Source organism: Pelobates fuscus, chromosome 2 (genome assembly GCF_036172605.1).
Source record: "Pelobates fuscus isolate aPelFus1 chromosome 2, aPelFus1.pri, whole genome shotgun sequence".
NCBI lineage: Eukaryota > Metazoa > Chordata > Amphibia > Anura > Pelobatidae > Pelobates > Pelobates fuscus.
This window is the reverse complement of record NC_086318.1, coordinates 126,143,874-126,720,589: the sequence shown is the minus strand read 5'-3', so window position 1 is coordinate 126,720,589 and position 576,716 is coordinate 126,143,874. Positions and strand designations below refer to the sequence as shown.

The 576,716-nt window shown below is 40.5% G+C and overlaps 1 protein-coding gene across 1 annotated transcript; it reads left to right on the top strand.

Annotated features, from left to right (window-relative positions):
- Nucleotides 1–136,605: 136,605 nt before the first annotated feature.
- On the top strand, nt 136,606–553,225 carry SPATA16 (spermatogenesis associated 16). Its single transcript, XM_063441689.1, has 9 exons — nt 136,606–137,082; nt 154,953–155,098; nt 225,317–225,406; nt 281,266–281,350; nt 324,331–324,478; nt 333,430–333,579; nt 401,662–401,804; nt 404,140–404,220; nt 552,992–553,225. Exons 1-9 carry the CDS (start codon nt 136,606–136,608, stop codon nt 553,223–553,225), a joined length of 1,554 nt encoding a protein of 517 aa, XP_063297759.1.
- Nucleotides 553,226–576,716: the final 23,491 nt, after the last annotated feature.

The following is a 576,716-nucleotide window of genomic DNA, read 5'->3' as shown; positions in this document are numbered from 1 at the left end:
CTAACTATTTTAAACAGATATTTGACAACATGCCTACAGGCGCTGCAAAGTTTTTCTGTCCAGGAAATAAGTGAAATGATTGAGGTGAAGCAATGTGCCTGTTGTAGGTTGGTACGCCAGCATGTGCCGAGCCAAGGTCATCTTTTACTTGGTTAATATTGCTTGTTTTCCTTGATAGTTACATTAAAATTATCTTGTTTTTATACATTCAGGCTTCCAATGTCACTAAATCATTGAGCACCAGAGGCCACTGCTACACAGGACAGGGTAAATAGAAAAATATCAAATTAAGCAACACAAGGAACAAGATCCTTGAAGATTTTATTATTGTTGTACCCTTATTGAATGTAATTATTAGAAGTATAGATGTAGTTTCATCTTTTTATGTTTTCGTGTATACTATTTTGATGGTCTAACTAAAATATGTTTATTTTCTATACAACGAACTCATTTCAGGTGGACCATATTTGCTAAACTTGCGGTCTGAGTAAAATCTTCCTTTACAGATCCTATATTTAGCTTATTAATATGCTTCAACACTCCGGCAGGTTTAACATATAATGATGTATGAAATATTCCAGGAAAGGTACTCCTATCACCTATTTCTCATTAGTGTAAAGCTTAGCGCAGACATTAATGTCAAGGGCAGTCTGCTGAGACTTGCTACATGACAGGAAGGTCCTGTCAGAAGATTATGTTCTTGCACATAAAGTGTATAATCAAAATGTACATTAATCAAGTGTATATTTCCATAGTTCTTCATAATATTCACTTTTTCATTGATGTGCACTATTACACATAAAAAAAAAAAAAAAAAAAAGAAACATCTAGTTATGGCAGCACGGAGTGCAATGTGAGATATATTTAATGCACAATATCCATTATTTGCTTAGAAATCGACAAATGGCGCTGCTTGTAACAAATAAGTTCTCAGTGGTGTGATTGATTTCTGCATCATAACTATGGCGATTTATGACAATTTTCAGGAAGACATTGATGAAATTCCAAATGGCAGCAAACCACGGCATGCTATTGTAATGACATATTGAATTGATATAAAATTCCTTTTGTCTCTTACGGAGGCGTATTTATCCACACATTGTACTCTGCACAAAATGCAGATGCTTCACTTTAGCTAAGTAGAGATGTTTCAATCTAATTATTCACAGTATTACGTATAAGACATGTTTGCCCAATCAGACATTGGACGAATATTATATTTCATCAATCATTTTCCTTTTATTTTAGCTTTCACATAAATCTCTGCTATCAAAGTTTCCTTTTCTAGCTATGTTTTCATTTTATTTATTTTTTAAATAAAGATCAGCGTGAATGTTATTTTACCTGTGCATTTGACATAACAACGCTCCAGTTTACTTTGATGTCAACACATCGTGAAGCTTTGTTTCCCTGCTTTAATTTGCAAACAACAAAGTAATTGGTTTTCCTAAGCAAATGTAATCATTCTAATGGCAATCATTCCGCTAGCTTTGGCTTCTTTCAAAGGCTGATTGTGTGTCACTCATCCATTCATCTCTTACCCTGCACATTCACAGTCTGTCATATCAACCTGCCAACTATCACCAGGTCAACAATGACATAATGTCTCTGGCCATCTTTATGGTTATCTGTTTACCTAATAAAAATTCCAAAAGATGGTAACAAATTAAGGACTGGTTCCAAAAACCAATATGGGCCCAAATATAATATTGGTAACTAGCATCGTGAAAAAGTTACAATAATGTTTGATAGTACATCTAATTTAATTTATGCATGCTTTAACCACACAAAAAAAGAATGCTAATACAATTGCACTACTGTGAGAAATAGAAAAAAAAAAACATACAAAAATATCAATGAATGGCAATGTTGAATTAGCCAATGTATTAAAAGAGTTTTAATTTGTGAATAAAGCTGTGCAGTTTTGAAACGTGTTAACAACTCACGATTTGATTAATATATTGCTGCTAGTGGTAGACACGAATAGTAGTACTTAAGTGTTAAACTCTATTTTTTGGCTCTTAATTAGAATGTGTTCATAAGTTTGCAGTATTCCGTTTTTAGTTTTTCATTTTGTTCTGTCATACAAAATGTTTTATTATTATATTTTTGCTTAATTTTTATATAGTGACAAGATTTTGCTGCTGTATTAGTAAAGCATATAATATAATATAGTTATTGAATTATTGATTTATTATTGTATCTATGTAAACTTCAGAAGGCTATATGATCATTACTGATATTACTTATTACTTGCACATTTTCACACCCTAGAATGTAGAAATTGGATTCTTAGAACACAGCTGATGGACAGGATAGAGAAAAGACAGAAGTGCAGTATGAGAAAGTAGAAATAGGAAGACATGGGAGTGATAAAGGCAACAAAGTGGCAGCAAATGGCAGCATGATAAAAGGAAATAAAATGGAATGAAAGGGATAGAGAGAAATAAGTGAAGCGAGTGGGTGCAGACTCAAGTCTTGGTGCCAGAACATAATAACAGATGTACTATTTCCTTGCCACGCAGAGAAAAAGATTCCTGACAGTAAATCAGGTGTCTTCAACTACAAGCTATAAGTCAAGATAACTTGATACAAAGACAAAAAAGCAGACATTTCAAATGGAAAGGTTCTGTGTGCAAACCAAAAAACGTCAACTCAATGAAGTGGCCTGGGTGCAGCGGTCCTGTCATTCAAGTTAAAATGTCCTTTTGCTCCTGGTCTCCTTTGGAGACAGGTTTAGGACATCTGGTTTCTATAGAGCTGACTGCTCTTAGCCATTGAATGAATATCTGTGCATAGGTACATGTACAGAATTGATATTAGTCTAGCTCCGTGTTGGCTTATGACACCCAATGTCGTCATTGAAGGTGGAGTTCATTAGCAGAGGGGTTAAGCTAGTAACTGTTAGTCAGAAAGAAAAGAGAAAATATTTAGTACAAAATAAATATGAATGCTGTAGCTTAATGTACTTTATTTTGTCATTGTTCTTTGTGGGAGGTGTGATATCATTCATAACTGCTAAACAGATGGTCAAATATTGAGATATTCATTGATTGCAAATTTTCTATAGAAAATAACTGACAGATAAAGTAGAAAAAGTCTATCAGTATATGGTAGGAAGTGTGAACACTGACATAGTCCATATAGATTGGCAGCTAGCTTCACTTAGCTTAGGAAATGAGTCTAATTTGTCTAATTAGCTATGTGGATTGTGAAGGGAAAAAAAGCACAAACCAAGAATATAAAACATAATGTTTAAAGTGACACTGTACTCACTCAGACTACTTTATCTCAATGAGGTGGCAAAGGTGCAGTCGCTCTGTCCTGTGACATTTACATTGCAGGGTTAAGTCCACCTCTAGTGGCTATCATATTGACAGCTACTAGAGGAACTTACAGTGCAATGTCTAAATAAAACTCAGTCACGTGACACGGAAGCCCCAAAGGAAAGCATTGCTTTTATGAGGAGCATTGGATTGGACTCTCATGGAGGAGGCATGGCAGAGACGGTCATGGGTGGCAGAGAGGTCAGCAGTGTCAAAGGAGCATTGATGGTGGAAAAAGATAGATGATTCTGTAGATCTAGGGACAGGGACACTACAGTGTTACTAATACAGGATTGTATTTCTAACACTATAGTGTTCCTTTAATATTAAGATAATAAGATAAATAATAGAATTCCTGAAATAGTATATAATATGTCATCTATACAATGGATTTAGGAATTCACATAGGGCTACACAAATCAGAGACATTAAACTTTTGCCTCTAGTTTATACATAGTCCTTAATATGGAACATTTTGTTTGTAATTATATTGATTCCGTTATTAATAACTTAGGGCAAGTTCTCTCTGACACAATATACGCCCGGATGTACCAAAATAGGTTTTTAGAGGTGCCCCAAATTTAAAGTAAAAGTTAATCAAAAATTGTCTCAAAAAGAAACAAAGTACAACAACATTCTTTACTAACGGAAAATGCTTCTAGTATGCCAATATGGGATGTAGTATGTAGGACATACAAAATGGGAAATTATACTTGATAATTCAGGAACATGTACACAATACAAAAAGATAATTTAAAGGTCATAGTTATCCCATCACTTCATGGATACCCAAAGGGTCTAAAATAATTTTTTGCATACAGACAGTTTCAGGTGACTGGAGAGGAAGGAATAAGCATTTAGAAAGAATATAAATGAAGCTGATTTTTACATTAAATTGGTTATAACCTAAGGGACTCAATCTTGGAGTTATACCATTTTTTTTTTATTTTTCTCAAAGTCCATGTGGTTTTTTGACCTGTATCCCCTTAACCTTTTAAAAAGTTAAAATTTTAACTTTTAAAGGACCGGGCTCTGGGGTGAGGAAGGGGTTAAACTTACCTCTTTCTTCAGCGCCGGGCGGGGAGCTCTCCTCCTCCTCTCAGCCTCCTCTCCTCCTCGTCGGCTGAATGCGCATGGGCGGCAGGAGCAGCGCACGCATTCAGCCAGTACATAGGAAAGCATTCACAATGCTTTCCTATGGACACTGGCGTCTACTCACTGTGGAAATCACAGTGAGAAGCGCGGAAGCCCTCTAGCGGCTGTCAACGAGACAGCCGCTAGAGGCTGGATTAACCCATATGTAAACATAGCAGTTTCTCTGAAACTGCTATGTTTATAGAAAAAATGATTAAACCTAGCTGGACCAGGCACCCAGACCACCTCATTAAGCTGAAGTGGTCTGGGTGCCTAGAGTGGTCCTTTTAAAATTGTTTTTTTTTTTTTTTCTAATAATACAATTATTATTTTGTTTTGGTTTTTGCCTTCTTTTGGATCAACAGCAAAAAACAAATGTGAGGAAGACTGAACTTGATGGACGCAAGTCTCTTTTCAGCTATGTAACTATGTAACTATGTAATTATTATTAAGTTATGCAAGTTTGTATTTATATATACTTTTTATTTATATGTTTGCTTTCAGGATAAGCATTTTTTTATTTATAGTTTTTATTTTTATCTATATGAGATGCATCCTTTTTTAGATACATTATTTTTACACATATCATACCCCATTTTGTTTAACATTATAAAGTTGAATAGTTACATAGTGAAAGAATAATAATAAAGATTTTACCTGTACATTTTTTTTTCTGCCAAAACAAACTATTTTCTGCCAAGGTTTGTAAGAAATGTTTTGTATCTTAGAGGAACACATGTATTTATGACCCTACAGTGTTAAAACCACCATTTTGGTGGCTTGCACCCTTGTATCCCTTTAAACTTATTTCCAGCTTTCCATGGGTCTGCAGGGACTCCACCTCTTTGGCTGACATAATCAGAATTGATGATCTCAGCCAATCCAGTGCTTTCCCACAAGGAAACTTGTGACTTGGACACAATATATTATCTATGTGGTTGCACTATAAGTATCTTTATCTAACAATACTTGTATATGCACTTTATAGTCACATAACATAATAAATGTCATATTGTTTTATTACTATACCTTATTACTTAAATTTATACTTAGCACTTTATTTAAAAACTTTATTTAAAATCTAATTTTTACTTAACTATTTACTGTGACACTTTACACATGCACTTTGTTTGTTTAACATACATTGTGTACATAGCACATGCACTTTATTATTCTATGACATTTTTTCACGTATTCTACAATTGATGTAGGCTATTTACACATTTGTATTATTGACTCTATATTATAGGGGATGTTACTTATGTGCATATATTGGGACTAAATTAACTTTCTTATATGTCTCTTAACCATTTTATATTCTCATCTGTCTAGTGGAGTGTCCCCTCTATTTGGTGATAACCAATATGATTAAAGCAAAAACTTTGATGAAATTATATGCTATTTAATTTACCTTATTTTTATTTTTTTAATATTTTCAGATATATGTCTTAGATATATATTTTCTCGTATATTTTCTGATTTCCCTTAGTGTCTTGCTTGGAGATTCCTTTTTTATTTTTTTATTTTTTATTTCTTCTTTTTTAAGCCTTTGGCTGTTTACATATTAAGGATATATGGATTTCTGGTTATATGTGCGCATAGTTATTCCTGTTCTGTACATTACTCCGGGACGCATGCGCTGCCACTATGCATTCGAAGACCAGGAAATGCTTCCTTGCATTCCACCTACCCAGTAGGGACTCCATTGGTGTTTAAGATAAGCGTCCTCTGCTTGTTTTCTGCATTTCTTCTTTTATTTTTATTTTGTTTTACTTTATTTTTATTTATTTTTGCTTCTCCCTCCTCTGATACATAGGGGTAAGTCAGGGATTATTATATTTATTACATGTATGGATTCAGTTGTAATTTGCACGGTTTGTTTAAACCAATTATGTTAATCAATTATGTTATATTTTGAATTGATTTTTAAATTGAATTATTTGCTGACCTTGTACACACTGTTTGCTATATATACACAAAGACCTCTTGTTTGGTTGAAACGTTGCTTTCCTTTCTGTTTCAATAAAACTGCCTGTGACTTTAACATCCTGAGTGCCTGGAGATATTTAATCTATTGCTATACATACAGTCACAGACACACACACACATATATGCAGCTATTTTTTCAGCCACCCTCCTGTTTCTTACCTTTTTACTGCAGGAGGGTGGCTGGGGCTGATGGGAGTCAGCTGGCTCTCTCCTCCACTATGCCTCCATTCTACCTCCACCCTCCCGTGCGGTGGAGTAAGGGCCCAGTCACGCTATTAAACCAGCTGCAGCACTAACCGTGCCCTGTGGACATATGCCTTTTGGGAGGCCCTAAGTGCATTGCCCACCTGATAGGCCCCATCTGCCTGTGAGCCCCAGTGCAGGTTGCCCGTGGTAACCATCATAGTTTTCATCCTCTCATGGTGGCTCTGCATATAGGAAATAGGGGGTCGATTTTGCACATATATATGTGATGCCTCTTATGTTTACTTATGTTTTATCAAAAACAAATCTAATTTTCTATGCATGTCTTTACATGTTTTTCAGCTGTCAAAGTAAGTAAATTCCATTCCCCTTTTATTACATATTTATTTTATTTAATTTGTATGTCATTTTTATATACCGTATTTACTTGAATCTAAGTTGCACCTTTTTTGGAAAAGAAAGTTTCCAAAATTTGAATGTGCATTTGATGCTATGGCGCATTACTTTGGGGCAAAATTTTTAATTTTCTGGCAAATTCTCACAGGCGAATTTCATTCAGGCGAATTCACTCAGGCAAATTTTGTTCATGAAAGAGGGCTCAAGAAATAATAGACTTAACATGTAACACTAATATTGAAATACCATCAATGTTATATGGCAATAAACATTTTCATTGTAGCACAATGTTGTATAGTATTATCTTCTTGTATAAATGCGCATTACATTCACCAGCAAAACATTTTTCAGCTTCCAGGTTTTAAAAATTAAGGTGTGCATTAGATTCGATGGCACATTAGATTCAAGTAAAAACGGTACTTTTTTACTCTTGCCATATATGGATATCCTGGTCTGGATCCGAGCTCCCATCAACCTACGCACTTATGGGACAATGTTTTGGAATCAGCCATGGTAAATGTTACTACCTTTTAAATAGCATAATGGACACCTGGACTACTATATTTGTAACTGAAGAAGCTGTGAGGCAAAACACATTTTATCAGGTTAATAGTTGCTGGGTATCACTATATATATATATATTTTTGATGTAAGTTTAATAAAAAATTTAGTTACTGGCTAAGAATTTTGTTGGCAAGTGATTCCAGAAGCAGGTCTCCAGGTGTTCCTATTGGGAAGTGTCCCCCAATAAAGTGACACTGGGCCCTGCTCAATGTGCTTACATGCTAGACGGAGAGGGGTATAGTGACACAAAATGTGAGGGTATGGTAGAAAAGTATGTTGCTAGGATAGTATTTACTGATAGGCTTTGTGTTGTTTTGGTGACAGTTGCAGGAGAGGAATAAGGGTGCGGGGAGAGAAAGCTGTTCACAGTTTAACTGATAAAGCTTTCCTATGGGGTATTGGGTGACGATGGATGTCCTCATGTGTAGCGTGAGGACATCCCACATCAGTTAGAGGACCAAAAGTTGCCTAGCCACTAGAGGTGGAAGTAACCCTCACAAGCAATTGTTGCAGTTTATCAAAAATTGCAATAATTACCATTGTAGGGTTAAGGGACCTGGGACACTGCACCCAGACCACTTCAATGAGGTGAAGTGGTCTGGGTGCCTATAGTGTCTTTTTAAGTCCACTGTATAAATAATATATGCTCTTTCTAACAGGAATCCTATCATTTTTTAACAAAAGTACCCTATTCCAGAAAAACAGTCTATTCTACTCACAGCTCCATATTTTTCATTAAACACTGAACGTGAGTTTACCACTTAACCTGTGCAAAATTATGCGCCAAGATGTCTGTATTAAAATAAAATGGCCTTTAACTTGAAACTCCATAGAAACACGTATACCTTTCCCCTACAACTCTAGTTTGAAACTGAAAATATAATAATGAACCTAACATACGTTAAGCGCCACAGATTTATTTTGTTCTGTAAAATAAAAGTAAGCCTAATGAGTTAAAAAACATAATCCATTTGACCAACTTGCTGTGTGTGTCTATGTTCATCGCTACCTGCTAACTCAGTTCCTAGAGGTAATGCAAAACATTACAAGAGGGTATAAAAGGAACAATTAGCTAAATATATAGATCAAGCATTTTCAAATATACTAATGGCATATTGATTTGTAGCACATCAAATACATCTGGAGCCTACAGCTGGGTTACCAGCACATGTTTGATCAAATAAATTGCTAGTCAGTAAACCTCAGAGCTCTCACACTTGATTTTTTTTCTTCAAAAAGTGTATTGGCTTAAAGGGACACTCCAGACCGAAAAAGCACATTCCCTCGCTGAAAAGCTTTATGTGTAAAGAGTGTGTCGATTTTTTCATTTTTCAAAAATGGCAGATTTCAATAGAAAATTTAAATTTTTAAATTAACCTGTAATAGCCCTTTAGCTTTCAAGTAGACAATGGATAATGCTATTTTCAGGTTTCATTAGCTCAGTGGAGCTAAACTCAAGAGGCAGAAACAATACCTGGTGCTCTTCTCTGTCAGCTGGGCCATATTTATTGGCCCTAGACTGAGAGATGAGCTGTATGCAACACTCAAAATGTTGGGAAAGCAGTTTAATGATTGGATTTTTTTTTTAATATATACAATTTAAATAATATTTATTGTCCCTCTCTTTTGTTACCTTTGGCCAGAGATGAAGGACATGTCAATCCTTGATGGTGTATTGTGAGTCCTGCAACTTTGTTGGGTGCAGACCTATGTATTCTTCTTGATCCATTTTTTTCTCTTTATGCAACCCTTGCCACACCTCCTTGGCTCGGTCTCACACAGCATACATGAAACAGTTGTTTGTTTTCAATCAAATTTGACAGCATAGAGTGTTAGAGATGTTTGGTATCGGCTTCTGTTTTAATTGAACTTTCATCACACACAGGAGCCTCCTGCAGGCTAAAGCAGACTATTAACAGAGCAGAAGATAAGAAATTCTAAATTAAACAGACTATGCAATGAAGGAAGTTTAAACATTAAAGCTCTAATGTTAACATAATTTAAAAAAACAACTATACAGGTGGTCCTCACTTTACGACCTACCTGTTTTACGATGGCTCACACTTATAACCAGCTCCAGGGATTCCCCATGTTAGAGAGCTGGTCTATGTTTGGGTGAATTTTACTTTAAACATAGATTAGAGGGATTCCTTGCCTAGTCTATGTTCGGGGAATTTTCCCCAAACATAGATTAGAGGGATTCCCTGCTCTAGTACGTATGTCTATGTTCGGGTAAATTTCCCCAAACATAGACAAGCGCACCAGAGTAGGGAAAACCTCACTTACCGACCAATTCGTTTTACGACTGGGTCATAAGAGCGGAACCTGGACGGTAAGTGAGGAGTATCTGTATTTAAAATCATGGGGAGTGACCATACCCCTTTAATGATTTTTATTATTATTAGCATTTATATAGTGCCAACTTATTCCATGGTGGGGGGATTGAACAACAATGAAAAAAGATTATTACACATTTTGTCAGGGATGGTAGGCTGATGAGGACCCTGCTCAACTTACATTAGAGAGGAGATATAGTATAAACACACACAATAAGAAAGGCAGTGGAAGGTTAGAGTGAAGTGGAGAAAAGGCCCACTAATTAAGATGAGGAAGTAGGATATATTTTTAAGGAATGACAGTTACCCTAGCAGCCCACAGGCTATTCTGAAGAGGTGGGTTTTAATAATGTCTTAAGATTAAAGAGAAAGGTAGCATCAGGCAGGCTTTTACATAAGAATGGAGCGAGGTGTTAAGGTAAGTTCGGAATCAAAAGTAACACCAAGGCATCGAGTTTGCAAGGATTGGTTAATACACGTATCATCAACTTGGAAGGAGAGCAACAAAGTATCAGCCAAAAGCAGATCGAAGAGGGTTGAGTAGAAGGTTAGGGCTGAAAACGTGGGACAGACATTTACAGACAAGTTGTTCTGGAAGCTTTGAGGAAAAAGGGATTTGAGATATGTAATGGTGTTAGATGGTAAGATGGCCTTAGAATGACCGGACTCGACGTAGACAGGGAAAAGACAGAGTCAAGAATGAGCCGAAGTAAAGGGAACAGAGAGACAGCGAAAACAAGAACTAGCCAAGGACTGGTACACAGGAGTCAGGAAACCGGCGAACAAGACAAATCAGGGATAAAGAGAAAAACAGAGTCAGGAACAAAGCAAAGGTCAAGCACGAAAAAAACACTACTAGACGAAGCAAGCACTAAAGGGAACTGAATCAGAAACCACGATAGGGCAGGGAGCTAAGGGAAAGGTGAGTATACATACCTTAGTGTTTAATTTGATTGACCCCTGTCATATCCACGCCCCCAAATTGTGAGTGTATGGGGAATGTGAAATGACTTGGGCCAATGGGAGACCGTTTTGCATTTCGACTCCCACTGTCCCTTTAAAAGTGCACCCGATACGCGGGGTGCGCTCCCAGTGCTAGGCGAGTCATGTGGCCGCGTCTTGCGGTCAGTGCACGCCTGCCGGATCTCTCCGTCAGACGAGCTGCGTGCGGCTCGTGCAGATGCAGTGCCGGGCGCGGCGGAGAAAGAGGACCTGGCCCCCGGAGAGGGTAAGTACCGCTACAATATGTTTGTAATGGAGATGTCCAAATAAGTGACAGACTTCCTCCAGCAGCATTCAGCTGAATGGTAGCCTGTTTGTAGTGGGATGACTCACAGCTGTTATTCAACAAAATGAGAATTTAAACGGAATTCAAAATTAATTTTAACTTTAAGGTCAGAGTAGCCAACCTGGAAGCATTACTGATCTAGATCATTTATCCAGTTCTGCTACTGTGACCTTAAATCACCTTAAATTCACTTTGAATTCTCATTTTAGTGAATACCTTGCCAGTGTGCCATGGCTGGAGATGTTTTTGCCTTGAGGTGTATGGTTTGAGTGGGATTGCTACAAGCCCTTTTGCACATGGCAGTCAGCATAGAGAAAGCATACAAAGAAAAGGAGAAATAAAACTATATTTTTGCAATGTTTGCCTGGCTCTGATATGTCTGACCTGGATTGTAATGTCATTCTCTTAAATAAAAACATTCAAATACATTTAAAAATAAAAAATAAATCACATTCTGAACAATAATTAGCAAACGTTATATATTGTATTCAATAGTATAAATGTGACAGTTCCCCTTTAAAGCATTTGGTGGTGTTTTCTTTATCCCGAAAGGAAATAATAAATGCTTTTATTTACATATAAATTGCATTTCTACCAAATATGTGTGCATCTAAAATGAAAATGTTACCTTATTATAAAACAGTATAGTTCTTTCTTTAAATCAATAATAGGTCAGTAGAAGTCAAATATGAGGACATTATTACCATAGAGATCACATTTTAGTGATATAATTTATTCTGAAAAGTGCTTGTAAGGTCACATGTGATCACATGACTAGTGGTCTTGCTTGTGAATAATGTTTTTTTTCCATGACCTTTGCCCCTGAATTTTCATTTGCACCTAATGGACTATATACAGTAGTTGTTTTAGCAAGATGACATCATGCACATGTCATTTTTTTTTGTTTTCTTAGAATTATGACTGTATATTATGACTGTATATTATTTTTAATTTGTTTAGACTAACAGTCATTAAGTTCAGTTTCTATAAATTGAGACATAGTGAATGTGTGAGGTTAATACAAAAATATGTTGATGTGTTTTTGATGTGTCACTGTCTTAGACTTGGGAAACCCAGGTTCGAATCCCAGTCAGACCACCTCACCTGTAAGTGTTCCTGAGGAAGACACGTAACGATTAGAGTTGAGCGAACCCGAACTGTAAAGTTCAGGTTTGTACCGAACATTATAATTTTTTGACCCCGAACCCGAACCCGGACATTTCAGTAACAGTTCGGGTTCGAGTTCGGTGTTCCGCGATTTAATGTTGCGTTTTGGAAAGCTGCATGGCAGCTAATCAACAAGCGTTTGACTTGTGTGCCCTTAGAAGCCATCACAGCCATGCCTACTAGTGGCATAGCTGTGATTGGCCAGCGCAGCATGTGACCCAGCCTCACGTCACATGAGCTCTTATTAGTTTAGGTCGAGGATGCTGCAGCTGTGAGGGACAGATTAGGAAAGAATTCTGGTGTTGAATCTACAAACTACAGTGATTATTTTTGTGGGTGCTATACTACATTTTTATACCCTGCCCTAAACCCAGTGCCACAGAGAAATAAGCAATCAGTCTGTTTGTTAGGTGGGCGTCCGCGGCCATTTTTGCAAGTGCAGTGCACTTGCAACTGCATGTGTGCCAGGCACATTACTTTAATCCTGTTCTGGTAGCTCAGTGGGCAACATCTAGGCATTTTTAAATACTGCTGTGACATTGCAGTTTGACAAATTCACATTTTGTTGGAGCTAAAAAGTAAAATTGGGGCGTGCACTTCATATCTGAGATTAAAATAGAACCGTCAAATACTGCTGTGACATAGCAGTTTGACTAATTCAAATTTTTTTTGGTGCTAAAAATTAAATTTGGGGCGTGCACTTCAGATCTGAGAGTCAAATAGAACCGTCAAATACTGTGGTTACATCGCACTTTGAAAAATTCACATTTTTTTGGTGCTAAATAGTACATTTGCGGCCTACGGTGCATTTCTTGCAGTCCGATAAAACCGTTTAATACTACTGTTACATTGTTGTTTTACAAATTCACATTTTTTGAGACAGTGAAGTAACTGTATTAATTATGCATGTCGCACTGTTGTGTGACCTCTAGAAATGTTTTCTCTTTAGGACACCGGCACTGCCTTACTGTCAGTAAACTTAATTGTTGACTATTGGCGGTTACATTGTCACCTGACATAAACCATCTGTTAGTTTGGTGGGTGAACGCAAAGAATGAGGAGAGCGTCAAATAAGGGATATGGCCCTGGTCGTAGTGCTGCTTTTTGTTGGTGGAGCTCCTGTTGCAGGGAGAGGACGTGGTTGATCTGTGCAAGATACACGCACAAGTGTAACACCTTCCTCAAGTGTGAGTAGGCGACAGAACCTTCAGCGTTATTTGGTAGGCCCGAATTCCGCTCTACGAATGGTGACGCCAGAACAAGTAGAGGCGATAGTAGATTTGATGGCTGACAGTGCCTCCAGTTCCTTCACATTGTCTCCCACCCGGCCCCCTGCTGAAAGCTCAGAGTTGGCCCTGCAGCCCATGGCCATCTGTCTTTCACCGAGTTTCAGCTGCAGCAAGCATGGGTCAGTTGCTCTGCGGAACAGCACCACTTCACCACCAATGAGTGGGCCTCCATGCAAGACCTGTGTGCTATGTTGCGCTGTTTCGAGTACTCCACCAACATGGCCAGTGCCGATGACGCCGTTCTCAGCTTTACTATCCCGCTTCTATGTCTCCTTGAAAAAACGCTTTGGGCGATGATGGAAGAGGATGTGGAAGAGGAGAAGGAAGAGGGGTAATTTCCACGGTTATCAGGCCAGTCATTCACAAGTGGCTTGGAGGGTGGGTTCCTGCACCAGCATAGGCCAGGTACACAATTGTCCAGCCAGGGCACAGTTCTGGAGGATGAGGAGGTGGAGGAGGAGGAGGAACCGTGCTCACAGCAGGGTGGCACCCAACGCAGCTCGTGGGCATTACTGGAGCATGGCTGGGGGGGGGATACGGAGGACACAGATGATACACCCACCACAGAGGACAGCTTGTCCTTGCCTCTGGGCAGCCTGGCACACATGAGTGACTACATGCTGCAGTGCCTGCGCAACGACTGCCGAGTTGCCCACATTCTAACTTGTGCTGATTACTGGGTGGCCACCCTGCTGGACAATGTGCCGTCTTTAATTCCCTCACTGGAGCGTGATCGGAAGACGCGCTGCTGAGGGCATTCCCAACTGACACCGGGGGCTCAGTGGAAGCAAAAGGCAAAGGCAGAGGAGGAGGAAGAGGTCGCCAATGCAGCTGGGGCGCCGCCAGCACCTCAGATGGCAGTGTTAGCATGGACGAAATGTGGAAAAGCTTTTTCAGCATGCCACAACAACCAGCACCACCTCTGATATGAAACGTCTTAGGAGGCAGCATTTCAGCAACATGGTGGAACAGTACGTGTTCGCATGCCTACATGTACTGCCTGATGAGTCTGCCCCATTCAACTTCTGGGTCTTCAAATCGGCACATGGCCTGAGCTTGCCCTTTATGCCTTGGAGGTGCTGGCCTGCCCTGCAGCCAGGGTATTGTCTGAACGCGTTATTTCCCTATCCACATTTGTTTGCAGGGCACTTGTCCTACTCTTACCCCCATTTTACTTCCTTTTGCAGCGCTCTAGCCCTTTCAGGACTTTTTTAGAGCCATTTTAGTGCCCAAAAGTTTGGGTCCCCATTGACTTCAATGGGGTTCGTGGTCAGTTCACTTTTTGCCGAAGTTCGGCCGAACCCGGCGAACCCGAACAGGTGTACGCTCAACTCTACTAACGATATGTACCTGCCCACCTCAATAATATGAGAGTAATACAAACCAATAGAATCATGCCAGCTCGGACATTGCCCCGGATTGACATGGTCCACATTAGATGCTTTTACTGCTGGAGGAAAAACATTATTAGTCATTGCTTTTGAGATAATGGAGCTAACTACTAGAATCCAGAAGTCGAATAATCTGCAAATCTATGCAGATTCTATCTAAACCAGTATGAGGGATTTACTTGAAGGTGAGTATTTACAGAATAACTTGGTATTCATTTATTATGATTTTAGTCACTAGGACACCCTTTACCTGGTATATATTCATCATTACTAAACATGGCATATATTATAGGGGTCAGACTCACATTCTATATTTAAAAAAAAACAAGTTGTGCGCTCACTCCCATCACTCCTGGATGGCAGCAACGACCACAATACACATCAGCCCCAATACATACAGTAAAAACCAAAGAAAAAGTTACCTGTGCTCTCTCCTAAATCCCTATGTATATTTAAACAAATGGAGGTCATTAAGTTACTCCAATGACCATTGGAGGGAATGCCCGCCTGCCAACGTCAAAGCAGACCCCCTTTAGGTTGGTCCTACTCTGACCTGTCATCTTGCTTCTTTGAGCTTCTGATAAAGATAAGTATATAGGGGTGTATATAAAAAAATACCCCTCAGCTTAAGGAAGCAAGGTGACAGGTCAGAGTAGGACCCACCTAAAGGCTGCCCTGAAAGTGACTGCTCCACTTCCAGTGTGGTAACTCTGGTGTTCAGGGGAAGATCATTTTTACTTCTTGAGCCTGTTCTCGGGACTGCTACCATCTTCTTCTGCAAAGTCATCTACAGCTCGTGGCACTTTATCGCTTATGTAGGATCCTGCGAGACCAGTAATGGCTGAGGGTTTGACAAATCTTGACAGCGGTAGCGCCGCCTTTTCATCAAGGTTTGTTAAGAGTAGGAAAAATACATGAAAAAAAAATGTCCCTACTTTGAAGTTTTTTTTTTTTTTATGTTTCAATATTTTATTGAGTTTTAAAGTATTGTACAGTTACAGCAGGTATGTCGTACATTTTAGCATGTCATGTTATACAGCAAAATGAAAAAAGGTGATATCAGTCATCTTTACAGCTTGAGGAGACATAACCTAGCATCACACATTCATCTCTGCAACTGCGTTCATGTTTGTCAGTCTGCTCACCCAGTTTTGTGGCTAGGTGGCTCTGAGTTAAAGTTTTTGTAAAGGTTTGTATGGATTGTAAACTTGTAAGAAACGGGGGGAGGGGGAGGGGAGAGGGGGTTGGTCATGTACTTGAGTATAAGTTGTTAGTGATCTTTATCACGTAGTAGGTTTTAATTTGCTTAGTGGTTCATGTTTCGCCACTGTTCCCATTTTTGCCATGCAGTTGGCCAAGTTTTATTTGCGGTCCGCAACCGTCTTGCTTCCATTTCATATCTCTTAGTGATATCTATTGTGTCTATGCATTGCTCAACACTAGGTGGGTTTTTATTTAACCATGCTCTACTGATTGTTGTTAATGCTGCAATGATGATGTGGTATGCAGGGCCGGCGCTACCATAAGGCGGCCCAGGCGGCCGCCTTAGGGCGCACCAGCCCTGGGGGCGCAATGTCAGGCTGACCGGAAGGAGGGAAGCGCACTGCGCTCCCCTCCAGCCGGTTACAATTTGTAGCGTGTCCGAGCGCAGAGATTCCCGCCCGCGGTGCCCAGCCTCTTACCGCCCGCCCACCTCCTACCCTGGTGTCTGCCGACTGCCGCAGGCTGTGTGGAGGGGGCGGGGATATGAATGACATCATATCCCTGCTCCCTGTATACCGCACAGCGCGGCTGGCGCCCAGTGATGAGCCTGGGCTGCAGGACAGGACTCCACATAGCCAAACTCCATGCACCCCAGGGACAAGATTGAACTGATGTAAGTATGTAATTATGCATGTATGTATGTATGTATGTCTCTGTCTGTATGTATGTATGTATGTCTCTGTCTGTATGTATGTCTGTATGTATGTATGTATGTCTCTGTATCCATGCATGTATGTATCTGTATGCATGTGTGTAACTCTGTGCCTTTATGTCTCTGTATGTACGGATGTATGTATGTGTCTGTGTGTCTCTGTATGTCTTTTTATGCATGTTTCTGTATGTATGTGTCTGTATGACGGTTTGCCTCTGTATGTATTTATGTTTGTATGTGTCTGTATGTCTTGTATGTATGTTTATGTATGCCTGTATGTATGTTTATGTATGCCTGTATGTCTCTGTATGTGTATGTATGCCTGTATGTCTTTGTATGTATGTTTCTGAATGCCTGTATGTCTCTGTATGCCTGTATACATGTATGTGTCTGTATGGCGGTATGTCTCTGTATGCATGCATGTCTTTGTATGCCTGTATGTATGTATGCCTGTATGTCTCTGTATGTATGTATGTATGTGCCTGTATGTCTATGCATGTATGTATCTGTATGCATGTGTGTAACTCTGTGCCTTTATGTCTCTGTATGTACGGATGTATGTATGTGTCGGTGTGTCTCTGTATGTCTTTGTATGCATGTTTCTGTATGTATTTGTCTGTATGACGGTTTGCCTCTGTATGTATGTTTGTATGTGTCTGTATGTCTTGTATGTATGTGTATGTATGTTTCTGTATGCCTGTATGTGTCTGACTGTATGTCTCTGTATGATTATTTCTGTGTTTGTATGACAGTGTACCTGTGTGACTGAAAAATGATGCCTGTGGCTTGGGAGGAAATACACACAGGGGAAGATGCATTTTTTTTTTTTTTTTTTTAAAGGAGGGTGAGGGGCGCCAAAATGCATCTTCGCCTGTGTAACTAAAAATCCTAGCACCGGCCCTGGTGGTATGTGAGATATTGGTCAACCTTTTGCAGCTTATGTGGTATTGCTAATAGCAGGTATGTTTCTAGGGTGTGTGGTACTGCGTTACCAGTAGATGCCGTTATGACATTTGAAATGCCATCCCAAAAGGCTTTGAGTGCTGGGCAGGAACACCAGATGTGGACCATTGATATAGAAGTTTTTTTTGATAGGGTTGGTATTGAGTGACTTTTCTGTGAAATTCCTGCCCAGAATTTGTGGGCATTTTATCTTTATGAAATGCTCTTTTTTTGAGGGAGGGGATGACATAGCCACATTAAAACTAAATAATTTGGTGAAATAAGGTTTAGCAGCAAAATGGAAAGTGGGTGAAGGGTGATATAAACATTCTGTACATGCATTGTATGCTCGTACAATTCCTTTTCCTATGTATTTGATATATTTGATCTAATTAGATTATTATTATTTGAAATATTACATCTGGGTTTTTATATTATGTACACAAATTTAAATCAGTTAAATTACAATTGCAGAGTCATATTCACTTAGATGACTGCCAGGGAATCCCTATTTATAGTGTGATTTTTTTTTCCATCTTATTTAAAAATCTGATTTTTGTTCACTTTGGATTCCCAATGCAAATCTATCACTCACACTTTTTTTTAATTCACATGAATATAACGAAATTTCCCTACCCTAGTGACCAGGAGATGAGTTAGTAATCCTGGGAGCTTCTCTTTAATCTATTTGTAGCTGAATCCTATACAGTTGTAAATGAAACATTGATTTCAAATGACTTTATTTAATCTATTTGTAAAGTAATTCTTTTTACTCCGAGTTTAGTCATCGATTTTCAGAAAGTCAAAGCTGATCCCAAAAGATCGTGAAGTTCTAACAACATGTAGCAAATGCCATAGAGCAATTTTCAGTTTCCCCTTTTATTTTATTATCACTGTATATGGATTTATATTTGTATAATGTGCTCTGTGTTTTAGGAATTCCTATGTCACCAGTCACAAGCAATATATTTAATTCAAAGCAGGGATAATGTTTTTCCTGACAGCTCTAAGTTTTTAATAAATATATAAATGTCACATTTTATTTTTTATTTTTTACAATTTTCATAATGTTAAGAACATCCCCAATATGCAATATGTTATCAGCTTATGAAAGGTCTATTAATAAAAAAAGCAAAGTTTGAGTAAACTCATATTTTTTAAAATGTTCATGTTAGTTATTTAATAAATGCAGCTGAGGGACAATGCGGTTTAGCTGGGTGGCTTAACTTAATTGAAGTGAGCATTTACAGCTTGTTGGAGTTACTAAACTCTCTACAATTTTCCACTGAGGATAAATAAAATGAAGAGGCTGACAATGAACCCTGTATTGCACTCACAAGTGCTGCATCCTTAAATCAAAGAATCAGTCTGACTTTAGCAAACTGACCACATATATTAAAAATCGTTTGGAACTGGATTAGACCATAAATACTTATTTTTATCCAGAAAAAAACAACACTAACTACTCAATAAGCTTTTGTGAAAAGTATTACACACAATGGTGTACTCAAATGGGGGTGGTCTGTCCTGGGTAACAGGCTGAGGTGTACATTCTTCTTGCATTGTCACTCTTAGTAGTGTTGTTGATTGGGAAAGTAGGATCTGTAGGATCTGCATACTCCTTTGTAATTGAAGATCTAAGTGGTATGCAGTCAGTTGGTGGGTAGATGGCTAAACGTCATATTTCACCTTTCTTGCTACTCACTCACTACACTTAGAGGTCCAATGTAAGGTTGGGTAGAGGAACACACAGAGTTAAGTGACCCATAAAGGTGGATGGCAAGAGACAAACAAGGGCTAAAGGTGTTTACCATGGGCGTCTGCAGGGGGAGGTAAAAGGGGGCACTTGGATTTTTCAGCTTGTGCTTGTATTTTTCTTAACGTCATATTCTGGCCGTGGTCTCATTCAGCAGCACGCGAGGGCGGGAGAGCAGAGCCAGAAGAAGAGCTCACCCTGCGGCCGCCAGAAGAGCTCACCCTGCGGCCGCAGGTCATCCAGATGTCTGCCCTGCCCCCGGTGTCGATGGCCCACTGGGAAATTTCCCGGTATCCCGGTGGGCCAGTCCGGCCCTGGCACTGTGTGTGGAGAGAGGCGGGGATAAGAAGCTAGATTGTATCCCTGCTTCTCTCTCCTGACTAAAACCGCAGGGGAGCAGCACATGCAGCCAGCAACTCCCAGACTGCAGAGACAGCCTACAGATAAGGTAAGTGAGGGATGGGGGGAGAGACAGCCAACATACCCGGTAAATGAGGGATGGAGGGGCAGCCTACAGATGAGGTAAGTGAGAGATGGGAGGGGGCAGCCTACAGATCAAGTAAGTGAGAGCAGGAAGGGACAGCAAGGAGCAAAAAGGAGAAGGAGCATAAATGAGCAGGAAGGGACAGCAAGGAGCAGAAAGGAACAGCAAGGAGCACAAAGGTGAAATAGGAGAAGGAGCAGAAAGGGTCTGCAAGGAGCAGAAAAGGATCAGAAAGAGAAATGAGCTGAAGGGTGCAAAAGAAGCAGAAAGGTAAAGGAGCAGAAGGAGCCAAGGAGGAGAGAAGACAGTGTCAGAAGAAAAAGAAGACTGCGTCAAATGAAGGAGAAGAAAAGGAGATTGGATCCGGAAGGACAAGTGAAGTAAACCCTCCACATCAATCTGGACACCACATCATACGACTTTGGTACCTGGGCCTGGCAGGGAAACTTTGGACCTTCTCATCTCCCCAGATAAAAAAAATATCAGTGTTAATGTGTTCACTTTTATTTACTGAGTGTCAGTGCCGCTGGGTAGGGGTGCCACTGATTGGCTAGAGCAGTCAGCTGGCACTCTAAGTCAATCAGTAGCTTCCCATTCATAAAAAAGTAAAATAATTTTATGAACCACGAAGCAGCGATTGGCTTAGAGCATCAGCTGACCACTAGCTAATCTGCGGCTCCCATGCCTGACTTCAATCTGCACTTCCTGACACTCAGTTTCAAAAGCCGAATACCACTGAGCGACCTGGAGATCTGGAGCTGGAGGAAGCCTTTGGGGTGTAACCATTTGAGAGAGGTTTAACCCCTTAAAGGAAAGAGAGCACCCAGGGGCCTCCTGGCATCATAGCATTTTCATTTAGATGAAGTTGTTATGGTGACCAGAATGTTCCTTTAATTTGCTTAAAGGAACACTATAGTGTCAGGAATACAAACATGTATTCTTGACACCATAGTTGTGAAAACGCTATTCACCCTGACTTTATGTGATAATGACTATGCCCCTTTCCTTTCATGACACTGTCAAAAAGGGACCAAGCATGGATGTTATTAAAATTATGCCCTTCCCCCTCCTCCCCGCCCGGAGAAATTCCTGTGGACGCCCATGGAGTTTACAAGGGCTAATGGGTAGATAAGAAACAAACAAGTTGTACGCAGGGACGTTTTTGCCGTGAGGCAAAAAAGTAATTTGCCTTGGGCGGCATTTTCCAGGGGGGCGGCAAAAAACGCCGCCCCCAAATGCCCAGGGCAAATGTCTTGTTAGCCTTGCGGCTAACTGACATGCTGGGCTGGCGGCACAGGCGGGCGGCTGGCGAGGGAGCACTTCCCCTGAGCTGTCTGCTCAGCTCCCTCGCACGCCGCCCGCAGAGTGAGGCTGGGAGCCGGAATATGACGTCATCTTCCGGCTCCCAGCCTCACTCTGCAGGCGGCGCGCGAGGGAGCTGAGCAGACAGCTCAGGGGAAGTGCTCCCTCGCCAGCCGCCCGCCAGTGCCGCCAGCCCAGCAGCCACTGGACAACCATGGAGAAAGAGAACCCCCCCCTAGCATTCCCAAAGGTAAGGAGGGTGGGGGGGTGTTTAAATAAAAAATAAAAAGGTGTTAATGTGAGTGTGTGTGTCTGTTACTGTGTGTGTGTCTGTTAGTGTTTGTGTGTGTGTCTGTTAGCGTGTGAGTGTGTCTGTTAGCTTGTGAGTGTGTCTGTTAATGAGCGTGTGAGTGTGTCTGTTAATCTGAGTGTGTCTCTGACTGTGTGTGTGTCTGACTGTGTGTGTGTGTGTGACTGTGTTTGTGTCTGACTGTGTGTGTGTGTGTGTCTGTTAGTGTGTGTGTCTGACTGTGTGTGTCTGACTGTGTGTGTGTTTGCCTGTTAGTGTGAGTGCGTGTGTCTGTTAGTGAGTGTGTGTGTCTGCTAGTGAGTGAGTGTTTGTCTGTTAGTGAGTGTGTCTGTTAGTGAGTGTGTCTGTTAGTGTGTGTGTGTTTCTGTTAGCGAGTGTGTGTTTCTGTTAGCTAGTGTATGCGTATCTGTCAGTGAATGTGTGTGTGTGTGTGTGTATTTAAAAGGCGGGGCGGGGGAAAGGGTTGGGTGGGGGTTGCGCGGGGGAGGAGGGCGTCTGAGTTCTGTCCTGCCTAGAGCAGCACAAAACCAGGATACACCACTGGTTGTACGGGAGGCTTATGAAGATACGCAAAGGAATAAGAGAGAGGCTAAGCTAGGCACACAAGAGGGTAGAGGGTTTTTGGAGAGACCCACAATGGAGAGACACATATGAAGAGTAGAAGAAATACACAAGAGTGTAAGGGGGAAGGAGAGACACAAGGGTCTTAAGATACACAAAAGAGATAGGACTACAAAGAGACAAAAGGGGGGGTGCATTGACATAATAAAAACAAAAGCATTACTGGTCTTTTTATATTCTTATGGGAACACTATGAAATTATAAAAATGACCTGTCCCTGCAGTCTCAACATTGTAAACAAAGCATTTTCCCGAGAAAAAGCAGTGTTTAAATTACTGCCTAATGCCATCTCTAGTGGCAGTCACTCAGACAGCCACAAAAGGGGTTTCCTGGTGAAGGCCTGCAAAGATTGCAGAATTGCACTTCAGCATCTTCACTTTTAGCATAAACAAGTTGGATGCTCCCCATAGAGATGCTTTTAGTCAATTAATGAGAAGATGATTGCTATAGTGTTAAGAGCCCCCTAACACTTTCACAATTGAAGTAGATACATTCTAATTTCTATGAGCATTGATGAAGGGTGTTTTTGAGTTTAATCAATGCCAAGAAAAGTGTGTATGAAAAAGAGCAAATACAAAAATGGAAAAGGAATCACACACACTCAATTCACTCAAGTCAGGATGCTTAGTCGAAGAAGGGGCCAGCACAAGCCCAAAAGATAATGAATACCAGTATTAGAAAAAAGGTCCAGGCACTCCAATATCTTTAGGCACCTTTATTAGTGTTCCACATGTTCTAATAAAGGTGCCTGAAGACATTGGATTGCCTGGACCCTTTTTATAATACTGGAAAAAGAGCAATAACATGTTTCCCTGTGTGTGTGTTGGAGATAATGTGTTTTTGTATGTGTGTAAAAAGGAGTAGGTACTTGTGTGCAGTGATGAACAATGGCATGGGAGTTGTTATTATTACATATCATGGAATTAGGGAAATTGTAGGGGAATTGCAGTTGGGAGAAATGGCATGAGAATGGCATTTGGTGGAAATATAGGCTAATGGGGAAAAGGAATGAGCTGCTGACTCTAAGGTCGAACTATTGACTAAGGATGGAAATAGACTAGTGACTAAAAAGAGAATGGGAAACCAGTTATATGGGTGGAAAATGGCTATTGATTATGGGGGGAAAGAGAGAATTAGCTATTGATAATAACAAGTGCAAATACAACTCTGATTTTAACAAACACTGACCCTCCACATGTAAACACACCCCTAATTTCACACACATTTATCTAATGCACTACATTCACATGTTGACATCCACACACGTACGCTCCTGCAATCACACACTAACCCTCTGCACAGATATGGCACCATAACCAAACATACGACTTTGCATTCACACACACACATAGACACTCCATATAAATTTACCCATAAAATAATACACACATTTTTGAGAAACTGCAATGATTACATAGTACGACAAAGATTGCGTAGAGGGGCTGTCAATCAGACAGCCACTAGAGGCACTTCCTGATGGTTAAGCGACTTTAGGTCACCTGACATTGAAGCATCTGACATTCAGCATCAGTAAAATCCCCGTAGGAAAGCATAGCAGCAGTGCAGCAAATGCAGTACTGATATATTAGAGGTGGCAAGTATCTTTTCATGCCTGGCTAGTAACTCAGGACATGACATTCTGAGTCCTGTTACAATGATCACCTATGTTCCTATTATGTTCATCTTAGTGGTGTTGCAGAATTCCTTTGGGATACATCCTTTTTAAATTGTAATGTGAGTGGGTTTTAGTGTTCACGGTGGGGGCAGTGTTCCATCCTTGGACCCAGATGGCACAATACCTTAGGAAAGCCCTGTGAGTGATACAATAAAGACTGAGATGTGCCAACTTTACCATTGCAGTCTCTGAGATTTTAAAATATGTGACTATGTTTATTATCTGTTTTATTATTGAAAATGTTGCATGGTGGAAAACGTTAATTAATTTTATTGGTATGGATGCAATTTTTATTTCTTTTCGAGAATGAAGGAAGTACTACAAGTGGTAAAAAGCACAAATGAGTTTAATATTAAAAACAGACTGCACAGCGGCACTGTACCCTGGATGCTAATGTTACCACACTCATTGATATAGAAAATTATAATATCCGCTAATATATTTAAATTAATGAAGAAGAAATGCACATGAGAAGCTGTATCAAGAAATGCATAATCCAAATATAACATATTGCTTGTGTAACAGAAAATTAATTTATGTTAAGAGTGGCTTAGAATGTTAAACACCTATGCTGGAGACAAATGATGTGTTTTCTATTCTCTAAGGAAGCATTTTACATCTGTTGTCAAGTTGTTGCTGAGATACCATGTCATCCCGCTTCTCATTCTGTGATTTATAAAAAGGGAACATTTCTAAGAGCTTCATACGAGGTCCTTGCCTTGCAGTTTGTTTGATTTGCACATATTGTTTATAGCCTATTATGAGAATCATTTAGCAAAACAGCATCAAAAGTTCAAAGGTCAGTATGGTAAAAAGTTATAATCCTGCCTATCTCTCGAGTTTTACTTTCCAAAAGACAATGTTTGATAACTACGAACAATTACTATTAATATTGAAAGACATGCTTCACACAAAAAGTGTTTTTATAGAGGTTATATGGTTGAAAAGCAAAATAGGAACACATACTTTAATAGCATCAAAACACAAAGAAATCTAAAATAAAAAAAGAGAAAAATAACAGCATCATAAAAATTAAACAATGACTCAATATTCTCATTATCTCTAGCCAATAGCTCAGTGGTTACTGCTCCGGGGTTTATATGTTCCATACATTCTAACTGAGTAATAATAACATCAATATCCCAGGAGGTACTTAAAAACGAACAAACGATATATTCACTCCTGCTGGTTGAATAGCTTTATATTGTTAATATAATTAAATATATGAGTGGTAGTGGATCATAACATTTACTCACGTTGCTGTCTTGTCCCAAATTGGAAAACATTATTGCAATCATATAGACATAGCCAAACGTTAAATGTTGTTGAATCTCCTTTTACTAACACCTTTTACTAACACCTGTAGTAAATAGTATAATATAACCATCCTGGAATGGGTGGTAAACAACTTTTAGCCAGAGTACTTGTGTGTTTCTGGGCATACTTATCATGCAAAGTCTGTAAAGAAGACTCCAAGCATCATAACACACTGCAGTGGTTATGTCCGGAGTGTCCTGTCTAACGTATTTTAAGTAGTCAAACCATTTGACTTCTTACTTAGGGTTCGCAGGGCACCACTTCCAGCCTCTACTATCTCAGCCAGGGAAATTAAAGTTCTCTGTCTACGTTAAGCCTGGTGGTGTAGAGCTTGGCTCATTTGCTAAAAGTGATCAGATGATGCTCTCAGCTATACCTCCCCACATTGGAAGGTATGGATTTGTGACATGGGTGGTCAGTCTCTGGGAGTCATTAGCAATGCCGACAATGGGCAAGCCTCCCCCTTTTTCATCTTTTACAGGGACATGTCACCCTGGTGTCAAGAACACCAGACGGACAGTCAGACAGACCCCTGCCCGATCCCCAATGTAGAAGACCATGCAGAGAGCACCACTGAAGCACTCTCTGCGTAGTATTAATACATCCAGTACAGCATAGGCATGTCAACTAAATCAGCTGGAGAGAACTGTAAAATAAGGCCTGTCCGACTTGAATCATTACATTTGGCAGACCTGCTCTCAGCCAGTTGAGCTAATACAGACTGTGGGAGCTTCTGGAGGTGAGGAACTGCACCTGACAAACTAAACTGTTTAAAATAGTTTACTTACACTGGGAGGGGGAGCACCAATGCACACCTGGCATCCTCAAGACTGCAGTGCTATGTACTGGTTGTGGTGCTTGAAGTGTTTTTTTTAAATAAACCAATGTTTATATGGTGATGACCAGCTACTTATTTTATGGTTGTTCACATTGGATAGGTGTTTTGTTTTATGTAAGCTTAAGATGTGTGCAATGTGTTGATTATTCCCTGCATGAAATAAATATGTGCATTAAGTAATTACAGACCCCAATACTCTTATGCTTGATAAGAGAGAGGGAGCCATTTCTCAAGTCAATAAAATGTGTAGTGCTTGGACTCCTTCGAGGTGAATGTGTCTTAGTGTTTAATAGAACTCCACAGCAATAATACTCACGGTAATGTGTCTTTAAACTACAATAAATGTGTTCAGAAATCAGTCTGTGTAAATAACATACATTGTTCTTGTTCTAAATTACATCATATTTCCATAAGTTATTATTAGTAAGTTACCTAAAATTACTCAGAACAGCCAGCCCCTTGCCAACCCCCTCACCCACCCCCACTCACATCATTAAAAGTGTTCCTCTTTGCCCTGTAAAGCAGTCACCTCAAACTCTAGCCTCAAGATGTTGCTGAACCACAACCCTTTGATTCTCTGGCCCGCTATTGTATTCTTTAAATTATGCAAGCTGTATATTCACATCTGGGTGGCCAGAGTTTGTGATCATTGCTCTAAAACTCATATTGTGTTGCTTTATAGTAGAAGTCCACCACTGTGCATTAAATGGTGGTTATATAGTTGTAGTATTCTATTTAGTTGCTTTTTTTTTCTTGTGGTTTTGCAGATTATTATGTTCATTGAAAAGTCCCATCATTTTGTTTTCAAAGAGCAACCTTCTCTCCCTTATGATCTGTAAATCTTTGTAAAGGTCATCTGTGATACAGTGAAATATTGTTTGGAGGGAATCCTTTAAATCAACCAGCATGAGCTTCAGTGAAGCATCTGTTATAAAAGCTCAAGAGATAAAAAAAATATATATTGCCGTCTCTACCATCACCACAAAATAGAGCTAAGATATTATACTTACCGTTGCACTATAAGATGGATGTCTGTCTTGTTAGAAGATCATTTTTCGCAGATATTTATGTTATAATTTGTCAAAACTTTACTGCTATTAAATGTGCATATGATTTGATAAATATAAGTGAATTTACTGCTGTTTGTATGACACACAGGGTATGTGACTTTTTGTTAATTGTTTGTTTAGCTAGAGTTACTTCTTTCACTGATAGTCTTGTAAATTTATGTTCACTGTTTGACTCTCACGTATCTGATCATTCGTATATTTTTATCGCAAATGTTATCTACCCTGGGTTTTCATCTCTAATTACCTCAATATCTCCATGTCTCCCCACCCATAATGGTGTGTTTTTTTATTTATTTTTCTAATCCCAGACTTTATATTTCAGACTGGGCCCCAATTAAACAGCATTGATTAGCAACACCCAGTACTCACAAGCAACCAGCTCTGCAGAATTGCCTAAGCAGAGGTATCATCTCTGGAACGCTGCCCACCCTCCCCTCACCACTCCATCCCACCCCATGTTCATTACCATACTTATAGATAGTGCAGATCAGCTGGTTTTCAAAACACACAAATCAAGTCACTAAACTTCTCCTCACCTGAAATCCCTCTGTTTACAAATACACATATACCTATGAGTGTTTAAACCATGGTTAAGGATGTGTATATATATATATATATATATATATAAAATTATATATGTGCATATATATAATCTTCATATCTATATAACAAAACACATTTTCTCTAAATAATGCTCTCCATTCTATTTTTCACTTTCACACAAACTTCTTTTATTACTAAAATATCCCTATCCTTCTGCTCACCTGTCCCTGGCAACATCATCTTCATTACTTCCACTTTACTCCCTTCCCCTCTCTATTCATCCCAATCACTCTACATATCAAACCCTGGTCCCATCTCGGCAAACCCACCATGCACTAACTCAAGGAACCACACCAATCTCATACTGATATCATGTCACACTTCCTCTAAATCCTCCTCCAATAATACCCTCTGGAATGCACGTTCTGTTTGCAATATTACAAAACCCACTGCTGTCCACAATCTCTTCATCTCTCGATCCCTAGGTTTACTAACCTTAACAGAAACATGGCTCTCCCCCTCTGACAATGCTAACCCTGCATCTTTGTCCTTTGGGTGGTCTTCAACTTATCCACAACCCAAGACACTCTGAATGTAAAGATGGTGGTGTAGGGTTTCTCCTTTCACCTCACTTCTCCTTCAAACCTCTACCCACCCCCACCCTTCCCTCTCTTTCTCATCATTTGAAATTCATTTGATTCGCCTTTTAAAACCCTTCTCTGCTAAGATTGCTGTTATTTATCACCCCCGTGGCTCCTCTCTCCTCTTCCTTGACCACTTTGCTGCCTGGCTACCCTACTTTAATATTCACATTAACCCACCTTTGACCTCAGCAGCCTCTAAACCACTTTCAAGGACTTCCTCCCTCGGGCTATTGCAGTGGGCTAATTTTCCCACCCATGTAGCTGGAAATACCCTCAACCTCATTTTCTCTTATGCATGTACAGTATCTAATATCTGCAACACTCCATTTCCTCTCTCTCATCACCACCTCTTATGGTTTGCTCTTGAGTACCTGTCAGGGTACCTGAGGCCTCTACCTCTAAGGGAGGTAGAGACTTGGTGGTGTATCCGTCCAGGCGAGCTGTCCTCTCCGTTCCTCGCGGTTCATCCAGTCACTTAAACACCGGCCGCGAGGAATCCACGTCCTTTTCTAGCAGGACGCTCAATACGTGACGTCATGACGCTAGCACGAGCTATCTGTCACTCAAGTGTCCGATATCCAATCGGTACTTTTCAGAGGCGTGATTTCCATCCAGAACCAGGGTATTTAAGCTTACTCCTTACTTCAGCTCATTGCCCTGTCGTGGTTCTAGCTTGTCTAGTCACTCAGTGCTCTGGTATTCTAGTTTGCTCTTTTGGTTTTGACTCGGCTCGTTGTACTACCCTGTTTCTCTGTTATCCCTTGACCCGGCTTGTCTCTCGCTTATCTGTCTTCTCGTTCCCTCGACCTCGGCTTGTCTCTGACTATTCTTTACTCTCGGTACGTTAGTCCGGCCATTCTAAGGCCCGGTATACGTACCTTTCCACTCTTTGTACTCTGCGTGTTGGATCCCTGTCCCGATCCTGACATTACGACAGGGCCAATGGATCCTGCAGGTACAAACAGTCAGCTTGGTTCTTCGGATCCCAGGTTTGACGCCATGGAACATAGGATGGATCAGATGGCTTTGGCACTACAGGCACTTTTGTCTCGTGCTAGTAACCCACCTGAGGAGACACGTACTCCTTCTATCTCTCCTGCAGTCTCAGGTCTAGAGGTAGCCACTGTAGGTGCTTCTTCCCGTATTACCCCACCAGTACGTTATGGCGGGTCACCGGAGAAGTGTCGTGGCTTTCTAAACCAGATTAGCATCCATTTCGAACTACAACCCCGCTCTTATCCTACAGATAGAGCAAAAGTTGGATTTATTATTACTCTGCTCATTGAAAAAGCTTTGAGATGGGCCAATCCTTTATGGGAGAATGATAATCCACTCGTCTATAATTATAATGCCTTTGTAGCTGCGTTTAGAAGAACTTTTGACCCTCCTGGCAGAAAGGTCAATGCAGCTAGATTAATGTTGCGCCTTAAACAGGACAATCGAACACTTGTGGATTATGCACTAGAGTTCAGATCCTTGGCGGCAGAAGTTAAGTGGAACGAACAGGCTTATATAGATGTGTTTCTGAATGGGTTATCAGATATAATTCTTGACGAGGTCGCTACTAGAGAACTTCCTGAAAATTTGGAGGATTTAATTTCTTTTATATCTCGTATTGATGAACGCTTAAGAGAGAGGCAGAACACTCGAGATAGGACCCGTAGACCCTCCTTTAAACTAGCGCCTACCTTTCAAATCTCTGAGTTCGAAGACTTACGTATTCCTGAACCTATGCAGATAGGCAGTACTCATCTCACTGAAAAGGAGAGACAGTACAGGAGAAGGGAGGGTTTATGTATGTATTGTGGAGTCAGGGGTCATTTACGCCTAAATTGTCCCAATCGTTCGGGAAACGCTCGCACCTAAGTTCCTCTAGAGGACAGGCCTTGGGTGTTTCTACTTTGTCCTCTATTCACAACTACAAGGAGCTCAGGCTTGTGTTACCCGTTTCTTTAAAGTGGGAGAAGGGAGTAGTTAAGACTATGGCACTAATCGATTCTGGAGCTGCTGAGAGCTTTATAGATCAGGGTTTTGCTGCCAAGCATGCTATTCCATCCCAGTTAAAAGAGACACCTCTGGCTGTTGAGGCCATCGATGGTAGACCGTTACTTGAGCCTGTTATTTTTCATGAGACCATACCGATTAACTTGACTGTTGGCATCCTGCATAAAGAGGATATATCCTTGATGCTCATTTCTTCTCCGTCTATTCCCATAGTTCTGGGGTACTCCTGGCTGAGGAGACACAACCCTATTATTAATTGGGAATCAGGGGAGATAGTTTCATGGGGAGAGAATTGTCAAGAAAAATGCTTGCGGAAGGTCTTACCTCTTGGGTTAACTAATACATCGAATACCTCTGACAATCCTACAGAGACACAAATTCCACCTCAGTATCTAGATTTAAAGGCAGTATTTGACAAAAAGAAAGCCGATACCTTACCCCCACACAGGTCCTTTGATTGCAAAATTAACCTACTCCCTGGTACCATGCCTCCCAGAGGTCATGTATACCCATTATCTATAAAGGAGAACTCAGTCCTAGAGGAATATATTCACGAGAATTTAGACAAGGGATTCATCAGGAGGTCCTCCTCCCCTGCCGGGGCTGGATTTTTTTTTGTTAAAAAGAAAGATGGTTCTTTGAGACCTTGTATTGATTATCGAGGCCTGAATAAGATAACCATTAAAAATGCCTACCCGATTCCCTTGATCACCGAACTCTTCGATCGTTTGAAGGGCTCTACAATTTTCACCAAGTTAGACCTCAGAGGGGCATATAACTTGGTGAGAATCCAGCAGGGACATGAGTGGATGACGGCATTCAATACTCGATATGGCCACTATGAATATACCGTCATGCCTTTTGGGTTATGCAATGCACCAGCAGTATTCCAAGATCTGATTAATGAGGTTCTTAGGGAATTTCAGCAAGAGTGCGTCATTGTATACCTAGATGATATACTCATTCATTCTAGTGACATTGAGATTCATCACAAACAGGTCAGGAGGGTTTTGCACAAGCTTCTCCAGCATGGCTTGTACTGCAAGTTGGAGAAATGTAGCTTTGATCAAACCCAGGTAACCTTTCTCGGCTATGTGATCTCTGGGGAGGGATTTAAGATGGATCCGGATAAGCTCCAATCCATTCTAGAGTGGCCTTTACCCACAGGTCTTAAAGCCATACAGAGATTTATTGGTTTTTCCAATTATTATAGGCGCTTTATTAAGGGCTATTCTTCCATTATTGCACCTATCACTAACATGACCAAACAGGGGGCTGACACTAAGAATTGGACTACTGAAGCTCTCCTTGCGTTCAAGACTCTCAAGGAGCTTTTCGCTTCCGCTCCAATTTTAGTTCACCCTGACACTTCTCTGCCATTTTTGCTCGAGGTAGACGCATCAGAGACTGGTTTAGGTGCTGTTCTATCCCAAAGGTTGGGTGTTGATAAACCATTACATCCATGTGCCCCTCTTATATCTCTTCACTGATCCAGAGGTATGCCCCTCCTCGTACCCTCCGCTCTGCCCGCGACCACCTCCTGACCGCTGCTCGCACCCGTACGGCCAACTCACGCTTGCAGGACTTCTCACGGGCGGCTCCTCTCCTATGGAATAACTTGCCTACTGCCATCAGACTCTCCCCTAGTCTTCAATCATTTAAGAAGGGCCTTAAATCCCATCTCTTCAGGAAAGCGTATGGCCTCCCAGAGTAATCTCTCCCTTACATACCTGTCCCTATGGAATAGTGCTTTGCTCTCTCCTCCAGCTCTGCTTCACTCCTACTTGATATTTCCTATCCTAATGTTTCTAATACCCCACCTCCTATAGACTGTAAGCTCATTTGAGCAGGGTCCTCTTCAACCTATTATTCCTGTCAGTTTTCTTGTAATTGTCTTATTTATTGTTACATCCCCCCCCTCTCAAAATATTGTAAAGCGCTACGGAATCTGTTGGCGCTATATAAATGGCAATAATAATAATAATAATAATGTGGATTTTTCTCTAAAAAATTGACCGGTACTGAAAGCAGGTATGACATTGGTGACAGAGAATTACTAGCGGTTATCAAGGCTTTGAAAGAATGGAGACATTTATTGGAAGGTACATTACATCCTGTTACCATCCTGACAGACCACAAAAACTTGTCTTATATCGGAGAGGCCAAGCGTCTGTCCTCCAGGCAGGCTCGTTGGTCGTTGTTTCTTACCCATTTCAATTACGTTCTGACTTACAGACCTGGGTCAAAGAATTCTAAAGCCGATGCGCTATCTCGCCAATATGAACCCTCTGCTTCAGTTGAACCACTTTTGTCTTCCATTGTACCCAAATGCAATATTATTGCTAATACCAGTCTCAAAATTCATTCCCCACTACTTGACCAGATCTTGAAGTCACAACATCTAGCTCCCGGAAACACTCCTGAGGGAAGAAACTTTGTTCCTCCTGAACTTCAACTGGAGCTCTTACAATGTTTTCATGAAAGTAAAATAGCTGGTCATCCTGGTATTCGCAAGACGTACTCTCTGATATCCAAGGATTTCTGGTGGCCTTCACTTCGTAAGGATATTGAGGAGTTCGTCGCAGCTTGTGAGACTTGTGCCAAGACTAAACTATCTCATGCATCCCCATGTGGCCTGTTACACCCCTTGGACATTCCTGAGAAACCTTGGTCCTGTTTGTCCATTGACTTTATCGTTGATTTGCCTGCTTCCAAAAGACAGACTGTTATTCTCACGGTGGTGGATAGATTTACCAAGATGGCTCATTTCGTGCCATTACCTAAACTTCCGACTTCCCCTGAATTGGCGGAGATTTTTGCGAGAGAAGTTTTTCGCCTACATGGGATCCCTTCAGAGATTGTTTCTGATAGAGGTTCTCAATTTGTCTCACGTTTCTGGAGATCCTTTTGTTCTCAAATGGGCATCAAATTGAACTTCTCCTCTGCCTATCACCCTCAGTCTAACGGAGCTGCTGAACGTACTAATCAAAAGATCGAACAGTATCTGCGTTGCTTTGTTTCCGAACACCAGGACGATTGGGTCGGTCTGATTCCTTGGGCGGAGTTCGCACACAATAACCTTGTTTGCGATTCAACTCGCTCTAGCCCTTTCTTCATGAACTATGGCTTTCATCCTTCGATTTTTCCTTCGGTTTCCTCTTCTCAGGGGATACCGTCGGTTGATGATCATGTCGCCAACCTGAAGAAATTATGGGATCAAACTCGACAAATTCTATTACATAGTTCCTCACTGTTCAAGAAACACGCGGACAAACATAGAAGAGCGGCTCCTGTTTTTGTTCCTGGGGATAGGGTATGGTTGAGTACTAAGAATATCCGCCTAAAAGTTCCGTCCATGAAATTTGCTCCTCGTTACATAGGTCCTTACAGGGTTCTCACTCGTATCAATCCGGTTGCGTATCGCCTTGCTCTGCCACCTGCCTTACGCATTCCTAACTCTTTTCATGTCTCCTTGTTGAAACCCCTCATTTGCAACAAATTCTCCTCTAAGGTCTCCTCGCCTCGTCCTGTTCAGGTGGAGGGTCGGGAGGAGTACGAGGTCAGCTCCATCATTGACTCCAGAATTTCAAGGGGAAAATTGCAATATCTGGTCAACTGGAGGGGATATGGTCCTGAGGAGAGGAGTTGGGTACCTCAGGAGGACGTCCATGCTTCTCGCCTTCGCAGAGCATTTCACCTTCGCTTCCCATCTCGCCCCGGTTCATTCCGCCCGGTGGGCGTATCTGAGAGGGGGGGTACTGTCAGGGTACCTGAGGCCTCTACCTCTAAGGGAGGTAGAGACTTGGTGGTGTATCCGTCCAGGCGAGCTGTCCTCTCCGTTCCTCGCGGTTCATCCAGTCACTTAAACACCGGCCGCGAGGAATCCACGTCCTTTTCTAGCAGGACGCTCAATACGTGACGTCATGACGCTAGCACGAGCTATCTGTCACTCAAGTGTCCGATATCCAATCGGTACTTTTCAGAGGCGTGATTTCCATCCAGAACCAGGGTATTTAAGCTTACTCCTTACTTCAGCTCATTGCCCTGTCGTGGTTCTAGCTTGTCTAGTCACTCAGTGCTCTGGTATTCTAGTTTGCTCTTTTGGTTTTGACTCGGCTCGTTGTACTACCCTGTTTCTCTGTTATCCCTTGACCCGGCTTGTCTCTCGCTTATCTGTCTTCTCGTTCCCTCGACCTCGGCTTGTCTCTGACTATTCTTTACTCTCGGTACGTTAGTCCGGCCATTCTAAGGCCCGGTATACGTACCTTTCCACTCTTTGTACTCTGCGTGTTGGATCCCTGTCCCGATCCTGACAGTACCCTTCACCCAACAACCTCAGCCTAACCCCCTTCAACTCAGGAGGAACCTTAATTCTATTGATCTCCAGCAGCTGTCAGCTGATATTGATTCACAACTGCTATCCATCACTTCCCCCTCCTGTCCCTCACTGGCCATCTCCACATATAATACTACCCTCACCTCTGCCTTGAACGCTGCAGCCCCGCTCCAAACATGCACCTCGAGGAGGACACGCCCCCAACTGTGGCATACTAAATCAACACACTACCTGCAAAGATGCTCCCGTTGTGCTGAACGCTCCTGGAGAAAGTCTTGCACCCAGTCAGACTTTCTCCATTATAGATTCATACTGTGTTCATACAGCACAGCCCTTGACCTGGCCAAACAGTCATACTTTTCCTCTCATTAGTTCATCCTCCCACAATCCCAGGCATAACTTTGACACCTTTAACTCTCTTCTTCGCCCCTGCTGTGGCCGCCCCCCAAACTAACATTACAGCCGATAGCTTTGCATGCTACTTTACCGACAAGATTGAACAGCTAATGAAGGCATTCTCCCCACCTTGCCGTTCTCTTTCTCAACCACACGTAGATCATGCCTTTCCTACCCTTCAGACTTTCTCCTCGGCTACTGAACAAGAGGTGGCTGCGCTTCTCCTTTCCTCTCGCCCCACCACTTGCCCGCTCAATCCTGACCCATCTCACCTTATCAGATTTCTCTCCCCTTGTCTTGTGCTTTCCTTAACACAAATCTTCAACTGCTCTCTCTCTTCTGGTATTGTCCCTCCTGACCTTAAACATGCCACTGAAATCCTGAAAAAAACATCTCTTGACCTGTCCTCCACCTTTAACTATCGTCCCATATCCCTGCTGCCTTTTTCCTCAAAATGTCTGGAAAGACTTGCCTTTACCCACATGTCTCACTTCCTCAATTCTAACACTCTCCTTGACCCTCCTCAATTTGGCTTCTGCCATCTCCACTCTACTGATACTGCTCTTATCAAAGTTACTAACGACCTAATCGCAGCTACATCCAAAGGCCACAACTTCATACTAATTCTTCTTGACCTCTCTGCTGCCTTTGACACCGTTGATCATGCTCTCCTTCTTCAAACTCTTCACTCACTCGTTCTCTGTGACTCTGTCCTCTTGTGGTTTTCCTCTTATTTCTCCCAACGCTTATTCAGTGTCTCATTTTCTAATGATTCCACCAAGGCTCAATCCTTGGTCCCCTTCTATTTTCTCTTTATACTGCCTCTCTTGGCAAAGTATTACCTCTTTTAGATTCCACTACCACCTGTAAGTTTATCACACCCAGATATATCTCTCCTCCCAGGACCTCTCCCCTGCAGTCCTGCAGTGTGTCACTGCTTGCCTTTCTTCCATTTCTGATTGGATGTCCTCTCGCTTTCTGAAACTCAATCTCTCTAAAACTGAGCTCCTTGTCTTTCTTCCTCCTAATACTGATCTTCCTCTTTTGCTCTCCCTTTAAGTTAGTGGTATCCATATAAGTCCATCCTTGCAAGCACGCTGTCTTGGCGTCATAATTGATTCCGGCCTCACCTTTGAGCCTCACATCCATCCAGTATGTTGCCAAATCCTGTAGATTCCATCTTAAAAACATAGCCCGCATGCGCCCCTTTTTTACACAAGATGTTACCAAGGAGCTTATCCATACTCTAGTAATTTCCTGCATGGCTTATTGTAACCCTCTCCTACTTGGTCTTCCCAAAAGCCGTATTGCCCCATTACAGTCTGTAAATGCTGCCGCCAGACTGACTTTCCTCTCTAGTCGGTCCTCTCACACCTCACCACTCTGTCAGTCCTTACATTGGCTTCCTGTATCCTACAGGAGTCAATTCAAAGTGCTAACCCATACCTATAAAGCACTGAGCAATTCTAGCCCCTCCTATATCTCTTCACAGATCTATAAGTATGCCCCTTCTCGGTCTCTCTCTGATGGCACCCGTGCGGAAACTGTTGGTGCTATATAAATGGCAATAATAATAATAATGTTAGGACAAGTTTATTTCAGGAATTTCACCACACCTACAGAGCCCAGAGAGCCGACTTACACACAAAACCAATGTGAGGTTCAAAAATCCCCTCTCTTATCAAGTTAAATTTCATCATATAATACAGAATCAGCAATTGAACAATTGTCAAAGATTACTTAACATCACAAGATTACTGTTAAATGTGGCATTAATAAAAAAGAAGAGCATCAATTGTAAAAGATCCGCTTGACTGGGTTTGCGCAAACAAGTTAATAATAAGATTCAATACGGATGATTATTTTATTTTTTTTATTATTATTATTTTTTTCCCAATACATGTAGATACAATAATACATGTAGATACAATAACATTGTACAATGCAAGTATTCGAGAAAAAACATTGAATGAATGTTGAGACTTTTCGGTTATTCATTGTTGCGATGTGATGTGAGCGGCCCCGCAGTGGGGAGCGAACAGTCCTTGCATGAGCGGGTCCGCCCAGCAGAAGCAAGCATTGTAGTAATTGCAAAACTTACAATGAACATTAAACTATGAACAACAATAGTGAAGAAAGAAACAGTTTTTTTCACCCTGGTTGACCTAAGAGCCCACTGTTGAGGAGCTGAATTTTTAGTGTAGCTGGGATGGTTTTTTGGGATAGAATGTGTTTTAGAGTTTGTGTGGCCTAGCCTTGTTCCTGGTTTAAACCAGAACTTTGCATTGTCAGTTTGTTTATAGTGGTTTCATGCCTCCAATAGGTGTGTATGTGTATCTTCTGTATGACATAGGTATCGGGCGGTCAACCTGGGTTTACCAAGCTTTAAGTGGGGTGGGGGGAGGAGATCAACTGAGCGTATATCGGGTTGGTTCAGTGGTATAGCGTCTTAATCGTTGGTAGCTCTAGTTTTGAGAACGGCGAGCCAGGGAGTCCAGCATGTATAGTAGAGATCATATGTGTGTGTTAGAGACGCGTGAATAACCTCCATGAGTCTGTTTGATTCTACCCTCTGTATCCATTCTCTGATTGTTGGGGGAGTACTTTGTTTCCATTTTATTGGGATTAGCATATTGGCCGCTGTTAATAGATGATTGATCAGTGGTCTTTGGTGTTTGGGGAGTGGGGTCGGGTATATGTAGAATAGTGATACTTTAGGTGACATAGGGAGTTTGACTGCCAAGATTATGTGGATAAGTGTTTTTATTTTCTCCCAAAATTTTGGGATGCGGTCGCATGTCCACCATATGTGGCTTGGTGTGCCCTTCTCCATTGTGTGAGGGAAGAGACAATGTAGTTGTGAAGGCGTATAGTGCCATCTAGTTATTCGTTTGTAATTGTGTTCATGAGTGGCGTTGCTCATGGATGAGTGGAAGGCGTTGGTAAAGATTTGTTTGGGGTGGGTTGGGCGGTATTGGTAAGGTCCGGACCCTCTAGTGGCCTTAGTCCCGTGGTAGTGAGGATGTGCCCTAGTTTGAGGCAGTGGGAGTTGGTAGGCTGGAGCGTGGTAAAGGTGGATGTATGCCAGTCTGGTGGGAATTGTGGGTTATGGGTCACTGGGTAGAGTGGTGATTGATAAGGAGAGACTTGTGGTGCTGTTTTTATGCGTTGCCACGATTTTAGGGTGGGTTCCACAGTCGGATGGGATCGGTGACTTAGGGGCAGAAGTATGTTGCTTTTTTCATGCCAGGAAATCGTGTATAGTGGTCCGTTGAAGCCCATTGCTTCCAATTGGACCCAGTGTTTCGTGTTTTGTGGTTGGGACCATTTGTAGATTCTGGATAGTGTTATGGCTTTGTGATAATTTTCAATGTCTGGTAGGCCTAGGCCACCTCTCAGTTTGGGCAACACTAGGATCTTGTGAGGAAGTCTGGGATGTTTGTGGGCCCTTATGAATTCAGAAAATATGCGTTTTATTGACCCAAAGAATGTTTTAGGTATGGCCATGGGTAGGGCCTGTAGGAGATATAGCAGCTTGGGGAGGACGTTCATTTTTTGGATATATATGCGAGACAGCCACCCAAACAGTGGCTTGTGCCAGTTGAGTAGATCGTTTGAGATTGATTTGATCAAGGGGGGGGGGAATTAAGACTGTAGATTTTTGTCAAGTCTCTGGAAAGTTTGACCCCCAGATAACCGTCATCTGCCCAGGCGAATTGGAACCTGGTTTGAAGTAGGGTTTTGGTAGCGTTGGTGATGTGTATAGGGAGAATCTCGCTTTTTGTGAAGTTTACCTTGAAATTGGAGAGGGCATTATAGAGATGGATTTAATGCAGAAGGGCGGGCATGGAAATTATAGGGTCGATGATGGTAAAGAGGAGATCGTCTGCAAATGCTGCAATTTTATATTCTCCGTCCCCGACTTGAAGGCCATGGATGGCCATGTTGTCTCTTATGCCCTGGAGGAAGGGTTCCATTATGAGAATGAAGAGTAAGGGGGAGAGAGGACATCCCTGACTTGTGCCATTACTAATTGTGACTGGTTCTGAGAGTTGGCCATTTATTCTAATCTTGGAGCTGGGTCTGGAATATAGCGCCTTCATTCATTGTAGCCAGGTTTGGCCAAATCCCATGGCCCTAAGGGTCTCAAAGAGGAGGGACCAGTCCACCCTGTCGAAGGCCTTCTCTGCATCGATTGAGAGGAGCCGACTCTGTGAGTTGGAACATTGGGCTAGGTAGATTAGGTTGACCATATTAGAGGTGTTGTTTTTTGCCTCCCTTCCTGGTACAAAGCCCGCTTAATCAGGGTGGACTACCCCCTGTAGAAACGGGCGTAAGCGGGTGGCCAGGATTTTAGTAAAGATTTTTAGATCAATATTTATAAGAGATATTGGTCTGTAGCTCCCACAGCTAAGGGGGTCTTTCCCTGGTTTGGGTATCAGGGAAATATGGGCTTCCAGGGCCGGGTCTGGAAGTGTGAGATTGTGTGTTAGGGAATTGAAGAGCTTAATAAACGAGTGAGCTAGGATTTCCCCAAAGGTCTTATAATGTTTGGCTGCAAAGCCATCTGGGGGGGAGATGTTTGACCTCCATTGCAAATTCGGTCTTGGAAATAGGTGCGTCAAGGCTTGTTGAATGTTGGTGGGTATGGTGTGGCTAAATCGAGGTATCTTTCTATTTCGTCTTTATTAGGTGGTACAGAGCGCAGGTTATAGAGGTCGTAATAAAAATCATGGAATGATTCTAGTATGTCAGGGGCTTTGTGTGATGTCTCCCCGGTTTTGATATGAATGTAGTTTGTCTAGTATCTTGGAGCATTTTTGCTAATAGGTGCCCGCATTTCCCCCTTTCGAGTAGTAATGGTATTTCATCAGCGAGAGTTTCAGTTTGATCTGGGCATTCAGAAGTTGTTGGAGATTTGATCTATATTCTGTTAGTTGGGTGTATGATTCTAATGAGTGAGTTGCCTTGTGTGTCTCTTCTAAGTGGCGTATCCTTTGGGGGAGTGTATGGACTTGGGTCTCTCTTTCTTTTTTGTGTTTTGAGGCCAGAGCTATAAGGTGTCTTCTGGCCACCACCTTATAGGCCTCCCATGTGAGAGTTTGTGCCATGTCTGGAGTGTAATTTTCAACAAAGTAGTGTTTGAGTGTGTCTGAGAGTTGGGAAGTGATGAGTGTGTTGTCTAGTAATGTGTCATTGGAAAGATTTTAATGGGAGGGATGGGATTGAGATGGTCAGGGTCAATGGGGCATGATCTGACCATGTGATTGGTCCATATTGGCAGTGAGTGATGAGGTGAAGAAATCTGTGTGGTAGAAATATCATGTCGATTCTGGAATATGTGTCCATGGCCGGGGAGTAGTAAGAGTAATCTTTGGAGCTTGGGTGCGTGATTAGCCAGTAGTCGCACAATTGTGCTTTATCTAGTAGATGGGCTATTTGTCTGCGGGCGGAAGCTTGATATGTAATTGCATTGGAGGTAGTATCTAGCCGTGAGTCTAGGGATATGTTCAGGTCCCCTCCCATTATCAGTATCCCCTCCTGGAATGTTTCTATGATCCTGAGGGACCGCCGTAGTGATCTGCTTTGGGTTTTATTGGGTAGGTAGAGATTAGCGAATGTCACGGTAGTTTGGCCCATGTATCCTTTAGCCATTACCAGTCTCCCTGTGTCGTCTGTGTATATGTCTTTATGGATGTAGGATACCTGGGAGGATATGATGATTGCCACTCCCCTTTTTTTTGCTACGGGGTAGTTATTAAAAAAAACAGTGGGGTATCTATTAGTTCTAAGTGACGGGGCAGCGTCACGCTGAAAATGAGTTTCCTGAAGGAATGCAATGTCAGACTTCATTTTATGGAGCTCCTGTAGTACCAATGAACATTTTTCGGGTGTATTTAGACCCCGTACGTTTTGGGTGACTACACGTATTGTAGCCATTATGAGGGCAAACCTGTGCTCAGTGCTTCCTTGTCTGGGGGCTCGGTATTTAAAACACCTGAGTTTGAACTATATACAAATGAACTTGGGGTGTATATGGGGTGCAAGGTGGTGGGGGGTTTATGGTCTGGAGGACGTGTTTCCGTTGGTGGTCTTCCCAGGTCTAGGAATCTATGCCTTCTGGGATAATATTACACCACTCCTGTGGGAGGGGGGAGAGGAATAGGCTCTACAGTGTCATAGACTGTTGTGGGGTCGTCTGGGGGATGGAGGGGTGTGGAGGTGACTAGGCGCTCAGTTACCTGCAGTTTACAGTTGTGGCACCTAGCAGTTTAAACCTTCAGCAAACCATGGATTGCAGATAAAACTCATAGGATGGGGAGAGGGGGATATTTTTTGCATTATATAACACTGGGTCAGTTGGTTACTTTGGGTATAGGTGGTTTTGGGGTTAGTATCTGGTTGGGTGAGTGGACTAGGGGGCACACCCTATCGCATAAATTGATCGTTGGAGAAGCACTACTTGTAAAGATAAATACACATCAGTAAATTATTACATTGTTACAATATATCTGGGGTTTGCTCCGTATGAGGCGGCCCAAATACCGGGGCTCCCTCTTAAATTAAATCCCTTACCCCCCCTCTGCACCCACCCCATCCACACAGCTTCCCCCCCGGCAGGCGTCCATATTGCTAACTCTCCATGTGTTCTTATGGGCTGCCTCCGGCTCTGAGCTACAGAAGCCAACAGTTTACACTGTCCAGCTAAGCCTTGCACCTTGATCTTGTGGAGGTGCGTTATCCTGCAGAGGTGCGGGGCGTGGGGGAAGGGAGGCCCGGGCGGCATGGGAGCTAGGACACAACGGTGTCAGGATCGGGACAGGGATCCAACACGCAGAGTACAAAGAGTGGAAAGGTACGTATACCGGGCCTTAGAATGGCCGGACTAACGTACCGAGAGTAATAAAGAATAGACAGAGACAAGCCGAGGTCGAGGGAACGGGAAGACAGATAAGCGAGAGACAAGCCGGGTCAAGGGATAACAGAGAAGCAGGGTAGTACAACGAGCCGAGTCAAAACCAATAGAGCAAACTAGAATACCAGAGCACTGAGTGACTAGACAGGCTAGAACCACGACAGGGCAATGAGCTGAAGTAAGGAGTAAGCTTAAATACCCTGGCTCTGGATGGAAATCACGCCTCTGACAAGTACCGATTGGATATCGGACACTTGAGTGACAGATAGCTCGTGATAGCGTCATGACGTCACGTATTGAGCGTCCTGCTAGAAAAGGACGTGGATTCCTCGCGGCCGGTGTTTAAGTGACTGGATGAACCGCGAGGAACGGAGGAAACAGCTCGCCTGGACGGATAAACCACCAAGTCTCTACCTCCCTTAGAGGTAGAGGCCTCAGGTACCCTGACAAACGGTACCTGAGGGGCGTCTCCTATTTAAGGGTCTCCGGGTCATGTGGCCAGACAGATTACCCAAAACACATAACCCAATGGCCCCTAGGGCAGAGTTGCTTACGATTCTCTGTGAGGCTGTGCTTCTATTTCAGTTTGTTCAGTTCTGCGTTTTCAGTGAAGAGTGTGGCAGCAAGTCCAGTAAGGTGGTGGTAATGTGCAGCCAGTATGAGGAGGGGTATGCCTGGTTGGGCCCCGTTTCGCTGTCAGTGGTTATGGTGGTAGTGTCCCAATGCGTCCCGGTGGATCAGTGTTAAGGTTGGGTCATTTATTCTGTCTGAAGATGTTGAACATTAGGGCTGTTGGCTTTCTTTGTTCCCTGTGGATCATTTCTTCTCTTTTTAGATGGGGTCTGCCATCTGTTGAGTTGCGGAAGTTGCATCTGTGGAGAGTTTGGCATTAAACTGTACCAGTCCATCACGGCTACCTCCGTGAGACCCAGTGCTTGTGTGAAGGTAGCCACATCATGTATAGAGGATAGGGTATGTGTTGCTCCTTGGTATGACGCTATGAGCACGAACGGGAAGCCCCAGCGATATTTGATATTGCGCACTCTGAGCTGATCTGTAATGGGGCGCAGGATTCTCTGTGCATTCAGCGTTGCCCAGGAAAGGTCTTGGTATATTTGTAGGGTCACTCCGTGAAATAGGAGCGGTTGGGAGGCTTGACGTAAGGCCGTTAGGATGGCCTCTTTTTGGGTGTTATAATGTAGTCTGCAGATGACATCTCGTGGGGCTGCAGTGGGGGCTCCTCTGGGTTTGATGGCCCTATGCGCCCTGTCAAAGAGCACTTGGTGCATTGTAGGTTTATCTAATAGGAAATTAAACAACTCCGTCAGGGTAGTTATTAGGTTCTCTTGCTCCCTCTCTGGCAGTCCTTTGAATTATTGCACCTACCCCTGTTTTCAATGTCATCTAATGATCTGTGTAGGGCTGAGAGGTCGTGTGAGTGGGATGATACAGTGGCCTGAAGTGACCTGTGTGTGCAGCATGTCTCTGTCATCTTCGAGGGAGGTAAGTCTGTCACCCATATGGCGTACCTCTGTTTCTATGTGCTCAAACTTTGATTGAAAGGTGGCTTCAAGTCTCCCCAGTATGTTGGCCAGGTCCCCTTTAGATGGCAGGTTCCTGATGGCTTCTTGGATATCTATATCAGGAATGTATGTGGATGCTGTGGATCCCTCAGGGCTTGACGGCGCCTAGGCGTCATGCGAGGATTCTGCCGCCATTTGTTTAGACGCGCCATGTTGGGAATCCACGTGTCGCGGAAAAACTTCGTAAGGGCCCCTGACTTGCCTGGTGGGGGTTTCCTCAATGTCTGTTGGGAGGCCAGGGATCTTTTCGGTTGCCCTATGGTGAATTTTAAGCCCCATGGATATGGTTGTTACTGAAGATTTTTTTGGAGCTCCTTTACTGCACGTCCATTCAGCACAGACGTTGGCCCTGCCCACTACAGATGATTATTTTAAGCAGTTTTGAGCAGTTAACAACAAAATGTAGTATGAGTACAAAACGACAGATTGTTTATATTATTTTTTCCTATCAGGATTATTTACTAAAGTGAGAATTTAAATAGAAATCAAAGTGAATTTCAAAATAACTGAACTGAATTTTTTTTTTAAATCAGCTATGCTTAAATTTGAATTTTATTTTTGAATTGATTATAAATTCTCACTTTACTAAATAACACAGGCTACAAGTAAATATTTTTGGACAGGATTTTCAATTGATTACAATCTGTTAGAAAAACGTTTCAAATTATTTATCTTCAAAAAAATTCATAAGGTTTAATGGTGACGTCTGTGCATAAAACATTAGAAAGGTTTTTCTAACAAATAATTTGAAAGATGTATCGAAAAATATTAAATTGAGTTCACTGTAATTTTATAAAGATGCACGCATACATAAACCCTTTGAGAACACTAGTTTCCTTATGTATAAATGTCTTCTGTTTTCAGACTTAAATAATCAAAATAAACACACATATATATATATATATATATATATATATATATATATATATACATACATACATACACTGTAAAAATTCCATTATAAAACATATAGGTAGATGCTTTCTTAAAATAGAATGTTTATCAAAAAGAGAACGATCACAAAACCTAATGATGTCAGCATACGGCAAAATACAATTTTATTGAAGAAAATATCAGTGTTGCTAACTCCAGCAAACTAGCCACAGAGTTGACAGTTGTTACTATGCCTTCAACGAGTCTTGTGCTTCCATTGCCTGCTCATTACTTCATGGAGGGCTAACTCTCAACTCTAAATACAGTTGGCCATAAAGATCTTCAGAAGTTAATTTTTGTATGTTGGGACTGGGCTTATATATTTAAAAGAGAAAAAAAAAAAACTGGCATCTGTTTTTAGTGACAAACAGACAGATATTTGTTTGGCTGACTTCTAGCCATCTATATAATAGGCTCTGTTGATTTTTACAAAATGTTGATAAATATGGAGCAATCATTAATTAGCTTCTGATTACCCCTTGTTTAACATACCTCAGTATCTCATTTGTGCTATGTGATTTTTTATTTATTTTTTCCTTTTATTCTTATAGCTGTTATCGGGTTGCTAAACAATTGCACCAAGCACATCATTAATACTAATCATTTTCAGGGTATATTCGTAAACCTATTGCAAGAGGATTTCGAGCTAAGAAAAAAAGCATTTGAACCATGATGGCTTGTTTAATGAGGAGGTGAGGAGTCTAGAGTTTCATTCAATTAGTCATATATATCACAACTATTTATCAACAATAATTAGCATCTCAATTTTGGTTGGGAAAAGGTATTGTGTTTATATTAGACATGTATGATATATTTTGATCAGTTAATTTATTTTAGAATAAAAACACCATCTGCAGTAAGATTAGTCAATGTACAGCTAATAGAAATCATCTCTGAAGCATGAGTTTCAGACACTGAAAATGTTAAATAACTAAGTTTCTGTGACTTTATCGTAAGATAAGGTATTTACACCTCAATTTAATTCTTTAGGATAAGCTTTTTAAATTATCACAATCCGTTAGAATTTTTTCTTTCTTCAAATTATTTATCTAAATAAGGCCTCAGCATCCACATATTAATATACTACTGAGAAGATATGTTTTTGTGCTTTTTATTAGATGAAAATGGCTTCCGGAATCTATTTCACCCACAGCAGTAATGGTTTAATCATCCAGAGAGAGGTCCATCATTTATAGCTACATTTCAATAAAATATATTTGTAGTCGGGGACAAAAGCCGTATACATGATAAGTTAGATATATAAGTAAGTCGGTTGTGGTGTGCCGAAACCGACGTATCGGGTAGGCCTGTAATAAAAGATTTTTTTTTTTTTATCATTTTGCTTTTTCACGGTTTAGGTGATAACTCCAATCCCTGCTGGGTAGCTGACGGCAAAGGGTAAAGTATGCTGAAAAACCAAAGACGGGTCAGTCTTGTTTTAAGATGTCCAATTACACTCTATTTATACAGCTATAGTCAGAGACTGCATTGTGTATCTCACCTGCAACGTTAATTATATGAGAAATACACTAAATACACTAAATAAACCAAGGCTGTGATGCAAAGCTCACAGAGTAAAAAAAAAAAAAAATGTTTCCAAATACCACTGGCCCCACATTCAGTTCAGCAGGACATGGTCAGTTGTCATAAAATTATCCCTCATTACTATTACCTCCTGTAGTGATAATAGTTTCTTGTGAAAGCCAAGGGGAAATAAGCATACATTTGCTTTGCTTGTTATTTTGGTTCCATTCATTTTCTGGCTTACTCAGATCTGCACACTTTAAATTCATATCAGTAAAGCCAAACTATATCATTTTTGTTCGCAGTAATTACCAGCAGAACTGGCATGTTAATATGTTGCATTCAGTTTTACATTACAATAAGCAAGACCTTCCTAATAAAATGAAGCATGAATAGGCTTTTTTTTTTAGCTAGGTGAAATAAAGAGATGTGGCTGACTGAATTTACAACAAAAGCCCAGACCCCCAAAATAATACCACCACCCAATACCTAATGCTAAAGGCAATCTCATTTATACAATAACAGAGCACAAGCCCATCTGATATAGTTCTTCACAAAAGATGTCCTCTGTTGCTTTTATTCTAGGAAGAAAAATTAAGGGGGGGGAGGTAAACCACTCACACGTTATAACCAAATAGTAAGCAAACCAGCAAGACAAAGACATAAAATAAAGCACGAATGACGATAGATGTATAACTTTTAAAGGTTGGTGAATATTTGTGTAATTTATATGGAATGCTACAATAAACAAAGAAATATCATGCTCTTCAAACATTGGCGTTGGGAACATTATTATTTTTGATTGTATCTCCATTTTTTATCTGATATTATTGAGAAAACGCCAATGATAAAAATGTAATTCGCTCGAATACAATAGAAAACTACACACAATACTTAACTAAAAGCTTTATAAGCCACTGTTTGCCATACTAAACGGTGGAAGTGTCCAGAATGATTAGGCGTTAATTGTCAGAGATATTAACTGTTTGCATGAACAGAGAAGTGAAGTGAGGTCACTAAAACTATGTTGACTTGTGACTGGAAGGAAAGGCTAATCTTAAATGAAAGTTTAAGATGGGTAAAATATATCGATTAAGCTAGATAATTTCCATTTTGGACATGCTAATCTAATAATTCTATCTATTATAAGGTTATATACCGTATCTGGTAGACTTTGACAAGACAGAAAATTTTGGTTTGTCCGAATGCATTTGGATGGAAATGAATTTTTATTTGTCCAAACCAGTAGTCTTCCATTAAACAGTTCGGTTTGGACAAAATGTGCCCATTATTTTTGGAATTTCATCTAGACAAATGAAATTCCGAAGTTCGCATCTGCATCTTGCAGTTGTAGTTGGGGACTCTTTGAGCTCCCTATACTAGGCAGCTAAAAGATCAAAATTAAGAAAATATTTTTTCTTAATTTTAGTCTTTCAGCTGTTGGTACTAATGGTTAGTTTGGTATAAGGAAGGTTTAATCCTTCCTAATGCTCTCACCCGCCATGCCGTGGGTTAGGGAATGTCTTTGAACAGCAAGCACCCAGTGGTTGCTCACTTGTTAATACTTGACACCCACATTGGGCAATTAACAATATAATAGAAGGGTGGGAGCTATTAAATAAAATGAACGAGGGGGACCCAGTTCTTTTTTATTTTAATAGTTCTATGTCTGTGTATTTTATTTGTCCTTTTTTGGTTTAAGAAGATACCAGACATCTAATGCTGATTATAATTTTTATGTTACAGAAATTTATTTTAGATTATTTTACTATAATCATTACAGTATGCTATTAAAATAGAAGGGATGAATGACTTTAAACAAAAATTCTTGTTTTTGTTTTGCTTTGTTTTTTTTTGTATTAGTAGTCTCTCCTTGCTAGATGAGAATAAAGGGTGTATACAGTGTAAACAATGCAAGCGAGTGTGGTAGCTAGAGTGCTACAGACCACCTGAGTGGGAAACCCCTCACACCACTCTACATAACATAAATAAATACATACAAAAGGTGGTAATTCACACTTCCGGTTATATCTGTAAAAAATAAATATAACACACACAATAGTGTAATACAGTAGGTGTAGCTGGACAATGCCGAATTCTCAAAATGAGGTACTCACAAACGTGGAGCCAATGACGTGTGGCTCTCACTGATATCGCCTTGGGACGTTTTTTTGGAAGGATGTCCCTCTCCTGCCTGGCTCACTGCTCCCACTTGACTTCCACACAATTCCACGATGGGTTGGTATGCTCAATTTCGTAGGAACAATAGCTAAATAAATCAGGCTCTTGGCTGAGTTGAAAATGGCATAGGAAGCCAGAAAATTTATTATTATAAGAGCAAAATATGAAAGCAAACTATAAAAACATACTGGTTAAAAATAGCATGTAAAATAATATAAAACTTTTAGCTAAAGTTTTATATTATTTTACATGCTATTTTTAACCAGTATGTTTACACTATTGTGTGTGTTATATTTATTTTTTACAGATATAACCGGAAGTGTGAATTACCACCTTTTGTATGTATTTATTTCTCCTTGCTAGATGTTGGAAGCAGATGTTTATATTTAAAGTCTATGATGCAATTGCTCTTAAGTTTCTCGACTGGCACTCAAGATAAAATATGGTCAACATGCTTTTTGAATGCCATGGTACTTCCAGCATTCAGTTTCCTACAGTTGTTTGTATCTATTGTGCAAATTCATTGATCCCAAGCAAGGATCCTTCTAAGACATCGATAGACACCTTGTGTATATGTGCGATAAAGGTCACGTTCAAGTTATTACTGACAATGGCAATATTATCAGCCTTCCCAGACTGCTTGATATCAGATTAATCTATTATATTACTTTGACCAAAATTAATTACTCTCTGTATTTAATATTGCACTTCTTTCATTGGGTGTATATCTTAAAAATGACTTCAAAAGCAACAGATCTCTTGCATGCCCTCCCTTTCTTCCCCAGTCCAGTTTCTGTGACTATACAGTCACAGATTTCTCAATGAAGCTCAATGAGAAGTCTTTGTCGGGCTTGTGCTTTGATAAATCACCTGCCTCGAGTTTAGCTCCACTGAGCTAACTAAACCAGGAAGTAGCAGGACTATTTGACTGATGTACATCCAGGGAAATGTAAAAAGTTTAATTTATAAAATTACCAAATTCTATTGAAAACTGCACTTTTGTAATCTGAAAAAAGAGGACACTCTTCACACATAAAACATTCAAGCAAGCTATAGTGCTTTAGGGGTCTGGATTGTCAGTCTGGATTGTCAGTTTAAATAGTGGGCTTCACCCTATAATCTACCATCAACTGTTTAATATAAAATATATCCAGGTCAACTTTTGTTTCCATTTTTGGGATTTCGAATTGTTTTATCCTGCTCTTCTCCTTTCTATCAAAATGATGTGCTTTGTAATAACTCTCTTTTTTTTTCTTGGTATTTTCTTGGTATTTCCAGATTATTTGCATGTTTATGTTTTCTAATGTATGAATAATTTGATTAAAGTAGGTTTTAATGGCACACATATACGTATCATTGATGTATATGTATGTCATCATACATTATCACTTTTTGCTCATGTAATTGAGCAACAAAAGTTAAAAAGAAAATGGCAACCATTGGCCAAGAAATTAATTTAAACAAAGACCTCTAGAGGAATAATTAGATTGACATGCAGAAGTCATAGAAGGGTAGTAAAATAACACTTTATTGTTTTAATAAAGAATCATTATTAGGCAGTTGTGCCTGGCCCTCCTTTATTTCTATAACACTGTCGGGGTTTGAAGAGGCATCAGTATATTGCATGGGTCTTTGCGCTGAAATTTAATAAAAAATAATTAAGTAACCAACAACAGAGCTATTCTATCACATCTATTGAAATATTTTAAAGTACATGTAGGTGGTTAAGAGTAAAGCCTATAAAAACTTGTATGTAAAAAAATCAACAAAATGCCTGTTACTAACTCAAGCACCCAGTAAATATTTACTACGAAACAGCAAAAAATAATTCTGCCTAGCCTGACAATGACTAAAGCTGTACTTAGAGGATTGCCTATGGTATTTGGCACTCAAGCAGACATTTATTTTAGTAAAACACCTCCCTCTAGACTTTTAAAATGTAAAGTTACATTCCAAACAACACAGTCAATATACATTTGCAAGAAAAAGTATGTGAACCCTTTGGAATGATATGGAATTCTGCACAAATCGGTCATAAAATGTGATCTGATCATCATTGAAGTCACAACAATAGACAATCACAGTCTGCTTAAACTAATAACACACAAAGAATGAAATGTTGCCATGTTTTTATTGAACACACCATGTAAACATTCACAGTGCAGGTGGAAAAAGTATGTGAACCCCTAGACTAATGACATCTCCAAGAGCTAATTGGAGTGAGATGTCAGCCAACTGGAGTCCAATCAATGAGATGAGATTGGAGGTGTTGGTTACAGCTGCCCTGCCCTATAAAAAATACACACCAGTTCTGGGTTTGCTTTTCACAAGAAGCATTGCCTGATGTGAATGATGATATAAATGTGATATAAATGGAGAAAGTTCAGCACTGCTGCTACTCTCCCTAGGAGTGGCCGTCCTGTAAAGATGACTGCAAGAGCACAGCGCAGACTGCTCAATGAGGTGAAGAAGAATCATAGAGTGTCAGCTAAAGACTTACAAATGTCACTGGCAAATGCTAACATCCCTGTTAGCGAATCTACAATACGTAAAACACTAAACAAGAATGGATTTCATGGGAGGATACCACAGAGGAAGCCACTGCTGTCCAAACAAAACATTGCTGCACGTTTACAGTTTGCACAAGAGCACCTGGATGTTCCACAGCAGTACTGGCAAAATATTCTGTGGACAGATGAAACCAAAGTCAAGTTGTTTGGAAGAAACACACAACGCTATGTGTGGCGAAAAAGGGGCACAGCACACCAACATCAAAACCTCATCCCAACTGTGAAGTATGGTGGTGGGGGCATCATGGTTTGGGGCTGCTTTGCTGCGTCAGGGCCTGGACGGATTGCTATCATCGAAGGAAAAATGAATTCCAGAGTTTATCAAGACATTTTGCAGGAGAACTTAAGGCCATCTGTCTACCAGCTGAAGCTCAACAGAAGATGGGTGTTGCAACAGGACAATGACCCAAAGCATAGAAGTAAATCAACAACAAAATGGCTTAAACAGAAGAAAATATGCCTTCTGAAGTGGCCCAGTCAGAGTCCTGACCTCAACCCGATTGAGATGCTGTGGCATGACCTCAAGAAAGCGATTCACACCAGACATCCCAAGAATATTGCTGAACTGAAACAGTTCTGTAAAGAGGAATGGTCAAGAATTACTCCTGACCGTTGTGCACGTCTGATCTGCAACTACAGGAAACGTTTGGTTGAAGTTATTGCTGCCAAAGGAGGTTCAACCAGTTATTAAATCCAAGGGTTCACATACTTTTTCCACCTGCACTGTGAATGTTTACAGGGTGTGTTCAATAAAAACATGGCAACATTTCATTCTTTGTGTGTTTTTAGTTTAAGCAGACTGTGATTGTCTATTGTTGTGACTTAGATGATGATCAGAACACATTTTACATACTTTTTCTTGCAACTGTATGTGATTGTAGTGGCTATTGTGGTAGAATGCTGTGGATTTAGTATTTAATGTAAACCCTTTTTAACTGGGTTTTAAACAAAAAGGATATCTCTCTGGTATCCAAAGCTTTCTGACTGGGATGACAAACCTAATCGGTTTCACTTCACATTGTCAGCTAGAATTACAGAGCCCAATATGCTTTTTAGGTATCGCAATTAAGTTACACCCAAATTGCTCATTACAAACTGGAGTAATTTTACTGCAAAAGCAATTAGTAAATGGTTCGTCCAGAGTGTAAGCATTAAATGGGAACCGTAAAAACAATAATACCATTAAGTGTTAACAATGCAGCGTTGGGGCATCATATGCTCAAAAAAGACCTTTTACTGGAAAAGATTATTTACAAAGTAAGGCCATGTGTAAGCAGTGGTGTATCCTAGTTTTGTGCTGCCCTTAGGATTTAAGATGGGAAAGTCCTTTATAAATACCTTCAGTAATAGCATACAATTGGTTGGCGAGCCTTGCTTCGTACTGAATATATGTATATGTATACGTATATGAATATATGTATATGCAGGTTTGGCACAATCACATTTCACCTTTTTATGGCCCTACCTACATAGCACAAGGTCACTTATTTATATGTATGGTCAGTGTGTAAATGTGGTTGGGTTGTTTATAGTGTGTAAATGCAAGTGTGAGTAGCAAGTGTGCGTTATTCTACATGTATTTTTCTATGGTCTATTTGGTCTTCAAAGTCCTTTAATTTCTCACTTTTATATATCTTTTACATCTCCCCCACTTGTGGCACCCTCCCCATCTCTCCCTAGCTTGTATCGCCATCCTCTCTCTGCACTTCACTCCTTCTTTCCACCCCATCTCTCCACCACTTGTGTCTTCGTCTTCAACTCTCACTCACTTGTATCTTCATCTCTCCCCAACATGTGTCTCCATCTATATTTCACCTGTCCTGTTACTCCATTTTCATCTCTCCACACTTGAGTCTCTCCTCTATCCCACTTGTGTTTCCACCCATCTCTGCCTGTTTGTCCCTCCACATATCGCTTGCCTACCTCCCTCAATTATGTATTTATCCCTTACTTTTGTCTCCCTGTCCTAATCCATTTACCCCCATGAATGCCTCTCTATACAACTCTTACTTAATTGTGTGACTTTTTATCCACCACTGTCATTATTTTATTCCAACACTCATCATTCCCACATTTTACCAAGGCTATGATACAGATTTTTATGCCTTCGCAATTTGGCGCATTTCTCCCAAGGTATACACTACTACAGTAACATTTAGTTGTTGACCTGTACTTGTAGAGAACCTGCATGTATACAAGTAATCTTTTCATATAGAATAAGAGTACTTATTAGACAATGCACCTGCTAAGTGCCCACGCTCTGTTTAAAATCTATTCCATTACAGATTTTTAAGAGAGTGATAATTGTTTGGGCAATGGCTAAGAAAATTAGAATTCTTTTTAAATTTACTGCTTGAGAGTAAACACATTTTTTCTACGGCTTTAGAAATTACTGTGGAGATTGATCCAGTGATATTCTTTTATATAATGACTAGTATAGCGTATAAATGAAAAATTTATATTGAATTGTTTCTGCACAACTGGCATAGAACGTTGTTTTACTTATAGGGCAAATGTTAATGATTTCACCAAATAGTTTCAGCTGCTCAAAGCTATCTCAAAAGGGAAGTTTTATAATTGCTTGCTTACTTTCCCAGTTAACTATTAGGTAGTTAATAATGCAGCAGCAAAATATAAAAAAAAAAGAAACATGATTAAGGAAATCTAGAAACATAGAATAGAATAGAATAGAATAGAATAGAATGGCGTACGTTAGCAAGTTAGGATATCCTTCCTCATGAAAAACTGTAATGATATGAAGTAAAATAAAACATATCATTTAAATTAATTGAGCTAACGGTTTAACTGAAGTGCAGATATCCAGGTATATAAAAAAAAAAAAAACTGTGTAAATAATAATATAATTATATAATTATATAAATATATATTATATAATTTTATTTATGTGGATGATGTAATGTCATAAAACTACTTTACATTTTTAAAAACAAAATAATATAAAAATCTTAAAGAAAAAATAGGTCAAGACTAAGATAATAATAAATTGTGCATTGCCCAAAATCTCTGTAGAAGTAGAGAACAGAATGTTTCCAAGACAAATACTCTGTCAACAGAGATTAAAAACACCATGTATCTAGTACCCAACAACTTCAATGACATGACACATTTCTCCTCCTTTGATGACTATTTTTCATACAGTCAAATAAGGAACATTTACAACCTGGGATTACTAATCCCACTAATCTCTGGCAGCTCTCAGATATGTATTATTAAAATGTATTACATGTGTAGATTACTTTACCTTAGCAGCTCTCTATAGTAGCTGTTGAAGGGAACAGTCTGAGATTGCAGAAGGTGAAAAAAAAAAATATTCTCATACAGGAGATATTACTTTAACGTCCAGAACAAAGAATACATGTTATATGTTAAATCAGTTAATTTACCATAACATAATAGGTAGGCCAAGCATTTCTCCAGTGAGACAAGATGCTGGCCTATTGTTACTGTTATTGCTTCTTCTTTAGCTTCGTATTTGTTCATGACTGCTGACCCAAAATCCTAAATCAGCTACATCTAAAATAAACAGAACCATGCCAGTAACACATTTTAATCTGCCAGCCATTCAGGTGTTTCTCCACCAGACAGCTCTAATCCAAAATCCAAAAGACCAGGGCAGAGAAACCACCACCCTTTCTACCACCTCTGGTCTACTTCACATGCCTCTGCCAACCCTGACCGGAGACCCATATTAAAGATGTTCAAACCAATTAAGTTAAGATGAACCCCATCCTTCCTCAGTAAATCCAAGTTGTCCCCTTCCAGTTCCACTTGTCTAACCCCAAACCCTCTTGATTGTGCACAAACTTGGTGACTGTCATGTTAAGTTTGCATCTTCTCCTCTCAAGCTCCTGAGCATGAAGAACCTCCCGCCAACAAATTTACGAACATATCAAGGCACGATCCGAAAAGAGCATGTGGCAACGAGCCATGTTATGCTTGCATGTTATTGCATTTTTGTACCTGTCTTGTGATCGAGAAGTAGTCCCTGAGGAAGTCCCTGAGTGGGAAGAAACGCGTTGGACAGATTGTGGACAGATTTTACTTGTTTTTCATGCAGATTGATTCTAACTTCTGTGTAAGTAATACATTATTTTTATATTTTACTTCAATCTACCTTCATCTCATTTTGGATGCACTTTGTTGTACATGCTGCTGAGACCTGCAATATCAGCTATTGGAAAAGAGATACAACTCCAGTGATTACTGAATGCCCCTTTGATCCAGTTAAAGTGTGAGTGACCCATTGGCACAAAAATTACCTGATTTGGGTTCCACAGAGTTGCACTATGTCTCTTTTTATTTCACCCTAGTTGAATTTACCCTATTTTTGTCTGTATATTTGTGGAAGATTTGAGGAGATCTTCAGGTTATATCCACCACTAGAAGGTAAGTTATATATGTAAATATATTCACTATCTATGAGCACACAATACTCACTTGAACACTATATAGTGGAATGGGTGTGATTCCTCCATTATATTGAATAATTGTCTGTGATATAGTGAAAGATTTTGCACTTTATTTTGTATCCGGAAAGAGCGTGTGGCAACGAGCCATGTTATGCTTGATTGTGTGAATCAGATCTATGGATCTAGTGCACCCTAAACCTGCACCTGACACAAACCTGCTCAAAGACATGTACTCAGGATAAACCCAATTCCAGGTAAGCCCTCTAACACCCCATCAAACAAGTGCCACTTAGAAGGAGAAACCCATCTAACCATAAGGGGACATTTCCGCACGTCGTACTGAAGTATCTGTGAGATATATTTAAAATGAAAATATCAAGATGTTATAGAAAATATCATCAGACTATTGAAAACAGTCCATGTCATCCTTAAGAAATCAGTCCCTACTTTGTATGGGTAATTAAAACAAAATTGGGACTATAAAAATCTATATACTTTAATGGGGACTTCTGACTTGAAAAGTCTTGCTAACAGAGTGTGTTCATTTGAAAAGCTTATACAAAATAATTAAATGGCTTAATCACACTAGAAAAAACAGTTTAGAAAAAGCATATATTTCTAGGAACTAGACAACCTGGGATATATTTTAGCATAACATTTACATCTATATCCAAGTTAAAAGTACTCACATATTTCAAGAATATGGAATAACCAATAAGAATTACTGCTAATATACAAATGAGAAATGTGCAAATCTTTCAGAGCCAAGCAATATTATATAGTTCTTAATGGAAACTATATAAATATAGAATCTTGCATCCTTTGAGGAAAATGTTGAACGTTTAAAGGAATACTTAAAGCACTTAAAGCAGTTTTGCAATGCTATGACTTCTTACCTGAGCTCTGCTGGGCAGTGGGCACCATTTCCTGCCTCTACTGCAACAAGAAGCATTGCAGAGCTTAGCTCATTGGCTGAGAATGATCAGCTGACACTCTCAACCAATGCACTGCCCCTGCTTACCAAGCAAGTCCATTGAAATCAAGGAATTAACCCCTAAACCCCGTTACGGCATTCTATGCCATCCACATTTAAATGGGCTTTAAAGCCGTTGTGGCGGCATAGAACGCCATAACAGCTTGCAGCCCCAGGAGGTTAAATTTACTTACTTCCACCGTGATCCTCTTCGGGAGGCCTGCCTGACAGCCCAGGCAGCCTTCCCCCGGCAAATCAGGCACCCGGGGGCCATGTGATCGCTCTCAAAGAGCGATCACATGGCCCCTATAGCTGGCCCTATACCCTATAGCTGGCTGTGGATCTGCACATATATATCTTATATATGTGTAAGTCATACGTAGTGTATTTTAATGTTAATATAAGTACATATATTGGTATTAAAATACACTTACAATTAAGTTACATATATAAGATATATATTATATATATATAATACATATATTTTATATTTATATATATATATATACATATAATTACTAGAATAAATAAATAAATGGAATATTTAGAAAAATTTGAAATTAATTATATATACATGTGTAATTTCATTATAACTGTATTTTGTTATTAATTAGTTAGTAACAGAATACACTTAGAATGACATTCTATATATCTATCTATATATAAAATACAAATAACTGCAAATATGTATATATAGATAAATATATATAATTACATTAATGATTACATAAGTATACACGTAGAATTGAAATACATATATGTGTATATATATATAAAAAAAATATATATATATATATATATATATATATATATATATATATATATTACAATTCTACGTGTATATATGTTGGGTTCAGTGAAGTCTCCCAAGTATAACAGTAACCCTTCTCCCCCCCCCCCTCCCCCCCCCCCATGTACAGGTTATATGGTGTTTTGGAAAGTTAGAGAGTCAAATATAAGGCTTGCATTTCATTTAGTTTGTGACTAAGTGGCTACTAAAAAAGACTGGACATACCCCACTTGCAATACCTTGGGTTGTGTACTTTTGCAAATAGTATGCCACCATGGGGGTAATTCTCATTCCTGGGCTACCACACGGTCTCAAAGGTAACATTACTAATCTGGCAAATTTAAATGTGAAAAAAATGCAAAATGGAATGTGCTATATTTGACCCTGTAACTTTCCAAAACACCACAAAACCTGCTAATGGGGGGTACTATTTTACTTGTTCGACATTGCTGAATACAAATATGTGGATCTTATTGCAGTAAAAGGGAACAATATCATGACATTTACAGCTAAAATGTCAGGCAGAACTACAAATTGTTTTTTAAATCTTAATTTCTCACCATTTTTTTTATTTTACTCATTATAAGTTATGTTTTATATATGAAATGTTCATGAGTAATTAAAGCCCTGTTTTTCCTGAACAAAATAATATATAATAAGTGTGGGTGCATTTAATATGAAAGAGGTGAATAACTGTTGAACAGACATATAGCGCAAATTCCAGGTTTTGTTTACATTTTGTTTTGATCAGAACGTGTACTATTGACTTCATCCTGAAGAGGTAAAGCCTGTAAATGTTGTAAACATGATAAATTGGTGATCATGAATTCTAATATAACCTAAAACAGGGATTGTCAACCTTAGGCACTCCAGATGTTGTAGACTACATCTCCCACAATGCTTTTTCAGTCATAATACTGGCAAAGTATCAGGGGAGATGAAGTCCACAAAATGTGGAAAGCAGAAGGTTACCTACCCCTTGCCTATAACATAATTGTATGTGTTTCCTTCAGTAGCCTACTGTGTTAAGAAATGGTTAATACGAGAGTCTGGACATTTTTACACAGACTTCTTATTTTTATTTTTTTTCGCAAAGCTCTCACTTGTTTTTCTGTCTTGTCCGCGTATCTTACATTAGGTTTTGAAGCACCTCATGCTTGCTTGGCCAAACGCCCAGAAAGATGCCATGCTAATCTACTTATGATAAAGTCTTGTCAATCATATAAGTAGTTAAGGTTCGATATTAGTAAACCTTAGCTTTTTTGATTTTAAATCCACAATATGTTGAGTGTAACCCCTCCCCCCCCCCATGCTTCAGAATTCTCCAATTCTCAATAAACATACTTTCTGAGAAACAACAGTAGTGTGGTCTGACTTCATATGCAGCCCAACGATCACTAATAACTGTAAATGTTTATAAATGTGTCCAAATCAATTATAACAAATCTATTGATAACACTTCTTTTAGGCACTCTGGGCGTATTGACTTGTTTGGCAAGCTATCAGCAATAGATGACCAGTGTGTGTCATTTGTGTGAATCATATGTGTTTTATGGGATTTCTGTTCTTGTAATTAAGTCCAATAAAATTACAGTTTTAATCAGTTTTCTGATTAGCTATGTAATCCTTTAAAGTAGTTTGGAGCAACACCTCAGCTGACTTTTTTTTTTTTCCCAACGGGATTTACTTTTCCCAATTGACAAAGCAACATCCATGCATTTGAAAAGAAAATGTGTGGGCATGCAGGTTGTGTATAATGTGTGTGGTGCTTGCAGGCGGTGTGCAATGTGTGTATATGTGATGTTTGCCTGCTAGTGTTATGTGTGTATGGTGTTTGTTGATTGCGTGTAATGGGTGTGATGCTTGCTGGCTGTGTGCAATTTTTGTATGTGTGTTGTTTGCTAGCTGTGAGTAATGTGTATGCCATTGTTGCTGGCTGTATGTAATGTGTGTGTGATATTTGCCGACTGTGTGTGATGATTGTTGGCTGAGTGTAATGTGTGTGCTGTGCGTGTAATGTGAATGTGGTGTGTGTAATATTTATTTGCTCTGTTTTTCCCCTGTCCTGATAAGCTTTCTGCAGGAGCCTATGGACTCAGGTGGTCTAGAAAGGTTAAACTCCCTGATGGTTGAGTGAAGGAGCGAGTGGGATGCGCCTACGCTGGGTGCAGAGCACGGTAACAAATCACTCATGATCTGAAACTCAGTGAGTCAGAGTGCAGCTTCCACAATTCTTAGCCTGCACTCTGAGTTATTAGGAAGAATTGGACCACAAGGTAGTTGTTACTGCAGACAGTTCTCAATCTCCCACAATCTCCCACAATCTCCCTGCCCTGACCTTTACCTTTATGTTGCAGTTCTGCAAGACTTGAATGTGACTACTGCTGAAACAGATCTAAGTCAATCTATCACATTTTAGGTATTTGATAAAATGTATTTTTTTTTAAATCTTTATTTATTTTTTCCTTTCAATTGTTTTAGACATTTAACAAATTACAATACTTCTATTAATAATTTGTACTTCTACAGTCAATTTTCAATTCATATAAATTTTACGTATAAAATGAAGGCCTCTTTAAAATATAGGATTTACCATTACGTAACTAATAGTACATATATTATGCCAATTTTCAATATAACACAAGACAAAACATTGCTGCAAAATAGGAAAAAAATCTCCTTAAGTAGGGTAGGAGGAGCTTTAGATATGGCTTATATATTGTCAATGTTCAAGGTATACACAGTTGGTTGGTATTGCTTTCGATTAATAGAGATTTACTTATCTAGTATTTTCTGTGTTAATCAGTTCTAAACATTTCATCCAGACAGATACTTTTTTACTTAATTTTTGTTTACTCAACATCAACTCCATTTTTATCTGAAACTCGAGTTGGTTTTTTACTTTCTTCCAAGGGACCTCTAAATCTTTTTTCCACCATCTCGCTACAACTATTTTAACAGCTAAAAAAGATGTATGAGAATTGCTTTTAATTCATACGCCATAGGTGGCCAATTTAAATGTAGCAAAACGACCTCTGGAGAAATTTTCAACTCAAGTTTTTGATTTTTAGATATAAACTTTTGTGTTGACAACCAAAGATTTCTTAATTTATAACAATCCCACCAGATATGTCTAAAATTACCTCTTACATATCTACATCTCCAGCAAACCGGATTAGTTGAGGGATATATTTTATTTAATTTATCCGGTACCAAGTACCATCTGTTTAGAACTTTAAAGTGTGTTTCTAGCAAGTTTAATGAATAGAAACAGATCTAAGTGAATCTATCACATTTTAGGTATTTGATAAGATATATTTTAGGTTTACTAAATTATCAGAAGGAAAGGGATAATCTAAATTGCTTTCTCTGTTCAATTTTTACAAGACAATTTTGTGGTGGTTTTTTTTTTTTTTTTTGTGTTGGCCTTTTCTGCAATGCTTGTCGATTTTTGCTGGGGATATAAATAAATAAAGTTCACCAAAAGCAGTTAAATATCCCCTGGCTGAAACAGGCATTTTATGGAGTTTTTAAAAATGAATGCCAATAAAGGATTACATATTTAAGCCTTTTCATTTTGTGGTTGAATGTAGGTTGAAGCAAAACAACAACAAAAAATGCTGCCTATTTTTCATATGCTTATACGTAATATTGGACCAAATTATATAAACTTCTATGTTGGAATTTTAGAAATCATTAAACCATAAAACCTTTTTTTAGAATTAAAGAAAAGTTATTTTTCTATGATTTTACCTTGAATAAATGTTGGCCTTTTGTGACTTCATATGCTGCACACATTTATGATTATTTGTCATGCGGTTTAATAAAATGTCACGTTTTTGGATTCTGGGAAATGTATATTTGCACACAAGGGGTTAACCCCTTAAGGACAGAGCTTCAGAAGCTTGTCTTTCACTTAATGACAACGGCATTTTTTGCATTTTTTGCTGTTTGCGTTCAACTGCAATTTGCATTTTACTAATTTATTGCACCGACGCATATTATATACCGTTTTTTAAAGGACAGAAAGGGCTTTAATTTGATGTAACATATATATACATAAATGCTTATTTATTATAAAAAAATACAGAAAAATGCAAAAAAAATAAAAATAATTTTTTTTTTTTTACAGTTTTTGCAATAATAATGTGTGCACAATTAGTGCAGGTTATGGAAAGTAATTAAAAATAAATTAATTTAGTTGTTCTGATTTACAGAATATATAATGTGTCTTGGATTTTAAGTTCTTTTTGGTAGTTACAGGTCACAAAGCACAAGGAGTAAAATAAACTTTTAATGTGGAGCGATTTTAGAATTTGGTATGTTTGTCTTGTAAGCTTAATAGCCATAAAAGAAAACAAAATTGCCACACAGAAGTATATATTTATATAAAGTAGACACCACAGGCTATTTACCTAAGGTTGTTTTGACACTTTCTACGTAGCCATTTCACCGCCAACCTCTGCTAAATATTGGAGTAAAATTGTATTTTTGGGGGGTTTTGGCACACAAACTTATAACAAAGAACTTCTCATGTGTATTTTGTAAAGTGGGTGTGTGCTATTCCTGTACAAAGTTTTATTTTGTATTCAGTTACATCTGCTGAGTAAAATGACACCCCCATTGTATGTCATTGGCACTATTTTGTGAAGCTACAGTGCCATATAGGAGACCTGTCCTTTTCAGTATTCACAGTCGAATTTTGAGAGACGGATTTAATGAGCCTATGCTTCCATTTGGGGTATTATAGTAGTTTGACTGTTCAAAAAAACCCCACAAAGGCCTACCATTTGTAAAAGTAGACACTCCAGGGTATCTCATAAGGTGCATATTGTGCCTTAACATGCCCCTATTATTTCACCAATATATGACAAAGTATGTGGTAAAAAATAATTTTGGGCATTTTTTACATACGGATTGCATTTTTACTGGGCATTTTGTATATTTCATATGTGCCACTAAGTTCAAACCCCCCAAATTATGCTCAGCTAGGTCTTCTGAGTAAAAGGACACCCCCATTGTATGTCTTTGGCACTATTTCGTGAAGCTACAGTGCCATACAGGAGACCTGCCCTTTTCAGTATTCACAGTAGAGTTTTGAGAGACGGATTTAATGAGCCTATGCTTCCATTTGGGGTATTATAACAGTTTGACTGTTCATAAAACCCCCACAAAGGCCTACCATTTGTAAAAGTAGACACTCCAGGGTATCTCATAAGGTGCATATTGTGCCTTAGCATGCCCCCATTTTTCCACCAATATATGCCAAAGTATGTGGTAAAAAAATATTTTGGGCATTTTTTTACATACGGATTGCATTTTTGCTGGGCATTTTGTATATTTCATATATGCCACTAAGTTCAAAACCACCAAATTATGCTCAGCTATTTGACGCTGGGCCTATGTGCAATTTCCAAGCATCTTCGCAGGTTTTAAATTCAATCTACCCCACAAAGGCCTACCATTTCTTAAAGTAGACTCCCCAGGGTATTTTAAAAGGCATATTTTGAACCTTAGCGTGGGATCATTTTTCCGCTAGCGTATACCAAGTGTAGTGGTAATAAGCGTTTTTTTCTGCCTTTTTGACACACAAAGTGAGTTTGCACAGTATATTTTGCAAACCTTATGTGTACTACCACTGTATAATACTTCATATGTTGCTCAGCTATGTCTGCTGAGTACAAAAATACCCCCGTATGATCCTTTGCCAGGTATATGTGAACATCGGAGGGGCACATTTGGGACACAGCCATTCCATTTTTTTTTCAAACTTTTAATTTTTACGCTGTGCCCATGTCCCATTTTAGAGTATTTTACCAGGCTATATAATCCAAATACCCCATAAAGCCATACCATTTCTTAAAGAAGACATCCTAGGGTATTTCAAAAGGCATATTTTGAACCTTAGCGTGGGATCATTTTTCCGCTAGCTTGTACCAGGTGTAGTGGTAATGAGCGTTATTAAATGTATTTTTTTTTTTACTTTTTAAAACTTTTTTACTTTTTAAAACTATTTTTTAAACTTTTGTTTTGCTTATTAATTTTTTAAAGTTTCCTAAACTTTCGTAAAACTTTTTTTTACAGATTTAACATTTTTCTAAGCTTTTTTTTACCGTTAACCCCCAACTAGCAGTAAGTAGCACTAACAGTAAATTCCCCATTTTCCCATAACTCCCACCCACCCCAGCTAGCAAAATATTTAATTATACAATATTTAAATTAGTTAATTAAATAAATTTAACCCCTGAGGGTTAAAAAATAAATAAAAGTTAATCGTCAGGGGTTAAAAAAAATTAGATCACAGTATAATACTGTGATCTGTATTTTGATCTCTGTAGGCAGTGATTGACTGGCAGGGAAGGGGTTAATTTTCATTTGGACTGGGTAAAGGGTTTATTTTTTTTACATTTTTTACTTAAATGTTATTAAAACTTTTTTTTAACTTAATTTTTAACTTTTGAAAGCTTATTTTAAAACTTTTTTTAACGTTAACCCCTAGTTAGCGTAACACTAAATCCCCCAATTCCCCACTAACTTCCACCCTCCCCAGCTAGCTAAATTTATAATTTTAAAATATTTAAATTAATTAATAAAATAAATTTAACCCTTGAGGGTTAAAAAAAAAGAATTAACCCTCAGGGGTTAAAAAAAAAAAATCAGATCATAGTAAAATGTAATCCCTGCCAATTGATCACTGTAGTCAGTGATTAATTGGCAGGGAAGGGGTTAATTTTGTATTAAAATGGGTAAAGGTGGGTGGGATTTTAATTAAACTTAATTTTTTTTTTTGACAGGGGGCAGGATCACTGATGATCCGTCTCCCTGCACTTCACAGTGAACCCGGAGGTGCAGGGAGGCGGAAGGTAAGTATACAGAGCACATGTGCTCGCTCTGACATGCTGTCAGAGCGGGCACATGTGCTGGGACAGCACAAGTCGGTGCTCCCGGTCTGCATCTAATACAGAGGCAGACTGGAGCACCATTAACCCCGCGATTGCGGCGATCTGGGGTTAATTTTAACGGGTGACGGACGAGGTCTGTCACTCATCGTTAAGGCAATCCCCTGAGTGACCTCGTCCATCACTCGTCATTAAAGGGTTAAACAAAATGAATCTGTACTTTGAACAAGACTGCATGAAACAAAAATAGAATTTGAAATTATGTTTTGCTAAAGACACCAACAAACACACCAAAACATTACCTGCCTTAGATTGTAAGCACACAGGCTATATCTCTCAGCACTCTGTGAAAAAGTGTGTACATGCGAACGTTTTCTCCTTTTCTAACATTTTGTCGTAATGTCTATTATATTGGGTTGTTTTTCATACAGGTATTTATTTAGTAATGTACATGTAGATGTATGTTTTGTCATGATAGCATTAAGCAATGGCTGTTCATTCATAGAGCAAATCTCTAGGTGCTGTATTGGATTGAGATCTGGTAACTGCAGAGGCCATTGGAGTACACAGAACTCACTATAATTTGCATGCTATCAGCTTGAGATGGCATCCGATTTGTGATATTGTGCATTATCATGCTAGAAGCAGCCATTAGAAGGTGAGTAGACTGTGACCATGAATGTATACAGTGCCAAGCACACATATACAGACAGACTATGGCAATTGAATGATACGTAACTGGTTTTAAAGGGCCTTACACACACAAAAAAATATTCCCATAATACTAAACCACCAACCGAAACTGTTAAAACAATGCAGGATGGATCTATAGATTCAGATTGCATACGCCATATTTTGTGTACGGATGTCACAGCACATACTCTTTGGCATGGCATTGTTGCAAAGTGTTGATATTTCCCTTCCTATCACTATCATGCCATCTTGTACAGATCAAACCATTCTCCTCTGACCAACTCCACAAATATAATCAAATTATGACATTTGACACCAATAATCATTCCAAGGTCAAAGTCACTTGGATCACATTTTCTTTCCATTCTGATGTTTGGTTTGAACTGACCCTCTTGACCTTCTCTGTATACTTCTGTGCATTGAATTGCTGCTACACGATTTACAAGTACATTACATGTGTACTTAATAAAGGCCACGGAATGTGTGTATATTATATATAACAATTAAAAGTGTATTATTGAAAAGTAATCTATGTCAAAGTTCTAGAAACATCATAAATAATTAGACCAATGTTTAAATAGTTTCTGGATTTCTTTTTAAACCAGGGACAACATAGTTTATTATTGAATTATTTATTTTATTTTATTTGTATTATTGAAAAGTAATCTATGTCAAAGTTCTAGAAACATCATAAATAATTAGACCAATGTTTAAATAGTTTCTGGATTTCTTTTTAAACCAGGGACAACATAGTTTTACCTTAAACATGCTCATTGCATGCACCTAATGTCACATAATATATTTTATATCAACTAACAGGATTATTCATTAAAAGGAAAAATTTTAATTAATTTCAAATTTAAGGCCAAAGTAGCTAAACTGAATGCATAGATATATTAGATAATTTGTCCAGTTTGGCTTTGAGTTCACATTGAATTCTCAGTTTAGTGAATAACCCCTTTATAGTTTTAAAGATGTTACAGCAGGTGGAGTGCCAGAAGGTATCTACCTTTGCATACCAGCTAATGTGGAATGCAAAAAACTGTGAAACTACTGTGAAAAAAACGTGAAACTACTTTGCAGATTCAGGGCCGCTATCAGTGTGGGACAGTCAGTACTCCATTATGGGGTCTGGGGATTATGAGTACTATGTGGTCTGTTTGGGAAGATATATGTATATCTATTAGATGGACTGCATTCTGAATGTGAGGTGGAACAGCTCCCCTTTGCTCTCCTGCGCTGCACTACTGGGAGGAGTGATGTCATTTCACTTCCTGCGGGTGCGAGAATTGTGTGGGAGAGCAAGAAAGCCCAGCAGTGCATGCAGCCTCATGAACTGTAGGGAAGCCACCCTCCTCCAACAACAAGGTAGGCAAAGAGTAGGTTGGCTAAAACAGAGCTTGATTTATGTGTGCATGCACCAGGCTTTTTATGTGTATAGCAGTGTGTGTGCTAGTCAGTATGTATGTATGGCATTGTGTATCTTTGTGTGGCAGTAATTATATGTGTGTGCATTTGTGTGTGTATGTCTGTGTGTGTATGCATCTGTATGTGTCTGTGTGTATCTGTATGTATGTGTGTGGCAGTGTGTATATGTATGCATCCATGTGGCTTTATTTATCAGTGTATGTACTGTATGAATGTGGCTGTATGCATGTGTTTGGTATTGTGTATATGCGTGTGTGTGTGTGTTTGTGTGTGTCAGTGTGTGGTTGTGTGTATTTGTGTGGGATTGTATGCACCTGTATATGTGTGCTATTTGCATGCGTGTATCTGTTTGCATATTTTTTTTCTCTTTCTTTAATAAAAGGATTTTATTAAAGTATTATTCCAGAAGCTGAGTAGCCAGGGAATGAACTCCCTTGACTGCTGTGTAATGCAACACATAGCTACGGATACACAGACACAAACACAGATGGATACACAGACAGTCAAAAAATGTTCTTCCCTTTTTGTCACACAGTTTGTAAGTAACTTCAACCTGGAGTTTTCTTTGGCAACAGAAATAGATATGTGTATTAATGAGACTGAATCTTTTTTTAATCCATATTACTATGTTATTATGTAACTATATTACTAGAGTTACTTTAAGGTGAGGCATTTTTCAGTGCTTAATTCATGACATTTCACTATGCATTGTTCCGAAAATGTTTTTTAATTTCGAATGGAATCTATCTCATAATTACTTACCCTACACGCTATCACTTAGTACCAGGGTGCTTGCAGTTACTATTTAATGAAGGAAACGGAAAAGATTAAAATATGTATGAAAGTGCATTTTACAGACTAGGAATATTGCTTTCACTAACTGTCATTCTAATAATGACTTTATATGAGAGTAAATTAAGTTAAATCTTACAATTTTGTAATGATTAAATGCAGCATTACCAATAACACAATGCTTGGGTTGATGCTACATTGAGTAGCATAACGGAGCTTAGTGAATCTAAGCCCTACTGTTTTCTTGTGGGAGGCAATGTCTTTATCAGGGGAATTCTGCTCTCTGGAAAGTTTAATAATTGGCTTGTTGCTATAGCAAAATGTTTTACATAGCAATAAAACTGTCTCTGTAGCATTGTCTGCAATAAACTCAGCCATGAATATTTGTCTCCAACTTTTTTTTTCACTGTGATCAGTGTATTTCAATATCTTATCAGTATTATTTAAATTCATTTTGCCTTATAATACATGATAGATGTTGCTACATTTTCTTTGACTAGTTTGTATGCACATTATACAAGGGGCAATATATATATATATATATATATATATATATATATATATATATATATATATTGATAAAGATTTTGCTGCTAAAACTAAAATCTTGACTATTCTATAAAATAGGTTTTAAACTACTTTTGCTGGTGAGTGCCTATCTTTACAGCTCTTGGGTCTGATTTATGCACTTTATGTGTTATACTTTATCATAATATGTATATGACTATACTTCCTTCTTGGTTTTTATATCACTTTCAGTGTTTTTCCCAAGGCCAATCACTCTGTTTATTCATTTCCTAGCTACCATGGACCCAAGTCATCACATGACCTCTACGTCTCATCACGTGACCTGTGCACACTTCTGGGTTGGCACTGATCATTGAGCAGTCTGCACTTCATAGGTAAGTTAATTTATACTTTTCTTATATAATAATGTAACTTTCCATGTTATAATAATCTTGAGGAAGACTGGAGCAGGTCGAAACATTAATTAGGCACTTGCAATTTAGTTTGTTTGAATAAATACAGTTGGATTTTGAAAAGACCTCAGAGTACATCCCTCCTTTTATATTTATTATATATCTACAACATGGGTTTGCACCAAGGCATTATTTGGAGTTGTGAGTAATGGGAAGGGGTGAGTGCCAACCTATTTGGTATTATTTTATATATATATATATATATATATATACACATAGATTGTGAGAGAAGGAGGGGGCTAATGATAGTGGGAGAGAGTTGATAGATTTTTAAATAGTTGTAGCAAAAAAAGACTAATTTCTCTTGGTGGTTGGTTAGGAAACAGGTAATGCATAATGTGCCATGGTCATGACACGTTAGTGGCAGGACAAAATTAAATTTCATTAGTCGAGTGCCCAACCACAATGAAATGCACAGTCTTAATGGTTACCATGACTCAACCTATATAGTAAGGTTTGTCATACTAAATCATCAAAGTGTTATCTCATAGGAGCTGTAGAGGGTTCCGGAAAATATAGGTAATCACCACTGAGGTATGCTTTAACCATATAAAAAAAAAACTGTGAAATAAAGGCTACCATTTATTTAAAGGGGCAATCTTACTTACCTATCTATTTTATTTTTAATTTATTTTGCAAGTTAGATAAAATTATAAGTAGGGTATTGAAAACCATACAGCACAACACAGAATTAAAATGTGGCTTAGAGAATTTCCTCATCTTATCTATTTTAGCCTTCATTTTGCAACTACCAATTTTGAAGTTCATTACAATCCACTTAGTGAATGAACCATTATTCATTTGAACTGTGTCTACTAACCTTGTGCAAATAAAACAAATTGAGTTGGGATATTTCAGTTTCTTTATTTATCCATTGTATGGTATTTTTTCACTAAGCACTAATATCTGGAAAGCAGATAACGGACATGGCAAAATAGCTGCTGCTCTAGCATATTGCACAAGCTTGTGATCAGCTCACCACAATTCACTGAATAGTCAATACTTTTTTTTTATATACTAATCTTTATTGACTTTATTTTCAAAAAAATAAAAATAAATTCTTACAACACATAAAACAAACACAACAATTATTACAAGAGCATACATTGCTTGTTAACACAACAAATGAAGTCTCTTGCACATACAACACATAGCATTGATTTGATTGGCTGCCAGCCGGGTACGAAGTTTAACATAGCTTTAATTATTTTTCCTTTTAAGAGGGACTACAGTATTTATGTGCTAATTCTAGAGCATTATCCGATATAATATTTGCTTAATCCGCCACCCCTGAAAACTATTTTCTGACAATTTCCATCTTGAGCTGCCATAACAATTGATTAGAGAAGGCTAATTTTAAAAAGCCATGGCTCTGCTTCCAGCCTCTTGCAATTAGGATCTTAGCTGCTGCACAAGTGTGTGTTATTAAATAGGCTTGTTCTTTTGGGCATTCAGACAGGTTCATATTTAGCAAAGCAATTTCTGGAGTAATTTTAATACTTATTCTTAATGCTTTCTTAATGAACTCAGAAGCCCATGACCATAATGTTCGAACTTTTTTTTACAATCCCCAAAAATATGCATATACGAGCCTATTTCTTCTTCACATATCCAACATCTATTGTTCCTATTTGAGAACATTCTGGCTAACCTCGTTGGAATAAAGAACCATCTATTGATGCACTTAAAGAACATTTCTATCAATGAGAGATCATGGATATGTTTAGTGAAATTAGAAAATGCTAAGTTTCACGACTGCTCATCGATACTCAAAGTCAAATCTCTTTGCTAAATGGTGGTATTTTTATTTCTTTTTTTTTTTTCTTGTTTAATAGTTTGATGGATTTTACACATTTAACCAGCATTGTGAATACACCTTCTAATGTTCAATAATACTTTAGAGAATACTTTTCAGCAGAGTTTCAAAAATATAAATTTTCTCTTGAAAAGTTATACTGATCACGAATGGGTGTGCCAAAAATAAGCATCTCTTAATCTAGCTAAATCACTGTGTCATTCAACAGTTGCTTGGCATGTTTGTACTATTTTACAGTAAAAAAAAAAACAACAACATATTTTGTAAGAATTAGGTAAAATGAAAGTGTGTAAAAATGGAAAACTAGTACTCTACAAGAATGTTATAAAATAAAATAACGCCATTTATAAAGGATGGATCTGAGTAATTATTTTGCCTGTGTTACAGCACAGGTCTATATGCAAGATTAATATAATATCCACATAGAAATCACTTGTTGGGGGGCATGTCTTGGCCACCATCTTGAATGGACAGAATTTAGAGGAGCTCCTCGGGGGTTGGGACAATAATGTTCCAAAATAACTATTCATCTCTTTAATATGCTTCACAACATGCAAAAGCAAAACACAGCTGAAAAAACTGTGCCTTTATTGAAGAAAACTGTCACTGCACCGGCTGGGGTGAGTAAAAATCCATCAACCCACTCCCCCTCTAACATAACAAAACCGCGGCTTATTAAGCCACTGACTTCAACTCTAGGGACATCAGTGGCAGTGGCTCCCTCCCCCCCTTCCACTCGTCAGCGCACTTATGCAAGTGCGGCCACGTCCCACTCGCAACAACAACAAAGCGGTCGCAATAGCTGTCAGTCCAACAGGCAGTCCCACTAGATCTGAGAGCTCAGAGCACTCGGAGCACACAGGATTTTTTAGAGGTGCCAAGCACAAGACAAGCCGCGAACGGCTTAATATTAAAGTTGCCTGATCGCTCACTTAAACGAGCGATCAGGATGGAGTGAATAAAGGGGGTGGAGTCAGGTTTCGCTCCCCTTCAGGTCCTTCAGCCTCACAGCCATTGGTATCTGAGGGGGGTCACTGATCTCTGCCTCCATAAGTCTTAAAGAGACATCACACATATGAGGTGCAGAGGAGCACCGCATGGAAGAATTAAACACTGGAAATATGGAGGATGAGCCTAAAGAAATAGTGATGTCATTACTGCCACAAAGAGCAAGATTAGTTGCCACTACCAATATGGCCGACAAGGCACAACTTGAAGCTTTCACAACAAACATGGCCACTGCCACGCCTAAGATAGCCACTGCCACCTCTAAGATGGCCACTACTAATATTAAAGCTGCAACATATAACCTAACTATGCCACCTGAGTTGGCTGCGGATTTGCCACGTGAGTTTGCTGTGGATTTGCCACCATCGGTTGAAAGGCTGATCGACATCGTACAAGGTTTGAGAGTGGATTAAAAAATGATTTTAAAAAGGACATGGAAGCAATTTATGGCATCGTGGATGACTTTAATCAACAAACAGAAGTAGTGGATCGTAGATTGCATTCCCAGGAACAAGCACATCTGGATTTAGTGGACACAGTGAAGGCGCTTCAAGAACAGTTAAATCAACATCAGCAGATGCCGAGGACAGGAGCAGACACAACAATTTAAGGATCATGGGTATTCCTGGCAATATTGATAATATAGAACTGCCAAATTACTTTCAATAAATGGTGAGGGCAGTAAAACCCGCTGCCACTGATTGCGAACTGTTAGTGGACCGTATTCACAGACTGCCCAAACCAAGTAATGCACCTGCGGCTGCACCTAGGGATGTAATAGTGAGGCTTCACAACTATCACATTAAAGAGGAATTCTTGAAGATCGAGATAGCTTTTAAGTTCCTGATTCTTCAGATCCAATATTTTCTACAGATTCCTTATTCGTATGTTGTTGGAAAGATTGCTTCACAGTGTGATCTTGTTTTGGGTTATATTTTTGTCACTTTTTGCTCGCTTTTCATGATCTTTAAATCACATAACAGATCCCAGCGTTTGTTGTGAAGATTATTGGGATTACTTGAATGTGGTTATATTTTTATATTTTTTCTTTTTATTTCTTTAGTTGTATTAACTTCTGGGTTTAGATGCCTGAGGATACATATCACCAAAGATTAACCCAAAACTTTAATGACTGAACAAGTTTATATTTATATTTGTTTAAAAATAATTACTTTATTTGTACATTGTTTAATGATTGTACTTTAATTACAATGATTCCCTTTGTTCCCCAAAAGCTTCTATGTTGTGACTAGTGGTTAGCGAGGCCACTAGAGGTGAAAACCAGAACTGCATTTAAAGGAACGGTAACAAAAAGAAAAAAAGTCTTACTTGTCATCATAAGAATGTGACAATGACGGAGAGAAAGATTTTACTTATTATTCTGTTTAGAAGAATATGTATTCGCGGATAGACAGGTTTATGATTCAGAGTGCTCTAATCCTGAGCATCTTGAAATCTGATATTTTAGATATCAACTGGTCGGACTACGCTCCTATTGAATTGTAATGCATTTAGAGGAGATTATATCTTCAATCCCGAACCGAGCATGGAAATTAGGGGATTACTTGCTATATTCGTAAATATTATATTTTTATATTTTTTCTTTTTATTTCTTTAGTTGTATTAACTTCTGGGTTTAGATGCCTGAGGATACTTATCACCAAAGATTAACCCAAAACTTTAATGACTGAACAAGTTTATATTTATATTTGTTTAAAAATAATTACTTTATTTGTACATTGTTTAATGATTGTACTTTAATTACAATGATTCCCTTTGTTCCCCAAAAGCTTCTATGTTGTGACTAGTGGTTAGCGAGGCCACTAGAGGTGAAAACCAGAACTGCATTTAAAGGAACGGTAACAAAAAGAAAAAAAGTCTTACTTGTCATCATAAGAATGTGACAATGACGGAGAGAAAGATTTTACTTATTATTCTGTTTCGAAGAATATGTATTCGCGGATAGACAGGTTTATGATTCAGAGTGCTCTAATCCTGAGCATCTTGAAATCTGATATTTTAGATATCAACTGGTCGGACTACGCTCCTATTGTAATGCATTTAGAGGAGATTATATCTTCAATCCCGAACCGAGCATGGAAATTAGGGGATTACTTGCTATATTCGTAAATATAATTTTGCTACCAATTCTGCAGTTGCAGTTAGTTTTAATAACAATATTAATAAACCGAGATGGCTAGAAATGGAAAAGATTAAGGCTTTTCCATTTATACTCAAAGAGGCTCTTTAGGAAGACCTGACCAAGAGACCTAGAACTACGAAGATATTCTTTTCAACCAAAACAACGTTTAATGCTTGAGATCTTATTTTTAGAAATAATAATCAATAGAGCAATGCCACTCACAGTGTTGAAGGAATATGTGCCATAGATTTCTGCCATTCTTATTCCATAGCTTATTTAGATAATTTTTTTCAAGGCAATGCCATATTGTCTTTTGATAAATTAAAATTCAAGTATGGTTTACCGGAGAGATCTAAATTTAACTGTTCAGTTATTGTTAACAAGATAAACAAATTATTCAATGTTCCAGAAACAGATAAAAACTATACGACACTCTAAATTTCAGCTCTGGAAAATATTTTCCTGTGTGATCTAGGAAGAAAAGGCATAATTTCTCTATGTTACTATGTTTATAACGTTCAGACAAACTGAGACATATGTTGTCATGGGAGACGGAGTTGGGTACACAATACAGTTTGAAAAAATGTTGTTGTTTTTTTACTGCTCTTAAGGGCATTTTGCACTGTACAGACCATTTTGATTTTATATCGTTGGTACCTGGCTCCGTCTAGACTACACAACATAAATAATGCGTACTCAGATCGGAGTTGGAGGGATTGTGGAGGTACAGGAAACATGGCGCACATATGGTGGTTTTGTCCAAAATTAGACAGATATTGGAGGATGATTCATGATTTGAAATTCCCGGAGTCGGTTGCGAAAATTGACAAAATAATAGTCCACATCCTAATCGCAGCTACTTCGATACTGGAAGTCTAAAAATTTACCTAAACGTAAAGAAATTTTGACCATGGTTTTAGATAGTAAAGCAAATGAATTGTCTTATAGAAAGAATACTCATTTATATGCAAACCTTCAACATATTTGGGATAAATGGGAAGAAGATATTAAAAAAAACTTACTGGTTATAGAATATATATTTTGTTAAGTTCAAAGATATATAACTAATGTTTTGTACAATATTCCTTATGTTTATTGCTATGGATGGATCCCCTTTCCTATTTCCAAGTTTCCCTTCCCCGAATAGTATGTTTAACTATTCGTTATTATTTGTTGTGAAATACATTATAACCTTAATAAAAATGATTAGAAAAGAAATCACTTGTTTTCAGCACTAGTTTGAAAGCTAAATAACTGTTTGCTAAGACACTTCAAAAACATACAAATAGTTTCTGGTAATTAAATACCCCAACTCTTAGAACAAAACCTTTAATCAGCTTCAAATCATTTCCTTAGATGTTTTTTCCCCAATCAATTTCAGATGTCAAGTATCATGTTTTGATGTCCAAAAGAGACTATGCAACACATGTCTATGCGATTAATGAAATAACATAATTAAGGACGTTTTTATTTAATTGAAGGGACACGTGAGGTTAGATGTACCCATACTTAATGAATGCATTTTATCGATAGTGTATGAAAAAATACGGTATGTAATAAATAATAAAAATAAAAACATGGTAGAGCTTGCTGCATTTTCGGCATCTGAAGCAAGCTCTGGAGTAAGTACCTGCCAAGTCAGACAGTGAATGATGCTCATGTACCTTTCTATAGCGTTACTCAGAGCACACTTGAAGCAGTGAGCTTTTTAAATTCAGTCTCTCTGCCAGTGACCCTGCAAGCAGATTGCCTGCTCTGAGTACCTGCTTCTATTTCCTTAGCGTGTAGTGTGCATTTTGCTCTTAGAACCTGCGCCCTGAACTGTAACAAGCACCAGCTGTATTACTACATAAACAGCTTATGCTGCTGCCCAGGGCATCCTTTACAACGAGTTTGGTTTATCTTTTTTTTTCCCAGAACGTACTTCCGAGTAAGTACAATATTAGATGTCAAGTTGTCCCTGTGCTCTGTGAAATCTAAAACACACCGCCATTTGAGAGCTGAACATCTTACATTCATCATTCAGTAATACAACGTGTCCATTCTTCCGAGCCCAGCAGGAGGACGTGCCATCCAGTTCTTTTTCCATTCTATATTTAGAATGCAATTCATTTTTGGTAAGAGGTATTCAGCCCTATGAATACTTAAAATAGTTCTCCATTAGCTTAGCAGATGTTAACGTTTAATGACAGGATCATTTTAACTTTGTTCTGTAAGGTGAGAAGCAGTTTTACATGAAACATTTTTGTACTAAATCTCAATCGATTAAAAAAAGAGCATAGGTCTACAGGTTTCATTAAAGAATAAAGAAATCACTCTACTAGAGAAACTGGACACGATAAGAATAAGTAAATGAATAGACACTGAGGCCCGGAGGGAGGTTATAAACTTAGAAGTTGAGAGCATGTTAAAACTTGGAGTCATTGAAGAATCCCAGAGTAACTGGAGTAGCCCTATTGTATTGGTGCCAAAACCTGATGGCACATGGAGGTTCTGTAATGACTACTGCAAGTTAAATGCCATCTCAAAATTTGATGCCTACCCAATGCCCAGAGTTGATGAGTTAATAGAAAGACTGGGTAAAGCTCGTTATCTAACAACCTTGGACTTAACCAAGGGTTACTGGCAGGTCCCTCTCACCGAAAGAGCCAAAGAAAAGACAGCCTTTTCAACACCCAGTGGCCTATTTCAGTACACTGTATTGCCATTTGGGTTACATGGGGCACCTGCCACATTCCAACGAATGATGGACAGAATTCTTAGACCTCATGTTCGTTATGCTGCAGCATATTTGGACGATGTCGTCATCCACAGTACAGACTGGGAATCCCACCTTCCCAAAGTTCAAGCGGTGCTTGATGCTGTCCGCTCAGCGGGCTTAACTGCCAACCCTTCCAAGTGTACAATTGGTTTAGAGGAAGCAAAGTACTTAGGTTATTCTATTGGGAGGGGTTTGGTTAAACCACAGGAAGCCAAAGTAGAAGCCATACAAAAATGGCCACAGCCCCTTACAAAGAAACAAGTAAAGGCATATCTGGGTTTGATTGGATATTATAGGCGGTTCATCCCAGATTTTGCTACCATGGCTGCACCTCTAACAGACCTTATTAAAGCCAAATCCCCGGTCATAGTTAAGTGGTGCCCTGAGGCGGAAGAGTCTTTTAAGAGTTTGAAGGAAGCTATCTGTAGCCACCCTGTCTTGGTGACCCCAGATTTTTCCAGGGACTTTATAGTTCAGACAGATGCTTCTGATATTGGTTTGGGGGCTGTTCTTTCACAGGAATACCAGGGTGAAGAACACCCTATATTTTATTTGAGCAGGAAGTTAAACCCGCACGAGAAGAACTACTCTATTGTTGAGAAAGAGTGTCTTGCTATTAAGTGGGCATTAGACTCTCTAAAATACTACCTGCTGGGCAGAAAGTTCCGCTTGATAACGGACCATGCACCTCTGACATGGATGTATCAGAACAAAGAAAATAACTCCAGAGTAACCAGGTGGTTTTTGAGTTTACAATCTTTTAATTTTAAACACAGGGCTGGTCTGCGACAGGGTAATGCTGATGGGCTGTCGAGGGTACACTCTCTGATTTCCATGGTCGCTCAAACCAATAGGTATGAGCTGGGGGGGAGGATATGTGAGCGTAAAAGTGGCATTGTGGTTGATGGAAGATACATCAGGCCTGATTTGCTAAACTGCGACCTGAGAATTTTCAGTTAAGTGCCCCAGGAAAGATGTTAGCGTTTGCAATCTACATTGCTGAGGTTCTGCAAAACATGGTATGGATCCCTGGGGCAGAGTATTTGGAGAGTAGGATGGGCCAATGCTCCAACAGCACTAGTTGCTGTGTAACAAACCACAATTTAGATTTGACTTTAGAGTTAACTAATTGACACTCACCTGTAGCTAGTCAGTTAGTAGACAGGCCTTTAAAATGAAGAGGGCAGCCTGCTGCAGGGGAGGGAGAAAAAGACAGCTAGGAGAGTGAATGACAACTGTGTTCATTGCAAAGACATTTCTTTTGTTTGGAAATTGGTAAGTGGGAAAGCCACCCAATTGCAGATAGCAATTTCCTGTCTAGTAAGAGCTCAAGTAAGAGCAAGGGATTTTGTTTGTTTTTTATTTAAAGCACCTGTTTTCTTACTGAATAAAGAAAAAGGAAAATCGAGCTGACTGTGTCCTGGACTTTATATACCCTAGAAGGCGGTGGTTACTGCAAGATCTGTGACAGCCCTACCTGTAAAAGAGGTGGTTTGTTACAATATATGTATATATATATATATATATATATATATATATATATCATTTTTTTTATATCTTATTTAATAATTAAAGCATATTTATTTATAAGGCCCTTTCAATCTTCATTAAAGACTCTGATGGAGTCTAATAAAGCCTGGATGGAGTCTTACTGGGCTGTTGGGCTTGAAAGTGGTGGTGACTGATAACCCGCTTCCCCTCGGCACATTCACAATCTACTGCCCCCCCCCATCCAATTTCTACAAAATCCCAGCACCTCTCTACAAAACTCCTGCCCCCCTCTACAAAACCACTGCCCCCCCTCCACTAAATCAAACCCCCCTGTATAGCCCCCACCTCTATTAAACCCCAGCCCCCACCTCTATTAAACCCCACCCTGTACAAACTCCAACCACCACCTCTATTAAATACCAACCCCCCTGTACAAAATGCCCAGCCCACACCTCTATAAAACCCCAACCCCCCTGTAAAAAAACAACCCCCTATTCAAAACCCCAGCCCCCACCTCTATTAAACCTCAACCCCCTGTACAAAACCCAACCCCATCTCTATTAAACCCCAATCCCACTGTTCAAAACCCCAGCCTATTCCTCTATTAAACCCCACCCCCTGTACAAAATCCCAGCCCCCACCTCTATTAAACCCCAACTCCCCCTTTACAAAACCCAAGCCCCCACTTCTATTAAACCCCTGCCCCTGTTTTAAAAAAAAAACACTATTTGCCTCCAGACTCAGACTCCACTCACTTTGTGTATCCGGAGTCCTGCGTCTACACCCCTTTGGACCGCCTCTGCCCACCTCTATGCGCCTCTGGACCGCCTCTGCCCGCCTCCATACGTCACTGGACCGCCTCCACTAGGTGACCTGCGCAATAAATATCTTTGCTGGGCCGCAAAGATATTCATTGTGGGCCGCAGGCAGCCTGTGGGCCACGACTTTGACATCCATGTTTTAGATAGATAAATATATTCTTCTTTGAATGTCCCAGGTTTGCAGCAAATCCTCAGGATCTGCTGATTTGTTGTGATGTGCCATCAAAGAACATACCTAAGCCAATAGTCTTCCATTACTTTCAAGGGGAGAGCTTCACATTTCCTATAGACTCCCAGCAAGAAGTCATGTATTAAATCCACTCAGCCATGTGTACATGTTCAATGCACCAGATCATCTTTTCCCATTTGTACAAAATGTTAATGAGATGCACTCACACAACTGAATTGAAGCGGATAATTATGTCCATGTCCTCACGATGGCTGCTTCATGTAAATTCTTCTATAGAAATCACTGAACAATGGGCAATCAATAAAGCAATATGATTGGCTAGCTGCAAAATAAGCTAGTCAGAGTGTAAAACAGAATTATCCAAAACTGCAAGGGTAATTTGAACATTCCGGACTTTCAGAAAAATAGTATTTTTGTTGTGGATTATGTTATCAAGTGTGTAGGTTTATATATTAATTCATTCATCTTATTTATTTTTTTTAAGAGGACAGGGTTAAGTAAAAATGTGACATATTTGTAAATATATATTCATGATTAGTAGTAAAGTAGGAGAAAGAATAAGGCAATTAATTTATTAAAATCTCTGGGTCCATCACAGACTGACAATGGGCATATGTTTAATGAATTAGAGGGTGTTACGGTTGCCTCCAGGCTGGCTGGAAGTTGGACAGTAGAAAGGATGCTCCTAGCGCTCACCAAAGGATTATCAGCACCATAGACACCATAAGTACTGCGTAGCCACCATAAGTACTGCAGACTCTACGAACCACCGCTGCTGGGCTGGTATCTCACCGTCTGCTCTGCGCCCTGGACCTATGACCAGGCTCCAGGTTCCAGTAGATGAACCTCTTCCTTCTGTAGAGCGAAGCAGGATCAGGAACAAGAGCTCCTACAAGAGCTCAGTAGCTAAGGGAGTATGAAGAGCATAGCAATCCCTGTAGTGATTATAGCTGTCCCCTACAAACATGAGTCAAGGCTGCAAGTTAGAGGGTCAGGAGAGGTCTGAGGTGCTGGAACACCCAGCCTGGTTTTTATTACCATTTTGGAAATACAGGACCACCCACAGGGAGGGACAAAACAACCAATCATACACGTACATCATTGAAAACACTAATTACACACAAAATCCTCCCTTCTGTCTGTGATATAATTATGGTTTAACATAATTATCACAGACAGTACAAATACATTTTTTACACATACACTGTAACTTTAAAACCATACATTCAATCTCCATAATTACATATTTAAACTCAGCATACATCAAACATAAACACTTCCAAAAATCAGACAAATCCCTCCAGCGGATCAAAAGTTAAAGGGAAACTCCAGTGCCAGAAAAACGATCAGTTTTTCTGGCACTGGATGGTCCCTCTCCCTCCCACCCACCAATCCCCGGTTACTGAAGGGGGAAAACCCCTTCAGTGACTTACCTGGGACAGCGGCGATGTCCCTCGCCGCTGTTTCCGCCTCCGCGATGCTCCTCCCAGTGATTGCGGCGGCCGGTGGGCGAGACTGATCTCGCCCACCGGCCGAGGAGACGTAATGCGCATGCGCGGAAATGCCGCGCATGCGCATTACGTCTCCCCATAGGAAAGCATTGAAAAATCATTTCAATGCTTTCCTATGGGGTTTTGAGCGATGCTGGAGGTCCTCACACAGCGTGAGGACGTCCAGCGACGCTCTAGCACAGGTTTCCTGTGCTAGAACCCAGGAAGTGACCTCTAGTGGCTGTCTAGTAGACAGCCACTAGAGGTGGAGTTAACCCTGCAAGGTAATTATTGCAGTTTATGAAAAACTGCAATAATTACACTTGCAGGGTTAAGGGTAGTGGGAGTTGGCACCCAGACCACTCCAATGAGCAGAAGTGGTCTGGGTGCCTGGAGTGTCCCTTTAAGTGGAAGTCATTTATGACCGACCGCAAGCACAATTTCCTGCCCAAAACAGTTCCATAGATTTGGGCTGTGCGGTCGGTCAATTTCATGCAGAAAAAACGAACGGGACTTAGTCTCTGGAGCTGAAAGTTCCGTATGGGAGAAGGTAAGGGTCAGCGGTGTTCGTGTATTTGCGCATCCGATTTTAGTTCCACAGAATCTTTAGCATACACCGCTGACCGCGTTCGAATGAACTAAGATGGCCTCCGCCACGTGTTCGGCTGTCGAATGGCGGCCACCCAGCGCTTGGCAATTAACCGGCAGTAACCTCACAGCCTGGGAGGTAAATTGCCTGCACACTTTAACTTCTGGGTGGTCCGCCTGTGTGGTACTTGGTTCAGTAAGCCCTATTTACTGAACCAAGTGGGAGAACGCCATGGGCAAGTTATTTTACAGGTCTGGGGACATAGTCTTAAAGGGGCATTGTTCACCAAAGTCACAAGATGTCCCCAGACGGTTCTTAAAGGGCCATACACACCTAATAAAAAGTTACACCAATCAAGGTATTTAAGGGTCACTGCGGCCACCATGACTACTTCAGTGATTTGAGGTGTTCATGGTGTTAGGAATATTTATGATACTGGCACTTGTGTGGTGGGGACTAGTTGCACCCCCAGCACACGTGACATTGGCGGTCCAGAACTCTATTCCAGGATGCCTACTGTCAATTCTGTGTATAAAATACATCTGTTGTCAGCGCGCACTGCACACTGCCGACCGACTTTAAAATCTTCATGCAAAGAAGATTTTAAAATATATATGTTAAAACCAGGAAGTTTAACTTGCATGTATTTATAAATGCGATGAGTTTATTCTGGTCAGTTACCATGACTATGATCTATGATTTGAATTGTATAATCAAAAAAAAAAAATTAAAACAAGAAACCAATCTGAATGCAGATTTTATTTCAAATATGTTACTTATTATTATTACTTCTTGTTTTTATAGACATAATATGTATGTTTGCAACGTATTTCAGCAAAAAATTCTATATAAAATAGTTTAGCCTAAGGCACTATTGACCATTTACATACTTGAGACAAGATCTTTAATTTTCACAATGCACAGTGCCTGCCTACAATATTCATTAAAGCTTAATGAACTTGATTCATCTACTTTTCTTTTTTTTTATCCTCCCACGTAACAGATTTCAACATATTTGGTACATCTGTTGTGCTTTGATCTTGGGTATCTTCCACATCCTCTCTCTCCGTTTGAGTTTGCATTTAAGTGACTTAATATGTGATTTTGATATATTTTCTATTTGCTGTCATTCATCTACAGCAATAGCAATATGCGCAAAACATATGTCACACTCCTAAACTTGCCTTTAATTCCGAATTTTACTAATGCAATATGAGTGGTACATGGGCAACTATTGAACCACATTTAGATATCTCATCTACTGCAGATTATTTACTAAGCAGTGAATTGTGGTAAGTTGACAAGGAAATTGCGAAATTTCAGTCTTAAAGGACCACTATAGTGCCAGGAAAACATACTCGTTTTCCTGGCACTATAGTGCCCTGAGGGTGCCCCCACCCTCAGGGACCCCTTCCCGCCGGGCTCTGGGGAGAGTAAAGAGTTAAAACTTACCTTTATTCCAGCGCCAGGCGGGGAGCTCTCCTCCTCCTCTCTGCCTCCGATTCTCCCTTTCGGCTGAATGCGCATGCGCCGCAAGAGCTGCACGCGCATTCAGCCGGTCTCATAGGAAAGCATTTACAATGCTTTCCTATGGACGCTTGCGTGCTCTCACTGTGATTTTTACAGTGAGAATCACGCAAGCGCCTCTAGCGGCTGTCAGTGAGACAGCCACTAGAGGATTTGGAGGCTGGATTAACCCTATTATAAACATAGCAGTTTCTCTGAAACTGCTATGTTTATAAAAAAAAAAAAAGGGTTAGTCCTAGAGGGACCTGGCACCCAGACCACTTCATTAAGCTGCAGTGGTCTGGGTGCCTAGAGTGGTCCTGTAATAGAGATGGACAAATATTTCCAATATATGTATTTATCCTTACACTTTGCAACTTCCTTGTCAAGATAATGCAATTCCCTTTTACAAGAGTTTTCACTGAATTCCAAATTGCAATGATTTAAAACCCATATGAAAAAATACAGGCAAAAAAAAAATCCAAATCAGCAATAGTCATAGTGTGACTTAGATTTAGATTTGCCATTCAAATTTTAAATCCAAATTAGCTACAAATTGTAATTTAGAAAATAACCTAGCAAGTAAATAAACTCCTCTATATTATATTTTAACGTGTTTTTCAATGTAGTTATTATCACATATTACAAAAAAAAAGTAGAGATAAGGTGCTATGGATTAATGCAAGACTATTTACACTAACTACTAAGTGAGATAATGCTCCCACCTGAATATTACTCTGACTTGGTCCAAAGAAAATAATGAGAGATGTAACACATTGTTTTAATCGAGAAGCCTTTTTCGGATCTGTGTAACACACATTAGAGATTCCTCCTACTTTTAATTGGCTGCTCTGTTAGGAGTGATGCAGACAGGCATAAATATAGAAGGCTAACAAATACGTAGCTTCTGAGTCACAGTCTCATAGAGCTTCGCAAAGCAATTTGGAAATGTTCATTCATCCTTTGTCTAATCTGATGCTCCTAGCCAAATCTGGGGTATCTGAAGAAGGACATATTGAGTCATAAAGAATACCTCCAAATGCCAGTAGAAGTAATTAAATGTGTGCAGATGAGCAAAATATGCTTTCAAAATATTAAAAAGTACATCAAATGAATCCTAAGACTATTTATATATTGTTTGTGTGTTATTTTTTTCTAGTTTTCTGTAGTGTAGATAAATCATAAACTGACAGAGTATGTGTATGAATGTGTAATCAGGAAGGGCAAGCCTTTGTCAAACAAATAGGTAAAATATTACGTTATCATCCATCTGTTGCTAAAAAGAAATTAAGAAGTCAATCCAGCTCCCATTAACATTATGCTTTAAAAAATGAACACAGCATTTAAAAAGTAAAACAAATAAACAAAAAAACTGAAAATAACGTTTTCCTTCTTAACCAGGTTTTCCGAGGACTCTGAACCATTTAGTTTACCTACACTATTGTACAGGAAGTGGCTTGGTTATTTCAGCCCATTTTTTTGATAATCCTTTAATTCAATAGAATAATTAGTTTACATGTGTGGATTTATGATGTCATGCAAGGGCTTGCTCATTAGACTCCAGTGAGATTATTGTACGCAGTACTGGAGAACGTATCTCAAGAAGGATATTGATACTTTAGAGAGAGTTCCGAGAAGGGCTACTAAACTGGTTCATGGATTGCAGGATAAAACTTACAAGGAAAGGTTAAAGGATCTTAACATGTATAGCTTGGAGGAAAGATGAGACGGGGGATATAATAGAAACATTTAAATACATAAAGGGAATCAACACAGTAAAGGAGGAGACTATATTTAAAAGAAGGAAATCTACCATAGTCAGGGCCGTCTTTAACAAGGGGCAAAAGGGGCAGCTGCCCCAGGCCCAGTTATTCCTGGGGGGCCCAAAGCAGCTGCCTCTTGAGCCTGCAACAATTTAATCAGGGACCTGTGGCCCTTTAAAATTCCCCCGGACAGGGCCCCTTTCATTTTGTTCTACCGGCCTGTTGGGAGGAAGTGAGTTCAGGACAGGTCACTTCCTCCCAACTAAAAAAGTGTTGTGTGGGTAGGAGGAGAAGGAAGCACATGCAGAGCAGGAGAAGAGCTGAGGAAGCCTGGAGCCACAGACTTCCATCAGCCTAGGTCAGCCAGCTCCCAGGGAAGCCATCCTTCTGCATCAAAAGTAAGTAAACAGTGGCTAAAATATGTAAATTGTAATTTGCTTATGTATGTACCTGTTTATATGAGTTTGTACATATATATATGTGTGTGTGTGTGTGTGTGTGTGTATGTCAGTGTGTATGTCAGGCACCTGTGTGTCTATGTTTGTGTACCTGTATGTCTGTGTATGTGTACTTTTGTATCAATGTTTACCTGTGTGTCAAAGTGCATATGTACCCATTTGTATGTGTACCTGTTTGTGTATATGTACTTGTGTATCAGAGTGTATGTGTACCTGTGTGTCTGTGTTTGTGCAACTGTGTGTCTGTGTATGTGTGCCTGTGTGTCAGAGTGTATGTGTACCTGTATTACAGAGTGTATGTTTATATGTACCTGTGTGTCTGTGTACTTGTGTGTTAACATGTACTTGTGTGTCAGCGTGTATGTGTACCTGTGTGTCTGTGTATGTGTACCTGTTTGTGTATGTCTGCCTGTGTGTCTGTGTGTATGTTTACCTGTGTCAATGTGTGCCTGTTTGTGTATGTGCACCTGTGTGTCAGAGTGTATGTGTACCTGTGTGTCAGAGTGTATGTGTACCTGTGTGTCAGAGTGTATGTGTACCTGGTGTCTGTGTAATTATGTTAGTGTGTATGTGTACCTGTGCGTATGTGTATCTGTGTGTATGTTTCTGAGTGTGCATAACGGTGTGTGGCAGTGCATACACCCGTGCATTCCAATGCCAACACTGCACTTGCATTCCAACGCTAACACTACACACAAATACCCCCTGCCATCACCCACACACACACATTCACTCCCCCTACACACTGTCAGCCCCTACACACTGTCGCCCCAAAACACATACTGTCCCCCTCCCTCACACACTGTCACCTCCTTCACTCTGCTACACTCACATTAACTCCCCCCAATCCTGTCTCACTCACCCATGCCACACTCACCTCCTATCACTCTGCCACACTCACCCTAACACCTTCTATTTCTGTCATATCCATCCCCCCCAGCCATGCCACACTCACCCTGTCACATAAAGGTCCCCTTATTGTATCACGCTCACCTCCCCTCACCCTGTCACACGCCCTCCTCCAACCATACCATATTCACCCCAACTCTGTAACACTCACCCTCCAACCATGGCACACCACCCTGTCACATTAACCCCCGTAATCCTAACACACTTACATCCTCTCGCTCTGTCACACTCCTTCCTCCAACCATGTCACGACCACCCCCTAACCCTTTCACACTTACTCTGTTAGACTCAAGCCCAACCCTGGCTCATTCATCTCTCTGGCCCTGTCACAGTCACCTTTCCACAGTTACCCCTTTTCTCTATCTGACACAGTCACCCCCTGAAGATAGTCATCATACGCACACATTCATGAAACATAGCTGCACCATAAACACAATGCACAATGACCACATACAGCCCCCCACACAAACAACACATTGCAAACAGTTACCACATACACACATGGCCCCGTACACAAACATACACATGGTGACAGAGACGTACATTTAAACACAAGGACACTCACTGTCAGACTCACACTCAGTCACAGTGACTGTGATAGTTATTAATGGGCAAAGGGGGCTAGGGGGCCCAAGCAAATGCTTGCCCAGGGTCCAATCTATATTAAAGATGGCCCTGACCATAGTCTTAAACTAGAGGAGCAAAGGTTTAAAAATAACATCAGGAAGTATTAATTTACTGAGAGGGTAGTGGATGCATGGAATAGCCTTCCAGCTAAAGAGGTAGAGGTTAACACAGTGAGGGAGTTAAACGCATGCGTGGGATAGGTATAAGGCTATCCTAGCTATAAGATAAGGCCTGGGACTAATGAAAGTATTTAGAACATTGGGCAGACTAGATGGGCCGAATGGTTCTTACCTGCCATCACATTCTATGTTTCTATAGATTTATTATACCATAATTACTGTTATTTAATCAAATTAATTAAAAAAAAAATGGGAACCAATCATGCAGGTGAATGGAACTCACAAGTGCATGCATGAATAACTTGTTCCTATCATTTGGAAAGTGTGTATAACTTTCAGTATTTTCCAGAAACCCCATGCTAATATGGAGATAAGAGGTGCAAGCAGGTTTGAATTGTTTGCACAAAAAAAGCAAGATTATTATTATTTATTATGTTTGCTGTATGTATTATTCATTTAAGACTGTCCCAGTACTTTATATTAAATGTCACCGTAACCATTCTCATTGTTTGATGTCAAAATATGTTGTATTGTTTGATATTAAACTTATCGGCAACAATTTTAGTGTAACTACGGATACATTAGAAAGAAGAGAGATATTGGCCTCAATTTAATCATTTTGAATTAGTCTTTCAAATTATTTGATATTTTGGACATGCTTTTAAACTTATGTTTTTAAAATATCAAAATATATATTATATTTAAAAAAAACAACTATATCTTGTACAGAAACATAGAAAACATTATATTTCAAAATATGAAATAATTTTAAATGTTTATCTAAAAATAATATTTTAAAATCTTATCCAAAAATCACCCATAGACCATTATGGAAAGTCTTCAGTGTGTCTTCCCAAAGAGACGGGTTGGGGCTTCTGCTGTTGGATTTAGTGTTTGTCATTAAAGGGACACTATAGTCACCTGAACAACTTTAGCGTAATGAAGCAGTTTTGGTGTATAGAACATGCCCCTGCAGCCTCAATGCTCAATCCTCTGCCATTTAGGAGTTAAATCCCATTATTAGTACGCTGTTAGTCAGCCCAGAGCATGAGTTCCAGGCTGGCAAATGGCAATTATCTGTACAGATGGTCATTTAGTGCCTGAAGGCACTCAGTTGACTCTCTCAGTCCATGAATGACTGGTGGATCGCATTGCACACTCTGCAGCTCTGCAGAAGTCCGATCCATATCATCCAGCATCAGAGAAGGCTTGGAGAATGGCAGCGACCCAGGTAAGAGGACAAACCAATGTAGATTACAGGGTTTTTTTCTCATATATTTTGATTAACCACTTTAACAAACATTGATGGTTGCTTCATAATGTTACTATTTTAGTTAGAAAAAAAAATTTAAGTTGTTCTCGATATATGAGTAATTCCCCTATTAAACTAGAGAACTTTTACCTTGCAACAATCTCCTCATTATCTATGAATTTCTAGTGGTATGTAACAAAGTAAGTTCTAATATACCTTAAACTAATCAAAAAAGTTCATTATTTTTAATATGAAATCTTCATCTGATTCAAGTATTAAAGATTATAACAACTAGCAAGAATGAGTCTTTATGTCTTACTGACTAGTGATTAAAATCACGATTTAAGTCAAATCCACCTTAGTAGCTTTATTTAGTGTTAAACTGCTCGAAATTGGTTTAACACTGAAAGGAGGGAGAGTTCCAGAGGACTCAAGGCACCATATCCTATCTAACGAGATTAAATTGTTATAGTGCCTACAGTGTCCTTTGAAGGTTTCTGAGTAGTCTGAGATACTCAGTAGCACATATTATAAAAAGGTTAAAATGTGCTTGCAAATTATATTTTCCGTTAAGGAATTGTGTTGCTGCTATGCAGTTTAGAGAATGGTTTAACTCCTTCCCTACTAACAATGGACTGGATTCTCATAGCAGAGTATGGGAGTAAGCAATTGTCCCATAAACTTGAATGGAGGAAGTGCTATAAGTAAATTAAGTAAACCCTTACTTTGCTATGAGAATCAGCCCAATGTGTATACTTGTGTTTAAAAAAAAAAAAAAAAATATATATTTTTTTTTTTCAATAAGGATGTTTAAGGATGTTGGATTGCTATATCCTAACGAACTTATTCTTTTTTATACAATATGACTTATTTATGTCAACTGGCTGTATTTTGTATGATTGTGTGTATGTATTTTCTCTTTTTTTTTTAATTGTCTTGTAATATTAAAACAAAACTTCTGAATAAAAAGGATTTAAAAAAACTAGTATATTTCCAAACCTAACCAAGTGGTTAGAGTGGTTTGAGTTGCTGTTATATGTGCAATGCAGTTCTCCTGTATTAGATGGGCCCTGGTTTTTGTTAGTTTTATGCCTGTCATAGTGTTTGTTCTTCTGTCGAATGAGTATAGTCGCTTCAACTCAGAGAGTGTCAAAGTCAGGGGTAGGCCTTAAATCTTACTTGCGTTGCTTTTGTATTATGAAACCATCTTGTTGTAACGGTACTTACCCGGTCTGTGTGCCGGCAAGGGTCCTCCGATTGAGCCGCATCTGGCTTGAGCACTCCTGCCTCCAGACGAGCCGTGTGCGGCTTGAACACTCCTGGCTCCTCGCGGGCTGTGCACGCCGAACAGTCTGATCAGGTGCGCGGCCCGTACAGTATTGGGAACATTGCTCGCATTGCAAGCACGTTCTTAAAGGGGAAATGGGAGCCTAACCTTGCAGTCGGCTCCCATTCGCCCACGTCATTCAGGCGCCCCCATTCACGCATATTTTGGTGTGCAGGCATGACGTGGACCAATCAAATGTATTACCTGGCCCTAGATTATTTAAAAAAAAAAAAAAATGTGTTTTGCAATTCAAAGCAATGCAAAACTAAAGTGAATGCCATTTACTTTCCTTGGTGTATCTAAACATTATATTTGAATACAGATATCTTTTTTTCAGAAAGCTTCATTTCCAGAAATTCCATGTTTGTTTTTGTTTTTGTTTTTTACAAATACAAGCGATGAATTTGACCACTTTTATTTATCTATTTTTGCCACACATATCTTATCAAAAAATATATTTTGTTTTACAAATATTTAAATTTACAAGTCTTACTAATGTAAATTCCCTCTCAGCATGTACCCCAAGTGCTCATGTTCCTAAAAATATACACCATTTTTAATACTATTTCTTACATAGCAAGTTCTAAACGTTTGTTTTAGAAATTAACCATTTGTTAGGTACATCTTTGGCCTCCTGACATAACTACTACTATATCATCAGTACTGTGTCCTCAGTAGAATTTTACTTTTGCAGAAATATGCAAAAACATGAAAATATACTGCCTGGTTCTAGAAGATTTCAGCATCTATGAATAAATAGAACAATGCAAAATAAACATTTTTTGCCAGTAATGTCAGCTTCTGTAAATTTATGAGCATTCTAGTCATGGGTTACTAATGTAAATGACTTTATAAATTATGCTCCAGGTAGTCTATTACCTAAAAACATATGCCTTTCCTTTTCTTGTTCCCTTCTTAAAAGGACAATCATTCTAGCCTGCACCGTGAGGGCAAGACATGCAAGGAGCACGGAATGTGTCCTAGTGTCCTAAACACAGCGCAAACACTTTCAATAACGCGCTTGTGCAATGAATCTCGGCAACTCAAACGCAGGACAGTTGGGAGACATGTAAAATATGTGTAGAGGCTGGACACATAAACACAGACTCTCCACACAGATTCACACCCTCACAATCACCATCCACCCAACAGTTACCCTTTCTACTCCCTCCCCCCCCCCCCCCCCCCAACACACAGTCCGTCGATATACTCAATAACTGCAATACACATAGTGGCCCCCATACACACACAATACACACAGATTTCAAAGACCACAAGAAGCCTCCCATACAGACAACAAATCACAAGCAGCTCTCAGACACATGAACTCCCAGGCACAGATATACACATGCTCACAGACATGAATACATTCACAGACAACCATGCTGATATATGCATTCCAGACACACTCATGAATATATATATACACACAAATATACACACACATATAAGAATATTCAATGCCAGGCACAAACACATATACACAATGCCAGACCGGCACACTTAGAAACACAGTGCCCTGCCAGACACACTCAGTCAGAAATACACACAGCCCTATACACCCTGTCAGATACACACTGTGAATGTGTGCCTGAATCTGATTGAATTTGTGTGTCAGTGTGTTTGTGTGTGTTTATCAGTGTGTGCATATATGTGTGTGTATGTGTGTATCAGTGTGTGCAGACATGCATGTTAGTGCATATGAAAGGATTATATAATATGTGGAGAAAATGTAAAGGCTAGATATTCTCTGTTTACTTATCCGTAATTATTTTTTTAACCCCTTTAGACCGCAGGGCGTTCTATGCCGTCCTTATTTAGATGGCTCTAAACGCCGCAGGGCGGCATAGAACGCCCTGCGATCTTTTGTACTTACTCGGTCGCCAGCGATCCCACGCCGGCGATCGCGGTATGGGGGACTTACCTGGGAGCCCAGGGAGTCCCCCTCCATCCTCTTCGGCCCCCCTGGGCCATGTGATCGCGAGGTCCTTGGACGGCATAGCCGTCCATGTCAATGCCAGCAGGGGGAGTGCCTGTAATGACAGGTACTCCCCCTGATGCCTGAAAATAAAATAAAAAGATGTTAAAACAGTGTAAAATTAAATGATATATGCTTAGATCATATATATATTTATTATATATATGATCTAAGTATATATATATACACATATACACACATACACCTAAATATATATACACTGTCTACATGTATTTTAATAATATATACATAATTATATATATATATATATATATATATATTAATATCAAAATACACGTACAATGATATTGATTAAATATATATATATATTATTTTCATTATATATATATTTATATATAATAAAAAATAAATAAATATATAAATACGTTAAAAAATAAAATAAAATAAATAATAAAAAATAAATAGATAAAAAATATATATACATGCGTAATTTCATTCTAACTGTATTTTAAAATTTATATATATATATATATATATATATATATATATATATATTGATATCAAAATACATGTAGAACGAAATAACCACTATATATATATACCTATATATAAATAAAAAAATATATACTTATATGTATATATTTATGTAATAATTTTACATAATTAGGTAATTTTATTAATTACAATTTGCAGGACCTGCCTGACAACCCAGGCCAAAAGTTCAGGGAATTTAATTATCTAGCACTATATTTAACCCTGTAACTTTCCAAGACACCATAAAACCTGTACATAGGGGGTACTGTTTTACTAGGAAGACTTCGCTGAACACAAATATTAGTGTTTCAAAACAGTAAAATGTATTACAACGACGATATCGTCAGTGACAGTGAATTTTTTTGCATTTTTCACACACAAATGGCACTTACACTGATGATATAATTGTTGTGATACGTTTTACTGTTTTGAAACACTAATATTTGTGTTCAGCGAAGTCTCCCGAGTATAACAGTACCCCTCATGTACAGGTTTTATGGTGTTTTCAAAAGTTAGAGAGTCAAATATAAGGCTTGTGTTTCAGTTTTTTCACATTAAAATTCGCCAGGTTGCCTTTGAGACTGTACGGTAGCCCAGGAATGAAAATTACCCCCATGATGGCATACCATTTGCAATAGTAGACAACCCAGGGTATTGCAAATATGGTATGTTCAGTTTTTTTTAGTAGCCACTTAGTCACAAACACTGGCCAAAACTTGCGTTCAAATTAGTTTTTTGCATTTTCAAATATTAACACTAACTTTGGCCAGTGTTTGTGACCAAGTGGCTACTAAGAAAGACTGGACACACTCCATTTGCAATACCTTGGGTTGTCTACTTTTGCAAATGGTATGCCATCATGGGGGAATAATTCTTATTCCTGGGCTACCATATGGTCTCAAAAGCAACATAACCAATCTGGCGAATTTCAATGTAAAAAAACTGAAATATGTAACACGCTATATTTGACCTTGTAACTTCCCAAAACACCATAAAACCTGTACATAGAGGGTACTGTTTTACACGTGAGACATCGCTGAATACAAATATGTGTATGTTACTGCAGTAAAAGCAAACGGTATTTTGACATTCACAGTTAAAATGTCACATAGAACTAAAAAAATGTTTTCATTCTTATTTTCTCCCATTTTTTAATTTTTTTTTTATATTAAATTATGTTCCATACCTAAATATTTGATGTTAAACGAAAGCTCTGTTTCCCCTGAATAAAATGATATATAATAAGTGTGGATGCGCATGATATGAAAGAGGTGAATTACGGTTGGACAGACATATAGCGCAAATGCCAGGTTTTGTTTGTTTGGATCACAACTTGTACATTTGGCTGCGGTATTAAGGGGTTAAACATTATCCTGTGTGACCAAATTTTGTGTTATTTTTTCAGTAAAATAATGTGTAATATATGTATTTCAAAACAAAACAAAAAAAATACATTTAAGCATTTCTTTCCAGGACACACAAAATACTTATATATTCTGGTGATGATATTTTTTTTATATTTTTTTTGCAAATGGCTTTGTAGCTAATGGGGTTAAAAAATATTAACAGACAAGCTGGAGCTATGTAGGAATAAATCCATTAGTCTGTTTCATAATAAAAAGTCACTGTGTTTTGCAAGAGTAAATTATTATTTAAAGGAGAGCTGTTAGTCCTCTATTAGTACACCATTGAATAAAACATTAACAATCAATATTGAATAACACATTAACAATTACCTTTAACTTTTTTTTTTTACTTTTTCTTGTTGATACTCTTTAATAGTCATATTAAAATAGTTAGTAAATTACATTGCAAAACAGTTCAGTCCAGGTAGGACAAGAGCATGCTGTGCAAATTAGGAGGAAAAACATAGCTTAATATCACTCTTATCTATAGGCTTTCTCTATGCCGGCTCATGGGGGCAACATATTTTTTATTTGTGAATGTAGGTATATGCGCAAAATATGTAGGCAGATAAATAGGGCCATATGTTCAGTGTGTGTCTCATTGTGTATTTGGGTGCTTTCCCAATGCTAACTAATGGGGGCAAAATACAGAGCACATAACAAAGATTGACAGGAAGCTCAGTTGAAGGAGATGTGTTGATTTCTATAATAAATTTTATCTTTAATTCCTCACAAATACATATTTGTTAAATATGTAAACAGGATGATGGCTGAAACAAAACATTTTCTGCATGTGTGTAGTCAGATAAATTTGGCCATACAAATAAATTCAGTGTGTGTGTCATTGTGTATGTGGATGATTATGTATCTGTCATTGTGTATTTGAGTGTGTTGCAATGTGTATCTGAGGATTTGTGTGTGTGTGTGTGTGTGTGTGTGTGTCTGAAGGTTTTTTGTTAAATAATGTTGATGGAACTAAAAAACAATAATAAAAGAAAAAAACATTTTCCAAGGAATCTAACAAAAAATAACAACAAATATTTTATTCTCTTCAAAGCCTGGGTAGTGTAATAAGTACCCAACATATGGAAACAAAACAGAATGTGCAAAGAAATAACCTTTTTCTATTATAAGTGACAGTGAAAATAAACACTATTGCATGGTTGATGTAGTGATTTCTTTGACAGATAAACTCCTAAAATCCTCATCTTGCCCGTAAAGTAAATGAAAGGTCATTCATTTCTTCCTGAACTACAATATCTCCAGTGAAATATATTTACTTTTTTATTTGTATCCTGTTATTAATGTTCTTCAGGGTAAATTCATAAACTATTGTTAATGTCGCTGAACAAATGTGATGATATTTTTCCAACACTGATACCAATAAAAATATCAACTAGACAGGTACCATAACGTATATGACTACTGTCCTGGATAATGCGCTCACAATGAAATAGTAAATACACATGAGTATGAGGTTTAAGAGCTTTTGCTAAATGTTTAAGTTATTCTGATAGCCAGTAATTTTTAATTTGTATAATGACTTTTCCACTACATTCTTCTTGCAAGTCTAGCAGATTACAGAAACACAAAACCAATCCAGGGTCATAGGAAAGACATTTACAAACAGTGACATCACTACCAGTCCTGTGAGGCTAACATGGCACATCTCCAAGAAATATCCAAATTGGCTCCCCGATGTTACCTCATCTTTTAGACTTTGGATTAGGAAACTCTGTATCACATTGACCTCTTTGACATGGGAGAAGTTCATAAAATATGATTAGATCATCTGGACCGACAAAGGGGACTCAACAACCCCAGGGTGAGAGCCCCTATGTTCAAGATAAATAGATAGCACATAGTAGGAGATTATTTTTTATTATTTTATATTTTATTTTGGTTTTTGTTTAGAGCAGTTTCAATAATAACTATTATTATAAATAGCCTTTACATAGCACCAGCGTGTTTGTCAGATATTCGACTGTGGACTGTGGATATTCGATAACCAATAATTGACATACAGGATATTAACAGACACAAAAGGTAAAAAGGATCCACTCAAATAAGCATACAATCTGTGGTGATTTAAGGTAGGCAGATATGTATTATTAGGTGTCTTGCCCAGGGACACTTACTGGTGAGGTGGTCTGTCCAGGATTTGAATGTGGGCAGGATTCAAACACCCTTGCTCCTAGGAGAGCTTGAATGCTTCACAGCATACAAATTGGTTGCTGTTGAAATTATATCAGAGTTCTGTCTGTACTTTCAATCTGTAAGTATCCCATTCCATCGTATGCCAAGGGTAGTCTTTTGGAATGTGATCTGATGACTGCTGGTGCACTGGACAACAGTATATAGCTATATTTGTGGAATCAGCTTGAGATGAAATGTGGTTTATGACATGATGTGCTATCCTGTTGTAAGTCACAATTAGTAGATGCCTGTGGCCATTAAGAGATAGACATGTCAGAAAAAACATCCTGCCAGGCTTTAAAACATGATGAGTTGTGCTACAAATATTCCCCCATACAATTACACCACTAGCCTTAACTGTTAAAACAAATATACGATGGATTCACGGAACCTTGTTGTATTCTGACCTTGCCATCTCCAAGTCATAGCAGAAACTATGATTTATCAGAGCAGACAATATTTTAAAATGTTCAACTGTTTAGTTTTGGTGCACCTGTGATGACTGTACCCTTGATTTCTTGTTCAGCTAATAGTAGTGCAAACTGGTCAGTTCTCTGCTGTTTCTGCCTTTTCACTTCATTATTTGTTATATTGTGCATTTAGAAATGTTCTTTTGCATAGCGCTACTATAGTGAGCGTTTATTTATGTTACTGTCTCTTACCTGTAACATAGGCATGTCATGTCCGGTACGCAGCGTCCCAAGGCCGAAAGACCATCACAACGGGGACACCCAACCATGAAGACTGGTATCTGAATCCTAAGTAAACTCCGTCTGAGTTCTGAATATAGCCTGTCCATTTCAGGCATCCATGTACATGATCCAGAACCACCACATCTGTGTAAGAAGCATTGTTGTGCAGATGCACAATGTTCAGGCATAAATGGGCCCGAACAAGGGACCTGGAAATATGGCCTGGATCAAGAATGTAAGGAGAACAATAATTTGAGCCAAATGTCAGAGGCTGATCTGTGGCCAAAGGTGAGCACTGCACAAATTCTTGCAAACAGTTTGAACCTTGGTTAGTCAGAATCTGAGAGATTCGGCTGCCAAGTCTTCAACGAAACCCAGAAATAACATCATCATGGATGGAGTCAAGCTGCTATCAGGTTAAGTCTTTCCAGATATGGAACAATTATGGTGTCTTACCCTACAGATAGTGAGGTGTTCTTACCTAAGCATGATGCAAGTGACCTTGCTATGAGTGCGCCTATCCCAATTTTCCAGCTAGTGAACAACATGTTCTACCGGGAATCATTGCACAGACCTCAGATGATAAAGTTCATCCAAATCAAAGAGTAGTTCACCCTGCAGACCCATGATTGTGTCCCTCACTGCCACTTGGCCAGCATTCTGCTGCTGTTCATTAGAGGCAGAAAGGCTATTTATTCTCAGCCTCCTCCATTGACCCAATTTCCGAGTCAGAGTCAATCTCCACTTGTGCTCTTGAACATTTCCATCACCATTCTGTCTGGCATAGAAAGGCTCTCTTGTGTCACATATGCATGCTTTCAGGGGCAGTACCAAGACTATCAGGTCTCACAATTCAGGAGGCATGCCTAAATTTGGAGGATGCCTTCCTAGGCACCCATACAGATGGGGTTTAACCTCTACATGATATTTGTGTCCTTCGTGCAGCCAACACAGCAACCCAACAATGGGTTTGTAATAGGCTCTGGGGAAAAATCTAGGAAAAGGCCAATAACATAGACTCCATGGCAGCCATGATAGCATTCATAACAGGCTTCCGCAAAGTGTGACATTACTCCTCCACCCTCCAAAGGGTCATGGGTCTCTTAGTGTTTGGGGAGAAAGGGAGACACAAGACTCCACAACAGGTAAATAAGGAGCCCCATCATTTGTAGAAGAGGGTGGAGAGAGACCACCTCATTAGGCCTGGGCATAATGTAAATGGGAAAGACTGTAGGATCAACAACCAGGTACAAATATTCAAAACTGACAGAGAGCAGGAACTCAGGGAAATCTCTGAAAGATTAAATCCTCAAGGGACTAGTAAGGGCTAATCACCTAAACCTTGTTGCAGGGGACAAATGACACAAAAGGGCAAGAGCAGGAGGGGAAAAAGGAGCTCACCAGGACCCAGAACCAAGCAGGAAATAAGCAAGCAGCAGATAGAACAACAGGGACATGAGCAGCAAAGAAAGAGGAAGTACTGGGGTGGTGTTTGGTCTTACACAAGGTACAGTGTCATACGTGTATTATTTCTTTGCTACTATTGTGGTTCAGTAAATAAAAGATTTGTTGAGATATTCCAAGTAAGTCTGGCACCAATAATCATTTCACAGTCAAAGTTACTATTACATTTCTTCCTTATTCTGATGTTTGGGTACAATAAAACAACTGGAACAGACAATGGCCACCTGACCATGTCTGCATGGCTTTTTATTTATTTACTTATTTATTTTCAATATGGAGAGAGAAGCAGAAATAGAGTAGAATAGAATAGAAATATGTTGCATATGCTTAACTATTTATACATGTCATGTTACCTGTATCAGTTTCCTTAGCAACCACAAGGACCAGGGCTCTGCTTTTCCTTTTGTTATTGTGTCTATTGTTTCAGGCATGATTAGTTTTGCCATTGTTTTCGATCATTTTTTGTAGTTTCAATTTTATATGACAAGGTACAGCAGCAGAATAACTTTAATTGCAAAATATTTGCAGCCTAGATAATCAAGCACGTGGCATGACTTTATGTATATATTGTAAGTTTCCCATTATCATTGAACTACAAGCGTATTTATGTAATCATATATCTTATAATCATATAATCAGACATGATAACTTGTTTTTATTATCTGCTTTCACGTCTGATAAACAGCCGATGCATATATGTAATACCATAGACATAGTCAACCCTTTCATTTCTTTGAAATATCCCATTTGTAAGTTATTGATTAAAAATGTGTTTTATTATTTATTATTCGTGGATTAAAGGTCCTGGCTGTACAATATATTCCTATGTGTATTCCTATTTTCTTTTACTCATATTTACGTTTTAAATTATAGAGTGGGAAGCAGTGGAAGATCCCGCATGTTTCTATTTACCCAATGATCTGTTACAGCTTGAAGAATAATGTCTGTTTCGAAAAGGAATATGTCCCTATTTATTAAACAACAACATTTCATTTATTAAATGGCAAAAGTGCTACCATTTTGCTACAGTTCTCTAGCAAGAAAATAATTTCAGCATCCAAACGTAGCTTCGTGCAACCACAACATATTTATCCTTACAGAATGCTGGTAAGGACATAAGATGTACAATGCATTTCAGCACCATGGACAGAACAAAGCAAGAAAAATGAATTGGTCATTGTTCACTTCTTCCAGAAGGGAAACTCAATTTTGCATCTCTATTTATTCTAACGATATCCTTTATATCATGCAATGTGCATTTATACAAATATATTAATTTACTATTGTTGAAAAAGGTTGTAGATTTTCTGCATAGCTTTTTGTGCAACCAAATCCTTAATTTTAATTTGATTTCCACATTTTAGTGCATTGATAGATTGATAGAAATATTTGACATGCCAGGGACTTGTATTTGAAGATCCAATCAACTAAGATATCTTAACTTGAAACTGGACTAATATGATTGCAAAATAGAATTATGCAGTTTAGGAGACATTTAACAAGGGTACATTCTATTGATCTATATTAATTATTGCAAAATATTTTTGCAATCTCTTGTTTTGACAATACATAAATTAGTGATAAAATTAATTACTGTGAAAACTAATAAACCTTGCCATATTTTTACCATAAAATAATACTGTTGCTAAGCAATTATAGTGGAAAAATATTTGTCTAAATATCTTTCAGCATTGACATCATCATCCTTTTATCTACAATGCAAAATGGTTGTAATCATAAATTTATATTAATGATATAAACTAAAAACTCCCCATTTAGTACAGTTCAGAAGACAGACTTTTCTGTAAAAATTTGCTAAATAGTTGATTGTTAACACTGTGATAGATGTTCAAGATAATTAATTTTAAATACATTCTCTATATATTTTGCGGCCAATTACAAGCTAATGCAACGGGACCATTCCTTCAAAAAAAAGTTTAAATGCAATGGAACAACAAAGGGCAATCAATATGTTTGTTAGAGCACACTCTCCACTCATCTGTGACTCCCTCACTGTGTCTCTCTCCCTGTGGCTGACACGGTCACTCCTTGGTGCACTTCGGACACTCCAGCATGTTCAGCGCCAATGGGAGGAGCTGACATCCTAAACCTGTACTGCACTGTCCCCATGGCTCTTCCCATCTCTCCACAGCCCATGGTTACTCCAAAAGCCTAGGCTGTCACGGGTGCGTGCCTAGAGAACTGCCTCTTAAAGGGGCAAATGACCTAATAGGCAAAGATGAATTAACCAATGAAATAGCAGAGGAGTGATCTCCTCTCTTGTAAAAAAACCTCATCCCAACATGACTCCAGTGCTCAGTTACACTGTGCTTACTGAGATGTTAAGTTCAATGGGTCTAAACTGCCCTATCTGATTTATCTGGTATTTGACCCTCCAATAGTCTAATCGGCCATGAACCTTTGCTGCCTAACCTGACCCCTTGCTTTCTTTGAGTTTATTTATTCCTTCATTGCCTTACTTTGGCTCATTCCTGCTATCTGAGCTCCTCCTGTCAAACACATAGATGTTGTTTAAGTTGAAAGGAAAATGTAAAGGATATGGTGTAATTCACTCATTGTACATTTTAATGTTTTAATTTTGCAAGTGGTGCAATTTCTAAAATTAAATCTTTCATTATTGTTAGTTGTATATCTAACTTTTATTTCATTAAAAAGGTTTACTCTAGATGACTTTTGTTATGGATTGCCAGTGCTTGAACGTTCTTTACCGACTTTACAATAAAATGTCCCAAATGAAAGAGCCACCTCTTTATTAAAAAAAAGAAAACTGGACTGGAGACTTAGACCAGAATGTGTATTCCAGCATTAACAATTGAAGATTATGCTAGCTTTAGTGTACCGATAATCTTAATTTTAATAATGACAGGAAGCGAGTATTTTGCATAATCTTTCTTTACTAACTCCATAGCAGCAAAGAAAAGAGTGACAAAACTTAGAACCAATCACAATGTAGTATAGGGTATAAGAGGTGTGACATATGACATCATTTCCTCTTTAAAATTGCAACATCAAAAGGTCGTAAATGCAGAAACAACAACTTGAAAAAGTCCATAGAACAAGGTAATGGAAAACTAATCTGAATAAATTGAACAGGAACAGGTAGAATGCAGACGAAGGCTTCCTGCTTTCAAACGATGATCTCCCAAGACTTGATGATAAGGTTCCATGGTGTGATGATGACGAAACCTTGCATGGAGACTTTAATGATTCCCTGTGGTTTCTGATTAAGCTGAAACGAGAGTATAAAGGGTATTAGATTCCAGAAATGATTGTGTAAAACAATGAATGTCTATCCCTTAAATTAACTTAATATCATCTAGTATAATAATAACTAAACATCCTCCCGACTACCGGTGTTAAATAAATATCCCACCCATATGTAGTAAATGTATAAAATCTACAAATGAACATAAATAAGGCATTAAAACAAATGCTACCAAGTTAGGTATTTATACAATAATATGAGAAAACAAAATGCCATAGATAGATATGAAATTAATAGGGAGGGAAGAACGAAAGAGAGCAGGGAGGGAAAATACTCGCCTCCTGTCATTATTAAAATTAAGATTATCGGTACACTAAAGCTAGCATAATCTTCAATTTTATCACATGACAGGAGGCTTCATATTTTGCAATTTCAACGCTGGGAGAGCAGAGAAAAAGCCGGATTATCAAGAGGACGGAAGAATAATGTCCTAAAGGTGGATTCTCTGGTCCAGTCCGCCGCTCGTAAGATGTCCGAAAGGGAAGCGCCTGCTGCATAAGCGGAAGAGGCTGCTGCCCCACGTACGGAATGTGCTCCAAAAGTTTGGTCAATACCGGCAAGGGATATTAGCCATCTAACCCATCTGGCCAGCGTAGTAACTGAAACTGGACCGTAGGGGCGGACGTACGAGATGAGAAGTTGACGAGTAGAAGATTGCCGCAACGTCGCGGTGGCTTCCACGTATTGACGGAGGGTAGAGACCACGCAGAGCTGAGGGTCAGAAGGGAAGAAAGGGTAGAAGACCGAGTGAAAGTTGGACTTAGTGCGACGTGAGACCTGAAAGGTAACACCCGCCGGGCAGAAGGTAAACTCGTCCGCGTCGAAGGCGCGTACGTTGGATACCCGTCGAAAGGAAACCAGACAGAGCAGGAAGGTGAATTTTGCGGTAAGTTGGTGGAGTGACAAATCCTCGTTAGGAGGCCAATTTCGTAAGAATTGTAGGACCACGCCAATGTCCCAAAGTCTAGAGTATTTAGGCTCCGGGGGGCGCTGAAGGCGCATGCCGTGGAGGAGTCTGCAGATGAGCGGATCCTTACCAACAGGTGTCCCCTGGGTCGGAGTATGGGCCGCTGAGATGGCTGACCGTACCACGTTGATGGATTGGTATGACTTCCCGGCAGTGAAAAGTGAGGTCAGGAAATTCATGATGGAGTGAGTAGGTGCAGTAAAGGGATTGAGGTCCCGTCCCATACACCAACTTGTCCAGGAGTGCCAGGCTGATAAATAGCACCTCCTTGTTCCTGGTGCCCATGAGTCCCATAGGAGGTCCTTAGTTTCCTGTGATAAGTCCTCAGTTCGCCAGGAGCCCCAGAAAGAGTCCAGGCTACAAGGGGCAGGCGTTCCTGCACGACTGGCGGGTGAGGTAGACCCAACGGGTTCCTGAGGATGGTTGGGGCATCTGGTAGGAGGAGGGGATCCCTGATTGAAAGTTCCAGAAGGTCCGGGAACCATGGCTGGCTCTGCCAGAGAGGCGTGATGAGGATTATTCTCACTCTCTGTAGGCAGATCTGGTGAAGGATCCTCGTTATCATTGCGAAAGGTGGGAATGCGTAAGCACCGTCTTGTGGCCATTGTTGTAGGAAAGTGTCCGTTGCGAGGCTCTCCGGGTCTGGGAGCCAGCTGAAGAAAACCTTTGTCTGTCGATTGTTGTGGGACGTGAATAGATCTATGAGAGAGGTCCCCTCTGTACATCCAGTATTGGGAAAATATGAGGGTCTAGTTGCCAATCGCTGGCATCTCGCCAGTGGTGTGAATACCAATCCGCCGTCATGTTGGAGTCTCCTGGTGAGTGCTCTACCAGCAAGGTGATGTTGCGTGGTAGGCAGTAATCGAAGATCTCTTTCGTGAGATCCACCAGTGCCTGAGAATGAGTGCCTCCAAGGCAGTTGATGTATCTTACCGCTGAGACGTTGTCCATGCGGAGTAGGATGCAGCAGTTGGATCGCTCCTTTGCCAGACTGCGAATGTAAGCACGAAGTCTGTCTGGTTCCCGAATGTATATTCCAAGCCTGCATGCAGTTCAGCCACCAGTGTAGTTCCTCCCGAACTTCGGCCGACATTGGAACCGGTTGGTCGTATGTAGGTTGTCTGCAAAGGAATCTTGCCTTGAGGCGCTGCATGGCCCTGTAGTGCAGGGGTCCGGGGAAAATGGCCAGGATGGATGCGGAGAGAAGGCCTACGATCCGTGCCAGTAATTGTAGGGGTATGGTTTTCCGACGAAGGACTTTCCTGATCTTCCTGCGGATGGCCGTAATTTTGGTAGCCGGGAGGTGAAGAGTGCATGATGTGGAGTCTATTATGAATCCGAGGAATTGAATTGATTGAACCGGGATCATTGCGGACTTGGGACGATTGACGACGAAACCTAAAGACTCGAAAAGGTGTACTGTGTAGTTCGTGTCCCTGCATCCTCGTCGAAGATCAGGATGTCGTCGAGGTAGATGATGCATCTTATGCCTTGAGCTCTCAGTTTCGCCACTACTGGCTTCATAATCTTGGTGAAGCACCACAGGGCCGAACTGAGGCCAAACGTGAGGCAGGTGAATTGCCAGGCAGTCCCGTGCCAGAAGAAGCGGAGGTAGGGACGGCTGCTTTTGTGTACCGGAATGGTAAGGTACGCATCCTTGAGGTCCAGACGAGTGAACCAGTCGTTGCGTAGAAGCAAGTCCCGGAGAAGGTGGATACCTTCCATTTTGAAATGTCGGTATACCACGTGAAAATTGAGCTCCCTGAGATTGATAACGGGACGAAATTCGCCGGTTTTCTTCCTGACCAGGAAGATATTGCTGTAGAAACCGGTGAAGTCCGGAGCTGGTTGAATGGCACCCTTGGAGCGTAGTTCTCATAGTTCCGAGTCTATGAGGTGGGCGTCTGCCCGTGTAGTCTGGATCGGACGTGGAGGGGCCTGCTCGAGCGGGGTCGAGTCGATCTCTATTTGATAGCCCCGCACCGTTTGGAGGATCCACGTGTCTGAAGATAGGTCTGCCCAGTTCTGGAAAAAAAGAGAAACACGACCTGCGATATGACAGGAGGTTAGAGGCAGGCTATAATTTCGACTTACCGTTGGAGAATCTTGCCCGGGAGCGTCCTCGGCTGCCTCGGCCACGATCTGATCCCCTGAATTGGTGGAATCTATGTCGGGTAGACGAGTCTGGGTAGAACGGTTGAGTCCTTGTTGTATGGGGGCCGGATGGCCAAAAGCGGCTGGCGGCACGGCCCCTCTGCCGTCCAGCCCTTCCTCGGGTGTGAGAATCGAAGAAGACTTTCCGCATCGAAGTTTGTGCCTTGTTAAGGGACGTAAATATATTGACCCTTTTATTTAATTCTTTAAGGAAGGCCTCTCCAAACAATTTACCCTGTGCCAAGGGTCCTAAATCTTTATCCCCCAGTTCGACAAGTTTTTCATCGATACGGTAAAGTGTCCCTAGGAAACACCTCTGTGCCCATTCACGGGTATCTCATGCCCACTCACGCACTGTATCTAAAATTGTCAGCCCTTTCATAGGCGTCATCCGCCATATCCATAATTCTAGCTAGCGGCCCAATGGCTTCTAGCAGTTTGTCCTGCGCTCCTTTAAAACCGCACTCTATGCCCTTGCGTGGGTCCCGACCCCCTCAGGACATAAAAGTAGCAAATTCGGGGGTGTGCGTCACCTTGTCTGGTAGGCTAGGCCGAGGGCATTCGGATCTCATCCGTTTCCTTACTTCTTTGTCCAGACATTTCCTGAGCCAGAAGTACCTTGCCAAATGCTCGGTTGGTGACCATTCCTCCGAACGGGGATGACGGATATTTCTCGGGTCAAACATTTGGAGGCCCGAATTGTCAAGGAAAATCTCTGTGCCCTCCTGTGGGTTATCCATGGATGTAGCCATGGAGTCCTGTCGCTCACCCATAATCTGCTCCCTTATGAAATAAGGGTCAGAGTTGGCCGCGGAGTCCCTGTCGGAGTCCTCCTGGTCGGAGACTTTAGATTTGCGTGGCGCAGCGGCTTCGCCCTTCCAATGGCGTTTAGGCCAATGGGAGCATTCTCTGGAGGAGTCGGAGTCTTCGGAGTCCGCTCTATAGTGAACCTGTTTAGAGATGGGTTTAGGGGTGTCTAAATCTGTCAGGAGCGACTTTTCTATAGCTGCTGCCACAGCTGCGGTTATCATGGCCTGGAGGTCTGAGGAGGTTTGTGATTCCTCCATGATCTGGAATAGGTATTCGGGGCTCACCTGATAAATTGCGTGAGGGCACTTAGGCACAATTAGTGGAGAGGCCTGGGGACCAGGGGTGGTATGGTATCGGTAATGGTTAACCTGAGACTAGAGACCGGTAGGTCGTAGTAGGATGATGAGGGCTGTGTCACTGGGGCTCACCCAGGTAATCGGAATCGTGCATGAACAGGTCCGCTTAGCAGCACAAAATGGGGGCTCACCCCAGCCAGAATAAAGGTACAGACCAACTGGCTTAAACCAACCCCAAGTGCAAGGCACTAACCTGACTTGGTCCCACTGAGTGAAAAGGCAGGATGAAATAAGGATTTCCAGTTGCTTGCAGTTGTATAGCTGGAGCAGGTAACTGACAGTGTTTATCTCTTTAAGATGGCCGCCGGACTAACAGCCGTTAGTATGGGGAGGATAGTACCTCCCCTAGTTTGGGCGGCAAAACTAGACGCCTGACGTTCGTGTGATTAAAACCGCCGAACGTGCGCCTAGTAATATTGTTCGCGAACGCCTAAAAAGGCGATCGCGCCAAACTGCCGAACGGGAAGCATTCGGTAGAAAAACCGAATAGTCTGTGTACAGACGCACAGAAACGACCATGGGCATTCGCGCCCAAAAGGCAATCGCGCCAAACTACCGAAGAGAAGCGTTCGGTAGAAAAAACGAAACGTCTGTGCGCGAGCGCACAGAAAAAAACGTGCCATACGTGACAAAAGGCAGAGAGGAGGAGATAAAACGTTGAAAAGGTATGGAGAGGGATTATAAACGGCGGGAAGCCATGGAAAGCACCTGGGAAGCCAGAGGCAAAGTCCCAGGGGTAGACAAATAGGGGAAAGAGAAGTCCCATGGTATATATACAAAGTCACAGTTATGGAAATAATGACAATATGTAAAATATATAAGCTGAATATTGAGAAGCCAAATTTTGTACTTAGCTTGTGATGGAGCAGCAAAGAAAGAGGAAATGATGTCATATGTCACACCTCTTACACACTATACTACATTGTGATTGGTTCTAAGTTTTGTCACTCTTTTCTTTGCTGCTATGGAGTTAGTAAAGAAAGATTATGCAAAATACGAAGCCTCCTGTCATGTGATAAAATTCCAGCAACAATAATTCACTGCAAACCATAGATCGTGTTAATAAGTCTGTCACTACAGCATGACACAGACCATGTTAATAAGTCTGTACTTCTAGTATGTCAAGTTATTAGATCAGTTTGCCACTTTTCCCTTAATCCTAGGATCACACAGGGATGCTAGCATAAGTCTTGGGACAATTAGCAACTTGTTCACTCAGATGAGCGTTAACTAGATCATTCAGCTTCCTGAACACTGCTGCTACATTGGTCTGGAGGTTGCCACCAGTTATAACTGACAATACCTGCCCTGTTATTGAACGATCCTCATGCCTGAGTGAGAGTCCATGCCAAAGGTGTGGTGGGTAGCTAGACTCTCCCAGCCAATTTGACACTTTTTATCTGATTGACTGCAAAAGGTTTGCTGAAATGTCATTTTTGTCCATCACTTTAGCATATAGCAAGAGAGAGCAATGGCCCTGCTGCCCTACAGATCCACTCACAGGCTGCCATGTTGCTAAGATATGGACTGCACAGTGTGCAATAACTGTACAGTGATGGAACTATTTTCTTGCTGAAATTATGGGCCCCCATGAGCTGATTAAAGGGCATGTCACTCTTTTCTCCCACTCAAACTTTATTCAAATGCTCCTGGCAGTAACTGCTAGCTAGATACAGCAGTAAGCTAAACCTAGTTTCACATGAGGAATCAATAACTTCGGCACCTGATCCCCCACTCCAACACAGGCACAATAAGCGTAAACCCACAGGATCAATGCTGGTCTGTCTCATTCAGCTATGAAAGTCAAAGTGCCTAGAAAAATCCTGCTTGGAAGTATATATATATATATATATATATATATATATATATATATATATATATATATATATATATATATATATATATAGATAGATAGATAGATAGATAGATAGATAGATAGATAGATAGATAGATAGATATTAGAAATTTATTTTCTCACCCCTCCTGGGGGGTATGTTTATTCCTCATTTTTGGGTCCTCTGGGAGTTTGAGGGTTCTGCACAGTATCTTAGCTGTTCCTAGAACTGCACTCTTCTGGACAGCGATCTCAGATGTCTCACCTGGAATCAGTTGAAGCCACTCTCCCAACTTGGGAGTCACAGCACCGAGTGCTACATTCACAACTGGGACTACAATTGCCTTCACTTTCCACATCCTTTCTAGTTCTTCTTTCAATCCTTGGTATTTGTCCACCTTCTCATGTTCCTTCTTGCTGATTTTACAGTCACTGGGTGTTGCCACATCCACCACAACTGCAGTTTTTCAATCCTTGTCTATCACCACGATGTTTGGTTGGCCAGCACTTGCTTGTGTGTCTGGATCTTGAAGTCCCAGAGGATCTTAGCCCTGTCATTCTCAACTACCCTTTGTGGTATCTCCCATCTGGGCTTAGGTAGGTCCAATCCATATTCTGTGCAGATGTTTTGGTACACAATCCCAGCAACGTGGTTGTGTCTCTTCGTGTATGCTGTTCCTGCTAACATCTTGCATGTGGTTAATAGGTGCTGGACTGTCTCAGAGGACTCTTTGCATAGTCCGCACCTTGGGTCTTACCTGGTGTGGTATATTCCAGTTTCTATTGATTTGGTGCTGAGTGCCTGCTCCTCTGCTGCTATGATTAGTGCCTCAGTGCTGTCTTTCAGTCCTGCCTTTTCCAACCACTGATACGATTTTGTCATGTGAGCCACATCCAGTATCTGCTGGTGGTACACCCCACAGAGAGGTTTGTCTTGCCAAGGAACCTCCTCTTTTTCTGCATCCTTAATCTGTGGAAGTCTCAGGCATTCCCATAGCAGTTTATTTTATATATATATATATATATATATATATATATATATATATATATATATATATATAATTTTTTTTTTATTTCTCCTTTTTTCCCCCTTTGTTGGCCGATTGAGAAAGCCTGTTGGTTCCGGCGAAACGCGTCTCGGACAACTTTGGACGGCATATTTTCTATTGTGGGACTTAATACTTGTGGTATTTTTTAATTTGTTGTTTTTATAACCATTATTTTTGGTAATAAATCTTAAAATTTTATCTCAAAGATCCCTATTTTGCCATTGTCCTCTGCTGCAAAGAAGAGTTGTGCCCTCTTAAAGGCACAGTGCACATTACCCTGAGAGCCCAGTTATTTGGATCTCAATAAGGTGAGCAGTGATTGATATGTTTTATTCACACCTGTAGTGAAGATAATACACTATATCTGCTTTGTCTCTCCTTGTTGAGTACTCTACACCCCTGCAAAGAAAAAGTTTTGATATTACCTTGAAATACCTCTGCGCATGAGATTTGAGCCTATCCCCCCAAGGCTCTGTACCATGTGAGTGTGCTTCATATAGACACCATACCACTCTGTGTATCTAGACATACTGTACAATATACTGTTTTTCTTCCACTATAGATACTTTGCTTTACGTTTATTCCCTTGTCTAAGGGTAAGTGTATTTATCTAGCGCTCCACTGGGTTTTTGTTTGACTTTACCTGATCTGTTCATAAAATAAATATGTAGTGTCTGTCCCTTAACTATCAATAATAAATACCTGCTACCTTTGATTGGATCCAGCTCAGATAATCTCATGTCCATCAAGGCAAACTAAATAGCTTATTTAACCCAACCACCCAAAAAATACCCAGTCACTTTTCCATTAAATTCCCTCTTCTTTTTGGTACCACAAATGGCCCTTAGAATCAAGGCTCAAATAGAAGATGTTTGGGCTCCAGAGAGTCAATACCTCCCCTCCTCCCCTCCCAAGATTCTGGCATGTACTGGCTTGGAAACCTGAATTTTGGCTGCTTACCCCATCGACCCAAATTTTGAATTTACATTGCAGTTAAGTCTGAACGTCCAAGTCTAATATATACTGATTATATATCTAGTATCATTTTTTTTTCCCCATGATGTGAAATCAAGGCAATAGAAGATGGGCAGGGGGGTTTGACAGGCAGTTTAACGGCTGTGCTAAAAACAGAAATCATTTAGTTATTAAGATCTTTGTCACTGTTGAGATATTGCTTTTAAAATATGACTTTATATTGATCACACAATTGCATTGCACTTCTTCAAATTATTCTAGTCATGTGTACTGCATATTTAAAATGTATACATTAAAAATAGTTTGCATTGAGATGATATATTCCACATTGATGCCTAATTTTATTTCACATGCATAAAACCCAATCAGACATTTTTTAGACATACCATACATGAGTGAAAAATTAAGCCCTAATGAAAAAAAAAAACATGCCAAACAAAACATTGAACACCTTGAATATTTAAAGAGCCAGAGATGACTGCAATAGTCTATGACCCTTGCATAAGGAGTATTCACAAATACAAATTTCATAACAGGGATGCAGTCAACGTTAATAACATAAATGTTAGTCTAGTTTAAGAGACTCCGTTAAGTGTCCATGCACAGACTGAAAAAAATTGCAATAAATGAATACACCTATTTATATGAGATATGTCTATTAGTTGATATTTTCTTTCCCAAGTTCAATTTTGCATGTAAAGTTAACATTAGCCCCTAGCTTAATCCAATAAATTGTTTGCAATCCATACCTAGTAATTTTCCATGTGAAGTCAATGCCACAACAAGTTTAGGTTATCATTATAGATTAACGTTAATGTAGGGAAACAAACAGATGGCTAAATGAAGATGACTCATTAATTGGCTAAATAATAAGATTAGATTTAAACTTTATTGTTCATAGTGGGTTTCCAGTACAGATGTGGTCTTTCATCAATATAATAAAGAGTGTACAAGAAAAATCTGCAATAGCTGATTATCTTGGGAACAATTCAATTTGCAAATTACAACCAAATGAAAAATCTACAATTTCTTCCTAATCAAAAACATGCACAGTTAAATGTCTTTCTAACAAAGCAAAATATGCACTGTGATATTCAATGTATCATTTATTAATGTGTAGGAGACACATCTTAATCTTGCTAATTGAATCTATATATGTCTGGAAAATGTAACTTTTACACAGTGTCTTCTGGTATTCATTGCAGTTGTAGCAAGACTTCTTAATTTGCATGTCTACTGTTTAACCTTTTAGATACCGTAGCCTACTCTTGCCAGAGTCAAAATGTAAAGTAAATTCTTATCAGCCTTATTTGCAACCTTTAGTATCATCAACGAATAAAAGGGGGGATTAGATACATTCTTCTTCTATAAGTATTTATTTTTCAAATTAGTGATGGGCTCTAAGACTACATGATTTTTGCTTGACAAATTAGATACAGATTTAGATCAGTATCTCTTAACCTTTTTAGATATTGGACCCCGATTATGATCATGCCATTAAGCGTAGGGGACCCTTGTTTTAATTGTAAAAAAAAATGCTCATTGACATATCTTTAACTGTGATATAATTATAATTAAAATAGTTCTGTAGATCCTCTATATTTGACCATTCACAGTATCAGGGGGAAATCCATTACAATATGGAAAGCAATCATACTACAGAAATGAACTTACTGTGGACAGTTGTCTGTGTCATAAGATATAAATGGAAATGGCATTTATAGGGTTTTGGAGAACATGCAGGGCATGCAGTTTAGTTAGTGCTAGAGATAATTTAGGGTTAGGAATAGAGTTAGTATTTAGTGTTAGGCATGCGATTTACGGTTAAGGGACAAATTTAGGGTTAGGCACTGTATTTAAGTTTAGGCATAGTAATAATGCATAATATTTAGGGCTAGGGACAGTATTTAGGTTAACATATTGTATAGGGTTAGGGTCAGTATTTAGGGTGAGGGGTATTATTTTGGGGTAACAGTTAGGTTATATGCCGTTTATAGGGATAGGGTAGTATTTAACCCCTTAAGGACACATGATGTGTGACATGTCATGATTCCCTTTTATTCCAGAAGTTTGGCCCTTAAGGGGTTAAGGTTAGGGTTAAAGATATGACGATTGCTGACATATGAATGGTTCAATAAACAAAAAACATGCAGCTAGATGTGTTACTAATCTTTGGATAACATAAATTACATGCATATCTATTCAGCTAATTTATTTTTGCCTAAAATCTGAAACTCACTTTAAATTCATGTTGATTTGCCAACAATTTATACGTTTTCACACTAATTCTCTCTAGTATATTTCAAGAAAGATGCTAAACATATTAGCATAAAATGTACAAATATTAATTCACAGGTATCAAAAATAAACAATTTTAAAGAAATATATTAAGTCTATGGGCTCTGTATAGAATTATCTCATTAATATGTATTATTGCTGAATTATGGCTGCATTTGTTAAAATATTCAGTAGATATAAAAAAAATATTTAACTCATACACTGTGTAACTAGGAAATGCTGCAAGCCATGTATTTTAATGATGCTATATAATTATACATTATGCAAATAAATTCTGTCTTAAACCAGCAACAAATAATTAAATAAACCATGCACCATTTAATATATAAGGGTGCAAGATCATCACACAATTTTACATAAAGATGTTTCAAAGTACAGCTTTATGACGGTCATTGATTTATAATTAATACAGACGTTTGATAAAGAAGATGTGTCGAGCTGAAAGGTAAGACAGTGACCCTGTACACGCAGACATCAAATAAAATGCCCCTGCTTCCCTTTGATGGAAAATTGGTCATGCTTTTGCACCTTGCCCAGTTCCCCCTTTGAACATCTAGCTCACGTTACAGTTAATCAGCTTGTACATTTCTCGAGCCACAGGTAAGTACAAGACCTTCCAAGATGGCCTGTTGTACCTTTTGTTTTATTATCTGAACTATACTCAAACAGTTACATTGTAAAAATGTACCTGTTCCCCTTGCTAGAGAATGGTATGAAACATTTTAGTTTCAGCTGAAATTTTACTAAATTACCATGTTCTGTTATCTTGACAGATGTTCATATGTTCATATATGTGATACCATATTTAGTTGTGTGATGGAGGATCAAGGTACACATAAATACCGAGTCGAAAATGCGGACCGAATTATTGTCATTTTTTGCAGTACTGTGTATGTTTACCATGATAGCTATCACCAGCTCTTGACAAAGGCTTTAGTTGATAATTGAACCATTAGGGGGTCATTCGTTTTGTGTCTAGGTTACTGTGGTTGGACAGTCTTTTAAAAATGTTGCTGTTTAAGATTGTATGCCATACTATTTGTAATCTCATTTGCAGTATTGTACTGATGTACATGTGTTGTACTTGTGTTGCTGTTATTTGATTTTAGGAGGACTTAATACAAATAATTTTTTTATTGGTTATTCAGTGTGCAGTTTATTTGAATATCATAAAAGCTATTACCATGTGACTACACATCAGTGCACAATGTATTAGTCCACACATACAGCTCAAGTATTATCTGATGTGAACAAGCAGATTTGATCACAAGACGTGAGTGAAGAAAGTTTGTATTTGTCCCTACAGGCAAGAAAATGTTGGGCTGTGTTTTGTTAAATTAGCACAAAACTACAGACCCCGGGTGTTTAAATGTCATACATGGTTGTGATTGATTGATTGATTGATTGATTGACAAATGTTATCTCTGAGCAATGTACCTGAAATGAACATATTTTAACTTTTTCCTGACTATAACGTATAATATTTTGAACACAATAGGACTTGCGCATGATGGAATCACATATATATATATAGAATAAATCAATATTGCCAGAAGATTTCACATACTGCAAAAAAGAGTGCTTAAAGTGTGATAGAGGCTACGGGATGCCCTAGAAACATCTGGTACTTATGTGGTTAAATTGATGTACAACCACTCAGGACCATGTGTAGGAATGCTAGAAATGCTAAATACGTAGTTAATACATAGGCTTGCTAATAGGTTATTAATTGCTGCAGTATGGGTATAACACTTGTATTTCCTCTGTACATATGAACTGCATCATCTGTTATAAATATAAGTTTTGTTAACTTGTGACTCGCTCTCAGTTCCTTTTGCAGACGTTGGTTTGACTGAGACATTCTGCAGAATACAATGGTATGTTTTTTCTATGACCTGTGTTGTCTTGAGTGAGTCTGTGTAACCCAGGCTTCCAAAAACTCCGGCCCTCCAGATGTTGCTGAACTACAACTCCCATGATTCTATGAATGAAATAGATAGGCTGAGAATCATGGGAGTTGTAGTTCAGCAATATCTGGAGGGCCGGAGTTTGGGGAAGCCTGGACTGTAACGTGATACCAAGAGCATCTGCAACAAAAGTAAACATGACAAAATACTCTCCTAGATACAGGAGAGAAAATGTACTGTGAACTCAACTGTGTGAGATTCGAGTTATCAATACACCCTATCATTTTGACTATTTATGGAAACAATTTCTCTGCGGCTAATTCAGTTACATACAAAGTCCTTTTTATATATCAGCAAGTGGCCTGTAACCTTTCTGACAAAACATGTCTACAACCCATTGTTGACCTGACTCCCTAGCTGAGATATGTAGTTAATAATCACACTGGATATTCAAAAATTAAAAAAAGATTCCAAAACACTTGGCTGAACACTTGAATTGATTATTTTAATTCTACTATTCTGTAAACAAATTGAGGTGATTTTAATTTGTTTCTTTTTAACATTTCCCAAATACATTTAAAATTCAATTGCAATAAAATATCTAGTTTATATGTCAGTAAGGAAAATCATAAATGTTTTTGTTTTTTTTAACTAAAGTCTCAATATACTCAGTATTAGAAAAAATTGATCAGCGCTTAATAACCAAACAAAAAATTAAAGGCAGTAACCTGGAAAAAGGGGGCTTTCTCAAAACCCTTAAAAAATACAAATAGTTAAGAGCAAAAATAAAATGAAAACATTTTATTTTATTTTTGCTCTTAACATCACCAGATTACCCTGGATGTGCAAATCAGATACGTATTAAATGTAAATATGGTGTAATTTCAAAAACCTGTACCAAATGTGCAAGTCTTTTGAGAACAGCACAGTGTAAGTTTAAAAAAAAAAAAAAAGATCAGTAGGGAATAAGTGCAAATCTGGTGCAAAGTATGGGATTTGGGTATTTAACATGCAAAGAAATAACCAAATTGGCTGCATTCTATTCCTCTAGGAAGCATGTTCACAAAATAAATTAATCTATATTTTGCATGCAAAGTACTGAGAATAAAAATTAGCAAACTGAGAGGTATTCAAATTACAAGTGGAGGGGCAAGCAGGGTGCAGATGATGCAGGTACCATTAAAGAGACACTCCAGTGCCAGGAAAACAAATCGTTTTTCTGGCACTGCAGGTCCCCTCTCCCTCCCACCCCCTATTCCATGTTGCTGAAGGGGTGAGAAGTGTATGTATATGGATTACATTTATTTTCCCTTCATTCGTCTGTTGTTCGGTTTATTTCCCTGCCGGTACAGTCCCTATGTGTTCCCCTGTTAACTTGCTCAAAGCTGCACGAAGGCGCGACCACCGGGAAGCTAGCGTCTGCCGTCAATTGACCACCCAGTAGCTGCGGTTAACCGCAGCTTAATTGACTGTTACTGGGTGGCCGCAGTTACACTTAGTGGCCGCTAGGTGGCGGTGTTATGGAGCTCCCTGGACGGCCAGTAGTTCTCAGCCCAGAATCAGTGCACTAAAAGCGGACACTTTTACGTGCAGGCACCGCTGAGCCTCCAGCCTTCCCTGCTTCTATTCGTGGCTGTTTACCGAACGCTGAATTGATCGGGACTTTACTTCAGTGAATGTTTTAACCCAGATAGCATAGCCATGGAGCCTATTCGTGTAATTAAAGACTTTGGCTCCATGGCAATTGAACGGTGTGAATAGGATCTGAGCGCTATTCGGTAGTTATGTGCGCTCAGATCCCAGCTATCTGGGGATATGTGACATGTCTGTATTTTATGTATTAAAAATAACTTTGTATATGTTAAAGTATTTTACTGTCTTTGTGTCCCCACATGTATAATGGAGTTTTGCCTCTGTCCTGGGAGATAATTGGATTACATCCCAATTATCTCCAGGATAGAGGGAGGGAAATTAGGATGCATTGTGGGGATGTTTTACTTCTGTGTGTCTGAATGTGATACATGTCTGTCTGTGTTACAGTCTCCCATCTGGTCCCCTAGGGGAGTGTCCACCAGGTGGAAGACCTGCATAAATACTGGGCAAGTAGCCCTCAATAAACCAGATCACTGCTTGACCCTCAACACGGAGCTTTGTCTCGTCTTTGGGGGGATTTACTGTATGATGTTAGAGACTGATTGCCAGGAGTGTAAGCCGCTTGGGTGCTTTTCCTGTTCGTCTGCTAGCAGCTATTCAGGAGGTTCCAGTTCGGGAGTTTGGTGTTGTATTCAGTTCGGGAGTTTGGTGTTCTGCAGTAGCTGTGCCTGTATCTCTGGAAGGGGAAGATCGAGTAAACGGCGGTTTAACCCTTTTATGCCTGGGGGTGCCGTAACACCTGCGACCACCGCCGATGTCCCTCGGTGGTGGTTTAGGGTTCGCCAACGCTCCTCCCCTGCCGATGTCAGCCGGCGGGGGAGACAGATTGCGCATGCGCTGCCGCCAGCGGGATGAGACCTAATGCATATGCGCTGCAATGCCGCACACGCACATTAGACCTCCCCATAGGAAAGCATTGAAAATGCTTTCAATGCTTTCCTATGGGGATTTTAGCGACGCTGGAGGACGCTATAGCACAGAAAACCTGTGCTATAGACCAGGAAGAGCCCTCTAGTGGCTATCTAGTAGACAGCCACTAGAGGAGGAGTTAACCCTGCAATGTAAATATTGCAGTTTATGAAAACTGCAATATTTACAGTTGCAGGGTTAAGGCTAGTGGGAGTTGGCACCCAGACCACTCCAATGGGCAGAAGTGGTCTGGGTGCCTGGAGTGTCCCTTTAAAGAAATGAAGAAAAATCCACTGAGCAACTGGCGTTTATACGCTTTGGAAGATATCCATTTACACCCATACAAAGAGCAGACACATGGTATATTCCAAGGTTGAAATTGTACTGCCTATGCTATTTCATCTGAGCTTGCTTTAGCTTTGTTTAATGTGAGTGTGCATTTGTCACAGGTTTATTGTTGACCTTTTGGAATCTTTATATATTTCCCCATGATTTTTCTGTTGTTGTGTTCTTATTTTTCCTTTGTATAAAAGCTAACTTTTATACAAGTTTATACATTGTATGGAGATACTACATATTCATAGAAATTTAATTTGTACGAATTACTAGTTTCATGCTTTCCTTTTCTTGTTTCCCCTCAAAAATATATGCCTGATCATATCTGTTGCTAAACAACCTACCATCTGCGACTATAAACCCTAAAACCCACCCGAGCAACACACAGCATGATAATGCAAAGTGTTGAATCCAATGATTATCTATGGCAAGAATCAAATTAGCAAAGCGTGATCTTCACTGCTTTTTGAAAAGAGAAATATACTATTGGATCAAGGTCATCAAGGATGTTGTTCTGAAAGGGTATAGAGAGATTGCCAATAAAAGATTGCCCCGGCACTGGAGTAAAGTTTTATGGTGGTCTTTTATAGTTCTTTATTTTGTAAATGGACCATAATTTTTATTTTATTTTTAAATTTGACAATTTTTATTGTTTTGTCAATTAGTAAGAACTTGGGGTTACAGAAAGAAAATGTGGCGTAGGGGGAGGTTAGCAAGTAGGTTACAAGCCCTTCAGATTCACTTCTGTTATTTACATTTACATTGCTTTTTATACACACCTTTGTAGTACTGTTTATACACACGTTTATAGTGCCAAATCTTATTGTTTTGCGTTTCACATTAGGTATCGATGACTTTCATAATACAATAATCAGTAACCTGTTCTTTGTTGTCTTAGAGTATTCTGGTGTAAATGTGATTTGCTGTTATATATTGCGTGTGTTAGAGAGTCATTCAATTTCTGCTCCTTTGAGTGCTCAGTTATGCCTTATTTCTAGTATCTAGCTGGGTCTTGTACCCTCCTGTTTTTACACTTTTGGGGTTTTGAGGCCTGGGATAAGAGGTTGTCCCAATGTGTTCGATCATTTAGTTCTATCTCTAGGTGGTGGTGCCGGTTTTCTGGATATAGTAGTGGGGTAGTGTATGTTTTAGTTAAACTATTGACATTTTCTTTCTGTAATTTTCCCACTTCTCCCAGGCTCTTTCCCAGTATGGTCTGTGCTTTTCGTGATTCTTGTTGGGGGGTGTATTTTGTCACCTCATTGTGATCTCGAAATGGCAGGATTGGTTTATATGTTGCATACACATTAGTAAGGTGGGTATTGTGTGTGTGGACCAATTCCGTGCCAATGCGCCCAGGGAAACTATGTTGATATGGAATATAAGGTATCTGTCTGGTTTGGGGATCGACCCCGGTATATCAAATAGAACATAATGTTCCAATCTATGGGGTGGGGTATTCCCTGTACTGTCTGTAATGAGTTTGGCTATGTCTTTCCAATACTGTTCTAGGAGTGGACAAGTCCACCAGATATGTGTTATTGTTCCTATACCCGTTTTGCATCTCCAGCACTGTGCAGGGATAGTAAATGGACCATAATTTAATGTAATAAAGAAACACTCCAAAGTTTAAAATAAATAGATTTATGTTTAACATTATTGTTTTTCTTTAATACTAGATAGATGAACTTAATGTAAGTAGAAGTGTTTGTTGTTTGACACTTACATACGTAGTGCATAGACAGAGAGAGAGAAAGAAAAATTCTAAAAGCCAGAGGAGGAGAAGAAAAATGTAAAATAATGTGTACTGTTTGTCATGTTCAGCTGTAACTGAGTGGCATAGTTGGTAAACATGATAAATGACTTTGAAAAGAGTATATTATAAAAGTACTTAACGTCATTGTCATTCTGAATGTCCTGCATGACAGGCAGTTTGGCTGCAAGCTGTAAGCCACTGAAGCAAAGAGAGACATCTGCCAATGCCACACCTAAGGTGGCTGAGATTCCATCGTTTAACAGTGATATGTTTAAAGAACTGTTAGCTGACAACACACAATGAGAGGAATTAAGTTGTTTTAAAATGATTGCTTAAACCAGCATGGCATCCTGCATACTCCATCCAAATTTAAAATGAGCAGCATAAATGTCAGTGCAGAAAACATTGGGAGCGCTGGTATTTTAAATACTGATCACAAATGGAAAAATGAAACAAAATCAAACCAAGTAGAAAGACAATTAGACAACACAATGGATAAATAAAGAAGTCAGTTCTATGGTTTGGCTTGCTGTATTAGTTCATCAATGGAGATGCAAAATTATAAATGATTGCTGTTGTCAGGATTACAGAATGATCCAGCATGTAGAATTGTGTAACACAGAGGACTGATAGGTAACGTATACCGGACCTTAGAATGTCCGGACTAACGTACCAAAGAATAGTCAGGAATAGCCGAGGTCAAGGGATACAGAAAGAGACACAACGATAAGGAAAAGCCGGGAGTCAGGGATGCCAGAAAACAGGGAAGTCAAAAACAATGCCAAAGTCAAATAACCAGAATAACCAGAATCAATAACGTGGCTTACAACCACATGGGAAACCATGACAGGGCACTAAGCAGGATGAGAACTGGGCCTAAATACCACTCCTCTCGATCTGATAGGCTGTACCCGGCCTTTGACCCCAAAGGCAGTTACCAGGTTCCCATTTGCTTAATTGCTGCTCAGCATTAACCCTTCTGTGGATTTGGTTGCTGCTAGGCACAATTTTTCCTGTGTGGACAGTAAATGCCATTAACCACATTTTTATAAGCAGATTAATACGTGACAGCTGTATCATGTAAAACCTTTGTTATTAGACAAAAAAAATTTTTAGGTGGCAATTCATGGGGAGGTCATGCTTTTGTTTAGACTAAAACATCTAATTCAAGTTAGAGAGTTAAATCAAGAGGCACACAGATTATGTGCAGATCTAAGCTTACAAAATAAGCCCCTACTCTAAAACATAAATATAGACGAACACACATAAATGGTTGCATACCCACCAAAATATACAACTCTATATCCATACATTTACATGTGTATACAAGTATATTGACTTCCACAAGAAAGTGTTCAAAGAACCCAAATCCACATCCAGTTATTTATCTTATCTGTTGATAACATTGAAAAGGTTATTCATATCAGCTTCAAAATGTTTATCTCCTCTGTGATTTATTCAATAATCGAATTTAAAGTCTTGGATGAAGTTAACTTCCTAATTAAGGTGATATCTAACTGAAGTTTAGAAAGGGAGTATAGAGTTCTGTTTGCCTGACTTTTTTCTTTTTTAACCTTGTCTAGTATGCTTCCATCTTTTCCCCAGGCGACAACCACATTTTAGTTTCTTCAGATTAAACTCTTTAAAACAGACCCAGGTTATTTAATGAATTTAATTTGTTACTTTTGGCATCTCTCATCAACACTGCCTGCCAAGATAATGGTAAAATCCTCCTGCTTCCAAAATAATGCTGTCTTAAAAGAAACAACCTCCAAAAATTGAAAGGACAACAACCATTTTAGAAATAGACCCAAAGCCTCAGCCCCTGCTGATGATCTTCTCCTTTAGAAGAATCTGGTTAGCTCTAATGAGATAAGCAGGGCAATGTTGATTGAAGCCAATGAGCACAGCCCTGGATAGACCATAGTTAGCTAAAAAAAAAAAAAAAAAACATCCAACTTGTTTTGCAGGAGAACACTAGATGCGGAGTGGGCAACATGAGACCAAGATAAATTATCAAAGCAATCTAAAAGGGTTTGAAAAATGACACTGGGATGGATCCTGGACCTCCTGGAACCATAAACACTGAGGCAGGCTATAGTGATTATGGTACCCGGTGTTTCTTAAATAGGGTGCAGATCAGTATCTGTCAGAGTTTCACACCTTTAGAGACAGCAACCTAGAAAACAAATAATTGCTTTATATGGTCTACATCTTAATTGCACTCCAAACTCATGATGCAAACAAGTGTTATTAAAATGATGATATTTAAATCATCATTTAATAGCCTGCTTGCATTTTGCTTGACTAAAATGTTCAGCGCCCTAATATTTTAATTTACATATTCATAAATCTGTTCATACATTTCTCTGCAGGGAGTTATTAATTAGAATTTAAAAGTATTTTCATTAATTGACGTAAATGATAAACACACGGAGATGTAGTCATCCTTAAAATATTTTTTTTTTATATAATATTGTCATTGTGTTCTACAGTAAATTTTACAGAAAATGAAAATTAAACAGCATAAAAACAAGCATTTAATATGAGTGAAAAACATCTATCCACATGTTCTATAAAAGTGAATTTAAAGTTCATAGGATATTTTTGACTAACTCAAATATGGAGTTTGGTAAAAGCATTTACAAGAAAGCTAGTTTAGAACTGGAAACAGCTTGAATCAAATGTTGAAAATGATTTGGTGATTGGTATTTTGCTTTTTAACTAAAAGCATTAATTTAGTTTTTTGCTCTTACTTTTTTGCACTCTTTCTGATGTGAGGTTAAGGTTAGTGGAATAATTTTAGAGTTAATGGTATGAGGGAGGGAGGATTTAGGGTTATGATTTAAGAAATACCATTCAATTTATTGGCATGCAAGAAAATCAATGTAAGCAATAAAATTAGTTATGTGTATTTTTCCCCAAAAATTTTAGTGACATTTACTAGTCGTGGGGAACCTGGGCAACTGCCCAGCGTGCCCATGCATGAAGACAGCTCTGATTATACCCCACATTAAACCGTAAAATGTAATATTATAAAACACATAAGATTTTTTTTCCAATGTCTTGATCTTTCTTAAAGTTTAAAAAAAATATTAATAAAAGTAAAGTCAAATATGCATCATATACAGTTACATACACTCGCTGATAGCTATGCAAGGTAAGTATTCAAGATTCTCGTGATAAAAGTACGTGAATTTAGCTTAAGAATTTGCCTTCTACCAGATTTGTTCAGAGTGTATCTTATATTTTCTTAAGGGTTGCATATGAAAATTACTAATTTTAAAGCTGACACTGGTACTGAATGGAATTCACAATATACTCCAATTGTCTAGAACAAATGAAACATAACAAACACTGTGAAGGTCTTCCATTGTACAAATATTAATCCAAGTTAACGCACAGCAGGATGAATTGTCTGAAATAATATCCCTGTGAGTAGTACTCATCAATAAATAAGCAAGTTCGCAAAGTCTAGTTCTATTTTACTGCTGGAATAAAACATTTCAGTATTTGTGGTGAACCTATTTCACAAGGGAAAATTTCACCAGAATCTTGTGTACTCATTCACTGGAAACAGAATACACTTTGTAACCATGTACTCGATTTGATATAACTCAGCACAGTGCTTTTGTGAAACAGACTGACGCATGATACCTAGAAAGAGCAATGTCTTTGAGGAAGACCCATATTGGTGCACATGAAGACATTTGATCAATAACAAAAAGTTACTTGTAGAACAATAACAGTTGAGGGTGATGTAAAAAAAAAAAAAGCTTTTAAATGCGGTCTTCGCTACTACTTACACCCTTCTCAAAATGTGCTGCCACCTCCACCACATCTGTTGTGTTCACTGTCTGCACCACTTCACATTATGATGTATCAACACCTAACATTACATTATTTAGATTTAGGCTCTCTATTTTGTTCTGGTCACATTCTGCATCATATCTTATCTCATCATTCCTTACTATTCAGCCAACTTCCTGGTCTTCCATTTAGCTATATTTTCCTCTACATCTGATTCCTTTTCTCTTATGTACCTCTTGGAGGAAAGACGAGACAGGGGGGATATGATAGAAACATTTAAATACATAAAGGGAATTAACACAATGAAGGAGGAGACCATATTTAAAAGACGAAAAACTACCACAACAAGAGGACATAGTCTTAAATTAGAGGGGCAAAGGTTTAAAAATAATATCAGGAAGTATTACTTTACTGAGAGGGTAGTGGATGCATGGAATAGCCTTCCAGCTGAAGTGGTAGAGGTTAACACAGTAAAGGAGTTTAAGCATGCGTGGGATAGGCATAAGGATATCCTAACTATAAGATAAGGCCAGGGACTAATGAAAGTATTTAGAAAATTGGGCAGACTAGATGGGCCGAATGGTTCTTATCTGCCGTCACATTCTATTGTGAACCCACACCAACATTAGTGCACATTAATCAATAATGACTCTAAAAATTGTGTAACAAGTCCTATTCATAACTTGCAATGTTACATTGTATAAACAATATACTTTTACACATATCCTAATACATGAAATTATCTTTTTTAATTTTATGATATATTACATTCGGCAGAACAGGTCTTTATCATATTGAAAACTTCAATATACTTTTGGCATTCATGCTAAAACTAGGATTTTCACATGAAAATATATTAGCGAGTTATACTTTCAATTGGAAGATAATGATCAGTCGATTAAATGTCCGTTAAAAACTAATAAAAAAGTAACATGTTCTTGAGGTAATAGTGTTCAAGCATTAAAGTAAGTATTAAAAATGTAATAATAATACTGTTAATTAAAAGTAATTCATATTACCAACCATATTGAGTCAAGCAATATATAATCTAGATAAATTAAATATGTTAAGTAATAAAAGTCAAAGTTATATAAATCATAGACAGCTGATAAAGTACCACAAAGGAAGTAAGGATGTTTTTAAGTCTTTACTAGAATATCTCTCAAAGTTCCAATTTTATATGAACACTCAAAGCACCATAATCACTTCAGTGGACTGTAGTGGTTATAGTGCCATGAATGCCCTGGAGTCCCCCCTTATTATTATAAACCACTTTACACCATTTGATTTCTTACGTGGTGTCTGCTTGGCACCTATTTTGCAAATGTATACACTTTATTTACTTAATTCATGTAAATTTCGATAAAGCAAATTCTACTAATTTCCTGAAGGCTTAGGTTTCCCTCTGCTTCCTACTAAGCATACTACTGCATGTTAGACAAGACGTGGGTGCAATTATACAACCTCATCTTCCAGAACCCACTATCTGTCTCAATATCAGTATAACTCAGCAATCTCAACCAATCACTGCCATCTATATGAGACAGAATTGGAGTTGCACATGTGACTAATGAGGGAAGGATTCCAGGTTATTTTTTTTGTTTGTTAAAAAACTGCACCATAACCACTACATTATGCTGTAGTGTTAAAAGATCCCAGGAGTGCCTTTGCAACCCCCCATGTAAGTTGTTAAACCGATTGCTAACAGTTTTATGCTTAAGCTGAGGTCCACTAGGCACCACTAATGAGACAAAACGGCAGGGAAAGCTCATTGGCTAAGAGTGTCAGCTGATCTCTCTCAGCCATGCACTGCTGGGATTCTCTCAGGCAGAGAGTGGTGCCCGGTAGACCGTGGTGCCCGGTAGACCTCTGGTAAAAAGTGAAACAATCAGATAACATGGTTTAATTGAATCAGTAATGTGACAATAATGTACATAGAGACACATCTGTTTATATTGACTTTCTACATCAAGTGTAGGTCAAATGAGCAGAAATTATGTCTACCAATTGGGAATTAATATAGAAATTTCAGATGGATCAATCATCCAAGAGAGATAACCAGAGGCTCAGAATTATATGTACGCATTATAAATATTCGCGCTCTGATAATAAACCACAAACACTTTGTTGTAGTTCAAGAAGGTGTAGAAATAAGGTATATAAATACGTTTTCTATTGTGCAGCTGCTGGTTTCGCTGTCACTTCAAAGGATTCCTCCATGTGTGATCCGTGGGGGAGATCTGTAGCTTGACTCCCGGGTTTCCTCGGCACCCATTGATAAAGAAGGGTGAGGCAATCATACAAGGGCTGCATGTAGATTGCTGCAAAGTGAAGCCATGTGCGATAATAGGAGACTAGGCCCAGGAAAGTATATAGCTGGGCTAGGCTGCATGGAGGACTAATCTTTTGGAATGCATGTTTCCTTTCTTCTGTGAGAAGACTCCCACCACTGGCTCAACTGAGGGGTTGACACCCGACCTGGGGCATCATTGCCACTTGCACCAGATTGATCCATATCCACAGTTGAGCCACCACTGACTGGCACAAACCCACCCATCAGCTGCATGAGCATAAGCATATGCTGTGGGGGTCCAGGAAAACCACAGCTATGGCCAGGCCCGGCTATGGCAAACTGGGCAAATGTCCGAGCGCCGGCCCCGCTGTGTTCCATGACGGGCCGGTGGGGAGATCAAAGATCTCCCTCAGCGGCCCACATGCATTGAAATGCGGTCGCTGGCGGGGGAGAGAGGGAGGGAGACAGCCAGGAGAGGAACCCAGAGGAGCTCTAACTTGCAGCTCTGCCGGGTTTCTCTCACGAGATCCAGACCGTTGCCAAGGCAATGGTCCGGGTCTCACGAGAGGGAACTCTAGCCGCACAGGCTAGAGTTCACTTACCACTAGGACCCCCCCCCCCCCCCCCCCCCAACCCCCCCTTACAGGCTACAGGTAAGAAGGGAAGGGAGGTATAATTATTAAATTAAAATATATATTTTTTTAATTTATTATTTATTATAACAATAAATCAATACATAAATCTTGGCATTTACTTGCCTCCCCCAACACACAATCCTTCCAAACACACACATCACCCTCACAGAGCACCCTAACACACACACATCACCCTCACACAGCATCCTAACACACACACACATCACCATCACACAGCATCCTAACACACATACACACACACACACACACACATCACCCCCACACAGCATCCTAACACACAAACACACACACCACCCTCACACAGCACCTTAACACACAGACACACATCACCCTCACACAGCACACTAACACGCACCCTAACACACACACATAGCACCCTAACACCAAAATATGTCCAAAATATGTCCAGTCCGGCCCTGGCTACGGCACTTATCTTGCCACCAAGGTTTATTCCACTGGCAGGTGGGCAAGTCCAATAAGAGTGTCCAGTGACTGGGTTTACTGTGGACACTTGTGGGGACTCTGTATTACCATCTGTAATGCGTGCCTTCTCAGGGTAAGGACGGGGCTGAGTTTTCTTAGAGGAAGGATCATGCAGCGACCCATAACATTGATAATAGGGTATCCCCTTTTTACTGTGCCAATTTGGCTGCAGTATCATGCCATTTTTTTAGCTTTCTCTGTTTTATCTTTAAGCCATCCTTTATACTTTGCCATGAATTATTTCCATACTTGTGGATCTAAGCTCCCTTCTGGAGCCATTCCTGCTTTCTTTAGCATAGATGTAATGCCTGTCACAGAATCCTTACCTTCTAAAGCTGTCATATCCTCCCCAGGGAGACCATAAGAGTTCCCCATTATTATACCAGGGTTAGATAGACCCTCAAGTTGTGGCAACAGTCTGTCCCAGTGTACTTCTTGTATAAACTACAAAAACATTAACAAGTGTTATAAAAACACTTAACAATGTGTAAACACAACACACACTGCAGAGGATTTTTAACACAGACACAGCCGTCAATGTACTCTAAACGCAGATCAAGAGAATCTGCCGTGGAGGATACGTATTTTAATCATACAACAAATCACCAGGCCAACAATTATTACCACCTGACATGCACAGCAATTCCAGTTCACAAATCACAATTCATGGCAATTTTAAGCAAACAATGTATGCAAAGCAACACATCTGGTTATATCATCATTTAAAACAGGTTTTGGGAGTTAGCCAATTTTAAACAGATACTCACCCAGATCTGAAGGGGCCCCTAGATGTGAGAGCGAAAGTAAGGTGTAGAAATAAATCTCCTACTGTACAGCCGCTGTCACTTCAAGGGATTCCTTCTTGTGTGATCCGGGGGAGATCTGTAGCTTGACTACTGGGTTTCCTCGGCACCGATTGATATAGAAATTTATGATGGATCAATCATCCAAAAGAGATAACCAGAGGCCCCGAATTATATGTACGAATTATAAGTACGAGCGCTCGGGAGAACCGATAATAAACCACAGACACTTCGTTGTAGTTCAAAAATCATCTCTTGGAGAACATTGTATATATACATTGTATATATGAAATGGTAATTAATCTACTGCGCATGTGTGTACAAAAAAACACAGACCAAAGCACCAATGGCTTATTTCAGAAAGTGTTGACTTACTTGAGAACATCTTATCTACAAGGTTAAAGCAAACATTCTCTTTCACAAGAAAGAGAACCAGCTGCAGAAATTGCTGAGAGAAACAATTTAGCTTTTAACCCTTACAGACGTGAAGGGACTTAAACTAAGGCAAAGACTGAAGACTGTAAGCATTTATTTACCTTTATTTATGACCTAGATAAAGATAAATGAAATGGCATGTAAGGTCATTAAACAATTCATTATAATTTACATATTCCATGCATGTATTTGTGTCTTGTTAAAATGCAAACTTGAATTTTACAGATTACAAATTATTATTATTATTTTATTTTTATCATTTTTCTTTGAATGATTTTTTAAAAATCTTTATTTTTGTTGTGCATTAGAAGAACAAGACAGTGTTAGACATAGCATGGCTTCTAGACAATAAGGAGGTATAACTCTAGAATGTAAGCTCATTGAGCAGGGCTCTCCTCTCTGTTCCTGTACATCCAATTTTCGGGTTAAAATTACATGTCTGTTAGTCCACCCAATGTACAGCGCTACGGAATGTGATGGCGCTATATAAATAATAAAAGAATAATAATAACATTGTGGTACAAGCTAGCCTGACAAATTGCAAGTTTTTGGGTTTAAAACATGACAGAATAGTAAGGAGCTAAACATGCTAATTCTCCTAGGAGGCCCCCTGTTGATGATATAGGGCAAATAGGAAAAAGGCATCAAGCGCACTAAGAAAGAAAGAGGACAATATTACATAAACAGCTGGAGATTGTGCCCCAAAGTGCTTTATGGCTTAGTCCCATCTCTATGAGGAAAATTCAGCCTTTCCATGCAGAGCGTGGGGGCGCTGAACGGCAGGGCTGCTTCCTGCATAGTCCCGAGTCAGGAAGCACCTCCAGTGGCCATCTAAGGAGTGGCCACTTGAAGGTGTCCCTAGGGGCAATGTAAACACTGCCTTTTCTCTGAAAAGGCAGTGTTTACATGAAAATGCCTGAAGGTAATGATTATACTCACCAGAACAACTACATTAAGCTGTAGTTGTTCTGGTGACTATAATGCCGCTTTAATGTAAAAAACTAAAAAAATAGATGCAGACAAAAGTTTTGAAATCAGATTAAGAAAAGAAAAGTGAACAACTGCCATTGATTCTAAAGTATGGTTCCCGTACTGATGAGGAACTGTGTGTGTCCCGATGCATCTTTTAAATCTCAACTGTCTAAGAGCATGCCAAACCAACTGAAAGTGTGTTGTACATTGTAACCCTGCAAACAGCTTGTGTTTTTCTTCAGGTGAGCTCAAAAGATCATCTTTTCTACAAATATTTAAATCATGCATTCTAGTGTTTTTACTGTTTAAGAGCAGGTTTTGTTATAGGCAGTCACACAGTCAAAGAGGGGATAAAAGGTCTCCATAACAGATTGTAAGTTTGAGCCACTCATGTTAGAACAGGAGTAACAACACAAACATGTATTTATATATATATGTGTGTGAACATATTAAAATCGTATATACATGGTTTTAATATATTCTGTAAGATTACTCTTTTTTTTTTCTGTACAAATTTTACTGTATGCAATAATGGATGGAATTACCTTCCCCCTTTTTTCTTTATTTTTCTCCTTTTCCCTGTTTTTTTTTTTTTTTAATGTATAATTTTGATTTTCGTTGTTACGTTATACAGTTAATATATTTTTTTAAAACTGTTCAATAAAATTAATTTGAAAAGAACAGAAGATGTAAGTTTATAGAAGTATAGACATCACATCAAAATTCTTATTAAAACCATATGGGAACATGAAAAATATGCATCAGACATCTTATTGCAAGACATCGTTGTTTTTCTTTCAATTTAACATCTTTTATGTCTTGTGTGCTGCAAACTACACTAACATGCTTTGAGATGGCAGCTGTTTTTAATATGGTATTGATTCATTAAAATGCGGATTTAGGACATGATTCCAACTTATAATATGTCTGGTTAAAGTGCTGAGGTATGAAACGCGTTTACTGCTGCTACATTAGTGATCCGAAAAACCCTGTAGGCTGCATGTATGCATGAATTTTATACCCACACATGGGAGAATAAAGGAAAAATTAGATACTGCAAAACTAAAAAAGAGCATTTATTAAGAACAGTATTAAGGAGATATTTAAAACATAGCAGAAATTCTTTGCTGAAGGTCATTTCTACAGAAGCATAAAAAAACAGCCTGTTATGCCAAACAATTTTTTAGAATGACCAAGTGGCTGCTCTACACACATCTTTTGAATGAATGTCTACTCTTGCTGCCCATGAAGCTGATCATGCCCTGGTAGAGTAGGCTTGCTTCCCTACATGGTGTTTTAATCTGCTTTCACTATAGGCTTTTGATATAATTGAGGCTATTAGGCATCTGAAGTTCAAAGAAAATGCGCCCATTCCCCTTCTTGAACCTACTGGAATGACAAGAGTTTTGAGGATTTTCTGTAATCCCTTGACTATTTCAGGTATACCTTATGGCTGCACACATCTACGTTACAAAGCTCCTTCCACTGAACTTGGTTTCAAGAAGAAAGACGTCAATATCATTTATTGATATATGTTTGTAGATAAAACCACCTTCAGAAGGAATTCTTTAACTGGGCAAAAGACAAATATGTAGCATAAAGTTCTTCGGCAGAAAGGGCTCTGATTTCAGAGATTATTTTGGCTGCATAAACTCCTACCTTTAGGATTGATCCAGACTGTCAGGGAAATATTTTGTTGGGTTGGGTGCAGGACTGGTCCCTGGTGAAGGGGACTTTGAGTGAGCGGACTTTCCAAAGCTTCCTATTAGCTCAGACACAATAGGAAGGAAAACCATTGGCAACGTGGCCAAAGAAATATTTGAGGTAGCCATAAGATCTATACATCTCTCCATTATCTGTTTTGAAATTTTTTTAGGTACCATTCCCAGGGTTCTATTAATGACCAGCTTTAAAAATTGCATTATACTGCAAGATATACATCCCTCATACCTTGTATAATGTTCTCTGCCCGTAAACATTCTCTATCAGATAGGAATAGAGATGAGGACAGGAATAATGACTACGGACCTCTAGAAGGTGAGGGTTCTTATATAGAGACTATTCAATGTAGATCATGCTTTTTAAAACCTAGTCCTCCTAAATGAAGAGAGGAGCTAACCCCAGTGGTGATGCTGTCATGGTTAGCCAGGAAAACGTGATTTTAATTGTAATCAGCTAAAGGCATTCATGGACTAACAACATTAGTATCATTATTATTATTAAAATTCATATAGACCAAAGATAGTTTGCAGTGCTTACAGTTTTAATGTGGAGACACGAGGATATCTACATTAACGTGGGAATTGCAAAAATATTGCTTGGCTAATTTTTTAATTTTTTTTTGCAGTGACTTTGCCAAAAAGCTATTTAGATAATAAATCTCTGCCTTATTCAAATTAATATACTGTGCCTTTCAAGTTATTAGCATGATATGCACTACGAGCATTGGTAACATTATGTTGCTATTAATTATAATCAAAATAGTTTCAGGTTCAGCTACAATACTAAAAGAAGGTGCTTAAAATGAGCTGTGACTGTATATTTGCAGAGCAAAACAGATTTGGCATATTAACTTATGCAAAGTATATTTAACCCTTTTTTGCCAGAGTTTGAGCGTTGCATTCAGATGACCGTGCAAACATTGAATGAAAAGGTTTTTCCCATGAACAACTGTATAATGTCTCATGATACAGTTTTGCAAGTTTGCCTTTAAGTGATAAATATTTATTTTAATTATGCTGATATAAAACATGTTGTAGTTTATTAGGTTTTAATGATAAATGCTCATTGGTATTCATTAATTATACCCCCAGTAGGCTCAGAAGAGTTTTATTTAAATGTTCTACTGCACATGGGATTTGCTATCAGTGTTAGTAGACACTAGATGACTTTCTTTATGTGCTGACAAGCCTGTAGTGATCATAGGTACTTTGCCTCCCTCCCCTGTCTCTTAGTGTCATCTCCCCTCCCTGCCATGTCCCTTAGTGTTCCTCTCCCCTCCCTTCCCTGTCCCTTAGTGTTCCTCTTCCTCCCCTGTCCCTTAGTGTTCCTCTTCCTCCCCTGTCCCTTAGTGTTCTTCTCCCCACCTTACCTGTCTCTTAGTGCCCCCCATTCCCCTTAATGTTTCTCCCCCCTCTTAGTGTTCCACTCCCTCTTTTTGTTTAGTGGACCCCCCCACCCATGTTTCTTTTCCTTTCCCTCCCCTGTACCTTAGTGCCCCCCCTTAATGTTCCTCTTTCTCCCTCCCTAGTGTCCCCTCCCCCATCCCTTAGTGTTCCTTCACCCCACGTCCTATAGTGTTCCTTCCTCCCATCCCCGTCCCTTAGTGTCCTTCTCTCCCCCCCTTCCCTCCCCGGTTCATGGTGTGTCTCCTACCTCTCCCGGTACAGGAGCTTCAGTTTCCAGTACCTGGCCAACCTGACAGGAAGTGCTCTCTTAGTGAGCAATTCCTTTCAGTCCGGCCTGGTACTGGAAACTGAAGTTCCTGTACTGCGGGGTTCACTGCTCCACACGGCCACGCCACACAGAGTGACTGGCAGGAGAGAGCGGTGTGCGCCCACCATCTGCCGGTCACTCCAATTTAGTGCTCCCCCCCCGGTCAGTGTGCGCTAAGGTGGCTGCATGTGCTTTATGCCTTATGGACGCGCCGGTCCTGCCCCCAACCAGTTTCCAGTATAATAGTTTTACTTTCTTGGAACCCAGTGCTGACTTCCATCCCCTTCAGAACATCGCAGGAGCCTCATGTGGTGCAATCACTGGTTCTCCTAGAGAAGCCTGTGAATGTATCGTTTCACCCACTCAGAGCAGATGTGCGCAATCTTAGCCAGCACACAGTGAAAGGGAAGGAGGCAGGGGATAGTGATCTACCCCTTGCAGGTGCATTGCTGGCAAGGTAGAAGATCATCATGTTTGTCTTCAGCACACACTGTATGTGCTGACGACACACGCAAAATATCCACTGATATATATATATATATATATAAAAAATATCCATTTACACCCAGTATACCTACAATTCTAAACTATATTGGTATATTCTGTTTCTCTTACATACTCCCGCATTAACCCACATTGGATCAAGACACTTACCATATATCCATAGGCAAGAAATGGACCGATCAGGTGTAGTAAATTGGAACTACACATTATTCCATATACTGTATATGCATTTCTTTTATGTTTTCTTCTATCAATAAGTGATATACTACACTATATTCCACTCCTTGTCCTCTCTTCTCCTTGCATATACTTGTATTTGCTTCCGTCTTCCTGCTTACTATATAGTTCCCTGTGTCAGATTATCTTCATATTCTTTCTAAACACTCTAGATTTAATTATTTATAGCAGTCAAGTTGACAAAACTTGACAATGCACGAAGCTTAGCCCCGGTTCTGTTTCAGTTGACAATCAGATCTACCCCCACTCCACTAGTAAAATTAATCAGAAGGGCAAGCAGCAGACTCCATGGATAGAGGAAAAGTATTGAGAGCAAGCACAAGGAAGAGAATATAATATTAGACTTGTGTACATCAAAAAAATTCAGCTAGGCCAAACTATTTTTCTTGACAATAGCAAATTTATCAGGACGCCTATATTTCGGCAATATGTAGGCTCGGCTCAGCAGAATTTCAGTACTGAAAAATTAACTCAGAACCCGAACAAGTTCACCCAAAAGGGCGTGAAAATGACCCAGTCAGTGTACTCTAAATTATGTACCTAATAGTGTATATATATATATATATATATATATATATATATATATATATATATATATATATATATATATATATATATATATAGCTAGCAATGCACTCATAGGAGCATTTTGGTTCATAGATCAAATGAGAAAAAGTAACCAATAGAGGAAAAAGGGGGAAGTGCAGTTAAAAAAAATGAACTAAAAAAAATAATAATATAGACATACATACTTATACTATATATATATATATATATATATATATATATATATATATATATATATAACTTCTCACTTGATCTGTGAAGAAAATCAACATAAAGCCATCAATCATATATTTACCATTAATAATTTATTTATATGGTGCCACGGGCAGAATCACAAATCAAAATGAATGTTCCTACATTGCGTTTTATGACTTATGTACATAAGGAAAGGAAAACATGACAAAATGATCATCCAGCTTAGGCAATGACATTTCAGGCTAGGAAAATAGTAGCATTTATACACCCAGAGAAAAGAAAGCATGGGCATTGTTTGATTATTAGTTGTGACATCACCTAAGCTGGTTTTAATATCCTGGAACAAGTAGAACACTCTGTATATTACCCGGGTAATATGGAACATTAAAGAAGTAAGGCAGGGTACTGAGATACAGCCAGACTCATAGGTCCAGCATTGAACCGCCACTGTTTAGTGAGAAAATCTGCAGATTGCCATGACTGTAACTTAAAATGTCAAATATCATTGCAGCCACAGCATCTTTTCATTGAGCAATCAATGCATTCTGTCATGGGATGATTACCTGTAAAATGAATGAATCAAATCAATATAATGAAGAAATTGTACTCTCTCATATTTTCAGCTAAATAACAGTGAGATAAAATTTCTTTGCAAAATATATTGTTTGGATAATCACAAACAGGTACCCAGTGTTGTATTAATTTGATATATATATATATATATATATATATATATATATATATATATATATATATATATATATATATATACACAGTTGCAAGAAAAAGTATGTGAACCCTTTGGAATGATATGGATTTCTCACTTAATCTGTGAAGAAAATCTGGATTTTGGTCTAAGGTAACATCCCCAGGACGTACTTGGGAACCAGAGTAATCTGAATGTACCTTTCCTTGTTAAATACTTTGTTATTATTATTGTTAATAATAATAATAATAATAAATAATAATAATATTATAATATATATATATATATATATTTATATATATATATATATATATGGAACATGGGGGGGGGGGTTGCACTCACATGAACATGCTTAAATGGGGTGCTGCTGGGGGCCATATTATACAATAAACAATACACAAGATCCAGCGCACTCTCCTATCTACTAAACAACAACTTCAATGTTGACAGATTTTATTAGTTTTTAAAAGGTTTTTTTTTTTTGGTTTTTTTTAAAACACCTTATCTAGGCAAAAAATAATGGGGATTTAGTTACATTATATGATCATACATTGCATAAGCCTGCCACAACGTCAATGTACCCCATCTTTGGCAGGTCCTACTCTCACAGTCTAATGTCTGCTCTTATGAGATTAACCCACTTACTTGGGGGAAAAAATTCCATCTGAGGCTCTCTGCAGTACAAGACTAAATAGGGACCTGAGATGAGGCACCTGTGACAGGGAGGGGGGGGGGGGGGGTTGCACTCACCTGAACATTGAAGTTGCTGTTTAGTAGATAGGAGAGTGCGCTGGATCTTGTGTATTGTTTATTGTATAATATGGCCCCCAGCAGCACCCCATTTAAGCATGTTCAGGTGAGTGCAACCCCCCCCCATGTTCCATATATATATTTGGGAGTCTAGCCAGCTCCTTGGTTTTGCACCCCTCCCTGTCACAGGTGCCTCATCTCAGGTCCCTAATTAGTCTTGTACTGCAGAGAGCCTCAGATGGAATTTTCCCCCCCAAGTAAGTGGGTTAATCTCATAAGAGCAGACATTAGACTGTGAGAGTAGGACCTGCCAAAGATGGGGTACATTGACGTTGTGGCAGGCTTATGCAATGTATGATCATATAATGTAACTAAATCCCCATTATTTTTTGCCTAGATCAGGTGTTTTAAAAAAAAATAAAAAAACCTTTTAGAAACTAATAAAATCTGTCAACATTGAAGTTGCTGTTTAGTAGATGGGAGAGTGCGCTGGATCTTGTGTATTGTTTATTATATATATATATATATATATATACACATACATATATATATACACATATATAATTTACCTGTTTTGTCATTTATACTAAGAATGTTGGCCCTTTTTCATTATATTGAAGTGATATAGTTAAAACCTCTAATAGTGTACTGCCGCTTTCAATATTATATATTGATAATTCAAGGGCTTCTATCATATTACATTTTCCTACTGATAAATCATGGCTTCAATTAGGCCGCGTGCCTTCATGTGATCACAATATACTATCCTTGAGCAAATTGTAAAGTCTAGCATTCAGGACCCAGAGGCTAATTTTCATTCATACATAAACTCTATGAATGTAACCAAAACCACCCTTACCATTTTTATGTTTTACATATATAACATAAAACAAGATTTAGAAGGCATGAGCGAATGTAATTGTCCAAGTGTCTAATAATTTTTTTTAAGGTCATATTCTACAGTTCTGTTTTTCACCGTACCCTTAACATTGTTAGATAACACACCTAAAAAAAAGTGATTCTAAAATGTAAAATGTATTTTCTATCCAAAGCTCTTTCATTGAAGTTTGCCTAAACCTCATAGGGTCTATCCAAATGACAAAAACATCCTCGGAAAGCAACATCACACTCTCATCTAACAACAATGACACATTTATCAATAACTGGGTAATACCAATCCCATTACTATTGCGACAATATTTACAGAAACTAAGTAAATTAATATCACCTCTGGCTGGAAGGTCTGGCAATTATTTTGGTACACCAGATGACTTCCTTCTGTTTCCTCCAAGGTTCCATTAGCCCCATACATTAACTGTAAAGAGAAAGAGAAAGGTTGCGCCAAAAAATAAATAGATAAAAAAATAAAAAAAAATAAAAGTAATAATAAAAATACAAAGAATATAAAAATAATGATGGGTAAGTTCCAATGAATATCAGGATAAATATAGTCACTGATTCCGCTGTGGGGGTGATTTCTCTTGTTTGCAGTAGTTCACACCGTCTCGTGATATGGAAAACACAAGAAGAAAGGACCAATCGTGCGGAGTGTATACAATTTGTATAGCAGTATTTAAAACATATATGTTACACTCACATTTAGGTGAGCTATAGCCAGCTCAGGATTTGTAGGCATATAGCGGAATAATCCCCGCTTACAGGATTTGTTGGTGCTTGTCCTTCAGGGTCCTACTCTCAGGAGAAGAGGGAGATAAAAACAGCAGATAGTGCTCTCTGATAATATATATAAGGTGATGAGTAAAATAAAATAAAATATACTCACAAGTAAAGTGCAGGTCACACTGCACTTTAGGAATAGCGTTAGTGGTATAATCCCCACTTCAGGATATGTAGTATAAAATGCCAGGAAGAAAGTAAAATAGTAATAATTATAATAGTGTGCTAAAAATGATAGTGGTGCAAATTTCTAACCCAAAAATCATTTATTTTATAAATAATCATTTATTTTATAAATAATCATTTATTTTATAAATAACACAATATATAAATTTATATATTGTGTTATTTATAAAATAAATGATTTTTTGGTTAGAAATTTACACCACTATCATTTTTAGCACACTATTATAATTATTACTATTTTACTTTCTTCCCGGCAGTTTATACTACATATCATGAAGTGGGGATTATACCACTAACGCTATTCCTAAAGTGCAGTGTGACCTGCACTTTACTTGTGAGTATATTTTATTTTATTTTACTCATCACCTTATATATATTATCAGAGAGCACTATCTGCTGTTTTTATCTCCCTCTTCTCCTGAGAGTAGGACCCTGAAGGACAAGCACCAACAAATCCTGTAAGCGGGGATTATTCCGCTATATGCCTACAAATCCTGAGCTGGCTATAGCTCACCTAAATGTGAGTGTAACATATATGTTTTAAATACTGCTATACAAATTGTATACACTCCGCACGATTGGTCCTTTCTTCTTGTGTTTTCCATATCACGAGACGGTGTGAACTACTGCAAACAAGAGAAATCACCCCCACAGCGGAATCAGTGACTATATTTATCCTGATATTCATTGGAACTTACCCATCATTATTTTTATATTCTTTGTATTTTTATTATTGCATTTATTGTTTTTTTTTTACCGTATTTATCGGCGTATAACACGCACTTTTTTCCCCTGAAAATAGGGGAAAAATCGTGGGTGCCTGTTATACGCCGATATCCCATAATTACTTACCTGTCCTGAAGCGTGGGCCGGCTTCACAGCTTGCACCGCGGTACAGGAACTTTAATTTCATGTTCCGGTTTCCGGCGGGACTGAAAGGAAGTGTGCACAATAGTGTGCACACTTCCTTTCAGTCCCGCCGGAAACCGGAACATGAAATTAAAGTTCCTGTACCGCGGTGCGCGCTGTGAAGCCGGCCCATGCTTCAGGACAGGTAAGTAATCATGGGAGGGGAAGTACACTATGGGAGGGGAGGGGGGGGAGGGAAGTACACTATGGGAGGGGAGGGGGGGGAGGGAAGTACACTATGGGAGGGGAGGGGAGGGGAGGGGGTGGGAGTACACTATGGGAGGGGAGGGGGGGGAAGTACACTATGGGAGGGGAGGGGAGGGGGGGGAAGTACACTATGGGAGGGGAGGGGAGGGGGGGGAAGTACAGGAGGGGAGGGGAGGGGGGGAAGTACACTATGGGAGGGGAGGGGGGGAAGTACACTATGGGAGGGGAGGGGGGGAAGTACACTATGGGAGGGGAGGGGGAGAATACTATGGGAGGGGAGGGGGGGAGAATACTATGGGAGGGGGGGAATACTATGGGATGAGGGGGGAACACTATGGGATGAGGGGGGAATACTATGGGATGAGGGGAAATTTCCTGGAATTTCTTTCTAAAAATGAGGTGCGTGTTATACGCCGGTGCGTGTTATACGCCGATAAATACGGTATCTATTTATTTTTTGGCGCAACCTTTCTCTTTCTCTTTACTGTGTATTTCTTATATAGAGGGTTAGAGGGTTACCCTCTATAAGGTTGCTGCCTGTTCACTATATTATTAGCGCTAACCTAATACCTTTTTTCTGGACCATACATTAACTGAGCTGATACACACTAGATGAGGAATACTGTGGTTGGCTCAAGTCTATATATAACTTTGACAGTAGTCATTCTTAACCTAGACCGTACACCTAATCCCTTTTAAAATGTTAATCCTTCAACACAATGTTGCCATGGGACCTTCATATTCTCACACACATGTTTACATTATGATTTGTTAGTTAATTTTAACAATGTCTTCATAATGTGCAAGATACGACAGATCTTCATGATGTACAATTTATGATACTTATAATACCTTCATGATGTACAATATAAGATATTTTATGTTTTCTGTGGTATGCAAATAAGATAAACAAAGAAAGAAGTACTACATGTTTTTAGTTATTTTTGTTTTAAGTTTTTCTTAATGTTTCATTATGCCAATAATTATTTAGAGTTCGTGAACAGAAGAGGGAGTTTGCGGTGAAAGATGTAACACCGGCCATCTACAAGTAAAGTCAACAATGTCACACAAAACTACCGAGAACATAACTGCAGAGCAAATGGAAAGCAAAGAGTTAAACAATGGAGAAACACCAATGGCAAAAAACAGTAGTGATTCTCTACAAACCTTTACTCCAAAACAAAAATCAAGAACTACAAACGAAATTTGCTCAAATAAAAAAAAAAAAGCACGGAAAGATAATTGTGCCAAAGTTGAAAGTCCTCAGCGTCACAAACCCTCAAAATGTATAGTGGATATGGAAGTGAAGTTAGTCTATCCTGATGAAGAGGAGATTGCATATGAATTTCTTGAATCCACAATGTCTCACAGCTTAGAATCAATGTGTCGATCCTCTGGAAAAACATGTTCCTTAAGTGCACTTAATTCTAGTTTCTTACTTGACAAATGGCTTCAAACAAAATTAAAAGAAGCCACAGCTTGCTACAGACAGAATAATTATTCTATAGCAGTGAAACATTTCACAGAAGCACTAGAGGTAAGAGATTTAATGTTTTATATGTATATTCCTATGTTCCTGCAAGCATAATTCCCCTATCAAGTACATGTTCTGTCCCTGAGAGGCATGGGATTAAGAGTTTGCTGTTAAACGAACCTTATTTTTGCTTCTGGCACAATTTTTCAGTCGCTCTAAATGGAGAGAGCCAGTATGGACTTAAGTACAAAGAGAAGTCACAATGTTTACATCTCTATAATGTGATGTACTATTGCTACCTGACATGCATAGCTCTGCACGTATAATTCTAGACTAAGCTAATTATAGTTGATATTATAAACTTGATCACCAATTTGTGCTCTTAATGATTTGCAAAAAAAATAAAAAATAATTAAAAATAAAATACATGTTAGGATTAGTGAAATACATTCAGAGGTAATACCTACATAATACTTTTACACATTTTTGCATAGTCTGAGTTAAAACAATATATGTTTGTTAACTAAGGCTGGTAAATGGAAGGTTCAAGTTAAAGGGTCACTCCAGATCCCTAAACAACTTTAACTAGCTGAAAAGCTTTATGTGTGAAGAGTGTCTCCTTTTTTTTTTATTTGGCAAAAAGTGTAGATTTCAAGAGAAATTGACACTTTTATAAATTAACCTGGTTGCACCCCTTGGCTTTTAAGCAGACAACAGGTAATCTTACTTCCTGGTTTCGTTAGCTCAATGCAGCTGACCTCAAGAGGCCGCAATTGCCCAGAGCACTTGACTTACAAAGACTTACAGTGCCAACACCCACTGGCGTACATACCGCGGTCGCAGGGGTCGCAGCTGCAACCGGGCCCGTCACTCCAGGGGGCCCGGCCGCCCTGCAGACCTCTGCGACCGGGTACTCACCGCCATCTTCTGCGGCCCCGGCCCACGCGGCACACCGCCAAGGCCGCCGTCCAAGGGGTCCATCGGGTGGTCCATGCTGTCAGGGCCACCCGATGGAGATGGATTGCCAGGGGGCCTGGTCAGCTCTGGGCGCTTTAACAGCGCGACCGGGCCCCCTTTGATTACATCACACAGAGCTGGGAGGAAGTGACTCCACGTCACTCCTCCCAGTTATTACTGAGAGCACGCACAGGATGAAGAACAGGGAGTCAGAGTAGGAACTCTGACTCCCATCCACCTGAGCCACCACTGGACCCCAGGGAAAGTCACCCTCCTGCACCTAAAAGGTAGAAAACAGGAGAGTGACTTAAATATTTTGTGTGTGTGTGTGTGTGTTTGTATGTATGTGAGTATGTATGTGTCTGTCTGCCTGTATGTATGTGTGTGTGTCTGTATGTGTGTCTGTATGTGTGTGTGTCTGTATGTGTGTGTGTCTGTATGTGTGTGTGTGTGTGTGTCTGCCTGTATGTATGTGTGCATGTTTGTATGAATGTGTGTCTGTCTGTATGTGTGTGTGTGTGTGTGTGTGTGTGTGCGCCTGCCTGTATGTATGTGTGTGTATGTGTGCTTGTCTGTTTGTATGTGTGTGTCTTGTGTGTGTGTGTGTCTTTCTGTATGTATGTGTCTGTATGTGTGCCTGTATGTATGTATGTATGTATGCCTGTCTGTATGTGTGTGTCTGTCTGTATGTGTCTGCCTGTGTGTGTGTGCTTGTCTGTTAAATGTATGTATCTTTGTATGTATGTGTGTCATGTGTGTATGTGTCTGTGTGTGTGCCTGTCTGTGTCTGTGTGTGTGTTGGTCTGTATGTATGTGTCTGTGTGTGTGTCTGTATGTATGTATGTATGTATATATGTGTGCCTGTCCGTTTGTATGTATGTGTGTATGTGTCTATGTGTGTGTGTCTCTATGTATGTCTGCCGGGGGGGGAGGAGGAATAGATAGGGGGGAGGGGCCCCACGGATCATTTTCGCACTGGGGCCCCATGGATTGTGTGTATGCCACTGCCAACACCATAATATATATATTTAGGGTTGCTTTAGTACAAGGGATATTGCTTTCTTTAACATTTTCTTTTTGGGGGGATGTTGGCACTGTGTAATGAGAATATGATACCCAATAACATATTCTCATTACAATAATGTTTGGTATTCCGCAGGGATATTCTTTACTTTTAATACTATTACTATTGAATTGAAGTGATGTAATATTCCTTGGCCTCATTTTTTTTTAAAGATATATATATATATATATATTTAACATAGTGGCTCAGTTTTCCCTGTGAAGAAGATAATGGCATTGGCTACATTTCTGCTCGGTGTGGCAAAGTAATCACATCCCTGAGTCTTCAGCTGCACATTCACTGTTATATGTGCTCTCTTGGGCTGTCTCTGTGTGTGTCACTGTATCTGTGTTCAGTGAAAACATATTAGGATCATAATAAACATGTAATATGATTTATATGGACATATTAACACCCCAGACATTTCATTAATTATTTTGTAAAGTTCTACTTGATAGAGTTTTAAAAAAAAACTGACCCATCCTCCCTTCCAACCTAGACTTATTATGGCTCAGTAAATTGCATTTTGTCTTTTTGTACAAAAAAAAAATAATATATATATATATAAAATCTACAGGACGCTTGCCTGGGTTAATCCCCTTCTACCTCAAACACTCTAGCTTAAAATATTGCCGAGTTGTCTATCAACTTACGAAAGCATATCCCAAACATAGACATATGTCAGTATCCTATGTGCTGGGCAAATGGGAATGATATGAGTTATCCGCTAACACCAAAATGATCAGTTGCAAGAAATCATCATACCATTAAGAGCAAAGTATGTGTAATGGTACTTGCTTAGTTCAGACAGAAAAACGATCTGCTACAGTAGATTTCATTATCTCTAGTTCAGGTGGTTTATTAAAGGATTACTCCAACCACCATGACCACTTCTGTTTTTAAACATTGTGATGGTGGTAGGAGTCTGCATGTGCAGTGTTTCTGCTTCAAATGTTGCACACTGGGGGGATATTTTTACTTTTTGTGTGGGGGAGGGGGAAGGGGCTAGTTACACCCCCTGGTACATGACTTAGCTTTGGGCTGCCTAATATCAATTTGGTGCAAATAAATTATGTCTGTTGTCAACACGCACACCATTCCTGCCTTCCTATTTCATTCACGTTTTTTGTTTTTGCTTTTTATATCCCTCTCCCCCCCACCCCCCTCTGCTGTCAACGCCACTGTGGAGGATATTTTGTGGAGAAGTGAGCAATGATTTCAACGTATACTAAATTAATCTGGTTGCCCACTTCTGCTTAAAATGACATAATCATTCTAGCAAGTGTGGCCTTGTATAGATAAAGGAGCAATCAGTATATTATTCTATATGCCTGAAGAGCTCTCAGCAGCAAAAAATAAACCTATAGCAATAATACTTAGAGTTGAAGTTTTACTCTGCAATTGCAGCTAATGACAATATCGTCATATTTCTGTGTAAAAGAGCATAGCTTTGTGAAACATTGTTTGCCTAGTCTCCAATACAATTGTAAAATAAAATTACTTGACAGAGACCCTATGAATGGCCTTCTTTTCTTTTAAAGACATTGAAGGTCATTTATCTACATGCCGAAAATGCCATAAGCACATTTAATATAGCAGACGTTATGCACCATTTTCTGCTGTTCGCGTACAATATTTGCATGACCCCGAAAGCACCAGGAGAAAGAAAGAAGAATCTAAAGTAATCAGAACTTTGTAGTCTGCAGATTGCCACGTTTGCATGACTTATTTCTTTTATGCCATTGACAGGCCTTTTATGAAATAGATCTGTGATGTTCTTTGTTCTGATTTTATTCACCCTGCACATTTTTTCAGACTATTGAATCCTAATAGCAGTGCAGTGTTTTTTGTGACATTCTAACTTGAACGCAGCATTCTTGCCTTGTATACACCAGTACAGATCGCTGTGTGCTTCTTCTTCTTCAAAAAAAAGATTCTGAATTCATAGATAAAGGCAATTCCTTTTTATATACAAATAATCTATTTGAAAGATTCTTTTTTTCTCGAATTGCTTGAGCTGGCGGTTATCTGCTAAGAATTTGTTTTGTACATCCTCGCCTAAACTTAAAAAAAAAACAAAGTGGTCGGTTCAAAAAAACATACGTTCTACAGAAAGTTTTTAAATTTGCACTTTTTGCAAAGTCTCAAAACTCTATTGGAAAGTAAATCACTGATCTGCATCTGCAGAGTGACACTCTTAGCAAGATAACTACTATATCTTAATGTAGTGATTCTGGTCCCTGTAGTCTTACAATTGTAAACACTTTGCTGAGAAAAACAAATAGTTTTTCCATTTATGCCTAAGGCCACTTGTAGTGGCTGTCACTCAGACAACCACTAGAGGTCCTTCCTGGTGCAGTCATGCAATGTTTGCAGGACCTACATTCGGTGTCATCTTTCTCTGCATGAAGACGCTGAGTGGTCAACACAGAGATTCACTGATCCTTTGACTGAGAAGATGCTGATTGACACAGTGATGTGATTGGTGCACACTAAGCCCACAATACTTCTCTATGAGTAAACATTGGATTGGCTGAGATAATCTGTAATGGTGATCTCAATCCAGGAAAGGAGAAGGCTATGGCAAGACTGGCATCTATGGGGGCTAAAAGTCAGTAAAACTTTAAAATATTTTACTTTGCTTGTTTAGGGGGATGGGGAACAATAATTTAAATAGACAGGGACACACTCTAATGTTAAGAATGCATGTTGATATTCTTAATGTATTATTATTCCTTTAAGTCCAATATACTGACATGTTTCTATTGAAGTATCCATGTGCAGGGTGAGATTTTTATATGGTCCATTTATGGTTTTTATGGAGATGACTTTGGGGAAAGACATGGATGGTACATGTAGGCTACTAAACGTGGCCTTGGGGTTGGAATCCTATCAGTAATTTTTGTATGCAAATATGTACCAGCTATTAATACTAACATCAGCTTATGACTGATATTTAACAACATCATTGGATAACATGTCTCTATTTTAAACTTACATATACACATTCTCACACATTCGTGCTTTCAGATAAATCCACCCCCACTTAGGCATAATTACACAGACGCACGTGTACTCTCCTTTACATATACATAAATACACACATATGTTCACACTTTTCTATCTACACCTGGTTATATTTACAGCTTTATGTAATTTATGGTTTATAGCTATTACCTATAAAATAAGATCACTAGTATGAATGAATCATTTACATTATATTATACTCTCCATTATCATATGTAAACAAATGTTTGTACACCAATGTGTAATATTTAATGAGATTTTGCATAATTTCTGTAAGCAGTATGTATTACTAAAATATTTTGAAACATGTACAGCGTAATTACATGTGTATATAAACTGCATATTGCATATAACAATATGCTTATGGTTTTATAAACTTACCATTACAATAATGTGTAAAGTAATCTGCTGATATGAACTAATCTGAGCAGACATTTGTAAATTAATCCATTACCCCATATAAACAAATAAACTGATCATTGGAGATACATATAACACTTTGATTCAGATTAAACTTTATTGTCACTGTACCGTGTACATACGAGGGCAATGAAACACAGTTGAATGCAAAAGAAATTAGTAAATAAAATATACAATTTAAAACATGTTTTATTTCCAATGTAAGCTTTTACAATCTATACCTAATAACATACATAACTCCCTAGTACTTGAGAAATACAATCCTTCTTCATTGATATCAATTTTAAGTCTAACATTATACAATAGTGCCACCGTATACAAATTCAACATAGAACCCATAAACCTAAACTTTGTCGTTTATACTTGATAACTAGGGACCATGTATTTTTATTTTTGCTACTCTAGGCTCATACAGTTCTATGCACACTTTATAATTTTAAAATGTTCCTTCCACATTATGTATGCGGTCTTTTTGAACGAATATGCGTGTAGGATGTTAAGTGTGAATACGTACGTATGTATGTGTATGTAAAGAATGCATTCATATAATAACAATGGTTGCTTCTTGTTGAAGCCATTGCCCACTTTTTCTTGTTCAATATAGGAATAATTTATATAATGAAGACGGAGCTTATGTGCAATGCAGACATCACTGCAGCAATTTGATTTATGAAATATTTGAGTTGTAGAATCGTGATCTTTAGTAAGAGACAGATATATGAGCAGATCTAAGTTAACAAAATGTTCTTTGCGTAGTGTTCCCCATTTTTTTCCCTTCTACTTACAACATCTCCTGAAATCTTTCTTTACTCGATGGAGAGGGGTTTATTCAGAAGTGGGAACACAAATATGAGTTATTCCATATTTGAACATTAATATTTAGCTTAGCTTATTACTAATGCAAGCCAAAATAGTAAAAGATCACATTTAAGGACCATTTTGAACACCGAAACATCTTCAGTTGAAAGGTCGTTATAGGGTCTGAAGGCCAGGGCCCGGTCATACCTTATGGGTTTAGGCTGTTTTTAAATGGTTTAAACCCAAAGTTCCTCTAAGCCCCTCTGCCACCTCCTCTCGCCCTGGATTCAATGTGGAAAATTTTCCCTTGGAAACTGGTGATAAGGTAAGAGCATCAGCTTAGCTCTGAGTGCCCATTGAGATGAACGCTTTAGAAAGGACTTTATGCAATGAAGGGTGCAACAGTAATCTTTCATTAAATAATTTTAATACTCTGCAACTTCCATCCAACTCATCTGATACACCACTACTTATATTCATCTTCAACCATGCTGTAAGGTCTAGTGTGTTGGTGTAATGTCCTAATTCTTTGGCATTGAAACCTCAGTTAGATGCATTGTGAATTGTCAGCAATTGCATCTGATTATTTTCCAACAAACTGTAAGGCTCTGGAAAATCATGTATATACAATGCTGCATAAGGGTGGGAAAAGCTTTCAAGAATTATATCAAAGAGACGTTTTGAGCATATTCTCCCTGGAAACAAGATTCCCTTTTGGGACTGACTTATGTTTGCTAGAACACAGCCTTGTTTGTATGAAGCAGTTTCTGATCCCCTCCCTCTGTTCAACGTGGCATGTGTTACAAATATAGTATAGAGCATTAGACTGCATCCTTACTGGGACTGGGAATGAAGATGTATGTATATGCATTTAGATTTTCAATATTTATATCATAACAATTGGAAAATAGGATAATGAGCTTCCTGATTGAATCATTATATGCAGATTATCATATAAAATTGACCTATCAGTTGTACTGTCCATAATTTAACCAGTGGCGATTCAATTTTGACTCTTACTTACTGTTGGCCAGGACACATACTATATATATATATATACATATATATATATATATATATATATATATATATATATATTTATACACACACGCACACACACACATACCAGAGTTGACATTCACAAACATGATGCAATGATTATTATAATGCTGATTATTTTGAAGGCATATTAAATTTCTAAACCTGATTCTGCAAAATACATCCATTATTTTCCATGAAGCCCATTTTAAAGTGACACTGTGCAATGCACTCCCTAATCTCTGGATAGTGCCTAAGATTAGAGAGAGTTAAACTCCCTGACACGCAGTCTGTTATTTATCACTGGTAATGTTTGCATTCAGCCTTTCTCTCATATTTATATTATTATGATTTGTATTATATGGCAAGAGGGGAGCTGAGTAGACAGAAAACGACATCTCACATGATTTTACCAAGCTTAGGCACACTAGGACATGTATGTCCTGCAGAGCTTATCCTTATCCCTAATTGTGCATATTACATAATATACACAAACACGCATGCACTCACTGAGACATGAACAGATTGTAGAGTTGGCTATACTCTTTCCTACTGACATGTCTTATATGCATGTCATGATTTATTTAGTAATTCTTGGAGTTTACAGACCCTCAAGTTAATAGGGGATCTATATGCAGATATTCATTATTAACTTCCTTGGGGACATATGAATTATTTAAAATGTTATGGAGATCCTCCTTTATGAAATATGGTTCATAGAGACTGCTATAATGTATATTTAAGTTTGTCTAGTATTATTATATTTAGGGTTATTTTCTTCTGTGTACTGCATTTTGTATGTATTGTATTTGTATAATACGTTTTCATTTTTTTGTAGGAATAACTCCCCATCAATCACTATTTTTACATTTTTACACCTGCCGGTGTAAATGATCTAGGATCACCATACATAAAAGATTATCACATCAACGTCAAAAATTAAAATGGAGATATATTGAGTTTTATTTTAGTTGCTTAATGGCACCCACAATTTGTATTCATTCATGATTGATTTCAACATTGATTTTCAAATTGCCTTTATTCATCGGTTACATTTTACATAGTTATTCCCATCCCATATTTTTTTTGAATTTGTAGTTTTATATGTGGAGCTCCTTTTTCACACAAACTTTGAGTGACAAATGATCACTTGACAGCTCATTGTAATTAAATGATGTATCAGGCTCTTTGACTTAAATAGTTCTAGGTGCTATGAAATTAATTGTTTGACAAGTTGTTTATTTACGTTTATATGGCATAATACACAAAACATGCCAAGTATTTGTGTTTCTCTAACCCATCTGTTATGTACATGTTTATGTACTTTAATTAATTTAACTTCGTGGAAAAATAGAAGAATTAAGAGCACACATGTTCCCCTGGCAGGTTAGCAGTTCGGTTAATGGAGCCAGGTAAATTCATGGTTCTGTGGCCCTGGGTAATAGGCGACTGCCTAGGGACACATTTTGGTTAATCTGTACATTGCTCCCATGATGCTTTACACATGTTACGCTTCATGAGAGCAATTACCAGTAATAACAGTATGGAAACAATGACTAAGATTACATGCAACTACCCCTTACTACCCCTACATGCAAAACCAAACCTGTAAATAACTTAATAAAAAGTATGAAACATTCCAGTTTACTGTTTTACTCCTTAGTGACTGAGGTTTTTCCCAAGATCTGTGTGTTTGCGACTGATGCCTTTTTGCACTTTGCTATGTGTTTGTTCTGCTATACTTTCCTGCACTTACTTATATGACATTTCAAGTCAGATACCCTATATTTATACATAGCAGATTAGAAAAAAACTGTCATAGTTTTACTCATAATAATTTCTACACAACTTGTTTAGCTAAACAAAACTCAAAATAAATTGACTTATTTAGTTCTAATTGTTATTTGGCTAAAATTTAAAGTTATAGGGCAAATATTGCATTGAGTGAAATATGGCTTTAATAAACTTTTGCAAACGTTTTATTTAGTTGAGATTATAACTTGGCCACATAATAATGCAAAAGAGCTACAAAAAGGTGTATATTTATAGAAATAAGATTTACCAAGGAGTTTAACCCCTTAAGGACCAAACTTCTGGAATAAAGGGGAATCATGACATGTCACACATGTCGTATCCTTAAGGGGTTAACGGGCATTTTTACACTTTTCATTTGAAGATACCTCCATCATTATGAAAGAATAAATATATGTATTTATAATGCTGGAGTGTTACGTTTACTGGGCACCCTTTCCCCTAGTACCTGTGAAATAAAGAAGTTACTTACCGAGGGAAGAATAGGAGATGGAGACTAGAGGAGCAGGGCGGGATATAACTCCTTTAAATGTAAAATAATTAGAATGGTCTTAGCTGTGCACATCATGACCATGTATTAAGTGTACAGGCATAGGCATGTGCAGCACGTTTCATTAGGGTGTGCACCCAGGAATGTTTTTTAGAAGGCGTAGTGTGAGAGGCTACTTTGTTTTGTGTATGTGTGGGGTGGCTGTAGGTGTTGTATCTCTCTGTGTGTCATGTGTGTGGGAGTAGATATGTATGAGTATAAGAGAGTGATATATTTAGCTAGCTTTTAGTGATGTGTATGGCAGTGCATGATATGTGGGTTACTGTGAGTGACATGTGTTGATACCTGTGAGTGAATAGTGTTGCTGTGTGTGATGTGTGCTGCTGTGCAGTCCATGTGGGCTGATGAGTGTGCTTTGAGTAAGTGGGGGAGCTTGGATAAGAGTGATAAGAATGGGGAGAAAAAGTTAAGGGTGGGAATGATAGGAGTGGGAATGAAAGGAATGGATGGGAGTGATTGCAGGTTGTAGAGTAGTAGGGATGAGCTGGAGTGATAGCAGGTTGCAGAAAAGTAGAGATGAGATGGAGTGATAGCAAGTTGCAGGGGTATAGTGGTTACAGCATGGGGGGTTGAGGGCTGCAGAGGAGGGATACGGTCTGCAGTGGCAGTTAGAAGATGTAGAGTGGGCAATAGGGGCTGCACCAATGACATTGGGGGATGCAAAAGAGGGGTAGGGGCTGCAGTGAGGGGGATAAGGGCTGCTATGGGGGTTAGGGAGCTATCGGCTGTAGAAGTGAGCAAAAGGGCTGCAGAGTGGGGAATAGGAGCTGCAGAGGAGGGAATAGAGCCTACAACGGGGGGTTAGGGTGTTAGGGGCTGCAAAGGGGGCCATGGTGTAAGAATTAAAAAAGGAATATAATCCTTCACAAAAAAATATTGAAGAGAGATCTCACAGCACTGTAGACTATATTCAGTCTCACTTAAAGCTCATATGAACATACTTTGCATTTTTGTGGTCAGGGTTTGGCAGCCATATATGCTGAGGACTACATATCCCATTATGCTCTGTCTGTTGCAAAATAATAGTTGTCTTCCTCTGGTACCGGGTTCTACCAGCATGCAGTATGCTTTAGAAATACACTTCTAACTTGGTAAAAGCTGGGTGTTTATTAAAATTGCATATCAGCGGCAGTGAAACATATTGATTTAGGCTCAAAGTAAATGGAATAATGAAATCTTTGTAATGCCACCTCTTAGCGTGTCTGTTTCCAGTTGTCAGATTGAATCATTAATGGAGTAGATCAGATATCAAAGTCATTTTTAAAGGTGTTTTGATCAATATCCCTCCTGACATAATGAACTGAAATTCAGGTCCTCATATAATAAGCCTCCCCTAAGAAGCTATTGATATTGTTGTCGAGTGCCATTAATAAACATTGAACACCAAGCTAGCGTATGTAAAAGATTGTTCCAGAAACAACAGACATCTTTTCTATTGATGTTTTCAATTTATGCTGTAAATCACAAGCACAACATAAAAGGTGAAAAACTACAAACCAGTTTTGACTAAATTAGAAACAAAAAACTAATGATGAACTGTCTATTAAAGATAAACACCATTATGCTTAAGCACCAAGCATGCTGGGAATTGTACTAGAAAAATAATTATAGGGGACTTATTACTAAACTTTGAATTGCAGTTAACTAGAATTCAAATGATGAAATCCGGTATAAATGAACTTACTTGAAAAAATTTTCAAAATCAGCTGCGGTCAAAACTAATTTTGCAAAAAAGTGTACAATTTGGTTTTCGGTTTGTTACAATTCAGTGTTTAGCGAGTGAATCGCCAAAGTGCGGCTGCCCTTCGCTTTACAAAACTGCACTTTGCTTACAGTATTGCTTTTCTTCTTTCTGATTTATTTTTTTCTGAGGAAAAGATGGGGATCCAATCCCTAAATATATGATATAGTTTAGAAAGGGAAGGAAAGCATTAACTGAAATTTGGTGGAATTTTTCACAAAGATTATAAATAGAGGAGGTGGAAATATGAGTTACTTTGCCCCTTCTGTCATAAAAAGAAGACACATTTACCCTTAAGGTTCACCGAATGGCTGCCTAGCTCTTATCTTATCATACTGAACAGAACACCTTGTATAGAGACATCTTCTTTATTGCATGTATAGAAAGTAACACTAAGCAGATCCTTTATAAACTCTTTCCTGTTTGTCTAAATGTATCATGAATTACTTTTCGTTGTTACTTATGTGGACTCCACAGGTAAATCCCGGACGGATCGGTTTGTTCAGGTGTAGATTAACCCCTTAAGGACCAAACTTCTGGAATAAAAGGGAATCATGACATGTCACACGTGTCACGTGTCCTTAAGGGGTTAAAAGGAAATTGATTAATTCATACCAGCTGAAAATAATTTGTTCACAAGTCTAATTACAACTCACAGGCTGATTATTTCCATTGCTTGTATGGGACATTCCATCAGAATCAGGAACTTATCCCTATATAGTAGAATATAGCGTTTGTTAACCTTTTAATTCCCTAAGCACAATTTACATTTGATGGACAGCTTTGCAACCTCACTAGACTTGTGCACAAATCCCTCTTAGCTGTGTCGAACGAATCTAATGCCTGTTTATTGCTGGATGAGCGAATCAATTCGTTCGTGATTTCCTGAAAAAATTGATGTATTCATCTGGCGTTTAACAAACCCCTTTGTTTGTGATTTCCTGAACTAAAAGGCATTAGGTTTGTTTATCACAGGGTGTGTGTGCATGTTCAATACACACAGGTGAATAATTGCTCATTTTCAGATCAATGTCTCATTCAGGGCTAATGCATTCCCAGAGGCTGCATGGGAATTGACTTCAAGGACTGGATATAGGGTTTCCATTTCTATCATGCATTATTCCTTGACCTTGACTGAGATATTTTTGATAACAAGCAGCAGATGAAAATGTCCTCAATGTTATATGGCATTCGAATGGTGCAACAAACAACAATTGCATATCACTCATGCATGGGAATCTTTCATAGTGCCACGCATCACTTTTCATGTGCCATCTATCAGCATGTAGACATCATATGTGTCTTGGAAAACATGGTGGTTAGGACAACCTTATCAATAACATACATCAAAAACCATGTATGTAGGTATGTATCTGTGCTAAAACATGTACACATTCACTTTAAAATGGATTGATAAGTACTCAGAAAGACACTAACCAAACGTTTAGTAGATTAATAATTTAAGATGGCAAAATATTTTTTGGGCAGTAACCATACTATTATATTCATCCAATGCATTAATTTTATATTAATTGGTTGCTAGCAGGATTATTTACTTGAGTTATCATTCATAGTGAAATTGAAATTTAAGGTCAAAACAGTCAAACTGGAAAAATTCTTGAAGTCAGCTATGCTTTTAGATCGGCTACTCTTGCCTTAAATTTGAAACTCAATTACAATTTTCACTTTAAGTAACTCTGTAAGTAAAGCTTGAACTATTTACTCTAGACACACCACCCCCTGAGATGCTTATCAAAAATGCAGCCGGAAACATATATTTGCATAATTGTCCCTAATTACAAGCAACCTTGGAAAGCTAATTTAATATGTATATAGCCCATCACATCATAAAGAAAATATCAGTTACCCTATTGCTCATTCCGTTGTGGTTTATGTTACATATTCAATAACAATCAGTATGAAGTGTAAATGATCTGACAAGCATATTCCCCACACTTAACAGTCCCAAACATGGATATAAATATTGCTGTAATTAATAACAGGTTCAGTGCTATTTATATTCATATTTAGTAATGCACGATTTGTTACATAAAAACATCAGTTTAAAATGCACCTGTCATGGTAAAACAGCAGAAGCACAATTTAAATGGACACTCCAAACACCCACACCCAGGTAAAATGTGTAAGCCAACGACAAGTCGTTTTTTACTTATTTATTACTTAACATTAATCTTTACTTTTTTTTTTTTTAATAGTTAGCTTTTTCCAATATATCGATCCATATTGTTCATCAATTCCAAACTAGTGCTTGTTCCTTTATTGCCCCAATAGTGCTGTTGTATGACAATCTACTATAGAAAGCCAACAACGGAACTAGTTCTCCAAACACATACTTTGCCCATAAAGCACTGCTTAAAGGATTGAATACAAACAACAAAATAGTGTGCAGCGCAAATACGTAATACCACAAATGAGATGCAATGCATGCACAGTGGAGATGTATATACCCAATGAAAGACACACAAATATACCATAATTGTTGACAGAGTCAGATGGTAGCCAAAAGTCAAATACTGGAAAGTTCAATAATACATCCCATTTCTGAGAGCCTGTCTCGGGTAATAACGTTTGTAGAGAATGGTCCAAAGGGTATTCCTCTGTATGAAGCTTGTTCCTCAAAGTAATGCAGAACAGGCACACAAATTAAAAGACAAGTATTCACATTTATTTATAAAAAAATATAAAAATCTTACATAAAAGTTGTAGTAATGCCGTTCACAGGTAGATACCAAAAGCACAACGCGTTTTGACGAACTCACTCGTCTTCCTCAGATGCAATAGTTAACAACAAGCTTCAAACACATTTAAATACAAAGATTGGCACGGGAAATGGGTACTTCCAAACCGCCCCCTTCGCCTAACTTCGCAATTATAAAAACCCTTTAACCCCTTAAGGACACATGACATGTGTGACATGTCATGATTTCCTTTTATTCCAGAAGTTTGGTCCTTAAGGGGTTAAGGCATTCCCATGTACATCCTTATTTGTCCCTATTTTCTTAGGGATACAACTATGGGTTCAAATATTTTTTAAATTATTAGCACCCCTGTATACTACCCATGGTTTATCTCCTATAAAGGTTTGCAGGTCCTCATTTTGTTTTAAAATGTGCCAATGTTTTTTTAAGATTTTATGAAAGGAATAGCTCTGGGAATTAAAATCACAAATAAAAGAAACTTCTTCTTCCCGTATATTATCTCTCTTTCTATAAGTTAAACGTTCTTCTCTAGGTTTAGTCCATACTGCTTTAAATTGTTGTTCTACAGCATCTTTCTTGTACCCTTTTTGATAAAATTGTTTTTTTTAAACTTCAGATTGATCTAAAAAAGTGTCTTCCTCCACGCAATTCCTTTTAAGCCTTATAAATTGACCCTTGGGGACATTAGAAAGCCAAGGGTTGAAATGGCAGCTGTCACAATCAATATAACTATTGACATCAACAGTTTTAAAATAAGTACTTGTCATAATTTTATTATTATTAACAAAAATCCTTAGATCCAAAAAATGAACTTCTTGATTACTGATCTCAGAAGTAAGTTTAATGCCCCAAGAGTTGGCATTAAGATAGACCAAAAAATCATTAAGAGAAGGTAAATTACCCTTCCAATTGAAAAAAATATCATCAATGTACCGCCTATAGAGGACCAAGTTCTCACTCCAGCCATGCTCAGCATAAATAAATGACTCTTTCCAATATGCCATAAACAAATTGGCATAGCTGGGTGCGAACTTGGTCCCCATGGCGCTACCCCTCTTTTGAATATAAAAATTATCCTCAAACCAAAAAAAAATGATTTTGTTAAATCATTTGGATGCCCTTAATAATAAATTCGATCTGTTGGTCCTTAAAAGAGTCAGACTTCCTCAAAATATACTCTACTGCTTCACAGCCTTTATGATGTTCAATAATAGTGTTCAGACTGCTCACATCACTAGTCACTAAAAAATACTCCTCTAGCCAAATGACCTCCTGTAAAACATGAATGGAATCTTTCAGATAAGCACGAGTACTCACAACTAAAGGTTGTAAGAGCTTATCAATATAGTGGGACAGGGGTGACAAGAGAGAATCCACCCCCGCCACTATAGGTCTACCTGTGGGGTGTACTGGGTCTTTGTGAAATTTGGGAAGGGTATAAATTACCAGGATAACAGAATTATCCACATTTAAGAATTTATGTTCATCTTTATTCAAAATCCCTTCTTCTAATCCCTGATTCAAAAATGCAGTAAGAAAGTTTTTAATGTTAGGTTCTGGATTAGTGGTAACTGTGCCATATGTGATATCTTCTTTAAGTTGGATAAACATTTCCTCTAGATAAGATTCTTTATTCATAATGACAACTCCCCCCTCCCCCCCCCTTATCTGCCGGCTTAATAATTATCTTATCATCCCTCTTAAGATCTTCCAGGGCCTTTCTTTCTCCCCATGTGAGATTTTGTTGAAACTTAGAAAGTGGTTTGATTTTTTTAAGGTCAATAACATGCCTTTTCAAAGGCTTTCATACTAGCCGTTTTTAAATAATAAGGAAAAAAAAGTAGATGTTGGTTTTAAGTCTGTATGTTTAAATCCTTCTAGCTCTTGTGTGATAGGTTCTTTATCACTTTTAGTGAGGAAGAATTTTTTTAGGCATTTTTTCCTCATAAATCTCATAAAACCCCATAGGACCAAAGAAGGACGAAATATCTCATTGCCAATTGGCTGTTAGGCGAAGGGGGTGGGTTGGAAGTACCCGTTTCCCGCACCAATCTTTGTATTTAAATGTGTTTGAAGCTTGTTGTTAACTATTTCACCTGAGGAAGTCGAGTGAGTTCGTCGAAATGCGTTGTGCTTTTGGTATCCACCTGTGAACGGTATTACTACAACTTTTATGTAAGATTTTTATATTTTTTATAAATAAATGTGAATACTTGTCTTTTAATTTGTGTGCCTGTTCTGCATTACTTACTCTGAGGAACAAGCTTCTGCAAACGTTATTACCCGAGACAGGCTCTCAGAAATGGGATGTATTATTGAACTTTCCAGCATTTGACTTTTGGCTACCATCTGACCCTGTCAACAATTGGGGTATATGTTGTGTCTTTCATTGGGTATATACACCTCCACTGTGCATGCATTTTATCTCATTTGTGGTATTACGTATTTGCGCTGCACACTATTTTGTTGTTTGTATTCACTTCTTGTTGTGGGATTTTGTGATTATTCCCATTAAGTGTGTTCTAGCTGCTTTCTCTTAGCGCCACGGATTGTACTGCTTTTTCCTTTTTCTTTACTGCTTAAAGGATCACTATAGTGATCACTATATAACCCTTAGGTCCTCCCCACCCTCAGCCCCCCCCCCCCCCCCTCCCACTGGGCTTAAGGGGTTAAAACCCAGCTACTTACTTTATCCCAGCGCCGGGCTCCCTCAGTGCTGGTGACCTCTGTATTCTCATTACTCAAATGACGTTTGCCCATAACTCAAGAGAGTTAATGCACAATACGATTGGGTTCTGTAGCTCAACATATATGATGGGACACAAAGGACACACTTACTGTGATTACTGGGAGTTACAATTGTCCAATGTCATTGTATAAAACTGAAATGCAATAGAAAACATAAAAGAAAACAAAATAGGCCAAAGCACAACTATTGCTAAAGATCCAAATATATTCAGTCAAATATAATGTTATATTAAATTAATGATTACATTTTTACAGGACACAAAAATGTGGTCTTACAATAAACTTCTGAACTGCTAAATAGTAGTAAAAAAAAAAAGTTTCATATAACTTGTCCAACATTGGGCTTGAGTGTTTTTTCTCATGTTCATTTAGTCTGCTGCTTGTGCAGTCTCCATCTGCATGGTACTTTTATTCCTTCACTACTTCAGAAGATGAAACCGTTAAAGGGACACTGTAGGCACCAAAACAACTTTAGCTTAATGAAGCAGTTTTGATGTCTCAGTGCTCAATTCTCTGTCATATAGGAGTTACATCACTTCATTTATACAGCCATAGCAACCCCTCCCATAGCTTTACTAGATAATTAAATAATTGAGAGCCATCAGTAGAAATTTAAAGGTGCAGTTTACACCCTTTGCCAATGTAGTGGTTATAGTTACATTAGGCTTTAGACGTCATACCTCATTTCTTTCTTGAATCATTTTTGAGCCATTTGACTGATACTAGGGGTCTTAAGACACTCTGCTCCCAGCACCCATTTATCGGTCATATTTTAATACAATTTATTAGTGGAGCGGGTCAGCTGATGAGTTAAACCAAATAATGGCATTTAACTTTGGAATAAATTGATATTGCTAATGTGGTAGTGAGTAGTGGCTGCTGTTTAATTGTACCTGACCCTATCCATGACATGTTTTAAGCATTGTTTTTTGCTATTTACTATGCTATAGCTCACAACTATTGTATATATGTAAATTGAAGATATTCAGTTAGGGAGTTCAATGTCAATGTTACAATAAAATGGTTTTTTTTGTTTGTTTGTTTTTTTGTCTTCTAAAGATGTGCAGTAACGGTCCTGTATTAGGAACCTCTGTGGATACAGCTGCAGAGATCATTCCAAGTGTAGTCAGCTTTATTGAAACAAAACTTGTTGCTTGCTACTTGCAGATAATGCAGCCTGACCTTGCTCTCAGCCATGCACACAGGTAGGATATTTTTTATAATGGAAGCCATTTACCGATATGTAATATATAGAAGTTTATATTTATATAAAATGTGTGTATATTAGGTGGGTAATTCGTTTCCAGAAACACATGGAGCTGGAGCATAAAGCAAAACTCAATGACTTCTACCCTAAGATTTCACAATTAAATTCTTACATGGAGACCTCTGGGTGCCGCTTTCCACTTCCTCTCTGCTGTCAGGAGAACTGGATTCTCCTGTTTTGAAGCTTATTGTATCTCTCCTGAGCAAGTCCTACAGTGCAAGGCCAGCTCATTGGCTGAGAGTGTTAGCTGATTGCTCTCAGTCAATGAGCCAAGTCCTTAACTGATGGGGTTTATTTACAGAATAAAACATGGAATTAAAGGGACACTATAGTCACCTGAACAACTTTAGCTTAATGAAGCAGTTTTGGTGTATAGAACATGCCCCTGCAGCCTCACTGCTCAATCCTCTGCCATTTATGAGTTAAATCCCTTTGTTTATGAACCCTAGTCACACCTCCCTGCATGTCACTTGCACAGCCTTCCTAAACACTTCCTGTAAAGAGTCATTTGATGTTTATCCTTCCTTTATTGCAAGTTCTGTTTAATTTAGATATCTTATCCCCTGCTATGTTAATAGCTTGCTAGACCCTGCAAGAAGCTCCTGGATGTGATTAAAGTTCAATTTACAGAGAAAGAGATACAATTGTTTAAGGTAAATTACATCTGACTGAAAGTGAAACCAGTTTTTTTCATGCAGGCTGTGTCAATCAGAGCAAAAGTGTAACAAGGGCTGCATAAACAAAGTGATTTAACTCCTAAATGGCAGCGAATTGAGCAGTGAAAACAGAGAGGCATGATCTATAGACTAAAACTGCTTCATTAAGCTAAAGTTGTTTAGGTGACTATAGTGTTCCTTTAAAGGACCACTCTAGGCACCCAGACGACTTCAGCTTAATGAAGTGGTCTGGGTGCCAGGTACCTCTAGGATTAACCCTTTTTTTTATAAACATAGCAGTTTCAGAGAAACTGCTATGTTTATAATGAGGGTTAATCCAGCCTCCAAATCCTCTAGTGGCTGTCTCACTGACAGCCGCTAGAGGCGCTTGCGTGATTCTCACTGTGAAAATCACAGTGAGAGCACGCAAGCGTCCATAGGAAAGCATTGTAAATGCTTTCCTATGCGACCGGCTGAATGCGAGCGCGGCTCCTGCCGTGCATGCGCATTCAGCCGATGACGTCGCGATCAAGATGGAGAGGAGGAGGAAAGCTCCCCGCCCGGCGCTGGAAAAAGAGGTAAGTTTAACCCCTTCCTCTCTCCAGAGCCCGGCGGGAGGGGGTCCCTGAGGGTGGGGGCACCCTCAGGGTACTCTAGTGCCAGGAAAACGAGTATGTTTTCCTGGCACTAGAGTGGTCCTTTAATGCAAAAGATCAACATTTAGACAATGTAGCAATGCTTTGACTGTAGCTGAATTGGAGAAAGTTTCCAAATCAGAACCATATACCTATATACATGTATAGCTTGGAGGAAAGACGAGACAGAGGGGATATGATAGAAACATTTAAATACATAAAGGGAATCAACACAGTAAAGGAGGAGACTATATTTAAAAGAAGAAAAACTACCACAACAAGAGGACATAGTCTTAAATTAGAGGGACAAAGGTTTAAAAATAATTCCAGGAAGTATTACTTTACTGAGAGGGTAGTGGATGCATGGAATAGCCTTCCAGCTGAAGTGGTAGAGGTTAACACAGTAAAGGAGTTTAAGCATGCGTGGGATAGGCATAACGCTATCCTAACTATAAGATAAGGCCAGGGACTAATGAAAGTATTTAGAAAATTGGGCAGACTAGATGGGCCGAATGGTTCTTATCTGCCATCAGATTTTATGTTTCTATATTTTGTCATCTGGACCTTCATTACACTACGTGTGGGTGTTGAAGAATACTCAAGCAGGCAGACATATAGTTCAGAAGAGACTGAGTAAGTCTAGCAAAGGCATAGTCTGAAAGAGAGAAACAAAGAAGTAGATAAAATGATAAGGAAAATCTATTGAACATTATTTCTAGTACAACTAAAATAATGCATTCGTATGGCTTCCCCAGACTGTGTAGGCCAGAAAGACTAACAATGTTATTAACTAAAGTGATAATATCCAGGAATTCAAAGTAAATTTTAAACTGTAGTCAAATTAGAAAATATCTCCAAATCAAGTCTGTGTGTAGTTTCCCTATTTTGGTCTTAAATTTTTAGTTCACTTTGAGTTCCTGGCAATACTAACTTTAGTAAATAACCCTGCATGAGTTGAATTAACTATACAAAAAATCCTCATTTTAAGCCAAAACAGTTATATTAGAAAAGGTCTTGTGCTTTATTTTTTACTTAGTCTATTTTGCAAATAACTGCCTTATATTCCTGTGTCACTTTACACATTTTCACACTGTAACAGTTTTTTCCCCACTCGAAATTCAGTACGACCATGTGCTCTGTGAGAGTCAAGTAGAGACTAGCTGAGCTCTAATGGGTAGTTATAGACTTGGTCCATGACATCATAAAGACAGCATGACATCATAAATACAGCATGACATCACTGAAGTTCTAGGTAGCTTTCAGAATACCACTATTGACATTCAAACATAGCCAGGTAATATATAAGGTGTTAAGCGATGTTTATGTAGCATGGTTAAGTTTTACAGAAAATGTATTTTTATGAGGTCCACAGGGTGAGTAGATCAGACAGACCATTTCTTAAATTAACTAGGAAATGTTACACTTTATGCAAAACCAGTTATATTGGAAAAAATATCCTAATATGCTATTTTGTTACTTTGTCTATTTTGGACAGAGATTCTGAAATTTCACATCTGATGAATATTGAAATGTAACAGGGATATACGAACGTGAAAATTGCTGTGAATGTGAAATCTAAGGCCAAAACAGCCACATTGAAAACAGAATTGACTAAAACAGAAATTCCTCATTTGATTGTGTTGACCTGAATTTTGAGATTCACTTTGCATCCCTGGCAATTCTCAATTTAATGAATAATCATTTAACTGTGTACCCCCAAATCATACTCAGGGTTATTCACTGAAGTGAGAATTCAAAGTGAACTTACATTTTAAGGTTAGAGTAGCCAAACTGAAAGCATACCTGTATTCGAAATGTTTTCTAGTTTGGCTTTTTTTACCTTTTTGAAATTCATTTTGTATCCTTACTTTAGTATATAACGGTGTCTGAATGTGCGCATGGCTGCATATGCTCTATAAACATCAAGAAGAGATGGCTAAAGGTATTTTTTATGTTTATTCTATGACATCATAAGGGCTGTGTGAAATCACTGAAGTTATGTACTGCAGACACAGCCAATTAGCATATAAGGTTTTAAAGAGATAATATTTTTTAAATCAAGGCAATGCTTTATAGAGAATACATTATCACTTTTATATTGCGGAATCAAAGTTTGAACTGATGTATCCATGAAAAGTTTTTTTCACTAGAAATTTGTGGTTTATTCACAAAATAATGCATTGCTTGTTTTTTTTATATCAAGCAACTTCTGTGATACAAACATCGGTTGTCTGCTGCCTGTCCACCACCCAAAGAGCCAGCTATTCACATCTTTTGTCTACAAACCTCCCTGTAGCAATGGTTTGTGTGTATACGTGTGTGTAAAGATATGATCTCTACACCATTGGTGATACCTTATTAAATACAACTGCACTGTATGTTGGATACTACCTTGTTGTATGTATCACATACCAAAGACACAAAGACTATGGTTTTGCAGCTAACAAATTATTTAAAACCTTGGTAATGCCAAGCACCACCACTAGTTCTAAAAAAGTTATTACTATGTAGCAAGCTGTCAAATGTTAGCAATCAGTAGTCACATGTGTAATAGTGAGTACTATTGGTAGGGATGTAATGATGCAAATTTCTGTAAGTAATGAGAATCACATTTTCCTGGGTAGAATAAGCAGTCCATAATCTTCTGGTAACTTTAATTACAAATAATTTGCTAGTTTTTATATATGCATTTTAGTGAGATGGACATGTTTTGCTTTCCTAATCATGTATACTACTTTACATTTTTTAAACATTTTTGTAGGGGGGCTCTTCTTTTAAGCATTTACCCTTCATTATTAAAGGGACACTATAGTCACCAGAACAACTACAGCTTAATGTAGTTGTTCTGGTAAGTATAATAGCTCCCTTTAGGCATTTTCAGAGAAAAGGAAGTGTTTACATTGCCCCTGGGGACACCTCCAAATAGCCAGTTTTTAGATGGCCACTGGAGGTGCTTCCTGGCTCAGGGCTGCACAGTAAGCAGCCCTGCCGTTCAGCATCCCCACACTCTGCATTGAGACGCTGAATTTTCCTCATAGATTGATTCAATGCATCGCTATGAAGAGGTCCTGATTGGCCAAAACTGCATTTGGCCCTGTTCCCCGTGCCAATTTTAGCCAATCCAATGCTTTCCCTATGGAAAAGTATTAGATTGGCTAAAAATCAGCCATTTTGATGATGTCACAAAGGGGGCAGAGCCAGCGCCGGCGGACCCGCATGACACTGGAAATAAGGTGAGTTTTAAACTTTTATAAGGGGGAGCAAGCCACCTAAATGGTGGGTTTAGCACTATAGGGTCAGGAATACATGTTTGTGTTCCTGACCCTATAGTGTTCCTTTAATATTGAAAATACACTATTTTCGATCTCTGTATAGTAGTTTTTCCTAATGATTTTCTAGATGGTCACTAGTATGGATTTGTTGAAAGCGCTACTTGTGAATTCCTCATCCACTTCCATCACCTACTCATGTTTCCACTGAAGCATGCAACATTTTAATTATAATTGAAAGGAAGAAAATAGTTTGCAAATGACAGACACAATGCCCTTTAATGGGAAATTGAATAATGTAATCAATAAATTAGTAAATGTCGAAATAGTTGTCAGATCTTTGTGTAGACTTATGGATTTTTCAATGAACCTTGAGATCTGCAAATGTATCAATTGGTGTGTCTAATGTCTGTCCATTGTTCATCTATAACTATCTATAATTATACAATTATTCATTAAATTCTCCTACCTGTTTAGCTGCTCTGCTGTGAATAGTGAAAATGGGCAGAATATATACACGGTTGCTGCTGTTGTTGTTAACATGGTAGGTGGGCGATGGTAGGTGGCTTGCAATACAATGGGTTTTGACTCTGGTGAAATCTTAAAATTACTTTTTTGTTGTCACTTTTAAGTCTAAACACAAATTGTAATGTTTAATGCAACCTTTCTGTCTTGTGGCTTGTGTGACTCTTTTTTTAAGTGTTATCATCAAAATGCACTGCTGTATTTGATTCATCTAATAAAATAGCATCATAAAGACATTTTCATAGGAATATGTCACAAAACACGTTTTTTTTTGTCTAGTTCCTTTTATATACATACAGTTTTTCATTTTATATCTTACATTTCATGTTCTTTCTTATTGCTAAAACATTAGAGGCACGATAAACAAAATTAATCAAAGGTAACCTTTTAATTACCAAATTAACAAAACCTTGGCATGAAATGCATATGATGCATAGTGAGCACATTAGGATATAACAACAATTTAATTTTGCTTGTGGATTATCAAAAAAAAAAATGCTAAAAATGTATTTGCAGATACATACTTTTTTCAGATTTAAACTTTTTTTATTTTGTTGCATGTGTATAAACATGGGTAATGGGGGAGGGTACAGAAGGAAAGGAGGAAGGGGGTAGGGGAAATTCACTTTTCCACAGAATCATAAAGTCTCACATTGCAAGTTCCAATAACAGTATGCTTTTCCTTATGTGGCTATCTAATACATCTGGCACTCCTGCTCTGTATTTCAGTGTTAATGCATTTAGTACAATGTGTCAAGTTGTCATTCCTAGTAGGCCTTTGTGCTTCCACTGTTCCCACGCTATATCGAATGTTTCAGCATGTTTGGTGGATACGAGCGACATTTTTTCATACGTGTAATATTGTTTACGTTTATCCAGTATGTGCGATGTGGGTGGACATTTAGGCTGCTTCCAGTGCATGGCTATTTGGTTTCTAGCTGCCAGTATGGTGAGCAAGAACAGTTGTTTGCGTGTGGTCTTTATAGAGTTGGGTAATTTAAAAAAAAGTCCTGCGTGGATATCTAGAGATGGCAAGTCAGGATCCACCTTCATGGATATTTCATTTACTGTGGTCCACAATGGTTGTATATCCCTACAGCTCCACCATATATGTGTCATATGGCCATCCGCTGCTCCACATCTCAAGCAGTTACTAGGTACTGTGGGATATATTTTATGTAGTCTGCTAGGCGTTAGGTACCAGCGGTATACTAGCTTTTTATGTGCTTCTATGTGGAAATAACATTGAGTCTGTCCCTTTAGAGCCGAAAGGGAGTTGGACCATTCCATTTCGGACCACCGCGTCCCTGACTCAGTTGCCCACTGGGCAACAAAGGAGGGAGTTGGGTTGGGAGTACTCCGGATGATGTCCCTGTAACACAGGGACAGAGCTTTTGGTTTGGTGGGTGTTTTGTTGCATCTTTCGTAGATCACTGCAGTTTCAGATAGGTGTTTGCGAGATGTGTCTACCCGTGTATATGCATGTGTGTGTAAAATACTCCTAAATTGCATATACGAGAAGACATATGAGTTCGTAGACCATATTGTTGTTGCAGCTCGGGAAAGGTAAGGATTTTATCTTTTAGGGTCAATGATTCGACCGTTGATATGCCATGTTTTGCCCAGTTGCGGAAGGTAAGCCCTGGGCTGATCACACTGAGTGATGTAAGGGGGGCATAAGGGAGAAACCGAAGGTGGGTCCCATGTTTTTTCTGAAATAGTTCCCAATGGTGTATAGCTAATTTTGTAGTGGGAAATATGTCCGGTAGGTTAGGGCGCAAATTTTTTTGGGTCCACAGTAGGTCCCTCAATCTCCCTTCCCGGCAATTCCCATTTTCTATGTCCACCCATTGAAGTATTTTTTCTGGGGCATTTAATTTTATAGCTGCTTCTATATGAACGGCCTTGTAATAGGTCAATATATGCAGTAGGCCTATTCCTCCCTTAGAGCTTTGCTTATGAAGTAGGGAAGTTGGTATCCTAGGTTTGCCTGGATTCCATAGGAAGGATGTAAGGACCGACTGTATCTGTTTACAAAAGGAGACAGGGAAGTGTATTGGCAGCATGCAAAAAACATATAGGATTTTCGGGAGCAGTACCATTTTAATTGTGTTATTTCTCCCTAGCCAAGAGAGGTGTATTGATTTCCATTTGGAAATATCCGTTTTGCATTGTGCTAGTAACGGCTTGAAATTATATTGGAATATATCTCCCAGTGTTGGGGCTATTTTAACCCCCAGATAGGTGATGTGTTTCGTGCGTCAAGGGTGTGTTTTTGTTGGAGTGTCTGTAGTGATTGGGCTGGTATGGCTATTGGTAAGGCTTGCGTTTTAGTTTTATTCAGTTTATAGTAGGAAATTGCGCCATATGCGTCTAGGAGGGACATCAAGGCCAGGAGAGATTCTTCGGGTTTACTCAGTGTTTGCAGAATATCGTCCGCAAATAATGATAGGTGATGTTCCCGGTTCCCTATTCGAATTCCGCTAATTTGTTGGTGTATTCGGATTTTATGTGCTAGGGGTTCCAAGGATAAGACAAACAACAAGGGAGAAAGTGGGCATCCCTGTCTAGTCCCATTCGAAATACGAAACAGTGTGGATAGGAATCCTGCATTTGAGACTCTGGCCGTTGGGTTGTTATAGAGTGCCATGATTCCCTTTATAAAAGCGGGTGGGAAACCCCTATGTGTTAAGGCTTGGGACATGAAGGTCCAGTTAAGTCTGTCAAAGGCCTTCTCCGCGTCTAAGGTGAGGAGAAGGCCCCCTGTTTTAGTCGAGTGTATGTGGGATAGAATATTCAGTAATTTTCTGGTGTTGTCTGCCCCTTGTCTGTGTCTGACAAATCCAGATTGGTCATTATGCATGAGGGTGGCGAGGATTGTGGATAAGCGGTTCGCCAACAGTTTGGCATATAATTTTACATCTCCATTCAGTAGCAAGATGGGTCTAAAGTTTTGGCAGTGGGTGGGTTCTTTTCCGGGTTTGGGGAGTGTAGACATGTGGGCTAGTAGCATTTTGCTTGGGATGCGACCTGATGAGTAACAGGTGTTGAACAAGTGTGTTAAGTGCGGGGCCAGGGTATCTACACAGGTTTGGTAGTATTTGTTTGTAAATCCGTCTGGACCTAGTGCTTTTCGTTTGGGTAGATTGTGTATGGCCTTTTTAATTTCCTCTTCCCTGAATGGCTGTGATATAGTGTTTATTTCGTCTTGTGTCAATTGTGGTAGGTGGACATCAGATAGGAAAGTTTGAATGGCTTCCATAGTGGGGGGTGTCATCAGAGGGGCGAATTCATTGACCATATATTGGTGATTCAGGATTTTTGAGCCCCCTTTTGTGTGGAGGTACGCAATCTTGGCGTTACGTGTTTTTGCCTTTAGTTGTGATGCTAACAGTGCCCCTGCTCTATTGCCTTGGGCGAAAAAATTATGTTTGTATCATTTTTTGGAGTTCTATGTTTCTAAGTTCAGTCTGAATGGCAAGGATTCGTGTCTTTAATGTTGTAGAGGGGGTAGCCTTATTGTTATGTGTCAATGCCGTAAGTTCTTCTATCAATTTAGTGTATTGCTTGATCCTCTGCTTTTTGGTATAACTAGCTCGATTAATAAGCAAGCCGCGAATCACAGCTTTATGTGCCTGCCATATTGTTTCGATCGAACAATCCGCCGTGGTGTTCGTTGCAAAATAGGAAGAAAGCTCATTGTTCAGCGTGTTAAAGAATTGGGGGTCAGTCAATAAGGTGTTGTTGAGTCGCCATGTGCCTGTGCCTGAGGTGGGGAAGTGCTCCCGTATGGTCAGTGTAATAGGTGCGTGGTCAATCCAGGTGATTAGACCTATGTCCGCCTGTTCGATGGAGTTAATCGTGGTGGAGGGTATAAGGAACCTGTCTATCCTGGTGTACGTGTTGTGTGCCATAGAGTGGAAAGTGTAGTCTCTATCAGTGGGGTGTAATATTCTCCAGGGGTCAATGTAGTTATGTTGTAGTATTTGTGCGCAACGGGCGGTAGTTTCTTTGGAGATTTTGGTCGCTGTGGAAGGGGTTATATTGGTCCCGGCTGTGGTGTCTAGTGTGCTGTCTATCAAAAAATGTGTGTCCCCTCCTGTGATTGTCTTTCCAAACTTGTGAAGATTAGCTAGGGCAAAGATTTTGTTTAGGAATTCCCTTTGGTTAGTATGAGGTCCATATATATTAATCAATGTGTAGGGTTTGTTGTTGAGGTAGCATTGTAATAGTAGGTGTCTCCCATGTTTGTCCACTAATTTTTTGACTAGTTGGACGGAGACAGCACTGCTTATCAGTATTTTTTTTTTTCCTGTAGCAGGAATGGTAGTCGTATGGGAAATGGGCTGAACTAAATTTCGGAGCTTTTCCCCATTGAAAGTGAGTTTCTTGATAAAATGCAACTTGTGCCTTTTGTTTTCTGGCTTCTGACAGGGCCTGTCTTCGCTTATTGGGTGAATTTAGGCCTTTGGTGTTAATAGAAATTATTTTTAGACCCATTTGTGTGTTGACGGGCTATTCGCTAGTAGTATAGGATCAATCTTGTTGAAAATTACTATTGTGGGGTATGGGCACAGGGGATGAACTCGTAGCAAAGTGGCGTTTTCTATGAGACGTTTCTGTTTATGCATATTTCCGTGGTGGTTTCGTGACTTTTTTTACGTGGATGTGAAGTAGGTAGGGTGGGCAGGGGGAGCAATGCAACAGGTGCAGTGGGGTGGGAGAACTATGTACAGGGAGCCATCTATTGCAGCGCAGGGGCGTTGCAATGGCAGAGTCATGGCTCAGGTGAGCCGATGGGGGGGGTGGAGGTGTGTAGTCCCTGTGCGACCTGAAGCCAATGATGTAATGAGAGTAAAATTGTGGAGGCCCTTGGACACCCCGCTCTAGCCGCGGCAGTCGTGGTGGCATAATCTCGGCTACCTCGACATACCTCCAGTGTCTCATGGGGATTAGTGTCTAGGCAAAAGGCCTGTGTAGCCATCTTATTCCCCCAAGCGTGTCCATCTCGTCAACCAGACTTTCGCGGGCACACGTCTCCATGGGAGAAGGGTAACCCGCAGGCCCTGCACATTTCCCAGTAACTATTTTACAGAAACAAAAATTAAATATAAGTAGTCATAACTGTTAAATAATTAAACATATGAACATATTTGCAAAGACAATACATTACCCCGCTGCTAATCGGCAAGAGGATTGCATGTGCGGTTATGAGTGGGTTTGTAGCAGTCATTTAGCGGTTGCCACAGTTTGCCAGTCTCTTGTCACTTTTTTGATTGAAGAGTGGGTATCTCTCGCCTGGGTTGTAGTTCCCGGATCTTGGATCTGTATATTCCATTCCGACAGTAATTGGCGGCCCTCTCCCACATTGGTGATGTGTCGTTCCACGCCATTGTGCTTCAGCATGAGGCGGGTGGGATATCCCCATTTGTACAAAATGCCAGCATCTCTTAATGCTTTGGTGATAGGTAGGAAACTCTTGCGCTTTAAAAGAGTGGCGGCTGAGAGATCTGCATACAGCACCATTCCTGAGAATCTGTCTGGCAATGTCGGCTGTAACTTGGAGGCCTGCATGATTCTTTCTTTGGAGGTGTAGTAGTGCAGTTTGGCAATGGTGTCTCTTGGTGCTGAGGGACCGAGGTGTCTAGGTCGTGGCAGCCTATGTATGCAGTCTATCAGCAGGAAAGATGTGTGGAGCCAAAGCTAGAAAGAGACCTGCAGCATAAGCCGTGAGATTCTGTGGCATGATTGTTTCTGGAATCCCGTGCAGGCATATGTTGCTGCGTCTGCTCCTGTCCCCTTGATCCGCTAGCTTGTCTGTTAAGTGTTCTATCTTAGAGGTCAGTTCTCCATAGGTATCTGCACTTCACTGAATCAAAATATAGGTGACATGCAGACAGTCAGCTGTCCATCACACTATTTTACAGAAACAAAAATTAAATATAAGTAGTCATAACTGTTAAATAATTAAACATATGAACATATTTGCAAAGACAATACATTACCCCGCTGCTAATCGGCAAGAGGATTGCATGTGCGGTTATGAGTGGGTTTGTAGCAGTCATTTAGCGGTTGCCACAGTTTGCCAGTCTCTTGTCACTTTTTTGATTGAAGAGTGGGTATCTCTCGCCTGGGTTGTAGTTCCCGGATCTTGGATCTGTATATTCCATTCCGACAGTAATTGGCGGCCCTCTCCCACATTGGTGATGTGTCGTTCCACGCCATTGTGCTTCAGCATGAGGCGGGTGGGATATCCCCATTTGTACAAAATGCCAGCATCTCTTAATGCTTTGGTGATAGGTAGGAAACTCTTGCGCTTTAAAAGAGTGGCGGCTGAGAGATCTGCATACAGCACCATTCCTGAGAATCTGTCTGGCAATGTCGGCTGTAACTTGGAGGCCTGCATGATTCTTTCTTTGGAGGTGTAGTAGTGCAGTTTGGCAATGGTGTCTCTTGGTGCTGAGGGACCGAGGTGTCTAGGTCGTGGCAGCCTATGTATGCAGTCTATCAGCAGGAAAGATGTGTGGAGCCAAAGCTAGAAAGAGACCTGCAGCATAAGCCGTGAGATTCTGTGGCATGATTGTTTCTGGAATCCCGTGCAGGCATATGTTGCTGCGTCTGCTCCTGTCCCCTTGATCCGCTAGCTTGTCTGTTAAGTGTTCTATCTTAGAGGTCAGTTCTCCATAGGTATCTGCTAGGTCGTTATGGGCTGAGATCAGCTCTTCTGTCTTATCCTTCAAGTGTGAGGTTCTGTCTCCCAGCATCTGGATTTCTGCTTTTATGTCTCCTGCTACTTTTAAAATATATGCTTGCAATGATGATTTCAGTTCTTGCAGCATCCTGTGGACAGATAGGTCTGTTGCAGGGGCTGTGGTAGGTAAGGAGATTGTGGTGTTGTCGCTCCTTTCTGAGCACGATGTAGGCGAGCTGGGAGTACCGGCGCCATTTTGGTGTGCTCGGCGTGGTGGAGAGAGCGCTGTTACTTGAAGTGCTTATTTTTCATTTTTTTTTGTGCTTTTGGTCGCCATGGCCCGACAAGTATGTCTGGAGCTTGTTTGGGTCGGGTGTCCAGCTTTGGATCGCTTTGCTTATCGCTGCTTTAGGTCGCCCGGTGAGGGAGCTACACACTCACGCGGCCATCTTGGTGCACGTCCAAACCACGCCCCAGATACATACTTTTAAATGTTCATTTACTGATTCAGCCTTTAGAAAATTATTGGGTGAAAAATAGTTTAAGATAGTATATGTTTATCATCTAACTTGCAATATTTTAGGCAGGGTCTAAAATAAGATGAAATACTGCAATTATGACCAAAAAAGTAGTATTTTGGGTCATGCAACTACAAGAAGACCATCAGAATTTATTGCGGCATAAGAAGAAGAACCATAGGGTGCCTAAAAGCCTCGCTACAACAAAGCGGAGGGGGGGAGCATTTTCAGCCCTATTGAAACAAATCAACTGACCACACCTAGGTTAAAAAAATATTTTCTCCACCAGGTGGACAGCAGTGTTGGAATGTATTGCACCAAAACAAAATACAGTAGGAGATTGAAAATGAGTGAATAGTGAAGGTCCTTGGCTGTAATTGTATTGTATTGACTTACTGGAAATATATTCCACTAAATGTTTCTATATATATTGTACAGGTGTACACAGTGTATATGGTACCTGTGCCGTTTCCAGGTCGTGCCTCCTTGCACACTGATGCCATGTTTCATTCCCATACCAATAATGATGCTGTGCATTATTCTGTCATCAATTGTGATACAGAACACTCCTCATTGGTGGCACATTTTAATACCCAGGTGTTGTATCAGTTTTCAATCAATGCCGTGAGGTGCTGCATAAATCTGGTATATGTTTACCATTTACATTGTGGCATAGCAGACATGATGCTGACCCACAGCAGTTCACTACAGTATGTATAACTTCTCAGTTATCACAGGGAGATCGCCCCTTGTTGTGGTTCTTGTGTATCGAGAATTTGTTTATATTGTATTTGGTTTATTTAACTTCTGACTCTAGTTTGTCAGACTTTTCTTGACTTCTGTAAATCTGACCTTGGCTTGTCCCACAGCATTGTGTCTTTCTGTACTCCTTTGACCTCGGACGGTTTTCAGTTACTATTTATCTGCTAGCAGACATTCTGCAAGAAGTACGTTTAACAAAAAAACACGTTGATTTCCAGTATACAGTGTTCCTCCATACTATTTATGAGAGTCTCTAAGCCACGATATTGTTTTGCAAGTTTTGAATGTGCAATGTTTGAATAAAGAAGAAAATAGTTTTAAGAATCAACAACAGTAGTACTTTGATTATGGGACTTTTCATTTTTTGATAATCTGTACTCAGCATCAGCCCGCCTACTCTAAGGACTGGTACACGCTTCTGTGCTGTCTCTACTTAGGTTTACATGTTAGAGTTAGGCTAACGTTGAGAACATGTACGTCTTATGACCCCATGCTTCTTAAAAGGGAACTGTCACTTTCTAAAATCTTTAATAATATGTTTACTGATCCCTGTATTTAACAAATACATATTTGTGAGGTGTGAAAAATACCTTTGTGTCATGCAACTGGGAGCCTCCATCTTCCCTCCCTGTCAGTCATTGTTATAAGCTTTGTGCTTTGCACATGGCAGAAAGCATGCAGAGAAGAGGGAAAATGAAATACTGTTTCTATTATTTTTTTCATTGGTAATGTTTGCCCAGGCTTTGCTTAGTATAAACTAAATTGTGATATTATTTGCAAAATCTTCAAAATAAATGTAAAAGAAAATGCATAAACAAGGCATTCCTAATAAGGATAATACCTTATTATTATTATTGCCAGGATTTCTGTGATACACGAAAATGGCTTCTTTTGCAGACTGGCTGATATAGATTAATTGTACTAGAGGAGTTAGGGATTATATGCATAATCAAAATGGTGGCACTCATTAGTCAAGTCCATTGTTAGTGTTTTCATTTCATCAAAAGGACTTACTGAGAGGAATATACTACAAAATATCAAAGTTGGACAATGTCCTTTCTCTAATTATGTTCATTATTTGGCTATCTCAATTAATAATAAAAGATCAAACGGAATTGAAAAATCCAGGACTGACTAACATATTTAGCAAAGCAAAGGACACTGATACATACTTTATTGCAATTTTTGGAGCTACAATTAACATAAAGTCTAAATCTGAAGCATAATCAATAGGAGTTGTCTTTTAAAAAAGATAAATAAATCACTCTGATTGCCTGCACTAAAAATAGCTTGCAGCCATCAGTTACCCAATGCATGTAAAATGTTTCCTTCCCAATCTGTTTGATGTCTTGCTCACGTTGTAATGGCTGAGATAATCACGAAGCAAAATTTAAATGTTAATTTTCTGCATTTATTTGCATTTTCCAAACCATTTTTTTACAGTAATTTCATGTAAATGTTAAACTTCCTGAATAAACATTACATTTGTTCATGATGAAAGTGGTAACTGAGAGACATACTACAGATCTTTGTATGTGAGAAACAAACACAATGCACACCGGTTGAACCAATTGCACTTCACTGAATCAAAATATAGGTGACATGCAGACAGTCAGCTGTCCATCACACGCTTAAAGGACCACTCCACACCCATTATTGGTAAGGAGTAACTAATTTTATTTTATTTATGATAAATGGGCATCATTAATGAAACACCCCCAGGCTTCCAATCAGTCAAGGAGGTTTACTTCCTGCTTCCGTTAGCTCCCCTACTTCCCTCTCTGTACACCTCTTCTCATGCCTCAGATCAGAACATTGTGCAGTGCGCATGCTCACAAGCCAACACTTGGGTGCATGGCAGGTGCATGCATGTGCACTGAGGAGAGCTGCAGAGGCTTTTCAATGAGGCTATTTCCCAGTAAAGATATATTCAAGATATAACCCCAATGAATACATGTATGTAAAATTTATATAAAATGTATTTTAATCACAAACAGTTAAAGTAGGGATAAAATGTATTCCAAATTATGTTGCTATCATAGTTCCTTTCTTTATAATTTCTTTGTCCTCAGCACAGTGAATCAGCTCTGAGTTATACATGAGTCACGCATGTGTTTTAGAATTACTTGGCATAATTCTTATGAATTCCTCAAGCATTCTATCAGAGCTCATAACTGTCAAAAGCAATGCCATAGTTTTATAAATATTTATGATCATCACACTACTGACCTTAAAATTGCAACAGGCCCATTGTCTTACATAGACAGAATAAAATGCCATATCTTTTCAATTTAAAGCAATCTTCCATTCACAAGCAAGAAAGCAAAGGAGCACAGTTCAGTCCTCCACTGGTTACCAAACCAGTCCTCGAGGCCAACCAACTTTCTATGACTTAGGCATTTCCCAATTCTGTCATACAAGACTAAGCCCTGCACTCAAACTGCCATTGCTCCTGGGCGGTGCCATTGACTATAGTGCACGTCAGGCCTAATACATACAATATAAATTAAAGAAAAACATTACTTGTGCACAGTCCCAAATTCCTATGCACATTTAAATAACTAGAAGGAACCAAAAGTGTATAAGCGCTATAGAGGTGAAAAGGTACTCAGTTCAGCTGCACTGTACCACAAAAAAAAATGTATACCGATAAGAATAATATTACCACAAAAAAAGCGCGCTTGAACTGATGACAACATTGATCTATAGATAACAGAACAAACACAATATAGTGCAGATAATCCGGATAGTGTAATGTACAATAAGGGGTAATGGGGAGAACTCACATGGACCAGAGCCCTATTATTATTATTATGTTATTTATATAGCACCATCAAATTCCGCAGCGCTTTACAATGGGTGGACGAACAGACATGTAGTTGTAACCAGACAAGTTGGACACACAGGAACAGAGGGGTTGAGGGCCCTGCTCAATGAGCTTACATGCCAGAAGGAGTGGGGTAAAATGACACAAAAAGGTAAGGATCGTATTAGATTAGTGACAATTGCAGAAGAGGAATCAGTCGGGAGCTATTAACAGTTCAATTGATACGCTTTTATGAAGAAGTGGGTTTTTAATGATTTTTTTGAAGGAGTGGAGACTGGGTGAGCATCTAAAGGCAGAGGGAAGCGAGTTCCACAGGAATGGTGCAGCCCTCGAGAAATCTTGAAGGCGAGCATTAGAGGTGGGAGTACGGACAGAAGACCTAAGTCTTCAGCAGATCGTAAGGGCATAGACGGGTCATACTTGTGTATAAGGGAGTATAGATAGGTGGGAGCAGCATTATGTAGAGATTTGAAAGCAAGAACCAGAATTTTAAATCACCCCTTTTTTAAAAAAAACCCTATCACCCCTGACTCTGGGTTTGAAAAGCTCCACTGTGCTGACAGGATCTGGATTGTATGCTCCCAGTGAACAGATGATTCTATGCAGTACAGGACAGAAAGAGGCAGAAACCCCTAGTTGAATAGTATCTTTCTAAAGTTATTGTAAAAAAGGTTAAAAACTTTTACTTTGCAATTGGTGGGTATGCCAGTAAAAACTACCCACATACAAGCATGTAAGGACAGAGTAACATGCCTTTCTCCATTCAATACAGTCACTTCCGTGTACGCCAGTATCGATCACGTGATCTCTTCCGGGTCCGCCTCTCCTGTGACATCACACGTGACCCGTTTCACCCACCTTCCTGGGCTTCTTCCGACAACATTTAAATAACTGGTGTTTTTAGTATCACTCCCATTGCCATTCAAGTGTTAGCTCACCTGCCACGGCAAGGCAAAACCTCTTAGGTGAGCTCTTCACTAACAATTCACCTTGCGTTTTTCAGCTAAAAGGTTAAATCTCTAATGAGACAGAGAGGTTTTTTCTAAACCCCTACATACTCATTAACTCTTAATAGGGAACACATGGGGTGGACGGCAGCACTGTAGCACTGTAACATGGCTATGTTAAACAAAAGCAAACACAAACATACAAAATTAAGCCGTGCACTCAAACTTCCACTATTCCTGGGCACCAGCAATGACTAAAGTGCACATCAGCCCCAATACATGCAACAAAAATGTGCATAGGGAATAATTGGCAAGTAAAAATGTTTTCTTTGCATTGTATTGAATGTTTTATGTTTAACAACGTCTAGGGGAATTTGTGGAGAACAAACTTTCTGTATACATTGTGAAAGCAGAATTGCTAGCTGTGCACACAGAGATAAAAGTTGTTATAAAATGCTTTCTCTCTCCCTTGGTAGCATCTCTATGCGGGCTCATATGCCAAAATGAACAAGATTGTGAAATAAATGGTGCAATGCATCTTCATATAGATACAGTAACGCATAAACTGGACATATTGTGCTATATTACTGTTAACTTCCAAACTGCTTGTTGAAGATAGATCACCAAGACATGACTTGAAGATACCACTAAATAACTACAGCAATGCTAGTTTACCTTTAGCGTTGAAATGTATACCATAAAATAAAGCCCTTGTGTTTCTGACAATATCTCTGTTTGGCAGGAAAAGTATGCATGATTAAAATACATTTTACATGATTTGTACAATTAAAGTGTCACGATTGGGCCAGAAGGTCACCAGGTACAATTATCACACAACTTGACTTTCCTTGTTATAGAGAATTTGTTTGATTACTTTGTCTTTGACTTTGGACAACATACCAGTTCAGAATAATGATAAGAAAAAGCAGCATACTAGATTACACATCTCTAACAGCATTTAACCTTGCAATTAATTATTGCAGTAATCCAAAGGGTCATTTTCACTTAATATATTCAAATTTTGCAGTGTTAAAGTTACATTCCTTGCATCATAACAACATATGATCTTTGTGCACACCATACGTTATAGTTGTAGAGCTGCCCTCATCTTATTGGAATTCAAAATTCAAAAATCAGATTCCCCTTGCTAAAGTACTAGTAACTCTATCCCAATTTATGTCTGGGTAATAAAAATCTCCAATAATTAAAGTTTTCCAGCTTTCTCAATTTGCTCTAACAGCTGTTCTTCCACATTAATATTTACATTAGGTGGTTTATAACATACCCCAACCAATAATTGATTTCCCTTCGTTTGTCCCAAGCAGATATCTACCCATAAAGCCTCCACATTTTCCTCGTCACACTCCACATGCCTAAGATTTGACTTTAACTCATGGTTGACATATAAACATACCCCACCACCCTTCTTGTTTTTCCTATCCTTCCTAAATAACGTGTACCCAATTAAGTTAACTGCCCGGTCATGTGTCTCATCCCACCATGTTTCTGTTATGCCTATTATATCATATTGTTTAGTGTATGCTACTGCCTCTAGTTCCCCCATTTTGTTCTAAAGGCTCCTTGCATTAGTAAGAGAGCAATCAATAAGGCCTATAGTGAAAAGAATACCATCCTTACCAGGGCTGCCACCAGATATTTTGGGGCCCCTGACACAGCCCACGGTCTGGGCCCCCCGGGGCCCGCCGCCAGATCAGTCCACATGACCTGCCCCAAGTCCGCCCACATGACCCGCCCCCAAATCCACCCACAGGGCCCATTTTAAGTCCACCCACAAGGATGAAGTGTGTGTGTACTGAATTTGTTTGTGTGTGTATATTGGCTACAGAATGTGTGTAGTGGATACAAAGTGTGTGAGTAAAGTGGATACGCTGTTTATAGTGGATTCAGATTGTATGTTTGTGTAGTGGACAGAGTGTGTGTATAGTGGATGTATTGCGTGTATAGTGAATGCAGAGTGTGTGTTTGTGTACTGGATGTAGTATGTGAATAGTGAATGCAGAGTGTGTGTTTGTGTAGTGGATGTAGTGTGTGTATAGTTAATGCAGAGTGTGTGTTTGTGTAGTGGAAGTAGTGTGTGTATAGTGGCTGTAGTATGTATAGTTAATGCAGTGTGTGTTTGTGTAGTGGATGCTGTGTGTGTAGTGGATTATGTGTGTAGTGAATGCAGTGTGTGTTTGTGTAGTGGATGCTGTGTGTGTGTGTGTGTAGTGGATTATGTGTGTAGTGTTTTTGTGTAGTGGATGATGTGTATGGTTGTGTAGTGGATGGTGTGTGTGTGGTTGTGTAGTGGATGCAGTTAGTGTGGTTGTGTAGTGGATGATGTGTGTGGTTGTGTAGTGGATGCAGTGTGTGTGTTTATGTGGTGGATGATGTGTGTGGTTGTGTAGTGGATGCAGTGTGTGTATTTGTGTAGTGTATTATGTGTATGGTTGTGTAGTGGATGATGTGTATGGTTGTGTAGTGGATGCAGTTTATGTGTTTATGTGGTAGATGGTGTGTATGGTTGTGTAGTGGATGATGTGTATGGTTGTGTAGTGGATGCAGTTTGTGTGTTTATGTAGTGGATGATGTGTATGGTTGTGTAGTGGATGATGTGTGTGGTTGTGTAGTGGATGCAGTTTGTGTGTTTATGTAGTGGATGATGTGTGTGGTTGTGTAATGGATGCAGTTTGTGTGTTTATGTAGTGGATGATGTGTGTGGTTGTGTAGTGGATGCATTTTGTGTGTTTATGTAATGGATGATGTGTATGGTTGTGTAGTGGATGATGTGTGTGGTTGTGTAGTGGATGATGTGTGTGGTTGTGTAGTGGATGATGTGTGTGGTTGTGTAGTGGATGATGTGTGTGGTTGTGTAGTGAATGCGGTTTGTGTGTGTGTGTGTGTGTGTGTGTGTGTGACAAATGCTGCTGGGAGGTAATTTTTTTATGTAGAATTTGTATAATTAAAAAAAAAAAAAAAAAAAAGATGTATTCCCCCCCTCCCTGCCTCTTACCTGTAGCCAGGGAGGGGGGGACACTGGATTCCCTGGTGCTCCGGTGTCTTCGCTTGTTGGGGCAGCAAGGAGGAGCCCAGCAGACTCCCTCCACCTTCTCCCTCCTGCCAGCCACTGCTCTATGCGAGCCCAGCATGCATTGCGTGCCGCGGAGCATTGTCATGACAACCCGCGGCAACGCTTTACTGCTGTGACTCGCGAGAGTGCTGGAGGGGAAGGTAAGTATATCCTGGGCCCGCAGAGGCATATATATATATAGCGGTACTCGCTATATATATATATGCAGATTGAAGGGCTGGGGGCCAGGGCATGCATAGGATTACCTGTGCAGTCCGGGCCGCCGGGCCCGTGACAACCGTCATGGTTGTCACCCCCTAATGGCAGCCCTGATCCTTACTGTGAAGCATGGTGGTGGCTCACTGATGTTTTGGGGTTGTGTGAGCTCTAAAAGCACGGGAATCTTGTGCAAATGAATGGCAAGATGAATGCAGCATGTTATCAGAAAATACTGATAGACAATTTGCATTCTTCTGCATGAAGGCTGTGCATGGGTTGCTCTTGGACTTTCCAGCATTACAATGACCCTAAGAACAAGGCCAAATTGACTCTCCATTGGTTACAACGGAAAAAGATGTAGGTTCTGGAGTGGCCATCACAGTCTCCTGGTCTTAATATCATTGAGCCACTCTGGGGAGATCTCAAATGTGTAGTTCATGCAAGACGATCAAACTTTGCATGACCTGAAGGCATTTTGCCAAGATGAATGGGCCTCTATACCACCTGCAGGAATTTAGAGTCTCAAAGACAACTATTACAAAAGACTGCAAACTGTCATTGATGCTAAAGGGGGTAATATACAGTATTAAGAACTAAGGGTATGCAGACTTTTGAACAGGGGCCATTTACTTTTTTTCTTTGCTGCCATGTTTTGTTTTATGATTGTGGCATGCCGTAATAAACTACAGTTGAATATGAATCCTATAAGAAATAAAAGAATTGTGTTTTGCCTGCTCATTCATGTTTTCTTTAAACATGGTATATATATTACCAATTCTCCAAGGGTACACAAAATTTTGAGCACAACTATACAAAGTGATTAGGGTCCTACATGGCAAATAATTGAGCAGTGAGACTCTGGTGTGCATGATCTGTACACCAAAACTGCTTCGTTAAGCTAAATTTGTTTTGTTGCTTATAGTGTCCTTTTAACCCATAGGAAGGGAAAAATGAGAGACAAAAAGGTGCAATTGGAAGATAGCATTTAGTCTTTATTACTTGCATTTTATAATTGTTGGAACAAATGTTAGAAGCAAAGAGGCCAAAATGGTATAAGGTCATGAGTAACCTAAATTGAAGAAGGTGCTCATCTATTTATTTGTATAGTGTCCCAGAAAAGAACTAGTTTGGTATAATCAATTTAGATGTGAATATATGTTCCGGGGCTACCTTTACATATACATACACTTTTTTGTCTACATTTTAAACAATGTTTTCTGAATCCATGAAGAAATCAAACATTTGTGGATCGAACTAAAAATATTATACTATTATACTAAGTTCAATTTAATCAGTAACACTCTTATCTAAGAAATATGATAAGTCTGGGGAGGGTGGCCAGTTGGATATAATTAATCGTAGATAAAAGATGAGTAGTTTACTCTGATGCAGTAGTTTAAGCTCTCAAAATGTGAGAGTGCTATAAGTGGTGCATAGAAGTAACTAGTATGAAATTTCAAAAATGTGTGAGAATTTGAAAATACTGTTCGTGCATACCATACCAGGGAAGGTTTATTAGATAACAAAACAAAGAACCATCTAAGGAGTGGCAACTTGGAGGTATCCCAAGAGGCAATGTAAACACTGCCTTTTCCATGAAAAGGCAGCGTTTGCATGGAAAAAGTCTGAAGGGAACTATTATACTCACCTGAGCAACTGCATTAAGCTGTAGTTCTTCTGGTGCCTGTAGTGTGCCTTTAAGAGTGGAAGGAAGTTCTGTGTGCTGTTGCTCCAATTTTGGGGTTCTCTGATTGGAAATGGCAGGATGTGATGGTGGAAGCTCCATTGTTAATTTTGACAAAAAAAAGTGGGTCCTACATGAGACAGATGTCTTATGCATATCTGTAATAGTGCTGATATTTTAAAGAAATTCCAGTTCAGTTTTAACATAGATTGATATTGTGCTATGTTTTTAAAAACATATTTTAAAAGATTAATGATTTATATAATGCTCTACCTCCCTAATAATTCTTTATATTATTTTCACATCTTTAATGCACATGTTTTTATATAGTTGTAAATGTATGTGTGCATATTGGTTTGGTTGAACTTATGATAAATATATGTTCTAAGATCATCCTCCAATACCACATATATGGATGTACCAGTCCCAATAATTTTGTGTGTTTTTTTTTCTGTTAAATTATAACAGTTGTGTTATCTACCTGTTTGGTTTAACCTTGGTGTTTTCAGCTTGAGGTCTGAATTGTTCATTAAATGTTCATCAAAATACATTAGACTGTATATGATTATTTTGTGGCTACACTTGTGAAATATCTCTTTTTCTAACACTTCACTCTTTATCTGACACTTCACAACACTGCATAATTATGGTCCTCGTCTCATGTGTTTACATATGGCTTGAGTTGAGATTTATTTTGTTGCTTTTAACTCTGGTACACAACACAGGTTTTGCATTTGGTTTTATCTTTTTTTTTACCTGTATAATTTAGTCTGCATCCACTTGTAAGCAGATTTTATTTTTCACTTGCTTAGTTATTTGTAAATATTGTGCAGTGTGTGTGTGTGTGTGTGTGTGTGTCTACCTGCATACATTCGCACACATCACTGAGAATACATTTGATACCAGTTCACTTCTGTAATAGTTTTATTTTTTTAATTCAATTAAAATAATATTTCAACTGTCTAAACCTGAATGTATTTGTTCTATTCTTTTCAGCAATTGTTTGGTATCTGTTTTACTGCATTACAGCTTTTGTTATCTAAATTCTGTAGTGTGTGGGAGATTGTTTTGTGCTGCACTGATGTTCCATTTACTAGTTGAGTTAGTATGTCATTTTCTTTCTGACAATTGCAACTGTCCACAAAAAATAATCTTCAAGTCATCCACAAAACCGAACTGACAGAAGCAATTGTTGTTTTGTTGGATTTTGATTTATAACAAGAAAACTATACAACGTGCTACTGAACCCGTGTGCTTGTAAAATGTCTTCCTACTAATAACTTTTTCTATTCTTTTTTACTGTTCAGTCTGCTATATGCTAATCAGCTCATTTTCTAGTTATGAGAGAATAAACTGGAAACTATATTGTGTGATCTTCTGTTAATTATCACCAAGCTCTTAAATATATCACATTTTATGCTATAAATACTTTGTCTATGTTCCTTTTATGTGTCTTTTTTTTTTCCTTTTTCAGTAAATTTAGATGTATACCATGACCAATGATATTTTTTTAACAAACGCAGGCCCTCCAGATGTTACTCCCATGATTCTATGAATGAAAAAGATGGGATGAGAATCATGGGAGTTGTAGTTCAGCAACATCTGGTGGGCCAAAGTTTGATGACGCCTGGTGTAAGTTAAATCCAACATAACATGCATTTGAATGCTTTCAAATTTACCATTCTGGCAAGCAGTTGCTAATCTGCTGTTCTGAACTTCTGTATTACCATTAATTTAGATGACTGGATCTGACTTTTATCCAAAATAACTTAAGGAACTTAAAACATGTATTTGACTATAGTCCTGGTATGGCTGTTTAGGTCCTTGCCCCGCTCCTATTGCACTGAAAAAATGTTTTTACTGACGCTTTTTCCCATGCCGCGCCGATCTTGCTGTGGCTAAGATCATCAAACATGATGATTGTAGCCATTCCAATGTTTTCCCATAAGAAAAACAAGGCACTGCGCCAATCAGCTTCTCCTCACAGAGATGCGTTGAATCAGTGCATCTCTATGGGGATGTTCTGCACCTCCATGCAAAGCACCGAGACACTGAACTTGGAAGCACCTCTAATGGCTGTCTGAGTGACTGCAATTAGAGGTGTAACTTGCAAGTAATGTAAACACTGCCGTATCTCTTAAAAGGCAGTGTTTACATTAAAAAGCCTACAGGGAATGACTATACTCATCTGAACAACTACATTAAGCTGTAGTGGTTCTGGTGACTATAGTGTCCCTCTAAGATTTACAAACAAATTAATAACTTAATTTTTCCTTCCTATGAGACTTGCCTTCCTATGAGACGTGCCTTTGCAGAATTATGAGGGTGTCTCCAATAACAACAGTAGCCATGGTAATAAAATTAAAATTTTTATAAAAGATATGGTGAAGATAAATGAAATGTTTGATGTTTGGTACATCACTATTTGTGAACTTTGCAAAATACATTTTGGATTTTCAATTGTAATACTTAAGATTCTGAAAAATTAATTCCAAACTCTAAAACATCACGAAGATCAAGTGCATTCTTTAAAACAATTTAAAGCATAGTAACAACTATTACAGCATAAAGTACAGACAAGTTCTATGGTTTTGTGAGTAATGTAACTTTTTTTCAACTGGCAAGTCTATATAAACATTAAGTGAAAAGAAAATTGCTACCTCCACTTACTGTAAAAATAGCAACTTGATTTCGAATCTTGCTGCAAAAGCACCAGTGTAATTTCCGTCACCTTCAAAAAAAAAAGTTATAGTTATAGTCATAGTTAAAAAGAACAGATTTAAAAAAACAATTTATATAATTTTTGATGTTTTTCATTAAAGGAACACTATAGTATCAGAAACACAGAAGTAGGTGTCCTGCCCCACCTCTGTGAAGAAATAAGGTGTTTAAACTCCCCTTTTTTTACCATGCCACGCCGGTCTCGCCATAACTGGCCCACCTCCGACATGATGATCTCAGTCAATGTTATCCCATAAGCTATTGCGCATTCACGGTAAATGCTGTGCCACGTCCATCAGCAAGAGAATTCAGTGTCTTCATGCAGAGTATGGAGACGCTGACCTTCACTCAGGAAATGCCTCTAGTGGCCATCTGAAAAGACAGTGTTTAATTTAAACAGGCTATAGACACCATGACCACTACATTAATCTGTAGTTATTAGCTGTAGTTATTCTGGTGACTATAATGCCCCTTTAACCTGTTTCAAATTAAACTGGAAGTGAAACGGAAAAGTCAAAATGTTGTGCTATGCAATAATTTCAGTCCTGAAACTGAAAACTCATAAACAGCCATTTAACCCCTTCAGGTCCGGACTGTTTTTGCGATGTTTGTACGTTAAGGACCAGAGCTATTTTAACACTTTTGTGGTGTTTGTGTTAAGCTGTAATTTTATCAAACTTATCAAACCATATATTTTTAAAAAGTATACACCCTAGGGTATTTCACATGGTGGTATTTTAACACTTTCCATGCACTAATTCTACCACCAGGTTTTGTCAAACATTGAGTTAGTACATTTTTTTTTTCCGGTTTTTTTCACACACATTGTACTTTAGGCATGAACTAACAGATCCTGTTATGTGTCACTGCCAAACAAAACCCCAATATGTGTTCAGCAACATCTCTCGAGTACAGGGATTCCCCCCTCATCCCCCCCATGTATAGGTGTGTCGGGTTGTTTGGGGGCTAAAAGGCCACATTTGGCAGGTGCGCATATCAGTTTCCCAGCTTGGAATTTTGACATGTAGTCAACCTGCAAGCATGTCCTATTTGGGACATTTTTGAAGCCGGCCAATGTATTTTACCCACATCAAACCATATATTTTTGAAAAGTAGACACCCTAGGGTATTTCACATGGTGGAATTTTTACACTTGCCGTGCACTAATTCTACCACCAGGCTTTGTCAAACATTGAGGTAGTACATTTTTTCTGCTTTTTTCACACACATTGTACTTTAACAAAATAGAAAAGTCGAGGCACTCCAAGGTACAAATCAGGCAATTTTATTGAACCCACTCCATCGCAACGTTTCGACCTACACGGTCTTTGTCAAGCTTGACAAAGACCGTGTAGGTCGAAACGTTGCGATGGAGTGGGTTCAATAAAATTGCCTGATTTGTACCTTGGAGTGCCTCGACTTTTCTATTTTGTTATTCAGCATTTTGGTCTCTGGTACTGAGACTGTCTGAGTTGCACCCAGCTACATACTGCTTAAAGGGATAGAGTGCAGTTCCACACCCTACCATAACTACACATTGTACTTTAGGCATGAATGAACAGATCCTGTTATGTGTCACTGCCAAACAACACCCCGATATGTGTTCAGCAAAATCTCCTGAGTACAGTGATACCACCCATAGGCCTGTCGGGTTCTTTGGGAGCTAAAATGCCACGTTTGGCAGGTGCTCTTATCAGTTTCCCAACTTGGAATTTTGACATGTAATCAACCTGCGTGTAAAAATCTCAGCAGTAACTCGGATCTGGCTCTAGGCATGGTTTGGGAAAATACTGGACTAGACATTATTGGGTTGGTGCTCCAGTATGAGCGAATCGATGGCTTCTTTATAATCCCCATGAGCATTGTAAGAGCTCAGAATTTTTTAAGCTCTGGGACATCTGTGGGATGCCAGGCATGCTCCCTGACTGTATAGCTACCTGGATTGTTATCAATAAATTGGGTAGCATACAAGCAATCTCCTCCCAGATGGTATCCCCTAAAAATAGTTCTACATACTGCATTGGGGAGAAGCCATCCACATTAACATTAACACTAATGCCTTCGTTGGCACTAAAAGGGGGGACGTTGGGCTCGGCTAACTGTGGAGATACCCAGTCCTCCTCCACATTTGGCGTAGCAGAGCAAGCACAGCTTCTTTCTTCAGCCGGCTCACACACAGATGACATGTCGTCTTGACTAGACGTGTCAGAAAACTGACCTGGGTCAAAATCTGACGCAGTGTCAGTGGCGTCAGAGTCTGATGCCAAGAGGGCATATGCCTCCTGCAAGTTATACATACGCTGCATGTTTTACACACGACTAAAACAAATTACAAACAAACAAAATTTTTTAATACTTTTTTTACTAAAACAGACTAAACAGCAATCCCTAAACTAACTCCTGTCACAAAAATCTAATGGAGATTTGGGGGAAGGAAACTGACTGACCAAGGCAGACCAAAATGACCAAAATGACCAAAACAGGCCAAAACAGACCAAGACAGACCAAGACACAGATTTTTAAAACAAATTTAACCCTTTAAGGGCAAAAAAAATACAGACAGTACAAATGCACTGCTGTAACAGATCTGGCAGGGAAGGGGTTAAAAGGTGATTTTTTTAATAAAATACTGATACTTTCTGATGGTCACTGAACACTGCTGCAACAAACTATCACGATCTCTGTCTCGCTCGCCTCACAAAACACTACAGAGGAGAGAGGGGCAGAGATCACTGTCAATATTGGTTATGTTTGTAAACACCTAAATGTATTTAAAGGCACACTCCAGACCCCTAAAGCACTTTAGCTTACTGAAATTGGCACTTTTATAAATTATACGGCTTACACCTCCCTGGCTTTTCAAGCAGACAACAGGTCCTGTTACGTCCTGGTTCAGTTAACTTTTTTGCACTGAACCTCAACTCAAGAGGCAGCAATTACCCAGAGCTCCTGCCTTGCAAAGAAGTATTGGCAAGTCTGTAATTGAAAGCTTCACATAATGTCTGGGTGCGGTTAAAAGAAGGGGGCTTGCAAAGGCAGCAGACAAGAGAACTGCATTTTTTGTAAGCTGTTTTAAGAAAAAATGCATTATTAAATGCTTGCAAGTTTTAATTTGGAGTATATCTACTAAACAGTGAATTTTATATTTTGTATTAGGGAAGTGGAGTGTCTCTTTAATAATTACATATACATTGTCAATTTATGTATTCAATTTCAACCACATATTACATGGTATTTTCTGTGAAATTCATGTGGAGGATGCATCTTGCGCTTAACAAGAAAATATTTGAACAGAATTACAGATGTCAGATGACAGTAGTGTAATACCAGGGCAGTAGGTAGGAGCACTGTGCCATATCGGCTAAAATAACACTGTTTTTTACTCAACACCTCCTGGTTATGTGACTGAGCCTTATATAAAATAGTATTAACTATTTTTAGAGCAGTTATCCTCTAAAGAACCATTCATGACCAACTTCAGTTGAAGTTTCTAGAGAGCTTCCATGTTCATACTTTACACAGAGCTCTAAGTACCTTCACAGCAGTTGTTAACAGTGTTCACATTTTCTATAGCTTGTTTTGTACTTGGAAAAATAGGAGTTTGGACCCGGTTTAAAAAGTAATTGTAAATGACGCTCTAAACATTTAAGCATTTGTTTATGATTCTCATGTATTATATTCCTACTTAAATATACACATGTGATGAGAGGCTAACCATACCATTGTGTCACTTCATAGAGCATAGACTCATCATCTCTCACCCAACAGCCTCACCCTAACCCCCCTCAACTTAGAAGGGACCTGAATTCTCTTGACCTCCAGCAACTCTCAGCTGATCTCCATTCTAAACTCTCATCCATCCATCCCTACCTTCTCCTGTCTGTCTCTGGCTACCTACTCTGGCTATCTGGTGACCTTCTCCTGTCCGCTGCTCGCACCCTTACTGCTAACCCGCTCTTGCAGGAGTTCTTGTGGGCAGCTCCCTTCCTTTGGAACAGCCTGCATACCCCATCAGACTCTTCCGTAGTCTTCAATTGTTTAAAAAGTCCCTTAAAACACATCTATTGAGAAATGCTTATGGACTCCCAGAGTAAATTATCTATACCTATCCATTTCTGTCTCTTGCTCTCATAAAGAGCCACACTTTACTCTCACCTCAAGTTTCACTACTTTGCCACCTTGTTTGGTGGCTGTCACTCTTGCTGCCCTTTTGTGTTTTTCTATCCCACCTCCTCTAGACTTTAACTCGTTTGGGCGGGACCCTCATCTACCTATTGTTCCTGTGACACTGTGTAATTGTCTCATTTATTGTAAATTTACCCCCATTTCATAATATGGTAAAGCACTGCGGAATTAGTTGGTGCTATATAAATTCCTATAATAATAATAATAATAATAATAATATAATATTTGCACTGTGCCAGCCTACAGTGATAATCAGATTAATGAGGGCCATACTACTGTGCAAGAAAATATACACCATAATGATTTATAGATCTGTTGGAGATCACATTTTATGTGTCAGGTGATTTATTTTTTATTTTATGCAGATTGGTAGAATGTGAATTAATTATAATAATATTATACAATTATAATATTATTTATTTATATATATATATATATATATATATATATATATATAAATAAATAAACACACACAAAGAGAGAGTTCTATTTATATTTAATCCGTTTGCTTATGAGAAATAATATTATATATATCATAATATAATATATATATATATATATCATACAAAATACACAATCCTGCGCACTCGCTTATTCACTAAACAATGATTTTTAAATCTTACAGATTGTAATAGTTTTATTTAAAAATACCTCACCTAGGCAAAAATGTGGGTTTAGTTATATTATATGATTATGTATTGCATACGCCTGCCACAACATCAATGTACCCCATTCTTGGCAGGTCCTACTCTAGCAGCCTAATGCTTGCTCTTATGAGATTAATCCACTTACTTTGAGAAATACTTCCTTACTGAGATTCTCTGCAAGTTAAGGCTAAAAGAGAGAGAGAGTTCTATTTATGACAAATAGAGATTACATTTTTCCCAGAATGTCACAAACACATGGTTTAAACTTCGATTTTCAGAACGATATAGGTGTTTGTACTCAGCGTAAATGATTGATATAATAGCATGTTTGAGAGTCACAACAAAAGTTTTTTGGGGTTTTTTTTTTTTTAGCTCTTTGAATATTATTATTATTATTATTATTGGTATTTATATAGCGCCAACTTATTACGCAGCGCTTTACAATATTCTAAATGAGGGAAGATTTAAGAATAAATGAGACATTTACAAAATGATCCGGGAACAATAGGTAGATGAGGACCCTGCTCAAACGAGTTTACAGTCTAGAGAAGGTGAGGTATACAACACAATAGGACAGTAAAGGGGACAGCAAACAAACAAGGTAGAAAATAGCAGAACTGGATGAGAGAGTAGTGTGTGGTTCTTTAGGAGAGCAAAAGACAGACCTGTGGCATAGAAGTTACTCTGGGAGGTCATAAGCATTTCTAAACAGGTTGGTTTTGAGGGACTTCTTAAATGATTGAAGACTAGGGGAGAGTCTAGTGGGGGTAGGCAGGCCATTCCGATGGAAAGGAGCTGCCCGTCAGAAGTCCTGTGAGTTAGCAGTAAGAGGGCAAGCAGCGGAGAGGAGAACGGGCATATATATGAATCAGTGAGGAAATCCAATGAAGGTATAGTTTTCTAAAAGTATTACAACTGGCAAATTAGGTGGAGCAGAAGAACCTATAACAAAGATGAGAAAATAGAGATTGTATTCGTTTGAAAGCTAGGTTTTCCATTAAAGTTTACACATAGTTTCTACTAGATTGTAGTAGACAAAAAAGAATACACTGATTAATTTAATGATGCATAAACAATCAAAATTTGGATTAAGTGTTTTACCCAGCACATGTTCAAGTAATACTTACCGTAGTTATTCCAAACCATATAACCTTTGACCGAGTATTTGGAAATCCTTTAACAACGTGTTCATTTACTGGACAAAAACATCAGTTATTTCCATGGTAGGATGGTGATTAGTCTTCGTTTTAACGTGTTGTAAAATAATAGTGAAGGTCTCTTTGACATGTCCATGAGGGTTTTGATGTCCATATATTGTTTTCCAGGAGCTTGAAGAAAAGATAATAGGGCAATGGCAAACATTGAATTATTTTTAGGAGAAGATGTCATAAAAGAAAAATGGAAATGTCAGAATATAGGTTGAAGTATTACTAACGGTTGAAAAGAAATGATAAAATGATTTACAAAAGGCTTTTATGGTCAGTGCAGAAAAAAATATATAAATTGAAATCTATTCTTCTTTTATATTACTCAAAATGCATGACAGTTAAAATATTAGTTTGATATTTATGATCTAGAACCGAGTTAAAAAATATCAGGAGAGCATGACCAAAATTATTCGGATTGGTAAAAGCCTGCACAAGTTAATGAGTCTTTAGGGTCTTATATGAACAAATGGAACATGTTACAGTGGTTTGCTTTCCTATAAAAAATATCCGCTCTTAAAGTGAAATAAAACCCAGGAAGTTTTCTCAAGCTGCTGAAATGGGAGATTGACATTGTTCCAAAGACCATCTATTGTCTCAAATTTAATAGCTGAATTGGCTTCACAAGCCATTGTTCAATTCATTAAATGTTGATAAAATAATATTTAAAAAAATCATCTAAACTGAATCTTCAAATTGTCATTGTTTAATAATTTTCCTTGTGTTGTTCTCTAAAACCTAATATTTATAGCAATATAATTTCATGTTGAACTGATAAAATATTGAGAATTGAAAATAATGCAAAAAATACAGCCTTGGTCTTTAGAGATTCGCTACATATAATAGACAGTCCCAGACATTGTGTGAATGAGGGTTGAACCTTGCAGACTTTATTTTAAGTATTCGTTTATGTTTCTAAAGTGGATCTCTATTGGAACTTTGCCAATTTATTAGTAAAGAACTTGACTATGTCACAGATGTACAGGGTCAGACATTTTTCATTTAACTGAGAGTAAACGCCATTATTGCTACTAAAACTCAATTTAATGTAGTACCAGACTAATGGAGTAATGGATTTACTTTCACGATATGATCCTTGATGTGACAATACCCTGTTGGTTCGGTGTCGTTTAAAGATATATACAATATCTGGAAATAGGATTTTAGAATGAACATTGTTTAATTTTTTTTTATTCTCTCTCTGTGCTTTCTTTACATGGACTGCCAAGTGCAAGGACAGAGCATATAACAATGATTGACATACAGCTAAGATGGAAGTGCCCGTTGGCAGGCTAAAATGGCACGGAATTCAACATTTTATTTTTCACACCTCACAAATGCATATAGATGTTAAATATAGGTATAAGTAGATATTATTATCCTGGGAAGTGACCGTTCTTTAACATGATGGTAAATCAAACTAGTGATCTTTTGTGAGTACTCCAGATAAAGCAAGAGGGAATGGAAGCCACTGTTAGAAGTGTCCAACCATTTATTTAATGTGCGTGCAATGCTATAAGCAGCCATGCTTTCCATGCACAGGCAGCAGCCATTAATTTTAGTGGGACACAGCTATAAACTATGGATAGCTGTCAAGCTTCATGAACTATTTCAGCATTTACTAAAAGAAATGAAAGACAAGAGAGTGGAGCTATGATCCATAGTTTAATTTTGAGAAAACTGGTATTGAAGTTGTCTGTAAATAAGTCGTAAATGCTGATAATTAGTAAAGCAGTAACTACAATATTTTATTGTATCAAATAATTAGAAACATGAATGCAAGAAAAAACAAATCACACATATAGCAGATAAATACATTTGTGTCAACATAATTCTGTCAGCAATAAAAACTGTTCATAATCTATACCTAACATGTTGGAAGAAATGTGTTCTCTTTAAAATTAGTAGCAATTAAATGTAAATGGAGCTATGCATACAGCATTTTAATTAGTATGTAAACAGTTGTTGAAATAATACAAGAAAAAGTAGTTTCAAAATCACATAAAGGGCCAAAAGAACAACGTTAGTCAGGTTAAATATCCAGATTTACTTACAAAGCTGTACCATAAAGAAGCTATTTTTTTATTTTTTTCATTTTCACATCTCTGGTTATCATCATATGTCAATGAAAAAGAACAAGTGTTGAAAGTACCAAGTAAAAAAAAAAAAAAAAAAAAAAAGTAAAAGAATATCTAGAATATCTAGAGAGCTCTTTAAATAGTTCATACCAGTCAATTTGTCATAAAGATGTCTTTAAAGATTAAAGGGACACTATAAGCAACCAGACCACTTCAGCTCATTAGAGTGGTCTTGGTGCAGTGCCCCTGTCAGTTTAAGTCTGCAATTGTAATTATTGCAGTTATTGAGAAACTGCAATAATTACATTACAGGTTAAAGGAACACTATAGTCACCTAAATAACTTTAGCTAAATAAAGCAGTTTTAGTGTATAGATCATTCCCCTGCAATTTCACTGCTCAATTCACTGTCATTTAGGAGTTAAATCACTTTGTTTCTGTTTATGCAGCCCTAGCCACACCTCCCCTGGCTATGATTGACAGAGCCTGCATGAAAAAAAAAAAAAACTGGTTTCACTTTCAAACAGATGTAATTTACCTTAACCCCTTAACACCGCAGCCAAATGTACAAGTTGTGAACAGAACAAAACGTAAACAAAACCTGGCATTTGCGCTATATGTCTGTCCAACCGTAATTCACCTCTTTCATATTAAATGCACCCCCCCTTATTATATATCATTTTATTCAGGGGAAACAGGGCTTTCATTTAACATCAAATATTTAGGTATTGAACATAATTTAATATAAAAAAGTTATAAAAAAATGGGAGAAAAAAAGAATTTTTAAATTTCTTTTGTTCTATGTGACATTTTAACTGTGGATGTCAAAATACTGTTTGCTTTTACTGCAATACAATACACATATTTGTATTCAGCAATGTCTCACGTGTAAAACAGTACCCCCTATGTACAGGTTTTATGGTGTTTTGGGAAGTTACAGGGTCAAATATAGCACGTTACATTTGAAATTGAAATTCGCCAGATTGGTTACGTTGCCTTTGAGACTGTATAGTAGCCCAGGAATTAAATTTACACCCATAATGGCATACCATTTGCAATAGTAGACAACCCAAGGTATTGCAAATGGGGTATGTCCAGTCTTTTTTAGTAGCCATTTGGTCACAAACACTGGCCAAAGTTAGCGTTAGTATTTGTTTGTGTGTGAAAAATGCAAAAAACGCAAAATTTGGCCAGTGTTTGTGACTAAGTGGCTACTAAAAAAGTCTGGACAAACCCCATTTGCAATACCTTGGGTTGTCTACTATTGCAAATGGTATGCCATCATAGGGGTAATTTTCATTCTTGGGCTACCATAGGGTCACAAAGGCAACGTAAGCAATCTGGCGAATTTTAATGTGAAAAAAATGAAACACAAGCCTTATATTTGACGCTGTAACTTTTGAAAACACCATAAAACCTGTACATGTGGGGTACTGTTGTACTCGGGAGACTTCGCTCAACACAAATATTTGTATTTCAAAACAGTAAAAAGTATTGCAGCAATAATATCGTCCGTGTAAGTGCAGTTTGTGCGTGAAAAATGCAGAAAACGTCACTTTTACTGGCGATATCATCGTTGTAATACATTTTACTGTTTTGAAACACTAATATCTGTGTTCAGCAAAGTCTCCCGAGTAAAACAGTACCCCCCATGTACAGGTTTTATGGTGTCTTGGAAAGTTATAGGGTTAAATATAGTGCTAGCAAATTAAATACCCTATACTTTCGGCATGGGTTGTCAGGCAGGTCCCGCTAATTGTAATTAATTAGGATACCTAATTATGTAAAATTATTACATAAATATATGTGTAGAATTAATATATGTATATATATACATATGTGTATATATACGTATATATATATATATATATAATTTTTTTAAATATTTTTATTTATATATAGGTATATATATAGTGATATATACGTATATATTTATGTATATAGATATATATATATTATTTTGTTCTACGTGTATTTTGATATAAATATATATATTAATATCACAATACAGTTAGAACGAAATAACACATCTATATATTTTTTAATTATTTATTTTTAAATATTTTTTTAATTTTATTTTTTTACGTATTTACATATTTTTTTTATATTATATATAAATATATATATAACAATAATTATATATATATTTGATCAGTATCAGTCTACGTGTAATTTGATATTAATATATATATTTATATATATATTAATATTTAAATACACGTCGTGTATGTGTAAATGTGTGTGTGTGTGTGTGTGTGTGTGTGTATGTGTGTATATATATATATATATATATATATATATACTTAGATCATATATATATAATATATATGATCTAAGTATATCTTATTTGTAACTGTAATTTTTTTAACTAATATTTTATTTTATTTTATTTTAGGACAGGGGGGCAATGACAGTGTCAGCCAGTGATTTCGCATCACTGGCTGACACAGGATCAGTGATCACAGTGACTGCCTGTCACTGTGATCACCTCCTGCAGATTGGGTAATTGACCACAGGGGGGAGTGCCTGGGTGGTACAAGCACTCCCCCCTTCCAATCTGCAGGGGGATCACTGTGCCAGTTACATGTGTCAGCCAATAGGCTGACACATGTAACACTGATCGCAGTGACAGGCTGTCACTGCGATCAGAGAGCTCTGAGATCGCAGTGACAGCCTGTCACTGCGATCTCAGACTTCGCAGATCGCGGTCACTGACCCCAGGGGGACTGCCTGGGGGGCCAGGTAAGTCCCCCGACCGCGATCTGCAGAAGGGGAACACTGCCGGCCGCATGTGTCAGCCGATTTGAAATCGGCTGACACATGCTTAATACTGGTCGCAGTGACAGCCTGTCACTGCGATCAGAGACTGCAGATCGCGGTCACCGGCCACAGGGGGGGTTGCCTGGGGGGCCAGGCATCCCCCCCGACCGCGATCTGCAGCGGGCGATTAGCGCCGGCCACGTGGGCGGCCATTATGGCGAGGACGTAATATTACGCCCGCCGGCGTTTAGAGCCGGTTCCTGCAGGACGTAATATTACGTCCTCCGGACTTAAGGGGTTAAATAATTGTATCTCAATCTCTAAATTGAACTTTAATCACATACAGGAGGCTCTTGCAGGGTCTAGCAAGCTATTAACATAGCAGGGGATAAGAAAATCTTAATTAAACAGAACTTGCAATAAAGAAAGCCTAAATAGGGCTCTCTTTACAGGAAGTGTTTATGGAAGGCTGTGCAAGTCACATGCAGGGAGGTGTGACTAGGGTTCATAAACAAAGGGATTTAACTCCTAAATGGCAGAGGATTGAGCAGTAAGGCTGCATGGGGCATGTTCTATACACCAAAACTGCTTCATTAAGCTAGAGTTGTTCAGGTGACTATAGTGTCCCTTTAATGTAATAATAAAAGCATTGATTCAATGGGGTAGTCCTAATGCGAGCGTGGCACTTGCTGCGCATTAGGAGCAGGAGCATAGCCCGTGCCTGGATTCAGGTGACAGAAGGATTTTTAACCAATTATGTACCGGGGGTAGATTACTACCTATAAGGCTTCCACATGCTCAACTGTCTCATTACTTATGTCTTGGCTTCAAATTCTATATATATATATATATATATATATATACATACACCTCTTTCTTTTCTATGTTTCCATCTATCCTAAAACGTGCATATCCATTTATATTACCAGGACAATCAAGTGCTTAATTCCACCAAGTCTCAGTAATCCCAGTTATGTCATATTGTTCCTTGTATGCAAAGATCTTGAGTTCACCCACTTTCTTGCACAAGATTCTTGCATTAGCAAGCACACATTTAAAGTTCCCATGTAAATGTTTTATTTTATTTGCAAAACATGTATTTAAAACCCTCTTACTCTGACTGCTAATCATATCACCACATCCATCCTCCTGAACTTCAATTGAATATACCTACTTTTTATACTATCTCCAACAGTTATCCTTCTATATCTCTCCCCCCTCCTAGCTCAAAGCGTCCTCCAACCTTCTAGCTTCTCACCCTCTTCCTCAGAACAGACCCTGAAGTTTCAATCCATCACAGCAATAAAGATTGTACCCAAACGCAAAATAGCCCATTGCTCTAGAAATCAAAAACTCTTCTTCCTACACCAAGACTTTAGCCACACATTAACCTCCCTAATCTTCCATTGTATTTCCACAGTAGCGAGTAGCACAAGTAGTAGACATTACAGGTCCTCTTTTTCAGTTTACTTCCTAATTCCCTGTACTCATACTTTGGGACCCTTCATCTTCCAATGTGGACCGTGACAGCTGAGTCATCTCCAGCCTGACTGAATAATCTACTCTGTCCCAAACCTGAACTACCGGCAGACAGGAAACTGTATGGTTGAGGCAATCAGAGCTGCAGTTTACCGTGACTACAACCTGCATAGTCTTTTATCCATTTATGATCCCAATCATACTAGAGGAGCTGCCCCTTGGTTCCTCCAATACAGCGCCTTCTTAGCTCAAATGGGCAAGTCTGCTGGGGTGTACAATATTAGCACTGGCTATGTCCTTCCTATTTTCTTTTTCCTCTTCTACCATGTCTAACTGTCACCTAGCTACCTGCCTGCTCCCCAACAGGGTCTTCTTCTACCACTCTAATAGATGTTTCCACTAAACTCCACTTAGTGAGTAGTAAGCCCTTTTCAAGGTTGCCAATCCATCTCAGTGCTGAAATTTGCTCCTCCAGATATCCAATCTGAACTTCCAGAGAGGCCACTCACTTATTCACTCACTCACATGTTCCCATATGCCACAATGAATATACCCAGGATTTACTCTGCCAGGCATGCATACATACAGACTGTGTTTGAGTCAAATGTTAAATCTTGCTGCCAATCATATGTTACCAAAAGAAAATACCTGTAGTATTTAATAAGTGTGTTCTAACACCAGTGTGTGCAAACTCCTACTTAAATACAGACTACTTTAAAATAGACTAACAGAGAAGCTCTCAGTGAGTCAATACTCTGGGTGATATGAGTACGCAAAAAGCTAAGCCATTTAACCCCTTAAGGACCAAACTTCTGGAATAAAAGGGAATCATGACATGTCACACATGTCATGTGTCCTTAAGGGGTTAAATTAAGTAAACATATATAATGACAGGCATATGCAATTTATGATTATACACTGTAACTAAATCCTTGGTTTTTTTTTTGCCTAAGAGAAACCAGCAAAGTGTAAGCGCTATGAAGATAATTAAACACTCAGTATAGCTGCACTGAACCCCAGTGACACAAAAAGATATACACAGATATAAATAATATTACCAAAAAAGTGTGCTAAAACTGATGACAACAAATCTGCAAATTAATAAAAACAAATATAGTGCAGACTATATGGACGGTGTACTGTACAATGGGGAATTAGGGAAAGAACTCACATGTACCAGAACCCTTCCCCACACCGTGTAGAAGAGATCTGTCTGGTGTGTTCTCTGCAATTAGATGGTTCTTTGTAATATAGGACAGAGAGGCAGAAACCCCTAAATGTATAGCATCTTCAGTAATTTATTAATAAAAAAAGGGTTAAAAACTCTTACTTTGTGAGTGGTGGGTCTGGCCAACAGAGCTACCCACATATTTCAAAACAGCTGGAGCCACTCAATAACAGTCACTACCAGGTTTCGTCTGTCCGATCACGTCCGTCTCTCTAGTGACGCGTTTGGCCTGCCTTCCTGGGCATCTTCCGCTGGCGTGCTGGATCTCTAGCCACTTTTTTTAAAGTTCCTATCACCTCCCCTGCTGTTTTTTCATTGGTCTGGGGGTTTGGTTTTATCGTAGGAAATACATTCAGTTTCTCCTCTATGGGGTGGGGGTGGGGGTGTACTAGGGCTAGTGTCCATCCTCTTATTATACACAGATACTGTAAAGAATACCAAAGAGCTGCTAATGCATATTATACAGTATTGCACTATTGTCATGGTTCTCACCGTGACATCCAGATGGACAGATGTGGTCACCCCAGAAGTGCCCAATTGGGGATTTGAACTTGGGTACTTTGCAGTACTGGGGGCTGGATTCGTCTATTGCTGTGCTTCACCTGACTTCACATGACCTGATCAGTCATCAGCAGGGTATATAAACAGAGCCTCGCCCTGGGAACTTGATTAAGTCTTTGATCTTGTTGTTTGTGTTCAGTTCCTGTGTTCCAGTCTCTTGATCTTCAACTCCATATTGACCCCGGCTTCTGACTTTGTTAATCCTGACCTCTGGCATCCCTTGACTTTGGCTATCCCTTGACTATCCTGCTGTTTGTGTCCTTGTGGGTACTGCATTTGAATCCTTTCCTGCAAAGCCCCCGTGCACAGATTCACAGTCCAGGTGGCTTCTTATCTGGTCATCTTGGACTTAGTCTATCTGCAAGGGTGAGCATACATATCAGCGCTACAGATTCCCACCTCAGGTAAGACCCTGACAACTATAATCATATCCATATACACAGCCACATTTCTATTAAAACAAACATAAATGTAAAATGCAGAGAAAACACAGTTAATGTAGTTATAACTATGCTTCCAATATATAACATTAGGATAATATAAAAAATAGATTTAGAGAGTATATTTGGATTTATTTTTGCCTAAGTCAGGTGTTTTAAAATAAACTAGTACATTTTGTGAGTTTTAAAGTTGGTGTTTAGTGAGCTGGATCATGTATGTTGCATTAATTGGCCCCAGCAGCATCCTTATAATGTATGTGCCACAACAAGAGGACATAGTCTTAAATTAGAGGGACAAAGGTTTAACAATAATATCAGGAAGTATTACTTTACTGAGAGGGTAGTGGATGCATGGAATAGCCTTCCAGCTGAAGTGGTAGAGGTTAACACAGTAAAGGAGTTTAAGCATGCGTGGGATAGGCATAACACTATCCTAACTATAAGATAAGGCCAGAGACTAATGAAAGTATTTAGAAAATTGGGCAGACTAGATGGGCCGAATGTTTCTTATCAGCCGTCACATTCTATGTTTCATGTTAAGTTGAGTGCAGCCCTCTTGGCTTCAAATGTATATTTATCACATATATGTATATATCTATTATACCTGTGGATGGATGATAGATTATTTTGTCTCCTTTCCTACAAACCACTCATGTTAAATGTATTTGTACACTAGATGGAATAGAGCCCTTTATCCAATTTCTTAATTCCACTGGTAGAGTGTGACATGGAATAATGATCCTGAAAAAAATTGGGTTTTTAGATCTATAACCCAGTATTACTGAAAGACAGATTAATAGTAAGACATATTTCAAAGAGGTGGACATTAACTTTTATATTGATTGTTCCAGTAACTGTGTGAGACTATGGCTGCATAACATAGAACTGATACAGCTATGCCATGTATGCAGTTATAAGCAAAATGTACCCCTATGACAACTTAACATTTATATAATAACTAAGCAAAGTGGGTCACGCAATAACAATTATGATATAAATTCCACTAGTAAAAAATACTTTGAGAACCACCAAGCATTGAAGCTCACTGACACTTCTGCAGTTTTGTCATAATGATAGAAACTATGAAACAAAAGCTTTTACTGAAATTCAAATGCAATTAGAATATTCATAAAACAAAATAGAAACATACTTTGTGTTTTATAGATACAAACAGGACTGAAAGAAGGATTTTTAAATTTTTACCTCCCTAGTAAAAAAGGTGTGTGTGTGTGTGTTTTGATATTATATAATGTATTATATGATAACAATACTAGGATGTGTATGAAGTGTTTTACAGATTACTATATTAACTGTAGAAGAGGATGCAAGACCCAGTTCTTTTCATCAAAACCATTAGGCCGCTGTGCATCTGGTTCTTAAAGGGACGCTCCACTGCCAAAATACAAAATCAATGAAAATCACTGTTTAGTAGATATAAACAAAATTAAAATGTGCATGCATTTAGTTATGCATTTTTTTAACTGGGGCATATCTTAAACAGCTTACAAAAGCTGCAGTTCTCTTTTCTGCTACCTTTGCAAGTCTCTCCCTTCTAGCATCCCCCCCCCCCCCCCCCCCCAACTTTCTGTGGCTGACCAATCACATACTTTCCAATACAGCTCAAAGCAAGGCAGGTGCTCTGAGCAATTGCTGCCTCTTGAGTTCAGTGAAAATAAGCTAACCAAACCAGGAAGTAACAGAACCTGTTGACTGTTTGAAAAGTCAGGGGGGTGTAACCAGTATAATTAATAAAAGTATACATGTATGTTTTAAAATAGGAGACACTCTTCACACATAAAGCTTCTCGGCAAGCTAAAGTACTTTAGGGGTCGAGAATGTCCCTTCAAGTGTCCCTTTAACCCCTTAAGGACACCTGACATGTGTGACATTATTCCCTTTTATTCCAGAAGTTTGGTCCTTAAGGGGTTAACAATCCAAAATTAGTAGTGTTATTTACCAAGATGCAATCTGTCAGGACTTCAAGAGAATATCAAAATAGAACAAATTAAAATCACCTTTTGTTATATTTTAAGTTTGGCTATTTTGCCCTAAAATTTAAAATTGACTTTGAATGACAATTTACACTTTAGTCAACAACCCTGTTAGGCTACTGTGCAATTATAATGGTTTGAGGTTATATATTGACCAAATGACAAACCAGTTTTATGTTATGGTAATTATTTACATGATTTTCCAATGACATGCGCATAAACTAACAATTGAGTTAATGTAATGATAATAAATTTGAAAGTTACAGAAGTAGAGCATCTAGGAGAGCAAACATTGAAAAAAAAAATAAACTTACTAAGTAATCCTTATGAGGACAGAGTTTGTAGATGATGTGTTCTTCATTTCATCTTATGCATTTCAATACATCTAATAACCTTAGCCTTAAAATTGTTTATAATAGATTAAACTAGCAGTGAGTTGAAGTCCCCAGTGGTTGTTATTAGACTTGTGCCGGGCAAAATAACAACCACATGTTGTCAGAAAAAGAAATACTGAAAAACATCTACGTAAAAAATAGCGACATGCACTGCCTGTACTAATTGATATGCAATAATAATCATTTTTGCAAAGCCAATTCTGAGTTGCCAAAATGATATACATTGACTCAAAAAAATAGGAAATGAGAGAACTTTTTGATTGTATTATTTTCCCCTTTTTCTTTTTTGTATCCAAAAATGAAAGGAAAAAGACAGTGTGTATTTGATCCCCCACTCACCCCTTTACACCTGATAAGAATGGTACTTGCACATTACACTGTGGACTGAGAAACATACAATAAAATTGGATTTTCTTTTTTTCAAAGAGTTAACAAAACAAATCAAAATATTATACTTTTAATAGCTATATATTGGTAAGCTAGTATCACAATAGTATCAATGACAAAATGCCTGCCAAACTCCTATCTCTCATTCAAAGTTTTATTTTAGTTCTCCTGGTAGTGCTAGCTGCTGGATACAGCATAAAGCTAAACATATTTTCACACTAGAATCCAGGACCCAGGATATCTTCCATCCAACACTGGCAAAGCGAGGGTAAGCGCACGTGGTGTGACTGGTGTGCAGATCTTTGTTTAACATTGTATTGACGATCTTTACAATACTCAAAGCTAGGAACAATACAAAGATACCTATACAATAAACAGAACTGAATACAGAGATACCTATACAATTACGAAGAACCCAATACTATAAGGAGATACCAATGAAATAGACAGAGTTAAGCATAATACTGAGATACCCAAAGAATACACATAACTAGTAGGCATAGCACAAAGATGCCCATTCAAAATGCAGAGCAGAGTAAAATAAAGAGAGAGCACACAACTCTGGACACAATAAGGAGATAACATAACTATCCCACACAGCCTGAATCACTGTGATTGATTACACAGAGCTCAAATACAGAGATCCCAACACAGTACAGTGTCTCAGTATAATGCTCCATCTTTCTCTGTCGAAACACAATCCCAGCAGAACAAATTACAAAGTGCAAAATGCAAATTGTGTAACAAAGAAGTGAGTAGGAGGAGGAGGAGGAGTAGGAGGAGTGAATTGTCCTCTCACTATTGCTGGTACTACCACCACCCTTGGCATTCTTGAACATTTTGTTGGATTTCATGCCAGTGGCATGTCAAAACAGAAGGCTAACAAAGTCACGCACCTGATTGAGCAGCTAATCACTGTTTTTCCATGATAGAAAGGGAGCCTTCTAAGCAACAATTCACCACCGATTTATGGAGTTCTCCTATTGGCCTGCATGTCTTTGTCATGTTGACAGCACTTTGGCGGCAAACACCGGTGCCTGGGCAGAATTATGGCAGTGGAGAAGGTCCAAACTTACCAGAATTTTAGGCTGGTAGTGGATGTAGGTCAGCAAGGCTATCGATCTCTCCTGCTACATCCTAAAGTAATGGGCAAAAAGGACACTTCAGCAAACATATTACAGGCAATCAGACTAATGTCAGATTGGTTGGGAGAGCAGAGAGGCACCAATCTGCACGTTGGGTTTGTGGTCCCTGACAGAACTGCTAATATAGTCATAGCTCTTTGAAATGGTTCCTATGTAGGTGTGCTCTGTTCAGCACACTGACTTTATCCTGTAGTGAAGGGAGCAATTTGGGAAGCCAACACAAAGGTGCAAGCAACTTGAGCAATGCAGGAGGATTGCCGGACATTTCCACCATAATATGAGCAGTAGCCAACATTTGACGCAGGAGCAAGAGGCTTTCAACAGTCACTATGAAAGGATATCAGCGCACAGTGGAACTGGCAGCATTACCCAATTACAGAGGATGAGTTGTAAGACTCCAATTTTAGGGTGTGTATATTTCTTTAAATTTGCATCACTGACCGATGCTGCGTGTATATATTTAAAAGCACACAGTCAGTGATACACTGCACTGTTAATATGTTGTGAACCTGTATTGTTTTTTCACAACTCTCTCATTCTAGGATTTACTATTTCGGGTGCCACCGCTACATCAGCAAGATTGAGCTTTGCATCTACATCTACTTCTATCTCCTAATTCTCGGCTGGATTTAAAGATCACGTTTATTGGTTTTGTACTATGGACTAGACTCAAGGATTACCCCTAACAACTCTGCTGGATTTAAAGATAACGATTATTGGCTTTGTACTACGGACTAGACTCACGGATTACCCCTTATAACTCTGCTAGATTCCTTGGTACCAAATATTGGCTTTGTTTTGGGGACTTGATCCATTGCTTAACCTTTACAACTCTGCTGGTTTCAATGGTTATGAATTCTGGCTTTGCCATGGCTAAATTTGGAAGGCTGCCTCTTAAAGTAAACATCTCCATAAATTGAGTCGAGTCAAATATATATTATTTTATCCACTGTTGTTTAACAGTCATATGATTTATCATATCATATCCAAGGAAAAGTAAATCAATTGTCATTTTCTTTTATTACTTACCTCTTTGATCTTATTTTTATTGGAATATCCTTCGAAAAATCAATTTGAATAATAAAAAAAAAAGCTTTAAAACATTTTAATTTCTTATCTGAATATTAAAAGTTTGACATAAAGTATTAAAACCTGACAAGAGTTCAGATTTGGCTTAAAGGGACACTCTAGGCACCCAGACCACTTCTGCTCATTGGAGTGGTCTGGGTGCCAACTCCCACTACTCTTAACCCTGCAAGTGTAATTATTGCAGTTTTTTATAAACTGCAATAATTACCTTGCAGGGTTAACTCCACCTCTAGTGGCTGTCTATTAGACAGCCACTAGAGGGAACTTCCTGGTTTCTAGCACAGAAAACCTGTGCTAGAGCGTCGCTGGACGTCCTCACGCTGTGTGAGGACCTCCAGCGTCGCTCAAAACCCCATAGGAAAGCATTGAAATGATTTTTCAATGCTTTCCTATGGGGAGACGTAATGCGCATGTGCGGCATTGCCGCGCATGCGCATTAGGTCCCTTCGGCCGGTGGGCGAGATTAGTCTCGCCCACCGGCCGACGCAATGGGTAGGAGGAGCGTCGCGGAGGCGGAGACAGCGGCGAGGGACATCGCCGCTGCCTCAGGTAAGTGACTGAAGGGGTTTTTACCCCTTCAGTAACCGGGTATTGGGGGGTGGGAGGGAGAGGGATTGTTTTCCTGGCACTGGAGATTCCCTTTAATAATGTTGATAGCTTGGTGGAAGCAAGCAGCCAAAAGTAGAGTATGCCTCTGAAATGTTCAGAGCTTACCAGTCTCAACCTAATTTGCCTCCTTCTGGGGAGCCACTAAGCTAAAGGGTTGAGAAAAAGAATGTGTGGCCTGATCTGTGTCTGGTTGCCCAGCAGCTATTGTTATGTCCACTGATCACTGTTCAAAGTGAGTGAGTGTTTTTGTTGCAGGGAACATTCTGATTCCCCCATGAATAATACAAAAAAATTGGTGCTGCTGTATCCCTTTTGTAGCCATTGTTCATGCTGTTCTGGCTGTCTTTTAATTGCCTACTTCAAATTTATTTTTTTCTTTACTGATATATTGGTGAGCCAAAAAGCAGCATGAGCTAGATTATTGCCTTTCCGAAAAAAAAGAAAAATTCTGTCGAAAGTGGAAGAATTGACATTTTACCTTCATCCAGGTATTCTGCAGAACAGTAATCACATGGACTTTAGTAACATGTTATCATGTTCCGGTTTCAAAATCTTCTTCTTAAAAAAAAAAAACTCTTATTCTACTAGAGAGACTTAAAATGTATTTTCCACTGCAAGCTTGGAGAGTCCATGGGACACCCTGTATGGGTCAATTTACTCACCAGGGCTGAATATTTACTTGTCAGTGGCCGGTGAGCAAATTAAACTTTTGAACCCTGATTATCCATGTCAACCTTTGAAATGTGGCATGGGTATCCTGAAGGCAATACAGTGTGCTGCAATAGGTAGTTCAAAAGAAAAAATGTATGTGGAGCCTTAAGAGAACATTAGGTAGGGTAACAAAACAAAGTGTTTACTGTCTGTGCTAGTGGCTTCTGTAACATGATCTTAAGGGTTTTATTGAACTTCACTAAAACATCAATCAGAGAATATGTAAGATTCCAAATTCTGTGCAATTTAAAAAAAAAAAGGGGGGGACTGTAAGCAAAACAGAAGTAAACGGCACATTTTGATGGGTGAGAAACGCAATGCTAAGGAAATGATTGATCTAGCACAATGGCAATGCTCATCTGCAGAACAGCCAATAACTTTAAAAAAAAAATCAATGTTGCTATTATAAGCTGTTGACAGCAGTTTCAAACTACGGATATTTATAAATTGTAGGCTTTAAGACTTGGTACATGGTTGGTTAAAGAATACAACAGGAACAGCAAAAAAAGGAAAGGAATTACTGAATTAAATGAAAAGAGCAAGAATGTAAAACAAAAAAAGGAATAAAAAGTCTTGTTTCGCTGCACAACATATGTGCAGCGAAACAAGACTGTAATATTTCAAGACTGACTTTTACGGGTAAATAGACACTTCATATTGATTTGTTATCATGTAATAATGTATGGCTTCACAATTTACTGTTATGTTAAATCTGTTTCATTATGTACAATACTGTTTTTATCGCATAACAAAATATATCACTACCGCAATCTTAAATTTGAATCATTCACAGTGCAGATTAAATCTTGTAGATAAAGGGAAAGGAATGTAGAGTTCACAATTAAACATAAAATCCTTTTCAGATGCACACTTTTAAAGTAGCTTCTAATTAATTGTAACATCTTGTGCTACTTCACATTATTATGGTGCTGAATACATTAAGTTCTTCAATGTTCACCATGCAATTAAATCCTAATTCTAAAACACTCTGGGCACCATAAACAAGTCATCTCAGCGATATGGTACCTGAAGTTCCCTGGTGCCATCTTACTTTCAAGCGTTAAGCCATTTTCGAAAGGTTTAAAGGGACACTTTAGTCACCAGAATAACTACTGCTTAAAGTAGTTGTTCTGGTGAGTATAATCATTCCCTGCCGGCATTTTCATGCAAATACTGCCTTTTCACAAAAAAAGGCAGTGTTTACATTGCCCCCTAGGGATCCCTCCAGTGGCTACTCCTCAGATGGCTACTGGAGGTGGTTCCTTGGGCAGTTCTGCACAGTGTGCAGCACTGCCATTCAGCATCTCCACACTCTGCATGGAGACGCTGAATTTTCCTCATAGAGATGGATTGATTCAATGCATGAGGAGGTGCTGATTGGCCAAGCCGGTGTGTGGCCCCGCCCCCTTACAACCTCCTTGCTGATTTTAGTCAATCCAATACTTTCCCTATGGTGCTTTGGTAGGACCTTGTGTTCCCTATGGGAAAGTATTGGATTGGCTAAAAATCATAAATTCTGATGATGTCTGCAAGGTGGTGTATCGGGGGTGGGCCAGCACCGGCAGACCCACGTGGCACTGGAAGGTAAGTGTCAGGGTCTTGAGCAGGTCAGGTAAGAGACTTATGTTTGAGGTAAGAGGTTAATGTTTGATAGTTTATTTGAGACTTTAGACATATTTGCACACAAATAGCAAGCCAAATGGGGAGGTAAGTAAAGAAGGGAGAAGAGAAAAGAGAGGCAATTGGTAACAGGAAAACCTATAATTATAGGTAAGAAAAAGGAGAGACTATAGAAAAGAGAGTTTAGGCGATATATCCCAGAGAGGTTGCTTACAAACAGGTTAGAAATAAGAGTACGGCAATTGTAAGCGGCTGAAACCTAAAAACTGAATTTATAGGTAAGGATGAGAGAGAACTAGGCATGTGCATGGGAAAAAATTTCGGTTCGGTTCGCCATTCCGAAATTCAGGACTTCGGCAATTCGGCACTTCGGCACTTCGACACTTCGACACTTCGGAAATTCTGTAATTTCAGAACTTCAAGACCTCGGCAATTCGTCACTTCGGCAATTCGCAGCTTCTTCAACTTCGGCACTTCGGAACATCTCTTGCAGCCGTTTGGTAGATAACTCCCTAATTCCCACGGTATTAGAGAGTTATCTACCAAAAGACTAATACTAAGTAAAAGTTACTTAGTATTAGTAAATTGTGCCCCTACTCGCTATACCGCGAGTAGGGACATGTCTACTAAACAGTGAGCAGCCAGTGGCTGCTCACTGTTAAAAAAATGTTTTTTTTAAACTGGGTTCCCCCTCCCGAGCACCTGAGTGGCGGGTGGGGGCCCTAAAGTAAAATAATGGGGGGAGACCTATTGTCCTCTCCCCCGGTCCCCACCCATGAGCGGCGGGTGGGGGACCTAAAGTAAAATAATGGGGGGGGACCTATTGTCCTCTCCCCCGGCCCCAACACCTGAGCGGTGGGTGGGGGCCCTAAATTAGAATGAGGAGGGGACCTAATGTCCCCCCCTGGCCCCCACCCCTGAATGGTGGATGGGGGCCCTAAAAACTAATTGGGAGGACCTAATGTCCTCCCCCCAGGCCCCCACCCCTGAGTGGTGGTTGGTGGCCCTAAATTAGAATGAGGGGGAGGACCTAATTACTCCACCCTGGCCCCCACCCCTGAGCGGTGGGTGGGGGCCCTAAATACTAATTAGGGGGGGACCTAATGTCCTTCCCCTGGCCCCCACCCCTGAGTGGTGGGTTGGGGCCCTAAATAAAAAAAAAATAACCCCCCCACCCCCGGGTGACTAGGGGTCCCCAAACCCCTAGTCACCCCCCTCCCCCCAAAAAATTAACCCCTACCAACCCCCCTCACCCTAAAAATAATGAGGGGGGCTTTTAACTAAGTACCTGAAAAAAAAACTTACCATTTGATTTTTTCTTTCTTCTAAAATCTTATTTTTTCAGCCCCCAAAAAGGCAAAATAAAAAGCCATAATAACCAACGCACTTAAAAAAATAAATAAAAATTGAGCGCAAAAAAAAAAATCCATCTTCACCCATGGAGGGCTCCGCGCAGACTGAGCTCTGCAGGGCGGGGGAAAGCTTATAAAGCCTTGCCCCGCCCTGCAATTAGGCTCAGAGCACTCTGATTGGTGGGTTTAAGCCATCCAATCAGAGTGCTCTGACAGGTAAAGGAAGAGGCTGACAGGTAAGTCTCTACATTTACCTGTCACAGCACTCTGATTGGTTGATTTGAAATTCACCAATCAGAGTGCTTTGTGTCATTTTACACAGCGCCCCCCCCCCCATAATTAGTATTACCGTGGGAATTAGGGAGTTATCTACTTATTCATCCCTGTCATTACATTGTCTGGCCGAGTAACTTACATTTTATATGAATGTATGTTACTTGATTGTTTTAAGTGTTGCAAATGCTTACAGCTGAATCCTGGCTATGTCTGTATACTTTTTATTTAAAATTGTATACAGTGTAACATTCTTCTTCTTCCACTGGGTGAGTATATTAGTACTTAGGCAACACTGTGCTTCGGAACTTCGGCAATTCAGCACTTCGGAACTTCGGCAACTTTGGAACTTCGGCACTTCAGAAATTCAGTAATTTCGGAACTTCGGGACCTCGGTAATTCAGCACTTCGGCTATTCAGGACATTCAGAAGTACCCGAATGTCCGAATTGCCCGAAATTCGTCCAAATTCATATTCGGCCCGAAACGAATTGCACATATCTAAAGAGAACCTATAAAAGTAATTATAGGTAAGGATGAGAGAGAACCTATAAAATGAATTATAGGTAAGGATGAGAGAGAACCTAAAAGGAATTATAGTTACGGATGAGAGAGAACCTATAAATGGAAATATAGGTAAGAATAAGGAGTAACTATAGAAAAGAGAGTTTTAGGCAATATGCCCCAGAGAGGTTATTTACAGGATATTAGAGGATATTAAGAAAACCTGTATATGAAAGTATAGGATAGTGAGGTAAATAAAACAGAACTAAACAACAAGGTATCAGAATAGCAAACAAATGGTAATTTAGTGAATCAGCCCCCTGTTTGGATGGAGCACTGATGAGTAGGCAAATAACTCTTTTCAATATTGGTTATTTGCGTAGTCCAAGGTGATATGATACAGGTTGGTAATATCAAGCAGAGTGGTAGGGTAATCCAGGTTGGTGTGAAGCAGGGTGGAAATAAAGCTGGTTGGTAATATAAAGCAGGTTGAAATCACAAACCAGGATAGTGGTATATAAGGGAAGTTCAGATTTAGTGGTTAGGGAGGCCACTAGTGGCAAAACATAGATACTGCAGGCACCAAATTGAATGAAAGGCAGTAAAGTTCCAAAATTATGGTCTTATTCCTGACAGTAAATTTTGACCGTAGGGGTGGACAAGCCACTTAAATGATGGTTTTAACACTATAGGGCAGGCATAGGCAACCTTCGGCACTCTAGATGTTTTGGACTACAACTTTTGGACTACAACTTCCATAATGCTTTGCCAGCAATATGGGTGTAACAGCATTAGAGGGGTTGTAGCCCACAACATCTGCAGTGCCAAAGGTTGCCTATCCCTGCCATAGGGTCAGGAATACATGTTTGTGTTCAAGACCCTATAGTGTTCCTTTAACAGTTGATGATTGGTCCCCAGGCGCTGCTGCTTCTCATCCTATACCTGGGCTAATGTAGATGATTGACGTGAGAGCAATTGAAAGAAACCAGGTAAGATTAGCAGGAAAAGGTAGTACAGTGTAATGTCCTCATTTCCCTATCAATAGAGCCAATTGCTGTCAAAAAGCATGAAAATATCACTCTACTCTATAATGTCAAAAGAGATTCTATCCTCTAGTATCAATTTAAAAATCAATGTCTATGTAAAATATGTGAATAAAAACATTATAAAACGACAAAAAAAACACAGAAGTTGATACCTTTCTCAAACTAAATATTACAATTTATGCATATAATAAAAACAATAGTGTCTCATATCTAGAATATCTAGACATAATACAATGAATGAAGGACTGATAAAAAAAATGTTTTTCATGACATGACTAAATATACAAAAATTACAAAAAAACATAGAAGATTCACCATAAGAGAATCAATATAACTTTTTCTATTTTGCATATTTGATGTTTTAAGTAGAAACCAGTGGTTAGTATTCCTCTTACCATGAGGTTACCCATTCAAAGAAATTGAAATAGTATGGAGCAGATCGGACTCTGGTCAATCCGGTGAATCTTTGCACGGGTGTCTCTCGGTTCCCTGACCACTAATCAGCTCCTCCAGAAGGAAGCCAGGGATGTGAGGAGGCATCTATGGGACTGGGGACTCCTGTTATGGTATGAAACCTGACTAAGAACAACCACAAACCTGCATGAAATTCTGTGCTGGATTGCTAAAGTACTGGTACTTGTGCTGGGTACCTCTTTGGACAGTGGGTTGTTGAGGGGGCAAGCTACACAGGGATGTATGTGTAAGGATGCTGTGTTAGAAGAAGGTAATTAAGCAACCTCTATGCACAACCCCATGCCGAAAATAAACATGTTTAAATGTGATCACATGACCCATAGGTCAGACGGGAGAAAAATAAATGTAGAGTTGTCATGAAGATGAGGCTGAATAAGACAGGGAACACATACTGAAACATAATTAATGTTTTTTGCAAGGATAAAAAACATAACTCAACTCATGCCCGGGGGACATGATGTCTAGATGACGTCACGTCCACATTGCAGGTGTGGCTAACTAGCGGCAGGAGATGCTAAGCAGGTAATAGCTTGGATCCCAGCTACCCCAATACAGAGCACTTGGACCTGACTCTACCTTTCTCCTAACTTGATCTTCTACCTCGATCAACCCTGTTTGTGGCTTAGATCCGGGAAATCCAGCCTCTCCACCGACTGTGCAATACAAGCTTTTATCACTCTGGGAACACAATACTGATATCCCCTCACGTGTCCGCAGACTGATCACCTTGTAGGAATGCAGGAATGCAGACTGGAGACATTAAACAAAATATGTCTGAGGTTATTAAAGAGATCACCACTCTTAATTCTAAAATGATTGAACAAAAAAACGAGTTTGAAAAAAATGTGAACATTTTTGACATGACATTACTGCAAAACTCAAAACATCACTCTAAAATATCATATCAAAGAAATGCATTTAAGCGATTTTGTTTTGGAATTTGTCACTCAATACGCCAAGCCTCCACTCTTAATGATGGGGCTTTCCCACTAAATCGATATTTTTTTATAATGTGAAGAGTGTCACTACTAAAGACCCTTTAGAAGAGCTCTCTAAATTAAAGGACCTTGGGATATTAGACTGATTTGAATTACTATAAATATGCTGAGGTATTTTAAATAGTAAGTTCTGGAGTAGCAAAAGGGGGGAAGTGAAATGAAGCAGAAGCATAATATCTAAAATCAAAACGTTTTTAGAACTCAATTTCCAAAGATAATATTCTTACCTACGAAGTATTCGAAGTATTAAATAATTTTTTTTATGTTTTTTATTTATTAAATTACAACAGCTGTCTTTAAATAAACTCACTTTATTATTCAAGATATGCACTTACACAATAACATAATATTTAAAACATATTACAGCTGGATACTTTTTTTTTCAAAGATACTAGAGTAGATATCACAGTACAATTATCCACGTAATCATTGCTACTAAGAAAAAGAAAAAGTTCACTTTATTACTTAAGATAGACATTTACACAATCATTTAACACTATTTAGATAAGATGCATCACAATAGATCACACTTTTAAAAATATTTGAATAATTATTGTAATATATACATACACTTGATTATTGAGAAAGGAAAGGAAAACAATGGATAGGCATAAGAAAGGTAAAGTTTACATTTTGTAAAAATTTCTCATTTTCACAGGAGAAAAGAGAGGTTATAAAGAAGGGATTGAAGGGGGGAAAGGAAAGGGAAAGGGGGAAAAGAGGAACATTTTCATTAAGGTAATTTTCCAAGAAAAAGACAGAAAAGCATACGTTAATTATACATCTGTTTATTCATTTTCTTTTGTTTTATTTTACATTTTTTTCTCTCGCTTTCTTCCTCCCACCACTTATATTATTTCTTAAGACTTCAAGGCTTTAGGATATATAATTCTCATCAGTCAAAGTTTTATTTATGTGTCATTGCCTATTTTCTAGAGGGAGATGGTGCTGGCGGAAGAAACTCTATGGCTATTCACATTCGGATAGCCAGCATGATTTCTTCCTCTCTTATGCTGAACTACTTATTTTCTTATTTTTAATACCTCTTGACCAAAAATAGCCACCAGCGGTCTATTTATCCCTGAGATTTTTTTATTGATTTTTTTTGTATGTGTGTAGGTTTCTCAGGGTAACCACTTATATGATATGAATTCTATCATAATAGTGGTGTATCGTTTGTTTTTTAATGTTGTATTATTGTTTGTGTAGGTATTGTGGAGACCTCTTTAGAGAACGGGGCTGGTTAATCCAGACTAATAATTATTGGGACTATTTATGGAAAGATATTAGTTGTAAAATTCAATAATGTCAATCAAAGTGATGTCTATAAATGAACAATTTGAACTCCCCGGTAAAAAGAGGTCTTCTCTATAGAATGTTAATACAAGATAAAATAGACTTGTGCTTGTACAAGAAACTCACTGGAGAGACCAGGAAGCTTTTTGGAAATTCTCTAGATTTTCATATATTACAACTGCTAGTATGTTTGTTTAGAAGAAAATAGGTGTTGCAAATATTTGAACAGATCCTTATAGAAAAAGATCCATTAGGCAGATTATTAATACTTGTTTGTAAACTAAACAATATAACCTATACTTTGGCTAATATATATACCCCCAAATGCATTTTCACAAACCTTTTACAGGAAGATTTTCAGAGGAAAAAAATAAATAAAAAAAATAAAAAATTGGGGTACTGCTAATTGGAGGGGACTGGAATTCTATTCTTGATGAAAAACTAGATAGAAACTCTAGGGGTTCTAGACAAACAACTAATTCGTATAGAACTCATTGCACCTGGTTTCAGAATATTCTCTGTGAACACAAGCTTTTTGATATTTGGAGGGTGCAACATCTGAAGAAAGAGACTTTACCTTCCTATAGAAAGTTCAATAAAGCTACTCTAGAATCAATTACTTTTTAATGGATATGACAAATTTGAAAAAATGTGTAAGCTCTGATATTGGCTCTATTGTATGGTCAGATCATGTCCCCATTAGTGTTATGTTGGAAAAAAATCTAGATCACAAATCCAGAACCCATTGGTTTTTAGATTAATCCATTTTTACTTCAGAAAAAAATTAAGATTATCTTGAAAATTTGGCAAAATAATTTCTCAAAATCAATGACAATGGACAAGTATCTAGCGAGACTCTTTGGTCAACATTCAAATGCGTCATGAGAGGGAATTTAATTAAAATTGGGGCAAAAATCAGAAAAGGCAGAGGAGCAAAATTAGCAGATCTTTTTATACAGTTGGCTAAATTGGAAGACAGTAATAAAAAAAACTAACAATGCTTACATGAATTCAAATTAAAACAGTTCAACTTCAAATTAAAACACTCTTAGAAGATACAATTTAGAAATCAATTACATATCTGAACCAAAGATGGTACAGCAGCAATAACAGAGTAGGGATGTCTCTGTCTAGTAAACTTAAACCAGAGCGGATAAAACATGTAATTAAAAAAAAATTATAGATGGTGACAGAATATGTCTTTCTCCTCACAGCATTGGTGACACTTTTGCTAAATATTATACCTCCTTATATTATCTTAATGAAAGTAAATTCTCTCAAATTGAACTAAACACGTTCCTTTAAAAAATTAATCTTCCTAAAAAAAAATCTGAACAACTTAATAATTTAAATAAATCTATTGATTATGAAGAAATAAAAAGAGCAATTTTTGAGCTTGGTAATGGTAAGGCACCTGGTCCAGATGGATACAGAGCCTTCTTCTATAAATCCTTTGAGACAGTTAGACCTCCTCCATTACTTAAACTTTTTTCAGACAAAATAAACTCTAAGTGTTTTTCTCCTGAAATGTTAACTGCCATGATCTCCTCAATCCTAAATCCTGGAAAGGATTTAAATTTTAGAAATAACTATCGCTCGATCTCACTTATAAACTTCAACATAAAAATATTCTCTAAAATTCTAGCAGATAGACTTAGTCTTGTAATTCCAGATCTAATACATTTAGACCAATCCTGGTTTTATAAGAGCAAGATCAGCTAGTGATAATGTACGTAAGATCCCTTCCTTCAGTTTTTATAGCTGTCGACACCGAAATGGTGCTCGACAGGGTAAATTGGAATTTTTTGTCTGCCACCCTTTATGCTTTTGGTATTGAGGGAGTATGTAAAGATCTGGCAATGTCTTTATATTCTTCTCCTTTAGCAAAAAATATATGGAAATGGCCTAGTTTCCAATTGGTTTACTATCACCCCTGATTTATACTCTTTCTATTGAGCCATTAGCAGTATATATTAAACAAACTCATAATATATCTGGTGTGTTTTTAGGTGATCAAGAACAAAAAATAACTATGTTCGCTGACTATATAATTATGACATTAACACACCCAGAGGTGTCCATACCAGCTGTACTCCAATGTATGGAAGAACTTAGACGGAAGATAAAGAATACAGAAAAGGGTGCGCCTTTGAGGAATAAATTCATAAGTAAAATAAATAAATAAATATATAGAGTCCTTTAACTCTCTACATACCTCAAAACAGAATGCACATTTTATGGTTGATTATATATTTCCTACCTGTTCTATGTTAGATTTTGTATATATTGTGTATTAATATTGTTTTTGTATTGTATTGTATCCTAATGTATCAATGCAATGTTTTGTGGACCCAGGATATCCTTGAACTTAACACCAGTTAAGGGGTCCCCTCTAGTCCCCCCAAAATAGACGTAATAAGGAAAATAAAGAATACAGAAAAAGGTGTGCCTTATAGGAATAAATGTATAAGTAAAATAAATAAATAAATATATACAGTATAAAAAAGTCCAGGTAACTTAACACCAGTCCAAAACAGTAGGGAAGGTTCTTTATGGAGCGGCAGGCTGAATTGATAGTCGTGGTGTCATGAAATAAAGCTTGTAATTCGGTATTTAATGACACCACTACTATCAATTCGACCTGCTGCTCCATAAAGAACCTTCCCTACTGTTTTGGATTACCTTACTTGGACTAGTGTTAAGTTACCTGGACTTTTTTATACTGTATATATTTATTTATTTATTTTACTTATACATTTATTCCTATAAGGCACACCTTTTTCTGTATTCTTTATTTTCCTTATTACGTCTATTTTGGGGGGACTAGAGGGGACCCCTTTCGGTATAGGTGTGCTGTCTATACTCTTTTACAAATATATCCCCTGTGGCTTGTTAGCGCTGATCTTTATTTGATTTTTCTATAAAATCAATATGCAAAAAACGCAAGTTATCCATCTTAATTTTTCATGTTCTCAGGAAGAAATCTTAAGTAACGTTCATAAATTTAACTGGTCTATTAACTCGATTTGTTATCTGGGAATTATTATCAATTTTAACACTGATGTATGGATTGTTGAAAACTATATTGCACTTCTCAAATAATTTATAAATATCATCTCTAAATGGTCTAAACTACAGATATGTTTGGGAAGAGTAAGTATTCTGAAAGCATATTTGCTTCTAAAACTGGAATATCTTTTTCGTACAATACCCCTCAGAGTACCAAATAAGACACTTCATCAATTCAATTGCTTATTTATATCATATGCATGGGGTAGTAAGAAACCACGGATTGCATTTCAAGTAATGATGGCTAGCTTAAAAGATGGAGGATTATCTTTCCCCAAGATATTTTATATCCACAATACTGTGATATTCTCCCACTTTTTGTAATGGGGAAATAGAAATTCAAAAATGAAAGCTTGGTATATATATGAAAAAACTAAATGTGGTATTTTTGATCCTTTTGGTCTCTTTTGGGTTGACAAGAAAATATTTAATAACTTAAACATTGTCAATTTTCGTATCTCCCAGGTCTTCCAATCCACAAATCCAATTAAGAAACTTTTTGTTTCCCAAAATCAAATCTCCATATATGGTTCCTTAGAAGTACTGAAATTATTTATCCAAGATCCTAAATTGTCTGGATGGTTAGAAGTGGGATTATCAAAAATCCAGGATTTATACTGTAGCTCTGGGATTAGTAAATTCTCACAACTACAGCTAGAATCAGGCAGCTAGAATCAGGCATCTCTAATAAAGAATATTTGACCTATATAAGAATAGTAGATTTCCTACATAAAGCATCTATAGTAAAGGACTCACCCCTCGATAAGATTCTCTTTGGGAAAGATATTAATAAACCTTCAAAGATTAGAAAGGTCATCGATTTACTAAATCAAAATGCTAAATTGAACACCATTATTCAGTGGGAAAATTATTTGGGTTAGTCCTTTTCCTGTCAAGCCTGGTTGAATTCCTTTGAAGTTATAAGAAAATTGATTCATTGAATATACAAGAAACCTTCCTTAAGCTCATCCATTTGTGCTGGAGATAAAATAAAGAACCAGGCTCATACAAACATATTTGGTGGGATTGATGTAGTTTGGATACTCTTAAACTGTGAATTTTTTAACTTTTTGCTGACCTCAAATTATATATCACTTTGACTCCAGAAAGATTCTTATTTCATTTGGATATGCAAAAATGTCTAAATCCGCTTTATACTTCACTGTTCATGTTTTAGTGGCAGTGAAATTGAGTATATCTAGTAATTGGAGAAAAAGTGATCCTCCCAATTTGATAGATATCAAAGCCCAAATCAATTATCAGAGTATAATGGAAAAGGCTATTTATTTTAAGGACAGCATCATGGATACCTAAAATACGATATGGGCAAACTGGTCTAATTATTACAAATAATAGTTAATTATAGTACTATTCTGGCATAGACATTTCTACTTTATAGTGTATAGATAAATCTTACTCCTAGTGGTTCCGTGTTGATTTAATCATGCTTGAGAAATATTGCTGGAATTGACTGTTCTCACTGTTCTCTCTGGATGTCTCAACCAACCCTTTGGTTTTATTTGTTGTATATGTATTGTATGTCCTTATCACGGATTACCTTTAAATTACAGCTTATTTGAGTTCTATGGTGTACTTTTGTATATTCCTGCATGGAAGTTAAATAACTAAGTCTGGATAAATGTGAGAACATACTGGAATAACGTATTTCACTATGCTGTATTAATATCAAACTGTTATGAAGTAACTTGAAGATATGTCATAATATGTTTGTCCAAAATGTCTAAAACTTATAATAAAAAAAACATAACTTAGCTAGCTATATATATATATATATATACATATATATATATATATATATATTTGTAGTCGGAGACAAAAGCCGTATACATGATAAGTTAGATATATGAGCAAGTCGGTCGTGGTGTGCCGAAACTGACGTATCGGGTAGGCCTGTAATAAAAGAGGGCCCACCTGTAATAGTAATATGTATAAGGGGAGAGGTGGGAGGGCTGAACCAGGCATCATCAGCCCTGTGGTGTAGGGGGCCTGAGTTTAAATAGCCAGGTAACCCCTCCCACAACTTCAGGCTACGCCTTCCAATTTGTAGTCGGGGACAAAAGCCGTATACATGATAAGTTAGATATATGAGCAAGTCGGTTGTGGTGTGCCGAAACCGACGTATCGGGTAGGCCTGTAATAAAAGAGGGCAACAAGTTGAATAAGATACCTTATTACACATCTTTACGTTGCAAGATTCATAAAGGCTTGTCCTACTCTACTCTAGTTCTGGTTGTGGTATGTATCTAGTATTATACTGTGCATTTCCAGCGTCCTAATGTTTATGGTGTGAGCAGGGACATTTGTCTGGAAGCAGCTGATGCTGCCCTGATTCTGGAGGAATGTCACGAAAAGGCATTGGGGTTGAGTCCCCGCCTAGTTAAGAGGGTTCTGAGGTACATTATGAATTTAGCTGTAGTGAGTGGTTTGCCCTACAGTTAAATAGGGGCATATTGAGATTTGGTCCTATGAGTGATAACCTGTAAAGGTCTGACATTTTGACCGGCACCTTATTGTCCGTAGGATTGTCCCTATGTATTACATATGGTAAGAGGATGTGAACTGTTTGGTACTAGGATGGGCACTTAAGACATGGTGTAGCCAGCCAGGTAAGGTTTGTAGTGTTAAGAGAGATTTTATAAATTGTGTGGGCAAAAAGGAGAGGAGTGTCGCAATGGCAACTAGTGAACGAATATCGGTTTTATGGTAATCGGTGGTAAACTTGTTGTAAAGGTGAAATCTCTATTGTATGCTCGTGATGTATAATCAGAGAGGGCAGCTCAATCCAGAAATCTGCCAAATGCCATGAGGCGAGTTAGTGCAGTATTAAGCCATGTAATGTGGGTATAGCCAGCTGCTTTATTGTCAGAGAAGCACTTGACAGGTTCCCCTATCCACTCATACCTCCCCAGGCCTTGTAGGCGGCCACTATGGAGTAGATTCCAAAGAAATGTTGACGAGGAATGGAAAGTTTTTTTTTGGTTTTTTTTTCAAGAGTCTCAACTGGCCAGGCATCTCAGAACCAAAAGTCACCAAATTGGCTGTGAAATCAGTGTGTGCGGACGCATTGGTCCATGTAACTGGGAAATGATGAGAAATGGCGGGAATAACTTGGCCTCCTATTCCAATGTGGTATGAACCTGAGCCATATGTGTAGGTCTGCTTACAACTAGTGCCAGAATGCAACTGTCGGTGGGAAGAAGACTCAGCGGTCGGGAAATAAATGTGCAGAATAATTCTCATGGCAAACCTCAATGTGCCCAGTAGGACTGTAGATCCATTCTCCCCCCCCCCCCCCCCGCTTGTTCTTCAGAAGGAAAGGTTCCCAGGACTCCGATGCACTGTACCTTCTCTGTAGGTGGACATGTTCTGTAGCTTATTAGTGTCAAGATGAATGCCTAAGAAGGTCAGTTTGTGAAAGTGGAACCCCTTAGTGAGGAAAAGTGCCATCGTCTTTGAATACTAACCAGAGCGGAGTGAGGGCGTTCTATCGTGAGGAAGTTATCTAAGATAACGGGTGACTGCAGGACATTCGCTAATATTGAGTGTTAGTCAACATAGTGTGTTAGCAAATAAGACAAACAGCTTGGGGTTACTCTTTGCGCTAAAAGTTACACGTGTGGGGAATTCATGACTATCCCTCCATAAAATGCCATGAACATGCCCTTGGGATGGCTGAATAGGTAGAAGCTTGGAGGCATAGGAAATGTCTGTCTTGCCCACCCAAGCTCTGGTCAACCCCTTTGGCAAGACTTTTTGAATGTTAGCGTTTTTAGGATGCTGTTTTGATTTTATGTACCTGTTAAATGTGATTCGCTGAAAGAGGTCCCTGAGGAAGTCCTTTTTGTATAAGGACGAAACGCGTAGGACCAGCATCTCTTTCTAATCTGTTTTTATAATATTTTATTTTATTTAACCTTTTTCAAGTGAATAAATCGCCTTTAAGTATTCCTTTTGGTTGCGGTCTGTGAGATTTCGTGCTGACCTGGATATCCTATCGGCTATCACTTGAGGAGGGAATTTTAAAGGAACATACCCCCATTTCCATCCAGGGGAGGCACCCATAACATGCTTTATTTTGCTGGAATATGTGAGTGCATTCTGATCACTGGCAATTTTCGCTATAGTCTATTAGCAATATTTGCACTATGTTTTGTCCTCTATCATAGGTACACTAGCAAAATCCCAAAACACCCCATCAATTATACAGTCCTGTTACCTGGTTATCAGCTGGGAGATAACCTTGGGAGGCCGTGTACCTATCAGTTAAGTTTTTTCTTAAGTTTTTTGTGTTTCATCACTTTTTCACGGGTGTCCGTGTGTTTGTTATTTGCCCTTTGGCATAGTGCTGGGAGAATTCCTTAGAGGAAATCAATGACTTGAGGCTAGGGGTGGGTAATTAATATGGTTGAATACCTTTTTAAGCAACGTGATTGTGTTGCGGGGTCTATTAATGCAGACAGAAGGTTCTGACACTCGTGAATACCGGACAGGAGTGCGACCAGACCTGTGTGGAACTGGTGTGTGGAAACCTTGATGTAGAAGTCGACTGAGTGACTGTAATCTGTTAAACCCACTTCCCCAACTTGGGAGTCACAGCCTTGAGTGCTCCTATTACAACTGGGACTACTACTGCCTTCATTTTCCACATCCTTTCTAGTTCTTCTTTCAGTCCTTGGTATTTGGCCACCTTCTCATGTTCCTTCTTCCTGATGTTATAGTCACTGGGTATTGCCCCATCCACCACGACTGTAGTCTTTCGTTACTTGCCTACCACCACGATGTCTGGTTGGTTGGCCAGCACTTGCTTGTCTGTCAGAATCTTGAAGTCCCACAGGATCTTAGCCCTGTCATTCTCAACTACACTTGGTGGTATCTCCCATCTGGACTTGGGCAGGTCCAATCCATATTCTGTGCAGATGTTTTGGTACACAATCCCAGCAACTTGGTTTTGTCTCTTTGTGTATGCTGTTCCTGTTAACATCTTGCATCTGGCTACTAGGTGCTGGACTGTCTCAGAGGCCTCTTTGCACAGTCTGCACCTTGGGTCTTGCCTGGTGTGGTAGACTCCAGTTTCTATTGATCTGGTGCTGAGTGCCTGATCCTGTGCTGCTAGGATTCGTGCCTCAGTGAAGTCTTTCAGGCATGCCTTTTCCAACCACTGGATTTTGTCATGTGAGCCACATCCACCATCTGCTAGTGGTTCATCCCATGAAGAGGTTTGTCTTGCCAAGGAACCTCCTCTTTTTCTGCATCCTCAATGGGTGGAAGTCTCAGGCATTCCCTTAGCAGTTCATCTTTGGGAGAAATCTTTGTGTTTCATCCATGTGTTTCATCCAGGACTGTGGCATTGACACTTATCAGGCTCTGACCTCCTTCCTTCCGGCAGGTGTACAGTCTCTGGATGCTGGATTTCGGGTGGAACCCTCCATTCATAGTGAGTAGTTTCCTGGTCTTCAAATCCATGGTGACTAATTCTTCTCTTGGCCAGGTTATTATTCCAGCTGGGTACCTGATGACCGGTAGGGCATATGTGTTGATGGCTTGGACCTTGTTCTTGCCATTGAGCTGGGACTTCAGGACCTGTCTGATTCTTTGGAGGTACTTGGATGTTGCTATCCTCCCTGCCTCTTCCTCATGGTTGCCATGTGTTTGTGGTACCCCCAGGCACTTGTAGCTATTCTCTACATCTTCTATTTGGCCTTCTGGAATTTCAACTCCTTCTGTCCTGATCATCTTCCCTATTTTTGCTATCATCCGCCCGCACTTCTCTAGTCCGAATGACATTCCAATGTCCTTGCTGTATATCCTAGCTAGGTGGGTCAGTGAGTCAACGACTCAATCATTCTTGGCATACAGCTTGATGTCATCCATGTAGAGTAGGTGGCTTATGGTAGCTCCAGTCTTTACCTGTATCCGTAGTCACTCTTCTTGATGATCTGGCTAAGGGGATTGAGGGCTATGCAGAAACGGCATTGGGGATAGCGCATCACCTTGGTGTATGCACACTTAATGTTCACTTGAGTTATTGTCCTGGAATTGGCTTCTAGAGTTGTTTTCCACTTGCCCATCGAGTTCTTGATGAAGGCTCTTATTGCCTTGCTGGCCTTGTAGAGAGCCAGGCATTCCAGTATCCATGTGTGTGGTGTTGTGTCATAGGCTTTCTTGTAGTCAATCCAGTAGTCAACTGGAAATATATATATATTTGATATATTTGTATGACTGGGTTATAAATGATCTCTAAGAGGCAATAAAGTGCAAAATGTGCCGTGAAATTTAAAAAGTGCTTAAAGTGCTATAAGTCAAGTGATATGAGTGTAATGATGAACGCAAGAAAGTGTTTACTACAATAAAGTGCTTATCACAATAAAGAACATTTCATATTTTTCAAGTATAAGTGAAGAGTGCATACTACATACTTATGTTATATAGAATATACAAAGTGACTTGTAAAGTAAACCCTGTCTGTGTAATATATTAACCTCAAAATGAGGTCAATGCCAAATCCCTTCCACTTTTAAGCTTAAGAATATTGTTATAAAATAAAATGATCATTTTAGTGATACTAAAGAAAAAGGCATCCACAGAGTGATAAAGTATCTCCAGTTTTCCGGACATTATATACAAGACATACAAAATGTATCCCATGCTTCAAGTATTATTTACATAATATATAAAGTGTCTCCTGTGCTTCAATAATTGAAAAGGAATTATAGCAATCATGCAAGCATAGGGCTCAATTATGACGGTGAAGAACCATCACCAGCTGGTCATTTGGGCTTCCTGTTTCTCTATGTGACCTATGGGTCATGTGATTTGAATGTGGATTTTTTTTTCTGATGCGGTGAATGCTTGACAGGTATTCTTAGTTAATTACTTGTTTATTCATTTAATCAGGCGAAGGGTGTTTGGCACAATGACTTAAGAAAGGCTGGCCATATGTTGTCATGCTGTGCCTATTCCATAAAAAATGTCTGTAGTATAATGGAATCTGTGTGCATAGACTATCTTTGCATTTTGAAGTATTTTAGGGGGTTTGCCATCCCCTGACCCTGGGGAAACAGCATATTATTTGAATTAATTACCTCATAGGATATGTGAGTAGCTACTGGAAACATATTTGATAAAAATTGGATTTTGTCAAGATGGACAAATCTGGTAAAAATTACTAAATTCCAACTGCACTGCCAATTCTCATATTTACTAAAGCCAAATATGGTCAGTATTTGGTCAATCATAGTGAATTTGCATCAATCAGCCAGATGCTTCACCATAATTGAGGGACTTTAAATTAATTAATGAGGAATGGGTAGATCACTGTTCACTATGTTCATCTAAGTGGGGGCTATTAATTTTATATTGGGGGAGCTAGTATTCCCCCAGTCCCCACCTCTGGGAGGCAGTTAGGGGAGTGTTTTAGTTTATAATAGGGGGGGAACCTAATCTCCTCACTTCAGCCCCCACTCATTAGCAGTGAGGTTCCAATTATATGATACAAGGGGGCACCTAGTACCCCAGCCCCAGGCCCTTCTTATTAGTGGTGGGTCGTGGCTCCAATTATATGATACAAGGGGAGACCTAGAGTCCCCACCACATCTCCTGCCCATTGGCAGCGAGTGGGGCTCTAAGTATATACTTTGGTAGGACCTTGTGTTTCCCAAAAATAGCCCCCACTCTAAATAATAATACAAGGGGGTCACATGCTATTGTCCATCCCCTAATGGTGCGGTTAGAGGACACTGCATCCCCCCCCCCTTTTATTATTATTTAGAGCCTACACCCATCACCAATTGATGAGAGTTTGGGTGGAGGACACCAGTTTCCTCCCTTTTATTATTATATGGCCATGGATGAAGGCATGGGGTGGACTATATTCCTTACATTATTTTATATTAATAGCCCTGTACACAGCCAGATGGTTTTTGCCCCATTTAATATCAGGCCATTCGGACTTCAGTGAATAACAATGTGTGATTGTGAGAGTTTAATAATTAAGATTATAGCTATACATATATATCATTTTACTATTATAAGTAAGTAATAATAAATGTAAAGCTTAAAAAGTAATCCAGTATTGCTATATACAAAAGACAAACAGAACAAACAAAACAATATATAAATATTCCTATACTATCCCATACATGGGAGAGGACCCAGTGGAACCATAAAAGAATCCACAATGCATGGAATTATGAACTGTGTACCACTCTGGCTTGATTCCCGCAGATTGCCATGTCGCCAGCTTGAATATCCATGGGGTCTCACATTTGCAGAGCCGATTAAAGAAATATTCTCATCTAATGCTGTGTTCAAACTGTTCAGTGTTCCAGAAATAAATGTCACAGAATTTTCTTAATATGATTTCTATTAACAGGGGACTGATGGCTATATGGAACGTGCTCCTTTATACATCGTTATAAAACATTTACCAAACTTCTGACATGTTGAATCAGACATTTGTGACATGTTAAACAGAAGACAGCATACAATTTTATCACAGGTGCATTTTGATACTATTTTAAAATGTGTCTCCTAAAAAGGTCAAACAAATTGCTTGTGTTTAAAAGCACAATTCCATGAAAATAAAAATACAGTTTAAGTTAGTTGGTAATGGTTTTAGTGTGATATAAAAAAACAAAAAAACAAAAAAAAAACACACTAAGTCTTCAGTGAATACTATTCTACCAATCTACTTCCCTATACTTCTTTTACCTTTTGTGTCACTTTACCCCACTCCCTCTAGCATGTAAGCTCATTGAGCAGGACCCTCAACTCCTCTGTTCCTGTGCGTCCATTTGTCTGGTTACAATTACATGTTTGTTAGTCCACCCATTGTAAAGTGCTACGGAATTTATTGGCACTATATAAATATAATAATAATAATAATAATAAAATTATCTACTGTTATACAATTTTAACACTTTAAACCTGTTTTATATACAAATAGCTTGTTCCAATGTTCATCTAACAGCTAAAACAGAGCTAAATATTGGCTTTCTGAATATAAATTTTAAGAAGTGTTTCTACTACATGCAGGGCTAAATTAAGAGCCCATTGGGCCTGGTGCTGACAATTATGATGGGCCTAATTACAGAATTTTAGCGATCGAAAACACTAAAACAGTCATACCTCCCAAGCATCATGTATCTGGCGGAGGTGGTGCTTGAGGGAAACGCACAGGACATATCTATATGAAGACACATATCCTATGCTAAGCTCTTGCTTTCATCTTTCAAGTAATGATTTACCCCCTAACAGCAGTGTCTAGTGAAGCAGGATGTTGGTGGGCGTCAGGTGACCAAATCATGTGACCAGAACCGCCCAAAGGGGCAAACATGCCCAAAAAGCGGGAGTGTCTGCCCCATAAATTAGATGGTCAGTCTGGTGTTAATGCCTGTCAAGGTAAGGGCATACTATGCAGACAGCACCCTGAGCTTAGCATAAATGTGTCTAATGTTGCTCTTGCTCCACGCTTTGTAAGGACTGTCCCCTAGCAGTCACTTCTCCGCTCTTTTCCTTACCTTCTTACTAGCAGGTAAGAAGGTAAGGAGACAGAGAAAAGGTATGTGCAGTGAGTGCAGAAGAAAGGGAACATGCCGCAATATTAGAGAGACTGAAGTAACAAAATTGCAAAGTGCGCAAAGTCCGCTTTACCTTAACTAATGTCATTGTCAGTCAGTCTACACAAGTTTTGTTCCACTACATCCCTCTTAAGTTTCCATTTTTAAGCAAAAGCATGTGAAGAGTAGTGTATTTTTTTTTTTTTTTAAATCAGTAGGCCTATTCCATGGGCATGGGCCTGTCTCGTGTTTCAGGATTCTGCCAACCGAAGGGGAGTTTTCAAAGTTAGCAGAATCCTTAGTGGAAGTCTAGTGAGAAATGGGGAGTAGAGTGGGCAGAATGAATGAAAAAAAACAGACTTGTCTAAAATTATTCTGTTATTTCTTTTTTTTTTTTTTTTTTAAACAAACAGTGATCATAGTCCTTCCATGTTACAATGGATTGCAATAGGGGTTTTACCACCACTTATCAGCAAAAAAATATACAAGAAAATAAAGTCTAAGATAAGAGCTATTAAAGGGACACTCCAGGCACCCAGACCACTTCTGCTCATTGGAGTGGTCTGGGTGCCAACTCCCACTACTCCTATCCCTGCAAGTGTAATTATTGCAGTTTTTTATAAACTGCAATAATTACCTTGCAGGGTTAACTCCACCTCTAGTGGCTGTCTACTAGACAGCCACTAGAGGGAACTTCCTGCTTCATAGCACAGCAAACCTGTGCTAGAGCGTCGCTTGACGTCCTCACGCTGTGTGAGGACCTCCAGCGTCGCTCAAATCCCCATAGGAAAGCATTGAAATTGCATTGCCGCTCATGCGCCTTAGGTCTCCTTGGCCGGTGGGCGGGATCAGTCTCGCCCACCGGCCAACGGAAGCACAGGGAGGAGCGTTGCGGAGGAGGAGACCGCTGCCTCAGGTAAGTCACTGAAGGGGTTTTCACCCCTTCAGTAACTGGGGATTGGTGGGTGGGAGGGAGAGGATCGTTTTCCTGGCACTGGAGTTTCCCTTTAAGGTCAGCATGCAGTTTATTTGTAAAATATTTGACGTATAAATGTTGTTTTTTTGCTCACTTCAGATTGATCTGTAGCCACTTTTTGTACATTTCCAGAATACCTCTGTTTTATTAAGTTTTTTCCAAAAGTACAATGCACATTTTGTTTTAAAATCTCCTAGGCATAAAATGAAACATGGAAAACTAATAACAGTAAAATACCAAAGAATCAAAGCAAAATCAAAGTTTTGCTTTAAAGAATGGTTAATCAATCACATTGTCCACAGTGTACCATTTATATGTCCCCTAAGCTAAGAAAAGTGACTACCATTTTGCATGTTTTTGCCATTTTCTATTCAAGAGTTTGTATACGAACGTCCTCCATTTGTCTCCCGAATGAGGACCACCCCTGTACCCTATTATAACGTTCACACCAGCAACTTAAGTGCAAAACCGCAAGGGAAGTAATTAATGAATGCTTCCCCTGGGTGACTGACATTTCGTATAACCGAATGCACATAGTCGACAAAAGAATAAAGGGGCCATTTTGTCTCCCGAACATGGGCAGTGGCACTTGGTCGTTGAGTGCCTGGAACTCTTTTTGGTTAGGCACTTGCACAAACCCCAGTAAAGATTAGACAGCTGCCTGTTCTACTTCCTGACCAACTATGTGAACGACGTTCGGTAGATGTGAACTAGCAAACAGGGGGAGCATTCGTACCCTGAAATTAAGACAATCCCTAGCATGGTGTTTGCACAGGAACCCTTGAACAGAGACTGGCCGTGGCACCCATTCCCCTAGAACTGTTTTGGGCTTGCACCTCGTGTCCGGCTGGTCAAAACCTTACCTCAATGGCATTCCCATTTCACCAAACCGATCTGAGTGTTATTTGGATATGTTATACACTCAGATCGAGGCTATCCAGGGATATAACTTTTGTGGGGTTCCTAGTTATGGTGGGGGCACTTTGGGACTACTGTATATTTTGTGTAGGTTTTCTGTACCTGAGAGATGGTTAAATTATGTTTTTTTTTCTCACGCAATTATCTCTCAAGCACAAAGGATCCTGGGAATGAAACCCCATATATAACTATATTGGAGACCCATTGTAGGAGTCTGTGCATAAATGCTGTGTGTGGCCTGAAGTAAATCAGTTGACTCCCACAACTATGTTTCATCTGGTAACTGGGGGAATGGATGTCTGCTTGTTTTAATGGTTCCAGATTGGCTGAGAGAAGGAATTAGCAGAGGTAACAAGTTGGGTTACCCGTGGTCCGCTACACACGTCAGTATTGATGCCAGTAAGAACCTAGATCCTGGTCCAGATTAAACTTATGTCAATTTTGATGCGGGATGGTGCTCACATGCATACTTTTGTAGAGAAGCATAATTTTTTGGATGCAACCAGCTATGTGCCATGCCTGTCTGTATTCTGAGCTTGTGTCGATTTTTGAGGCCCTATTTCATCAATACTCTGTTTAACTTTAGAACATCTTGATTGGATATTCAATTACACTCTATTCAGACATGGATAGAATTTAGATTTTATCAAAACAATAAAACATTTAGTCACTGACAATATATTATCAGTTACAAATCCTTTAAAATCACTTTAATGAGGTTATTGCTGAATTTGGTAATTTATCAATAAATCAACCATAAATCGCAAGCCTCTGCTGTAAGACACATTCCTTAAGGCATCCTATAAATATGACTGGAGGGCAAATTATATCCAATACGTTGGCATTACACTACATACAGACCCAAGCCGAAATCTAATTAAAAATCTATCCAGTGTATGGCAGAAGGTGAAAAGGGATTTGGATAAGTGGAGGTAGCAATGACATTTCTTGAGTAGCAATATCTATTTCAGTTAAAATGACAATATTGCCCAGACTTCTCTATCTGTTAAGAATAGTACTGATCCCAATAGGAATTGCACAGATAAAATACATTCGGGACATGAAGAGTTTTTTTCAGCATGCACAAGAAACTAAACATTAAAAAGAGGTCTGAGTCATCCAAATATACAAAATAATTTAAGGAAGAGTCCTTTCCAACGCTACGAAACAGCATGCTTATATGGGATCAAACAATCCAACTGATCTTACATGCTTTAATGATGGAGATGATGGCTACAGGCTTTTGATATTGTAAGGGAAACTGAAAATATCAAATATGATTAAAAATGGGACCAAGGTCAACGGTTGAGCAGGATTCAAGTCCGGAATTTGTGTACACTCATGGAAATGCAAATAGAAATTCTGACAGAGTGGAAGGATACTAACACATCTCATGGCCTTAGTATGTTAAAGCTCATTAAAGGATTTCTTGCCACAGGGTTTTCTTGATATATGTGAAGTTGAAGCTCAGGGCATCCAAGTGGAGGTAACATTAAGTATCAGGGTAGCCCAATTAATGGCATTGTTAAACTATTGCTGTATGTAACTATGTAATTGCTTTTACATAGAGCAATTACATTATTTTGTATGATATTCTCTGGTTCTGTCAGGGCAGCAAGGCATACAATTTAAATGAATATATAAAAACTGCAGAAATGTGTAAAAAAAAAAAAAAAGGTTTTTAAAACCACACAAACCGTAGCCATCTTTTAGCAAGATAATAGTGCAAAACAAAAGTTGAAAACATAGGCTCACCAAAATAAAAAATAAAAAAACTACAAACTGGTTCAATGGACAATAATAAACCAAAGTGGAACCACTTAATACCCTTACTGTCATTTATACAGAAGTATAATTTTTAGTAAAACAAACAAAGGAAAGAGCTTGGCACATCTCCAACACTTGCTTTTTGACTCATCAATTAAGCCTTAGAATTTAGGGAACGAACAGAACAGTTGTGCCTACCCCCTACCCAAATAGACTGGGGTGTTCATTCTCAGATTGCACCTTGGCAATCAAGCTGACCATATTCTGAGTTGAGTGAATTAGTCCTTACAATATCAGAAAACAGTAACTTTTTCTTAGAATCTAGTGGCATGCTTTGAAAATCTGTTTTTCATTTCCATTATTTTAAGTTCGTAGGACCATTTACTCTCTACTCACGGTGTTTGATTTTATGCCAGAGGCAATTACTCTTGAAATCATTTTTTTTTTTTAGCCCCTTCTAAACGTGTCAGTATATTTGCATTCTTCTGTATTGAGCATTTTCTGATTGCTGCATTGGAACAAAGATAGTGCTAAGTTGTTAACATGGTGTGAAAACTTTCCACAAAATTATTATAATTAGCCTGGATGACAATTAATGCTGATGTTTATTGTTGCAGCATTCCAAGATTTTCTGATAATGTGCACTATTAAATAGAAAACCAATTTTGCATAAAGAATTGTGCTTTAGATTATTAGGACAAGATATGTGTGCATTGAATGACTAGGAATTAAATATGCATGCTCTGTTTTCTTGGATTTGGAATCTTACAAAGCATAATATTACTGTGGAATATTTGTTAATGTTTCACAATGGCCTATTTAATTGCTTCACTGTCTGTTTTATCTCTCTAAGGAGTATTGCTTTAAATCCATCATATTTCCGAAATCATATTCGACAAGCAAGTGTGTTTAGATCACTGGGAAGATATTCCGAGGCTGCAAGGTAGGGTTGATCTTATTAATCTGTATTGTACTTTTAATAAGCAGTTTTAAGTAAGTTACACAAAGGACTGTACAGAGAATACTTTCTTTATCACTTAGGTCCGATAATACTTTATAAATGTAATCTCTACTAGAAGATATAAAAGCATAAAATGCATTATGTGGAATAGAAATTATACACTTGAATATAATTACATTACACTAATTATACTGAAGTTATTTAGCTGTTGCCCATATTTATTATTTCTGTTGATTTTTTTTTTTTATATCTATACATATTTTTAATGGGTAAATAATTGACAAGTTTCCTTCTGTATTTAACTTGACCAAAAAAAAAAAAAAAATAATCACTTTCTTAACCCCTTCACTAGCAAGCTGTTTGTAGGAAAAACACCCACAGAATCCGAGTATTAAATAAATGACATTTCTCAACACGTATCATGGACTTTTTTTCTCACATACTCTTATACTGTTTAATATTCACAGTTTGTGTGTGTGTATATTTATATATCACTATGTATATTGTGTATGTTGCACAGTACTATGACATTACCCATATCATATCACCCTCACATTGAAGCCCCATTGCCAATTTGGACACACGCACAAATACATGAGCACACATACACACACTGACACACGCATATTTGCACTTTTGTGCCGGGAGGAGGGGCTGCGAGGGAGCAATGATTTTAATCATCTATACACGATTGCAGGGTATGGATGTAAAACCTGGCAATCTTGTATACACGAGGGATGACGTGAAGGGGTTCATCGTTGTTTTTTTTCTTGAATGAATCATAATGATTCAGTGTAGTTTTAATTTAAATGTAAACATTGCACAGATCACTGTACAATACAGTTGCACAAATTCATGTTATTATATTGCATTATTTAAACTTTAAAGATATTATTTGTAGACTTGTGCACAGCGTATTTTTATGGTTCAGGACCTCTTATGCTAGTCCATGTGATAGACAAAATGCCAAACATCGTCCATAGTACAAAAGAATCATAGAAACATTTGGACATGCAAAAACATGGGCACCATTAATTGTGCAGCAATGCAAAAATAAGTACAATATTGCCTAGCCTACTGGTAATAACAGTTAATTTTGCTATGCCAATTCTGAGTTGTCGAATGAGATTATTAATATATAATATAGCCCAGAAATGAAGACAATTTTTGGAAAACGTGTTTGTTTCTTACTTTGATGACTCACCACATCAGTCTTTTTTTCATTCTTTACTTAAGCTTGAGCAGCAAGAATATCAAATGACATGGACAGTGGGTAAATAAGAGAAATATATGTCCATAGGATACAACAGACATCAAACAGACATCAAACATACATAAATAGTTAAAAAATGCACAGCAAAGGAACAGTTATACATTATAGCATTAGGAAAGAAACAATAGCATTATACGTTCGCCACCCCACTGTCAAAATGCAAAAATCAGGAAGAATTAGGACAACCCACTCCCCAAGGACTTTCACTACCTTGTGGGTGAGGTCCCCATTCAGGAGTGAAAGGAAGGAAAAGTAGAGGAAGAAGAAGAAAAGGAAAGCAGAGAGGAGAAGCAAAGAAGAATAAGAAAACAAAAGGTCATCGTAGGAAACAAAGATTGACTCCCACGCATATTAGCAGCCCAGTCCCCCACCACACCAAACACCCCGATCAACCTAGAGTCACCGAGATAAGTTTCCGATGGTTCCCACACTTTTGTGAGGGCCGTCATAGTCCCCATAACTTGGGCAGTAGATGTGTCCATCAGGTACATATCTTTAAGTTTTAAGAGTTCTATATCAATGGAAAGTACGACTGAATGGAACCACGTTTGAGCTAATGCTCTTTGGACCTCTAAGGTTATTTCATTGAGCAGTTTCCATTCCATGCTAGTCCACCCCTCGAATGGTTGGGACAATAAAAAGACCCAATGATCTAGGGCTACTGGTCTATGAAAGATGTTTGTCACTAGTTCACCCACTTACCCTCAGAATGTATTTTCCAGTGGGCACTCCAACCATATATGTCCTTACATACCTCTCAACCCGCACATTCTCTAACATAGATCATTGGGGATCCTCCAACTCATCCACGTAACATTGCCTGCCCCATTCTGTTGTGGTAGAGCATAAGTGTGAGTACTACAATGGTTATAAGATCATTTTGATACAATTTAGTATCACATAGAAATCACAAGATCGTTTTTTTGTAGAATAATGAATTAAAAATTAAATTAATATCATTGTAAAGATTTAGTGCCGCAGAATGTAATACACTATATACTTTGAAATGAAATAAAACCATGGTGAAGATGATATAATAACTTCTCATTATTTCTGTTAGTTCAGGAAACCTTTGGACACGTTTACACTCTTACAATGGTATCCCGTAACGTGTTAGTTCATCAAGTATTATGTTAACTCAAGATTTGATGCTTTCTTCTATCAGTTGACCTTACTTTCTTGGTTGCTTCTGACTAACAAGTGACTCCACGGATTTTCTATTGGTTTTCGTGTTAGGGCTATAACCTAGTATAATATGATTTTTTCTGAAACCAATTTTTGTAAACAGTAGCAACATGACAAGGAGTTGTATTCTGTTTAAATATATAGGCTTCATTAACAAGGAAGAGATCATGTGCCGAAGGCTTCAGTTTGGGCTCAAGTATATCACTGATGTATTTTTTTTGCAGTACAATCAATCACACAAAATCTACCTACATCTTTTGCTGTCATACAACCCCAGATCTTAACACTAGCTGGATGTGTCATTGTAGCTGTGATGCATTCAAGCAGCAAATCTCTTCCAATTCTTCTTCTTTCATATTCTATTACTATCAAATACTGATATTCTGGTCTCGTTACTCTGTATAACTCTGTCCCATTGTTCCTCAGATCAATTAATTCTTCCTTCATTGATTGGGAGATAGAAATAGTTTTTTCCTCAAAATTCTACAATTTAAAGCAAAGACTTTGAGTCTGCGTCAAACCACATTGTGACATTCCACTTATAATTAACTCTGATTACTTTCTTCGGGCACTCAAACACAAATACAATACAATGTGCAACTTAGAAGAAAGGGTCGACTTGTTTCGACCACACAAGTTTCCTAAGTGTGAATGCTGTGGGTTTTGTTATTTGTGTGTAATTTGTTTTGTATTTTCATATTGCTGAAAATAAATCTGAAAATGAAAATAATGATTGTCAAAATAAAGTTTCATAAGTGTGCCCTTTCTACTAAGTTGTAGATAGTGTTGTATCTAGTTTAATTGCCTTATGTTTCTGCTGACTAAACCTTAGTAGTCTTTACACACTTTCTGAAATCTGCAAGCTATTTTGATTTTAGTTTTTTTGGCACTGCAGTGACCACATTTTAAGATCTAATTTTTCTGCCATCTTACTAAGTTATGCAGCCTTGTAACTTATGGAAAAAAATCTGTGACCAACAAATCAGTGAAGAACAAATCAGTGGCCAACTTGAAGGCATTCACACAACTGAATAGAAGTCCTATTATTAGCTCTACACGGAAATGAGAACTGACTCATACTAACACCTTCTTGGTACCATGCTGTGTGATAATGACACCTGCATCAGTCTCATTAGTCGGTTTTGAGTTACGGAAATCTACTTCATGTTACATAAGGCAGTTGTGTTTTCTTTTTCTGGTTATTTGGCTATAATGTTGGATAGAGTAAAAGCAATTCAACATACCTTCTGCTTGAAATTGTCTTTCTAATGATATGTCACTTTATGACATTATTAAAAAAAAAGACTAATGTTGTGAGCCATCAAAATATAAGAGAAATAAATGAGTGGGCAATTGATGACTCACTCACCCCTTCCACCCTGAGAAGAGCAAAGCTTTGCCAAACATCCAGTCTATAGCGTGAGTGACCTTCCTTCAGTGTGCAGGAAAAAAGTTCCCTATTAGCTTATACCAACCGTGTCTGCAGAGGTAGCTTGTGCAATACTCAGCCAGGCTGGGAAAAACAAAACCTCTGCAATGAAAGTCATTTAGCAGCATTACAACAACCAGCACCACCATCACATTTTAGAATTATTTAGGATTTTTTTTTTTTAATTCATGGAATGATGAGGGGCTCTACTGTTCCTGTACCTGTCCAACCTGTCTCTATCGACTACTGGCACTTTTCTCACCACCAGTGCTGACCTAGGCAGGACAAAACTCAGGCGCCCCCCTCCCACCCGCCCGCGCCACCCCCACCCAACCCTTCCCCCGCCCCGCCTTCTAAATACACACACACACATTCACTGACAGATACGCATACACTAGCTAACAGAAACACGCACACACTAACAGACACACTCACTAACAGACACTCACTAGCAGATACACACACACTCACACTAACAGACACACACACACACAGTCAGACACACACACACACTAAGACATACACACACACACTAACAGACACACTAACAGACATACACAGACACAATAACAGACATACACACACACTAACAGACAGACACACACACTGACATACACACACACACACACACACACAATAATAGACACACACTAACAGACATACACACACACACACTAACAGCCACACACACACACACTAACAGACATACACACACACACTAACAGACATCCACTAACAGACAGACACTAACAGACACACACACACACACACACACTAACAGACATACACACACACTAACAGACACACACACACACTAACATACATACACACACACTAACAGACATACACACACACACACTTACAGACATACACACACACACACTTACAGACATACACACACACACACACTAACATACATCCACTAACAGACATACACACACACACACTAACAGACATACACACACACACTAACAGACACACACTAACAGACAGACACACACTAACAGACATACACACACACACACTAACAGACATACACACACACTAACAGACATACACACACACACTAACAGACAAACACTAACAGACATACACACGCACACTAACAGACACACACTAACAGACAGACACACACTAACAGACATACACGCACGCACACACACACTAACAGACATCCACTAACAGACACACACACACTAACAGACATACACACACACACTAACAGACATACACACACACACACTAACAGACATACACACACACACTAACAGACAAACACTAACAGACACACACACACTAACAGACACACACACACACACTAACAGACATACACACACACAATAACAGACACACACTAACAGACATACACACACACACACACACACACTAACAGACATCCACTAACAGACACACACACACTAACAGACACACACACACTAACAGACATACACACACACACTAACAGACATACACACACACACACACTAACAGACATACACTAACAGACACACACACACTAACAGACATACACACACACACACACTAACAGACATACACACACACACACAATAACAGACACACACTAACAGACATACACACACACACACACACTAACAGACATACACACACACACACACAATAACAGACACACACTAACAGACATACACACACACACATACTAACAGACATACACACACACACACACACACACACTCACTTTTTTATTTTTTTTATTTAACCCCCCCAGCCTCCTTACCTTTGGGAATGCTGGGGGGGGGGGGGGTTCCCTCTCTCCCTGGTGGTCCAGTGGCTGCTGGGCGGCGCTGGCGAGGGAGCACTTCCTCTGAGCGGTCTGCTCAGCTCCCTCGCGCACCGCAGAGTGAGGCTGGGAGCCAGAATATGACGTCATATTCCGGCTCCTAGCCTCACTCTGCGGCGCGCGAGGGAGCTGAGCAGACAGCTCAGAGGAAGTGCTCCCTCGCCAGCCGCCCGCCAGCGCCGCCCAGCAGATCGCCTGCCCAGAGGGCTTGTCAGTTAGCCGCAAGGCTAACAAGGCATTTGCCCTGGGCATTTGGGGGCGGCGTTTTTTGCCGCCCCCTGGAAAATGCCACCCAAGGCAAATGCCTTGTTTGCCTCGCGGCTAATACGCCCTTGCTCACCACCCCCCTTGCTCTGCCTAACAATATTGGTAGTTGTAAAAAACATATGCTGCTCCTGAAGATGCGAGTATCAGTGGCAGTGAAAGCTGTAGCAAAACTAGCCTGTACATCTAGCATTTGGACGATAATTAATACTAATGTAAATATTGCTGATGTTGGTGATGTTGATGGTGGTGGTATTGGTGGCAGAGGTGGTGGAAGTGCTGGTGTTGGTGATGGTAACATTGTTAGTGGTTGAGGTATTTGTGCTTATCGTAGAAGGCACAGCTGATATCACAAATGTTTCTCTTGGATTATTCAATTCAAAAACATATTGAGTTGGACAAGGTGGAGAAGATGCAGGAGGTGAGTGCAAACTACCTACTGGAGAATATAATGGGCTGCTGCCTGAAATCTCCCAGCTGTTCTGTTCTAATTCCACTGGCTCATAATACTGGTAGTCTTAATCTCCTGGTTTAGAGGTAAAAGTGTTATGTCTGCAGTGATCAGGGAATTATCATCATCAGATTCATCCCCACCACCAAGACCAGACATTGGGGACACCACTTTGGCACTCTGCTCTACCTCTTCAGTAAAGAGTGGCTCTGATGGTGCTCACAAAGTTCTGCTCAGTTCCCTCTTAGTTACTTATTGTGGGGGAAAGCTACAAGAAGGTAAAACAGTGGAACTAGCTGTGGTAGAAGGAACTGCAATGCCAGGGGGCCGGTGTCTTCTTTGTAGCAGATTCTTCTGCTATTGTAGATTTTGACTCACCAAATACAGCTAAAAATGGCTGACAAAAACAATTGCCTCATGGGTGATGCATCTGACATAATGGACATTATAATCCCATTGCCCTAATACTGATAGTGTTACTATAACAGTGTTAGTGACAAGGCTGAGGAAGAGGTGTTAAGACTGAGGGACACTGGCACTACTACTACTACCTTCCCTTAAATTTAGTCTTTGAATTAGTATGTGACATTTATGAAGGTGGGTTTGTTTTCATTATTAAAATATATTGGAATATGAATTTGTATGGTGTATAGTAACACAACATTAGCAAGCTGTAACGTTAACAAAAAAAAGCTGTCAAAATCTAAATCAGTGAATCAAACTTAAAGTAAGTGTCAGTGGCAGTAACTAGTAATAACCAGGATCAATTAAGCTATTAAACTAGATATATCTATCTCCAAGTCAAAGTTTATGTAAGTGGCACAGGTTGAAATAAGGCAGTAACAACAATAACTTAAAGGGATTCTCTAGTCGTTTTCCTGGCACTGTAGAATCCTGGAGTGCCCCCCTCCCTCTCGCCCCGCGTCCGACGTCGCTGAAGGAGATAAAACCCTTTCAGTCACTTACCTGAATTAATGCTCCTCCCATCAGCCTTGCTCTCCATTAGAATCCTATTGGGATTCCGGCGACACTGGAGGTCCTCATGCATAGACGACCAAAAGAACCTGGTAGACAGCCAGTAGAGGAGTACTTAACCCTGCAAGGTAATTATTGCAGTTCATAAAAACTGTAATAGTTACACTTGCAGAGTTATGGGTGATGGGAGTTGGCACCCAGACCACTTCAATGGGCTGAAGTGGTCAGGGTGCCTACTGTGTCCCTTCAAGCCTAAGCAGTTTCACACTAGGATCAATGACACAGACTACCTCCCATTTCCACACAGGCACAGCAATGGTAAAACTCCCAATATCACTGCTGTCTCCATCAATAGCTACAATCAAGGTGCCTGAAACAATCCTGCTTGGAAGTGTATAGATTTTTGACTGCTCCTCCTATTTTTCCACTCTGTTAGTTCTCACTTTTTATTATTAATTATAATTATTATAATTATTGGCATTTATACAGCAAATGCAATAATTATAAGTTTTTAAAGAACTGCTAGGATGATGAGGATGCTGCTCGAATGAGCTTACAATCTAGAAGTGAGGTATAAAAACACAAAATAAAGGGTATAAATACATTACATCTATGTATTTTTGTGGCAAAACTAGCCACTGTTTCATCTAAAAGACTGGGGTCATTCGTTTAACTTTTCATGCAAAGACCATAGACTTGGGATACATTGTTCATAAGATTGGGATACATTGTTCATGAAAATGAATTAAAAAATGCCAAATGGGAGACCACACAAGGGAGTCGTGTGTCTCCAATTAACCACTGGCAACATTGTATAAACCGCAAAACTCTATTGATTTAATGGGTGGCCGCCATTCGTATAACTGAACACGTGACGGCGGCCATCTTTGCTCACGAAGGCCCAGCGGTGTTTGGTCATCGAGTGCATGGAACCAAAATCGACTACTCGACCTCGCGAACACCGCTGGACTTCCATGCCATTCATATGAACAGATCCTTTGGTCGAAAGAGAGTGGCATTCGGTGAAATCAACCCCACAAACTGCTTATGCCACACTAGCCAGTAAATTTGTATATTTGTTCATTGGTTTGTTCCCAGGAACTCCCGAAAGAAGACCGGTAAAAGTAGCCAAATACCTGGAACTATTTTGGGGCTCGCCTTGTGGCTGACCGGTCCATAACTTCATTCGAATGGCTTGTCTATTCTAACAAACGAATCTGAGTGAAATTTCGCTAGATTGTGCGCTCAGATCCCAGCCATTCAATGAAGCCTCGGGAAGTTCAGATGTATAGTTTTTAAGTTATGTATTTTTATGCTATATTGTATACTTTTCTGTACGGAGAGATAATATAATTAAAGGTGTACTCTTATGCAATTATCTCTCCAGTACAGAAAAGTATGATGGGAGATATGATTGCATGTTAAGTTTTCCACAGAGTCCACCAGGGGAAAGCCCCTGGAATGTCAGTAAGGAAACCCCTTGCATGCGGATTTGTATATAAACGGTTGTGGTGCAATTAAAGCTCAGTTGACTCCCAAACTGTGTGTCGTCCAGTTGTTGGGAAAAAGGGATTATATCTACGCTACCTGTATTTTATATGCTGACTAAAGACCACCAGCGGAGATATCGTGAATAATACTACTACTCTGCTACAATTTTTCTTTTACAGGTATTAGATTATTGGGCCCCTCTCACTGCTATTAGGATAAGTTGTGGCTAGGAACTTGAGAACCTTGTGGCGGGACCTGGCCACCATTTTTGGGGTGGAAAATAATATGTTGTTTATTTAATTACTATCCCCATAAAATAAATAAATAAATGGGCATTAGGTCCCCACTAGGTTAAAGTCTCCACCTACCCCTATGGGGGAAACTGGGGGGGTCTGGGGGGGGGGGCAACATTGGTTTAAGCCTCCTTTATTTGAATGTTTGGGTCATATTTACCATACTAAGCTTTTTTTCTGATATAAATTTATCTGCAGTTTTAGTTTAGGCTGTTGACACGTTTGGCAACATTATTTAAAGGGTAAGTGATGCATAAGGGCTCACAGCAACAAAAATATAGAAAATACATATATTGCAATAGACCATGTATTTTTCATAACGTATTGTCCTCATGGTAAATGAGTTCCATGTTAGAAAATTAAAAACGTTATGGATCATGACTGTAAATTCATGCAAGTCTCTAGCTGCCCAACATGCTTATTTATAAAGAACTGTTTTTATTCTGTACTTGAGATTGCTGTGAATTTATACAGTCATTTGATTACTTGCTTGTTTGGGGAAAAAGTTTGGAAGTTACATAATTGTGTTGTATACAGTGGCTATTCTAAGCAGGCACAGTGTACTGTTTAGGGACCACAAAATGTACTACTAAGGAAATTATAATTAAGTAGAAACCATGAACTGGTGCAGGCCAGCTGCCACTTCTGCTGTCACTTCAACAAAATAGATTCGGTCCATTATATTAACATTATCAGCACAACTGTCGCATGTTGATATGTTACTGCATGGGGATAATTTAAGACAATGAGAGCTGCACAGATTGCTCAATTAATTCCATTCTGAAGACAATATTTATTGTATTATTGTTGTATTCAGTAATCTTTTCCTGCTTTTTGCTAAACATAGTTAAGACGTAAGGGTTTATTTACTAAACAGTACAGTGTGGTGGCAAAATAATTGCAAAGTTTAGTACAGAGCTGAGAATGAAAGATTTGGGGAAAAAGCTTAATTTTTGCCAACTTACATATACACTAAATCTATAATTTTCCTTGTTAGCTCACAACAATTTCCTGTAAATTCCGTCACTATTTTAAGAATTACATTTAATATCCATAAAGTGTAGTGATACAGTGTACTTATTTAGATTTTTAATTCATGTATATTATAATATGCAAAATTGCATACCCTCAGTATTGTTCACTACAGTCTGAATGGCTCTGTATGTAATGAGGCAAAACCATGCTGCTGTGTACGGATCCATTTTCACCAAAAAAATGCAGACAATGTTCACACTTTTTAATAATGTGTAATTTGTACAAATCAGGCTACAAACCAGCCTGAATTAGTTACAGGTTTCAGCCAGACTGAAAACTGCAATATGGGTTAAATCCTGACCGAATGATGCGTTATGGCTGAAATCTGGGCAGAATCCTTCAAATCTGGGCCTGGATTTTTAAAAATCTAAAACTGTTGCCCACTGGTAGTGCTAGCAGACACTAGCCAAATAGTTAGAAACCCTAAGTTCTGCAAGGGTTAACCATGTGGGAGCTGGCCAATGCTTGCTAGCCAGCTACCAAATAAAAGAGTTTATAAAAATCCCATTTAAAAAAATGATATAAAATAAAACAAGCTTATTGGCCACCATATTACTACAAATTAGGTTTTTGAAGTGGGGATGTTCTCAAGTAAATCTTGAGAGTAGTGCGACTGGACTGTCAGAGTGCCCTGGTTAGTTTACAAGGAAACCAATCGGAGTGCTCTAATGAGAATTTAACGTTTTAGAAAGCCTTTATTCTCATATCCGAATATGGATCTATTTTTTGTGTAAGGTTTGTACTTTTTCATTTCATTTTTTTTTTTACTTTCAATGTTTGTAATGTGTATTATGGTTTTTAATGTGGCCTTTTTTGGAGCTGAAGCAACAGATACGATTATTTTATTTTCACTGAAGGTGGCTAGTGGACCCCTAGCCACCCAGGATGGGACAATAACACAACTGTTGTGAGTGGATAATGGCATTCCAGCCCACTTGATTTTCTTAGAGCCCCACCCACCGCCTACTGGTGGGGCCTTGTGAAACACTAGATCTCCCCACTTGTTTTATAATAATAGCCCCCACCCAACACTAATGGAGAGGAGCTGGAGGGGCGACACTAAATCCTTCCCTGGTTAATAAGTAGCCCTCACCCGCTGACCACAGATGGAGGAAGGAGGATGGTTAGCGATTTGGTTAACTCCAACTTCAAGAGGTATTTTTAACTATTGCAAAGAGACCAGTTAATTTAGGTTATTTCATTATCTTTTCCAAATGGTAGCTATTTGAATGATGGGTTTGACAGGGATGATTGTTTTGTGTCTTGTTCATCATTTGAAAACATCTTACATTGGATGAGATTATATGATAAAGGAGTTAAGATGGCAATTAAGGAATATTGTGCTAGTCTTTTGGCTTTTTCAGTTCATTCAGGTAGTTTTAGCTTGTTATTTGTTAGTATATTTAAATGGAGTATTTTAATTTGGCAAGTCACTTCTCACTTTGAGGGATTTCGTGCTTCTATTTGGAAGCTTTACAACTTTTCTTGACTCTTTTTTTTTTTTTTTTTTACTTTTCTTGGCTATATAGTTAAAGGGACACTATAGTCACCAGAACAACTACAGCTTAAGATATTTTTTCTGGTAAGTACATGCAGTCCCTGCAGGGTTTTTGCAGTATTCCAGTGAACAGTTTTCAGAGAAAAGGCAGTGTTTACATTGCTGCCTATGGACACCTTCAGTTGCCATTCCTCAGACGGCCACTAGAGGTGCTTCCTGGAGCAGTGCTGCACACTGTCTATGCCCTTTGACCTGTCTCCTTGCCTGACATCATCAAAATTGACAATCTCAGCCAGTCCAATGCTTTTCTATCAGAAAGCATTGTTATTTGCTGAAATCATCACTTCTGATGGGCAGAGCCAGAACTAGTAGACTGGAATAAAAGTAAATTTTTACTATATTTAGGAGAGCATGGGGGAATTCAGGTGGACTAGACATTGTTTTTAACACTATAGGGTCAGGAATACATGTTTGTGTTCCTGATCCAATAGTGCTCTCTTAAGAAAGAGTTTTATTTCAATACTACACTAATTGTCCATTCAGGGCTAGGTAGTGAGTATACAGGACTGTATTGAGATGGCTGTCCTATGATTCAATGGTTAAAAGAAGAAAATCCTAACTGTTTAATTTCTATCAACAAATGGATAAAGCAATATCCTATTGTTATTTGCTTGTTACATTGCTGGGAAATGAGAGCATAATTCTACTGAAGATTATATCGATGGTAACATTTATATTTTAAATAAATATTTATCTAATAAATTATATAAATTGCCCTGAGCTAAGTTTAATTATAGAACTTAGAACTAACCTATACCACTTTGCTTTTTGAAATAAGCAATTTATTGGAGACATTTAATAACCAACAACATTTTTGATCCTTGAACTAAGGCATGTGGGTTATGCTCAAAAATGAACTTATTAAGAAGATCATGCCAGATGTGACTTCACTATTATAGCTGTAACTGGAATGGATTTATAACCAATGACCTCAGAGTCTTTGCTAGATACCATTAGCAGACCTTAAAGTATATGTTAATTTGACGGTATTATTAAACTTTTCTCAGCACTAGTGCATATGCACAAATGTTAAAAAGCAGACAGTGGGAACTGTAGGAAAATAATTCTAGCGCGCAACATTCCAAAATGTCTTAATGTATAGCCAAGTCAATTTGCTGTTTCTTTTAAAAGGTTTTTCAAAGCCCAAATAGCATTTTCTTTTATGATTTTTTTTTTATCAAACACGCTTGAAAAATTGTGAAAATAGAGAAAACAAGATAAAAAAAATGAGTACAAATATTAACTTTTTGGGGGGTTCTGAGCAGCATTTCATAGAGAAAACAATGGATCAGGAATTACTGTTCTGCTTCCTTTTAATGTCAACAGTTCCGAAAATAAAGTGGAAAATTAGAGCAGTGCACTTATCATCCATTATTGTGTGCATGAGCATGTTTTGGGAGCATGCTCGAACGTGGACCTAATGCAATCACTATAATAACTGGGTTAAGGATTGAACTTATGCATGCATCCTTTGTTTCAATCACAATATACGCTGTTCCCTAAAAATAAATAAATAACTTTTAGTTAGATACACAGTTGCGCTAAAATTTTGAAAGTGGCAGTTTGTTTTTAAATGGGTACTGTCATCAGAAAATTGATACTTTTTCTAGTTCTGTGATTTTTCTTTTAACCCCTTAAAGAAACGTTCCATTAAAAAAATGTACATATAACCCCAAATAAAATATCCATGTCCTGATCGCAGGCATCCGAGGTCTCAAGCGATTCAGAGTGTCGTTCAGAGCTCCCATTTGTATCTTAGCTGGATAAGAGGCTAAATTCACTGTGAGAATCTCTCCACGAGGACCTGTGGATTGAGATCAGGGCTGCTCACAATGACCTGGCGCATTTGGACATTCATGTTGTGAAGCTGGAATTAACGAACGGAAGAAATAGACCAATTCGATGAGAAGCTATAAACAGTGAATTCGCAATTGAAAACAGCACAAGAGAAGAACACCAAAGTGGAGAACAGAGCCAGAATGCTTACTATTCTCATTTGGGGAATTTCAGAGAAGATTGGCCTGAATGATCTACATATCTATCATTCAGTCTGATTTACCGAAAGCTGAGGACTGGGAACTGATATTGGACAAATGTCAGAGAATATATAAACCGGCTTCTCTTCCTGCAACTGCTCCTAGAGACATATTTGTAAGGTTTCCATTTTTTTACATCAAGAAACAATTTATTTTAAAGATATGCTATGACTTTCCATTGTCAACTGAACACAAGTCTCTCAAATTTTATCAAGACTTGGCACCTGAAACTTTGAAGCAGAGGAGAGAATGTCTACAAATAAGGGCAAAGTTGAGAAATAGAGATATTAGAAAGAGATGGGGAATCCCAGTAACACTGCTTGTTAGGCATCAAGGTAAACTATGTGTTTTAACTTCACCTGAGCAGGGACAGTTGCTCCAGTCTCTGCTGACCCAAGATGTGCTGTACATTAAACACCTCAGAAACAGAGAAAGAGAGACTAAAAATGTATCTTGTAAGAGAGGTGCGTACTTCATAGAGACTCTTCTTTTTCTTCGATTACATTGATCTTAGGTTTCTAAGAGATTTTGTGAGGCAATATTTGACTTAATGTACATGCACTTTTGGTTATTTGTTTTCCACTGACCCAAAACAAAAAGCTTTAAAATGGTTGTATAGATTCTTTTCATGCCAACATTTTATGATATATCCTTATACTTATCTTGAGATGCTTGACTATTTCTACAGTAACTCATTATATGTTTATTATGCTGTACTGTTGGGTTAGGTGATACTTATTTTTGACATTTTCTAGGTTTAAAGATTGTGAACCTTTTATACAAATGTTTAGAAACATAGAAAGATAAAAACATAGAAAGTGACGGCAGATAAGAATCATATGGTCCATCTAGTCTGCTCAATTTTCTAAATACTCTCATTAGTTCCTGGCCTTATCTTAGAGCTAGGATAGCCTTATGCCTATTCCATGAATGCTTAAAGGGACACTGTAGGCACCCAGACCACTTCAGCTCATTGAAGTGGTCTGCGTGCAAAGTCCTATCACCCTTAACCCTGAGCATGTACTTATTGCAGCTTTTATAAACTGCAATAATTAGCTGCTATGGTTGACTCCTTCTCTAGTGGATGTCTACCAGACAGCCACTTGAGGGACTTCTGGGCTTGATGGCGATTTCAGGTCGCCTAAATCACGCTGGATGTCCTCACACTATGCATGAGGACTTCCAGCATCACCGGAATCCCAATAGGAAAGCACTTAATGATGTTTTCCTATGGGGAAATCCTAATGTGAGCGCAGCCATTGCCACACATTCGCATTAGGTCTTCCCCGTCGGTTGACATCGGCGGTGTTAGGAGCGGAGGCGGACCCGAGCCATCGCCGAGGGACATTGGAGCTTGGCCCAGATAAGTGACAGAAGGGGTCAGAAGCGTAACTAGAAACCATGGACCCCCAGTGCGAAAATTGCCATGATGCCCCCCATATGTCTCACCCAACCCCTCAGCCCCTTAGCCCCTCCATGTGTCTCATTCATGACCCCAAGTCTTATCTTAGAGCTAGGATAGCCTTATGCCTATTCCACGCAGGCCCGGACTGGCAATCGGGCACACCGGGCAAATGCCCGGTGGGCCGCGGTGGCCAGGGGCCGAGGCCGGCAGGGAGATCACAGGATCTCCCCCGCCGGTCTTTGCAGGGCCGGCACTATCCGAGCGCCGGCCCTGCTGTAGTCCATGGCGGGCCGGTGGGGAGATCAAAGATCTCCCTCACCGGCCCACATACAGTATACTGCGGCCGTCGGCTGGGGAGAGAGTGAGGGAGCCAGGAGAGGACCCGGCGGAGCTCCTACTTACAGCTCCGCCGGCTTCCTCTCGCGAGATTCGGACCATTGCCATGGCAACGCTCCAGGTCTCGCGAGAGTGAACTCTAGCCTCACAGGCTAGAGTTCACTCACCACTAAGGCCACCAGGGATGGAAGCCAGCAGCAGGATCCCCCCTCCCAGGCATAAGGTAAGCAGGGAGGGGGGATATAGCCTTGCGCGCTCATAGGGAAGCCTGTGTTTAGAAGTGAGGAAGGAAATATATAATTATATTTAGAAAATAAAAAATAAATAAAAAGGTAATGGAGGGAAGAGGGAGGTGTGAGAAAGCTTCCTCTTGCAGGTGTGATGCATGCAACAGAGAAGATTGTTGTAACTGTTGCCAGCATACAATATACAGAATTGGCATTTTGCAGTCTGCAACAGAGTTCTTGGCTCTCAAAGTATCATTTGCCATGCGTGTAACTAGTCCCTGCAAACAAGTACAAATATCTTTCAGCTTTACAGACACCCCTAACACTCACAGCACACACACTCACACACACTGCACCCCTGACACTCACAGCACACACACACACACACACACACACACACACTCTGCACCCCTAACACTCACAGCACTCACACACACTGCACCCCTAACACTCACAGCACACACACACACACACACACACACTCTGCACCCCTAACACTCACAGCACACACACACACACACACTGCACCCCTAACACTCACAGCACACACACACACTGCACCCCTAACACTCACAGCACACACACTGAACCCCTGACACACACAGCTTCCTCACACGCACATAGCACCCTCACACAAACAGCACCCACTCACACACAGCGCACACACACACACACAGCACCCTTACCCACATAGCACCCTCACGCAAACACCGCACCCATCACTCACACACACACACTACACCCCACACACACACACACACTGCACCCTCTTGCACACACTACACCCATTACACACACACACACACACACTGCACCCCTCTTGGACACAAACTACACCCCTTACACACACACACACACTACACCGCTTACACACACTGCACCCCTCTTGCACACAAACTACACCCCTTACACACACACACAGCACCCTCACACACACTGCACAATATGCTTTTGCTTGCATTTTTGTCTCCTGGTATCCCAACTATTGAGACACCAGAGACAAATTTCAAGCAAACACAGTGCAAGCATGTTATTGAATTTGCTTGCGCTGTGCAGAACAAATACAGGGTATTTTTCTCATGCCAGAGCTCTTCAGCAGAGCTCTGCGCATGGACTACCCTGGAAGAGCATTGAACCAACATGTTTACTTTGTGATGGGGCGTGCTTGTCATTGGTGATGACAAAACACACCCTATCTGGCCCGCCCCCTTTTTAGTGGGCCGCTGTAATGAAAAAATGCCCGGGCCGAATTTTCTTCCCAGTCCGGCCCTGATTCCACGCATGCTTAAAAGGACACTGTAGGCACCCAGACCACCGCAGCTCATTGAAGTGGTCTGGGTGCAAAGTCCTATCACACTTAACCCTGAGTAATTATTGCAGTTTTTATAGTGTGGCATGGTTGAGGGGTTGAGTATGACAGAATTGTTGTGGTTAATGAGAGAGTGAGTGTGGCAGGGTAAAATGGGGTAAGTGTGACCAAGTGATGGAGAAAGAGTGTGCCAGGATTGGGGGGTGAGTGTGACAGTGCGTGAGAAGGTGAGTGTAATGGGGTGAATATGGCAGGGTGACGAGAGGTGAGAATAGCATGGGTGTGTGACAGGATTGAGGGAGTTATTGTGAGCGTGGCAGGGTGAAGGGGGTGACAGTTACACAGACACACCGGTGCATACACTGACATACATGCAGATATACATACACACACTGACATACATGCAGATACACACCATATAACACATGCAGATACATACACGGACACACATGCTTGTACACAGACACACATACACACACTGACAAACATGCAAAAGCAGACATACAAACTAACGCAAAGATACATTTATACATGCAGACACACACGCATATACACAAACACTTAAAGGGAAAAAAATAAAAAACAAATATGACACTCATACAGATACAAACAGTGACACACATACAGATACACAGGACACACACTGACATACAGATCCACATGCAGACACATATATACACATACAGACACACACACAGACACACACATACATAGACACACATACAGACACACAGACACACACACAAATACATACAGAGACACACATATTCAGAAACACACATACATACAGAAACAGACACACATACCTACATACAGAGACATACATACATACAGAGACACACACACACAGAGACATTCACACATGCATGCAGAGATATACACACATGCATACAGAGACATACACATACAGAGACATACATACACACAGAGACATGCACACATACATACAAAGACACATACATGCATACATACAGAGACACACACACATATATTAGTCACACTCCTGTTTCCTACCTTTTAGATGCAGGAGGAGGAGGATGACTTCCCTGGGGTCCAGTGGTGGTTTAGGCTGATGGGAGTTCCCACTCTGACTCCCTCCTCTCCTTCCACCCACACGGTGCTCTGTGTAAGCTGGGAGGAGTGACCGGGGCTGTCACTTCCTCCCAGCATCTGACATCATAACAGCGGGCATGGTCACGCTGTTAAAGCGCAGCAGCGCTGACTGGGCCCCCTGGTAATACTTTGCAACCGGGTGGGCCTAACAGCATGGGCCACCCAATGGGCCACTTAACGTGTGGCCCCAGCTGTTCTAACTCACGGGCCAGGGCCTCAACACATGGCAGCGGGCACCCCAGTCTCAGGAGTATTTCCACCACTGGAAGGCGTTATTAGCCCCTTCTGCAGGGGGCCTTGACAGAGGGGGAAGATATAGTGCCAGTAAAACGACTTTGTTTTCCACGTACTATAGTTTCCCTTTAAGCTCCTTCGCTTTGTTAACCTTTACTACTCCAGCTGGAAGGCTATTCCATGCATCCACTACCCTCTCCGTAAAGTAATACTTCCTGATATTATTTTTAAATCTTGGCCCCTCTAATTTAAGACTTTGTCCTCTTGTTGTGGTAGTTTCTCCTCTTTTAAATATAGTCTCCTCCTTTACTGTAGAACAATACAAAGGTCACAGTGGTAATAGTGATAAAGCTCAACACACTCCTGTGAAGGATCCCCTAAAACCCCTGTTTTTTCTTTTTTTTATATATATATATATCTTTTTCTATGGTTTGATAATCTTTATTAAGATTTTGGTCATATTTATACAACATATACCTTATCACTTACAGCACAAACATATATTAACAGGGGTACAATTACGTTTTCAGGGACGAAGCCTTGAAGTATAGCATGGACGAAGCCTTGAAGTGAGGGGGACCCAAGGACCCTATAGAGCCAGGAAAACTAGTACGTTTTCCTGGCACTATAGTGGTCCTTTAAGACTGACATCTCTTTCCATTTGAATTTGGTTTAATAGTATATGCTTTCTGCCATATCGGGCTCCTAGTAGATTTCCAATTTTGTGCTTTTATCCATTTTATTGCTATAAGCATATGGATAAGCAGCATTTTGTCTTTTAGATGGATAATTGGCAAATTCATATGTAATAGAACTTCTGTTGGAAACCAATTTATTTTGACCTTCTGTGCTTTTGTAAACCAATAAAGAGATTTGTTCCAGATATCTTTAACCATATCACATTCCCACCATATATGTAGGTAAGTACCTTTTTCTCTATTGCATCTCCAGCATATATCAGTTTCGGAGGGGGAGATTTTTGCAGATTTTGTGGGAACCCAGTACCATCTATTAACAATTTTATAATGCATCTCCAAAAGATTTAGACAATGGACTGATGGTGAGGAACTAAACAGTATTCTATTCCAATCGTCTGTGTCAATGTTTAATCCCAAATCTTTTTTCCAGTTAGATATAGCAGGGATTTTTATATATTTTTAAAATTTGTAATAAATTGTATTGTTTTTGACAATATGTTTTCAATGTTTGAGTAGTTTAATATTTTTGATATATTTAAGAGTAGAAAGGAATCTTGGTATAAGATATTTATTTAAAATATTATTTACTCTAAGGTAATTAAAATTTTGAGAATTGGGAAGATTGAATTTCTCCAGCAGACCAGGAAATTTTTTTAGAGATGCATTCTTTATTAAATGTGATATGCTGGTAATGTTTCTTTGTTTCCAAAGATTCAAGTTTAAGTTGTCTGTAATTACCTCTAAAATTTCTATTTTATTTATTGGAATTAGTTTTGACAATATTCCTAATGGCTTTTTAATATTATCCATGATTATATTATTTCGCTTAAAGCTGTACTTTAGTGTTTTAAGATTGTAATTAGTTGTTTTACTTTAACATTCCAAATAATACAAAATAAATCCTCAGGACCTACCATAGAAACAGAATGTGACGGCAGATAAGAACCATTCGGCCCATCTGGTCTGCCCAATATTTAAAAAAACTTTTAAGTCCCTGGCCTTATCTTAAGTCTAGGATCGCCTTATGCCTACCCCACACATGCTTAAACTCCCTCACTGTGTTAACCTCTACCACTTCAGCTGGAAGACTATTCCATGCACCCACTACCCTCTCAGTAAAGTAATACTTCCCGATACTATTTTTAAACCTTTGCCCCTCTAATTTAAGACTATGTCCTCTTGTTGTGGTAGTTCTCTTTCTTTTAAATATTGTCTCCTCCTTTACTGTGTTGATTTCCTTTGTGTATTTCAATGTTTCTATCATATCCCCCCTGTCTCGTCTTTCCTCCAAGCTATACAGGTTAAGATCCTTTAACCTTTCCTGGTAAGTTTTATCCTGCAATCCTTGAACCAGTTTAGTAGCCCTTCTCTGAACTCCCTCTAAAGTATCAATATCCTATTACGGTCTCCAGTCCTGCGTACAATACTCCAAGTGGGGTCTCACCAGTGTTCTGTACAATGGCATGACCACTCCCCTCTTTCTACTGCTAATACATCTCCCTATACAACCAAGCATTCTGCTAGCATTCTGCTAGCATTTCTCTATTACATTGTCTGCCTACCTTTAAGTCATCAGAAATAATTACCCCTAAATCCCTTTCTTCAGATGTTGAGGTTAGGACTGTATGAAATATTATATACTCTGCCCTTGGGTTTTTACATCCAAGGTGCATTATCTTGCACTTATCCACATTAAATGTCAGTTGCCACAGCTCTAAGCACGGCTCTAACAATTTTTCTAATCATTTGCCATTTGGCTTATCCCTCCTGGAACATCAAACCTGTTGCAAAATGTTGTATCATCCGCAAAAAGACACACATTACCATCAAGACCTGCAATATCACTAATAAAAATATTAAAGAGAATGGGTACAAGTACAGATCCCTGAGATACCCCACTGGTAACTAGACCTTGCTTTGATATCAGTATTCGAGAGAGAGATTGGTCTATAGTTTTGTATTTGTAAAGAATTTTTTGTTAGCTTTTAAAACTGGAATTATGTTAGCTTTTGTTCATTCTGGAGGAAAAGATGTTTGATCTACTTTACCATTAAATGTGGATGTTAATTGGAGTAAAAGATTAAATTTTAATAGTTTATAGAAAATATTACTTAGACAATCAGGACCTGGAGTTTTTTGAGATATTAACTTAGATATATTTCATTCTACTTCTTCCATAGTTATAGGAAGATTTAATAAGATTTTTTTTGTTTGTGTTTGTTTTGTAAATTCTACATTTTGTAAATATTTGTCTATTTCTGACAAATTTGGGGGTGATTGTTTAAATTATATAAATCTTCATATTAATTGTTAAATGCTTTTCATATACTTTCAGGAGATAATCAAGTTTTATTATTTACCATCGGTTTAGATATCTTAGATTTCAGGTAGTTTTTTTTTTTTTTTTTAAAGTTTGTCAGATAGTAATTTATCCGCTTTATTACCTTTAGCGTAATATTTGATTTTCATTTTTTTTCTTGCATAAATCGATTTCTGTCTTAATTTAGAGTTTATTTGTTCTTGTATTTTAAACCTTTCTGAAAAATATTTTTGATACTCCCTCTTTGGTTGTTACACATTTTTCTGATGACATTATTCGAGGGATGTGGACTTTTGGGTGGATTCCTCTCTTTGATGATACTGATGTCATGTTTATTTAGTAATTGCATTTTTAATTTATACTATATGTTAACATGCTCTGTGTTCAGCTATATGTCATTGATCCCTTGTGTATAGTCTACACATTTATTTATAGATGGAGTGTCTATTTGACCCTGTTTTTTCCCTTGTTGTCTAATTCCCCTTTTTATCTTATTATTTCCCCATAAAAAAGATAATAAAAAATAAAATAAAATAAAATATGCATGTACATTGTTTTGCATGTTTTGTTTGAGGATATGTACAATTTTGGCTTGAAATATTTAAAGATAAAGTATCTGCAACTACCTCAAGCCCTCTTCAGTGCATTAATAAGTCTTTGCAAGATTTAGATAACTACCAAGATGTAACAGAAGCAGATGCCTGATTGACAGCCTGGTAGGTGTAACAAGGTTCATTTATAAAGTTATGAGTAAAGACTTTTTCTTGACACATAAAAAAGAAAGAAAATAATAACATATGAGACAGGAGTCAGAAGTGGTGAAAGAGAGAGAGAGAGAGTGGGCATGCAAAATAAATCTCATAGGGTAATAAAGTTGATACACCATATAATCAAGTGTGTGTGTGTGTGTGCATGTGTGTGTGTGCATGTGTGTGTGTGCATGTGTGTGTGCGTGCATGTCTAAGCATTTAAATATACATGATCATAGCTACCTATATTCTTGGCAGCTTTGTGTTAAAAAAAAAGGACATTCCAAAACATCTTAAAGGAACATTATAGGTTCAGGAATACAAATGTGTAGTGCTGACACCATAATGTGAAGAACACTATTTTGGTGGCCGCCCCTCTTGAATAGGGTATAAACTTGCTTGTACTCCAGTGCCTCCCTGATCCCGCCCCCACTCCACCTCCCTGGATGAGATCATCAGAATTGACTACCTTAGCAAATCCAATATTTTCCCATAGGAAAGCATTGGGAGGCTAATGTGCAAAACTCCACTCTGCGCAAATCAACATCTCTTCATAGAGAAGATTGAATCATTGCATCTCTATAAGAAAAGTTCAGTTTCGAACATCAGTGGTGCAGCACTGACCCAAGAATCAAAATGCCTGCAGGAATATACTATACACATCAGAACAACTACATTAATCTGTTTCCTGACGGATCTTTGCTTCGCTACTGACTGATTTCCTGGACTTTGACCTCTGCCTGCTTTACCGACTACGTTACTCCGCTGCCAGTCCTGACTTCTGCTTCTCATCTGACCCTGCCTTTGGATTTTCCCTTAATATGTACTGCGCTTCTGTTTTTTTGCCTCCTCCCTGTGCCATCTCCTGCAACTGGGCTCCAACTCCTGGTAAACTGTTACATAAGTCCCCAAGTGACTGTTACAGGGAGTCACAGACTGTTAACATCTAGAGAGCCAGAATTTTTTAGTTTTATATTTATTTTTTAAATGGATTAAAACTGGGGGGCGGGGCTTGAATGCTGAAGCAACCAGACGCATGTAAACGGAGCTCCAAACCCCAAAAACGCCTGAAATACCCCCCCTTTTCCCTCTAACTCACTGGCACACACCTCGAGACCTAATGGGGGAAAAGGGGAAGAAAACGGTACCACACAAGCCCACCCCGGGACTAACGATCGGGGAAATGTGGATGCACGCACGCGGAGCCACAGAGGCCAACATGGCGGCCCAACACGGAGGGCCCCTCCAATGAGGAGGAAGGGGGATACCTGCCACCCCCTGATCCACCGCGACAGACAAAACACCGTGGTAAGAGAGCAGAACCAGAACCGCTCACCGTGGCGATTATGAAGGAGATGATGGCGGATCTGAAAAATAGCTTCCGCGAGGAAGTCTCAGTGCTTCGCGCGGACCTACAAGGCCTGACAGGCCGCATCACCGCGCTCGAAGGCTCATCGCTCTCCCAAGCCCAGGAAATCTCTGCACTACACCACACAGTGCTAGACCTGGAACACCAGAACCGGCAGTACGAACAACGCCTCGCGACTCTGGAGGACGCCGGGCGCGCCTCTAACATAAAAATCAGGGGAATTCCAGATGACATTGCCGACGCCGAACTGCCAAAACTAATCGACCGCATGTTACTCACGACCCTGCCGCGGGAACGACATGCCACGATTACCCCAGTGGGGGTCTTCAGAATCCCCAAACCCTCAAACGCACCAAACACTGTGACGAGGGATGTCATTTTGAACCTCCGTAACAGCGGACACAAAGCTACGATCCTCTCAGCCTTCAGAGGAAAGACTCCCCTCAGATTTGAGAACATGGAACTCTCACTGTACCCGGATCTTTCCAGCAGCACCTTGGCGTGGCGCCGAACGCTCAGACCTCTCACCTTACTCCTCCGTGCCCATAAATTGGACTATAGGTGGCGACCTCCCAGGACTCTATCGGTCACAAGAGGGACGACCACACACAGCATCCAAGATATACGGGACGCCCCGGCCTTTCTCCGGCTGCTGAACCTTCCCCAAGATCTGCTAACACCGGCGGAGCCGGCCAACATGGGCAATGCCAACACCGGTTCCCCCAACCGCACCCATACTTGGGACCCAGATCGGAGCGCTCCATTTGTACTCCAGAGCTCCACTCCAGAGGCCTATGTAACTGTCACGACGTTGAGACTATGGGACACTCAGAGGCTGGGCCCAGCCGCACCCACCCCGCGCACGCTACACCGGGACCACCGGGCCTCGGAGAATGCACCATCTGGAATGGTATATTATAAACTATCCCACATTGTGACTGTACACTGATGATCTGCTATGGGCTATCCAGCTCTATTATCCCGAACAAGAGCACCATTGTTAATGACAGTTATCGATACCTATAACATGTGTTTACTGCATTGTTCCCTAGGCCACTACCTATGAATAACGTTATATTACCTATTTAGTGGCTGAGTTTACTACAGCTCTATTATTGCCAAGCCGGTACCCTTACGTGCTATCTAGATAGTAACCTAGACCTACACGATTAGCTTGGCCATACGCCGACTCTGCCTGTTTACGTGACGACACCTTGCTCATGACAACCAAGGGAATAGGCGGGGCCTGACATCAGACCTACCGTATACTATAATGGTGTTGCCCCCTACTCAGGCAGAAGCCACTTTACTTCCTCATCCTATGTTATAGCAAATCGTTATTTTTATATCTATGTTTTTTAATACTAGTTCAGTTCCTTTTATATTGATCACACCCCGGGAGACGAGATCATGCTGTCCAGTGGTACAAACGGTGGTCTCCTCTCACGAGCAATGTAACAGATGAGGCACTATCTTTTAACTTGTAACCTGCATTGTTGTAATCACATATTATCTGTACTCCATAAGTCCAGCCGGCCCTTCCCAACTCTGTCCTCTACCTAAACAGCTAGCCCGCTTGGACCGGCCTTATATTTTTGACAGCCTATTACACTTTCAGGACGTGCACATGTCCCATTAGCCGAGATGAAACCCCCTTTTGGGCCTCACACCTCTAATTTCCAGGGTACCACATGCTAAATACTACATGTTCTATCAGGACAAGGCGGAATACACCTATCTCAACAGATCAATATGGGCTTAACACTTCATAATCGCATACCACACGTTTCACAAGCATGAACATCTTGTAAAGGGAAGATACCCCCTAACATGCATATCAGCATAAGCATAGAGTAGAGACACGGCGCATCAGCACGGGAGGGACATGCTTAGATGTGCGCCCCGTTAAACTGGGCCTTGCTTCTCCTGTTAATACCCTTCAACAGAATATTTGCCTGACAGCAGTATAAACGCTGCCAGTCGGTCCAGACTCCCTCATACAAGACATGTCCCCTATGTTTCTTGATTGCATACCGCTAACCCATGCCTAAGACCCAGACAGCCTTCTGCATTAACTGATAGGGCCGTACTGCCTTACATTGGCAGAATTCTGCTCCAAGGCACATTGCAGTCACGGGGGTAACCGATTATTATCAAGTGGACGGAATGGGCACTTTGCACTTCTACCTTACCTCGTACGCATTTACCACTAGATAACATTTACCAGCGAACAAACAAAGACTCCCTTACACCTTCCTAAAAAGCTCAGGACACTACCCCGTCCACTTACTTACTTAATAACCAACGGAAAACAGTGATATATGTTCTTGCCTATCGTTACTTGGCTTTTACTCCTCTCTTCAACAGTTTTGACTAAATAACATAAAAAAAAAGTGCATGCATTGCGGTTCACCCCTTGTTTTAAATGTTACACGTTTGCCTGAGGATTGCCGTCGGGGTACCTCTCGCCTGTATGTTATTTTTGATCTGCACTGCAAAAATAAAGAATTTCAAAAACAAAAAAATGGATTAAAACTAATAACCCCGAATAAAATATAGCAAACAGGATTGTTGTAAAGAGCATTGAAAACCTATAATAGAAAAAAAACTGCTGGAAACATTGTCAGATATATAATGCAATCCTGCCTAGCCACACTACTTAAGCAATGGCAGTACAGTGCGAGCCCTCTGACAAGCATTTTTGTTTTACTGTCATTGGTGGGGATCAGCCTGGAAGACTGGAAGACCACCCTTTGCTGGCTGAAGGAACAATATACTAGCAATCGTGTTTATGTCCTCTGTTTTGTAATATTAGTTGCATGGTGTAAAAATAAAATAAAATGGATTAGTATCCTACCATTCCTCAACCACCTGTAGAGATCCTGCTACAAGGAACCTTATACAAGCCCTTAAAGCACCTCCCCCCCACTTTGCAACATCCTCTGTATGAGGCTAGAGGAACACCACTGATGTCATCCATACACAGCCAGGTGATATACAAGGTGCCAAAGAGATGATGTTTTTTGAGCAAAGAGATGCTTTGCAGAAAAGTAACTTTTACCTTTCTATTACACCAAGCATTTCAAACTCAAAGGCTAACACGGGCCAAATAAACAAGGTTTAAGTTTATGTGGGCCGCAAAAAAACAAAAACTTCAGTTTTCATAGAAACGTAGGTTTATTTCCAAAAGTACAGTATAAAAACATTGCCTAACTGACACTGGACGTCCTCACGCTTGTAGGACTTCAAAGTAAAAAAGAGCATATTTATTTTAATGAGACGTAACCAATGTTTCAGTCCAACTACCTTGACATAGTAAGCACTATGAAGATAAAATTCCATTCACTGTAAAGCTTCGTCCGGCTCTAAAAATACTCTCTCTTTAATAAGCTATATGTTTACTCGTTGTGTCTGGATGCTATCACTGGTGTTCCACTAGCTGCACAAAACTTCAATGATGTCACACTGTCTTTATGACACAATAGACCAAGCCTAGAGACCAAGTCTCTACTTTACTTTTATAGATCACACACATAGAAATCTGAGTGATTGAGGGATAAACTGTTAAATATATTTACCAAAAGGGGAGTTTTGGACAAGCTAAAAACAATCTTCACATTGACTGAGATCATAAAACTTGATGATCTCAGCCAATCCAATGTTTTCCCATAGGGAAGCATTGGAAGGCGATTGTGCATGTGTGGCAAAAAGCTGGGTGGTCAATCAGCATCTCCATGGGGAGCATTCAGCACCTCTATGCAGACCCAATATAATAATCTGTCCCCTTCCCCCATTCTAATACACTGCCCACAAATCCAATACATTTCCCCAAATCGAATCTAATACACTGCCCCCTCTCTTTACTCTAATACACTGCCCCTCCACGCAATCTAATACAATGTCCCTAATCTAATACACTGCCTCTTCTTCCTCCACACTAATGAATACACTGCCTCCACTCCCACCACTCTAATTTAATACATTGCCCTCCCTCCCCCCAATTTAATACACTGTCCATTCCCTCCCCTAATTGAATACACTGCCCCCTTCCCCAATTTAACACACTACCCCCACTTTCACTACTCTGATTTAATACACTGCCCTCCCTCCCAATTTAATACATTGCCCCCCTCCTCCCAAATTATTACACTGCCCCCCCCTTCCCCAAATTAATACAATGCCCTACACCTAATTCAACACATTGCTCCCTCCCACCACTCTAACACACAGCCCCACTCCCTCGTCCAATTTAATACACTGGCCGCCTCCCGCCCTCAAATTAATTAACTGCTCCTCCTCCCCCAGGGTCGGAGTAAGAGTGCATTGGGCGCGGTGCTGACAATTATGATGGGCCTAATTACAGAATCTTAGCGACAGAAAACACTAAAACAGTCATACCTCTCAAGCGTCATGTATCTTGCGGAGGTGGTGCTGGAGAGAAATTAACTGGTTATAGCTATCTGCATGAGATGGATATAGTGTGTGTTTGAGAGGTCCCGTGTGTGTAAGCAGTGGAATGTGTGTGAGAGAGGTACAGTATGTGAGGGGTGTACTGTAGTTGAGGGGTGCAGTTTTTGTGTGTGAGGGGTATGCTAATCTCTCACTTTCCTCTTTCAAGTAAATCCATACCCCTTAACAGCAGTGTCCAGAGAAGCAGGATTTCCATTTTGTAACTGGGTGAAGGCAATTACCGTTGTTGGGAATAATACACTTTGCCTGTACTGACCTCTGTCTTCTTAACTGATCCCTGGAATTCCGGAGAGGGAGGGGGTAGGTCTGCATCCATCAACCGGAGGGTATTTGTCCCATGTATAGCTGATTCTTCCCCAACACTGGGGTCGTTAAAACATTATACTATTCTGTTTAGTGGGAAAAACACACACAAAAGAGACAGACTTACAGTTAGGAAGACACTGTGATAATCTAGATGAAGACGCGACCCCTGAAAGAGAGGTACAGAGTCAGACAAAATGTTGCAGTGAAGTATAGAAATGGTCTAGTAACCAGCATCAAGGTGAACATAATGTTTAAGAACTCCCAAAATAATGCATTCATATGACACCCACAGGGTGTGTAGATGAGAAATAAATTTAGTTTAATTACCTAGGCCAAAACAGTTATGCTGGGAAAAAAATATGCTTTTTGCTAGTTTTTACCTTCACTATATTAGACAAAGATTTCAGATTCTGTTTAGCTTGCCCAAAACTCCACTTTTGGTAAATATATTTAACAGTTTATCCCTCAATCACTCAGATTTCTATGTGTGTGATCTATAAAAGTAAAGTAGAGACTTGGTCTCTAGGCTTGGTCTATGATGTCATAAAGACAGTGTGACATCATTGAAGTTTTGTGCAGCTAGTGGAACACCAGTGATAACATCCAGACACAACGAGTAAACATATAGCTTATTAAAGAGATAGTATTTTTAGAGCCGGACGATGCTTTACAGTGAATGGAATTTTATCTTCATAGTGCTTAATCAAATTGTAAGCAATATATACTTGAAAAGTGATTGCACTTGACATGTTGGGGCTTATTTATAAAATAATGCATTGAAGTAATCTGACTGACGTGCAACATTTAAGCTAATATAATATACCATCTTTAACTATAACTGAATTTTAGAATGTTTCTAAATCAGAGGAAAGGTAGACACAATAAGATTAATTAACTAGGAAATGTCACAAATTAAAAGAGCACTCCACTACCAACAAGAAAATCTTTTTTAAAATCACTGTTTAGTAGATATACCCCCAACAAATACATGCATATATTTGCATGCATGTATTCACTGACGATATATATTAAAAGAGCTTGCAAAGGATGCAGATCTTATGAACTGCAGCCCTTGTAAGCCCTCCACTTTTTTTCCCAGAAGAGACTTGCATGTGCGCACAACGGCTGAAGTGCTTTTGGGGTGTGGAGTGGTCCTTTAAGCCAAAACCATAATCCTAGATTGTTATGTTTTATCTTGTTTATTTTGATTTTAAATACTTGTATAATTTCGTAAAAATTTCAGTTTGTGGATATTAAACTGTATTCGTTTATCTCGAATCACTATGGATTCTACGTGTATGTTTTGTGTATGTATGTCAAGTAGAGACTAGTACAAGCTTTTCTTTTTGGATTTGACTGTAGACCTATTGCCTAGAGCAATTTTTGCCTAGTACCAATTTGCTATACTGAGGTAACAATATAAAGGAATAGTAAGTGGGGTGTTCGGTCAGATTGTTCGATCACATGATTCTTTGAATGAAATAGATAGCCAGAGAATAATGGTAATTGTAGTTCATGAACATCTGGAGTCCCAGAGCTTGGAGAACCCTGATCTAGAATGTAGCCTCTTTTCTAAAGCGCATTAGCATGTAATATTCAGTGTGAAAGAGATTATATATGAAATTCTATATGAAACATTATTTATATGTGAATTATATATTAACATTCACAGTTTTTATGTTGAAATTTGGTGTGTGGATGCTTTCCAGCTGCTAGTTGTACATTACATATTATTTACATGTTAATTAAACAATAATTTTAATGGTTTTAATAAATGTTCCTAAAGTGACCATAAACCGCATGATAAAGCAAACCGTTTATATAACATCTCACCCTGAGGGCCTTAGTAAATATGAGCAAAACAGCAGATTACGGTATTTTTTCCTGTTATTTCTATTGCCAGCAATAACAATTAACTAGAACGAAACAGGCACATCTGTTTTCTTCTTCATCTAGTTTCAGGCCCTAAATAGTTTCAAATATCTTAACTTTCTTGTTGCTCAACACACATATTTATTTTAAAATGTAACTTTTTTTATAAGAAACTTTAAAGAAACATGCTTTTAACCCCTTTCCCTCAAAAGCCTGGGCTACATTTAAGTTTGCATTATATGCCGCTCTTGCCACGGAACAAAAACCAGACCCCTCTGGAATCGCAGAGCCAATGGTTTAACATTCAGTTAGGTTTATAATACTTCTTTTGTATTTGTTAACTGAAAAACATGACAGACTGTAACCACATAAAACTCTAACAAATGATGCACTGCGTGAACCTGCCTCTTTCCAATTATGTAAAGTAATACGCATGACATATTGGTGAAATTAGGCTTCTGCGCAAGTCTCTGTTTACACCACTGTTTCAGTCTCTGTCAACGCAAAAATAAAGATTTAAAAAAAGAAATAAAAGATTGCATTATATGAAACTGGAAACAAAATAAAGGGTATAAACCTGCTTAACTTGTCCCTTTACACCAGGGCCAATCTTCACTAGGCATAGGAGTAAATCTCTCCACTAGACTTCATTCAGTCATTCTTCATCAGCGAAAGGTCTGCAGATCACCCTAAGTCACACTATCCTGAAACACACAAGGTTCAGCAGTACAGTGCTGCTGAATAGCAACTGCACTGTAAGTAGGCAGAACGCCCACACACTGGAATTATTATAGCGTTCTAGTGTTATTTGTGTGAGCATAAATATACTTATAGAATCCTTTAAGCAATTTATTCATACATTTTGTAAAAACATTTTATTACACCTACCATATGCAATAAAGTCTGTTTATGCCCCTATTTTAGGACAAGTCCAGGTATTATTATACCATATAAACTCATAATAATAATAATTTTACTTCTTCCAAAACTGATTAATCAATTAAATCAATTTACACATTATAGCATTGTAGTATGTTTGCCTCTTTTTTTCACTTGCAACTTTTCCTTTGCATATATCCTCTATAAATCTATTTGCCTATTAATGCATAATATACTATCTATTTTGTGTATTTATTGAAATTATATGCAACATTTTCAGTTCTGCAGTACTGAAAGCATTTGGTGTGACAGTTTCAAGTCCTCTCCATAAAGAAGAGTTTTAGAAAGACAATAAGAGAACGAGTCAGCTTTTACTGATTCTATATCCGAAAGGCATTCGTTTTGCATGATCGGTCTTTACACAGCCAGATAATACAATGTTATAAATCTCGGGATGCTCTTAAATATATCTTTTGATTCAGTCAGCTTCCAGTGGTTGTTTTTGTTTTTTTTTGGTTTTAACTCCGTGAATTTGGAACTACTGACATAGTGCTCAAACCTACTTACAGAAAACCAAACTGATACTGGTAAAATATAGAGAAGTATGATTTGTCCCTAAAACAATAAATATATATTTGATGCTTGTAATTAAGTAGAAAACAGTATTATATGGTTAATCGACTAAGAAGAAAATTCTAAATTATATCTAGTGAAGTATAATTGGATTTGGACTCCAGAGAGTAACACTGGAGTGTAATGGTGTTAGACAAGTAACCATAAAAGTAAACAGGTATTTTAAATTGTGTGAAAACAGTGCATAAATGTTGTCTTACATCAGTGGTTAATATGCATTTATAATAGAAGTAATGAAACAGTATGGTTCTAACAGTCAAAATGAATACTTAAATATTGTATTGTTCTCTCATTCCAATCATTCTATCAGAAGACCTACATTTGGCCATATCAATAAAGCACTGCAGATATTCGCATAAAAAAGCAAAGCTTGTTGCCTAATGTCTACTGCTATGTAAAAGTAGTTGACAAACAGGACTTGCAAATAAAGAAACTGTCTTCAACCAACACAATGAAATACCTTACTACAATGGTGCTATCATTTTGGAGCTCTGGTGCAAGAACTTAATGTGGCAACTACGATGAGGTTTCTCTACTTGTAGAACGTTGACCCAGAATCTCTTTCTACTACCAATTATTTTCAAGCTTTTAAACAGTGGCTGTTAGAAGTTGCTACCAATTACCGTATATATTTTTTATTTTGTGGCAGGGCTTATCTCATTTGATGGATATGCCGAGTGAATGGCTGCCATGATGAAAATATCTGACTTAAAAATCCACGTGTTCCAAATAACGGTTTTAATTATGTTTTAATGTACTCATAAGGAACTAATATGACTTTGATTGCTAGGTCACAACCAGGGTAAGAAACAAACTAGTGTGGTGCAGTCATTACCAACTAGACTAACTTTGTTTCCATGCCCAGCCTTAGAAAGGGAAATAAGACACCCATCACAGATGAATTGGATGACGTTAAGATCTTCTTACTTGCTTCCAACTGACCACGGATCTCTACGGTTCATATAGTACAATCTTTTGGTAAATGTTCTTTTAACTTTTTAGCTAGCAATCAATTGTCTAACTATATGGTTGGGAAACTGTAAGTCATCTCACTCTAAGTGTAATGTATCATAGGAAAGAAACTTTATCTATTAGCTGGCATACATTGAAAAACAAGTGTATTGTGGTTACAATAATTAAAGCTAGCCAAAAATGGTGGTCTAGTACACAGGAATACGGGGAGCAGTAGCAAACCTTTCATTTTTTCCATGAAGGAGAAATTATGGCAACAATCAGGGCTGGGGGAGATAAATGATGGTGACAGTCAGCACTGGACAGAGAAAAGATGGTGACATTAATGATCAATATGTTCAAGTGGTCAGATCATCCCTATCACCGGGGCAGCATATGACCCAAAGACAATATGGTGAATGTTTAAAAGACTTTGTTGCAAACCAGTAGAAAATGTTTATTTAGATGGTTTATTATTGTATGTGTTCTACACTATTGAGGATAATGACAAAGTAATTTTATTGTAATTTATTAGCATGCTTCAACATGTTTTCTGTTGGTGGAAGAGCATCTTTAACGTCAGCTAGCATATAATTTATGTAACGAGGTGAATGTCTGTAACTGTTATCACTCTGATCTCCCCTGTAGGTTATAGAACAGTGAAATAATGTGTTTCTCGATTCTCGCATGAAGCAAAGTCTTACTCTTAACATGTAGTAAATGGATCATGTAAAATCAAATTAAAATAAATGGCACGGGAAACAAATTCTAAACTTCCATTTTAGTGTAAATAACATTCATTTTCTATATATTAATTTTTGAGTGTGTATGTGTCTCTGTATGAGTGTGTGTATATATATATATATATATATATATATATATATGACACTATAGTCTTTCTTATGGAAATATGTTTAGACATCTTATAGCCTCAATGCATTTCTTCTTTTAATTCATTTACTGACCCCTGTTAAACCACATCAATTTAAATTTCTCATTTTTTTATTTCTTTACCATTCATATATTTTGATAATGAGACTTGGCAACTTAGGTTTAATTATAGTTTTCTTTCCCTTTGTGGTTGTAACGGAGCTCAGTACCTCAATTATAGTTTTCTGATTCCATGAGAAAAATCGCACTTCAGTGATTATAGCTCCCCACACACATTAGAAGACACGTAGTGCTGGGGACAAGAACTCACTTTATTGCAACTGTGCAGAGGTATTTATACCCACAGAGGGTCATTTGCACACAACAGGGTAATTAACAGTACATACATATCCCCATCAAGTCTTCTTCACATAATTCGTTGTTTTACTTGATAATAAAAACAAACAAAAAAACCTTGGCCCCACCAAAACAAGAAAATGCTCAGGTCCATATAATTTTAACAACCTGAAACAAAGGCTCCTTATAAAATTCCCAGCCAAGCAAGATGAAGACCTACACTGCAACCCTGGGTGCATGACAGGATCCGTCACAGTGGGATGTTTTTTTCTTTTCTCTCAATCAGTTCGTTACAGTAAACTAACTCTAGAAATCTGAAAACACACTTAGACTCTAGGAAGTTAGAAAATATCAGATATCTGTCAGGTTTTGCATCAGGTCAGACAAGAGACTTATGCCAGGGTTAACTTTATGTTCTTTATTTTGAAATTTAGACATGATTTGACAACAATACAATACGAGTAGCAGAACTTAAGGGGAAAAGGAAACAACACAGGCGAAAGTAGATAATAGAAATGTATTTTTAGGCAGTATGCCCTAAATAGGTTATCAGGGTACAGGTTGTAAGAGAAATAGAAGTGGAACATATAAAGAAATTATAGGTTGGTAATGAGGTAAGCAGGTTATCAGGAGACAGGGTATAGGAAGTAATAGAAGTAGAACCTACAAATGAAATTATAGGCAAAGAATGTGGTAAGCAGGTTATCAGGAGAAAGGCTGTAAGAGAAACAAAAGTAGAACCTATAAATGAAATTATAGGTGAGTATGAAGGAGAACCTATAAACAAAATTATAGGTTACATGACAATTATATACAACAATAAAAAAGGAACAAGTAATACTGATAAGTTTGACATTTAGAGGATCAGTCTCTTTAGCTTGGAGGTTGTTCAACAGGGTTTTTCAATAATAAATCAAAGTCCAGTATTTGATTAGAGCTGGTAGGAACAGAAGATCAGGATATTCAGGTTGGTTAAATAGTTACCGGTAATTTGTAGGAACAAAGCAATAGTGAAACAAAGTTCAGTATTGACTAAAGCTAGTAGGAACAGATGATCGGGATCTCCAGGTTGGTATATCCCTTAAGGACATGGCTTCAGAAGCTTGTCTTACGCTTAAGGACACAAGCCATTTTTGCATTTTTTTCAGTTTCTATAGTTAGAATTTTCGTAGATGGATTTGACAGGCCTATGTCTCATTTTAGGGTATTATAGCAGTGTGACTGTTCAAATAACCCCACAAAGGGCTTTCATTTGATAAAGCAGACACCCCAGGGTATCTTATATGGTGTATATTGTGCCTTAACTTGCCACCATTTGTTCACCAATTTATGTCAATGTTTGTGGTGAGGGTGGAAAAATTAAATTTTTACAAATATGTTGCAGTTTTGCTGAGTATTTCTTACACTTGATATGTACCACTGTCATAAAAATCCCCAAATTATGCTCAGTTACATCTTCTGAGTAAAACAATATGCCCAATGTATGACCTAGACACTATTTTATGAAGTTACAGTGCTGTAAAAAAGAGACCTGACAAGTTCAGTTTTTTAAGTGTGAATTTTCATGGAGGGTTTTGATGCGTCCATGTCCCACTTTGGAGCACTTCAGCAGGCTACATATTACAACTACACCATAAAGGCATAAATTTCTTAAAGAAGACATCCCAGGGTATTTCAAAAAGCATATTTGAACCTTAGCATGGGATAATATTTCCGCTGGCTTATACCAAGTGTAGTGGTAATAAGCATTTGTTCTGCCTTTTTGACACACAAAGTGAGTTTGCAAATCGTATGTGTGCTACGACTGTATAATACTTCAAATCCTGCTCAGCTATGTTGACTGAGTACATCAATACCCCCATATATACCTTTGCCATGTGTATGTGGACATGGAAGGGGCACATTTGAGACACAGTCATTACAGGTTTTTTTCAAACTTGGAATTTTTACGATGTGCCCATGTCCCATTTTAAAGTATTTTAGCACGGTATATAATCCAACTACCGCATAAAGGCATACCATTTCTTAAAGAAGACATCCCAGGGTATTTCAAAAGGCATATTTTGAACCTTGGCTTTGGATCATTTTTCCGCTAACTTGTACCAAGTGTAGTGGTAATAAGCGTTTTTTCTGCCTTTTTGACACACAGAGTGAATCTGCACAGTATATTTTGCAAACCTTATGTGTGCTACAACTGTATAATACTACATATGTTGCTCAGCTATGTCGTCTGAGTACAGCAATACCCCCGTATGTACCTTTGCCAGGTATATGTGGATGTTGAAGGGGCACATTTGAGACGCAGCCATTCAGTTTTTTCTAACTTTGAAGTTTTACGCTGTGTCCATGTTCCATTTTGGAGTAGTTTAGCTGGTTGGTTATTCAAACTTCCCCACAAACACATACTTTATTAATTAAAGGCATATTTTGAACCTTAGATTCTTTTTTTCTCTAGTTTTTTCCAGGTGTAGTGGTAATGAGCATTTTTAAATGTATTTTATTTACTTTTTTAAACTTTTTTTACTTTTTAAAACTCATTGTTAAACCCCTAACTAGCAGTTAAATGCACTAACAGTAAATTCCCCAATATCCCATAACACCCACCCACCCCAGCTAGCAAAATATATAATTTTACATTATTTTAATTAATTATTTAAATAAATTGATCCCCTGAGGGTTACAAAATAAATAAAAGTTAAACCTAAGGGGTTAAAAAAAAAAATCGGATCAAAGTATAATATAGGTAGTGATCAACTGGCAGGGAAGGGGTTAATTTTTATTAGGACTGGGTAAAGGCGGGTGGGATTTTTTTTAACTTTTTTTTTTAATTGTTATTAAAACTTTTTTTAAAACTTTAACGTTAAGCTCTAGCTAGCCTAACACCAAATTCCCCAATTCCCCACTAACTTCCACCCACCCTAGCTAGCTAAATATATAATTTTAATATATTTGATTTACAAAAAAAAGTATTCAGTGATCAATTGGCAGGGAAGGGGTTAATTTTTTATTTAAAATGGGTAAAGGGGTGGGATCCTAAACAAACTTTATTTTTTTTTTTTTAACAGGGAGAAGATCATCACTGTTCCATCTCCTGGCACTTCACACAGAACGCGGAAGAGCAGGGAGGCATATCGTGAGTCCCTGCAGCACATGTGCTCGCTCTGACAGCCTGTCAGAGCGATCACTGCTGCAGGGACAGCGCGATCAGGTGCTCCCGGTCTGCCTCGAATACAGAGACAGACCAAAGGAGCTTTAACCCCGCGATCACGGCAATCTGGGGTTAACTTTAGCGCATGACGGACCAATACAGCAAAAGTGCTTCTCCAATATTGAGACTGTTTACTGTCTCCATATATCCCTTGCAGTAGATAAGTTCAGTCATCCGCAGTTGAGGTTAGATGGCAGGATTAGTATGATGGTTGCAGGCTGTCCTCTGCGGCAGACTGCTGCAAATGGCACTGGCGGAACATACTCCGTCACTTACTGCTAGTGTGGAAAGCATTGTGACTCCTTCTCTAGCTTCTCTCATTTACCTTTAAGTCTGTGCATTCAGGGCACAATTCTAGAATGCCACTGAGTCCATTGAATCAAGAGCAGGGCCGGCGCTACCATTAAGGCGAATAAGGCATTCGCCGGCGGCCAGTGGTGTATCCTGGTTTTGTGCTGCCCTAGGAAGGAAAAAATCAGGCACCCCCCCCTCTCGCCCGCCCGCGCCACCCCCACCCAACCCTTCCCCCGCCCCGCCTTCTAAATACACACACACACATTCACTGACAGATACGCATACACTAGCTAACAGAAACACACACACTAACAGACACACTTACTAACAGAGTGAAAGAAAACAGTAGTATACCAACTAAATTAAATAAATGAATCTACCTAATTAAAGGGGTTCCAGGTGAACCTCACAGACACCCAAAGTGATAAAACAGAGAAAAAAAGTGGAAAACACCTTCAAATAAGCATATAATTAATACAACCTGGAGAAAATATCCAGAGTAAGAATATTCAGTAAAGGAATATGATATAATCTGAAATTATAAAAATATATATCATAGCGTAATTTTGTTAGAATTAAGTGTGAGAGTGTAAAGTTTAGGTATTAAACTCACAAACGAAAATGCAAATCAGGCCTCTCACCCCCCTGGGGTATATCAGTATAGATCTTGATAGTAGATCAAATGACGAAGTATGTCTTAAAGGAATGAATAAAAAAAGCCATACATGGTGAAGTATGTATAAAAAAGTACAAAAGATATTTATTGGGAGCACTTACAGACGTTAAATAGTTGTGGGCATATCTCCACTCTCAGTGGAACTGGAAGGCAGTGTAGAAATCAGCAGCACAAATCCAATTCAAGTGGAGAGCAGGAACAATAAATCAGCATACATAAAATAATAAAATATAAATAAAATAAGCAGACAATAAAGTCCAATATCCAACGCGTTTCGTCCAGATAGGTAGGGGACTTCGTCAGGGATATATAGAAAATCAGCTGTAGAGGAGCTTCTTATACCCATCGCAATCTTCTGTTATGCCGTTCACCGGCGCGTGCGTTCCAGATTGGAACGCAAGGGAAACTTCCTGTTTCGTCCATCATTCCAAAAGCGCATGCGAAAAAACCAGAGTTCTATGCGCTCGAGAATCGAGCATGATAATGCACATGCGTACAATCTGTATTAAGAGAAAAGTGTACACAACAGGCGAACATGTCGCCATATATATGAATATCGAGAACTACATAAAAAATGGATCTATTAGAACAAAAAACAACTAGAATAGTGAACAAAGAGATATATACAAAGCCTATTAGAAATAGTAATGGCTCTAAATGACCGAAATAGTCAAATGTTGTGAGCAGAGCAAAGACATAATATCAAACATGGATACAAATTAAGCTATTGAACAGAACCTATCCAAAAAGATGTCCCATAAAGGGGCAAAGTATAGAGGTCAGGCATATTCAAAAATTATGTATGATAATATTACCCAAAAAGGATAAGCCCAAACCTAATATAGGTATAGTGATATACTATGTATATATTGATGAGAGAAAAAAGAGAAATTCCATATCAAAATAATAATAGAACAGTGCATAGTGAAATGCTAAATAAGACCTTGTAGGTCTATTTCAGCATTAAGACCACAATGCAATGTTCTTAGAGTATAGATCCAAAAGGCTTCTTGGCGAATGAGTTCTTGAAGTTTATCTCCTCCCCTACATCCTAGGGTGACATGTTCTATGCCGAAGGCTTGAAAGTTTTCCCACCTGAAGAGTGGACACATATTACAATGTTTTGGAACACTATGATCAAGTTTACCCTTTTTGATGTTGTTAAAGTGTTCCAAAAGTCTGATATGGAGCTTTCTGGTGGTGCGGCCCACATATTGGGCTCCGCATCCACATTGGAGTAAGTAAATCACAAAGGTGGTTGAACATTGAATATGTTTCTTAATGGGATATACTTTAGAAGTTTGAGTGCTTACAAAATTAGTAATTTTTCTTTTTTGGTATTTGCATGTGGAACAATGTCCACAGCTGTAAAAGCCTTTAACAGGTTGTAGAAAAGAGCTAGTAGAGGATGTAGGATGTACGGGAAGGAGACTGGGGGCCAATTTGTTTTTAAGATTGGCTGCTCGTTTGTATATAATAGTTGGTCTTTTGGGAATAATATCTCTCAGTATATTATCATTTTGTAAGATATACCAATATTTGTTTATATTATCTTTTGTACTTTTTTATACATACTTCACCATGTATGGCTTTTTTTATTCATTCCTTTAAGACATACTTCGTCATTTGATCTACTATCAAGATCTATACCGATATACCCCAGGGGGGTGAGAGGCCTGATTTGCATTTTCGTTTGTGAGTTTAATACCTAAACTTTACACTCTCACACTTAATTCTAACAAAATTACGCTATGATATATATTTTTATAATTTCAGATTATATCATATTCCTTTACTGAATATTCTTACTCTGGATATTTTCTCCAGGTTGTATTAATTATATGCTTATTTGAAGGTGTTTTCCACTTTTTTTCTCTGTTTTATCACTTTGGGTGTCTGTGAGGTTCACCTGGAACCCCTTCAATTAGGTAGATTCATTTATTTAATTTAGTTGGTATACTACTGTTTTCTTTCACTTGATTATTATTCCTCACTTGTATACTACTAATTTTATATTGTATCACTGTGATTGTATTATGGCTTCCAAAAATGTATATGACGAAATAAGAAATGAGAGAAAAAAGAGAATTGATTTTTTATTTAAAGGAGACTCCGCCCCTACAGACAGTTCATTAAATAAGAAATGTGTTCAATTAGAGCATCTTTTAGAAAAAGAAACACGAAAGTGGTGGGAAATAACTTCGTTAGAACAATATTTAGCTTCTAATATTATACCACGTGGACTGAGGATTCTAAAAGCCCCAGCTTTTGGTTTAGAAGATCATCTACTAATAAAGGACTGGCATCAAGCCAGCGATGAATGCTCAAAAAAATATATGGTGAGCTTAATTGAATATCAGAAAAGATCTTTAATTCTATTGGAAGATGAAATCAGAACTCTAGAAAATGATATTTCAAATTTTAGAGAACCAAAAGCTGTAGAAAGTAATTATCAAATTCTTAAAGAAAAAATTAAAATTGTGGATGAAAAAGTCTCAACAACAAAATCCACTAAATATAAAAGAGACCAAGATGATTACAAAAAGGGCAATCAAAGAAATTGGTCTAAATTTAATCCCCAGCCCAAACAACGTGATTATTTTAATCATAAAAAGCAGCAATTTAAAGCCCATAACCCATCTGGTTATAATTCTAAAACCAGACGCAATTCTTCTAATTCTAATTCTAATTTTTCGAATCGTAAACAATTATCTACTTCTAATTCTAACTCCAACTCTGGAGGTTATTCTAATTCTAATTCGTATTCCAAATCTTTTTCGAAGAAACGTAGTCCCCCTAAATCTCCCAACGATGTTCATTCTTACAATGATAATCAGGAGAATTTTTTAGACAGGGGGCAAGACCTAAGGTCCAATCGAGCGTACACAATTTCAACCCAAAACAGATTCCAAACTCTAAGATCTCCAATAAAAAAAAGACCACATTCGGAGGTGGAGGAAGATCTCGACATATCAGTTCATCTCCCATACAGACAGAATTGAAAGAACCAGCAGGTATTTTCAATTTGTCTAAAGTCAATTTTTCAGCAGACGAACTGTCACTTTTAAAAAGGGGACGTAAATTTGCCCCTACATCTAATGTGAACAGTTTCAATTTATATTTAGATAATCAAAAATTCCATAAAAAACTGACTATCAAAAGATTTTTTCAAAAGAAAGATACAGATCTTTTATCCACTACTCCATCGTTACAAACAGAGCTTGTTAATGATATAAATGTAGATTCAAAACATATAGAACAAACTACACATACTTCTTTTAAACCAAACTCACATTTTTATCCATGGTCTGCTAAAAGTAAATATTTAGATATTTTCAATTAATTAGTCCAAGCAGATCTAGATAAACTAACCCTACATAAATACCAGCCCAATTTGAATAAAAAGGAAAGAGCAGCCCTAAAATCACTTACAGAGAATTCAAATATTATTATTAAAGAGGCCGACAAGGGAGGAGGTACGGTTATTATGGATAGGTCCTATTATATGGAGGAAGCATATAATATTCTATACGATCAGAATACATATGAGGTTCTACCCCATAACCCTACCTCTATGTTTTTGTTAGCTCTTAAAGAACTATTGGATCTTGGGGTGGCTACTAATATTCTTAACCAAAAAGAATATGATTTCATCTTTAATCCTAACTGTAAAACAGCCACTTTTTATTTTTTACCCAAGATCCATAAGAGTCTTCAAAAAACCCCTGGCCGTCCCATAGTTAGTGGAATTTCTTCTTTATCATGTAATTTGTCTGAATATATAGATTTTTTTCTTCAAACATATGTCCCTCTAAGTGATTCTTATATTAAAGACACTGGGCACATTTTACAAGACATAACGGCTATACCTTGGAAATCTACATACATTTTGGCCACCGCGGACATTACAGCCCTGTATTCTAATATTCCCCACGAAAAGGGTATTTCAGTTATACAAGATCTTTTGATACAATATAAGTTTCTTTCCTTGGCACAAATTGAATTCTTGATTCGATGCATCTCATTTGTACTGACTAAGAATTTTTTTTGGTTCAGTGGTCAATACTTTCTTCAGAAATGTGGCGTCGCCATGGGTACCAAATTTGCCCCCAGTTTTGCTAACATGTATGTTGCTCATTGGGAGCACAAGTGTGTCTCGTTAGGAGCACATTCGGGGGGCAATTTGGTCCTATGGCGACGCTACATAGATGACGTTATACTTGTGTGGGAGGGATCTGCTGATATAGTCTCAAAATTTTCTTTGATCATATAAACTCCAATGATTATAACCTTAAATTTACATATAATATGAGTCCAACTTCTTTGGACTTTTTGGATCTCACTATTTATATAGAACACAATCAATTGAAAACTAAAACATTTTTCAAACCTACTGACTGTAACACCGCCATAGATTTATCTAGTGCTCACTATCCCCCTTGGCTTTCTAATGTACCTGAAAGTCAGCTTATCCGTCTCAGGAGAAACTGCTCAGACAATCATATATTTTTACAACAAGCTGAATTAATTAAAAAGAGGTACTTGGAAAAGGGCTATAATCAGGATCAAATTGACCTAGATATACAGAGTATGTTGGACACTGATAGATCACATTTTTTACAACACCGATCTAAGAAACAAAGCAACAGGAATTTAGATATTCAAAAGAAAAACCTACAGTTTGCATTTATCACTCATCATTTATCACTAAACATATTAAGAAAATCCTAAACAAATATTGGTATATCTTACAAAATGATAATATACTGAGAGATATTATTCCCAAAAGACCAACTATTATATACAAACGAGCAGCCAATCTTAAAAACAAATTGGCCCCCAGTCTCCTTCCCGTACATCCTACATCCTCTACTAGCTCTTTTCTACAACCTGTTAAAGGCTTTTACAGCTGTGGACATTGTTCCACATGCAAATACCAAAAAAGAAAAATTACTAATTTTGTAAGCACTCAAACTTCTAAAGTATATCCCATTAAGAAACATATTCAATGTTCAACCACCTTTGTGATTTACTTACTCCAATGTGGATGCGGAGCCCAATATGTGGGCCGCACCACCAGAAAGCTCCATATCAGACTTTTGGAACACTTTAACAACATCAAAAAGGGTAAACTTGATCATAGTGTTCCAAAACATTGTAATATGTGTCCACTCTTCAGGTGGGAAAACTTTCAAGCCTTCGGCATAGAACATGTCACCCTAGGATGTAGGGGAGGAGATAAACTTCAAGAACTCATTCGCCAAGAAGCCTTTTGGATCTATACTCTAAGAACATTGCATTGTGGTCTTAATGCTGAAATAGACCTACAAGGTCTTATTTAGCATTTCACTATGCACTGTTCTATTATTATTTTGATATGGAATTTCTCTTTTTTCTCTCATCAATATATACATAGTATATCACTATACCTATATTAGGTTTGGGCTTATCCTTTTTGGGTAATATTATCATACATAATTTTTGAATATGCCTGACCTCTATACTTTGCCCCTTTATGGGACATCTTTTTGGATAGGTTCTGTTCAATAGCTTAATTTGTATCCATGTTTGATATTATGTCTTTGCTCTGCTCACAACATTTGACTATTTCGGTCATTTAGAGCCATTACTATTTCTAATAGGCTTTGTATATATCTCTTTGTTCACTATTCTAGTTGTTTTTTGTTCTAATAGATCCATTTTTTATGTAGTTCTCGATATTCATATATATGGCGACATGTTCGCCTGTTGTGTACACTTTTCTCTTAATACAGATTGTACGCATGTGCATTATCATGCTCGATTCTCGAGCGCATAGAACTCTGGTTTTTTCGCATGCGCTTTTGGAATGACGGACGAAACAGGAAGTTTCCCTTGCGTTCCAATCTGGAACGCACGCGCCGGTGAACGGCATAACAGAAGATTGCGATGGGTATAAGAAGCTCCTCTACAGCTGATTTTCTATATATCCCTGACGAAGTCCCCTACCTATCTGGACAAAACGCGTTGGATATTGGACTTTATTGTCTGCTTATTTTATTTATATTTTATTATTTTATGTATGCTGATTTATTGTTCCTGCTCTCCACTTGAATTGGATTTGTGCTGCTGATTTCTACACTGCCTTCCAGTTCCACTGAGAGTGGAGATATGCCCACAACTATTTAACGTCTGTAAGTGCTCCCAATAAATATCTTTTGTACTTTTTTATACATACTTCACCATGTATGGCTTTTTTTATTCATTCCTTTAAGACATACTTCGTCATTTGATCTACTATCAAGATCTATACTGATATACCCCAGGGGGGTGAGAGGCCTGATTTGCATTTTCGTTTGTGAGTTTAATACCTAAACTTTACACTCTCACACTTAATTCTAACAAAATTACACTTACTAACAGACACTCACTAGCAGATACACACACTCACACTAACAGACACACACACTAAGACATACAGACACACACACACACACTAACAGACATACAGACACACTAACAGACATACACACACACTAACAGACATACACACACACTAACAGACATACACACACAATAACAGACACACACTGACATACACACACACACACTAAGAGACACACAGACACACACACACACACTAACAGACATCCACTAACAGACATCCACTAACAGACATACACACACACACACACACACTAACAGACATACACTAACAGACATACACTCACTTTTTTATTTTTATTTTATTTATCCCCCTCCCCTAGCCTCCTTACCTTTGGGAATGCTGGGGGGGGGGGGGTTCCCTCTCTCCCTGGTGGTCCAGTGGCTGCTGGCCGGCGCTGGCCGGCGGCTGGCGAGGGAGCAGTTCCTCTGAGCTGTCTGCTCAGCTCCCTCGCGCACCGCACAGTGAGGCTGGGAGGCGGAGCCGGAATATGACGTCATATTCCGGCTCCCAGCCTCACTCTGCGGCGCTCGAGGGAGCTGAGCAGACAGCTCAGAGGAAGTGCTCCCTCGCCAGCCACCGGCCAGCGCCGCCCAGCAGATCGCCCGCCCAGAGGGCTTGTCAGTTAGCTGCAAGGCTAACAAGGCATTTGCCCTGGGCGTTTGGGAGCGGCTTTTTTTGCCGCCCCCTGGAAAATGCCACCCAAGGCAAATGCCTTGTTTGCCTCGCGGATAATACACCACTGCCTGGGGCGCCGGTGTCTAGGGGGCGCAAACAGAGAGGTTTCCCGGTGGGCTGTCCTGCTGTAGCTGTCTGGGGATGCTGTGCTGGGTGAGTGGCTCCTTAGCCACCCCCCAGCGCAGCCACTCACCAGCTGGGCTCCCTCTGCAGCCGATTACCTGCCCGGGCAGTGGGGTTTGCTGTTACAGCAGAGCACTCTGCTTCCTGCAGGCAGGGGGAACACCGGTAGCATTGTGAAGGGAGCAGGAAGTAGACTGTGCTTACAGTGCACGTCTCTCCTGCTTCCCCAGGAGAGAGAGCAACATCCTGGATCCTGCAGCCTGGACCTCTGCTCATCACAGCACCCAGGTATGGCATGGTTAAGGGGGATTGCTTATTGTGTGCATGTTTGTAAGTGGGGGAGTGTGTTAAATTGGTGTGTTTGTGTGTGCAAATAAAGTGTGACTTTATGTAAAGTGTGTGTTTAAGTGACAGTGTGTGTGTTAATGAGAGTGTATTAGTGACATTGTGTGTTAGTGAGAATGTGCAAGTGACTGTGTGTGTGTGTGTGTGTTAGTAAGTGTGTGCAAGTGACATTGGGTGTGTGTGTTAAGGAGAGTGTGCAAGTGACACTGTTAGTGAGTATGTGTTAGGGAGAGTGTGTAAGTGACACTGTGTATGTTAGTGAGAGTGTGCAAGTGACAATGTGTAGGTCAGTGAGAATGTGTATGTGTTAGTGTGCAAGTTCGAGTTAGAATGTGTAAGTGTGTATGCCAGTGAGAGAGTGTGTGTATTAGTGAGATTGTGTAAATTACACTTCAAAGGTAATTATTGCAATTTTTAAGAAAACTTCAATAATTGAAGATTATGCTAGCTTTAGTGTACTAATAATCTTAATTTTAATAGACAGGAGGTGAGTATTTTGCATATCTCTCTTTACTAAAACTCCATAGCAGTAAAGAAAGTGATAATAAGAGCCAATCAAAAAACAGTAGGAGGTATAGTATTCCCAGTGAACAGGCTCCTCCCCCTCTTTCAACTAGCGACATCGCAGACGGCAAAGTTCAAATAATGTTAAGTCGAAAACCAGTCTAGGGTCTGTAACAGAAGAATAAATCCGAGAGTCTTAGGACCATCCATGTGGAGTTTAGGGGAAACTTGGGGAATCAATCCAAACCAGTTAGGATAAACTTGGGATAATCCACGTAGTGATAGTTGGAGGTCCACGTTGAGTTACGCTGAAACGAGAGTGTGGAATAGGTTAGGTACTAGTCGAGAGACTTTGAAAGCATGGGAGACTTTCGTACAGTATTTTTATGTAAGATTATATAATTAAATAGTAATATACCGGTAATACATACATTTCATTCTAAAGAACCACAGGGCACAATAATCATGACCTAAGATATCTACAGAATACGTAGAACAGTTGAATATGCAGGGAGAGCAGAGACTAGTTCCTAGTAGAAGATAAGAGAATAGGAGAAGGACAGTATAGAAAATTTAGAAGACCGAAAGGGTGGGTATGGGTGGGAAAATACTCGCCTCCTGTCTTTATTAAAATTAAGATTATTAGTGCACTAAAGCTAGCATAATCTTCAATTTTATTACATGACAGGAGGCTTCGTATTTTGCATTTTTAACGCTGATGTAATAATGAAAAGGCCGCGCAGGAGTTCGGTCTAAAGTAGAAGGTCCGGAAAGTGGATTCGCGGGACCAGTCAGCTGTGCGTAGAACATCTGATAGTGAAGCTCCGGCTGAAAAAGGCCGAAGAAGCAGCCGCGCCATCTTTCGAGTGAGCCCCGAAAGAGGCGTCTACGCCTGCTAGTGACAAGATCCAGCGTACCCATCTAGCGAGAGTGGTAGAGGAAACTGGATTGTGAGGTTTGACATAGGAGATCAGAAGTTGACCGGAGGGAGTCGGGCGGAGAGAGGCGGTAGCCGTCATGTAGCTGCGTAAGGTTGCGACCACACACAATTGAGGTTCCGTGAGGAAAAAGGGGTAAAAAATAGTGGTAGAGTTAGATTTGGTGCATCGGGAGACATGGAATGTCACCCCTTCAGGATCCATAGAGAAGGCATTGGCTTTGAAGGCTCTAACGTCGGATACCCGACGAAAGGAAACTAGGCAGAGCAACACCGTCATTTTGGCTGAAAGTTGGCGGAGTGAGAGTCTGTCGTTAGGCGGCCATTCTCTTAAGAAGTTGAGGACGAGGTCCACATCCCATAGTTGATTGTATTTGGGGGCCGGAGGGCGTTTGAGTCGCATGGCCCTCAGTAGTCTACATACCATAGGATCCTTGCCCACCGGAATTCCTTGGATGGGGATATGGGCCGCTGAGATCGCTGATCGGACTACGTTAATAGTCCTATAAGATTTTCCTGTTGTAAAAAGTGACGTCAGGAAGTTCAGGACGGTGGGAATAGGTGCCGTAAGTGGATTGAGGTCCCGTTCCAAGCACCAAGAGGACCAGGAGGTCCAAGCAGAGATGTAGCATAGTCTCGTCCCCGGTGCCCACGACTCCCATAAGAGGTCCCTAGCAGTCTGCGATAGTTCGCTGACTCGCCAGGTGCCCCGGAAAGAGTCCAAGCCACCAGGGAGAGTCTCTCTTCCATTATCAGCAGGTGGGGGTTCCCCTTCGGATCTCTGAGGAGAGTCGGATGGGACGTCAGTAAGAGCGGATCTGCGTAGGATAGTGCTAGCAGGTCCGGGAACCACGGTTGACTCTGCCATAGGGGGGTAATCAGGAGCAGAGAGATCTGGTGTGTCTTCAGATAGTAGAGAGTCCTCGCTATCATGGCGAATGGGGGAAATGCGTAGGCGCCGAAGGGGGGCCAGGTCTGGAGGAAAGCGTCCACTGCTCTGCATTCTGGGTCCGGGAGCCAGCTGAAGAAGTCTGGCGTTTGTCTGTTGTTGCGGGATGCAAAGAGGTCTAGATGGAAGGGTCCTCTCCTTCTCGAGAGGGCATTGAATATCTCTGGATCCAGCATCCAATCGCTGCCGTCTCTCCAATGGCGAGAGAACCAGTCGGCAGTTAAATTCGTCTCCCCTGGGAGGTATTCCGCTTTGAGGGAAATGTTGCGTGGGAGACAGAAGTCGAAGACATCTTTCGTGAGTTCGGATAAGAGTCGTGAGCAGGCTCCGCCTAAGCGGTTGATGTAGCGGACGGCTGAGATGTTGTCCATCCTGAGGAGAATGCAACAATTTGATTTGTCCTTTGCCAGACTGCGTATGGCGAAGGAGCCTGCCAGTAGTTCGAGGCAGTTGATGTGTAGGTTGAGTTCCTGTGGAGTCCAGGTTCCCCCTGTCGATACATCCTCGCTCGTGGCGCCCCAACCCCAAAGGCTGGCGTCCGATTCCAGCACGAAATCTGGGGTTTCGCCGAAGATAGCTCGGCCGTTCCAGGCCTGCATGCTGTCCAGCCACCATTGAAGTTCCTCCCGGACTTCTGCCGTCACTGGTACAGGTTGATCGTAAGTGGGGTTCCGGCGGAGGAAGGATGCTTTGAGGCATTGCATCGCCCTGTAGTGGAGCGGGCCCGGGAAGATGGCCTGGATGGATGCCGAGAGAAGGCCTACGATTCGAGCTAGATTGCGTAGGGGAACTGATTGGCATCGGATCGTCTTGCGGATTTCCTTCCGAATCGCTGCGATCTTGGTCGTCGGTAGCCAGAGCGTGCTGGAGACCGAGTCGATTTCGAAGCCCAGGAACTGTATGGTTTGGGACGGAGTTGTAGCGGATTTCTGATGGTTTATCGTAAACCCTAGGGATTCTAGGAGTTCCATGGCAAAACGTGTGTGTAGTCTGAGTCTTGACTTGACGGAGCAGAAGATTAGGAGGTCGTCCAGGTATATAATGCAGCGAATTCCTCTTGCGCGCAGATGAGCAACTACCGGCTTCAACAGTTTGGTGAAACACCATGGGGCCGAACTGAGGCCGAAAGGGGGCAAGTGAATTGCCATGGCTGGTCGTTCCACAGGAAGCGGAGGAAGCATCTGCTGTCGATATGAACCGGTACTGAAAGGTAGGCATCCTTGAGGTCCAATCTTGTGAACCAATCGCCGTCTTGTAGGAGGTCCCGTAAAAGGTGGATCCCTCCATTTTGAAGTGGCGGTAGACCACGTGAGCATTGAGTGTACGTAGGTTTATGACCGGTCGGAGGTCTCCTGTCTTCTTTTTCACTAAGAAGATGTTGCTGAAGAATCCTCCGGCGTCTGTGGCGGGTTCTATTGCACCTTTGTTGTAGAGTTCCTGAAGTTCGGCTTGAATGAGCTTTGAGTCCTCTGTCGAACAGTTGATCGGTCGTGGTGGGGACTCTTGGTAAGGTGTGCTGACGAAATCTATGATGTATCCCTGTACCGTCTGGAGTATCCAAGCGTCTGACGAAATGGTTGTCCAGTTCTGAAAGAAAAGAGAGAGACGACCTGCATGCAAGGTGGTCATAGGTAGATGATAGCTTACCTGGAGTGAATCGGGATCTGCCATGTCCTCGGGTACTGCGTCCCCTGTCTGAACCTCTTGAGAAGGTGAAAGGCTGGCGGTATCCTGTTTCTGGGTAGAAGGGTTGCGGTCTTGAGGATCGGGGGCCTGATGGCCAGAAACAGCTGGCAGCACGGCCCCTGTGGCGGCCAGCCCGTCCAAAAACACCCCTAGTGGGGTATTGTCTGAAAACCCTCCTCATTGAGGTCTGGGCTTTACTCAATGAGGTGAAGACGTTGACGTGGCGATTCAATTCCTTTAGGAAAGGGTCTCCAAATAACTTGCCCTGTGCCAGAGGTCCGAGTTCCTTGGTGCCCAAATCCACCAACTTCCCGTCTATTCGGAGAAGTGCTGCCTTACGCCTCTCAGATGAGAGGGCCACATTTGCGTTTCCAAGGAAACAAAAACCGCATTGAGCCCATTCGCGGATATCATGAGCCCATTCCCTGACCATATCGGCATCGAATTGGTCTGCCCGTTGGAAAGCATTGTCTGCTAGGTACATGATGCGTGATAGGGGTCCGGAGGTATCTAGGAGTTTGTCTTGGACTCCTTTGAATCCCCTCTCCACCCCGCGGCGGGGGTTGTGACCGCCTCTACTCATGAAAGTAGTGATTACTTGGTCGAATTCAGGTGTCATGGCTACTTGATCAGGTAGGGAAGGGCGGGGGCATTCCGATCTCAGTCGGTTGCGAACTACCTTGTCCATGGGTTTACGCATCCATAAGTGCATAAACTTAGCCAGGTGTTCCGGTGGTGTCCAGTCTGTCGAACGGGGGTGTCTGATGTTACGTGGATCAAAGAGTGTCTGGCCCATGGGGTCCAGGATAGCTTCGTCCTGAGGCAGGGTGTTGTCCCCTGTCCATTGCCATTCTGCAGCGAGAGAGTCTGAATCCCCTGCATGAAAGGGTTTAGATCTTGAGTCCCAGGCATCGTCGTCAGAATGGGACGCGTTAGCTTGCCATTCATCCAAGATGGCCATAGTGCCATCAATATCTTCTTCCTCCTCTGAGGATAGAACTTGGGTAGGAGCAGGGGCGACAGATGTCGTCGTTTTGCTCCGCTTGGTGGGTCTTTTGCCTCTGTTCAGTTTGGGGTCTGTTTCCCCTTTCCAATGGCGTTTACTAGCCCGGGTGTCGTCTTTAGACTGGGTTTCAGAGTCTTCAGACTCAGTGTCTTGGCGTGAGTGGCGTGGCTTGGAGCGTTCTGGTTGAGCGGCCATCATGTGTGATAGGGCCTTTTCCATAGACGCGGCCACTGCTGCATTAACCATGGATTGAAAATCCACTGGGGTAGTTTGTGAGTCTTCCATAATGTTTGGTAAGGACTTGGCACTGGTAAGAGGGCAGTAAGGCAGGGGTCAACGTTAGGAGAGTATCCTACGGTAGTTATGGTACCAGCAGTACCAGATATAACCCCAGCAGGGTAGTATTGGGTTTTTAGTCTGGGCAGCACCCAGTATACAGAGGTTGCAATAGCAGAGCTCTGATAGGCAGTCTGGGCAGCACCCAGTATACAGAGATTACAAAAGTAGAGCTCTGATAGGCATTCGCCTTTATGGGGTTTCACCCCAAGGAGCACAGGGTATTGAGCCCTATAGTGCACATATACCACAGGAGTAACAGAGACTGTCTGTGGGGACCCCTGCCGGGATGAGAGCAATGTGAGTTGATAGCAATCTGAAATAGTAATGGGATATGAATGAACAACTGGATGTGACAACAGGCGGATTAACATAAACCTGAGCAGAAAAGGATATAAATATATATGCTTACCTTGGAGGTTCCGAGTAGATGCAGATCTCAGCAACCGAGTGTGTATGAGGCTCCAAAATGGAGTATGTTTAGTTTTTTTTAGTAGCCACTTAGTCACAAACACTGGCCAAAGTTAGCGTTCATATTTGTTTTTGTGTGAAAAAAGCAAAAAACTAATATTTGGCCAGTGTTTGTGACTAAGTGGCTACTAAAAATGACTGGACATACCCCATTTGCAATACCTTGGGTTGTCTACTTTTGCAAATGGTATGCCATCATGGGGGTAATTCTTATTCCTGGGCTACCATACGGTCTCAAAGGCAACATAACTAATCTGGCAAATTTCAATGTCAAAAAAATGAAATGCAAGCCTTATATGTGACTCTCTAACTTTCCAAAACACCATAAAACCTGTACATGGGGGGTACTGTTATTCTCGGGAGATTTCACTAAACACAAATATTAGTGTTTTAAAACAGTAAAACATATTACAACAATAATATAGTCCATAAAAGTGCCGTTTGTTTGTAAAAAATGCAAAAAACTTCACTTTTACTTAAAATATCATCGTTGTAATACAATTTACCAGTTTTAAACACTAATATTTGAGTTCAGCGAAGTCTCCCGAGTAAAACAGTACCCCCTATGTACAGGTTTTATGGTGTCTTGGAGAGTTACAGGGTCTAATATAGTGCTTGCGAATTAAATTCTCTGCACTTTCTCCCTGTGCTGTCAATCAAATTTTAATTAATCAAATGACATAATTATGTTAAAAAATTACTTAAATATACACGTAGAATTTTAATATATATGCATTTATAGGTATATAAATTCTACGTGTATACTAATGTAATCTTTTATGTAATTATATGTATTTATCTCTATATATATATATTTGCGGTTATTTGTATTTTATATATAGATAGATATATATAGAATGTCATTCTAAGTGTATTCTGTTTCCAATATATATATATATTAATAACAAAATACAGTTAGAATGAAATTACATATGAATATATAATTTATTTTATATTTTGTTTCAATATTTTATTTATTTATTATTGTAATTATGCGTATATATATAATATATATATGTAGATCTATTATATATATAATATATATACATATTATATATATGTAACGTCATTCTAAGTGTATTTTAATATTAATATATATACTAATATTAATATTAAAATACATTACGTATGACGTTACATATATAAAATATGTATATATATTATATATATATATATAATATATATACATATTATATATATATAAAAAGGCATTTAATTTATTTTAGAACATTTTAATATTTTTTTTTTTACACTACCTACTAGCAGGGGGACTGTCTAATATTTTAGACAGTCCCCCTGCTGGCAGATCCATAGCCAGCTATAGGGGGCCATGTGATCGCTCTTTGAGAGTGATCACATGGCCCCCAGGGGCCTCATTTGCCGGAGGGGGGCTGCCTGGGCTCTCAGACAGCTCCCCAGAAGAGGATCGCGGCGGAGGTGAGTACACCTCTGCTCCTGGGGCTGCAAGCCGTTACGGCGTTCTATGCCGCCGCAACGGCTTTAAAGCCCTTTAAAGCCGCGACGGCATAGAACGCCGTAACGGCGTTAAGGGGTTAATATCTACTCAGTGCGCCTATTTCCCTAAATGTCTCTTTAGTGTAATTCAGAGTTTAGTGAATAAACCTCTGAGGGAATGTAGTTGCATTCATAAAGGGGCGTCAAAATGTATTCTTGCCTAGGGCGGCAAGAATCCTTGCACCGGCCCTGCTCAGGAGAGCAGGATCTTCTGTCCTGTCTACTGTAAGGAGTTTTCTATGAACTTGGGTAACTTAGGGCACAAGAGGGGAGCAAAAGGGGGCACAGAAGGGGAGATTAGCTAAAGGGGGAAAAGAGGGCACAGAAAGTTAAGGGGGGCTACAGAGGACACAGGAAAATGGTAAAATAGGGCACAGAAGGTGAAGGGGGCTAAAGAGTGCACAGAAGGGTAAGGGGGCAAAATAGGGCACATAAGGTGATGGGGGCTATAGAGGGTACAGGAGGGGAGTACAAGAGGGCACAGAAAGTAAATAGGGGCTAAAGGGGGTACAGGAGAGGAGCAAAAGAGGGCACAAAAGAGGGCACAGGAGGGGATATGAACTAAAGGATGCAAAATAGGGCACAGCAAGTGAATGGGCTAAAGAGGACACAGGACAATTGGACCCATAAGGTGAAGGGGGCTAAATAGTGCTCAGAAGTAGAAGAGGAAAAAAAAGAGGGGCTCAAGAGGACACAGGAGGGGAGCAAAAGAGGGCACAGATAGAGAGACACACTTAAGGCCTGGGGCAGAAAGAAACAGAGGGACTGAGGAAGGGGAACAAGAGACACACAGTAGGGCTGGGAAAGGGCCGAATTAGACACATGGGGAGTTGTGAGGATAGAGACAAACAGAGGTGCTGGGGCAAAGAAAGAGACAGAGGGGCTGAGGAAGGAAAAAAAAACCACAGAAAGCAGCTGTGTAAGAGGACAATGACATAGAGAGGGGCTAATAACACACAGAGAGCCTGGGTAAAGGGACTGGATAAGTGGATAATGACACCTAGAGGAGCTGGGGAGGGGGTAATGACACACATTAAGAGGCTAGGAACAGGGACAGAGGGTCTGGAGTAGGCAACAGGGACACAGAGGGTCTGTAGTAGGGAACAGGGACATAAAGGGGGAAATGAAGGATAGAATATAGTAAAGGGGGTGTAAGATACACAAAAAGGGGTAAGACATTCAAAAGATGGGATAAGAAACACAAAAGAGACACACACAGGTGAAGATATATTTTTTTCTTACAGAGACTCTCTAATGGACACTGAGACAGCCTCTGTTAAAGAGATCCCCCTCCAGGGACCATTATTATTATTATTACTTCTGGCATTTAGAAGGTGCTGTGGAAGTGTTGGGAATGCAATCTAGTACTGTGGGCACATTTTGTGTGTCATTTAGTACTCTGGCAACTGCTGTGCGTGCTTCCTAGTGCTGTGGCAATAGCTTTGTGTGAAGTTTGGTGATATGGCAAGTGAAATCTGGTACTGTGCTTGCAATCTGGCGCTGTGATGTAAAACATGCTGTGGGTGCAATATGATGTTGAGGGTACAATCTGGTGCTCTAGCTGGTGCTGTGCATGCCAACTATTGATGTGGTCAAATGTAACATCAAATGCAGATTCTAAATTTTTATTTTTCTAATTCAGTTATAGTGCCTTGATCATGGGGTGCATTGAATAGTGTTAACATTAAAACAGATTAGAAATCACAATACTCATATTAGACAATGGCAACTTGATTCTTCTAATAAGATTTTGCATCAGGTTTCTCAATCTTTTGCATGTCTGCGCTTTATGTGATAATGACTATGCCCCTACCCTTCATGACACTGTCAAAAAGGGGTAGAGCATGGATGTAATTACAGTTATGCCCCTCCCCCCCCAACCTGGAAAAATTCCTGCGGACGCCCATGGTTATGCATACCAACACTGATATGGTACATTTTCTATGCACAAAATAACGTTTTAATCTATTTCACAAAATAATCAGTAAGTCAGCACATACAGAACAAAGAGCAGTATGTTTATAATGCTAGGTAATGCATATTTCTACACTCCCATCATCACCATGACAACACATATATAAACTTGCTAAGACGGATCCACACTGTACGCGTGTTATTTAAATTTATACAGTTAAGGACATCATCTCATTTGCCAGCTTTGTTTAATTCAGTTAAGGGGCTTGTTGAAGTCAATGAGGTCATAAATCACTGAAAGTGAGAGAAGCTGGGAGATGCTCAGTGAAGAGTGAATTTGACAAGCACCCCTATGCTCGCCTTCAATATTTCTCGAGGGCTGCACCATTCCTGTGGAACTCGCTTCCCTCCTCCGGTAGATGCTCACCCAGTCTCCACTCCTTCAAAAAATCGTTAAAAACCCACTTCTTCATAAAAGCGTATCATTTAAACTGTTGACAGTTTCTGACTGATTCCTCTTCTGCAACTGTCACTAGTCTAATACTATCCTTACCTTTTTGTGTCACTTTACCCCACTCCCTCTAGCATGTAAGCTGATTGAGCAGGGCCCTCAACCCCTCTGTTCCGGTGTGTCCAACTTGTCTGGTTCCAACTACATGTCTGTTCGTCCACCCATTGTAAAGCGCTGCGGAATTTGACGGCGCTCTATAAATATCATAATAATAATAATAACAATGATGCTGGTTTCCTAGGCTTTGTCTGTGAATACAGACCAAGGGTTGGTTTATATTCTATTGATTGCTATAGGACATCTTATCTTAACTATCTTAAACTTCTACTGACTTGGGATTTTTTCCTCTGTGTTCAGGAGCGCAATGATTGCTGACTACATCTACTGGCTGTCAGGTGGCAAGGAGCAGAGCATTAGCCAGCTCATCAAGCTATATTGGCAGGTAAAAATGGATAGTCTAGAAAAGAAGGAGGGGCCACAGTGACTATTAGGTGAGAATGAAAGATTAGTGTTTAAAAGACTGCAGACAAAGTATTACTTGGCATATCAATCACCTCCAAGAAGCATGTTAGCAACACATTGTAAGTATTTCAGCTTTTCAACAGAAGGTTGCTTATTTCCATTTTAACCAAATCAGCTTTATAGCAGTTATGTGGCTTAATTGTACTTTTTAACAAAAATGAAAAGGTACCTATAGCATCTACATTGTTGCAATCAATGAAAGTATATATATCTTGTCTTTGCACCTTTTTAATTTTCACTAGTAATCATTTTCAATGTATTATTAATAATATACATTGCACTGTTCAGATATATTTAGCAAATTCAGTAATGTTGAGTTCTTGGCCTACAGATCTTATGATTTTATTAGTACACTTAAGTACACTGCTCCCATAGTTTTCTTAACTGTGGGATAGTTATATTCTACTGTTATATTATCGTTGTGATTTATTATTATCATTATTTATTAGTAGTATTATTATTATTATTATTATTATTATAAGTATATTTATTATTTTTTATTTCATTGCCCTGTAGACTGCACCTTTACCGGCACCTGCCACACAAGGTCGTAAAGCTACGGCCAAATCTACTCACTCCTCCAAAATTTGACAGACAGCTTTCCTGCTGTCACAGATGGCGCGCAAATACCACCGTGCAAAAGAGCCACTAGTCGGGCAAATTCGGCTAGACTATGGAAGCGGGCGAGAGCCCAGGTTGATTCCTCCAAGTCTGATCTCAGCAACATCGAGTAGGAGAGGGATGAGTCCATACTGGCCGCCTCAGATGACCAGTCTGAACCAGACTTTGACAGTGCAAGGGGATAGGCGACCGCCTCCTCTCTGACCACCTTCCCTACTACTATTTCCGGGGCCCAGGTAAGTGTGTCGGGCTCTGGTGACGATACAAAAATCATGGATCCTCTGGGTTTACCCCTGTTTGATCCAGAGGATTTGAGACATCCGCGTTCAGCAGAGTGATGCCCTTCCAAACATGTGGCGAGATACATCTCCTCTAGAGTCCGTAAACCCTTGGACAAGGCTACATGGAATAAGTTACGGGCAGAATTTCCTCGCCCTACTGTCCTTTATGGTGCGTGTAAAAACTGGATGGAAACCAAGAAAGGGTTTGGATTTTTCGTTGACCCACTGTCATGATAAGGTCCTGGACATATATAGGCCCTGCTGTCAAAATTTTTCATGTGGTCAAAGACGACCGAAATCTGGATAGAGACACCATACGTGGTTGGATCCAGCCCATTACTTGCCTGGTTGGCAATGTAAACTCTGTGATTGCTACTGAGCGACGCAAATCCCTCCTACTCAAAATTGAACCCAAGCTGGTGTAACGGCTTACCTTTGTTGGGAGTCTGTAGCGCAGATATATGCTCACCCTTGCAATTAAACACAGGCCAAGGTGGTCAGGTAAGAACTCACCTGGCCTGTGAGTCTGTGCACGGGGGCTGTGCAGGTTAATGCTCCAAGACACAGTACAGAAACGGATAAACCAGGAGAATAGTCGTGGGTAAACCAGAGGTCAGTGGGTGCCAGAAATCAGGATAAGCGAGTAGAGAGCCGAGGTCAGAGGATGCCAGAAGTCAGGGTACAACAAAATAACAATCCAAGGTCAGGAGCACACTGGAACATGAAACAGCAATACTTGAACCAGAGTCAATTAACTGACACTGCCCTCAGGGAGAGGCAGTGTCTTATACCTGGCTGACTAGTGATTAGCCACAGGTGTGCTGAGAATGTTGGAGCAGCCACAGAATAACATCCAGCCCCCAGTGCTGGATACAAGGCAAGATTAACTTCAGGCAATTTCTAGAGCTGTGTAGTGGCTCAGAGGCAAGAGAGCAGGTCCAGGATTGCAGAGTACCCAGGTTCAAGTCCCTCATCGGGCACTTCTGGAGCGACCTCGTCTGGCCGTCTGGATGTCGTGGTGAGAACCGTGACAGCTGGTCAATTTAGCCCTTAATGAACCAGGTGCCCAAGCTAAAAGGTTACTATTCGGTGACTCATTTGTTAAAGAGCTGGGGTTGTTTATCCACACATTTACAGCTTTGAATAAGCCCCAAAGTAATATGATGAAAATGTTTAACCCAAAAATGTTTGCCGTGGGGCCAGAAGAGGAAGGGTCTGTCCGGTCGTATAAAAAGAGGTCCTTATAGACAGAACCGAGGCTCCTATTCAGGACGAGCTGGTTTTCAGGAAGAAAGAACAACACCAGCTTTCTTCCCACAGAGAGGCAGACCTTGGATCGCTAGGGGCATTCGAGGAGCTCCTTCTGGAAGACAAACTAATGGAAAGTGTCAGGACTTCCCCTTTTTCCCTTCTTGTTGTGGGGGGCATTTTTCTCTTGTGACATCAGATGCTTGGGTCCTTCAGGCTGTTACGGGTTATCAGATAGATTTTGTGTCACAACCAGTCCAAACCTCCCCTCTCAGGGAAATTGTTTTTTCCCATTAAGATGCTCCCCTTATATCCAATGAGATTCAAGAACTGATGCCCAAACAATCCATCACAGAGAGTCTGACCCATACCCCAAGTTTTGTCAGCAATCTATTCCTGGTGGAGGTGGAGGGGTAAGACCAGTCATAAACCTAAAGCAACTGAACAGTTATTTATCCTACAACCATTTCAAGATTGAAGACATACATTGTCTTCGTGATTTACTGCAACCAGCGGATTGTATGGCCAAATTATATTTACAAGACGCTTACCCCACGGTTCCTATAGCAGACCAACAGCAAAATTTGCTCCAGTTCATGTAGTAGGGACAAAAATGGAGGTTCAGGTGTCTACTGTTCAGCCTGTCATCAGCTCCGTGGTGTTTCACCAAGATCATGAAACCCGTGGTTGCTCAACTAAGGAATCGAGGCATTTGGCTTATCATTTATCTGGATCCTAATTTTAGGCCACACAGCCAACCTTCTCCACAGACACCTGACGTGGACCCTAATGTTGTTACAAAACCTTGGTTTCCTTATCAAATGGGAAAAGTCTGTCATGGCTCCTTCCCAACGTATCGAATTCCAGGGACTACTGGTAGATTCAACTCTTCAGACTCTACATCTACCAACATCAAAGCTGTTAAATATCAAAAAAGAAATAAGATGCACGTTGGTTGTTCCCCAACTCTCTATCAAACACATGGCAAGGTTTTCCAGAAGGTGTTCTCTTCTTACACCTCTTTGGATATGTTCTTCCAGGTTGTCTAACCAAACTTTCATAGCTCTGGACAGGGTGGTAAGAGCTATGGCTGGGTGTAAGGCTGAACCCAAAGACAGGTAGGCTTTTATTAGGTTGGCATCCAGTTTTTCTCCATAGGTTCTCTTAAATATGCCATGGAGTCAATGGTAAGCTCTATTTTTGGGATTGCAGTCCAAGTTTTGCAGGCGAAAGGATATTATTTTTTAGTGTAATTTTCTTCTCTAGTCTGGCCCATTCATTAATTGAAGGATGCACTGGAAATTAGGGCTTGGAAGATCTGAAGTCTTCAAAATATTTGTCAGATTCTAGGGATTCTGTCTTTTCTTCCTGCAATTTTAGGGTATTCCTTATTAGGAAGATAAGCTTCTCAACAAATTTGGAGTCTAAGGATTTAGGGCCATACTCCGTCTCCTCCTCCTCTTCGTCAGAAATATCCTCGAAGGAGTCCAGCTCAGACTCAGATGAGAGAGAAGAGGATTTAACTCTGACAACGTTTTCGAGAGGAGGTGTGTTTTGTAGAAGCCTTGAAGCCTTCAGCTATGGCTTGGGATATCTAGGTTTTAAGTTTTTCTTGAAGGGAACTTTTCCTGGGCTGGATGTCTGCCACTTCTGACATACAGTTGAGGCATATGTTTTTACCCTCTAGAGCAGTTTTGCTGCAGGCCAAGCAGCAATTAGATTTTTCCTTATGATTCCTTGGGGATCTATCCCGGCTCATGCTTGGATTGCAAAATAAGAAGGGCGATGTAAGTAACTCTGGGGCCGTATGGCACTCTTAATCCCCTTATATACATAAAAATGTTGGCTCACCTATGTTTCTTTGAACCTGAGCGATGGGAGGCAGAGGGAGAAGACATCTATAAAAAGGAATAAAGGTAGCGAAGTGAGAAGACTTTTATTACCAGGAACGTATTTATAACCTTTGACTATTAAGAAATTGGAAGATAAGAATATAGTCGTACCTTAAGTCAAGTAAGAAGTTACGCAGGAAGTACTGAAGATAATTCTTTTGGAACAGAAGCGCTTGTCACTTTAAGATTCGTTAGGAAACCTGTAACTTTAAGAAGGGAAATTTGCGCTATTCCCTGACCTTTCTCTAGTTCAGTTCGCACCAAATTGAGTGAACATGTATCAACGAACTGAAGTTAGGAATCCCTTTGAAAGGAAACAAACGCCGCGGCATTCGTACGGCAGAGTTAGACAAACAGAGAGGGAAACACTTACCCGAATGCGAGCTGAGCCACAAGTGAACATACAAACTCCCGAACAAGGAATTCCGCTGACCCATGAGGAAAAGGTAAAAATAGGAGAAAAATATCCAGAATGAAGAGGAGAAAAGTCTCTCTCCCAGATTGCCTCAAGGTTCAGTAGGGGGAATATATAAGGCTTCTGACTTTCTAATGGAACCATAGCCCTCAGCATGTTGTATGTTTATCCACATGGTAGTTTCAGATAACTAATTTTAATCTGACCCAGTTAGTCCTGCTCATGCAGGCTGTTTACTGGATCCTTCAGGCACAGAGAGGCTAAACTGTGCCTGGGAGACCCATGGTGCACATGGGATGGTGGCCAAAAAGAAAATTGTTAAGGTATAAGTTTAAACCTGTCTTGTCCAGTTAAGGACAGGAAAAAAGACTGAGGTATGGAAGGGGGGGGGGGGGACCTTTTATGCCTCTAGCTTCATTCTCTCTCTTTTTATTGGTTTAACCTGTTCTGATCTGGTTAGGGGCGTAGATACCCATTAGTGATGCTGCTATGATTAGCCAGGAAATTTTGTTTATTGTTCTCTTTCACATCCTTCTGTAGAGAGAAGTTCAGCCACTCATGGATATGACAGTAGGGATTATACCACTTGGAGGCTATTTTACATATGAGTGCAAATCCCATTTACTAACTTGCCAAACTCATTTAGTTCTGATACCCTTTATATCCTTATGTGAGATTGCACTGCTCAATTGCATAGAAGTAGAGCTATCTGGTAGCTCCAAATTGTAAGTGCAGCTCTCCTTTTCCACATCCCATTGTGTAATACATACTACATTATATACCTCTCCATTATCCCCTTCTCTTGTTCCATACAAATAAAAACACTAAAAGGCTCTTCTCCCACTTCTCACCTGAACACATCTCTATCTGATTGTAAAAGAAAGACAACAGATTGGGTTGTTGAGACTCCTACCCAAATCACACCTGTATTCTCCCAACACTACACCTACTCTTACACCTACTTTATTGTAGACTTCCACATTACTATCCTGGCACTTAGCTCCCTGTCAAGCATCACCATAAATTGTGCCCTTTTCTGCCATTGAACATAGTTAGTGGAAGAACATAGCTGAAACAATGTTTCTGTTCGACTTCTTATTTCCATTGTGTGCCCTGGCTGTTCCAGGACTGAACTGGATTGTGATATCACTTCCTAATTATTTAACATGCATTTGAAAAGAAAGTTTGCATCAAGTGAATAAAGGCTAAGATATGCTATAGACAATTTTCAATGTTTTATATAATGGTTCTACTTTAAAGGGAAAATGTTCAGGTAGGATATAATATATTGCGATATAATATATTGGCGGCATTTCCAAGTAATGGGGCAAATTTTTTTTTTTAAATGGTTTGCCCTCTTATCGGTGCCCCCTCTGGGTTCAGCTAGTCTTTCCTGTTCTAATGACATGCATATGGTTCCCGCAGAACTGCAAAAGCTGGATGCCAAGGCCATCTCCATTCATTGACTGAGAGAATCATCTGACCGCTCTCGCCCAATGAATGTAATTCTGCGCATGGAAACATGCTTAGAATAAATTCAGCCAGCCCGGAACACTGCATATACAGACTCCAGGCACCATGACCACTGCTTGTAGTAACCTTTTACTATATAAATATGTATGAACACAAAATAATGTTGCAAAGAAGAATGCATTTGTTATACAGTACTTCATTTAGTGGAATTAAGTTGTGTGTTCTCTATAGCACATAGACACATTTTATTATATTATTATATTATGTAGCATGTGAGTATGGCTATAATAACTATAGTAACTGGAACAGATATTTATATCTAATTCATTTAGCTGACATTAAAGACTATTTAAAAAAAATACTTATAGCATGTAAGCTTTAATGAACATTTCAGAAGCTAGATTTTTGCAAGCTCTTGTGATTTCTGTATGCCCATTATAATTGAATACAATAGTTCTCCAGTGTATCTATGACACATACATTTTTAAAGCTCAATGTACTATGGCTGTTGTATTGTCTTTCTCAACAGGAGTGAAAATTACCAGCATATGTTTGATTCCTGTGCGATTAGATGGTACTTATCTTTTAAATTAATTAGTAGGGACACACGGTAACAAGGGAATTTTTTTCTGTTGGTTTCTTATTTCAAACTTCTTAAACAGTTCAATAGGTTTTGCCCACTAAAACTGTTTAAATAAATCACTTGACATACAGACAAATCATTACATAGCAATGTTTTAAGGGAACTGATCCTTCCTCAAAGCAAAATGGTGGGAGGCTAGGCATATATATTGTCAGAGTCACAGGGGCAGTTGTCTGAACTGAGTGTGATGCTTTAGTGGGCTTGATTTCCCTAGTGCTGTGAGAGGGTGGTCCATATGGTTTTATAGTCCATGTGGCTTTATATATTGTGACAGAGTGTTGGGGATGGTGGTCAGGGGTGTATATCTGGCACCCAGACTTTTACGCAGCCACTATCCTGACATGTGTGTAAGCACATGCAGCCCCAGGGAAAGTTGAAATGTAGGTTTTTTTCTATGTTGTTATTTGGTTCCCTGGGGTGGAGTATTCGGAAGAGCAGGGTGGGCCGATTCTCCACCCACTGTCAGAGTGGCTGTGCATGAGTCCAGCCCAGGTTTTCTAAGGAGTTCTGGCTCACTGCCTAACGAGGTCATTAGCCTCATCTGTAGGGGCTGTGAGCAGCTATATAACTGCAGTTAAAGCAGGGTGGAGTGAGGGAAGTGTTTTGAGGAGAAACAAGGTTTGTATCCTGTTGTATCCTGTTGTATCCTGTTGTATCCTGTTGTATCCTGTTGTATCCTGTTGTATCCTGTTGTATCCTGTTGTATCCTGTTGTATCCTGTTGTATCCTGTTGTATCCTGTTGTATCCTGTTGTATCCTGTTGTACCCTGTTGTATCCTGTTGTACCCTGTTGTATCCTGTTGTATCCTGTTGTATCCTGTTACTTCTTAACAACAGAAAATAAACAGGCCAGAGGCCTTTAAAACTGGACTTTGTCTTGGCCTGGCTTCCTTACCCTAGAGGGCTGTGCAGTTGCCAAAAGATTCTGGACAAACACACACAGGGAAGTAAGTTTGTCACAATATCAACACAATAGTGTGAGGAATACAAATGTACGCTGTAATGTCCCTGTGGCAATTTAGGACACCGGCCCCCACTTACTTTCTCCCCTCGCAGTGTCAGTCTCCTTTGCCAGCCCCACCTCCGTTTCTGAGATCATCAAGATGATGATTATTATTATTTATTTTTACAGTTTAAAGAGACCCACAAATTAGTGTTTGATATAATATATCATTGTGACTTATGATACAATGTACATATCTAATGGCCTTAATTATTTAATTTTTTTTCTTCTGCCTCACTTGATAAATTACCTAGGGTAGGTCTGACTCTTGTTTACTGAAATATTTTTTAATTAATATGATCAACCACAACATTAAAACCATTGATAGGAGAAGTGAATAGCATTTATTATATTGTTACAATAGCACCTGTCAACAGGTGGGATATCTTTGGCAGCAAGTGAACAGTAAGATCTTGATCCAATGCTCACTGTTGCACGTGGGGAGCGAAGGCTAGCTTGTCAGGTCTGATTACACAGAAGAGCTACTGTAGCTCAAATTTATGTAAAACGTAATGCTGACCATGATAGAAAGGTGTCAGAACACACAGTGCATCTCAGTTTGCTGTGTATGAGGCTGTGCAGCTGCAGACCTGTCATAGTGCCCTGTCCACCACCGAGAGCAACTTCAATAGGGACATGAGAATCAGAACTGGACCATGGAGCAATAGACGAAGGTTGCCTGGTCTGATGAATCACTTTTTTTTTTTTAGATCAGGTGGATAGCTAGGTGCATGTGCGTCGTTCACGAGGGGATGAGATGGCAACAGGAAGAAGACAGGCCAGCGAGGCATTGTTATGTTCTAGTCAATGTACTGCTTGGAAACCTTGGGCCCTGGCATTCATGTGGATGTTACTTTAACACTTACCACCTACCTAGAGATTCTTGCAAACCACGTACACCCCTTCATGGTAATGGTGTTCCCTGATGGCAGTGGTCTCTTTCAGCAGGATAATGCGCCCTGCCACACTACAAAATTGTGTTGCCTTGGCCCCCAACTTCCCCAGATCTCAGTCTGATTAAGCATCTGTGGGATTTGCTGGAACATGGAGGCCCACTTAAGACTTAAAGAATCTGCTGCTAATGTCTTGGTGCCAGATACCACAGTGGAGTCCATGCCTCAGCACTTCAGAGCTGTTTTGGCAGCATGAGGTGGATCTGCATGATATTAGGCAGGTCATTTTAATGTTACGGCTGATCCGTATATGGTAAAATATATCAAAAGTTAATTTTCATGATAGATCACCTTTATATTTTTATAGAGTAGGTAATTTCACTTATTTAAGCCTCAATTTAATATTTCTGGATATGCTTTCAGATGATGTAATATTTTTTTAAAGCTTTAAATGATTTTTACAAAATATGAAAATATCAAAAATGATCTTTTATAATGAAAAAAGTATTTTTTTTTTAAATATTAAATGATAGTAAAGACCTGCAGCACCCGACCAGGCCCCTTCAGGAGTCCCCAAGTGTGAGGGCCACTCGACAGGCCCTTTACAGTTCAACCAAATGGCTAGCGATTATGTATAAATAGTTATTTAAAACCTTACTTTTAATACCCTCCCTCCTCCAAACAACCACAATGTTTGCATTATGGCATCCTGTGCACCTTATTGAGTACAGACAACTGCACAGCCCCATGAATCAATTTTTAAGTGATAGTTTTGGACAAGGTATATGTAATCTTCAGGTATGTATAACTTTTAACATATACATTTGCTTACAATGTTGGCATTAATTAGCTGGAGATACTCAAAGATCCGATTTTGCCAACTGTAAAATTAAAAAGATACTCATCCCTTTAAAGGATCCTTTCCTTTTTATGGATACTTCATCCTTGTTAAAGTGGATATGGTGCCTGGAATCCATTGGCTCCATCCCAAATTTTAGTGCTGTTGACCTTTATTCAGCATTAAAATGGTTTAACATTTACCAGTGCCAGAAAACTGAATGGTGATAGCTCAGCTAGGCTGAATGACATCCATGAAAAAATATTCGGACCAACCAAAAAGGTGTGAAAGTGGGCCAGTTAGTGTACTGCAAAATATATACATAAAATGACATTTCCTGCCGTTTAATAGATGGAAAAATAGGAAAAGCATTAAAAAAGAAATCTACATACATATATTACTTATAGATTTTTTTATTTGATTATTTTATACTGCTCTATCTTTTTATTCCCTCTCACTTGATCTGTAAATAAAATCAACATTTAGTGCCTGTACCCTAGCCACCAATTATAAATTTTTCCAATCAATGATCTTGTTTTGGAGATATAGAATTCGGCCAAACAGTCGATTGCATAAACCCAGTATTTAACACATCTGTGGGAAATTATGTAGGGAGAAAACGATTTAATTGCCAGAATTTAATTCTGCCAGTATTTGAGTCGGCAAATACCAAATATTTCCTTTAGAACAAAGAACTAAAAACTGCTCAAATAAGCATTTACTTTTTTCCTTTATTGTATTTACTTTGTAACAATGTCACAACATCTAAGTGGAAAGAATAGGACCAGATTGCACAGTGACACATGTCATTAAAGGGATGAAAACTATTTGAAGTCTCACGCACAGGTCACAATGTGTGAGAGTCAATGATTGTATATTACTGTCTTTCTGACACTGAACAGAAAACAGACAACACAATTTAATAGCAGATAAGAGTACATTTTACACCAGCAGTATAATTTCCCTACATACTTGTGCAGTTGGAATGGGAAAAATGTTCACCTAATATTTAATCTTACTTTTTTTTTTTTAATGACAAATGAAGTTTGAATTCTACTTCATCAAATACACTTGATGTTATAGATAGGGTTTATAAACATTAGATAAAGGCAGTAAAATGTGAGTAAGGCATTGTATGTAAATAATTCTTGGGGTTTGGGCTGCTAGCGTGCTAAGACAAGATGTCTTAGCTGTGAAGCAGTTATTAGGAAATAAACTGGCATCACAAGGAGGAAATTGCATACCCAGCGCTGCCTGAATGCATGGTTACACTGGTCAGTTGCCCAATGGCTCCACTAGCCAAAGACTTGCCAACTTTGCAGTAGTGATGTCCCGGACATTTCGCCGGCGAATAGTTCCCGGCAAACATAGCGTGTTCACGTTCGTGGCGACGGGCGAACATATGCGATGTTCGGTCCGCCCACTATTCGTCATCATTGAGTAAACTTTGACCCTGTACCTCACATTCAGCAGACACAGTCCAGCCAATCAGCAGCAGACCCTCCCTTCCAGACCCTCCCACCTCCTGGACAGCATCGATTTAAGATTCATTCGGAAGTTCTTTAGAATTTTCCCACGCTGTGTAAAATGACAAAGAGCACTCTGATTGGCTTAAACCAGCCAATCAGAGTGTTCTTAGCCTAATTACATTCCCTATTCTGCTCTGTGTCAGTGTGTATCAGGGTCTCTGAGGACAGGTGTCAATCCATTTGTCAAGGTGTCAATATTTCATATGTCAGGTGTCAATCCATATCCATTGCGATTTAGGAATTGTAACAGATCACCTGGCACCCCGACTGGGTACCTCCGTTAATGGATGCTCCTAGCGCTTCCAAAGGACTCCAAGCACTCCACCAGACACCATAAGCACCGCAGGCTGCAGCTATCTCCCTTCAGAACGAAGCAGGAACAAGCTCTTACAAGAGCTCAGTGATTATAGCAAGGGAATATGCCTAGCATAGCAATCCCTTGTAGCAGATTCCCCCAATAAGAGACAGGACTCAAGTTGAGGGTAAAAATAGAACTCTCTGGCTGCTAGCTTGCACCCCTTTTTATTAGGTGCTCCCATGAAGGGGAGGGACACACACAATAACGTACATTAACCAATCACACAATAGTTACATCCCACACATAGCCCTCCCCTCTACCTGTAAACTAATTATCTGTACACACAGGAAAATACAATTATCATAGGTAGGGAAAATACAGTTTTTACACAACGTTCATAACTCCCAAAATATACATCACATTCGCATAAAAATACATATTCACAATCAATCCATTCAGGGGAACAACATACTCAAAAATCATACGAATTGGACCAGGGGTTCAAAAGTTAGTACAAATGTGCATTTGACCTTCTGGAAGCATGGTTTTACAGGGCCCTCTATCCTGGAGACAATGGGAGGAAGTAATCCAATTATCCAGGACTAGAGGCAGACTCCATTAACCACATGGTTGCAAAACGACATAAAACACTTTAAAATACATAAAGTCACATTTTACACATAACACACAGACATTTCACATATCCCCAGATAGCTCAGGTCTGAGTGCACATTATTAGGTGAATGGCACTCAGACCAACCGAATACAGTTTAATCGCCATGGAGCCAAAGTCTTTAATCACACGAATAGGCTCCATGGCATAGCTATCTGGGTTACCACAGCTCACACAGGGCAAGTACCAAATGACCCCACTCTATTTAAAGGGCCAGAATGAGTGACATACACTCTGGTATGGCCGAATACTGTTTTTAAAGGGCCCAATCTCCCAGGGCCATGGTCCAAAGGCAGCAGGCGGGCAGCCAGGCTTCTCCAATGCAATGTGGCGAGATTGCTCTCGTCACAGGAATGTTAGGTGATTTATGCCCTTTATGGATTAAAACCAGACTCTGCATCAACTGTGTAATTTTCCATGGGAGTTTTGCCATGGATCCCCCTCCGGCATGCCACAGTCCAGGTGTTAGTCCCCTTGAAACAACTTTTCCATCACTATTGTGGCCAGAAAGAGTCCCTGGGTTTTAAAATTTGCCTGCGGTTCGCCCGGTTCGCCGGTTCGCGAACGTTTGCGGAAGTTCGCGTTCGCCGTTTGCGAACCGAAAATGTTATGTTAGCGACATCACTACTTTGCAGTATATTATTCTGGAAGATTTATTCAGAACCTTCAGACCCTCTTTATTAAAATGTTTAGGTGGACTAATCACCTAGGTATCAGCTGTTATCTGTACATGCGATCTTGCTGTTGCAAATACATGTCTTGACCTTGACGAAAACAATGTACACGTACTAATTGCACAAAAGCAAGACAAAATCAACACAGATATTTGCTGAAGCCGTACCGCTATAATAAAGTTCTTCTAATATTTTTAACAGTCTGTGTCAGTTGCCTAGCCCTGCTACCTACTAAACATTTGTGTGGCTTACTCTCTTTAGTACAGCAGGTTTTTTTTAATGTTTAAACACTGGTTTTGTTGCAGGTACCAATAAATATAAGATTCATTTTATTGATAATTTACATTTTCATTTACCGAACCACATAGTAAAAGGACACGAACAAGCCTTTTTACAGGGGGAAAATAAAGTTTTAACGCATGGGCCATAATCCTGGGGCAAAAGGCTGGCAAACAGGCCCCTCCAAAACCCAGTGGCGGGGTTATTTTCGCCACACCTATTAATTCTTCATTCTTTTACCTCAGCCCAGCACAATTTGGAAGCATATGACCCAATTCTAGGCTTATAGCCACCCAAACATATATCATTGCTCATCTTATACAGTAGACATTAGAAGTTCTATCTCTCTTGAGTCTGCCATCTTGCCTCCACAATCCACCATTTAAGAATATAAAGCTGCAACTCAAATCTCAGTATTCTTATAGTAAACAAATAAAATTACACTCAGCCTTTCATGGTGTCAGGGCTCAATGTTACTGGTTATGCCCCTTGATACAAGGCCTTGGTATCTGGATATTACCAGATAATGGTGTGCCAGATAAAAAGTCACTACACTATTTAGCCTCTGGATTGTTTTTCTTTGGGCTTTTACTTTTAATATTGCAATAAAATGTTGATTTTTTTTTTCCTCACCCTCTGACCTGACAAACCTATAGTGGATTTGTAAATCTCCACCGAGTGCTAGATTTAATTTTCCATTTGACCAGTCACTTGAAAAATTACCAACATCAAATTAAAAAAACACAGTCATTTTATTTTCCTATCTAACTTGATAAGAGTCAATTTAATAATAATAGTTATTGTAAACTTGTATAGAGACACTGAGATGTGACAATTTCCTAAATATAGGTATGTGGGTAGTGAGACATATCTAAATTCACTTTAAGGCATTCCTCTACTTAACCAGCACAGTCAAGAAAGGAGAAAGGGTTAACTTGCCTTTAATACTTTTATTCAACATAGGAAAATAGCAGCCTGTCCTACTGCCTGGGCTAAAATCCAATAATAAGGTTTAAATTTACAGCTAATTTTAGATGTGAAGATAACGGGAGTTTTAAAAAAGGTGACAACACTGCTTACAGTGAAAGTGAAATATAGAGAGAATGAAGAAGAAACTGCAGATACGATTATGCAGGAAATGTCATTGCAATATAATTTTTCTAATTATAATTCCTTGCAGTGAAACAGGGGTGAGTTACTGCAAGCTATATCACATAAATTATCATCACTATGTTTTAATTCACATGATAAAAGCATGAGTGGTCTCTGGTAATATATTTTACATATCTGGCCTCAAAATGTGGCTAATTTTATTTTGGGAAAACTTCTATTTTAATTGTAGATAGATTCGTAATCCCAGTAATTCCTTCCAGTGTCATACTGGCTGAGGAAGATATATTAATTCTTCTTGACATCTCTGCGGCTTTTGACACTGTTGATCATCAACAGCTGCTTCTCATGCTCCGCAACATCGGTCTTCAAGATGTTGCTCTCTCCTGGTGCTCCTCCTACCTCTCCCAGCACTGTTTCAGTGTTTCTTTCTCTGGCTCTGCTTCTTCTCCCCAACTGCTCTCTGTTGGTGTCCCCCAAGGTTCAGTCCTTGGTCCCCTACTGTTCGCCATCTATACTGCCTCCATTGGTAAACTCATTAGCTCCTTTGGCTTTCAATATAATTTCTATGCAGATGACACGCAAATCTATCTGTCCTCTCCTGATCTCTCCCCGTCCCTCTTGACTAGTGTCTCTGACTGCCACTCTGCTATTTCTAACTGGATGGCTGCCCACTTCCTTAAACTCAACTTGACCAAATCTGAAATTCTGGCCTTTCCTCCCTCAAGTGTTGTTACTTCTTTGTCTGTCTCCCTCCAAGTCAACGGTGCTAACATCAGCTCCACCACGCAGGCTCGCTGCCTAGGTGTTCTCTTTGACCTCTCCTTCACACCTCATGTTCAGTCTATTGCCAAATCTTGCCGCTTCCATCTCAAAAACATCCAACCCTACTTAACGCAGATGCGACTAAGGTGCTGGTCCATTCCACTGTCCTTTCTCGCCTTGACTACTGTAATCCGCTTCTCAGTGGTCTTACGTGCTACCAACTTGCACTGTTACAGTCCATAATGAATGTGGCGGCGAGGCTCATCTTCCTGTCCGCACGCACCGCCCACGCCACACCCTTCTGTCAGTCCCTACATTGGCTTCCAATTTAAAATTCTGGTTCTTGCTTTCAATTCTCTACATAATGCTGCTCCCACCTACCTATCCTAATACTCAAGTATGTCCCGTTTAGGCCCTAACGCTCTGCTGAAGATTTACGTCTCTCTTCTGTCCGTACTCCCATCTCTGATGCTCACCTTCAAGACTTCTCGAGGGCTGCATTTATCCTGTGGAACTCACTTCCCTCCTCCGTTAGATTCTCCCCCAGTCTCCACTTCTTCAAAAAATCATTAAAAACCTACTTCTTCATAAAAGCGTATAAATTAAACTGTAAATAGCTTCTGACTGATTCCTCTCTTGCAATTGTCATTAGTCTAATACTATCCTTACCTTTTGTGTCATTTTACCCCATTCCCTCTAGCATGTAAGCTCATTGAGCAGGGCTCTCATATAAAAACTGCAATAATTAAATTTACAGGGTTAAGGGTGGTGGGAGTTGGCACCCAGACCACATCAATGGGCAGAAGTGGTCTGGGTGCCTGGAGTGTCCATTTCAGAACAAGGTTTTACCGACCTTCTTTTCCCAGCACTCCCTTGGTACTGCTACCTGTTTCACCTCCATCAACCTCATCATGGATGCATCAGTTCCACTATATACATCCAATCCAATAGCGGAGCAATGGGGACAAGGTGCGCACACGCATCCAATCAAATGCTTCTCATAAGAAAACAACCAAATTTAATGTTTTTTCTATGAGCTGCATTTGGTCATATGACCAAATGAGTTTCACTTGGTTGTTGCAAAGTAAGTGCCTCTAGCAGCTATTAGTGTGACAGTGGGATAGCCACTAGAGGTGTGTATAATGCAGCAATTGAAACATTGCAGCTCCTTCGGCTTCCAGTATAATTTCTATGTGGATGACACGCAAATTTATCTGTCCTCCACTTATTTCCAACTAGATGGCTGCTCATTTCCTTAAACTTAACCTGTCCAAAACAGAACTTCTGGTCTTCCCTCCCTCAAGTGTTGCTACTCCCTTGTATGTTTTCCTCCAAGTCAATGACGCTACTATCCACTCTAACTCGCAAGCTCGCTGCCTAGGTGGTCTCTATTACTCCGACCTCTTCTTCACTCCTTATGTCCAATTAATCACCAAATACTGCCGCTTCCATCTCAAAATCATCCGACCCTATTTAATGCCTGATACAGCTAAGGTGCTTGTCCATGCCGCTGTCTTCTCTCGTCTGTAATTTAATGCCTGATACAGCTATTAAATGCCTGATACAGCTAAGGTGCTTGTCCATGACGCTTTCTTCTCTCACCTGTACTGTAATCTGCTTCTCAGTGGTCTTACGTGTTCCCAACTTGCTCCACTACAGTCTATAATGAATGTGGCCACGGCACCTCCCACTCCTCCCCCCTCTGTCAGTCCATATATTGGCTTCCCGTAAGATATAGGACTCAATTTAAGATCCTGATACTTGCTTACAAATCTCTACACAATGCCGCTCCGACCTATTTATCCTCACTAATACACACATCTCGAACTCCTACCTCTGATGCTCACCTAAAAGAATTCTCTAGGGCTTCTCCATTGCTATGGAGCACCCTTACCTTTTGTGTTACTATACCCCACTCCCTCTAACATGTAAGCTCATTGAGCAGGTCCCTCAATCCCTCTGTTCCTGTGCGTCCAATTCGTCTGGCTGCAAACAGGTATCTATCTATTAGTCCACCCATCGTACAGCACTGCAGAACTTGTTGGCGCTTTGTAAATATTAATAATAATAAGAAATGCATGTTATGTTATTATTAGTAGTGCTACTGCAAAAACCTAAATATATGCAAAACACAGTTTAAAGGAACAGCCCACACAAAAAAATACCATTTTAAATCTTACAAGGCTACTTTAAATTATCGATAGAAGCAAGGAAATATGGGGATTTGGTTACACCAAATGGCCAAACACATTTAGCCTACAATTTTGCCAAAGTACCCCAGTATCGGTGGGTCCTACGCTAATTAATATCAGAGATTATCATTGTAAGGGACACCTTCCGTTGACGGATGCTCCTAGCGCTTCCTGAAGACTCCAAGCACTGCAGCAGACACCACAACCACCGCAGACTCCACAACCACTGTAGCTTAACTGGAGTCTTGGCGTCTTCCTTCCACCCTGTATGAACCTCCAGCATCCAGGACCATGTGGGGAAGACCTCTCCTCCAAGGAGAGCATAACAGGAGCAAGCTCTCAAAAGAGCTAAGTGATTAAAGCTCAAGGGAGTATGCAGCACATAGCAATCCCCAGTGTGAATATAGCTGTCCCCTCCAATCACGAGACAAGACTACGTGTTGAGGGTCAAGAAGAACTGAGGTTTAATGGCACACACTCCACTTTTATGCAATTCTCCCCTGCAAGGGAGACGCCCACAGACAATTATACATTACCCAATCACACAATGGTTACATCCCACACATCTCCTCCCCTTAGAGGTAACCCAATTATCCGTACAGTTTAAAACATACTTTTTACCCAGCTTTCAGAACTCTAAAACCATACATCCAATATTAAACGTTACATATTATTAATCAGCACATTCCAAATACAAACATACCCAAAAATCATTCGAATCCGTTCAGCCGATCGGGAGATAGGTATAAGTCACTTTTGACCGACCGCAAGCACATTTTCATGCCCAAAACAGTTCCATGGATTTGGGCCGTGCGGTCGGTCGAATCTTCGAACAGGACTTAGTCTCCAGCCGCGGTGTCAAAGTAACGTAGAAGGTACGGGCCAGCGGTGTTTGTGCAATTGGGTAGCCGAAAACAGTTCCATAGATTTGGCTGCACACACCGCTGACCGCGTTCGAATAAGTTAAAATGGCCGCCACCACGTGTTCGTTTGTCGAATGGCGGCCACTTCGACTTTTGCACTTCGACGACTTCAGCACTTTGACTGCATCCGAAGTGCCAGTTTAAAAGTTGTAACGCTGCTCCAAACTATTTAAAGGGCCAGGGACAGCATTATAAAAATCCATTATGCCCAAATACAGTTCTTAACCCCTTAAGGACACATGACATGTGTGACATGTCATGATTCCCTTTTATTCCAGAAGTTTGGTCCTTAAGGGGTTAAAGGGCAATACATCCCAGGGCCATAGTCGCAGGGCTAGCAATCAGTCCTCTCCAATGCCCAGTGGCAAATGGCAGTTTGTCACATATCTCCCCTTTGGGGGGAAGACTAACAAGGCACCTGACCTTCTGTCGGTCAGTGCCTACGTTAGTCAATCCACCAACCCACAATAAACAAGTGCCAGAGCAGCCCACCCACAACAAACAGTTACTGCACCTGGGTATCCCTCTGGGGTGATGGGGCAACATGCTGTGGGGACGTGAGGGGCAGAGGCCAGCGGCGCTCTGCCCTGATGCCAACACTTCTGCTGGGATAAGGGGGTTGCAGGCCAGTCCTGTAACACGGGGGTCGGTAGGGCAGAGGCCAGCAGCGCTCTGCCCTGATGCCAGCACTTCTGCTGGGATAAGGGGGTTGCAGGCCAGTCCTGTAACACGGGGGTCGGTAGGGCAGAGGCCAGCAGCGCTCTGCCCTGATGCCAGCTCTTCTGCTGTTATAGCCTGCAGGACATCAGGCTCTGGACAAGGGACAAAGGGAGGGCAGAGGCCGACTGCACTCTGCCCAGCTGCCAGCTCTTCTGCTGGGGTACTTGGGACATATTCCGTCTTAGTAGCCAGGGGAATGTGGGGGTCAGTGGGGGTTAACATTTCCTCTGTTAACCCTTGGGCCAAGTTAGCAGTTAGCTGGGGAGGGGAAATCGTACTTACCCCCTCCTCCTGTTGTCCCTGTGAGGGTAGTTGGGGATCTGGACAGGCTGTCCAGCATCCCTGTAGGTCAGGCACAGAGACCACGGTCCCATCTGCGCCATCTGGGAGATTGGTGTCTCCCCTTGTTAGGGTAAGCTGCCGCTGGGGAGATAGGGTGCTGTGCTCCTCTCCCTGAAACACAGACTGCCGCTGGAGAGGGAGACCGCCTGTCTCCACTCCCATAACATTGTCCTGCTGCTGGAGAGAGAGACCAACTGTCTCTGCTCCCTGTAGGACACACTGCTGCTAGGGGGGAAGGGCGACACCTTTGGCCCCCTGGAATTCACACTGCCGCTGGGGAGGAAGGACGACACCTTCGGCTCCCTGGAATTTATGCTGCGTCTGGGGAGGAAGGACGACACCTTCGGCTCCCTGGAACTCACACTGCCGCTGGAGTCCGGGTGTCCATATCCTCAACCTCCACAGTTTTCGCTCAAAGGCCATTGCAGCACTGTTCTCAGCACTCAACTGGCGCATTACTTGGGAGACCACCTCGTTTGAAGGGTCTGGGCCATACCAGACCAACCGCCTCTTTACCTCCTCAATGTAAGCGTCGTCCTCGTAGCGACGTATCACGTTGAGGTGCTCTTCGCAGGGTTCTATCCATGCTCGCTCCATGCTGCTGTAGGTAGGGAAGCTGCGCAGTGGCTAGCGTTGCCCTCAATAACCTCTCATACGATACCAGTGTCTCTGAGCTGCTTCTACTCGCACTTGGACGCCATCCCACCGCTGCCACCAATGTAACGGACACCTTTCCATTGACGGATGCTCCTAGCGCTTCCTGAGGACTCTAAGCACTGCAGCAGACACCACAACCACTGCAGACTCCGCAACCGCCGTAGCTGGACTGGAGTCTCGGCGTCTTCCTTCCACCCTGTTTGAACCTCCAGCATCCAGGACCGTGTGGGGAAGACCTCTCCTCCATGGAGCACATAACAGGAGCAAGCTCTCAAAAGAGCTAAGTGATTAAAGCTCAAGGGAGTATGCAGCACATAGCAATCCCCAGTGTGAATATAGCTGTCCCCTCCAATCACGAGACAAGACTACGTGTTGAGGGTCAAGAAGGTTTAATGGCACACACTCTGCTTTTATGCAATTCTCCCCTGCAAGGGAGACGCCCACAGACAATTATACATTACCCAATCACACAATGGTTACATCCCACTAGTGATGTCCCGAACGGTTCGCTGGCGAATAGTTCCTGGCGAACATAGCATGTTCGCGTCCGCCACCGCCACCGCGGGCGAACAAATGCGATGTTCAGTCCGCCCCCTATTCTTTATCATTGAGTAAACTTTGACCCTGTACCTCACAGTCAGCAGACACATTCCAGCCAATCAACAGCACACCCTCCCTAGCAGACCCTCCCACCTACTGGACAGCATCCATTTTAGATTCGGAAGCTGCAACCATTTTTTTTTTCAATTTATTACTTTTTTTGTGTGCATATAAATGTTACAAGCAGATACTCCCCCCAGACACTCTGTATTACTGCAGATACTCGCCCCAGACACTCTGTGTTACTGCACATACTCCCTCCAGACACTCTGTGTTACTGCAGATACTCCCTCCAGGCACCCTGTGTTACTGCAGATACTCCCTCCAGACACCCTGTGTTACTGCAGATACTCCCTCCAGACACTCTGTGTTACTGCAGATACTCCCTCCAGACACTCTGTGTTACTGCAGATAATCCCTTCAGACACTCTGTGTTACTGCAGATACTCCCTCCAGAAACTGTGTTACAGCAGATACTCCCCCCAGACACTGTGTTACTGCACATACTCCCTCCAGACACTGTGTTACTGCAGATACTCCCTCCAGACACCCTGTGTTACTGTAGATACTCCCTCCAGACACCCTGTGTTACTGCAGATACTCCCTCCAGACACCCTGTGTTACTGCAGATACACCCCCCAGACACCCTGTGTTACTGCAAATACTCCCTCCAGACACCCTGTGTTACTGTAGATACTCCCTCCAGACACTCTGTATTACTGCAGATACTCCCCCCAGACAGTGACACAGAGCAGAATAGGGACTGTTCCCCCTACAAAGGGTCACTTGGCAGATATGGATTGACACCTATCCTAAGGATCCCTGATACACACTGACACAGAGCAGAATAGGGACTGTTCCTCCTACATAGGGTCACTTGGCAGATATGGATTGACACCTATCCTAAGGACCTTCAACTACACACAGCATCATTCACTAAAGTGAGAATTGTCAAGAATTCAACATGAATTTCAAATGTTTACCAAAACACCTGAGCTGGAAGCTTTGAAGAATATTTCCAGCTAAAAAAAATGTTTTTGTTCCCCCCTTAAATGTGAATTTTACTTTCAATTCCCAACGATATCAACTTTAGTAAATAGCACTGACAATGTTAGGGTGAAACTAGGGATGTGCATGGAGAAACAATTTGGTTTGTTTCGGAAATTCGGGTAAGTTAAAAAATGAGTCTGCTTCGGCAATTCGGACCAATGGCATTTGGTTCGGTTTGGCAATTCGGAACTTTGGCAATTCGGAACGTTGGTCATTCGGGCCCTTATCCCTAACCCTAACCACTTGTTTTGGCACTTTTCAGAAATCCGAAGCACTTCGGCAATTGGAAATGTTGGCAATTCTGAACATCGGCAATTCGGCACTTCAGCAATTCGGAACTTCGGCAATCCGGTTCGGTTCGCACTTTGGAAAATGGCACTTTGGCAATTCGAACTTCGGACATTCGTAGGCATACGAATGTCCAAATTGCATGACATTTGTCTGAATGTACATTCGGAACTAAACAAATTGCACATGTCTAGGAGAAACTATAGAAAAGGTCCAGCAACACAACATTAAGATCAACGTATATTTCAGGACACCCAATTTAATGCATATTTCCCTCCAAGTGTGTGTAGACCAGAAAGACCTTACAGTAGGTTGAATTAATTAGGAAAATACATATTTTAGGCCAAAACAGTTATATCGTAAAAACACTGTTATTTTTTTACCATGTTTATTTTAGACAAAGATTTCAAATCCCTCTGTCGCGACTGTCACCCAGAATTCCACGTTTGTTGAATATTGCACTGTAACAATTTATCCCTCAATCACTTGGACGTCCACGTGTGTGCTCTGTAAAAGTCAAGTAGCGACTATCTAAGAGCTGAGCTATGTCTTTATAGGCTTAGTCTATGACATCATAAAGGGACTCCAATGTCTCCAATGTCGCGTGCCCCTGCCGGTTTTACTGCCCCCTGGTGTTTGGCTTTCTTTCCCATCTTGTTGTATCTCAATGGAGGTCGGGTTAGTGTGGATTAAAGTGTTTAATTTGCTTTTTCCAGGCTTGTTTTTGCGGAGCTCTGCTGGTGCACGTCTGCTCTGGTTAGTTGCTGGCTCCGCCCCCCACCTTGAATATATTATTTATCATATTAAGTAACTTTGTATCATATTGAAAAAAAATTAGACAATATATCTAAAGGTATGGGGGGGGGGAACGGATTGGCTAAACATGGTATATGTCTAATTCAATAGAAATTTCTTAAATATAACCAATATATATATATATATATATATATCAATCAAGAAAAAAAAAGGGGTAAATGTAATAGAAAGCAGAGAGTAAAGCCTGAATGCTATACACTACACTTGATGTGCCTTCGAGGGCACCCCTTAAAAAAATCTAGCCACCCATCTAGCCTCCTGACAATTGGCTAAATAGTAAACTCGGTGAACAAGTAACAAGTGAATAAAGCTAATCCCAAAGCCCTCTAAATGGCTAAATTCTACTAAAACTACTACTAAAATTAACAGAAAATGCAAAAATTAATAAGAAAGAAATAAAGCGAGAAAATAATAAATAAACATTTAAATAGTTAAAAGAAATCAAAAGGAAAAATTAAATAAAATAAAAGGTTGTGTGGTGGATGCATCTCCATGCTAATGTCATGCTGCAGCATCGTCCTATATGACTTAGACAACATTTTCAAATTCCTATGTTGTTTCACCAAAATTCACATTAGGCTGTAACAGATTATCCCCCAATCACTCTTTTTGTGTGTATGCTCTCTATAAAGGTTAAGTAACATTAGCCACACTGGGTATTTATAAGCTTGGTCTCTGAACCAATTTATATGAAGCCAAAGACTTTGCTAGTTTCCAAAAACATCTTGGGCTTGAGCCCAACGCAAAAACCAAAAGCATGTGCCTTGATGCTCCAATAGGAGACATATCCTCACTTCCTTATGAAATCGGGGCTGTCAATGAAAGAGAACTGCTGGAATCAAGAACATGCTGCATTGTCAGTTAATTAATGCCATCATGCCTAGCCACACTACTTAAAGAGACACTGTAGGCATTGTGTCTGCTACATCTCATTAAACTGGTTATAGTATCTGGAGTCCCCTAGTACCATCATTTCATTTAGCATTAAACAGTTTTTAATGTTTTTATGTTTTAATGCTAAACGAGAGTCCCCAGCAGCCCATCCCATCGGTGCTGCTTTGACTGATAAGGAAGTATTTGTCTGAGCAACAATGGGCAGCTGTGATTGGCTGAGAGTGTCAGCTGGCTGCTTTTAGCCTATCAGAGCTCGATCTGATGGTATGATTGGGTATGACAACAAGGAAGTGTGTAATCTGTGCCTTAACCACACCTCCAGAATGGGCGGGCCTGTGGTGGCCAGGGACACTTATTTAGTGCTACACTGCTCTTATGCGATTTAACACTGAATGGAGGGACAGTATGTGGGGTCTACAGACACTATAACCAATTCAAAGAGATGAAATGGTTATAGTCGGGGAAGCGGAGACGGAGCAGGCACGTCCCGGGCACCACCCGCCCTCCTGCACCAGCGCAACGCACCGCCTGCCCACCCAAGCGGAGGGTCATCAGGAGAACAAATCCGCAACAATGGCCGCACCACCGAAGGCCCAACCGCCGCGGGCGGCAGCAGTACGCCAGGGCCCGCAGTACAGCAGGGAAAAGCACGGCCCCCAAGAGTGAGTACTGGGAGAAGATGGCGGCTAAAGAGCGAAGAGCGGAGGCCTGCAGTCGAGCCGCACGCTCACCCAAGGTACTGCTAACACACTCCCTAAGCAGGCGCAGACCCCCTCCCCTAGATGGCCGCAAAACCAGACGGAACTCCCGGCGGGCTTGTAAACCCAATCGACTGGCCTTGCCACGGACAAAGCACCGCCGAGGTAGCCATCCTGATCACTACAGCTTGCAATCCCGACAAGCACAGGGAACCCCCCGGGCCCCACACTTAGCCCAGCAACGTAAACCCACATCACTGAAAGGACCCGGGTGGCACTCCACAAGCCTCCACTGCTTACCAAGCAAGGACATCACCCCTCACTTAGACACGCTGGACCCGTTCAGCTGGGGCACAGAGACTGTACCCACATCGGGCTCAGGCCCCCTGGAAACTTGGGGCCGAAATGACAACACACATCACCGTGCTACCAAGCTCAGCGACACAGTTACCTTGCCTCCTGACGGAATCGGCTAACAAGCAACTGAAGGATTTTTATATGTTTTGGTTATATACGTGTTTTGACCTTCTTAGTACTCAGCATCATAAGCCTATCCTTGAAGTTTTTCCTTACCCTGCTATCACTAATAGTACAGTCGTCTGACAAATTTTATATGTTTTTATGAAAGGGGTAGCTCCAAACTAATAACTAGGTATACAAGGCTTGTGTATAGACGAATACATATTCTCCATGTTAATGCCTTTAGCGCAATAATCAATATACCTAGCAATAATTGCCTTATTCTAACTTGACGCTCCACCCCCTGCCATGTCTCCCATGTGAATATAAATGTTTTAGCTGCTACCAGCTTGAGACAACGCAATCTTCTCTGCATGCATACTTAATCATCTGGCAGTATCTGACTGTTAAGTTAAGCCTATGACTATTAACCTGTTAAGAGTTAAAATTGCGCAGATACTCGTGCCATTGTTAGACTTGTTAGTATCTATGATTACGCAGTTGTTACACACCATGTTATTTAAAAATGACAAAAATGTGCATGTCTCTCATGTAACCCAATGTAGAACCTGCATATGAAACGCTAGAGGATTGCCTTTGGGGTACCTCATAAGCGGATGTTAATTACTTATGCACAACAAAAATAAAAAATTCAAAAAAAAAAGAAATGGTTATAGTGACTACAATGTCTCTTTAAGCAATGACAGTACAGTGCAGGCCCTCTGGCCAGACTGTCACTGGGGTACCAGCCTGATAGCCTAAATAAGTACTATACTAGTAAATTTTTAATATTGGAGAGCAGCTTTGAAAATTAGCTGCCTTATGTTCAAAGAAAAAATAAGAAAACACTAATGCCCTGCTGCTCTTCAACCACATCTAAAGAACCACACATCCAGAGCTTCAGCCCCAAAGTTGTCCCCATAGCAATACCTGTGATTAGAAACTATTATTTCGGTTTCCAAGGTCGGAGGTGTTAAGTGATATATGACAAATCAGTAACCAACTTGACTGACCTTCTTCAGAATCCTGTACATACTATTAGATCTATCCACCAAATACTGATTTTTCAACTGACGTAATCCACCATTATTGCTCACTGGATGATTACTGCCTGTCAAGTATTGCTATACAGTTAACTTGAAAACAAATCCGCGATCACAGAAAAATCTCTCGGCACCAATATAACTGTAAGAGCAAATAAATGCAAATTGTTATTTTAAAAAGAAATGAGCGATTGAGCCCAGGACTCTCACTAAGCTGGCAGACAGATGCTGTTGCTGTTTATTTGTCCTCTCTAGAATAGGCTATGGTTCGAGGCAACAATAAACCCCTCTGGAAAAGGTTTAGTAAGGGCATTCTCCAAATGCAATCATATGCTTATTTATGAATGGAAGGCATTTTCATTAGGGTACCCGTGGGACGGATCGCTTTTTACTTCATACATTTTATTTTGTATAAAGCAGCAATTGGATTCCAACAGGGCATCCCATCATAGATTTTGGACTCATATTAACACTGTGTTTTTCTTCACATTGAAATCATATTAGTTTCCTAAAGAAAGAAGAAGGTTTTGTAGCTTTTTGCATCATTACCTACTTTTAGTAATTCTCCCTCTTTTTACAAGAAACCCTTTATTATACATATTCTGTATACGTAATCACACTGATATCTGATTGGCTGAGCTGGTGACATTACTTCTTCTCATAGTCAATCACTGTCTTCTTGCTTATATTCTTTTCCTTCTTTAAGCATGATTTTTTTATATTTTTTTTAACTTTGACAATTTGTATTGATCTTTTGGGGGATACAGAAAGAAGAAGGGGTGGGGGAAAAGGACAATAGTTAGAAAACAGTGGCATGCTTACATATGCTTAGTACAGTGGTATGAGCACACCCATTGGTGCCTCATTGTCAGTAATACATGTGCGTTTTGCAGTATACAGATTGAATACACAGTTTCCATCTGGAGAATCATGCTACATTAGTGTACTTAGTTTAACAAATTAGGTCATGCTTGCTTCAGGTATGGCATTGGTGGGTGATTTGGATATTCCCTATCTAGGATACCACTGGGAGAAGGTGGAAATCGGTTTTGGGGGTAACGGGGGGGGGGGGGGAGGAACAGGGAAGTAGGTGTCACTCCCAGGCGTGAAGTGGCTTACACTGACCTTATTCAGTACCGTTTTTCTACATGTTTGTACATTGGTTCATGCCTTTAGGCACACAGCTGTCGGTTGGCAGATACATGCTTTAGCCATCTGCAACTCCGTTCATTTTTTTGGGGGGGGGGATTATTGCGCTCCATGTATTGGCGCCAATCGTCCCATGCCTCTTGCCAGTCCTTCTTTGGAAGGGGGGTTCGCCTGGCCGCTATTTCATATAGCATTGTAGTTTCTAATAGTTGTGTAAATTCGGTGATTGGCATAGGAAGAGGTGATTTCCAGTGTCTACTAATTACCGTAAGGGCCGCCATGAGTATCTGATATGTTAGGTATTTTTGCTTCCACCTCATTCCTTTTGGAAATATTTGGAGGAGGTATGTTTCGGGTGTTCTGGGTAATATTGTTTTTGTGCTCTCTTGAATCATGGTGGAAACTGCGTCCCAGAATGGGGCTAGGATGGGACAGGTCCACCAAATATGGAGCATCGTGCCTTTATGCTGCTGGCATCTCCAGCATATGTCAGATGCTTGGGGGTGTGCCGCTTTAATGCGAGTAGGTACTAAATACCACCTGTATAGGATTTTACGAGAGAGCTCCATGTGTGAGGCACATTTAGAAAGGGTGTTATGCGCCTTTTGAATGTTTTTCCACTGCTGCGGAGTTATATTTGAATTCTTTCTCCCATGCAGTTGTGATGAGAATTTTGTATGATCGTTGTGTGTGTGTATTGTTTGGTAGATTTCAGAGATTAATTTTTTAAGGGGCGAGAGGCGTAGGCATATTTTTTCTACCGCCGTCAGCTGTGGTTCCTGTACATTTCCAGTCCCAATCATAGTTTGCTTGTGGAACCAGGACTTTATTTGTAAAAAGGAAAAGGAGACTTGTGCATTGAGGTGGTAGGAATCTTGTAGTTCCTTGAAACTTCTAAGTTCCTGAGCTTGTAGGAGGTGGTGTAGATGCGTGATACCATGTTCATGCCACAATGTGTGGTTGAAATTGGGGATTATGTATTGTAGTGTTTTTAGGGGCGTGGCTCGTGATGCTTTACCTATCCAACCAACTTTATGGCAGTGTGTGTCCCAAAAGTGTCATTTGTCATGTGTCATTTGTTTGGAAGTATGTGTGTAGGGTGTCTTTTAGTGCTTGAGAGAAGGCATGGTCATGGAGTAGAGAGTCGTTAAGGCGCCATGGTGGTCGCCCCCTGTGCTGGTATTCTCCAGTGAGCTCTACTATGGTCGGGGCGTGATCCGACCAGGTGATGTACCCAATATCGCTATCAGTAACCTTGGGTAAAAGGGTGCCTACAAGAAAAATGAAGTCTATTCTCGAGTGGGATTTATCTACCGCCGAATAGTATGAGAAAGATTTCTCGGTCGGGTGGTACATTCTCCATGATTCATAAAATCCGTATTCCCCCAGCAGTTTATTTAGGGCTTTGCTTTGTGTTCGTAGTGTTGCCTGTCTAGGGGCTGTGGGATTTAACGTGGTGTCCATAGTGGGGTCTAAAGGGTGGTTCAGGTCACCGCATAGAATGGTGGCAGCCGTTTGGTGGTCTGGAATCATAGATAATACCTTGTGCAAAAAATTACGTTGGTGCACGTTTGGACTGTAGAAGCTAATTACGACATATGGGGAGCCATTAAGTAGGCATTGAAGCATCACATATCTCCCCTGACTGTCTGTTTTAACTCGTAAGATTTCTACGGTTAGGGAAGCATGAAGAAGGATCGATACTCCTTTCGATTTTGAGGAGTGGGTGGCATGGTATTGGTGGGGATAGTCCTTTATACCAAAGTTTGGCACCTTGGAGGTGACAAAGTGAGTTTCTTGGAGGCATATGATATCTGATTTATGCTTTCTAGCCTCCTCTAGTACCATGCGTCTTTTGTGGGGGGTATTCAACCCTCTACTATTATGTGAATATATTCTCATGTTATGGCGTTATGGTAGAGATAGCTCGTATGTGGACTCGTAATTTCTATAGTTGGTAGCCTGGTAGGTAGTGGTTGATCAGTGTGCCGCCTGTTGGGCAGTCGTATGACCGTAGCTTGTAGCCTGGGAGTTAGGAGTAGTAAGGGGAAGGGGATAAGGGGTAGTGTGAAAGAAAGTATATATAAAGTGACCCAACTGTGGGTCTTGGCACTGTGGCTCTGTGCCAACGGAGTCGGACGCTCGGGTAGCGTCTCTGGTAGTGTGGCCAATGGGCTCTCATATTGTCACGTTTTCAGATATATCAGAACGTTAGGAGGGGTATAGTTGCGTGTCTCGCTGAGTGTACAAGTGGGTAGCTGAACCTGGGGTATCTCGCTTGGGGGTGCTGGTAGCTGGGCCTCTTCCAAGGCGCCGCAGGAAGTATCCAGGGCGCTGCCTAGTGCCTCAAGAAGTGGGGACCCTGTTCTTGTGGTTTAACTGTGGGGCCTGGCCTCTCCTTAGTATAGGCCATGCCTTCTTTTCCCGAGGGGGGTAAGCTTGCCTGTACCTTAGTCAGGTGGGGACATTATGTGTGGTTCAAGGTAAATAAACGATGTACATATAAACAATTGCAGTAACAATAACAACAACATGCTAATCAGAAGCAATTGACTTTGGCTATAACATTGTGCTTTAAGCAATATTTCAGGGTGTTATATTGATCTCACGTGTTCCCAGGTTGTAGCGGTACGCGGGTTCCATACTGCCGGATCTCAGGGCAGCTTGGATTTCGTCGGAATTTGACGCCATTCTGGTGTTAGACGACCAGTTGGGCTTGCTGGTGCGTGTGTGGAGTCTTTCATAAGTCCCCATTCGTGCATTTGTTTCACGCCGTCTTCGGGTGTATGAATAATTGTCAGTCCTCCATTTTTAGTGACCAATAATTGGGTGGGGTATCCCCAGCGATATCTGATCCCAGCTTGTCGCAATTCTTCGGTGATTGCATGAAATTATTTTCTGCATTTCAAAGTCGCTGCGGAAAGATCTGCCAAGATTTTGACCATTGCAAATTCCTCTGGGGGTTCCGCTCTGTTCCTGCCGGCGCGCAGCACGGCCTCCTTGATGTGGAAGTAATGCGCCCTTAGGAGGATGTCTCTGGGTACATTGTCCAGTAAATTCCTAGGTTTGGGTACCCTGTGTACTCTATCCACCAGAAGCATGTCCACGGGTATGTCAGGGGCGTACACTCGAAGGAGGCCTCGCACATAGGTTTGTAGGTCGCAAGGAAGGACAGTTTCTGGGACTCCCCGCAGCCTGAGGTTGTTCCTCCGTGACCGGTCCTCTGCGTCCGCCATACGGGCTTCCATGACTTCCACTTTGTGTTCTAAGGCCACCACGTGGTCTGCCACCTCATTGTGTGCTGTGGCAAACTCACTGAGTTTATGTTCCACGTGCGCTGTTCTGGTCCCGATGTCTTGTACTTCTTTTCGAAGTAGTTCTATTGAGGATTGCCAGTTTTTCACTAGTTTTTCTGCCATGATGTTTAATGCATCCTCTAAGTGTGCTTTAGTCAGGTTTTCCTGCTCTCCTTGATGGGAGTCAGCTTGCTGAATGCTTCCCGCCGATAACCCGTCGGCGCCATCTTGGTTTATGCTCCGGTCGGTTTCAGAGGCTGCCGCCGATTTTTGGTTAAAAAAGCTAAGTTTATCTGCTTTCTGGGTGTTCTTTTTCCCCTTGGGCTGCGACATGGTGTATTTTGAGGGGTTTCCCCGCGTTCTGATAGCGGATGGTAGTGGGTTGAGAGAGCCCGGGTGCCTGAGCAATTTCCTAAGCAGCCAGGTTGCTCGGTGGTTGGCCACGCCCCCCTTAAGCATGATTTTTAAAGAATATATACCGTATATACTCGAGTATAAGCCGAGTTTTTCAGCACATTTTTTGTGCTGAAAAACCCCAACTCGGCTTATAATCGAGTCACTGTCTGTATTATGGCAATGTAAATTTGGGGCTGGCGCTTACCTCTCCTGCAGCTCCTGTCAGCTCCCTCCTCCTCCGCGGCGGTCCGTTCAGCACCTCTGTCAGCTCCCAGTGTAAGTCTTGCGAGAGCCGTGGGTTCACAGTGCGGCTCTCGCGAGACTTACAGTGTGAGCTGACAGAAGAGCTGCACGGACCGGCGCTGAGGAGGAGGGAGCTGATGGAGCTGCAGGAGAGGTAAGTGCTCTCTGCCAGCCCATCCCCCCCCCCCCATTGAACTGCCAATGCCACTGGACCACCAGGGAAGGAGAGCCCCCCTCCTTGCCATGTATCAAGCAGGGGGGGGACGAAAAAAAAAATAATAATAAAATAATAATACAAACCATATTAAAAATAAATAAATAATAATATAACAAAAAAATTTAAAATAATAATAATAAAAAATATATTAAAAATGCCCACGCCCAACCAAGGCTCTGCATGACACTCTGCATCACACACACACACACTGCATTCACACACACTGCACTCATACACACACACTGCATTCATACACACTGCATTAATACACACACACTGCATTCACACACACACACACACACTGCACTCATACACACACTGCATTCATACACACTGCATTCATACACACACTGCACTCATACACACACTGCATTGATACACACACTGCATTCATACACACACACTGCATTCATACACACACACTGCACTCATACACACACACTGCATTCATACACACACACACTGCACTCATACATACACACTGCACACACTGCACTCATACACACACACTGCACTCATACACACACACTGCATTCATACATACACACTGCACTCATACACACACTGCACTCACACACACACACACTGCACTCATACACACACTGCATTCATACACACACACTGCAGTCATACACACACTGCACTCATACACATACACACTGCACTCATACACACACACGGCATTCATACACACACACTGCACTCATACATACACACTGCACACACTGCACTCATACATACACACACTGCACTCATACACACACACACTGCACTCATACACACACACTGCATTCATACATACACACTGCACTCACACACACACTGCACTCACACACACACTGCAGTCATACACTCACTGCACTCATACACACTGCACTCATACACACACTGCACTCATACACACACTGCACTCATACACATACTGCACTCATACACACACTGCACTCATACACACACACTGCAGTCATGCACACTGCACTCATACACACACTGCATTTATACACACACACTGCACTCATACACACTGCATTCAAACACACACTGCACTCATACACACTGCACTCATACACACACTGCACTCATACACATACTGCACTCATACACACACTGCACTCATACACACACACTGCAGTCATGCACACTGCACTCATACACACACTGCATTTATACACACACACTGCACTCATACACAATGCATTCAAACACACACTGCACTCATACACACACACTGCATTCATACATACACACTGCACTCATACACACACACACTGCACTCATACACACTGTACTCACACACACTGCACTCACACACACTGCACTCACACACACTGCACTCATACACACTGCATTCAAACACACACTGCACTCATACACACACACTGCACTCATACACACACACTGCATTCATACATACACACTGCACTCACACACACTGCACTCACACACACTGCACTCACACACACTGCACTCGTATACACACACACTGCATTCATATACACACACACTGCATTCATTATATACACACACTGTAAATAAATATTCAATTAATATAATTTTTGGGGGATCTAATTTTATTTAGAAATTTACCAGTAGCTGCTGCATTTCCCACCCTAGTCTTATACTCGAGTCAATAAGTTTTCCCAGTTTTTTGGGGTAAAATTAGGGGCCTTGGCTTATATTCGGGTCAGCTTATACTCGAGTATATACAGTAGATAAGTAGACTGTGATTGACTGTGAAGATAAGGTTATATTATGTCTCATAGTACCTATTTAACTTACAAAAATCCCTTATCTAAGGAATGGAAGAAGGAGCAGAGCTGAGGCATCTGTCAGTTCTTGTTCGCTACCATTAACTTTTTTTCTCTATGGAAATATGGGAGAGGAGGTACAGTTATGGAGTCTTCTTTAAATGGGTGCAAAAACATAGCAAAGGCTTAAAAGCTTATTTATAAAAAATTTAAGGCTCCAACATTAGCAGTAGCATAGTTGGGAAATCTAATTGCTCCACCGAAATGTAGTGTACAGGAGAAAGGGGGCTGTTTGTGAACACTCATCTGCTAATATGCCATAATCATTAAAAAAGAAAATGTAAAAGAAATTGACAGTTTATTTAATATTCCTTTTTGTTCCAGTAACATGCTCCAATTCTATTGCTGTGACAGTTGTTTGTTTTGTCCAGAGCATGTCTTTAAACTCATTAAGGTTCATTTTATAGAAAAAAAGGTGCTTAGAAACGGGTAGCAAGTTCCAGTCATACACCTGCTAATTACCTTTCATGTCATTAATGGGCCATTTGTTTGCAGCAACCTGGATAAATGGGCAACATTAAACCAACCCATGGCAACACAGAATATTATAGACAACAACTTCTAATTACACACTGTAATGAGCATGTGGTATATGTGTATGCAAAGGGAATGGGAAAATGGGTTTTGTGAGTGCATTATTACTCACCTAAAGAGATACAAAATATGCTGTAGCTATAATCCGAATTATTTCAATCAAAATGCCACAATATCGAACAGTATAAACGACTAAGAGTCACAGACAATTTCTGTACCGTGAACTCTCCAATGAATGGCATTTTACATTTGTTTAATAACAATAAAACTGCAGCAACCTCAAATGTTTCCCAGTGAGAAAGCATAAATCACAAGCTAATGATAAAGGTGTTATGGAAACTAAGGATGAAGGTCATATTTGATGTTATCAATCACCAGCCACATTGATGTGGCCAGTGTTGTCCTACTGCTTAGCTACCCTTTTTGCAATTAGTGAGATGGGTCTTCTAAATAACCTTGTGCAGAGGAACAGCAATCTCAGCAAGATATTTTAAAAGCAACACTTACATTTTTGGTCTTCAACTCTTTATTTATATTTTCTTTATTTCCATAATTAATAGAGTTAGTAAATCGCCTGGATTACTAATTACTTGCGTGTTATTTCTGAATTGTATTGATTCTGTAAAATAAATAATTGCAGTTATTAACCGTTTTCTAATGTTACCTTCTCCTTTTTCTAAAAAAAATTAATAATAATAATTAAATCTGCTTGCAAATGATCTTAAGAAGAGATGATGTACCTTAAACCAAATCATCACCTACTTTATGTACCTATACAGTTTAATTGTACCTCATGTCACTCAGCTCTGACACAAACTAGAGTTCTGCTTTCAAGACGCACGACGCGTAAATGCTCAAATTGAACTTATTTGACTGTATAGTTAGATATTTATGTTTCTGTTTAGGTTCCATTGTTTTAGATGATTTCAAAACTCTGTATTTTTTAAAAAGGAAAAAAAAACCTTGACAAGCAGCTAACTAGGCCTAATATCAAATGTGCATGTCTGGAAATATATTGTATAGGCAACTGTGTAACTACATTCATTTACGTGAAACAATGCTGGGCTTTTGCACAAACCGTCACTGCACATACTTTGCATGTTACTCTTGTCAAGATGGAAAAATAAAGAATAAAAAAAAAAAAAAAAAAAAAAAGAAGAGATGATGTGAACAATATTATTTCATCTGGTCTAACTTAATCATTATACATTGTTTTATATAAAAAAAAGTTGTAAAACGTCAGTAGATCAAATATGTAACAAATTAACATTGGTGAAGAAGTTACACTGTTACACCAATCTGCAAAGGGCTTTTCCTGATAGACATATTTGTGTGTGTGTGTGCGTTATACTTTTAAAAACATAGCATTATTTTCTGTAAGGATACATGTTAGTGTTGACCCCAGTTACTGGCCTCCTTTGTCAGAACCAGGAGAAGTTACCAGTAAGTGTACATTAAACATAGTTTGACAGAACTTATATACATTTACACTACATTTACAGCATTACAAAGCCCGGATTTGAAAGCAGAATATGCATATGAATGATGCACAGAGGGATTTTGGAAACCAGGCTTACAAGACCACAGTAAGATGCACAGAAGAGGTCTTTTTATTTATGTCAACATATTACAATGAACCTTTTATTCATTATGAAATTAAAAAACTAAACGTGTATAATAAATCACATCAGCATAACTAAAACAGGTGTTACTAATGAGACAAAGATAAGTGATTGCTTCTAAAATGAGTCTGATTGAATTCCCACTACAGTAACCAGAAAAAAATAAATACAAATTGCTAAGCGCATCAGTGGAAATTTTTGTTCTGACAGATAAGGCCTGATAATCTTTAAACCACTTTAGTAGTATGTGTCAATCCAGAATATTAAAGGGACACTCTAAGCAAAATCACTAACCACTATAGCATACTGTGCAAAATTGAGGTTTTGAAGTCTCTTGGCATGCCGGTACTATTTTTTTTTAAAATTGAGGTGTGTATGTTGCCATATTCTGCCTGGGTTATTTGTGGGTGCTGCAGTTTCTTTGTAGCATGTGGGCTGTTATATTGTATAGAATACGTTAATGAATAGTTTGTAGCATTGTGTATGGTTGTGTATGATACCTATGTATGTGGGTTGTGTAAGGGGGCTGCTTGTCGCATTGTGTGTTTGGTGTGTGTTTATTTGTGTGTTTGTGCATGTATGTGGATAGTCCATAGTGTTTTGTTTGTGGGGACTGTGTGTTTATGTGTTTGTGTGTGGACTATTTCTATTATTTGTATAAGTGGGAGGCTTATTCTACAGCTTTGTGTTTATCTAGCAGTGTGGGTGATGTCCCTGGGGCCCAGTAGAGACTGTCTGGCCAGGTACAGGTCAAGGACAGGAGCTACGATAGCTACTGTGGGCTGCTCTACTCCAGTAGGGGGTTTTGTTCAGCAGTCCTGGGATATAGAGATCTGAGAGCTGCAATGCGTAAATTGAGGATTGGCATTCACCATCTGCAATCACCAGTCGGTTTGGACTAAGGACCTCTGATAGGCTGTGCCTGTTTGGCTCTGGTAGCATTGAGTGCCATACAGAGGCACCCCGAGTGCCATGCATAGCACACGTGCCGTAGGTTGCTGACCCCTGCACTATATTGCGTCTTCTCTGCTCGGCCACCATAAGGAGAAGCGAAACATTGGTAGCATGTGACTGGTTAAAAGCGTGGGCTTATGCCCCTGACCTTTTACTGGCCGCCTATTGCAAGTAACACTATGTACTTTACTTAGTAATGAGAGTACATTTGTGAGTAAAAATATGGGGATGAAGGTCTAAGTTTTTACTGAAGGATCAGATAAGTTTTTTCTAATGAGTCTACAAGCAAGTGTGTCAGTGATTGGATCCATGGGTGGTCTGTGAGAAGTGTTTGTGAGTGACAATTGTTTGTGTGTGACTTCTAATAAAAAAACGGATGTAAAATATAGTCCATCTGCACCAAAGGCTTTCATTTTTTTATTAAATGTTACAGATGTTTTATTTTTTTAGACATACATTACAAATACTAAATTTATTTTTATTCAGCATATGTAACATTTTCACTCACTGTAAGCTATCTGATCAGGGCCGGACTGGGATAAAAAATTTTTTTATCACAGCGGCCCACTAAGAAGGGGTCGGGGCAGAGAGGGTGTGTTTTGTCATCACTAACGACAAACACGCCCCCTCTCAAAGTGCAGGCCAGGGCAGACCATGCGCAGAGCTCTGCTAAAGAGCTCTAGCATGAGAAAAAAGCCCTGTATTTGTACTGCACAGCGCAAGCAAATTTAATAACATGCTTGCACTGTGTTTCCTTGCAACTTGTCTCTGGTGTCTCTATAAATGGATACCAGGAGACAAAAATGCCAGGAAAGAGTATTGTGCATGTATTTGGAGCCTGCTTGTGGGATTGTGTGTGTGTATAGAGTGAGCTGATTGTGGTGTGGTATTGTGTAATAAGGTCGGTTTTAGTCGCGTGTTGTGTTTGTGGTGTAATGTAATGTATATGTGGCTAGGGGCTGTAGAGAATGTGTGTATAGGGGATGTAGCAAGTGTGTGTGTATAAGTGATGTAGTGTTTGTAGAGAGTGTGTGTTTAGGGGTGTAGTATGTGTTTGCGTACAAGGAATCTAGTGTGTGTATAGGGGATCCAGAGTGTGTATGTCAGGAATGTAGTATGTGTGTGTGTGTGTGTGTATATATATATATATATATATATATATATATATGTGTATATATATATATATATTTATACACACACACACACATATGTTTGGAAGTATTGTGTATGTGTGTGGTGCAGTGTGTTGGGGAGGTTCTGTGTGTATGTGAGGGGTGCAGCATGTGTGCATGATGGATGCTGTGTGTGATGTGTGTGAGGGTGCGGTGTGAGGGTGCTGTGTATGATGTGTGTGAGAGTGCTGTGTATGATGTGTTTTGTGATAGTGCTGAGTGTGATGTGTGTGAGAGTGCTGAGTGTGATAGTGCTGTGAAGGATGTGTATGAGTAGCGAGGGTGCTGTGTGTGAGAGTGCCGAGTGTGATACTGCTGTGGATGATGTGTGTGATGTGTGTGACAGTGCTGTGTATGATGTGTTTTGTGATAGTGCTGAGTGTGATTTGTGTGAGAGAGTGCCGAGTGTGATAGTGATGTGTATGATGTGTGTGATAGTGCTGAGTGTGATGTGTGTGAGAGTGCTGAGTGTGATAGTGCTGTGGATAATGTGTGTGAGAGTGCTGAGGGTGATAGTGCTGTGGATGATGTGTGTGAGAGTGCTGTGGATGATGTGTGTGAGAGTCCTGAGTGTGATAGTGCTGTGGATGATGTGTGTGAGAGTGCTAAGGGTGATGTGTGTGAGAGTCCTGAGTGTGATAGTGCTGTGGATGATGTGTGTGAGAGTGCTAAGGGTGATAGTGTTGTGGATGATGTGTGTGAGTGCTGAGGGTGATGTGTGTGAGAGTGCTGTGTGTAAATGTTAGGGATTGTGTTTTGGGGTAAATAAACAAATAAATAAATCTAAGAAGGCATTAAATCCCCCCCTCCCTTCTTACCTTTAGCCTGGGAGGGGGGGACCGGCACGCTGGTGAGTGAGAGGGGGGACCGGCACGGTGACATCATCCCTGGTGGTCCAGTGGGTGAGTGAACTCTAGCCTGCAGGCTAGAGTTCCCTCTCGCGAGATCCGGTCATTGCCATGGCAACGCGCCGGATCTCGCAAGAGGAACCCGACGGAGCTGCAAGTTAGAGCTCCGCCGGGTCCTCTCCCTCCCTCCCCAGCCACAGGTCTCTCTTTGATCTCCCCACCGGCCCGTCGTGGCATACAGCGGGGCCGGCGCTCGGATAGTGCCGGTCCTGCAAAGACCGGCAGGGGAGATCCTGGGACCTTCCCCTGCCGCCCTTGGCCCATGGCCACCGCGGCCCACCGTGCATTTGCCCAGTGTGCCCGATGGCCAGTCCGGGCCTGTATCTGATATTCTATGCTTTATGTGCCATGACATATATTGTTTATTGCTTGTTTTAGTCTATTGTTTACTAGAATAATTTGAACACAGATTCCATTTGCTATGTCATGTGGACATGTATATAATTTATGGACCTTATTTTTGTGATTACAATTTAGCAAGCTACAACATCACCATTTTACATTTTAAATTTCTTTGTAGCAAATTAATGTAAGATGGTTCTTGTTTGTAATAGGTTCTAAATGATAATATATATGGAGTTAAAACTTGAAAGATGTTTTGTAGTTTTTTATTTTTTATTATTCTTTATTTAAGTACAAGTAGACATACCTTGGCTTGTGTCAAGCCATACAGTTTACAATTCCAAAGGACAATGTGCACAGCCAACTTGCATTTCTAATCCTTAAGAACAAAGGCAATTATGCAAGTTTTGAACTAACAAAACAAAAACTGGAATTTGAGCTTTATGTTTGTTCAACCATAATTTAGCTTTTTCATATTCCGTGCACCCACACTTATTATATATTACTTTGTTCCGGAAAAATAGATCGTTCATTTCACATCAAATGTTTATACTGTATATGAAATGTAGGAAAAAAAAAACTTTTGTTTTAATATGTATTTCTCTTCTGCTTCATCTTTTTGAGTGGCTTGCTCTGAAGTCTATGTACACACACACACACACACACATATATATATATATATATATATATATATACATTCTGTGTGTCATTTAGAAACATCAATACGTATCAGACTTACATTTTCTTTATGTTTATTCTGCTTAAAATTATGCTGATGATAAAATAACAAAGGATGTTACAGGATGATGGATATTCAACAGCTGATGTAAATTGCTGGACTCAGAAAGGGAAAGAAAGTCTTCAAAGTCAGAGAACAGACAGACAACAAGCCTTGTGGTCCTTTGTCCACTATTCTATATAGCTATGACCATATTAACGTCAGACCTTTTAGCTAAAACTGTGCATTTAAAGAGGGTCTTCATACATGTCCTTATGTAGACAACCACAATTTATAATTCTCAGACAAAGGAAGCCATGTGACTTATGGATACCATCTGTTACTTATGTTCAATCCATATCTCATGTGAGCAGAATAGGCAATATTCTACATGAAACATAATTTAAAATGAATACAATCTAAAAAAAAGTGTGTGAAATTAAGAAATGTTATTTTCCATGTTCTGCATGGCATTTTAACTGTAAATGTCATAATATTAGCTTTTACTACAATAAAATACACAAGAGTACCTCCCCTGTATGGGTTTTATAGCATTTTGGAAAGTTGCAGGGTCAAATATAGGGCTTGCTCATTTCAGTTTTTACACATGGAAATTACCGCTTAGATGGTATACCTCTAAAAAAAAAAAAAAGTAGACAATCATGGGTATTCAAAATAGGGTATTCCATTCTTTTTTAGTCACACTTAGTCACAAATCAAACAAAAGTTAGTGTTAGTGCCACAAAAACTTCCCTTTCACCGATAATATCATTGACATTATACATTTTAATGCTCTAAAACACATCATATTTGTGTTCAGCGATGTCTCATGAATACAACAGTACTCCCCATGCACAGATTTTATGTTTTTTCTTAAAGTTACATGGTCAATATAGGACTTGCAAATTTCATTTTCTGGAATTTTTGTCTGGGTGGTTAGGCAGGAATTTATGTCTGGGTGGTTAGGCAGGTCCCCCAATATATTTGCTTGACAACCCAGGCAGTTCACATGCAAGCAAACCAGCCAATCTGAGTCATGTGATAGTGGCATCATCATGATCACATGACTTGGATTGGCTGCAGGGGGACTTCCTCAGTTTCAGGCAGTTCTCCTGATCAAATCCGGAGAGTATAGAGCATGTAGGGAGGACCCGATTGTTAGGGTGTACATTAAAGCCCTCCTTTTGTAGGACAGCATAGCACGTCCTAGCACTGGGTTAACTCTTTCAAATAAAGTACAATATTTTACAGCAATATTATAATAAAAAAGGGGGAGCATTGATGAAGGATGGTGAGGCATTTGCTACCACTGAAGAGGAAAATGCTATTTCTGTTAGCTAGTGCTAGTCTAGAAAATTCTTCCCATACCCATACAACAGGAAGAGCTGAGTAAAAGAAATAACACACTGAGCTGGGCACAATATGGAAATAGTCACAGCCAGGATCACTGTGATGAATTACACAGAGTTGCAATATAGAGATCCCCACACAACCGCTATATAATGTTCCTTCTTTCTCTCTCCTCCTCGCTCTCTCTCTCTCTCTCTCTCTCTCTGTTTTTCTCACTAGCCCTCTCTTAACTCTCCATTTTATGATCTCATCTTAAGTTATGCTTCAGCAATTCCTTCTTAAAGGAGACTAGGCATGTGCAAAACCTTCTGAAACAGGGCAGATTTCAAACCTATTCCATTTTTTGACATGCCTAGATGCTCTCAAGAAAGTTTCTCCAAATAGCTACCAATGAGAGAACTGAAATATATTACAGAATTAAAGATCATATTTTTTTTTTACCATTTGTTGGCTTACCACCCACCCTCAAGAAAACAATCATTGTATTTCTAAACTATTGCAAACAACTTTTTCCCTCATAAAAACTGGTGGGGCACTGCCCCAAGGGTCCTTGTGGACAAGCCGCCACTGCTGCAATGGTAAATAAAGAGTGGAAAGAGTTAAAACCCCTTCAGTCACTTACTTTTCTCCAGCTCCGGGCTCCCTCGGCGCTGGGAAACTCTCCTCCTCCTGCCAAATGCGCCGAATGCGCATGTGCGGCAAGAGCCGCGCGTGCATTCATACTGCCCATAGGAAAGCATTACTCAATGCTTTTCTCTGGACGTCCAGCGTCTTCTCACTGTGAGACAGCCACTAGAGGCTGGATTAACCCTCAGTGTAAACATAGCAGTTTCTCTGAACTGCTATGTTTTCAGCTGCAGGGTTAAAACTAGAGGGACCTGGCACCCAGACCACTTAATTGAGCTGAAGTGGTCTGGGTGCCTATAGTGGTCCGTTAAAGGGACGCTATAGTCACCAGAACAACAATAGCTTATTGTATTTGTTCTGATGAGTATATTCAGTCAATTTTGCAGTAAACACTGTCTCTTCAGAGAAAATGCAGTGTTTATTTTTCAGTCCAGGAATAACTCCTCTGACCACTCCTCATACGGCTACTAGAGGTGCTACCTGGGGCATGACATTCAGTGTCTACACCCTCTGAATGCAGACACTGAACGGAATTGATTCAATGCATCTCTAGGAGGAGATGCTGATTGGCCAGGGATGTGTTTGGCTTGTGCTGGCTCTGCCCCTGATCTGCCTCCTTGACAATCTCAGCCAATCCAATGCTTTCCTATAGGATCACCACTTCTGCTGATGTCAGACCAGGATGCAGATCAGGGGCAGAGCCAGCAACAACAGACTGGAATAAAGGTAAGAGTTTACAATATTTTGGGGAGTTGGGGGAGGAGGGAAGGGCAGGTTGCTAGATGGTGTTTTTAACACTATAGAGTCAGGAATTCATGTTTGTGTTCCTGACCCTATAGTGTTACTTTAAATGTGCCTAAAACAACAGTGAGGATTATTATAAATAACTTCTAGCATTTAAAATCTGTCACATCCAAATTCCAACATATATTATTTGGACTAGAAAAAGTCAAATGCAATTAGAAAGAGATAATGCTGCTAAATCACTGCAAAAGGGGGAAGAATATGTTTTCAGAATGTCAGAAATGTTTACAATCAAATTGTATAAATCGTGGCATCTATGAGAGTTGCAATATAGAGATCCCCACACAACCGCTATATAATGTTCCTTCTTTCTCTCTCCTCCTCTCTCTCTCTCTCTCTCTCTCTCTCTCTCTGTTTTTCTCACTAGCCCTCTCTTAACTCTCCATTTTATGATCTCATCTTAAGTTATGCTTCAGCAATTCCTTCTTAAAGGAGACACGCGGCACGCTCTTAGAGTCAGGCGGGACACGTGACCGCTTCTCCTGATCTCGCCGTCGGATGAGCCGCGTGCGGCTCGTGTAGGAGCCGGACCTCTCGCGGCGAGAAGAGAGGACCCGGCTGGCCCCTGGAGAGGGTAAGTACTGCTACAGTTTTATACTCTAAACAGTAGAATATTATATTCTTTTTTTTCCTGCCTATTTTGTTCTGTTGATTTGTTGCGAAGAGTTTCTCGTGTTAATGAAGACCCAGGCTTTGTAATTTTGATAATTATTTGGTGCCTGATTGCCCCTGTATTTTCTCTTTGTCAGTTTACTCTGATGGCGGCTGCGGACATCTTGCTTATTTCATGTTTGTGGAATGTGAACCTCATTCATGTATTTTTTTTTGTTCCTTTGGCTGCACCAGTCATACTTGATGTGCACTACCCCCCTACAACATTAAAAATAACATAAACATACTTTAAATGTAACAATTTGTTTTGGTATACTGTTTATAAAACTAATATAAAAGCCCTTACCCTTTTACTATAAGTTATTTGTGCAAAAAAAGCTAATTATCTCACACCCAGTGCAAGCAACTGGGCAAAACCGAATATGATCATAGACTGTCAAAATGAAAACTATATATTTATCAAATTTACATAACTTCATTTTTTATTTATTTATCATATGAATGGATAGTGGGAGGTTACAAAGAATTACATATTGCAGTGTCCATTGTAAATTGAGCACAACACAAATCCATTATGCACAACTGCCATAGAATAGCCCCTCTTGTCTGCCATTCTAGGGAATACATATTTCCCAAATGTCCAAAGAAAATAAACATTTTGAATATATATGGGCATAATGGTTAAACTAGGTATCTGTGTTTAAAATGGAATAGTAGGCTACTACAACAGCCTGCATGCATACATACCCTATGTGTCCAGAGCGCGTATGCCCACTATTGCTGTTGTCTGTATAAGTCTTGGTAGTCACTGCAAATGTTTTTTCTCCGTAGGCTATGCACGAGGAGGCCATGGCCAATGCTGAAGCATTTACTGCAATGTATACGCCTGTGGATGATGTGCTATACAAAGAGGCAATTGAAAAAGCCCAAGATGCCTTTACAGAAATGAACCCAACATATACAAAATACATATACACAGGTAATAGTATGGCTTGCATGCTAATTTAAAAAATAAATCCCACTGTGGAAGTTTAAAGGGACACCCAGGCACCCATTAAAACTTTTGCATTGTGCATGTGCATGTGCATGTTAAAGCCAAATTGCTGCATTCTTCTACACCAACAGGTTCTGTAGACATCCATAAACCACTATGTCCTTGCCAGATTACCCATTATACTTCATTGTGTGACACCTAGGGCCCGGGCTCAGACAGGGGTACGCTTGGCATGGAAATCCAGCTACATGGTCTGCACGTCTATTGGGTACTAATCACTTTAAGAGCTCCCTCGCTGTCTCCCAGTCCTTCTCAATGACTCAGCATTCTATAGTCAGTGCTATTCAGTCATTGACCAATCGACAGAATGTGGATCCTGCAAAAGAATGGCCTCCATGGATGGTCACCATGGATAATATAAAGTTAAAAGAAAATATGTTGCTCCCCCAACACACTCACACTACATACACAACACTCAGCCACACTCAGGCTCCACAACTCACACAACACTTAGACTCTTCTACAAACAAATTCAGACAACACATGTGACACTCAACCAGCACCAGTGGCGTCTCTAGGATTCATTTTTAGGGGGGGGGCACAGAGTGGGCCAGGGACAAAAGTAGGGGGAGACATTCAACCCCGCCCCTGCCACATGTTATGCCCCGCCCCCAACACAATGTGTTGTTTTTGTTTTGTTTTTATAATCCCTGGTGGAGGATTCATTATTTTCATAAATAAATATGAATACCGCACTCAAATATGTGATAAATTTCAATAACACTTATTGCTAATGGTATTTATGATTGAGATTAGGAGGTCATTTTGGGGTTAACCTCGAATACCTGCACCTTAACGTAATTGAGTGCCAGCACACATTGTGTTTTTTGATTCATTATTTTCCACCAGGGATTATTAAAAAACACATTTCCTTTGATACAGTGCCATAGTTGCCAACATTCGAAAAAAATGTCCAAGGACATTTTGCAGCACAGCTATCAATTACTGTCTGTGTATAATATCCCTGGACAGTCAGTGCTCTCTGTATAATACAGCGTTGTGTGTATAATAAATTGGGACAGTCAGTGCTCCCTGTATAGTGCTGCTCTCTGTATGATACAGGGTTGTGTGTATAATAAATTGGGACAGTCAGTGCTCCCTGTATAGTGCTGCTCTCTGTATAATACATGGATGTGTGTATAATATCCCAGGACAGTCAGTGCTCCCTGTATAGTGCTGCTCTCTGTATAATACAGGTCTGTTTGTGTATAATATCCCAAGACAGAGAGCAGCACTATACAGGAACACTGACTATCCCGGGATATTATACACACACAGATCTGTATTATACAGAGAACAGCACTATAGTAGTATACAGATAGCTGAGCATATACCCCATGGCCCAATCTCTAGACTACTAGTACCTGTAAACAGCAGCTCCCAGACGTGTGTAACAGGGCTAAAGTGTGCGGCAGCTCAAACAGATGATTCAGCTGTAAAGCGCACTCGCTGGCAGTGTCAAACTGAGAATCCAAAGCAGGCCTGGAAAAAAATGTATGCCATTTCTACAAGTCAATATGTATATATTGTACAGTAAGCACACAAGCTCACTGACATGCGCAAATAGGCTTACTGACAGACAAAACTCTCTGACTCACACACAAGCTTACTACAGACAAACTCATTTGTATAAACACAAGGCTCACTACAAAGAAGTTCAGGGACACACACAAGCCCACTAAAGACAAGCTCACTGACACACACATGGTCACTAAATAGAAGCTCACTGACACACACAAGCAGTACCATCTTAACAGCGTTAAGGGCCCTCGGGCAAAGCAGTGCACTGGGGCCCTTCCTACACAACAACTCACAGGAATAAAATGTTTTATTATTGATAGACTGCTGAGTACATACACACAGTACACTGAATACATACACACACACACACACAGATTTATGAATGCACACAGACTACTGAATGCACACAGGTGTTGCTGAATGCACACAGGCTGATTTATACACGTACACACAGACTGCTGAGTCCATACACACACACACACACACAGATTTATGAATGCACACAGACTACTGAATGCACACAGGTGTTGCTGAATGCACACAGGCTGATTTATACACGTACACACAGACTGCTGAGTCCATACACACACACACACACACACACAGACATACAGACTGCTGAGTCCATACACACACACAGACACACACAGACTGCTGAGTCCACACACACACACAGACACACACACACACACACAGACTGCTGAGTCCATACACACGCAGACTGCTGAATGCATACACACACACACATGCAGACTGCTGAGTCCATATACACACACATACTGCTGAGTCCATATACACACACAGACTGCTGAGTTCATACACACACGCAGACTGCTGAATCCATACACACACACACACAGACTGCTGAGTCCATACACACATAAAGACTGCTGAGTCCATACACACACACATACTGCTGATTCCACACACACACACACAGACTGCTGAGTCCATACGCACACACATAGACTGCTGAGTCCATACACGCACACACACACACAGACTGCTGAGTCCATACACACACATAGCCTGCTGAGTCCATACACACACACATACACAGACTGCTGAGTCCATACACACACAGACTGCTGAGTCCATACACACGCACTGACTGCTGAGTCCATACACAAACACAGACTGCTGAGTCCATACACACACACAGACACACACACACAGACTGTTGAGTCCTTACACACACACACAGACTGCTGAGCAGGGCTGCCATCAGAAATTTTAGGGCCCCTGACACAGCTCAAGATCTGGGCCCCCGGGGCCAGCCCCGAGTCCGCCCACAAGGATGACGTGTGTGTGTGTATAGTGGATTTAGAATGTGTGTCATGGATGCAGTGTGTATAGTGGATGTAGAATGTGTATAGTGGATGCGGTATGTGTGTCATGGATGCAGTGTTTATAGTGGATGCAGTATGTGTGTCATGGATGCAGTGTGTAATGTATGTAATGTGTGTATGCATGCATTAGATGCAGAATGTGTGTGTAGTGAATGTAGGTGTGTGTTTTTGTAGTGGATGTAGTGTGTATAGTGAATGTAGTGTGTTTGTAGTGAGTGCAAAGTGTGTTTAGTGAATGTAGTGTGTGTGTGTAGCGCAGTGCGTGTTTAGTAAATGTAGTGTGTAGTGAGTGAAACGTGTGTATAGTGAATGTAGTGTGTGTGTGTGTAGTGCAAAGTGTGTTTAGTGAATGTAGTGTGTGTGTAGTGCAGAGTGTGTTTAGTGAATGTAGTGTTTGTAGTGAGTGTATAGTGAATGTAGTGTATGTGTAGTGCAGAGTGTGTTTAGTGAATGTAGTGTGTGTGTGTGTAGTTCAGAGTGTGCTTGTAAGGATTCAGTGTGTGTGTAAAATAGGGGGGGGAGTATTATTTTTTTTTTTTGTGCATATTTAAATTTTATTCCCCCCTCCCTGGTTCTTACCGTGCCATGGAGGGGGGAGATCGCATTTCCTGTTGATCCAGTGGCATGGTGGAGGGAGCCAGCCGCGGTACATTGAAGATGGGGCCCAGCAGCACACATTGTCTTCCTTTCCAGCTCCTCTCTGACTAACTCTCACGAGACAGGCCTGCGTGCTGTGCGGAGCGTTGCCATAGTAACCCGTGGCAACGCTCTGGCGGCCGCAGGGTGCAGGAAAGTTAGACAGAGAGCAGCTGGAAAGGAGGACAGAGTGTGCTGCTGGGCCCCCTCTTCATTGTACAGGTAGCAGGGGGCCCTCTGTGCACATATATATATATATATATATATATATATATATAAATATAGCGAAAATCGCTATATATATATGTATATATATATATATATATATATATATGTGCACATAATGAATGTGGGGCTCGGGGCTCCCCAGGACCGCCAGGCCCATGACTACCGTTATGGTTGTCATGCCCTCATGGCGGCCCTGCTGCTGAGTCCATACACACACACACACACACACACAGACTGCTGAGCCCACACACACACACACACACAGACTGCTGAGTCCATACAAACACACACACACACACAGACTGCTGAGTCCATACACACACACACACAGACTGCTGAGTCCATACACACACACACACACACACAGACTGCTGAGTCCATAAACACACATATACAGACTGCTGAGTCCATACACACACACACACACATACAGACTGCTGAGTCCACACACACACACACACACACACACACAGACTGCTGAGTCCAGACACACACACACACACACACACAGAGGCTGCTGAGTCCAGACACACACACACACACACACACAGACTGTTGAGTCCATACACACACACACACAGACTGCTGAGTCCATACACACACACACACACACATACAGACTGCTGAGTCCAGACACACACACACACAGACTGCTGAGTCCAGACACACACACACACACACAGAGACTGCTGAGTCCAGACACACACACACAGACTGCAGAGTCTATACACACACACACACAAAGACTGCTGAGTCCATACACACACACACAGACTGCTGAGTCCAGACACACACACACACACACACACAGACTGCTGAGTCCAGACACACACACACACACACACCGACTGCTGAGTCCATACACACACACACACACACAGACTGCTGAGTCCAGACACACACACACACACACAGACTGCTGAGTCCAGACACACACACACACACACACAGAGACTGCTGAGTCCAGACACACACACACACACACACACAGACTGCTGAGTCCATACACACACACACACACACACAGACTGCTGAGTCCATACACACACACAGACGGCTGAGTCCAGACACACACACACACACACAGACTGCTGAGTCCAGACACACACACACACACACACCGACTGCTGAGTCCATACACACACACACACACACACAGACTGCTGAGTCCAGACACACACACACACACACACACACAGACTGCTGAGTCCAGACACACACACACACACACACACACAGACTGCTGAGTCCAGACACACACACACACAGACTGCTGAGTCCATACACACACACACAGACTGCTGAGTCCATACACACACACAGATGGCTGAGTCCAGACACACACACACACAGACTGCTGAGTCCAGACACACACACACACACACACACACACAGACTGCTGAGTCCATACACACACACACACACACACACACACACACACACATCAAGCCTAGCTGCTGCAGTGGGTCAGCCATCTTCTGGCCTTTGCAGCAGCAGCATGGGCTGCTGCTTAACATAGAATGTGACGGCAGATAAGAACCATTCGGCCCATCTAGTCTGCCCAGTTTTCTAAATACTTTCATTAGTCCCTGGCATTATCTTATAGTTAGGATAGCCTTATGCCTATCCCACGCATGCTTAAACTCCTTTACTGTGTTAACCTCTACCACTTCAGCTGGAAGGCTATTCCATGCATCCACTACCCTCTCAGTAAAGTAATACTTCCTGATATTATTTTTAAACCTTTGTCCTTCTAATTTTAGACTATGTCCTCTGGTTGTGGTAGTTTTTCTTCTTTTAAATATAGTCTCCTCCTTTACTGTGTTGATTCCCTTTATGTATTTAAATGTTTCTATCATATCCCCCCTGTCTCGTCTTTCCACCAAGCTATACATGTTAAGATCCTTTAACCTTTCCTGGTAAGTTTTATCCTGCAATCCATGAACCAGTTTAGTAGCCCTTCTTTGAACTCTCTCTAAGGTATCAATATCCTTCTGAAGATATGGTCTCCAGTACTATGTACAGTACTCCAAGTGAGGTCTCACCAGTGTTCTGTACAATGGCATGAGCACTTCCCTCTTTCTACTGCTAATACCTCTCCCTATACAACCAAGCATTCTGCTAGCATTTCCTGCTGCTCTATTACATTGTCTGCCTACCTTTAAGTCCTCAGAAATAATCACCCCTAAATCCCTTTCCTCAGATGTTGAGGTTAGGACTCTATCAAATATTCTGTACTTTGCCCTTGGGTTTTTACGTCCAAGATGCATTGTCTTGCACTTATCCACATTAAATGTCAGTTGCCACAACTCTGACCATTTTTCTAGTTTACCTAAATCATTTGCCATTTGGCTTATCCCTCCTGGAACATCAACCCTGTTACATATCTTAGTATCATCCGCAAAAAGACACACCTTACCATCAAGACCTTCTGCAATATCACTAATAAAAATATTAAAGAGAATGGGTCCAAGTACAGATCCCTGAGGTACCCCACTGGTGACAAGCCCAAGCTTCGAATATACTCCATTGACTACAACCCTCTGTTGCCTGTCACTCAGCCACTGCCTTACCCATTCAACAATATTGGAATCCAAACTCAAAGATTGCAGTTTATTGATAAGCCTTCTATGTGCAACAGTGTCAAAAGCCTTACTGAAATCTAGGTAAGCAATGTCTACTGCACCACCCTGATCTATAATTTTAGTTACCCAATCAAAAAAATCAATAAGATTAGTTTGGCATGATCTCCCTGAAGTAAACCCATGTTGTCTCTGATCTTGAAATCCATGTGTTTTTAGATGTTCAACAATCCTATCCTTTAACATGGTTTCCATCACTTTCCCCACTACTGAAGTAAGGCTTACTGGCCTATAGTTGCCCGACTCCTCCCTATTACCTTTCTTGTGAATGGGCACAACATTCGCTAACTTCCAATCTTCTGGGACTACTCCTGTTAACAATGATTGGTTGAATAAATCTGTTAATGGTTTTGCTAGTACACCACTAAGCTCTTTTAATAGCTTTGGGTGTATTCCATCAGGTCCCATTGACTTATTTGTCATTACTTTTGACAGTTGAAATAGAACCTCTTCCTCTGTAAACTCACGTGCAATAAATGACTCATTTATCCTTTTTTTAACAGAGGTCCCTTTCCTTCATTTTCAGCTGTAAATACCGAACAAAAATATTCATTGAGGCAGTCAGCTAGACCTTTATCCTCATCTACATACCTTCCTTCTTTTGTTTTTAATCTAACTAATCCTTGTTTTACTTTTCTTTTCTCATTTATGTATCTAAAAAAAAAAAAAAAAGTTTTGTCCCCCTTTTTTACTGACTGTGGTATTTTCTCTTCTGTGTGTGATTTGGAAGCTCTCATAACTTGAGTGAGTGGGGCAGGGCTTATGTGCGGGAAGTGGGGCTTCATTAACGGGGCGGGGCCTGTGCCGGGGAGCCTGTCAGTGCTCTCTCCGGCCACAGACAGCCCCCAGCCTCCAGCTGAGCTGCACTGCCCTGCATTCCCTCGGGCTGTCACAGGCTGTTACAGCCCGAGGGAATAGAATCTAAACACATGGCCAGCAGGTTGCTGGCATTTGGGGGGCCCAAGGGGGGGCACAGCATGATGTAGGGGGGGCCATGGCCCCCTCTGGCCCACCCCCTAGCGACGCCACTGACCAGCACACACAGGCATACTACGCCTCCTCCACTCACACAACACTCAGTCACTACACACACTCACATACGTACAACATTCAATCTCCCCTACACACACAGCATAACAGAAATAGAGCCTAGGGCTCTAGGAGGAGACCCCAATCTTGCATCCTGCCTAGGGCCCTGGGCCAACTAAATCCAGTTCTAGTATTTGGTCTTGTGATTTAGACTTTCAGAAACTACATGGACTACTATAAGACAAGGGAAACCATATACTCTCTAAAATGTATCCTCCACTCCACAAACACCCCAAACATTTCTATAATGAAATACATTGACTTTTTAACCCCTTAAGGACCAAACTTCTGGAATAAAAGGGAATCATGACATGTTACACATGTCATGTGTCCTTAAGGAGTTAAACCTTTGATGATTTAATAGAGTAGCAGAAGAAAATGCCCATAAATATCCTTACTCTATTTAACTTTAACTTCATCACCAGGCAATATGTCCTACTGTTGCAGACCCCATGCACTTCCAGTTCTAGTTGCAGCTAGTCTTAGTGCAGCCATGTTGTTACACTGTTTATAGAAAAGCAAGTATGACTGTAATTAAACCGTACATTCCAAGTTAATCGTGGTGACATATATCTGCATCATTCCCCAACTGAATCTCATTGGTGCATAGAAAACAAATTATAACAGACCATTATTTTCAAAAGTTGATAAGGGTTCAGGAACCCAAAATGACGTTGACTTACCAACATCTTTTACTGCTAATAGATGTTTTTTCTCAAGACTGGAAAATTCTAGAGTAGGTGGAGGGGCACAAAGACACAGAGGCAAACGATCCTTAATTTCCAAGGAATTTTCAAAAAAGGTTCACATTATTCAAGACAAAAAAAATTAAACAGATTACTGCAGTTCCTCCTTTAGAATTTCCAGACAGCAGAAAACTAGGCTATTTAAAGGGTATCCCCACTTCCCACGATTTTTAATATTATATTTGTTTATTTATCCTCTTTAAATAACAAAAATGTGGTTATAAGGGCTGAGAAATAAAATTAAATGTAGAAATTCACAACACTGTATTCTGGAATTGAGTGCCTCTGTACTGGCTCTTTGTCAATCATTGTTACAAAAAAATGGCTTTTGCACTTGACTGTATTATATTTTTTTTTTAAATGGTGAATAACAAAAAAAAAGGTTAACTCAAGTTGTAGGTGATTTTCAGTGTTTAACCATTTAATCATTTCGAGCAAAGTGAGAATTCCCTTTTAAGCAAAGCGCTCCAAGTTATGGTCTGACATGATTTGCAAGCAAACATAATTCTTCATCAGTAAAAAGTAAGTAGACATGTATCTATAATACACACACACACACACACACACACACACACACACACATACGTAGAGATTGTAGCCGTATTGGTCCAGTGATATATATATATAAAATAATAAACCTTCCAAATAACGTTGTGTCTTTTCAGATTCAGAGGTTCTTCATCTTTTACCTCAGGGCACTGACTGGTCATCTGCTTCTCCTCCGCCCCATTATATGCTATCCTTGGGGTTTAAAAACAAAAAAGATGGAATGTTCTTAGAAAAACAGAGCACAAAATCACTGCTGGTCTTTATAGGTAAGTCGTAATGTAATATTTAAGTTAAATGTTATATCTAATAAACCAAGCCATTGCTCACCTTTTTAATTGCCCCATCTTTAAAGTTGCTTAATTCACATGTTACACATCCATGTCAAGAAAATGAATTCAGTCCAATAAAATTCAGTTCAATAACTTTGCAAAAAAGTGTTTGGTACAGGGGTGTACAATCCCTTCGTCCAGCAATCATCTACTAGCCAAATAAATTACAATTATTATTACTGGCTTTTATAAAGTGTCAACAAATTCCACAGCACTGTACAGTTGGGAATAAAAAGACACTACAATATACACAAACCATTAAAAAAGATAAAGAGCTGGGACATTTTCTTTTATTGAAAGTACTTTGCTAGGACATAATTCAGAGGTTAGAAGGTGGAGTTGAGACAAGATGATGGCCAGAGAGAATTAAATAATTGATGCCACTGGAAACATGTAAAGCGAATGATGAGGTCCTTCAAGAAACGGAAGAGGGGTCAGGGATTTTCAGACATCTTATTGACATTCACATTGGCCAACAAATAGATTGTTGTATGCATAAATAAGCAATCCCAAGGCTCAAAGTTTATCTATCTGCCCAGCATACCTCCAGGTGACAACACAGCACCCGCCTCATACGGTCTACTCCAGTAGTAAAAGCCGGATGTCACTTTAGCAGAACAGATACAGAATCTAGGTCATTGCCTGAGAGCGCAGGAGTAGTGGTTATGGTGAACTGCAGTGGTTATGGTCATTCCAGTCTCCTTTTAATGTTATAGAAGCAGGTAAACAACAAAACACCAATTGGCCAATTATTGGCACATTTCTATGAGATTTGTTTAAAAAAAAATAAAAAATTAAACATAGCAGAATAGGAATGACCCTGTTATAAAACCTTTGTCTTGGAGCATTTGTAACTTTGAAAACCTGCATTCTAAAAAATAATCAGTTTAACACAGAATCCCTTGCTCATGCAGATGCAATAAATGTCTAAATGGTAAAACAATTTTTGGAATATTTTTTTTTAAAGAAAAATGTTTATATGGTTACCTGTACTTTTCTATTGTATTTGTTTATAGCTTTGATAAATTTGTGTATAATGCTATTTTATCCTCTTTAAAAAAAATTGAGAGAATTGCTTTACTGCCTGAAACATTGCATAGATTATTTTCATCACTTTTGCCTAAATATATATATAAATTACTTAATAATGTGGCAAAGACTACAAATTCTTCAGAGATACTTTAAATTTGCTCTAGCTCGACATTTCCATATTTTATAGTTCCTGGAAACGATCATATTTATTTTATTAGGTTTCATGAGAAGTTTTCAAATGTCAGTTTTTCAACTAGTAGGACTTGAATTTCTGAGCAAATGTCATCACATTCATTGCCCAAAAATGACTAATTTTGAACAAATTGAGTTTAGATGGATCATTCGCACATTTCTAGTTCTCTGTAAGTTAGGTACATGTAATCACAGTCAAGCACAGGGAACCTTTATTCTTCAAACTAAAGTGATATTATGTGGGGCAAAAAAATCATACAGCCATAATGAGGCTTTCTATTCAATACTGTATATTTCAGTATTATTTCTTAAATTCTGTTTTACTCTTTCCTCCCATGACTTAGAAACTCATGCTAGGGAATTGGTTTAATATTGCTGAAAAAGTTTGTATAAAATAATACCAGCTCTGTAAGAATAGATTGTAGACCTCATTTTCAACAACACTCTGGAACATTTTAATTGAAAGCAATGCAATGTTGGGAAAAAAAAAGGTTAAAGGGAAAGTCTTGTATTATGTAGAAGGGGATTTTCTGTAGTGAATAATGGGGATCATACCCTAGATTAAATGGGTAACTTGCACAGTATTAAAGATGCTCAAATATATTTTTAAAATATCTGGAAAACCTGCAAAGAATATATATATTCGTAAAAGCAATATATTTTAATACAAACTTTTAATACAAAATAGCTGACATTGAAGTTCCCGCTTTGTGAGTCATTCGCATTTTTTCTTTTTTTTCTTTTTTTTATCTATAGGTTACAATATAAGATTGTACCTCAAAGCACATAACATTGAGAAAAACCTAGACAAAATTTTTTTCTAGTCGGATGAGAATATTTGCAGTATAAAATCGGTAGGGTCACATACATATATATGTGCATATGTACATATATATGCACTTGACAAATTTATTCAGGTACTTACAAGTTTGAAGAACGTTATTTTTAAAAAAAAAAAATTTGTAAAACATTTTTTGTAGACATTAAGCTAAAGGAGTAATCTCCAAGCGGAAGTGTGACAGGACAATAAGGGTCCTACACTTTAAAATGTGTATTGAGGGGTAGATATGGATGTAATCCCCCTGCTTTCAAAAATTAAAACAATAAAGGTATAATACTTTATTTCCGTATTCTCAAAGTACCCTCAGCCCTAGACCTGTAACTGGTCATTTTTTGGCATTATTTATTTAAGGTTATCAGTATTACATTATTTAGTTTAGTTAATTTCTCTATAGACACATATTTTTCACGATCGGGCACTGTAGTCAGTAACTTTGTTTCCACAGCGGTTCCATGGTGATAGCTTCAAACGTTGCCGTGGCAACGGCTGGGTTGTTGCATCACTACGCATGGACCGCGGGTCAACGTGGGGTCACATGGCAGTGCGCACATGCGCGGTGTTCAGCAGTGAACGCCGGCGAATATGCACATCACCTGGGGTAAGTCATTTCAAATTAATGTAATGTCCTATATATTCGAGATAGTTCTGTGTCATGTTTGTATCACTTGATCCTGAGGAAGGTCCCTGTGTGGACCGAAACGTCAATTTTCTATTATCTATTTTTGATGGAATAAACACCATTTGTATTCTCAAGTCCGTGAGTGCTGCCTGCTTTTCTCTACTAACTACAATTTACCTCCCTGAAAGACTGGCACCCGGCGAGCCTCATAAGGCATAACTCCAAACGTGAGTGCAAGGAACTTTTGTAATTTATATATATATATATATATATATATATCTATATATATATATATATATATATATATGTGTATATATATATATATATATATATGTGTATGTAAATAAATAAAGTACATTTTGGTGGATTATTACCATTATAAACATAATACAAAAATACCCAAAGACCCTGTACAACCCCCTGGAAGGCCCATAGTCTCAGCTAGGGATGGCTTGTAGGAACCTATTGCCAAGTTCATTGATTGGCACATTAAGAAAGGTATCAAGCAACTTCCAACATGTCTACGGCATACCCCCGATTTTCTCTCCAAAGTGAAAAGAATGGATATTGACTCTGATGGAAACACACTTCTGGTTACATTAGACATACAGAGTCTGTACACTATGATTGTCCATGAACATGGGATAAATGCCCTCAGAGAGATTCTCTCTGAATCACAAGCCTATCAAGGACCACCCATTGAGTATCTCTTGGAATTACTACAGATTGCCCTGATTTGTAACTATTTTAAGTTCAAGACTACTTCTATCTTCCAAATAGATATTTCTGTACAATACACGTGCACACCAATGTGGGTAAGAAGATATATAAAATATTAATTACCCTTATATTATAATAGATTGTAAGAAGCTCCCTTTGATCTTCTTTTTTAGAATAATTTAAAATAATTTTATAAAATATATTTTTATAATTGATTATGTTTTTTACATTTGGTTCTTTTTTTACCATTATATTTTAATCTACATTTTTAATTATACCTACTCTCAGATTTTCTCCCCCCTATGAGGATTTTTCCTTCTCCAATTTACATTTATCAATTTCCTTACTTAGATATTTTTCTACATCCAATAATCTCCCAGATTAGTTTTAAGATTTTTTGGCAATTGTATGCTTTTTCAGATTACAATTATATGTCCAACTCCTATCTTGTTATCTTGGTTTCTTTATATTTTTATATATCTTTTCTCATGCATATTTGAATCCTATTATTATATATTTCTGGACTTAGATACGGACTTCCGGTTCATGATTTGGAACGCATGATGCGTTCTACGTGATACCGGAAACCTTTTTCCTGGTGACACGCAAAACAACGAGGCGTGGAACGCATATACGAAGATGAAACATACAGGTGAGTCCACTTTCAATCTCGCTGTCCGATTGGTTGCAGGCACGATGGAAAGGCACAGAACTACTTACAAAAGAAGAAGAGAGGAGATCAGATTATACCTTCAGATGCCCTGACGAAGTCCAATTAGGACAAAACACATAGGGCGGAGACACCCACACAGTACCTTCAATTGGTTTTATTTGTTTTTTTATGTGTATTTGATTTAGTTTTCTCTGGCTGTTTCACATTTTTGTTCATGACCCCGAGGGATTCCCCTTCAAGTCTGTGGTCTGGCAAGACATACATTGTGATACGCTGGATTTTCTCATACATTTTGTGAGTGCAATCATAATACATTTTAAGTCATTATTTTATTGGTACACTATGTCTGTGTCTCTCTCTTAAATCCCTCTCAAGAACAAGAGAGAGGAGGATAAAGCTCCTTCCATCTCTACATTTATACATGCCTGCAATCAATTATTATCTAGTGAGTGCATTTCAGCCACTAGCGCTTTTTGGTGTCTTTATTTACTGCACCATTATTTGTTATTTATTTCTCCATTGTTTAGATTATATTTTTTGTATGTCTACTTCTATCTTCAAACTGCTGGGACTGCAATGGCTGTGGCTCCCTCATACGACAACGCGTACATGTACTGGTATGAACATCTATACCTGCTATCAACAAACAAAGGGCATATCATTGAGTATGTCAGGTTTGTGGATGACATATTTCTTCTATGGCAGGGAATTGCCCATGAATTAGATGAAATGGTCCATAATACTAACCAGCTTCCCACCACCTTCCGATTCACAGCTACTTCCAGCCCTTCCCAGATACAATTTCTGGACATCACTCTGTATGTACAAGATCATCAATTAGGTTTTTACTCTACATCGAAAACCAACAGATCGAAGCACTTTGCTGGGAGCGACAAGCTATTATCCACACACTCTCAAGGTCTCACTACCCGTATCACTGTACATGAGAGTACTTCGCTACAGCAGTGACGCCACTAGAAGGGAAGAACAACTCCTTGAGATGACTAGTCGATTTCTGGAAAGAGGGTATCATCCCCAGGTACTCAACAAAGCCAAACAGCGAGCATTGAGAATTTCTCAGGACCCATATTCATCCCACCAAGAGGATGAAAAAGACAAAATCTACTTGCCACTTACGTATAACACATGCTCAACTGAATTTAAGAAGTCCATACACAAATACTAGGGTATATTCCGTTCTGACAAAAACCTGCCGGAGGTCTTCACACAACCTCCTATAATCAGTTTTAAAAGGAACCACAATTTGAGTGATGTACTGGTCAGAAGTGACCCAATCTCATGCTACAGTAAACCCAGGGGATTCCGTAAAAACGGTTGTTTGAAGTGCAGTGGCTGCGTCACATGCAACCACATGATAAGCGGGTCATTATTTGCACACCCACACTGTGGGAAAAGAATCCCCATTAACCATCATATTACTTGCATGACTGACCACGTGGTATACCTCATCACATGCCCATGCGGACTAGCATACAATGGGAAAACTGACCTTACTGTGTGGGACCGGATTAGGGGTCATTGGTCCGGAATTATGATGGCCTTCAGAGATAAGCCTGGAGCTAAGCACTTTCTAGCTGTGAATCACCGTCAACCCACACTGTGCTTCATGGCTATAGATCACGTACCATCACCACCGTGCGGAGGAGAAAGATCTAAAGCACTACTTCAGAGGGAAGCCATATGGATTTATAAACTGGACACTGTTGCACCACGGGGACTGAATGAACATATCTCCTACTCTATGTACCTATAGATCTAGGATGGACACTGGCGCCTGATTGGAAGTAATATGACGACATATACACTGCCCTGGTTAAGTTCCCCGTATTTTGATCTAACCAAAATAATTTTTTAGAATTTTTGTTTCTTGGGGGGGCTAATTTTTGCCATTTCTGTGTATTTTCTGCAAACTTGGTTATTTTCTGCCACATTTTTCATTTTACATTTTTTATAATATTATTTATTGTTGTACACGGTGGACACGTGGATTTGACATTGCCTATTGTAGCGGAGAGGTAGTATAATCCACAAGGTCTCCGCTGGTAGAGAGGAAAAACAGGCAATAATCAGCATAGGCAGGTACAGCATACAATATGCCAGGTAGCGTAGTAAGAATCCTTCCCTCCCAAGAACTAGACGAAACATAGGCTGGGAGTCAACTGAGTTCTTTATTCACAGGTCACAGTATTTATGCAATTCCCCATGCAAGGGGTTTCCCTACTGACATTACAGGGGCTGTACAATAGGGGACTACATGGGGAACTTAACAACCTGGACATTTCTCCCATAATACACTGCTGCGCGAGAGGGAAACTCCCACTAGAATATACAGTTAAGTGGATTATCCCCTCGTGCAACAGAACCAATATTTCACATAAAAATACATAACTTGCATAATATTCGTTAGATTTAAAGGAATTGACGTTCGGTAGATAGCTGGGGTCTGAGGGCCCATTTCGTGAAATAACCGAACGCCGAACGAAATACACATTATTTCTAAGTTCCCTTCAAACTACCGATTGACTCTATAGAACACATTACTGAAGGACCGGTGGCTCCCGAACGGCTTGGAAGTCCAGCGGTATTCGTGCCGCTGAATAGCCGATTTTAGTTCCAGGCGCTCGACGTCCAAATACCGCTGGGCTAACAAAGGATCCAAGATGGCCGACCGCCGCATGGTCGGTAGCCGAACGACGGCCACCCTGAATCCTCTTAATTACCGATTGCAACAATGTTGCAATCCTTAATGGGAGCCACACGACCTCCTGTGTGTGGTCTCCATTCGGTAGTTTGTTCGTTTCACGAATGGTGTTGAAATTCAACGTTCGTGAAACGATTAAATGAATGCTGGCGGTTTTCATGCCGCCAGCATACGAACACTAGCATTCCCCTGAACCATATTACACATAATACAAATACGCTTGGTTCTTTTAAAGGGATATACACATGCAATAACAGGGTTATACATAAATGACAACCTATAGTGGCTGTGTTTGCCACACCTATATGTATATATTATTAATTTTTTCCCCATTTTCACAACATTGCTACTGTCTTTGATATATTTCTTCAAGTACATATTTCCAGTTTTTGGACATATAGTCTCTCTCTCCTTGATATTCTCTTGCCTGTACCCGTGTCACACATATATTGCCAGTGTTAGTTACACTCAGTGCCTAGTTTCTTGCCTCCATTTCTATGTACTATATTCCCATATATTTGAGGCAGTGATCATGCCCCTTTCAAGTTGTGTCAAATATTGTAAAATCTTCTTTACACATATTTTGCCAGTGGGTAATTCCCCTTTTATGACACTGGTAGATCTTTAGATACTAGTTATAGATACTAGTTTTAGATACTTTGTAATCGTCCGGTCCTCGTGCCCTTTTATCATATTATGTGGATTTCCTTTAAGGTCAGACCTTTTCCACGTTCTATGATCTATTATTCTTATTTTTATTGGCTCATTGTTCAGCGTTTATTATTGCTGCACCTGGCTTGGTTGGAGCACCTTGCAAGGGTCCCCCCTGTCTGTTGGCCTATATTTCTAACTTATCTTTAATACACATATCCATTTAATGGTCATCTATAGACATGTTTGTCTTAGCCCTTATGCAGTGTACTTACACATATATGTTATGTCTGTTAAATCTTAATCTACCTGTCCTACGAGAGATATTTACTTTGAATATGTATTTTTGTTCTTATACCACTTGTGGCTATTATGGCCATGGATGTGGCTTCTTTGCCTTGCTATGTTTGCATGATGGTATTATCCACACATTACAGAAGACTTCGGTATTCTACTTTGCTGTCTAGGGGTGATGGCAGTCACACTTTTGTTTTTTTGTGCACTTTGAAGTTCATACACTATTCACTTTTTTCACGTGTGTTCTGTGTCACGATTCGGGAACCAAACACAGGTCACAGAAGGAAAGGGTGCAATACCGGTCCTTAGAGTGGCCGGGTTAAGCACACTAAGAATAGTCAGGAGACAAGCCAAGTAAAGGGAGCCAGAAAACAGGAGAACGAGAAACAAGCCGAGGTCAAAGGAATGGAGAAAATCGGAATAACAAGCCAAATAATCGCTAACCAGAGAGAGACGCACGAGCAAACTGCAATACAAGTAACACAAGACCACAACAGGGCACTGAGAGACAGGAAAGGTGAGTATATAACTCATGTGCTTAATTCTGATTGGATAATTTCCAATCAGAATTAACAATCACACGTGGGAGGTATTTACACCTCCCACTGTGATTATTGTGCTGTTGCTTTAACGCCGGGTCACGTGAGTGACCCTGGCGTTCGGATAAATGTGCCGGCTCCCAGCGTGCAGTGTTATACATGCTGCCGCTGGGAGGAGAGGAGGAGGACACGAGCGGCGCGTCAAGCAGAGAGGACGCCGCTCGCCGACAGGTAGGGGAAGAGGGGAACCGCGGAGCCCTGACATAACTCCCCCCTCGAGGACCGCCCATAGGGCGGGTAGCCGAAGGCTTCAAAGGAAACCGTACATGAAAGGAGCGGAAAAAAGAGGGCGTGTCCAAATCAGAGACAGAAATACAAGACCGCTCCTCAGGGCCGTAACCTTTCCAGTCATCCAGATACTGTAAGCGACCTCGAGAGAAACGAGAATCAAGGAGAGCAGCCACCTCGTACACGTCACCAGAGACCGCGCGGAGGGCATCGGAACGCCTGAGAGACCCAGAGAACCGATTACAGAGCAAGGGCTTCAAAATGGAGGTGTGAAAAGTGTTAGGTATATGCATGGAAGGAGGCAAAGCCAGGGAGTAGGACACAGGATTAACCCTACGCAATACCTTATAGGGACCAAGGAAACTGGGCGCGAATTTTATCGAGGGAACCCTGAGGCGGAGATTCCTAGAGGACAACCAAACCCTATCACCCGGAGCATAGGAAGGAGCCACACACATACAACAATCAGCAAATCTCTTCTGCGTAACTGCAGCGTGAGAGAGAACAGCATGGACCTGATCCCACATCTTCCGTAAGGAGGCGAGGTGCTCGTCCAAAGCGGGCATTCCCTTGTCACACCGAGAAGGACAGAGGGTTGGAACACATAAGCCACTATAAAAGGACTTATGCCAGTAAATGAATGAGTCACAGTGTTCCTGGCAAATTCAGCCCAAGGAAGGAGATGAGACCAGTTGTCCTGGTGCGCATTCGTGAAGCAGCGTAAATACAACTCCACAGACTGATTTGCCCGTTCGGCAGCTCCATTAGATTGTGGATGATAGGAGGAAGTAAAAGACAAGGAGACCCCCCATCTCAGCACAAAAGCCCCTCCAAAACCGAGAGACAAATTGAGGGCCCCTGTCGGATACGATATCCTGTGGTATACCATGCAAGCGGACCACCTCTTTGGCAAGCACCTGAGCCAACTGAACCGCAGAAGGTAGCTTTTAAAGTGGAATAAAGTGCGCCATTTTGGAGAACCTATCAGTTATAGTCAAAATTACTGTCTGTCCATCAGATGAAGGAAGATCCACAATAAAATCCATGGACAACTGTGTCCATGGTTTCTTGGGTACAGATAGGGGCATAAGGAGTCCCAGGAGTTTAACATTAGGGGACTTACACTGTGTGCAGACACGACAAGCCTGCACATAATCTACCACGTCCTTTTTAAGTGAGGGCCACCAAAACTGTTGAAGGAGACCCTTGTACGTTTTGGTGACCCCTGGATGACCAGCAGTTTTGGCGGTGTGAAATAAAGCTAATAACTTTTTTCTGTCTTTTACTTTCACGTATAGTCTACCAACAGGTGTCTGAGAGGGTGCTTGGGATTGGTATGCCTTGATATTGTCAAGGAAAAGAGATGAAATAACCAAACAGGTAGCAGCTATTATCTGAGATGTAGGCTCAATGGGTTCAGGAGCGGGGGCAATCGACTCCAAAGGTTCGTACTGTCGGGAGATAGCATCAGCCTTGACATTACGGTATCCAGGCCTATATGTGATAATGTACTGAAAGCGTGAAAGAAATAAAGACCATCTAGCCTGCCGAGAGTACAACCTTTTAGCATCTGCTATATAGGAGAGATTCTTATGATCAATGATAACCAAAATTTTGTGTCTAGCTCCCTCTAATAAGTACCTCCATTCTCTAAAAGCCATCACAATAGCCAGTAGTTCCCTGTTCCCGACGTCGTAATTATTTTCCGAATCAGACAACCTTTTAGAAAAGTAAGAACAGGGATGGAGAGGTTCGGCATACGATTGTCTTTGTGACAACACTGCTCCTACACCTGATTCAGAAGCGTCTACTTCCATAACAAAGGGAAGGGAAGGATCTGGGTGGTGTAGCACAGGAGCAGTGGCAAATGCCTTTTTGAGAGTCTCGAAGGCTTCAAGGACTTGATGAGTCCAAACCCTGGGGTGCAACCCTTTTTTAGAGGACAACCATGATAGGAGAAATAATAGATGAAAAGTTTTTAATAAACCTTCGATAATAATTGGCAAACCCTATAAAGCGCTGTATTGCCTTAAATCCTTGGGAAAGAGGCCAAGACAGTATGGCTTCCAATTTAGAAGGATCCATGCTGAATCCCTGCTCAGAAATGACATACCCTAGGAATTGTACAGAATTCTGGTCGAACAAACATTTTTCTAATTTGCCATAAAGACCGTTCTGCAACAATCTCTTAAGCACCATCCTCACATGGTTATGGTGTGACTTCCAATCAGGAGAATATACAAGTATGTCATCAAGGTATACCACAGCACAGATATGCAGTAAATCCCTAAGGACGTCATTTATGAGATCCTTAAACACAGCAGGAGCATTACACAGTCCAAAAGGCATGACTAGATACTCGTAATGCCACTACGTGTATTGAACGCTGTTTTCCACTCATCATTCTCCTTAATACGAACAAGGTTATAAGCCCCCCTGAGGTCTAGTTTGGTAAAATATCTGGAACCTTTAACACGATTCGAACAACTCAGTGATGAGAGGGATAGGATAGGCGTTTTTTATCGTTATATTGTTCAGACCCCTGTAGTCGATACATGGCCTCAAATCGCCCTCTTTCTTGGCAACAAAAAAGAAACCAGCACCAGCAGGAGAGGAGGACCTTCTGATAAAACCTTTACTTAAGGATTTCCGTATGTACTCCTCCATGACCTGATTTTCTTTCTCAGAAAGAGGGTAGACCTTACCCCTAGGAGGCATAGTACCCAGTAACAGATTTATGGCACAGTCATAGTCACGGTGTGGAGGTAGCTTATCTGTCTCCCTTTTTTCAAAAACCAATGCAAGGTCTGCATACACAGAAGGGACAGAAACAGAAAGTGGTTTAGTCGTGGGCACATTGAGTAAACAAACAGGACGTACATGGGCCATACAGTCTCGTTGACAAGATTCCCCCCAGGAGAGTATATCTAAACAACCCCAATCAAGTACTGGGTTGTGTTTAACTAACCAGGGAAAACCCAGAACGATGGAAGCAGTAGGGGAGTCAATTATTTGGAAGGTTACCCTTTCCTTGTGCAAAGCACTCACAGACATAACCATTTCTTTGGTTTCATGGGTCACCAGAGGTTTCTCAAGTGGTCTACCATCTATGGCCTCAATGGCCAAGGGTGTGGCCTTTTGGATCAAAGTCAAGGCTGCGGTTTTAGCAAAGTTCTCATCCATAAGGTTGTCTGCCGCACCTGAATCGATCAAGGCTTTGGTGGTTATATTGGTTTTATTGACCAAGAAACCGTAATAAACGGTCTAGAGATGGACACATGAGGGGACAAAGTCATAACACCCGAGGCCGACCCCTCTCTAGGCCTTAGGTGCTGAAGTTTTCCTGCAATTTAGGGCAGGTCCTACAGAGGTGCCCCCTCTTTCCACAATAAAGGCATAACCCCTCCCTTCTACGATACGCTCTTTCAGCCTCAGTTAACCCCGTAGCCCCCAATTGCATGGGTTCGGGGGATGGTTGACTAGGAGGGGGTAAAGCTAGTAATGCAGTCATAGGCGTGCGCACGGGGTGTGCCGGGTGTGCCTGGGCACACCCTAATCACACCTCCGTGCTGCACTGCCTCTGGGCAGACTGACATGTCGGGTCCTCGGTCTATGACCGAGGACCCGACACAGGAGGGGTCCCGGCAGCTTGCCCACAATGCCGCCGGGTGCGAGGCCCCTCCTGTCCGTCTGCCCTGATCCTCAGTCTGCAGCTCCGCCGGGAGTGAGCTGCAGACTGAGGTGTCTCGCGATCTCCAGCCTGTCAGAGCGTTGCCGCGGCAACGCTCTGACTGGAGATCGCGAGACTCACCATGTGGTCTGCAGCTCACTCCCGGCGGAGCTGCAGACTGAAGAGAGAGGGCACCCACTGGACCACCAGGGCAGGTATTTAACCCCCCCTCTGTCCCCTGTCACTCACTGCCCCCCCCACCCTGCCTCTGCCCCCATACCCCCCCAACCCCTGTCCCTAGCCCTCTACCCCCCTAACCCCTGTCCCTAGCCCTCTAACCCCTGTCACTACCCCTATACCCCCCTAACCCCTGTCACTACCCCTCCACCCCCTAACCCCTGTCACTACCCCTCTAACCCCTGTCACTAACCCCCTAACCCCTGTCACTAACCCCCTAACCCCTGTCACTAACCCCCTAACCCCTGTCACTACCCCTCTAACCCCTGTCACTACCCCCCTAACCCCTGTCACTACCCCTCTAACCCATGTCACTACCCCCCTAAAGCCTGTCACTAACCCCCTAACCCCTGTCACTACCCCTCAACCCCTGTCACTACCCCTCTAACCCCTGTCACTACCCCTCTAACCCCTGTCACTACCCCCTAACCCCTGTCACTACCCCCTAACCCCTGTCACTACCCCTCTAACCCCTGTCACTACCCCCTAACCCCTGTCACTACCCCTCTAACCCCTGTCACTACCCCTCTAACCCCTGTCACTACCCCTCTAACCCCTGTCACTACCCATCTAACCCCTGTCACTACCCCTCTAACCCCCTAACCCCTGTCACTACCCCCTAACCCCTGTCACTACCCCCCTAACCCCTGTCACTACCCCCCTAACCCCTGTCACTACCCCTCTAACCCCTGTCACTACCCCCCTAACCCCTGTCACTACCCCTATAACCACCTAACCCCTGTCACTACCCCCCTAACCCCTGTCACTACCCCTCAACCCCCCTAACCCCTCTCACTGCCCCTCTACCCCCTAACCCATGTCACTGCCTCTCCACTCCCCCCCACCCCCTGTCACTGCCCCTCTACCCCCTAACTCCTGTCACTACCCCCCTAACTCCTGTCACTACCCCCCTAACTCCTGTCACTACCCCTCTATCCCCTGTCACTACCCCTCTACCCCTAACACCTGTCACTGCCCCTCTACCTCCCTAACCCATGTCACTGCCTCTCCACCCCCTTAACCCCTGTTACTACCCCTCTATCCCCTGTCACTACCCCTCTACCCCTAACACCTGTCACTGCCCCTCTACCTCCCTAACCCATGTCACTGCCTCTCCACCCCCTTAACCCCTGTTACTGCCCTTCCACTCCCCCACCCCCTGTCACTACCCCTCTATCCCCCTAACCCCTGTCACTACTCCTCTATCCCCCTAACCCCTTACTCCCCCTCTACCCCCTAACCCCTGTCACTAACCGTCTACTCCCACTACCTCCTGTCACTGCCCCTCCACCCCCTACCTCCTGTCACTCTACCCCCAACCCCTGTCTTTGCCCCTCCACCCTCCTAACCCCTGTCACCCACACAGTGCACCCCTCACAATCATACACACTGTACCCCACACACACTGAATCCCTCACAATTACACAAACTGTACCCCTTACAATTACATACACTGTACCCCTCACAATCACACACTGCACCCTTCACAATTATACCACACTGTACTCCTCGCAATCACACACACTGCACCCCTTACACGCTGCACCGCTCACAATCACACACTGCACCTATGTATATTTGTATATATATATGTGTGTGTGTGTATGTATGTATGTATGTATGTATGTGTGTGTGTATGTGTATATAAAAATACATATACACGCGGCGTGTGTGTTTGTGCTTTAGGGTGCACACCCTAATGCAACAGGCTGCACACGCCTATGAATGCAGTACTGGGTAGAGCAGGTAACACCTGAGTATTCATCCGTCTTTGACTACGCCTCTCTCTAATACAGTTGTCAATAAGAATTATATAGTCTATAACATCATCCAGAAGAACAGGCAATTCTCTGGATGCTATTTCATCCAGTATGTAAGCGGCCAAACCCTCCTGAAAGGCTGTTACAAGGGCGTCGTTATTCCAAACCACTACAGCTGCTAGAGTGCGGAATTCTATAGTATAATCCGCTACAGATCTGTTACCCTGTCGGACCCTAAGCAGAGCTTTGCCAGCAGAGGCAACCCTGCCGGGTTGATCAAACGTGCGTTTGAAAGCTGTCAAAAAATCTGCAAAGGACATAGGAGACGTATTCTCCCACATGGGGTTGGCCCATGCTAAAGCTTTCCCGGACAAGTGGTTTATTAAAAAAGCAATTTTGGTTCTGTCAGTGGGGTAGGAACGTGGATTCATCACCTAATGGATAATGGATATTCATCACCTACTGGATATCACAATGCTGGATCACCGCTATAGCGCTGTGGTGGCGTCATATGAACTACGTGAGCAGGAACGGGTACTGGATCGGAAATGGGTTCGGGCACAGCAGCAGCAGCCTCCTGAACGGCAGGTTGCAAGTGTGCAGTACGAGACAGTATGGTTTGTAATGCTTGAGCAAACTGATCCATACGGAGGTCTAAACCATCCATTCTAGCCTCCTGATTAACTAATAGCTGTGGAATGTCAGCAGGTTCCATTATGACCCTGTTGTAATGTCACGGTTCGGGAACCAAACACGCTAACAGGTCACAGAAGGAAAGGGTGCAATACTTAGAGTGGCCGGGTTAAGCACACTAAGAATAGTCAGGAGACAAGCCAAGTAAAGGGAGCCAGAAAACAGGAGAACGAGAAACAAGCCGAGGTCAAAGGAATGGAGAATACAGGAAAATCGGAATAAGAAGCCAAATAATCGGTAACCAGAGAGAGACGCACGAGCAAACTTCAATACAGGTAACACAAGACCAAAACAGGGCACTGAGAGACAGGAAAGGTGAGTATATAACTCCTGTGCTTAATTCTGATTGGATAATTTCTAATCAGAATTAACAATCACACGTGGGAGGTATTTACACCTCCCACTGTGATTATTGTGCTGTTGCTTTAACGCCGGGTCACGTGAGTGACCCCGGCGTTTGGATAAATGTGCCGGCTCCCAGCGTGCAGCGTTATACATGCTGCCGCTGGGAGGAGAGGAGGACGCCGCTCGCCGACAGGTAGGGGAAGAGGGGACCGTGAGCGGCGACGGACCAAGGGTGAGTGCTGCAAGAGGATTGCAGCCTCCCATCACAGCCGCCCGTGACATTCTGTTTGTTACCTCATTTTCCCTAGGCATCATTGTAGATCATGATGCACCCTGTCCTCCATAATTTATGTTAATCACTCCTTTTAATAGCATATGTTTAATCACACACATGTCACAATACGGTATAGCCGCCCCCCGTCGGTTGCTGTAGTGTAACCTAGCAACCAAGCGAAGTGGGTACGGCACCTTGGACATAATTACTTCACGGAGGGGGTCACGTGTCCTGCTTGAACACTTCTGGGTTACGGTACACGGTGGAGCATCACTTGGATTGGTAAGTCACTGTAGTGTTATTGTATATATTTCCTGCTTGAATATATCACATGTTGATCTTGAGAAAGACCCATAGGGTCTTGTATGCAATTCTTGTATGCTTGTACGCAATAAATTACACAATTTTTTTCATCAAAATCCCTTGAAGTGCACCCTTATTTTTGGGATTATTTATTATGCGCGTATTGCACCGGGGTATTGAAATACATGGTACAAGCTAAATGGTGAGTGCCAAGCTTTTTGTATATATATATATATATATATATATATATATATATATATATATATATATATATATTGGGAATAATCCAAAGTTGTCTTTATTTACAGTTTTTGATATCATTACATGTGTTTGTGTTTTGTTTTTACAAAAAGATTAAACTGCATTTTCTTAATTTGGTTTTACTGGCGTGTATCTCCAAATTTAACCCTGATTATGTACAAACTGGAATAGCAGGAGCCTGTAGTAAAATATAAACACATTCCAAATAACTATTTTACATTCTGAATATCAGTTTGTATTGTAATTTAAGGAGAGAGCACTGGGAGCGGTTTAGACTAGGTACATTTTTTTATATACTTGTGCATTATTTTGGTGTTCTCTCCATGAAATATCCAAGTGCTGGGCAGAACATTTGCTGGCTGCAGTGAAGGTTGTGTGGAGTTACCTTCAGTAACTACTCCCACTGTATAGTGACATTGATACAGGCATGATGTAATATCCCAGCAAACACAAGGTGTCTGGTCATGTGAGCTGAGGGGAAACAAGAGGGAAAACATTGTTGTCTGGTGCACACTAGGGGTGTTTGACGTCCCTTCCTTGCAACCTGCACTGAGTAAGGTAGGGAGAAGTCAGGAGAATAAAATGATAACATACAATGTAATAGATGTGAGGCTGAACTTGATGTTGCTTTTCAGCCTATGTAACTATCTAACGTTTGTGAAGGTGTGTTAATGTGTGAGAAGATACTGGAAGAAATTGATTAAATATATATCAAAAAATAAAAATATATAAAAAGAGTCCAAAAGCAATAGTGATGTTAACAAATCACAATGAAACAGTAGGAAAAAAAAAAGTCCAAATATATTTATATATTTTTTACATTTTTATATTTAATCAATTTTTTCCAGTATCTTTTTACTTAGTTTGTTATTTGTCGCAACCTCTCTCTGTTCATCTTGTCTATTTCATTTGTCAGTAGGGCTTAGAGGGAGCCCTACTTTAGGTTAGGGAGCCCTACTTTAGGTTTGCTGCCTCCTTAATTTCATATTTATAGTTTTTGTTTCTTTAGAGCTGTTTCCCCTACCCTGCTTTTATTTACCGTGTGATAATGTGTGTCTATGTATGCATACCTCTCAAGTGTCTTTGTTTAGGAGGTACATTCCCTATTTGAGGTCCAAATCCCTCTGTCCCTAAATTCTACCCTAATAGCCTTCTTTTCTAGGAGATCCATATTATTGGGTTGTCCGTGTGTATGACATAGCTCCTCAGCAATAATGTTCACTGTAATGTGTCTTTATACTGCATTAAATGGGGTTTTTTTTTAGAACTCAGTCTGCGTACATAAAATACATTGTTTTTGTTAAAAATTCAATTTCAGTTCCACACATTGTTATTAGTAAGTCCCCTAGAGTTTCTCATAACAGTGTAAATAGACAAAAAGACCACCCAGGTGCAGCAGTATATTGTAGGAAAAAAGATTAATTACTTCCCTTTAAATCTAGGCTGTAACAAAAGGATTACTCAAATCCTCACAAACCAGTATACAAAACAAGATACACCTAGAAAAAACAAAAGCAGAGAACACTCATAGGGAAACACCATTAAGTAGAGGTGTCCCTGCTAAAAATATTGCACTCACAGAATAAAGGAGTAATTCAAGCCCATCAGATTATCTTTGGATCTTGCAATGAAATTCCTCAAGGGTACATGCAGAAAGAAGAAGAACTGGACATAGTGTAAAATCTTAATGATATAAAAAATACGCTTTTAATTGAAAAACTCACAAACAGTAGGAAATAAAAATGCTCATCAAAGATCTGTGTCCCTCTCTCCAAGATGGTAAATGGAAGGAGCAGGTCACAGAATTGCAGGTAGCTCTACGCGTTTCGTCTAAAAGTTAGACTTCATCAGGAGAAATAATAAAATACAAGTGATACAATCAAATAGAAATACATCAATAAAAGTCCAAATCTTCTATCTTCTTTTAAATGTCCCTCTTGCCCTCTTCCACGCCATGTCCGCCAATCCGTGTGTCTCACCACAGCTGTTCGGTATTTTCTATAGTTCTTCCCATCAGGAAGAGACCTTCGTTTCGCGTCTCTGTAAAAACGTCACCAGTCCGCAGCTGGAACGCATATGCGTTCCACCCCAGCCGCGGCACCAAAGAGGAAAAAAATATAATAAAAATCAAAACGGAGAAAAACATATGTGTAAATATCTCAATTAATAATATTTAAACACAATGTGCAGAGAGCCTAAAATGCTGGTAAACCCAAAACTGGTTCAGCATACATAATGATTAAATGTATATATTAACATATTACAATTTATATCAGTGATCCAAACAGAGTTGCTTAACACAGAATAAAGTAATGATCCACATAAAATAATAAAGATGACTTATGATCATTAAGGGAGCGATATTGGAATACACAAACTATTAAGTAAACTTTATAAATAATAAAAACTTAGTGAATAATAACAGCTCTGCCCCTGGCCACACCCCCATTGACACCTATAAAATTAAAGTGTGCCTCTTTGTCCATTTCAAATGTTGGGAGGTATGTGTGTGTTTATTTATATGTTAGTGTGTGTCTGTGTATGTATGCTACTGTGTATGTGTGTGGTAGTGTCACCCAGGATCCTGCATAGTGAAAACTATAGTGTGTTTAAGGAATCATGTACATAATAAAACTGACAGCCATTCAAGTGGAAATTGCAGCTAATTAACATATTTTTTGTTGGTATTGTTCTTCTAAACTGATGCATGTAACATTTCAAAAGAAAGGTTCGCTTTAAAGAGTGGTGAACAGAAATGCTTACACGTCTCATGTATGTCATTTCTTTTCGGTGTAAGAAATGGTATAACAGGGTTCACAATTTTCTTGGTCCTCGTGCATAGGTGAAAGGGCTATGGAAAAGGTTTACTGAAAGGGACACTCAACTGATTATAGTGTGCTCTGTTCTAATGGGTAAAAGCATTTCTTCTTTTTTTTATTTTTGAAAGGAACACTGTGTACCAAATCTTTTTTTTTTTTTTTCTTTACATAATGTGAACTTCTACTAGCAGGATTTATTAAGGAGTTGAATGCTATAATTATGACCATTACCAACCTGAAATTTAATTAGTTTGACATTTTCGATTCTTTTGCTAAATCCATACACAAACTCTTCATAGGCTGTTATCTTCTAGTAGCGCATCTTGAGAAGCCACTTCACAGTTATTTGCTACCTCTACAGACCTACATCAAAACACAGGAAAGATGTTATTCTTACTGGAGAAAATCTTTAAATAAGCTTTGCTCTGAGGCTTTTTATGATATTGCATATGAGATCATACTAACTGCAATGCTAATCATTTGTATTATATCTTACAGAGAAAACAGACCCATTTCGTCCAGTGGCCAATGAAAATGCAGAGCAATATTTGGATATATTGAGGAACAGAATTATGCCCATACTGGACTTTTTGAGATGCACCAAACTCCTAGTGGGTATATACAGTTTTTGTTTGTTTGTTTGTTTGTTTTTGTTAATCAATTAATTATTTACTGGGGGAAAAGGTAGTAGAAGAATAACCCTGAAAATCTGTTGGAGATAGGGCTTGACTAGAAATTGCAATATTACATGGACAGTAATAAACACTGGGATTTTATAACCAAATAGCCAGAACAATGGCACATTTTTGTCCAATGGACCTTGGAAGAGTGACATTCTGAGTCTTTGCCTTCAAGTAGTGTAGGTGTTCAAACTATGATTATACGTCTAATTCTAAGATCTAACAATGAGTATCTTCTACTACTACAATAGACTGCAGGACCCATGTCAGTCCTCTGAATGTCAGTCCTCTGGAACGCACGTCCTTGCACTGTTAGACTTTCCTCTATTTAGACTTTCTTTAAACGCTTCCTAAATACATTATTGTTCAGGGGAGCCTTCCACTCATTCTGTATTAATATCTCAGCAGCTCCCACCTCTTGTTTCTCACCCCTCTTATCCATCTACATTGTAAGTTCCTATGGGAGTAGGATCCTTAACTCATCATGTATTTGTTTGTCAAATTTTGTTTGTCTCATGTTTCGTACCACTTATGTTTTACTTGTACCAATTATACCCATGTACAGCGCTGTGGAATTTTTTGACACTTTATGAATAAAGTATAATAATAATAATAATAATAATAATAGATCAGCGTATAACAAGCCACCAAAATATGCCATGCACGTACAGTATCTATCCCAAAAAATATGGAAAGGAGTTGGTGGTGAGGGGAAGTAAAAACGTCAGAGTGGGAGGAAAAAAGAAAAATATATAAATATTAAAAATATATAAATATTATAAATATAAAGTAAGGAATGAGGAAGGAAATTTCCGATTCCATTACGTATAAAGAAAATTGTACCTAGAATGTATCTATGCAAAGTTGCATGCCCATTTGATTTGTTTACTTATTATTATAAAGATCAAGCAGAACTGTACATGGTAACATAACATGTTAAAATATGAATATACAAACAAACCACTATGCCATCCACCCCTTCTGCATTGGTCCTAAAACTATGCTTCTGGAACTTGTGAAAGGGTTTCAAGAACTCCTAACCCAATTTTTAAAAATGTATATGTGCTCTAGATTGAGTGGTGTTGAGTAAGCCATTCAAATAATGAGTGTGCTTCGTTTCTATGTGTACTCTTGGATTTTTATTATATCTAAAGTACAGTGTGTTCTGTAATGCTATTCAAAACAGTTATATTAAAGGACCACTATAGTGCCAGGAAAACAAACTCGTTTTCCTGGCACTATAGGGTCTTTAGATGCCCCCCACCCTCATGGCCTCCCTCCTACCTTTCTCCAGCGCCAGACTCCCTCGACGCTGGTGAAATCTCCTCTCTCTTCCGATGTCAGCATTTTTTCGATGCTTTCCTATGGACATCAGCGTCTTCTCACTGTGATTTTCACAGTGAGAAGCGCAGAAGTGCCTCTAGCGGCTCTCAATCAGACAGCCACGAGAGGCTGGATTAACCCTAATGTAAACATTGCAGGGTTAACCCTAGCTGGACCTGTCACCCAGACCACGTCATTGAGCTGAAGTGGTCTGGATGCCTATAGTGGTCCTTTAACTAGAAGACATGTAGTAAGTGTTGTGTAAAATATAAAGGTATTTCAAACAAATGCTCATGAGTACAGGGTGCAAAACAAATGTTCCCTAAATAATAATCATGAAAAGAATTGTCTACTCTGTATTATATATACCTAAGTCTACCTAAAGTCTATGAATAGTATTGATCTAAATCTAATCAGTGATGTAGAATGTTGTCTTTGGGAATAAAAGTGTTACTCTCATTATGGACTATAATTTTATGGAACCTTGTGCACAAAAAAATCAAAAGAACTAATGTAACGCAAGGATGATAACCTTTACTTAAAGTGAGTCTGGTTTATTAGATCACTTCCAGATGGTGACACTGATGGGAATAAAGCAATCATTTAATCTGTCACCATGTCATTCTCTTTCCTTAAAAAATAATTGCGCACATTGGATTTCCAGAAATAAATAAATTGTTCACAGATTGTGTGGAATAAATCTGTTTCTTGACAAAGCATGGACCCACACAGATTGATTAAATGCATTAATGTAAAACTATCAAGAAAAGAAGGGGCTTGACTGTCAATAGAAACATTCAGCTTTAAATAGAAACTGAAGGTCAAATAACTGCCACTCTGCCAAAGATGGATAAATGGAAAATTAATGTTTCCAACCAAACAACAAACTTTATTCAAGAATAACAAGATAAAACAAAAAAAAACGTAAAATATTGTTTACAAACCTGTTCTAGCAGCACACCTTACATTGTCTACTTTTAGATGGACATAAAGAAACACTTGATGCACCATAACTACCATAGCTTGCCATAGCTTGCTGTAATAATTTTGGTGCAAGAAGTGTCCTGACACTCCTTCCCCCATTTTTATGTCGTCAGTCTGTTTTAAAATGGATTGACTTCCTAACTGGGGTCCACCAAGTATTATCTCCCCACCTCCTACTAACGAAGGGGGGCCTGAAGAAGAAGCTTCCAATAGCTCTCTGCAGCAAAGAATGGTTGAGTAGGGATTCCTCATTGAGAGAAAACGTCATATGATCGTTAAAATTCAATGAACTAAGCCCTGCAGTGCTCAGACAGGGATTTTGCAGCTCTCTGTCATTAGTAATGGGGGTGGGGAGTGGCATCAGGGTTCTCCTGGCACCATAACCACTACAGCAAGCTGTAGAGTTCATGTGGCTTGGGTCAATGCTTTAAACATGGTATTTGATCACCAATGTATATTCATGTGTTGTTTTTCGTACTGAGGACTGCTGACTGCACAATATAGCCAAGAAAGAGGGGCATCCTAAAGAAACTGGCCAATGGTGGATTTTTATCAGGCATTGACTCTTCTGCATCTTTGGAAAGACGTGATGAGAAAACCAGAAAACATTGTACAAAACAAAAGTTCTGATTTAACCTGCTCAGGGAAGAAACTAATTTAGACAATTTTAAAAATATATTCATTGGTTGTAAAAACGTAACCCCCTGCTTGAAACCCCAAATCCCAGGGATTACAAACTGTTTGTAACAGGAGTTAATATTGGAAGCTCTTCATGTTTATCTCTTGTATTGTTTTGCTTTATGTTCTTTTAATAGTTGCCGGTAGTATATCCATACCCATTAAGGGCCGCCATCAGGGGGCGACAACCATGATGGTAGTCACGAGCCCGGCGGCCCTGGGGGGCCCCATGTGTAGTGGCGGAATTGCTGCCGGTGCAGTTGCACCACGCTGATGGGGCCCATCGGGTGGCCCATGCACTTAGGCCTACTTGATGGGCCCATATATTTAGGGGCCCAGTCAGGGCTGTGGCCTTGTAATAGCGCGACCCCTTTTTAAAAAATTGTAGCTGCAAGTATTGCTGGGAGGAAGTAAAGACCGGTCAATTCCTCCCAGCTCACTCCGCGTGAGAGGGAGGAGAGGCAGTCAGGCCGTGAAGAGGGAGAGCCACGTTGACTCCCCTCAGCCGCAGCCACCCTCCTGCAACCAAAAGATAAGAAACAGGAGGGTGGCTGAAAAATTAGCTCTGTGTGTGTGTGTGTGTGTTTGTCAGTATGTATGTCAGTCCATGTATGTGTCTGTATCTATGTATAGGTATGTATGTGTCTTTATGTATGTGTATGTATGTCAGTATGTATGTATATGTGTAGGTATGTATGTGAGTGTAACTGTGTATGTCAGTATGTATGTGTCTGTATATATGTCAGTATGTATGTATATGTAAGTGTATGTATGTGTCTGTATGTATGTCAGTATGTAAACAGAATATGTGAACACAACCCCAGTGAAAAAAGTGTATAAACTTAAAACAAACCGGAACTTCCCTGTAATAGGTGAAGTATCCATATAGGTCCCCAAAGACTTCCTCCTGTCTTCAGCAAATGTATATAGATAAAATAGGGGATACAGATAAAATGGAAAAACATAGTGTTTAACTGTGTGAAGGTGAGTGACACTCCTTTCTTCAATGGTCACTGTACTTTCCCATCTTCACACTCCCATCATAGGGTTGGAATATGTAGCTCAGAAAGAGAAATATACAAAAGATGTAGTGCACTTCCAGAATGTAGTACAAACATTTTTAATAACTTACATATAGGTTTAAAACAAATCACCACTGGGGTATGTCAGTATGTGTCTGTATGTATGTATCTATGTATGCGTGTGTCTGTATGTATGTATGTATGCATGTATGTGTCTGTATGTATGTCAGTATGTATGCCAGTATGTATGTCAATGTGTATGTGTATGTATGTATGCCAATATTTATGTGTCTGTATGTATGTCAGGATGTATGTGTCTGTATGTATGTCAGTATGTATGTATGTGTGTGTATGTACGCCAGTATGTATGTGTGTGTGTATGTCAGCATGTTTGTGTCTGTATGTATGTCAGTATATATGTATATGTAAGTCAATATGTATGGATGTGTCTGTATGTATGTACCTATCCATATGTATGCGGGTGTCTGTATGTATGTATGTATGTCAGGATGTATGTGTCTGTTTGTATGTCAGTATGTATGTATGTCTATGTATGTATGTGTGTTTGTGTATGACAGCATGTTTGTGTCTGTATGCATGTATGTATGTCAGCATGTATGTGTGTTTCAGTATGTGTGTCTGTTAGTATGTGTGTGTGTCAGTATGTGTGTATCTTTTGTGTGTGTATCTGTGTCCTTTTGTATCAGTGCGTGTGTCTGTGTCTGTGTGTGTATTCTATGTGAATGTTTGAGTGTCTGTGTACGTTTGTGTCTGTATGGGTTTACATGTCTGTGTATCTGTGTGTCAGTGTGTGTATCTGTGTATTTGCATGTGTGTCAGTGTATGTGTCTGAGTATCAGTGAGTGTGAAAGTGTATACGTTACACACTACATTCGAACACCAGCATTACACATACACACATAATAATATGCTTACATTCAAACACAAATTGTGTGTGTGTGTGTATATATACATACACACACACACACACAGTGCATCCACTACACACACCTTCAGAGGCGGCTCTCTAATTAGGCGATTTAGGCGGCCGCCTAAGGCCTCGCGCTTGCTGGGGCCTCGCGGCCGCCTAAATCACCTTAGGGCAGACTGCCATGACCGAGGATCCGACAGTGACAGTGGGCCCGGCGGCTTGCCCAGTATGCCGCCGGGTGGCCCCTCCACATGGTCTGCCCACAGGGAGAGCCAGCCTCTGATCTGCAGCTCCGCCGAGTGCAGAGCTGCAGATCACATAATGTGGTTCTCGCGAGCACACAGAGCGTTGCCGCGGGCTACCACGGCAACGCTCTGACAGGCTCTCGCGAGAACAAGGTCTGCAGCTCTCGCGGAGCTGCAGACAGAACAGTCATCCCACCGGACCACCAGGGACTGCTGCCACTGGACCACCAGGGAATTTAATTGTAAAACAAGGTATTTTAGTGTGTGGAGGCTTGTCACAGCCTCCACACACACTGTCCCCAAAACTGCCCACCCACCCACACTGCCCACCCAGCCTCACTGCCCCAACACTGCCCACCCAGCCTCACTGCCCCAGCACTGCCCACCCACCCTCACTGCCCACCCACCCACCCTCACTGCCCCAACACTGCCCACCCAGCCTCACTGCCCCAGCACTGCCCACCCACCCTCACTGCCCCAAAACTGCCCACCCTCACTACCCACCCACCCTCACTGCCCCAACAATGCCCACCCAGCCTCACTGCCCCAAAACTGCCCACCCAGCCTCACTGCCCCAGCACTGCCCACCCACCCTCACTGCCCCAAAACTGCCCACCCTCACTACCCACCCACCCTCACTGCCCCAACACTGCCCACCCAGCCTCACTGCCCCAAAACTGCCCACCCACCCTCACTGCCCACCCAGCCTCACTGCCCCAAAACTGCCCACCCAGCCTCACTGTCCCAACACTGCCCACCCACCCTCACTGCCCCAACACTGCCCACCCAGCCTCACTACCCCAGCACTGCCCACCCATCCTCACTGCCCCAACACTGCCCACCCACCCTCACTGCCCCAAAACTGCCCACCCAGCCTCACTGCCCCAAAACTGCCCACCCAGCCTCACTGTCCCAACACTGCCCACCCACCCTCACTGCCCCAACACTGCCCACCCAGCCTCACTACCCCAGCACTGCCCACCCACCCTCACTGCCCCAAAACTGCCCACCCACCCTCACTGCCCACCCAGCCTCACTGTCCCAACACTGCCCACCCACCCTCACTGCCCCAACACTGCCCACCCACCCTCACTGCCCCAAAACTGCCCACCCACCCTCACTGCCCACCCAGCCTCACTGTCCCAATGCTGCCCACCCACCCTCACTGCCCACCCACCCTCTCTGCCCCAACACTGCCCACCCACCCTCACTGCCCCAACACTGCCCACCCACCCTCACTGCCCCAACACTGCCCACCAACCCTCACTGCCCCAACACTGCCCTCCCACCCTCTCTGCCCCAACACTGCCCACCCTCACTGCCACAAAACTGCCCTCCCACCCTCACTGTCCATCTACATACACTGCCCCAACACTGCCCACCCACCCTCATTGCCCCAACACTGCCCTCCCACCCTCACTGTCCACCTACATACACTGCCCCAACGCTGCCCTCCCACCCTCACTGCCCACCTACATACACTGCCCCAACACTGCCCACCCACCCTCATTGCCCCAACACTGCCCTCCCACCCTCACTGTCCACCTACATACACTGCCCCAACGCTGCCCTCCCACCCTCACTGCCCACCTACATACACTACCCCAACACTGCCCTCCCACCCTCACTGTCCACCTACATACACTGCCCTCCCACCCTCACTGCCCTCCCACCCACACTACCCCAACACTGCCCTCCCGCCCCCACTGCCCACCCACATACACTGCCCTCCCATGCACACTGCCCTCTCACCCACACTGCCCTGCACCCCACATACCCTGTCTCAAACATGCCCTGCCCCAACATACACTGCCCCGCCATCCACATACCCTGCCCACCACATACACTGCCCCCACACTAACCACCACAGACACTGTCCCCCACACTGACCACCACATACACTGCCCCCACACTGACCACCACATACCCTGCCCACCACACTGACCACCACATACACTGCCCACCACATACACTGCCCCCCACATTGACCACCACATACCCTGCCCCCCACAGTGACCACCACATACCCTGCCCCCCACACTGTCCGCCACACGCTCTGCCCCCACACAATTTCTCACACAAAATGCCCCCCACTGTCACACACCCTGCTCTCCCAAACTGTTTCCCACACACTCTGCCACCCACATGGTCACACAGCCTGCCGCCCTACACTGTCATACACACTGCCCCCTCATGCTGTCACACACCCTGCCCTCACTAAACTGTGTCCCACACACCTTGCCCTCCCAAACTGTAACACACCCTGTCCCCCCACACTATCACACACTGCTCCCCACACTTTCACCATCCTCCACACTGCTACCCCACACTGTCATCTTCTTCCTCACTGTCACCCACTTACACCCTGCCCCCAAAACGGTCACATTCCTCCACACTGCTCTCTCACCCTGTTACCCTTTCACACACTTGCACCCCATATTGTCAGCCCCAACACTGTCACCAATACATACAGTCACCCCTCCCACACACTGCCCCTGCACACACTGTCACCCTTTCCAACACTGCATCCCACACTCTCACCTACCCACCGTCACAATTCCACACACATACAGCCACCCCACACACTGTCACCCCCCACACCCAGCCTCGCTCACATTAACCTCTCCTAATCTTGTTACTCTCACCCCCTCCATCCATACCACAATAACCGGCCCTCGCTCTTCTACACTCACCCTATCACATTAACCCCCCTAATCCTATCACACTCATCTTCTCTCATACTGTCACACTCACCCCTAACCCTGTCACACTCATCCTTTTTCACATTAACCCTTTCACGTGGGCCCAACCATGCCACACTCACCCTGTCACGTAATCCTGTCCGGCTCACTTTCCCTTTGCCTTGTCACACTCCCTCCTCCAGCCGTGCAACACGTAACCCATAACCCTGTCAAACTCATCCCCTCTTCACCCTATCACATTAACTTCTCCTATCCTGTCACTCATCCTGCCTAGACATGCCACACTCACCCTGTCACATAACCCTCCCTCATCCTGTCACTCTCACCTCCCCTCGCCCTGTCACCCTTTTCCTTCAACCGTGCCACACTCACCCCAACAGTGAATACAGAGACTAGCTCTCTGTATCCAGCGCTGCAAACCTGTCATACATTATAACTACAGCTCATTATACACACAATTCAACCCTTGTATGTTTTTTTACTATGAGTGTTAGTGGGGGGCCTCTTGTTTGAGTTTCGCCTAAGGCCTCATAAAGTCTAGAGCCGCCACTGCACACCTTAATATTACTGTTTCCTTCAGATAAATGCCCTATATTAGGAAATGGTTCAACTACCAAGCATTGGCATACAGTACCATAAACCATTAGTAAAGCCGACATGCCATTCCTCTGCCCAATATACAGTTTTGGCATGGCTGCTACGTGACCTAACATAAATGTAGCCAAGGTCTTGCTGCTCCAAATAATGAGCAATGCACTACTTTTAATTATTCATGGTGAGTGAGCATATTTGCTTTTTGCTTTCTTTTCACATTTTCTAAAAATAAATTGTTTCAGCAAATCCTGAATGTTCAGTACAGCACACATCATTTGAATAGATTTTATGCATGAACTGAGTGCAATTTTATGGGATTAAAAAATTCTATCACTATATGACAATTATATTTACATAATTTGCAAATTTGTGCTCATGTTCACATTGAATTTAAAAAAAAGTAAAACTTTTATATCACAATAATGCATTTTTTAGACATTTAAAGCTTTTAAGTTATCTGCATTATGGGATTTATTAACTCTACCACTTAGTGGTGTACCTTGCAGGATGAGTGCATCCATGTCTATCTTAAAGGAGAGTTCTTAAGGGAAAAATTGGGAGTATTTGTTTAGTGGCCCCCGTTTTTTTAATACTGTATAATAGGGGTAGACCAATTATTGGGTCTGATAATTATTAGAGCCAATATTCTGCATATTACCGATAATCAGTATCGGTCTTGTAATTTACAATAACATGCTCACCTCTTCCCATGCTGTCTTCCACATCTGGAAACACCAGCCAATCAGGTTCCACATCTCAACTTCACTGCCAGAGAGTAATAGGAGTGTGATTGCAGTCAGTAACAGCACTGTACATGCTGGGACCTCAGTAATCCCAGCATGAACTGGCTGCCTGAAAGTGATAAGATTGCTGATTGCTGTCTGCATGTTCAGTTAAATGATATATTTGTGTAGAAATTGTGTTGCCCTTTCAATACTTTAAATTTACAGAATATCTGTAAATTGACTTGAAAAGCCACCTGCTTTTGCTCTGGTAAAATCATATCAGTTAATTCCTGCGGTATACCCATTGGCATATGGTGCCCTTTACAATAGTTGCTCAAAATCTGCTCAGAATTTAAGAAATTGTCAACTCTGTTAAGGTAAAGTCATTTTCAACTTTGAGTATTTTTTTGCTAAACTTTGTTTGTTAACTACCTCTAGTTTAGCTGACTATACAGATATCACCAATTATATTAATTTGTTACTCTACCCAGGTACAATTTAGTGTCTGCCAACAAATAAGTGTATGAGCTACATAAAGTTTAACCCCTTAAGGACACATGACGTGTGTGACATGTCATGATTCCATTTTATTCCAGAAGTTTGGTCCTTAAGGGGTTAAAAATTCCAAAATTCTGAAATGTTTGCATGTCTTCTTTTCTAGGAGATTCTAAAAAAAAATTGTTGTTGCCAGCAGTTAACTGGTTAGAAACAAATAGAAAAAAAAAATATGACACAAGAATCCCTTGATGAGTGCCTGTGGAATAAAAAAGGTATCTAATGGAGGCTAGAAAACATATTCTACATCACATCCAGGACTCCTTGCTCTTGTTTTTATTTGTTTCTTTGTACATATAATTTTCTGTTAGGATTTCCAAAGCACATGTTTTTATTAGGGTTTTGTATATAGCAAAAATAAATCACAATTGGACGCTCAGGTCCATCCACGGTTGGATTGGGTAGGTCTCGCAGGACCGAGAATGATAAAACAGTGATAACAGCAATCAGTTGTTGAGACATGCAGGTCTCATTTGTGAAAACAAATAAGCAGAAGTAGCAAGAGGTGGTTATTAATCGTTACATGTTAGTGTGTTAATGGTATGCATTTGTATAGTGCTATGGCATTTGTATTGTTTTATTGAAACATATAACAAGCGAAAGGATAGTAGGGGAGTCAAGGTGGAAAACCTTTTGTGATCTTATATGAGATCTCGAAAGTTCTCTGTGTTGGTAGTTAGGAGCCAGTGTGATCATATCTCAGAGTAAGTTATGTAGTTGTCTAATGGCCTAAAGTGAAGTTCCTCAATTGAACAATTAAAATTCTCTCAAACCACAGCCTCAGGGGTGGAGTGATCTCCTGCCTGCAAGATAATCGGAGTAATTGTATGGTAACAGTAAGGATTCTGTGATTAACTTTTTATATTGAGATGTGTATGGGTAGTGGTATGGTGCAGTAACATAGGTGCCGACTTAAAGAGTGGGAGAGCGTCAGAGAATCTTTTCGGTATATTATGTAACTTGCGCCAAAATGGTACAATCAGGGGACAGTCCCACTAAGTGAATAATAGTGCCCTTCTCTCTGGAACACCACCAACAATTTTTGTCAGTGTTGGAGTTTATTGCATGTAATAATTTAGGGTGATACCGCAGGATACCAGCAGAATAATAGTTTATATGCTAGTTCCTGCGTATCATTTGAAATCAAGCAGTGATGTGTGGGGTCACAAATCATTTCCCACTGGGAGTCCAAGTACATCTCCCCTCTACAGGCCTCCCATTTGGGCAGGTTTTGTTGAAGAAAGTATGCCACAAAATTTCATAGCTGCTTACACTGGAAGATTTGTAAAAAGGGAATATATTTTCTGGGATCAGGGTTTCCAACGGCTTAAGACCCATGTGAGACACCACATGATTGTTCTGTGAGCTCGATTGAGGGATTGTTTTGTAGAATGGAAAAAGCCATTGGATTCCCAGGGAAACTCTTGGTTGTGTATTGGGAGTAAAAGTGGTGAGGGGAATGAAGAGAGCCCCACTTGTTGGGCTGTAGAATACAAGATCTGCAGTGTGGCATGAATAAATGGTCTGTTGCCGCCCATGCTCAGGCCCCATGAAGGAGAAATCCACATAAGGAATGACAATGGGACTACAAGGATACCCTCATCAATAGCTTTTCATAGCTGAATAATGCCAGTTTTGGCCCATTACACCATTTGTACTAGGTGACATGCATTGTAGTATGTTCTGAAATCAATTGTTCCATTTTTTTATGTGGTCTCCATTCCACCACAATGAACCACAGAGCGTCAAAATATGACTGCGGGATTCCTACAAGGATGGCCTGGAAGAGGTACACTAGACAAGGCAGGATGTTCATTTTGATCATCTGGATTCATATAAAACAGGTTATGTGTGCTAGGGACTATTCTCATAGGTCTCTTCAGAAATAGGCCATATCCCAAATTATCCAAAATTATCCAAACATAGGTTTTAAAATATCACTTTTAAAATATAAAGTACTTAATTTGTGTGTCTGATCAACAGAAAGGGAAGCTCTGCTGAGTAGGAGTGCCTGTCCCTCAGGTAGGAAATCCCTCAGGATTGTTAATTTATTACAACCGATTTTTAGATGAGACAATTTACCGTATGTGGCAAAAGCATCCATAATGTTCGGTAGTGCAGTTTTGGGATTAGTGACGAAAAATAATAGGTCATTGGCATACACCGCTGTTTTATGTTGTGTTTCCCTGATCTGTATGCCTGTAATGTTGGGATTTTGTCTAATGGCTGTTAAGACAGGTTTGAGGGCAAGGGCAAAAAGCAGCCGCAATAGGGCAACTTTGGCAAGTTCCATTTCGCATATCGAATGGCTCTGCGAATGTTCAGCTAATGCAATCTAGCATTAACAACAAGTTCGGGTCCAGACCCATATGCCATAGGGTGTAGAACATGTACTCCCAATTTATCCTGTCGATCACATCAGTATACAAGAGGAGAAGGCCCTCTGTTCGCCATCCCTCCCCCTTCCTGTGAATGAAGGTCAGGGCTCTGGTAGTGTTTTCTCTCACTTCTCACTTTGGTATGAAACCTACTTGATCTGCATTAATCAAGGTGGGGAGGGGTGGTTGGAGTCTAGTTGCGATAATCTCAGCAAATTATTTATTGTCACAGTTTAAACAAACATAAAAAATGGTGTGCATAAAAACTATGAATATAATATAAGTATTATCCCAATTTATATATACACTGCTCAAAAAAATAAAGGGAACACAAAAATAACACATCCTAGATCTGAATGAATTAAATATTCTTCTGAAATACTTGTTCTTTACATAGTTGAATGTGCTGACAACAAAATCACACAATTTTCAACCCATGGAGGTCTGGATTTGGAGTCACACTCAAAATTAAATTACAGGCTGATCCATCTTTGCAATGTCCTTAAAACAAGTCAAAATGAGGCTCAGTAGTGTGGCCTCCACGTGCCTGTATGACCTCCCTACAACGCCTATGCATGCTCCTGATAAGATGGCGGATGGTCTCCTGAGGGATCTCCTCCCAGACCTGGACTAAAGCATCTGCCAACTCCTGGACAGTCTGTGGTACAACGTGACGTTGGTGGATGGAGCGAGACATGATGTCCCAGATGTGCTCAATTGGATTCAGGTCTGGGGAATGGGCGGGCCAGTCCATAGCATCAATGCCTTCTTCTTGCAGGAACTACTGACACACTCCAGCCACATGGGGTTTAGCATTGTTTTGCATTAGGAGGAACCCAGGGCCAACCGCACCAGCATATGGTCTCACAAGGGGTCAGAGGATCTCATCTCGGTACCTAATGGCAGTCAGGCTACCTCTGGCAAGCACATGGAGGGCTGTGCAGCCCCCCAAAGAAATGCCACCTCACACCATTACTGACCCACTGCCAAACCGGTCATGATGGAGGATGTTGCAGGCAGCAGAACGTTGTCCACGGCATCTCCAGACTCTGTCACGTCTGTCACATGTGCTCAGTGTGAACCTGCTTTCATCTGTGAAGAGCACAGGGCGCCAGTGGCAACTTTGCCAATCTTGGTGTTCTCTGTAAGCACAACCCCCACCTGTGGATGTCGGGCCCTCATACCACCCTCATGGAGTCTGTTTCTGACTGTTTGAGCAGACACATGCACATTTGTTGCCTGCTGGAGGTCATTTTGCAGGGCTCTGGCATTGCTCTTCCTGTTCCTCCTTGCACAAAGGCGGAGGTAGCGGTCTTGCTGCTGGGTTGTTGCCCTCCTATGGCCTCCTCCATGTCTCCTGGTATACTGACCTGTCTCCTGGTAGCGCCTCCATGCTCTGGACACTACGCTGACAGACACAGCAAACCTTCTTGCCACAGCTCGCATTGATGTGCCATCCTGGATGAGCTGCACTACCTGAGCCACTTGTGTGGGTTGTAGACTCCGTCTCATGCTACCACTAGAGTGAAAGCACTGCCAGCATTCAAAAGCGACCAAAACATCAGCCAGGAAGCATAGGAACTGAGAAGCGGTCTGTGGTCACCACCTGCAGAACCACTCCTTTATTGGGGGTGTCTTGCTAATTGCCTATAATTTCCACCTGTTGTCTATCCCATTTGCACAACAGCATGTAAAATTGATTGGCACTCAGTGTTGCTTCCTAAGTGGACAGTTTGATTTCACAGAAGTGTGACTGACTTGGAGTTACATTGTGTTGTTTAAGTGTTCCCTTTGTTTTTTTGAGCAGTGTAAATTGTGTATATTATCATGCACACAGTAATGTGAAAAAATCTAAAATTACAATATATGAACAAATTACCAATGCAAATAGTTACCACAAATTGTGTGTAGATTAAAAAAACATATTTATGCAAGATACTTGCTTAATCTCACATGTAGCTCTGAATAATTTACTGAAAGATAAAACAGAAACAACAATCTAGTGCACTATTGTAAGTTCTGTATATAGATAAAATAGACAATAAATGGGTGTACACACAAGTATAGAGTGCATAGAGTACCACTCAGGGCTATGCGGCTCCAGGGAGGTCAGCCCATTGTGTACGTGGGATCCAATCTGTATAAGCTGCAGGATGAACACAAGCCTAGTTTAATTTAGTTAGGAACTTTATTTGCCATAAATAAAAAAAATTAAAAATATACCCAAATATTTAAAAGTCCTGCTATTTGGACTGAGGTTCATACATATATATAGTGAATCCTACAATACGCTTGCCAGGTTCGCTACACATCTGTGTCCAGTAAAGCTAATTCTGTGATAGCAGTGACACAACACATTTCCCCCTGCCTCTTGGGGCAATGCATTGTGTCACTGCTGTCCTGGAAGTAGCTTTCATGGCGAAAGCCCCACTTTAGCAAAGTACCAATGCTTGAAACATTTTATTTTAGAAATGTCCAATATTTGTTAGATTATTAATTTTTCTTCCATTGTATTTATATGTGAATACAATACTCTGCCTATATCCAACATGATGAATAGACTACTTCCATGAGCGATGAAACACAGAATTTCTGGATGATGGCCTGTGCCACATAAGTTATCACGAGGGGCCGTGTGTGCCCTAAACTTACGATACATCACTTATGTGTGACATCCACAGAATACAACGGAAGCAAACAATGAAAGGTGCTATATGACATAAAGCATTACCGGATATACTCGAAACTCATGATACGTCACTGCCAAGTGACGCTTGCGATCACCACAGGATACAAGAAGCCACTTCAGGACATCCAATTACCCGAAAACACCAAAAAAAATCCCTTATTTTAGTGATATGTGTTTTGTGTCATTTTTCATTAATTATATGGGCAAGGAGCTTGCCCCCCTTTTGGTTTGTACACAGAAAAAAAAGAGTGTGACTTAAGGAGTTCCTAATGCGCTGCATTAAATAGATCTGAAAGCTCTCGGGAGTCTAGTAATGACAACTTGGTGGGAGGAGTGTGGTGTGTATTTTTTTTAAGCTTAGCCTCCCTTATTTGAGAGAGTAAAGTGTGCATTATAGCTGCCCTTTGTTTCTTTAGTTTAAACTCTTAAGGAAGAAAGCTCTAATAACATATTTGTGTGCTTCCCACACCATGAGCGGCGCCATCTCAACATTGTCATTCTCCGTATTTAAATAAGGTAGTTCTAGCCTCATCCAGGATATATTCATGTGCAATGGGATAGTCAATATGTATGCAGTTGAAACTGGTTGGCTTATAAATAAGGGAGATAATTTGCAAACCCAAGAGTTGCATTTCAGACTCTACAGTTAGAATGTAAAATGTTAAAGTTCATGAGAGCTTCAGCTTGGCCGAAATTGGGTCATGAAACAGGACAATGATCCCAAACATACTAGCAAATCTACAATGGAATGACTGAAAAAGAAAAGTATCAAGATGTTTCAATAGTCAAGTCAATGTCCACATCTCAACCCGATTGAAATGCTGTGGCAGGATCTTAAGAGAGCTGTGCAGAAACAAATGCCAGCAAACCTCAATGAACTGGAGCAATGTTGTAAAGAAGAGTGGGCGAAATTACTCCACAATGATGTGAGTGTCCAATAAAGTCATACAGAAAACGATTACTTCAGGCTATTGCTGCTAAAGGTGGTTCTGCAAGCTATTGAATCATAAGATGTACTTAGTTTTTTCACACCTGGCTTTTACATTTTTGCTTTATTTATTTTTAAATAAATCATGACATGGTGTAATATGTCATGTGTTGTTCATCTGAGGTTGTATTTACCTAATTGTGAGACCTGCTAAGGAACAGATGATTGTTATGATTACATGATATGTAAATCCATAGAATTCAAAGAGGGTGTTTTTTTTTCACATGACTGTGTATATATTGGAAGGCTTGGCCTGAAGTTGTGGGAGGGGCTTATGGACCTTTAACCCCTTAAGGACACATGACATGTGTGACCTGTCATGATTCCCTTTTATTCCAGAAGGCTGGTCCTTAAGGGGTTAAAAGGTACTCCCCCCTTCCCTACCATGATTGGTCTGACGCAGGCTGATGTGACTGTCTGGTTCAGTACAGAACCATCTACTTCCAGTTCAAAGGTCATCCCATTGTATAGCGCAACGGAATCTGATGGCGCTATATAAATAATAAAATAATAAAATAATAATAATAATCAACACAAACTGCCTAAACTCCAAACAAGCTGGTCTTGGCCTAGTGTAGCCCATGCAAGTATTTGTTTTACCTCACTCTAGTAAACAGCCGCCTCACTAGAAGCTTATGGGGCACTGCCGCATCCAGCCCAGCCATGGCTTCTATAACTGTTGTTTTTTCAACAAAACTGAAAGTTTGTTTGTTCAGCCATTCGGATATGGCAAATTTTACTAGTAACGTAAATTCAGCCTATTTCAATCATGCATAGAATGCTTCATTTTGCTTACTGTATTTGGCAGCTGTGCCTCATTCTGCTTACTGTATTTGTAAGCGATGTCTCATTCTGCTTACTGTATTTTGCCCTCATTTTATCATATGCATTTTAATTCTCTCTACATGTTAAAGTTGTAACTGACTGTCTAAATTTATGTCTAGCCAAACTTGGACCTATACATATGATAAAGGAAATAAAATATAAACTTGTATATACATTCTCTGTACACATAAATGTAAAATTCCTTATTTTCTGTAAAGGGGAACATCTTCTAAATGGCTTAAATATTCTTACTAAATGACCTCAAATTCATAAAACTGTATCATATGCATTTCAGTAAGTCACCCTACATTTTAATGTTTGTCTGCCCTCTGGGTATTCAGGTACTCATTGGGCCAACATTGTTTGGTAATTCGCTGTTTAGTAAATATGCCCCAAAGGACCGCTTGCATGCATTTAATTATGTAATTTTCATTGGGGTATAATCTAAAACCGTTAGCTAAATCTGCAGTTCTCTTGTCTGCTGCTTTTGCATTCCCTCACTTTCTAACACCACCCATACTTTCTTTGTACAGTCTACATGCATTAGGAGCATCATCCAGTCATGTTCAGTTTAAGTTGAAGCTTTATATCTGATGCTAATATTAGTGAGATATTCTAGCATTTCCTGTTGCTTTCAACCCTAATCCTCCATGCCAGCTGTGTATGCATAAGTATTTATCATCCTCCTAAGCATTCCACATGTAGGTCTTTTTAATGTCTGTCTTATATCTCCTGTCTTTTCCTATGTACAGCCATCACGGCTGCTAGCCTGTTAAACCATTATGGCATTCTTCCAACAACCGTTTTATTGGACTCAGTGCGTATGTATTATATGATGTTTTATACGTGTCTATAAACAGTTTCTGTTCTTTTCACCATTTCATAAACTGGATGATTATTCGTAACTATCGGGTTCTGTGCCATCTCATCACCAACATATGTAATTTGACTCATAACAACACTCTGATTGGTGGATTGAAAGTAACCAATCAGAGAGTTATGAGTCAAATAAATTCCAAAGAACTTTCCCACACTGTGTAAAATGACCCAGAGCACTCTGATTGTGTGGATGTCAAGCCAACAAATCAGAGTGCTGTGACAGGTAAATGTAGAGACTTACCTGTCAGTCTCTTCATTAACCTGTCAGAGCACTCTGATTGGATGGCTTAAACCAACCAACCAACCAGAGTGCTCTGAGCCTAATTGCAAGGCGAGGCAAGGCTTTATAAGCCTTCCCCCACCCTGCAGAGCTCAGTCTGCGTGGAGCCCTCCATAGGTGAAGATGGATTCTTTTTTTTTTATTGCGGTCATTATCGTTTTTTATTTGGCCTTTTTTGGGGCTGAAAAAAGAAGATTTTAGAAAAAAGAAGACATCAAATGGTAAGTTTATTTTTTTATATAGGTACTTAGTTAATGGTCCCACCTCATTATTTTTAGGGTAAGGGGGGTAGGTAGGGGTTATTTTTTGGGGGGAGGGGGGTGACTAGGGGGTGACCCCTAGTCACCTGGGGGGAGGTTACATTATTATTTAGGGCCCCCACCCGCCTCTCAGGGGTGGGGGCCAGGAGGGAGGACATTAGGTCCCCCACATTATTGGTATTTAGGGCCCCCACCCACCGCTCAGGGGTGGGGCCAGGGGGAGGGCATTAGATCCCCCTTATTTTAACTTATGGCCCCCAACCACCTCTCAGGGGTGGGGGCCAGGGAGAGGACATTAGGTCCCCCCTTATTGTATTTAGGGCCCCCACCCATTATTTTACTGTAGGGCCCCCATCCGCTGTGCCGGGGGGAGGACAATAGGTCCCTCCACCCCCCCCCCCCCCCCCCGTTTTTCTGATTTCGGGCCCCCACCTGCCGCTCAGGGGTGGGAGCCGGGGGGGGCAATAGATCCCCCTTTTAGTTTAAAAGCCTCCACTCGCGCGGCACGGGTGGGGGCTCGGGAGGGGGGACACTTTTTCTTTTTTTTTTTTTAACAGTGAGCAGCCACTGGCTGCTCACTGTTTAATAGACATGCCCCTACTCACGGTATATCGAGTAGGGGCAAAATGTACTAATACTAAGCAAAAAATACAGAGTACAAAGAGTTGTCATTAATGGTAAATTTTCAAACTGGACAGAGGAGGCAAGTGGTGTCCCTCAGGGGTCTATTCTGGGACCTTCTATTTAACATGTTTATAAATTATCTTGAAGACGGCATTGAAAGTCATGTTTCAGTGTTTGCAGATGACACAAAACTTTGTAAAATAATACAATGTGAGCAAGATATTACTTTGCTGCAGAGGGATTTAGATTGACTGGGGGACTGGGCACTCAAATGGCAGATGAAATGTAATGTTGAAAAATGCAAAGTTATGCACTTCGGCATAAAGAATACACAAGCAACGTATACCCAAACAACGTATATAATGGAAGCGAATTAGGGATAACAACACACAAAAAGGACTTGGGAATTGTTATAGACAACAAACTATGCAACAATGTGCAATGTCAATCAGCAGTGGCCAAGACCAGTAAGGTATTGTCATGCATGAAAAAGGGCATTCATTCTCGGGACGAGAATATCATTTTGCCTCTTTATAAATCACTGGTAAGACCACATATTGAATATGCTGTGCAATTTTGGGCACCTGTTCTAAAGAAGGATATTATGGCACTAGAAAAAGTGCAGAGGCGGGCTACAAAATTAATAAAAGGGATGGAACATATCAGCTATGAAGAAAGGTTAACAAATTTAAACCTATTTAGTTTAGAAAAACGGTGCCTGAGAGGGGATATGATAACATTATACAAATATATTCGGGGCCAATACAAACCATTGTGTGAAAATCTATTCACAAACCGGACTTTACATAGGACACAAGGCCATGCGTTTAGACTGGAAGAAAGGCAAAGGAAAGGTGTTTTTTTTTTACTGTAAGAACAATCAGGATGTGGAATTCTCTGCCTGAAGAAGTGGTTTTATCAGAGTCCATACAGATGTTCAAACAGCTACTAGATGCATACTTGCAAAAACAGAATATTCAAGGATATAATCTTTCAATGTAGGGTAATAGCTGCTTGATCCAAGGATAAATCTGACTGAAATTCTGGGGTCAAGAAGGAATTTTTTTTCCTAGCTTGTTGCAAAATTGTGCTTCAAACTGTTTTTTTTTTTGCCTTCTTTTGGATCAACAGCAAAAAACAAATGTGAGGAAGGCTGAACTTGATGGACGCACAACATGGCGGAAGTCACCCAGCACCTGGGCCCTCGCTGCCCTCGCTATCGGAGCGGATTGACCGTCTGTTCGCTGCTTTTTGGACCAGGCTCTCAACCCGCAGAAGCACCGCGGTTGAAACCCTACCGACTGCAACCCCACGAAACTCCGAGCAGCTCCGGTACGGGCCTCAGGAGAGAACTGGAAAGCGGGAAGAAGGAGACGCGCAGGTAGACGACTGCCCCAGCACCTTAATCACCGACCAGGGGTGAATCACTCCATGCCTCAGCGCGGACTCACCACGAGGTCACCCCTTCAGCGCCCCTTACCTCGCCAATTTGCTCAACGAAGGGGAAGAGTGAGGCACCCACAAGGAGGAAAGCACCAGGGCCACCTCCGGTCTAGCCCAAACCCCCTACATGCTACAGGGAATGACCCGAACATGCTACATACATCTGAGCAAACACCTACATGGAACACCCGCACGCTGCCTCCCTGGGAAGCCTGGCAGCAATCTCCATCGACCAAAGGGGTCCACAAGAGCAGCCGAAAGCAAGCTACCGCTTGGTGTCCTGCAGTCGCCCAGTGGGTAATGGCATTATACTGCACGCAAGCTTGTACTGACTGGGGGGCCCCAAAAGAGATAGCTGATGGCAGTGGAAAAAGTGACTTACCGCCCCTAGGCATAGGTTAACTGGACAGTATAGCTTGCAGTAACATAGCAATGATATACCAGCCTGCCTGACAACTTGCATGTTAAAATTTAAAAGCTGTTTTCTCTTCTCCTCTCATATATATACAAAATCTGTGATGCCCACAGACTAGCTTAAACACTGTTCGAGCCTAATTTACATGTAACACTACTCTTACACACTGAAAGTATAAGCTAACAATAATATAAAAATGTGCCTTGTAATTAAATGTCCCACATGTTTTGCGTGAAAATGCTTGAGGACTGCTCTTGGGGCACTTCATGCCTGCTTGTAACGTTTTCTGTGCACTGCAAAAAAAAAAAAAATAGACAATCACAGTCTGCTTAAACTAATAACACACAAAGAATTAAATGTTGCCATGTTTTTTATTGAACACACCATGTAAACATTCACAGTGCAGGTGGAAAAACTATGTGAACCCCTAGACTAATGACATCTCCAAGAGCTAATTGAAATGAGATGTCAGCCAACTGGAGTCCAATCAATGAGATGAGATTGGAGGTGTTGGTTACAGCTGCCCTGCCCTATAAAACACACACACCAGTTCTGGGTTTGCTTTTCACAAGAAGCATTGCCTGATGTGAATGATGCCTCGCACAAAAGAGCTCTCAGAAGACCTACGATTAAGAATTGTTGACTTGCACAAAGCTGGAAAGGGTTATAAAAGTATCTCCAAAAGCCATCAGTCCACGGTAAGACAAATTGTCTATAAATAGAGAAAGTTCAGCACTGCTGCTACTCTCCCTAGTAGTGGCCGTCCTGTAAAGATGACTGCAAGAGCACAGCGCAGACTGCTCAATGAGGGGAAGAAGAATCCTAGAGTGTCAGCTAAAGACTTACAAAAGTCACTGGCAAATGCTAACATCCCTGTTAGCGAATCTACAATACGTAAAACACTAAACAAGAATGGATTTCATGGGAGGATACCACAGAGGAAGCCACTGCTGTCCAGACAAAACATTGCTGCACGTTTACAGTTTGCACAAGAGCACCTGGATGTTCCACAGCAGTACTGGCAAAATATTCTGTGGACAGATGAAACCAAAGTTGAGTTGTTTGGAAGAAACACACAACACTATGTGTGGCGAAAAAGAGGCACAGCACACCAACATCAAAACCTCATCCCAACTGTGAAGTATGGTGGTGGAGCATCATGGTTGGGGCTGCTTTGCGGCGTCAGGGCCTGGACGGATTGCTATCATCGAAGGAAAAATTAATTCCCAAGTTTATCAAGACATTTTGCAGGAGAACTTAAGGCCATCTGTCTACCAGCTGAAGCTCAACAGAAGATGGGTGTTGCAACAGGACAATGACCCAAAGCATAGAAGTAAATCAACAACAGAATGACTTAAACAGAAGAAAATACGCCTTCTGAAGTGGCCCAGTCAGAGTCCTGACCTCAACCCAATTGAAATGCTGTGGCAGACATCCCAGACATCCCAAGAATATTGCTGAACAGTTCTGTAAAGAGGAATGGTCAAGAATTACTCCTGACCGTTGTGCACGTCTGATCTGCAACTACAGGAAACGTTTGGTTGAAGTTATTGCTGCCAAAGGAGGTTCAACCAGTTATTAAATCCAAGGGTTCACATACTTTTTCCACCTGCACTGTAAATGTTTACACGGTGTGTTTAATAAAAACATGCAGACTGTGATTGTCTATTGTTGTGACTTAGATGATGATCAGATCACATTTTATGACTAATTTGTGCAGAAATCCATATCATTCCAAAGGGTTCACATACTTTTTCTTGCAACTGTACTTGAAAATGAGAGAAATCTCAATGTATCTTTCCAGGTAAAATATTTTATAAATAAATAAATAAATAATAGTCTTTGGATTGGTCGTGATAATTATTCCCAAGTAATAAAAGTATTTTTTAGACCAATGGAATTTATATATAGATTTTATTTTATTTTTTTTTAATAGAAGAATCTAGGTTTAAAACTAAGGCTGTTGTTTTATGTATATTTATTTTATAATTGGACATATCTTCAGATTTTTCAATTTCTTGCATTCAATGGAATAAGGATAAAGTAGACAATAGAAATGAAAATGTTGCCTGAATACAGACAGACTTTTATTTCAGTTTTATCTATAAGTGTACCCTTGATTTCGGTGTTATCTCTAATATTGATTGCAAATGGTTCTATTGACAGGACATATAAGAGAGGAGACAAAATCGTGCCCTACTATTCTGGCTGTTGGCATGTGTATAAGGCCCGAATGGCATCTGCTACCCATCCCTCAAAGCCAAATTAAAATAAGACATTTTCATATATCCCCAACCGACCCTATCGAAGGCCTTTTCTGCATCCACCGACAGGGTCAGAAGGGGCGTCCCTAAGGATTGCGCATGCTCTAAAATATCGATAACTCTACATGTGTTATCACTAGATTGTCTGGACAAACTCAATCTGATCTATATGAATCAATTCAGGAAGGAGTGGGCTTATTCGTTGTGCTCGTACTGAGGCATACATTTTCATATCTGTATTGATCAATGATATTGGTCTGTAATTCGTAATGTCTGTTGGAGATTTATCCTGCTTCAAAATGGGTTTAATATTAGCTCTTAACAGTTCCTTTGTTAGATTACCAGTAGCAGCTATCTCATATAATGTTGCTGTTAATTTTGAAGAAATTATATTTTTAAATGTCTTATAAAATGAATCTTAAAAACCGTCAGGTCCAGGTGTTTTTATGGTTTGAAGTTTATTTATAATGGCATCAACTTTGTCTTATTTTATCTCCTGATTTAGTTTTTGTTTTTGTTCCAAAGTGATTTTGGGGAATTTTATTTTATTTAAATAGTCGTTTATATCTGACTTTGTAGGGTTAGCTACTAAGATATACAATTTTTCATAGTAATTTCTAAAATAATTTCCAATATTTTCTGGGGTTAGTAGGATTGTATCATCATCTATAATTTTATCAATTTTATTTTTAGCCTTCTTTTTTTTTATCTCTTTGTTACCACCCTGTCAACTTTATTATTTCTATAATAGTATTTTATTTTAAATTTTTTCAAGTTGAAAACTAAGTGTTATCTCTTATTCTAATAGATTTCATTTTATATGAAATAACTCAAAATCGCCCTAGCACAAATCAATTCTAGCTGAAGATTTATGAGCCTGAGATTTAGGCATATAGTCATGTTCCAATCCATATTATAAATCTACCATCAGGATTACTTTCAGAATATTCACATTGATATTTAATTATACTTAAAAAAAAATATTGCTACTCCTCTTTTCTTTTCTCTTTTTGTGCCATTGAAGCCCTACCCACAAGGGTAAACTTTTTGAAGTTCCAATGTTGTCTATCCTCTTTTCTTCAATGAGAAAAAAAGAAAGAAAAAAAACTACATTTTTGTTATCCTGCAATTATACCAAGTTAGCAAATTCTGTATATTGCTTTAATATTAATTGAATTATAACCTTTTCCTGAGCACTTTATTATCTCTATTTCATATTCCATGTGACTTTATTTATCATAATTATTCAATTTTACATATATTATTTTATAAATATCCGTGCAATTTTGTGGTTTCGTGTTGCTTTTTGCTTATTTAATTTCTTTATTTCATGCAACTAATGCTATATGTTACAAATTTCTCCTAATTTAATGTGATTATATTTGTGATAATCAATTCTTTATTTTTCCTTTTTACTTTTCCTTTTCTTTACCTTTTTTCCCCTTTTCTTTTTTCTCATTTCCCTTCCTTCTCCTTTCTCTTAATTTCCATTTGTTTTCCATTTATTTCTCTTAATTTCAATTTCCAAATGCTCAGTTTATTTTTTTCTGTCATTATATAAAAAAATGTGAATCTATCTGTAAATATACTTGTGTTTAAATTGTGTAGTAATAGTCATCAATATATTTATTAATTATATATTAAACTTGGTTTAAGCAGAAAACCATTACTATAACGGCAATATAATCCCCCCCCCCAAAAAACACCCTTTTTAGATTTCTGAAATTAAATCTAGTTAGTAATCTTCAGCCATTCCACTGGCACATCGTGAGTATTGAACGTTTACCTGTCATTGTTATGTAAAATCTGTAACGAAAATGGATGTCTCCATCTAAATTTTAAATTATGTTTTTTCAACGTCGGGAAAATTGGAGCAAAGTTTCTTCTTTTGAGTCTTGTGTGGTAGGAAACATCTGGAAGGACACATATTTCTTAAAATTTTTCTTCAGGAATATTCTTCTTTTTTAAGGTTTGTAGAATAAGATTTTTAAACTCGTAAGAATGGAATGCAACAATGATATCTCTTGCAATATCATTTTGAACATTTGATGGTTTATGACTTAAATGACAATGTTCCATTTTTGTCTCATGGGGGTCTACTGAAATGTTCAAAACTATAAAAAAACTCTGCTAAAAAAATCTCTTAATTTTTCATCTGTGATCTTCTCTGATATGTTTCTAAATCTTAAATTTGTTCGACAAGCACGATCTTCCATGTCGCATAGTTTTCCTTCCAGAACTACCATCCTTAAATCCATCTTTGTGTATGTTTCCTTAAGAGATTGTAACTGGAATTCTGTGTGTTCTTATTTTTCTTCTATTTTTTTAATTCTAGATAGGACCATAGAAATTTCCCTTTTGAGATCAATAAACTTATCTTGGATTTCATGTTTTATTTCTTTATGAGTAGGTTTTTTTCAACACATCCAAATAGGTTTTTCATCACATCCAAAGTTATACGGTTTGTTTCTGAAGGAATAGAAACTATTGATAAAGAAGAGTCTAAGGGTGGTTCTTCATTTATCTCTTGTTTCCCTTGTGGAGAGAAGAAGGATGATAGTCTTTTTTCTTGCTTACTGGTCTTTTTTTTTCGCTTTTATTATTTATTTTGCTGTCCTAGACCGTTTAGTTGCCATTTTCTTTTCTTGTGATTCTTGAGAAATGTTTCTCTTCCTTTTACCTTTCCTCTTCTCTCTGCTAGTTTACTCTCACATGGTAGCGGTCTTTTGACTGTTCGTCTGAATTTCTTCACATTGAGATTAATGGCTGGTGGAAATGAATACTTCTCATGCAATTTTCCTGGGGTTTACCAGAGGTATGTTGCAATTCTTCTGCAGCTCCAGCACTCCTATTTCTGCTCTTAATGTTGCTCCCACTAAAACTTTTTAGCGTGCACGTCTTTCATAGGCACTTCGAACAGCAGTTCCCTCCCCTAACGGCACGCACCCGTTTCTACGTCCTATGTCTTGCGTACCTCCCCCCCCCCATCTTTAAAGTATTTAATTGTATTTTAAAGCAGTATTTTGCCTGTATCAAGAAAATTGTGTTTTGCAGTTTTATTCTGGTTTACCATTTCTAGAATCGAGTGACTGGTTCTGTAGCCAGAACACACTGTGTAATCATTCCTTTATGCCTTTAAATGTCAGAGACATGATCTATGCTTGGCCCATTTAAAGGGTTAGACCATGTTGAATTTGTGCCCGGACATTGAAAAGATTATAATTGCAGGGTAATGCACAAAAATCTAGAGTTCATGCCTGCACTGTTTCATTGTCATTCATGTCTTTCCTTATAACTGAACTGACACATATAATGCTCCTTTCAAGTCTGTTTCTTCACATGATTCTCTTACTCTCTGTAGGTGTGAGCCATGGCATTGACCTGAGACCTTTTCCTTTCTTTCTTTATATTATCTTTGTAGATGACCTTATAACATCTTTCGGTTTAAATAACCTTCCGTTCTGTCTTTAGACCTCTATAACTCTTCACCAATCCACAATACCTACCAGTAATTTTCAGGAGAGTAACTGAGAGTAATCAGTAATTTACAGGAGAGTATATATCTGATTACAAACCTCTTGATATCCAACTTCTTTGCTGTCTCAACTAGAAAAACATTTTCCATAGGGTAAATTTATCCTATGAGCAACAATGATATTTAACAGGAATTAAGATGTGTTCTTAATATTGTTCTGGATGTCAACATAGTCTATTGTTGGAAAGGTTCATATTAAAAGTAATGCCTGGATGCATGAAACATTTGCTCTCAATTTTGTACTTTAACCCTGTTTGCTCCCAACCACATGTGTACATCGGATTGTCAAAATCAAGAAAAGGAAAATTCCTGTCTTGCACAAACATTACTGATGTAATGATGCTGAGTTCTGATGTTAGCCCTAGCATAGCCAATACTTTATAACTGCCAACAAAGGGAAAAAGGCAAAGCAGACTTGATGAAAGCATCATCTTGAAGGTATGGAACTTACATGAACAGGACACACTTCAACTGGGAGGAAAATGGCTCCAATTTGTGCTATTTGCTATCTATTTAATCCAAGATGATCCCTTCAAGTGAAGTGTGATACTCTGTGTCCTGAGTAAATATTTATCTTTTTACACCAAATAATATCAGCAGTAGTCAAGTACCTATAGGTCCATTGAGGAACTTACGTTTCTAATGAAATGCTCACATTTGATGGCAACTGATAGGTTGAGAGGATCAGCTAAATCTCTCAGCCTTTCACCAGCAGGCAAGATAACTTTGGGGTTAAACTGTTCTCAAAGGTATAGTAAGACAGTGCCCAATACCTTCACAATCCATAATGACTTTATTGAGATGTAATTGTTTCGTGGCCTGGAGTTGTCATTGAAGGAACATTGCAAGACAAAAAATATTGTATAATCTCCAATTGACTGACTTATTGCTGATTGACTTTAAAAAGAAAAAAAATAATAATAATTTCTATACATGTACCTGGACTTTCTTTTGCCTCTTAACAATGTATACATGAGGTTTTTGCAGGTTTCTTTATTGCAGGAGCTAGCAATTCATTGACATAGCCGTGCAATTTAAAATGCATTTTAGACTTTTCCATGTCACTGGAAAAAAAAATTCCTAGCATTGATTGATATTAACAGGATTAAAGGGACACTTTGTGAAATGGCAATGTTTATATTTGCCAGATAACATGCCTCTAGTAGCTGTCAAACTGCAAAAGAGTATTAATTGAGTATTAGAGTATTCGATTAAAGCTGCTATTTTTCAACCTACCACCTGGAGTCTTGCTTCTTAGTGGTGAATGTCCAGAGAAGTGGATAATAGTCCCCCACAAGAGGCACATTACATATGCCTGATTACGCTACTATCTTGTGAGTGCATTCAATAATAGCGCATATAACTTAATTAATGTGGATTTACACTATGTTTTGTATATTTCTTTATTTTTAGATTACCAGTTGGTTCTCTTTTTGTGTATATATTTTTTGCAAAAGAGTATTGCAATGTTTTGCCCAATTTGTTGCACCCCTCAAAATGGGTAGGCTGGATGTGGCTCCTTAACCCCTTAAGGACCAAACTTCTGGAATAAAAGGGAATCATGACATGTCACACATGTTGTGTGTCCTTAAGGGGTTAAAGGACCACTCTAGGCACCCAGACCACTTCAGCTTAATGAAGTGGTATGGGTGCCAGGTCCAGCTAGGGTTAACTAATTTTTTATAAACATAGCAGTTTCAGAGAAACTGCTATGTTTATCAATTAGTTAAGCCTTCCCCTTTTTCCTCTAGTGGCTGTCTCACTGACAGCCGCTAGAGGCGCTTGCGTGATTCTCACTGTGAAAATCACAGTGAGAGCACGCAAGCGTCCATAGGAAAGCATTATGAATGCTTTCCTATGCGACCGGCTGAATGCGCGCGCAGCTCTTGCCGTGCGTGTGCATTCAGCCGACGGGGAGGAACGGAGGCGGAGAGGAGGAGGAGAGCTCCCCGCCCAGCGCTGGAAAAAGGTAAGTTTTAACCCTTTTCCCCTTTCCAGAGCCGGGCGGGAGGGGGTCCCTGAGGGTGGGGGCACCCTCAGGGCACTCTAGTGCCAGGAAAACGAGTATGCTTTCCTGGCACTAGAGTGGTCCTTTAATTCTATGCAGCTGCTGCATTACCTTGTGCTCCTCAGTCCCCTCCCTCTGGTCTTCTAAGTGGTTGCTGCCTTCTCTTACCTTACTACCTTATAACACCTTCACTTACCTTACCTTACAGCCTCCGACTGGAAACAGTCATTTACAGCTCCCTTTTTTAAGTCTTGATGCCTGTTGTGCCTTACAATGACTGCTGGGCCTTACCAAATCCTCTGTCCAGATTCTAGAAAGCCTTATAATATATATGATTTACTTATCCCTAGCATGTTACTATGATCAACTACTACCTGGAGTAGATGTGGGAGTCAGCAACAGCAGATACTCACAATGACTGTTCTTGATTTTAAAAGCCCTTCTATATACTAGATTTACAGATTAATTTCAATACGAACTGTAATCTTTTGAATTTGGGTCATTAGGGAGATTTTATGAGTCCCCAATTTTCAAACTGCCATATAGACTAACCACGAAACAAAGACTTGCACAATAGATGAGATTATTCCTATTGATCCATGATTTGGAATTCTGCCCATGGCGGAAAAAAAAAAGATAATTAATGGCCTTTGTTTAATTAATGTTCATTTTTTATTTCACAAATTAAGTGAAATGGGAGAAGTAAATGGAAAAACAAAAAGTATTTTTATATAGTATATACGTTAAAGGGACACTATAGTCACCTGAACAACTTTAGCTTAATGAAGCAGTTTTGGTGTATAGAACATGCCCCTGCAGCCTCACTGCTCAGTCCTCTGCCATTTAGGAGTTAAATCCCTTTGTTTATGAACCCTAGTCACACCTCCCTGCATGTGACTTGCACAGCCTTCCATAAACACTTCCTGTAAAGAGAGCCCTATTTAGGCTTTTTTTTATTGCAAGTTCTGTTTAATTTAGGTTTTCTTATCCCCTGCTATGTTAATAGCTTGCTAGACCCTGCAATAGCCTCCTGTATGTGATTAAAGTTCAATTTAGAGATTGAGAGACAATAATTTAAGTTAAATTACATCTGTTTGAAAGTGAAACCAGTGTTTTTTTCATGCAGGCTCTGTCAATCATAGCCAGGGGAGGTGTGGCTAGGGCTGCATAAACAGAAACAAAGTGATTTAACTCATAAATGACAGTGAATTGAGCAGTGAAATTGCAGGGGAATGATCTATACACTAAAACTGCTTTATTTAGCTAAAGTAATTTAGGTGACTATGTCTCACTGACAGCCGCTAGAGGCGCTTGCGTGATTCTCACTGTGAAAATCATTTACAGTCATTTACAGCTCCCTTTTTTAAGTCTTGATGCCTGTTGTGCCTTACAATGACTGCTGGGCCTTACCAAATCCTCTGTCCAGATTCTAGAAAGCCTTATAATATATATGATTTACTTATCCCTAGCATGTTACTATGATCAACTACTACCTGGAGTAGATGTGGGAGTCAGCAACAGCAGATACTCACAATGACTGTTCTTGATTTTAAAAGCCCTTCTATATACTAGATTTACAGATTAATTTCAATACGAACTGTAATCTTTTGAATTTGGGTCATTAGGGAGATTTTATGAGTCCCCAATTTTCAAACTGCCATATAGACTAACCACGAAACAAAGACTTGCACAATAGATGAGATTATTCCTATTGATCCATGATTTGGAATTCTGCCCATGGCGGAAAAAAAAAAGATAATTAATGGCCTTTGTTTAATTAATGTTCATTTTTTATTTCACAAATTAAGTGAAATGGGAGAAGTAAATGGAAAAACAAAAAGTATTTTTATATAGTATATACGTTAAAGGGACACTATAGTCACCTGAACAACTTTAGCTTAATGAAGCAGTTTTGGTGTATAGAACATGCCCCTGCAGCCTCACTGCTCAGTCCTCTGCCATTTAGGAGTTAAATCCCTTTGTTTATGAACCCTAGTCACACCTCCCTGCATGTGACTTGCACAGCCTTCCATAAACACTTCCTGTAAAGAGAGCCCTATTTAGGCTTTTTTTTTATTGCAAGTTCTGTTTAATTTAGGTTTTCTTATCCCCTGCTATGTTAATAGCTTGCTAGACCCTGCAATAGCCTCCTGTATGTGATTAAAGTTCAATTTAGAGATTGAGAGACAATAATTTAAGTTAAATTACATCTGTTTGAAAGTGAAACCAGTGTTTTTTTCATGCAGGCTCTGTCAATCATAGCCAGGGGAGGTGTGGCTAGGGCTGCATAAACAGAAACAAAGTGATTTAACTCATAAATGACAGTGAATTGAGCAGTGAAATTGCAGGGGAATGATCTATACACTAAAACTGCTTTATTTAGCTAAAGTAATTTAGGTGACTATGTCTCACTGACAGCCGCTAGAGGCGCTTGCGTGATTCTCACTGTGAAAATCATTTACAGTCATTTACAGCTCCCTTTTTTAAGTCTTGATGCCAATATTTTAAAATGGAGGAACATTTACCTCTAAGAATGTTTGCACTGCAAGTGCAACTAAAGTAAATTAACCCAAAACGGATTCACTCATTAGTCTTGATTGTTAAAATGTCCAATATGTCTAGGATTTCAATTATTTTTACATAGTTATAAAACAAATACTCCAAGGGCTGAATTATGGTTTTAAAACTTAAACTTTGCAAAATTTGCCATGCTGAGATTACAACTTTTATTATAGTCACATAATCCAAAACCGCTACACAAAAGTATATATTTGTAGAAAGCACATCCCCCACGCTATGTAACGAATAACATGTTGACACTTTTAATTTAAACATATTATCACAGACCAAGGTCAATTAGCAAATGTTTATGTTTTTTCTACACATGTTGTATTTAGGGGAAATTCAAAATATGCATGTCCCACTGCATATTTGTATTATGTCACTGTTTTTTGAGCAATATGATACCCCACTTATATAGCTATTTCCCTAATCCTACACCTAATCTTGTCCTTAATCCAACCCCTAACCCAACCCTAAATCCAACCTACCCATAATCCTACACATAGTTCAACCCATAATCAAACCCCTTTTCCTACCCCTAATCTAACCTCTAATCCAACCCCTAACCAAACACCTAATCCAAACTCCAATCCAACCCATAATTTAATCCCTCCCTAATTCTACCTATAATCCGATCCCGGAATCCCAGCCCCTAATCCTACCCCCTAATCCTAACTCTGATGTATTTTCTCTGCTGGTGTCAGTACTCGCATCAGCAGAGGGATTTCCCAGTTATCTGTGCTGTATGATTGTAGCATGAGAATGCATCCTTCTCATGCTGCAGCTCCAGCACACAGAGATCAGTGCCGGGCAGCTGGCAAAGACCCAGGAGGTCTCCATCATAGTAGGGGGTACAGTGCCAGGCTGGGGGAACACTAATTGATTTTCATAAAATCAATTTAAAGAGCTACATGCTGTGCTTCACATTGCCTTTTAGTCAGTCTGGGACCAAGTATCGAAAGATACCTGGGGGTCCCTGATTTTTTTAAGGCAACAGGCTGGGTGCAGTGATAGAAATACCTTGGTTAAGCGAGAATGCTCAGCTGTGGTATTTAAAGAGCTAAAAGAGGGGACCCTAAGTACTTAGTATAATAAGCGGAGGGGGGGGAGGGGGAGGCACGATAACCACTGCAAACTGTAGTAAATTAATTGTTTGCTGTTACTGATTAGCAATACTTTACATCACAGAAAAAAGGTCTGGAAGAGAAGAACCCATTATCAAATGATAGAAAGTGATTATAAGCAAAAACAAATATATAAACACTTTTTCCCCAGAGGATTGGTTGGCAATTTCCCATTGGACATTGGAAACAAAACTAAAAAATTAATCTTCTGTATAATGAATTATGCAAAGACTGGACTGTTTGCTGCTGCAAAAATAATATTCTTTCAGTGACGAATAATATTCAGTTTTAGCAATAATATTTCATTGGTTTTAGTAAATGCATATGTAGTATATGTACACTACTGTGCCTACTATCCCTCTGCCAAAACTCAAAACCCTACATAGCACCTTCCAGGTGGAACCTAATACAGGGCTTACTGGCTCTGGACTCAAACTGAGCTCCAGAGAATTCATTTCACAGCCAATATGGTGATATTTTTATTGTACTAAAGCAGCTGCAATATTGGTTAATATATTCATTCTACAAACTTTTTATATGACATTGAATGTAGAATTTACTATAATTTTAATCTGCTTTATTACATCGAAACAAGAAGGTTCATTTGGGGACAGTAATTTGTGTAAACATAACATGCTGCCAACAGAAATCCATCAAATATTCAAGAACAATAAAGATTTAAAGAGGCAAAACTAGTTAGTAACAGGAAATGCACTAAATCGAGCCCCAAAACTAACATTGCAATGGCTCTTGTAACCAGAGCCAGATTAAGAGCCCAGTGGGCCTGGTGCTGACAATTATGATGGGCCTAATTACAGAATCTTATCGACCAAAAACAACAACTATAAGAAAAGAAAAAAACAGCAACTATAAGAAAACACATACCCTATGCTAATCTCTCTTTAATTTATGTTTTCATCTTTCAAGTAAATCCATAACTCCTAACAGCAGTGTCCAATGAAGCAGGAAGTCAATGGATGCAGGAAAAGGGTATGCCACTAACACAAATCACATAACCTGCCAAAAGGGGCGAACATGCCCAAAAAAGGGGGCATATTTGGCCAAAGAATTTGAAGGCCAGCCTGGCATGAATGCATGTCAGGCTGCCTGCCAATCATGCAAGCTGGCCAACTAAGGGCATACTATGCAGACAGCCCCCTGAGCTTGGGATAAATGCGTCTGATGATGCGTTCGCTCAATCCTTTCTAAGGACTGTCCCCTAGCACTCGCTGGTCCACTTGTCCCCTTACCTACTTACTAGCAGGCAGAAGCTCCTGGTATATATCTGGGACAGAGAAAAGCTTTATGTAGTGAGTGTAGAAGAAAGGAAACATACCACAGTGTTAGAGAGACCAAAGTCAGCATTACCTTAACTAATTTCATTGTCAGCCAGTCCACACAAGTTTTGTTCCCATACATCCCTCTTAAGTTTCCATACTTAAGCAAGAGTATGTGAAAAGCACTTAGGGTTGTCACCTTTCTTGGAAAGACAAACCGATCTTACTAATTTGCATAATTAATTATGTATGGTTGGCATCGCATAATGTAAATCACAAGGAATGACATAAGACAAAATGCTGTAAAATCACCAAAAAACTATTTAAAGTTTGATTCTGCTGTACAGCTGGATTGCTCCCTGTGTCTCCCTGTCCCCCAGTGTCTGAAGCCTCCCACTGTCTCAGTGTCCCTATGTATCAGTTTCCTCCATGTGTCTCCATGTCGTCCAGTGTCTCAGTGTCCCCTTGTCTCCCCCATGTCTCCCAGTGCCCTCATGACTTAGTGTCCCCATGTGTCGATTACCTCAGGTCTCACAGTGTCCCTATGTATCACAGTGTCTCAGTGCCCCATGTCTCACAGTGACCCTAGACTCCCAGTGTCCCCATGTCGTGTTCACAGGTATCAATGTCCCCCAGTATCCTCTTGTGTCCCCATGTCTTCCTGTGTCCCCCAGTATTCCCATGTCTCACAGTGTCCCCTAGTGTCTGTGTCCACATGTCTCACAGGGTCCCCATGTCACTAAGACACTAGGAACACTGAGGCATGGGGACACTGTGAGGCATGGGGACACTGAGACAGGGGACATTGGGAGACCTAGGGATACTGAGAGAAATGTGGACATTAAGACACTTGGGGAACTAGGAGATAAGGGGACACTGGGAGACATGGGGACACAGACACTAGGGACACTGGAAGATTTGGGAACACTGCGAGACATGGGGACACTAAGACACCAGGGACACTGGGAGAATAGGGGACACTGGACACGAGGGGACATTAGGACACTGGTTGGGAGACATGGGGACATTGAGACACTTGGGGCACTGGGAGACATGGTACACTGGGAGACATGGGGACAGACACTGGGAGACATGGGGACAATGAGACACCAGGGACACTGGGAGACATGTGGACACTGAGACACTGGCTGGGACACATGGTGATACTGAGAAACTAGGGGGGCACTGAGACACCAATGTCCCCTGGTGTCTCAGTGTCCCTATATCTTCCAGTGTCCCCAAGTGTCTGTGTCATAATGTCTTAGTGTCTCAGTGTCCCCATATCTCCCAGTGCCTCATGTATCCTTGCAGCCTTTAACCCTATCCCTCACTTCCCTGAGCTGTAGGCTGTCTCTGCAGGCTGGGAGTTGCTGTCTGGACTCTCTGTAGATGCTTCTCTGTGGATCGGAGAAATATGCTGGAACTTCCTGTCCCGGCCTCTCTCCACACACAGCGACCCCTCCTGGCCAGTGCTGGTATTGCATCGTAATCTCTGTGTATACTGAGAAAAATACCAGCATTTGTATTGCCAGTATGACTGCAATATCGACACTGGCCAGGCAGCCTCAAATACTAAAATGCCAGCCAAGTGGAAACCCTAAAAGTAGAGTGTAAAAAAAAAAACTCCAAACAGTTGATATGGAGTGCTTGTTCCGCAGGGGACCAAAGGCCTCCAGTTGAAATTTTGGAGCATGTTGCTCCCCATCCCAGAAGACTGGCATCTGACTCCAGAATAAAATCTGTTTGGGAGCCGAATATGGCTTTCCCGTTCCAGGCATCTATGTTATGGATCCACCAATGAAGTTTCAGCCGTACTTCATTTGTTAATGAAATTAGTTTGTTGTATGAGGTAGACCAATGTAGGTAAAAAGTCTTACATTGCTCTATAATGCAGTGGTCCCGGAAAGATGGCTTGTATGGAAGCCGAGAGGAGACCGATCATGTGTGTGAGATCTCGTAGGTGAATGTGTTGAGAGGTCAATAGTTTCTGAATGTACTTTTATATGGCTCTGATCTTGAGTGAAGGTAGTTGAAGGATAGCTTGCATGGAGTCTATCTGAAATCCAAGAAATTGCACTGTTTGTGAGGGTTTTAGAGTGGATTTTTGAAAATATATGATAAATCCTAGATTTTTGAGTAATGCAGAGGTCATATCTGCTTGGTGACGCAGAGTCTGACGATCTTGAGCCATGATTAGAATGTCATCCAAGTAGATGATGGACCGAATGCCTTTCGAGCGGAGTAGAGAGTTAACTAGTTTCATTAACCTGGTGAAATCCCAAGGGGCGGAACAAAGGCCAAAGGGGAGGCAGGTGAACTGCCAAATGTCTTGCACCCAATGGAGTTGGAGAAAAGGACAATGTTTTTGAACGACCGACACAGTGAGTAAGGAACCTTGAGATCGAATCGGGAGAAGCAACCTCCCACGCAGAGGAGGTCGCTTAGAAGATGGATGCCTTCAATCTTGAAGTGACGAAACATGATGTGTTGGTTCAGGTCTCTCAGATGACTGGACGGAAAACTCCTGTCTTCTTGCAGACCAGAAACACATTGCTGATGAATGTGCGTGGGGAGGACGATCGTTTGACATCTCCTTTTTTTTTACAAGTTTGTTTATTTCTACATGCAAAGCAGTTTAGTTTGTCATGGACATCCACAGTGGGGTCGTTGGATTGGATAGGTTGTGAAATCTATTTTGAAACCTCTCACTGTGTTTCATATCCATGGGTCCCGAGAGAGCATTGTCCACAGTTGAGAAAAAGGGGTTAAGCGGCCTACAATAGGGACTTTGAATAATGTCATTTCATTTATAAATCACTGGTATGACCAGATATTGAATATGCTGTGCAATTTTGGGCACCTGTTCTAAAGAAGGATATTATGGCACTAGAAAAAGTGCAGAGGCGGGCTACAAAATTAATAAAAGGAATGGAACATATCAGCTATGAAGAAAGGTCAACAAATTTAAACCTATTTAGTTTAGAAAAATGAATCAAAGAAGGAGAGTGAATGGAGTTGGACTAGCCAGCTCTTACACACTCCAGATAGGTTACAAGAGGTATATAAGGGGCTTAACCCCAAATAAAGTCAAGAGAAAAAGGAGGGGAGATGAAGACAAAAAATGGAAGCACACTCCCATACAATGGGTGTGGTCCAAATTCGTTTTCAAATATATACCTCTGGATGTGAAAGTCACATAAAAAAGGGGGGGGGGTTGAAACCTTTATTAAGGGAAAAAGTATATATATGTATGCTAAAAATTGGCAAACACGTTACCAATAAATGATTGGGCCTAAATGGTGGGTAAGTAGAGTGTCATTGAATTAATGCTGTTTATAAATCAAAGAGTATCTTCAGGATATAGGTACCTGAATAAATTAATAGGTAGGAAGAGGCAGGAGAAGGGAGAAGAAATGCTCATATATATACTGTGAACACATACATCCAAAGTGTTGACACAAAGATATGGAGCACTATATACATAAAAGTACGTTGCTTGACAGAGATAATTTATCACAGAAGGTCAGAGAACTGTGGTCACTGTCAATAGCAACTATATCAAAGTGGGTGTATAGAGGGTAAGGTTGCATATATATTGGAATGGTATATAGTATATAAATATACCTCAAATAATATATAGTATTCCTGCGCAAATGAGAGGATAATTCTCCAATGCAAAGGGGTGTTGCTGCTGGAAGGTGCAGCTAGTATTGGAACCCCTCACATACACCACATCAAAATCTTAAACTCGCCCTGGACTAGCTGTCTAACTCACATCAGTGAGGGTTAAAGCTAACTGCTACTTCAAGGCAGCCTCAAATTGTCCCTATCTCCCCAAAGATTTAGCATGCCATAATGCTATATCGAAACCTCTCCCATCCACTTAGTGAACACAGCACATACAAAAAAATTCCATAAAAATAATTGCCCAACCAGATAGGAACCAAAGTGAAAAGGTAAAAATTAGTAGTTAGCATCGGCTCAAAAAATCGCCGGACGCGCGTTTCGGCGTTTCAATACGCCTTTGTCAAGAGCTGAACAGTGGCAGGGCTGATTGCCGGTTTTAAAAGGAAAAAGAGCCCTCCCATTGACGGAGGGCCACCAATCAGCGTGCAGGGGCCGTTCCCAAAACGCACCACGTGGTGCTAGTCGACTCCTCCCATCCAGTACCGGCCACTCGGGAAAAGGAAGGGGAAGGGGGGGGTGGTCATATTTTGTGTGACGTCCTGTGGGCTCGTAACCCATTAAAGTTAAGAGTAAAAGTGGAGAGAATTATAATAGTAAGTTTAGAAAAATGTCGCCTGAGAGACCACATATTGAATATGCTGTGCAATTTTGGGCACCTGTTCTAAAGAAGGATATTATGGCACTAGAAAAAGTGCAGAGGCGGGCTACAAAATTAATAAAAGGGATGGAACATATCAGCTATGAAGAAAGGTTAACAAATTTAAACCTATTTAGTTTAGAAAAACGTTGCCTGAGAGGGGATATGATAACATTATACAAATATATTTGAGGCCAATACAAACCATTGTATGGAAATCTATTCACAAACCAGACTTTACATAGGACACGAGGTCATGCGTTTAGACTGGAACAAAGAAGATTTCGTCTAAGGCAAAGGAAAGGTTTTTTTTACTGTAAGAACAATAAGGATGTGGAATTCTCTGCCTGAAGAAGTGGTTTTATCAGAGTCCATACAGATATTCAAACAGCTACTAGATGCATACTTGCAAAAACAGAATATTCAAGGATATAATCGTTCAATGTAGGGTAATAACTGCTTGATCCAAGGATAAATCTGACTGCCATTCTGGGGTCAAGAAGGAATTTCTTTCCTAGCTTGTTGCAAAATTGTGCTTCAAACTGGGTTTTTTGCCTTTGCAGGGAAGCAGATCCACGTCTTCGGAAGGACCCTCTATTTGGGAACACCTGTTGGTGATAAGGGCGGGTAAAGCCCATGTTCCAGTTGTCGTTTGGTCGAGGCCTGTAGCTGGTGGCACAGCCTCGAAAGCGACCAGCTCTCCCAGAAAAACAATTATGTGAGCGGAATACACTGCATAGGGATGATTGTGCTCTATCCAGGGCGGTGAACACTGAGATGTGCTTGTTTAGGTCTCTCATGAAACTATCCCCAAAGAGCAGACCATTTGGACCTAATTCATTATTGACCAATTTGGCGTCTATTTTGAACAACGCAGCTTTGCGTCTCTCTGTAGAGATAGCCACATTGTCGTTACCTAGGAAGCATAGTGCCCTTTGAGCCCACTTGCACACCATGTGCAGGTCTAATTCACCACTCGTAAAAGCTTCTTGAATCAATGGTCCCGCAATATCCAAGAGTCTGTCGTGTGCCGATTTGAAACCTTGTTCGATACCTTTGCGCGGGTCTTTCCCTGATTTAGTTAGAAATGTGACCAATAGAGGATCGAATTCAGGAGTTAAGGCCACTTTACCTGGTATGGTGGGCCGGTGACATTCAGCTCGTAATTTGGTTCTAATCTTTTTTTCAAATGGCTTACAGAGCCACATCTTGCAGAAATTGCTGATATGTTCTGGTGGCGCCCACTCAGAGCGTGGGTGCCGAATAATACGTGGCTCAAAAAAGGGGTTGCCAGATGCATCCAGAGGTGTGTCGGTAGACTGGTCTGGAGTCTTTATTTTGTCAGAGTCATTTTTTGACTGAGTAGGCTGTGTAACAATAAAAGACTCTTTAACGTATTCAGACGAAGAGGTCTTAGGGCATATTCTTAGGACATATTCGCCGTGAGACCCTCAACCGAATAGTTGGCATCATATTCGTCCAGAACCTGGAGATTCCGGTGCGAAGTAGAACCCTCTAGAGGGTCTAAATTTTGTAACACAGATGGTGTTAAAGATTACTTGACAGATTTAGCTGGTGCTTTACCTTTGCCCGCAGACACGCTGTCCCCTTTCCAATGGTGCTTGCGCAGGGCTTCCTCATGATCTGACATAAGAATTGTCTGAATCAAAATCTGCATGAGCAGGAGGTTGTGAGACGCTTAAAGGTTGCTCACGGTAGGCTGATATAGCCTTAGGTATAGAATCCGGTATAGTGGAGTAGAGCCAAGCACGAAGCTCAGCGGAGATTGTAGGGTCTGATTGTTTAGACATTCTAGAATAAATGTATGAGAATAACTATGTACAAGCTATAAAACAAAGTAGTATATATTTGAAAATAAGATCATATATATAAAATGACTCGGTTCACCAGTAGCAAATGGGGTTCACCCAGTAATATGTATGTAGGAATATTGGGGTTCACCAAGATATTGGTGGGGTTACCACATGATGAATAATAAGTGGGGGTCACCCAACGTAAATAAAGTGGGATTAACCGCTTAGAAATATCAAGGAAAGTGGGGTCAGCCATAACACTTATATAGCATAGGTGGGGATCACCCAGAAATATTAGTGTAATAAAGTGGATTGAACAGTCAAATTGATGCAGTGGGGGTCACCCACAAAATATATCCCTGGTTAGTGAGTTTAGATATATATAAACAGGGCGCCATCCAATTGTAAGGCTCAAGCAAATGAAAAATGCAGGGGTTACCTGTGTGAATTGAATAATAAATCAATGTAATATGTGGTGGACAGCCACAGAATTGTACAGTGTTCGTTTGGCAGAAATCTGCAATAAAGAAATTATATAGCACTAAGAATACATGGTAATGGATTGGAGTAGAGGAAATACACTATTAAATCTGAAATAAAAACCTACCTGATCGCTAGACAAGGAGCAGGCAGAGCTGTAGTATTCTACACTTTACGAATGGCAAAAGGGCGGGAAAGTGCCTCGCAAGCGTAAGATGGCCACCGCAAACAAAAAAGAAAAGCCTTCGCGTCACAAAATGACACAGTATAAAACTGCCAAACAGTGAAAGTGGATGGACAATAATTTAACAAGTACTTATAGGTAGTTAGTTGAAGGTGTATAAGGAAAAACAAATAATGTAATAAAATATAAGATCACAAATATCTCATATATGAATAAAAGTCAAAATGTAGGAGACTATAATTGAGAATGGAATGCTAAGATATAATAACTGTGCAGAAAACGTTGGTAATTTTTTTATATTATTTGTTTATTTGTCCTAATTCTCTTTTTTCAGTTTTCCACAATTCCGAGTTTAATAAATACATGGTCCTTGAGACCAATTTTACCCAAAAATAGAGGCTCAACAAACCCAAGCGACTTGTAGGGGACACCAACAGAGTGGTCACACCAAGAGCCACAAGCAGACACCAAATATGCCACATACCCTGCATAAAAAGCCGGAACATAGCTCGCGGCCTTCAAGCATGGTCGGCACGAGGGAGACGGCCGCTCCACTGCCGCCAACACTGACAGCAACTTCGAACAAGGGCCCTTGTTCCCCTCCCCATGGACCGGCGGGGGTCATCCCGGTCCCTGGGGAATCCCTGCTGACGCGGTGGCGGATACCTCATCTTCAGTCTACCAACCCTGAGATGGCGGCGACCTTCACTGGACCAAACGACAACGAACAGGAGCCAACCATCCTGAGGCATTTGGATGCAATATTCGAGGCCTTTTGGAGCAAACTCGAGATGAGACAGGCTGCCACACGCAACACAATTGCAAGCCCACCGCTAGCACTACAGCCCCACACCCACCTCAGAAACGCTCCTCGAGGGGCGGGGCTTAGCGGGCGCTCAGCGCATGCGCCATTTCTGGAGCTCCACGAGCCGCGCACCGAAAAACGGGACTTACCCGCTAACCCACCGGGCAAACACCGACGGGCACACCTCCATCGGCTGCAGGAACCCGATAGGCACGCTCCGATGCCTTTTTTTCACCCGACGGGCACAAACTCAAAACGACGGCCTCCCAAGGCCTTTCACACAGTCGGCCTGAGAACCACGCCGCACACTTCCGCAGCCTGGTGGGACCCGGACTGGCTCACACCCGACCTCCAACAAACAGAGGTACAAGGGACAGGAGAGATGGGCAGAAAATCCCATAAATCACAGGCACATGCCCCCCAAGATACACAGGACATAGGCATGCTGCTCCAACGTCCACGGCCACACAGAGAGCAGGAACAGGCTGAGACAGAGGCCTGTGCCCACCAGGGGCAGGAAGGGGTGAGTGACACTGCCCAAAAGTCACCCCTAGCGGAGACCCAAACCACGCATACCCCGACCACCTCAGAACCTGCAAACCAGGCAGGACATAGACAACTTGTTTGACCGCATCCAAAAGCTCTTTGCTGCGCCCGCCCGGGTCCAGGCAACAGACGCAACTATAGCCGACTTACAATGCCAAATTGCGGCAGTAGGAGACTCTGTCGCTCGGCTGCAGACACAGCACTCTGACACCTCCCACAGAATAGATGCACTTGACGAAAGGACACGCCAGAAAAATATAAAGATCAGGGGAGTAGCAGAAACAGTGTCAAACGAGGAACTACCACACCTCAGCAGGAGAATGGTGACTAAGTTACTCCCAGCGAAACTAGCCAAGAAATTCACACAAGATGGGGCATACCGCATCGCCAAGTCCCCTAGGGCACCATCCACAGCTCCAAGAGACATAATACTGCGCTGTGGCACGAGACAAAACAAACAAGCCTTACTAAGAGCTATGCATAAGCAGTCACCTCTGGACTTTGAGAATCACAAGATCTCACTGTTTCAGGATCTCCACCGCTCCACCCTACTATGGAGAAATTCTATGAAACCCATCACCCAATGGCTACAAGAGGCTGGCATACAATACCGCTGGACTATGCCCAGAACCCTTACAGCACTCACAGAAGGAGGACAACTCAAGGCCACAGACGTGGCAGAGGCGGCCACCTTCCTGGCAGCGGTCGGTATCAGCGATGACCCGCAGGAGCGGAGGGCCCGAACCACTTCTGGGACTTGGGACGTGGACAATATAACCCCTTTTACTCCCCGGAATGGACAGGGAGCAGTTACATAATGTGACACCTTACTCTACTTTACACTTTGTTACAAATTGCTAAGTTCAGATTTCTGTTCCTTTTGTTTTACACTCGCCACCCCGTTCTCACCTGTTCCCAACACCTTAACTGCACTGACCTGACTGGAGCTCCAGAATAACCTGTGCTAAAGATAGTCCAAACCCTAGCGACGACACTCATGGTGTTCACCGCAAAATGATCTCACAACACTTTCCTCCCCCCCAGACATCCCCTGTGGTGGGGCATTATGCAAAAGCATATGCACACTGGGACAAACTCTAATGCCTTTACACTCTGACAGCAACCATTGCACACTACCAGTGGATATAGGCTTTGGGTTCCCACGCACTTACTAGGTCTCACTAAATACATGCATACCCCACAGCAGGAGACGTAGACCATAGGATACACACTGGCCCTAAACAGACCGGTATGGCTCCCAATAGCCGACTATAACACCCCCTCGAGGGCACTACACCTAGACGCCATACAACCATGGGAGCCCTTCACGCTAGATAAATAATTTGACTGTTAGTCCAACGGTTAGTTACTCCTGACTCCTCTATTACGCCTAATTACTATTTAAAAATGTGCAATGTTTATACAAGCCATGCTTTGTTCTACTGTGTATGTCAATAATTAACTTGCCCGTGCTGTCGTGGCATTGCAAGTACGCATGTTACTGAGTTGATGCACAAAAAAATAAAGAATTATTAAAAAAAAAAGAAACGCTCCTCGAAAAACATTGCGGGTAAGAAAATGGCGTTGCGGCAGTCGCCGCTTCCCGCCGACAAATAAACCAACGTGACCCCAACAGGCTGCAACTGCCGGACCACGAAAGTCACAGCCGACCCAGTCCAAGCCACGGATCACTCCAAGATACACAGTGAGCTGGCTGCCCTACTCAAGCGGCACCCGAACGCTGCGGGCGAGACACCGTCGGGACGCAAGGGGCAGGTTCCACCACGACTGCTCTCCGGAATACCTCCACTTACATGAACAGACGAACCTGACACCAGGGCCCTCGGATTGGGGAAATACGATTGTGGAGTCCCACGATGGACTACAAATGGAGGTTAGGACACTGGAAGGCATAGGCTGGAAGAGGAAGCTGTGCGGGACTCTTTGGGACTTGCCCCCTCCTGAAATTGGGAGCTTGCAGCGGGCAGTATAAAAATATCTCTTACACAAAAGTGATGTTACAGTCTGCATATAATGTTTATCTGTTAATCTTAATGGTTTATGAGTTTGCTACTAGTCACTCAAAACATACATTTGCTGACACTGGCACATTTACCAGCAACCCAATGGCTAATACCCCTTGTAACTTAGGTAGACCCTCTCTTTTTCTGTTGGGAATGCCAATTACATCCCCTGCCTACTTATTAGCCTGCTTTTGATCTTGCCGCCCATGATTTCCAAAAGGGCAATACCCCTCTAGTTAAAGCTGCAGGGGCTATTTAAGCCTAATAAGCCCTTAACTAAGCTTTTTTAAAACATTGTCTTACAGTCTTGGTAAAATCTAGTTTAGGCCAGGACAGAACTCTGCACTGCTGCCTGTAATATAAATGTTGACGCCTTAATTGATAGCCAGTTATCTATATACTTATATGTTTGCCTACTATAACCGGGCCGCGTCCCTCTACTCTTACTTAAGAGGCTGACGACACGCCTGTAGTATCGCACCCATAAGCGCCACCCTAGTTTATACGCCTGCTAGTCACGGGTTTGCTATATACCACATCCAAGCATGTTCGCCAATCTGTCTAAATAACTAACGATGAAAACGCGTTACACACACTATAGACAGCCTGAAACTATGTTAAATACCTTTAAAAAATGTGTGCAATAACTACAGCCTGTATTAATACAAAAACGTGCATTTCTAAAAAGTACGCTAGCTTTAAAAAATGGGTGCAGTTACCTCTTGTACTTTAACTTTACCATAAAAATGTGCAGGTGCAGCGAAATGAAACAAAGTAATACCTTGCATATATCAAAACATTATGTACCAGTTTTCATTGTGAATTTTGCATGTTCCTGCATTCGTTGTTGTGACGATGCAGGATGATTTGTACACCTATGCACAATAAAAATTAAGAATTAAAAAAAAAAAAAAACTTTAGCTTAATGAAGCAGGTTTTGTGAATAGATCATGCAGCTGCAAGTTTACTGCTCAATTATCTGCCATTTAGGAGTTAAATTACTTTTGTTTCTGTTTATGCAGCCTGAGGCACGCATCCCCTGGCTGTCACTCATACAGCCTGCATTGACAAAAAAATTCAATCAGATATTAACTTGCTTTAGACGTTTTAATCCCCTGCTCTGTAAATTGAACTTTAATCAGACACAGTAGACTCCTGTGGGCTCTAGAAGGTTATTAACAGGAGATAAGGCAGTGTGATATTTTTCTTTTTTTTTTTAAACTGTGCAATAAAGGAACCTAGAATATCTAAATTCCTTTTCATGAAATACATGTGCAAGTCTCATGCAGGGAGGTATAACTAGGCCTATATATGCAAAGTAATTCAACTCCTAAATGGCAGAGAATTGAGCAGTGAGACTGCATCGGCATGATCTATACACCAAACCTGTTTCATTAAGCTAAAGTTGTTTTGGTGCTTGCAGAGTCCCTTTAACCCCTTAAGGACCAAACTTCTGGAATAAAAGGGAATCATGACATGTCACACATGTCATGTGTCCTTAAGGGGTTAAGGGCAGTATTTTAGAAACCTATTATCTTCAGGGATAAAAAAAAACAAAAAAAAAAAACACAACACATATTTCTTCTTCTTAATAATTATTAGTCAGTTTAACTAAACTGCTGGTTTAACAAACCAGTATTGTTTTTCTGCCTCCATCAAATACCACAGAATTGAAAATGTTAAACAGAAGTAATACATTTGAAATCAGTGTGATTTTTTTCCATATATTAATATAATTTATAATGACACATTGGTGCTGTTGCCTGCTGGCTGTAGGCTATACTTTGAGAAATGTCTCTATTTGGCTATACCTCAGGACAAATAGTCACACCTGCAGTCAAGGCCATATGGTATCAAGCAGGAGCACTTAACTAATCACATTATGCAATTTATATACCAGCAATAAATTCTCAAAGTGTACCAGTTTTACAAAGATTGCCTTCCGGCATTTTACTGTATGTAAAGTATGTTGGTTTTATAATTTAGAAGGTTGGGTATGTTCAGATTTGGTTCCCAAATTATCTGGTGTACAGATACAATTAAGGGGGTTTTCTATAAACAAATTAAAATGCAATTTCCATGTACTGAATATGGAACTTTATTATTTTTATGTGAGGCTTATGCAGATATTAATGTTTTGCGTAAATGTAATTGTCACTTATGAAGTATAAACCTATAAAGCAAATAAATGTTATCTGAAGTCTTTTATTGCAGGGAAGATAGCATGCAGGGTTATCTAAAATGTAAAGATAATGAAACAGGAGGTCATACGGGATTGCCTTGTGATTTCGACATGTATTCCATAGGAAGTGAAGGGAGGTAAAACAGATGGGTAAACCCATTCATTGCCAGGATATTCTTTCAATTTTGATGACCCAGGAGAAGAAACCAATTTGAGCTTTGTGCTTTCTTTACAGCAACGATTCCAAATCTTATTTGAACCAAGGCACTGTTCAGTGCGAAAATGATTTTGAAGGCGCACCTATTTATTTTTTTCTGTACCTTCATCAGCAACTTATAAAATCCATCTCCAGTTGAACAAAATATATAATTTGCCGATGTTATCCTTATGTAACATTCAGGAATAATTACACACAGGCTCTTACGGGTTGTGAGCCCGTGATTAATGAAGCAAACATAAATCTTGCCACTGGATGAAAAAAGCAATGCCTGAGTTGTGGAAATGAAAAAAAATAAAAAAAATCTATATTCTTCATATTTAAAATCGTAGCTGGGACCAGTGCTAAATGGGAAGACACCCCTGAAGAACCGTGTTAGCGTTTTAGTGGTGGTGTTGTATCACTGGCATTGCTTTTTTCTCCCAGTGGATATGCCTGATTTATGTTTGCTACTAGAGGCTTTTAATTAATTGCCAGGTGGGAATACCAATTTTAAAATGCATTAAACCTATTATAGCTATGAAGTCAACATGTTGCACAAGATAGGGTTTACAAATCAAACTTGCTCCAAAATTGCAAAAATAACTTCTAAAAAGAATACAGTCATTTTCTAAGTGCTTTCTGCTGTTTCATGGAATTTAACGTCGTGAAACAATGCTGGACATCCTCGTGGACATCCTCGCATCCAGCATCTTCAAACTCCCTACAGGAAAGCACTGATTCAATGCTTTCCTATAGGGAAGGCATAACGCATGCGCTTTGCTCGCTGCGCAAATGCATGAGGTTCCCCCTCACCATGACCTCGGCTCCTGAATAAGGTAAGTGAAAAAAAAACATTAACCCTTTTATGAGGCGTGAGGGGGCAGAGGGACTCTATAGTGTTAGGAATACAGCTAACATTATAATGCTCTTTTAAAAAAAGAGCATTATAATGTTAGCTTTTCTCCCAGTGGATATGCCTGATTTATGTTTGTTACTAGAGGCTTTTAATTAATTGCCAGGTGGGAATACCAATTTTAAAATGCATTAAACCTATTATAGCTATGAAGTCAACATGTTGCACAAGATAGGGTTTACAAATCAAACTTGCTACAAAATTGCAAAAATAACTTCTAAAAAGAATACAGTCGTTTTCAAAGTGCTTTCTGCTGTTTCATGGAATTTAACGTCGTGAAACAATGCTGGACATCCTCGTGGACATCCTCGCATCCAGCATCTTCAAACTCCCTACAGGAAAGCATTGATTCAATGCTTTCCTATAGGGAAGGCATAACGCATGCGCTTTGCTCGCTGCGCAAATGCATGAGGTTCCCCCTCACCATGACCTCGGCTCCTGAATAAGGTAAGTGAAAAAAAACATTAACCCTTTTATGAGGCGTGAGGGGGCAGAGGGACTCTATAGTGTTAGGAATACAGCTAACATTATAGTGCTCTTTTAAAAAAAGAATGTGACGAAAAAATAAAATGATGCTACATATTCTAGCATACATCATGACAAAAAATGTGCAGATAATGTGCACCAAGATATAATACAAAATTGATCTTGCATCATTCTCAATGGGACATGATGGGAACTTTCTTCCATGCTGAAATCTATAGGGCACTCCAGCAACCATCCTATTACTTCAGCACTAAATAAGCATTATGGGAGTCATAGTCTATTCTGAATTGAGCACCAGCCGAGTACTATGTGAATGATGCAGGGCCAATCACGTACGTTGTGAAAATACTAGTTCAATCATGTCCAGCGTGTCTGTTTAAAGGATTACAGAGAAACTTGAATTTTAACCATGAACATAATCATTACATTTGTGCATTTGGTTTCAAACGTATCACGATTTGTCTGCATTTTGAATGAGCCTTTTTCTTTGTTTCGTAATTCATTCAATGGTGCAAAAAGTCACCTATCACTGTACAGCAAAATATATACATAAAAATAAGCATAATAATTTTTCCTGAAAACTATCACATTGACAAACTTGGTCCGAACCAAAACACTACACAACTCGAATCCCTGAACCAAAAAACCTTTTTTGGAAAAATTGATTTGGACAAACCAATTTTTTTCACCATTTTCAAGTCTAATAATGATTTACTTACTTTGCATGGTGTATGGATTTTGCAAAATTAAGAAAGCAAACAAAAGCACGATAGCTTTATCTCGTTAATCTTATGTTCATGTGTTAAGTCAATGCAGAATGTTGAACAGCTGCCCATATATGCTCAGTAGCAGACTTCAACAAAACATTTTTACATTTCTATATTTTTAATTTAATTCATTATTTTGCATGTTTCATGTATAATCTTTACAAGGAATTTAAAAAAAACATGAATTTATTTTTCAACTATCGTTCCCCTTTAAGAAATGAACTGTGCACCATAAATGCATTCCTAGTCCTAGTATTTTAGTGAGGTTGCTTTAATTTGCATCAATCTCTTGTTATAGATGTTACAACAATATTTTTTTTTTCTTTCTTTTTTTGCTGAGCTAATAGAGTGGCGTTTCACCATGTTCAGGTGCGATACAGAAGCTGCAGTATGCCAGCTTTCTCAGTCAATTGCAACGAGCAAAGGAAGAGTCCCAAATGATTAATCAGGCTGTAGCAGAATTAGCAACTATCCCCTATCTGCAGGAGATCAGTCAACAACATGCTGAACTGGTAAGCATTTCTTAAATCATTTGTGGCTTATGCAAGCAGCGTGAATAACTGTAAATCGAGCAATATACTTTCAAGCCTACTGGGACCCAAATCCCCTTATTAGATGCCTTTCCAAATCTTACTTTTAATGGATTAAAGAGGAAACGCACTGTGTTTAGAATGGCCATTTTTTTTCAGATAGAGCACACATAGCTCTCCTAATGACCACTGTGTATCCTATGGGAGCTAACCTTTAGTGTACTGACCATTTGTCTACCTCCTACTCGATTTCCTGAACAGTAAACAAACGACTAATGCCAATAGGAGAGTAAACACTGCATCTTATCAGAATATATCTTTATTCTCACATAATTAGGACTGTAACAAATGAAGCTAAATTATTTACTTGTGAATACTATTATATATAAAGCCTGTAAAAACACCTTGCTATCCTGAGCCGAACACCTAATCAGCAATAATGTCTATGGTTTTCAGATAGGATAGAGGCAAACTCTATCGAGCAATTGGCTTCTATATTTTGCACAAAAAAAAATCAGTGTTTCTATAGAGTAAACAACGCATACATTTCTATGTCATACCTTCTAAGTATGCAAAATCCAAAAAGTTATACAAGTTATTTGGAACCCCTGTCACTCATTTCAGTTCCAAGCCCATCATGCCTTAAATTCAGCTCTTTATACTACACCTGTCTATTCCAGCAAGCAGCACCTCCACCTGCCCTGATGTTTGGTAAAAGTTCAGAGATGCATTTAAATCACAAATACATCATAGAGTACCATAACCACTACAGCCCACAGGTGGTCCAGTGAAGCGCTTCTGGCTGCAGAAGTCACTTCAGTCTACTTTCATTGTCAGGTGACCACATTCGGCTATTGACTGACATTCTGTGCAACGACGGTAGCACAAAATTGACATTAGCCAACCTGGAACTCTAGTGAAGTTATACCTTGATCTCCACCTTTTTAATCATTTCCAGTGTTGACGTTTAGTATTACTGAGAAGCCATCAATCTCTAAAATGTGTGTAGCGAACCTTAGTGAATAGCAGATATTTCCATGCAACACATTCATACTAACTACAGTTCATAATGGTAGTCAACTGCTTCCATGTAGAATAATAGGAGATGAGCTATAAACCAACATTTACAAACTAGATGCCAAATATCACTGGCTGCCATTATCTCATCAAAATTCAAACCTGTCCTATCTAGGTATAAGGAGAAAAAGTATAGTTAATAACTGTGAATTCTCCATGTTATTATTGTAACAAAAGTACATGTATTTGATATTTTAGCATAATCAAGCATTTATAATGACATCCACCTGATAGGCACAAACATATACATAAAATGATACAATAATACAGAAGGACAGAGACATTAAAGTCATATAAGAAATAAATATACATGAATCATCACTTAAACCAAATGTAATCAGGTTTTACATAAGGATAAACATAAACTACTATGACTGTTCCTGACTACTGTACTCAGGCAATCAATGGTGATAAGCTCATGTGCAGCCTTTTATAGCGTGGAGTTGTGGTTGCTATGACAACAACAGAAAGCATGTACTTATGTCCATGCTAGTTATGTCCAAGTCCTTAAAAAGGCCATAGCTAACATGCGGACAGCATCATTAGGGTTGGACATTAGTAGTGGTAAGTCTATATTGTGGCTGCAAATATCTACTGGTTGTTCATACTATAGTAACAGTTTATGGCTGATTTTAGCAGTCACAATTGAAATGGACCTCAAGTGGAAATATCCTTATGTCTGAGGTTAAAGGGTGTTATGGTAATATGTGCGTTTGATGTACTGTAAACAAGAAATGTATTATGCATTTGACATTACATTTATGTGTTTATTATTCAAAGGGAGGCCATGTCAAAGGAGTTTTGTAAGAGTATTAATTAATTTAATATATATATATTTATATATGTCCTTTAATATATGTCCAATACACTCCAGGAATATCTTGTTTTATCCTTGTGTAACTTGCGAAATTATAAAAGCATGGAACGATTTTAAATGTGTGCTTGTGAATGCCTCTCTTTCATAGTGAAGTCTATTGTATGTGAGCAATATTGATGTATGCTCTTAATAATGCCTCCTTATTCAATATGACTTATAATTAATTTAGCCGGCAAATGGTGTGTATTTTTAAAATAGGTTTTTCGCTGTTGATAATATGTTCTCCCCACGTTCCCGCAATGTCAAGGTTAAGCTAGAGACAGAGAAACAGAAATGCTTCACGAAAAAAGCTTAAATGAATGGCTTTAGTGATGTTACATCTGTTTGAATTCTCCTCTGATCGCTTTCTACATGTTGCAATAGTTGCAGTCGCTAATGGCTGATGCAATGGATTGTCTCCAAGGAAGAAGAGAAAAAGAATACACGTGGCATGAAATACAAAAGGTATGTATTGTTTTAATGGAATCTCATCTCGTTATATTTGCTCTTTGCTTGACCTTCTGTGGATCAGAAAACACGCATTTGTTTAAAATTGAGTTCCTACAGACCCAGTGGCCATGTCATAAAGTAAATGTGATACAATATCATTGCACTTTCATAGTGTAAATCAAAAAATCACTGCTAAAGATGCTCTGTCGTCTATTTTTTACCCTTTTCATATAGCATTTTAAAAACTGTCTTCAACACTGGTAATCGTTTTTTCTTCTTTTTAGCAGTTTTAAAAAAATTTAAAAAATGCATTAAAGCAGCACTCCAAGCACCACAGCTACTATAGCACACTGTAGTGGTTATAGTGTCAGGAGTGCCCTGGTACTCCCTAATGTAAGTAGTCAAATACTTTGCTAGTGGTTTCAACAACTTACCAGGATTCCATCAGGCACCAGTTGCCCCCCCCTAGCAGAGCTGGAGGCTTTCTGACTTAATGTTCTAAGCCAATGAGATGGCCCACCAGCTAATGAGCTAGCCAAAGCTCCTAGCAGGAGTTTTTGGTTCTCAGTAGCAGAAATGACTGGCACCCAAGGGACTCCAGGTAAACAGTCAAGCCATTAACAAATCTAATCCAGAAACCTTATTCACAAGATGTATGACACTACTTACATTGGGGGGGGAGGGGCTCCTGGGACCATAACCAGTAGGGTGCACTGTAGTATTAGGGTGCTTGGAGTGTTCCTTTAATATTTCACCATGCCATTTCCCTGTGGTATAGATTACATCCAACCAAGGGTTATATTTTAAATACCTGCATCCTGATTTTAGCTATCTTTCAGTATTTAGTCCGGCTGAAATCCGGAACATCTGAATATAGTGAAATAGTGAAAACAATGTCCACATTTTTGCATTTTGAATGAACCCGTATAGGACTGGATATTTTTATCCAATTTAGCTTGGCCTTTCAGAGTTCAGTTAATAACCCTGTTTATTTTCAACTTTACCTCTGGTCTTTATCTTCAATTCCAAAAACATTTTAAAGACATGTCGTGTTAGTATTTTATTATTCACATCATGTCCCACCAACTGGATGCAATAAATAGAAAATAGAAATAATCAGAATTTTTTATCAAACGTTTACTGAAATATTCAGATATTATTGGGCAATTATTCCCTCACAATTTACTTATTTTATGTATTGGCACAATCCAGTATTTCCAACAGTAGAAATCTGAGCAAAAAAAACGATGCTTTTATGTTTAAAGCCATTATTTGTAAGGAACAGGTAAGATACTGTAGTTTAAATTTCCAGAAACCTGCCACTACATTTTTTGCTTTATTGTAAGGCCATCAACTGTTACTGACTCTCCTGTTTCAAACTCATCCCATTCTCATTCCCAGTCTCTAGGAGCACTTACCAACACAAACCTGCCAACACTACAAATGGACAAAGAGGGAAACTTTCATTTTAGCTGTGTGAGTGGGTGTGATCAGGGGCTGGGCAGTTCTGATAAACTTTAGGTGGCCTACTACTAATAACATATGCAACTAAATTGTGATGTAGAACAAGAACCACATATCTAATGTACAAAGACTGATCCCTAAACACATTTCTTGTAGTTTAAAGACACATTAATGGGAATATTATTGGTATCTGGTATACAGTAAAATGAGACATTAGGGTAGAAAAGACGAACAGAGGCAAAAATTTGGACTCTCCATCCTAAATTTGGGACACTTGTGATATATACCACCATTGACACACCAGTGTCATTTTCACATTGTTCCCAACCGATTAGGCACTTGTGTCTGACACAGGTGCATCAAAATCAGTGAGTGGCTCCACGGTCTATTTGCACCAACATGTTCTGCCCAGATGCATTGTCATTTTTACCAGGTCGTGAACATGTCATTCTGACCTCAGTCGTTCATAGAATGATGCCAGCTGTGACCTTTGTGCCATTTATCTATTATTAGTTGGCATCCTTTGTTCCAGACCTGGCTATATCCCTGACTTTGAGATTCTCATGTACTAGACATGGCTTCATTCCTGAGTCTGTATCGGCCTTAGTCCTGTTTTCCAGTATATCAGACCTGGCTGATATATTTTGTTAGTCTGATCTTGGCTAGTATTTAGTTAGTATAGAGGGCTGATGTTTTCTAGCTCTGTTTAAGGGTCAAGCCTGGCCATTCCAGGGTCCAATAATACATCCTTTTCCTGCTGTGCCTTGATATGTTGATGACTTATAGCTTATTAAGGATCCGTCTGTATCCTGACATTTATACTGTCATTTTTTTTTATTTAACAGCTCTTTTTCTTTCATTCCAAGACAGTGGTGCACACATGGAATTAGTATGACTTGATATAGTATATTGAAAAATTGTGGTTTATTCCCAAATGGACAGATAAATAACTGGCATTTTTACTTCTATGGTCCAGTAGGTAAAAATAAAATCTTTCTAGCAATTTTTTCAACAAAATTTCTATTAGATAAAAAAAAAAAGCCTCTGCCTTGAATTCCCTTCTGCTACTTACTTAAGATATTGTCTGCTTTCTCTGTGTTTTGAAATCTCTTTAGAATTGTCTTCTCTTTATATTTCTGATTTCCCTTAAGACCATTGTCCTGGGAATTAACCTTACCTTCACAGGGAAAGGAAAGGAGGAAAACAAGATAATTACCATTTCACATGTATAGTCCTGGAAAACTGTTGACCTCTGCATTACTCTGAATTTTCGATGAGGCAGCGGTGGTAGAAAAGCCTTGTAAAGGTATGCTTCAAGGCAAAATCACCAAGCAATTCTGTTCTCCATCTCGTTCTATGTTTGAATAAGGAATTATTGTTATGTCTATGGAATAGTCAATATATTCTTACCAACATAGTCTTATCATCCTAAAGTCACTGCAAGAGACTAGAATGTGCCAGAGCAAGGATTACTTCTGCATCAGTTTCATGTGCTCCATTTCTGTGTTTAAAACTCTGTCGTTATATTGAATAGAATTAAAAACTGAATTACCTACTTTCACAGTCATTACAGAAGAGAAGAACGGAAAGTATGTTTGATTTTGAACAATAACTACCGTATATACTCGAGTATAAGACGAGTTTTTCAGCACATTTTTTGTGCTGAAAAACACTTACTCGTCTTATACTCGAGTCAGTTGTCTGTATTATGGCAATTTTCATTGCCATAATACAGACAAGGACCGGGGGCTGTCAGGAAGCTGTAACTTACCTTCACCGCAGCTCCTGTCAGCTCCCTTCTCTCTCCTCCGTCCGTGCAGCTCCCAGGTCAGCTCCCTCTGCAACTCTCGCGAGAGCCGCGGGGTCAGAGCGTTGCCACGGGTTACCGTGGCAACGCTCCGCGCGGCCGCGAGAGTTGCAGAGGGAGCTGACCTGGGAGCTGCACGGACGGAGGAGAGAGAAGGGAGCTGACAGGAGCTGCGGTGAAGGTAAGTTACAGCTTCCTGACAGCCCCCCTCCTACAGCCCATCCACTGGACCACCAGGGAGTGAGAGCCCCCCTCCCTGGCCAGCTAACAAGCAGGGAGGGGGGACGAAAAAACAAATAAAAAAAATAATAATAAAAAAAAAAAATAAAAAAAAATAATAACAACATTAAAAAAAATATATATCACAATAATAATAAAATAATAATAATTAATAAAATGCCCACCCCCACCAATGCTCTGCACTCACACACACACACACTGCACTCACACACACTCATACACACACTGCACTGCATTCATTATATTCACACACTGCATTCATACACACACTGCATACACACTGCATTCATACATACACACATACACACACTGCATTCACACTGCACTCATACACACACTGCACTGCATTCATTATATACACACACTGCATACACACTGCATTCATACACACACTGCATTCATGCATACACACATACACACACTGCATTCACACTGCACTCATACACACACTGCACTCATATACACACACTGCATACACACTGCACTCATATACACACACTGCATACACACTGCACTCATATACACACACTGCACTCCATTCATTATATACACACTGCATTCATACACACACTGCACTCATACATACACACTGCATTCATTATATACACACTGCACTCACACACACACACTGCACTCATTATATACACACTGCATACACACTGCACTCATACACACACTGCACTGCATTCATTATACACACACTGCACTCATATACACACACTGCACTCATATACACGCACTGCACTCCATTCATTATATACACACTGCATACACACACAGCATTCATATACACACTGCATTCATACACACACACACTGCATTCATTATATACACACACTGTAAATAAATATTAAATTAATATAATTTTTTTAGGATCTAATTTTATTTAGAAATTTACCAGTAGCTGCTGCATTTCCCACCCTAGTCTTATACTCGAGTCAATACGTTTTCCCAGTTTTTTGGGGTAAAATTAGGGGCCTCGGCTTATATTCAGGTCGGCTTATACTCGAGTATATACGGTACATTTAAAACATGTCATTTTTTTTTTTTTTTTTTTTATGTTGAATTGACATTGAATTCTCACGTTAGTATATAATCCCGTTAGTCTAAAAATCTTAAAGGAGAAGAGTTTCCTGATTTGAGAACTGAAAATGACTTGTTAAAGGCAGTGTACTGAATCTCCAAGCAGAAGAACACAGTCTGCAAAGAGTTGTCACAGAACTCGTTGAGGCTTGTCCAGTCATGGTGGTACCCCGGAACTACAATGATATGTACCAGACCAGTAAATTACTTCTAAACTGTACTTAAAGGGAAAATGAGGCCCGTGACATTATGCAACATTCCTATAGTATATGTGCACCCTTAGAACAATGTCTTTCCAATATGAATCAGTTTTACCATCTTGCTGTCTCTTAACTCCCCGTGGTATCTGCATCAGTATTCTCTTACATCACTTTCACTTTGCCTAGTCTAGTTAACTGAAGTTCTTCCTTTTTCAGAAATTCCTGGTCAAGTTCAATTTTCTTCTGTGTCTTTTGTAAATGTCAACCCCCAAGTCTATTAAGGAAGACTATCCAGGTAGAAGACAAATTGTATTCTTTTCCTTTATCTGATTTGAATTGTTTTGTGCCAAAACTAAAGAAAGGAAAAACCTATGACAGAACGAAAAACACAAAAGAAAAGTAGAAAAACAAGCTTTAAGTAAAGCTGTCTAACTGTTATTTACACAACTTCGGTTTTGCTATCGGTTATGTTATTTTTTTCTCTCTGTAGATTCTTTTGAAGTTTGTTAACTTGTTCAGATCATTGAACATGGAGCATGTGCTTGCACAGAACTTCTGGAGTAGATACTGAGAGTGCATATGTATGTTTGGCTTTTCTCTGTATGCACACTCACTTGAGATATCATAAGAAAGCTAAAACATTGCAACACAGAAACTGTCACTGCTCTGGAAATTATTCGGCCTTCACGTTGGTCAGTAGTCTATGGGAGCATGAGAGAACATGAGAAAAACAAGCCAGTAATATTTTGGGCAAGGTTATACACAATACAAGTTATGTTTCCATATTATCGTTGTGTTGTGATGTCAAATATCATGCAAGGTTCAGAGCGACAACATTTGACTGACTCAGTGACATGCTATGGATTGAAACAAAGACATAAGAGATATCTTTTTAGCAAGCAATTAATAACGCTAACATCCTGTTATGAATGCCTTAATCCTGAAAGCGTGAATGGATCGGTCCTGAGGGATTCCCCGCTTTAGCTTGTTAAACTTTCTAAATAAACACCACAAATAAAAACAAGAAGATTTAATACTAAACAGGGAAAATAGGAGGCCAATACTGACAAATATATTTATGCAAAACGCATGGCTACCCAATGTTATGTGTTGGAAATATTGAAACTAATGACAGACTTCTACAATTTGTTCAAAGCAATGAGTTGTGAAATGTAGTGGACCATTAGTTTATAATAGACATGAAAGCCTTGAAATATTAGATGTAAAAATTATGATCGTTGTAGAAGTGCAATAGATGACCTTAAAACCACCTGTTTTGCAAAATGATTGTACATTCCTAGATAGTACAACAGCGGTGGAGGACCCACAGGTGATCACTCCACTGGAGTTGTAGGTGGTTGAAGGGAGTAAAGGGCATAACCCAGAAAAATACGAAAAGAAGAAGCTGAGTGGAGTACACTAAAGCAGTGCATCCATAATCGGCTTCTAAACCCTGAATGAAAAGTGCTCCGTCAGTGTATGGCAATACAATGCTGTGAGAGGGAGCTAAAGAACGAGCTTATTTACATTAATTACAAAGAATAGTAGAAAAATAATAAATCTTTAATAACCCTCTTAAGGGAAATACAAATAGAGTAAAAAGTAGATGAACTACTCTATGAGCAATGCCGAGATAGATATATGAGAGGGAGTAGGGCAATTAAGCACTACTGAGACATACTCGCAATATAGACACTATGTTGCAATGTAGCTGTACAGACTTTGTTAGGCAGCTAAAAGGTGGATACACTGTGTTACAATGTAGCTGTACAGACTCTGTTAGGCAGCTACAAGGTGGATACAGTATGTATGAGTCATGCCCAGTATAAATTCCGATAACTCCCTGGGTACCACATAGAAGATAGTTAACAGCGTTTAGTGATAGTAAATTGGAGGACTCGTAAAAGAGTCTAGGGGGAACACTGTCATTTAAACTAGCACTATATTTTAAGTACTGACAGTGTTCCTAGTGTAGGTACAGCCAGTGATTTCATAGAGTCCAAGGCACGTATTTAGGTAGAAGGGGAAGATCGAGAGTGGATAGCAGATGATTGGTGCCTATCCACCTCTTGTCACCCTTAAAGATACCAAACAAGGAGTGGTATAACGCTCCGTGGTTCACACTGGACCTATTTAGACCTGTTTAGCAATCATACTCCGCAATCCACTAAATGCACCCGCAAGTAACAGTGCAAGACCACAGCGGGAGTACGCTTACGTTGAAATGCCCTTGTGGTAACCAGTCATATCAGTGGGTTAAAACGATAGGTGCGAGGCCTGTCTACAGCCCGAGGTAGTGGTGATAGGAGTGAGGTAACCCCTTCAGTCCCAGTACCCAGAGGCTAGGCGTACTATCGGTGTGTTTAACGAGAGTAGGAGGCCTGTCTGTGGTCTGGGGTAATCGGGATCCGAGCGAGATAACCCCTTCAGTCCCAGTACCCAGAAACTAGACGTGCAGGCCTTAGAGGATTCCCCGCAAAACACAATCCCCAGCTATACTAATCACAGCTAATCACAGCATCGCTCAAATAAGTAAAAATAACGTAAAGGTCCTATGTAGGACAGTCTGATTTAACTTTAACTCGATAGCATTGCGAGACTTAAGGAAAGTCCTCAGTAGGACATTGTCATTACACTTAGACTTGCTACTGCTCGATATTTTAAATAAAAAATAGCGTGTGGGTCCTTGGTAGGACAGTTAAATCAAATTCAAACGAAAACGCTCACAGGTATAGTAGTGGTCCTCAATAGGACAATTTAAATTAAATTAAATTAAACTAAATTAGCATCGATAGTGCTCAATGGTATAGTAGTGGTCCTTGGTAGGACAATTTTTCATGACGTTAGAGTCGGTGATCGCTCAACGCGCGTTTCGGCGCTAACATGCGCCTTTGTCAAGAGCTAACCGGTACTGGGGTTGGCGCCTTCTTTTAAACCCTGTTGGGGCCAGCCCACCCCGAAGGGGGGCGTGAAGATCCGAGATAGGACCGCCCACTGAGGAGTGGCCGGGACCTTGAGTGGCAGCCAACTCAGAACGCTTGAGGGATTTTAACCCTTGTCAAGCGTGTGACTAATATGTCGTTCAATGGAACAAAACTGGCTAAGCAAAATTGTTGCAAGGAGGATATATGAGTATAGCTCCCATAAGGTAGTAGTTGCTATGCAGGCTTTTTAGTTTAGGAGTTTGTAAGATTAAACTCAGAAAAGCAATCAAGCATAGACTTAATGTTAAAGTTTTATATATCTCTGTCATATGGTTCTTAAACTATACAACAACAAAAGGTAAAAAGTGTTAAGTTTTAGTAGCAGTGATTCAAATAAATGGTGCAAATGAAAATCCTTCGTTGAGTCCTCTGGGTTGTAGGGTTTTTAGCCTATATATCCAGAAACTCTCACGTTGTCTTAGAAATTTGTCATAATCACCCCTTCTTTTTTCCCGTTTCACTAACTCGAGTCCACAAAAGCGTAAGCCATGCGATTTACCAGAGTGATGTTCTCTGAGGTGACGGGAAATGGGGGTTTCGATACTCAGTTTAGGAGATCGAACATGTTCTTTGATTCTCTCTTTAAATGGGCGGAAAGTTTTGCCCACATATTTATAGTCACACTCACAGGTGAGGAGGTATACCAAGCCTGCAGTGTTGCAATTAAAGAATGAGGTGATGTTAAATGTTTGTTTATTTTCACTGTCAGATATTGTTTTTGAATTGCGTCTAATATGCTTACAGGCGACACATCGCCCACATTGAAAAGTCCCAACAACCGGTGTACTCAACCAGGTTTGGATCTGAGGCCGCTGAGGTTGGTAATGACTTGGTACTAGGAGGTCCCTTAGATTTTTCCCTCTCCTTGCTGTCATCTCAATCCTTGGGCCTAGAATCTTATTTAGGTGTGTATCACCTAGTAGTATGGGCCAGAATTTCTCGATACCTGATTTAACTTTGTTCCAACCAGCATCGTACGTGGCGATCATACGTGGTGGCGCATTAGTGGGTATGGTCGGTAGCTTCTCAGTCAATAGTGTTTCCCTCTCTGAGTCCAATGCTCTTTTGTAAGCTTTTTTAAGGCACCGGTTGGGGTAGCCTTTGTCCCTAAATTGTTTACGTAAGGTGTCTGCTTGAATTTTAAATTCTTGTATTGTACTGCAATTTCTGCGGGCTCTTAGGTATTGGCCAATTGGAATGCCTTGTTTGAGGGAACTTGGGTGAAAGCTCTCCCAATCCAATAGACTGTTCGAGGCGGTAGGTTTCTTGAAGAGAGTTGTTTGTATGGATTGCTTGTTATCTAGAGAGACGGTCAGATCCAAAAAGTTGAGAGTCTTCCCACCGAACTCCGATGTAAATCTCAGGTTGAGGTCATTTTCATTCAGGAGTGCTACAAAGCAATCAAACTCTATAGATGAGCCTTTCCATACTATGATGACGTCATCTATATATCTGGCCCATAAGTGTATCATGGGGATGAAGGGCAGAAATCTGGGTGAACCTATAACTACCTCCTCCCACCACCCCAGGTGCAGATTGGCGTATGAGGGGGCACAAGCTGTCCCCATAGCAGTGCCCCGCACCTGGTGGTAGAATTTGTTGTTAAAGAGGAAGTAGTTATGAGTGAGGATAAATCTAAGTAGGTTCAAGGCGAACTCAGAGTGAGCTGAATGGCTAGGTCCTCTTTTCTCCAGGTAGTGTTGGACGTGTCGTATGCCCCCCTCGTGGGGTATAGAAGAGTACAGGGCTTCCACGTCCAAACTACAGAGGTTTACTGGTTCCGGAAGTTTAAGGTTGGAGAGCCGTGCTAGGGTCTGTTTTGTGTCCTGGATGAAGGATGGAAGTGACTCTACGAACGGGCGCAAAATTTTGTCCAGGTAAATGCTCCCGTTTTGTGTGAGATTGTTGACACCGGATACAATCGGGCGTCCCGGAGGGTCCAGTTTGTTTTTATGGATCTTGGGTAGGCAGTAGAAGGTTGCTATCCTGGGGTGTCTGTTCAGGATGAATTCATGTTCATCCTTAGATAGCAACCCTCCACTGCGACCCGTATCCAGGATCCGTTTATATTCTTCCAGAAAGACATCTGTTGGGTCTTCCTGGAGCACACGGTAGGTTTCATTGTCATCTAGTACTTTAAGGGCCATTTTGACATAATTAGACGGTTGCATAATAATGATGTTGCCCCCCTTGTCCGCAGGTTTGATGACAATTTCCCTGTTGTCCTTCAGAAGCTTTAGTGCCCTTCGTTCAAGTTTTGTCAGGTTCATGCTCGGGTAGAAATCAAGCTCTACATTCCTGATGTTTTCAATTTCAAACTTGACGGCTTCCAGGAAGACTTCAATATTCCTGAAGTTACCAATATTGGGTGTAAATTTGCTTTTAGGTTTTAAATCTGTCTGGTTAGAGAGGACAGTAGTGTCATTCTCATCTAGTAGTGAAACCAAAGTCATTACCCCCTCAAAGTCGGTTTCAGAAAGACCCAGTTCTCTGGCTTTCTTGTCAGTTTGTAATTGATGGTACTTACAGAGAGCTAACTTTCTGACAAACAGGTGTAAATCTTTGATCCATGTGAACTTGTTATAGGCTGGCACTGGTACAAAGGATAACCCTTTTTTTAGTACGTTGATCTCGTGAGGATTTAAGTTATAGTCTGAGAGGTTAATAATCTGGGTCTGGTTGCTTAGTAACGTCTTCTCCTTGTGAATCTCGTACCCCCCCTGCCCCTGTTGCGGGTCTGATATGCTTGTCGGGGGGGGTCGTCCAAGCGGTCCAGTTCTAAAAAATTAACCCCTTTCTTAAGGATTCCTCTCGTATTGCTTTGGATAGGAGCTGAAGAGGTTGCTGTTTGGCCCGGTTGTCTGTTCTCACTGTCTGTATCAGAGGAGTCGTAGTCAGAAGTCATAGTGTTATCTGAGTTGGTTCTGGTTCTGCGTGAGAAAGTGCCGTAAACATTGCCTGTATCGTAGTCTTTCAAGTCTCGAATAAATTTATGGTGTTTCCTAAATTTTATTGATTGTTGGAATTTATCCAAGTTCTGCTTGAGCTTGATCTCTAGTTGGCTGAATGAAGGGTCAGTTTGGAAGTTACTAGTTTTATCAATTTCCTCTCCTAGTTGTTTATCAATTTCTACAAGTTTGATTTTCTCATGTTTGCATATTATTTTCATGAAGGTGTTTGAGCAAGTGCCTGCCGCTACTTCCCATTCTTTAACCAGTTCCGGATTGTTGGCATGAGACGATGGGATGTTATTAACTCTCAATCCCCTCGGAATCATGTCTTTTTTGAGATAGTTATCCAATGACGAAATCTCCCAACTAGCTCTTATCTGCTGCCTGTATAGTTTGTTCAGTGTATTAAACGTCTGGTGAATATCTGATGGTATATCTGAGGTGTTAAGTTGTTCATTGGAAAATACATTTGCTGCATCTTTGCACCATGTGGAGCTATCTGGTTTATTTGCCAGAAAGCCTGTCATAATGGTATAGTTTAAGTTGTGTTAATGCTTGAATAGCACAGTTAGGTTGTAGAGCAACCCAGGTATTGAAACCTATTATTAATAGATAGTACAACAGCGGTGGAGGACCCACAGGTGATCACTCCACTGGAGTTGTAGGTGGTTGAAGGGAGTAAAGGGCATAACCCAGAAAAATACGAAAAGAAGAAGCTGAGTGGAGTACACTAAAGCAGTGCATCCATAATCGGCTTCTAAACCCTGAATGAAAAGTGCTCCGTCAGTGTATGGCAATACAATGCTGTGAGAGGGAGCTAAAGAACGAGCTTATTTACATTAATTACAAAGAATAGTAGAAAAATAATAAATCTTTAATAACCCTCTTAAGGGAAATACAAATAGAGTAAAAAGTAGATGAACTACTCTATGAGCAATGCCGAGATAGATATATGAGAGGGAGTAGGGCAATTAAGCACTACTGAGACATACTCGCAATATAGACACTATGTTGCAATGTAGCTGTACAGACTTTGTTAGGCAGCTAAAAGGTGGATACACTGTGTTACAATGTAGCTGTACAGACTCTGTTAGGCAGCTACAAGGTGGATACAGTATGTATGAGTCATGCCCAGTATAAATTCCGATAACTCCCTGGGTACCACATAGAAGATAGTTAACAGCGTTTAGTGATAGTAAATTGGAGGACTCGTAAAAGAGTCTAGGGGGAACACTGTCATTTAAACTAGCACTATATTTTAAGTACTGACAGTGTTCCTAGTGTAGGTACAGCCAGTGATTTCATAGAGTCCAAGGCACGTATTTAGGTAGAAGGGGAAGATCGAGAGTGGATAGCAGATGATTGGTGCCTATCCACCTCTTGTCACCCTTAAAGATACCAAACAAGGAGTGGTATAACGCTCCGTGGTTCACACTGGACCTATTTAGACCTGTTTAGCAATCATACTCCGCAATCCACTAAATGCACCCGCAAGTAACAGTGCAAGACCACAGCGGGAGTACGCTTACGTTGAAATGCCCTTGTGGTAACCAGTCATATCAGTGGGTTAAAACGATAGGTGCGAGGCCTGTCTACAGCCCGAGGTAGTGGTGATAGGAGTGAGGTAACCCCTTCAGTCCCAGTACCCAGAGGCTAGGCGTACTATCGGTGTGTTTAACGAGAGTAGGAGGCCTGTCTGTGGTCTGGGGTAATCGGGATCCGAGCGAGATAACCCCTTCAGTCCCAGTACCCAGAAACTAGACGTGCAGGCCTTAGAGGATTCCCCGCAAAACACAATCCCCAGCTATACTAATCACAGCTAATCACAGCATCGCTCAAATAAGTAAAAATAACGTAAAGGTCCTATGTAGGACAGTCTGATTTAACTTTAACTCGATAGCATTGCGAGACTTAAGGAAAGTCCTCAGTAGGACATTGTCATTACACTTAGACTTGCTACTGCTCGATATTTTAAATAAAAAATAGCGTGTGGGTCCTTGGTAGGACAGTTAAATCAAATTCAAACGAAAACGCTCACAGGTATAGTAGTGGTCCTCAATAGGACAATTTAAATTAAATTAAATTAAACTAAATTAGCATCGATAGTGCTCAATGGTATAGTAGTGGTCCTTGGTAGGACAATTTTTCATGACGTTAGAGTCGGTGATCGCTCAACGCGCGTTTCGGCGCTAACATGCGCCTTTGTCAAGAGCTAACCGGTACTGGGGTTGGCGCCTTCTTTTAAACCCTGTTGGGGCCAGCCCACCCCGAAGGGGGGCGTGAAGATCCGAGATAGGACCGCCCACTGAGGAGTGGCCGGGACCTTGAGTGGCAGCCAACTCAGAACGCTTGAGGGATTTTAACCCTTGTCAAGCGTGTGACTAATATGTCGTTCAATGGAACAAAACTGGCTAAGCAAAATTGTTGCAAGGAGGATATATGAGTATAGCTCCCATAAGGTAGTAGTTGCTATGCAGGCTTTTTAGTTTAGGAGTTTGTAAGATTAAACTCAGAAAAGCAATCAAGCATAGACTTAATGTTAAAGTTTTATATATCTCTGTCATATGGTTCTTAAACTATACAACAACAAAAGGTAAAAAGTGTTAAGTTTTAGTAGCAGTGATTCAAATAAATGGTGCAAATGAAAATCCTTCGTTGAGTCCTCTGGGTTGTAGGGTTTTTAGCCTATATATCCAGAAACTCTCACGTTGTCTTAGAAATTTGTCATAATCACCCCTTCTTTTTTCCCGTTTCACTAACTCGAGTCCACAAAAGCGTAAGCCATGCGATTTACCAGAGTGATGTTCTCTGAGGTGACGGGAAATGGGGGTTTCGATACTCAGTTTAGGAGATCGAACATGTTCTTTGATTCTCTCTTTAAATGGGCGGAAAGTTTTGCCCACATATTTATAGTCACACTCACAGGTGAGGAGGTATACCAAGCCTGCAGTGTTGCAATTAAAGAATGAGGTGATGTTAAATGTTTGTTTATTTTCACTGTCAGATATTGTTTATTAGTGATTAGTATAGTATAGCTGGGGATTGTGTTTTGCGGGGAATCCTCTAAGGCCTGCACGTCTAGTTTCTGGGTACTGGGACTGAAGGGGTTATCTCGCTCGGATCCCGATTACCCCAGACCACAGACAGGCCTCCTACTCTCGTTAAACACACCGATAGTACGCCTAGCCTCTGGGTACTGGGACTGAAGGGGTTACCTCACTCCTATCACCACTACCTCGGGCTGTAGACAGGCCTCGCACCTATCGTTTTAACCCACTGATATGACTGGTTACCACAAGGGCATTTCAACGTAAGCGTACTCCCGCTGTGGTCTTGCACTGTTACTTGCGGGTGCATTTAGTGGATTGCGGAGTATGATTGCTAAACAGGTCTAAATAGGTCCAGTGTGAACCACGGAGCGTTATACCACTCCTTGTTTGGTATCTTTAAGGGTGACAAGAGGTGGATAGGCACCAATCATCTGCTATCCACTCTCGATCTTCCCCTTCTACCTAAATACGTGCCTTGGACTCTATGAAATCACTGGCTGTACCTACACTAGGAACACTGTCAGTACTTAAAATATAGTGCTAGTTTAAATGACAGTGTTCCCCCTAGACTCTTTTACGAGTCCTCCAATTTACTATCACTAAACGCTGTTAACTATCTTCTATGTGGTACCCAGGGAGTTATCGGAATTTATACTGGGCATGACTCATACATACTGTATCCACCTTGTAGCTGCCTAACAGAGTCTGTACAGCTACATTGTAACACAGTGTATCCACCTTTTAGCTGCCTAACAAAGTCTGTACAGCTACATTGCAACATAGTGTCTATATTGCGAGTATGTCTCAGTAGTGCTTAATTGCCCTACTCCCTCTCATATATCTATCTCGGCATTGCTCATAGAGTAGTTCATCTACTTTTTACTCTATTTGTATTTCCCTTAAGAGGGTTATTAAAGATTTATTATTTTTCTACTATTCTTTGTAATTAATGTAAATAAGCTCGTTCTTTAGCTCCCTCTCACAGCATTGTATTGCCATACACTGACGGAGCACTTTTCATTCAGGGTTTAGAAGCCGATTATGGATGCACTGCTTTAGTGTACTCCACTCAGCTTCTTCTTTTCGTATTTTTCTGGGTTATGCCCTTTACTCCCTTCAACCACCTACAACTCCAGTGGAGTGATCACCTGTGGGTCCTCCACCGCTGTTGTACTATCTATTAATAATAGGTTTCAATACCTGGGTTGCTCTACAACCTAACTGTGCTATTCAAGCATTAACACAACTTAAACTATACCATTATGACAGGCTTTCTGGCAAATAAACCAGATAGCTCCACATGGTGCAAAGATGCAGCAAATGTATTTTCCAATGAACAACTTAACACCTCAGATATACCATCAGATATTCACCAGACGTTTAATACACTGAACAAACTATACAGGCAGCAGATAAGAGCTAGTTGGGAGATTTCGTCATTGGATAACTATCTCAAAAAAGACATGATTCCGAGGGGATTGAGAGTTAATAACATCCCATCGTCTCATGCCAACAATCCGGAACTGGTTAAAGAATGGGAAGTAGCGGCAGGCACTTGCTCAAACACCTTCATGAAAATAATATGCAAACATGAGAAAATCAAACTTGTAGAAATTGATAAACAACTAGGAGAGGAAATTGATAAAACTAGTAACTTCCAAACTGACCCTTCATTCAGCCAACTAGAGATCAAGCTCAAGCAGAACTTGGATAAATTCCAACAATCAATAAAATTTAGGAAACACCATAAATTTATTCGAGACTTGAAAGACTACGATACAGGCAATGTTTACGGCACTTTCTCACGCAGAACCAGAACCAACTCAGATAACACTATGACTTCTGACTACGACTCCTCTGATACAGACAGTGAGAACAGACAACCGGGCCAAACAGCAACCTCTTCAGCTCCTATCCAAAGCAATACGAGAGGAATCCTTAAGAAAGGGGTTAATTTTTTAGAACTGGACCGCTTGGACGACCCCCCCCGACAAGCATATCAGACCCGCAACAGGGGCAGGGGGGGTACGAGATTCACAAGGAGAAGACGTTACTAAGCAACCAGACCCAGATTATTAACCTCTCAGACTATAACTTAAATCCTCACGAGATCAACGTACTAAAAAAAGGGTTATCCTTTGTACCAGTGCCAGCCTATAACAAGTTCACATGGATCAAAGATTTACACCTGTTTGTCAGAAAGTTAGCTCTCTGTAAGTACCATCAATTACAAACTGACAAGAAAGCCAGAGAACTGGGTCTTTCTGAAACCGACTTTGAGGGGGTAATGACTTTGGTTTCACTACTAGATGAGAATGACACTACTGTCCTCTCTAACCAGACAGATTTAAAACCTAAAAGCAAATTTACACCCAATATTGGTAACTTCAGGAATATTGAAGTCTTCCTGGAAGCCGTCAAGTTTGAAATTGAAAACATCAGGAATGTAGAGCTTGATTTCTACCCGAGCATGAACCTGACAAAACTTGAACGAAGGGCACTAAAGCTTCTGAAGGACAACAGGGAAATTGTCATCAAACCTGCGGACAAGGGGGGCAACATCATTATTATGCAACCGTCTAATTATGTCAAAATGGCCCTTAAAGTACTAGATGACAATGAAACCTACCGTGTGCTCCAGGAAGACCCAACAGATGTCTTTCTGGAAGAATATAAACGGATCCTGGATACGGGTCGCAGTGGAGGGTTGCTATCTAAGGATGAACATGAATTCATCCTGAACAGACACCCCAGGATAGCAACCTTCTACTGCCTACCCAAGATCCATAAAAACAAACTGGACCCTCCGGGACGCCCGATTGTATCCGGTGTCAACAATCTCACACAAAACGGGAGCATTTACCTGGACAAAAAATTTTGCGCCCGTTCGTAGAGTCACTTCCATCCTTCATCCAGGACACAAAACAGACCCTAGCACGGCTCTCCAACCTTAAACTTCCGGAACCAGTAAACCTCTGTAGTTTGGACGTGGAAGCCCTGTACTCTTCTATACCCCACGAGGGGGGCATACGACACGTCCAACACTACCTGGAGAAAAGAGGACCTAGCCATTCAGCTCACTCTGAGTTCGCCTTGAACCTACTTAGATTTATCCTCACTCATAACTACTTCCTCTTTAACAACAAATTCTACCACCAGGTGCGGGGCACTGCTATGGGGACAGCTTGTGCCCCCTCATACGCCAATCTGCACCTGGGGTGGTGGGAGGAGGTAGTTATAGGTTCACCCAGATTTCTGCCCTTCATCCCCATGATACACTTATGGGCCAGATATATAGATGACGTCATCATAGTATGGAAAGGCTCATCTATAGAGTTTGATTGCTTTGTAGCACTCCTGAATGAAAATGACCTCAACCTGAGATTTACATCGGAGTTCGGTGGGAAGACTCTCAACTTTTTGGATCTGACCGTCTCTCTAGATAACAAGCAATCCATACAAACAACTCTCTTCAAGAAACCTACCGCCTCGAACAGTCTATTGGATTGGGAGAGCTTTCACCCAAGTTCCCTCAAACAAGGCATTCCAATTGGCCAATACCTAAGAGCCCGCAGAAATTGCAGTACAATACAAGAATTTAAAATTCAAGCAGACACCTTACGTAAACAATTTAGGGACAAAGGCTACCCCAACCGGTGCCTTAAAAAAGCTTACAAAAGAGCATTGGACTCAGAGAGGGAAACACTATTGACTGAGAAGCTACCGACCATACCCACTAATGCGCCACCACGTATGATCGCCACGTACGATGCTGGTTGGAACAAAGTTAAATCAGGTATCGAGAAATTCTGGCCCATACTACTAGGTGATACACACCTAAATAAGATTCTAGGCCCAAGGATTGAGATGACAGCAAGGAGAGGGAAAAATCTAAGGGACCTCCTAGTACCAAGTCATTACCAACCTCAGCGGCCTCAGATCCAAACCTGGTTGAGTACACCGGTTGTTGGGACTTTTCAATGTGGGCGATGTGTCGCCTGTAAGCATATTAGACGCAATTCAAAAACAATATCTGACAGTGAAAATAAACAAACATTTAACATCACCTCATTCTTTAATTGCAACACTGCAGGCTTGGTATACCTCCTCACCTGTGAGTGTGACTATAAATATGTGGGCAAAACTTTCCGCCCATTTAAAGAGAGAATCAAAGAACATGTTCGATCTCCTAAACTGAGTATCGAAACCCCCATTTCCCGTCACCTCAGAGAACATCACTCTGGTAAATCGCATGGCTTACGCTTTTGTGGACTCGAGTTAGTGAAACGGGAAAAAAGAAGGGGTGATTATGACAAATTTCTAAGACAACGTGAGAGTTTCTGGATATATAGGCTAAAAACCCTACAACCCAGAGGACTCAACGAAGGATTTTCATTTGCACCATTTATTTGAATCACTGCTACTAAAACTTAACACTTTTTACCTTTTGTTGTTGTATAGTTTAAGAACCATATGACAGAGATATATAAAACTTTAACATTAAGTCTATGCTTGATTGCTTTTCTGAGTTTAATCTTACAAACTCCTAAACTAAAAAGCCTGCATAGCAACTACTACCTTATGGGAGCTATACTCATATATCCTCCTTGCAACAATTTTGCTTAGCCAGTTTTGTTCCATTGAACGACATATTAGTCACACGCTTGACAAGGGTTAAAATCCCTCAAGCGTTCTGAGTTGGCTGCCACTCAAGGTCCCGGCCACTCCTCAGTGGGCGGTCCTATCTCGGATCTTCACGCCCCCCTTCGGGGTGGGCTGGCCCCAACAGGGTTTAAAAGAAGGCGCCAACCCCAGTACCGGTTAGCTCTTGACAAAGGCGCATGTTAGCGCCGAAACGCGCGTTGAGCGATCACCGACTCTAACGTCATGAAAAATTGTCCTACCAAGGACCACTACTATACCATTGAGCACTATCGATGCTAATTTAGTTTAATTTAATTTAATTTAAATTGTCCTATTGAGGACCACTACTATACCTGTGAGCGTTTTCGTTTGAATTTGATTTAACTGTCCTACCAAGGACCCACACGCTATTTTTTATTTAAAATATCGAGCAGTAGCAAGTCTAAGTGTAATGACAATGTCCTACTGAGGACTTTCCTTAAGTCTCGCAATGCTATCGAGTTAAAGTTAAATCAGACTGTCCTACATAGGACCTTTACGTTATTTTTACTTATTTGAGCGATGCTGTGATTAGCTGTGATTAGTATAGCTGGGGATTGTGTTTTGCGGGGAATCCTCTAAGGCCTGCACGTCTAGTTTCTGGGTACTGGGACTGAAGGGGTTATCTCGCTCGGATCCCGATTACCCCAGACCACAGACAGGCCTCCTACTCTCGTTAAACACACCGATAGTACGCCTAGCCTCTGGGTACTGGGACTGAAGGGGTTACCTCACTCCTATCACCACTACCTCGGGCTGTAGACAGGCCTCGCACCTATCGTTTTAACCCACTGATATGACTGGTTACCACAAGGGCATTTCAACGTAAGCGTACTCCCGCTGTGGTCTTGCACTGTTACTTGCGGGTGCATTTAGTGGATTGCGGAGTATGATTGCTAAACAGGTCTAAATAGGTCCAGTGTGAACCACGGAGCGTTATACCACTCCTTGTTTGGTATCTTTAAGGGTGACAAGAGGTGGATAGGCACCAATCATCTGCTATCCACTCTCGATCTTCCCCTTCTACCTAAATACGTGCCTTGGACTCTATGAAATCACTGGCTGTACCTACACTAGGAACACTGTCAGTACTTAAAATATAGTGCTAGTTTAAATGACAGTGTTCCCCCTAGACTCTTTTACGAGTCCTCCAATTTACTATCACTAAACGCTGTTAACTATCTTCTATGTGGTACCCAGGGAGTTATCGGAATTTATACTGGGCATGACTCATACATACTGTATCCACCTTGTAGCTGCCTAACAGAGTCTGTACAGCTACATTGTAACACAGTGTATCCACCTTTTAGCTGCCTAACAAAGTCTGTACAGCTACATTGCAACATAGTGTCTATATTGCGAGTATGTCTCAGTAGTGCTTAATTGCCCTACTCCCTCTCATATATCTATCTCGGCATTGCTCATAGAGTAGTTCATCTACTTTTTACTCTATTTGTATTTCCCTTAAGAGGGTTATTAAAGATTTATTATTTTTCTACTATTCTTTGTAATTAATGTAAATAAGCTCGTTCTTTAGCTCCCTCTCACAGCATTGTATTGCCATACACTGACGGAGCACTTTTCATTCAGGGTTTAGAAGCCGATTATGGATGCACTGCTTTAGTGTACTCCACTCAGCTTTTTCTGATTGTACATTCCAACTGCTTTTATATGACTGTCAAGGGAGAATCAAGTAACTGGTCTGAACTTGTACAGATTTCTTGAGCAGCATCTAGATGTAGGAGTAGATAAAATTAAGTGTACATCCTCTACGTAAATGTCTTGGTTTGAGATAGCTAAAGAAGCAGAGGTTTTGCTAGGAATGAAAGCTTCCTGGGCAGAAACCAGGGCTGTCTTAACGCATGGAAACGCTGGGCAGTCACCCGGGTGTCCCAAGAACATAGGGGCACCATAGGCTTGCCAACATTTCAGTGAATAATTCCAGGAGATTTATTCAGAGCCTTCAAACCTCTTTATTAAAATGTTTAGGTGGAGTAACAGTTGTTATCTCTACATGCGATCTTGCGGTTGCGAATACATATCTTGACGAAAATAACATACACATACTAATTGTATATAAGCAAGACAAAACCAGTCCATGTCAGTTCCCTCCCTCTGCTACCTACTAAACATTTGTGTGGATTAATCCTTGTTGTACAGCATGTTTCTTAATGTTTAAACGCTGATTTTGTTGGAAGTACCAATAAATATAAGCTTAATTTTATTGATAATTTAGATTTTTATTCCCGTGAGTGGTTGTGTGGGCATGGCCAAGTGTGCTGCTTTGCCCTGAGGCCTATGATGCTGTTAGGACAGCCATGGCTGAAGCCCAGATGTGATGTTACTTAGCCCCAGATCTCTACATGTGGTTGAAGAACAGCAGGAAATGAATGTTTTGGGTAATTTATACTTCAGGTAACTGTTTCTCAAAGCAGCCACCAAATATAAAAAAGATCACTAATATTGTGCTTCTGCAATCTACTAAATAAGGTCCTCCAGGCTAAGACGTTCATGTCCCCCCCAGTGGCAGTCAGGAGGAGATAGTAGGTAGAGGGTTTGGGCTGTACCTCTATAACTTAAGTAGTGTGACTAGACAGGGTTTCACTTTATACCTGGCAATGCAGAATGTCCTTGTATTCAGCAGTTTTCGTCCGTTGACAGCCCAGCTTGCATAGTTGACAAAGTTTGCACAGAGAATTAGGGATAAGGCTCCTATGGTGGAACCTTAGGGTAGCGGTCATTATATTTTGCTTTGGACTCCAGGCTCAGATGTTTCCAGAAGCTAGCAATACCCTTGGAAGTGGTCATTGGTATAAGATGACCGCTAGTGGCTAATGTGACTGGTGTGGGAAATTGTGCTGACACCTACTTGCATGGATTCCATATTAGTGACACAAACTGATTCTGCTCTAAATAGTTTAAAAGTATGTCGGCTTCCAGCATAGGGATAGATCAGCCTGAGAATAGCCTGTGACTATATTTTACTGTCACGGCTGCTAGTGTGGTCCAGCACGCAGAAACTATGTAAACATATACATAAAAAAGGAAAGGAAATAAAAGGACAGAGCGTAAACTGGACCTTAGAACGGCCGGGCTTATACGCTAGAGACAGAGAATGGTCAAAGGGAAAGCTGAGGTCAGGGAAGCCAGAAAATACACAATACCGTTTACACAAGCCAAGTCAGGGAAACAGAATTCGGAATAACCACGGAAAAGCCAAGATCAATATACCAGGAAATCAGATTCACAAAGATAAACGCACTCGCAGGAAACCAGGAACAGGAAACCACGACAGGGCAAGGTACTGGGGTGAATTAGGAATTTCAATATCCCTCTCTATACTCTGATTGGTCAGAGGGTGACCTCTGACCCCAGAACATGCGCGTGCGTTGACATTGTGACCTCACACGAACGTTAGTATAAAATTTTGGGGGGCGGAGCTTGAGATGGACGCGACCACGTGGTCAGTACCATCTTTGATTTGGGCGCGATGCCCAGAAGACTTGGAGGAGCGGTTCCTGGCTCGCCGACGAGCAGGTAAGCTCGTGATGTCGGCGAGGCCGTGCCAGTCAGACACGGCTGTGCCATGCGGCGGGCCGGTAACCGCAACATTTGGAATGGTTAAATGGAGTACTTCACAGAGGTGTAGGGCTCCTGACTCTGTGAAACTTATCAAGCATTTAAAATCACTCTTCCTTAAAGATCTTTAAATTCATATCCTGTACTCAGCAGTAGAGATGCATGATATTGTATCTCATGAGTTCCATGTTATGTGATGTGAGATATACCTAGCTTAATCTATCACAGGCATGTGGGGCACATTATTACAGAGTAGGTAGTAAGTGTAGACTAATTTAGGCATATAAGAATTATTATAGCCTTCATAGATGAGATATTGAAGTATACAAAAAAGGTAACTTGAATAATAAGTAATCATTATACCACCTAGGCCAGGGGTAGGCAACCTACGGCACTAGTGCCATGCACAACACTCGAGGTGTCTTTGCAAGGCACACAAGGCTGCTAGAGTCAAACAGGCTCTGGCCTATCAGGAGTCCCAGTAAAGCTTCAGATATCTGCTAATACGAAGAGGTGGTGAAGGACAATCCTCAATTTATGCATTGCAGCACATAGCACTTGTGAATGGAAATCCACACGGTAGTAGTGCAGCCTGCTGTTGCAGCTCCTGTCCTTGACATGTACCTGGCCGGCCTGGTCCCCACTGGACCCCAGGGAAGCCACCCACACTGCTCGATATACACAGAGCTGCAGGATAACCCTCCCCTCATACAAATAGTACTAACAGCCCACACACAAACATACACACAATCCCCACAAACGCAACAATCCACATACATGCACACAACCCCACATGCAGCCTCTCACATGCAATAACCCAAACAGCCCCCACACACCACCAAACACACCATGTGACATATCCATCCACACAAAATCCCACAAGCAGCCATCATACACAGCCCAAATTCATAAGGACACGATACCACAAACTACTCATGAACATATACAATATAATAGCTCATATACGCACAAATACAACGATACAAAGCAATTACAGTAAAAATAACACAAGCAGAATACGGCAGCATACACACCTCAATTTAAAAAAAATAGGACCGGCACGCTACGGGACATCACAATCCTATATCGGCACAGCGCTGTTAAAAGGTTGCCTACCCCTGACCTAGGCAAACGGATTATAATACTTAAGTGTGGCTACAAAATGTGTCCAATTGCTTGTAGTTTACATCATAAATGGATGGATAATCATGTGTTGAAAAAGCAATACCTATTAAAGAGATATCGCCTGCTGCAACGTTAAAATGGTCAGTAAAAATTCCCGACTCAAGAAACTCTATGTTTATACAACCATACATGAACACAAAGTGCTGCAACCTGGGGAATACAGGCTGTGACCTTTCTAAGTAAGAATGCAATGCTGGCAAAGAAAAACGCATTGTGCATATATGCATGGATGAGGAACAGATATATTGAAAGCAAATCATATGATACATTCAATAACTGTACAGTGATTTACTGAATTTAATAGCACATTGTATGGAGCAAGTAATTAGGTGTATAGGGGAAGACATGTTTGGAAACAAATGCACAGAGCAGACATCACTGCAGGCAGAATACAAAGGAAATTGTTCAACAACCCATCGTGTAATGTATGCTTTATTTAGACAGTAAATAAAGTGTTGCAAAACAAATAGCATGGAGAATGCTTACAGGACATAAAATGACATGCTGTAGACCAAACCATAAGTGGCAACATTATAGGGACAACTACAGACAAGCAACGTACAAATCAACAAAGTGACGTGTTGGATAGCAAAATTGTGCATATTTATTTAGATATATGGAAAATAAGTCAATAAAATAGCAGTTTGTGCATCACATCCATTACCTCGACCGAAAATGGTTTGATGAACGATGAATAAGGAAGGCATAACCACCGACACCAACGAAAAATATTGTGTTGAGAAACAACTCTCTACATTCCAACATGGTCTTTAAGTGGAACAGAAATTCATGTATTGATTATGTGTATATTTGTATAAAAATTACTCCAGATTGCAAGCTGTCAACAAAAACTGCAAGTTGATATTAAAATATCAAGAAAATTAGTCAGGTTACATAACAAACCTTATTATAAATACCTACATGGGATATGATGAAACAAACAGTAGCTATGCTTCTTGCACACCCTGCTGACCTTACCTTGACTCACTGGGTAACAATTCACATTAATCATTCTCTTTATGGACAAAAAGAAAAATAGATGTTGATTAACAAAATGCTACATGACAAAATTAATTTACAAATACAGAAAATATGTGTAAGGTTAAAGAAAAAAAAACATGTCACATACATTACATGTGCTGGAAATTGTGATAAATATGTATATGTTAAGAGTGATTGTAATATATCTTTTTGTGTATATACTTTCTTTTTTAAACGGCACTCCGTAATTTTCATCTACAGTATACCACCCACAAAATAATACACAATTCAACGTTCTTTATTTAAAAAAAAAAAAAGCACCTTTGTCCAGAAAGTCAGGGGCATAAAACATGGTCCTTTGTCTATTGTTCTATAAAGACATGACTATAATGATGCCAAAACATTTAACTAAAACTCTGGCCATATAATGACATATATCAATCCTCTCATTATACACCCACATTGCATATTTCTCATGGTACAGAATAGAAAATTACCATCTGTTCTTTTTAAGCCATTAAACATCCATACCTAATATGAATAGGAACATAGAATATATAATATTCTACAGAACTGAATCTCTATAATAGACATATACAGTTAAAGTATAGAATAAATGTAAAATAAAATCAGTGCATTTAAAAAAAACAAAAAAACTATTAAAGGGTTAATCTATGCATTATAATGATTTCAGCTGACTGAAGTGGTATAGCGCAAGGAGTCAAACGTTTTGAACCCTGCCAGATCAGACATATGTCATTTTCATCTAGTTTGTAACTCCAGCTCCTGTCAATATCAATGTTATCCAAATTTTGCATGCAGTATTTGAACACCACTCACACTGAGCTTTCTCTCATTTTAAGACAGAGTAAATGACTCATCTCGGGCTCTGATTGACCTCACAATCAGTGGCGGATCCGGGGGGAGGGAGGGCAACGGGGCAAGAGAAAACAGAGCAGGTCGAGGCTCTCCCCTGAAAGCACATACAGGGCTGGCGCTTTTCGCCGGGTTCTCCTGTTGCGAGTACGGAGCATTGCCACGGCAACGCTCCGAATCTCGCGAGAGTGAACTCTAGCCTGAGCTGCAGACTAGAGTTAACTCTCACCACTAGAACCACCAGGGATGGAAAGCAATGTCTCCCCTCCCCAGGCCACAGGTAAGGAGGGAGGGGGGGGGGATATACAATATATTTATTTAATTTAAAGAAACAAACAAACATAAAGTTATTTGCTTTGATCTGCTTCCCTCCCCACCACACAAGCAGTCACTAACCGCCCCCGCCATACACACATTGCCCCACACACACATAAACTGCCCCCTCATATACACACTGCCCCCTATACACACATACTGCACCCCTCACACAAACACTGCCCTCCATACACACATTGCCACATGCACACATAAACTGCCCCCATACACACATACTGCACCCTTCACACAAACACTTTCCCCTCATACACACACACTGCCCCCCCATACACACAAACTGCACCTCCCACACAAACACACACACACTACACCCCCACTGCCTCCCTACAGACAATGCCCCCTCACACACACACGCACACTGCACCACTCACACATGCACTGCACTCCTGACAAGCACATACTGCACACCTCACAAACTGTCCTTCTCACACACACACACTGCAACCCTCACACACAACTTCCCTTCAGTCACACTGCACTCTTCACACGTACTCACACTGCACCCCTCACACTCACTGCAACACTCCCACTGCACCCTTCACACACATTGCACAACTCACACACACACACACCACTGCTCCTATGCACTTCTACAGCCCCAAATAAGTTGTCAAACACTACACCCCCACTGACTCCCTACACACACACATACACTGCAAGCATCTCACACACACTGCACCCCTGACATACACTGCCCCCTCACAAACACACACTGCAACCTTCACACACACACACACACACTGCACCGCTCACACACTACACCCCACACACAACTGCCCCGCAGTCACAATGCACTCTTCACACGTGCCCACACACTCACACTGCACCCCTCACACACTGCAATACTCACACTGCACCCTTCACTCACACTGCACCCTTCACACACACTGCACGCCTCACACACACACACCACTCCTCCTATGCCTTACTACAGCCCTAGATCCCAGCAGATCCCAGGTAAGTTGTCAAACTGTTCTTAAACGGTTTGACTACTTACTCTGGGAGGGGTCTTGGCACTCCTGGCACCATAACCACTACACATAGCTGTAGTGATTATTGTGCCTGGATTATTTCTTCGATAATCTACAAGTGCCCCTCCGGAGATCAGGCTCTGGATCCGCCCCTGCTCACAATAGCCCTATTCACCAAACAATTAACTGGGCTCTAGTAAACTAATACCAGACATAGTATGGCTGCAATATACAGTTGAAAGTTGAACTGCTCTTGAGGATAAACGTCTTACCCAATAAACCACTGCTGTGCAGAGTTTCATTAGATGAGACCTGTTCGTCCTGGTGTGGGAGAGTCGGCCTGCAGGCAGATACACTAAATAATCAATTATTTTAATGAATTAAACAATAGGGCTAAATAAATAATGGCAATACTTCATGATTCTGTCGTGTCATTTATGAAAATATGAGAAGCCTCGTCAATTAAATTTTGAGATCTGTTATTCTATCTCTGACTTTGTCTTTATTAATTTGTAACATTTATATTTTTCTTTTGTTGTGTTTTTTTTTTTTTTAAAGGGATTGGTAATTGCTTTTGTTCCATTTCTGTATTTTAATGGAAGTGCCCTAGGATGAAACCCACCAGATTCCTTATCTTGGAGCCCTCCCTCCCATTCTGTCTATTATATGGAACAAAAACAAGTGTTTGGTCCATGGAAGGAATCCTGTTTTTACCATATAAAGCTAATAGATGCCCAAAAGATGCCCAGTCTCTTAGTTCCAATTTAAAAAATATGCCCCATTTAAAGGCCCAGGAAGTACCCAGGATCCTGAGCCATGTAATAACCTAGAAGCCACATTTCAAACTATATCCCTCCCTATCCCTTGTACAGTGAGTGGGTATAATAATCACACAAAAAAATCCTTAAAAAAAAACAAAAAAAAAAACCATATATATATACATATATATATATATATATATATATATATATATAAAAATACAAGAAATGTTGCACTCACTGTGGTTAATATTCACTGCCGGGTGCTTGTCTGGCAAAAATATAAAGAAAAAGTAGATAGCACTCCACGGACTCACTTTGTTTAAAAATAAAATGTAACTTTTAATGCTCCAGGTTAAAAAATCGACGTTTCAGTCTGACCAATCAGACTTTCATCAGGACAAGGTTAGCAATGAACAAGATTCCACCTATATACCACACCAACAACCCCTAATCAAACAGTGTACTTACCACACCTGGCTGGGTGCAAGCCCCCACAAGCCGTCCGGTCAATTGCCCCGCCGAAAGTGCCGGTCGCGTGTGGATGACGTCATCACACATCGCCCACGCGTCCGTCCGGCGCACGGCACTGAGGGGAGCGTCTCCATGGCAACCAGACGCTCTCCTATCTTAGCGGGCGCGGACCGAGGCTTACAGGGTCTGCCTCCCAACAAAGCAAAATGTGGTCAGATTCACCTACTACACGGATAAAACAGTGTCATAAAACACACTTGAAAAAGGAAACACTCAATAATATACATAACACATGTTATACATAAAAACAAATATTGCAGCTGGGGGACTGTCTGAAAGGCCCTGTCTCGGACATGCAGGGTATGGCTACTCCCTTAAAGGAACATACAATCCTGAGACATTAAAGGGTGAACTATCATTCTACATTTTAAACACTAACAATCAAAGGAAATAGTGGCCACATTAACACACTTCTATCTGTTATAGTCCTGCCAGTCACTTCAGCTGACAGGATAGTAAATAGTGTGGAACTAAGCAAAACCGGACCTATAAAGCACTGAACAACTCTAGCCCCTCTTATATCTCCTCACAGATCCATAGGTATGTCCCTTCTCGGTCTCTCCGTTCTGCCCGTGACCACCTCCTGTCCGTTGTCCGCACTCGTACGGCCAACTCGCGCTTGCAGGACTTCTCGCGGGCGGCTCCCTTCCTATGGAATAGCCTGCCTACCGCCATCAGACTCTCCCCTAGTCTTGCATCTTTTAAGAAGTGCCTTAAAACCCATCTCTTTAGGAAAGCTTATGGCCTCCAAGACTAACCCTTACCTCACATACCTGTCTCTTGCCCTCTCCTAAAGGGCAGCCCACCTTATTTGAGTGTAAATTCCTGTCCTAATGTGTTTTACACCCCACCTCCTATAGAATGTAAGCTCGTTTGAGCAGGGTCCTCTTCAACCTATTGTTCCTGTAAGTTTATTTGTAATTGTCCTATTTATAGTTAAATCCCCCTCTCATAATATTGTAAAGCGCTACGGAATCTGTTGGCGCTATATAAATGGCAATAATAAATAAATAAATAAATGTCCTCTTCTGGACAATTACATGAACACAGAGGGATGTGCTTATCATATGGGGCATTCACAAAGTGATGAATATCCAATCAGTGCATACTTAACCTGTAACATAATGGGACATATTGACAGTATTATTGATGCATGCAAATTATGAAGAAAACATATATACTAAGTCAAGAGCAATTAGCCCAGTTTCTACTTTTCTTGTCCAGAAAATATTGTGAATTTCAAAATAATAAAGCACATTGCCCATGTCATACATGCAAGCAGCATGTGAAATAGTTCATCACCCAGAGTCTGCATTTACTAATACAAGGAGCCAGCATTATACCAACTGAATGTGATGAGAAAGTGGCACACGACTTGTACTGAAAGTGATGTATATGTAATAATGAACCTCATGTTCACTGCTACTTTACCAACACAAAATGATCTGTTGTAACCATAATTGCACCAAGTATAGTTTTGCAAATGCTTCTAAAAGGCATGACAAATTTAACATAATGACGGTATCTTTTCTGACAGGCAGTTTTTTTTGTCATTATGAACTCAAGCAACAAGCAAGCAACAATTTTATAACAAGTCATGAGGCTCATATTATGCATTAACTTTCTTTACTAAACTCCAGCAGCAAAGAATATTTCAATAAAGTTTAGTGAAACAATATAAGAAAAAACAGTCAAGTAACTGCAATGGAATATCCAATTGCCAATCAGCATCCGGTGTAGTCTATATATAGGGAATGACCCCCAATCCTCTTCCTCTTTCTTTGGTGCTCCAGTGGAGATAAGTAACATATATACATACATTACAGTTATTCTATATTCTACTTAATCTTTAGTTTTAGATTATAAGTAGTGATGTCGCGAACATACAATTTTCGGTTAGCGGACGGCGAACACGAACTTCCGCAAATGTTCGCGAACCGGGCGAACCGCCATAGACTTCAATGGGCAGGTGAATTTTAAAACCCACAGGGACTCTTTCTGGCCACAATAGTGATGGAAAAGTTGTTTCAAGGGGACTAACACCTGGACTGTGGCATGCCGGAGGGGGATCCATGGCAAAACTCCCATGGAAAATTACACAGTTGATGCAGAGTCTGGTTTTAATCCATAAAGGGCATAAATCACCTAACATTCCTAAATCACAATGGATATGGATTGACACCTGACATATGACATATTGACACATTGACATATGGATTGACACCTGTTCTAAGAGACCCTGATACACACTGACACAGAGCAGAATAGGGACTGTTCCCCCAACATAGGGTCACTTGGCAGATATGGATTGACACCTATCCTAAGGATCCCTGATACACACTGACACAGAGCAGAATAGGGACTGTTCCCCCTACATAGGGTCACTTGGCAGATATGGATTGATACCTATCCTAAGGATCCCTGATACACCCTGACACAGAGCAGAATAGGGACTGTTCCCCCTACATATGGTCACTTGGCAGATATGGTTTGACACCTGTCCTCAGAGACCCTGATACACACTGACACAGAGCAGAATAGGGACTGTTCCCCCTACATAGGGTCACTTGGCAGATATGGATTGACACCTATCCTAAGGATCCCTGATACACACTGACACAGAGCAGAATAGGGACTGTTCCCCCTACATAGGGTCACTTGGTAGATATGGATTGACACCTATCCTAAGGATCCCTGATACACCCTGACACAGAGCAGAATAGGGACTGTTCCCCCTACATAGGGTCACTTGGCAGATATGGATTGACACCTATCCTAAGGATCCCTGATACACACTGACACAGAGCAGAATAGGGACTGTTCCCCCTATATAGGGTCACTTGGCAGATATGGATTGACACCTATCCTAAGGATCCCTGATACACACTGACACAGAGCAGAATAGGGACTGTTCCCCCTACATAGGGTCACTTGGCAGATATGGATTGACACCTATCCTAAGGATCCCTGATACACACTTACACAGAGCAGAATAGGGACTGTTCCCCCGACATAGGGTCACTTGGCAGATATGGATTGACACCTGTCCTCAGGGACCCTGATACACACTGGGGGGGCTACCTACTGTCCTCCCCCCGCCCCCACCCCTGCGTGGTGGGTGGGGGCCATAACAACAATGAGGGGGGGACCTACTGTCCTGCCCCTGGCCCCCACCCCTGCGCGGTGGGTGGGGGCCATAAATCACAATGGGGGGAGGACCTACTGTCCTCCCCTGCCCCCACCCCTGCGCGGTGGGTGGGGGCCATAAAAAAAAGAGGGGGGGACCTACTGTCCTTCCCCCCGGCCCCCAACCCTGCGCGATGGGTGGGGGCCATAAATCACAATGGGGGAGGACCTACTGTCCTCCCCCCACCCCCACCCCTGCGCGTTGGGTGGGGGCCATAAAAATAATGAGGGGGGGACCTACTGTTCTCTCCCCGGCCCCCACCCCTGCGCGGTGGGTGGGGGCCATAAATCACAATGGGGGAGGACCTACTGTCCTCCCCCTGCCCCCACCCCTGCCCCCACCCCTGCGCGGTGGGTGGGGGACATAAAAATAATGAGGGGGGACCTACTGTCCTCCCCCCGGCCCCCACCCCTGCACAGTCGGTGGGGGCCATAAATCACAATGGGGGGAGGACCTACTGTCCTCCCCCCGCCCCCACCCCTGCGCGGTGGGTGGGGGCCATAAAAATAATGAGGGGGGGACCTACTGTTCTCTCCCCGGCCCCCATCCCTGCGCGGTGGGTGGGGGCCATAAATCACAATAAGGGAGGACCTACTGTCCTCCACCGCCCCCACCCCTGCGTGGTGGGTGGGGGCCATAAAAATAATGAGGGGAGGGACCTACTGTCCTCCCCCGCCCCCACCCCTGCGTGGTGGGTGGGGGCCATAAAAATAATGAGGGGGGACCTACTGTCCTCCCCCCGGCCCCCACCCCTGCGCGGTGGGTGGGGGCCATAAATCACAGTGGGGGGGGACCTACTGTCTTCCCCCCGGCCCCCACCCCTGCGCGGTGGGTGGGGGCCATAAATCACAGTGGGGGGGGACCTACTGTCTTCCCCCCGGCCGGCACCCCTGCGCGGTGAGTGGGGGCCATAAAAATAATGTGGGGGGACCTACTGTCCTCCCCCGGCCCCCACCCCTGCGCGGTGGGTGGGGGCCATAAATCACAATAAGGGAGGACCTACTGTCCTCCCCCGCCCCCACCCCTGTGCGGTGGGTGGGGGCCATAAAAATAATGAGGGGGGGAGCTACTGTCCTCCCCCCCGGTCACCACCCCTGAGCGGTGGGTGGGGGCCATAAAAATAATGAGGGGGGGGGACCTGAGCGGTGGGTGGGGGCCATAAAAAAAACAATAAGGGAGGGACCTACTGTCCCCCCCAGCCCCCACCCCTGAGTGGTGGGTGGGGGCCCTAAATAAAAATCCCCTTCCAATCAAAGGTGACCAATCAGAGTGCTCTTTGTCATTTTAGACAGCGTGGGAAAGTTCTTTGGAATTTTCCCACGCTGTGTAAAATGACAAAGAGCACTCTGATTGGTGGGCTTGGAATCTAACCAATCACAGTGTTCTGTGTCATTTTACACAGTGTGGGAAAGTTCTTTGGAATTTTCCCACGCTGTGTAAAATGACAAAGAGAACTCTGATTGGTGGGCTTGGAATCTAACCAATCAGAGTGTTCTGTGGCATGTTACACAGCGTGGGAAAGTTCTTTGGAATTTTCCCACGCAGTGTACAATTACAAAGAGCACTCTGATTGGCTTAAACCAGCCAATCAGAGTGTTCTTAGCCTTATTGCAGGGCGCGGGCAGGCTTTATAAGCCTCCCCCCGCCCTGCAGAGCTCAGTCTGCGCGGAGCCCTCCATGGGTGAACATGGATTTTTTTTTGTGCGCTTGTTTTTTTGCTTTTTTAATTGCGTCGGTTTTTATGGTTTTTATGGTATTATGGTTTTTTTATTTGCCCTTTTTTGGGGCTGAAAAAAGAAGATTTTAGAAGAAAGAAAACATGGAATGGTAAGTTGTTTTTATCTAATGTTTTTTTTCCAGGTTTTTAGTTAAAGGTCCCCCCCTCATTATTTTTAGGGTGACGGGGGTAGGTAGGGAGATAATTATTTTTTTTTGGGGGGAGGGGTGACTAGGGTCCCCCCCTTTGTATTTAGGGCCCCCACCCACCGCTCAGGGGTGGGGGCCGCTGGGGAGAATAGGTCCCCGCCTTATTGTTATTTTTAGGGCCCCCACCCACCGCTCAGGGGTGAGGGCCGGGGGGGACAGTAGGTCACCCCTTATTGTTAATTTTAGGGCCCCCACCCACCGCTCAGGGGTGGGGGCTGGGGGGGACAATAGGTCCCCCCTTATTGTTATTTTTAGGGCCCCCACCCGCCGCTCAGGGGTGGGGGCCCGGGGGGGACAATAGGTCCCCCCGTTATTTTTATTTTTAGGGCCCCCACCCACCGCTCAGGGGTGGGGGCCGGGGGGGACAATAGGTCCCCCCTTATTGTTATTTTTAGGGCCCCCATCCACAGCTCAGGGGTGGGGGCCGGGGGGGACAATAGGTCCCCCTTATTGTTAATTTTAGGGCCCCCACCCACCGCTCAGGGGTGGGGGCCAGGGAGGGACAGTAGGACCCCCCCTTATTGTTAATTTTAGGGCCCCCACCCACCGATCAGGGGTGGGTGCCGGGGGGACAATAGGTCCCCCCCTTATTGTTAATTTTAGGGCCCCCACCCACCGCTCAGGGGTGGGGGCCGGGGGGACAATAGGTCCCCCCTTATTGTTAATTTTAGGGCCCCCACCCACCGCTCAGGGGTGGGGGCTGGGGGGGACAATAGGTCCCCCCTTATTGTTATTTTTAGGGCCCCCACCCGCCGCTCAGGGGTGGGGGCCCGGGGGGGACAATAGGTCCCCCCGTTATTTTTATTTTTAGGGCCCCCACCCACCGCTCAGGGGTGGGGGCCGGGGGGGACAATAGGTCCCCCCTTATTGTTATTTTTAGGGCCCCCATCCACAGCTCAGGGGTGGGGGCCGGGGGGGACAATAGGTCCCCCTTATTGTTAATTTTAGGGCCCCCACCCACCGCTCAGGGGTGGGGGCCAGGGAGGGACAGTAGGACCCCCCCTTATTGTTAATTTTAGGGCCCCCACCCACCGCTCAGGGGTGGGTGCCGGGGGGACAATAGGTCCCCCCCTTATTGTTAATTTTAGGGCCCCCACCCACCGCTCAGGGGTGGGGGCCGGGGGGACAATAGGTCCCCCCTTATTGTTAATTTTAGGGCCCCCACCCACCGCTCAGGGGTGGGTGCCGGGGGGACAATAGGTCCCCCCCTTATTGTTATTTTTAGGGCCCCCACCCACCGCTCAGGGGTGGGGGCCAGGGGGGGACAATAGGTCCCCCCTTATTGTTATTTTTAGGGCCCCCATCCACAGCTCAGGGGTGGGGGCCGGGGGCGGACAATAGGTCCCCCCTTATTGTTAATTTTAGGGCCCCCACCCACCGCTCAGGGGTGGGGGCCAGGGGGGACAGTAGGTCCCTCCTTATTGTTATTTTTAGGGCCCCCAACCGCCGCACAGGGGGTGAGGGCCGGAGAGGGGGAGGACAGTAGGTCCCCCCCTCATTATCATTATGGCCCCCACCCGCTGCCCAGGGGTGGGGGCCGGGGGGGGGAAGGAGAGTAGGTCTCCTCCACCCCCCTTCAACCACTATTGTGGCCAGATAGAGTCCCTGTGGGTTTTAAAATTCGCCTGCCTACTGAAGTCTATGGCGGTTCGCCCGGTTCGCGAACATTTGCGGAAGTTCGCGTTCGCGAACCGAAAATGTTATGTTCGCGACATCACTAGTAGTTAGTTATCCGTACATGTATTCTTAAATTGCAATGTGTGTCAAAAAAATCAACCAATTATTATTTATTTTTTTATTTGCCATAAATTGGTAGTAAAATGGTTGCATGAAAAGAGTCAAAATACCCAAAGTTTATTACCTTGGGTTGTCTTCTTTTAAAAAATATATACATGTGAATGGTTATTAACCCCTTAAGACCGCAGCCACATGTACAAGTTGTGAACCAAAAAAAATGTAAACAAACCACAGATTTTGACTATATGTCTGTTCAACAATAATTTACCTCTTTCATATTAAATGCACCCACACTTATTATATATCATTTTATTCAGGGGAAACAGGGCTTTCATTTAACATCAAATATTTAGGTATGGAACATAACGTAATATGAATACAATATAAAAAAAATGAGAGAAAATACGATTTTTTTACATTTTCTTAGTTCTATGTGACATTCTAACTGTGGATGTCATAATACTGTTTGCTTTTACTGCAATAAAATACACATATTTGTATTCAGCGATTTCTCACGTGTAAAACAGTAACCCCTATGTACAGGTTTTATGGTGTTTTGGGAAGTTACAGGGTCAAATATAGCATGTTACACTTTTTAGTTTTTTCACATTGAAATTTGCCAGTTTGGTTACGTTGCCTTTGAGACTGTATGGTAGCCCAGGAATGAGAATTACCCCCATGATGGCATACCATTTGCAAAAGTAGACAACCCAAGGTATTGCAAATGGGGTATGTCCAGTCTTTTATAGTAGCCACTTGGTCACAAACACTAGCCAAAGTTAACGTTAATATTTGTTTGTGTGTTAAAAATGCAAAAAACTAATTTGAAAGCCAATTTTGGCCAGTGTTTGTGACTAAGTGGCTACTAAAAAAGACTGAACATACCCCATTTGCAATACCTTGGGTTGTCTACTTTTGCAAATGGTATGCCATTATGGAGGTAATTCTTATTTCTGGGCTACTATACGGTCTCAAAGCCAACGTAACCAATCTGGCGAATTTCATTGTGAAAAAACTGAAACGCAAGCCTTATATTTGACTCTGTAACTTTTGTAAACACCATAAAACCTGTACATGAGGGGTACTGTTATACTCAGGAGACTTTGCTGAACACAAATATTTGTGTTTCAAAACAGTAAAAAGTATTACAGCAAAAATATCGTCAGTGTAAGTGCTGTTTGTGTGCGAAAAATGCAATAAATTTCACTTTCCCTGACGATATCATTGTTGTAATACATTTTACGGTTTTGAAACACAAATATTTGTGTTCAGCGATATCTCCCGAGTAAAACAGTACCCCCCATGTACAGGTTTTATAGTGTCTTGGAAAGTTATAGGGTTAAATATAGTGCTAGCAAATTAAATTCCCTATACTTTCGGCCTGGGTTGTTAGGCTGGTCCCGCAAATTGTAATTAATAAAAGGACCTAATTATGTAAAATTATTACATAAATATATATGTAAAATTATTATATATACACGTGTGTGTGTATATATATATGTATATATGTATATAATTTTTTTACAATTATTTTTATTTATATATAGGTATACATATAGTGATGTATACGTATATACTTAGGTATATACATATTTGTGTACGGGATTATGGAAGGGGCTCACAATAAAGTGTGTGTAGTTTAATATATGAGAGTCGGTTGAGGTGTGCCGAAACCGACGCGAGGTTAGGCCTGCAAAAAGAGGGCCCACCCAGATATAATGATAAATAAAGAGGGTGTGGTGGGAGGGAATTTCCGAAATCGTCGAAGACAGGTGAGTGAGGGGTTTGCTGTGTTTAAATAGGCTTAAATCCCTCCCACAACTTCAGGCATACGCCTTCTATTTGTGTACGGGATTATGGAAGGGGCGCACAATAAAGTGTGTGTAGTTTAATATATGAGAGTCGGTTGAGGTGTGCCGAAACCGACGCGAGGTTAGGCCTGCAAAAAGAGGGCCAAAAAGTATGTAACATTTATTAATCATAACAACATCATATAGACATATTATAGAAAGCGAGCCTGATTTCCTCTCTGGATTTGGAATGTACCGGTTGTGTGCCGAGGACTTCCAGCGTCCCATCTTCTCTACAGGATGAGTTGGAACTTGACAGCTTGAGGCTGCTGTGGCGGCCCCAACACGGAATGAATGTCCCGAGAGGGAACTTGGATTGAGGCCAAGACTAATAAACAAGGAGCGAATGTATAGCATGAACTGTTTGAGAGATGTGGCAAAAATTGTACGAGCAACCATCATAATCGGAACGCATTTAGTATCTTGAACCACATACGCTACTTACACATATCGTAATCCGTAGAGAACGTTTGCTTAGTATTAGTAGACAAATCTTACCTGCGTAGACTCTAACTCCAGGCATGATCGATACCTTTATTGACCTGCAGAGGAAATCTGGACTGCGTGTTCTTTTATCTCAACCATTATGTTTAAGCAAGGTCCGACTTCAGGACTTCGGAAGTGGCTAAAGCGGAGGATAGTGCAGGGGATTTGAGACGGCAGGGTTAGCATTTATTAGAGATAATACGATACCTGGAGCTAGTTCTTGTAGCATGCTGTGCGGAGGAAGGAAACGTGATAAGTTTAAATTACGCGAAACTCAGAAGCTCGTTGAACTTTCTCGCGTAGTAGAGCTGCTAGCTAATGGGTACCAATAGGCGAAGATATGGACTATCCCGAAAGAGTTGAGGCCGTGCCAGCAGCCCTGTGTTTGAGAGATTACCTAAGATTACCTAAGATTTGGGCCATGTGGTCTTGTACCAACTAAGCGCGGCAGGGTAGTAACCTCCTGTGGACGAGTGTTAACCTGACCGTACACGTGTGATTACCTGCATTAAACCACAGCGAAAAAGGACTGTAACAGGCACCTGATGAAACTAACTGTCGTGATGTGAATTGAAGAATAGAATGCAAAGCCGTGACTTACCGTAGGGAAAAGTTTGCACGAGAGAGGAACCTGAAAAGAAGCTTTGACTAAATTCGAAGACGATATGTGTTTGTATAGCAAGTACCCTATAGCAGTTACATGGTAGGCATGAGGCCGTAAAAGATTGTACTACAGGATGCATAGGTGCTACAACGTAAATCGAAACATCCAGCATGACCGAAAGTAACTCCTGATGGACTACTTAAACTTACATAAAGTGAAACGTGAACAACGTCAAATGCGTGACGAATGAATTGAATGCGCATGGAGGACCCTGTGAATGTCAAGCGTGCAGACAAGTCCCTAATTAGCAGACCAAGGAATTGAATGGAATACGATTGGCCAAAATGGAGGCAGAGTGATGCCTCGATGTTCGATATGAAACAAGTGGGAATTCCGTTCACCCGGTCCAATCAGATTGCTAAAGCTTATCCTGCATTGCTTGTATAAGTGACGCCGACGTGAAAAATTGAGTGATAGTATGAATCGATAAACGGTAATTCAGAACTCAATGTACTAAAAATGCCCCCAAAAAGTTGCGAAGTAATAAGTAGTACATCCGTAATACACAAGTCCGGAAGCAGTCACTGTACGTACGTCAGCGTGTGGAGGACCCGATGATGGTCCAATACGAGGCCAAACCTGTACAACGTGTAACGTGGAAGGCAACGTGAGACCCAACGTACGTAATTAACTGAATATATGTAAGAAATGCCTGAAACAAGTTGTTGGAGGAACCGCTGGTCTTGGTGTCTACTAGCTTGGCCTGGGCACGTAGTGTACGTGGTACCTAAGGATCACCAGCGAGCGACAGGTTGGGGTAATATATATAGGTATCCACGTACTGCTATAACTAAGCATCTAGCAGACCCTTAGCCCGTAGGAGACAACGTATTGAAAGCACAGGATTAGCCAAGTAAGATAGTTCTGAAATACTGTTTGTATCACTGTAGGAGTATGTAACTCACGATCGAAACTAAAGGGGGAAATAAAGCGCTAGGACACCTGACGTGGTTATAGGATCTAAAACATAGTGATTATGCGTGATGGGTCTGTGCTGTCCCCCCCAGCTTACTAGGAGCACGAGCGTGAGTGCGTGTGCGTGTGTGTGCTGGCTGACTAGCTAGTGCCGCAACGTGGCGAAACGATTACTCTAGGTTGGTGACAGGTGAGGCCCTGCTAGTTGCCAAGCGGCTTGAGAGGCTCTATCTATGCGTTGGCGCGAGGGGGTAGCGTGGCCACTGAATGATGCGGCGGGGTGTCGGCCTCTCGGTGACAGTTAACATAAGATAGACTGGGAGTGACAGATGAGGCCCTCTCTATGCCACAATGCGAGGCGACTAACTATGATTTGGCCCGAGGGGCGTAGTACCTCCAAGAATGAGGATGGGTGTTGGCCTCGCAGGACCACTAACCTATGGCGAAGAGGCCAGGGGGAATAACCACTAGTGGACACCTAGGAACCTAACAGCCAGCAGTTGCTAACTAAGATGGGGGTTAGTTAGTGAGAGAGGACATACCACTGACCGAAACGTGGGTGGCAATGAGTTAGGATCGTATGGTTTGACCGAATCAGAAGTGGCCGGTGAGCATGTGGGGTCCAGATGGTCGGGACGTACGAACCAGAATGCGTGTACGATTGCATGCATGGCCCTCGGGGCTCGTGATGCCAGATCGTGGCCTTGATTCACAACGGAATACGAATAAACTAATTTTTTTTTTTTTTTTTTTTTAAATATGTGCCGATCTCATTCATAGTATTGTTAAAAACGCGTACGTGCCTTTGCCGAGGCTCGTTTACCAGAACTGCAGCGTGAACTGAGATGCACTTGTCCAGTAACATATGTGCTTGTCTGCGTAGGAGTACGCCGGGTTTTCCACTGAACGCATATTGCTGCACCGACTGAAGATGAATTAGGACTGGTTCGGACAACACTGCGTTTGTAGTGTAAATACATTGTTTCAAATGACCCTCACAATGATGAGCAGGTTAAAGAAAGTCAGAGCGGCGTTCTCTCATATCTACATACGATCAGTACTCCTAATCGGATGCCTGTACGGCTTCCCGTAATGCTACCAGTATGTAACCAAGCCCTCTGTGGGGATAGTGTTAATGCATGAAGGATCTAACTCAGCCGAGGGGAGCATTCACTCTGCGTACTGAAACTCTCTATTAATACGTTATTACCATGAATGTGCTACCGCGTACCGACAATGGGCAGACAATGGGAGAGGGGGGTGTGGGGAAAAGAGGGGGGGGGATCACCTTCCTGCGCCGTATACAGACAGCGTAATGTAGATAAGACACTGTATACAAAGACTATCCGTACTCAGCGTGTTCGCAGCTCTGAGTCTGCGCTTTGCAGGTAGCACCGAATGAGACCAATAGTATTCCAAGGCAAGAGTGACTGCAATCCAACAGGTGTGAAGATCCATGTCATTTACTCGGACATGTGCGCTAAAACTGGAACACAGCAAGCAAAGGGGGCACTGTAACCCCTCCATGCCTAGAGCATGAATGCCACTCTCCGCTCTGTATCATATGACATGTGATTGACACGTTCATTTAGAAAGACTCATTAATTTGCAGAACCCGCTAACCATTCCGTTACACAGGATAGCCTTGAAAATGCTCTCATGTGCCTAGTATTAAATACCGCTGTCTGTTTATCGAAATAGGCGCATTAGAATGGTGACCCGCCCACAGAGCCTACATGCAGTATAGCACGAGTTATAGTTGGTACAAAGCGTATACATACCATAAAAAATTACAAGAACGGTTTAAAAGGTTTGTAAAGACTTAGTTATCATCCAGATTACAGCGCTCTCCTTTCAGGGTGAGCTCTCAAACCTTATCATCTCACAGCCACCGGATGCGCCGTACAGAACCTCTGTAAAGTGTTATGCGAAGTCTACACCTCCTGCATGCAGACTATTCCTGCGAGACCAGGTTAATATTGAATAAAGAACGTTTTTTTGTTTTTTTTTTTTTCTTGGCGAGTTTTCGTTTTCGTTACCGTATGGCACAGCCTTGAGGCATCCCAGACAGTTCGGCATCGATTATGGAAAAGCGAAATCGAAGCATTAAATGGAATCCATGGCCTTGCAAAGCATTTACTGAGTCACGGCTGGAGATTGGCAATTAATCTCCATCTGTGACACTCGGGGGACAGAGAATTCATTTAACCCTCTCCATCCACCACCAGAAATCCCTCTCCGCTCATGGAGTAAAAGTCGTGTGCTCGCATTAACCCAGAATGAGCCAATCCCCATGAGAGTGAACCAAGCATGTAAAAGTAAAATAAAACAGCAAATGCACGTATAGATTAAATGGCCAGGGACGTTAAAACCCCCTACGGAATTGTATGTTTTAATGTAATCGTTGACCGGCATGCGCGAAGCATAGACTGATAGAATTACACCACCATTCCAAATACATTTTGCTTGCCGAGACGAACTGACTGTTCGGAGTATCAAAAACCGCCGAGTGAATATGCGTACGGAAAGGGTGTATACAATGAAGATTATCCGACTTACGGTTTGGATGGATCGACGAATGGCGTCCTGATGCGTATGAAAATACTCACGAAACCGGCGGGCTGTGTACGAGCGTCGCGGCAGACTGACGTCAGAGGTCCGTGAAGCGGAAATGAAGGCGGGAATTTCCGAAATCGTCGAAGACAGGTGAGTGAGGGGTTTGCTGTGTTTAAATAGGCTTAAATCCCTCCCACAACTTCAGGCATACGCCTTCAATATATATTATTTCGTTCTACGTGTATTTTGATATCTATATATATATATATATTAATATCAAAATACAGTTAGAACGAAATTACACACATATATATTTTTAATTATTTATTTATTTTTATTTTTTTATTTTACGTATTTACATATTTTTTTTATTATAAAATATATATATATAATTATATATATATAAATATTAAAATACACTTAGTGTATGTGTAAATGTGTGTGTCTATATATATATATATATATATATATATATATACTTAGATCATATATATAATATATATATATATATATAAATGATCTAAGTATATTTTATTTTTAACTGTAATATCTTATTTTTAACATTAATGGGTTAAAAGGGGAGGAGAGGGGCAGAGACAGTGTCAGCCAGTGATTTTACAGGATCAGTGACTGGCTGTTACTGTGATCACCTCCTGCAGATCACGATAATTGGCCACAGGGGGAGTGCCTGGGTGGCCAGGCATGCCCCCCACCGCGATCTGCAGGGGGATCCTGCCTGCAGTTACTATGGGTCAGCCAATAGGCTGACACATAGTAACCTCTGATCGCAGTGACAGGCTGTCACTGCGATCAGATCGCAGGGAGAGGCTGTCTCTGCATTCAGATCGCAGAGACAGCCTCTCACTGCGATCATACTCTGCAGATCGCGGTCACTGACCGCCGACCGCAATCTGCAGAGTGAAAATGCCGCAGCTCCATGTGTCAGACGATTTTAAAATCGGCTGACACATGGTAAATACCGATCCCAGTGACAGCCTGTCACTGCGATCGGAAGCTGCAGACCGCGGTCCCCAGGCACAGGGGGCTGCCTGGGGGGCCAGGCATGCCCCCCGACCGCGATCTGCAGCGGCCATGTGCCGCCGGCCACGTGGGGGGTAAGACCGCCCAGGACGTTCCATGCCGTCCTGCGGCGTTTAGAGATGGCCAATTAAGGACGGCATGGTACGTCCTGCGGTCTTAAGGGGTTAAGGGATTCCTGACTGATATCAGTGTTACAATGTAACGTGTTAATTTTGAAACAAAAATGGTTTGTAAAGTACTACTTGTACTTATAGCCCTATAACTTTCCAAAAAAAAGCTAAGAACATGTTAACATTGGGCATTTCTAAACTCAGGACAAAATTTTGAAACTATTTAGCATTGGTGTTTTTTGGCGGTTGTAAATGCGTAACATATTTTGGGGATCAAAGTTCAGAAAAGTGTGTGTTTTTTCATCATATTTTATAAAAAAAAATTATAGTAAATTATATGATATGATGAAAATAATGGTATCTCTGGAAAGACCATTTAATGGCGAGAAAAACAGTATATAATATGTGTGGGTAAGGTAAATGAGTGAGAGGAAAATTACAGCTAAACACAAACACTGCAGAAATGTAAAAAGAGCCCTAGTCCTTAAGGGTAAGAAAATTTAAAAATGGTCTGGTCACTAAGGGGTTAAACAAGGAATTGATTTCCATCAGATCTCTAGCACGGATTGTAGGCCTATTATCAGCTTCCATTTAAGCAATATTTTCTGGCCCCTGTAGATTACAGAGCCCTCCAGAGGCTAAAAAGAAAACATTTACGCAATGGCCTGTGTTATTCAGACGAAATCGCCTTGACTCCAGATACAAGAACTGTTCTGGTGGCTAGATCATGTTCAAACATGGAATGGGAAAGCCATTTTCACATAATTTCCGGATCTAATAATACAATCCGATGTGAGTCAGATGGGTTGGGATGCCCATTGAGGAGGAAATTCCACAGTGGGCAAATAGTCTCTGGCAGAGACACGCAAGCATATATATTGCCGGAAGCTCATGGCAGGATTCTTCGCCTTCCGCAGTTTTGCGAAAGAAAAATCCAATTGTTGCGTCCTTTTCAAGATGGACAATATTTAAGCGGTTTAATACGTGAATCGACTAGGAGGCATGAAATCTAAACAACTAGCGGACATTGCCATAGAAAAATTGCCATTTTTGCCTCGATCGCAACATAGTTTTGCGAGCAGAATATCTTCCCGACCTGTCCAATACAATAGCAGATTGGAATTCCCATTTCCTAGTGGATTATAGCAACTGGATGCTAGATCTCAGCATTTTTCAACACCTTTGTTCCCTATGGGGTCCATTGCCATATGACCTTTTTGCGTCACGTCTCAATCATCAGTTAGAAAAATATTTCAGCTGGCGTCCAGACCCAGAAGCATGAGATCAAGATGTGTTTCTTCAATGCTGGAACAATGGAGTCAATTATGCATTCCCACCGTTTGCGATGATATCTCGGGTTCTGTTGAAAGCATGGTCTCGGAGATCATTGGTCACAGCTGTGGTTCCCTCAACTTCTCAGCATGCTGATAGATTATCCGAGACTCATACGAATGCGTCAGAATTCTCTTTGCGATCCGGACGGGAACCTCCATCATCTTGTGGTGTCAATTACCAATTACAATTACCAATTACCACTTATGGCATCACTTATATCGGGTCACACGACATTAATAGAGAGTTTTCAGATTCAACTAGAAATATTCTCTCAGAAGCATGGGCACCAGGTACCCGTGCAAATTACGGATCAGCCTGGAAAATGTGGCTTAGTTGGTGCATGGAAGGGCTTGTGGATCCCATACATTCCGATTAAGCACATGTACTTAAGTTTTTGTCTTCTGCATTTGACTCAGGGAAAGCATACCGAACCATTAATGTGTATAGTTCAGCTTTATCAGCGAACCATAATCCAATTGAACCCTTTCCAGTGGGCAAACACCCTCTAGTCTGTAGACTTAGGAAGGGCATTAAATGTCCTCCTTGCCCTAGATATAATTCTACATGAGATGTTAACCTTGTTCTCCAGTTTTTATAATCTTGGGGTGATAATGACTCATCTTTAAAATCCCTATAATTTAAACTTACTGTTTTACTTTGTCTCATTTTTTTGAGAAAACTTAAAACCTCTTCCTTAAGACATACTAATTTATCTCAATTGCTAATCTCTTTTCGAAAACCTTTCCTCCCTGTCACTTCTACATCTTTAGCCACATGCGTAAGACAAACTATGTCTATGACAGGTATGATATCTCTATATTTGGAGCTCACTCCTCCAGAAGAGCTATGTCTACTAAAGTTTTCCAAGCAAGAGGCTCTTTATCAGATTTATTAAAAGCTGCAGATTGGTCTTCAGAATCTACTTTTAAAAAGTTTTATTTTAGACCTAACGTGCATGTTAAAAAGTAATACTATCATTTGTTTAGATATATATTATATGTTATTATTATTTAGCTTTTTAACATGCATAATAGGAGCCTCCAGTCTTTTTATAAAATTCAAGATTTTCCTTGACATCAGAAAATATAGATTCTATTACAGACAGGAGGCGAGCATTACCCCTCCCATTAAACCACCCTCCTATTTGTATTTCAGCTTGAACCAGTTTACCTGTTATAGGAGTTTATTTGATTGAATACTTCTCTAAAGTCGCACCTCAAAAGAGGAAGAGGATTGTGGTTCATTCCCTATATATAGACTATGCCGGATGCTGATTGGCTATTGGATATTCCATTGCAGTTACTTGACTGTTTTTTCTTATATTGTTTCACTAAATTATTGAAATATTCTTTGCTGCTGGAGTTTAGTAAAGAAAGTTAATACATAATATGAGCCTCCTGTCTTTAATAAAATCTATATTTTCTGACGTCAAGACTAGGAAAATCTTGAATTATTATTACTACGAATCAAATGCACTAGCCCTTTGCATTTTTGTGATTTTCCCTCCTTTTCCTTAAATTGTAAGCTGATATCTATCATTCCTATTTTGGAATGACATTCCGTATTTTGGGAACAAATTCCTCCATCCCGCTTTTCTATTCTAATGTCCCTCTTTTTTAGGAGCTCTTATTGTTGGTGTGTTTGAATGTATAACAGAGCTCCACAGCAATAATACTCACAGTACTATGTCTTTAAAGTACAATAAATGTGATAAGAAATCAGTCTGTGTAAACAAGATACATAGTCCTTGTTATGAATTACATTTAGTTGAAAAAAACTGTTCTTAGTAAGTCACCTAACATTTCATAGAACAGCCCTGCCCGTGGCCACAACCCTACTGACACCCATACAATGAAAGTGTCCCTCTTCGCTCATTTGGTATGTGAGGAAGTGTGTAAGTTCATTGGGCACCACACCATCTTTTGTTTTAATAATGTCTAAATGTCTGAAAATAAAATGTATTTATTAACTAGTCACATGCTTCATATAGTTTATGCACAATAAGTGATGTGAATGCAATAATTAACAGGTTACTGCTTGTGACATGACAGTGACACCCTGAATTTAGTTTGCGTAGTTCAGCACATTATAGAGACAGTAAGGAGATTGAGTTATGAGCATTGAGGACCCAAGGTGAAGTGGTGACATGTCACCGTCTGTCTTACGAGAAAGATGTCCTGGTAATATTCCCTCCCTAATCACTCACCTTGCCTTAGTAGTAGCAATACCTTATACTGCACCACTGCATTTGTCTAAAGCACACATATGAATTTATATGTAGCAGAATAGCAAAATACATATAATACAAACTATTATGTGGGAGTGTGTTTTGACTGGTGTAGAATGTAAATTGAACTCCTGGAGTGCATCATATTTATTGTGGTTTTTTGTTTCGTCTTATTGTGATGTTTCACATGTATATTCAAGTACAGGAAAGAAAAGCTTTTTTATTAATGTTGATAACACAATAGCCATAAAATTGTCCGTGTCCCATTTTCATATTTTGATATTGTTATTATCCTACTGGACATATTTATTATTTGACTATTGTTGTGATTTATTTTTGTGCTCTATTGATCTACAATATTGTCCTCAAGTGTTGTTCTGTACTTGTTTTTGCCTAATGAAAGTGCATAAATGAGAAAGCCGACAGAGGCTTAGCTGGTGCTGATGATTCTTCTACTTTTATCTTTGTGAACATTAACCCTTCCATGGGAGAAGAGGCTTGAGATACAAATAATATATGGGTTGTTTTTTTATTTTTTGTTGGGTTTTTTTTTTTTTTTTAGAGAAATGTGTTTTGAGGTAAAAACAGATATAGATAGTGAATGAGAATCCACAAAACTAAAAAAATATAAAATAAATAAGAAAGATCTAAAGAAATAAAGCTCCATTATTTTTACTCCATTACAAATTCAAAGTATATAAAAAAACAAAACACACTTTTAACTGCTTAAAGGACCACTCTAGTGCCAGGAAAACATACTTGTTTTCCTGGCACTAGAGTGCCCTGAGGGTGCCCCCACCCTCAGGGACCCCCTCCCGCCGGGCTCTGGAGAGAGGAAGGGGTTAAACTTACTTCTTTTTCCAGCGCCGGGCGGGGAGCTTTCCTCCTCCTCTCCATCTTGATCGCGACGTCATCGGCTGAATGCGCATGCGCGGCAGGAGCCGCGCTCGCATTCAGCCGGTCGCATAGGAAAGCATTTACAATGCTTTCCTATGGACGCTTGCGTGCTCTCACTGTGATTTTCACAGTGAGAATCACGCAAGCGCCTCTAGCGGCTGTCAGTGAGACAGCCACTAGAGGATTTGGAGGCTGGATTAACCCTCATTATAAACATAGCAGTTTCTCTGAAACTGCTATGTTTATAAAAAAAAGGGTTAATCCTAGAGGTACCTGGCACCCAGACCACTTCATTAAGCTGAAGTCGTCTGGGTGCCTAGAGTGGTCCTTTAATGTCAGATGTCTTGCAAATACTGTAATGATGTTAATTGATTTGCTCTCATGATTTACAACTATTCAAATCTTGTCAGGAAAGGGTGAAAGAGACAGTAATGAACTAAGTTGTCAATTTTAAATACCATAATCACTACAAGTACTACTACAACTTTAGGGGTTGTGATGCTAGGAGTTCCCTGGCATTCTTTGTGATTAAATTGTCAAACAGTTTTAAAACAGTTTGAGAACTTATGTGTTTCCACCAGGCACTTATGTCGCATGCCGTCTTCTTTTGCTGGAGAAGCCAGATGTCTCTACTCAGCCTAAGCACGGCCGGTGCAGGATTCTCCTGTAAGGAGATACAGAAACAGGAGCTGCAAGTGTGGGTGCCTAGTGGAACCCAGACAAGATATCGAACTGTTCTAAAATGGTTTCACAAATTACACTGGGTGGGCAACAGGGCACTCCTGGCCATGGGCAGTAGTGATTATTGTGTTTGGAGTGTTCCTTTAATAAACTATTAAATGTTTGTTTTACTTAACCTCCCTATTAAATGAATTGTTTTAAACTGTATAATATGCCGATCAAGTTAATGAAAGCATTGCTATAAAAACTATCCCTGGAGGGATAGCTGCGTCAGTCTTTTTTTTCCAGAAACGTACATTTACTGCGTTCACACTGTACAAGCAGGGCCGGATTAACATAGGGGCTGATGGAGCTGCAGCTCCAGGTATTTCTCATGTATTTCTTAGGGTTGCCAGGTATTTCTCAGAAGTATTTCTCAGGTATTTGAGGCTGCCTAGCCGGTGCCGGTATTGCAGTAATACCGGCAATACAAATGTCTGTCTCAGTATAAACAGAGATTATTCTGCAGTACCAGCGCCAGCCAGTAGGGGTCGCTGTTTGTGTGGATAGAGGCAGTGATAAGAAGTTACGGCATCTCCCTCCCTGCCTCTCTCTACTCACTGATCCACGGGGGAGCAGCTCTGCACAGAGAGTCCAGACAGCAGCTCCAAGACATGGGGATGCTGAGACATTGGGACACTGGGGAACATGGATACCCTGAGACACTAGGGACACAGTGGCCCCATGTCTCGCAGTGGCCACTAGTCTGTGTCCCCATGTCTCCCAGCCACTGTCCCTAGTGTCTCAGTGGCCCCATGTCTGCCAGTGTTACCATGTGTCCCCATGTCTCTAAGTGTCCCCTAGTGTCCTAGTGACATTGGGAGACATGGGGACACAGACTATAAGGGACACTGGAAGACATGGGGATACAAACATTAGGGGACACTGGGTGACATGGGGACACTGAGACACTAGGGGACAATGAGAGACATGGAAACACTGGGGGACACGGAGACATGGGGACACTGGGCGACTTTGAGACCTAGGAGACATGGGGCACTCCCAGTGTCCCCACATCTCCCAGCCAGTGTCCCTAGTATCTCAGTATCCCCATGTGTCCCTGGTGTCTCTCAGTGTCTGTAGTGTGCCAGTGTCCCTAGTGTTTCCTAGTCTCCCAAAGTCCCCTAGTCCCCCAATGTCCCCATGTCTCCTAGTGTCTCAGTGTCCCCTAGTATAAAAGAAAAAATCTCAGGCACTCACTGTAATAGATTTAGGCAGGTTTATTGGACACCGCAACGTTTCGACCTTTACCCAGGTCTTTATCAAGTCTCCAATGTCCCCTATGTATCAGTGTCCCCTATGTATCAGAGTGTCTCAGTGCCCCATGTCTCTCAGTGCCCGATGTCTCTCAGTGCCCGTAGTGTCTCAGTGTCCCCTAGTATAAAATAAAAAAATCTCAGGCACTCACTGTGATAGCTTTAGGCAGGTTAATTGGACACTGCAACATTTTGACCTGTACCCAGGTCTTTATCAAGTCTCCAGTGCCCCCTATATATATCACAGTGTCTCAGTGCCCCATGTCTCCCAGTGTCCCCTCGTGTCTATCACCCTGTGTCCCCATGTTTCCCAGTGTCCCCAAGAGTCTCAGTGTCCCCAGGTCTCCCAGTGTTCCCTAGTATCTGTGTCCCCATGTCTCCCAGTGTCCCAATGTCTCTCAATGTCCCCTAGTGTCCTAGTGACATGGGGACACTGGGAGACATGGGGACACAGACACTAAGGGACTGGGAGACATGCACCCTTTTTGTGTATGTTCGCCCTTTCGGACTTTCTGGTTATGTGATTTGTGTCAGTGGCCCACCCTTTTACTGCATCCATAGACTTCCTGCTTTACTGGACACTGCTGTTAGGGGGTATGGATTTACTTGAAAGATGAAAGCGTGAGATTAGCAAAGGGTTTGTGTTTTCTCATAGTTGCATCCTATGAGTTTCCCTCCAGCACCATCTCCATCAGATACATGACGCTTAGGAGGTAGGACTGTTTTAGTGTTTTTGGTCAATAAGATTTTGTAATTAGGCCCATCATAATTATCAGCACCAGGCCCACTGGGCTCTTAATCCGGCCCTGTGTACAAGCCACCTTTTCACACCTCTTAGAAATCAACATATCCCAATGTATGGTGGTTATTGTTTATATTTTTACATGTCTTTCAAAAATGCATAAAAAATACTATTGGGGATACATAAATAAATACTGAACATGTTTGGTAACTGCAGTGGTGTGTTCTCTACAGCCTTTGTGTTGCTGCAACACCAGGAGAGTGCTGGTAGAAAGCATTCATAATATATATATTCCATTTGTGACAGACCTTGTTCATCTGGGTGACGTCTGAGCTGGCGTAACTGTATGTTAGGAGGGGTAGGTGGAATATCAGTACTTGCAATTGCAGTATGTGGCTGCTGAACTGAATGTTGCTCTCATATAATTGAGGTGGGCAGGGTACATATCATTAGGTGTCTTGCCCAGGGACACTTACTGGTGTAGTGGTCAGACCAGATACAGAATGTATGCAATGTATGATCATATACTGTAACTAAACCCCATTATTTTTTGCCTAGGAAAGTTGTTTTTAAATAAAACAATTGCATTCTGTGAGACTTGCAATCGTTGTTTGGTGAATGACCAGTGCACTTTATTGTGTATTCTGTGTATATATATATATATATATATATATATATATATATATATATATATATATATATAGCCTGTGGATAGTTAATACAAGGTTAAACAAAAATCTCCACACCAGTCAAGCCATATGACTTGCTTTTCCCACAGAAATCACAAATCTGCAGTGATATTACTAATATATATATATATTACAGTGCTGCTATACCTACAATTATTGTATATATAATATATAATAAATATGACTTATTTGTCAAATGGGAGGCTGATGATATTAGCTATTCACCCTCGTACACCCACAGTAGGCCCAGATATGATATGAACTATTTGTTTTCCTGCGGGAGTTCTTCTATTAAATGCAGATTAAGATTACTGAATTCAAGACACAATCTTAACCATGCGCTACATCTTTAAGAACCCAAGATTTTATTGCTAAACATTTTATTTGTTTTTTGCTTTTCTGAGGAAAAAAAAAAATACTTTATTCATCTGTACGTTCTGAGAAAAACTGTAAGTGTAAGATGATGACACAAATAATGTCTTAATCATACAAACAATTGTCTTAATGAGTGCTCATGAGAGATAACTGTATATCTGAACGCTGCAATCAAGATCTTTCTCTTTCTTTTCCCATTGGCACAAAAATAACAGAGGTCTGAATTTTGCTCCACACCTGAAACCATGAAGACTTGCAAAGCTATTTGTGTTGGATTCGTGTTTTTTCACAGGCACAATTTAGACTTAGATTACTGGCTGTACATTAGTGTGTTTCAGAGTTTTACTCACAATAGTATCTTATGAGCTTTGAAACAAATGGTTGCCAAAGTATTTCACTGTGAGATAGGCGTGCCTGGCGATTTATTTATATTTTTGCACTGTGCATAATATACAAATAATACATTAAAATCACAATAGCAGGGATTTAAAAGAATTAAAAAAACCGACTAGATATCTGCTCAGATTTTATAAAAATGCATACTTCTGATCTAGTTGTTTTTCAGTACATCTGTGTTGGCCTTTGATTTACACAAACCCAGCTTCGGTCATGTTGACATCTCCTACAACTGGCTCAACTCACATCTGAGTTTTATATTTAAGACTCTCTTCAAATATAGGTTGATTTTTTATTTGTTATGGGTGCTGATAAAATTGATAAGAGCCGGTGCCAGGAGATCTCATGAAATCAGATAGTTGTGCACTGAAATGGACAGGGTTATATAGCACAGTAATGATAGAATAGTAAGGATGATTAGAAAAGTAAGGGCTTGGACCTGGAAGAATAATTTTCAGCAATACATCCTTTTAACAAGCTTGATGCCTTTCTTGATCTTCAAAACATTTCTCCAAATGCAATCTTTGGTGGTTGAAGCCCACTATCCAAAGGCCAAAGGCTCGGCTGCTCCTTTATGCATGACGCAGAAAAAGAATGGAAGAGCTCTGGCACCTGCCTCTTGGTCACAGTAGACACTCACTAAACTTTATTAGTCTGGAACCTTCTAGACATATATCTAGTAGCGCTTCTAGGGTGGCTGCAATATTTCACATCACAACCAGTGCTGTAGCATGGAGCATGCTGTAATTTCCTCTTAGTCTTTCTTCTTTGGTCTTCAACCCTGCTCATAATGCCAGCATTTCCTGATTGCTTCGTTGAGGGCTGACATTTATGAGCACATGTGGAAGTCATAACAGGGCACATATATAAAGATCCAAAAGGCAAAATGGCTGCTTAGAAACAGAGGGGGGGGAGGGGACAAAGATAAGCCTGCATACTTCCTCTTCAGCACATCACAGGGGATGACCACAGGGGACAGGCAACAAAGTGCTACCAATAGCAGCAAGTCATCTAACACATTCAGACTAGGCGGCACTACCAATTATTGCTAACAATCTACTTATCAAAAACGTATTTTAGTAAGGTTTTTTTTTTTTTTTTAAATGCCAGCTGTCATCTTTGCTGTTCTCAATAAATTAAGTCTAGTACAGGTTTCTTATTGCATGACATTTTATGTCAAGGTTCTTGGTGCGTGCATTTCCTTTCTCTGTTTGCACCATCTTTATACAGCTCTGGTTGTCTTCCATTATTCAGAGGGACTTTGTTCTGGCATTCTCAGGTCCTCTAGAAGCTGTTTAAGCCATTGTGCTTCCTTGTGTGATTCTCCTGAGGAGATATATTCTGCTTCTGTAGAAGAATATGCCACTACTTCTTGCGTACGACTAGTCCAGCTGATAGGACCATTCCCACATAAGAACATGTGGCCACTTACACTTTGCGATCAGTGCTGTCTTTAGCACAATCTCCATGTGTATAGCCTTGTAGTCTAGGCTCACTGACAGCTTATACCATTAGCTTACGATGATCATATCATTTGAAATATCATACTACACTTTTGAGTGCAATGCAGTCTCTTTGACTGGGAGGGCTCACTTTTCTGCACAATATTCCCACTGCAGATGCAATGTCAGGTGTATGAGTAATAGCTATGTACAAAGCTTGCCTACTACTGTTTTACATATACTGTTGTTGGGTCTCACTTTCTTCAAACTCCTTGAGATTTATAAGCTATATTAAATCTAGAATTGTGTGCCTTTGACTGAGAAGATAAATACCGTCATCATTTCTTTCTGCTTGCAATCTGATATAAATGGCTAAGTTGGCTCTTCTTTTGAGTTCTATTTGTTTGTTCAATTGCGTAACAATCTCTGTATAGGCCTGTTGTCTTTCACTGCCATCATATCATCTACTTAAACTACTAGATAAGTTCATTTTCCATTTCTTTGTCTAGTAAATAGACACAGGTTTGCTTTACTCTGAATTCAATTTTGTTCTAGTAGCATTTCACATCAATATATTACACGCTCTTGCAGCATGTTTGAGTCCATATATTCCTTTCTGTAGCTTGCTTACTAGACTTTTGTTTGTTTCAGATCCTTCAAGCTCCATCATGTAAAAGTCTTCATCTGTATTACCATCCAAGAAAGATGACTTTAAATGTAGATGCTCTGCTTGAAACTGTTTAGATACTGCAATAGTTAGTAATGTTCTGATTGTGTTGAACTTGACTACATGTGCAAAGGTATACTTATGACCTACTAGTCTAGCATTGTAACAAATTGCATTTCCATCTACATGTAGATTTTGCTTAAATATCCACTTGCAATCTATAGTTCCTTCACCTTTAGGTAATTCAGTGAGAAAGCATGTTTAATTAGTGTTTAAATGGACACGGAATGCACTGTAACTGCTTCATCTTATTGAAGTGGCTACAGTGTCTGGTTTTCCCTCTCCATTAAACAGTTTTTAATATTTTACGGCTATACAAGAGTTTTCTGTAGCACCTATTCAAATAATTAACTGGGGGAGGCGACAATATGTCACTCACAGGTGCACAGCGAGTGGAGGCTATTAAACTAAGCGCAGGACCTAGTGTCCCTCTTGCTGGGGGCTCTTAAATAAATTAAACAGGGGGAACACAGAGCACCCCAGCCACCTATTGGCAGTGGGTAGGAACCCTAAAAAAGAAGAGGGGACCTATTGTCCCCCCTAGCACCCACACATTGGCAGTGCGTGAGGGCCCTAAATAATAAAATGAGGGGTAGACATATTGTCCACTCCTAGCTTTTACCAATTGGTGGCATGTGTATGCCCTAAATAATAATGGGGAACCTATTTCTTCCCCAGCCTCCTCTCTTGGCAGCTAGTGGGGGCTAATAATAAAAATAATTCCTCCCACATTAATTTGGGTCCATGCCCCAGTTCACCCCCCCCCCCTTTCCCAAGAAGAAATACCCTACCAACTCCACTCAACCGAAGCATAGTGGTGGTGGAGGTGGGGCGGGGGGGGGGAGGGCAATAAATAAAATAAAAAAAAAGTAAACATTTTCTCCCGTCTTCTTTTTTCAGACCCAAAAATTGCCAAATAAAAAATCCATAAAGTAGCATTGAACTATTAAAATATTAAAATAATATTTTAATAATCAGTCCAATATTATATCAGCCCTTTACCGGAATCAGACCAATATTCATGTGGCAACTGTCAGAACGTACCTGACTATCTCCATTAAAGAGTTATTAGACAACATTCCCATGACTCTCTGTTGCGATACGTCTGACGAGGTTTTATCATTATTTTTGTTGCCAAATATTTACTCTGTAGATCAGAAATTGCCTTGTCTGTTATGCCACATATAGATACAGTTGAGCAAGTTTTGGCTATGCTGGCTTTTTCTTCTTGTGTGTTTAACACAAGTATATAATTGTAGATTATGCTAGCTTTAGTGTACTGATAATCTTAATTTTATTAATGACAGGAGGCGAGTATTTGCTTAAGACTTTCTTTACTTAAGCTTCACAGCAGCACTTTTTTACTTAGTAACAGGATAACCAATCAGAAAAATTTAACATGGTATAAAAGTCCCTCCCTGTGACGTCACTTCCTCTTTCTGGCTGCGAACAAAAGGAACGGGAAAACTGTAAAGGGAACCGATGAGAAATCCGGAAAAGCCAGACGAGAAAGTTGATGCTTGAGAGGGAACAGGAACGAAAACATGACTTCTAGTAGAGCTGAGATGAAGCTTGAGATGAGACAGCAGCTAGACTTGTCCTCTTGAGGGGCTTTACGCTGAAACGAGAGAGCAGAGTCGAAACCAAGGATTAATCCGAGAATTGGACTTCTAAAATTATGGTGTCCAGTAATTAGAAAAAATCATATATAATAGACCACCTCCCCTAAAGTGTTAATTTATATAACCATGGAGAAAAATCCTTAGCCCCCCCTGGTAGAATATACATAGCGTGTTACTCATATCTTAGATAACTTACCTAAAGAGGCAACCTAAGGGGGGGGAAGAAACGAAGGTGAATGGGTGGGAAATACTCGCCTCCTGTCATTAATAAAATTAAGATTATCAGTACACTAAAGCTAGCATAATCTACAATTTTATAACATGACAGGAGGCTTCGTATTTGCTGTTTTAACGCTCCCCCAGGAGGGCTAAGGAAGCGTGCCCAGCTGGACGAAAGTAGAAGTTGCGGAACGTCTGTTCCCTGGACCAGTCTGCTGAGTGAAGGATGTCCCGAAGAGAGGCTCCAGCGTTGAATGCTCCTGATGCCGCCGCACCCCTGATGGAGTGGGCTCCGAAGGAAGTTTCAATCCCGGCTAGGGAGAGCAACCACCTAAGCCATCTGGCAAGGGTTGTGGTTGATACGGGATGATGGGGTCGGACGTATGAGATCAATAGTTGGCTGGAGGAGGTTGAACGTAGAGAGGAGGTGACTGATAAATAACGAGAGAGAAGAGAGACCACACACAATTTTGGATGGTTAGGGAAATAAGGGTAAAAAACTGAAGAGGAGTTTGATTTTGTCCGTCTGGATACGGAAAAGGTGACACCTTCTGGGGAGAAGTTGATAGCGTTATGGTCGAATGCTCGAACGTCTGATACTCTTCGGAAGGAGATGAGGCAAAGTAACAGAGTGAATTTTGCTGAGAGTTGACGTAGGGTTAGATCCTCGTTGTTCGGCCAAGCTTCAAGGAAGCGAATCATGACATTAACGTCCCATAGGTGGGAGTATTTCGGTGTTGGGGGGCGAGCTAGTTTAATGCCCCGCAATAGTCTACAAACCAAAGGGTCCTGGCCAACCGGAGCTCCCTCTAAAGGCACGTGGGCCGCTGAAATTGCTGACCGGGCAACGTTGATGGAACGGTATGAGCGGCCTAAGTCGAATAGATGTGAGAGGAAATTCAAAATGAACTGTCTAGGGGCTGTAAGGGGATCGGTATTCCGTTCCAGGCACCAATTGCACCAAGCACCCCAGGAGGAAAGGTAGCATCTTCTGGTTCCAGGTGCCCAAGAATCCCAGAGGAGTTCCTTAGTTCTCTGCGATAATTCTCCGAAATTCCAGGATCCCCTGAAAGAGTCCAAGCCACTAGTTGGAGGTGGCCCTGAATTATCATCGGATGAGGGTTTCCTTGGGGGTCCTCTAGCAGGTTGGGCCATGGAGGTAGAAGGAGGGGATGTTGGCAGGATAGGTCCAGGAGATCTGGGAACCATGCTTGGCCCTGCCAGAGCGGGGTGAGCAGTACCAGCGTGACTTGTTGTCTGCGGATCTGGAGAAGGACTCTCGGGATCATTGCGAAGGGAGGGAAGGCGTAGGCTCCCGTTGTCGGCCACTTTTGAAGGAAGGCATCTACCGCCAAGCATTCTGGGTCTGGTAGCCAGCTGAAGAAATGTGGGACTTGAAAATTCGTTCGGGAGGCGAAAAGGTCCAGAGTAAACGGTCCTCGGAGCTTGGAGATGTGGAAGAAAACTGATTCGTGCAGGCGCCAGTCGCTGACGTCCCTCCAATGCCGGGAGAACCAATCCGCAGTAATGTTCGTTTCTCCCGGGAGATATTCTGCTCGAATTGTTATGTTGCGTTGGAAGCAAAAATTGTAGATGTCCTTTGTCACTTCGGATAGGGTACGTGATCTGGCCCCTCCCAGTTTGTTGATGTATTGGACAGCTGAGATATTGTCCATTCGAAGGAGGATACAGCAGTCTGAGAGGTGGTTGGCCAGACTGCGGATTGCGAACGAACCTGCAATTAACTCCAGACAGTTGATGTGGAGAGAGTGTTCTGCCGCGGTCCATGGTCCCCCGGTGGAAGTTGCATGACAAGTTGCGCCCCAGCCTTGGAGGCTCGCGTCCGATTCCACCACGAAGTCTGGAGTGGGGCCGAAAATTGCTTTGCCATTCCAGGCAGACATGTGGCGGAGCCACCAGTTGAGTTCCTCCCTCACCTCGGTAGTGATCGGGACCCTCTGGTCGTATGATGGATGGGTCTGGAGGAACTGAGCCTTCAGACGTTGCATGGCCCGATAATGGAGGGGACCTGGGTAGATCGCCTGAATGGAAGCCGAAAGTAGGCCTACAATCCGAGCTAAACCTCGGAGAGGGATATCCACTTGTCGAAGCGTCTTGCGTAGTTCCTTCCTGATCGCAGTTAGTTTGGCTTGAGGTAGGCGGAGAACACAGGTAGAGGAGTCGATCTCGAAGCCGAGAAATTGAATAATTTGGGATGGAGTCAGTGAGGATTTCGCCTTGTTGATGACGAATCCCAAGGATTCGATCAATGAAGATGCGTAGTTCGTTTGTGACTGTAGACTGGATGCGTCGTCGCAGAGTAGTAAGAGGTCGTCGAGGTAGATTAGGCAGCGAATGCCTCTTGCTCGAAGATGCGCGGTGACTGGTTTGAGTAGTTTGGTGAAGCACCATGGAGCGGAACTCAGGCCGAATGGAAGGCAGGTGAATTGGAAGACCCGGTGGTGCCAAAGAAAGCGGAGGAAACGTCGGCTGGATGTATGTACCGGTACGGAGAGGTAGGCATCCTTGAGGTCGAGTCTGGTGAACCAATCTCCTGGTCGGAGGATGTCCCTGAGTAGATGAATCCCTTCCATTTTGAAATGCCTGTATATCACGAAAGTATTCAACTGACGAAGGTTGATTACTGGGCGAAATTCCCCTGATTTCTTCTTGACTAGGAAGATGGAACTTAGGAAGCCTTTGTCGTGTGGAGCTGGTTGAATAGCTCCTTTTGTTAGTAAGGAACGTAGTTCCGAATCGAGGAGGGTGGTTTGAGCTCTTGACATTATCGGGTAATGGGGAAAACCTGTTTGAGTAGGAAGAGAATAAAATTCTATCAAATAACCCCGGACTGTGTTTAGAACCCAGGTATCTGAAGACAGCGTCTTCCACATATCTAGACAATGTAATAACCTGCCCGCATGATAAATCGTAGTAAGATGAAAGGTAGGAAGTCTCACCTGTAGGGTATCTGTTGCGTCCACGGGCTCTGCTTCCTCTTCCCCTGTCTGCTCTTTGGGTGTAGAAACCCCTTGACTGGTAGTTGGGGAAGAAGGATGAGGTGGGGGGTCGCTGGCGTTGGCCTGAGGCCCAGAAGCGGCTGACTGTACGACCCCTTGAACGGCCAGCCCTTCCAAAAACCCGAGAGGGTTGTTGGTGGAATACTCTTTTCATGGATGATTGTGCTTTGTTCAAAGTAGTGTATAAGTTTACATGCTTGTGTAACTCTTTGATATAGGGTTCTCCAAATAATAGACCCTTAGCCTTGGGGCCCAATTCTTTGGTGCCCAGATCAGTTAATTTGGCATCCATACGCAGCAGCACTGCTTTTCTACGCTCCGTACATAGGGAAGTATTTGCATTGCCCAGCAGGCAAATGGAGCGTAGTGCCCATTCTCTTATAACCGATGGGTCTAAGGGGCCCTCGTTAGTGAGGGCTTCATCAGCCAAAAGTAGAATTCTTGCCAGGGGCCCCAGGACATCCAACATCTTGTCCTGGGTGAGGCGTAGGCTGCGCTCAATGCCCTTTTTAGGGTCACGGCCAGTTCTGGCTAGGTATGTGCAGAGCATTGGATCGAACTCCGGGGTCATGGCTACCTTGTCCGGCAAGGTCGGCCTAGGGCATTCCGCTCTTAGGCGCTTGCGGACCTCTCGGTCTAGTGGTCTCCTGATCCAGAAATGGATATATTGGGAGAGATGAAATGGGAGTGACCATTCCGAAGACCGAGGATATCTGATATGCCGTGGGTCAAATAGGGGTTGACCCAGTGTATCCATAAAGGTTTCGGCGTCTTCCGAAGGGTTCTGTTCGGGTACAGAATCCGCTGTTGTGAGATCTCTATTAAAATCCTGAGGGAAAGGTGCCCCTTTAAAAGAAGCCACAGGCCAGTCTTCTTCATCTTCAGAAGAGTGGTCGGCTTGCCACTCATCTAGGATGGCCAAGGGGTGTAAATCAAAGGAGTCGTCCTCTTCCTCTGACAGAGTAGGTTGCACGGGATGTTTAGTTTTGGTGTCAGTCTGTTTCGGGCGTTTTGCCGGTTCTTTCCCCTTGCGTTTGAGGGGTTCTGGCCCATCCCCTTTCCAATATCTTTTATTGGGTTTGGAAGGGTTCCTTCTTGTGGAATCTGAATCCTCCGCCTCTTCCTCAGAAGGCGGGGGCTCAGAAGTTTTTGGGTCTTTAGGCTCAATGGGCAGCACCCGAGCCAGGGCCTTTTCCAGTGAAGCGGCAACAGCCGCATTTATAACAGCTTGTAAGTTTTGGTCTTGGATTGAAGCCTCCATAGCAATAGTGATGATACCTATGGGGCAGAATAGGCCAGCATTAGAATGTATTTGAGGCCGTCCGAAATAACACAAAACTTTATTAAAATGTTTTAAAACAGTGCAAGCTGTAGCTGGGGGTCACCCAGACTTAATAACCTCAGGGAGTAATATTTCAAACCCGTATAGAGGTATAGCGGCACAGACAAAGCGGGCCAATCATGGGCTGTATATCATAACAGCAATCATAAATATATTTAGGGATTTAATCTTACAATAAATCAGTATAAATGTGATGAAAAACTCAGGTTGAATGGTAATGGGGTAATCCCAACAGTAATGAGATGTTGAATATAAAACCGAAATATAAATATTTGGTTCCAAGTAGTACTTTCAATTCACCACCAGGGGGAGTAGTATAAGCCAGTAACTCATCAAATTGAAATTACAGAGTGAGGTATTTCCAAGGGGAGTGAAATCAAGCCTACTCTGAGGTAATATTAATATTATCTGAAAAATAGTAGTGTAAAATATATATATATCTTTATCCAGGTGTTAGAAATAAAGGAACTGCTGAAGTGCAGTTAAAATGGCCGCCGTGCGGCTATTTGGGCTCCGATCGCGGCTCCAAGAAAATGGCCGCCGCGATCGTGCTCATGCGCACAAGGAAGAGAAGCGGCCGTTTGGATCTCGCAGAGGTGTGCGAGATCCAAGATGGCCGCCGTGCGCGCTCGGGGCCGCTGGAGGCGTTCTCCACGGCCCAGAAAGCCCGGGAAAACGGGGCAAAATATGCCGACCGCAACCCGGACTGTTAAAAACGGTATATTTGAAAATTTAAATATAATACATTCGATAGATATACAAAACAGAAATGTAACTGTAAGAATGAGAAAAGAAAAATAAGGTAGAAATAAGAACTAAGTTAAGAGAAACTTAGGGAAAAAATAAGATAGGGTAGGAAACAAACGCCTAGGAATAAAAACCATATATAAAGTGAAATTATGACAGAAACGGATAGGTAAAAAATAAAGAATAAAGAATAAAGAATAAACCACAGAAACCACAGAAAAGTAGGAGACAGTGGCACTCTGACCTGTACTGGTGTGAAGCAGCAAAGAAAGAGGAAGTGACGTCACAGGGAGGGACTTTTATACCATGTTAAATTTTTCTGATTGGTTATCCTGTTACTAAGTAAAAAAGTGCTGCTGTGAAGCTTAAGTAAAGAAAGTCTTAAGCAAATACGAAGCCTCCTGTCATGTTATAAAATTACTCCACTCGTGCATACAAAAGACCATTTTTTGTTATTTTACATTTATTGCAATTGATGTTTCCATTGAATCCATGCTTGGTTAATACGGAAACATTATTTGTAAGTTCTAGTAAGCGAATTGCATTTTGCATTGTATAAAGTTGAATCCTTAAGTACTTTTGAAACACATTTCAAGGAGTCGTCTTCTTGTTTTTGTATTGACAGTTTGCTGCCATCAGTAATGCTCGCCATAACAAGAAAATAAAATCGTTCTTTTCTGCCATGTAGAGGCTGGTTTTTGTCTATGCTAGTCTTTTTGAAGCAATTTCTACCAATTTTAACGTATCGCCAAAGTTAAAACATTCTTTATTTGTTTTATTTTTTTGTGTGCAAATGTATTGCATCGGCTGCAGTGACAAGCTGATTTGTTTCCTATGATATGCTGCTCAGTATTGCAAATGGTTTTCCTGTATTTCCTGTTGTCTATGCTAACTCTTCTTCGAGATATGCTGTAACACATGTTACGGGGAGACTCTCTCTAGTTTCTAGTGCATGAACTAAGAATTGGAGCTTTTTGGAAAACTTGAGAAAATCAGAATCTTCTTCATCAATATTATTACCAATAGAGTGTAAATGGTCAATTAACTCTGACATTTTATTCTTTCTGCTTTCGTTGCTGGTAGGGACTCTTCTACTGTGTCCCAGAGATCCTTTCTCACAAGCTCCTTTTGCATTCTGAACTTCCATTCCAGATATTTTATAGATGTGAGAACAGACAACTCCCATAACATTCAGAACTCCAGAGTATGTAGCCATCATTGTAGCTTCTGCTTTGGGACCATTACCCAAATTTTCTAAATTTCTTACAGTTGTATTAGCACAGCAGCAACATTTAGACACAAGGACCAAACACACATATAGAGATTTTAAAGGTTAAATGGCTACATTGAAACAGAGGGGTTGGAGGGAAGGGGGGGGGGGGTGAGGGAGGAGATAAGGGAGCATAGCATGTGAGAGGGTGGAAGAGAAGAAAGACAGGATGACAACATGCTTCCTCTCCAGCACCACACAGACCATAGAGGACAGACAGCAAAATGCTACTGGCAGCAGCAAATTCTCTAACACATTCAGACTAGGCATCAGCCGCTATTACTAATATGAGGCAATCGTGATTCCAATGCATATAAAGGTAGCAGATATATTTAGTGATTAAAGTGAACAAAAAGATAGAGCAGTAAACATTCACCATAACATGACCTGTGGCAGATAAAGGTTCCAAGGGAGCTGGTCTTAGAGAAACTGATAAAAGATATGCAATAACAGAATGGCTCAAAAACATCTTCATAGTAATTAAAACTCACCTTACATGAAGACCAAAGAGAAACATTTTAACCAGTGAGTGGTCTTTACCTAATCCATTGCTGACATTTTCAGTCTATCGCTGCTGTACAAAGTTGTGCAGATGCTCACTTGATAATGCAGCTGCAAAAAAGTTGGCTAAATCTTCCAAGAGAGCACCCATTTTTGGGGAGTGGAGATTTGTCAAACAGCTTCAAAATGGTTTGGCAGCAAACCAGGTGATGGCACCCATTATTCATTGAATCCGGAGGTATAGCGAAGGTGGGGGCACAGGGGGACAGTTGTCCACTAGTTCGAACTGCCACACAAATAGCAGACTCATACATGGTCAGGGGCAGCGGGATGGCTTGGGAGATCAGAGACATTTTCCAAAAACCCCTTGATTAATTCCTTTTATCTCTGGTGGCAGCCAAAAGACTAGATTTACAGTCATGCTTGAGCACCGGCATTCACTACATATTATCTAAGGCTTACAATCAGTGCAAAAAAAATATTTTATATGGCTTTGGCTCATCTGAGTTTCATTATTAAAAAAAAGATTTTGGAGAACAAATCACGCTAAGCAAAGGGTGGAAAGATGGGCCAATCGCTCTACTGCAAAATATATATATATAATGTAAATATTATGTAAATATTTGCAGTACACTGATAAGAACATTTTCCCACCATTTGGTTCACAGATCAAGTGACAAAAAGTAATCAAGAGAGGGAAAAAAATATATAAATATACATTTATTTACTGATCCTCCTATTGGTAACTTCTCACTTGATCTGTGGATAAAAACAGCCTGTAGGGCTTATCCTCTTTCCATGAATCATCACTTTTTTGTAACCAAAATATGGAATTCTGAATCAAAAAATTTAAGTAAACATGCCTGTCCATTGCACAATTATTTTTATTTGTGATTCAGCTACATTTCGGCTAGGAGTTCAGGAATTTGGACGATCACCCAAATTTGAACAGATTGCAGTTCGGAATGAAACAAATCTTCAAGTCTAATATTATTCTTCAAACCTAAGGAGCTAGGGAATTTTCTCTAAATTGATTAATATATATTGTACGTCTTTCCCTTTGGGCCCTCTTTGGAATAATCATCTTGAAGGACAAGGAGCAGCAGATTACAAAAAAAATCTTCATCCTTTTCTAATACACTAAATCAATTTCAACAAACATTAAATTAGTGGTTAGTTGATTAATGTTAGTATATTAGTTTTTCAGAGAATTATATATAAACAGGCACTGAAAAAAACCTTTCTAAAACATCTGTGCTGTTTTCATTAGTAAATATTTACTGTTAATTCTGCATTAACAGCAACGAACCAAGATTCTTTTTAGGTCACACCATCTAATGTAATGATGCCTTAAAGACATCCTTAATTACCCAATTACCCTTACTCGACATCCTTAATTACCCAAGATACCCTTTCTGAGATCCTTGGTTGCACAAACAACAACACAAGAGAAATGTAATACTGGAAACTTGCTTAATTGTGGTTATTGGATTTACTATAATAGAGGTCTATCTTGTTATTGCAGGTGCAAATTATAGAGACTTCCTTGTATTGCATTAGACATATGCTTTTCATTTCAGATTCATCCTTTAAAGCACACAGGGCCTAAAAGCATATGGTCTGTTTAAATTATCAGTGAAAGCAATTTTCCGTAGTAGACCAAATGCGGGCCTAATTTAACTTGGAATTACATTTCCATACTCAGGGGGTGATTCCCACATAGTGTCAGCCCAAATGTACAGTACTGGTAAACAGGTGATAGTACTGTCAAAATATATTCTGCCTATTAAAATGGTTAAACTATCTTATATTTTCGTTACATCAAATGAGAATATTCATTAAGGGGGCTAATAAAGAAAAAAAGTTCCTGTCACACTGTAGTGTCAACCGCCAAGCCCTTTTATTGCCCATGCTTCATAAATATAATGACACAAAAAATTATGATGGAAGATAACAGGCCCTATTAAATCCATAGTCAAGTTATGTGTCACCATCTCGCATTGAATATGTTGAGAGACTATACAGGGAGTGCAGAATTATTAGGCAAATGAGTATTTTGACCACATCATGCTCTTTATGCATGTTGTCTTACTCCAAGCTGTATAGGCTCGAAAGCCTACTACCAATTAAGCATATTAGGTGATGTGCATCTCTGTAATGAGAAGGGGTGTGGTCTAATGACATCAACACCCTATATCAGGTGTGCATAATTATTAGGCAACTTCCTTTCCTTTGGCAAAATGGGTCAAAAGAAGGACTTGACAGGCTCAGAAAAGTAAAAAATAGTGAGATATCTTGCAGAAGGATGCAGCACTCTTAAAATTGCAAAGCTTCTGAAGCGTGATCATCGAACAATCAAGCGTTTCATTCAAAATAGTCAACAGGGTCGCAAGAAGCGTGTGGAGAAACCAAGGCGCAAAATAACTGCCCATGAACTGAGAAAAGTCAAGCGTGCAGCTGCCAAGATGCCACTTGCCACCAGTTTGGCCATATTTCAGAGCTGCAACATCACTGGAGTGCCCAAAAGCACAAGGTGTGCAATACTCAGAGACATGGCCAAGGTAAGAAAGGCTGAAAGACGACCACCACTGAACAACTTGCACTCTTAAAATTGCAAAGCTTCTGAAGCGTGATCATCGAACAATCAAGCGTTTCATTCAAAATAGTCAACAGGGTCGCAAGAAGCGTGTGGAGAAACCAAGGCGCAAAATAACTGCCCATGAACTGAGAAAAGTCAAGCGTGCAGCTGCCAAGATGCCACTTGCCACCAGTTTGGCCATATTTCAGAGCTGCAACATCACTGGAGTGCCCAAAAGCACAAGGTGTGCAATACTCAGAGACATGGCCAAGGTAAGAAAGGCTGAAAGACGACCACCACTGAACAAGCCACACAAGCTGAAACGTCAAGACTGGGCCAAGAAATATCTCAAGACTGATTTTTCTAAGGTTTTATGGACTGATGAAATGAGAGTGAGTCTTGATGGGCCAGATGGATGGATTGGTAAAGGGCAGAGAGCTCCAGTCCGACTCAGACGCCAGCAAGGTGGAGGTGGAGTACTGGTTTGGGCTGGTATCATCAAAGATGAGCTTGTGGGGCCTTTTCGGGTTGAGGATGGAGTCAAGCTCAACTCCCAGTCCTACTGCCAGTTTCTGGAAGACACCTTCTTCAAGCAGTGGTACAGGAAGAAGTCTGCATCTTTCAAGAAAAACATGATTTTCATGCAGGACAATGCTCCATCACACGCGTCCAAGTACTCCACAGCGTGGCTGGCAAGAAAGGGTATAAAAGAAGAAAATCTAATGACATGGCCACCTTGTTCACCTGATCTGAACCCCATTGAGAACCTGTGGTCCATCATCAAATGTGAGATTTACAAGGAGGGAAAACAGTACACCTCTCTGAACAGTGTCTGGGAGGCTGTGGTTGCTTCTGCACGCAATGTTGATGGTGAACAGATCAAAACACTGACAGAATCCATGGATGGCAGGCTTTTGAGTGTCCTTGCAAAGAAAGGTGGCTATATTGGTCACTGATTTGTTTTTGTTATGTTTTTGAATGTTTTTGAATGTCAGAAATGTATATTTGTGAATGTTGAGATGTTATATTTGTTTCACTGGTAAAAATAAATAATTGAATAAATAATTGAAATGGGTATATATTTGTTTTTTGTTAAGTTGCCTAATAATTATGCACAGTAATAGTCACCTGCACACACAGATATCCCCCTAAAATAGCTATAACTAAAAACAAACTAAAAACTACTTCCAAAAATATTCAGCTTTGATATTAATGAGTTTTTTGGGTTCATTGAGAACATGGTTGTTGTTCAATAATAAAATGAATCCTCAAAAATACAACTTGCCTAATAATTCTGCACTCCCTGTAGTAGTGATGTTTAGGATGTCTATTTACCATATGGGAATCGACTCTTCTGTCTTATCTCTTCTCGACTCGAACACTCCATGTGCAAGGATGGATGAGCAATAAAACATATATAGACCTTGATCTATTCGATTTATAATTATCTACAAGTTAACAAACATATTTAGCTATGACAACATGATAGCAATCACATTTTTCTGATGGATTTCAACAACAATTTTATCATTTTTAATTTCTGCAAAAAGTGCTTTACCTTACATTAAACAGTCAAGGTTAAGCAACCACAATCTTTTCAAATGTATCAGTATGTTAACTGAGCCATTTGAAATCCCCATGGTTTGAGCATATTCAATATGTGAGCCTAGTCAGGGCTTGAAATTTCTATTCGCCATTGGCAAGTGAAACTTTAGCCTTGGCCAGAGGAAATTAACCCATATTGAGTTTAACACGGACATGAAAGCTTGCTGTGGTGAATAACTTTCTTTTTTTTATAGACAAAAAATATTTATTAATGAAAGCAAATAAAATTACCATTGAAAATGTTGCCAAAACGATAAAAATGCATAAACATGGAAACCACAGTTTATGCACTATAAAGGGCATTTATCCAAACTTTTATTTATCCAATCTATGTGATAACAAGAGAAAAGCAAACTCAACCGGCCCTATAAGATACATTCCCAGTGATATGCACAATTCGGCAACCAAGAATCACTGTTGAGCTGAGATTCAGTCGATGGGGATATAACATTTGCACTGATGTAATATGTCATGGACTCACAGACTTAATAAGATTTATTTTCTTAAGCCTGTACATTCATTTTTTTCAAATTTGAAGTTTTATGTTAGTTTTATGTCATATGAAATGAGACGTAAAAAAGGGGGGAATACAGAAGAAAAAAAGGGGGTGTACATGTAGTTACACATATTCAAAACATAATGCATATGTAATTATTGAGTTATCTAACATAGCGAAAGCTAATCTATGATGTGTTCAGGTTGATTATTGGGGTGTTATACACACGTATTTGCATATCAAGCTGCCCCTGCTATGTCGGCTTTAAGTAATCGAGTGGAGCGTGGTTGAACTTGGAGTTCATTGTGTCTATATTCAGTGGTGTATACTGGTTTTGTGCTGCCCTAGGCATGACAAAACTCAGGCACCCCCCCCCCAGCCACTCCCCTCCTTCCCCCGCCACCCCCCTTCTAAATACACACACACACTTACTAAACACAGTAATCACTATCTGGAATTGGGTGGCTTACCAATTTACAATAACAAAAATATACATGCAAGATACACCATTCCTCTGGCTCTTTCTCCCTCACTCTGCAGTAGGCTGATCCCTTCTTTTAAAAGCCTGTCTGCTAATTGACCAGCTACCGGTGAGTATCAATTAGTTCACATCTCTAAAACTCCTAAGGTATATGCAAGTCCTGGTCTGGTTGTTACATAGCAACTAGTGCCCACCCTGCACTCCAAATGCTCCACCCCAGGGAACCATAGTGTGGTTTGCAGAGTACCAGCATTGTATCTTGCAAACCTAACAACTTTCCCTGGAGCATTTAATTGAGAAACCTCAGGCTGCTGTTTAGTAAAGCAGGCCTAATATATCTTCTCTCAACAAACATTCCACATTTTCTCTCACAAAACACACATATATATATTGCATATATTTTCGTGGTATATATATATATATATATATATATATACCACAAAAATATATGCAAGGTGCACTCACAGGTCTTGATTAGAAGTTTAGTTTATTCACTGGTGTAAATTACGTGTGCAGAAAAAAATCTGTGATCGACGTTTCGACCCTTATAGGGCCTTTTTCAAGATCCAAAAACGATAAGGGTCGAAACGTTGATCACATATTTTTTTCTACACATGTAATTTACACCAGTGAATAAATGAAACTTTTAATCAAGACCTGTGAGTGCACCTTGTATATAATTTTGTGGTCTATATATAACGCTGAGGTTTGCACCCAGGCAAGAATACCTTGTTTGCTTATAATAGGGTGAGTGCCAAGATATATATATATATATATATATATATATATATGTGTGTGTGTGTGTGTATATACATATATATATATATATATATATATATATATATATATATATATATATATATATATATATATATATTCCCATACACACAGCAAAGCATAACACCAAATATAATGTAGACCAAGTGACTCATTTTTAAAGCTATTCACCAAGAAATCTAGGCTATGGTTAAAAAAGGGAGACAGTGGAGTCAAAGTGTAAATGTGATTCATTGTAAAAGGATGGTCATTATCATTATTTTAGAATAACTGTAACAAATGCAATACTATTAAAGCAAATTTATAGTTGATTTATCATTTAAATAAGGACTGCAATGACAATCAAATACTAATTTTTTTGGTGAAAACCTCATTTACAAGGGGGTTTGAGAGATTATTATTACATCTGATATTTGAAAAGAGATTATGTTATATACCGGAAGAATAGTACTTTGTGCAAATGGTCATTTTTAATCTTCTTTTCCCTCATTGACACAGACCTAGACCATATAATGTAAAAAAATAACGATTGGAAAAGAAAGTTTCTTTAGAATGATCTTGAAACCAAGTGTGTGTTAGAACTGTTATTTGTAATAAAGAAACTAAGCTGCAGGGAAAAAAAATGAGTAGAATAATATAATATCCTATTACACGACTTATACAATGGAAACTACAGATGTGTTCACTTATATCTTCTTAACAAATTCAATGTTTAAAGGAAAAAATAGGGTGAGGAACACAAACATGTATTCCTGTTCCTATAATGTTAAAACCACCATCCATCCCCTCTGCCACCTCCCCCCCCCCCTTCCCCCACAATATGGAACAATCTTACTTTTGTTCAAGTCTGCAGCTGCTGGCTCTGCCACTGATCTTCCTGCTTGGCAGACATCATCAGAAGTGTTTTTCTGAGGCAATCACAATGGTTTTTAACATAGGATTGGCTGAGACTGTCAAGGAGGCAGATCAGGGGCAGAGCCAAACACAGCCCTGGTCAATCAGTATCTCCTCATAGAGATGTATTGAATCAATGAATCTCTATGACGAATATTCAGCGTCTCCATGCAGAGACACTGACACTGCCCCAGGAAGCACCTCTAGTAGCCATCTGAGGTGTGGCCAGTGGAGTTATCCCTAGTCTGTAATGTAAACATTGTGTTTTCTATGAAAAGACAGTGTTTACTGCAAAAAGCCTGAAGGGAATGATTATACTCACCAGAACAAATACAGTAAACTGTAGTTGTTTTAGGGACTATAATGTCCCTATAATGTTTCTGACACATGCATTACGTTGTTGAACATGTATGAGGAGGTCAGGGGAAATCTAGTATTGCAGAATGTATGTATGCTATAAGAGCCATTACCACTCTAACTCAGTGTAGCCATCATGGAGCAATGAGTAGTTTAATGAATATCTCTATTTTTGTAAAATTAATTTTGACGAGGCAAACAAAAACCAGCTACTCTAACACAGTCAGGGCCGGACTGGCCCACCGGGATACCGGTAAATTTCCCGGTGGGCCGCAGCACCTGGGGCTGGGCTGACAGCCCCATTCAGGACTGATCAGGCTCCTGTGATCCCGGCCGGCTATGTGTGAGCTGGGCAGCCACACAGAGCCCCATGGGAGCAGGGGGAGCCAGGCGGCCGGCACAGCTCACACATGGCCGGCCGGGACCATTTAAAAAAAAAATTGCAGCGTGGGCGGAGCTAGCATGCGGCGAGGGCGGGGCTGTGACACAGTCTGTGTGTGTGTGACTGTCTGCCTCTGTGTGTATGTATGACTGTCTGTCTGCCTGTGTGTGTGACACTGTCTGTGTGTGTGTGACTGTCTGTCTCTGTGTGTATGTATGACTGTCTGCCTGTGTGTATGTATGACTGTCTGCCTGTGTGTGTGTGAGCATGGGTGTGTCTGCTCCTGTCTGTGGTGAACATGCGTGTGCAGTGAGCTTGTATATAGTAAGCTTGTGTGTGTATCAGAGTTTGTCTGTACTAAATTTGTGTGTGTACCAGTAACCTTGTCTGTGTGTGTCATTGAGATTGTCTGTCAATGAGCCTATGCATGTGAGTATGCTTTACTGTATACTAATATTTTGAATTGAAAAATAAATATTCCAATAATATATATATATACATATATAGAAAAAGCAAAAATTCCTGCACTCCAACTTATAAATATATAGCCTGGTGCCCAGCAGCAATAAAGTATAAAATAGGAAAAATACCGGCACTCTAGGTCTTCCAAACAGTGTAGTTTATTTTCAGTCAATCCAATAGGTCAACGTTTCAGCCCTGGTTCAGGGCTTTCATCAGGACACATTAAAAACATTTAACAAAATGACAGGCTTATATAGGACTGAAAATCACATTGAACACTCACCAAATCAGCTGTTCCTAATCGCTCCTGATGTTTGGCATCTGTTTGGCGTGATTGCGCGAAACCATAGGAATACCCTCCCCGTCACCGATCAGCTGGGGCGCCTCATGTGACGCGGCTACGTCACGTTGCCCTAGAGACCGCATAAACATTGCGGCTATGGGCAGTATTATTGTGCTTCCGTACACCGTCGGGAGAATCCCTCCTCTCGTCCGTGATAGGTCAGCCTGATGTAGATTAATTTAGAAATAAACAAATATGTTTAAATGTCTATCTGTTCCTGTCCAAATCTGAGATGATTAAATTGCGTATACGCAGAAGTAAGCTCACACTGACACATGGAGTTCAGGTTAAAAGCACTTCAGAAAATTTAATGCAATCTGGTTGGAAAACAGTTGTGCAGATCTTTTTAAAAGCAAAATGACATCATCATTGAATATCAGATAATAACAAATAAACATCATTAATTGGATTAAACATTATGTGACTAACTTCGTGTCCACCCACCAATATTATTAATTGGCTCAGGGGTTTGAGTGACCAGCTAGGTGTCCTCCCACCGGGAGGTGGTATTGTTCTGGACAAGGGTGTGGACAGAAGGCTCAGGCGCCATCTTTCCCAGCATGAGGTTTACTCGGTGGAAAGGGGGGCTTGAGCGTCATTTTACACAGTCAGTGATATCAGGCCTCATGTCCAGGTGCAAGGTCTCTTATGAATAGAACATTTCATTACTACTGTGTTCTCGTGGCCTTCAAACTATACTATCTTACAAGTTTAGGGAGTAGTCAGCAACTCCTGTGTCTTTGCAGGAAATACAGTCTTTGTCTACTATACTAATTGGGTTGGGAAATTCAGTCACGTAAGGTAGTTTTAAAATGAACAAGTTAAGTCATGAGGACAAAATGGAGGATTTGAAGAAGTCAGGTTAGGAGGACAAAATGGAGGATTGTCACAATATAAGGTTAAAATGGAGTTAGTACAATAATTCAATACAAGTACAATAAAGATTTTTTTAATAATCCCACATCAGTCCCCCCTATGAAATGTTAAATTCTAAGAGATAAAAACTTTATTAAGTTAGTATCAGGAAGACGTGTTAACCCAAGGCACAGAAATGACTGGAGTAACGGTTCTCAAAGTCTTCTTAGTTCTTCAGAGGGACATCATAAATAGACAAGCTTACATTACCATATGGACTTGTGTTATCTGGAATATAGGCACAAGTAGTCATGGTTACAGGTAAACGTTGTTGGTTGCAATAGATATAATAAATGCAAATCAAAATCAAAATCATCTGGTACCCCCCTTGGCACACCTATGGCATCAATATATATATATCAATCAAACTTTCCCTTTAGAGGGGTGCTCCTCTTTATGTTCTGAAGCATGAATGTGGTGTGTCAAGAGTACCTTGTCATGTATTATGTGCATGGACATAATAACCTTGGCTAGGGCGCATTTGCTTATGCATTGTAGTATTAAACCTGTCCCACGCTACATCAGCGTAGGTGGACTCGGATCATTTAGTCAATATTAATATCACCACAAACTCAGGATGGGCAAATAATCCTGAGGGAGCTTGGCGTTTGGATCTCTTTAGCTTCACGAGGTCTCCTTTTGGGGTCCTCGGCTTTCCATCGATGGCAGGTGGTCAGGCATTATTATGGCCATCAAACACCTACTTGCTGGTATCTTTTTATTTAACAAGTCATTTTTTCTTTAGAGTCAAAAGTGTGTCAAAATCAACAAATGTCACTTCTCATGTTGCAGAGAGAGTCTTGAATCTGGAACAATGAATCCACTGAGTGATCTCTGCAACTTTCACAATGCACTACTGGGTATATGGTCTTGGATGTCACATTGATGACCGGCTAGGCTTCTGGCCATCCTGACAAAATGTCTATGATAACTAGTGCATATTTGACCCAGTAGCTCTTTGTCACCTGGATTCTTGAAAGGGATATTGAGAGTTAGTTAGGTGCTTAGGAGTATTTTAGAGATCAAAGAGTTCATGAGGGTCTTGGATAGGTATAAAGTTCCATGGGCTCACTGCCCAGTACATGTTTTTGGGTAAACAGAGCTTGAGAGTGTTGGAGTACAGCCCGTCTTCAAGGGTTGCCCCTTTCTGTTTTTCCAGCTTTGTATTTCTTCAGGGTCAGTAGCTGCTTGTCATTCTTTCAGAAGCTTGAGATCTGTAGGTAGGATTTACATGGTGAGTATAGAAGTTTCTTTAGCGGACACCATTCTGTCCACTTCCCTTGGTGCACTTGTGGCTTGGTTGGCAGCTTTTAGTCAGCTGAGTGGTGCTTCTTATCTTCCAGATTGATCCAAAATAATGTGCTGCACCCAGGGCATATCTTGAGTCAGTGTAGATATTGGCATGTCTTCCTTCAGGCATTTTGTATGCCACTGAGAAGGCTGTCAATTCAGCGTCTTGAGCAGATGTGAATGAGGAAAGTGAAGATGCTTGACGTACCTGATCTTCTGTAGCAACAGCAAATCCAGTATGGTACCTTTCCTCTTTATCCGCAAACAGAGTAGAGTCAGGATCTGGTAAAGCTACTGCATGCTCTGTTGAAAGGTGTCTTGTTTCTTCTTTCATCTGTTCAAAGCAACCATGAGGAGCAGTAGAAGAGGTTTCCTCACCTATTTCTGTGTGAGATTGGGGGGTATTTGTCTTTCTATTTACAGTTCTCTTGTTGACCCCCCTCTGTAGAGAGTTGCAAATTGATTGTTAGTGTTTCATGTGTTCCTTTCATGAGATTTCTGGGGGCTTAGTGAAGAAAAAACATGAGGGACAGCCACCCCCCTTACAGGTGTCTTACTTCCATGGGAATCTGGGTCAGGACCGCACTATTTCCTTGAGAGTGCCCAAAACAATTCTTTCATGTCTGAATAATTTTTCGTTAGTGTGGTATTCCCCCCTGTGAAGTGGCGGAAGAGTGGCCAGAGCAACATTTCTTCAAAATGTAATGTTGTCAGGTAGAGGCAGAGTTGTCTATGAGCGGAGGAAATTGGTAAGGAATAAGAAGGGAGGAAGCATATAAAGGATATAGATATGGTGGTGGGGAGATGGAAGAATGAGTAGTGGATAGAGTGAGAGGGAAGAAGGTGGAGTAGGAGGAGGAGAAGGCGGAGTAGAGGGAGGAGTAGGAGGAGGAGAAGGAGGAATAGAGGAGAAGTAGGAGGAGAGAGGAGAAGGTGGAGTAGAAGGAGAAAGTGGAGTAGAGGGAGGAGTAGGAAGAGGAGGGAGGAGTAAGAGCAGGAAGAAGGAGTAGGAGGAGGAGAAGGTGGAGTAGAGGAAGGAGTAGGAGGAGAAAGTGGAGTAGAGGGAGGAGTAGGAGGAGAAAGTGGAGTAGAGGGAGGAGTAGGAAGAGGAGGGAGGAGTAAGAGCAGGAAGAAGGAGTAGGAGGAGGAGAAGGTGGAGTAGAGGAAGGAGTAGGAGGAGAAAGTGGAGTAGAGGGAGGAGTAGGAAGAGGAGGGAGGAGTAAGAGCAGGAAGAAGGAGTAGGAGGAGGAGAAGGTGGAGTAGAGGGAGGGGCAGTAGGGGAAAGTGGGGGACTGTAGATGAAGGGGAGGGATCGGTGGGAGGAATAAGCGGGGGTGGGCAGGTAAGGGAGCAAACAGGTGATGTAGCAATGGAGGAGACATCAGAAATCAAGACTAGGTAGAAATGCAATGGAGGCTGCAAATAGCCCATGTACAACAACTATTAACTGGCCCTAAGCTTTCCCTAGAGAAAAATAATAAAAGGCTAACATGCTCATCTTGTCTCCACAAGCCTCGAACGTTTCACTCCCATGGGTGGCCCATGATGGCTTGCCCACCACTTCTCCACACGGGGCCTTGTGCCCGCGGAGACAGACGCTATCCCTGACTCTCGTTCTTAATTTAATAATTTATATCTAACATCTCAAAATGTAATTCCTACTTATATCACAAATATACATTATCACAATTTTATGTCTCGTAAATGGGATAAAATTTATTCTACTCTTTACTGATAATGTATTTTTAAAACATACAAAATAGACAAATAACATTGCCTTCCGGAAAATAAATGGAAAAGATAATGGAGAGTTTGTTAAGCTTATAAATGGCTATACATTAATTCACATTTCTTGTACTCCAGTTTCTGGCTGTTAATGACAATGTACAATGTAATAGAGCAGCAGGGAATGCTAGCAGAATGCTTGGTTGCATTGGGAGAGGTATTAGCAGTAGGAAGAGGGAAATGCTCATGCCATTGTACAGAACACTGGTGGGACCTCACTTGGAGTACTGGATACAGTACTGGAGACCATATCTTCAGAAGGATATGGATACCTTAGAGAGAGTTCAAAGAAGGGCTATTAAACTGGTTCATGGATTGCAGGATAAAATTCACCAGGAAAGGTTAAAGGATCTTAACAGGTATAGCTAGGTGAAAGGACGAGACAGGGGAAATATGATAAAAGCATTTTAAATACATAAAGGGAAAACAACACAGTAAAAGTGGAGACTATATTTAAAAGAAGGAAAACTACCATAACAAGAGGACATAGTCTCAAAAATAGAGGGACAAAGGTTTAAAAATAATATCAGGAAGTATTACATTACTGAGAGGGTAGTGGATGCATGGAATAGCCTTCCAACTGGAGTGGTAGAGGTTAACTCAGTAGAAGTGTTTTAAGCATGCGTGGGATAGGCACTTGCTGCTAGTAACAGATCTAGAATTAATATACTATAATGCCCAAAGTCTCAATTCCTACGCATATGCAATAATAAAATATCTGGGCTTACAACAAAAATTATGTTAGTCAGTCTTTAAACTTGGCTTATTCATTTGTTCAAGAAATCTTGGTTTATTAGAACTTTCTTTTAGTAAATGTTCTTTAAGATAACCCTTCTTTCAGCATGTTATCAATCTTTGTACACAAAGCTAAAACACACTTGTTACTTATACGTGAAACGATAGACATATATATTCTATCTACATATTAACCAATACTTGTCACAGACACCTTCCTGACACAGGGAAACTAATAGCAGGATAATCCTAGTAACCGTAACCTTTTTGTTCATAATATATGGGAATTAAGGAAGACAGCATGTCTTTAAGATAGGATGAGCATGACACAATACACGGGCGGATATGACCTCACTAAGGGCAGAGTGAGGGCAGGAGGAGGCGTGGGTACTAAGGACAACCTTCTTTTGTTCTAGGGGCCATTTTCTTTTAGGGCATTTCAGCTGACAAATGAAAGCATTATACATGTAACAGCCCGTGAAGCTTTGAAATAACATGGTGCAAAAATAAAAATAAATAAATAAATAAATAAAATAAATAAATAAACTCACGGAATGCAAACAATATACCTACAGCCATTAATCACTTTTCCTCTTCACAATCTAGCTTAACAACTTTGCTTATTCCCTCTATCCACATTGCATAGTATTGCAACAAATCACACTTGCCTTTACATTTTTAACTCGTCCAAATAATTCTCTATTCCTGCATCAGATTCACTTTCCTAACCTTCGTAATAAACACTGAGCTACATCCCTGACTCCTTATCTTATACAACAGTCTTGGAGAAAATACTTTGTTCCATTGCTAAATCTTATCATTAGTTTCTGAATAATTTTACTGAACGCAGAACTGAAAAACCAGGAATGTCACCCCTCCCTCTCCCCCCTCGCGTCTCACAGAAGGCAAGGAGGGAGGGGTGAGGAGAGAGCCAGCATGAAGTTTTTTAACCATGTCAGCGCTGGAAGGACAGTTACGTTACAATTATTGCAAGCAAAGAGACACAAAAAAAAACCACAACATTTAGACAATACACCTAGGGTACCCATACTTATAGTAATAATTGAAAAAATCCCTGATCCAGTCAGGTCAATCCCAATATTGTAATACTCTCAGTGGAACTCAATACAAAACCCCCACCCTCTACCAGGGTAACGGCTAACACAAAATACAAAAACAATTATTATAATATACATACATTCTTAACCCTTTGTGATCTAGTTCTTCCTCAGCCCAACCTTCCTGCTGAATAGCATTGCTACTCTGTACCAGTAAGCTTGCTTTCTTCTCTGTCAGTAATCTACCACATGAAGGCACAGCAATTTTACACACTTTAGCAATCTCTATCTTCAACTAGATCACACGCGCTAGCCAGCCCTTATTGGGCTTTTCTAACCCTGTTCCATTCCCCTCCTATACAGGCGTCCCAGATATAGGGGAAAAAGGTTTTAAACAGTGTCTACAATGGTGGACTGACACTCGAGAGGGGTGGGTCCCCCCCCAGTGCGTCTTCCCAAAACGTAGACTAGTCACTAATTGGAGGTGAGAAGTGTGTGACCAATCACTTCTCTCACAATAGAAATAGGAGAGGATAGAATAATAATATAGGAAGTATAGAAAAGGTAAAGAGTAAGGAAAAATCCTTAGGGACAGACACAGGAGTTTAAATGACTCCACATTAAACAAACAAGACAACAGTACAGTTGAAATACAGTGCATGCATCACAGTTCAAATGAAATCAACAATAATCCCTTTCCTTTACTCGTGTGCTTACTCCAAAGTCACCTCCCTCAATCCCGTAGTGTCTCCACTACCTGCGGCCGCGGAAAACAACTGACACCGGTCCGAATTCCGCCAGCCTCCCTCGTCACAGCAGCCCACTAATAGTGTCTGCGCTACCCTCACCCTTGTAGTGCCCCTATAAAAAAACACTTTATAAGTCTCACTACTCCGTGGCGATGAAGACAGCAATGCCTGCCCGAATTCATCCACCACAAATAAAAAAAATTGGAATGGCTCCAGCTCAGCGCTCAAAGCTGGAGGGTACCACCACTCTGCAAGCAGAGTAACGTGCACAGAGAAGCTAGCTAGGCTATCAAAGTGACACAAGAAGGATCCCCAGGAAACTATGAGTCTACACAATCTCCACAGATCCAACACACCTCTTTTTCCCTACAGCCCCAGCCACGAGGCTCCTAAAAGAGTTAAACAGGAAAAGATGACCCCCAGGAACACATCCACAGGTCAACCCCCCTTTTTCCCTACAACCACAGCACCGTGGTTCCTAAAAGGGGTAAAACAGGCAACAGAAGACCCAGGCAAATCCCCTCAGGTCCACCCCCCTTTATCCCAAAAGGGGTAAAATACAAACAGATAGACAGATATACTGAAGACCCAGGCAAGTCTCCTCAGGTCCACCCCCTTTTATCCCAAAAAGGGGAAAACAAGCAAGACAGAACCCCAGGCAAATCCCCTGCAGGTCCACCCCCCCTTTATCTCAAAATGGGGAAACAGGCAAACAATTCAAACACACCCAGGCAACAGATAGACTAAAATGCAGGTAAACAAGTGAGTAACGAGACACCGGGCAAGATATTACCTGTCTTTGATGTCCTCCCGGGAAGCAGTCACAGACACGTGGACGGGTCAATCAAAGGGGCCGGAACATACCGGTGGCTCTGCAGAAGTCTCTACCGTGTACCTGGAGGTGATCAATCTCCTTTCCTACCCCCAGGATTCCCCCGTCCAACCTTGTCTTCCTTAGGACGGCTCACCGGCCAGAGGTCATAGCCCGATGCCCCACGTTGGGCGCCAAATTGATGTAGATTAATTTAGAAATAAACAAATATGTTTAAATGTCTATCTGTTCCTGTCCAAATCTGAGATGATTAAATTGCGTATACGCAGAAGTAAGCTCACACTGACACATGGAGTTCAGGTTAAAAGCACTTCAGAAAATTTAATGCAATCTGGTTGGAAAACAGTTGTGCAGATCTTTTTAAAAGCAAAATGACATCATCATTGAATATCAGATAATAACAAATAAACATCATTAATTGGATTAAACATTATGTGACTAACTTCGTGTCCACCCACCAATATTATTAATTGGCTCAGGGGTTTGAGTGACCAGCTAGGTGTCCTCCCACCGGGAGGTGGTATTGTTCTGGACAAGGGTGTGGACAGAAGGCTCAGGCGCCATCTTTCCCAGCATGAGGTTTACTCGGTGGAAAGGGGGGCTTGAGCGTCATTTTACACAGTCAGTGATATCAGGCCTCATGTCCAGGTGCAAGGTCTCTTATGAATAGAACATTTCATTACTACTGTGTTCTCGTGGCCTTCAAACTATACTATCTTACAAGTTTAGGGAGTAGTCAGCAACTCCTGTGTCTTTGCAGGAAATACAGTCTTTGTCTACTATACTAATTGGGTTGGGAAATTCAGTCACGTAAGGTAGTTTTAAAATGAACAAGTTAAGTCATGAGGACAAAATGGAGGATTTGAAGAAGTCAGGTTAGGAGGACAAAATGGAGGATTGTCACAATATAAGGTTAAAATGGAGTTAGTACAATAATTCAATACAAGTACAATAAAGATTTTTTAATAATCCCACATCAAGCCCAGCGGATGACGTGGGAGGCATTCTAACGACCCCAACTTTCGAGATCGCCGTGAACAAGAAGATATAATCATAAGAGCAAATCACCAGGTTGAGCACTATACATGTATATATACCGGTGTATATATAGATATATGTGTGTGTATACATGCTATGTAGTGTGTGTTATATAACACATACTACATAGCACAATGACTTATGGGGCTGCCATAGATTTTTTTCCAGGGCTGCTTCGTGTCCCCAGTCCGCCCCTGTACACAGCTCAGATAATGCAGAGATTTCACTTTCATATTATTCATCCTCTAGCGTCAGTATAGGTCTGCTAGAGGCACATTATAGTTTGTCTGTCTAAAGATAACTGTATCTCTTCCTATATGGTATCCTCTAAACTCTAATCACTGTACAGTTCTTTATATTTCTATTGCAGTCATTGGGGTATCTCGCATTTGCAAACTTTGCCTCAAATACCGTCTGGCAATGACATACTAACAAAGGGATGGGGAGGGAAAGTCCACCCCAGGTGACAGGCAGGACAGTGCACAGAGTTATCGTTCCACCCACCAAAGTCACTCTTTGTAGTGTGTCCTTGCAGATCCAGTAAAGGATCTTTGTTATCCTTATAACAAAATACGCTGCTTCCAGTGTGCTTTGACTGGTGAGATGGGGACATGGTGCTCACAGCCAGGGCTGGCGCTACCATTAGGCGAATAAGGAATTTGCCTGGGATACTGGCCTGTTGGGGGCGCCTACCGAGAGGTTTCTGGTGGGCTGCCCTGCTACTGTCTGGGGCTGCTGTGCTGGGCGAGTGGCTCCTTAGCCACCCCCCCAGCGCAGCCATTTATCTGCTCACCTCCAGAGCAGAGCACTCAGCAGTCTATGCTCAGAGTGCATGGCTCTCCTGCTCCCCAGCAGAAACAAGAACACTTCCTGCAGGCTGGACTCCTCTCCTTCATTCACATCACTTAGGCCCATTTGGAGGTAAGGAGAAATAATTATTTTGTATGTGAGTTGTTTGAGTTTGTGTTTGAGTGGCAATTTGTGTTTTAGTGAGTGTAAGTAACACTGTGTATGTCAGTGAGAGAGAGAGTGTGTGTGTGTGTGTGTGTGTGTGCTAGTGAGAGTGTGTAAGTGACACTGTGTATGTCAGTGAGAAAGTGTGTGTGTGTGTGTGTGTGTGTGTGTGCTAGTGAGAGTGTATAAGTGACACGGTGTATGTCAGTGAGAGAGAGGGGGGAGTGTGTGTGTGTGTTAGTGAGACTGTGTAAGGGACACTGTATATGTCAGTGAGAGTGTGCGCTAGTGAGAGTGTGTAGGTGACACTGTGTATGTCAGTGAGAGTGTGTGTTACTGAGAGTCTGTAAATGACACTGTGTATGTCAGTGAGTGTGTGTGTGTGTGTGTGTGTGTTAGTGACACTGTGCATGTGAGTGAAAGTGTGTGTGTTAGTGAGAATGTGTAAGTGACACTGTGTGTATACGTCAGTGAGAGTGTGTGTGCTAGTATGCGTGTTACCATGTAAAGAGATTCTTATACAGTCAAATATAAAATTTTATATATATATATATATATATATATATATATAATATAATATTTATAAATCCAAATAAACGGAGAGCACTCCAGGGTCTTTATAGTGTAGTTAAAATGTAACTTTTAATTCATCAAAAAATTATAAAAGTACATCAACGTTTTGGCTCACATCTGGAGCCTTCTTCAGGATAACAATGTTTGTCATCCTGAAGAAGGCTCCAGATGTGAGTCTGAACGTTGGTCATTTTATCATTTTTTTGATGAATTAAAAGTTACATTTTAACTACACTATAAAGACCCTGGAGTGCTCTCCGTTTATTTGGATTTCTACTAATTTTGCTGGATCAGAACCGGGCAATAACAACAGTTTTCACCAGGAGTGCAAGCATATTGGATTTATATATATATATATATATATATATATATATATATATATATATATATATATTGTGATAAAGTGAAGGCAGAGAGGCCATTTAACCCCAGGGGGAGTATGTGTAGTTTGTGTTGTAGGCAACACAAAGCTAAGTTTAGTTATGGGCCCCTGGGGTGGAGCATTTGGAGAGCAGTGTGGGCCAATGCTCCACTCCACAGTTTAGTGGTGTTTTTGGGAGACATAGATCCAGGCCAGGGTTTTTTGGACTGTCTCCAACCCACTGCTCAGCTGCAGATAATCATCTGTAGCAGTGGGAATAAACCCCTCCCTGCTAGGCAGGTAAGGGGGGGATTGCTGGCTTCCTCCCAGGAAGCAGGTAGGAGAGAGGCTGTTCTCTCCGGTGAGAGAGTCAAGGAGACTAGGCACTGGGAGTGCAGAAGGAAGCAGTCAAGGCTGGCTTGGAGCACTGGGAGTGCAGAAGGAAGCAGTCAAGGCTGGTTTGGAGCACTGGGAGTGCATAAAGGAAAGCAGCAGGCTAGCTGAGAGCACTGGAGTGCAGAAAGGAGAGCAGAGGGTTGCTATCTGATAGGTTGGTGATACCAATATTGTTTTGTTTTAATTTAAGCCCTGAGAGATAGGGAACCTGAAGTTAGTAAGTGCTCAGATGAGCTAGGTTTTTGTTTATAGTGATTTGTGTTATATTAATGTTTTCATTTGCTGCTGTCTCCTGTGTGGACTTACAAATAAAGTGCCTGGACTTTATGCAAATAAAAGGACTGTGCCTGTTCAGACAAGGATCATAATATATATATATATATATATATATATATATATATATATATATAAAATGAAAAAGAGATGCACTCTAAGGTCTTTAGAAGAAATCACTGGTCTTTAATATCCAACAAAGTTACATAAATTTGATCGTCGTTTCGACCTCTTCAGGTCTTCCTCAAGATCCATTAGATGCATTAGCCGTATTAGTCCAGTAGACAAGATGTCAAAATACCAGAGTATTGCAGTATGCAATGATACCTTTTTTATTGGACTAACATAATATTTAAAAGACAACCTTTCGAGAGGCCCCTCCCTTCCTCAGGTCTGAAGCAATACAGATCAATCTGATAGAGTTTAACACTTAAAACAACTGATGTTAGAGAAGAGAAAGGAGGGATGGGAGGGGGTGGGTGGGATGTCATAAATAGCAGAGGATGTGCCTGAAAGTGAAAGGTTGGCTGAGAATAGCCAGACAAAGTAAATAAATAGAGAAGAGTCAATAAGCTAGCTAATAGTGATGTCGCGAACATGAAATTTTCCGTTCGCGAACGGCGAACGCGAACTTCCGCAAATGTTTGCGAACGGGCGAACCCGGCGAACCGCCATAGACTTCAATAGGCAGGCGAATTTTAAAACCCACAGGGACTCTTTCTGGCCACAATAGTGATGGAAAAGTTGTTTCAAGGGGACTAACACCTGGACTGTGGCATGCCGGAGGGGGATCCATGGCAAAACTCCCATGGAAAATTACATAGTTGATGCAGAGTCTGGTTTTAATCCATAAAGGGCATAAATCACCTAACATTCCTAAATTGTTTGGAATAACGTGCTTTAAAACATCAGGTATGATGTTGTATCGATCAGGTAGTGTAAGGGTTATGCCCGCTTCACTGTGACAGACCAAACTCCCCGTTTAACGCACCGCAAACAACCGCAAACAGTCCATTTGCACAACCGCACACTCCCCATTTGCACAAGGTTGGATACGAAGCTAGCCATGTCCCGTTCCTTGTCCTCACTGATGTCATTGAAGGTCTCTTCCTTCACCCAGCCACGTACAAGACCAAGGGTCCCCGAAGGTGACAACAAGCCCCCTGTATTTTTTTTTTTTTAGATGTACACTACTGTTACACCAGATATGAGTTGCACTGGTGTGACACTGTGCCCTGGCAGGCCCTGAAACGCACACGTGTGAAGGAAACTGACTGCTATTATATTAGTTTTTTTTAAATGCAAGCTATTGTGACACCAGATATGAGTGGTGGCACTGGGACCACCTTAAAAATATTGGATATTGCTAAAAATCATGATCACTATATACTTTCTCTACAAACCTCTAAAACGAACCAAACTACTCATCCATCCGCTATACCACTTTATCCCACCTAGAACTAGTGCCCAGTTAAAATACTTGACTCTTACTTACCCACACTCAGTCATGCCACACACATTTCACCACTACTCTCACTGAATCCCTCTGACTACGGCTAAATTCATCTTCTACATCAGAACACTACTCCTAAGATTGGGTTGTATCCATGTCTCGGGTCTTTCATTTAGAATAGGGGCAGCTTCGGTCTCCTTCAACACTGACACTCCAGTGCATATTATTAAAAGATTGGGCAGATGGAAATCCTCAGTCTACAACCGATATATTCCTCATCCCGAGAAAGAAATGAGGAAAGCTTTTAAAAGTTTGGCTTTGTAAATTTGATGCAATAAGGGTGTTTTTCTTTAATACCTTTTCACCCTCTTTGCATGAACCCGATTTACAAATATTACTAATATGTTTCTGAACATATATATTATATTATTCACTCACTCACTCACTCTCTGGGCCGGCCTAAGACATCATGCTGCCTAGGTCCAACGATAAATGACTATGGGGGATAATGTATAATAAACACAGGTTACTGGTTATGGGGGGATAATGTATAATAAACACAGGTTACTGGCTATGGAGGGATAATGTATAATAAACACAGGTTACTGGCTATGGGGGGATAATGTATAATAAACACAGGTTACTTGCTATGGGAGGATAATGTATAATAAACACAGGTTACTGGATATGGGGGGATAATGTATAATAAACACAGGTTACTGGCTATGGGAGGGATAATGTATAATAAACACAGGTTACTGGCTATGGGAGGATAATGTATAACTAGAAAAGCTACAATTTCTGGGGAAATTGTGTGAAGTGTTCTTGCCTTCACCAGTAGTCTACAACTGGAGTGGGTGGAGTAACTGTTATTATTTATTTATATAGCACATTTAATTGCAACGTTGTTGCCCAAAGTGCTTCACAGTTACATTAAAACATACAGTTATAAAAACATTAGCAGGTGCAAAAGGCCCTGTCTATGACATCGCTTGCTGCTGCAGCCTGGCACAGGTCAGAGTATTTTTGCGGTTGCCATCTTCAAATGGTCGTATTTTAAAAACTATAAATCCTACAGTGAAGAACTTTATATTTTGAGAATCACAAGACCCAGACCTACATTTTGATGCATAGTATGTCTCTGCAATATTAACAATGAAGGCACAGTCACAGTTTAGAAATTGCCCTTCAAATGTGAGCTTTGCAGAGTGGAGTTTCAATGAAGGTCAATGGACGGCATGAGTTGCAAACAAATGGTCATATTGTGAAAACTATCAGGACTACGGCTTAGCTTAGTGGTAGCAGGGATAGCTGAACGATTTGATATAAGATTTGTGTAGGTGGGCCTGAAAATGAGGGAGTGGTGGCAGTTTAGAAATTCTGTCCTGATTTTTCAGCTTTTGCCAGCTCCCACTCTAGCTTTGCCATTCATTCCTAGTGGACAAATTTCGCCACAAGAACGACGATATTCCGTGAACCATTCGGCGAAACGTTCCACAACGTAATAGCAATCCGATCGGGAACAATCTGCACGTTTTGGTAAATTTTTGTCTACGTAGTGTAAAAACTGTGGAAGGAGTTAGGGTGGCAAATTTGGCTATAATAATAATAATAATAACTAGAAAAGCTACAATTTCTGGGGAAATTGTGAAGTGTTCTTGCCTCCACCAGTAGTATACAACTGGAGTGGGCAGAGTAACTGTTATTATTTATTTATATAGCACATTTAATTGCAACGCTGTTGCACAGTTACATTAAAACATACAGTTATAAAAACATTAGCAGGTGCAAATGGCCCTGTCTATGACATCACTTGCTGCTGCAGCCTTGCACAGGTCAGAGTATTTTTGCGGTTGCCATCTTCAAACGGTCGTATTTTAAAAACTATAAATCCTACAGTGAAGAGCTTTATATTGTGAGAATCACAAGACCCAGACCTACATTTTGATGTATAGTATGTCTCTGAGATATTAACAATGAAGGCACAGTCGCAGTTTAGAAATTGCCCTTCAAATGTGAGCTTTGCAGAGTGGAGTTTCAATGAATGTCAATGGACGGCGTGAGTTGCAAACAAATGGTCATATTGCGAAAACAATCAGGACTATGGCTTAGCCGTGGACATTTTTAGTGGCAGCAGGGATAGCTGAACGTTTTGATATAAGATTTGTGTAGGTGGGCTTGAAAATGAGGGAGTGGTGGCAGTTTAGAAATCATGTCCTGATTTTTCAGCTTTTGCCAGCTCCCACTCTAGCTTTGCCATTCATTCCTATGGGACAAATTTCGCCACAAGAACGACGATATTCCGAGAACCATTCGGCGAAACGTTCCACAAAGTAATAGCAACGCGATCGGGAACAATCTGCACGTTTTGGTATATTTTTGTCTATGTAGTGTAAAAACTGTGGGAGGAGTTAGGGTGGCAAATTTGGCTATAATAAGAATAATAATAACTAGAAAAGCTACAATTTCTGGGGAAATTGTGTGAAGTGTTCTTGCCTTCACCAGTAGTCTACAACTGGAGTGGGTGGAGTAACTGTTATTATTTATTTATATAGCACATTTAATTGCAACGTTGTTGCCCAAAGTGCTTCACAGTTACATTAAAACATACAGTTATAAAAACATTAGCAGGTGCAAAAGGCCCTGTCTATGACATCGCTTGCTGCTGCAGCCTGGCACAGGTCAGAGTATTTTTGCGGTTGCCATCTTCAAATGGTCGTATTTTAAAAACTATAAATCCTACAGTGAAGAACTTTATATTTTGAGAATCACAAGACCCAGACCTACATTTTGATGCATAGTATGTCTCTGCAATATTAACAATGAAGGCACAGTCACAGTTTAGAAATTGCCCTTCAAATGTGAGCTTTGCAGAGTGGAGTTTCAATGAAGGTCAATGGACGGCATGAGTTGCAAACAAATGGTCATATTGTGAAAACTATCAGGACTACGGCTTAGCTTAGTGGTAGCAGGGATAGCTGAACGATTTGATATAAGATTTGTGTAGGTGGGCCTGAAAATGAGGGAGTGGTGGCAGTTTAGAAATTCTGTCCTGATTTTTCAGCTTTTGCCAGCTCCCACTCTAGCTTTGCCATTCATTCCTAGTGGACAAATTTCGCCACAAGAACGACGATATTCCGTGAACCATTCGGCGAAACGTTCCACAACGTAATAGCAATCCGATCGGGAACAATCTGCACGTTTTGGTAAATTTTTGTCTACGTAGTGTAAAAACTGTGGAAGGAGTTAGGGTGGCAAATTTGGCTATAATAATAATAATAATAACTAGAAAAGCTACAATTTCTGGGGAAATTGTGAAGTGTTCTTGCCTCCACCAGTAGTATACAACTGGAGTGGGCAGAGTAACTGTTATTATTTATTTATATAGCACATTTAATTGCAACGCTGTTGCACAGTTACATTAAAACATACAGTTATAAAAACATTAGCAGGTGCAAATGGCCCTGTCTATGACATCACTTGCTGCTGCAGCCTTGCACAGGTCAGAGTATTTTTGCGGTTGCCATCTTCAAACGGTCGTATTTTAAAAACTATAAATCCTACAGTGAAGAGCTTTATATTGTGAGAATCACAAGACCCAGACCTACATTTTGATGTATAGTATGTCTCTGAGATATTAACAATGAAGGCACAGTCGCAGTTTAGAAATTGCCCTTCAAATGTGAGCTTTGCAGAGTGGAGTTTCAATGAATGTCAATGGACGGCGTGAGTTGCAAACAAATGGTCATATTGCGAAAACAATCAGGACTATGGCTTAGCCGTGGACATTTTTAGTGGCAGCAGGGATAGCTGAACGTTTTGATATAAGATTTGTGTAGGTGGGCTTGAAAATGAGGGAGTGGTGGCAGTTTAGAAATCATGTCCTGATTTTTCAGCTTTTGCCAGCTCCCACTCTAGCTTTGCCATTCATTCCTATGGGACAAATTTCGCCACAAGAACGACGATATTCCGAGAACCATTCGGCGAAACGTTCCACAAAGTAATAGCAACGCGATCGGGAACAATCTGCACGTTTTGGTATATTTTTGTCTATGTAGTGTAAAAACTGTGGGAGGAGTTAGGGTGGCAAATTTGGCTATAATAAGAATAATAATAACTAGAAAAGCTACAATTTCTGGGGAAATTGTGTGAAGTGTTCTTGCCTCCATAAGTAGTCTACAACTAGAGTGGGCGGAGTAACTGTTAGTATTTATTTATATAGCACATTTAATTGCAATGTTGTTGCCCAAAGTGCTTCACAGTTACATTAAAACATACAGTTATAAAAAATTAGCAGGTGTAAAAGGCTTTGTCTATGACATCACTTGCTGCTGCAGCCTTGCACAGGTCAGAGTATTTTTGCGGTTGCCATCTTCAAACGGTCGTATTTTAAAAACTATAAATCCTACAGTGAAGAGCTTTATATTGTGAGAATCACAAGACCCAGACCTACATTTTGATGCATAGTATGTCTCTGAGATATTAACAATGAAGGCACAGTCGCAGTTTAGAAATTGCCCTTCAAATGTGAGCTTTGCAGAGTGGAGTTTCAATGAATGTCAATGGAAGGCGTGAGTTGCAAACAAATGGTCATATTGTGAAAACTATCAGGACTATGGCTTAGCCGTGGACATTTCTAGTGGCAGCAGGGATAGCTGAACGTTTTGATATAAGATTTGTGTAGGTGGGCCTGAAAATGAGGGAGTGGTGGCAGTTTAGAAATCATGTCCTGATTTTTCAGCTTTTGACAGCTCCCACTCTAGCTTTGCCATTCATTCCTATGGGACAAATTTCGCCAGAAGAACGACGATATTCCGTGAACCATTCGGCGAAACGTTCCACAAAGTAATAGCAATCCGATCGGGAACAATCTGCACGTTTTGGTATATTTTTGTCTATGTAGTGTAAAAACTGTGGGAGGAGTTAGGGTGGCAAATTTGGCTATAATAAGAATAATAAGAATAATAATAATAATATATATGTGAGATAACATTAAGTGGTCTTGCTATGCAAGAACACTTAACTAGAAAAGCTACAATTTCTGGGGAAATTGTGTGAAGTGTTCTTGCCTCCATAAGTAGTCTACAACTAGAGTGGGCGGAGTAACTGTTAGTATTTATTTATATAGCACATTTAATTGCAATGTTGTTGCCCAAAGTGCTTCACAGTTACATTAAAACATACAGTTATAAAAAATTAGCAGGTGTAAAAGGCTTTGTCTATGACATCACTTGCTGCTGCAGCCTTGCACAGGTCAGAGTATTTTTGCGGTTGCCATCTTCAAACGGTCGTATTTTAAAAACTATAAATCCTACAGTGAAGAGCTTTATATTGTGAGAATCACAAGACCCAGACCTACATTTTGATGCATAGTATGTCTCTGAGATATTAACAATGAAGGCACAGTCGCAGTTTAGAAATTGCCCTTCAAATGTGAGCTTTGCAGAGTGGAGTTTCAATGAATGTCAATGGAAGGCGTGAGTTGCAAACAAATGGTCATATTGTGAAAACTATCAGGACTATGGCTTAGCCGTGGACATTTCTAGTGGCAGCAGGGATAGCTGAACGTTTTGATATAAGATTTGTGTAGGTGGGCCTGAAAATGAGGGAGTGGTGGCAGTTTAGAAATCATGTCCTGATTTTTCAGCTTTTGACAGCTCCCACTCTAGCTTTGCCATTCATTCCTATGGGACAAATTTCGCCAGAAGAACGACGATATTCCGTGAACCATTCGGCGAAACGTTCCACAAAGTAATAGCAATCCGATCGGGAACAATCTGCACGTTTTGGTATATTTTTGTCTATGTAGTGTAAAAACTGTGGGAGGAGTTAGGGTGGCAAATTTGGCTATAATAAGAATAATAAGAATAACTAGAAAAGCTACAATTTCTGGGGAAATTGTGAAGTGTTCTTGCCTCCACCAGTAGTATACAACTGGAGTGGGCGGAGTAACTGTTATTATTTATTTATATAGCACGTTTAATTGCAACGTTGTTGCAGTTACATTAAAACATACAGTTATAAAAACATTAGCAGGTGCAAATGGCCCTGTCTATGACATCACTTGCTGCTGCAGCCTTGCACAGGTCAGAGTATTTTTGCGGTTGCCATCTTCAAACGGTCGTATTTTAAAAACTATAAATCCTACAGTGAAGAGCTTTATATTGTGAGAATCACAAGACCCAGACCTACATTTTGATGTATAGTATGTCTCTGAGATATTAACAATGAAGGCACAGTCGCAGTTTAGAAATTGCCCTTCAAATGTGAGCTTTGCAGAGTGGAGTTTCAATGAATGTCAATGGAAGGCGTGAGTTGCAAACAAATGGTCATATTGTGAAAACTATCAGGACTATGGCTTAGCCGTGGACATTTCTAGTGGCAGCAGGGATAGCTGAACGTTTTGATATAAGATTTGTGTAGGTGGGCCTGAAAATGAGGGAGTGGTGGCAGTTTAGAAATCATGTCCTGATTTTTCAGCTTTTGCCAGCTCCCACTCTAGCTTTGCCATTCATTCCTATGGGACAAATTTCGCCACAAGAACGACGATATTCCGTGAACCATTCGGCGAAACGTTCCACAAAGTAATAGCAATCCGATCGGGAACAATCTGCACGTTTTGGTATATTTTTGTCTATGTAGTGTAAAAACTGTGGGAGGAGTTAGGGTGGCAAATTTGGCTATAATAAGAATAATAAGAATAATAATAACTAGAAAAGCTACAATTTCTGGGGAAATTGTGTGAAGTGTTCTTGCCTCCATAAGTAGTCTACAACTAGAGTGGGCGGAGTAACTGTTAGTATTTATTTATATAGCACATTTAATTGCAATGTTGTTGCCCAAAGTGCTTCACAGTTACATTAAAACATACAGTTATAAAAAATTAGCAGGTGTAAAAGGCTTTGTCTATGACATCACTTGCTGCTGCAGCCTTGCACAGGTCAGAGTATTTTTGCGGTTGCCATCTTCAAACGGTCGTATTTTAAAAACTATAAATCCTACAGTGAAGAGCTTTATATTGTGAGAATCACAAGACCCAGACCTACATTTTGATGCATAGTATGTCTCTGAGATATTAACAATGAAGGCACAGTCGCAGTTTAGAAATTGCCCTTCAAATGTGAGCTTTGCAGAGTGGAGTTTCAATGAATGTCAATGGAAGGCGTGAGTTGCAAACAAATGGTCATATTGTGAAAACTATCAGGACTATGGCTTAGCCGTGGACATTTCTAGTGGCAGCAGGGATAGCTGAACGTTTTGATATAAGATTTGTGTAGGTGGGCCTGAAAATGAGGGAGTGGTGGCAGTTTAGAAATCATGTCCTGATTTTTCAGCTTTTGACAGCTCCCACTCTAGCTTTGCCATTCATTCCTATGGGACAAATTTCGCCAGAAGAACGACGATATTCCGTGAACCATTCGGCGAAACGTTCCACAAAGTAATAGCAATCCGATCGGGAACAATCTGCACGTTTTGGTATATTTTTGTCTATGTAGTGTAAAAACTGTGGGAGGAGTTAGGGTGGCAAATTTGGCTATAATAAGAATAATAAGAATAATAATAATAATATATATGTGAGATAACATTAAGTGGTCTTGCTATGCAAGAACACTTAACTAGAAAAGCTACAATTTCTGGGGAAATTGTGTGAAGTGTTCTTGCCTCCATAAGTAGTCTACAACTAGAGTGGGCGGAGTAACTGTTAGTATTTATTTATATAGCACATTTAATTGCAATGTTGTTGCCCAAAGTGCTTCACAGTTACATTAAAACATACAGTTATAAAAAATTAGCAGGTGTAAAAGGCTTTGTCTATGACATCACTTGCTGCTGCAGCCTTGCACAGGTCAGAGTATTTTTGCGGTTGCCATCTTCAAACGGTCGTATTTTAAAAACTATAAATCCTACAGTGAAGAGCTTTATATTGTGAGAATCACAAGACCCAGACCTACATTTTGATGTATAGTATGTCTCTGAGATATTAACAATGAAGGCACAGTCGCAGTTTAGAAATTGCCCTTCAAATGTGAGCTTTGCAGAGTGGAGTTTCAATGAATGTCAATGGACGGCGTGAGTTGCAAACAAATGGTCATATTGCGAAAACAATCAGGACTATGGCTTAGCCGTGGACATTTTTAGTGGCAGCAGGGATAGCTGAACGTTTTGATATAAGATTTGTGTAGGTGGGCTTGAAAATGAGGGAGTGGTGGCAGTTTAGAAATCATGTCCTGATTTTTCAGCTTTTGCCAGCTCCCACTCTAGCTTTGCCATTCATTCCTATGGGACAAATTTCGCCACAAGAACGACGATATTCCGAGAACCATTCGGCGAAACGTTCCACAAAGTAATAGCAACGCGATCGGGAACAATCTGCACGTTTTGGTATATTTTTGTCTATGTAGTGTAAAAACTGTGGGAGGAGTTAGGGTGGCAAATTTGGCTATAATAAGAATAATAATAACTAGAAAAGCTACAATTTCTGGGGAAATTGTGTGAAGTGTTCTTGCCTTCACCAGTAGTCTACAACTGGAGTGGGTGGAGTAACTGTTATTATTTATTTATATAGCACATTTAATTGCAACGTTGTTGCCCAAAGTGCTTCACAGTTACATTAAAACATACAGTTATAAAAACATTAGCAGGTGCAAAAGGCCCTGTCTATGACATCGCTTGCTGCTGCAGCCTGGCACAGGTCAGAGTATTTTTGCGGTTGCCATCTTCAAATGGTCGTATTTTAAAAACTATAAATCCTACAGTGAAGAACTTTATATTTTGAGAATCACAAGACCCAGACCTACATTTTGATGCATAGTATGTCTCTGCAATATTAACAATGAAGGCACAGTCACAGTTTAGAAATTGCCCTTCAAATGTGAGCTTTGCAGAGTGGAGTTTCAATGAAGGTCAATGGACGGCATGAGTTGCAAACAAATGGTCATATTGTGAAAACTATCAGGACTACGGCTTAGCTTAGTGGTAGCAGGGATAGCTGAACGATTTGATATAAGATTTGTGTAGGTGGGCCTGAAAATGAGGGAGTGGTGGCAGTTTAGAAATTCTGTCCTGATTTTTCAGCTTTTGCCAGCTCCCACTCTAGCTTTGCCATTCATTCCTAGTGGACAAATTTCGCCACAAGAACGACGATATTCCGTGAACCATTCGGCGAAACGTTCCACAACGTAATAGCAATCCGATCGGGAACAATCTGCACGTTTTGGTAAATTTTTGTCTACGTAGTGTAAAAACTGTGGAAGGAGTTAGGGTGGCAAATTTGGCTATAATAATAATAATAATAACTAGAAAAGCTACAATTTCTGGGGAAATTGTGAAGTGTTCTTGCCTCCACCAGTAGTATACAACTGGAGTGGGCAGAGTAACTGTTATTATTTATTTATATAGCACATTTAATTGCAACGCTGTTGCACAGTTACATTAAAACATACAGTTATAAAAACATTAGCAGGTGCAAATGGCCCTGTCTATGACATCACTTGCTGCTGCAGCCTTGCACAGGTCAGAGTATTTTTGCGGTTGCCATCTTCAAACGGTCGTATTTTAAAAACTATAAATCCTACAGTGAAGAGCTTTATATTGTGAGAATCACAAGACCCAGACCTACATTTTGATGTATAGTATGTCTCTGAGATATTAACAATGAAGGCACAGTCGCAGTTTAGAAATTGCCCTTCAAATGTGAGCTTTGCAGAGTGGAGTTTCAATGAATGTCAATGGACGGCGTGAGTTGCAAACAAATGGTCATATTGCGAAAACAATCAGGACTATGGCTTAGCCGTGGACATTTTTAGTGGCAGCAGGGATAGCTGAACGTTTTGATATAAGATTTGTGTAGGTGGGCTTGAAAATGAGGGAGTGGTGGCAGTTTAGAAATCATGTCCTGATTTTTCAGCTTTTGCCAGCTCCCACTCTAGCTTTGCCATTCATTCCTATGGGACAAATTTCGCCACAAGAACGACGATATTCCGAGAACCATTCGGCGAAACGTTCCACAAAGTAATAGCAACGCGATCGGGAACAATCTGCACGTTTTGGTATATTTTTGTCTATGTAGTGTAAAAACTGTGGGAGGAGTTAGGGTGGCAAATTTGGCTATAATAAGAATAATAATAACTAGAAAAGCTACAATTTCTGGGGAAATTGTGTGAAGTGTTCTTGCCTCCATAAGTAGTCTACAACTAGAGTGGGCGGAGTAACTGTTAGTATTTATTTATATAGCACATTTAATTGCAATGTTGTTGCCCAAAGTGCTTCACAGTTACATTAAAACATACAGTTATAAAAAATTAGCAGGTGTAAAAGGCTTTGTCTATGACATCACTTGCTGCTGCAGCCTTGCACAGGTCAGAGTATTTTTGCGGTTGCCATCTTCAAACGGTCGTATTTTAAAAACTATAAATCCTACAGTGAAGAGCTTTATATTGTGAGAATCACAAGACCCAGACCTACATTTTGATGCATAGTATGTCTCTGAGATATTAACAATGAAGGCACAGTCGCAGTTTAGAAATTGCCCTTCAAATGTGAGCTTTGCAGAGTGGAGTTTCAATGAATGTCAATGGAAGGCGTGAGTTGCAAACAAATGGTCATATTGTGAAAACTATCAGGACTATGGCTTAGCCGTGGACATTTCTAGTGGCAGCAGGGATAGCTGAACGTTTTGATATAAGATTTGTGTAGGTGGGCCTGAAAATGAGGGAGTGGTGGCAGTTTAGAAATCATGTCCTGATTTTTCAGCTTTTGACAGCTCCCACTCTAGCTTTGCCATTCATTCCTATGGGACAAATTTCGCCAGAAGAACGACGATATTCCGTGAACCATTCGGCGAAACGTTCCACAAAGTAATAGCAATCCGATCGGGAACAATCTGCACGTTTTGGTATATTTTTGTCTATGTAGTGTAAAAACTGTGGGAGGAGTTAGGGTGGCAAATTTGGCTATAATAAGAATAATAAGAATAATAATAATAATATATATGTGAGATAACATTAAGTGGTCTTGCTATGCAAGAACACTTAACTAGAAAAGCTACAATTTCTGGGGAAATTGTGTGAAGTGTTCTTGCCTCCATAAGTAGTCTACAACTAGAGTGGGCGGAGTAACTGTTAGTATTTATTTATATAGCACATTTAATTGCAATGTTGTTGCCCAAAGTGCTTCACAGTTACATTAAAACATACAGTTATAAAAAATTAGCAGGTGTAAAAGGCTTTGTCTATGACATCACTTGCTGCTGCAGCCTTGCACAGGTCAGAGTATTTTTGCGGTTGCCATCTTCAAACGGTCGTATTTTAAAAACTATAAATCCTACAGTGAAGAGCTTTATATTGTGAGAATCACAAGACCCAGACCTACATTTTGATGCATAGTATGTCTCTGAGATATTAACAATGAAGGCACAGTCGCAGTTTAGAAATTGCCCTTCAAATGTGAGCTTTGCAGAGTGGAGTTTCAATGAATGTCAATGGAAGGCGTGAGTTGCAAACAAATGGTCATATTGTGAAAACTATCAGGACTATGGCTTAGCCGTGGACATTTCTAGTGGCAGCAGGGATAGCTGAACGTTTTGATATAAGATTTGTGTAGGTGGGCCTGAAAATGAGGGAGTGGTGGCAGTTTAGAAATCATGTCCTGATTTTTCAGCTTTTGACAGCTCCCACTCTAGCTTTGCCATTCATTCCTATGGGACAAATTTCGCCAGAAGAACGACGATATTCCGTGAACCATTCGGCGAAACGTTCCACAAAGTAATAGCAATCCGATCGGGAACAATCTGCACGTTTTGGTATATTTTTGTCTATGTAGTGTAAAAACTGTGGGAGGAGTTAGGGTGGCAAATTTGGCTATAATAAGAATAATAAGAATAATAATAATAATATATATGTGAGATAACATTAAGTGGTCTTGCTATGCAAGAACACTTAACTAGAAAAGCTACAATTTCTGGGGAAATTGTGTGAAGTGTTCTTGCCTCCATAAGTAGTCTACAACTAGAGTGGGCGGAGTAACTGTTAGTATTTATTTATATAGCACATTTAATTGCAATGTTGTTGCCCAAAGTGCTTCACAGTTACATTAAAACATACAGTTATAAAAAATTAGCAGGTGTAAAAGGCTTTGTCTATGACATCATTTGCTGCTGCAGCCTTGCACAGGTCAGAGTATTTTTGCGGTTGCCATCTTCAAACGGTCGTATTTTAAAAACTATAAATCCTACAGTGAAGAGCTTTATATTGTGAGAATCACAAGACCCAGACCTACATTTTGATGCATAGTATGTCTCTGAGATATTAACAATGAAGGCACAGTCGCAGTTTAGAAATTGCCCTTCAAATGTGAGCTTTGCAGAGTGGAGTTTCAATGAATGTCAATGGAAGGCGTGAGTTGCAAACAAATGGTCATATTGTGAAAACTATCAGGACTATGGCTTAGCCGTGGACATTTCTAGTGGCAGCAGGGATAGCTGAACGTTTTGATATAAGATTTGTGTAGGTGGGCCTGAAAATGAGGGAGTGGTGGCAGTTTAGAAATCATGTCCTGATTTTTCAGCTTTTGACAGCTCCCACTCTAGCTTTGCCATTCATTCCTATGGGACAAATTTCGCCAGAAGAACGACGATATTCCGTGAACCATTCGGCGAAACGTTCCACAAAGTAATAGCAATCCGATCGGGAACAATCTGCACGTTTTGGTATATTTTTGTCTATGTAGTGTAAAAACTGTGGGAGGAGTTAGGGTGGCAAATTTGGCTATAATAAGAATAATAAGAATAATAATAATAATATATATGTGAGATAACATTAAGTGGTCTTGCTATGCAAGAACACTTAATAATAATAATATATATGTGAGATAACATTAAGTGGTCCACAAAGTAATAGCAATCCGATCGGGAACAATCTGCACGTTTTGGTATATTTTTGTCTATGTAGTGTAAAAACTGTGGGAGGAGTTAGGGTGGCAAATTTGGCTATAATAAGAATAATAAGAATAATAATAATAATATATATGTGAGATAACATTAAGTGGTCTTGCTATGCAAGAACACTTAATAATAATAATATATATGTGAGATAACATTAAGTGGTCTTGCTATGCAAGAACACTTAACTAGAAAAGCTACAATTTCTGGGGAAATTGTGTGAAGTGTTCTTGCCTCCATCAGTAGTCTACAACTAGAGTGGGCGGAGTAACTGTTAATATTTATTTATATAGCACATTTAATTGCAATGTTGTTGCCCAAAGTGCTTCACAGTTACATTAAAACATACAGTTGTAAAAAATTAGCAGGTGTAAAAGGCTTTGTCTATGACATCACTTGCTGCTGCAGCCTTGCACAGATCAGAGTATTTTGGCGGTTGCCATCTTCAAACGGTCGTATTTTAAAAACTATAAATCCTACAGTCAAGAGCTTTATATTGTGAGAATCACAAGACCCAGACCTACATTTTGATGTATAGTATGTCTCTGAGATATTAACAATGAAGGCACAGTCGCAGTTTCGAAATTGCCCTTCAAATGTGAGCTTTGCAGAGTGGAGTTTCAATGAATGTCAATGGACTGCGTGAGTTGCAAACAAATGGTCATATTGTGAAAACTATCAGGACTATGGCTTAGCCGTGGACATTTCTAGTGGCAGCAGGGATAGCTGAACGTTTTGATATAAGATTTGTGTAGGTGGGCCTGAAAATGAGGGAGTGGTGGCAGTTTAGAAATCATGTCCTGATTTTTCAGCTTTTGCCAGCTCCCACTCTAGCTTTGCCATTCATTCCTATGGGACAAATTTCGCCACAAGAACGACGATATTCCGTGAACCATTCGGCGAAACGTTCCACAAAGTAATAGCAATCCGATCGGGAACAATCTGCACGTTTTGGTATATTTTTGTCTATGTAGTGTAAAAACTGTGGGAGGAGTTAGGGTGGCAAATTTGGCTATAATAAGAATAATAAGAATAACTAGAAAAGCTACAATTTCTGGGGAAATTGTGTGAAGTGTTCTTGCCTCCATCAGTAGTCTACAACTAGAGTGGGCGGAGTAACTGTTAGTATTTATTTATATAGCACATTTAATTGCAATGTTGTTGCCCAAAGTGCTTCACAGTTACATTAAAACATACAGTTATAAAAAATTAGCAGGTGTAAAAGGCTTTGTCTATGACATCACTTGCTGCTGCAGCCTTGCACAGGTCAGAGTATTTTGGCGGTTGCCATCTTCAAACGGTCGTATTTTAAAAACTATAAATCCTACAGTGAAGAGCTTTATATTGTGAGAATCACAAGACCCAGACCTACATTTTGATGTATAGTATGTCTCTGAGATATTAACAATAAAGGCACAGTCGCAGTTTAGAAATTGCCCTTCAAATGTGAGCTTTGCAGAGTGGAGTTTCAATGAATGTCAATGGAAGGCGTGAGTTGCAAACAAATGGTCATATTGTGAAAACTATCAGGACTATGGCTTAGCCGTGGACATTTCTAGTGGCAGCAGGGATAGCTGAACGTTTTGATATTAGATTTGTGTAGGTGGGCCTGAAAATGAGGGAGTGGTGGCAGTTTAGAAATCATGTCCTGATTTTTCAGCTTTTGCCAGCTCCCACTCTAGCTTTGCCATTCATTCCTATGGGACAAATTTCGCCACAAGAACGACGATATTCCGTGAACCATTCGGCGAAACGTTCCACAAAGTAATAGCAATCCGATCGGGAACAATCTGCACGTTTTGGTATATTTTTGTCTATGTAGTGTAAAAACTGTGGGAGGAGTTAGGGTGGCAAATTTGGCTATAATAAGAATAATAAGAATAATAATAATAATATATATGTGAGATAACATTAAGTGGTCTTGCTATGCAAGAACACTTAATAATAATAATATATATGTGAGATAACATTAAGTGGTCTTGCTATGCAAGAACACTTAACTAGAAAAGCTACAATTTCTGGGGAAATTGTGTGAAGTGTTCTTGCCTCCATCAGTAGTCTACAACTAGTGTGGGCGGAGTAACTGTTAGTATTTATTTATATAGCACATTTAATTGCAATGTTGTTGCCCAAAGTGCTTCACAGTTACATTAAAACATACAGTTATAAAAAATTAGCAGGTGTAAAAGGCTTTGTCTATGACATCACTTGCTGCTGCAGCCTTGCACAGGTCAGAGTATTTTGGCGGTTGCCATCTTCAAACGGTCGTATTTTAAAAACTATAAATCCTACAGTGAAGAGCTTTATATTGTGAGAATCACAAGACCCAGACCTACATTTTGATGTATAGTATGTCTCTGAGATATTAACAATGAAGGCACAGTCGCAGTTTAGAAATTGCCCTTCAAATGTGAGCTTTGCAGAGTGGAGTTTCAATGAATGTCAATGGAAGGCGTGAGTTGCAAACAAATGGTCATATTGTGAAAACTATCAGGACTATGGCTTAGCCGTGGACATTTCTAGTGGCAGCAGGGATAGCTGAACGTTTTGATATTAGATTTGTGTAGGTGGGCCTGAAAATGAGGGAGTGGTGGCAGTTTAGAAATCATGTCCTGATTTTTCAGCTTTTGCCAGCTCCCACTCTAGCTTTGCCATTCATTCCTATGGGACAAATTTCGCCACAAGAACGACGATATTCCGTGAACCATTCGGCGAAACGTTCCACAAAGTAATAGCAATCCGATCGGGAACAATCTGCACGTTTTGGTATATTTTTGTCTATGTAGTGTAAAAACTGTGGGAGGAGTTAGGGTGGCAAATTTGGCTATAATAAGAATAATAAGAATAATAATAATAATATATATGTGAGATAACATTAAGTGGTCTTGCTATGCAAGAACACTTAATAATATATATGTGAGATAACATTAAGTGGTCTTGCTATGCAAGAACACTTAACTAGAAAAGCTACAATTTCTGGGGAAATTGTGTGAAGTGTTCTTGCATCCACCAGTAGTCTACAACTGGAGTCGGCGGAGTAACTGTTGTCATTTATATAGCACATTTAATTGCAACGTTGTTGCCCAAAGTGCTTCACAGTTACATTAAAACATACAGTTATAAAAACATTAGCAGGTGCAAAAGTCCCTGTCTATGACATCACGTGCTGCTGCAGCCTTGCACAGGTCAGAGTATTTTTGCGGTTGCCATCTTCAAACGGTCGTATTTTAAAAACTATAAATCCTACAGTGAAGAGCTTTATATTGTGAGAATCACAAGACCCAGACCTACATTATGATGTATAGTATGTCTCTGAGATATTAACAATGAAGGCACAGTCGCAGTTTAGAAATTGCCCTTCAAATGTGAGCTTTGCAGAGTGGAGTTTCAATGAATGTCAATGGAAGGCGTGAGTTGCAAACAAATGGTCATATTGTGAAAACTATCAGGACTATGGCTTAGCCGTGGACATTTCTAGTGGCAGCAGGGATAGCTGAACGTTTTGATATTAGATTTGTGTAGGTGGGCCTGAAAATGAGGGAGTGGTGGCAGTTTAGAAATCATGTCCTGATTTTTCAGCTTTTGCCAGCTCCCACTCTAGCTTTGCCATTCATTCCTATGGGACAAATTTCGCCACAAGAACGACGATATTCCGTGAACCATTCGGCGAAACGTTCCACAAAGTAATAGCAATCCGATCGGGAACAATCTGCACGTTTTGGTATATTTTTGTCTATGTAGTGTAAAAACTGTGGGAGGAGTTAGGGTGGCAAATTTGGCTATAATAAGAATAATAAGAATAATAATAATAATATATATGTGAGATAACATTAAGTGGTCTTGCTATGCAAGAACACTTAATAATAATAATATATATGTGAGATAACATTAAGTGGTCTTGCTATGCAAGAACACTTAACTAGAAAAGCTACAATTTCTGGGGAAATTGTGTGAAGTGTTCTTGCCTCCATCAGTAGTCTACAACTAGAGTGGGCGGAGTAACTGTTAGTATTTATTTATATAGCACATTTAACCCCTTAACACCGCAGCCAAATGTACAAGTTGTGAACGAAACAAAACGTAAACAAAACCTGGCATTTGCGCTATATGTCTGTCCAACCGTAATTCACCTCTTTCATATTAAATGCACCCCCCCTTATTATATATCATTTTATTCAGGGGAAACAGGGCTTTCATTTAATATCAAATATTTAGCTATGAAACATAATTTAATATGAAAAAAATGGGAGAAAATAAGATTTTTTTTTATTTTTTTCGTTCTACATGACATTTTAACTGTTAATGTCATAATACTGTTTGCTTTTACTGCAATAAAATACACATATTTGTATTCAGCAAAGTCTCACGTGTAAAACAGTACCCCCTATGTACAGGTTTTATGGTGTTTTGGGAAGTTACAGGGTCAAATATAGCGTGTTACATTTGAAATTGAAATTCGCCAGATTGGTTACGTTGCCTTTGAGACTGTATAGTAGCCCAGGAAATAAATTTACACCCATAATGGCATACCATTTGCAATAGTAGACGACCCAAGGTATTGCAAATAAGCGATGTCCAGTCTTTTTTAGTAGCCATTTGGTCACAAACACTGGCCAAAGTTAGCGTTCGTATTTGTTTGTGTGTGAAAAATGCAAAAAACGCCAATTTTGGCCAGTGTTTGTGACTAAGTGGCTACTAAAAAAGACTGGACATACCCCATTTGCAATACCTTTGGTTGTCTACTATTGCAAATGGTATGCCATCATAGGGGTAATTTTCATTCTTGGGCTACCATAGGGTCATAAAGGCAACGTAAGCAATCTGGCGAATTTTAATGTGAAAAAAATTAAACACAAGCATTATATTTGACGCTGTAATTTTTGAAAACACCATAAAACCTGTACATGAGGGGTACTGTTGTACTCAGGAGACTTCGCTGAACACAAATATTTGTGTTTCAAAACAGTAAAAAGTATTGCAGCAATAATATCGTCCCTGTAAGTGCTGTTTGTGCGTGAAAAATGCAAAAAACGTCACTTTTACTGGCGATATCATGGTTGTAATACATTTTACTGTTTTGAAACACTAATATTTGTGTTCAGCGAAGTCTCCCGAGTAAAACAGTACCCCCCATGTACAGGTTTTATGGTGTCTTGGAAAGTTATAGGGTTAAATATAGTGCTAGCAAATTAAATTCCCTATACTTTCGGCATGGGTGGTCAGGCAGGTCCCGCTAATTGTAATTAATTAGGATACCTAATTATGTAAAATTATTACATAAATATATGTGTAGAATTAATATATGTATATATATACATATGTGTATATATACGTATATATATATATATATATTTTTTAATATTTTTATTTATATATAGGTATATATATAGTGATATATACGTATATATTTATGTATATAGATATATATATTATTTCGTTCTACGTGTATTTTGATATAAATATATATATATTAATATCACAATACAGTTAGAACGAAATAAAACACATCTATATATTTTTTAATATTTTATTTTTAATTATTTATTTTATTTTATTTTTTTACGTATTTACATATTTATTTTTTTTATATTATTTATAAATATATATATAACAATAATTATATATATATTTAATCAGTATCAGTCTACGTGTAATTTGATATTAATATATATATATATATATATATTAATATTTAAATACACGTCGTGTATGTGTAAATGTGTGTGTATGTGTATATATATATATATACTTAGATCATATATATATAATATATATGATCTAAGTATATTTTATTTGTAACTGTCATTTTTTTTATTTATTTTTTTAACTAATATTTTATTTTTTTTACAGGACAGGGGGCAGAGACAGTGTCAGCCAGTGATGTCACATCACTGGCTGACACACAGGATCAGTGATCACAGTGACTGCCTGTCACTGTGATCACCTCCTGCAGATTGGGTAATTGACCACAGGGGGGAGTGCCTGGGTGGTACAAGCACTCCCCCCTTCCAATCTGCAGGGGGATCACTGTGCCAGTTACATGTGTCAGCCAATAGGCTGACACATGTAACACTGATCGCAGTGACAGGCTGTCACTGCGATCAGAGCGCTCTGAGATCGCAGTGACAGCCTGTCACTGCGATCTCAGACCTAGCAGATCGCGGTCACTGACCCCAGGGGGACTGCCTGGGGGGCCAGGTAAGTCCCCCGACCGCGATCTGCAGAAGGGGAAAGCCGCCGGCCGCATGTGTCAGCCGATTTGAAATCGGCTGACACATGCTTAATACTGGTCGCAGTGACAGCCTGTCACTGCGATCAGAGACTGCAGATCGCGGTCACCGGCCACAGGGGGGGTTGCCTGGGGGGCCAGGCATCCCCCCCGACCGCGATCTGCAGCGGGCGATTAGCGCCGGCCACGTGGGCGGCCATTATGGCGAGGACGTACTATTACGCCCGCCGGCGTTTAGAGCCGGTTCCTGCAGGGCGTAATAGTACGTCCTCCGGATTTAAGGGGTTAATTGCAATGTTGTTGCCCAAAGTGCTTCACAGTTACATTAAAACATACAGTTATAAAAAATTAGCAGGTGTAAAAGGCTTTGTCTATGACATCACTTGCTGCTGCAGCCTTGCACAGGTCAGAGTATTTTGGCGGTTGCCATCTTCAAACGGTCGTATTTTAAAAACTATAAATCCTACAGTGAAGAGCTTTATATTGTGAGAATCACAAGACCCAGACCTACATTTTGATGTATAGTATGTCTCTGAGATATTAACAATGAAGGCACAGTCGCAGTTTAGAAATTGCCCTTCAAATGTGAGCTTTGCAGAGTGGAGTTTCAATGAATGTCAATGGAAGGCGTGAGTTGCAAACAAATGGTCATATTGTGAAAACTATCAGGACTATGGCTTAGCCGTGGACATTTCTAGTGGCAGCAGGGATAGCTGAACGTTTTGATATTAGATTTGTGTAGGTGGGCCTGAAAATGAGGGAGTGGTGGCAGTTTAGAAATCATGTCCTGATTTTTCAGCTTTTGCCAGCTCCCACTCTAGCTTTGCCATTCATTCCTATGGGACAAATTTCGCCACAAGAACGACGATATTCCGTGAACCATTCGGCGAAACGTTCCACAAAGTAATAGCAATCCGATCGGGAACAATCTGCACGTTTTGGTATATTTTTGTCTATGTAGTGTAAAAACTGTGGGAGGAGTTAGGGTGGCAAATTTGGCTATAATAAGAATAATAAGAATAATAATAATAATATATATGTGAGATAACATTAAGTGGTCTTGCTATGCAAGAACACTTAATAATATATATGTGAGATAACATTAAGTGGTCTTGCTATGCAAGAACACTTAACTAGAAAAGCTACAATTTCTGGGGAAATTGTGTGAAGTGTTCTTGCATCCACCAGTAGTCTACAACTGGAGTCGGCGGAGTAACTGTTGTCATTTATATAGCACATTTAATTGCAACGTTGTTGCCCAAAGTGCTTCACAGTTACATTAAAACATACAGTTATAAAAACATTAGCAGGTGCAAAAGTCCCTGTCTATGACATCACGTGCTGCTGCAGCCTTGCACAGGTCAGAGTATTTTTGCGGTTGCCATCTTCAAACGGTCGTATTTTAAAAACTATAAATCCTACAGTGAAGAGCTTTATATTGTGAGAATCACAAGACCCAGACCTACATTATGATGTATAGTATGTCTCTGAGATATTAACAATGAAGGCAGAGTCGCAGTTTAGAAATTGCCCTTCAAATGTGAGCTTTGCAGAGTGCAGTTTCAATGAATGTCAATGGACTGCGTGAGTTGCAAACAAATGGTCATATTGTGAAAACTATCAGGACTATGTCTTAGCTGTGGGCATTTTTAGTGGCAGCAGGGATAGCTGAACATTTTGATATAAGATTTGTGTAGGTGGGCCTGAATATGAGGGAGTGGTGGCAGTTTAGAAATCATGTCCTGATTTTTCAGCTTTTGCCAGCTCCCACTCTAGCTTTGCCATTCATTCCTATGGGACAAATTTCGCCACAAGAACGATGATATTCCGTGAACCATTCGGCGAAACGTTCCACAAAGTAATAGCAATCCGATCGGGAACAATCTGTACGTTTTGGTAAATTTTTGTCTATGTAGTGTAAAAACTGTGGGAGGAGTTAGGGTGGCAAATTTGGCTATAATAATAATAATAACTAGAAAAGCTACAATTTCTGGGGAAATTGTGTGAAGTGTTCTTGCCTCCACCAGTAGTATACAACTGGAGTGGGCGGAGTAACTGTTATTTATTTATATAGCACATTTAATTGCAACGTTGTTGCACAGTTACATTAAAACATACAGTTATAAAAACATTAGCAGGTGCAAATGGCCCTGTCTATGACATCACTTGCTGCTGCAGCCTTGCACAGGTCAGAGTATTTTTGCGGTTGCCATGTTCAAACGGTCGTATTTTAAAAACTATAAATCCTACAGTGAAGAGCTTTATATTGTGAGAATCACAAGACCCAGACCTACATTTTGATGTATAGTATGTCTCTGAGATATTAACAAGGAAGGCACAGTCGCAGTTTAGAAATTGCCCTTCAAATGTGAGCTTTGCAGAGTGGCGTTTCAATGAATGTCAATGGAAGGCGTGAGTTGCAAACAAATGGTCATATTGTGAAAACTATCAGGACTATGGCTTAGCCGTGGACATTTCTAGTGGCAGCAGGGATAGCTGAACGTTTTGATATAAGATTTGTGTAGGTGGGCCTGAAAATGAGGGAGTGGTGGCAGTTTAGAAATCATGTCCTGATTTTTCAGCTTTTGACAGCTCCCACTCTAGCTTTGCCATTCATTCCTATGGGACAAATTTCGCCAGAAGAACGACGATATTCCGTGAACCATTCGGCGAAACGTTCCACAAAGTAATAGCAATCCGATCGGGAACAATCTGCACGTTTTGGTATATTTTTGTCTATGTAGTGTAAAAACTGTGGGAGGAGTTAGGGTGGCAAATTTGGCTATAATAAGAATAATAAGAATAATAATAATAATATATATGTGAGATAACATTAAGTGGTCTTGCTATGCAAGAACACTTAACTAGAAAAGCTACAATTTCTGGGGAAATTGTGTGAAGTGTTCTTGCCTCCATCAGTAGTCTACAACTGGAGTGGGCGGAGTAACTGTTATTATTTATTTATATAGCACATTTAATTGCAACGTTGTTGCCCAAAGTGCTTCACAGTTACATTAAAACATACAGTTATAAAAACATTAGCAGGTGTAAAAGGCCCTGTCTATGACATCACTTGCTGCTGCAGCCTTACACAGGCCAGAGTTTTTTCGCGGTTGCCATCTTCAAACGGTTGTATTTTAAAAACTATAAATTCTACAGCGAAGAGCTTTATATTGTGAGAATCACAAGACCCAGACCTACATTTCGATGCATAGTATGTCTCTGAGATATTAATAATGAAGGCACAGTCGCAGTTTAGAAATTGCCCTTCAAATGTGAGCTTTGCAGAGTGGAGTTTTAATGAATGTCAATGGACGGCGTGAGATGCAAACAAATGGTCATATCTTGAAAACTATCAGGACTATGGCTTAGCTGTGGACAGTTCTAGTGGCAGCAGGGATAGCTGAACGTTTTGATATAAGATTTGTGTAGGTGGGCCTGAAAATGAGGGAGTGGTGGCAGTTTAGAAATCATGTCCTGATGTTTCAGCTTTTGCCAGCTCCCACTCTAGCTTTGCCATTCATTCCTATGGGACAAATTTTGCCACAAGAACGACGATATTCCGTGAACCATTCGGCGAAACGTTCCACAAAGTAATAGCAATCCGATCTGGAACAATCTGCACGTTTTGGTATATTTTTGTCTATGTAGTGTAAAAACTGTGGGAGGAGTTAGGGTGGCAAATTTGGCTATAATAAGAATAAGAATAATAATAATAACTAGAAAAGCTACAATTTCTGGGGAAATTGTGAAGTGTTCTTGCTTCCACCAGTAGTCTACAACTGGAGTGGGCGGAGTAACTGTTATTATTTATTTATATAGCACATTTAATTGCAATGTTGTTGCCCAAAGTGCTTCACAGTTACATTAAAACATACAGTTATAAAAACATTAGCAGGTGTAAAAGGCTTTGTCTATGACATCACTTGCTGCTGCAGCCTGGCACAGGTCAGAGTATTTTTGCGGTTGCCATCTTCAAACGGTCATATTTGTAAAACTATGAATCCTACAGCGAAGAGCTTTATATTGTGAGAATCACAAGACCCAGACCTACATTTTGATGTATATTATGTCTCTGGGATATTAACAATGAAGGCACAGTCGTAGTTTAGAAATTGCCCTTCAAATGTGAGCTTTGCAGAGTGGAGTTTCAATGAATGTCAATGGAAGGCGTGAGTTGCAAACAAATGGTCATATTGTGAAAACTATCAGGACTATGGCTTAGCCGTGGGCATTTCTAGTGGCAGCAGGGGTAGCTGAACGATTTGATATAAGATTTGTGTAGGTGGGCCTGAAAATGAGGGAGTGGTGGCAGTTTAGAAATCATGTCCTGATTTTTCAGCTTTTGCCAGCTCCCACTCTAGCTTTGCCATTCATTCCTATGGGACAAATTTCGCCACAAGAACGACGATATTCCGAGAGCCATTCGCCGAAACGTTCCACAAAGTAATAGCAATCCGATCGGGAACAGTCTGCACGTTTTGGTACATTTTTGTCTATGTAGTGTAAAAACTGTGGGAGGAGTTAGGGTGGCAAATTTGGCTATAATAAGAATAATAATAACTAGAAAAGCTACAATTTCTGGGGAAATTGTGTGAAGTGTTCTTGCCTCCATCAGTAGTCTACAACTAGAGTGGGCGGAGTAACTGTTAGTATTTATTTATATAGCACATTTAATTGCAATGTTGTTGCCCAAAGTGCTTCACAGTTACATTAAAACATACAGTTATAAAAAATTAGCAGGTGTAAAAGGCTTTGTCTATGACATCACTTGCTGCTGCAGCCTTGCACAGGTCAGAGTATTTTGGCGGTTGCCATCTTCAAACGGTCGTATTTTAAAAACTATAATTCCTACAGTGAAGAGCTTTATATTGTGAGAATCACAAGACCCAGACCTACATTTTGATGTATAGTATGTCTCTGAGATATTAACAATGAAGGCACAGTCGCAGTTTAGAAATTGCCCTTCAAATGTGAGCTTTGCAGAGTGGAGTTTCAATGAATGTCAATGGAAGGCGTGAGTTGCAAACAAATGGTCATATTGTGAAAACTATCAGGACTATGGCTTAGCTGTGGACATTTTTAGTGGCAGCAGGGATAGCTGAACGTTTTGATATAAGATTTGTGTAGGTGGGCCTGAAAATGAGGGAGTGGTGGCAGTTTAGAAATCATGTCCTGATTTTTCAGCTTTTGCCAGCTCCCACTCTAGCTTTGCCATTCATTCCTATGGGACAAATTTCGCCACAAGAACGACGATATTCCGTGAACCATTGGGCGAAACGTTCCACAAAGAGGAGTTAGGGTGGCAAATTTGGCTATAATAATAATAATAATATATATGTGAGATAACAGTAAGTGGTCTTGCTATGCAAGAACACTTAATAATAATATATATGTGAGATAACAGTAAGTGGTCTTGCTATGCAAGAACACCTAATAATATATATGTGAGATAACAGTAAGTGGTCTTGCTATGCAAGAACACTTAATAATAATAATAATAATATATATGTGAGATAACATTAAGTGGTCTTGCTATGCAAGAACACTTAATAATAACTAGAAAAGCTACAATTTCTGGGGAAATTGTGTGACGTGTTCTTGGGGATAATGTATAATAAACACAGGTTACTGGCTATGGAGGGATAATGTAAAATAAACACAGGTTACTGGCTATAGGGAGGATAATGTATAATAAACACAGGTTACTGGTTGTGGGGGGATAATGTATAATAAACACAGGTTACTGGTTGTGGGGGGATAATGTATAATAAACACAGGTTACTGGTTGTTGGGGGATAATGTATAATAAACACAGGTTACTGACCAGGGCCGGACTGGGAGAAAAATTAGGCCCGGGCATTTTTTTAGCACAGTGGCCCACTAAGAAGGGGGCGGGGCAGAGAGGGTGTGTTTCTTCATCACCAATGACAAACACGCCCCCTCTCAAAGTGAGCGTTGGGTCAATCATCTTCCAGGGCAGAGCTCTGCTAAAGAGCTCTAGCACGAGAAAAAAAAAAACCTGTATTTGTTCTGCACAGTGCAAGCAAACTTAATAACATGCTTGCACTGTGTTTCCTTGCAACTTGTCTCTGGTGTCTCTATAAATCGATACCAGGAGATAAAAAGGCCAGGAAAGAGCATTGTGCATGTGTTTGGAGCCTGCTTGTGGGATTGTGTGTGTGTAGAGTGAGTTGATTGTGGTGTGGTATTGTGTAATAAGGTCGGTTTAAGTCGTGTTGTGTTTGTGGTGTAATGTAATGCATATGTGGCTACGGGCTGTAGAGAATGTGTGTATAGGGGATGTATTAAGTGTGTGCCTACAGGCTATAGTGTGTGTGTGTGTGTATATAGGTGATGTAGTGGTTGTAGAGTGTGTGTTTAGGGGTGTAGCATGTGTTTGTTTACAAGGAATCTAGTGTGTGTATAAGGGATCCAGAGTGTGTATGTTAGGAATGTAGTGTGTGTGTATACAGGAATCTAGTGTGTGTTTGTAGGACCCAGAATGTGTAGGAGATCTAGTGAGTGTGTGTATATAACGGAATCAGAGTGTATATAGGGATCTAGTGTGTGTATATGATCCAGAGTTGGGTAAGGGATCTAGTGTGTGTCTGGAATGTAATGTGTTTAGGGGTGCAATATGTGTGTGAGGGGTTCAGTGTGTGAAAGGGGTGCTGTAGTGTGTGTGTGTGTATATATATATATATATATATATATTATATAAATATGTTTGAAAGTATTGTGTGCGTGTTTGGTGCAGTGTGTTGGGGTTCTGTGTGTATGTGTGTGAGGTGCAGTGAGTGTCTGTGAGGGGTGTGGTGTGTACGTGAAGGGTGCAGTATGTGTTTGTGATGGATGCTGTGTTTGAGGGTGCTGTGTGTGATGATGCTGTGTATGTGTGCGAGGGTGCCGTGTATGTGTGTGAGGGTGCCGTGTATGTGTGTGGGAGTGCTGTGTGTGATGTGTTTAAGGGTGCTGTGTGTGAGGGTGTTGTGTTTAAGGGTGCTGTGTGTGTGTGTGTTTTGTGTGTGAGGGTGCTGTGTGATTTGTGGGGGTGCTGTGTGAGAGTGTGCTGTGTGAGAGTGTGCTGTGTGAGAGTGTGCTGTGTGAGAGTGTGCTGTGTGAGAGTGTGCTGTGTGTGAGGTGTGTGTGATTTGTGTGACGGTGCTGAGTGTGATGTGTGTAAGAGTGCTGTGTGTGAGAGTACTGAGTGCGATAGTGCTGCGAGTGATGTGTGTGAGGGTGCTGAGTGTGATGTGGATGAGAGTGCTGAGAGTGATGTGTGTGAGGGTGCCGAGTGTGATGTGTGTGAGGGCGCTGAGTGTGATGTGTGTGAGGGTGCTGAGTGTGATGTGTGTGACGGTGCTGAGTGTGATGTGTGTGAGAGTGCTGTGTGTGAGAGTGCTGTGTGTGAGAGTACTGAGTGTGATAGTGCTGCGAGTGATGTGTGTGAGGGTGCTGAGTGTGATGTGGGTGAGGGTGCTGAGTGTGATGTGTGTGAGAGTGCTGAGTGTGAGAGTACTGAGTGTGATAGTGCTGCGAGTGATGTGTGTGAGAGTGATGTGTGTGAGTGTGATGTGTGTGAGGGTGCTGAGTGTGATGTGTGTGACGGTGCTGAGTGTGATGTGTGTGAGGGTGCTGAGTGTGATGTGTGTGAGGGTGCTGAGAGTGATGTGTGTGAGGGTGCCGAGTGTCATGTGTGTGAGGGTGCTGAGTGTGAAGTGTGTGAGAGTGCTGTGTGTGAGAGTACTGAGTGTGATAGTGCTGCGAGTGATGTGTGTGAGAGTGATGTGTGTGAGGGTGCTGAGTGTGATGTGTGTGAGGGTGCTGAGTGTGATGTGTGTGAGGGTGCTGAGTGTGATGTGTGCTGAGTGTGATGTGTGTGGGGGTGCTGAGTGTGATGTGTGTGAGGGTGCTGAGGGTGAATGTTAAAAGGGAAAAAAAAAAATCTAAGAAGCATGCATTATATCCCCCCCCCCCTCTCCCTTCTTACCTTTAGCCTGGGAGGGGAGGGGGGGTCCGGCACGGTGGTGAGTGGGAGGGGGGTCCGGCACGGTGGTGAGTGGGAGGGGGGACCGGCACGGTGACACCTTCCCTGGTGGTCCAGTGGGTGAGTGAACTCTAGCCTGTGGGCTAGAGTTCACTCTCGCGAGATCCGGTCGCCATGGCAACGACCGGATCTCGCGAGAGGAACCCGCCGGGTCCTCTCCCTCCCTCCCCAGCCGCATGTGCCTCAGGTCTATTTAAATGGGCCGGTGAGGGAGATCTTTGATCTCCCCACCGGCCCATCGTGGCAAACAGCGGGGCCGGCGCTCGGGTAGTGCCGGCCCTGCATAGACCGGCGGGGGAAGTCCTGGGACCTCCCCTGCCGGCCTCGGCCCCTGCCCACCGCGGCCCACCGGGCATTTGCCCGGTGTGCCCGATGGCCAGTCCGGGCCTGTTACTGACTATGGGGGAGATAATGTATAATAAGCACATGTTACTGGCTATGAGGGGGGATAATGTATAATAAGCACAGGTTACTGGCTATGGGGGGATAATGTATAATAAGCACAGGTTACTGGTTATGGGGGGGATAATGTATAATAAGCACAGGTTGCTGGCTATGGGGGGATAATGTATAATAAACACAGGTTACTGGCTATGGAGGGATAATGTATAATAAAAACAGGTTAATGGCTATGTGGAGGATAACAGGTTACTGGCTATGGGGAGGGATAATGTATAATAAACACAGGTTACTGGCTATGGAGGGATAATGTATAATAAAAACAGGTTAATGGCTATGGGGAGGATAACAGGTTACTGGCTATGGGGGGATAATGTATAATAAACACAGGTTACTGGTTGTGGGGGGGTAATGTATAATAAACACAGGTTACTGGCTATGGGGGAGATAATGTATAATAAGCACAGGTTACTGGCTATGGGGGGATAATGTATAATAAGCACAGGTTACTGGCTATGGGATGGATAATGTATAATAAACACAGGTTACTGGCTATGGGGGGATAATGTATAATAAACACAGGTTACTGGTTGTGGGGGGATAATGTATAATAAACACAGGTTACTGGTTGTGGGGGGATAATGTATAATAAACACATGTTACTGGCTATGGGGGAGATAATGTATAATAAGCATATGTTACTGGATATGGGGGGAATAATGTATAATAAACACAGGTTACTGGCTATGGGAGGATAATGTATAATAAACACAGGTTACTGGCTATGGGAGGATAATGTATAATAAACACAGGTTACTGGCTATGGGAGGATAATGTATAATAAACTCAGGTTACTGGCTATGGGGAGGATAATGTATAATAAACACAGGTTACTGGCTATGGGGAGGATGATGTATAATAAACAGGTTACTGGCTATGGGAGGATAATGTATAATAAACACAGGTTACTGGCTATGGGGCATAATGTATAATAAACACAGGTTACTGGCTATGGGGGGATAGTGTATAATAAACACAGGTTACTGGCTATGGGGGGATAATGTATAATAAACACAGGTTACTGGCTATGGGGGGATAATGTATAATAAACACAGGTTACTGGCTATGGGGGGATAATGTATAATAAACACAGGTTACTGGCTATGGGGGGATAATGTATAATAAACACAGGTTACTGGCTATGGGGGATAATGTATAATAAACACAGGTTACTGGCTATGGAGGATAATGTATAATAAACACACAAAAAAAATAATACAAAAAAAAAAGAATGCAGCTTCAGGATGAATCTAAATTGTATGCTGTCTAGGAGGTGGGACGGTCTGGGAGGGAGGGTCTGCTGCTGATTGGCTGGAATGTGTCTGCTGACTGTGAGGTACAGGGTCAAAGTTTACTCAATGATGACGAATAGGGGGCGGACCGAACATCGCATATGTTCGCCATCCGTGGCGAACGCGAATATGCGATGTTCGCCAGGAACTATTCGCCAGCGAACCGTTCGGGACATCACTACTAGTTAAAAAAAAACAGAGCAGGGCAAACAAGTATATAGCTGTGTATATATATATATATATATATATAGAATCCATTGGTGCCCTGCACACACACTTTCAAGTATATTTATTGATATAATGCCGGGTGCATCAAAGCCATAGCCAAAGATAATAATAGAATATACAAAAGGAAGGCTTGCACTCACGGTCTGTATAATGAAATATCTTCTTTATTCCAAAATTTTAAAACATGATATAAGTCATCGACGTTTCAGCCATCTATTGTGGCTTTCATCAGGATCAGTTTAGCACAAAATACATATGTTAAACATGGCGTTTATATAACCAAACAAATTGATAATTAAATCATTGAAAACACTCACCATCGGAAGCATTCCACACCTGGCTTCTCACTAACTAAAATGCACATGTGTGGATATGCCAAAACCGAAAGTAGCGATCTCGCGTCACCATCCGTTGCCAGGGTTACCCGAAATGATTACAAGCTCCCCAGCAACGAGGTGACGCTCCTGAGCGCCCGGGTGACTGCCAGATGATCAAACTAATTAATTAAAACATGATAAAACAACCTCATAGTATGTGTCCTCAGTCCACAAAAGTAACAGCATGTCTACAGTAAGGATCTTAATACCATATACACAGTACTGTCATACAATCAAAAATATCTATTATAAACAGCTATATACCATAGACCATACTGCTATATATCTAAAGTATTAGAATGTGCATAAGAATATATCCTAACATACATATATATCAATCCTACAGGGGGCAACATTGATACAAAACGCTTCTTAAAGATACAGTACAATATATTCCCATAATGAGTAAAAAAGTGCCATGCAGTGTAGAAAATCAATTCCCTGCTGTGAAGTGCGTATATATAAGCACTAAATGCTAAAATGCAACAAATATATGAAAAAAATAATAATTAGTATTTGTATAATATAAGTGTAACCATTTAGTGAACCTAATTGTTGTTATATACAATAAAGTGATAAGTGCTATTATGTACAATAAAGTGTGTACAAATCAACATACACTATATGTGCCTGTGAAGGATATTAATATCTATATTTTTTAATCCCGATAGTATATATTTGGTTAGATATGGTGCAGTGCAGTTGGTCACTTTAGTGTACAAAACAGCACTTCAATCACTTTGTAAACATGTAATCTGATGAACACATCAGGATATAGACGTATATCACTGTTTTGCACATAATGGTAATGAGTATCACTGTATAAATCGCTGAAAATATTTTAATGTATATATATATATAGATATTAATATCCTTGACAGGCACATATAGTGTATGTTGATTTGTATACACTTTATTGTACATAATAGCACTTATCACTTTATTGTATATAACAACAATTAGGTTCACTAAATGGTTACACTTATATTATACAAATACTAATTATTATTTTTTTCATATATTTGTTGCATTTTAGCATTTAGTGCTTATATATACGCACTTCACAGCAGGGAATTGATTTTCTACACTGCATGGCACTTTTTTACTCATTATGGGAATATATTGTACTGTATCTTTAAGAAGCGTTTTGCATCAATGTTGCCCCCTGTAGGATTGATATATATGTATGTTAGGATATATTCTTATTCACATTCTAATACTTTAGATATATAGCAGTATGGTCTATGGTATATAGCTGTTTATAATAGATATTTTTGATTGTATGACAGTACTGTGTATATGGTATTAAGATCCTTACTGTAGACATGCTGTTACTTTTGTGGACTGAGGACACATACTATGAGGTTGTTTTATCATGTTTTAATTAATTTGTTTGATCATCTGGCAGTCACCCGGGCGCTCAGGAGCGTCACCTCGTTGCTGGGGAGCTTGTAATCATTTCGGGTAACCCTGGCAACGGATGGTGACGCGAGATCGCTACTTTCGGTTTTGGTATATCCACACATGTGCATTTTAGTTAGTGAGAAGCCAGGTGTGGAATGCTTCAGGTGGTGAGTGTTTTCAATGATTTAATTATATATATATAAATTGATCCAATAAAGGTGAAACGAGAATATTGAAGACATTAAGATGTGTGTTTACCATGTGTGTTAATATATAATATATTTTACTTAAAGTTCACATGAATTGAATCCCACCATTATTATAAATGAAATCTCATAAAATGCTTTGATCTATGTACTAGGCAGTATAAGTGTATAGACATAAATATTAAGCAGTATGTGTGTATGAACATATGTATTAGGCAGTATGTGTCTATTGATGTATGCATTAGGCAGTATGAATATATGTATTAGACAGTGTGTGTAAGTATGGGGAAGTGTGTGTGTCTCTTCACTTGAATAAACCTCTGATAGAATGTAGTTGCATTTATATGGGGGGGGGGGATTGATTGTTACATAGGGCAGCAAGAATCCTTGCACCCTGCAAGCAGATCTTGGTTAGAAACAGAAGAGGGGGTGAGAATTACAAGAGGACTAAAAGGAGGGCAAGACACAGGCATAAGAACTCAAAAAGGAGAAAAAGACATAGAAAGGGGTAAGGGAATGTAAGAGGTACAAAGGGGTAATGGAGGTTAAAAGATATGCAAGGGAATAAGAGGGGATTAGAAGAGGTACACAAGGAGATAGATAGATGCACAGAGATGAAGAAGTGCTATGAAGCAAATTACAATTGCATGGGAGTGCCAACATATAATTTCTCCCTCTGGCTGCTTTTCGCAAATAATTTGTTGACTGTTGTCATTCCTAATGATGTTACCAGTATTTGCAAACACTGTGTAGGAACCTTCAATTTTTATCTTCAGCAGAATGTCAAATGTGTAGCTATAAAGGGTTTCTGCTTATACCGAGCTGCAATAAGTAGACTGAAATGATTGCACTGGTTCACCAATTTCTCCTAGACTGTCTTCTATTCTCTAACTTAGGAAATGGTATGGGTTTTCACAGCGACATACGATGTCCTGCTCTGGAGACTTGAGCTTCCACCTAAGGGACATCTTGGATGTTTTAAGTCTGCATTTCAGAGTTGGGGGTAAGACCAAGTACAGTGTTTAAATCTCTGCAGGTACAGTCGATGTGTGCTAATGTAGCTTCCTACCCAGGTGACTAAGCAGACTCTGTATTCATTTGCTATGCATTTATAGCTGTGCTTAGCCTCAATGATAGCAAACAATACCTCAATTGTCTCTCTGATGCAGCAGTCACCACAGACGAGAGCAGTGCTATTATCTTCTTAAACCCTTTAAGTTGCAGTGATTGGGATTTTGAGTACTTGCTGAATGTAACAGTTTATGGTACCAGTCAGGACTGAAAACTCTATATTTTGTCTCATTCACATTACTCTCTCCTCTCTTTTATAAATTGACCTAATGGAGAGTCAGCAATATCTTCAGAAAATGTTGTCTGCACTCCTCATCACCGCATTGCTAAAAACAAAAAAAAATGAAGTATGAAATAATTAAGAAGGTTTGATCTACCTGTAGTCATCTGGTGACAAATTTCAACCTGTGTTCTAGCATCATAACCTTCTCCAGCATCACAATTCTTTGTTCATAGTCAAAGCGATTCAGCCATATTAGCATGATATACGAAAATAAGTGCCAACTTGTTTACAACTCCTTGGACTTTAACCCCTTAAGGACCAAACTTCTGGAATAAAAGGGAATTATGACGTGTCACACACGTCATGTGTCCTTAAGGGGTTAATCTTCAAAAATAGCATTGAATTAAGCAGCTAGCACCCTGGTCTTGGAATTTTCAAAACCATTGCATAATTCAAAAAGATCTCCCACCAAAGACATCATGTAGCAGTTAGTTTCATGTTGCCTGAGTGTATCCATAGAATGAACCCTCCACTAGTGTCATTACCGTACAGCTCCTTGGCCATTTGTGTCTGTCTAGACTGCCAATAGTGAGACCTTGCCCAGGAAACCAGTTTGAATAAACTGAGCTTGGGAGTATACATCAGGTCATTATCCATTTTGGCCTGTAATAACTCCTGCTAAGTTTAGGAAAGACAATCAGCCATTCTCTAAACTGAGAGTATGCATTGGTTTAGTCCAGGTGTGGCCGAGCTACAATCAGAGTGTGCATCTAAGCCTTCCCTAGTTCCTGTTATGTAAAACTAAATAATTCTCTTCTCCTTTAGCTCTAGAAGGGAGGTCTTTGGACAATACTTCCAGTACTTCAGATTTTATCAGAGACAGTGTACATTTATCTTAGTATGCATTGTAAAATTATAGTGATGTTTGTGGGGGGAAAGGTGGACATATTCAGAGGATCAGAACATGCTTGGAAAACAATTCTTGTTATTGTCAAGTTTCTTGTATTATTTCTGTTGTAATCATTTTTGAATAGTAGAGATAATTTAAAATATAACAAAGCAGATTTTTTTTTTACCTTATCACAGTAATTACTGCAGATTAAAAGCACTCTGAGTAATTGGCAACAAGTGATAGAGTAAAATGTAGTATGGAATATGGAATATAGTTTAGATAATTTATACAGTTACATATTAACCATTCTCTGAGATTTTTTTTTTTAAATCATTATTATAATTATGATTATAAATAAAGCTTTTACCATTAAAATAAAGCCTTCAGCATTTAAATTAAATACATTCAAACTGTAACACTATGTTTTTTTTTTATTATTATATTATGCTGCTATTTTTCAATAAGTAGAAATGGTTTCTAAACCAAGACAATAGTGTCTATCCACTAAACACTGGTTGTTTTAAAATTTAGTCGCTTCCATTCAGCTCAATTCTCTTTAATTTGGTTGGAGAAACAAAATCTTATTCACTATCAATCACATGGAAACTACATTGAGCCAAATGGACTCTTGCTATTTTAAAATGTATCTCATTACATTAGCAAGAATTGTTTGAAAATAGCTCCAACCAAATTACAACTGAAAAATAAGAAAAATGATAGACAAATGTATTTGCTATAAGACAAAAATGACCAAGCTATGGTAAGAGTGGTATTGAGGGTGTGTGTACAGTTTGGGTATCATTATAGGGAATGGTAGGTTGACAAGGGACACTGTGGATACCAAAACAACTCCATCTGAACAAAGTTAGTATGGCGTCCGGAGCACCAATTTCCTAATGCTTTGACCCTAAAGTGTTGAAGCCAGCACCCAATTACTCTGTCCACAGTGTGAGGCTTGAATCAGGAAGTCTTGGACTAGGAGCCATTGATAGGCAGAGAGTGTCAGCTGATGCTCTCATATTATCAGTTGCTCCCCATTCACAAAACAGCTAGTACAAATAAATACATTTCTCAAGCCTTTTTGGGAATGCGGAGCTACTGATCAGTGAAGTCCCTGTTCAAAGCTTATTAATTCAAACCTCTGATTGCATCAGATTTTCATGGGCAGATCATTATGACACCCGTTTCAACAATTGGGGGTTAAATCATTCATTAATAATGTAATGTAAGTTGGACTTTGACAAGGGCTAAAAATGTCAATAGCTAGACAATTTATGTACTTATGTGGATGTTATTTTGACACGTACCTCCTATCAAGAGATTGTTGCAGACCACATACACCTCTTTATGGCAATGGTGTACCCTGATGGCAGTGGCCCTTTTCAGCAGAATAATGCACTTGCCACACTGCAAAAACTGTTCAGGAATGGTTTGAGTAACGTGACAAAGAGTTCAAGGTGTTGCCTTGGCTTTCAAGTTTCCCAGATCTCGATCCGATTGAGCATCTGTGCTTTAACAACAAATTTGATCCTTTGATCCCTACTTTGCAAATTGAAGGACTTAAAGGACCTGCTGCTAATACTCTGGTGCCAGAAACCACAGGACACGTTCAGAGGTCTTGTGAAGTCCAAGCTTTGCATCAGAACGGATTTGGTAGCATGAGGGGGACCTACAAGATATTAGGAAGGTGGTTTTAATGTTGTGGCTTATCAGTGTATCTATAAAACATATAAAAAGAAGACATGATAACAAGCACTTCAAACAATTGTGAATATATAAAGTGACTAAACAATGCAAAAATAAGCATCTACAAAATTAATATAGGTTTTTCCAAAGACACATCACCCAAAATACATGCAAAAGTATATAAATTGGAGTGATGAAAATACACTGCAATTCTAAGTGGATAGTGATGTCGCGAACATAAAATTTTCGGTTCGCGAACGCGAATTTCCGCAAATGTTCACGAACGGGCGAACCCGGCAAACCGCCATAGACTTCAATAGGCAGGTGAATTTTACAACCCACAGGGACTCTTTCTGGCCACAATAGTGATGGAAAAATTGTTTCAAGGGGACTAACACCTGGACTGTGGCATGCCGGAGGGGGATCTATGGCAAAACTCCCATGGAAAATTACATAGTTGATGCAGAGTCTGGTTTTAATCCATAAAGGGCATAAATCACCTAACATTCCTAAATTGTTTGGAATAACCTGCTTTAAAACATCAGGTATTATGTTGTATCGATCAGGTAGTGTAAGGGTTACGCCCGCTTCAAAGTGACAGACCAAACTCCCCGTTTAACGCACCTCAAACAACCGCAAACAGTCCATTTGCACAACCGCAAACTCCCCATTTGCACAAGGTTGGATACCAAGCTAGCCATGTCCCGTTCCTTGTCCTCACTGATGTCATTGACCCCGAAAGGTCCCCGAAAGGTCCCCGAAAGGTGACAACAAGCCCCCTGGGACGCCTGCTGTGTTTGGTCTTCCACCTCCTCAAAGCCACCTTCCTCCTCTGACTCCTCTTCTTCAGACTCCTCTCTCTGCGTTTCCTCTCTCTGCGTTATTATAAGGTATGTTAAGTAGTACTATTCCTATCAGTTTAGTCCCTGTTACATCCCCTATCAGGGGACGTGTATATGGCATCGATTTTAGGAACCGGGAGATGGAAAAAGATGCTTGGTCGGTCCTCCTACTTCAAATTTGGGGCACTGCGCGTGCAATCTAATATGCCACCAGATAGGAGTGGTGTGTTAAGTAGTACTATTCCTATCAGTTTAATCCCTGTTACGTCCCCCACATCAGGCCTTTTTTAGTCGAATGTATCGCCCACTGTCAGTCCCTTTGGGATCCATCCCTCATTCATCTTAATAAAGGTGAGGTAATCTAGACTTTTTTGACCTAGGCAACAACAACCATCAACAACACGTCTGTAAAGCATCCTGTCGTTGCCGGCGTGGTCGTGGGAGGAGGAGGATTAATTTCACCTCTTCCCCTGTTAGATTCCCGTTGTGCTGTGACATCACCCTTATATGCTGTGTAAAGCATACTTTTTAATTTATTTTGGAACTGCTGCATCCTTTCCGACTTGTTGTAATTTGGTAACATTTCAGGCACTTTCTGCTTATACCGGGGGTCTAGTAGCGTGGACACCCAGTACAGGTCGTTCTCCTTCAGCCTTTTTATACGAGGGTCCCTCAACAGGCACGACAGCAAGAAAGACCCCATTTGCACAAGGTTGGATGCCGAGCTACTCAGTCCCGTTCCTCGTCCTCAGTGATCTCACTGAAGGTATGTTCTTCCCCGCAGCCACGTACAACACCACGGGTACCAGATAGGTGACAACGAGCACCCTGGGATGCCTGTTGTGGTTGGTCTTCCTCCTCCTCCTCAAAGCCACATTCCTCCTCTGACTCCTCTTCCTCACAATCCTCTTCCAGCGTTGCCGCAGGTCCAGCAAGCGATGCTGATAAGGCTGTTTCTAGTGGTGATGGTGACCACAACTCTTCCTCTTCACGCTCATCTACGGCCTGATCCAGCACTGTTCGCAGGGCACGCTCCAGAAAGAAAACAAATGGTATGATGTCACTGATGGTGCCTTTGGTGCGACTGACTAGGTTTGTCACCTCCTCAAAAGGACGCATGAGCCTACAGGCATTGCGCATGAGCGTCCAGTAACGTGTCAAAAAAATTCCCAGCTCCGCAGAGGCTGTCCTAGCACCCTGGTCATACAAATAGTCGTTAACGGCTTTTTCTTGTTGGAGCAGGCGGTCAAACATTAGGAGTGTTGAATTCCAACGTGTCGGGCTGTCGCAAATCAAGCACCTCACTGGCATGTTGTTTCGCCGCTGGATATCTGAAAAGTGCGCCATGGCCGTGTAGGAACGCCTGAAATGGCCACACACCTTCCTGGCCTGCTTCAGGACGTCCTGTAAGCCTGGGTACTTATGCACAAAGCGTTGTACGATCAGATTACACACATGTGCCATGCACGGCACATGTGTCAACTTGCCCAAATTCAATGCCGCCAACAAATTTCTTCCGTTGTCACAAACCACTTTGCCGATCTCCAGTTGGTGCGGAGTCAGCCACTGATCCACCTGTGCATTCAGGGCGGACAGGAGTGTTGGTCTGGTGTGACTCTCTGCTTTCAGGCAAGTCAACCCCAAGACGGCGTGACACTGCCGTATCCGGGATGTGGAATAGTACCTGGGGAGCTGGGGGGGTGCCGTTGATGTGGAGCAAGACGCAGCAGCAGCAGAAGAGGACTCAGCCGAGGAGGTTATGGAAGAGGATGGAGTAGGAGGAGTAGAGGAGGTGGCAGCAGGCCTGCCTGCAAGTCGTGGCGGTGTCACCAACTCCTCTGCAGAGCCACGCATTCCATGCTTGGCAGCCGTCAGCAGGTTTATCCAATGCGCAGTGTAGGTGATATACCTGCCCTGACCATGCTTTGCAGACCAGGAATCAGTGGTCAGATGGACCCTTGCCCCAACACTGTGTGCCAGACATGCCATTACTTCCTTTTGCACAATCAAGTACAGGTTGGGGATTGTCTTTTGCACAAAGAAATTTCGGCCGGGTACCTTCCACTGCGGTGTCCCAATAGCTACAAATTTTTGGAATGCCTCAGAATCCACCAGCTTGTATGGTAAAAGCTGGCGGGCTAATAGTACAGACAAGCCAGCTGTCAGACGCCGGGCAAGGGGGTGACTTTCTGACATTGGCTTCTTACGCTCAAACATGTCCTTGACAGACACCTGACTGTGGGCAGATGAGCAGACCTGACACACAGACGCTTGGAGACAACTAACTGCTATTCAATCTATAACAGTGAAAAAGTGTTTTGGTTTTAAATGCACGCTATTGTGACACCAGATATGAGTGGCAAAGTACACTGGCAGAGGTCTGCAGAGCACACGCTGAAGGCCTGACACACCCGCTTGAAAACAACTAACTGCTATTCAATCTACAACAGTGAAAAAAGTTTTTTGGTTTTAAATGCACGCTATTGTGACACCAGATATGAGTGGCAATGTGCAATGGCAGAGGTCTGCAGAGTACACGCTGTAGGCCTGACACACCCGCTTGAAGACAACTAACTGCTATTCAATCTGTAACAGTGAACAAAGTTTTTTCTTTGTAAAGGCACGCTATAGAGACACCAGATATGAGTGGCAAAGTACACTTGCTGAGGTTGGCAGAGCACACGCTGAAGGCCTGAAACCCGCTTTAAGGACACTGACTGCTATTAGCTTACACTGAAAACCTTTTTTCTTTGTAAAAGCACGCTATACAGACACCAGATATGAGTGGCAAATTACACTTGCTGAGGTTGGCAGAGCACACGCTGAAGGCCTGATACCTGCTTTAAGGACACTGACTGCTATTAGCTTACACTGAAAAACCAGATATGAGTGGCAAATTACACTAGCTACAAATTTTTTTAACGCCTCAGACTCCACCAGCTTGTATGGTAAAAGCTGGCGGGCTAAGAGTTCAGACAAGGCTTCTTACGCTCAAACATGTCCTTGACAGACACCTGACTGTGGGCAGATGAGCAGGAACTGCTCAAGGCGAGAGACGGAGTGGCGGATGGTTGAGAGGGGGCAAGGAGGACAGCAGTGGTTGACGTGGCTGAAGATGCTGGACCAGGAGGAGGATGGCGGCTTTGAGTTTGTGTGCTGCTTGTACTCATGTGTTGATCCCATAGGCATTTGTGATGTGCGATCATATGCCTTCGCAAAGCAGTTGTACCTAGGTGGGTGTTGGACTTCCCACGACTCAGTTTCTTTTGGCACAGGTTGCAAATGGCTTTGCTGTTGTCAGAGGCAGACACACAAAACATATGCCACACTGCTGAGCTCTGCAATGACGGCATTCTGGTGGTGGCAACAGCATGCGTTGATTGGCATGCTGTCTGGCTGACCCAGGGTGCCGATGCATGCTGTCTGACTGTGCCACTAGCTCCTTGCGACGACCTCCCCCTGCTTCCAACTCATCTCCTCCTCCTCTCTGTCTCCCCATCTGAACTTTCCCCCTGTTCTTCTTCTCTTCTAGCGGGCACCCACGTGACATCCGCGGACGCATCGTCATCAACCGCTTCACTTGTATCTGACAACTCAGCAAAGGAAGCAGCAACGGGTACAACATCATCATCATCACACCGTACGTCCATGTGTGTAATGCTGCCTGACTGAGACATATCCCTGTTATCTACATCCTCTGGCAATAATGGTTGCGCATCACTCATTTCTTCCAACTGATGTGTAAATAACTCCTCTGACAGATCAAGTGAAGCTGCTGTGGTGCTAGTGTTGGTGGTGGCGGCAGGCCGGCGAGTGGTAACTTGAGAGGTGCTCGAAGTTAAGCTGGAGGAGGATGGTGCGTCAAGGTTCCGAGCGGAAGCTGTAGAAGATTGAGTGTCCTGTGTTAGCCAGTCAACTATGTCCTCAGAACTTTTCGAGTTCAGGGTACGTGGCCTCTGGGCATTATTCTAGGGCCAAAGGGAATCACAGCACCACGACCACGACGGCCCCTGCGGGGTGTCCTGCCTCTGCCCGTCATTTTTTTTGGGATTAGTGGTACTATGCGTGCAAGCTACTGTGATAACAGATATGAGTGGCACTGTTCACTGGCAGAAGTTGGCAGAGTAGACGCTGTAGGCCTGACACACACGCTTGCAGACAACTAACTGCTATTCAATCTATTACAGTCAAAAAAAATTTTTTTTAATGTACACTACTGTTACACCAGATATGAGTTGCACTGGTGTGACACTGTGCCCTGGCAGGCCCTGAAAAACACACGTGTGAAGGAAACTGACTGCTATTATGTCACAGTCAAATTTCTAGTTTTTTTTTTTTAATGTACACTACTGTTACACCAGATATTAGTTGCACTGGTGTGACACTGTACCCTGGCAGGCCCTCAAACACACACGTGTGAAGGAAACTGACTGCTATTATTTCACAGTCAAAAAAGTGCTGTTTTTTTTAAATGTGCACTACTGTTACACCAGATATGAGTTGCACTGGTGTGACACTGTGCCCTGGCAGGCCCTGAAACACACACACGCTTGAAGGAAACCGACCACTATTATTTCACAGTCAAAAAAGTGTTGTTTTTTTTAAATGAACACTACTGTTACACCAGATATGAGTTGCACTGGTGTGACACTGTGCCCTGGCAGGCCCTGAAACGCACACGTGTGAAGGAAACTGACTGCTATTATATTACAGTCAAAACATTTTTTTTTTTAAATGCAAGCTATTGTGACACCAGATATGAGTGGTGGCACTGGGCAAGTGGGCACAGTATACACTGTGAGCCTGACACACACGCTGGCAGGCAGGCAGGCAACTGCATTTAGAAAACACAGAAAAAAAAAAAAGCAGACTGATGTTCTAGCCCTAAAAAGGGCTTTTTGGGGTGCTGTCCTTACAGCAGAGATCAGATGAGTCCTTCGGGACTGTAGTGGACACTGAATACACTAGCCTAGCTATCGATGTCCCTATTAAATCAGCAGCAGCTACACTGTCCCTCCTCTCAATAAGAATGCAGCTTCCGAATGAATCTAAAATGGGTGCTGTCTAGGAGGTGGGAGGGTCTGGGAGGGAGGGTCTGGGAGGGAGGGTCTGCTGCTGATTGGCTGGAATGTGTCTGCTGACTGTGAGGTACAGGGTCAAAGTTTACTCAATGATGACGAATAGGGGGCGGACCGAACATTGCATATGTTCGCCCGCCGTGGCGAACGCGAACAAGCTATGTTCGCGAGGAACTATTCGCCAGCGAACTATTCGGGACATCTCTATTTGGCTTATTTTGACAGCAAACACAATGGCAGCGAATATACAGCTCAAAGAAGCAAAGGGACACCACTCATATTGGTTGCCTATGACTAGTTTGCAATCGTTTATATTTTTCTTCATCTTTCCTTCAGTGAATAGGCTTCCCCTCTGTCTATTTTTTAGTTCCCAAGGCTTACAGCTGTTTTCATTTTTGTTTCTAGTGATATATCACTAAGATATGGTGTCATGATGAGCCTGACCTCTATGGTAAAATGCTGCAGAAATGAAACTGCAAAGCATCTATTTTCATCCTGTCAGCCTCATGTTATTGTCCTAATGATGACGTTTTCGATACTAGACACCCGTACACGAGAGACATAAGACATATCAAACAAAATATACACAAGATGTTGTTCAGCACTATTTCCCACGTTGGCTTTTGAAATAAAAAGAATATAATTATTTTATTCGTTTTATTTGTATATAGCTATTTTGTATAGAAGGTATTACATTGGGTAATCTTAATAAATCCATCTTATGGCTACCCCAAACATCCTTAACCCCTTAAGAACGGAGGCAATTGTCCACCTAGAATTTGAGCTATGTGTTTGTTCAACCATAATTTGCATCTTTTATATTAAGTGCACCCGCATTTGTATACAACTTTCTTTAGGAGAAATAGGGCTTTCATTTCACAACAATAGTTATATATGAAACATAATTTAATATGAATAATATCTAAAAAAGAAAAAGCTTTTATTGTAATAAAACACACATATTTGTACACTGTGATGTCCCATGAGCACAACGGTGACCTCTATGTGCAGGTTTTATGGGGTTTTCGAAAGTTACAGGGTCAAATATAGTACTAGCAAATTATATTCTCTGGCATTTCTGCTAATCTGTTATGAATTATAGTATATATATATATATATAGAGTATATATATATATATATATATAATATATATATATTATATAATTAAAATAAATTAATTGATTTTCTAACTTATCGTGGGTGGTATATTTATTCTAATAGTTCTAATAGTATATTTATTCTAATAGTCTGAGCCTAATAGTCTGAGGGTTCTGCAGGATTCTGCAGTATCTTAGCTGGTCCAAGAATTGCCCTCTTCTGGACAGAGGTCCCATCTGGAATCTGTTGAAGTCACTCCTCCAATTGGGAGTCACTGCCCTGAGTTCTCCTATCACAACTGGGACTATTACTGCCTTAACTTTCCACATCCTTTCTAGCTGTTGTTATTTGTCGATCTTCTCATATTCCTTGTTCCTGATGTTATAGTCACTGGGTGTTGCCACATCCACCATGACTGCAGTCTTCCATTCCTTGTCAACCACAATATTAGGTGGGTTGGCCAGTACTTGCTTTTCTGTCTGGATCTGGCAGTTCACAGGATATTAGCTCTGTCAGTCTGAGCTATCCTTTGTGGTAGCACCCATCCGAACTTAGGCAGGTCCAGTCCATATTCTGAGCAGATGTTTCGGTACACAATCCCAACAATTTGGTTGTGTCTCTCAGTGTATGTTGTTCCTACTAACATCTTTCATCCAGCTACTATGTGCTGGATTGTCTCAGAGTCTTCTTTGCACAGTCTGCACCTTGGGTCTTGTCTGGTGTGGTAGACTCCAACTTCTATTGGTGCCGAGTGCCTGTTCCTGTGCTGCTAGGATTAGTGCTGCCTTTCAGTCCTACCTTTTCCAACCACTGGTAGGATATTGTTACGTGAGCCACATCCACTATCTGCAAGTGGTACACCCCATGGAGAGGTTTTGTCTTGCCGTGGAACCTCCTCCTTTTCTGCATCCTTTATCTATTGAAGTCTCAGGCATTCCCTGGGCAGTTGCTCTTTGGGAGCCATCTTTGTGATGTACTGATGTACTTATGGGTGCTTTGTGTTTCATCCAGGAAAGTGACCTTCCAGATGGTGTGCAGTCTCTGGGTGCTGGATTTTGGGTGGAAATCTCTATTCATAGTGAGTAGTCTTGACATCAATGGTTACCAGTTCTTCTCTTGGCCAGGTTATTATTCCAGCTGGGTACCTGATGACTGATAAGGCATATGTTGATTTCTTAAATCTTGTTCTAGCCATTGAGCTGGGACTTCAGGACCTCTCTAACTCTCTGAAGGTACTTGGATGTTGCTATACTATTTGCCTCTCCCTTATGGTTGCCATGTGTTTGTGGTACCCCAGGTACTTATAGCTGTTCTCTACATCTCCTATTTAGCCTACTGGTACTTGAACTCCTTCTGTCCTGATCATCTTCCTTCTTTTTGCTATCATCTGGCACACTTATTTATTGCTAAAAACATTCTGTTGTCCTTGCTGTGTATCCTAGTTAGGTGGATCAGTGAGTTAATGTCGCATTCATTCATGGCATACAGCTTGATGTAGATCCATGTAGAGTATGCGGCTGATGGAAGCTCCACTCTTAAATCTGTATCAGAATCGGCTCTTCTTGATGATCTGGCTAAGGGGGTTGAGGCCTATACTGAACAGCTTTGGGGATAGTGCATCACCTTGGTATATGCAACATTTGATGTTTACTTGTGTTCTTGTCCTGAAATTGGTTTCTAGAGTTGTTTCCCACTTGACCATCAAATTCTTGATTAAGGCTCTTATTGTCTTGTTGACTTTGTATAGAGCCAAGCATTCCAGTAAAGATGTGTGTGGAATTGTGCCATTGGCTTTCTTGTAGTCAATCCAGGTTGTGTACAAGTTGATCTGCCTAGTCTTAGAATCCTGTGTAATAGCTTGGTCTACCAGTAATTGGTGTTTTGATCCTATGGTGTTGTTTCCAATCCCGTTCTGAGCATTGCTCATGTACTACCTCATGTGCATCAATCTTGGAGGCTATGATGCCTCACATGGCCTTCCATGTTGTGGGGAGGCAGGTGATTGGTCAGTAGTTGGATGGTGTTGTTCCCCTGTGAGGAATAGGGAATGCAAAGTCACAGGTCCAAATCCCAGCAGGGTCAACTCAGCCCTTCATCTTTCCGAGGTCGATAAAATGAGTACCATCATTTGGATTATAATAACATCTATTCAGCTGCTGATTTGGTTAATTCAGAGAGCATGCGCTAAAAAGTGTTTTAAGTTCCACTGGGAGAAAGGCACTATATAAATAATAGATGTTATATTATTATTATTAGATGAGCTGAGCCATTCAATATATTCAGGATCTGATGGGTTGAGGTCTGCAGTGAAGTATTTTCCAGAAGGCTAGGATCACAAATCTAATCAAATAAAATGGCAAAAATAATACAAAGTAAATGCCAAATCCAATAAGAGTATGAGCTAAATTAACTTTATTTCACCAATAAAAGCAAATATTATAAAGTCCACAACATGTTTCACCTATACAGTAGGCTTTTTAAAATGAATTCACTTGGCTTGAAAAAGGCTCCTATTTGAGCCAAACATTGTCTGTTTATTTCCATTGTTGTTTCCATTAACGTCTACAATTAGATCCATGTGTGCCCAGATATTTCTTTGTTATTTTTGAGGTTTTACATGTCCCAACCTGCCCAAGATTAGTGGAAGTTACACCTCGAGCAGCATCTGTGGAAGCACTGGCTGAGAGCATTGCTTTTAAGTTAACATATGTAGTGGCGTACTAAGGGGTAGGGAGGGTGGGCAGTCCGCCCCGGGAGCCAGTCACTAGAGGGGGGCCCGGGGCAGACTGCAATGCCCCTCCTGCACCCACCGCTGAGACCGGTCTGCAGCTCCGCAGTGTGCAGAACTGCAGACCATGTGTCTTGTGAGCACTGCCCAATCAGAGCCCATGGCAACGCTCTGATTGGGTCTCACGAGATCCATGGTCTGCAGCTGTGCGGAGCTGCAGACCGGAAATGATGGCCACCAGACCACCAAGGAGCTCACCGGACCACCAGGCAGCCCCCACTGGACCACCAGGGATTTAAGGTAATTTTTTAGTCCCCCCTGCATCACCCCCCCTCCCTCTCCTCATCACCCCCCTCACACTCACAATCACCCCCATCCCTATCACAATCACCCCCTCTCACAATCACCCTCCCTCTCACAATCACCCTCCTTCTCTCTCACAATCACCCCCTCCCTCTCACAATCACCCTCCCTCTCACAATCACCTCCCCCTCACAATCACCCCCTCTTACAAATCAATCACCCCCTCCCTCTAACAATTACCCCCTCCCTTAGCTCCCTCTCACTTCACCCCCCCAGACCATCACCCACCCTCCCTCATAATCACCCCCTCCATCTCCTCATCAACCCCTTCCTCTCACAATCAACCCCCCTTTCCTCTCACAATAACCCCCTCCCTCTCATCCTCACCCCCCCCTCCCTGAGCTCCCTCTCACTTCACCCCCCACCATCACCCCTTCCCTCACACCATTATCCACTACACAAGCACACACACTGCATTCACTATACAAACACACACTTATACATGTGTGTCTGTGTATCTGTATGTGTCTGTGTTTGTATCAATGTGTATGTATGTGTATATCTCTATCTGTATGTGTTTCTGTGCTTGTGTGTCTCTCTCTCTGTCTGTATGTGTGTGTGTTTTTATCTATATGTGTGTTTGTATCTGTGTGTCTATCTGTAGGTGCCAGTGTTTGTCTGTGTATGACTGTTTCTATGTAACTGCATGTGTGTACCTATGTGTCTGTGTATGTGTGCCAGTGTGTGTATATGTAAGTATATGTATTGTGATCCTTGTCTGCAGGTAGCACGGTCCTATAGGGTAAACAACAGGCACAGTCCTTTTATTTCCATATAATCCAGGCACTTTATTTGTAAGACCACACAGGAGAGAGCAGCAAATGAAAACATAAATATAACACAAATCCCTAAAAACAAAAACCTAGCTCGTCTGAGCACTTACTGACTTCAGGTTCCCTATCTCTCAGGGGTAAAACTATAACAAAATAATAGTGTTTTCACCAACCTAGTGTCTTTGTCAGCTCTCTGCACTCCAGTGCTTAGTCAGCCTGCTGCTTTCCTTTCTACACTCCCAGTGCTCCAAGCCAGCCTTGACTGCTTTCCTTTCTGCACTCCCAGTGCTCCAAGCCAGCCTTGACTGCTTCCTTCTGCACTCCCAGTGCTCCAAGCCAGCCTTAACTGCTTTCCTTCTGCACACCAACTGCTCCAAGTCAGCCTTAACTGCTTTCCTTCTGCACTCTCAGTGCTCAGTCTCCTTGACGCTCTCACTGGAAAGAACAGCCTCTCTCCTACCTGCTTCCAGGGAGGAAGCCAGCAATCCCCCTTTACCTGCCTAGCAGGGAGGGGTTTATTCCCACTGCAACAGATGATTATCTGCAGCTGAGCAGTGGGTTGGAGACAGTTCCAAAAAACTCTGGCCTGGACCTTATTTCTCCCAGTTGTGTATAAACTGAGGAGTGGAGCATTGGCCCACCCTGCTCTCCAAATGCTCCACCTCAGGGGCCCATAACTAAATGTAGCTTTGTGTTGCACACCACACATACAAGACGTACTTCCCCTGGGGTTAAATGTTAAAGGCCTCTATTCCTTCACTTTATCACAGTATGTATGTATATGTGCATACATCTCAGCATTTCGCCTACACTACACACAAATACAACCCTGCGTCCAAATGTCAACACATTGGTTGGTGAATACCTTTATTGCTACATGCCTAATATACACTCTACATGGATTTAAAAGAAATGATACATTGAGCTTGTACGTCCTATGAATCTATTGTAATCAGTGGTTATAGTGAGTAAGAGATGTGTGCCTGGCAATTTGGGGAGTTCTTCCTGTCTTTTTTGCATTACTTTCAAGAACAGTAAGTCGCTAAAGTGAATGTTAAGCAAACATTGAAATTATGGGTCAATCACTGTGGGGGAAAAAGGAGGGAATGCATCATAGGATACACTTTGAGCTAATTAACAGTTGAACGTATTTACTTCTGACTTAAAATTAGCACACAGGCTTCAGTAATTGAGTTTGCGTGTTCTTGTGCGGCTGCTTTGTGCTAATACCACTTTTCATCTCCTAGTAATGTGTCTTTATGTAATAGTGACAGTGGGGGAAGGCAGTGGCATTCCATCATTCTATTTATATCTACACAAAAGAAGATAAGGTCGTCAGACAAAACATTTTAGAGGACATTTCTCTAGAGGTTAAACTTCTCTTGTTTTATTATTTTATTTTTTTTGTAGCGAAATTATTTCTTTAACATGCTTATAATCACAGCATAGCAAATGTGTTTTGGAAATAAGCACAAAATGAGATGTGAATACATTTATTTGCCGGCGCTGTTATTCAACAATTATCAATTATGTTGTGAGGTTTTTTGTTTTTTTTTTTGCATTAATAATTAGTCTGCAGGAAAGATGTAAAGGATTAGATTAAAGTGATGTGTCCATTAAAAAAAAAAATGCTGCATAGTGATTGTTCATTCTTATAAGGCACTCCGGGATGTTCAGCTAATTGGATCGCTTGATTGGCTGAACACTGCAAAAATCGAGCTATGTGAATAAAGTATTAGCCAGCCTTTTTAACAACAGAACTATTCATCTGTAGCTCAGCAGAAGAAGGATTTTCTGAATGATAGGTTTAACAAAAAAGACAACAAGCTACCCTGGGCAAAAACAGTTGGAAATATTTTCCTGGCAGTGCAATGACCAAAACATTCTGACCATAGAGACTAGATAGAACCACGGGCTCACTGAAGCAAGAATGAGTCATTTTATCTCTGTGTGCCACGTTTAGTCATCTGTAATTACCTAAAAATAGCATTCTCCTTCACCCCTCTCATATCCAAAAATAAGAAATGAAAATCAAATGTACAATAGGTAAGAGCATTATATTTCACCTGGTGAGGTCATTGTTCATCTGTTGATGAAAATATTTGATATTACTATATAATTAAAAATGTCAGATTGAATGCCGTGCAGTAATCAAAGTTGTTACCATGGCACCTGGGTTCATAAAGTGAGTTGTTCCTCCAGTATTGTTTAAGGTGATTTTTGGAGAGTAAGTCATGCTTATCCTTTTGCTGTGCCTCTCTTTTTGTTGATGGATAGTGTATTCAGCCTGTTGGCAAATAAGAATCGTCCTTCATAACGATGGCCTAGAAACTAGATGTGTTCCAAGGAGTGAGGCCGTTAGATGCCTGCATGGGAGACCAACAAAGGTTCCAGCTCCATATTAGGAAAAGGGTCAGCATATCGTGAAGGGTACCACCAGTTACGCAACTCATGTCACTGATGGAACCCATAATGTGCAGTTCCCATTGAAGGGGCTGGTCATCTTGTTGTCAAGCAAGTCAGGCTGACTGACAGCCTATTGGCCTGCTCCTTCCATACAGAGCCACGCAGAGAGTGTCTACTGAGTTGCCCATGCTGTGCTGCCTGATGACAGGTCTCTGGTGTCCTTGGCTGCAGGACACCAAGGAACAAAATCAAGACGGCAGGACAGGAACTGAAATTTGGACTGTCCAAATGAAATTGGGACTGTTGGGAAGCCTGCAGTTCTCAGGTGGAAAGGTTGCCAGCTTGCTTGAACAAGTTTGGTTACTTACCTGATACTCATAATCAGATGATATAAACCTGCATTTTGGAGTCTGTGTGGAAAAATGCAAGACCACTAAAAAACTGTATGTATAGTGAAGTGGGGAAAAAAAGTATATTGAGCCTAATCCAGTGCCAACATTGGATCAATAATATTTTCTGAACTTCTGTCAGAATTCTGTGTGCTTTTTTTAACTAGATAATAGTCCAAAAATGTCACAGGACATGTCACCACTGACATTAGAAATCATTATTGACTTTGAACCAGGCTTCATTTTTGTCGCCATGGATACTAACTACAAAATATCGAAAGCAATATTCTAAAATTAAAAGGTTAACAAAAAACAAAAAAGATCAATTTTGGGAAAATATGAACTGCCTGTGTGGCCCCTTTTACAGTGCAGTGATGATAATAGATGAAATGTGAGTCATTAAAGGGACATTGTAGCCACCAAAAATGTTAGCTTAATGAAGCTCTTTTTGTGTACAGGTCATGCCTCTGAAGTCTCACTGCTCAATCCTCTGGCATTTAAGAGTTAAATCAATTTTGTTTCTGTTTATAAAGCCCTAGCCACACCTCCCCTGGCTGGTTTCATTTCAATCAGATGTTAACTTGCTTTAACAGTTTTTATCTCTTGCAAATTGATCTTTACATACAGTAGGCTGCTGCAGGGTCTATGAAGCTATGAACAGAGCAGGAGATAAGAAATCCTATATTAATCCGAATTTGCAATAAAGGAAGTGTAAACATTAGATGACTCTTTACAGGAAGTGTTTAGGAAGACTGTGCAAGTCACATGCAGTAAGGTGTAACTGGGGCTGCATAAACAAAGAGATTTAACTCCAAAATGGCAAATACTTGACCAGTGAAACTGCAGGAGGATGATATGTACACTAAAACTGCTGCATTAAGCTAAAGTTGTTTTGGTTACTATACAGCAGAAAGTCTAAATGATGGGTTTCCAGATTTGCTTCTTCAATTCTGTTTTTCAAATCTCAGATTAAATGAATGAACCCCTGACTTTTTTTTGTTGTTCAGGAATCTGGGTGGATTTCTAAAATTTCATTATGACCTCCAGCGTAATAAAAAGTTAATAATTGTCATTACAACACAGTTGTCTGTAATATTCTCTTTATCATTTTTCATGTGCCTTTAGCCCAACATATTTCCAAATACATTTCTGAACAAGGCTTCCAAACTCCCCTTTTCTTTAAAAATAGCATAGCTTGAAGTGTAAAAAAAAGTTTTAAAAAAAAATCTTATCATTTATGTCAACGTAAATCCTTCCCTGTTTCTCTGACTACCTTAGATTAATGCCTGGAAGCCACCAATCAATAACAACTGGAATATAATGTAATTTTTAAAATTCTGACCTTGTTTTCCGCTCTGACTTGGGCCTTTCATCACCTGTCTATTTGAATCTGCTTGTTCTTCTAATGGAAGGCTTTTTAGGGAATAGAAAAAGTTTCAATGAATTATTCAGATGAAATAATTTGTGAGACTTTCCTAGAGTCCCAACAGGCATTATGGCTTTATAAATAGGCTGTTTGACCTGGGTTTGGATTGACCTTGTAAAAGAGACCAGATACATCAAAATAAATAATCAGTTTTACCAACCAATATATTCAGATTGTTACAGCATACAATCTCATGCTCAGAGGAAAGGCAAACAAAGCTTCTGACCTTGCAGGACCTAGAAAGGTATACATTATGTCACACATTCAGTTGATGGTGGTATACCTCAGTCCTAAAATATGGTGGCAGCAATTTATTGCTGGTATCCTAGCAACTAACAGGAACATTTTCTTCCAGCCCTTCATAAATAAAGATATGTTCAATATTTTTCCTGCTCTGAATTGAATGTTTTATCCATTTTGCAGTTTCAATTCAGCACTGATGCAAACAAGCCTAGCAAACGGTAAATATTTAACTCACAATATCTGTTTTGTAAGTGAGACATACATCGTTACAGGCACATTGTTAGTATGTTAAGCCAGAGGCCAGAATTGGAAAAGTAATTCCAATCAGCACAATAAAATTAAAAAAAGATGAATCATGAATAGTATTATACTTTGAAGTTTGTACGTGTGCAGCTGTTTTCATAATTTGAAGTCTAAGGAGTGGGTTTCAGAAGGTTAAAAGAAACACTCCAAGAACAATAACCACTACAGGTGACTCTAGTGTAAATGGTGCCTCGAGTGCCCAACACCCCACATTGCAAGGAATCAAATGTTTTTTGAGCGCTCAGTTCAGGGTAGCTAACAAAAGTTTGTGCCATGGTAGTGGAGGCAGGGAGTAGCTCCCAGAGGTCATGCTGCCTCCTTACATTGGGTGGGATGGAAAGGTTTGCCAGGACTCCTGACATCATAACCACTACAGCAATTTGTAGTGGCTATGTTGCTTGGTGTTTTCCTTTCAATACATTTGGTGTTTGCATTTCTAAACATTTTTAATTAAACAGAATTTCTCCTATGTAGCTATATTTGCATACTTGATAATATTGATAGTTATGAAATTGGTATGGGAGGTGACACAAGGCTGGTGTGAATTTATATCAGTTTAACAATATGTGTCACTGTGATGTTCGTGGCCATTAAAGGGAAAACACATCTAGAAATGCATGCACACAAACAGTCTTTGGAAAAAGTCTTTAAATAAGCACATAATTGATGGATGATGTCCCCACTCTATCAAATGACATCCTCACAAATTAAAGGAACACTCTAATTAATAATAATAAAAAAACATACTATTATTATTGCAATTTATATAGCCCCAACAGATTCCATAGCGCTTTACAATATTATGAGAGGGGGGATTTAACTAGAAAACTTACAGGAATGATTGGTTGAAGAGGACCCTGCTCGAACAAGCTTACAGTTTATAGGAGGTGGGGTATAAAACACATTAGGACAGGAAATAACAATCAACTAAGGTTGGAGTGAAGCAGAGCTGGAGAAGAGAGTACAGTGCTGCCCTTTAGGAGAGAACAAGAGACAGGTATGTAAGGTAGAGGTTACTCTGGGAGGCCATAAGGTTTCCTAAAGAGATGAGTTTTAAGGCACTTCTTAAACAATTGAAGACTATGGGAGAGTCTGATTGGGGTAGGCAGGCTATTCCAAAGGAAGGGAGCTGCCCGCGAGAAGTCCTGCAAGCTTGAATTGGCTGTACGGGTGCGAGCAGCAGACAGGAGAAGGTCACGGGCAGAGTGGAGAGACCGAGAAGGGACATACCTATGGATCTGTGATAAAATAGGGGCTAGAATTGTTCAGTGCTTTATAGGTGTGAGTTAGCACTTTGAATTGACTCCTATAGGATACAGGAAGCCAATGTAAGGATTGACAGAGGGGTGAGGTGTGAGAGAACCACCTACAGAGAAAAATCAGTCTGGTGGCAGCATTCATTACAGACTGTAGCGGGGTAATATGGCTTTTGTGAAGACCAATTAGGAGAGGGTTACAATAATCCATGCGGAAAATTACTAGATTATGGACAAACTCCTTGGTAGCATCTTGTGTAAGAAAGGGGCTGATGCGGTCTATGTTTTTAAGATGGAATCTACAGGATTTGGCAACATACTGGATTCTGGCTCAAAGGTGAAGCCAGAATCAAGTATGATGCCAAGACAGCGCGCTTGCAAGGATGGACTTATGTGGATACCATTAACTTGAAGGGAGAGCGAAAGAGGAGGATCCGTATTAGGAGGAGGAAAGACAAGGAGTTCAGTTTTAGAGAGATTGAGTTTCAGAAAGTGGGAGGACATCCAGTCAGAGATGGAAGAAAGGCAAGCAGTGACACGTTGCAGGATGGCAGGGGAGATGTCCGGGGAAGAGAGATATGTTTGGGTGTCATTAGCGTACAGGTGGTAGTGGAATCCAAATGAGGTAATAAGTTTCCCAAGAGAAGCAGTATAAAGAGAAAATAGAAGGGGACCAAGGACAGAGCCTTGTGGGACTCCAACCGAGACAGGATGAGGGGAGGAGGAATCATTAGAAAAGGAGACTCCGAATGAGCATTGAGAGAGATAAGAGGAAAACCAAGAGAGAACAGAGTCACAGAGGTAGAGTGATTTAAGAGTTTGAAGAAGGAGAGCATGAGCAACGGTGTCAAAGGCAGCAGAGAGGTCAAGAAGAATTAGTATGGAGTAGTGGCCTTTGGATTTAGCTGCGATTAGGTCGTTAGTAATTTTGGTAAGAGCAGTATCAGTAGGGTGGAGAGGGTGGAAGCCAGATTGAAGAGGGTCAAGAAGAGAGTTGGAATTGAGGAAGTGAGACAAGTTTTTCCAGAAGCTTTGAGGAAAAAGAGAGCAGGTATATGGGACGATAGTTAGAGGGGGAGGACGGGTCAAGATATGTTTTTTTTTCAGGATACGTACTACAGTGGCATGTTTAAAGTCAGCAGGGACAATGCCAAAAGAGAGAGCAGTTGAAGATGTGTGTTAAGGAAGGCACAAGACAAGGGGAGAGATATCTGATAAGGTAAGATGGGACAGGATCGAGTGGGCAAGTGGTGTGGCGAGAGGTAAGGAGAAGTGCAGCCACCTTCTGTTCAGTAGCCAGGGAGAAAGTCTGAAGGGTAGGAAAGGCATGATCTACTTGTGGTTGAGAAAGAGAACGGCAAGGTGGGGAGAATTCTTTCCTTAGCTGTTCAATCTTGTCGGTAAAGTAGCATGCAAGGCTATTGACTGTAAGGTTAGTTTAGGGGGTGGCCACAGCAGGGCAAAGAAGAGAGTTAAAGGTGTCAAAGAGATGCCTGGGATTGCGGGAGTATGAACTAATGAGAGAGGAAAAGTATGACTGCTTGGTGAGGGCAAGGACTGTGCTGTATAAACACAATATGAATCTATAATGGAGATAGTCTGCCTGGGTGCGAGACTTCCTCCAGGAGCATTCAGCATAACGGGAGCATCTTTGCGGGTAGTGTGTTGATTTAGTATGCCACATTTGGGGGCATGTCTTCCTCAAGGTGCATGTTTGGAGCAGTGCTGCAGCGTTCAAGGCAGAGGTGAGGGTAGTGTTATATGTGGAGATGACCAATGAGGGACAGGAGAGGGAAGGGATGGATAGCAGTTGTGAATCAATATCAGCTGACAGCTGCTGGACCTCAATATAATTAAGTTTCCTCCTGAGTTGAGAGGGGTTAGGCTGAGGTTGTTGGGTTAGGGGGTACTTAGGAGCAAACAATAAGAGGTGATAATAAGAGAGAGGAAAGTTTTGCAGATATTAGATACTGTGTACATGCATAAGAGAAAATTAGGTTGAGGGTATTGCCAGCTACATGGGTGTGAGAATTAGCCCACTGTGATAGCTCAAAGGAGGAGGTAATTGAAAGTAGTTTAGAGACTGCTGAGGTCAAAGATGGGTTAATGTGAATATTGAAGTCCCCAAGATTTAGTGATGGAATATTAGAAGAGAGGAAGTAGGGTAGCCAGGCAGCAAAGTGGTCAAGGAAGAGGAGAGGGGAAACCAGAGGCGCGATAAATAAAGACAATGTTAGCAGAGAAGGGTTTGAAAATCGAATGAATTTCAAATGATGGGAAAGAGAGGGAAGGTTTGAAAAAGCAGTGAGGTGAGAGGAGAATCCCTACACCACCACCTTTACATTCAGAGTATCTTGGGTTGTGGGTTGAAGTTGAAGACCACCAATGGATAAAAATGCAGGGGTAGCATGAGAGCCATGTTTCTGTTAAGGCTAGTAAATCAAGGGAATGAGAGATGAAGAGGTTGTGGACAGCAGTGGATTTTGTAATATTGACAACAGAGTGTGCATTCCAGAGGGCAGTATTGAAGGCGGATTTAGAGGAAGAGTAACTTGAGATGGGTATGAGATTGGTGTGGTTACTTGAGTTAAAAGTGGTGGGTTTGCTGAGGTGGGGATGTGTATAGTGGATGCAGATTGTATGTTTGTGTAATGTATGTAGAGTTTGTGTGTATTAGATGCAGAGTGTTTATGTAGTGGATGTAGTGTGTGTATAGTGAATGCAGAGTGTGTGTTTGTGTAGTGCATGTAGTGTGTGTGTATAGTTACTGCAGAGTGTGTGTTTTTGTAAGAATGTCGTGTGTGAATAGTGACTGCAGAGTGTGTGTTTGTGTAGTGGGTGTAGTGTGTGTACAGTGACTGCAGAGTTTGTATTTGTGTAAGTGTGTGTGTGTGTGCAGAGTGTGTGTGTTTGTGTAAGGCTGTAGTGTGTGTAGAGTGACTGCAGAGTGTGTGTTTGTGTAGTGGATGTAGTGTGTGTGTATAGTGACTGCAGAGTGTTTGTTTTTGTAAGAATGTAGTGTGTGAATAGTGACTGCAGAGTGTGTTTGTGTAGTGAGTGTAGTGTGTGTACAGTGACTGCAGAGTGTGTATTTGTGTAATGTATGTAGAGTTTGTGTGTATTAGATGCAGAGTGTTTATGTAGTGGATGTAGTGTGTGTATAGTGAATGCAGAGTGTGTGTTTGTGTAGTGGATGTAGTGTGTGTGTGTATAGTGACTGCAGAGTGTGTGTTTTTGTAAGAATGTAGTGTGTGAATAGTGACTGCAGAGTGTGTGTTTGTGTAGTGGGTGTAGTGTGTGTACAGTGACTGCAGAGTTTGTATTTGTGTAAGGATGTAGTGTGTTTTGTGTAAGGATGTAGTGTGTGTAGAGTGACTGCAGAGTGTGTGTTTGTGTAAGGCTGTAGTGTGTGTAGAGTGACTGCAGAGTGTGTGTTTGTGTAGTGGGTGTAGTGTGTGTACAGTGACTGCAGAGTGTGTATTTGTGTAAGGATATAGTGAGTATAGTTTGTATAGTGTGTAAGGATGTAGTGTGTGTGTTTGTGTAAGGATGTAGTGTGTGTAGAATGACTGCAGAGTGTGTGTTTGTGTAAGGCTGTAGTGTGTGTACAGTGACTGCAGAGTGCATGTTTGTGTAAGGATATAGTGAGTATAGTGTGTATAGTGAATGCAGTGTGTGTGCGTTTGTGCAAGGATGTAGTGTGTTTGTGTTTGTGTAAGGATGTAGTGTGTATAGAGAATGTAGTGTGTGTGTTTGTGTAAGGATGTAGTGTGTGTGTTTGTGTAAAAATAGAAAACAAAAAGCAAAAAAAGCACCCAGTCACTAAAGTGAAAGGATGCAACCTGGATATTTAAAACAGTTCTGTGTTAATTAAGTAAAGCTCTTTAAAGGATACTATTGTAGCAATCAGACATTAAATGAAATTAGTGTAAAACATTTTTTGTTCTTTTTTTTATTCTTTATTTTATTGTGCACGAGAAATACAGTGAGGCAAGCAATGCCACAACAGCCAGTGACAACTTGTCATTCAACATTTAACAGTAACTGTTTGGCATTTCAGGGCATAGCACATTTTATAGTTTAACCCCTTAAGGACCAAACTTCTGGAATAAAAGGGAATCATGACATGTCAGGCACGTCATGTGTCCTTAAGGGGTTAAAGTAAAGTAGTTGCAGCAAAAGTTACACCAGATGTCAGTTACTAGTTATGACCGATAAGGAACTTATTCTGAGTTGCAAACTGACATTTGTGTTAGATTTAGAGGTCTCTAGCTTAACCAAGAGTGATAGCAAAGAAATAGGGTACCACCAGGCATAACCGTGCTGTCTCCGTCCATAGGTAGGAAACTTAACCAAAAAACAACAACCGTAGATAGGGTGCATGCATTCTTATTGATAATTTTAGCTACAGCAACGTCTAATGAGGCTATGAGTGGTACAGCATACGGTGTGCATCTTAGCATAAACGGCTGGGGTGACCGCCAGCTCCGGCAGAGCAAAAAATGAGAGTCCGGGGGAACACAGCTCATGCCTAGGTGTGTGGAAGAGTCCCTGTATAGTACCACAAGAAGTCCACTGGGTCCCATTGTCCCGCCAAGTGGCGCGGTGTCCGCCGACCGTCGTCGACAAGCTTCCCGGTTGCTGGGTGACTCTGGGTGCTGTACTCTGTAAGCTGTAGCACTGTGAGGTTGGTGTATGGGGATGATGTTCCCGGCGCAGGCCCACTGATTGTTGGTGAGGCTTGTTCTGTCAGGGTGGGCCCAGAGTTCTCTCCAGGAGATTTCCGCTGCGGTAAGGGTAGGTTTAATACCTGGAGGCTGCTATGGTTACAGCTTGCCATCGGATGGGCATGTTCCAGGGGTGGTTGAGAGCTTGCAAGGCACTCCCGCTGTGTCATCTTTGGCTGTGCGATTTATGAGCACCATGCTAGTATGTCACACAGGGTTCTCCTTTTCGGCTAGTGGGGTTGCTGCGCTCGGTGTCCATGTTGCATCGTGCTCCGGATAGATGGCAGTCGGCCATCTTGGGGTACACCGCACGGACCTCAATGCTCAGCAGGACCGGAGTGGAGTTGTTGCAGTATGCAGTGGTGGTCGCCCGTGGAGACCGGGATGACCCCCCCGGTCCAGAGGGGGGGCTGGCAGAGCGCCGGCCGGAGAACTGGGAGAGCGGCCATCTCACTCAAGCTCAAGCTTGGAGGCCTCAGGCCTCGATCGGGCCACTTTGGTGCCGGTGGGGGTCCTATCGGGTATCCCCTGGATCGCTGTTGCCTGAGTGATGCCATAATCATGATCTCAGGTCGGTGTCTGCTTTTGGCCCGCAGTTAGCACCGATTTTCCAGCTCAGAGGCCTGAGCTCAGACAAAACATGTCTGATCCGGCCGGCGATCAGGCCCCGCCCCCCATTTTTTTGTTTTCTATCTCTAGTTGGGGTTATGCCCTAGGACACCCCTGGAGTGTCCCACTGGTGTGAACTTTCCATGGAAGAGTTTTCATTTATTTTCTCTCGTCCTACGGTTTCTTTTTCCTTTCCGTTTTGTGTAAGGATGTAGTGTGTGTAAATGTTGTTGTGGGGCTGCATACTATGAGGGGCTGGTCTGGTGGCATAGTGTGGCCCCCGGCTCCCTGTACACCGCAGAGGGGTCCCTGTACACCGCAGAGGGGTCCCTGCACACTCCATCTCCTCTTCCCAGCTGCTCTTCTCTCTCCAAGTCTCGTGAGCCATGCAGAGCATTGCTATGGTAACCCGTGGCAATGCTCTGACGGCCGGGTAGCTCGCAAGACTTGGAGAGAGAAGAGCAGTTGGGAAGAGGAGATGGAGTGTTCAGGGCCCCTTTGCGGTGTACAGAGAGCCAGGCCCGCAGGTGCGAAAATTGCTATATATATATATATGCACATAGGGAATATGGGTCCCTGGACTCCCTGTGCAGTTCATCCACCCACCCAGGGCTGCCGGGCCCATGACAACCGTTATTGCCCTGCTGCAGCCCTGGTGATCTGTGTCCTCTTAAAAGCACTACATGTGTTGCATAATCACAATTTACACATACCAAGTGACCAACATCAGCATGCTTTGTATGCTGACAAAGAAAGGACACAAAATATATACATGTATTAAATATATAATAGTCTGAGGCTACAGAGGCAGCATCTATGCCCAAAATCACTTCATTAAGATGAAGTAATTGTAGTGCTTGGTTCATCCATTTAAGTGTCTTTCCAATCCAGAACACTTGTCTGGCCCTAATTCAGCATTTCTAAACAGATAGCATGGGTCAAATCTTGGTTTGCTGTAGTTAGGGTAGGAAAAGAGTAATATTTGCTGTGGGTTCTGTGTCCTTCCCATAACTCTAAAAAATAATCACAAAAGAAACCAATAAAATATCTCTCAACAAGTAGCACTTCACCTATAGCACCTGATTTTACTTAATAAATCTTCTTCCATATTATTTCCAGTTTAAGCATGGTGGAGAAAAAAACAATCAAGACACATTTTAAAGCAATTGGTTTTCTTCTTCACAAACGTTTTAAAGCAATGACAGTTCAACAAAGAGATGCAACATAAATTCAATAAGAAAAGTGAAAATTAATTTCAGTGTATTTTTGGATAAATACAGTATTGTTCCTATTTTTTTTCTTCTGGGAAATTGCATATCTGCAGTTATTAAAATGGTGAGGTCAGGTTGCTTACCGGTACATGGACGGTGAAATTCTACAGTCCAAAATATATTTTCCAAAAACCCTAATTACTACTCTGTAAAGTGAAAAACTTTTTCCTAATACAGTTTACAAAAACAAACAAAATGATTGCAGTACTCCACTGGCACTTGGAACGCTACTTACCAACTCCCTAGTGATGGTGGAAGATTTGTACCTGTTCAAAACAGCTTAAAATGCTCTCTTAACAGAGTACTGGATTTTCTTCTATAAAAAGAATAATATAAAGCAGTCACACTCCAGCATGTTTGTCGTTCCAGCTCTGATAATAATACGATAGCAATAATAATATAAAATCACATAACGAAAACACATTTAACACCATTTGATATCTACTAAAAAGTTTAGCTGACATCGAAAATCTGAAGAAAAAAAAATGGGGTTCTATTGAAAATAAAATAATAGACCTTCATTCATACAATAACTTAATTTTGTACTTTTTTAATCGCTGTAACAAATAAAAGTACCAGCAAATTCTGTTTCCAAATTGATAAAAAAAAAATAAAAAAAATGTAACTTTCTGAAAACGATTTTCTACGGCCCATTGCCAAATAGAACACAGCACCGTGTTTTCTAGTACACTCTGTGTGCATGGTCTGACTATGCTATGTATAGCAACAGCTAGAGAGTTGACGTTTCTTTTCTTAGTACAGTAAATGCTAAGTGTGGGTGCATCTTGCAGACACTGTGTTTTATTGTCAGCTCATACTCCTTCATATGTCTCATAAGTCCGGTACTATACAGAAAGAGTTAAATGAACAGAGAAATCTTATACCTTAACAATGTTCCCTATTTGAAATAAAAGAGCGGACACTGTTCATTAGTTCTGTGCTGCAGAGCAGTCGTCCATGTACACATAAGATGCAGGGGGTTCGTAAAGGCTTAGTTGAGAACCACGCTTTAGAGAGATGCGGCAAAACTCATTACTGATTTACAGACTACAGGAGCTGAACAAGTAGATGCCAAATTCTTAATTCATAATTTTTCTAATTCCCCTCCCCCTGTGTGGTCCCCCTATTTCCAAACTCTGTTGGGTTGCAATAATAATTTGTACACAATGACCTTTGCTGTAGTTATTGTGTAATTTATTTCACACCAATAAACTAAGGGGTGGGTGAAAGAATGCTTTCAGGGGCCGATTCTGAAAAGATTATATGAAAGAAGGAACACAGTCACAAGGGTCCAAGCCGACATATTTAAAAGACAATTGTCATGAAATTTTCCCTTCTCGTTTTTTTAAAAGTTTACTACATTTAGTGAAAGGATTAAAAAAAAGTATTGTTTTTTTTTATTTTTATTTTAGAATTTTTATTTTTATCTGTCTGAGCAGTCATGTTTGGTCACATTCTCCTGTTATCTCACCAACTGCTGCCCAGCCACATTTGCCTGCTCCTGCAGGTTCACACAGAACAATCACAGCATTACCCTGTCTGCACACCATTGCAATAGCAGGCACCTCTGTCTATGTGAGAATGTAGAAGTTAATAGGCTGGGAACAAACATACATCAGACAGATACATATGACCCTTAAGGACCAAGGGTTTTTTGAGATGCAAAACATTTGTGACCAAGGCCTTTTTGGTACTTCTGCCATCTGTTTATTTTACTACAATTTCTCCCTTTCTGTTTAAGTACACTCATACTTAATTTATTTATTTATTTTGCAATCTTTATTGCATTTGATAGATTATAAAATATAGAGAAATAATGTTGATACAAAACATACATATTCATAAAATATTAACTAATAAAATCATAGTTAATATAGAATAATGTCTTAGTTTGTCTCAGTCTCATGAGAAAATAGACAAGAGATCATTCCTGTTATTGGTCTAATGGCATTTTCAGTTGATACAATCCTTTTCGTTTAGAAATACTGGTAAAGAAAAGTTATGGGCATGAGAAAAGATGAGACAGAATATAGAAAGTACCCCACTCTGTCCCTTTATCCCAACCCCATACCCACCTCCTTGCGAGTTAATTAGAAGTTTCTGTATCATCTAATTTTCTGACCTATCTACTCAATCTGAGGCTCCCTCCTGATGAGTCCTGTAAGTATCCTATGGATACCACATCTCCTTACGTTTTGCCCCAGAACCCCTCAGTGAGACTATCGTGTACTCGGCCAAAACAAATATTGAAGTCTCAGCAACGTATTCATTTTCAAGACCGACATCCTCCTAAACCATGAAATGTGAGGGTAAATCCAGCATTTGAGATCCATTTGTACTGTATGGAGGAGTGTCAAATTATTTATTTTCTTTATAGGTGGTTGAGATCAGATGTGATTCAAATCCCTAGATACTTCATTTATTTCACTAGTGGAAGGGGAACTCGTGGCCAGGCATTTCAACATTTTCCCATGGGGCCCTTATGTTGAGCACCACAAACTTAGTCATGTTGAGTTTTAAATCGATATTGTGCCATACTCCTGGAACATTAGGTTTAGGAAAGTGATTCTAGGGTTTGTAACAAATAATAACATATAGTCGGCATAAGTTGACATTTTTATTTTCAGAGTCACCTGATCTGAATCCCATCACGTTTGGGTTTGGGCTCATTGCCTTCAGGAATGGATGTGCACCATTGCTGAGAGGGAGCAATTTACCCACATGCGTGCATTAGACCAGTGTTTCCCAACCCAGTCCTCAAGGCACACCTACCAGTCCAGGATTTAAGGATTACCCAGTTTTGTCTAAGGTGTGTTTTCTTTTTTTTCTAAAAACACCGTAGACAAAACTGGGTAATCCTTAAATCCTGGACTGGTAGGTGTGCCTTGAGGACTGGGTTGGGAAACACTGCATTAGACGAAGTGTAGAGAAATACAATCCACGTGTGGAGTTTTGGCCTGAAACCTATTTCTACAAGGGTCACTTTCATTAACTCCCAGTCCACCCAAACGAAAGCCTTGTCCATGTCTGTTGATAACAGCAACAGATGAGTTTTATGTTTTCTTGCTAGATGTTGAATTGCTAAGAGTCGCAATGTGTTGTCCCTGGCCTCCCTAATTGATTGGGTAGAATAGGAGTGGTATCAATGGCTGCATGCATTTGGCCAGCACCTTTTTTAAAAGCTTTACATCTATGTTTAATAATGATTTTAGCCTATAGTTAGCACATTGTTCCGAGTCCTTTCATTCCTTGGGTAATATGGTGATGTGAGCCTAGAGCTAGTCCATTGTTAATGTATTCCCATCAGAGAATTTAATCACTATATGGATCAGGACAGTGCAAAATGTATGTAATAGCCTAATGTAAAAACCGTCGCGGTCAGGTGCTTTGCCAGTTTTCTGGACACCTTAATAGCTCTAGCCAATTCCTCTTCGGTTAGAGGTGCGTCCACCATTTCACCCGACAACCAGGCCGTATTGTAGTATGAATGAAATTCTTTGCAAAAGCATCCGGGAATCGGGTTCGAATGCTATGTATTTGAGTCTGTTAGCTCCAGAAGAGTTGAAAGGATGAGTATAAAGTCGTCTTGTTTACCCTTGATTGACAGGCAACATATGGCTTTGTCCTAACTTAAGACTTAACCATTACATTGCTGAGTTACATTTTTTTAGATAATAATAGCAATCCTTACTGCACAGTAAGGTCATTTAATGTCACTAGTTAAATTGGAAAAATAGAAAAGGAACCACACTCAATTTGCTTAAGACAGGTTGCTTAACTGAACCAAGGGCCAGCTCAAGCCCAGAAGATAATAAATACCAGTATTAGAAAAAGGGTCCAGGCCTTCCAATGTCTTCAGGCACCTTTATTAGAACATGTGGAACACTGCAACGTTTCGACTCCAAATGGAGTCTTTGTCTTTGCTTGACAAAGACTCCATTGGGAGTCGAAACGTTGCAGTGTTCCACATGTTCTAAAAAAAGGTGCCTGAAGACATTGGAGTGTCAGGACTCTTTTTCTAATACTTGTGTTTAATGTCACTAGACATTCTTTCTTTTTACGAGCAGCTACACTTAGTAAGAGCCCCCTCCCAAGGGGTGATGTCTCATTGTTTTCATTTTCATCAAAGTATGTTTTAATCCAGTCCTGCACTGGTGTGGTAGTCCCATATCCTGCAAGAAATTAAGCACATGTTTTGCCACCTAAATTGTATCCACTGATTGTTATTACCTTTTGCTTGTAGACTAAAGGGGTACCCCCACATATACTGAATACATCTTTCTTGCAGTACTGAGGTGATTGGCCTCAGAGACCTCCTTGCCCAATAGGGAGAGTCAAAGGGATGAGAACCCTTAAAGTCGCAAGTTGGGTGAATTTGTGCTTTTGCCAGTATCTGCTCCTTCAATGGGATTTGCGTGAAACATTAGGTAAGTAGTGCTTCCATGTCTTCAACTCATTGGGCCTCTGGGAGCCCCCCTCAGTCTGATGTTACTCTTCCTGCCACAGTTGTCTAGATCTTCCAATTGGCATCTCAGCGCAAGGAGTATCACCCCCAGTCAAGGCAAGGTCTGCTGCGTAGAGCTGGTTGGAGTGTTGCTGGGTTGTGGCCTCCAAGGCCTAAACGCAGCCTTCCAGTGCTGCCACCTCTGTCCCCAGGGTGGCCATCCTCAGCCTGATTTGTGTCATGTAGCTCACCAGAAAGCTGAACCAGGTCAGTCTTAGTGATGCACTACATATATACTGAAAATAAACACTGCACTGTACCTCTGTATCTGCTATAGTACTCCCTATGCCCAGTATTACCAATTTACCTCAGTTTAAAGCATTTGAATAAATGGGAGGTTTAAATATTTTCCATAGTCTATTTAAAATAAATCTGTATATTACAGTATCCTATGTAGTAAACAAGCTATCTTCAATACTTAACTTTTTTATTCTATTTTAAAATACAGACATTAATGTCATTATATCTGCAGTGAATGTTCGCTATGGGTTATGCATTGCTGCCTTAGTAAATATATTAAACAAAAAAAGAAAAGTAAGATGCATTGGAAATGGAGATTCTGCATATGAGCCTTATAGTGTTTGTAAGCGATCATTTCCAGGAAAGATCGTACTAAATCAATCAGCGGTTCACCTATAAAGTCTCAATCAGCAGATGACTCTAAAGTTTTCCCAGGACATTTTTATCGAAGCTCTGATTAAAAGCAACACTAAATGTCATTGCATGGAGTTAACCTTTTTCAGCATAATGTCCAGGAGAAGAGAATGCGCTGTTATAAATCTGTGTCAGAATAACTATTTTCATGGTTTATGAAAATTACTTGCTTACACATCCATTGCCTGCCTACAAATAATAAATATAAAACCAGTAAACACATTAAAAGGTGCAGTTCTGCTAGCTCAGATCCAAGTACGAGAGATATGAAAGCTACATGTGGCCCTAAACACTCACCGTGTGGGACAAAAATGCCTTATATATCATAGCACAACTTGCGATTTTTTTATCATTGATTTATTCCTTCCCCCCCACCCCATTCCATATATCAGTCTACTCTAAAATGTTAGACAACCTTGCCTATGAACATAAATCTCCAATTTGAGACACTGAAGCCAAATGCAGGCTTCGGTAAATACAATTTTCTGCAGAAGTATATAGAAAAAACTGATCTTCTACTCCCTATGTACATCCATAGCATAAGTCTATGGAAGCTTGTGTGTAGGAGCTTAGAACCTTAAATAAAATGAATTAACTTACTTACTTTTTCCACTTACTTTTTCCACTTACTTTTTCCACTTTGCAAATGGTCTTGTTGCTTCTATCTCTTGTTAGAGATTTGCAAAGTGGAAAAGGCAAGGTATAAGTACATTTATTTTAACATCCCCCTGTCACCCTGTTATCATGTGATAGTGTTGCATATACCCTTTTCTGCCATACTCACTACATCCACCTCTTTCTCCGTCCCAGGTTGAATACCACAAAGGAGAGTCCTGAGGAGAGAGGTTTCAGAGTTTGTGATGAGTGAGAGAGGAAATGAGAGCTTGTAAAATGGACAGATAGATTGGGCTGAGAGATATAAAAGCGAGATTGATATAGGGCATGTGTAACTCCAAAATAACAACAGCACCTACCAACCACACATGGGTGCAAGGAATCGGGTTCAGTCCAAACCAGTCTATATTCAGGAAAGTATAAAACTTGACAAAACAAATGTTGCAGCAGTTGAAATGTTGCTCTTCTACACTTTGAGCACCTGAATATAGGGTATATGTAGGCTTAAAATGTATCCTGCATATGTCTCTCAAGCACCACCTCAACCAGGTATAATAGATTCAGACGTATGTCTTTTATAGTGCTTTCTATCATGAAGATTCTTTAATTAGACTCATCATAGTCATCAGTACCAGGCCCGTTAGGCTCTTAATCCAGCACTGATGGTCTAGGTTGGCTCAATTTCTGTCTTAAACAGCATATGCTTTTTATTCAAATAGCCTATCATGGTCTAGTCAGAGATTAATTTGAATAACAGTTCTTAGCTGTGCAGGGAAATTATTGGACAAAACTCAGCCCATGGCAGCTCTGCTCTGGGCATGATCCAAACCACCAGGCAATTATTCAAATTAATCTCTGAATGGACCATGATAGGCTATCAAAACAGGTAATGTGTTTTCTTGATTCAATAAAAGCTGAAAACATGCAAAATTAAAACTTATCATAATTTATTCCACGATCATCCATACTTCAAAATGAGATGCTCACCCCTTTGGTCCCATTTCAGTTTTGTTTCTACTAGCACTTCTCCCTTGAGTTAGCTCTTCAACGAGCACAATGTCCTCACAAACACATACATGATTAGCAGCACAAAGATAACTAGCCACTTCCAAACATCTAATTACACAAACACACATACAAAATTACCCATGCATAGCTTGATACACACACCAACAAAACTAGCAAAACATTTGAACACTCTAACACACATTTACACACACAATGTATCCTCCTGTAGTTACCTCAGAGGGAGAGAGGGATGGGCTTCACGTTACCATGTGAGATGTGAACTCTGGAGTGCAGATGATTTACTAAGAACAACTTCTTCCAGTCTATGAATTTATCAATCACAGCACTAAAGCCTGCAAAACCAGAGCTAGTACCATGGTTGCTCCACTTGCACCACTCAAAGGGTAACTCTGGAAAAGGTATTATAAATTAATTTACAGCTAAGAGAGAGAGAGAGAGAGAGAGGTGTGTAATGTGTATGTTTTCTTACCCGTTTCTGTTCAGTTTTTGGATTAGAGAAGACAGTGAACTCGCCATTATGTTTAATGAATGAAAATAAATTTGTATAATATCCTCTCTTTTAGCTTCTATTCACTCTCTGCATTCTTTTGATATGAAAAACTTTCCAGAGATTAATTCCTCATCATACATTCCTTTTTAAGTGGTTGTTCTTCACTGCCATTTAGGACAGTGGTGTAATAAATTCTAATTCCCAGTTTGTAAGATTCAAAGAATTGAAGCTTTTCTCTTTCACACATGCAAAGTAATTGAATCCCAGGAGGATTAGGGATATATAGTTTTAGCAGAAAACTTTTAAAGAGAAATACACTTTAAATTAAAATATAACTTTAATTATATACAATATATATATATATATTTTTTTATTACTGTAAACAGAATGTCTTCCTTCTGTAGGCAGGAGCATAAATATCTCTTTATAAATAACGTTTGCGTTCTGATGCTGTTTGTAGGTTGAGATGATTGAAGATTTTATACTCCAGTTAGAAAACAGATATTTAAAGAGAAAAAAAAGTCAGGCTGCTAGAAGGCAAAGGATGAAAATAAAGAAACTTCAAAGTGCCGGGCTCAGTCAGTCTGCTGGGACAGCTACGCTATCTGCAAGACCCTCAGAAGAAGACTGCAAGGACATCAACGCTGTGCCAGCATGTGACAGTTCTGAAAACAAGAGCCTGTCTTCAAATTAATGAGGTGTCCCCACAAAATAGCTTTCCTTTAGCGAGGAGTCCCTGCACGTCATTAGTCTTTGCTGGCAGAAACAAATACATCTTGGAAGCACTGTGTGATTTGTATCTGTTTATTGAAATATACTGTAGAGAACCCAATCCTTGCTTTGATTGAGCTTGTGTTTTGCTATAGAATGAACAAAACATATCTGCATTACTTCATGTGAGCAAAGCTTAATTTGTTTCAAGAACTCCTGGGTTCTCATAAGCATTAGGATTTGTAGTTAAATGAGACCTGTCACCCCCAAACCATTTGTGCTCATAAAATGTGCGCTATAAATTATGCTAGCAGCCATTATAGCAAATATATAGATTGGGAGAAGAAACTATTTAAAAGTAGGTTGTTTTTTCTCACCTGTCAAGCTATTTTTCGGCATAGACTCTATGCCAAAGTTTGGTTGACACGGAGAACAAAACCAGACCTCCTACAGGCAGTCCTTCTGCTCTCCACTCATAGCAACTACAGCACTTGCTATGATAAATCCCCAGCAGCACTGGCTATGGAGTATAGAGACAGATATTTCAGATGCCGGCATGCTGGCAACGAAGTCCTCATATTGGAGTCATGGAGGAGATTTGCACTGCTTAGAAAAAAAGTGTCTAAGCATGGCAAATCAGTGAAAACGGTAGGAGTCGCAAGGGCAGACCAGAGGTGGGTGTTACAGAAATAGTATCCACCTCTAGAACAAGAGAGAGGCAGGAGAGTGAGTGTCAGGTAAGTGGTGGCATGTTCCCTTTAGAGGGACATGATAGCCACTTAATAATAATCAGCTTAGTGTAGTTGTACTGGGGCATTTGGCATGTTCCTGCAAGATCAGCAGTGTAAATGCTTCCTTCTATCAGAGAATATAGTGTTTCATTGGTGCCTAAGTACACCTCTAGCAGCTGTCACTCGGACAACCACTAGATGGACTTTCTGGATAAGGTTCTGCATTCTTTGCAGGACCTGCATTCCGTGTCTTCATGCCCTACATAAAGATGCATTGATTAAATTCTGTGAGGAGATGCTGATTGGTGCAGAGAGGTGATTTGTTGCACATACGCACAAGCCTCCCAATGCTTCCCAATGGGGAAGCGTTGGATTGGATGATCTCATCAAGGGAGGCAGCTGCATAGAGACTAGTGCAAAGAGGGCAGCACAGAGAGGGCAAAAAAAGTGAGCAAACCTTTTATGATACACCGTTTGTTTTTTACACACAAGGGGGTAGGGGCAATTTAACAGCAGAGGCTGTTATATATGCAGCAGAGGCAGCTCTCTAAACCTTGGGTTTCGACATGAGGATTTATGTGTGCCCTGTGTGCCGCTGGGTGCGGGCCCCTCCATCAGTCTGCCTGGGGAGAGCCTCCAATCTGCAGTTCTGCCGTGTGTAAAGCTGCAGACCATGTGATGAAAGACTCGCAAGCTCCGATTAGAGCATTGCCGTGGTAATCCGTGGCAAGCTCTAATCAGAACTCGCAAGAATTTGGTCTGCAGCTCACACCCGGCGGAGCTGCAGACCTGTAGAGCCAGCCAGTGGACCACCAGAGAATGGAGCACTGGAAAACAAGGTATGTGAGTGTGTGGAGGCTGATCACAACCTTCTCACAGCCTTCCCCCACCTCATAGCCTGTCATCCCCTCACCACTGTCACCCTGTCACCCTCACACCCTGCCCCCCCAATATCACCCTCATATCCTGCTCCAGCACTGTCACTCTCATACCCTGCCCCCTACTGTCACCCTCATACCCTGCACCCCACTGTCAACCTGTCACCCTCACACCCTGCCCTCCCGTCACCCTGTTACTGTCACCCTCACACCTTGCCCCCCCGTGTCACTGTCACCCTCACACCCTACCCCCACCTCACAGCCTGTCACCCACTCACCATGCCCCCCACACTGTCACCTTCACATCCTGCCCCCCACACTGTCACCATCACACCCTGCCCCAACTGTCACCTTCACATCCTGCCCCCAACTGTCACCCTCACATCCTGCCACCCACCACTGTCACCCTCAAATCCTACCCCCTACACAGTCACACCCAAGTGTCACCCTCACATCCTGCCCCTCACCACTATCACCCCTATCACCCCAACACTGTCTTTATCACATTCACATACTGCCTCCCACCACTGTCACCCTCACACCCTGCCCCCCACCACTGTCATTGTCACCCTCACAAACTGCCTTCCACCACTGTAACACTCACATTCTGCCTCCCACCACTTTCTCTCACACCCTGCCCCCCCACACTATGAACACCAACCCTGCCCCCCCACACTGTCCCCTTCCTACACACTGCCCGCCTATACTGTCACCTTCCTACACACTGCCCTCCTATACTGTCACCTGCCTACACACTGTTCCCCCTATTCTATCACCTTCCTATACACTGTCCCACCATTCCAGCCCACAGGTAAGGGGAGATAATCCCAATTTAATGTAAAATGCTCACCCCACCAGCATTTATTCAACTCTACACAGACACTACCATATACACAGATACTACATTCACTACCCAGACACTGCATCCACCACACACACCCTACATCCACTACACACACTGCCTCCATTATGCACACATAGACAATATATTCAAAACAAACTGCATACAATACACACTACATCCATGACACAATTACAGACGCAGCATCCACGCCACACAGACACTGCATCCACTAAACAAACACACAATGCCTCCAGTATACACACACAGACAATATATTCAATACACACACTGCATACAATACACACTACATCCACGACACACACACCACACTGCATTTACTACACACTGAATTTGATATACACACTGCATCCACTACACACATTGCATAACATAATGGATGTTGGTGTGCTTTTGGTGCAAGGCAGGGGGGCAGCTTTTCATCCTTGGACCCAGGCAGCACAATGTCTTGGGCCGGCCCTGGCACTAGGAATACATGTCTGTATTCATAAAGCTATAACGTCCCTTTAATTGAAAATGTAATTGCAAATTTTAGGCAACAATAGGTGATTTCCAAAAATTATCCATCCCCAATAATAAAGAGTCTATTTTAGCCTAAATTTTGCAATTCAATTTACAATTCACAACAATCCAATGTTGTTGTTTTTTAAAGGTTAGTTGTGAACTAGGTAGTTGAATTAGCACAATAGCAGTTTTTGGCATTTGTGTTGTTTTGTGCAATCTTGAACTATACTTTCAAAGTCAATGCAAACAAGTCACTGTATGTTGTATAACCCCTATTATATCCATTTCCATCCAACAAGAAGATTTATAAAGGAGAAAACAGGTATTATTTTGGGGTAGAGTAATAATTCACCATGGAAACCAACATAATGTCTCGACATTTACTAATGTGAACTCAAATAAGCACCTGTTTTGACTTGTTCTCCTCCATAGTTGTCTAACTGAAAATTATTAATAGGGGCATTACAATAAAGAGGAGAGTATAAAAACACATAAACGAGCTCTCAAATATATAAAATGTAACTTTTAATACATCTTTTTCAAAAGGATTATATCTGGATATCCATAAACTCAATGTAAATATCTACAAAGATCAGTTTAATCATGAAAATCTCCACTACAGAAAGAAGAATAAATATATGTCTGATCCAATCAATATCTTATAATAAATTGAAAAAAACATAAATCCTATACTGTAGGAAAATCACTCAATATCACAGTGAAGGTGCAACACCGAGGATAGGAGTAGGTAGAAGTTTGATAAATGAAATATCAAACTAAATACATGGGTAGTAACAGTATCCTATCCATAAGTAATGATGTAGCAATGTATCAACATAGTATTACTATCCTTGGTATGAAGCCGGTTAAACATTGTCCAGAAAGGGTATCAAAATCATGCTCTTCAAGGTAATGTTATTAAAAGGGGCATTCCAAACACCACATCTATTGGAGCATATTGCTTAATTCCAAGATGTGAGCATAGTGGCTCTCTGGACATGCAAAAATAATAAATAAAAATAGAGACAAAAGAACAACAGAGATAATATGGTATTTACACAGAGAAAGCTAAATTGACACAACATTAATTTTAACACAACATGTAATGTTTAAACTCTTACAGCCCATCATTCATCCAGATGGAATAATGTTGGACCAGTGGCGTACACACACACACAACCCATAGGGTGCGAAACTGCTCCGTGCCCCCCCCCCCCACCCTGCCTCTCTCCCCTTCCTCTCCCGATCCATGGCCCCCCGACACATACATAGACACAAACACATACAAACAGACACCCCCGACAGACATACATACAGAAACACACATACATACACACAGACAGACAGACACACACACATACAGAGACACAGACACACACAGAGACACACACACATACAGAGACACACTGAGACACATACACACACACACACACATACAGAGACACATACACATACAGAGACACACTGAGACACATACACAGACACATACAGAGACACAGACACACACACACATACTTACACAAAATGTTTACTGTTTCCTACCTTTTGTGACTTTCCCTGGGGTCCAGTTGGCTCAGCCTGATGGGAGTCAGAGTTTCCACTCTGGCTCCTTCCTGCTTCCTCCCGCGTGGACTCTGATAGCTGGGAGGAGTGACCAGGGAGTCACTTCCTCCCAGCTTGTGATGTCATCACAATCCATATCCATCGGGTGGCCCTGACAGCATGGGCCACCCGATGGACCGCTTAACATGCGGCCCCGGCTGTTTGCCGCGCGGGCCGGAGCCGCAAAATGTGGCAGCTGGTACCCGGTCGCGGGGGTCTGCAGGGCGGCTGGACCCCCTGGAGTGACGGACCTGGTTTCAGCTGCGACCCCTGCGAGCGCAGTAAGTATGCCACTGTGTTGGACTCTCTGTGCACCAAAATACTATACAAGTTATATTTACTACAGATATACAATAACAATGCTAGATGTCCTCTTGATTACCTACTACATTACAGCTGAATCTGATCATAGATCATCTGCTCAAAACAATTAGTGCAAAAAGCAATGCTATGGCAGAAATTATGCTCTACTTTGAGGTGCAGATCAACATCAAAAAATGCAACTTTGTGTTTATTATTTTTGGGGCTTAGGATCATTTTTTTTCATTTATGATTGGATTATCTCCTTAAAAGATTTTTATAGCCATCTTTGATTATTGCTAGTGCCACCAACACAAAATAGATTTTCAAGATAGTCTTGTCTATCTTGGATCAAAATGTGCTTTTGATAACTGGTGTTTCTAAAGCTTTAAGAGGGACACACTGGACACCAATACAATTATGCATTTGATAGGTTTTGGCATCAATATTAAAGAGGCATGCATCACTTTGCCCCATTTCCCCACAATCAGTGTCCTATCCCCAGGAATGCTAGAAAAGTGAAATGGGCGTGCCTGACAGATTTGCAGCAGTTGGACCATCTCTTCACCTTGCAACATCCAGAAGGGAGAGAAGAGAGTGTTTCTGACCAGTGTGATTCATGCAGAACCAGCTCTGGTGTTGGGTTTTCTCTACAGCAGCTGAGAAGAGCGGGTAAGATGGAGGAGATGGGGAGGCTGAAGAAACTCACCTAGCTGAGAGGCATACCCAAAAATGCAATCTGACTAAGTTTATAAACATTACATACTTTTTTTCTTGTTTTTTTTTTTTTTTGGGGGGGGGGGGGGGGGGGGCGGGGGGTTGTATATTTGTCTAAAACTGTTTGCTGCTGAATTAGAAAAAAGAATTGTCAAGTGATGCATGTTTGTACAAAACAAAAAAAAATGTTTTGCAGAATGCTGGATCATAATATTGCCTCCTTAGCCAAGCCCCCAGACTCCAGAAAAGTATTTCTTTCTCAAATGCATTAGAAAGAGAGCAGCCATGGAGATATATATTTTGTCTATAGTTCCGCTTCAGTGCTTGTGTGTGGAGGAGGCTAAGTGTGCTGGTTGAGTATTTTGTGTGGTGACTGAGTTATGTGTGTGGAGGAGCCACAACAGGGTGGTCAAGCAAAACTAAGCATTATAACACAGAGAAAGAAGAGAGAATCTGCAGTGGTGCATATAACAGACACTAAATGCCTAAAAGTGGGCAAGGGAACAGCCATGTCAGCTTGTTGAGTATTTGTAGTCTATGCCGTGGCTGGAGCAAATCTGTACGGCAGGCATCAGGCGCAGTATATTGTAGGTTATTAAGTAATTTCTTTAGCCTCCAAAAGCAATTTCTCACCTTTGTTAAAATGCAAAAAAATAAATAAAACTGAGGTTAGTTGCGTAGCTCTGAATTTACAGCTGAATTGCAAAATTTGTGTAAAATAGCTATATTGCATCCAAAAAAAACATCTATTTGAGTTTGCAAACTAATTGCATTTAGTGAATACAAATGTTCTCACCTGAAGTTGCATTTTTTTTTGTTCTGTGGAAAATAAGCTGGAATGATATTAACTAGCAATTCAACTATTGTATATATCAACAACTGGGGTATTCATGATTTTGTCATGCAAGTTGAATTTAGTAGCAAATTCATGAATTTCACTTCAAGGCTTTATTTTTAATTATGACAAGTGAACTTAGAAGTTACTTTGGGTTACTTTTGTTAGGGGAGCTAGGCATCTCCCCAGCACTGAAATGGTCAACACACTAAGAGTTCTTCACCAAAGTCCAAATGGACCAGTACCAAATTGGACAAAACCACCCGACTGCATACAGGGCCATGCTTTAAATCTAGACTTGGAGTAGTAAAAAAAATACCCAAACTGGTTAAAAAAACCTGTTTGCTAACCAGCCACCACATTAAATAGTAATACATAATGAAATAAAAACTCTTATACTAAGACCCCATTATTACTATATGGGAGGACTAAATTTGCATGACAGGTGGAGCACATCTACGAAAAGTATAAATCTAGTGACTGGGCAGCTTTTGCCATGCAGTTAGAAAAACCCTATCCCATAAGCATGGTGTACATGCCCCAACCTGTGGGTCTCATGTGGGGAACATTAAAAAAAACATAATGGGCAGATCACCGTTATCCATGTTATTTAATTATAAATACAGGTGTATATCCTTATGTCCCTGCCTGCCCTCACCCATGGTCAGCAGGTGGGGGCTGTTATAATATATATTGCCCTGGCCCCACCCATTGACAGTGTGTGAGGGCCCTACAATTAATATTCAGGGGGTGTACCTAGTGTTCCCCATCCATTGGCAGCAGGTGATGATTCTAATTAATGGTAATCAATAGAGGGCTGGACATTCTAATGTTTACTACGTCCAAATAGTGCCATTATCCAGTCTCACTCCCCTCTCCAACCAGGAGGCTAGAGGTCCCCAATGCCCTACTCAACACCCAGTAAAAATAAATGCACCCATCTAACCCCCACCTTAATAATAATGAGGTAAAGCAAAAAAAAAATGAATAATTCATGTAAAGTAAAAATTATACTTACCTAGCTGAAATCTTTTTTTAAAACTTTATCTTCAGCCCACAAAAAGGCCAAGTAAAAATCATGTGATGCAACTCATTAAAAAAAAATGTTTTAAAAGTTAAAAATGAAAAATGCAGCACAATAAAATTAATCCATCTTTGCCCAATGACTGCTCGTTGCAAACTTAGCTCACACAGCAGGAAGAGACCTTTTTAAAGGCTTTTCCCACCCTATGTCAACAAGTACATTATGTGAGAAAATGTCCACACTATGTTTGCATGTGTGTCTGTATGTGTGTCAGTATTTGTATCTGTGTATCTGAATGTGTGTGTCAGTGTTTGCATCTGGATATCTGTGTGTGTGTTTGTATTTGTGTGTATGCACGTCTCACAATGTGTCTGTATGTGTCAGTGTTTGTATCTGCATGTGTGTCAATGATTATATCCACATGTGTATACCTGCGTGTCTGTGTATCTGCATGTGTGTCAGTGTGTGTATGTGTGAATGTATATGTATTTGTGCATACATCTCAGCATCTCGCCAACACTACATACAAAAAACACCCGTGTTCAAGCATCAACACTGGATACAAACACACCTCGCTATTAAAATAACCCTGCATTAAAAAAAAAACATTACACACAAATTCATGCTTGCAATCAAACTCCAACACTATATACAAACACATCCCTACATTCAGTCACACATACTCCGTACAAAACATGCTAAACATATAAACACATAAACACAGCTTAGTGCTACATACAACCATGCAATGATTGTTAAATGGTAGATTTAGAGCTGGCAAAGCATTTTAGAAGTTGTACATCAGATGGGAATCTACCTTTTGGCCACTCTTGAGATAGTGGAGGCCCAAACAAATTCTTCCACCAGGACCCCTCTCTACGTTAGTTCCGCCACTGTTAAAAGAAGACTGTGTACGTATACCCTGCCTTCATAGAAAGTAAACCAAGGGGTACGCATACTGAAGGTCGAGAAACTCTGGCATAGACCACAATTTTAACATACAAATCAGAAGTCACACAAATATTGCAAATTTGAGATACTATATATATTTTGTGCAAGCCAAATGGTAAATGTATTAATATTTTTTTAGTTAGTAATTTTAGCTAATTCTGTTCTTCTCTTAATCGTGTTAATGAATGAGCCATTGCCACATTGCCGTGGGAGTGAGGCAAAACCGGCAATAGCCAATTAGTAGTCTTGTGATCACTGTCAGAGCCAATCACAGTGACTGTATGGCCATAACCACAAGATCATTGTTTGTACACTTTGACCTTTTCAGTGTTTACCACCCTCTATGTACTTTGCTAGTGTGACTGAGAGAAGGGTTTGAGGAGCAAAAAAATAACCAAAATACAACTGAAGGCTGTATATTGGAGGGATCTGCTGCAACTGAGCTGTTAACTGCAAATGTAACTGAGGTTACATTTTTGGGACTTTTGTTTCTTCTAATTTTTATTTGCCTAGTAGGGAATATGACTTGGGGAAAATTTGAAAGTAGACTAAGGTGTTAGATAGTGGGCGCAAAAAAAAAAAAGCAAGTTAGTTGTTTTCTATATAAGGGTCAATTGGGAGGAGAAGATTTTGTATTATATAGTTGTTTTGTTGTATACCAATTATAATGATTTCACTAGAATAATAAATAGCATGATACATTTTACCTACCTTAACTAGACCCGTTCAACCTGTTATGGGTGAAAATTAAACTTTAATGCTCCTTTATCTAATTATATACATGAAACATATGTAGCCAAAAACAAAACAAAAAATAAAACCTCACAAACACTAACAGTCTTTTAACATAATCTGGCTTTGGAGACTCTATTCTGCTATGAAACTCCCAGATGATTTATCATTAGTGCTAGATGAGGCCAATCCTCGTTGACATATGTCATTTACGGACCACACTGGTTTGCTATAGGTCCTTCAGTAGTTACAAGAAATAATAAAATGATAAGCTAACCCATCAAGGACTACCGACTGTCAATGTCAGTGCAATCCAATCCCTGGAGACCCTATTTCAGACATAGAGTGCCCTACTGATTTATCATTAGTGCTGACAGAAGATAAGGAGAATATTGTCTGTTTGCAGAGGTCATCCAAGACAAGATTATGATGGAATTGGTCCTTCTTATACGGTTATTAGTAAGACCGAGAAAAAAAAAATGGGGAAAAAATCAAGATATGCATGATTTTTAACATGAGTGCATGAGTTTAACTATTTTCATTGCAGATTGGAGATGAGCTTAATACAAAGTGTTAACAGGGTTTTTCAGCTAAAGGTTAAAATTTTCAATGGGATTTGTCCTCTGTCTAATTAGTATTCATTACAGTGCTGTCAGTCAGATACCTTATGTCATAAAAATGTTGAGGTAGAAATAAAATAGCAGTTAATTACATAGTTTCTTGTTAAAAGTCACATTTTCTGAAGTTCTTACTAAGTAGAAAAAAGGCATACGTGTGAATTTCTCTAACATATTCCATTTTCTAATTAGCAATCACTGCTGATTTTACAGACATAGCAACTGTAACACACAAGCTTGAAAAATAGACAATTTGAAAATCAATTACTCTTGTATTTACATTCACTTGCAGATAAGTCGTAGCGCAGTGACAAAATCTGTCAGAACGAAAGGCAGTAACAAATATTACTAGGGTAGCACTTACCAATTAGGCTGGTGTATTTAATACTGCAGTCAAAAGTGTTACAATACATCACAAACCCAGCCACATTTTTGCATTTACAATTAAACGAGGCACTAAGTATGTTCAGCCAACAGAGCAGGAATCTGGTGATAATATGCTTGCAAAAGGATATCAAACATGTTTTGGCATTTATTTAAAGACCAATTACATTGAACTGTTATAATGAAATAGTATAAAAGGCATCAGTCAGTGGAGTGGTATACAATTCCTACAGTTTCATTAGCATTTTAGTGTTCTTGAGAATTCCATTTCAAAGGCATATGATTGGCTTTCCAATCTGGACTAATTCCCTGTTAATGTTGTTAGTCAGAGACAACAGAGGGACAGACAGACAGATTCAATTCAGGCAGCCGCACAAACATTTGTAGGAGCACAGATTTTGTTGTTGGTTTTTTTTTTGCATAAAAATTGTAGATTATGCTAACGTAGTGTACCTATAATCTTAATTTTAAAAATGACAGGAGGCGAGTATTTTGCATAACTTTCTTTACTTTATGCCTCCAGCAGCACAAGTCAATCAGAAAACTTTAAACCAATCAGTAACAGGCATCACATCCATATATAAAGCCCTGACAGACACATGACTTCCTCTTTCTTTGATGCGAAAAACAGTCCATTATAACGTCAGGGAATTCAAATAACAGACCTGAGTAACGTGTAGAACATAACTTGGAACACGACTTGAAACCTTCCAGCTTTATCTTGATCTTTATCTTTATGATGATTACGCTGAAAAGAACAGAAATACGTGAAAGGTGATGGAACCCAACTGATGTTCACATTAAATGCAGAATTATATGTATCTATATTTATATTACGTTAATATACTGAAACATTAAACAACCATAGTATACTTAATAATCGCCACGGCTGTAACACCTGTCAACCAGATAAGCATCCCATAAATATACTGAAATACCCCAAACCTTATAATTAGACTGTGAAAATGACAACCAGAAAATTAGAATTTCCCAGAGTATAGGGAGGGAAACAGGGAGGGAAAATACTCGCCTCCTGTCATTATTAAAATTAAGATTATAGGTACACTACGGTAGCATAATCTACAATTTTATCACATGACAGGAGGCTTCATATTTTGCATTTTTAAAGCTGTGGTATGAGCGAGAAGGATGCGTGTGTGGTTTGACGAAAATAAATATACGGAAGTTGTCTCGCCGTGTCCAATTCGCCGCCTGTAAAATATAGAGGCCCCCCCGTGAAGGCCTGAGAAGCAGCCGCGCCTCGTACCGAATGAGTACCCAAAACACGTCTCCACTCCCGTTAGCGATAACAACCAATGAACCCATCCAGACGGAGTGTTCATGGTAACTGGCATGTATGGTTGGTATAAGCCCAGCAGATGTCCTTAATGTGACAATCTAAGTGTTGTCATGATCTCCATATAACAAAATACCGCTATAACTGCACAAAGACTGGGAAACCGCCGGGAACCGAGTAAGATACGGACGCGAATAGGATTTAGTTCTACGAGACACCATAGAGATCCTTCCTTCTGGTGATACCGAAAAGACCATCTACATCGAACTCCAGTACATCTGATACCCGACAAAAAAAATCTAAAGTAACGTGACTATGGCTGACGGCTGACGGAGGTATAGGTTCGTGTTATCTGACTAGTTCCAAAAGACCCCAATCAAAGTCCCACACAGTGATACTTTGACTCATGGTTGTGGACCATTTGATACCACGTAGAAAGCGGCATATCAAAGGCTCTTGATCGACCAGAGTGTCGTGAATCGTACTATGCGCCGTCGAAATAGCGGAACGTATCCCGTTAATGGAACGGTCGGATCGTTCCGATCGGCCCGTAGTGAAAAATATGATAAAGATTCAACATCGAGGTAGATAGGGGTAATAAAAGGATCGCAGTCCCTTTCCATACCCCAGCGAACTCCAGGTGTTCCATGCGGATAAGTTATTTCAGGGAATACCTGTTGTCCATGAGTCCCATAATAGGTCTCTAGTTGGTTGCGATAGTCCCTTGACATACCAGTCTCCCCTGGAAGACACCAATCCACCAACTCTAGCCGCTCCTACATTATCAATGGATGATGTTCTACTTTTGGATCTGCCCGAAGGCAAGTTAAAACTGAAGAAGCAGAGGATGATCCCAATTAAAGACAATCATTCTAGGTGCCACGCTTGACTCCTTTACCTCGGTAATGAGTACTATCGAAGTCCTTGCCATTCTGATCCCAATTTCATAGCTGTGCCCGGATCTCAGGTAGTGAGCTTTCAGCCGATGTCTGGCCCGGTAGTGAAGTGGTCCTGGGAAATAGTCAAGGGATTATGGAGCCTTTCCGCCGTACCCATCGAATTTCCTTACGAAAAGTCGCTATCGCTGATGTGGGAAGGTGTAATCCACCCAAGGCGGAATCTATTCCGAAGTAGAGGTACATAGTTACTCGGAACTGGGATCGAACCGACTCCTCTCTGTTCACTATGAATCCCAACAATTCCGAAACTGTAATATAAATCTCGTTTGTAAACGTAGTCAGGAATTGGACTTGCAAAAGGTCAGCAAGTCGTCTAGGTATGCTACAGCGGATACCCTTTGCTCTTCAGTGCGCCATGACCAGCTTCGGAAACTTCTTGAGGCACCATGTGAACCAGTAGGTAAGTGTCCTTCAAATCCAACCTTGCAAACCCCTTTCGAGGAGTAGGTCTCCTAATAGATGTATACCTTCCTTCTTGAGTTGTCGGTACGCCCCAAAAACATTGGGTTGGCCTAGGTTGATTACTGGGAAATAGTCTCCTGTCTTCTTCCTTACTACCAAAACAATAGTCTGTCCGCCTGAGGTCCTTGCTCTTTCGTCCCTAACTTTAATGGAGTAAAATCCATCTTTAATTGGGCTGCTTTGCGCCGTTCTGTGCCCCTGTCTGCCTTGCGTTCCCCAACCTACATATTGCCCTTTGCACCCATTCCTTCACATCGTGAGTTTCTAGAGGTGAGTCTTGGGTGGGGTCAGTTCCGCAAAGTAGTTCATCCTAACTAGTTTTGAGTCCTTCTCCTACCCCTGATCGGGACTTGGATATCACCGCAGTGACACCGAGCTCCCTGGTGAGGACTATCTTGTTCATTCATAGAGGGCATGGGCATTCCACCCTGAGCTTGTTTCGGACTTCTTTTCCCTGAAGCCGGAAGTGGGCAAAGTGGGCCCGGTGCTCCGGTAAACCCCCTTTGGATGACCCTGGGTGTCGGGTGGTACATGAGTCAAACAAGATTGTCCAGTGTGCCAAAGGAAACCTTTCTTGCTAGGCGGGTTCTGTCACTTTATCTCTTCCGATGGAGACTCTCCATTCTCTCATGATCTCCAGAGAAGGGGGAGGGATGAAGTCTTCGTCCCCTGATGATGGAGCCTGAGATGTTTAATGGATAGGACGTTCTGAGAGACGGTTCCGCTAAGTCGGGGTGTTCTCTTTCCCCTTTGGGGAAGCCGCGTTGGGCCCTTCCAATGGTGTTTAGGTGGTAAGGTGCCCGACTTGTTAGCCAGCATCTTGGAGAGGACTTCTTCCCCCGGAGCTGCCCTGGCGGCTTTAATCCTCACCTGAAAATCGGTCGGGGGAATTGAGGGAAGTCCGACCTGTTGGTTCACACCCTTTCGGTCTGTGGAGCCAGGATCGTACAACAGTACGCTTATTGCCACTCAGTGTGCCTCTGTGTATAACTGGGGTCACCCAGAATTTCGATCAATCGGTACCACTTTCGCAGGATCTGGGTGGTGGTCTGAGAATGCGAACACCCTCAGTAGGACCGGGATGAGCGGTCTGCAATGTCGGGACGTAGCCCGAGTATGGGAGACATGAAAGCCTCCATATGTATAATCCAAGGGTTCATCCTTATATGTCCTAGAATTGTGGAGTTTGGCAGTATTGTGAGTTCTCCTTCTCGGTTAAGGGAAGGGCGTACGGATCCTCCAGTTGAAGCATAGAGGTGTCGGAACACATGCATCTAGTGTGCCCTGGTCTGTGCATACAATGACAGAGCGTACTCTGGAGGTAGAAGCCCTAGAAAAGGGCGCGGCCCCCCCCCCCCCATCGTACCTATACCACTAGCACCGGAGTAAGACTAGCCTGGGGGTCACCCAGCGTAGGGGGGTCACCCCTGTATGTATGTCTCTTATGGCATGTTGGGACACTCTTTCGGTCTGTGGGGTACCGAACAGGTGTCAGGTACGGTAGTACACTTATTGCCACTAGTGGGCCTCCATGTACAACTGGGGTTCACCCAGAATTGTTTCAATGAGTACCACTTAGAGATTTCCTGGGAGTGGTCTGAGGAGGGGGTCACCCTCAATAAGACCGGGATGAGCGGTCAGTAATGTCGGGACGTATGCCCGTGTATGGGGAGGTATGGTAGCCTCCAAATTATCCAAGGGGTCACCCTTATTGGATATAGTACTGTGGAGATTTGGCAGCACCATGAGCTCTCCTTCCTGGTTCTGTCGACATACATGTATCCATTGTGTTCCGGTCTGTGCATACAGTAACAGATCGTACTCCGTGGTTATCAGCCCGTCCTAGGGCGTGGGGGTTAAACCCCAGTATATATATGTCCCTAGTACTGGAATAGGATTCGCTTGGGGTTCGCCCAGCATAGGTGGTTCACCCCAGTAAATGTATGTCAGTAGGACAGGGACCAGATTCGCTTGGGGGTCACCCAGCGTAGGGGGTTCACCCCAGTATAGGTATGTCACTAGGACAGGGACCAGATTCACTTGGGGTTCATCCAGTGTAAGGGGGGTCACCCCTGAACCACAATGTCACTTTGGAGAGGTGTCTGCCATGCTTGGGGTTCACCCAGCGTAAGGGGGGTCACCCCTGTTAATCACTCCGTTATGCGCCTCCACTACTGTGTCCTGTGTCGCTGTGGGGATGGAGTATATCCAGTGGTTGTGAGGTCCAGTGGGATTAGGGAGCTGAGTAAGTTAATTTCCCTGCCAGCAGATAGAGTAAAGCATCCACTATGTGCCCACAGCAGGGAAAAGTCCATTCTTAATCCTCCAGATTTACAAGAAAACTTTTATTCCACATGATATTTGTATGTAACATTATAGAGCAAACTGCCAGCAGACATGAGTGCTGCATCCAGTATATGCACACAGCAGGGATCAGTCCTACATAAGTGGACACTCCATGCATAATCTTCCAGCAAAGGTACCTGTCAACTTTATTCCACCTGCCAGTGTTCTGTAACAGGATTGATTTCAGCAGTGAACATTTAATACATAATCTCCCAGAAAAGGACTTGGAGAACTTTATTTCACAGAAACTTTATTTTTGACAATATAGATCAGGCTGCCAGTTTGTGGGAATCACGAACTGGCTAAAACCGAATGGCTGACGTGAATCTCGCGAGAGCCGCGAGATTCAACTTGGCCGCCGTTCACGCGCAAATGCACCGTGCGGTCCCGCTGGTGCAGTACTGAGTCCACCCGGAACCCCCAACCCCCAGAGACCTGCCCTGAAGTCCTGGCACCAGAGCAAACAAAAACGCGATCGCGGTAAAACGCTGCGATCCGCGCAAGACTAAATCAGAGAAAGTGATAAAACAAAGTGCCAGCAGAGACAAGTCTGATATAAAAACGTAAAATCAACAGCAAAAATCAGGTTAGAAGGACCAATCTAATCCCCACAAATTATCATATTAGAAAGACAAAGCTAATACCAACTGTAAAGGCAACTAGCAAATTATCAGGGTAGAAAAGCAAATCTAATACCAAAATGTAAAAGCAATTTAGCAGATTATCAGGGTAGAGAAGGGAGAGGGTAGCAGGGGACAAATACCACACCATAAACATTGAAATATAATGATAAATGTAATATAAATGAAAAAATACTCTGACCTGTGCCTTGGCTGGTAACCAGCAAAGAAAGAGGAAGTCATGTGTCTGTCAGGGCTTTATTTATGGATGTGATGCCTGTTACTGATTGGTTTAAAGTTTTCTCATTGACTTGATTTTCTGATTGCCTCCTGTCATGTGATACAATTAAATAGGGGTCAGACACAAGTTAGCAATCTACCATGCACTAAAATAGACACTATAAAAATTTAATTGTATCTACTCTAGAAAAGAAGTGGCAAGGTTTGATACCATCAGTAAGTATAAACAAATGTTATTTGTGAAGATGTTCATTTTGTCAAAGGGTTCCACAGGAAAAATGAATGGGGAACCCCAGCTTTAAAGTAACTAAATCACAGATAAATGCAGTGGCACAAATAATTGATATTAGTTTGATTGCCAACTAGCAGTACGCGCAGCGTCGGCCTTAGGCCTTTAGGCACCCTGTGCAGGAAGAAAACATCACAGAGGCCCCCGCCGGTCATACCCCTTCTTCCATGTATAATGTGTGTCAATATTTGTAGAGTTTGTCTATAATATGTATGAAATTTATAATTATTTTAAAACAAAATTATTCCCTCTTCCATGTTGTTACCCTGCAGGGAGGGGGGCATGCTGATCTCTGGTGAATGGGAATCTGGTCGCCCCTCCACCAGGTGCATAATAATATAATGTAGTGTGCGTGGTATCTGTGTGTGATAGGGGTGTTGGCTGTGTGTAATATTTGTAATGGTTGTATTGACTGTGTGTGATATATGTGTGTGATATTTGTGCTCCACACAGTCCCAGTCAAATAGTCACACACACAGTTACAGGTATATAGTCAAAAACACAGTTACAGACGGCCACACACAGGTACAGGCAGTCACACACACAGTTAAAGGTAATCACACACACAAAGTTACAGGTAGTCAGTATTACACACACACACGCACAAGCAGTCACACACAGTTACAGAGAGGAACACACAGTTACAGACAGACTGTTACCTCTTTCCATTATGGACTGGAGGGGGGAGCAGGAGCACAGTGGAGGTGGGTGGGTGAGCAGGGGCCGTGCAGTGGTAAGTGGGGGAGTAGAGTCACAGTGGGTAGTTATTTAGCAGGTGCACAGTGGGTAGGTGGGGGAGCAGGGGCACAGTGAATAGGTGGGGGGAGCAGGGGCACAGTGAGTAGTTAGGGAGGGACCAGGGCACAGGGGGTAGGTTGAGGAGCAGAGGCACAGTGAGTAGGTGGGGAGAGCAGGGGATCAGGAGTAGGTGGGGGGGCAGGGGCAAAGTGGGTAGGTGGGGGGAGCAGAAGCAAAGTGGGTAGGTGGGGGGAACAGGGGCACAGTGTGTAGAAGGGGAGCAGAGGCACAGTAGGTAGGTGGGGGGAGCAGGGGTACAGTAGGTAATTGGGAGGAGCAGGAGCCCATTAGGTAGGTGTGGGGGAGCAGGGGCCCAGTGGGTAGGTGGGGAGTAGCAGGGGCACAGTGGGTAGGTGGGGGGAGCAGGGGCACAGTGTGTAAATGGGGGGGGAGCAGGAGCAGAGTGATGCTAAGTGAGGGAGCAAGAACTCCTTCTTGCTTCCCCTCTCACTTACCAGGCAGAGGGTTCACAGTGTGTAGCTCCGCCCCCAGCTCTCTGATAGACCCGAGTGACGGATAATAAAATCCTCCACCCCGTTGCTGTTTGAGGGGTGCTCAAAGCACTCCTATAATGCTGGGTGTGCTGTGCTGCGCGACCAGCATTAGAGGAGAGCTCTGAGCACTCCCTTACAGCTGTCACTAGGAGAGTGTGCAAGCCGTGTCGGCCACATGGCGCCCCCTAGACCTGTGCATCCGCAAAGCTCGCACACCCCTAAGGCCAGCCCTGAGTACGCGTCAGCTATAAAGGGACCTTTCAATTTTTTAAGAGGCTTGCATGGCACCATGTATGAAAGATACAGGACATGGTACAAAGAGCACAAAACCTTGCTTGAGAAATCAAATCAAGCCAAAAATAACTGTCTCAAGCCATAACTTTCTTATTTTGTATTAATTTGTTTTTTATTAGTATTATATAATTTAAGGTACAATAAAGGCAGCAAATAACAGCAACAGAAAAGAATAGCTCTTGGAGGCGGTACAGCAAGGCATAGAATATGATTGAACTAATGCACTACTGAGATGTATAACAATTCATAGCTTAGCAGAACAGAGTCTAAGTAGGCAAATTGAGACATTGTGCTGAAGCTATGATGATATGTGCGATTTGGTAGTACCAGGTAACATAACACAAATAACGGTCAGCCAGACAAGGGCTAAAGTGTGAAAAGAGCATTTAATGTGAGCATACATACATTAATATGTCATTACAACGAAGTGCTATATAATGGGGTAGGAGCATTGTGTCCGCAAGGGTAGACCTCCGTAAGGGGGGTCTGAGGCCTATTACGTGAAGACCCAATCTTGGGCACAACCGGGATAATCACCCAGTGACCCCAGGGGCCTGATAACTTGCACGTTCAGCCAGCATGATAAAATGCCACACAAAAATAAGTAATACTGACAGTGGATCAATGTAACAGTGGAACACCAGGCATGCAATTATAGATGTCAAGGCAATCTTATAATATAATTGGTTGGTCTTCCGGGGGTTCCCAATCCCCCTAGGCCTACACATGCCTCTCCCCCTAAGTCTCACAGCACCGTGGCACTCAGAGTCACCAGGAGTCCACTTGACCTCCCCTCCTAGTCTTCAGACACAATGCCTCCTGCACCATCAAAACCCCAGCACGTTTGGCTGGACATCTCAGCATGTCTCCCAACACTGGCCACATATGAAGGGCAAAGGATGCAGCGCCTCACAGCCACAGCAGTGAGGACATCCCTCTCCAAGTCCCCTACTAAACCAGGAGGCAGAGGATCCAGCTTTCAAGCACGTGGCCAGCCCAGAAAGCACGGCAGCGACTCTTCACCCCAAGAGCTGCACAAGCTGCTTGAAACGGAGTCTCAGAAAAAGTTTGTGTAAGTCCCTCCATTCCCTGTGTAGCATGGGCATAGTTTCGGGCAGCCTAGAAACATAGATTGTGACGGCAGATAACCATTCAGCCCATCTAGTCTGCCCAATTTTCTAAATACTCTCATAAGTCCCAGGCCTTATCTTATAGCTAGGATAGCCTTATGACTATCCCACATATGCTTAAAACTCCTTCACTGTGTTAACCTAAACCAATTCAGCTGGAAGGCTTATCCATGCATCCACTATCCTCTCTGTAATGTAAAACTTCCTGATATTATTTTTGCCCTCTAATTTAAGACTGTGTCCTCTTATTATAGTAGTTTTTCTTCTTTAAAATATAGGCTCCTGCTTTACAGTGTTTATTCCCTTTATGTATTTAAATGTTTCTATCATATCCCCCCTGTCTCTTCTTCCCTCCAAGCTATACATGTTAAGATCCTTTAACCTTTACTTGTAAGTTTTAGCGTACAGTACTCCAAGTGAGGTCTCACCAGTGTTCTGTACAATGGCATGAGCACTTCCCTCTTTCTACTGCTAATACCTCTCCCTATACAACCAAGCATTCTGCTAGCATTTCCTGCTGCTCTGTTACATTGTCTGCCTACCTTTAAGAGTGCTACTCGTACTTATAGCCCTATAATTTTCCCCCAAAAAAGTTAAGAACATGTTAACATTGTGCATTTCTAAACTCAGGACAAAATTTAGAAACTATTTGGCACGGGTGTTTTTTGGTGGTTGTAGATGCATAACAGATTTTTGGGGTCAAAGTTTTAAAAAAAAAATGGGTTTTTTTACATTTTTTTCATCATGATTTATAATTTCTTTATAGTAAATTATATATGATGAAAATAATGGTATTTTTAGAAAGACCATTCAATGTCGAGAAAAATGGTATATAATATGTGTGCGTGCAGTAAATGAGTAAGAGAAAAATTACAGCTAAACACAAACACAGCAGAAATGTAAAAAAAGGTAAGAACATTGAAAACCGGTCTGGTCACTAAGGGGTTAAAAGATAGGACTGCTGAACATCTAAAATCACATGGATTTCAAGATCAGAGACAACATGGGTTTACTTCAGGGAGGACATACCAAACTAATCTTATTGATTTTTTTTTTGATTTTTTTTGGGTAACTAAAATAATAGATCAGAGCGGTGCAGTAGACATTGCTTACCTAGATTTCAGTAAGGCTTTTGATACTGTTGCATATAGAAGGCTTATCAATAAGCAACAATCTTTAAGTTTGGATTTCAATATTGTTAAATGGGTTAGGCCAGGGGTAGGCAACCTGCGGCTCTACAGATGTTGTGGACTACATCTCCCTTGATGCTTTGCCAGCAATATGGCTGTAAAAGCATTATGGGAGATGTAGTCCAAAACATCTGTAGAGCCGAAGGTTGCCTACCCCTGGGTTAGGCAGTGGCTGAGTGACAGGCAACAGAGGGTTGTAGTCAATAAAGTATATTCGAAGAATGGTCTTGTTACCAGTGGGGACCTCCGGGATCTGTACTTGGACCCATTCTCTTTAATATTTTTTATTCGTGATATTGCAGAAGGTATGTAATTTTGCTGATGATACTCAGATATGTAACAGGGTTGATGTTCCAGGAAGGATAAGCCAAATGGCAAATGATTTAGGTAAACAAAAAAAAGTGGTAATAGCTGGGTCAACTGACATTTAATGTGGATAAGTGCAAGATAATGTATCTTTCACGTAGAAAATGCAACGGCAGAGTATAGAATATTTGATACAGTCCTAACCTCAACATCTGAGGAAAGGGATTTAGGGATAATTATTTCAGATGACTAAAAGGTAGGCATATATTAATTTAAAAAAAATACCCTTTGTATGAATATATATATATATATACACACACACACATTATATATAGATATATGTGTGTATAAATATATATATTTTTGTTACTTTTTTCAAACTTTTTCCACCAACAGGGTGACTGCTTGTCAGTTCAGCCAGTCCCCCTGCTGGCAGCACGATGGACACCAATGGTGGCCATGTGACCGCTCTTTTTTAGAAGAATCTGTTGGCGCTATATAAAGGGCAATAAGAATATACACATAGGCACACAAATTCATATACCTCCTGTGATACAAATGCACACTGGCAAATTCACACAGCATAACACAGATTTTATAGCAGTTAGCTTAACTTGTATAACCAACCAAGAGGGTGGTTGCTTGTGGTCTTGCTGTCTGAGGTAGACTGTAGTGTGGGGGCTCATGAAGCTTTGTTATTGCTCCTCCCTGCTGCATGTGCAGCACTCGCTATTTAAGCTGGGATCGTCTGTTACTTCCTTCCAGCTGGCCAGTGCAGGGGCCCAGTCATGCTCTTAAAGACCAGCCCCTTTTCAGCAATAAAGAAATAATACCCAAGAAGTGGCCTAAGTGAATGGGCAATGTGATGCAGCCATAGTGCAGTTGCACCTGCTGTAGTTCTGCCACTTCTACACAATAAGTGTGCACAAAGTTAGAAAATACGCCTTAGAAATGGAACATTACACATTCGTGAACTGCAATAAAAATGAGACAAAATATATATATTTCTTAAACATTGGACCAGATTTAAATGTGCATATTTAAACATCATCGCAGCTAGTCTGCAAGCCAAGTTACCAAGATAATGCCAAAAAAGTAATCTATATTTATTGATAGAAACTCAGATTAAACTATACTGTATGACAAAACTATATTCCTCCATTACACATGTATATTCAGATCAAGATGAAATTTCACAACAAGGACATGACACATAACCAAATTGTAGGTCACAATAACTGAACTGAAAATATAGCCTTCTTGGAAAATTTCCAGTTTAGCTATGTTGGTCTAAAATAAATGGTTTACTCTGAATGTTTAACAATTCACACTTCAGTGAATAAGCTTGCTGTTTTGGCTTGATTGTGGCATCCATAATATGTAAAAGTTGCATTTGATGGCGAGGATAAAAGGAAGCAGAATTACTGAACTATCACGGTATGTATATTTTGGCTGGAGTTACAGAGCACTGAGACAACAAGACCAGGGAGACTACAAGTGCAAGACCCAAGTGATAAAATAGCACACCTTACCTATAGGAATCTTCTGGATCAGTTACTGAATGATTTTAAATATTTGCTACATTCATGAATGTTCCAATTATTCCCTTCTCTTTCCTTTAAAAAATGGTTACCGGTATATCTTAAAAGGAACAGTGTCATAATTTAGGATGCATTGCATCCTTCAGCATGGTCCAGACCAGTACTCCTCATATAAGACCTGATGTGCATGCACATACTTGCTGTCCTATCGATGCTTCCACATAACACTATTTTTACTGTCATTGCAGCAGAAACATGTCCAGTGCCTTTCAGTGTTCTACACTGCAGGTGTTATCCCTTTGAAATAAGCATTACCATTTCTGCAAAATGGCAAGGTTTTACCTCGAGAGGTTAAATAGACAAGTCCACTGCATGCAGGCCAGTTCTTTGAAATTAAGTGGTATAGGTGACTTTGGTGGTATTTTAAGGACTATTCCTGAACTTTTGGAGTAGGGTTTTTTTTTGTACTTTTGTTCGATGTTCAATACACCATTTTAAAAGTGCACCTATGCATACTAAATATATTATTTAAAGTATAGAGATATCTGATATATCTGTATAAATGAAGCATCAATAAGAATGAATGAATTAAATCTGATAGGGACAAAAAAAAAAAGAAAAATGATTTGAAAAAATATAATTTGCGCTTTTTTCTTCCCACATACATATTAAATTGTAAAAAAATGTACCAGGTTTTTGGGTAAATCATAGTGTCGACCTGAAAATTCTTGCATGCCTCTGTGCTTTATTCCCAGAGAAACTGTGTCAGCTTTTAGTGACCTACGTCAAACTGATGTTCTTCTTAACACTGAATTCTTAGAATAGACCCGGGGTGGCAGATTGCTATAAGAACCAGTTGCAGTGATGGCAAGTCTCAACTGACAGATCAAGATTTTCACTGCAGAGATGGCTTCCAGGAAGCATGGAGGACAATTTCGATTTACTGTGTGCCTAGTGTCCCTTTAACATTAAGAGTAGTGATTCAAAGCTCTGATGCAGAAGTGATTATAACTAGACAATAAAGTGTTTACACAAACTAAACTGGATTTATATTTACCAGTAACTAAATCCTAGATCCATATAGCTGCTAGGTATCCACAATGCAGTTTTGTAACTAGTATTTCATAAAGAAAAAAAAAATATATATATATATATATACACATACATACACATACATACATATATATATACACATATACATGAGTTCTGGCTATTTTTTTTAATGGTGATGAGGGGTGGGGGTGGGGAAGGGGAGATGTGTGCGCGCACGCGCACACACACACACACACACACACACACACCTCCCCTTCCCCACCCCCACCCCTCATCACCATTAAAAAAAATAGCCAGAACTCCCCTCTATTCCAGAGC

What these genes read in the sequence shown, in the direction of transcription:
- SPATA16 (XM_063441689.1), top strand. Translation starts at nt 136,606, where the DNA reads ATGTCACACAAAACTACCGAGAACATAACTGCAGAGCAAATGGAAAGC. An exon ending in TACAAAATACATATACACAG is followed by an intron (nt 324,479 to 333,429) that starts GTAATAGTATGG and finishes GTGTCTTTTCAG; the next exon opens with ATTCAGAGGTTCTTCATCTT. An exon ending in ATCACTGCTGGTCTTTATAG is followed by an intron (nt 333,580 to 401,661) that starts GTAAGTCGTAAT and finishes CACCATGTTCAG; the next exon opens with GTGCGATACAGAAGCTGCAG.